This window comes from Platalea leucorodia (assembly GCF_965183815.1).
Source record: "Platalea leucorodia genome assembly, chromosome: 4".
NCBI lineage: Eukaryota > Metazoa > Chordata > Aves > Pelecaniformes > Threskiornithidae > Platalea > Platalea leucorodia.
Window position 1 is genome coordinate 119,923,398 of NC_138826.1, and position 551,940 is coordinate 120,475,337.

Genomic DNA, 551,940 nt, shown 5'->3' on the forward strand with positions numbered 1-551,940 from the left:
AAAAGGTTATGTGGACATAAAAAACAATCTAGTATAGAAGCTACATGAAAGTCAAGGTAACCTCATGAGACATGTAACATAAAGTAGCAGAGGGCAACATTTTGTGATAGAATATATAGATCATATGGAGCACATAATGAAACACATAGATTTTACGGTGAAATTGCATTCTTTACTGATACATGTGTTATGTGTATGGGGTATTAAAGAAAATGGATGTGCTTTCCCAGCAATCGAGCGCAACACTCCACGGCACGTAGAGTTGAAAAACATGACATCGGTGAACTAAAACTACAGGGTCATGGAACTGGGCGAAAAACCAATTTCGGCTCATATGGTGGATGCAGGGTAACTACAGCTTCCCCAAGCAACTCCCTTGCCTGTGAGAGGGAAGGGAGTTGCTCACATTTTTGCTGCAAAAGATGTAGCTGGGAAACCTGAGACAAAATTACGGGTGGAAGCCTAGGGAATGATTTGAGCTGGGATATTTGGAGACATAGGCAGGACTTGGCAATTACGTCTCATGCTCTGGATTCACTTTTCAACAGCTGATCCCCACTGTTGGGTTAACATATGTGCATTAGCATTGTTTAACGTTAATATGTTTTGCACTCTTGTAAGAGCCCCTGGTGAATTCAGGGCAGGATGTGGGTTTGATGTAGGACTTCTCTTCCAGCAGAAGGTGTGAGGTCAGGGGACTCTTTCTAGGGTAATTTAGTCTGTCATGTGATGCTGAAAAACTAGGTCAATTAGTCCATGCTGAGCAATGTGCTGCCATTTAAACAGTGACTAACACCCTCAGCCTTTTCATTTACTAATGTTTGTAGCATCCCCACCTTTTCTCTCTTTTATTGACTAGACATGCAATGTAGTTCCAGCTTTTGCTTGAGAGATAAGTCACATCCTCTAAATTAAGGAGTAATCAAAAGATAGGTTTGGGGACTAAACTGGGTTTAGTTGTGCCTAACCCAGTATGACCTCCAATTATTTTATTATCACTATGACTTGCTTTAAATGAGAAGCAGCAATAAACAGCACAGGGTAATTCCTTGTTTGTATCTGGATTCAGTGCTGTTGTGTATTCACATCTTGGTATGAACTATCATGCATAGAAAAGGTTTGCACTGAGTTATTTACATCACTTCCTAAGAGAATGGGGGTGAGTCCTTAACAGGATTTTGTGAAGTCTGTAGGATCTAATCTGCCCAAAGGAGGACGGGCATTTCCTAAGTGAGGACAACCACAAACTTGGAGTGGGGAGTGCTGAACCTGCCTGCTGAGGAGGTTAAGGACCAAGATGGAAAAGTCTAAACTGAAACCCTAGGAGACTCCAAGAAAATGACTGAATATGAAGATCTACTGCCAATAAATGATTCCTCACCTGTGATTGTACCCTGATGTACTGTATGCATGGAGGCTGGGGTACCATACTCTCTCTGAGTTAGATCTTCATCTTCCCAGACAGACATGGAGAAGGAATGAATGAATTTAATCTTTGAATGAGTAGATAGTTTGGTTTTCCTTGTTTATTTTGAGTTTTAGATTTATGATTAAGCTTCATCTATCTGAAGTTTAGGGTGATTTTAAGAGACTAGGCTAACATCAAGATGTTCCATAATTCTGAACGTGTTGATACTGGTAGCCCAGTTTCTGAACCACCCATGGAGTCATAGGCTCATCGAATAATACAGGTTGAAGGGACCTCAGAAGTTCATAGTCCAATCTCTTGCACAAAGCAGGTCTAACTTCCAAATTAGGTCAAGTTGTTTGGGGCTTTTTGTCCAACTGAATTCTGAAAATCTCCAGGGATGGAGATTACACAGCCTCTTTGGGCATCCTCCTCCAGTGCTTAACCACTCTTACGGTGAAGAATTTTCTTCTTGTGACTAGCTGGACCTTTCTTTGTTCCAGCTTTTCTTCAGTAACTTTTGTCCACCTTTCATTGTGCAACCCTGAGAACAGAGTCTCTCTGTCTTATCTATATCCTCACCATTACAAAGAACACTGAGCCCCAACCTCTCAACATCTTCCTCAAAGCATCTATGGAGGAACAGGATACAACCTCTTGTGGAGGTAGTCTGAGAGGTAGCAACAAAGAGAACTGAGACAAAGGAGTGTCTTCACTGGCCCAGTGTTAGCCACACAGCCCTGAGGGATCCTGCAGCAGATGTGTTCTCCTGGAGCCTTAGGGCAGGTTTTGGCAGCTGGAGCCTGAAAATATTTCTGTTTCCCAATGCCAGAAAATGTTGGTGTCTCTTCCAACGGAAGGCTCTTAAAGAACTCAGAAAATAGCCACAGGCACAACAGTAGCTAGATATGATGTCGGTGAAAAATTTCCATCTATTTGTGACCTGCAGGGAATAGGGAGCAAATTTTCAAGGGAGACGTACTCAAGAGCCCAGTCCATTCTCTCTCTTGAGCCTCTGCATATAGCAGCCACTCAGTGTGATTTAAAAAGGGACCTTTTTCCTCCCGTTGTGCCTCCTGGCATTGCCTGTCTGCTCCTAATGAGATGCTGGACATCACATTGTATACGAATTTCATATGCATCTGGAGTAGTACTGAAGCAAATAATAGAAATACTGCATGGATCTGGTCATGGAAAGATTTTAATTCTCCTCCCACCCATCTTTACTAAAAGCTTTGATGGTCGGAACCCTCTGCTTAGTTAAACTGTGCAAGGGAATTGGGTTCTTCATCTGAAGTCCTTCCTAATGTCAGGATAATCATACCTATGGGCAGAGTGACACGGGAAGGTGGAAAGGTGGAGCAGGACCACTCTCTCTGCAGGGCAGCAATGAGAAGTGGAATTAGGTCTCTGTCCATAAGTCAGGCACTAAACCCCCATTAGTGAAATGATGACAACTTATTAGGGCCATTCAGATGTGTCCCTTTGGAGCCATAGAGAGCTGTTTAGAAAAGATTAAAGCTTGCTACAAAGGCCGTAAATGAGAATTATCTGCACATGATGACTCCAGTCTGACTCCCCTGTCTGTAGCACTTCATGAAGCCACAGGCTGCACTGTGAAGCAGGTTGCCTGCTCCAAAAAAGCCAAATCCTGACAGCTCATATTTCCTATCTATCTCCAACAAGTGTGTGATCACCCAAGGGTTGGACAGGCTATAGGACAAGCGCACATCTGTGGAGAGCCACTACAGGCTTGAGACTTGTCAGGGCTGTGAAAGCAGATAAAGGGGCTCATGGTTCCTGCCTTTTGGCAGCAGGGAGACTGCAAGGAGCAGCAACTGTGCCCTTTGTTACTGCTGGCTTTGCTAATGCCGTCTCCACTGCTGTAAGCATTAGCAAGCGAACGCCAAACACTGGTACAACCACTTGGTTTTGTGGGTTCAATTTGGGTGTGTGTACGCTGATTCTCTACAGATTGTGTGATACTAGCCAGAAGTTGCAAGCTAGCGGACTGAGAGATTGGAAGAAGAATTTTTTTTGCATCTAAATTACTTGCCAAAGAAGTCCAGAAATCTATGCAGAGCTAGGATTTTTCTGCTCAGTGGTTTTCCGAAGTGTCTTCCTTCATTTGATGCAGCAAAACTGGTAGTAATTCCTGGAGAGATGGAACAAAGCAGAGTAGCAACACCACATGCTCAGCAAGGCACTTGATTGTTTTTACTGCTTTCATCCAACCGTGCAACTCCATTTCTCACTGTGACTCAAATATCATTCTGTCGATCTGCTAGGACTGCAAAATTCATAATGCACTGTGGTTCAGGGGAAATTTCTTCCTTTGAAAAACAAACCACTTCCACCTGATTAAGTTTTGTGGGTTTTTCCCTGACATAGCTAGTGATGGATTACTGGAGGAATGGACCAAAGTGTAAAACCAGCCAGGAACTTTATTATAATATCTGTAACATTTTTAATAAAAGCACACTGAGCAAAGTAAGGGAAGTACCTTGCAAACCTTATGCCCCCAGCTGACTTTGGTATCTATAGATCTGCTTATGAATAAAAATACTCATCTATATGAGACTTACTAGGAGTAGAATACTGCCATGACTTACTATTATGAGCAGTGCAAATATGAAATAATGAACTTAGGGCATTCTGCATCTACTTAGGCCTCCAGTGCAGCATAGTTGCAGATAGCCTTAAACTACTTTGAGATGCCTAGCTTGTGTGCTGGAAGCAGCCCAGTTGCAACAGCACTTTCTTCCAGAGAGCACTCGAGAGCCACACTGAAAAGCCTACAGAAATGAAAACACATGGGCTGATCTTACTGTGTGACTGATGTAAGTGGTAACAGAGGGAGAGTTTCCTTCCATCCATCTAAATGTCTTGACTGCAGGGGAGGACGTGCTGCTTCATAAGCAGGTCAGAAGAGTCAGCCTGGGGCTTGGGAATGAAAAGCCCTTGGGGAGAGAGCTGCTGCTACTCCACCTGCTTTGCCATACACTGCTTCTTGGCAGTGCAGGGCATGAGGTTGTTACCCTCCTGGGTGACAGTCCTGGGGATGGCTTATTTAAGAGTGCCATGGAGAGGACCATAACAGGGAGCAATTTCCTCTTACTGACCACCAAAGAAAGGGTGAAGACCTGAAAAGAAGGGGATGAGACTCACAAATCATGTGGACCTAGGTCTCTCTGTAGATATTTTGAAGCAGAGCTCATATGGACAGATAGGGTAGGTTGTTGGACAGAGCACTTCTTACTGTGCTTATTCCAACTCTGATTAATATGCCACGTTGATCAAAAAAGACCCTGTAAGTCACTTCCCAGATACCTCTCTCAACATTTTGATTACGACTCTGAAGTTTCTTAAAGGTCACCACTGATTTTTATTATTTATCCATATTTTGGATAGCTGCATCCCATCCAACTCAAACAAGCACAAACAGCTCAAGGCTGTCAGGTGATGATGTGCAGACATACCTATCATATTGCAAAAACAAGCCATGTCTGCATTAATTTCCTTTTCCAGCATGATCAATAGCTGTGAAGTTTATTGACTTCACACAGCACCCAGCTTGACAATAAAGTATATATCACTGTGTACAGACCAGTCATTGCATCTGTCCTTATCTTTGTAGTCAGACAGCCCCTGTCTGAATCACCCTTAGAAATTAAAGGGCAGGGTTTTAAGGGAAGAAACAATAACATTCTTCTTTTATTTCAGTTGCAAACATGCTTTTCTTTAACCCTTCTTTTCTCTTGGTACAAAGTGTTGTGCAGGGGACTCATTTCCCTTCAACTGCACTTGAACTCCTGAAATTTTATCTTTAGGCTGGGTACAGAATTTCATACACAGTGTCACCTCAACTGAAGACTTGCTGAAGTTCATCAGCTGCGATCCAAATGAAAGTAATTCAGCGTCTCTATTTGCTTAGGCTCTGAAAAAGCAACGTGTCAAAATGCGTTCATAAAAATTGAGCTTGGCAGTTAGCATATCTGTCTGAAACAGGAAAGTTCTGGGATGACTGTCAGTGCTCAGCACCGTTTATATATTTTACATGAAACAAAACCCAGGAATACCCTTGATTTGTCACTCCCAGGCCAATGCCCTGCTGCTGGGTCATGCTTGCTCCTTGTTGCCCTTGAGTGCTTCTCTCTGCCCTTGAGACTGGTGTCCTTTGCTTGCACCGACTCTGCAGGAGGATGGAGCACACATTGCTCTGCCCCTGTCTTTGGGGTCATTTCATGAAAGACATGGGTTTGCCCTGGCTCATACATTGACTGGAAGGCTCCTGCAGCCTAGGTTGGCCGGGGAGTGAAAGACAGGAGGATGGACTATATCACAAGATATGTTTTAAAAAGAGAAAATTGGAATGTGCTCAATTCTTGCAAGAATAGAGACCTCCTAGGCTCAAAAAATGGTGCTAAACTAGTTCCAAAGATGGAGATTTCTGTTTGCAGGCCTGGAAACACTCACATGCTCACCATTTGCGTTGTCTACCCATAAGGAGCTTCTTGCTCCAAATGCCATCTCCTTTTGAAATAGGTCTTCTGCGGAGCCTGACCCACCTAACACACTGCAGAGGGAACTACAGTGCCCAACAACTGTATCTGCAATGCAGCCTCTACAGTGTCTAACTAACTCCTGAATCAGAATCCAAATTAGCCCAAAATTAATATTTTCTTAACAAATACATCACTTGCATCTATTTATTTTAAGAATTTCTAGAGAATCCATGATCACAACATCAAAGAGGCTGGGTCATTTCTGAACTGATATAAATGAGAAACAGGTCTGCATTCAGTCTCTAGAGAGTTGTGGTGTGACAAGGCCAAGGAGTTCCATGCTGAAGGACAGCCAGAGCCCAGAAAAGCTTCATTTAGAGCTCGGTTTTGCAAAGCGTTGAGCCATCTGGCCTCTGTCCAGCAAAGCACTTTAGCGCATGTTTAACACTAAGCATGCAAGTAATGCTATTGACTGCAATGGGCATTTGGCAAAAAACAGCCTGCTTTGATAGAGGTCCCTTTATTGCCTCCCTTCAGGTGTTTCCTGGTCGTATTTCTGGGGGTATGACAAATGCTCAGCAATCTTCGCAAAAGGCACGGACAAAGGTGACCGCTAAATACACCTTCTAAAATGCAGCCAATACCTTTGCCACGCTCAAGGGACTAAGATGCTTCCACATGAGATACAGCTCTTTCCTCTACTCACAGTCCTTGTAATATTCTTGTTTTCCTACTGTTTCTGAGGCCAAGGTCTAAGTTCAGCGAATGTGCATAAAACAGCTTGAAACCCACAGATCGGCCCCTTTTCCATGAGATTTTCCATTCTGCTCCATCAAATGCCTTCCCTCTGTACAGGAGAATCTAAATGAGGAAACTTAATTTTAACAACGATAATTTTAGAATGACTTCTCTCTTCTCATTAGCAAATTGCAGGAGAGAGATGCATCTTCTGGTGCCAACTGTAGTGGAGTTTAATTGGCTTCAGCTGAGCTACATCAATGTATATTCCAGCACAGTAGTTCCAGCCTTCATTTAGTAGCCATACACATAAGTGCATGCTTATAGAGCTAACGTTTCTTGAGGGGCTCATGTGCCCATTTGTTCATCCCTTTTTTATATCACAGGAGCAGAGATGTGTGATCACAGTTATACTGATATAATGAGAATAGTAAAAAATTACCACTGACTTCTAAATGTGTTGTTGACATTGTTCATTTTACAGATAAACATTTTTTCTCGTGATATTTCATAGATCCTCCTCATTCAGACATTTCTCCCAGTACTGATAAAAAGCCTTATAAAATTCTTTTAGGTGTTTCCATTTCAGGTTAAATTTGGCAGTGCAGCTAAGTAATTACACTTCATCGAAGTATGTGTAATTTATCTGAATAAGATTGCCTTCTGCCTCATTATATTCCAGAAATTTGCAACACGATGTTAAAATGTAAACCATGAAAAAGGTTTTGTTTGATTAGCTCTGCAAAAATTTGTATTCTCAGAAGCTATGATTCCCTATGTGTGTGCATACACCTTGAGCAAGCCACCTCGCTCCTGAATTGCTAGGGTGCCCTAGCATCTCTCTGTTCAATTTCAGTTGATTTAGGAAAACCAACCAAACAGAAGGCTATGAGTTGTGAATGGGTAATTCTTCCCATTGATCTTTTCAAATAATTACTGATTCAAATTACCACGGAGAAGTGTATTTTCAGTTCCTCACCTCCTGCTTAGAAAAAAGGAAACCTAATCGTATTCAATTATTGTATAGCATTGCTACATGTTACAAAGACTTGACTCTATTTTAGAGGCAGGAATAATTACATTAGCAATATTGTTACCATGGTGTCACCACTGCTTAGGAAATTTATTATATTGTAGTAAATAAAATTCAGGCTCCACAATAGCTTCCACAGACAAGTTTAATAAAAATTCCACCTCGTTATGAATATATGTATAAAACATCTGTAACTCTCGTGGCTTAGAGGAAAGTGTCATGTGCTATTAGTAGAGGAGCAACAGATAGGTATGAGTGAAAAAAGGGTAAGGAAAAAGCAGTGATTTTCCATGGTCCAAATCTTCTGCTCTTCCTTTTGGGATTGAGACATTTTTTGTTCTTTCCCACTCATCTGCCTTCATCTGCTGTGGAAGTCTGGTCCAGCAGCATTAGGAGGCTTTTTCTATATCACTTTGTCACCTTTAATTGTAAGTCTCAACCCTTGTCTCAAATCCTCAGCCCTTCCAGGAGCTAAGGCTGCATGAGTTGAGGGATTTTAATGACAAAGGTGTGACTTCGTGGATGAGGAATGCTTGAGCTTCTTTCTGCAGAAAAGATTTGTGCAGTGGTTTCTTTGTGATGCAAAGTTGCATAACTGTTAATATTTTTGCAGTTTTTTTCCCCATTAGAGCAGTTGTTTCATATCAGTAAAACAGCACCTGTTACAAATTACTTCATGCTTTTGAAATAATTTAGCTGTTTTTTCTGCCCTTCAGTAAACAAGGAAACTGTTACGATAGAAAGGTTTTCTATCTTATAAAAATGCAAGCATAAATCAATGCCAAGATGCAGTCACTGCAGTATTATTGCTGAAATGGGACCCTGCAGGCCATCTAGGCAATGGTATTGTGTTAAGCAACAAAGAAGAATGATGTTATTTCAAAAAAAATAAAAACAGGCAATGAAATTTGTGAAAATGACAGTTTTGAACAGGGGGATTTGCCTTTTACAACAGGTCTGTAAGCAGATTCACATCCCTGACCACAATGCTGTTAACTTCTGTGTGTATTAATGTTGTGAACAGATTTCTAAAGAAATGGAAATAGTTATATTTGTATAAATTATTTTAGTAATGGAAGTGATTCATTTGCCTTTTACAACAGGTCTGTAAGCAGATTCACATCCCTGACCACAATGCTGTTAACTTCTGTGTGTATTAATGTTGTGAACAGATTTCTAAAGAAATGGAAATAGTTATATTTGTATAAATTATTTTAGTAATGGAAGTGATTCATTTAGATGCAGGTTCAAAGGTAATTAACATTCTTGGTACAAAGATTTATTGAGAAAGAGTCAAGGGGGGAAGAACTTCCCCTGTGTTTTTCTCATTTGGTGCCTTAAAATGAGCTTTAAGAAATGGAGGTTGGAGTTTTCATTTCCAGTGTTTCTGCTATGGTCTCTGCGTCTTTGTGGATGCATTTTCAAATACTTGCTTATAAGCCTGTATTCCTGTAACTGGGAAAGATGTCAGAGAAAGTTAGGTCAGGATAAGTTAATACTCCTAATAAATAAGCAAACTTAAACAAAACAAGACCAAACTCCTCAATTCCCAAATGCCAAAGATATTTAATTAATGTGGGCCTTGCTTGCGTGCTGATAACCACTAATGAATATGAATGACGCTGAGTAATCCAGGAAAGGATTTCTGAGAATTTTGTTTGCACCTAAGGCATTTTTCAAGGCAGCCCGGCACAGCAGCAGTGAGCTGAGCTACAACGCACAGGACTGCTGAGAAAAGACTGATTTTGATTTCTCCCCTTCGGCCACGGAAGGCAAGGGTCCCTCGCAGGGAAGTCTTGCACGGCCACGTCCCACCAGACCCTCGATGCTGCCAGTGGGTCCCTCTGGATCCTCACAGCTCATCCCATGGGAGGAATGGAGGAACCGTTCACCAGGGATGCTCTGCCAGAAGGAGTGTGAACCAGCTTAGCAAATGTAAAGTAACGATACAGCTGTGAGTGGGGTGGTTGGGTGTTCCCCCTCAGTTCCTAGAGCGAGAGGACTTTTTTCAGTGCGCTTTGGCAAAATGAGTGGGACCACTCACTGCTTTCTCTTAAACATCCACTCCCCTGGTAGGAGAACTTGAGGAATGAGAGAGGATGAAAACAAGCGGGGCTTGCTTTGTCTGACATTTGAGTATGGATTTACTTTTGTTGATTTTCCTCTTTCTCATGCTCTATCATCTTTTGGTTTTATAGTCTCAGGAGGGAGATTTCCAAAGCCAGACTGTGGACCCTGATTAACCACCCCAATTTTTTTTTTTAAATTTCATCCTTCAGTAAATGTGGGAATAAATGTCTTTATTTCTTCTAGAGATGGATATCTTCACACACCTGGCATAACGTGCAGGGTCTGACCCAAAGCCACTCTTATATGTCTCTCTCCTACTTTCAGTGAGCATTTGGTTAAAGGAAATCTCCCAATATCTCCTTGCAACCTCAGGGTGAGGGGTGCTTTGATTAGGATTGCTTTCTTTAAGAGAATTCCTTTTATATTCCCCATAGAATTGAAAGGGTGTCCAATCAGTAAGAATTTCATTCTACAAATCTCCATCACTTACGAGAGAACATATTTTCAGTAGAAAATTTTCAATATCCTCTACCAGAGGATAGATTTTCAATGGAATTTTTAAAATCAGTTTGCAACCTTTTAGCAATTGTGACTATTTCTCAAAGGACATGCAAGATATGAAGCTATTATGGGACGACATGCAAGATTTGAAGCTAGCAGCAATTGCAAGAATAACTTGTTGATGCTTATTTTCTCCTCCTCCTGAAACAGATGGGCACAGCACAGAGCCGACATTTAACTTGGGCTGTTCGGATATGCTCTCACATACCTGTCTGCAGGGGTTTGCTTTCTGCCTGCAGTACCTAAGCAATTCAGTACATCTATATCCTGCCATGGAAGGTATATAAATACCTGTGTCAGTTGTCACAGCTGTCAATCTGACTATGAAAGCTGGTCCTTGCATGCTTCCAACTCCAGCCCATGGCTCTCAGCTTTTGGCAAACTTGCATCTTCATCACATCTCCTTTTACCTCCTGCTTTTCAGCTCATACTAATGGCCCTGAGTATTTCACATGTTCTTCACCCAACATTTCCTTTTTGAGGTGTCTTCTCACTTGAAAGCATAACTTACGTGGGGGGATTCCTGTCACCTAACCTCAGATGTCTGCAGAATAGATGACTAAACCTGAGCCAGCTGGCTAGGCTGTTGGTAGTCTTTTTTATTGCAGTCCTCCCTTCCTACCGCTGTTTGGCAGCCTGGAAAAATATGGAGTGATACAGCTTATAAGACCTACTTACCAGCTGGGTAAGAAAGACTTCAGAAAGACTGGACGAATTCCTTTCAAATTCCTGTAACTCTCCATTGACTATCAAGGAGACCAACCCACAGAGAGATGACTACATTTTTGAATTAAGAGGCACAACCCGCCCCCCCCCGCAAATGCCTATCAATGGACTGGAAACATGCTCCAGCAGTAGGACTGAATAGAGCTATGTATCTGTGTATGAAATTGGAGCTGCATGGGAGCCACTGCTGCAAAAGAAAGAGAAAGAAACCCCAGTGACAGTGGAAGACGGTGGCATAATTCAAGGCTATCGAACCCAAAGCTTGTAAAGAAATTTCCTTCCCTCTAAAAGGAATACACTCCACTTACAAGTAAAATCTGTCTTTATTAATGTTATTGCTTCTCCTATCAGCTTAAATAAGTGTGTCTTATCAGCTCAAGCACTCAGTGTTTTTCCTCGGTTGTCAGACAGTAGCAGAAGGGAAGGACAGTTTTGCAAAGAGATCATGGGCCACAAGGCAAAAGTGATGGGGGCTGAGGGTGAGCAGGGACTGCCTCGTCCAGAGTTTGCCCACTGTAAGGAGCCCTCGGCAGGTTTTTTTAACTCAAACATTGTTACAATGGAAAATAAACAGAAGTGTTTGTCCACGTTGATAGCAGGCATTTGGCCATAGCAAATGCATCTATATGCAAAGGGCTTTCTTGGTGGATGTGTTCAGTGTAAGTCCAGTAATGAGATGCATATTGCCTCCTTGGCAATTCTTCATCAGGCAGCAGTTTAGATCTTTGCCCCCTATTTGTGCTGTATTTGGTCCATAATGTACTTATTTTCAAGTGTCATTTTTAATTTAATGCATGAGAGAACTTATTACCCCGGCAGAGTTAAATAGTTAAACTGCGATCTGTCAGTTCCTCCCGAACTGTTGACAAGTGGGATAATATTGCACTGTGATTAGTTTATATGAAGACTTGTGGACTAGTTGAAGCCCTGGGAGTCATGCAGTGATTTCTGCTCTGCATGCATCAAACAAAATAGGCATCTGGGTGTTTTCATTGTAGCCTCCTATGGCAGAAAGAGATAACTTGGACTTAGCCAGGTCTGGGCCTCTGAGCATCCCAAAGTTTGAGTCTGTTTAGTTATTGAGTTTTGCAATGTTTGGAAGATGTTCCCACCTTAACAGCAACCTTAACCACAGAAGCATCCCTGAAGATCGCAGATATGGATTTAGGTATGGATAACGCTGTTGAAAGACACTTCCATAGAGATTGTTACAACTTCAAGAGGTTTCCTGTTTGCATCTTTCATTATCTGAATGAGACCCCATGAAACAATTTTTTGGGGACCTCTCCCCCCTTTGCTTTTCTTGCATGAGGGGTGTTGTGTGCTGCATCTTCTTTTCCTGGGAGGCAGCTGGTGAGTTGGAGGCAGCTGCCAGTTTTGTTCAGCTGCTGAGAGCTGCGACACACACTGTCCTGCTTGGTAGAGACTCCTCACTGGGTTTTATTTTGTTCTTCCTCTTAGGAAATGAAAGGTCACTCTGGCTGAAGTAGCTGGTAGGTCATTATTGTATATGGGAAAACATAACACCTTCTGCTGTGGTGAAGAACCCTTAAGCAGGAAATTAATGAGAAGGAAAACCACATTCCTCAAAAAGACTCCAGTGCTTTGGATCACTCTGAAGAAAAGCTGTCGTGAACTGCTTTCATACAGATCTACACTCAGTGAACAAGATCATATTTTCCTTATTGCTAAGGATATTTGAAAAAAGCATCACAGCTTGTATTTGGGTGGGCAATAATAATAGTACCAGTTCTTATGTAAGGTTCTTATAGTACCAGTTCTTATGTACAGGAGGAGAAATCCAGGCACAGAGCAGGAAAACAACCTGTTCCAGGTCACTCAGAGACCAGTGGCTCTGCCAGAAATTGAGCCCAGGTCTTCTGAAGCCTAATTCAGCTCAGCCTAACAGCTGAGACTTCTGATCTCTGTATGTACTCCAACTTAGTGTTTTCATTGATTTTTTTTTTTTGTTTGAAGTGAGCAAATGTTTATTTCCCAAGAGTGAAGATCTTCTGCTTCCCGCATAGCAATCACGATGGCAGATAATCCTACCACGCTGCTGGCTGAGAGCATAGTATCCTCTTGAGGTGATTTTCCAGTCTTCTGGTTTGCCTCATCCTTGCCACATTTACTGGCCTTGCCATCATAGTTAACTGCAGTGGTTGTTCCTGGAATGGAGATGTGGAGAAGTGGGAAATGGTCAAGTCCTTCAGGCATGTTCTGGGAGAAACCAGCCCTTCAGCTCTCTTTCACATCAATGCAACGCTCATGGCAAAGGTCTCCTTCCTGGGAAAGTGGCCTTGAGCAGAGGGCTTCTGCATGTAGGTGTCTCTGCATGGTGGGGAGATGGGACCCTGTAAGCCCTTCCCTCTAGCCATGCAGGATGGAGATGTAGCACTGTGTGCTCATCAATAGCATGCCTGGCAGGCAGTTTGTGTTCAGTCATCTCACAAAACCTCTGCCCTTGTGATGAGCAGCATCAGGGAGGGACGAGAGAGCAAGGGAACAATGATTCTCCATAAACACCACCAGATTTGGGTATTTCTGCAGGCAAGGACCTTGCTTCAGTGGCTTCACTCTGCTCGGCAGTGAACCCATAGCTATAAAGAACAAAATGGCATCGGTAATAGCCTTGCATTACTGAGAATAGCTTTCCAACAGGCAGCCTGCCAACTTTGTGAGGAAGAATTCCCACATCAGGTGAGATTCTTGTTGGGTTCCTATTATTAAGGTGAAATATTTTTAGTAGGAGACTGGTTTGAAAAGAGGAATTATTTTGAGCTTTCCTGGTTTAGTTTTACCCATTTTAAATAAAGCAGATTTCAAAGGTCTCTGTAATAGAAAGTGTGACACAGAAAGAGTGACTGCATAGTGAAAGCAGTAATTGATGATGGTTGAAACTGTCACATTTGCTAGGAGCACTGATCATCTAGTCAAGGGAAGCAAAATAAATTTCACTGAGACCATCATGTTTCATTGGATGTGACTGGAGTGAGCAAGCTTGCAGTAACGCAGCCACCATGGGCTGGCACAGGAGGCCCTGAGTTGCATTAGAGTGCGGTGCAGCGACAGATGAACGTTCTTGCACCCACATCTGCAAAATTTCAGGCTGAGCGTGTGGGGATGCAGCTGCACGGAGCAATATTTCAGCCTTGCTCCTCAGATGGGTTTCCTGCCTGCTGTTTATGCTCTGCTTGCAACTTCAGGCGATCACCTTCCTCTAGGGATGAGATCAGAGCCTGGGTTCTTCTGGAGTAAGATGTTGCAAACACAGCATCTGTTGAACTCCATGACGTTTGCTCACCTTGCCAGACCAAGTCAAAGCCCACTCCTCATTTCCACTTTCCATGTTTTAATGCAGGGATTGTTGACCGCTCGCACAGTCCTAGAAGGATGTTTGTAGTCAATCACCTTTGTCACTGCATTTAAATGTTGATACTCTGTTTGCTATTGTGCAGATGAATATAAAAAATAAGGTTTGGGCTGTGGATACACTTCATACTGAGAGGAGGGAGGGGAAATTTTCCCCCTCAGTGACTCAAGGACTGTTAAGGATGCGACATTTGCACTAGCAAGGCTGTGCTTGCATCTCCAAGGAAGTGGAACAATGCTTGTTGTTATTAAAGCCACATCAGGGTTTTTTTTCTGAAGATGTTAGAAAGAAATATTATTCAATAGGAAAGATTCAATCTGGCCAGACACTCCTGAGGGCTCCAAAAAGGAAATTATCTATAAAATCTAGCTCCATCTACCATGAACAGGTTGTCTGAAGGATGCAGCCCAGACTGGACCCCTGACAAAGGGTGTGTCAGGATGGCGTGTGCAGCAAGTCATCGGGATGCTGTGAGAGAGAGAGACAGAGAGACTGGGCAGAATCAACCTCCCTGTAACCAGATTGTTCAAGAGTATTCTTTCATTTCTTCAAGCTATGTCTTTTATGATCATTGATAACAACAGTGGGGTTTTTTTTAGGTGTGTAAATAAAGATATTTATTTTCACTTTACCTTAATGTAAGTTAAAGGAGATTTCTGGTTGTATGGGTAGTGACAAGACATCCCTCATACATGACCCCACCAGGGCCAGGAAGAGAAATAAGTGTCTTCTGATAACCAGGGCTGTCTAGAAGAGCATTTGGGATGGGGAAGAAGCCTGGACCCAGAGTGTCCCCAAGGCGTCTGCTATAACAAACTTTCCAGAATAGTGTGCTGGTCTGTATTTTTACAAAAAGATTAGCAGCTAAACCTGCCGGTGGAAGCTCTGCAGGACTTGTAGGATGCTGTCGCTCAAAGACATTACTTCTGAGGATGCTGTTGAACGTGTATCTAGCTGAAGGTGTGACCCCAGGTTCAGACTGAAGAGGACCAGGACCAGGCATCTTTCTCTGTCACACGCTTGTCAAGAGGCCACATCTCATAGCCCCCAGCCCTGTGCTGCAAGTCACCAAAATCTGAGTCTGTGTCACCTTTGCTGAATCTTCTACATGCAGAGAAACGGGGAAAATGAGTGGCAATCCCAGGTATGTTCCTGCTTTCTCCACAGACCTCTGGCGGCCGCAGTGTTTCGGGGTGCCCCAAGTAGTGGCCGGGGATTGTGCCTTCACTGCCCATCTGCAGGAACAGGGTGTTTTAAGCTCAGCAGGAGGGAAGGAAGAGAGTGCATCTATGTCCTCTTCAAGAACTGCTTTGTTCTCCTTTTGTACTGCATTTTGCTCATAACTGGCGCTGCTGAGTGTCCCTGTGGAGCAAATAAGAGATTCAGCCTGTAGATACTACATATTTGATGTACAAGACTGATTTATAGGATTGGAAGTTAATCAGATTGCAACGATGGGGTGTAAGTGCCGTGTCACTCTTAATAATTGGGTGATTAATGTCAGTTAAAAATAAAGCTACCATGATAAAATACTGAAGACGATTGCTTCTCATTAGCTATCAAGGACGGAGAATCTGATTTTGCAGAAGAGGATGTGTAGTCACATAATAGAAAACTGTGGAGATGATCCAGGGGAGAAGATGAGTCTTGAACGATGCATGCCCATCCCAGCTGAACGTGAGAGGCCATTGCACTTTTCATACAGCATGCAGGAGATGGACGTAAATGGCAAAAGCTGTGCTCATTAGCTCCTTCTGTGCAGGAGGTTGGCACTAGACATATTTACTCACAGAGGTCATCACATCAGCCTGAACAGTGCATTTCTCATGATTAAGGGGTTGCAAGATTTGATGTATACAGCCAGACATTATTTAACAGACTTTGGATCATCCCTGAACACCCATACCGGCTGTATCTACCTGCTTTTCACCCTTCATTTGTCCTAAAGGAGTACAAACTGCTGATGTTGTGTGGCTTGTTTCTAGTCGTGGGATGCAGCCACTGCACGTTTTTGGCCCTTCTCCATACCACATCCATAAGCACACATGGTATACACATAAGCTCAGATCTGTACTTCTTGTTTTTCCATTTCTATTTGCTGGTTGAGGAGCCCTGCCCCCAATGTAAAGACATTTGGCCCTGTGCTGTTGCGTAAATGTCAGCCTGTTAGAGAGGAGCCAGGATGGCGTCAGGGACACGTAAGAAGCAAGTGAGCCTGGAGAAATGTGAACCTGTTGTTTTCGAAGCCTGGTGAGTAGGAGTCTGATCCTCCGACTCCAATATTGGTTAATGGGATCTGAATGCTCGACTCCCACACACAGCTTTGAAAATTTACTCCATCTGCTCTGTTTCTTGCCTTATCTTGCCTTTTTTTTTCTCCTAGCAGAGAAGACAGAGCCCTCTTTTTTCCCGAGATAAGCATTGAGAACTGTAACAGTTTGAGTACAAATGTTTATTTTATCAAAGCCAGTTTTAATACCAATTGGGAATTTGGTTTCTTCTCTAGAGGCACTATACCTACATTTAAAAATAGATCTGTGTAGCAAATGAATCCACAAGTTCACAGATACAAGGTAGCAGTAATGGCCAGATTAAAACCTTATACTGTACTGATTTTATCACCTAACTCTGAAAAACAGATAGGGATCGTCTACAAGGTCAAAGGGTTACGTTTTATTGATCTCCTAGAGTTCATTTTATTTTTCTTCATGTCCCTCTTATTACATCTCTGGCGCATACAAACACATAAGTTGTTATAATTCCTTCAAAACCTGCTGACTAGTGTCAGCTGAGTCCAGAGCCACTTACTGGTGCTGCTGATTTAAAAGGTAGCTTGTGGATGAAACAACAGCCAAAATCTATATTTTTTTTACTAAAATATTTTTTCACCCTTTGTTCTTTCAATGCCTTTTTTCACTCTTTTGAAAAAGGGTTGTCAAACTTTTCCTTTATCTGTTTTTTTATCTGATTTTTCTTTGTCTTTTCCCTTCTGCTTTTTTGGTTTTCTTTTGTTCTTGTGGGTTTTTTGTTGGCCTTATTAAATGGCTTTAGTAGCAATAGCAATGACATGACTCCCCATTTCACTTTTAGCATTTCACAGTCTGATAAAACAGAGCAGAAAATTTTAGCCTAGCTATTGATTTCCACAGAGTATCCTAGAAATGCCGCAGAAATTACATGCCGCTCTTTACAACTCAATAAGGGAAACTCAGGCACTCTTGTGCTAAGGAAATACATGACATCTCATGCTAAGTTAGAGCCCTGAACTAAACTTTGTATTAATTAGCAAAGCAATAAAGACATTCTGGCTCATTATTTGTTAAAAGGCGGACGGCACTTACACTTGTGCAGCAATCACAGCCATTGGTAATATCGAGGCTACAAATTGCTTTCTAGATGTATTCCCAGAACAAAACAAATACATCACATTTTTGTTTAACAAACATCACTACCTAATATGAGCTATAAAGGCTTCTGTTTATGCCATTTGCAGTAAACATAGCATTAAATATGTTGTCTGGATAAGAACTTGCCTAGGAACACTTGAGTCAGAACGCAAGCTGGGAGCACTAAATTGATTTTAAGTTAATCTGACATTTTAAAGGGAATTGTCATTACCTAATTCACAAGGAGCTATTCGGAATGACTGTAAAGAAAACTGTTTTCATTTTGCTTAGATCCGGCACTGTAAAAGGTCACACGCTTCTAAGCAGACCTCCTCAAATTACAAAAAATACTTGGAAAGATTTGCATTAGTAGAGTTAGAGTATTTAACGCTATTTTAATGAAAACATTCAGCGTTCTTTGTCTCTGAAGAAAGAGGATAGAAAGATAAATCTGAGAGGCTGAAGTTCAATTACCTGTTTCTCTGTGTGTGTGTCACTCACAGGGCTTAGCATATAATTGACTTGCTTGATTTTCTGTTTGTTTGATTGAATTCAGAAGTAGAAGGAACATTTTAGGTCGACCTCAAACAAAAGTAATATCTTTTTCATTTTCGTTAATTTTTTTCAAATCAAATTAAACATTTCTTTTTTCCCAAGCAAAACACATACATCTTTATTAAGGGGGTATAATATTAGCTACATCTCTAAATATAACCTCATTATAAAGTATAGAAATTACTGAAATAAAACATTTTGTTTCAATTTTATTCTCTTCTCATTAATTTTCCCCTGGACACTGTGTGCCAAATGTGACTACAGTTTGTGAATAGCTTCAGTCAATCTGATTCTGTGGGGGGTTTGATGTCTTTTGTTGATGTGGCTGCATTCCTCAATGCTTTCATTGGAACCCATCTAAATATTTTCAGAATTGTCCCTTGTTTTAAGCTCACTAGCTACAGAGAAGGGATATGGGAATTTTCTTGCCCCAAATAAAGTGTTCAGTGACTAAATGCATTCAGGAGTAGCTGTTGAGATGCTTTCACCATGGGAGGAAGGAGGCATGTGTGACCCCCACCGACTCGGTGCCATCCTTACTGAGGAGAGGTTAGAAGAGGCTTTGCAGAACACTGATTTTGGTGGTCTCCCAGCAGCCTCCACATGCAAAGACCCAGCCAGTGTAGACTGCCATCTATTAATAAATAAGTGCACGAGTGCAGCACTCCACCAGGGTGCTGCATCCACCCAGCAGGTCGGGGCTGCTCTAACTATGTGCAGTCAGCCCAGAGGACGAGACCCTCTGCACCCATCTGTGTACAAGGACCCTACCTGATGTTTGCACATGCTATAGGAAAATGCCTTAACATCGCCTAAAACCTCACGGGAAAAAAGCATCTTGCGATCTATTTCTCGCTCTCAGGAGATGTCTGGTGCCTTGGTAGTGTTTAGGCATAACTGCACCTGTGCTTGTTCAGGTGCCTCCCAGGTGAGACTGATCCAATGATTACAAAAGCCTTGGAAGATTTTACATGAAGGAATAAGGGGGTGGGGAGAGAGGTAATTGGGCTGGTTTCTGGGAAAGAAGGAAGAGTCATTGTCAGAGATAACAGTAAGGTTTCTATCATCTTTGGCTTTTTTTTTTTTTTTTTTTTTTTTTTTTTTTTTTTTTTTAAGTATAAGGTTGCAATGTTATGTTTGTATGGAAAATCTAATGCCCTGAAGCAAGAACTTGAATGGTTTGCAGAATATCAGCATTTCCCTGGCCAGGAGAGGGGAGATGTAGGTTTCATGGCTGAACTTCAGCTGCTTGATTCCCAGTTTCCAGATGCTGAACTTTGCTCTTCCTTCCCAAGGACACCCAATTTACCAAAGGCAAGTAAAACTCACTGGCACAGGAAAGTGTAGTTGAGCCAGCTGAACTTCATGTGTGGGGTTTTGGTTGTTTATTTGCTTGTTTTTTAAACAGGTTATGAAAAGCTGTTTGTTATACCCAAATGGGTCTCCCATGATGTCTTGTCTCTGTGGTGGTGGAGCCATAAGGAGTTCAAATAGGGGAAGACCAAATGTAGCTGTACATTTGTGCACTGTCTACTCAGATTAATAAGCAATATTGGCCAAGAGAGTGACTCTCTCACTAAACTCAAGTGGGGTAATTAAGGTGCATCTGCCTTGAGGAGTTGGAGACACGCTCTGCTTAGGAGAGCGCTGGGTGAATCGGGCGGGCTGTTGCCCATGACCCTGGATTCTCACTGATGGTCCCTTGCATTATGCGGACCAGGAGGGGAGTGGGGCCCTCAGGGCCATGTTGAGCATAAAGACAGTGGTGCAGACCCCCACTGAGAAGGGAGAGCGCTCCCACCTCTGAGCACGGAGTCCGGCTGGGATCTCCTGAGCCATGTGCTGAGGTCCTTGTAGAGACTGTGTTGAAACACTACGTCTTGGGTTCTCAAGGAAATGCAAAGGCAAATATTCCTCTTCTCTTCTAAAAATCTCATGTATTAGTCATGCAAATGGAGTGTCATTCCCCAGTGACACAGACCCAAGCTAACACCATATTTTTTTAAGCTTTGACTATGTATTTTGTTAACAGCCACTCTAAAGGCACTGCTCTTCTGCACTCCTACCTGTGCCACTTCATGTTTTGCTGAGGACATTGGGGAAATGAGAGCTGTCAAGTTGTGATAATGGTGTAAAATTCATGGTCTGAATATTGCATTTCAGCCTGGCCTTTGCATATCTGAGCACTTAGGCGTTGTAGCACTGGGATTGTGCAATGTCACGGAGATAACACTGCCCTCAGCTCAAGCATGTACTTCCCTGAGTGGCAACATCTTGCAGAAATTAACAGGCATTTGCTTATCCAAGGGAAGACACTCCAAGTAAAATGCACATCTCTGAGCTACCAGCTGTTTGTGCATGTGTGTAGAAGAGCCGAAATGTATTTTCTCAGTGAGAAGTTGATCTAAATCCTCCTTAACTTCAGTAGGACAATCTATTGAGTTCAGCAGACTCTAATTTAGACACCCAGCATAGCTGAAAATACAGAATAAAATATTATTTTACATTTATTTGTTTTGGAAGGAACGAAGCATGTTTTTTCAGCTGCCTGTGTAACCAAAGTGGCATGCTTAAACTGCTGGTGCAAAGTTTACAATAGTTCGCAAATCAAATGGCTGTGTCTGGGGTGGGGAGAACTTGGTGTATTAATGTCATGTTTGAATCTGGAACATTAAGGAAAGAAAAATACGACAGAATAGCACTACAAAACATCAAGGTTAGATGTGCGTGTGGAGTGAAGTGGTGTGCCATCAGCATCCATCGAAGTGTGTGTTTTGCCATACTTGCTTTAGGATGGTGAAGTGCAGGTCTCCTATCTCCACCCTGTTGCTGCTGTTAAATGTTTGCTGGAAACTCAGTGGGAGATACCACCCAGAACATACTATAATAACGTACAAGATGTCATTTCCTAAAGGAGTCCCACACTGTTTGGGGGTGTCCCAGCCTCCTGATGCTTGACTAAGGCAATTGCCCTTTGAGTATCTCTCATCTGTACCTTCCTGCACTTTTTGGGTTTCTGAAAGAGCAGCTGGGATGCCTGAGCCCAGCAGGGGCTTTTGGGTTGCAGACTCCTCTGATACCACATCAGCTTGGTTGGATGCCAAAATCTCTGAGGACAGGGAAATGGAAGAGCTTTCTGTCTCCTCATTGCTCAGCACTGCAGGGCATGCTGGACCTCCATTCAGCAGTCCCAGGCTCTTGGGGGAGAGCTTAAACTTATCCTGATGTCCCTTGTGCTTATGTGATTTGAGACGCTGAGCCCTCTGTCATCCCTGAGCTACACTAGCACCCAAGAGCTATCACCTCTCTGCCTGCATCTGAGGTAGGAGCCAGTAACTAGTGGTTGAGAGATGGTGAGGAAGAGGAGCTTGATAAGCCGCTTTGTTGGTCTTTGCCATTATGGGGATGGAGAAAAGCCAGTATTTTTTCTGTAATAAGCTATAACTGCAGGAAGCAGCCTTCCCAGTTGCAGACAGACACCAGTAACAGTTTCTCCAATAGTTTAAACTTGATCTGTTTGGCTCTCTCCTAAAATGGAGGTTAATTTCTTCACGTGTGTGTCAGGTACCACACTCATGGCCAACAAATGAGAAGCAGTGAGGAACAGCTCTGTACGCAGGCCTGTGTCAGTGCTTTCGCACCCACAGCAGATCTGAAGGGGTGGTCACTCTATGGACCTAGCTGCTAATTTCTGTGGTCTAGAAAGGCATTTAAATATTTTAAACTCTTCCTTTCCCCAGAATGTGAAAGTTACTGTGAGTAATGTGCACTATGTCACCCCTGATTTCTAGGTGTAGACCATCCCAGCCAGAGCTATTATCTGTCTACATCACTTGTCAGACACCAGATGTCCAGAAATCCCTGGCTGATGTGGTAGCTTCTCAATATTCCACCAGTTTATGTTCCTGGCAAGGAGAAAAAAGTACATCTGGGGAAAACTGGACATACGATGTCCGTACACAGGCCTGGAGCCCCAGATCCTGGCTGCCCAGAGGTGTTGTAGGGAGGACTTGATTAGATAAAGTGGAGACCAGAAGTATCTTTCAAAATTGAGTTATACGGGCAACCATAAACATGTAACGACTAGACTTAGGATTCATAAAAACAATATTCATTATGAAGCTGCTTTACTGTGAAATCGCTGTTGGCTCTTTAATACTGTTAAGCATAAAATACAGTAACTGTTTCGCAAACTAATTGTCGCGAAAGCAGAGGCAATCTATCATAGCATTTGTTTATATGTAATGAGGTTTTATAATCTAATTTGCAGATTACCAGCCATGATATTTAGGGCAATTAATGGACTGAGCTGAATTGCTCACTCCCTTATGTGAGGCTTTCACAGAACATATTTCTGGACTAAGGAAGGGTACTTAAAATTCTGCACTCACTTCTGTTTATTAATGGCCATACTCTTCGAGAACTGCAGATGTTACCTAGTGAACACAGTTCTGTTTTTATTACTATTCCTATAAATTAGTTACTTGTAACAGTAATTCGTAAGTGAATAAAACTAATTTTCCTTTTTATTTTAAAATTGACTTCTGTTAAATATGACACTGTTACTCTGACTACATTATACAATAACAACTGAATGATAAACTCTTTACACTTTGATAACTTGCTCTGGCAAGCATCAATATACGGATTGCTGTAAATATTCTAAATGCAGAAAGCCTTTACATCTTACTGCTGTGAGTGCAATTTTTTTCCCCCTTCTTAAACCACTGTTAGTCTCTCCATCTCACTGTGGATTGTCAACTCTTCAGTGTGAGCAATGCATCTTACTTAGGTCATGCCACAGCAATCACTGCATGATAGTTTGAGAGGTTACAGTATGGTGCTGGAAGCCAGGTGTATAGATTGTGAAAGTATTCATTACTTTCCTCTTCTTTAAGTCCAGACTTTGCTCTAAAGTGGATGAGCACTCATGATTTGATCTGCTCTGAGGGTGGTAACAAATAGTTGATAACAACATTCCTGGTCTAGTAAGGTGTACATACCATGCCTAACACCAAAGGGTCATCTAAGTCTCTGATGGATATCCAAAATGCAACTGCGGTACAAACAAATAATTTTTACAAAGAGAGCAAGAGTGGATGTTCATGCTGACTTTCACGTGTGGGCCTGTGCTGGTTTTATTCCTCAGCCCAAGGCAGATGACCTACCTCTTTGGGTACACAGCTCTTGATATGGTTTTCTTGTTTTCCTAAGGGAACCTTCCTAAGAATCACTTTTGTCTCTTTCTGGGCTTACCTCAAGTTGTGGCAGAAGGACAGGGTAAACCTAAGGGAGGGCAGGTGACCTCTGGAAGATAAGACTGATGTTGGGAGCATCCTGAGTGGTCAGCAGCCTCCAGGACCTGGAACGCACCCTCAGCCTGTGGTTTTCGTGCATCCTCAAATACATACCCAGCACTGGAGTGGTGCTTCCTGGCTCAGGCTGGAAGACCTCAGCTGAGATGCTCTCAGCACACACAGCCAGCAACACTGGTGGTTGAGGGTAGTGCCCAAGGCTGATGGTCAAGCTGAGATTCTGTAGTAGCCAATGGAGAGAGTCCAGGCTCTCCAGAGAGCACTCATCCCATTTGAAGATTAATGGGATGTGTAACTTACCCTCTGGAGCTGCATGTATTAGTCCAATGACTGGTGAAGGAGCCTTAATTGGCTATCTTTGGCTAGACATCTTACTCATAAATTGTTTTTACTAGGTTAGGTGACTCCTGGTCTAAGGACAGAAGCTGAGAATAGACCGCTCTCAGTAACACTTGCATTCAGGTAGGTATTATTTGCTTTAACTTGTCTGACTTTCTGCCCTAAGGCATTATGGAACAGAAGTCACTTGACTTAATGTCCAGCCAAACAAAATCTGTATGAAGTCCACACTGTGCAGAAGCTGTTCTGGGGCTGAAAGGCAGAAGCTCTGTGAGAAGAAGAAAGGTGTTTCACGGGGGGCGGGGCATAGGTGGGACTGAAGAAATGGGCATCCAGTCCCTGGTTGCATTACAGACTCTCTTTGAGAATATAGGCAACTCTTATACTGCTGCCCTAAAAGGACCCGTGGGGCTTGAGTTCAAAGTATAGAGCCTTCAAACCTTTGCTTTCCAGGCATTGAGAATTGGTCTACTTGATGTGCTAACGTTTTTGTTAGAGAAGTTTCAAAAGGTCAAATACACCTTTCAGACCCAAGGACAGTGCATGGGGCAAAGATTGGAAGTTCCAGACCCTCCATAACCACTAGCCACTTACATGTAGTGTTCTACACATATACTCATCCCTGTTTGTGTTGTGATTTTTTTAATGGGACTTGGGTGGGCCTAAAGATGGGTGCAATGCATTAACCCGAACATATTTAAGAGGTGAATGAGTGCATAATGAGATGCACTGAGAAGAAAAGGATTCAAATGCTCAAGCCTTGCCCAGAGGAAAAGGCAATTGCATGATATGCACAAATATGTGGCATAGTGTAACAAAGGTGTCAGGTCTCATCTGAAATCATGTAGATGGTGTGGTCAGTGCTGTTCAGGGAAGATAAATCCTATCTGGTGTGGGCAGCAAAAGGTTTCTCATGGAAAGAGACAGTCTTTTCCTTGTCAGACTGCTAGAAAACCCATACAGGGCAAAACAAAGGCTCAGAAGAAATTTGATTGTCTCAAATACATCTAGAGATAAATCGTTAGGAGCTAGAGCTGCTTCAGTTGAAATATAGTGTCAGCACAAAGGTTAAGAACTAGTTATGAATAAATGTAAATGGGAAGTTAAAAATGTGCAGTAAAACAAAACCTGATAAGTTTTTCAGCACAACTATGCAGAGGTTGACTATAGAAGAGGAACTAGCCTTGTCGATGAGAGATCACTCCCCCCTCCAGGCTCTTTTAAATGAATACTAGAAAAAAAAAAAAAATTAAAAATTGAAAATTGAATCAGTTGAAAAGTGCTGCTTTATTTCAATAAGATTGCCCTTGCACAGGTGCAAATTAAGTCAAGTAGCACAAGTATAGCCCGATAGATCATGCAACAGCACTGGGGAATGCTTTTTCAGAAAAAAAAATAATGTAACTGCAGCAGTGATGCACATTTGCAGACTCCACACCCTGTACTGGGCCTCTGTTCAGCTGGACTCATGACATCTGGGTCTGCTGAGGCCATCGACTTATAAATGTCAAATTAATATTAAACAATCATAATATGAAACCCAGGGCTTTCAAATTGAGTAAGATGGTTATTGAATGTTAATTATTATGCCACTATTAAGTCATACTTTGAGTTATGACATGTTTATTTTCTAGTTATTAACCTTTAGGTTTTTTAAATTAGGGTTTTCCCAGTGCACCATTAGTGTTAAATTCTCACATGCTAAATTAAATAGAACATAAGCTGGAAGAACATGGGCGGTCAGCTCTTGGAATACTTTTATGTTAGGTATTTCTTTTAATCTACATCTTTTCTTGCAACAGGTTTAAATGCCACAGGCTGTTTCATGAAGTAGAAGTTGTTCAGAGTTTTGCTAGGAACTGGGCTCTTCTGGGTTGCTTGGTGTGGGCTATGACAACTGAGTGGGGATATAGCGGGGAATGGGAGCTCAGACAAAAGTTGTAGATAGCTCTGAGATGTATGAGTGCCAAGCAGTTACAGAGGTCAGCCCAGCTGTGGGCTGAAACAGCCACTCATGGAAGACGGGAGATGCTGTGTCTGGTTAAACCTGCCCTGTTCAGGACAGCAGTAATTCATGTCCAAGGTTGCCCAGCACCTCCTGAGTTCAGGACAGAAAGGTGGTACTGATGGATGGGAGATGCAGGAGATCCAGAGCTCAGCAGGACATGCTTTGCCTCCCATATATTCGGTGCAGACTACCGGGGTTCCTGAAGTCTTGCACAGCACAGGCTGAAGGGGCTCCTGGAAGACAGAATTATTTCTCACATTGAGAGGAAGAAAAAAGTAGACCAATCTCATCTCAAAATTGGGAGAGGCAGTAGCATCTGAGGCAGCTGGCCTTGTGCAAGAGCAGTAGGCCTGCTCATATGTCAGAGTCCATTCACCGCTTCTGATGGGAAGCTACCCTGCTTCCAATACGTATTTCTTGTATGCAACTATGGTATACTTCTGTAAGCCTGTTACTTTGAACTCTTACTACTGGCATAACTCTTTCTGGACACTCCAGTTCTCATACTTACATACAAGAGATTTCTCTGGCCTGCTTAGGTCTCTTGAAACTGGTCTAAGGCAGGGCACTGCCTCGTGGTTGGCACAGAGGTCACGAGAAGCCTCAGTTCTCTTCCTGGCCCAGGTAGATGTCTGCTAGGGGACTCTGGACTAGTCTTCTTGCTTTGCCAGGTCTCACCCTCACACTTATGCAAGAGGTGTGCAAAGACCTTTTCTTGCAAGGATCTTTGTTCTCCAGTGATAGTCACTGTCATGAAGAAGTGTGTTCAGAGGGTCCAAGAAATATCTGCCTCTAGCTATGGTGGTATATCAGGAAAGTTCTGTGCTATCTTGCCCTTGTCCTTACGATAAGAAGATATTTTTAGGACTCTTATTATTCCAAAGCAGTGCCTATCAAAGCTAATTAATGTTAAGACATAAGTCATCTTGGGAGTCGGACTGCTTAGCAATGAGCAGCCTGTGGGTTGCTTGCACACAGTTCTGAAGACAAATGATCCAGAGATGTTCAATCAGGGAAGCACTCGGATGGAGGCAGAGCCTCTGGTTTATACCGCTCATGAACAGCACCATTTTCTTAGTGAACAGTTGCCAAAAAAAGCAAGGCAAGGGAAATGTGCCAATCAACAGCTGAAGCAGAAATGAGACATGAGTTTGATATTAATCCTTCTCTCAGCCTGTGTCATAATCTAGGTGTCCACCTAACCTGGATAAATTTCTAGCAATATTTTTTGTAATACCTCCTCATTAAGGAAGGCAGGGAAATATTTTCCCAAAGACTTGGTAGGCAACCCTTCACTAACTTTCCCTTCCAGAGAGAGTGGTAGTGGAGGAAGAGGCTGACTAAAGACCCTTTCTCTCATATATCCACACACGGTGGCTTCATTTGACAGTCTGCTGGCTCCAGGAACGATGTTTCTCTTCCTATACAGTATTTCTTTGGCAGCTTGGAGAATCATCCTTATGACTGTCTACAAGAAGGGTCGGAAGGAGGATCCAGGGAACTACAGGCCTGTCAGCCTGACCTTGGTGCCGGGGAAGGTCATGGAGCAGATCATCTTGAGTGCTATCATACGGCATGTGCGGGACAATCAGGGGATCAGGCTCAGCCAGCACGGGTTCATGAAGGGCAGGTCCTGCTTCACTAACCTGGTCTCCTTCTGTGACAAGGTGACCCACTTAGTGGATGAGGGGAAGGCTGTGGATGTTGTCTACTTGGACTTTAGTAAGGCCTTTGACACAGTCTCCCACAGCATTCTCCTGGAGAAGCTGGCTGCTCATGGCTTGCATAAGTGCACTCTGTGCTGCGTTAAAAACTGGCTGGACGGCCGAGCCCAGAGAGTGGTGGTGAATGGAGTCAAATCCAGTTGGCGGCCAGTCACGAGTGGTGTTCCCCAGGGCTCAGTACTGGGGCTGGTCCTATTCAATATCTTCATTGATGATGTGGATGAGGGGATGGAGTGCACCCTCAGTAAGTTTGCAGATGACACCAGGTTGGGTGGAAGTGTCGATCTGCTGGAGGGTAGGAAGGCCCTACAGAGGGACCTGGACAGGCTGGATCGTTGGGTTGGGGCCAACTGTATGAGATTCAACAAGGCTCAGTGCCGGGTCCTGCACTTGGGTCACAACAACCCCATGCAATGCTACAGGCTTGGGGAGGAGTGGCTGGAGAGCTGCCCGGTGGAAAAGGACCTGGGGGTGTTGGTTGACAGCCGCCTGAACATGAGCCAGCAGTGTGCTCAGGTGGCCAAGAGGGCCAATGGCATCCTGGCTTGTGTCAGGAATAGTGTGGCCAGCAGGACCAGGGAGGTGATAGTGCCCCTGTACTCGGCACTGGTGAGGCCCTACCTCGAGTGCTGTGTTCAGTGTTGGGCCCCTCACTACAAGAAGGGCATCGAGGTGCTGGAGCATGTCCAGAGAAGGGCAACGAAGCTGGTGAAGGGTCTGGAGCACAAGTCTGGTGAGGAGCAGCTGAGGGAGCTGGGGTTGTTTAGCCTGGAGAAGAGGAGGCTGAGGGGAGACCTTATTGCTCTCTACAACTCCCTGAAAGGAAGTTGTAGCGAGGTGGGGGTCAGTCTCTTCTCCCAAGTAACAAGGGATAGGACAAGGGGAAAGAGCCTCAAGCTGTGCCAGGGGAGGTTTAGGTTGGATATTAGGAAAAACTTCTTGATGGAAAGGGTAGTGAGGCATTGGACCAGGCTGCCCAGGGAAGTGGTTGAGTCTCCATCCCTGGAGGTATTTAAAAGAAGGGTAGATGTGGTGCTTAGGGACATGGTTTAGTGGTGGACTTGGCAGTGCTGGGTTAATGGTTGGACTCAATGATCTTAAGGGTCTTTTCTAACCTTAATGATTCTATGACTGCAATTATAATTATCAAAAGCTTCTAAGAAAGTTTTCAAAAGAAACAGTCCCAGCCCTGCTGGGATCTTTGTGGGACGTGACAAGTGATTTTTAGAGCAATTGGGTTGATGGAAGGGGGCACAGGAACGTAAGGGGAAGAGCTAATGCAATGAGTTTCTTCCAGATCTTTTTTTTAAAGCTAAGTGAATGATTCACAATGAATAATTTACTTGTTGGCATCAGGCTTTCATGTTCTTTGGGGATGTGCTACAAGCAAAATGTAGGTCCTCATATTTGTCTGTTTGAATTATGTGACTATTTATTTTTGTGTAATTCTCTATAGCTTGGTTAGGCATCTTAGGCATCCCAGCTGTGTTGCTCTGTTGCAGTTCGTTGTATGAAGTGGTTCCTCCTTTGTGGATTAAAGCAGAAGCACTTCTGCCATGGCCATTCATAATGCAAATTTGATTTCTGTGAATAACACGTACTTGAAACTAATCACCTAAGTTTCAGTAAACAGTTGAGATGCATGAGGAACACATGAATGGCTGAAGGAAATTCAATAACCTCAGACAGCTTTTCATACTCTCACATCATCTATTCTTTTCACATCATTGAAAGCTCGTTGTCCTTTAAATTTAAGGTTAAACATTTACAAGCGTGGCGTAAACTTTCTTATATCGCAAGTTCCAAAGATGCTTGTTGAGTTCTCCATTAGTTTCTTGGATGGGTCTTGTAAATGGGTGTGATTCTGGTCACATCATTGCTTATGGTAGTACCATCAACTTTAATTGACTATTTTCCTGCCAAAACAATAGGACTTGTTTTATTAAGTCCTTTTAAATTGAGGTAAAGACTTGTGATGGGTTGACCTTGGCTGGATGCCAGGGTCCCTCCAGATGCTCTATCACTCCCCTTCCTCAGCTGGACAGGGGAGAGAAAAATACAGTGAAAATCTCATGGGTTGAGATAAGGACAGGGAGAGACCATTCACCAATTACCATCACAGCCAAAACAGACTCGACTTGGGGAAAAAAAAAAAAAAATTGTTACTAATCAAATCAGAGCAGGATAAAGAGAAAGAAAACCAAATCCTAAAAACACCTTCCCCCCTGCCCCGCCCCGGGCTTAAGTTCACTCACGAGTTCTCTACCTCGTTCCTCCCAGCGGCACAAGGGGATGGGCAATGGGGGTTGCAGTCAGTTCATCACATGTTTCTGCTGCTCCTTCCTCCTCAGGGAGAGGACTCCTCACACTCTTCCTCTGCTCCTGCGTGAGGTCCCTCCCACAGCAGACAGTCCTCCACGAACTTCTCCATCGTGAGTCCTTCCCATGGGCTGCAGTTCTTCATGAACTGCTCCAGCATGGGTCCCTTCCACGGGGTGCAGTCCTTCAGGAGCAGACTGCTCCAGCATGGGTCCCCTGTGGGGTCACAAGTCCTGAGCAAACCTGCTCCAGCCTGGGCTCCTCTCCATGGGTCCGCAGGTCCTGCCAGGAGCCTGCTCCAGCGTGGGCTTCCCACAAGGTCACAGCCTCCTTCAGGCACCCACCTGCTCCGGCGTGGGGTCCTCCACGGGCTGCAGGTGGATCTCTGCTCCACCATGAACCGCCATGGGCTGCAGGGCGACAACCTGCCTCACCATGGGCTTCACCAGGGGCTGCAGGGGAATCTCTGCTCCGGCACCTGGAGCACCTCCTCTCCCTCCTTCTTCACTGACCTTGGTGTCTGCAGAGTTGTTCCTCTCACATGTCCTCACTCCTCTCTCCAGCTGCAGTTGCGCAGGTTTCTTTTCTCCCTTCTTAAATACGTTATTCCAGAGGCACTACCACCGTCACTGATGGGCTCGGCCTTGGCCAGCGGTGGGTCTGTCTTGGAGCCGGCTGGCATTGGCTCTGTCGGACACAGCAGAAGCTTCTAGCAGCTTCTCACAGAAGCCACCCCTGCAGCACCCACCCTCCCCCCACCCAAAACCTTGCCACACAAACTCAATACAAGGCTTTAACTCCTCTTCATGAAAAAATTTTCTTTGTACACAGCTTTGCTTAAATAAGTGACCTCCTGGCAGTTGTCATATCACTTGAGAACATTTCACTCAAACACACATCTGTGATGCCAGAAGGCAAATCAAAATTCATATCGGGATTTTGATCTCTCATAAATGTCACAGGTGACTGGAGGAAGGGCTTTCATTTTTACTGGTTAAAATATATATGGTAGCAATACATGGGAAATTTACTTTCACTTCACTGAAAACTAGAGCTCCTGTTCGCTCATTGAAGAAAAAAACAGAAAATAAATTTAATAAGAAATATAAGCTCCGTAGCAGCTGAAATCAAGTCTTGCAATGAACCCTGAGCTCTGTATTGCCTTTGTTCATACCATTAACGATGCTGTCTTCTTCTCAGCCTCCAAAGCCTATCAGGTAGGTGCCTATCAGGTTTTGTATGTCTGAGAACAGACAACACAATGTGCTGTTAGCAGAGGGTTTTCCTACCACATTGCATTACCAGAACCTCAAATCACAGCCCCACTAACCACTAGCTCTAAGGATGGTGACCCACCAAGGCATGGCATATCTATGCTTATATTATCCCTGTCAAAGTAATGCCAGTGATAACACTGGAATTGGAGGATCCCCCTATACGTACCAGACTGGAAGTGCTTTATGTCTTCTTACTGGTATCAGTTTTTCTATTAATCCGGAGTTTGTCATAATAGGTTTTCTTTGAGTGATTTTAAGCAGTTACTTTATTAATCAATTATAGCACCTATTTCTCATAAAGAGGAGGAGGGGAAAGACAGCTAATAAAGTCTTTTCCTTTGCTAATGTCATAGCTTTAGGCCTTAAAACAAAACCACAAGTCTGTAGTTTTAACCGTCTGTCCAATAAGTTCCTTTTTAAAATTGTTCTTCTTATCTCTTGATGACCTGCAATGAATAATGATCTAATTTTTTATATCTTGCACTTTGAAATTTATTCGCTTAAATAGTAGAAAGTGGCAAACCTGTAGGTGAGTTTGCAAGTGTACCTTGAAGCCATAGATCATATGCTTGTGCACAGATGGCTCCCTACATATGATCATTACCCTGAGACTTGCAGAGCTCAGGAAAAACCTAGAATTTTTTTCAAGGACACCACAAATCATAACTAGCTCCTAGTGTTTGAGTGGGATTTTACCCTGCTGAACTGTAGAGTGAATTCAGGAGCTAGAGGTGGAAGAGAAATCCACACTTCCAGATTCTTCATTTTAGCCGCGTCCAAAAGTGTAGGGATAGCCTGGTTCCTTCAAAGCACTTGGCAAAGGAGAAACCTTGCTTCTCAGACTCGAGAGTTACCCAATGCATTGTTTCTGCAGCCACCTCGTTATGGTACTTCAGATTGGGTTAGTGCAGGGAAAAGTATAATAGCCTTGGGATATTTGTCATGGTACTGTTGAAAAGGATTTAGTTACATATTTTATAATTTGATGCCTTAAGATGTTTTTTTAAAACTTACCTTCATCTTTTATTCTGCATATTTTCCCCTTTCAAGAGACATTTAAGTAGCCTGCTTCTCCACTCCTTATAGCAGCCAACAACCTGTTCATATTCAGGGATGAAGACAAATCTCTTTGGAGGGAAGGGAGCCGATCATATTGTATGATAGCTCATAGCTTCAGATGACTGTGAGGTGAAGAATAACCCACTGCAGACAGACAAGATAGGCCCTAAGGTTAGAAAACACTGTGAAACTCTGCCTCAGCTGTCTGGTCTGATTGAAGCAAATCATAGAATCATTTAGGTTGGAAAAGACCTTTAAGATCATCAAGTCCAATCGTTAACCTAGCACTGCCAAGTCCACCACTAAACCACGGCCCTAAGCACCACATCTACCCGTCTTATAAATACCTCCAGGGATGGAGGGCTGAAGCCCAGAGCTCTTTGGTGCTCGGGTACTTTAATGCATTTGAGAAGCTGGGCCCCCATTCTCCATCAGTGGAGATGATTTATGTCCAAGGGTGGAGATAAACATGGCTGCTGGCGTAAGCATGCTTTCACAGGAGCTACACTTGCTGCAGTGAAGGAGGTCAGGTCTCAGAAACAATGCAGTAAACGCCACCCCCAGGTGTGACACAAGGGACTCTCCTTGGGTGTTGATCTCTGTAACTGAAAACCAAGAAGGGGGGACCCCAGAAAATGCCTTCCTGTGTGTCCATGAGTGAGTCTACACTTTGTCTTGAGTGCTGTCCCCTCTGTGTGCAAGTGGCTTCCCTCTCCCACACCTCTTGGTGGAGCACCTCCTGGGGAAGGAAGGCCCTGCCATCACCACGCAACACTCGGGCTTGGTGCTGCAGCCTGAGAGGGATTTCACTGGTCTATGTATTTACGTGAAAAAAAACAGGCTTCTCTATGCGCCACATGCTATACATGCCTTACAAGAAGGGCTGTCCCCTGCCTCAAGAGTAGTGTGATGGGAGGTATGGGTCTGCCAGAGATGTCCTGAATGACCTTCCCAGGGCAATGTCTGCAATCTCCCATGTCTTTATGCCCCTTTTGCTAAAATATGATGATAGGTGAGCAACAAGATGTGGGGCAAATAAGTGCTCCTGTGTGGTACGTGCCACAGCTGGCCTGCCAGATGTAGCTTGCAGAGCACAAGGGCTGGATTATTGCTGCCCGCCTTCGTGGAGACAGTAATTTGATTCTCTTTTTTCTATCTTGGTGCCAATTTCTATAAAAGTTGCAGGAACAACATGTGTCAGAGAATTCAACTCTGGTTGAATTTGTCTGAAACTTTTAATTGGGTTCCAAAATCATGGCGGGGGTGGGGAATGTGCAGGTGGGAGCTGGAAGATGAACAGATATTGTCATTACATGAAGCCTAATATTTTAGGAAATGAAGCCAAAATGCTGCTTGCTCAGAGGGGAGATGCGAGAGTTGATATACTGAAGTTGAGGAGGTTTTTGAGCCCTACAAAATAGGGGTCCTACAGGTCTGGCAGGTCACATCTGCATGAGAGTACTGGCCTTCCTACCAGGATGCTCCGTTTATTTTTAAAGGCTTTCAGAAAGCCATCTTCCATTTACAGCTAATATTTAAACAAGGGGCTTATTTTCAAGGCTAATTTGTCTTTGTGTCTTAACCGGGTACATTTTCACAATTAGCCGTCTCCGGCCCCCCCGAGCCGCAGGAGCTCGGCGGGGGATTGCAGCATGTCGCCTTACGAAGGGAGGGAGGGGGGGCTGCCTGGCTGCCGTTTCCATGCGGTACAGGCGGCGTGATCAGAGCGCTAACACAACAGCCTGTGTAATTACATATTTCTAGGAAGTGTGTTAGCTCCACAGGGAGCTGAGTCCATTTGGAGAGGAGGAGGAGGAGGAGGAAGAGACTTTCTTTTGGGGGGGCGTAAGGTGAAAAGGGTCAGTGCGTAACCCAGCTCTCGCTCGAACACAATAAAGGTAATTGTTGCTCTCAAGTGAACACCAGGTGCTTGCTGGTTCTGGCTCCTCTCACTCGTTGCTCATGTCTGTATTATGCAGGCATCTGCTTTCCAAACCAGGCAAAGCAGGGCTTTGCAAGAAGAGAGAAGAGATTTGACCCTGGTGGAAGCGGTACGTTGCGATATTTGACATTGTTTCTGCGCTAGCATCGCCAGGGCAGGGAGGAAGATGCAGAGTCAGGGGCATGACAGTTTTACGCTACCTAGGCATTTATTTAGGTGGAGGAAGGAGAGTGGCAATTAAAAGCAATTAATTACAGTCTGCGTGCTGGGGCAGGGGGAGGATGACTTGGACCTAACCTGTCATGTAGGTGTTTGATACATGTCCTGTGTTGCTGCTGCTTGCTGTGGTGGCGTGTGCCTGAGCTTTAAATATCCTGCAGTTCCTGATATCTTCTTTCTCCAGCAGGCTCTCCATTTCATTTTCCTCCTCTCTCTAGTGTAAAATTTGGCCTAGCTTAAGCTTCTTTGCCTGGCTGAGAAGGTTATTTCCTTCCCTCCTCTCCTCCCCACCCCCTCATCCATCCTCTCCTCCTCTTGCAAATGCTCTCTGACCCTGATTTGGGGTTTCTCTCCCTGCAGTTAGCTGTGGGCTCTGTGGATGCTTTGCCGTGACGGAGGGCCGAGGGCTGACCGAGTCGTGGGGAGGATTTGTATGTAAGAAGGGAGGAGATGGCTGTGCAGCGTGCTCCCGAATCTGCTCTGAGCTTGCTGATGGTAAGTGCTTGCTGAAATCCGTTTGGGAAGGGGGGGTGGGCGAGGGGAGCCACACCGCACGGATTCAGGGCACCAAATCCACGGGAGGATTTTGCGTGAGCCGCCGCTGGCTTTTACAGGTCCTGGGGAACTTTGCAGAGGGCTCATCTGGTGCTCGCACGGAGACGGTCCTCCCGAAATGGGGTTTAATGCATCCAGACGAATGTTCAAAGCAGGATTTTGAAGTCACCTTTCTGGCAGAGCTGACGCTTGCATGCAGCATTTATCCTCAGCTGTAGTTTTTAATTTTATTCATTATATCAGTGTCTTGAATTCTCACGTCCTTCTGCTTTCTCCTGCTTTTGCCCTTGCTGACTGTGAGACAACTTAAGTGATGAGAGGGAGAGCTTGATTTCTCTGTCGATTGAGAGGCATGTTGTTAGTTGTGACCAGGTACTCAGATGTTGTATCATTTGGGGAATGGTCCTCTAATGCAGTGAATCGCCATTCGACTAGCTGCAGAGTGTGGCAGACCTGCTACTGACTGCAGACCACAGGGTAATGACCAGCATTTATCTGAGCTATTTGCTACAACATGTTGAGCCACTGACCTACTTCTCAAAGTTCTGCATATTTATAATATTTTTAAAGAAGATTATTTAGCAAAGCACGTGGCTGAGTCCAGAAACATGCCGCTATCCTGCTGCAATTAAAGTAAACCCTTTTGGTGGGGTATTAGAGAATTGTTTAGCTTTACTGATTTTTTTTTCTCCTCTCTTCTACTCTTATTGCCATTTTCTATGCAGCAGCATCAAGGATGGTTTTAGTGTAAAATCTCTGCTGGATGTTTTTCTGACTAAATGTCAGTGTAATGTTTTCACTGGAGAGTTGTTACAAGCAAAGAGCATGTGTGTGTGCACGTGTGTGGAAATGCATAGATGTGTATGCATTATATATATATTTATATAATTACCGTTACGGATCTCTCTTCTGATTGTATTAGGAAATGGTCCCTAGCACTCAGACACATGATGCGTTTAGTGAAGGGAATGCTGCAGGGTAATTGCCCTGTAGTGCCTAAGGTTGTTAACAAAGGTCAAGTTGAGAAAAGCAAATTTTATGTCCATTACTCAAAATGCTAAACATATTATTAAGCGTCTGCATGGTTTGTTTTGTATTTGCCAGTGACTGACTTGCTGTGTAAGCTCATTTTATTTCCTCTTGCTTACCTCCGGCCTTCCTGGCTTTTTAAATGGCCTCTTTCTATTTCTCTTTTAAAGATAAATTGATGGGTGCCTGTCACCCCTGTGTCATTGGTTGGGCTGTATATGCTTTTAGTTTCACTACCCTCTTAATTCTCAAGTTAAACCTCTCCTTCCCCCACCTCTATACTCCTTGAACAGACCTTGTCAAACTCTGGTACGGTGCCAAGCTGCCCACAGATTTTCTCTCTTAAAACATGGCTTAACTGTGGCTACGTGGCCTTGCCCCAGTTGTCATTTTGAGGTGGGTCGGGCGTTTCTACAGCTCTGGCCTGTAACCTGGACCCCTCAGGCCTCCTCACATTGGGCACAGCCCTGGGCAGGGCTGTTGTGGTCTCCCAGCCCCATGTGGATGGGCTGGGTTGGGTTGGGGGTCCTCAGCCAAAGAGGTTCCTGCCTTTGACCCTGTGGATGGTTGCAGGGGTGGTGGTGGGGATGTATTTCTGGGTTGCAACGGGACTCGTGCAACTCTTTGGGCTCTGCTCCACGATGGTCTGGTACTAGGGGCGGGTTGTGGGTGTGGAAAAGGTGATTTGGTATGTAAAATGCTCCACTTTTTGCAAACTGCTTCTTTTGCCTTAGATTTTTCTTGGGTCGCGAAACAGCTTAGTTAACTATAGAAACCTCATCCTTTCCCCTCTGCTCTGCCTTGGCTTTGATTGCATGCTTGAGCAGGCTCCCCTTGAATCAATAATAAATTCTTGCATAATTCATCCCACAATGAGCAGCTATAATGGCATTTCTTCTAAAACTGCTACCCTCCAGAGATTAAGGGATTACATGTCTTCGGGAAGTCCACAGAAGTAGCTTTTAATACTTTGATGGGCTTTCTCCATTGAGAGAGTTTTCTTTTAGCAATGAGGAGTATTTCAGTACTGCATTTCCTCTGCAATAGGATGCAGAATGTGCATCCAACCATTCACTTTTTATGAGACTTAATCGGCAGCAGCATTTGGCAGTGCTGCATCACGCTCAGTCTGAAAAGAACTTCTCAACGGGGTACCTCAAAGCACAAAGTGTTGCAGGTAAAGGAACCAAGGCACAGGGGCATTAATTGACTTCCCTGGAATTTGGTGCACTGAATTGAGTGACCCAAATTAGGAGCTGGCTCATCCCAAACTCCTTTCTGGCAAATTAAGAAAGATGGGCATCTCCATGGTACAGGTTTTCCTTCCTATAGAAGGACCATCTATAGGACATGGGTATCTAGCATCAGTATGCCGCAGCAGAGAGAGCTACACATGGGACTGCGTGGCATTTCTGGGTGCCAGCCATGATGATAGCTCACAATAACTTACCTGTGCCTGGTAAATGCTACCCAGGACATGGAGTTGACATGGCCCAAAGCAGCTCCCAGACAGCAGGTCAGCGGGCAGTTGCACGTTGCTTGTGCAGCCGTTAGAACACCGAAGAATCTCACTAAACCTGCAGCCTTAGGTGGACAGGTCCTACTTCAGTTTAGTGAAATAAATATTGACCACACAATGAATTAATCTAAGTTGAATCTGTTCTTATTTTGATCTTGTTTTCTAGCCAGTTTAGTACTCGGGTGGCTTTTTTTCTATTTTTAGTGATTTTTTTTTTTTTTTTTTTTTTTCTGCCAGGCAGGGAAAAGGCTCAATGAAGGAGAATTTCAATCTTAAGCATGTATTTTCCTAACATAGAGATATTGGATGGTGCTTGGTCTTGTAGGGCTCCTGCCTCTACCTTGCTCCAGAGATCACAGCAGATGAGAGACATTGCCTGGTTCAGCATGGAGGAAACTGGGCTGAACTGTACCCAAAGTGGCTCTGCCTGTAGCATTATCAAATCATTACAACAGAGCTTCCTCAGCCCCTGTGAACCAAGAGGAGGGAGCATTTAAGCATGAAATAGCAAATACCATGTCTTGTTAGGAATGATAACACCTGCTGTGTTAAGATCATTAATGCTGATGGGAGTAAGTGCAATACCAGTAGGATTTAATGTCTACCTTATTAGTATATTGTAAAATTTTAAAGCTGCAGACATATTGATTGTACAGATTTTAACAGCACAATAAGTTATGATACCTGGTCTCTCTTGAGACAGCATTACTGCATCTCATGAAAATAGATCTTAGGGACTTGACCTTCAAACTACTGTAGGTCATAACACTAGCACTAATTAATCTGCGTTAAATGGCAATGGAGGTTCAGATGAACAAGGTATACAGCTCAGTGTATACCAATTAATCCAAAATGATCTTAAAATGGTAGGGAATAGAAGCACAGTTTTCTGTTTCCAGAAAAGCTAGCTCCAGCTACCTACTCTCACACCCTCCATCAAATTGAAAATTTACTGTATTTATAATCCAGCTTTGCTCTCTCTGGTCTGTATATATAAATGCTTTCCTTGAAGAAAGAACAATGTACCATTTAGAAAACAAGTACACTTGTAAATTAATGGTAACTGCTTGTGTTTGTAGGAGCATCTTTCACACTCTAAAATTCATTATTTTGTGTCTGAGTTGCATTCAAAGCTGAGGCTGGAACAGAGGCAGATATGAGATATCCTAGGTGACCCCCACCACATTGGACTCACCTCTATAGTTCAAGGGGAAAAAGGCTGCTGGCAGGGAATTTGGAGCATTAACTCGGGCCGTGGTGTTCACAATGCCCAGGATGAAGACTAAGAAATTGGCTGGCCAGCCCACCATCGGGGCTGCCGGCCTCGGTGTTTCCTTGTTCTACTGGGTTGAAGGCGTTGCAATGGAAGTCTAAGGCAGACACCTGCAACAGGAGAACATGTGAAAACTGCTCCATTTCTAAACCTTAGCATAAATAATTGACATCTGAGTTTCATTGTCCACTGAAAATCCCAGTTTGCTGTTGTGCTTCCAGTCCTCCTTTAAAGAGGGTTCTCCTGAATCATCCTTTCATCCCTCAAGCAAAGCTATACTAGAGTCCTGAAAACAACGTGAATTTCCTTGTTCTCATCATTCCTACACTGAACTCTGTAGAATCACCCTTAAAACACACTCAGAGATTTAACTGTATCCTTACTAAATGCTCTGAGGGCCATGCACTGCTTGGCTGGCTTCTGAGGTGTTGGACTTGACAATGTTCTGGATATTTCATAAATTATTTCACGTTTGCTAAGTTTTTATGGCTGAAGTCTGCCCTTGTAAAGGCAAATTCAGTAACTAACTAAAAAGATATAGAGCTTCTAAGCCCCATTTAGACCAAGGACTGACCCCCCACCACCATAAAGCTATGTTCTGTCCCACTCAAACCTCTAGACAGATTGCAGCAGCGCAGCTCAGCTTGGAGGATCATGTTAAAGCCTTCGGGAGCAGCAAGGTTACAGTGGAAGGATGAGGTCATTTTCTGCCTCTCTCATCTCAGGCTTAAATTATCTCTCTGTTGACAATATGCAAAAGCCCTTGGCATTCAAATCTCCTTGCTGTGACCTCATCTACAGACCATGTCGACCTGGAAGGCCAGCTATGCTTGGCATGCTCCTTCCGTAGAAACAAAACCCACCCGTTTCTTGCCATTGCACGGCATAGGGGTTAATGCAGCTCCCATCTGATATTGAAGCAGTGTGACGTGTCAGCAGTGCATGACCCACACATGGGTCTGGGTGTAAGCAGCATTGCTTGGGAATGAATAACGCCTTCCCCCAGGAATCGGCTGCACCGCTGACATCTGGCCCTCTTCAGCTTCATGCCCAAAATGAGGTCTGTGGGGATACTTGAACAGCAAGGGGAGGTGATTATGCAGCCCTCTCCGTGCTCCTTTTGCAGATATTTCCACCATGCAGGTGTGTGGGCTTCATCTGCAGCCTTCACAGAAGGTCTGGGCAGGAAACGATAATGCACCACGGCACCTGGAGGTCGCTGGGGAGGAGTCATGCTGGCAGGAATCTCCCTTCCTCCCCGGCTCCTTCCTTGCTCTAGCCAGGCAGTAATTCGCTAATGGGCTTCACGAGCAGCAAATAGCTGAGCTGTGCTGGTTGCTCTTTTGGAGGATGGGATGAGAGCAGCAAATTCCTGCTTGGTGCTTTGTGGCTGCTTGCTACCGTGGACTGAGAATTTAGCTATTTCTTGTTGGTAAGTTCCCCTGTAGCACTGAATTGTATCTGAACTTTACTATACACTTCTGTAAACTTGCAGTAATACTTCAAACATGGTGATTTAATTCAGCTGAATGAGATTAAACACTCCCTGAGATTACTCTTGGCTTCCCTGTGGTGGATGCCACCTTCTACCCATCTGAGCTGCAGGACTACAAAATCGTTATGCCTTCGATTCCACTGTAATGCATGCCATCAATTTTCTTTTCCTTGTCCCTCTGCATGAACATGCTGTAGAAGAAGCAGACCATAATGTTTGCACATCTGAATTCTCCCATTTATTACTGTGCTTTAAAACAGGAGTAAGTGGGATTACTGGTTTATTATCTTTTTTTATTATGAATATGGCTTGTGCCTTTTATTTCAGCTGCTCATTCTGAATGACTGATAAAATTATCTCAGAGATGTGACCATTGATTTTTTTTTTTTTTTTTTTTATGATGCTATAGAGCATCGCTATTTGTAGAAGTGAATTAGTGGGCACTTGAGTAAATGATCATTATGATTAATTGGAGTCTTTCTACAATTAGGAGGAAAGTAACATATTAACAGATTGAAAAGATCACTAAATATGACAACTCCTTTTGACAATATATAAAAGAATAATGTCACTCTGACTTTTTAAAAATAAAATGTATTGGAAAACTTGACTGATATCCCTAAACCAAAATAAAATGTTAAAAATGCTGTAATTGCTGCAATTAAAATGCAAGGCTATGAATAGCTACTAATACATAGGCAGGACTTGTAACATTGGAAGATTGCAATTTTTCAATTCTTTGCCTTCTGGTTACAAATGTCATACTTCATAATTACTGTACTCGTAATTTCTCAGCATGGCAACGATCCAGCCCTCTGACAGGCTAATGTGGTTAGCACATCAGGGCTTGGAGATGTACAAAAGTCCTGCGTGGATCCTTCCTCAGTATGTCCCATGAAAATGCAGATTTTTGTGATTTGGCACCTACAGCTGTTGTGCTTAGGTGGCTGGTCCTGTGGGCGCTCATGGAGTCTGCCAGCACCAATGACAGCCACTTCATTTCATGTGTCTCGCTGAAAACAGAAGCCACCAGCTGGATGTGGGGTCAGTCAGAGGGAATGGACTGAATTTTGGGCTCTCCCCAGCTGGCATGCTGTCCCCGGCTCTCCACAGTCCCCATAAATGCTGCTGAGGAATGGGTGTTTCCACCCCTACCATCACTGGCAAACCTTGGGTAAATGTCTTCCCTGCACCCCTCCAGGCAGATGCATCCATTTTGCCCCCACGTGTCTTAATTCTCTCTGCTTTTAAATATCAACAAGCACAGAAACTTGCAGAAGTGAGTTGAAATCAGTCGTTTCACAAACATGTTTTAATGGCGCTGAGTATCAAACTAACCTGAGCCTATCATCACCTTCAACTGATATGAATTTTCTTGTTTAAATGAATTCTTGCGTTGGCCTGAAGCTGAAACTCTCAAAGCATGTGAAGCAAGGCTCCTGCTTAACTTTTTGAAGGGTTGTATTGTATTAGGTAGTCCTACTGAGAGCTCTGTTAGCACACGCTCGTGCAGCAGCAATGCCTGAGACCAAGTGGCATTTCCAAAGCCTTGCTGGAAGGCAGCGCAATACCAGATCTTTCTCAAGAAGCCTCCCAGACTTGAAGAGACCCACAGAAGTGTCTGTGTTTCACGGAAACAAAAGCCATAGTGAATGCCAGAAACCTATTTAAAGGAATAGATCTACCCACAAAATCTTACCAGCTTTTTACATCCTTCACGGGATTAAAGCTGGTAATCCCCAAATTAAAGCCAGCACCTACTAGTGCTAGTTCTAGTGCCTGGCATTAGCTTTTCAGGTCTCCAAAAAGCTAGTGATCATGCTGAAATACCAACAACTGACCAGGAATGATGAGACTTGAGCCCAAGGTGCTTCGTTTTCAGGGCATATTGCAAAAGCCTGGCTGACATAATAAAATGTAATGAATGGAAGTAAACTGGGAGAGCATAAAGCTGGGTGCAAAAATTATCTACCCTGATATTCTTTGTAAATCAGTTACAGAGATACTGGGGTACCACACAATTTGGTAAAAACAGAATATCCCTTCCCCTTCCTGTCCTTACCCCAGCACACGCTGCCCACTTCTTGCCAATGAAGGGTTGCTCTCTGCAGCGCATCCTTCGCTGTCCTCCCTTCTCTCAATCCATTTGCAGCCACCAGAGAGCTGAAAATTATTTTTAGGGAGGTTTTGCTAGTGCAGAAACAGAATTCACACAGAGCCTTGCTCCACAATATTTTTCTATCTGTGGGCAGACTGTGGTGATCCTCATATTGCAAGACACTCGGCTTTGGCTCCCCATAATTTGTGTGAAATTAATGAAGGAGTGTTGTAGAACATATGTTTGGCTTAATATAGATTCAAGCTTTTTTTAGTCTAATATACTAAAGTAAAATCCGGGACAGCTTCACAGTAAATAAGATTGAAATATTTTTCATTTTTTAATAATATGAGGCCAATTGAGCCATAGTGGTCAAAGCACATTGTATTTCCTGGTAATTAATTGCTGGCTGTGATAGTTGACTGCATAAAACTACGCCTTGGGCCATTAACACCAGGTCATTAGTACTCAAGGAAATGTCTAGTGAAGGTCATTATCACTGCTGTTATTAAAGCTATTGTAATAGAAAAAAGTTGGCATGAGCTTTTCAAAAACCCATATTCCCTGTTCTGGTCTCATTTCAGAGTTCTGGGAGCAAGGACTGTTCTCAGTTATTCTGCATTGGCATTGATTTTCAGGGGATTAGAGTTTGCCTGCTTCCTTAAAAACAGAGACCAATTAATTGAAGTGTTTGAGAGGATGACCATCTAGCTTTACATGGCCAAAAATTTTGGCCTTCCCAAAGGATTGGCACAGGTTGTGTTCTTATTGGCAATCCCAGGGGGCTGGACAACGAATGAGCAAAAACCCAACTGATCCCTTGTGTTAGCTTCTTTAGCAGCAAGGCATGGACACTGGGTAGGTGGCTGTGGGGCAAATGGGGTGGTTGTTGCTACATATTGGACCCGTGGTGTTTGCGTCCTGGTATTTCAGGCTTGGATTGAGTTTCCAAGATTTTGGTGATGTACCAAAATCAGCCTTCTCATGAAAACCAGACCTTGTTCTGGCTATCGTACTGCCTCCAGAGGGACTTCTAACTTCCAGCTCAAGCAGGAGCTGTATGGAGATTTGCTTTTGTGCTGTCCCTCAAACTACTCTGTAGGTCACTGTCCCCAGAGCAGCAGGGTGATATTTCTAGTGAAATCTAAATTAAAAAATGACACTTCTAAGAAGGATTAATAGTATTGCCTCCCCTGGCAGACTGGTGTGGTTGAGAATTCCTTATTTTCTAGTTAAAGACAAAGAAAGTGCTAATGAAGCCAAAAGAATAATGAAAAACATTTTTTAGTACCTTCCTTTAACAAGATATTAATAATAGCACTTATTTCCTATATTAAATACAGCTTTACGTGGAATGCTATTTTCTCTAATCATGTGTTTAAAATAGGGTGAGTATTTCACATGGACAAAAGTCCTTGAATCAGTATTCTGAGCGTGCTGCCTTTAATGAGGTTATGAGGAAGCATTTCAGCTCTAAATAGATAAAATTACAGACAGGAGAAGATACAGTGATGGCACAAGAAAAATGATGGGGAAGTTCTGTAACTTACTGAAGTTCCTAGCAGTCGTTTTTTTTCCCCACTTTGAAATTTTGTTTTGGAGTCAGGAGTTAAATAATTCCATATGAAGAGACCTGTATTGCCCTCTTGATCGATATAGAAACTCATTTTGTTACCATCCTTACTGCAGTATATAAGCAAAGGCTTATTTCTTCAGTCCTCTCCTGATGGATTGCTCCTCTTGAATTCTCTTCCTCCTCTGTGTCGAATACCAGACGCAGTCTCTGCTGTCCACTGCCTTGCAAGAATTAAAAAACTAAACATGCTTCTTACATTGATTCCAACACAAGCGTTCTTGTATTGTGGGAATATTTTGACCCATTCTTTCATCAAAGCTTTACTACTAGACTTCTTTGGTCAGGTAGTGCTTAGGTCATTTTAGGGAGTTTCTCATTTTTGGATGCACCATTTAAATTTGAAGAGCTAAATGAAGAATCATCCATGTGAAATTTCCCTGAGAGCTTTGATTCACCAGTAGGAATTAAACCTTAGCTGCAAAGTCCAGAGGTGCCTGGTGTCTTGGACATGGATCCTGTTTTGAATGTTCCTCTTTGGTTTGTCTCTCTTTAGTGATTTACCTGAGATACCACTTCCAAATAGAGGTTGCAGTCATTAACTTCCTACATTTCTCCCAGGAAAATGCATCTGTGATCACATTGCAAATAAAATGTGTCTGTTGTGGCTAGTCCCAAATATCTTTGGGGAGGAGAGGAGGAAATGAGTGCTATCCACTTGCATGATGAAACGTAAACTGGTGTCAGAGAGTTAGTGGACACTTTAAGACTGTATGACCATGCGGCCAAATGAAAATCTCGGCAGTTTTGTACATAATGTGAGCAACAAACAAATCCTGTTTGAAATCTGCATTATTGGCCATGTATAATAAAGCAGGGGTGGCTTAATTGCCAAAGCCTATGCAAACAGAATAATACATAGTCGTCTCTGAGTAAGAGAGTAGTCAGTTTTAATTTTTAATAATGTTTAATTAAGTAAACATTCACGACACTTCTGGTATTTGTGTATTAACACAACTGTCTCTGGGTAGCCAGAGTCATTCTTTCATGCATAGGCTCATGTCAATTGATTTTTCCGTGGTCAGTAGCTGTCGTTTAGTCTGTTTAAGTTCCATAAAACCATTCCTGTCCAAGGGAGAAGGATTTGATCTTTCTTCTCTTAGGATCAAGCTGGGAGAAGAGTGTAAATCCATATTATTCCACTTATCTCCATGACATTTCCAGTTTCTACAGATGCAATCAAAAGAATTTTGGCTCATTGATCTTCAAACTCTTTGAAAATTTCACACTCTGAGCTGAGTGGTGTGAGCCGCATCGTCGCCCTATTGCTTTTCATCAATAAAAGTTTTTACCTAGGTCAAGATAGCATGGTTGCTGCATATGAGCTATGAATCCTGGAGATTATTATTGGTTTACTGGTAGAATATTTTTTTTCCAAACCAAAATGAATTCTTAGATGAGTCATTGCACACATACCCTGCCTTGATATTTTTAGGTGCTAAAGCCACTATTTCAATGAGGCTGGAGTGGAGAAAATTGTCCATAATGTTTCAGATGTACAATTAAAGTGCCATCTGCCTCTGCGATGCAGCAGATGTATAATTGATATTCACTGCTGATTTGCCACTTGATTTTCTGCAGACATTGAATGCTGTAATTGTTTATACAGTATGATCCTAAATACCCATGTGAGAATTTTTCTCCTCACGTGTTCCCTACCAGAAGTATCACTACCATCCCCAATACTCAGAAGGTGGATTCATTAAAAGATAATTTAGTGTTAGCTAAGACAGAATCTTACAGGAATCCAGTGAGTAAGTAAGAAACAAGTTTTCAAAAGGAGTAACTTATTCCTGTAGAATCATGGTTTAATATAGGAAACGTTGTTGGGAAAACTTAAAATGCTGATCCCAAATCTGGTTACTTTTGTGCACTGATTTAAATGTAGGATGTAGTTAGGATTAAAGGAAAACAGTTGGATTTATTTTTCCCTCCTTTTTTGTAGAGATGGGAACCTTCTTCAGAGGAAAAATTTTATGTAGAGTAAACCCAAAAGGTCAGCTGTAACATCAAAAGAACTATTTTCTCTAGGGTAAAGACTATTTAAATAAAAAACAGAGACAGAAACCACAGCAGTGAATTCTGAACATATGGGGGAAAAAAAAGAGGTGTGCTACTTTTTTTTTTTTTTTTGCACTGTCATTACTTTTAGGAAATCCAATCACTAAAATCTTGATCAATCAGCAGGTGTTAATATTACCCTATCACTGGCTTCTAAGATTCTTCTTCTGAGAATACTCTAGACCTGAATCTGCTCATGCCGAAATAAAAGCAAATGTGACCCGTAACTGCAATGGCAGAAGGTTAGTGGCTCTATTTTATATTGCTGCCCTTCTTTTTGACAGCAGTGGCTTTTTAGCACATTAGTTAAACTCACAATGAAGCGGCAATGATTGTCCAGGGTTTTGCATTCGGCTCCAAAGGCAAGAAAAATTGGTGATACAGAATCTGAGTATGGCTTCGTTGCAAGTGACATTTTGAGTAATCATTTCTTAAGCCAGCGCCTGGCTCGCAGGAAAAGTCAGCTCTCTGGGCGCTCAGAGAAACCAAGGTCCATTTTGTTGCAACTTATTCCTTTTTTGCAAGTCATTGCCTGTATGTGGCACCCAGCGTAATCTAAAAAGATGCTCTCTGTCTTCCCGAGGCTGAACACTTGCTCTCATATTTCAGGGTATCTAATGGTAATAGTCTAATCATACCTGAAGGACATTATGGCTGAAGGTTATGGCACGTAACTCAGCTGGTAGCATAAGCAAAGACCAAGTGAGGGGCTAAGGATGCTGGAGAAGGAAAGCACAGGGGATGTAGGGGATGATTTGGGGAGGGGTGATGGAGTCAGATCTAAGGAAATGGGGCTGCATTGATCAGTCTGGTTCTGTCCAGGTTTTCTTTCGGATTTCTATCACTGTCTGAAGAAACCCACCAAGTTAAAGAAAAACAGAGAGACAACCCAGGAGAAACCATAAATCTGACTATGTTAATGCTGATAAACATTTGAAGCAGGGAGAGGAACTGCTTTTCTCCATGAGACATTTAGTCACAGCCATGCTGGGTGCTCTGTGATAAATGCAAACAGAAATCAAGCTACAGCACAATGTATGGTTAATTTTACCCATGTAACTTCTTGTTGAGGTCTAGTTGGGCTCTTTAACATGGAGAGATGACAACAGCTGAAGGAAAGAAACACTGTTGCTTGTGTGTTCTTGTGTTTTTTGGTTTTATTGTATTTTATTTTATTTTTGTTATTTCTAGTATCTTTGATTCATGTAACAAATGTTTAGATATGTTTGTTACATAAAGATTCATCTTCAGGTTTAGTTTATACTTACTGAGAAGGTGACCCGCAGAGGGGAAGGTTGCAGTCTCACCGCACGTGTAATGCAGTGCTCAAGCTGAGCCTGGCTCATGTTAGGAAGCACACAAGAAATTAGGAGACTGCCTGATAGAGAGGGATATGCAGAGGGGACTGAACTGTGATTAAAGGGAGCTGGAAACTTGCACAGATATGGAGGCAGCATAAAGGTGGGATCCCAGGTCTTGTGAGGAGCTGGTTGAGCACCTCCCTGTGACATACATCTGCTAACTCAGCACCGTCATTGTCTTGCTGCTACCTCCTTGGCTGAAATGTGGCTTGTTCTCTTAACTGCACTGTACTACAGATAAATAAATCAGTCATAGAGAAAATTGTCTTGGATATCAGTCACTGACTGTCTGAAGTGTTCAGTTCCTGTTAACACAAAGTGTCAACAAAAGGAGATTTCTACCAGTGTTTAACTCACACGCTTAAAAATGAAACTCCAATGACAAATTTAAACTTTTATTCAAATAAAAAGGGTCAAAATTAATCTTCATTGGATACTTACCACTTCTGCAGTTCCTAAAAATTACTTGAATATGTGGAACTGCTTTCCTTCCAGTAGCACATAGTACTAAGAGACCATAGAAGTGGAAGCGAGAGGCTGCAGTACCTGTTTGGGAGTGGGAATGCAGCCGGATTCTGGTCACAGCTCCTGCAGTCCAATTGAGTTTATGTAAAAAAGATGCTAGGAAAAGTGGAGAACCCATTCAGTGGGCAGGGACATGGACCACAGGACTCCTGTCACCCAGCTGACAACTTCCCAAACTGGGAGACTTAGGGACAAGTTCAGTGGATAGATTTGCCTTCTGGTTCCTTCCTTTCCTTGTGGTCTTGGCAGGAGAGGGGAATGTGCTCCGGGACACTTGGATACGGACCCCTCCTGAGAGCTCATGTCTCCACAGGCTTAGGAGAGCCAGTGATGGAGATTTCCTACTTCAGAGGCAAAATGTCACCATGGGAAACAAAGTAATATGTTTGGGAATGTTTGGCTGGTTAATAGCACCTACTAGCCATTCAGATGGCAGCTGCCTAGTAGTGGCTCTGGTGACACCTCATTCCTCTGAAGACATCACCTGCAGGTGACAATATACATTCGTCAGAAGCCTTTAAAGTTGTTTTGGCCCTCTGCAGCACTGCTCTGTTTATTTTGTGTGTTAACAAACTGCAGCTTATGATTCCCATTGTATCTCCAAAAACATGTGAGCAGTCCTAGGGGACTAGTCCCTCGTTCCTCCAGGCCTGGAAGGACCTCCTTGTGGGAAGAAACAAGTTTTCTCTCCTCCATGTCGCTTCCACTACAGCTTTATTAGATTCAGTTCTGGTTCTGCCAGTCTAAATAAGAAGGCAGCTTCCCCCCAGAGAAGCATTCGAAGCTTCACATAAAAAGTGTCTTAATTTTTATCATGTAGTGTTGTATGTGGCAGCTATGAGTTGCAGCCTTTACAAAGGCACCACAGTGCGAGAAACCACAGTGAGGGCTTCCAGAGCACAACATCTGGTGGGGGAGTCTGCCGTGATTAGAAAAAGTGTTATTTTATTGCCAGAATCAAATTATCTGAAGGTGTCCTGCTGGTAAGCAGCAAGTACGAGCTGTACGGAGTCCTAAATTGGTGCGTACAAGAGAGGTAGTATTAGATCTTTAAATCCCTCTTTGGGTTAAGCTGGGTTTTGTCAATATTCTCATCTAAAACCTAACGCAAAGTGTCTCAAGATAGAGGTCACTGCTGAAACAAATTTTATTTTTGCTGCTACACATTAATATTATGTTACCCAGTTTTGGGGAATGTTTCCCATCAGAGGTTTCCCTTAGGAGCATGAAGGGCTTTGCTGGGAAGCAGAAATTGATGGCTCTCTTGTCCTAGGTCTCTGTCTTTCTTAAAAATAATCTCTTCTAGCTGTGGGGAAAGAACCCTGCACAGGACAGAAGTTGAGATAACTGCAGCTGAAAATTAAGCTTGCAGGGAATGTGGCATGGCATCCTGTGGGGCGATCTTTGCCGTCCAGGGAATCAGGCCAGTGTAGGTGGTACCTGCATCCCATCTGAGATGCAGTAGCTGGCCATGTGGATGCTCCCTTTCCGCTCTTTGTACTCTTCCTTGACAGTCTGGGTGAATTGATTTTCCTTCGCTTTGCAGCAGATAAAATTTAACTCCTAGGTATCAGCTGAGGAACAGTAACCTCAGCTGCTTCAACTCTAACGGTTAAGGTGGTCTTTTCATTCCCTATTGCTCTATTCATGCAGCCATCTAAGAAAAAAGAAATGTCATGTTTTGAATGTGTGCCTAAGTTTTTAGCACAGGATGGGATATCACTGGCAGTGGTAGATGGATTTGCTTTCTTTTCCCCTTATAAACAGGAGTCAGCCTCCTGCTAGGAATTCACCGCTATCTCTCTTCCCACATCCCAAAAATCAGCTGGGATCATCTAAAACTGATTCCCTAGCTCACAGTCATACATCTATATGCTACCACGCTGCAACTGTGTTTGCATTAGTATGGCACCTAGATTCTCGTTGGAGGCAGGAGCTTTATTGCAACAGAAACTTTGCAAACATGGTGAAAAAAATAATATTTCCTTTTCATCCTGGAGTCCAAATCTTTCAGATCGTTGTAAATTGGACATTTGTCTCCCTTGGCTGGTAAGGATGACTGCATCCTTTACAGGTTTTCCTCCAGGGAAATTAATAGTAAGATTTAAATATGAAGAGAATGGTCCCCTTTAAAGTTACACATGCTAAAGGAATGTGACTTATGAATCCTGTTAGCAGCAATGGCTGCATGAGAATATCAAACACTTAGTCAAATCAAGATTTTGCTGTGATGCATCTTGCACTAAAAGGGTTGCTATAAATTTTGTACTGTGCCAAACGTTTTTATGTACCTCAAGTATGTGGGCTGTGTTTGATGCTTATAGAAGTTGAGCCTGTTTTGCTCTTGTTGCTGACTGCTGGAGGAACATGTGCACGTTTGTGTAGCTGAACAAGATTAAAACTCATCTGGATTGCAGTGTCAACCACAGAGAATGCTGCTGCCTGCAGTAAAAACAGGAGATATTAAACTGCAAATAAGCCACCCACCTTGTGTTGGGAAGACCAGTGTTATTTTCATAATTTCTAGTGGCCAACACAGGTGGCAGATTCAGTGGAGAGTAGCAATTTACTTAAAAATTGCCTGTATGAAATATTCATATAAAAATTTGCTTCATGCAGTGAATATTTGAACAATTAAGAGTCTGTTCACTGTCACTTTCTGGCCTTGGGCTGGTTTGAGGATGGCAGTGTTCGTAGCCTGCCAGCTGACTGGTACCTATGGGATCATCCTGGAACAGACAGGAAGACCAGCAAGCCTAGAGGACAGAGTAGCAGCTGAGTAGTCCCCTGCATCCAGACACCGAGGAGATTCTGGCATCTTGGTGTAGCTTACACAATGGACTGCCCAAGTCTGAGCTCCACCAGGAATCCTGGCTCTTCTCTGCTGTCCTGCTCCATGATGGCAAGGGAGGGTTATGGGGACCAAAGAGCCACCAATGCCTGAGCAATGGCCAGGAAAGGTGACTCTGTGTGCCTGAATTGATCTGAACAGCAGGGCTCAAACGTGGGCGTGGGTCCAAACATCACAGCAATATTCAGAGCCTCTTGTGTGAGGATGGGTTGTCACAGCTTCCCAAGTCTCTCTTGACAGGGGACATGACACTTCCATGGCTGGGGGCAGGCATGTCTTCAGAACGCATATTTGATCACATAGTCTTGTTTTTAAGCAACATGGGCAATTTTAAATGAAATAAACAAACAAACAAAAAAACAAAAAACAAAAAAAAGGTTTGGGGATTCCTTGGGAGCTGTCCCCAAAAATACCCACCCACTCTTTCTCCTGAAATAAAAATAAAGATAAACCAGTACAATTTCAACTTTGCCTGCTTCACCAGCAAGATTCTGCCTGTGCAAATTCCTGGAGCTCTTAGTTCTTTTGTGAGTTTATTCTCCTTGAAGAAATGTCTTTGTCTTAATGTCATAATAATTGCTTGACCACAGCAGGGATTTTAGGGCTTCTGCAAGCTGTGGGAGCACCAGAGTGATCAGGCTCAGTGTGTCCCTGGGCACCTTTCTGAGCTGGGGCATAAGTGTGTGCAGAAGTTGTCTGCTGGCAGGTTTTTTTGGATGTTGTCTCAAACTGCCTCTCTAACGATGAGGCCATTTCACAGTGAATCACTGAGGTGGCTACTCTTGTGGCTAGATCTGAAAGAGGTTTTAAAACCAACTCTCCAACACGACATTAAAAAATTATGAGGGGAAGCAGGGGGCTGTGATTTCACCTTTTTATTCATTTTTCTAGGCAGGGCTAAAGAGTTTCGTTTCTTTTGGGTTGCCCGCTTGAATCCCGCTGAATCAGGACAGAAAATTACTGAACGCATGAGAGGAGTGCAGTAACCATTTGGGGTCAGTGAACTATAGATTGCAATATTCGGCAGAGTTATTGCGCTTGCCTGTGAGCCACAGCCGTGTCCCTGCTCCACCCGCCAGCAGCCGCGGGAGAGGAGGGGAAGGCTGCTCTGCGTTTCGCTCACTTGGCCTTTTCCATTGTGTCCCCTGAGTCATCAGCCCTTCCTACCTGCTGAAGCCTTTCATGCTGCATTATTGATTATTTTTAATCAAAGGGGTCAGAGTTATTTTCCCCAGTTGTCGGTTTGGTTCATGTCACTTTGCTGATTATTGCGACTCACTGAGGTGATGAAAATAACTATCCAGATCATGAAGTTTAGAGGTAGAAAATAGGGAAAACCTGACTAGTCAAGGCAACTAGTTTTGTTTAACTTGATGTTTGATGGTTTTGCCTCTCTGTCTCTGTCTCTATTGTACAAGGTATTTTACTTTTGTTTCCCCAAGGCAATCTACCAATAATTCAGTGACAGCTGCCTGTTCTTACTCCTTGGTTTCTAAGCCTCCAGATACTAGACTTGAATTTTGAGGATCTGTTTCCAAGCACTGACATATATTTTCTGCATGCCCTTGGGCAGTCTCCTTCACCTCTTGGTATCTTATGGTTTTGTAAACGGGCTCAAAGTCCTTTTTGCAGGACCACTTTGCGCATCTCCAGTGCACTAGGTATTTTGGCAGTCCACTAATCCAATAATGAGAGAGAGGAGAAATAAAATGGGTAGCTGACCTATGCACAAAGATGAAGATATAGCAAAAAAGGGAGATATTGCTGAAGTGGTTTCAAACTAGATTCAGACTAGACGTAAGGAAGAAATTTTTTACAATGAGAGTAGTGAAACACTAGAACGGGTTCCCAGAGCGGTGGTAGATGCCCCATCCTTGGACACATTCAAGGCCAGGATGGGGCTCTGAGCAACCTGATCTGGTTGTAGATGTCCCTGCCCATTACAGGGGGACCTTTAAAGGTCCCTTCCATCCCAAACCACTCTATGATTCTATTCTGTGAAACTCTGCCTCCTCACCAAAGGACACTAGTGTGAGCAGAGGTTCAGGCTGCAATGGGCCAGCTCCAGGCTGCCGTTCACCGTGCTAGACTGTTCATTAGTTGGAATCAAGAATCTCACCATTGCTACCATGACTCAAGCTGTAAAACAGCAATGGGAACTTTCAAAGTAAACTTTATGACCGAACTCTGCCAGCCTGCTTACTAATGACATGCAAATTATAGAAGTTCAGACATTTGCATTCAATGCTCATAGCTGTTTCTTTGATTGCTAATGATGTTGACTGGCAAAGAAAAATCTTTCTAAAATAAAGAGACTATTTCATGTACCACACCAAAAGCAAATGAAAGGACATTGCGTATAGCTCTTTTTTTGCTCTTCTTAAGCCCTGTCCAAACACCTCAGGACTCATAAATTAGGTGGAAATAAAATATGATTTACCAGCTAATGAGCTAGTCTTTAATTTTTAAACAGAATTATAACTTAGAGTAAACAATAAACACGCACATTTAGTCATGAACTTCTGTCCTGAATTTTACTACATAGTTGTCACAGATCTTTATTATTTATTTATGTGACAAGATCAGCACAATCGTTGTACACCTCCTAAAATGTTCATACCCAGAGCAAGTTTTCCACCTGTAAACTTGTGGTATGAACTACCTTTGCTACCCATCCTTGCAATCAGAGATAGTTTGGGGTGAAAGACAAGATGCCAAGCCCCTAACATAGAAAAAGGTCCTCATAGCCTGTTACAAGAAAAAAAAGTGAATTTTTTTCTGTTGAATTGCATTTTCAAACAGGCTTACATCAAATCTTGCAGCAGCCATTTTCTGTTTGTTTTTCTGCTGAGTGCGAAGGTGCTGAGTACTGTTTAAAAGAAACATAGAAATAAGAATTCCTTTTTGTTGTGTGCTTAAGTAGGAGCCTAATTCTTTGGAAAAATCTAATCTTCAGTGCCCCAGCTGGTCTACAACCGTGAATGAAATTGCCTGGCTGGTTCAGAGTTTGGGCTGTGAACATCACTTGACATGTGTAGGGAAATTGTACACAGGGTTGAATTCAGCTGATCTGATCATCTGCTTTCCCGTGAAAGCCAAAGAAGGAAAATGGATATGTCTAAGGCACCAACCTGTTTTGGACAAGGTAGATCTCTGAAACTGGACAGATTGTGACTTTGAAGTATTCATTTTCCTTTCATTTACCATAAAGGGAATGTAAGGGACCAAGTTAAAGCTAAAGGAGATGACTCCATCCTTGGTGATTTCTAGGTGCATTCCCTGGCCTCTGCCTGACACACTTTTGTAGAGGTATGATCCTATAAAAGCAGCAAACTGCATCACTTGTAGCACTATCTCAGTTCTAACATTTATTCCTGGCGTACAAGGCTCAACATCAGTATAGCAATGCAGTTTGACCTTATGAATAATTTAGGCAATAGAGTTTTAACTGGTAATTCCAGTATTTACTGGTCATAAAGACATTATCTGTCCAAAATACTTCCTCAGGCTTCAGCATGTCTCTGGTTTACAAGGAACCTGGCTAGCCTGGTGTATAGGTACATGCATACAAAGGTGATGGCCCAATGAATAATTAGGAAGAGAAGAAACTTCATTGAGATAAATAGTTTAAATTTTAAAATATGAATTTTAAAAACTAGGGAAAAATATCTGATCTCAAAGCCTAATAAGAAGACTGATCAGCAGATCTTGATGATTCAGCTAGGTCTTGTTTGCCAACCTATTTGAAGTTTATATTATCAGAAAAACAGAAGAAAGGTTTATCCCCAGAGATTCTTCTTTAGAGTCTCTACAAACAATATTCTACAGCTGAAATAAAATGATGACACTTGGGACTGATGCTATTACTTGAGAAATGCAACTGCATCAGTTTTTTGCTATGTACCATATAGAATTTTGCTTGGAAATTTAAAGCCATTTTGTTCTTCATAATGTTGCCTTTGTCTCTTATGACACTTTCAATCTCTTTATAACACTATATTTTGCTTTGAAGAGGCTAAAAAACTGCAACAATAAATATTAATAAAAGGAAACTGGACCAGGAAAGTTGTCATGGCAGACAGCCAAGTTATAAAAGATTGTCTGCTTTGACTCTTAGACAAAGCTACTGAGAAAGGTACTGTATAAACTATTTTCTGGCTAAAATTAAACAGTAATCTGGGTGTCTGCTGGTAGAAAATACCTTCAGGATTGACTTAATTCTTGGCAGCTTTTTTTTTTTTTTTTTTAAGTCTACCTTAACAAATATGAAACAGAGTAATAATACCAGAAATGTAAACATGGAATGCAGAATAACATTTTTTCAGTGGTTTTAAGCAAGATTCTCATATATAAACTCCCAAAGGAGGCAAGATTCACAGGCACCCTCAGTAAGATGCATATTCTAGTGACAGTCAGCAAGATGCTCCATGTGCCATAGGAAAGTTGCTGCTGCTGTGGCAAATTGCAGTTTTTCTGTAGTAGAGTAAAAGGTTTACCCCATTTTGGAGCAATTGGCTTGACGTGCTGAGATACTGAGGACTTCACCCTTCTGTTCCTCCTGAGATCTCCTTGGCAGAAGGGCCTGGTTCGGATTTGTAAGTTGACATGCCCGTGGCTCTCGATGTGCACGGTGAGGTTAGCTGCCAGCCTACTAAGGATGCACTTGAGATGCAGCAACTATAAGGTATGGATTGATTTAAACACTTTGGTTCTGTATGCAAAAACTTCTTGGGCCACCTGGACACTCCTCTAGTTTGCATTGAATTTAATGTTGTTTAAAGAGAGTGTAAACAACTGGGGAAAAATGCATGTTAGGCCAACCTTAAAAAATCTGCATCTGCAGAATACTAAAGTCTAAAGAAAATTGAAAAATCAGTTGTCAGAGATCATTTTAAGTCACTGAGGCTGGGATCCATGTCCCCTAAGATGCAGCTTGTAGATTCAGACACTCCATTAGGATTCCTATATATGCAGTACAACTTTATGTTACTACCATTAGTGGACATCTACACAGTGGAGCTGAGAGATGGTCCAAACAGGAGGCATCTACTTTAGGTAGAACTGAATCCTCTCTGATGGTATTGACTAATGTGCAGTGGGTGAGATTCGGTGACCTAGTCATAGGCTTCCAGCTCCACTTGAGATGCCTTAAGATATCCAAGGTATCCATCCACTTGTGTCTGGTGGATGTGGCTCAGGACCAGAAGGACACCTCAAGAACTCTGGAGTAGCCCTGGTGGCGGGACAAAATCCCAAAGGGCTGCTCAAATGGACCTACACTCCTGTGTGTGGACACCTGGGCTGTGTTCAGAGGGTTATTGTGTGGTAAAAGGGGAGTCAAGAAACCTCAGGCTTGCTCTTAACCATAAAACCATAGGCTGTAAGGACATCTTCTGAGGTGTGAGTTTGCTGGCTCTAATTTGCATTTGCCTAGGCACTGATGGTTCTGCAGGTGCATTCCTGTTTCAGCCTTGCCTTTCAGTTTGGGCTGAGGCTCAAGTCTGCATCCTGGGGACCAGCACAAGATACTAAAGCCGTTCTGCCAAATCAATATTGATGCACATCTCTGAATCCCTGTAATAACTCAGGGCAAGATTGCATCCTGCTTCTCTGCAACCCCATAGGGCAGATCTGCCACAGGTTAGACTTATGGAATAAAGCTTTGCTGATATTTTCTCATTCTACTATATATAGGAGTGAGTGGAATGGGGAAATTATGGACTTTGGGGACAAAAGATGCAGTTTACACCTAAGGGAAAAAGCAGTGGATAAGGTGATGTTTCTAAGGCTTAGTCCCCCACTGGAGCAGGGCAGCTGAATGCTAACCCTTCCCCAGGGAGGATGGAAGGAGATTGTACCCAACAACACAACCCAGCCTTTGTGAACACGTACAAGTGACCCTCACTGCTCTCTTTCCTGGCATTACTAACATTTTTATATGTGCGTGTTTATTAGCTTTGAAAACAGAGACTATTACTAACAAGAAAATATGTGGCAGGAAAATGGTAGCACCAGACACATGCTTTAAAAATTGTGCTGAGATGTTCTAACTTCATTGTACTTTTTAATTCATTTTTTCCTGCCATCTCTACCAATGCTACAAGTAGGACATAGCTGCAACATTGCACCTCCAAGACACAGAATTTGTATTGCGTTGGTGTTAGCCACTAATAGGATTCCAGTACAAAGCACTTTAATCCATTGCTAAGTAAGTGACAGTGTAGTAATATGGTCTGGGGAAAGGACATGGCTAACATGCTACTTCTGCTCTTCAAAGACTTAGTTTTATAATCCTCTGCAAAAGTCTTTGTTCAGGTTTCTGGAAGTATTTTGTAACTGCCCACACATGCCTTTAATATTGTCTCAAGCCCTACCAATGTATTTGCTGCAAAATTCAGTCTATAATTAGTTATGCTTTCAGTCTCTGAATCACCATATAATGGTATGTTGTGCTGGAGCTCTAACTATTGTCTTTAATATTTCAGTAGGCTAATTGCTAATGCAGTTTTAAGAACCAGTAGAGTTGTCACCAGCAGATCAGTAATTTTATCATCACCGTTAGATAAAGCTTCTGAGCTTGAATGTGACATCTGGTCAAGTATCGTGTGTCAGCCTCGTGTCTGAGTTAGGGGTAATGGATACTTCCAGTCTCATTTTAACCTCACAAGTTTCAGTGCTTGTGTGGGGATATATTGGCATGCTGTCTGCTGATCCTGCTGGTGCTTGTGAGCTGGTGAATTTTTCTAGGTTTAAAGCCATATGTGTTTGTGTCGTTGAGGTCTATTGTGGTTGAGGACTTAACACTTTCCTCACCTTGATCTTATAATGGGTCATGCAAGCTGGATAAGTTTAATCCTTTTCTGTACACAATAAATCAGACTTTAGTTGTTTGGAACACTTAGTTGGGATTAATCTGAAATATTGCAGTGCCTATAGGATATAAATCTAAGTGAGCCTAGGATCCCTTTATAATAGAAATAGAGCTATTCAAATACAGACTCTTGTCAGTGCAGCCTAGGTTTGGCTAGATGAGTTGCACCCTGAGCTCTGTTGACTAGACTTCAAATGCTATGATGGGAGTCTCAGACAATTTGCTCAGATGCTCAGACCTACACTGTGGACATGTAATCTTAGGTGACATAGATCCTATCATTGATAAGATTACCAGACTGGAAGCTCTTTCTCCACCATTAACTCATTAAAACTGCACATTATTACAGCACTGCTTAATATAGTAGTCCTTGTCTTCTGTTGAAAGAGGTCCTGCGCCTTTCTGTCTTTCCATAATGGTATCCATATGACCTGTCTGGTTGCCAAAGTGTCAGCCTAAAGAAGACTGAATTCTGCCCAAAAGCATATTCAAAACTGAGGTCTTACACAGTGCTGCTGAAGGGGATGGTGCTCAGCATCCTTACTGCAGCCCAGTGAGAGTTACCCAAGTGTCTCACGCATGTTGAATCAAAGCTGGGAAATGGAGATCTGGAGAAGCCACTTTGCTGAGGTGTTGCCTTCATTTTCTGATCTGTATGAACTGTTAAGCTGCGGGGAAGGTGTGTATGGCAAATGGGCAAAGAATCTGATATTGTTGTATGAAAAATACATGTGCTAGGGCAGGCTGGAATTGCACCTGTTTTATTACTCTGCCTCCAACACAATGGGAAATGGGGATACACTGCATTGAGTAAAACACAGCTTCATCTTGTCCCTTGTTCAGAGACCCTGGCAGAGCCACTGAGGGCATGATGACGAACATCTCTTCTAATGCTCACAGCTGTGTCTTTTCATGGCCAGATCATGGACTGCCAACTCTTGCTTCTTTTCTGCAGTATAAATAATGAACTAAAAAGGCTGATGCTTTCACAAATGATTTAGAAACCTTATTCCCTTGACACTCAAAGAAAATCAGGCTGTTAAATTGCTGTATAGCTCATGAAAGTGTTGTCCCTTTAATATTAGTGGGTTGTATTAAGTGAATATCCTGGAGGTGTTAGCCTTACAGTCAATGGGACTTTGGCTTTTAAATGCCTTTGCAAGTCCGTTGAGACAGGCTTTGCAGGAAGAGTTAGTATCTTCTATTAAAGCAAATGATATCTGAGGAAAAGAGAAGAAGCTTTGGGGCATATAAGCCATTCTTCAGGTCATCTGTATTGTGAGTCTAGACCTTAGCTTCAAAGTGATGTACGAGACCTTCAAAATGTCACTCAGTGAAAAGATTTACGATGTCTGACTTCTTTCTCCCCCTCCCCTTTTTAGTGCTGGTGTAAATCAGCAGAGGTTCAGTGGAGCTAGACAGTGTCAAACTGTCCAAGAGACACAGGCGGTTCAGTGTATTACTGGTACTTGCTGGGAGAGAAACAGTAACTCTTACCTTTTCAGCACATCTTGAAAGACGTTGGACAACTCTTAGCTCCCTGTCATTTTCTTTTATCCAGTGGTCTCAAAATAGAGAAAAGTCGATAACTTTGGCAGAAAAAAAAATGTGCCCTTTGACTGGAAGACAGAAGATAAAACATTTCTTTAAAAATACTGTACGCTCCTAAATAAGGCCATGGTTATTTTTGCCAAATACTGGCTTTTTGGAAGCTTAATTGTATTCGTTCTGTTCATACAAATCAAAATGATACTTGTTGGCAGGATGGACCTAAAATAAAATCTACTTGCTGTACTGAGAGCTGTGAAAGATTTAGATGAACCAACTTTTTTCTTTTTCTCCCCCCCCCCCCCCCCCCGCCCCCAAAGCAATTATAGATATGTTACGTGACCTGCCCTTATCTTGTCTGCATACTGTAAGGCTTGCCACAGGCTGCGTGGGTCTCTGCTAGCCGACCATGCAAAGGCTGCAAGGCTAAATGCGAGCTCTGCTCTGAAGCTGTGTCCTGTCTTGTTGCCAGGGAACAGTGACAAAGAAGCGCTTGAGCTAAACTCGATTTAGGAACCGTCTTTGCAATGAAGGACTCTGCCTATGGGAGGGGAGAGCAAGAGAGGGAGACTGGTTCCCTATTTTAGACATTTGTCTAAAAATGGGACAAACCTCCACTGGGGATATCTGCTTCTCTCCAACTATAGTGTGAGCCCAGACAGCTACCTTAGACCGATACCTAACATCTGGACTTCTGCAGGACTGCAAAAGTGTTTGTGTTAATCCCCATATGACCCAGATACAATCTCTGAAGTCTCCACAGTTGTCACAAAGGTTTCGGTTTGTGTCTGGTGTTACGTGACATGTAGCTGCAACATCAACAGGATGTTTTTTGCACATCCTTAGATTTCTGAGAGTTGCTAGAGGTTAGCTTTGAAGGGATGAAGAATTCCTCTCTCTTCCTCACCGTATTTCTGAAGTTTGAGTTATGCTGTTCAAAGTGCTTCATGGTCATTGTCAGTCCTTATCTCCAAGACTTACTGACCTGACCCACTCTCTGAGGATCCTTTTCTTTGAAGGTGTCAAGAAGGGAACTTTATCCAGCAGCAGGGATGGGGTGTTAGCAGATGGCTCATGGCACCCATCACCCAACAGTGTCAGGAGTCGAATAGATCAAGATGAGTAACAATGAGCACACGACTAGCCTGTGGCAGAAAGTTTATTCTGGAATAAACATGGTGAAAAACTACCTTGAGGAGCCTGGAAGGTGGGACCTGCAGCAGAATAACTTCTTTCCAAAATCATTTGATCCTGGTGGAATAGTTCTGCAGCTGTAAATGCATGTTCTTCATGTAAGTGTGTGCATCTTGGTCTAAAGGATTTCACGTGTCCTCTTTCTTCAGTGGTGAAGGAAATTGGATATATTTTGGTTGAGAAAGTGAATGATCAGTTCACAACTTTTGATTTCAGGTCAAGCAAGTTTTCCCCAGTAGGAGGAGAATTAAGAGACTTGTTTCCTTATAGACATTTCATTTCAAATTCTCTTCTATTCGATTTAAACCCATCTCATTCCACCAAAGGGGAAATGCTTTTCTGGTCTCTTCTTATGAACTAAAGCTGAACGATTTCTTCTGTCGATGCTTTGACAGTTTGCTGAAGCATCTACCTTAACTTTGATCTCCTTCTCCCCTCTCCCTATTAATTTTTAACACTCGTTAAAAGATTTGTTCTATTTGTGAGTCATGAGAAGGTGTCTTAATTTATAGACAGCTCAAGTATATCTTGCTGTAATTTCAAAGTGTAATTTTTTTCCCGTTCAAGAATTTAATTCATGTCCTCAGCTACCATACAGCAGCATAACTACTTTGAATCTTATGAAACTTTCTTGATATGCACCTGACAAGAGTTCTGACCTTGTTAGTTATAAAATTTAGAGCTGATTTCTCACCAAGAACTTAGCACCTGAAAGAGTCCTCTGTCAACCACAGCAAAAACTCTTGGGTTTCATTAGAGAAGAAGAATCCACTTTTGTTGATCAGGAATGGCGATTGCAGGAAATACCAAAGTTATCAATATTCAAATAGGCAAATGAGTAATTTTTATGAAGAAAATATATGAAAATCCAATTTTCCTTTTGGAAAACAGCAAAGTGTTCTGCCAGCCTCTCATGCTATACTTTTGAAACCTTTTTGTAAGTGTTTTACTCTCCTTTACTTACCTATTTTTCCATACTGAGAGTGTACAAGCTTGCCTAGGATACCAGTAGTAAACATGAAAATTAAATGAATCCACAATCCAGTCTTGATTCTGACCTATGGGAAAGATTAATAGCATTAGTAATATAATTTCTTGGGAGAGTCCTGATTTTGTTTTCATCTCTTTCTGTACATAAAATGACCAGATTTTTGTCTCATGTCCATATCCTTCAGTAAAGATGAGAAATTTGGGGTTTTTTTCATGGTTTTTTGGCTGAAAAACTCTGCAAATCACAGGACAACATGCAGCCACTTTTGACCATGTTAACTGTGATAAAACCCGGACAGGGATAAAGGGATAAATGGGATGCAGTTTCAGGCTGTTGTATGAAGGGTAGTGTGCTGCAGTTTTAGTGCCAAATCAGTCTATTCTTTTTAGAGAAAATATTTTTTTGATCTGTCCAATGGACAAAATGTATCTAAGGTTCATCAGCTCAATGAAGGGCCATGCTGCTGCTGTGATATCTTCCTGTGAAGCAGCGAGGATGAAATACACAGGCCATGGTACAAGAGACCGTGCGTCAGATCCCGTGGGAGGAGGATCACAGTCGCTCTGAGAGGGTCTGGACTGGCTCTGTGCTGCCGATATTCTCTTGCAACCCACTGGCCTCTCTCAAAGGGGAATTTAGCATTTACGGGTAACCTTTGACATGAGGTGCATTCCCCGGGTAGTGGGTGTAGGTTAAAACAGCAGGAGCAGACTCTGTCGTCCTGCCACGTGCTCCCTAATAAATGGCAGATCAGAGAAATGCTTTAAAGATGCTTTTCAGCTGTAGAATTCACATCAAGACTTCACCTGTTCCCCTGCTTTCTTCTGCCCTCCCTCCCATTTTCTTTTCTCTCTCTCTCTTCCCCCCTCTGGTCTGTGATATTTGATATCAAAGAGCTTCGGTTGAAATGAAGCTTTCATTCACACCCTCAGCCTTTGCTTTTTTCCTCTCCAAAATGAGAACATTGAATTCCCAAGCCCTGCTCTGCAGCCAAGGCACTTGCTGGTGTTTTGTTACTGGAGCATCACAAATGCAGAATTCACCCATCCAGGGCTCTGCTTTCTTTAGGCCATCTCCAGAGACAGACCTGTCTGGCAGCCCATTAGCCCTCTCCATTGACTCCAAGACTCTGATGGGTGCTGCGTGGGTGAAAAGAAAGAGCTTTAACTACCCCAACATAGTGCCTCAACTGTTTCCCTTGTTTGGGATGCTAGAACCTTCTTTTTTGGGGCAGAAATCCTCTATCAGCATCTGTTCATAAAAGGAGGCATTAAGAACTAGTTGTGTTGCTCTCTGTGTTAATCTGGGTTGCAAATTAATTCCTCCAGAACATGCTACAAGTGTTCGTGCAAATACCCATGTAATACACTTGTCATTGCTTCCGCAGGACTCTGCAACCACCTCTCTTTTCTACTCAAACAGATAGAGGTGCTGGAGAGTCTGGATCTAGAGAAAGAAGCCTTCCACACATTTCATTGACTTCCTCTCCTTCCTTCCTCGGGCATATTTTGGCAGTTTGTGTTGGACCCTCTTTTTTTTTGTGCACCTCTTAGTTTGTCCTCTTGAACCCCCAAGTCCATTCAGCTTAATTCTGTCCCTCCAGTCTACCATTTAGCTACAAAACCATATGATTTCTTCCCTCTTCTGCTCAAAGCTTTGTGTGTCTCTGCTTTTCCTTTCTTCTTTTATGAGTCCTTTCTAAATCTTCTGCCTTCTCTATTCTTTTGCTCTGTGTAATGAATTTCTACTCCCCAAATTTCTTCATAGGGTAGGGGAGAAAGGGGGGAAGACAACAACTACTTCCACATCCAGATCCTTCCAAAAATGCTCGTTGTTGGTCTGTTCTCAGCACAGCCATGGAAGTTAAGTGCTCTCCTAATTTGAGTTTAGAAGTACACAAGATCTTGTCAATAAAAGTGTGTAAAGGCTGAAACAGAGGCATTTCATAAAACTAGTTTTCCTAGAAAAAAGATTTTCATGTTTCCTTGAATTTATCCATTTTTAATTGATCCATTGTCCAAATCCTCACATTTAAGAACATAAAACTTTTGTTCTTCTCATCCCAAGCACATTAATGCTCCAAGGAAATCACAATGATTAGACAGTGTTGCAGTGAGCACGTGTATACTTATTGACATTTGCTAATTAAATTTGTTCAAACAAGTGAGGTATACCCTGAAGAAGGTGCAGAGTAAATGTGGGCTTGAGAGGGAAGAAGTGTTGGGAGGAAAAACTAGTCAGAAAAATGATAAGTATTTGTTTCTTGTCATCTATTTAAAAGGCAACAAATAAAACTTTGCAGAAGGCTTTGAAATGCAAAATGTCCCTGTATCAATGGCCTAAGCTCTGCCTTAAACAAACAGGAGAATCCCAGCTTGGTGTATTCTGAAAAGTTAAAACCACGGGATGTCTAAATTTCAGCCTGGGTGCAGATGTAAGGTATATATTGACAAAAGCAAGCTGAGTCAGTTTATAACGTCTTTCACAATGAGCACCAGTAGGAAAGATCCTGTTTCCTGTGATGTTATTATTGATCAGGGATTTCATATCAAAGCAGTTTACAGTAAAGCTGTAAAAATCAAACCTTGTTTTTCTTCCTTGTTCAGGAAAGGGGCAGTTTTGTTTGCATTTGTTGCTTTTAAATATATATATATATATATATACATACATATATATATATATAGTTTTAAAAGCACTGAAACATCCCTTTTCAGTGTTTTCATAAGGGATGAAAAATTCTTTCTCAGGTATGACACTCAACTGGGGGGTATGCAGTAGCACTTGCAGATGCACAATCCTTCTCCACCTTACTTTCAAGTACCGTACCTTTTCCTTCTTTTCTCTCCTTTTGCTCTTCGCACTTAGATATGAGCCTCTGAGTCACTGTCAGGCTCAGCTGGAAATCCATGTTCCTTTTTCCCCATGTCTAAGGACTGTAGGTTGTAGTCTTGTGGCATCACCTCAGCAAGTCTGAGTTCAGTTCATTACCTTCATCTCTGGTTTTTGAGGGGCAGCATGTGGTCTGTCATCTGTCCCAAAGCAAAGTGCCATTCATTAACAAAGAAATTTCATAGAAAGTGTATTTTAAAATGATAATGCCGTTATCTAAATTGCTGTCTTAACAAGGTGTCAGTCATGCTGCACCAGAGCCATTGTGTGTTTAACAGTTCTTGGAGAAGTCTCAGCCTTTCTATTCTGTCCAATCTTAGTTTTTTCCAGTGTAAGTCTCCACCTGAGCTAGCTGCTCTGGCCTCCCTTTACAGACAGCACAGAGAAATAGGTAGCTTTGGAGCATGGTTCAGCCATTTTACGTGCCTTTTTAGAATGAAATGAATTTGAGGTCATATTTCTAACTAAAAGGGAAGCTAGGTAACAGCCATTTACATGTGGGGGTGTGTGAGTGGTCTGATGGCTATCATGCAAGTTGTCTTTATCTCCCTACCATCTAGGACATGTCCAATATAGTTCAATATGTAATTTCTCTTGAACTAGGCACTGCCAGTCGGTGCTTTCTCAAGTCTCTTGTTACCTCCTGTCAATATGGAGAGTCAATATTATTTATGTCCCAGAGCAATATTTCCCATGTGAAACAATCTGTATCTGACTTAGGCTATGAAGACTGCTCTCTCTAAACCAGGACAAAAGACATGTCAGTTTTAACACTGACCTATTGTTAGAACATTCCCTACATCTCTAGTGTTTTTGTCACATTTTACAGCATAATCTGACTACTTCAGGCTTATGAAATTGCTGCCACACGCTGTTTAAATTGGCCTTGCCCACTTTAAAGATGCAAAATACATCAGACAGACAAATGTGCTTCCTAATTTGGGGCTAGTGAGGTTTCAAAGTGATGTTCAAAATGAGACGATACAAAACAGGGAGGAGTGGTTGATACCCCAGCTGGGTTGTGCTGCCATTGGGAGGGAGCTCAACAGCCTGGAGAGATGGGCTGACAGGAACCTCATGACACTCAGCCAGGTGAAATGTAAAGTCCTGCACATGGGGAGGAATAACCCCATGTGCCAGTACAGGTTAGGGCCGACTGGCTGGAAAGCAGCTTTGCAGAAAAGGACCCACCCAGGGCAGGTCCTGGTGGACACCAAGATGACCATGTACCAGCAGTGTGTCCCTGTGGCAAAGCAGGCCAGCAGCCTCCTGAGCTGCATTAGGCAGAGCTTTATCAGCAGGTTGAGGGAGATGATCCTTCCCCCTCTGCTCGGCAGTGGTGAGGCCACACCTGGAGTACTGTGTCCCGTTCTGGGCTCCCCAGTACAAGAGAGACATGGACAAACTGGAAAGGCCATGAGTATGATAAAGGCACTGGAGCACCTGTCCTACAAGGAGAGGCTGAGAGAGATGGGAATGTTCAGCCTGGAGAAGAGAAGGCTCAGCGGAGTCTTATCAGTGTGTATAAATAACTAAAGGAAGAGACTAAAGAAAAGCAAGCCAGGCTCTTCTCAATGGTTCCCAGTGACAGGACAAGGCAATGGGCACAAACTGAAACACAGGAAATTCCGTTTAGATATAAGAAAAGATGTTTTTGCTGTTGAGGTAACTGAGCACTGGCACAGGTTGCCCAGAGAAGTTGTGGAGTCTCCATTCTTGGAGATATTCAAAACCCAACAGGATATGGCCCTGAACAACTTGCTGTGGGTAACCCTGCTTTGAGAAGGAGGTTGAACGAGATCATCTTCAGAGGTGCCTTCCCACCTCAAGCATCTTGTGATGTGATGAGAAAAGCTCAAGGTGACATGCTGAGGCCAACCAAGCTTGTGCTTCAAATGCAGAGTGCGAGTCCTGCCTTTGGCAGCCTGCTGAGAGCATATGCTGATCCTGTGGTTCCCTTTCGAGGGCATCCTTCTGGGGCTTGCACTGGCAGTTCTGCCACTCTGAGATGTAGGACATGAAGTCAGGTGATCTGATTCCTTCTGGGCTTCCAGCTATGGGTGAAAGTCTCAGTACACGTCAAATGTGACATATCTGTGTTCAGGATCAAGTTTTGCAGACTGCAGATGCCTTTGCTGCATCAAAAGACTGAATGGAATACTCTTTCCATTAGCCTAAAAATAACAATTTTTGAGAATCCCTTTGGAAATATGTTTAATGCAACTATTGCCTAGAAAAAACAGAATTTCATCATGTGGCACAGGCTGATTTATACATTCCACAAAGCGCTGTGCTACCTGTAACTTACTTCATTGTTTTAACTCCTCTGCAACATGCCTTCAGCCGGTCCTGCTGAATGTGCACTGCATAGCAAATCAGTCTATACAAAGCTTTACATTTCCATAGGGACAGAGGCTGTAGACATTCCAATGCATAAAAGAATACAAACTTAAACTTTCCTCTCCGCATATTAGATACTCTCCATTTACTCACTAGAGTCCAGAGTGCAGCAGGTAGTACAGGGAGAACTCCAGCAATTCTCGTTGCCATATTATTTTATGAAGATTAATGAACAGAGAATTGAACAGGAGAGCTCAGCAATCTGTTAAATCAGGGTGTTCAGGCCTGTTTGTAACAAGCAAATAGGTCCGGGGACAAAGTGATACAGATGAGAGGTGTTCACTGATTTCAGAGATCTGCAAACAAAAATCCTGCGGTGTGATCTGTCATTCATTTTGATTATGGATTACAACCAGCAGTGGAAGACATCTTTGGGGGGTACTGCAAGGAACTGTTTTCTTTTACTGACAGAGTGAAATGTGGACTCTGTGGACTGAAATAAGCTGTTTATTTTTAAATGTGGAGTGAGCAAAAGAGAGAAATCTGTTGGAAGCTTCAAGGTTTTGGGTTATTTTTTTATTTTATTTTTGCAAGCATCTTTAATTTTAAAAGATTGAAACTATGTGAAACGTAAGCCCTTTTTTAAAAAAGACTTGTTCATGTGAAATATCTAAACTGTTTTTTCATGCTGCAAACCAAACTGCTTGCTGTAACATTTGCAAGACCAATACCTGACATTTTTGGAGAGTTCAAAAGGTTGCAATTAAAATCATGTATTTAGTGTCTCTGACACTAAGTATTTCTTGCTTAGCTGTTTGCAAGATTTATGCTTAATAGTTAACTGAACCAAGTTATAGCTATATATGCTGGAATAATGCCATGCCTGCTTAAATGTGAAGTCCATGGGGTTTTGCAGATCAGTGACTAGCATTTCAGGAGGCAGTGCTGGAGCTGGGCAGACAGCCCTTCTCCTTCCCCTCTGTCTCACTAGCTTCCAGCCCTGATAGAGACCCACGGTGACACTGTCCATATATGAACCCCCATTCAGCTCTCTCAGGTACCAGGGCAGGGCGTTTTCACTAGCTCAAAGCTCCGCATGTCTGACGAACTCCTCAGTTGATGCAGTGAAGTCACACTGTGATGTGGACAGCAAGAAGTCCCATTAGAATCAATGGGCAGTAAAGGGCCATTCACCGACTGCACCGTATGAATGGAAGGGGTCTGTTTCTTCACTCCAGGTGTAGGCTAGGAAGGGGTAGGACAGTCTCTTCTTTAAAGACTGTTCCATAGCAGAAGGAATGAGACCCCCACCATGTGCATGTGCACAAGACAATTTGTTCCTTTCATTACATGGTAATCTTATTTTGGGTAGAATCACATTCTGAATTCCAAATGATTTAATTCATTAGTTCAGAGAGGGAAGGCGTATTAACTGACACCTGGGAATGTGAAGGTTTCTTGTTTGTTAACATCATCCTATAAACAATTTCAAAGGACACACAGCAGTATCTGTATCTCCTTTCACTGGTGAATAGATGCCCCTTTCTTGTGAATTTATCAGACTGGTTTTGTTCTCCATCTTTCAGATGAGGACATGGTACTAGGGCTGCTGTGGGCCAGTGTTAGCTCACATGCTGCTTTTCATCGATGTGGTACAGATATAACTGACCATTTTCTGCTTCCCTTTTTCTGCACAGTGAGCAGAGTTATTTTGACAGCCATCTGATTTTTTTTATCATTCAGCATTTATAATGTTCATAGTAGAACTTGTAGACCAATTCAGACATACATGGCTTATGACTGTTACAGATACTTGCTTTCAAAAACCACCTCTTGAAATAAAATCATTTATATGGTCAAAGAAACATTAATTTCATGAGGTGGATGATGGAAATCTTCCTTTATGGCACTTTAGTTCAATGGTGCAAATATATAGACTAATATATTTGTGTATGTGCAGATGCTTATTTCAAAATGAAGAATTTTTACTGCCAACTGTACCAAAGTGATAAGTTAAGGTTGTAAAATATGGAATTATTCCCTTGTAATTAATTTTTCATTGTCTGTATGTGCATATATGTGCTTTATTGCCTCTTCAGTAGGCAGAATGAAAAATATATACAGTTTTACCTATGGGCAATTCAACACAGTAATGAGACTCTTCAGGTATGAAAATGCATCTTTCTTCTTTCTTACTCCCTGTCACACAAATGGGAATTGACTTCTGCTGAGGTGTTGACCCAAAGTTGGTTCTTCATGAGGGGAGAATGAAAACCAGGGTATTTGTCTGCAATTAGTTCTGTATTGTTACCTGTGTTGAATGAGGCAGTTGTGGCAGACAAAAATCAAAGCACCCCTTTACACCTGCTTGAATCCTGGGCTCCTCTAGATTCAAGCATCTCTATATTTATTGATATATATGCTATATAAATATGATGCTATATAAATATGATATATTTTTTCTTCCTTTGAGTTCACATCTAATAATATCTTTCTGTTTTTTTACTTGTAGCAAGTAATGAAAGGAGGGAACTGTGAATACCTGAGTTACTTGCTGAAGAGAAGCATAGTTCCAACCCATTTTATAAGAGGTGTACTGAAATAAGGTCACAGCAGGCTTGAGTGACCCGTGGGAGTCCCTGTAGATTGGGCTGTCTTTGCTGACTGCTTTGAACTCATACTTTATTGATTTGAATGCCATCTTCAGATTTAACGTAGTCTTCAGGAGACAATTTAACTTCTTCAATAATATTTTTGTGCTGGGAGCAATGCTTAGTTTCACAGAGGAATCATCTTGCAGAGAGAGATGGCAAATGTTAACCTTTAAAAGGATAATGATTTATTCTCCTAATTCATTGCAGACTTCTACTGATTAGCATCAAGGGCTGATGGAGCTGTTATATTCATAAGTTATTGCTGTTACTGGATACACTGATGTTTCTAGGCACATACTCTCAGGAATTGAGCATGAATATAAGTTTGGCAGAGGTATATTATAGAACTGCCCATGCATGGTCATTCCTACCTTTCTCTGTTGTGTCTGGTACTGTGTACACTGAACACAGTAGGTTTGCAGTATGATCGATGATTGATTTTACTGAGCAAAGCGCTTCCAGTTTCCTTTGTTATTCATGTCTTTTGCTGAAGAAAGGAAATAATGCTGTATCTACTCTAAAATAGATCAACATGGTTTTCAGGAATAGCTTCCCAGACAAATTATATAAATTTCTTGGTGTATCAAGTTGTTGCTTATAGGAAATCTTTAAAATAGGTCTAACACTGCTTTAGCATCTGCCTCCCCCTGAAATTCTCCATCCCTTGCTGCAGACCTCAGATGCGTGTTCCCCAGGTGAACGGGGCTGATTCCAAACCCTGGTCATGTTTGCATTTGCACTTATAAGGGGTGGCAGTTCATCTATCAGTCACCCCCTGCCACCTTGTCTCTCTTCAGAAGTCGAGCCTTTGATAGTTCTTTCCAAGTAAGCTCAAGGGAACTCTGAAAACCCTTCTTTGAGTATGCCCAAAGGATACTTGAGATTTTTTTTTTTATTGCCCTTCATAGCCCAAACGAAAAAACTCTCTAACAGATGATCATACGCCTTAGACAGATTACTGACTCTGATCTGCCATTCTCCATTTTCCTATGACCTTTTCAAGAAAAATCAGAATGTCAGGAACTGTAATGGTAATAGCTAGGGGTCTTCCAGCAATTGCGCTCTATGTAATAAGCTATTAGGTAAAGTACTTATTGCAATAACTTTTATCTGGTCAGTGACAATGATTTAAATGGCTTCTTCTCTCCTCATCATATTCCTCCCATTTGGATGTCCTAAATCAAGAGAACAAGTTCATTAGAGAAAAAAGAGGCAGAAATCCAGGCTCCATCGACTATGAACAAAGTCTGCATAGTAAATTGGAGCGGCAGGAGGAAGAGAATTCCAATTTGATTTGCAAATTGACTCTCTTCCACTCCCATTTGCAGAAATAAGGCCCATATGCCCAGTAAGCAATTGCTGCTCAAGGTAAAGCTCTGCACCACAGAGGGTTTCTTGGCAGCAAATGAAAGGAGCATTGCCACTCTGTTACGTATGCCAGCTCTAATAAATCTGCAGATTAGTTTCCTGGCTGCCACAATTGAGCCAACTCAAAACCATATGGTTCTCCTTTCTTAAACATTGCCATTCAAAAGGAGCACGGCCGCCTCCCTTCCAGACTCATTTTTGTTCTGAGGAGAGCTCCGCAACAATAAGGAATCATAAATATAGGAGAACTCTGTGACTTTATTTATCCCTGTTGCCTAGTCCAGCTGATGGTATGAGATCAGAATTGCATTTTATTGGCCTTCTTGCAATTTCCTTCTGTTTACAGCCTGCCCTCTGGTTCTCTTTATGAATGGGAGTGTGGCACAGCATGTTCATCTGGCTTGCTTATTCACAAGGAAGAGTCCCTGGGACGTATTCTGAATCATACTTGTTATAATCCTAGAGAGTCTTATGAAACAGTTTAGTGGTTCTTGGGCTGAAAAAGAGATTTTAGTTCAGGGATATATTATTTATTCTATTTTTCCCAAGGCTCAAAGATACACTCCTAACCATTAAGCACTAATCTCCTTCTGTAAATATGCTGGGGCCTGACCCAGCTGCTGTTCTCTTATGGATAGCTCTCACTTCTGCAAATAGTCTTCATCTGCTGATGGGACAACCCCTTGTGTGAGTGAGAGATACATGACAAAGCCAGAGGAAAAGACTGATTTACAATGTGGGATGCTTAATCTGTTCATCTGCAAGGCAAGGTATATCCTTCCTCTTGAAATCAATCTTTTCAGTCCCTTCTAAATTACTATGCTAAAATGAAGGGTCCCATTCTTGCATGCAAGTGGATGCAACTCGGATGGTTGGTGGGTGGTGGCTGCATCAGCAGAGCCTTTTGTCAGGAGTTGTGAACCTCCCATTGGGACACCTAAACAGAAGATATATTCACTCCTGAACTACCATAGCTGAAAACCTTTTCTGTTAACATTAGTAGAATTGACATTTCAAGAAACAGAAAAAAAGTCTGTATTTAGTCCTAGTTCTGTAGCGGTTTAACATTTTAACTTTTTTGGGTAGTGTTTTAACTACTTTAGTTCAGGCTTTTTTTTTTTTTATTCCCTGTTGGGTTTGTTTTTTTTTTTTTTTTTTTTAGGTAAGAAAAGCTTAACCTAAATCTTGATGCCAAGATAATCTCCAGACTGGATATAGCTATACAGGAAAGTTACTACTCTCCTTTCCAGATTCCTGCATTTGAAATAAAGCCTCTTTATAGCAACATAAGTGTCTCCACATTGGAGGGCTTGTACACTTTGACCTAAATCAATACCGTTAAAGTACTTCAATGCTTTTATGGAGACAAAGGCATTCTTTAGAGGGGCAGTGACAGATTTCATTAAACTTGCCATGTTTTCACCAGGTAGGCACTGTAAGAACTATTTTCTGTTTTGCCTGGGTTGCATCTCTCCTTTCACCTCTCATTTTGTTGTTGTTGATTCCTCTTTTCAGGTCAATAGAGATGCATCACTCTAAAAAAAAGTTTTTTCTCCTTAATACAGTAGGGACATACCGTAGACTAATTTTTTTCCCTTCTCTCACCTGTGGTTTTGTATATGAGATAAGTAATGAGTTACCCTCTTTCCAAGCACTGTAATAGAGCCTGAGGAGTCTTAGAAGGTGAAGTCGAAAAAGACACCCTGTCTTTGAGTGTTGTGGCAGCTAATATTACTCATCCAGAGCCTAGGCTTAGTACCCAAATCCTCCTTCCGATGTACAGTAGGTTTGTATTTGTCCAAAGCACTTGGTCTAAATTATTTTTTGTTTCCAGCAAGAAACAGCTTTTTCCTTCTTTTGTCTGGTATCATCTAATGAACCTGAGACCAAGACTCACCAGAAGGTTACCTTCTACTGTACAGTTGTTTCCATTTCTGCAGTTCGTCACTGGACTTGCAGTTTTGGACTGCTACAAAATCACTGATGCGCTATCTAAGGATGCTGCTGGCAAAGGGATGATGTGCTAAGGACGCTGGGATGGGGCACGAATTCCCATTTCTACCACTGGATGTTTGTATGGTCTTTGTCAAATTTACATCAGCTATTTCCTTTTTCTCAGCATTTGTTAGTATTAATTGACCTTTTTCTGCTTATATTGTAAGTCTATCAGAGAAACAGTTGCTTACTCCTCTGTGAGTACCTTGTACACACAAGTCTCAGCTGTGGCTTCTGTATGCTACAAAATACAGGCAATAGATTCAGATTTGCCTTTACTATTTCCCCTAAAATACCTTGGTCATTTATAGCTAAAGCTCCCAGAAAAACATTAAACTACAAGGACTGAAACTGAAGGCCAAGATGACCTGAACTTCTGTGTCTTGGACACCCCAAAAGGGAAAAAAAGAAACACAAATAAGGGAAGCTTTCATAAACCGAAATAACAGCAGAAAAAGCTGAGCTTGTGAAAGATGGGAGACAACACAGAGAAAGTGGGAGAGATTGGTCAAATTGCGCTGGAAAAAGACTGGAAGTTTGGCCTTACTGGGTGCCCTTGCCAGCCCCATGGTCCCACTGGGGTCTCACCCTCCCACCAGGACCAGCCCTGGGGCACATGTAGGAATCACTTGAGCCCCAAATTCAATTTTGCAGACTGTTCAATTTTAGTTGTCTTTGCGTCATCTCCAGGTTGCAGGGGGAATAGTGAGACAGGCAACATGTGTAGCTCGTGGCTGCTGTTGAATGCAAATTGCTCCTATAATATGGAGCACCCCTCTGCAAACCTGCCTCCTCCGGAGTCCTCTCCTGCACCACTAATGCATCATGTTACTTGGTCAATTCAGACAGCAAGGTACCAGCCCTCCCCCATATCAGAGCTTTTTTCGCTTCCTCAGGGACAGCCTATTGCTTTGGGGCAGATAAACTCTTTAAGGCAAATATATGGGACTGAATCCATCCCTGGTGCAATTCCATTGAAGTCACCAGGGTTTTACACCTGAGAGAGATGTGAAGGTTATTGCATAAAGGCAGATTTTTTTTCCTTCTTCCTTTCATTTGCCTCTCTATGAATTTGAAATGAGCTCCTCTGCTCATGACTTATTTATGTTAAGCCATACATTTAAACTCTGGGGCTTCTTTTTTTAAACATGATGTCCTTTTACACTATCATTCCTAGTGGAAGCACTCAAATGATTAGTCAGCAAAAGGAAAATGTTGTGGGACAGCATCAGCTGACACCCTCTTTTCTCCCACTGAAGTACAACGAAGGGACTGCACAGTTTGGATTTCTTTTTATTCCTTTGCTCTCCAAGGAGGAAACTTTCATCGTTAATGGGGAGGCTGTTGTACGTTAAAGGGGAACAGCATCCTGCAAAGCTATCCTCAAAACTCTAAACACAGATTCGTCCCAGCATCATTGAAATGCTCTCAGCTGATCTCAGAATGTATTTTTCTTACTATAGTGGATTTTGCAGGTAAGGCAAACAGTTGCAGAGACACAGATACAGGTTCAAAAGCAACCTTTAGGATCATTTCATCTATGAACTTGCAAAGTGGGAGTCTTTCATCCCCTTTTCCTTCTATCCGAGCTCATGTAGATATTGGCTTACAGAGGAATATTTCTCTTCAACAGAAGGAGCCAAATAAATATCGAAGAGGAGTGACGATTGGGGGATATGTATGAATATAAAGAAAGGCTTCTGGGTACAAATGCATGGCTTTACATGGATGTGATCTCCTTGATCTGCATGCAAAGTCCAATTTCAGTGCACTTCTCCAGCCAAGCAGAATCCTATAATCCATCCTGCCAACACTCCTCTCTCAGGAGCCAGTTCATTTTGAAGTAATATTTTTACTCCATTTTTACAATTTGGGCAGAGCTGTTTCAGAAGATGAAAAGAAACCTCAGCATTTAACTATGCTCCAGAGCCATAAGAAATGTAGTGTCTTTGCTTCTCTGGGAGTGCCCCAAAAGTACCATTTGACTTAATGTCTTCTTCTGAAGAGGTATGTCCCAAAAAGCGTCAGAGCAAAACTGCTCAGGCCAGGTGTCTGTACTACCTTCTATGATCCGGCCCAGATTCGTCAGCATTACAGTAAACCTTGGTCTGGTTGTTAACCTATGTTACTTGTGCATTGTAGGGATGTTGAAAGTCTTCCAGGTGTCTCTTAAACGGTAGCATGTGCCCTAGGAATTTCGTACCATAGGACCACAACTTATCTGCTGCTTGGCAGCTGTCAAGAAATAGAAACAACAACAAAAAAGTTTTTTTTCTGAACAAATCAACAAGTGTTGCTATGGACAGCATGGTGGGAATGTGTTCTCAAGAGGTGTAAATCAGGATGAAAGCTTACCAAACAGATTGAGGGGTTTAGCATGGAGGTGATGCTTTTTAGCAGAAAGGTGGGATAGACAAAAACAGAAACTTGGACAAGTAGGTGGAATGAGACTTGGGAAATGTTAGGTATGAAGATTTCTATAGAAGTTCAGTATTTTGATCAAAGCTGGAAGCTTAGTGACTTCCCTGTTAAGTTTTTATTACCAGTGCTTAGCAAGGCTCATTTGGATGCTGAGCAGGGAAATCTTCTGACCCAATGTAGTTTCTACTATATATATCCTTACATGTGTGCTATTTGTCTCAACACCTTGTATTATCAGAGGAGAGAAACAGATGTTTCGAGGACCTGACTCATCTCCTCTCAATTTAGCTAAAATAGGACGAGATGGTTCATGACCTAAACATGCCTGTTTCCATTAATAGAACAGGGAGCCTGGGCAGCCGGCTCGAATCAGGTGTCTCAGCTGGGAACATCCCTTTCCAGACTTGTGTTACAAAATTTTCTTTTCTTTATGCAATGAAATTTTCAGAGAAAATTGGGTTATGAGTATCCTGGCTTATGCCATTGGCCACAGTGGTGAGTTTAAATGTGTGCAATGCGTACTTTAAATAATGACGTTTGTATTTACACATGGCTCTGGGAAATAGCTTTATCTCATCCTTTAAACATCTCTCTCTATAAGAAGCTGCATCTTTGCTGACAAAGGGAAGATTTAGTGGGTGTTTAGTGTAACTGATTATCTGCTGATTCAATCAATTATGTGAACCTGGAGCAGAAGAGAACATTATGTGGCTTTATGCTGGTATTGCAGCTGCTCTGTTGCTCGACCCCATGACATGTTTGCTATCTGGTGTAAATATTTGCATCTGTCAGAGAAACCTGGCCTGTCCCCTACTGCCAAATTGCTCTGCTACAGAGACTGAAATCTTCCTTATTAGTTTGCATAAAGGCAAGCACAGCCTGTTCACAATTCAGGTGGAATAAATTGACTGGACGGGAAAAGAAATATTTGAAAAAATAAATGCCGGGTCAGCCTGCAATACAGCTGAAAAGGTTTCCAAGGTGGAGCCTATTCAAAGCCTGTTCTTGGCTTCAGTGGCCTTTCTGTTCTGTCTTCACACAGCTACCTTTTGTTCTGAAGTTGTTTTCCCAGTTGCATGGATGTAAAAGCAAAGAAAATGAGGCTGACAGTGATCCTGTGTGGAGTAAATTGCAAAGGCAGATATCGATGAGGAAAATGCTGAGCAATTCTGCATCAGCAAGGCCTTGGAAAGTGAAATTCCTTCTCTGCGGCAGATAATTCTCTCCATGCAGAATGAACAGCACAACCACGCAGGGGATCCAACCAACTGCTTCTGTTACGGCGACCTTTTGCAAGCGATGACTGACACCGAGACTTTAGCACAGCAATTCTTAGTGTGTTTTGCTTCAGCTGCCTGGAGAGCAGGGGAGAAATATTCATATATAAGCTACTGGATATGCTTGCTTCAGGCTCACTATCACCCACCAAACAAGAGCACGACCAAATGAACTTCCTTCTGGAGACTTGCTTATGTCTGAAAGCTGCGTTTGGAAGGACCACATCTTGGCTGTCCCTTGCAGCTTAACCTGGGTGGTTGAGGTTAAGGATGAGCCTGACCTCATCCTCCCTGCCTGACCTCGTCCTTCCCACTGTCTGAAGAGCAAGGCAGATCACAGGAGTCGCTGCTCTGTCCCTGATGTCCTTTCCAGCACTGCTGGGCCTCTCTGATGCTCAGGTGGTTGCTCCATAGCCCTTGCTCCTGACAGCAGAGAGGAGGTGGCACTGGCACAGTCCATGGCAGGAGGTGAAGAGCAGCCCTCGCATCAGCCGGCCTCAGGAGGACCTCCTCGTGCCTGCAGTCACATTGGAGGCACAGCCCTTAGGAAGCACTGTCCCGGCTTTTCCTAATCAGAAACAACTGCCTCCAGGGCTGACATTTCCAAAGCTCTGATTTCACTGGCAAAAATCATAGCAGTTCATCAAACTAGTTTGGAAGACATGGCTGTGCCTGATAGAGATGTGATGCATGGACTCAATGTACCTTAGGGTCTGACCAGGCAGTGCTGGGTGAGACAGGACTTGAGCTGTGGGCCGACACGGGACAGCTGGTGTTTTTGGCAGCTCACTGCTGAAAAATGGCTTATCTGTTTGTCTCTCGGTTCCTCCATTTTATCTGTCTGTCTGCCCTCGTAGCATCTCAGGCTGTAAATCCTTTAAGTGAGGAAGCGCTTTAAAAAAAAAACAAACCAACTTTCTAGTGTTGTAGCAGCATGGCAGCTGCTCCATGCCAGCTGCTCCTAAATACTGCAATAACACAGATAAATAATTGAAGCGTGGGGTCACTCTGATATAAATGAGGGCCAAAATCAGCATCTATCTTAGCCCTGTGTCTTAACTGGCTTCCCTTCTCAATTACCCTGAGGAGACTGAGGGAGAGAAAATACAATTGTTATAATAAAGCTGTTTTACTGTAAGGACATAATGTATTTGTTGTCCTAGACTGGGAAGAAGGGGTCACTCTGTGTTTAGAATTGAATTTTTAATGCTTACAAGCTGACAAGCGTAGGTAAATGCTGAAGAAAGTCACATGCAGCACAGCCTGGAAACAGACTCCTTTTGGGGGATGTGAGAAAGCATCGGAAAAAACTTAGCACATCGGGTTTGAATTTCTAAGTACTAGGGGGTACAAAATAGGAAAATACGCACAAAAGAGACATCTTGGGCTACAATACTTTGAAAGCTCCCTTGAAATAGTCCTTTGTTTTCTTTTTTTTTTTTTTTTTGAAAGGCCTTTTCTATGGGGCCAAATTATTGCTCCAAAAATTTTTTCCTGGGGACAAATTGTTCTAAGAGAGTTTGAGCTCTTCGGGTGAATAGAGGTGACATTCTTGAAGGCTTTGGGCTGAGAGCCTGGGATATTTGCCTGGAGCCCCATGTCATCAGGAGGACTCTGTAGAGGCTAATAATGCAAATTATTAATTCTGTCAGTTGAAAGAAGGGGCCTAAGGTCCACTCAAGAAGGAAACTCAGCAGTCTTACAAACGTGATGTTGTTTCTGGTTTCCCAGCAGCCACTGCTGGACTGCAGAGACTGCTGGGATCACACATAACATAACAGCTGGGTGATACATGCCATGGGCTAAAAACAGAGCAGCGTGTCTGGAAATACGGCTGGGATAGACGTGTACTTTCAGCACTTGGAAGAAAGGCTTGGTCATTTTTTCTGAGAAGCTCTCGATTGAGAAGGGATGATGCCTTCTCTCCTTTCTGTCATGAGATCGGGCTGGATGATCAAGCTTGCTCCTTTCTGGCCTTAAAATCCTCAAATGTACATGGACCCCTGATGGGACAGATGTTTCTCCATTCTTCCACAGATGTGAGGAGGCTCTGAGTGCAGCCTCTCGTTTGCATTGCTAAGCCATTGCTTGTGAGACTAGCATGCAATTAATTTAAAAGTGTCCATTGAAATTCTCCGCCACAGCCAGACTTGGAATCCGGATGGTCCTGATCTAACCTGATGGAAAATGAAAAGGAAGGGTTTTAGATATGCCTCCCTTTTAACCAATGAACCCATGCTGATGTGTCGATTAGTTGGAATTGTCTTAAATATCTGAGTGCATAAATAGATAAACTCACGTTTACCAGTGAAGTCAGGTCTGTCTGTAGGTTTTTCTACAAAGCTGCCAGTTCTATTTTAATTATGTAGCCATTGACCCTCTCAGGTCTTTTTGCACCCAGGTTGGTCTAACAGTCCTGTAATCTGTCTGAAAGGGGTTTTGCTGGGATGTCCAAAAGGGTCACTGACCCAGTTGCCCTCCCTGCTCCTCTCCAAGCAGCTGTGGTCTCTGTAGCTGGTTTGGTTGGATGGGAGAGGCAAGGAAAGCTGAAACTGCTGCTGAGGAGCAAACACCCACCATGGGAAGCTGTCCTGGCTAAACAAGTGGAAACCACAGGAAAGAGCCCGGGCGTGCAATTAAAGTCCATCTGCAGATGTTTGGCACTCGATTTCTTAAGTGCAGAAGTAATGACAGAGGATCACTTAAGGAAATGTAATGTTCCTATATGATAAGAGCTCTCTTGTTGTCCAGTTTTTCAGGGAAAATGTTGCCTTGACAACATAATCCACTCGGCAGGGGTCTGCTGTCTTTTAATGGAGGTTGATCTGGAAGCACCTGAGTGAAACGTTTTACCACAACATCAGCTGCAGCACATGCCCCTGTAAAACCCTTCAGGACTGCCAAGAGAAGGATGGCAGAGAAAAGGGATGGGAGTGGGAGGGAACAAGATTGTGGGATCCCTCTCATAGGAGATGGGTGCTATATGCAGGACCTGGTACAGACCACAGCTCCAGGCTGGGGATGCATGATGCTGGTTTCAACTCCCCTGACTCAAAAAACCCAAGGGTGCAATCTCATGTTCCCCTGCTATCAACATGGTGCAGATGGTGAACCTCATGCTGCCATGTGAGGCTATTTTCTATTGCTTTTAACCTGGCAGCATGAAAGCACACTAAGTACAGACGCATTCATCTGTCTCCCATTTCAGATTTTGCTTGTTTCCCATGCATCTTAAACTCTGATTGCATCCCTTCACTTGTGTTTCAAGGGTCTTCACAGAATAAATTCTAATATTTAAATATTTTTACAACTTCCATATCAGGGCAGTGCAGTCTTTGCAGAAAAACCTATATTGTAGTGAGGAGATAAACAGTGAGTTACAAGCTGTCCAGAGAGGAGGGAGTATGTGGCATTTATTTGGCTGTAATGCACTATCTGACTAATTACCTCATATCCTAGGACATTCTTAATGTTTTATAAGAGAAGCACAAAGAAATGAAGGTATAAAGCATGCTCCTACAGCTTATGTTTTCTTGCTAATAAACACCTAATCTTCTCTTTGAGTTGATTTATGCAGCTGTGAATATTTTGTATGAAGTGTTTCTCCAAGTTTCCCTTTAATTTAAGACACGATAAATGCAGCTTTGTTTGCAAAGTTAAGAGAATGACATACAGAGTCTGGTAAATGGGGCTATAAAAACTACAAAAAGAACGGGGAAAATCCCGTCTTCAGTGAAAAGACTCGTAGGTCATAGGAAATTACTCCAGCATAACCCATACACATTAGCTCTTAGCTCCTGTCTTCACTCCAAACATTGGACATTGAAATGTTCAATCCTTCAGAAAAATCTAGTATTATTTAAAGGCCATAGCTGATGGAGAAGCCACTGCATCCTTGGGTGAATTGTTCCAATAATTAATTATTCCTGCTAAAAATATGCATCTCAGTTTATAGTGCAAGCCTCAGCTTTCAGCCACTGGATATTTTCACAGCATTTTCTGCTAAATTAAAAAGGCTCTTGAATAAAATGATTTATGTTAAGTGAATTCTTCAGGATGATCAAGGAGATAAATCATGTTCTGTTGATGATTAAAAGTCTACAAAGAGCAGAAAAGAGCAAATAACATGTTTGAAGTTCAGTTTGGTTGAAGTTTTCTGAGCTGCTTTACATGGGGCTGTATACTCCATGCAGTTCCTATTGGATCTATGTTCATGACATTATATACCCTAAGCCTCAGCAACAGACTTCTCTAAAGAAGAATTTTAGATTAAGTAAATTCAGGATTAATTTCAGCCCTGCCCTTTGCAATTCTGTTCATTAAGCAGAGGTTACTCATCATCTGAAATCGGAACAGTGGCTTTCATTTGTTTTGGCAAAGGACTCCTGTTGCTTTGCTATGTAACAAAATGATTAAGTCACCAGTATTTGCCAATGGCTACAACAGTCTTGGAGAGATGCTGCAGTTCCCTCCTCCTTGTAACGGAAATTACCTGTGCCACCTCTGTCCCACAGAGCAGTGATGGCAAATGCTGACCCTGCAAAAGCAGACTGTGTTCCCATCATGAGTCACAGTCCACAGGTAGAAGATAAACCAACATGGATGTAAAAATGTCATATTGCAGACCATTCTTTGGTTTATTTAATTTTTTTTTCTTTTGTGAGGTTAGCAGTCAGAATGAAATTGCTTTTTATAGCTGCAGTTAATCACATTTATTACTGTAATAGCTGGAGACCAACCTGACCCTACAACCCAACAGGGTTTTGCTGTGACTGACGCTATGTATATGGAGAAGACACGTTCAGTAAAGGTCATCTGTATTTCGTGACAGAATTTACAACCTAAGCCAAAGAGCCAGATGTGGCTGTGAGCTGGGGGCTCCTCTGACACCAGGAGCTGCCTGCATCCCCATCCAGGCTCCCACCGTGCAATAAGGCAACCCGCTGCAGTGACCGACGGCATGAGGCGCTTCAGCACAGCCCCTGTGCTCGGTCAGTGCTGTTGGCATGGAGACTACAGCTGTATGTGAAAGAGAAAAGGTTTTGTTTCTTTCCTTGGGTATGAAGACTTCCAGTTCGGTAACTGGAACCCAAATCAGTAGCTGCCACCATCTTCAGCCTACAGTTTTAGCTTTGTAAATGGATTTACTTAAAATATTGTTGCTGTGGCTGTGGCCACTAAAGGGCATCTATATCTGCTTGCTCCCATCTCTGTTTGCCTATTGAGCTTGAGGTTTTGATCTGCTTTAGTGCACCTGCTTGTCTTCCCCACGGGTAAGAACTAAAATCAGTTCTTTTTACATTTCATATAAAACCAGGTGCTGCTGGTTGGAGGTTATGGCCTCTCTGCTGTGGAAGGTGTAACTATAGATCAAGTTCACAGCTTGGCTGGCTTGATGCTAACCAGTTTTGTAGTGATAATAATGAAATTGTGGGATGTCATGGGAGCCATAAATCCCTCCCAGTAGAGACCTGGTAGATATTTACGCAACCTGCCTTGCTGATATCATCTTTCATCTGTATCTAGTTTAAAGTTTTGTCAGATAATTCTGTGAGAGTAAATTTATCCTGTTTGGGATTCAAATCAGACTCTGGCACTTCTGCACTCCCAGGAAAATCTGTACTGCTTAGTTGATGCTCTCAAAATTGAAATCCATATCCAGCAATGAATAATCTTTGCCTAGGTTTCAAATCCTTTTTGGGGCGCTAGCATGTCCTCAACATATCACTATTGGTCATGCTTGGTGCCCAAACCCAGAAAGACTCCAGAAGGTATCTGCATGCAGACTGCTCACCTGTACTTGTACCAAGCCCGATCGGGTGCTGAGCTGATAGTGAACCTCCTCTGTAGTGTCTATAAACCATATATCCTGGAGCAGGCTGCCCAGGTGAGGTCTGATGGACCTCAGTTCTTCTCCTATTTTACCTTAGAAACTGCTTATTCAACTGCTGTTCCAACTGGAGAAAAAAAATACATCTTTTTTTTTTAGTGTGCTATTACAGTGTTCAAAGTCAGCTTCATCTTCACTGTGTTTCTTGCAACTGCTGTGGGGAATCGATCAGCCTGTCACGTTCTGCTCTTATGGGATAAGGGCTCCTCCGCTCGGCACCTTGGTAGCAGGCACCACAGAGGATAAGGGGGGTTGGGTTTCTGGGATAGCCTTCTCTTGTGCTTTGTACAAATCTTAGCAAATATTTCTCCACTTGCACTGTTGAACAGACTTCCCATGCCTTGTGTTTCCAAGAAATCCAACCAGACCCATCACTCTGTGCTATAGGGACTTGACTGTTGAGGACCTGGTGTGGGATCCCTTTTGAACAGCCTGTGTTATTGTGGCTTTGTCTCACCAAGCAAACGAGCTTTGGGTTTAGTGGATACTGTGATATATCCACATTTCCAAAAATCTGCTTATGAGTCTGCTGCCATTAGCTGTCCTAGATACGAAACGTGCTGCACTGGCATATGGTAGCAAGCCCTCCATGCCATACCCCATGTGCACTGATTCTTGCCCTGCTGTTGACCCATCATCTCACATCAGTAATCACAGTATTAAAAACAGCTTCCTGCAACAAATCCTGGGAGATTTCTGTGAGAGATTTTGCTGTTGCCTCAAGAAGCTCTCTTGTTCTTCGGCTTTTAATACAGTAATTAGGAAAAAATAGAATGAGTAATATTAAGTGGCACGGTCATGCACTTGAAAGTTAGGAAATGCTTCGAGCTTCCTTGGGCAACTGCAGCAACTAAGCTATGCAGTTGTGTCCTGCTGTCACCCTGCCCTGCTGGTGTATGCTGCTGCTCCCACTCCTCCTCCTGTCTCTCCTGCCCTGATTTTCAGCCATGCCCCACTGATGGTCATTCCCTGTTCCCCGTAACTCTCCCTCAACAATTGTCTTATCAGATCTCAGGTTTCTTCTCTTGTTTGGGTCCTTTTTTGATATTCTTTGTCCAGCTAGACACATTTCTGTCCTCTATACCTTTTCCTTGGTGGCTCCAGGCTTTCCCCAAATCCTCAGCTAAGCCCAGTTCCCCATGCCTTCTCCCAGTCCACATGCATCTCTTCTTCCCACCACCTCCAAGTTGTCCTCTCCCCCTAGGCTTTGTTTCCTTCTCCGTTTCTTGCCCTGGCCTTTGCTATCATTAAATCCCAGTTACTAGTAGCACATGAGAGCAATCACTACAAGAAGAACCTTTCCAAGAAGGAGGAAACATGGTCTCTTGCTCAAAGATGACAATATGTGTTCAGTCTGGTGAACTTTAAGAGATATTACAAGTTCAAGCATGCTATTTGGGGCCAAAGAATTAGATTATCATACCTTGTCTTTACCAAACAAATGCAAACTTTCATGTTTTTGCAAAGATTCACAGTTTAACTGAGTGGGCAGATTTCCATGGAACAGCAAAACTCTACAGAGTAATTGTGGTGCATAGACCATGTTTAACAACTTTCAAGTGGTTGCTGCATGGCCTGAGGTTGCTACAACTTTGCAGATTACTGAGAATATTGAAAAATGCCTTCACTACACCCCCCTCACTGCCCTCCCATCTTACTCTCATAAACAACTCTAACTTTTGCCTGACTTCAGGGGGAGGAGGGAATAATCAGCCTGAAGCAGACATCCAGAATGAAAATTTCAGCCTGAATTAATAAACCTGAGAAAATCATTAGCAAGTTGGAAAGGGTTTTCCAGCTCAGGAGGGGCACACATCCTTAATACTGTATATCTCCATGGCGGCCCAAGGTAAAAATTATTCCTGACCTGCAAGTATCCATTTATACCAAATGTTTGCTGTTGCTTCTTCATTCACCAACTACAGCAGCAGACTTTTACATGTTGTGTTTTACAGACTAGTGCAGATATAAACATTTTGATATAAGCAGTGATGTATTTTCTGCTTCTGGGCTTTTCACACCAACAGTCATGTGGCCCCATAGGTGAAGGGAATCCATTTGTGTCAGCTATACTCTTTTTTCCTGAATACTATCAAGCTTCCTCTCTGTGCATTGCTCCTTTTTTTTTTTTTTCATCTTTCCAGCACTGTGTTTGGCTCTGCATGAATTACACCATTTGTTTTCATGTTCTTTTTATCCTCTTCTGGGACATGGACATTTCTTCCAGCATTGCCCTGATGATTTAGGACCAGCTACTTTTTCCTTCTTCCATACAAATTTGGCATCGTAAGGGGTGATTACTTTAGAGCCTTTTTAAACTAAAAAAAACCCCAACCCAATATTGCATTTGAAATGAGCATAAAAAGAAGCTCTAGGACTCACACACAAACACCAAGCCTGAAAGAAGTTCTGATTTGCAGATAGGAAGAGATGCTTTAATGCATCTTTGAACAGAGGTGTGGAGTAATTAGAGCCAGCACCTTTGTAAAAGAGAAAAAAGAAAACCAGCTTAAAATAATTAGTCTCTAGTCCTGCCAGTATGTTTTTCACACTGATAATCCAAGTGAAGGTGGAGAATACTCACTTCTGGATCCAGCACTGAATAATCAGATCAGTCTTCATAATGCAAACACCAGAGCAGACAGTAAAAATGAGTGCAAGGTTGATATGTTTGGAAGCTGTGTGATGCACTCCTGATAGTCTGGAAGGCTTGACTGTAATATGAAGGAAGCAAGATCAAAAGCATGGCTATTGAGCATTTTTCAGTGTTAGCAGACCATGTCTCTGTTAGACTGCAGTGCGCTCTCAGAACTGTCTGATTATTTCCCTGTGAACCTGCATTGATTTTCTTGCAGATTGCATTAGTTCTAGTCACAAAAGAAATTGTATCTGTTCTACAGCTAATGCAAACCTACAGCTAGCGTTTTCCTGAAGGCTGCTTTTTCATGTCAAATGCAAGAAGTCAAATACATCTGGGAGCGTGCATGGCCTTATAGAAAGAACTTCCACATCAAAGGTACCAGAGGGGTGCTACCAGTTAGCACTGAGAGTACTAGTAAGTCTAAGGTATACTGTATTAACTATTGTCGTCTCAGACTTATTTGTATCTAGAAACTTCAGAAAAAGCATCCTTAAAGTCTAATTCAATCCATAGGTGAGTTTAATTACCAAGTGTAATTAATTAATAAATAAATAAATGAAAACCCCAGACTCCTGTGGATCCTGTTGACATCTAGAGACAAGGTTCTGAAACTGGTACACTGGGATGAAGCAGCCTCATCCAGCTGAGACAGGGCATCTCTTTGCAAAGCTGGTCAAATGATTCTTTCAGCCCTGGGTTCCCTTGCCATATCTGGTTTCCACCATGTCATTGTGTTTCATAGTTTTTCTTCCTACTACTTTTTAGTTTTTCTTTTTGTCCCTCCTTTTTCCCTTCTTGATCTTTTTTTTTTTCTTTTTCTTCTTCTTTCCATTCCATTCTTTCCCCAATACTTTAATTGCTTTGAAATTCAGGCTGAACAAATCTGTGATCATCCTATAAATAACCAGGCAACTCTGATCTCTCAGAAGTGAAGACCATGCCTTCCTCTGTTCCCTTCAGTTGCTCATGATGTTCAGGGGAAAAGGGGTTAATACGCTGCCTCTGCTGTTCCCATCACCTCCACACTTTGATGTTTTTTAGTATCCTGCTGAAGCAAGATGTTGTTTGTTCTCAAATAATTCCTCACCCTGCTTTGCAGAGGGATCAACATTACTGAGAGGGGCTGAGCTCGACCCGAGGGTCTGTCGGAGCAGCATGCAGAAATCCTTTCCAGGGGAAGTCTGTACAGGGCTGGGGGCTGTACAAACACATCCAAGGCATGGTCCCCTCCCAAAGAGCCGGGATTCTTAAAGGCAAGACAAACACTGGGAGAAAAGAAGGACTTTCCCATTTTCCAGATGGGAAGGGCTGTGGCTAACCCTAAATTGCTTGTGTAAGGTCACAGTACAGCTGAGATTTAAAGTTTTATCTTCTGCTTCGTAGTCCTGCTCTCCCTCTCAGCGGTAAAAGTGGAGAGTTTAGTCTAAATGTTGACACCTGAATGTCAAAAGGCCTCCTCATCTCCCTTTACATCCAACTCATCCCAAGGGCGAGTTGCTGAGTCTCATTCCTTCCGTCAACTCTGAGAAGGGGTAGAGTGGCTGGCTCAGGGTTAGGTTATAATATCTATGTTACAGGGCTCTAAAATTAGTTGAGAAAATTCCTTGCCTAAAAGTCTCTGAAAGCTGTGAAGAGGGGATTTTAGGCTCATTGCGGTATCCTGAAGGTCTGGGCAGGACTTAAAGCTGAGAGATACAGAAGGATATTTAATCAACTGAGGTTGAACAAGTGATGCTAATTCCAAGCAGAGCAGAATAATTCCTTGTCCGGCAAATATAAGCTTGAAATATCTGACTAGCTCTCGTGGGAGGGAGCAACAAGACAATCGTGATTCAACTTTAGGGTAAACAAGGAAATTCAAATCTAGGTCTGACATAAGATCCATAAATCAACCAGCGAAGCCAAAGTATTATGGCAAATAATATTTCATCTCCTGTACTGATCTGACAGCTGTGCAACTGCTTACAATGACGAGAGTGTCACCCACAATTTTGACATGTCTTGCTCTTTTTTGTTTGAATCTAAATATTGCTTCAACGTGGAGATTGGGTTAAACTTGCAAAATTTGCAAGTTTAAAAGAGAGAGGGAAGAAATTGTTCCTAGAAGACAAATACAACACAAGGAAAATGGCATACCACCTAATGAAGTAATTTAAATGCAAATGAGCAAAAAGGTATGGAAAATTTTCAGTTTTTTTTTTAAAGAAGAAAAGTTTGCCATTCATCAAAACATTGTGGTGTGATTTCAGGGTAAGGCCTTTTGATGCCAAATTTCAGATCAGAGGGGGGTTTGTGTGTGTGGTTTTGGAGGTTTTCTTAAAGGTTGAGATGCCAACTGCCTCAGAACAGGGGTTTTAGAGTGAGTTGGCTGACAGCCTTAAGGACAGCAGTGGGAATAGCAACTCAGTAATTGATTTGAGATGAAATATTCATATATTCCCCAGGGAACAGGCAGCCCAATAGCCTTCTCAGCCCATATCACAGATGTCATCATTAACGCTGGCATTGCTCAATACGCATTTTGGTTTGATTGGCATAGGATGCCCATCACTTTTTTTGGTTGGATTTTACCAAATTTTATTTTTTCTCCTTTAATCCAGAAGACCTTTCAGTATTGTGGTATGATCTGGAGAGTCCTGGTTCAGAAGGACTGACTGTGTTCCCGCTGAAAAAAAATGGCATCCTGTAAAAACAGATTAATTGTAGTAACTCCTATTCTGGGTGATGGTCAGCAATTAGGAGATGGTATTGGCTACAGTCATGTTGTGGTTTAACCCGGCAGGCAGCTAAACACCACACAGCCATTTGCACACTCCCTCCCTGTGGGATGGGGGAGGGAATCAGAAAAAAGGTAAAACTTGTGGGTTGAGATAAAGACAATTTAATAGGACAGAAGATGAAGGGAAAATAATAATAATGATAAAAGAATATACAAAAAAAATGATGCACAATGCAATTGCTCACCACCCGCTGACCGATGCCCTGCCAGTTCCCGAGCAGTGGCCATGACCCCCCAGCCAACTCCCCCCAGTTTTTTGTTCAGTATGATGTCATATGTAATGGAATATCCCTTTGGCCAGTTTGGGTCAGCTGTCCTGGCTGTGTCGCCTCCCAGCTTCTTGTGCACCTCCAGCCTCCTCGCTGGCAGGGCAGTATGAGAAGCTGAAAAGTCCTTGACTTAGCTAAGCACTGCTCAGCAACAACTAAAACATCAGTGTGTTATCAACGTTATTCTCATTCTAAATCCAAAACATAGTACTATACCAGCTGCTAGGGAGAAAATTAACTCTATTCCAGCCAAAACCAGGACAATATCCACCCCTTATTCTATACCATCTGCATCGTGCCCAGGTCCTACACTTTCCAATACATCCCAGTTAACCACCACCACCTTTCCTGTCCTTTGATACATACACACAGATATCATTCCCTAAGTCTATGGGCCATCCCTCTAAAATGTTCGTTGAGTTCACTTAGTCCATGACTTTGGGCTCCATCTGTCATAACAGTCCTTCAGGGCAGGAGAGGTGGTGTGAGGTATTGGATTGTTGTATGCTGAAGCCGGTTCTGGTTCCATCACCGCTGTGCTTGTCTGGTTCTATCACCACTGCATTTTGCTTGGTTTCATCAAAGTTCATTCTTCATTAATTTGGGTGATTCTTACTGTAATACCATTGATATGGCATATAATGACCATAGTAGTGATGACATACAGTATTATATAGCAATTAACATCATATAATTCAAATCATTGCCTATTCTCACCCAAAATCCAATCTCCTTGAGGTACACATTGGGCTTCCCCATTCTTCCGCATTATCCACCAAGTGCGCCCAGGTCCTTGAGCAAAAGCAATCCCGCGGATGGGTTTGCCTTTGCCTGAGGCAGGAATAACCCAGATTGTCTTCCCCAGCATATTTTTATGTGTGCTACAGGGACTTTATTCCCCTTCTACAGTATGTAAAAGTTTTGATTGGGCAGGGCCAGCTTGACTGGCAGATCCCCTAGTGTTGACTAACCAGGTGGCCTTTGCTAAATGTGTATCCCAATGTTTGAATGTCCCACCACCCATTGCTCTCAGTGTAGTCTTTAACAGTCCATTGTATCATTTGATTTTCCCGGAGGCTGGTGCATGATAGGGGATGTGGTATACCCACTCAATGCCATGCTCTTTGGCCCAGGTGTCTATGATGTTGTTTCAGAAATTAGTTCCATTATCTGAGTCAGTTCTTTCTGGGGTGCCACGTCACCATAAGACTTGCTTTTCAAGGCCCAGGATAGTGTTCCGAGCAGTGGCATGGGGCACAGGATAGGTTTCCAGCCATCCGGTGGTTGCTTCCACCATGGTGATTACACAGTACTTGCCTTGGTGGGTTTGTGGGAGTGTAATATAATCAATCTGCCAGGCCTCCCCATATTTATATTTCAGCCATCACCCTCCATACCAGAGAGGCTTTAATCACTTGGCTTGCTTGATTGCAGCCCATTTTTCACATTCATGGATAACCTGTGCAATAGTGTCCATGGTCAAGTCCACCCCTCGATCATGAGCCCATCTATATGTTGCATCTCTTCCTTGATGGCCCGAGGTGTCATGGGCCCACCGAGCTATAAATAATTCACCCTTATGTTGCCAGTCCAGATCCACCTGCGCCACTTCGATCTTAGCAGCCTGGTCCACCTGATGGTTGTTTTGATGTTCTTCAGTGGCCTGACTCTTGGGTACATGAACATCTATGTGACGTACTTTTACAACCGGGTTCTCTACCTGGACAGCAATATCTTGCCACAATGCAGCAGCCGAGATGTGTTTGCCTCTGCGCTGCCAGTTGCTCTGCTTCCATTGCTGCAACCACCCCCACGGGGCACTTGCCACCATCCATGAGTCAGTATAGAGGTACAGCACTGGCTACTTTTCCCGGTCAGCAATGTCTAAAGCCACCTGCATGGCCTTCACTTCTGCAAACTGACTCAATTCACCTTCCCCTTCAGCAGTTTCTGCGACTCGACGTATAGGACTCTATACAGCAGCCTTCCACCTCCAATGCTTTCCCACAAGACAGCAGGACCCATCAGTGAACAGGGAATATTGCTTCTCATTTTCTGGCAGTTTATTATACAGTGGGGCCTCCTCATCACACGTCACCTCCTCCTCTGGCAATATTCCAAAATCTTTGCCTTCTGGCCAGTCCATGATCACTTCCAAGATCCCTGGGCGACTGGTATTTCCTGCTTGAGCCCGTTGTGTGATCAGTGCGACCCATTTACTCCACGTAGCATCCATTGCATGATGTGTAGAGGGAACCCTCCCTTTGAACATCCAGCCCAGCACCAGCAGTCGGGGTGCCAGGAGGAGCTGTGCTTCAGTACCAACCACTTCCAATGCGGCTCGAACCCCTTCATATGCTGCCAATATCTCTTTTTCAGCTGGAGTATAGAAGGCCTCAGATCTTCTGTATCCCCAATTCCAAAACCCTAAAGGTCGACGTCAAGTCTCCCCTGGTGCTTTCTGCCAGAGGCTCCAGGTAGGGCCATTCTCCCTGGCTGTGGTGTAGACCATATTTTTTACATCTTGTTCTGCTCAGACTGGCCCAAGGGCTACTGCATGAACTCTTTCCCATTTAATTTGTTCAAAGGCCTGTCATTGCTCAGGGCCCCATTTGAAATCCTTCTTCTTCTGGGTCACTTGATAGAGAAGGCTTACAATCGGACTGTAATTTGGAATATGCATTTTCCAAAAACCTGCAATGCCTAAGAAAGCTTATGTTTGCTTTTTGCTAGTTGATGGAGACATGGCTGTTATTTTGTTGATCATATCCATTGAGATCTGATGACATCCATCTTGCCATTTAATTCCTAAAAACTGGATCTCCTGTGCAGGTCCCTTGACCTTCCTTTGTTTTATGGCAAAACCAGCCTCCAGAAGGATTTGGACTATTTTCTTCCCTTTCTCAAAAACTTCTACTGCTGTGTTGCCCCATACAATGAGGTCATCAATGTATTCTAGGTGTTCCGGAGCTTCACCCTGTTCCAGTGCAGTCTGGATGAGTTCATGGCAAATGGTAGGGCTGTGTTTCCACCCCTGGGGCAATCAGTTCCAGGTGTACTGGATGCCCCCCCAAGTGAAAGCAAACTGTGGTCTGCACTCTGCTGCCAAAGGGATTGAGAAAAATACATTAGTGATATCAATTGTGGCATACCACTTAGCTGCCTTTGACTCCACTTCGTATTAAAGTTCTAGCATGTCTGCCAGAGCAGCACTCAACAGCAGTGTGACTTCATTCAGGCTGTGATAGCCTACTGTTACTCTCCACTCTCCATTAGACTTTCACACTGGCCATATGGGACTGTTAAAGGGTGAGTGAGTCTTGCTGATCACTCCTTGGCTCTCCAGTCAACAAATCAGCTTATGGATGGGAATCAGGGAGTCTCTGTTGGTGCAATATTGTCACCGATGCACCGTTGTGGTGGTGATCGGCACCTATTGTTCTTTGACCCTTAACAATCCCACAACAGAAGGGTCCTTCGAGAGACCAGGCAAGGTGGACAACTGTTTAATTTCCTCCGTCTCCAAGGCAGCTATACCAGAAGCCCACCGGTACCCTTTTGGGTCCTTGAAATAGCCTCTCCTGAGGTAGTCTATACCAAGGATGCACGGAGCCTCTGGGCCAGTCACAATGGGGTGCTTCTGCCACTCATTCTCAGTTAAGCTCACTTCAGCCTCCAACACAGTTAGTTGTTGGGATCCCCTTGTTACTCCAGAAATACAGATGGGTTCTGCCCCTTCATAGCTGGATGGCATTAGGGTACACTGTGCCCCAGTGTCCACTAGAGCCTTATACTCCTGTGGGTCTGATGTGCCAGGCCATTGAATCCACACAGTCCAGTAAACTCGGTTGTCCCTTTCCTCCACCTGGCTGGAGGCAGGGCCCCTCTAGTCCTGGTCATAGTATTCGTTACTTACTTCTTGTAGATATGAATCAGAAGTCCCTTTATTAAGATCGGAAGTAGGATCAACCATTCTACTCTGTCTGAGGAATTGCCCACTGTCCTAGGTACTTGCCCATACTATCCCATACACCCTGCCACTCATAACTATCCAGCCTCGGGGCAGATCTCTGGGTGGTATTCTTAAATAGCTTTTTAACCTTAAACAAGACCTGAAACGCATTCAGGAGACATAGCGGTAGGAACATGCTGGTTTGAACATCTCAAAGATATCCAAAATTCTCAAGAGCTATTGTAACTATCCTGGAGGAGAAAGGGAAAGTGAAGGAGCAGGGGAAAGTGTCCCACCTTGTCTCCCCCATAAATTGGCTGTCCAAGGAGAAAAGGTAAAGAGTGTAATTATTAATAGTTTCTGAGTGAGGGTTCCCAAAGTACGCAGATGACAGCAATGCTGAATACCAATACAAGATCAGTCTCACGATCAGTAATTTTATCATATCATAAACCAGTGTTACCCAGTTCACTCCCCCGCAGTGGGCTCTATCCCAGCTGAAACCAGGACAAGTCAGAATAAAAAATTAAAGGAGCATTAAGATCATGGCTGTACTGTACAGGCACACACATTGTGCCATGGCTCTGGAAGTGCATTGTTGACACATCTCAACAGGGGACTACTAAAGGGATTTCTTCGTACCACGTTTCAGAGATTCCCTATCCCAGTTTAAAGACAGTGTCATGAATTTTAAGCAGGTTGGGGAGAGGATAAGGCTGTTGTGATCTTGCAAAACAAGCTAATAGCCCTTTAGTGCGATAGGAGACAGGATACATGTCATGCCCAGAATGGCCGCTTGGATCGTGCAAAATTGATAATTTTTAATAATTGCTGAGCCTTACGCACTGTGTAGTGAGTCTCTCTCAGTAGCGTGGATTTGTGGAAGGGGGAAGGGAGGCTCTGTTTTCTCTGAGGTATAGCTGGAGCCTCCATCGTAAGCTGGTGGAAGCTCGGTCGCCACTGACTTCTACGAAAGATGCTGGATGCTGGTGTTGCCCCTAACAACCGTTGCTAAGAGACTTCTGCTGGCATACAGAAGGATTGAAATCACTGCAGATTATGGCCCTATTTATCATAGCTGTATGAATAGTCTTGTTAAGAGAATGCATGACATATAAATTTAGCGTGCGCATGGTAGAAATGTAATGCACACGTCGCAAGAGGAAACTGTGTTATAGTAGGATATTTGCGGCTTATAAATAGTCATCTCAGCCCGTACTTCCCTCTTACTGCTTTCATGGTTTCTCATTAAAACTTTCAGGAGAGTCTATGAATTATAAAGTAGTGACTAACTGCTTAACAAATTGGCTTTTTATAGAAGAGTCTAGCAGGACCAGGGGGATGAAAAATACTGACAGTGTCGGTGTAACATTATTATTAGGTAGCAGCGAGTGACGTATCAGATTGCCCAAGTCTGCTGCCAATTGCTGCAGCCTGGGAGAGGAGCGAGTCCCCCAGCATCAGCATCTGATCTGGAGGATCCAGCCTCCTCCAGCCTGAATCTTAACTGGCCACAAAATGAATGGCTTCTTTTCATCATTAGATCACTTTATTAGTAAATTACTGTAGCTCTCCTGATATAATTCACTTCCTGGGGTGAAAAGGGTTTATGCCAATACTTGTTTTGTGTTTAATGGATTCATTATGCTTTTCATCATAAAATTCATCAATGTTAATTGAACGGATTAGCTAAATGTAATTAGAAGAAGGATATGTAAGGGGGAGGGAGTGTGTCTCTATGTCTCTACTTTCTCCTACAGCTCTTTGCTTTAACTACTGCCTGAATGTTAATTCCTCTCTTCCTATTACCCTTTCCAATTTGTCTAATCAATATAATCTCTGCATTCATGTCAGGGCTCGTATGGTGTGTTAGATTGCAGGTTAATTCAGGTCCAAGAGAAACATTATCGATCTTTTAGGGACAGTCAGGATTTTTTCATGGTGGTGCTGAGGTCCCAGATGCTTTACATTGTGGCAGAGTTTCTCGGTTAGAAAATTATGCCGACTTGTCAGAAATGACCATGCAACCCAATTATTCCCTTTTTAGTTGTGCAATGGTTGTTAGCACACCTGATAATCACTTCCAGCCCTTGCTGGGGGTGTTCAGGGACAGATTGCCAAGTACAGTTGCTGAGTGGTCTGCTTTTGGCCGGCTATAAGTAAATTAAGCAGTGATTAGGTTTCTGTAGCCACTTTTCCTGCAGATAAGATAATTGAAGCTGCGGTAGCTGCCTCGGGGAGAAATGTCATACCTGCCTCACCATTTTCTTCATGTCAAGGATGCATTTATGTGTCATCTTTATAGGTCAATAAACAGCTACAAGGGAATTTCAGCTGTGGGATGTTAAAGTAATGGAGTAATCCTCACAGAACATTAATGCTTCTAAATAGGCTAAACCCGGTTGTTTCAAATCTCAATCACATTTACTCGAAGATAGGAAGGTAGATCTCGATCAATTCTTGCAAGGCAGCGAACACAGAAGAGAAGACCCTTGGGCTACGTTCAGTAATGAAATTAAGTGCTTTAAATGTAAGTGTTGTGACTGCCAAGGCGGTGAGACCTTTGCAATAGGAGTGTTAAGGTGCCTCCGAACTTAAAGTCTTTAAAGCTTAACTGTGCAGGGGTTTCACTATCATGTGTAGACTAAGCTTTGCAGGAAGCCCTGTGTCAGGTCAGCATGTGTTGCAGCAGGACACGGCAGCCAGGAGAGGCTGAGACAGCATCCGTGTCCTCGGGAGACCCAACATCCTTGCATCGGGTGAGGGTGCCTGGGGCATAAGGCTGTCCTAGGGGAATGCCAAATCCCTTATGACTGTTGAGTTGGCTGGGGAGCTGGCATGTGTCACAGGAGTGGGGTTACGGGCAGTGGCACAGCTGTCAGTGCCGTGGGAGGCTGCGGAGCATGTCTACACAGCAAGTGTCTGCATCGGTGGGATCTAAAGAGGAGAATGGGACCAGCCTGGATTCCTCTGATGCACACAGAATACTGCTTGAATAAAGAAGCTGTAGCTGTTGCAGTAGAGAGATGACATCCTAGCCCTGGTGGCTTTAGCTTGGCAATGTATCCTGTCCTTCTCCCATCCCTTTGAGCGAACATGAAAGGATGGCTGTGGAATATGAGGTGGAGCTTGTCTACAAGGAAGTGTTAATGTGCACACTTGTATTTGATTTCAAATACATATTTATAACTGCTTCCGTTTTCCACCTTTACAATAGTTATTCATGTTCTTTTCTATAGGAAGCGTGAGAGTGATGTTTTGTGAAAAAACAACTCCACTGTGAGCAATCAGGAGTGTTTTTATTGTCAGAGCCAAGCAATAATCTCATGGAAAAAGAGATCTGGTGCCATAATCTTCCTTCCAACATCCAGGCAGTTCTGGTGAGAAACTCTCTTTGCAGCCATCCATGCTGCTCGGCCTCTGAAAACACCTCAAAGTGTGTTTGGGGAGACTCTCGCAGCTGGGAGCTGGAGCAGGCATCTGTCCTCTACAAAAGAGAGGCTTAGCTCAAACTCACCTTAGAGCCACAAAGATGGTGAAGGGTTTAGAGGGGAAGCCGTACGAGGAGCGGCTGAAGTCACTTCGTCTGTTCATCCTGGAGAAGAGGAGGCTAAGGCGAGACCTCATCGCAGTCTACAGCTTTCTCACAGGGGAAGGAGGAGGGGCAGGTGCTGATCTCTTCTCCCTGGTGACCAACGATAGGACCTGAGGGAACAGCAGGAAGATATGCCAGGGGAGGTTTAGGCTGGATATTAGGAGAAGGTTCTTCACCCAGAGCGTGGTGGAGCACTGGAACAGGCTCCCTGTGGAGGTAGTCATGGCGCCAAGCCTGACAACATTCAAGAAGCAATTGGACAACACGCTCAGACATATGGTATGATTTTGGGGTTGTCCTATGCAGGGACAGGAGTTGGACTTGATGATCCTTGTGGGTCCCTTCCAACTCAGGATATTCTATGATTCTATGATTCACCTTTGCAAGTGAGAGCAGGAGATGGTCGAGGCACAGAGAAGGACGTAGTATGATAATTACTTCGGTTTGCTGGGGACCCCACAGGTGAGCTGTGCAGTACTGATTCCCACGTGTACAACATGTTTGGAAAGTGTGCCAAATTCACCCCCGGTCTTCCTGTGCTGAGACGTGTCTGCTTCCTCCCCAGCTGATCAGGAGGGATGAAACTGGTCCAGCAAGGAGAAAGATGACACTGATTTGTGGGATAAGTCCAGTGGAAGGGTTAAACATTTTTCCAAGTCACCTTTCTGTGCTCCCTATAAACGTGGGCTCTGTCCTGAAAGGGGACTGCCTCCTCCTCACCAAGTGACAAATCCTAAAACCTCACAGGAGCAAATGTTATTATCCTACAACCTCACTTGTTATCCCAGGGACATCATAGGGGTCTGCACGCATAGGTCTGCCTACGAATCCCCACGTCCCCTCTCCGCATGTTGCAGGCAGGGTTGGCATCATCCTCTCCACCCCTGCTCAGCCTCTGCTTTTGGATGGTGGAGGGTGTGAAGGGAGGATGCTTTTAACCATCCGGAGGAAGAGCCCGCAGAGGGAGCTGCGGCACTTTCCCAGAGGGTTGCCCGGCTCTCTGAGCCAGGAGCACACCCAGGTCCTCCCTTTACTGTTTCTGCAGATGCCATGTGTGCCCTGCACCTGCAGTGTTGCCTTCCCAGGGCAGCAAAGCTCCAGTTTGCAAAGTCCTCTGCAGAGCCTGGCTTTGGGGGGACAGCTTGCCTTGGGGGGACAGAGGGACTCTGGTGGGACACCCAGGAAGACAACAGGGACTCTCCCTTCTCAAAAGCAGGAGCAAGATTTGGCCTTGGGCTGAGGGTGCCACATCGGCTGCACTGCTTTTTGGGGACTCTTGCTCGTCTATGAAATGGTGACTAATTATAAAAAGTTAGGAGGGGATCTGGGATTAAAACACACAGGCTTCTGCCTGGTGCCTCGCTGCGTGTGTTCATAGACAGTCTGTGGGACCAGCTCTTGCAGTGCCTCCCAGCACTGATGGGCACTTGTATTGCAGAGGGTGAATGTGGAGAGCACTGTGGGTCATCCCAGAAAGTGGATTATGGCCAGCACATGCAAATGGAGACGTACGGCAGCGAGGGAGCTTTCTGACCAAGCTGGGGCAGGTGGCTTCACCCCCAAGCACTTGTTTCGTCAAGCGTAAAATCAGGAGAAGGTTATTTACCTTCTTTGAAAAGTGTGGTAAGGTTCTCTGTTGAAAAGAGCTGTGCAAGAGGTCATTATTTATCTTCTGAATCTGTTTATGGGAACTTTTAATTTAACATTTCATTCCTGATGTCAGTAGTAGACTTTTTTCAGCCTGTCTTGCAAGATCTATTATCGGTGTTCACTGGACCAGACCGAAGAGAGAAACTGATGTCTTTTATCGCTTGATCTATACAGGGTTTGCTACTTGGGAAGATAAAATATTCCATGCTTATTGAGAATCTGCATTATTGAGAATTGTATCAATGCTTGTTTTATGCTTATTGACATTACATTTAGACTGGCTATTTGACTGCTGTGTTGCATTTGACCAAGCTTAACTTTGTTTCTAGGTCACAGCAATCTCTTGCCCTGATAAAAGGTAAAGGGGGCAGTTCCTATTTCAAACACAAAATAATTATAATTTAATTTTTTTGAGATATGCACATTGATGCATACAAGCCTTGATATCTGCCCAGTCCACTGGGGAGTCATTTTGACTTTGAAGTGCAGAATTGTGTTCATATTTAATAACGAGTTCTTTTTAAAGTGAGGCTTAATGGAGGTTTGTTGATAATTATTCTGCCTCATTGATAAAGATCCCAAACACACAAGAGTTTCAGATAATTTCACAGCTGATTTATATGCACAAAGCATAATTAGAATCATGTAATTTCCTTGCCAGTTTCGTTCTCATTTGAATATAGAAAAATGTCATTTAGAAAAACTTTTATACTTTGTTGTTTGACTGACACTGAAAAATCAAATTCGAATTGCAACCAAAAAAACATGTATAAAGTGCCGCACACTATTACTGAGTACTATTGAAATGCTGCTTTGAAGGCAGAATTATAAATTGCCTCACAGGTGCTTTTAATGTACTCCCTACTATATATTATCAGAGACCTTCACAAATGTTAGTTTTATAAACACTGCTATGAGAAGGGAAGATGTTATTACCACCGTTTTACGGATGAGGAGCTGCAGTACAAGAGAGTTTAAGGTCAAAAGTGTCCACTGAATTTAGCTACATTATTGGAAACACCTAGAACTTGATTTTTCAAAGCATTAACAATGTAATATATACTTGAAGCACTGCTAAGATGGACTTCAGTACTCAGTATTATGCCAGATCAAATTCCGGTATTTCCTCTTGATTTCAGCCTGGAGAAAGAGGAAAGGACAGGCTGTGTGGGAGCTGCAGATTAAGTGAGGTGCCCGGTGCCATGTGGGAAGCCAGTGGCAGAGGAAGGGGCAGAGTCCAGGTCTCCCCCAGGGTGTTCAACAAGACCTAGTCAGGAACACTTAACAGCAGTGAGATGGTGTGTCATGATCAGGAAAATGATGGTTAGCTAAAATGGACTTTTTTGTAGAAAAAGGACGATGTTAACAGATTTCCACATTTGGGAAAAAAAATGTAAATGATTGAAACAGCCACTTGTGAAATTTTCAGATTAACAGTTTCTTTTGCATTGTGAACTGATTTTTTTGCTTGGAAATTTTTCTTCATTTCTAGAAAAGTTAAAATCCAAGCTTATACTGAAATAGTGATTGCTGCATCTGGGGGAAGGAAGGATTGTTTGAATTACCAGACAGCAGCTTTTTTCAGGAACTTGTCTCACCATCCTGGCATGGGATGGGAAAAAAAAAACCACAAATTTTGAACTTGTGTAAGATAGCAGCCCTTGTTCAGCTCTCTATATAACTGCCTGCAATTGTGTTAAGCCTAAACCACTGTTTTTTCTTCCCGTACCTCTCTGCCACGCTCTTTGCACACTATCCAGACTCAGTAGATCTACGGGCATCACCTGCCTAAGTTACTCAGCCATGATTCATCCTCAGCGATAGACCATCCTGCGTCCTAAATGAAGCAATAGTCCTCCAGGGAGAAAAAAAAGAAAATACGTGATCATGTAATGAAAGGCTGTTTCATAATATATAAGTACCAGGTGTGGGATTGAGCCTGCCTAATTTAAGCTCCCAATTTTTATCTATAATTTAAGTGCCTAGCAACCCTGTTCCGGGAGGGAGGGCTGAAAATGCCTGCGTGATCAGCAGAGAGAGGTCGGTGCCTTTGGGCGTCTCCAGAGGGAGATATAGGCTGCTGCAATCGGGTGCCTGTGGTGGGGTGGCAATGGAGCCAGCTCAGCCTCCTTTCCCTGCATTTAATGTTTGATTTCCCTTCGGGTAGTTTTCTCTTTGGGGTCCCTGGCTGGGGCTCTGGTTTGGACATGGATACAACGCTCCTGGAGATGCAGATATCCAGAGCTGGGCTGAGGCTGCTGCTGATGTGCTGCTCGAAGGCACTCCAAAATCCCACATGCGTTATGCTCTCCCCATGAAAGCACATCTCTCGTTTCCCAATTCTTGGGCGGAGGGAGTCAACCAACCTGCTGCAGCCACTCAGCCTGGGAGAGGGCGTCCAAGCAGTTTACATAAGACATCATTAAAAGCCACAAGAAAGTAGGGGTTTACGATAAGAAAACAGACAGGATCTAAATTAAACAGTATATGCAAGGAGCTGTGCATTTGTTTATAAAATGTGTTCTTACTCAGAGAAAAGGAAAGGTCTTGATGCATCTCTATCTGTGATTCTTGTCCTAATGTGCATGGGTTAGACCGTGTACAGAGAGACCTCAGTAATGACCCCTTCTCTGTCATTCCTAACTCAGTGACATTTGCCTCTTTCTTAGAGGCACATGAAATTAATTTTTCAATCTGTCTCCACTGTGGACCTCTTCTGGCTATAGAGGGTCTGTTGAATTGTTGTGGGTTTTGTTACACAGCCTGTTTGACACCTTGGGTCAAATCTGAACCACGGACAGAGTGAAAATGTATTTTTCTTCCTGAACTTCCCCCTTATTTTTCTGCAGGTCTCGACTCTGTTCAAGTCGTGCTTCTACCAAGTGTCATACAGAGTCTAACACTGCATGTATATTAACGTACTTCCCCTCGCAGAGAGATGAACCATCCTATGAGAAAGGGCTCATTTAAATTCTGTGCTATAATGGAGTGCCAGATCCATACACTCAAAATCATGAGTCATTTTCCTTCCCTAATGGTATTGGCTTAAAAATTATATTAGCAGAAAGGTTGTGTTTTGTTGTGTTTGGGTTTTTTTATTTTATTTTTTTCATCTGCATTTTGGAATTCACATTCGAAGGCTTATTCCTCAAGAACAAAGGTTGGGATCTTTAATTCCAGGTCTCCCAGAGCTCAGATTTTAAAAAAAGACGAGGCACAAAGCTGAAGGGCCCAGATGATGTGTTGAAAATACAGGCAATTCCATACTGCTGTACATTTCACCAGATAAAATGCCTGATATATGCTGTGTGTAGTCCATGCTCTGTTTATGCTACTCTGTTCCATAACAGACTGTATGGAGTTATCAGAGTTGTGTCAGGGACAGGAGGGCTCTCAGCTCCATAATGAACTTTCATCTATCACATATTTTAGCTCAAGCCCTTATTCACCAGCCCATCCTTCCCCTAGTTCTTCAGTTACTGAAAGCAGCATTTGCTATCATGTTCATCAGTCAAGAGCTCTTCAATCTGTTGACGTCCAGACCTGATTGTCTAATGTGACCTCTGCAACCTTTGGAAAGTCCTTGAGAACTTCAAATGTTGTATAAAGCAAAAAAGGGGGGCAATTATGCACCACTTCTGTGATAAGAGGGGTACAAAAGAGCAGAGAAGATGCAGTAACAAATGGTTTAGCATTTGCCAGCATATGAATCAGAGGTCCTTGCCATGCTATGCTCATGAGCATCTCTCATGTGCCACTTAGGCTGAGCCTAGTACATTGTCTTATATTTTTGCATCCATGTTTTGACTTGGAAGAGCTGGGTTCCTCTTCTCTGTACGAGAGGAAAATTGTCTTGTAATCAGACCGTTTCATAATGTCACCCTATCATACAAATAATGAGTTTTATGGTAGAGTCATTGTGTTTGAAGCCTTTGGCCATGATTCCTTAGCAAGTAGTGTGACCCAACAGCAGCAAGTCTATAAAATGAAACGGCTGGTGCTGAGGACCCCTTTTGTACAGTAGAGTCATTTTAAGGCATTTACTCCAGACTAGCCCTAGCCATGTCCCGTGAACCATCTGGTCCATCAATGTTTGGAGCATATTAGGTATATTCCTTCAATGCTTCTGCAGCACCTTTCAGTTGAGGTTCACCTGGAAGGAATCCAGGTCATGTGCTCCAAGACCACTCTGTGAGGTGAACCATACAGCAGTAAGTGGAGACAACCAGAAGATTCACTCCAAAAGAACATTCCTCATGTAAAATAACATATGACTTTACACACACTCCTTGTTGGCAAGGTGCAATGGTTGGTCTGGACAGAAAGGGCTGGCTCCACGCTTGTGCTTTGTAAAAGAGCTGCAAGGGTTGTGCTCCTTTCATTTGGCAATACCTGTGTTGCTGGTCCTCAGGCTGGTTAGAGAAGCTGCTGTTTCCTCCTCAAGATCTGTCACAAGTTGGGTGGTTCATGGCTTCACAGATGAGAGTTGCTAGAGCAAGGCATCACTAATCAACAGGGATTGTCCTGCAAATCTTACTGAGAATGAAGTTACTCAGGTATTTAGAAACAGCCCAGAATGGGCTAGAAAAGGGAAGAGAGTCAAACCAAAGGTAGGAGAAACCACCTTGGTCAGTTGTCCTAATGGAGAAAAGCCCACGAGCTCCATCCTCTCCTCTGGCTGTGACATTGGCCATGTAGTCAGTCAAGGGGATAAAACAGGATAAAGTTCAACTGGACTGATAAAGACCAAGGTCACCCAGGATGACTTGACTTGGTAAAATCTTCAGGCTGCTGTGAAACTTCAGCTGACCTGAGCATGGAGGAGCATCCTTTCTGCATCCACTCCAGATGTTGGTATATCTCTTAGAACCACCATATAGTTTTCAGTAGCCATTGTGGTCCTTTGAGAGGTATGATTTCAAGAGATTTCTTAGGCTTTTTGCTTTCCTGAGTCAAATTTACTGACTGGAGGAAATAGGTTTTGTTGTAATCTAGTTGGCAAATATGTTGCTTCCACTGATCATACTGTAAACATGAATGGACCTTTGTCAGTGTTTTATAGGAGTATGGATCTTAAAGTTATGGACATTAAAGACTGTTAAAGACATAGGGTTTGCAAGGTAAACCCTACAAGATGCAGCACTGGGACAAATTAATAGTCATATGAAATGAACATTCAGAGTTTGGCAGTGATTACCCAAATCAGACTTCTGCAGTGATTTTCCAGAAGAAAAAGAGAAGACTGATCATTGCATGGCTGCTTTGCTAATTCAAAGGTGGATGCACTCTCATGGATGTAATCCGAGCAATTTTAAGATGCCCCTGCCATTGTTAGGCCCTACCCCCCACCTCAGTTGCCTTAACAGATCATGTGAATGCCCCTAGACCATCTCAGTACGAACTCAGTCAGGTTTAATAACCCTTTGCCCCACAGCAATCCTGAGTTAGCCAAGAGTTATTTTTAATCACACGTGGTGCTTCTCACTACAAGTGATCCATGCAGCCCCAAAGATCAGCAGGCATCAGTCATCCGCAAACCACCCACATACGATATGAAAAATGTAGCTCGTGACCTCCTGCTCCCTGAAGAACAGTCGATATTAAAAGCAATCCCACAATATTCAATGGTACAGGCAGAGGTCAGATCAGACTGGCCCTTGCTAATGCATTGTGTCAGTATTTCTTTAGTGACCTCATCAGTCCTCTCAGAATTATATTTCTTTAAAAGATGTCATGTGTATCTCCTTATGAAGAAAACCTTCTGGATGAAATTTGGTCTTGCGTGTTCCTGCATCTAGAGAGAAGCAGTATCATGGAAGAGGCAGTCTGACCCCTTTAACTCAAGGGGATTTTAACTCTGAAGCTTAATGACACTTTAATTGCTACCTGTCGTTTAAGAGAGAGAAATACAGCCATTCTGGGACTGTGGGTTTCCGAGTGGTGTGTAAGGGAAGTACCAGGAGATGTACATGTTAAAAAATGTTAAAAATGCATCTGCAAGCATCCGAGCTGAGATTCAAGAGCAGATGGTCTTCTATGAGAATGAGGGATTGGCAACTGCGTCACCAAGTCGACGAGTTCAGTCTTTGTTGTAGCGAGAGTAAGTGATTTTCACTCAGCTTATATTATTCATCAGAGTGTGCATGTGTGTGTTTTTAAATAAAACATGATTATGTTTCCTTAGTTTTGGTTTTGCATACTTTAAAGCTGAATATCTTTCATCAGTTGGTTTGGCTTTCAGACTTTAGCATTTTAACCAAACTCAATAAACATTCTCAAACTTTCTTAAATGCATATGCAAAAATGCTCAAAAGGTTTAATTTGCCATAAATCTCATCTTTCCACAGAGTTTCAAGCTACCGTTTTAATTTTGCTATCACATATTTCAAACTGCCAAACTCCACACATAAATCCTGAGGGAAGAGGATAGCAGGTAGGAAATAAGTTTGGAGAGGGTTAGGTCTGTTTGTTTGCTGCCTTCTATTTGTTTGGGGGTTAGATTCGTGCAGTTATTTTCATTGTCTTCCTTGCGACGAGACATTTATGTCTATAAAAGTAAGCCTTGTATTCTCTGGGGATTTCAGAAAAAAAAAAATGAAATGCTGTAAGATTTGCAGTACAATGATGGAAGCTGGCAGTTCTCAAATAGTATGAAATGATTTTAGTTTAGTCTCATTCTTCTGTATCTCCTACTCATCTACCGCCCTCCTTTAGAGTCAAGCATTATCTGTGGTTTTTTCTAGTGTTCCTGTGATACTTTTGCTCTCCACTTGACAAATGCAATCAAACTATAGAGCAGAGCAGAGCTGGTAAATTAAGGTACTTAAGACAAGAGTTGATTTCAGAAAACAGCCAGGATTTTGTGTGATTTTCAGACAAAACCCACTGAAGTTCATACATGACTTTGCAGTCAGCATTGCCAGATCATTAGACAAAAGCTGCGGTTGTGGAAGAGGAAGCAAATTGTTGCACTTATATTTGTGTCATTGTACGATTTTGATTCCCCCCCCAAGAAACAGTCTGGAATTATTAATTACTGCCGATTTCCTATTCACAAGAGAGGTTCTTGCTGGAAATGCACACTTTCACACCCTTCCCTACAATACATACATTGTGAAGAAATAATTGCACAAAACAGCTGCTTCCTATTTCCTCCAGGCTGGCTGCTCTTGGGAACGACGGCTCTTGAGAAGCCACAAAGTGCAGCCTCCCCTCAGCATGTCACCCCCCTGGATCCGAGCACAGCTCTGCCCCTCATCACCCTGAAGACCAGGATATTTTGCAACCCTTGTGTCCAGATCAGCTTCCTCTCCACCAGTGGTCAACAATATATTGCAAATCTTCCGAGGATGGCCTCTGAGGTCCATGGACCTTAGATGTGTTCAGCAGGGACCCAGTGGGTTGCTGGCTCCTCCTTCAGACCCTGAAGGGGTGGCATTGCTCTTCAGGGCTGACTTGGAGGAAAACTTTAGAGCGAGGGGTTCATAGGAAGATCCCAGGTTTTGTTTCACGCCATTAGAAGTGGCGCTGAGCTTTTTGCCCATATTACACAAGGACACCGCAGTCATGGTCCCTATTATAAGGAGGTGGGACAACAGCCTTGAGCAAGTTTTGAAGACCTCAGAGATGAAAAATCCCCACATGGGCAGCTTTAAGGGCAAGGCAGATCAATGCACCTGTAATGAGGTGCTGTGCCCATGTTCAGGGTGGAAACTGCTGGGTAAATAGAGCAGTTGGTATCAGGCACTGTGAGCCACAGGGAGGTCCAATGCAGACCCATCGTATCGTCTATTTAAGCAGGCTTGTTCATGGAAAGATGATTTGGGGGAATGTTTTGTACACCGCAAATATTAAATGACCCCTGATAAACAACGAAAGCCTATTAACAGGCTGCTCTGAAAGCAATCAGGCTGAATTATCACAAAATACTGGGCTTTGCCAGACTATAAAAACCTGTTAATTATTTTAAAAGTTTTGAAAACATCTGTAAGTTAAATATATTTGAATATGTATTTGTATACTTACATACCCATTTATGCAGTGATTATTCAATGAGAATGGACTTGCTACTCATTTCTGCTACTTTTTTTTTGGCTCCGGTTGTATTTTCTGACTGCGGCAGTTAAATGCTTGGTGTCAGCGAAATGCATATTCTTTCCCTGCATTTTTTGGCTTTTGAAGGAAGATTTGTTCTCACCCTCCCAAAACAAAATCCCCACTCACAGCCTACTTGAGAAGTCCTTTGATGTCCACTTACTCAGTAAAAAGATACAGGGCTCTAGATCTCAACCCTCCCCTGTTTGCCAGCCCAGGCACTGTCTCCCATCTAATAAAACTTTGTAAGAGGGCAGAGTGGAATGCCACATCTAATCATTGATCAGACTGTAATGAATCGCATATATTATATTAACACACTCATGCTTGTATTTCACTATGAACATTTTTTTTTTTTCTTAGAAAGGAGGATAAAATGTAACACACTTTTTGGTGGTATTACCAAGGGTAAGGAGTGGAATTATTTCAATGTTTTAAAAAAACAACCCAAACGCTGCCTTTTCCAGCTGCAGGATTTGCATATAAAAAATGAAAATGCTTATCTGATGGTTCACACTGAGTGCAGCATTGCACGCAGTCATTAATGATCAAAATCTTTCTAATTCAGGTGTTAAATTTTAATTAAGGCACTGTGCTGATTAATACCAAATAACACAAGGCAGAAACGACTGTATTTTGCTCATGAGGGACTGGCTGCTGTGCAGATCTAGTGGTGTCAGAGCACCCTCATTAAATATAGCTCAGCTGTGCTGCATTACCCTCTGAAATCCAGTAGTGCAATTACTGTTTTCAGCCTTATATATCAATTTGCCCTGTATTCAAAGCACTCTCCTCTGTCTTGCACAGGCGTAGCTAAACAGGTTGTCAAGCTTCATCTTTCTTTCTCGTTGTTGTTGTTGTTTGTGTGAATGAGAAATATTTTACTTGTTCCTGAAGGTGCACAAGGTAAGGAAGAAATAGCTACCACTGCCTTTTCCATCCTCTGGCCTTCTGATGGCAAATACTTTGCCCGAAATTACACATCTCTTGTGTCACTTGCATGTATTTTGTTAGCAACGTCAATCCCAAGAAGCAGGTCAAGACCAGCATTGAAAGCTGCCACCTTGACTGGCTGCTGCTCTGGGTCAGTAGAGGCCATCAGACTCCCGGCTTCCCTTATTTACCCAGCTGCTTGAGCTGCCATCTAACTGGATTAAGTGATCTGATCCATCATGTTTGCGATAATCTCACTGAAGCAATTGATTGGGAAAGAGTAGATGAATGTAGTCCCGTGAGCCCCCATTTGCTTTGGCTCATGATACAGCCACTTGCTCCATGGCTGTGGCCAAGCCCTTTTGAGACAGTGGATGTTAAGGCTTGTTTCCTATTCTTCTTTCACATTCTGGAGAGTTTGCCAGGCTGGCAGTGCTTGCTGGAAGACACTACTCTTCATACAACTGCTGTTGCTAGTCACCAAGGTGCTGACCATGAGGTTGAAATATATGTATTTATTTTACATATAAACCACAATATGCTAAAGAGAAGGCTAGTCATGGCTCAGTCCAGACCCAGAATATCATTATGCTCCTGCAACATAATGAAATCCTCCATGTTTACCTATTTTCCCTAAAATGCCTTTAACACATTCTTTGTTAAGCTGTAAATAGATAAAACCTTTTACTTACAAAACCCAAAATAGACAACAGAGGTGCAAAGCTGGTAAAAACAGGTGAAAAGAAATAAAAGATCATGACCCTGCACTTAGATTATCCCTAGTGGCTTCTCTTCTGCTTCATTATCCACTCTCAGTGCTCTATCATCTTGAGGTTGCATTCATTGGATAGATCCCCAAACTAGTGCACCCCATTTGGTTGTCAGGATCCATCACCAGAGGTCATTCAGGGTTGACTCCCCTTCATCTCATTCATGACACAGGGCACTCTCATCCTTCCCTTCATCCAGCCGCCTGTTCCCACCACCCACTTTGGTTGTGCTCATGTGCCTTGAGCATTGGCCTAAGCAGTTCAGCCCTGCCCATAAAGGCAGGAGGTGATTTTTCTGACCTAGTTTAGGACATCTAAAAATTAGACATCTAATTCTGGGCTATTCACCCTACTGTCTCCCTATGGTCAATGGAAAGCAGTAGGTGCCTCCAACAGGTCGTTCATCTCATCCTAAAATTGGCATCTAAGATCAGATGAGTGGCCTCTGGACATCTGTGGCTAGGAGGAAACACAGTGTGGGGTGACTAACTTAAAATTAGGCATCTGATTTTGACATGTCTGAGTTCAAATGAGAGAAATCCTTCTCTTAATTACTATTTTTACTCAGAGTAAGCCTAACTCACACCTTCAGGCTGGACTTGGGAAAGCTCTGTCTTGGATGTCTGAAGTCCTTCCAGAGTATATTAGTTTTTTTCAGAGCTAAATGTTGACTGTCCCTTTTTTTAGATGGAGTAAAGGGAAGAGAAAGTTTGGGGACCTGTCCCTTTGCCCTGCTGTATTAGAGTTTCTACCAAGAGCCATGATTTGTGACATTGCTTTGTCCCCCTCTGCATGGGGACAGAGGTAGGGGAGCAGCTCTTCCCACCACTGGCGGTGGTGAGTCGTAGGGGTGAGGGTCTGGGAGGCTGGTCAGGGTCCCATGAGAAAGGCACGTCCCTCCCACAGATAAATTGCAAGGTCCCTTGGTGTTGTGAGGGGCTCCTTTCTACTCTGCTGCATCTATAGAGCTAGACGGCTTAATGCCGCTCTGTGTTGGCACTGTAGATCAACTTCACCATCACTGAAACAACAGTTTGCTGGGAGTCCCTGGGCCGTCATGAGAGGCCGTGAACTTCCTACCTGATAAGCAGTGATGACAACCTCAGTGATGTGCCAGCTGTACCTGACTGCTGAGTCTAAGCACACGTGACTGCAAGAGAATTAATCCCAGACAGTGAGCACACGTTGCACGGAGCTGATTATTCACTGCGTGTAGCAGAACAGGTGGTCTGCTGTCAAGCAGAAGGACAAGTGCTTTACCCCTTGGAGGCTGGAATCCAAAAAATGACATTTTTTTTTATTTGGCCGCTCTGGCAGAGTGAAGAGTTTTCTGAGGTCCCTTGGGGGTTCAAAATCGAGGAACATGGAGGCCCTTTCCACCCCTGATGCTTCATCCAGTGCAGAATACAACCAATGCTCAATGTTGTCCCAGGGTAGCAATGGCAGCGCTGCTGTCCATGCAGGCAGCAGCAGAGGTGGAAGAGGGCTGTGTTGCCTGTCCTGCCTTCTCCCCTCTCTGTACAGCAAGTGTTGCACAGCATCCAAGTAAATACATTTTTATCAAGTATAAGAGGTAATGTAGGTGAAAATGTTATGATTGTTGGCTGGTAGGTTTGCAGAAAAATAAAAAAAAAGAAAAAAAAAAGAAAAAAAAAAGAAAAAAAAAAGAAAAAAAAAAAGAAAAAAAAAAAAGAAAGCCTGCCAGGGTTTAAAGTTGCAATGGTTTTTAATGTATTTCTTGTCCCAGTATTTAACTTTCATGTGTTGAAAGCAGCCAGGACAAACTGTTAAAGGTGCAGTTAGTGGCAATTGTTAAATTGTAAATCAAATGGGAAAAGCAGAGTGGGTCAATAAAAATAAATAAGAGGGATGGTCCCCTGGGTGGGATGGAAAAGCCGGTGCTTTTGTTAGTCTGAAAATAACCTACTTCTCCCCCAATAATCAAGGGTGTTTCATTCCATAGAACACAGGTGAAGTAGTAGTGAAGTGACTTAGCCTGAGATTGCTCACTGTCCAGTACACCACAGTAACTGCATAAAACCAAACTGCTACAAAGCAAACAGCAAAAGAGGCTCTCCCGGTTGCAGTTCGGGGTGCTGCTCTCCACTAGCCCTCAACTGAAACATGCCACACACAGGAGCAACTTTTCCCCACAAGCCTCTTATTAGTCCTATAGGACTCCTCCCAGATATTCAAATTTCTTAATAGTACTTACCTTCTTCCTGATCACGTAGTCTGGTAACACCATTGGAGTTACTCTTCTCTGACTAGACCTCCTCCAATCCCAGTGCAAAATTCCACATACAACCCAGGCTTTACCTCTACAAACCCTGCACCTGTCCCAAGAAGAGATGCTGGTTCATAGTTCCCTACGTACCAGAGTGAACTCCTCAAGTCGTCTTTACTCCTTGGTGCAGACAGATATGACCTCTGGCCTTTAAAGATCAAAGGCTACTGTCTGACACCATTGTACCGTCTAACCTCCACTTCATTTGATCTGTTTATATGGCCACTATTTTCCACATCATTGACAAGGCACTGGGTGGGTGATTTGTCACAAGGTTGACAGTTATAGACTGTAATATGTATAAATAGTGCCTGTTTTTTAAGGTAATCAATGGAAAAATGAGTATCAGAGTCTGAAATGTTATGAATATATGTATTTATTCCTGTCTTTTGCAGACACAAGGGGCAGGGGTCTTCACTGGAAACTTCCGCACAAAACATTTATTTCATGGGCCGCCCATGAGTCAAGTCCACAGCTGATGTAGGGGAACAGCAGCTCTGTTGGTGACACAAGGGGTGTCTTTTTATGCCAGACTTGATTTTGCTGTCACACAGAACTATGCTTTGCAGTTGTGCTACCTTCATAGGATAGGGTCGGTAATGTGTGCAGGTGTATGAGGCACCCCACAACTGTGGGGCAAATAGCCATCAAGCCCAGTGTACGGTGTCCACTGATGGGTGCTTACAGAGAGGAATAAGGATGTATATTATACTACTTCCTGGCAATGAATAGATTTTCTTCCTAAACTAAAAGTTGCAGCTGGACCCTTGTGTTTAACAGCCATGAAAGGACTTAACCACTCTAAAATTATCTATTTCTTTTATCTATTTCCTTTTGAATCACTTACACCTTGGGCTCCACAGTATCTTTTGGCAATAGATTTCAGTTTAATGACATACCATATGAAAAATGCTCTCTTAGGTTCATTTTAAACTAATGCTAGATGATATCGCTGCATGCCTACTAGTTCCTATATTATGAGAAACAAATCAGTACTATTTTTCTATTCCTCTTTGCTGCATTATTTGTGATTTTACAGACCATTATCTTTAGCTCCTCTTTATCACTTTTCCGAGCTCAAAAGTTCTGTTCTGTTTCCTCCACTTTGTGAAAGTCCTTCTACACCTTTGATCATCTCTGCCTCTCATCTCTGTCTCTCTTCTCTAGTTTTTCAAGATGAAGTCATCAGAACAACACAGAGACTTCAAAATACAGGTGTACAGAGATTTCTACAGTGGTATAATGAAGTCTGCATTTTATTTTCATCCCCTTCCCTTAGATTTCCTAAAGTTCACTTTGCCTTTAACATCACCACTCAATATGAGCTAATGTTTTCAGAAAATTACGCACAGTCTCTCCAACATCTCCCTCATGACTGATATCAGCACTTCAAAATCATCACTGCATACATGTAGGTAGGTTTATTTTTTTCCCTGTGACTCTCTTTGCACTAATTAACACTGAATTTCATCTGCCATTTTAATGCTATATAATTCAGAGCCCCGAGATCCTCCTGTAGCCCCTCACAGTTGGCTCTGGAGTTGGCTCTCCTGAACGCTTTGTGTCACCTGCAAGTTGTGGCACTTGTGTGCCTCTCCCACCTGGTGTTGGCTAGGAGCAGGGGGGATAGCAGAGGTGCCAGCACAGACCCTGCTGTTGCTGTGAATTTGGCCTCCGCTCTTCTCCAGCTCTATAGAGAGGAGGCTGGGTTTCCGCAGGGGGTCGGTGGAGGCTTGCTCAGTCAATGTAGACAACAAAAGGGAAAGCAGCACTCGCGGCGTGTGGGCTGCAAGAGGAGCTGTTACATATTGCATGCACACAACAGGCTTTTTATGGCCTCATTAAAGTCAATGGGAGCTTGCCATCTGCTTCAGCAGGGGCAGCATCAAGGTATAAAAATATTACGCACTGTTTAGACGATGCTTTTTCCTGAGCACTGGCTGATCCTTGCTGTGACCTGAACTAGGTACGAGTTATCACTTCTGTTTTTCAGGAGGAAAAGCAGAAACTGAGAGTAACGCAGAGATTTCAAGGTTCAGGACTGTCTCTCATCTGGCCATATGTGTCTGAGTGGAGGGAATGAGAAGCAGACGAGGGAATTCTTGGCAACTTATGTGACATCCCCCATCAGCAAGTCTCTATTTCTGTCTGACTTTATGATCCTTTTTCTCGATCTTGCAACTCCAACACTTCACAGCAAGCTAGGAGTCTGCCAGAAAGGTTGTGAGCTAACTAGGTGACAGTGATAGTGAGACACAATTGCAGAAGCTGTAATAAGCAGTATTGATTTTGAATAAACACGTGAGTAATATTGACTTGGAGAAGCCATCTCTTAACAAGTGGATGGACTGACTGGCTCCAAAGGATGGAGAAGTGGAAGTCCCTTCCTGGAACTGGGTAAGGCAGGTTTCAGTCACAGATACGAAAGCACCATCTGTTTTCAGCATCCTTTTTCTCAGTCCTGTGGCAGATAAAGGCATAAGAACCACAAGGCTTTGTAACTGAATGAAGAATAAAGAAAGTGTTTTAGATGGATTGGTAGAAGAAGGGGGCAATGAACAGAGCAGAGTAAGCAAGTGGCGAGTGAGCCATGGTCCAGAAGAGGTTGACATCTGAATGGTACAGAAATGTTAAAGGGAAAGAAAAGAAAGGTTTTGGTGAAGCATAGCTGTGAGAAGCTGGGAAAGACAAGCAGTGAAAGCTTGGGACTGTGATTTTCCATCCATGGTTGACAACGAATTCGTTGTAGGTCTATGGCTCGTGGATGGATCCCCAGGCATGAGTCATACCTGCATAGAGCAGCCTGCATGCCCTCTCCCAAAATTTCTACAGCAGATTCCCTTCCTTCCCATTTACACTGCAGTAATCTCTCTTTTATTCACAATGGCATATGCCATCATTTCCCACAATCAGTTGCACAAGATTCCTATGGTGATGCCGTTTCTGTAAAAGGGACATGGAGGCAATGTTTGTAGATCTCTTTAAATAACATTAACTGGCAGAAAACATGCGGGTAAACCTGCCGCCTGTGATCAGGCAGCTCTCAGCAACCTACTCGAGAATGAGAGCAGGAAAAACTTGGCGAATACATGGAGACCAGCAAGATCTTACCCACAGGTGTAACTCTGGCTGCAGCAACAAAGCTCACAATGGGGTCAGTAATGTTCATAAGTAATAAAAAAAATAAAAAAACACAAAAAACCCCACCCTCTCCCCCACTGTTTCAGATCCACACCAGCACTTCTCTGAGGTCCCTTTAGGATCAACAGAGAGGTGCCATGGACTCAGTGGACTTCGAACTGGGCTCACAAGTCGTGAGAGATTAGCCCTGAGCCTGACCAGGTAGCACTGAAATTACTCAAATGATACTCAATGGAAAATGGTCATGTTGACAGCTTATGCCTTTAATGAAGGCAGAAGTGCCTTAACACTTCCCACTTCTTGATGAGCAGCTTCCAGATCTTTGGGTCAAGGATCCAGCTCTCACCTCTGAGCCTTGCTTGGGGTACCTCTCTGTCCTGGCAGACAGCCATAGAAATGTTTCTATCCTGGGTGGTGCTGTAAAATAACTTCGGACCACTCACCCAAGCCCCACAGATCACCAGTGGCCCATGGATCTCAACATGAGATGCAGTCACCCTGATATCCCATAGATATGTGGATTATAATATGTGCAGTAATGCTGTGGATGCCTTGCACAGAAATAAGGAGATTGAGCTCCTTTGCATAAAATCACACAGAAAGGAAAAGTAGGGCATCTGGGAGGCAAACCCCACCATTTCTTACAACTCCCTAGTTGTTCTTTCTGTGTGGCAGCAAGAAGGCTGCTGTATGCAACAGGGGTCTGCTGAAATGAGGGCATTCCTTCCGAACATACATATTCAAAGATTAAAGAGAAAGCTTTGAAATATTTTCAGAAAAGGGGTCAATTATGTAGATTTTACATGGCTTGTTATTAAGGCCAAAACTCACATTGTTTTCACAAGGGCTGGAGGATACCAAGGCGAAGATGTAAAGGCCTGAGTCCAGATTTGTCAGGAAGAAGGGAGGGAGAATGAAAACATTGTTAATTATATCCCCAAGAAAGGACTCGTGGTGCTAGGAATTCATCCCAAGAGGGTAATTTCAGGGCTACAAGTTGTAATATATATTATTGCTGGTCTAAGCAGGAGCAGGGAAGAACTCCGACTGTGGCACCTTCAATAGCTTTTTGCAAGGGACTCTACTTGCAACTTAAACAGCCTATTCTGGGGAATATGATATCCTTCCCCCAACCTATCTGGAGTCTTGAACACCAATACGATAATGAGTTGAAATAAAACTGGTCAACAATGATTTCCTTGGACTTTGCAAACTCTTCGACAAAGTTTCTTACAAAGGTTGTTAAGGAAACCAGAGGCATTTGGTGAAAGGTAAAAAGTATTGTGTCATTGATTAAAAACTGGCCAGGACAAAAAAAACAGAGCAGAAATAACTAGTTAGTTATTACAATGGCAAAAGCCTAACAAAAGGCTATCAGAGGGAACATATTAGCCATCTTTTCATGCATTAATAAAAGGCTTCATTTAGAGGAATTGACTATTATATTTCTTTGATATCCAACTAAAATTCCAGAAGTATTACTTTTCTCAATTAATATCTTACACATACATAGGTTATTAGAAGGTTAGTGAAAATAAAGAAAGTACTGAAGTAAAGAAAAAGGCAGGTTTTGTAATCCCCTGTCCAGGGTTTGATGTATTCCTTGAGTCTGGGAAGGAAGGCTGGGTCTTGGTGTTGGAAAAGTGCTTTTGTGTTCATAGTTTCCACAGTGTAACAAAGAGAATGGAGAATGGGTGGGAATGATCAACACTTTACACCTGGGCCAAAAATTCACTGTAGGTAAAGTGTTATATTTGGATGGTAACTGGATGCTAATGAAAATTTAAAATCCCAATAAAGCAGCTTGCTGTTCCACACTTGATCACAAAATGATCATATAAAATCATTTTTCAGTGGAAAAGCATCTTTCAACTAAAGATTAAAGATCATGAACAAATATCACTTTCCAGGAGAAAATAGCCAGTTTTCTCAAAAAGCTAAAACATTTGGGCCCAAATAGTGTTTTCCAGAGAAAATTGTGGCATCTTATGATGTACACAGCTTACATCAGGGGGCAAAACATTTTCTGATCAGCTTTGTAGATCCTATTATTCCTGACTTCTTATCATGAATTAGCTAGGAGTACAGAAATGATGGGGTAGTGGTATAGCACTTTTCTTCTAGAGATGTCAAAACATTTTACAAAGGTGTTGATGTCTCTTTAGCATAGGAAGACTGATGAGATGGAGAGCTGAAGGAGGTACCTAAAGACAGCATGAGACCCTGGAAGGGAACCTGCATGTCCCCATGCAGGTGCCCTTTCCAGTAAATTGTAGGGTATGTTATCATCAAATGAAAATCTCTGAGCTGATCTTTCAGGGTTGGCAAAAAGAGGCAATGAATAGTGACAATTAGAAAGCTAACTTTGACTTTTCTAAAAAGGAAAAATATAGGACTGCTCATTTATCTCCAAATTGAATCGAAGACTATGCAACTCTGCGTGAGCATTGTTATTTTCCTTTATCAGCAAGGCATTGTTTTGTTGCATGAAATCTGTATGTTCAATAGATTTGATTTTCCAAGCAGCTGGGTTATCTTGCACTGTGAAGGCTCTCTCTTAATCTCAATTGCTGTGCTTTTCTCAGCGCCGTTCCCAGCTGCTCAGAAATGAGCATGGCGCTTTCATCTTTCTTTTCGTGCTCTTATTAGGTGTGACAGTTTCAACAATACCCGTATGTAGAAAAATATGCAGGTTTTAATTTGGTTTGTAAAAATGTGATTGTCAAAAAAATATAGGCAGAAAGAGTTGCTTTTAAATAATAAAAGTCCTGCCATGATCACACAATAATGATGTATTTCCTTAGAAAGATGGGGTTTTTTTTCAGTTTGCTCTAACACATAATTGCAGCCAAACCTTATTTATCCTCAGGAGACAAGGGAACAGAAAAGAAATGAAATGCAGAGCTGGGCCATAGGTGCTTTTCAAGTGATGGTGACACACAATTAGGATTAATGTATGTATCTGATCATTTGGTTTCTGGTAAATGCCTTTTGAGAGACTAGACTGTTGATTATCTACTTTTTTTCCCCTGTCCTGATAAGCCTTTTTTGTGTAAAGAAACCCTCCCCTGGCTTGATGGAGCCATGATTTTAGAGACCACTGATCGGCATGACTGAAGTACCAAAACAACAGGAGAAACTACTTGGGAGGATGGGATGCTTCCGTGGAAGACTCTTTGCTCTGAAACTAAACAGTGTTCAATGTTACAAACAACTGCTTAGAAAAGGAAGCTGGAAATGCCTGAAAATTAGTGTCACCCTCACAGCTATCCTGGAGGCTGAGCATCTGCAATGGGAGAGACAGATCTCTCCGGCTGCTTTCAGCACGCAGTGTGTTGTCAGTTCTGCTGGAGTTTGCTCTCTTTCGGTGCAAGGAAGCGTTTCACAGCCTGGCCCCTGTGAAGGCAGGACCCACGGTTTCTTTGTGCAGAGAGGGCCAAGCATGCTAAATCATGAGATATGATAAAGTGGTGGCCATACGCAGCCTTGGTCCAGACATTTTTTCTGCTTGCAGCCCTGGGGAAGACCGCAAAGGGAAAAGGGATATGCCAAGAAGCAGGAAGCAATGTGTCCAGGAAGGAGGATTAGATTTGCAAAGGTACCCACATTTGCATTTCCTACGAAGCGTTACAGCATGCAAACCAAGTTCCCTTTTGCAAAGTTGCCTGGGCTGCAGTGTTGTCGATGGTTTAAGTTAACAGGCTGCACTTAAAACAGGGTGAGTGGGAAGTCATCACACACCCAGCTCAGCCAGTCCTGCTATAGAAGTGCTAACCTGGGGGCCAGAAAGTCCTGGGCCCACAGCTCTATACCCAGCAGATCCCAGACAGAGCTCTGATAAACTGAGCATCGCTCCATCAGGGAAACAAGAGGATGGTCTCTTGTCTGGACCACAGTCGCTCTCCCGTCTTCGTAACAAAATGGATTCGACAAGGAAATAGTGATATTTATGCAGAAGGAATGCGCATTTGCTCTGGAAATGTCATCACCAGGTCTAAGCTAATGTCATTTGGATAAGACGGGGCTATTCACATCAGCTGGAAATGCTGCTAACAAACTAAGAAAGACAAGTAGGTATGAAGCCAGCCTGCAGACTGTTCACTTTGGAGTATTTTCCTATTACAACCATGTTTATAGGATATCCACTGAGAGAATACAGAACCACTGTGGGCTCTGTCAACATCTAATCAACCAAGTGTTTGACCCTTGCATTTTAGAAAATGTAGTGATGCTGAAATTTTAGATACCTGAGGCTACTATAAGGACTGTAAATTTTTTTTCTATATGAAACTCAGGAAAGCAACTGATCTGCACAATAGCCTATTCTGCATTATTAAAGGCTTATTGGCAAATGTTTGATCTACAGCCCAACTCTCCTGGGCTGGGCAGCCCAGGGCAAAAGAGGCCTTTGTCTGATGAAGTTTACTGAAGTTTTCTAACAAAATAGATTACTAGCAAAAGCATTATTTTGCTAGTGCAAGTGTGCCTAAGGACTTTGCCTATATAAAAAAAAAAGATTTAAAAAAAAAACAAAAACAACAAACCAAACAACAAAATACAGTAAGGTCTCACCAACGATCTGAAAAATGACAACTTTTCAAGCAGAAACACGAGTCCTGTGTTAGACTTTCTCTAGCAGCAGATGAAAGCCTTCCCCTCCTCATGGCTGTTCGCTCCTTCTGCTGTAACTTACTGCTCTTCACAGGGCAGATAATATAAACCTCATTTATTCACTTTTTTTTTCCTTGCATGTTTTTCCTTTTAGCTGGGATTGTTTTTCTAATCCAATATCTCCCAGATAAATAGGCACACCAGCTCTAGGGACTGCCAAATGGATTTGGGTTCAGGGAGTTTGTGGAAGGACAGGAGCCCCTTCACTTACTACTGCTAGATATATCATCATATGAAACCATAGTCTGCATGTCTGACACTAGTGCTTACAGGCTGCAGTGCTACAGGATGAGCTTTCCTTGGGTGAGATAATTTTACCTCCCAGGTGGTTACCACTAGTGGGTAATAAATCCAGTGATGTTTCTAAGTGACCTTTTAAAATGAGGACCACTTAATTATCTGTGGAACACTGATTTAGAGTAAATCTATATAGTCTGTACAGTTTTTTTCAAAATCCCATACGTTAAAGATGTTCTTACACTGCATTAAAATAAAAAAATAAAATAAATCCTTTAATAAATTTCCAGATTACCTATGTGAGGCCCTGCAGGAATAAAAAGCACCTCGAGGAGAAACTATAGCAATTCAGCAGTGGTCAGCTCTGGCAGGTAAAAGCACCCTGAAGATGAGGATGAAAGCCATGGTCCTATACCCTCAAGGGGGTGTCCCCGAGCCCAGCCACAGCACGGTCCTGGAGACCCTCTGAGGAGCACACCAGCAAGGTTGCTTCAGAGGATCGTGGACGGAGGAAGAGCAGTTCCAAGGGAACAAATAGAGAGATTCATTATAAGGAAGAGGGAGGCCAAGGCCAGGAATGTACCCCAAGTTCTGGCTTAGAGCAATGGGACAGCATGAAGCTGGAGTCAATGCCACAGTATCAGTGCTGGTCTTGCTGGTCTTGCTGGTCTTGCTGGAGACAACTGCCGTGCAAAAGAGAATGGAGTCTGCAAACATCTGAAGAAAATGCTTTCAGTGATTACGGGCAAGAAGTGGCTCAGTAGCTTCTCCTGAAATTAGACCCATTGCTATTCCTATTTCATTGCCATTAAGAACTTATCACTGACAATACTTCCTACAATTTATGGGCTCAGGTGACTTAACCCACGAGCAGCATCTGTCTTAGCAAGACCTTGCCCATACTTGATCTTAACCTGGGGCCCCAAGAGCCAGGGACTTACACAAAGCCCGAAATGTGGGGTCCCCTTCAGCTCATCACACCTTTGAACTCCAGCAGCAAGCTTTCTGCATCCTGATATGGTTTTCTGCCTGTTTTAGGTCCAGATCTGCAACACAGACAAGGAGAGGTTGCTGTTCTCTTGGACATACAGTATTTGCCAGGCAAAGGCAACAGAGCCGTGGGCTCCACAGCCCACTGGTGACCTGGTGCCAGGACAGGCTGGGCTGCCCAGGTAAGGGTGCTGAGCCCAGGTGGCTTCACTCCCACTTTTCCATGGTCAGCTACCGATGCAGCTGGTATTGGTACAGATGGCCCATTAACAGGTTAAGCAGGACTATAAGGAGCATCTCTCTCGTGATTTTCAGTTAGGGGGGAAAAAAAAAGGATCTAAAAATGTACTTGTGCCTGGCAGGGTTGTTCTGCAGAACTAATCCTTTGCATTTCTTTTGCATCTTCCATCTGTGATTTCATGGTTAATTGACTTATCCATGCAATGTTCCTCTGAGGTATAGATTATCTCCACTTTCTGAGTGATAAAACAGTGTGCGTAGGGGTTTGCGACATAACTTGCCCTAAACCCTCAAGGGATTACAAGGCAGGGGACAGAGTAGACCTGGGTCCCTGCTCCACACCACCAAGGTGGGCTCCCTCTCCCCATGGAGATGCACAAGAAATCATGCTCCATGTGGGTAAGAACCACCACGTGCTGCACCCAGTGGATCGCAGCATTGCCCAAAATGCTCAGCAAGGATTTGCTGGCCCTGGCCAGGGCATGAAGCGTGGAGCTGCTCTCGTCCCACGTATGAGCCCTGAGGCATGAGTCAGGCCAGCGCTCATGGAGAAATGCCATAGCCACCGTCACGCGGCTGGCTTTTATTTTCAGTCATCCCAGCATCAATAACTGCACCACAGCACAGGCCATATTGATCACACTGATGCTTTGAAGATCAATATTTGTAACAGCCCTGGCTATAGCTCTTCGGGGGGATCAAAGCTCAGTCCTCCAGTCATAAGGCTGAACTTCATCCCTCTGGAAGCTGTGGGAGACTTTTACCTGTTATGGGTTAGAGGGAGACACATAATACATACTTTGGGTTATGTCCACACAACTCCTTTAAGCACTAATAGAAGACAAACATCAGCCTCCTTTGAATCAATAACGGAAAACCCCCACCCAACAGATTTCTTTTCCTAAATTGAATCCTTCCTGAGACCTTCAATTGTGTGTTTGCAGAATGATGCTGAACTGCCTTTTAAATTGTTTTTAATAAGCAAAGTAAGGTAAAGAGGGGAGGATAGTTAAGAAGTGGTGATGACCTTGCAAATTTAGTAGCAGAAAAAAAGTGGGTGAGGAAACACTTAGAAAAATTGGGTTTCCAGGAGTCATTACATCCAGGTGATGCTAAGACTTTAGGGTAAAGTGAATTAGCTGATTAGTTTATTGAACTGCTGTCCATTACTTTTGAATATATCATGCACGACAGGCAGGTTTCCGGCAGCAGGTACAATTGGACCCCATCTCCTCAAACCACAGTTTCTGGCTGTTGCCCCATATTGTATATCATCTACCATTATTTTTAAAAGTTTGGCTCCACCAGCACGGTGACTGCCCTTCTTACTGCATGCAAGATAACTCAGACAGGCAATCACAGTGTTAAGATAATGAGGAGAAACCTTAACAAGATGTTTTCATCCTTATTTCTGCCAGGATTGTGGCACAAGAAACACAGAAAACACATTTCAGTTAGGCAGCTAGGACACACGTCACCTTATCCTAACACAGGTCAACGGGATTAAGCTTTAAAAGTGCCAGTTCACTCCACTTACTATAAAGAAATTATAATGAACCAGCTGAGCTGGAGCCAGCCACACTGTAGACATTTGAAGTTAGCTGAGATGAATCCCACCTCTGAAGATTGCCCCAGCTCAGTGAATTTTGTTGTTGTTTCCAGCTGAAGAAAGATTGGGGTCCCTGAATTTTAACAGCGTCTAATAGTGGCATGAATTCCAGCATCAAATATTAATTCAGATGAGGCTTTGATGTAAGTGGAGCTTGTTGCTTAGGCTGAAAACAGGCTGATGATACGTATTCATTATATGTACAAGCTCTCCTGTGCCTTGCTGGGGATGCTGTGCTGGCATCATTATTTTACATCTTTATTGACATTCCGGGAGATGGATAAATGTCCCATTAGCCCCGTAAAGATGGAGAAATGAGACAACAGGGAGACCTAGAATCGGAAATATTCTTAGAAGAATATCTATATGACTATGGCTTGTGCAGTGAGAGGAGTACCCAAAAAGGGCTAGCACCTCTGCAGACACTTAGGGCCCCTGCCTCAAAGATCTGAATCCAGGGGGTAAAGGGTTTGAGAGGACCAAGAGTTTAAATGAGCTGAATGGGCTCCAAAAAGTACATGGGCAAGACAACAAGAGGCGATCTCCGACCTCTGAGTCTCTTTAGTCCTTATCTTCTTTCCAAAGCCAATGAAACCTTGCTCAGAAACCATCACAGCTGGGACATGTAGTGACCAATAGCTGGTCAGCCAAAGGGCATCCCCAGGGAGGCCTGGAGCTCACAGGGGATGGTAACCCAAGGAGGGGTTCACAGGCAGCTGTTGAAGCGGGCACACGTGTGTAGCTAGAAATATCCATTACAGCATAAGGCAGCAACACGCTGCTGGCATCAGCTGAATACAGCTTTTATCTGGGGAGGTGACGAAGGGCCCCAGTGGAGCTGTAAGGGGAGGAGTGTCTCTTCCCTATGCCAGAAGGTAAATTCAACAGCGATAGCGATGACTTTGAGTTTACAAACAGTGCATAGGTGCAAGAGGGTGGGATTCACTAGGGGTTGAACAAACCAAGATAAAAAAAATGTAAAAGGAAAAAAAACGTAGGATCATCACAGGGAAAAAAAGATATCCTTTGTTTCCCTGGTCCTGTTTGCAGGCATCTGATCAAGTCCTGTGAGGCAGCCTGTCTCCATCAAATAAGGGGTGTGCAGGATCTACCTTGGACTCTGTCATTCAGGTGATCGTCCTGCCCACAGGGTGTTTTTTCATGTAGATGTATCTTCTGAGAGCTGAGCATCTGCAAAATTCTCCCCCAGCCTTCACTCTCAGAGGCACCAAAACTGCATGGATGTTTTGGAGAGGAGGTAGGCTTTGGTTGCTCTTTTCATTCAGGCTTCTGATTTGCTTCAAAAATAACCCAGCCTTTAAAGATGATTAAAGAATCTCAGCATGAAATAGTATTTTACAGGACTGTTTTTGGGCAACCCCAGGTTATTATTATTCTTCTGTACTTTGTCAACCCCTTCCTTCCCCTCGTCTCTGTCTTCTATTTCTGCTTCATCCCAAGCACTTCTATTCATTCCCTTCCTGTCTCCTCTTCCCCAGGCCAAAACAACCACAGTCCAGGATTTGCACAGTTGTAATGACATCACACTTCAGAGAAATGGCTATTTCTCACTTAATGCCTTGTCTGCCCTGTGAGAGCTGGGCCACCTCTCCCAATACACAGACAGATGTGTCTATAGAGCATCAAGTGCATTTATGAGCATTTGCAGAGTATCTGGGAAGCACCTTGCATCAGAGGTTGTGTTTTTACAGACATAAAATGGCTATAATCAGGTTTCTAACTGAGACCCTAATAGCTGTGTTTTAGAGGAGTTGCAGCTTTGGGAAACAGTGTTTAATTTGACAGAGATATTAACAGGGATGGCAGCGGAGTCCTTTACATTGGGAAAAACAGCTTCTCTTATCTTGTTCTGTTGATTTGTTCTTGCAACCCAAACATGCTCAGTGTTTGCTGCTTTCTACACTGTAGTGAACATCGTGCCCTGTTTGAATGGTTACTGAAGTGGATGAATAAATCATCTATCTGACTGTTGAAAATGCATACATAGACCTAATGCTCTAGTAAAAGGCTTTGTATGTGTTTTGACTGTTAACATCCACAACAGCAAATATACTTAGTAGCAAAAGGAAAATATAGCTCCAGTTAATGCTTAAGGAAGGAAGCCCCATTGTATTTCCAGCACATGTTTTTTCAGGAGACTAAGCAGGATTCTCAGCCTCGTCGTTGCACCCGCTGGGAGCCAGGACAGCCAGAGGCCATTTTCTCTGCAGGGGCAGAGACTCCGGACAGAAGCTATTATTTTGAGTCTATAAGCCTCATCTCTACAGATCTCATTTTTCATATATAGATCCTCAAAGCACTGGTGAGAAGAGATGGAGGCGAGAAGAAACAAGGCAGTCAGCACCTTGCCGAGGTGTCCAAGCCAGAGCTTGGTCCTGGGGAGCTTGCTGATTTGAATGATCTCTTCTTCAAACACAGCGGTCCCCATCTCTGCTGGGGTGGTCTGCTTGCATAGTTGAGAGGCAGCCTTTCCTTCCTAAACTACCACGTTGACTTAACAGAAATCACGATAATAACGGCTGAGATCATTGATGTGTTGTAGAGGTAGATGTCTTCCAGTTTTTGGAGGAGGATGGACAGACCCTGATGGCTGTGCTAAGCAGGACAGGACGCTAAACTGGCTTTGCTGTCAGTCTCTCTCAGCCTTGTAGAGACCTACGGTCTTCAGATATGACTTTTTTATGTCTGCCTTCCAAATCTGGAAGGCAGCTAAATCAATCTTATTAATACCTTGAGACTTTAATATTCATCATATTGCTTTGCTTTCATGAAAAAAGCATAACTGTTCGGGAAAAAGCAGATAATTAGAGCCTTAAAGGTGAACTCCAGAAAAGTAACTGGTGTTTCCAGCCCTCACTAGAATTGGTGCCATATAAGGGTAAGCTGGCAAATGATTTTGAAAACACTTACTCATGCAAATGCTGGATTGGTGGAACAGCTTGCAAAGAGCATGGGTCTGCCCCTTGTTTACTTGCCCAGAGGCAGGTCCCTCTCCCTCTGAAGCCACGGGGCAGACCTCAAAGGACTGCACTGGCAATCTCGGAGAGGAAAACCTCCTTTCTCAGTTTTGAAAATACACCCTATAACTGGCAACAAGTAAACACAGCTCCAGTTTCTCAGTGCTGCCAAAGCAACACACCCAGTACAGCACAGTTCCTCCCTTTGCATCACTGACAAAGCTGCCAGCTGAATTGCGCCTGTATCCTTGGTGCCTTGGAGCGGTACCAAGCAGGAAGCACATAGATAAGCTTTCAGGAACTCAGCAGCTTTTGCAGCACTGCTAGGCTCAAAAAAGACCCCAGTGCTTTGCCACTGGCTAGTAAAAAGAGCTCATTTCACTCTAAAAGTCATTGCTGAGAATCTGGCCTTTTCTGAGAACAAAGCTTTATATATGCCAGGAGATGACTTCGGAAAGATTCACTTTTTTTAACCCTGTTTATAACTTAATCTATAGCTGAAAAGGAGACTGGAGAGGTAGTGCCATCCCAGAGAGGATGCACCCAGCCATCAGCACAACCTGCAGTCTGTGGTGTGCCGTGTCCTCCCCGCACCTCTTGGTGACAGGAGTCCCCAGGCAGGCAGTGCTACGAGCTGCACCCAAATGGGTGGGCACCTACGCCCCATGCCACCCCAGCCAGTGTTGGTCTTCCTTCCCCTTGCCATCCTCAAAAAAAAAATCAGCTTGCTCATCACCAGGAGGTGCTCAGTCTGCCCCCCCTGCACAGCCCTGGGAGTAGTGGGTGCAACTCCCTGCCATGCGCACCACTTTTGCCTTTTTTAAAAGTGTGTCATATAAAAAAGCACATAAAAATATTCATAGTTTGGGCTTCTGGGTGGTTTGACTCTCTTTTTTTCACTGTTCACCCTCTAGGGAAACAATACAGAAGAAGAAAGGAGTTACAGGACATTTCCAGTTGTGTGTTTTTCCTGGATGAATGAAACAAAGTTAGATTTTTTTTATTTTCCACAACACAGAGAATTAATTGTTGAAAGCAGCTATTTTCAACAAGGGAAAAAAAAAAAAAAAGTCCTAAAAGGGGCTGGTTCTTGTAGGACATAAGCAAATCTTACCCATTTTTAGCTAATCTGTGAAGAGTTTGCCTTTATTATCATATCAGTAGACTTGTAGTAAAAGTCATAATCTAAACACAAGAGAGAGAGGCTGGGAAACGGGATCACAAGAACATCCCAGTTCCCTCCTCAACCCCCTGACCTGCTGCAGGCATCGGTCCTGATTTGCAAATTCTACTTTTGTAAGGGCTGTGTGCTGGTTTCGACTTTTATTCACAGAAGAGAAAAGAAAACCAGGGGAAAACTGGAGAATAGGTGACGAGAGAAGCACGGTAGCAATAATATTCATACCATTTGGAGGCAAATGTTGCGCTTATGGAAAATATGCAACAAAAATAAAAAAGCGAGCACGGAAGGCGCTCCGAGTGTTAAATATTCATTAGTATTCCCCACGCTGCCTGTTCTAAATATAAGATACGTTTCAGCGCAGCTCCGGTATGTGACTGGGATGTTTCTCCCTCCTTCATATGATGCCATAGCCATTCGGATGTCGGGATGTCACCATGGCAACACCGTGATGCTACCTTTTGTTCGCTGGATGAAATGACCAGTTGCGAGGTCGGCCAGCGGCATGCATGCAAGCTACGGCTGGGCTGTGGCAGCGCCTATTGTCCTGGCCACCAGCAGGTCTGGGGGGGTGGCAGGCAGGAGGCGATGGCAGCTCTTTGCATCAGAGAGCAATGGAGACTGGGTCCAAATCCAAACTCCCTCTGCTCTTCAGAACTGTTACAGGCAGCACAACTTGGCTTTGTATTGGGATCCCCACCCCAGAGGTTAGGAAGGGTTTCAGTTTACAGAAGTTTTATACAGGCTTGGACGCACCCACAGCAGGTAAACAAGAGGAAAGCTGAGGGGTCAGATATATACCACAGAGTTTGGCTTTTTCTAGGACCCTCAGCCCATAGCCTAACAGTGAAGATAAAGCTTTTTTTTGGCCATTTTCCCCACTCCTGAGTACCTGGGGCAAGACTCGGCTCCAGAGTCAAACACCTAAATTCAGCCTTTTACCACTACTTGGCTAAATGTCAGCAGATATCTCTGCTCTCATTCTGGTCCGTGGAGGTCTGTCAATGCAGTCAGCAGAGCCTAGAAAGAGATTCAGCTCCAAAGCAGACATTTACCTTGGTCTGCTGTCTAGATTCCTGCAGAAGTTTAGATTATGATAATATGAAGGGGTTTCTAGTTATCTGTCTCGCTCCCATGATTAGCTAAGGAGCCAACAGAAACTATATCCCCAGCTTAAACACTTCTTCTAGGATGACGTGGGATGAATCCAGGACAGGATGAACCTCTGCAACATCTGTGCAAACCAGACAAGTGGGTCCCCTCTTCTGCAAATGGAGAACCTGAGATATGCTGGGTGTAGCTGACCAGGCTCTGAGTCAAATGCTGCTCCCCTCCCCAGAAAGAGGATGAGAAAGCAAGTGTTCACATGCTCCTTTTGCCTCTGTAGTGCCTTTGATCTGAAAATCGCAGGAGCGGAGGCTGTCGAACGAGTCTGTGGTAACTTGAGCATTGCCATGAGTCGCAGCCCAGGGGAGGAACAAAGTGTCAGACCATGGTGCACACTATCACGGCACTGTGCTCCTGGCTATGGTAACTAAAACTTTCATTTTAAAGTGAGCATAAACTTCTCTGGCTCTCACAGTTGTAAAGTTATTGCTCTGAATGTGAAAGGGATTTGCAAACAGGCTGGATGCATGCAGAGGGTGGTTGTCCCGCTCCTGTAGCACGCAAAGGAGAGGTTGGTGGCTGCATAAGCTAAAGCAGAGTAACTGCCCAGATACTAGTAGAGCTCAAGTCCTACCTGGTGCCTGGAGATTGAGAGGAGGATGAAATATGATGCACAATCCCCATCCATCCACTACCACTCCAGCTCTTCCATTTGCTGGAAATTGCCAGCCTCAATGCTTTCCGAGGAGCCATGCCGGAATTTGCCCAGGCAGAGCCAGCTGGGTTTCCTGGCCACACTGGTGAAGGTGGATGTGGACAGACCTTGCTATCACACACCACTTCAGCTGTGGCTCACAGTAGTGCCATGCGTGGGCTCATAACTCTCCCGGGGGCCCAGAGCATCCTCGGGGATGCAGCTGGGGGTCGCAGCCCAGATGGGCAGGCTCGCTGCCACGGGTGCTGCTCAAACAGCACCGTCCTCTTTTCTGTTCCTGCCCATCCTGCTGAGCTGGGCTCTGCTCTGACTCATGCAGTATCAGCACAATTCCCAAATCCGTTCAGATCAGAGAGGCTTTGAGTGCTGCTGAACCAGAAAGGCTCCGGCTTGCTTTTCTGGTCCCAGATTGAATTAGTCTTTTGGCCTTTAGGAAAACTACCTTTGGCTTTTTGCTTGTAAACAGAGATAACACAGGAAATCTCATGAGGCACTGCAGTTTAGCCTAGTCCAAAGCAGAACTGAGCTTTAAAAGAGAACTGGGTGTTCATATGCTGCCATGGGTTCACTATCCACATTATCATATTGCGTTAGAGCTTGACCATGTGGCCTGAGATCTCCAAAATTCCCAAATGCTACTGTCTCTTTACATTCCTCTTGACACTTTGGAGAGTCAAATTACCCTGATGATTTGGAGGAGATGATGTTTCGCAGATGCACAGACTTGTAAACCTCACATGAGAGTCTGACATGACACTGTACAGCAGAAAAATCACAATGGTCATGTTTTACTGGAGCCTGGAATTCCTACTGCCATTTACTCAAAGTCTTATTAAAGTCCTGCAAATACAAATAGCAAAACATATTTATATACATCCAGCAAGAAATAGATGAGTCTGCCAGCATTGTACAGAGTCTCTTTAGCTCTGGAAAACTTATCTCTGCCTTCAACATGATATCAGATTTGTTCACATTTAATAAGGAGCTGAGTTTGGCTGAGAACAGTTAATTATCTTTGAAATTAATATTAATTACTGTAGGGGGCACCTCCCCTCCCTGTTTTTACCCCATAAGGAATAATAAGAAAAATGCCCTAATACTGCGAGATCTACAGGGTTGAAAGGATTGGGAGAGATAGAGAGGAAAAGGGACATGTGGGGCTGAACACCCTCATCTGTGTCGCAGCCTGGGTGCACTTCTGCTGGGGCTTGCCAAGGCAGGGGTCATGTCTACTTTTGGGTTCATCCCAGGCTTTGCACCCTGTGTCCTCATACACCGCCATGAACATATTCCCTCGCACCCTCTCCATGCCGGTGTAGCCCCCAGGAGACTCCGTCGAGGATGAAGGATGCCTATGGGCAGAGATGGTCCCTGCCCCGAGCAGCCAAAGCATGAAACCACAGCAAGAGGAGAGGTTTCTGGAGCAGTGAGGGGCCACAGAGGACCTGAGGACAGGATTCTCCTTGGCTTTGGACATTTGGGGCAAATCACTTTGGGAAGGAGTCTCTCTTGTTGGCCTTGCAGGAGCCTCAGTGACTGGCTTGGACCAGAGGGCAGAGTTTTAGATGACGAAAGCTAAATGAGGTGAATCCCCGTGGACATCCAGGGAACATGTGACGATATCAGGAGTTTAACCAGATCTGCCGAATCCCAGCTCAGTGCACTAATCAGACAGTGACCCTCCCTAAGCATGTAGCTTTGGGGCCTCAAAGAAGAGCCAATGTTAAAGGGCGTTAGAAATTTCCATCTGTGGTCTGCTCCAACCAGCCTGACAGTGATTTTTTAACACTGAAAATCAGGTTCTAGTGGTGTAACAGGGTTTGTAATTTCATTTTTGGACAGCAGTTGGGTACTGGTATGTGGAAGGTTATCCCTTGGGCCGGGGAAGGGGAACCTTATTTGTGTCTGTATTAGGAAGTGGGGTGGCCCCGGGGGGAGTTGACCTTTGGAGCAGTGATGGGCAGCTGGTGCTCATCTGACGACGTTTCAGAGGGTTTTTACTTTGACCTGGTCTGGTCTGGCCCTGTGGAGTGAATGCTGGTGTGTTTGCAGGTCTGAAGCCCATTTTCCAGTCAAATTTTTCTCCAAAAAAGATTCAGTCCCAGCATCGCTCCGTGATGGAAACAAAAATGAGGGAAGGGGGGGCAATTAGGGAATTTTCCACAAAGACGTACTCTGATCCAAATTAAAATGCTAACAGAAATGCATTCAGTGAGTATCTTTTGCTGATCAACTTTGCAGGACTATATTCCTTTTGTTTCGCTCTTTCTTTCTTTCTCTCAATTCCCGGCTGACAATTGATGGGAACTCCCTTTCCGCGTGGGTTTGGTCACTCGCTGACAGCAAACGCACCCAGCAGAAAATGCTCCAACTGTCGGCGTTTCCCAAGCGGGGAAAACCATTTCGGCTAAAGCTTGAGATCAGGATTACACCCTTTTAAGTCAATCCCAGGGAATCCACAATCTTTCCACGGTGACGAAGTTTTCTCGGTGCTTTCCTAGCTGGCGCAGAGAGCCGACGAGCGTCAGCCTCGCACAGGGACGTTGCCAGATTAAACCCAGAGGCACAATAGGCAGGGCAAAGTCCCACACCTTCCCATCGCTGCCGCCGACCGGATCCCCGCGGCTGGGCTGGGATCGCTTGTCCTGTGCTGAATGCATTACGTAAGGCAGGGATCGTTTGTCAGCCGCGATGGTACAAACATAGCTGCAGGCAGATTATGCAGAGAGAGAGAGAGGAGGGAGAGGGAGGAAGGTCTCTCCAGGAACGGTGCTCCACGCAACTGAGGATTGCAAGTTGGCAGGTTGGCGGCTGGCCGAGCTGCCGTGAGGGTGTCACTGGCGGTCCCTGACATGCTCTTGTTCGTGTGGGATGCTTGAGACAGGGATGAGAGACTAAGTTGGGGAACGAGGATTGGCATGAGGATCGGACCAAAATGGAAGGGCTTCTGTCTCCGATGAGAACGAAGGTAGGGGAAGATGTTAATGTCTTTTGAAGCTGCTTTTACCCAAGGAGGGGAAGGGGAGGTGCGGGGCTAGCTCTGTGAATAGGGGGCTTGCTGAGCTTTTGTCTCTTTTCTTTTCTCTCCCTCTCTTTTTTTTTCCCCCTTCTTTTTCAAAACTACTCTTGTGAATGTAACTCGGCAGAGGAGTGACAGCAGTCGCCTCCAAGAGGGGAGTAACCTATCACTCTTCCTCGACAGAGATGACCTTTGTAAATGAGTTTGCCTTTTGGAGTAGACAGCCATATTTTTGTTTGAATTTCCAGTCGGAGGTTCTCATTGTGTCTGTGTGTCTGTGCGTGCTCCCCAGGGAGCCGTTCGGGGAAAGCGTACCTGCAGCGTGGGCAGGGATGGATGGTGCTGGTGGGCTACCCCAGTATGGTATTTTCAGCAGCAAGGGATGCACGGACAAGCAAAGAGGGTGATTTTTGTGCCCAAATACCCTGCCAGGGTGGGAGACCTCTTGGTGTGGACCCAGACCAGAAAGCTGTAAAAGAGAAAGTGAGCGTGCAGACCTAAGGAATTGCTGCACTTGTCTGCTGCCTTCTCACGCTCCCAACTCTCTTTAAAGGTTTGCCATTAATCCTCGTTATTAAAGAAACTTGAATTCCAGCAGGGAAAAGCCAGAGACAAATACAGTGATGGTTTAGTTTGTAAAAATCTCCTTCTGTGCTATTATTTCTCTGTGGTACAGGGGGATAAACTGAATCCTGATTGTATTTTATTTAGTCACTGCCTCCATCCCATGTGGTAACTGCCTTGGGTAAATCTTTCTGATTTTGGTCCATCACCACATGTAATCCAACCCTATTGTATTGTATCTCAGGACTGGGAGAACTGGAATTCAATGACAATTCTTGGTGGCTACAGGGTGTCTTCATATGTTTTAAATGCAAACAGTTTTGAAGGTGTAGTCAGACCAGAGCTGTTTCATATAAACGCCAGACTAGAAAAAATTCTGAGAAATTGTCTGGTCCAGCCCCTGTGCTGAGGCAGATCAGCTAGTCTGGTCTCCTCAATTACATTCCTGCCATCCACTATCTTAAATTAAAGGCTCTTCAATGATTGAAAGAATTTTTAATATTAAAAGCTAGAAAAGTGATTTAAATAATAATAATTTGCCAACAAGTGGCTGTACTATAATTCTCTGGGGGAGGATTTTTTTTTCCACTTCCATTCAGTTCTTTTTTGTCTTGCCCAGTAAGTTGGGGATTAAAAAAAGGACATACCAACTTCACATATCTCTCCATTACCAAGAATAATGCTAACGGGCAGTTTATAGAATGAAAGATTTATAAGGGACTATAGACCCAGCCATTCGTACCTCTCATTACTGAGGAATACATACGTTAGTGATAGTATTTGTAAGGCATTTCTCAGCATTACTTTTTTTTTTTAAACCAGAGAATAGGAAACAAAAAAATCTGCCCAACAGATCTCATTTCCATTATTAGAAAACGTAACTTTCAACGTTTTAGTTGGTGTTTCCGTTCTGCTCCTTTAACCAGGCTTGAAATGATTGCTGGAGGCAGTCTCTCCCAGAATTGGTGCGCTATCGGGTTAACGCGTGGATTACAGTCAGATGTGTGTACTATCAGCACCTGCAGCACGCGTGCAGCTATAAAAATGACAGAGTAAGGGAAGTGGACCAGGACTGGGTATTATGTTTGTTCATCTGACTTGCTTCGTAGCTGCAGCTGGAATGTAAATCCTAATAATGCCATTCGTAAAGTGTAATCTCAATTACCACTATCAGGTTATTTATTGATCCTATAGAAGAATATAGACATGATCCTTTGGATCCCAATCTATCTGCTCTAATATCAGAGAAAGGGACAGATCCTTGTGTATGAGAAAACCTTCTCAAGCCAAAGCAATGTGATTTTATACCATCGATTGCAATGATGTAAAACTGACGTGATGCTCTTGAAGATCCAGATCCTGACGTTGGTGTTACATTGCTGTTGATCTAGAGTAGCTCCACGACAGCTGATGGAGATATTAAAATAGACTCTGTGTAATAAAGATCTGGATTTGGCCCTTACATCTTTACCTTTCAGAGAAACAACAAGAAGATCACTTGAATAGATTTGAAAACTAATTTCATTTCCAAGATGCTTCACAGCTGGCAGTGGCTCACTGCTCACTTGCCAGAAAATCGAGTGTAAAATGTATAACTCTCCAAATACAATTTTAATATGTGATGCCTACAAAAAAACTTGACAACAGCAAGGCTGCCGATGTGCCGAGACCCCTGCCTGTCACACTCCCTAATATTACCTCATTTTTTCCCCTCTACTCCCCCGTCTGTCTGATCCCATCTGTTGTTGCTTGTTTTACACTTAGACTGCAACTATTGGAGGCTAGTTGTAAGGTTTTTTTGTCCTTTGGTTTGTATGGTGACATGAAGGACAGTGGTGTCCCGGTCATCTCTGGCAGTGCTGCCTGGAGCGAGCCTGGAGTGTCTGCAAGCTCCAAGACTTCAACCTGCATGAAAACATCTCCATGTTACAGTGAAATGCAAATAAATGCTCTATTTTCTCTTTAGTGTCCCAGGCAGCTATATTCAATCTGCTCAAATCTAGACAGAAAATAAAAAAAACCCAAAGTTTGCTTTGTTTCCATGGGTAGGTAGGAGTAAGGGCTGACTCTTGCAGGTACCTCTCTCAGTCTGTCACCAAGGGGTCAGGACAACGTGCATCTGCCTCTCATAGCCAAACATGCAAAGGTCTCTGTAATTAAAATGAGATCCAAATTCCTGCAGGTGGGCTTGGGTGAATCTCGTGGTGGTGACTCAAAATACTATTGCTGTCAGCTCTTTGGTCCCCTTTGCTCATAGAGGTTCCCAGCCAACGTCAAAGCTGGCAGAGGGAAAGGAGGGCACATCTTGACTTCAAAAGCCCAATTTATGGTGCAGGAGGGCTGGAGCTGAGATGCTGGACACAGCGTGCAGAGCAGAGACATGGGCACATGTCCTCGCCTCTCCATCCAGCTCCGCAACAGGGTTTGCCAGCAGAGGGCTGGGAATACACAACCAAGAGCATATTTCATAGGGGACTTTTTTCCCATTCCACAAAGTGAAAACCCATTCAGTTACTGGGTCATGCTGGGTAATCATAGAGTGAGGTGTTTAATAACTTAGAAACTCTTTAAAATAATTGTTGAGGTAAATTGGATATCAGACATTAAGTGCATTACACCATGTAATGGACTCCACTGTAGTAAGTCATGGGTGATTAATACATTTCTACTTTTGTATAACTGGAATGCTCAAATGTAGGAATTTAAGGGAAAGTGGAGGAATACATGGTAAAATGGGCTGGTGTATCAAAATTGAAGCAGATAAGTGGAATGCATTGAAAAGAACACACTGCATTTTTGGAGTTGATGATTAAATTTCACATGACTAGAAGTAATAGTGGGACGTAAGTACGTGGTGGTTTAATGATGATACTGATAAATATTGCAAGAATCAGTTGAATTCTGTAGCCTAGTTTGTCTGAGCCCCTTTTTTAAGAGCAAATGAATGTACACAATAGCAATGTCCCCATGCCACCTTAAGAGACTGTGAAGTTGATTGAGTACCACAGAGTGAAAAGAATGAAGAAATGCATAAATATTACACTGCTTTTGTTAGCCTCCATTTTAATTTGTTTTATAATCCTCAACACATGCACAATTTGCCTTAACCCTCCGTGCATCGCCTTCAGCAAATTACACTGGCATAAGAATTTCAGTAATTTCAGTTTCTCTGCCGCTGACACTTGCCAGTGCATGCTACTGAATTTGCAATGAGCACCTGGCTTGAACCATGCAGAACTGGCTAGCTGCTCTGTTTTCCTTCGAGAAGCCTGTGTTTGGCAGTTTTTTGTTTATCAAAGCACTGCTTTTCTTTCAGACTGGCTGAAAGGACTTTTTCAATGAACTTTTCGTCTGTTCAGAAACACGCACAGAGGGTAAATGGAGATTAATTACCGTTGAATTTACTAAGCTTTGCGTCCAAAGATAATGAATTTTGAGTGTTCCTGTGTACAGAGAATTCAGCTAGGGAAATCAGTAAATAATGTGTGTAATGTTTAGATAGTGCTCTTAAAATGTTAATGGGGCTGTTCTCTCATTGAATCTTATTAACTTTATCTGTTTATTATAGATTTGGGGGATTAGCAAACTCCCATGGTGTTACTGTTTATCTGTTATACCCCGTTGGCTCTACTTTCAAAGAAATCTAGTTTTTGACCACTAGATCTCTCAAAAAGAATGGTTAAATTGTCTGTTGTGCCTTAAAAAAGTTCACAGCAGCTCGCAGCAGAGAAACTTTGGGAGGTACCACATCCCCCATGAGTTCTGAAGAGCCGAGGGCTGTCACAGCTGGCCTTGGAGATCGCCAGAGGAAATTGGAAAGGAAAATTGCCCCAGAGAAAGGGAAGTCTGGAGTCTGAGTTACACTTACGGATGGGATTGCTGTAGTCTTTAACTGCCTTGGATAGTAACTGTAAAGAGGCTTACATAAGCAGATTTTTTTATTATAGTATGAGGCTGCACCCAGCAAAGCATCTGAGCAGATTCTTAACTTTAACTCACAAGCTGTCCTGTGGAAGTTAAAGTTAGGATCCTGCACTGTATGGAGAGCTACGCATCTTAAAATCACCTTATGGCACTCTTGGACAAGCCAAGATGCAGAGTAAGTCCTTTGCATATGTTGTGAAACTATTCCCAGTATTTTTAATAATGGCAAAAGACCAAGTGGCAAAAGGGGGCAGATGTCCCCCCAAAAGCACACACATTCCTCCTCTGGAGTCTCAGATCCCCATTTTGATATCACTGTGTATTTAACTCCCATTTTGAACATCCCATTGAGATACCCACATACAGGTGCTAATGACACTCAGAGACTGTGATTTCCAAAGTCATTTGGGGGATTCAGACCTCCTGCCTGGAGTAACTTCACAGGGACATTGAGCACCCAAACCTTTTGGGTTCCCATGCAATCACCCACGAGCTGACATGGCCACATGAAGTCTGTAGCATGGACTGGGAAGCGCCAGTGCCCCCTCGGCAGCCCTTCCACAGCGCCCTCGCACCGTCTGCCAAGCAGCTCAGGGGGTACCTCCTTCCCAGCCTTATTATTAGCAGTTTGACTCAAAGGTTAACCAGGCCATATGTAATTCTCTGAGCTTGTAGATGGTTAAAAAGAAAGGCAATTCAAGAAATAATGAAGTCCTATGTCTGCTACTGTTAATCATAATTTTATGAATAACTGGGAAAGAGGATGTAGGGGCATAACTTAGAGCAGAGTTTGGCTTTGGAATAACTCTACCATAACGTTATGCCTCTGAAAAAGCAGAGCCCTTTCATTTCCTAAACGCAACCAGATTTAAAAACAATATATCACTGAACATAAAACTGAAAGGTTATTTTTCCTCCCCGGCTGTGCTTTGTATCAGTGCAGTGAGATACCATGCCTGACTGGGCCCTGCCCTCAAACACAGTCGCAGCAGGGGCGGGTTATTTACTGTATGGGGGAAAGCGTCCTTGCGTGTCCTGGGCAGGAGCTGGACACTGCACTGTTAGTGAGAATTGCATTGAGGTAGCACTAGGAGGTCCAAGTCCAGAATGGGGACTCATATGCTTAGTGCTGGCCAAACATATGATGAGAAGATAATCCTTGTCCCCAAATGCTCCCCACTGAAGGGCTGGGGGGAAATGGGGGCATTTTGCCTCTGTTTTTTAAGGCGGAAGGGTTGCAGTGCAGATTCTGATATCTCACCCATGATTCAATGTTCGGGTGATGCTGTCCTTTCTCAACAGACCCAGCAGCACAACTGAGTTGAGGTTATATTGTCCTAGCACGGGGCACCCTTGGGTGCTCTGGTTCAGTTCTTGCTGAGCACTCCCATGATGACCATCAGACAGCCCTTGAGATGGACCAGGATGACCACAATGCTGGAACTCCTTTGCCCAACAGTCACCGGGTTGGGGTCTTCCCTCTGCCATCACCAGCAAAGCATCAGGACATCTCTGGGAGATGCAAATCATCTTGGTACCTTGTCATGTCAGAGCCTGGGATGAACATAGCATGCCTTGATAGCCAAAACTCTCATATTGTGTATAAAGTGCCACTGGGTCCTTTCAGGGGATGGAAGTAGGAACTGCTCCAAAATGCCCTGCTCACCTCCCACTGTTCAGACACCATGTCCCAGCTCAAGCCAGCCTGCACCCTGCCCTTGATTCTCTATGTCTTGCTAAGCCTGTGCAAAGCCAAGGCTGTAGCAGAGGTGTCCAGGAACATCTCATGTTCCCAAAACCTTCCTGCAGCTGACGTTGCCTGGAAGTGCTCAAGGACCTTCTCTTGGCCCCCACAGGACCTCACAGAAAAGCACACTGGCGGGTTCTGTAAAGACCACAATGATACCAAATTGAGATTAATAATAGCAACAATAGTAATAGTAACATAATAAGAATTAATAATAATAAGCTTTAAAATGCAGCAGGACAAGGGATGGACTGGAGGAATCAAGAACAGTGACAATGACACCATTAAGAGCATAAAGCTCACTAGCTCAGTCTGTGGGTTACAGGCTTCAGGGTTTTTTTAAGTGCAGAGAAAATATACTGGTGAGCACCCATCTTCCCAGTCATTTCATTAAGCAGTTTGCTTAATGGGCAGCTGTTGGTGAGACAGTTGGCCGTCCTTTTCAAAAGCAGAACTCACAGAGCCATCCGCTGGGTTTTATCCACTGGGGAAGGTCATAATGTCTTAACTGCTGTAAAAATGGGAAAGCTGAAAAAATGGGAAAGTTGCGAGGATGATTATGAAACAAAAATGATGGTTGTCCCAAAATGCCAGCATAGTAGTTATCTATGGAGGAAAACAGCTCTCCTTCATGGCTGTCTGATATATTAGATCATTTTGAAGGCAGTTATTGGTAGAGACTGTGTGCATTTAATGTTTGGAACTATATGGAATGCAATAAAGCACTTGCACAATGTGTATTTCACGTACAAAACGTCTGATCCGTGACCGGTGCATACCAGCATAGCTCTAAGCACTTCAGCACACACTTTAGTAGTGGGCAGCTATTATAAGATTTTACTGGTTTTAGATGAATGTAAAAATATGTGTACAGCTGGGCATGTGGGCTTTCTTCCTGACAATGCACACCTAATGTACTTCAACTTTCCCTGCATTCCTCTTTCATCTACATTGCAATATAAACCCCATCAAATCTACGAGACCAAAAGTCTGACCCCATTTAGGATTCAACCAGCAAGACAAAAATCCCAGGCCCTGCAGGTTGTTCCAGTTCAGAGGAGACCTGAGGACAGATACAGGTGCCTTTCTGATGTACTTTATAAACACATAATAATGTCAACAAACATACAAAGTCCTGTTTCCCTGAGCACAGCAGGTAGCAAACAAATGAGAGGGCAGTTTTCCTGCTCAAGGTGCCTTCTTTCATGCAACACCCACCACACCTGTATTTTTCCTTGGTGCCTTGGTCCATAGCTTGGTTACACTATGAAGGAGGGTTTTTTCCCTTCCCTAATGCAGTCACAGGGTATCACAACACATGGCAGACCAGCTAAGGGAGTCAATCCCTTCTTCTCTTCAAGCTCCAGGTCCCCATTTGGGTTTTTTAGGGAAAGCGCTTGTCCCTTTTGTGCAGGAGTTCAGCTTTTGTGGAGGTGCTGTGTTGCAGCTTCCCAGCAACCAGCCTCTCCCTATGTTCAGAACAGCAAAACCTCCCAAAATGCAGCCGTCCCCAGGCACAGCCATTGACTCGGGTCACATATCACAGGCTGAACACTGCTATTAAAGGCTGATTTAATAGTAAATGCAGTATAAATAACAGTAATAAAAATGCACCACTCCTTCTTTTACAAAATCTTGTTCATGGATCTCCCATGCAACAAAACCCAGAGGAAAGTGGTGGCTCTCGTGGCATGTCACAGGGTCCCCTGGGCTGCAGCACTGATGGGGCACAGCCCAAAGCAGCAGCCAAACCCATTCCAGTCTCTCTGAAAACATGCAGATATCATTGCTCTTCTGCTCATCCGGGGCTTGGTAGCACAAACACTTGCAAAGCTTGACTCTGCTGAAGTAACATTAAAGGTAGAAGCAACCTCCTGGGTAGACAGCACTCAAACCACTTGGGGCTTTGAAGACAGGAGGTCAAAAACAATATATCAAGTCGGTTATCAGCCAGTCTCGTCTTCCCTTCCTCCCCTCCCTCTGGCTTAGAGCTGCGGGAGCTCAGGTCCTTTGATGTAAACCTGTCAGACACTTTGGTCTCTTCCCTGCTCTGCCCTGCCCTATTCTTCCACAAACACATTTGTGTGAGATTTTAATTATAGACATGATCATATTGGTAAGAAAACCCTTCCTTAATTACACGGTCAATTAATTCTAGTAGCTTAGGAGCTGAAAGACGAAGTTAGGTGAAATCGTTACTGCTTCATCTAAAGCTGGATGTCTCCATGGCCAGGTTTGGAATAATACTGTGGAAGTAATTTTTCTTTAGAAAAATGGATTTCATTTAGAAGAGATTAAATTATTTTGGATAGAGGGAATTAGAGTATTATCTAGTGCCACTGAAACTCTTTTGCAGCAAGACTAATTACTTACAGGACTAATCTTTTCAGTAAATATTCTGTGATCAGGCGCAAGAAATATATTGTACAAATAAGGCGATATTCAGCCTCATTACAGCTGGCACAACCCCTCCCACAACATAGTGGGGTCTTTAGAGAGAGAGATCAGGTGAGATGAGAGATTAAATGTGTCTTCGTAAGATCAGATCTCTCTCCAGTGCACCAGTGCCTCAATGTTTATCCTCACACCCTCTCTGGTAGTTGGGTAGCACATGTATGGGCACTGATGGGACCAGGGTAGGGATGCCTAAGAAACATCCAGGCTGAAGCCAGCTCATATGAGCTTTAAGCCAGGACCTGTCCCTGTCTCTACTAGACTGGTGGCTCCCAACATCTGGGGCAGGAAGCCTGTGTTGCATCCCCAGGATCCCTGCTGACACCCATGGCAGCATGGAAAATAAGGCACAAGTGCAGAAGAAACAAAACCCAGGCTGGAACAAACGGTCTAGGACGCAGGGGAGGATGTAGACAGAGGGTTAGGACTGGAGTAAGGAGTTTGAGAAGTGGCAAGGTGGACTAAATAGAAGAGGTCGGGAGAGGATGAATGAGGGGTGGAGGGGCAAAGACGAGGTGGAGGGCTTGTGTCCTTGGTGTGGAAAACTCCTTCTGCCCAGACCCTGTGTCCCAGATGTATGTGGGTGGTAAAATGCAGATGTGCAAAGCTGCTTTGTAAAGAGTGAACACCATCAAGATGCAAAGCTGGGAAATACCAGAGCAAGGGACATCCCTGAAGCTCTGTCCCATCTAATTATGCAGTCCCACACTGTTTTTCCACAGGTTTCTTCTCATCTTGTGCAAAGATGGACAGTAGTCAGATAATGAGCAGCTGTTCCTTATTTTGTATTCTCCTTATTTCTCAGTGAATAACCCTAGGTCTTACTTACTGAATACTGCCCTGAAAACAGAATTATTAATTTTCTCCTGTATTTTTTTCTGTAGCACTAATTGCAACAGTATCAAAGCTCATCAAAACCTGTAATCAGTCTCTGGGTTTGTACCCATTTAACTGATGCAGAACTGAGCCATGAAGGAATTGTTAAAGGTCTCCTCCAGTTTGGGGCCATTTTTGACTTTTCCACATCCTTAACATTATACAGCACTTTCTGTGTTCATTGTGCCCCTCACCACTTGCCTCTGGCAGAGCCCAGGCTTTCTTCAAGTCTTGTGCCAAGGGTGTCGCTCACAAACCCGAAAATAAAGCTCAGATGTCAGGGATCATTAGTAAAAGTTTAGGATATATGAATCACCCATCACCAACAGTCTTCACCCAAAGACCATTTCATCTTCTGCAGTGCTCCTCAGCCTCATTCCCTGTGCACCTTCTGTCTGCCACAAATGCCAAAGAGCCCTTTAGAAAGCAGACGCCTTCACTGATTCATCTTTACGACAGCTCCACCCTACACAAGGAAGAAGAAAACCATGGGGGCAGAGGTTAGGGTGAAGGGAGCATATGATGATGCCATTAAAAATTGCATCATAAAACATCCACTTATGCCTGGCATTTTCTAACTTTTCACCCTGATATTCACCCAATGCAGTTTCCACATGTATAATACCAACATGCATGTGACTATTGTCATATGGCTATTTTTTACTTAACCTCCTGTTATTAATTCCCTCTAAGAGTTCAAGATAAATTGAGTGCAGTTAATCATTCCTCCTTGCACCTTTTCAGAGTAACCCAGACTGACACAACAGATAGTCGTGGGAGTAGATGTGAGCAGAGCTGAACTGACTGTATGAAAAGGCCAGGCAGCTTTTGAATGCATAAATAAAAATATGGCACTGTGGCAAAACCATATGTTGAGTGTGGGGCGTGAATTTGTGTCCTTCCATTTGCATCTCTCTGTACGCCATCTTTGCCCGGAATAAATGTCTTTGTCCACATGGAAAGCTTCATCTGATTATTTGCCCTCATTTAATAGGGTAGTAAAGAAAGCTTTATAAAATCGGTGTGACTTTTACAATGTGTTGCAACTCATTTTTAGAAATATGTGTCTGCATATGCCAGTAGTTGCTCTACTTTAAATCACTCATGTGCATTTACTGATGGTATTTGCATTCTTGTTGAGTGTAGATTTTCTAATTAGTAAACACAATATTATAATTAAGGTAGGTTGTCAGATAGATTAAGAATTAAAAATTAAGCAAAAACATTTTTTTGGCATTTAACCGCCAACCAGCTCTTTTCAGGTTCTAAATACATTTTTTTTATTAGACCACAGTTTTGTCACATATGCCTGGGTTTCAGGTTTTTTTGAAGATCCTCTTAAAGGGGTGATAACAGCGCTCTGGTGCTTCAGCAAGCGCAAGGGGAAATGTCAGCCAAATGTTTCAAACCTCTCCCACAGACATCACAAACCTCTTTCACCAAGTGAGCCGGCATTTCTCCTAGATTCAGCAAAAAGAAATGGGAAAGGTGGCAGAACAAGAGGTGACTGAGATTATATTGCGTAGGGTCAGAGTCTCTGCTGGCATAACTCCTGAAGCTCAATAGAGATAAACTGTAGTTTCTCATAGATGCAACTGAGTCCCAGGCTTATTTGTGAGAATGACTCACGTTAATATGGGAACATCACAGATGCACAGAAAGATGGTAAAGTTGTTTGGGAGGCCATCAAAGGCTGGAAAAAAACAAATACCAAAGAAAAAAAAATAAGAAAAGATAACATTTTTCAATCTGGACAGAAAAAGAGAAAAGATTTCTGTACTTTTTTTTTCCCTGTGAAAAGTATGTACACCATTAAATCAGCTTAAGCCATTAATCTTCCCCGGGAGATATCACCCACAGTACCAACAGGGAGACGGAATAAAGCTACGTTGCCTGTTACGTGTGTTGCAAAAGAATTAGTGTCAGTGGAGAAAAGACCAAACCCAAAGGGAATGAAATGCAGGGCAGAGCCTCAGCAATGCAAACTTGTGTTATACCACCAACCTTGAAGGAACTGTGCCGGTTCGTATTCGGTCAGGAATGTGGCCACTCCTTTGTCTGTGTGATGCTCCAGACAGTACAGAATAAGGACCAAAAATTAGGAATTCTTTAAAACTTTCACTTCTAGAGATTAACTGGTAAATTCTTACCAGAGATGATGCCTTTGTAGACAAGCCATGGAAATTTTTAGCAAAGAATCAGAAATATTTGCACTGGTGTCAATAAACAAAACCAAAATCAAACCAAACTGAAACTCAGAACCAAGGAGAGATTCATGGCGATTCACAAAACCAGAAATCTTAGAAATATTTCCAAAAACCTAAGGAAACAATTAAAGACTCTCAGAAGCAAAAATGAATGCTGAGCATTTACATTCATTTGACAGAATTTATCTACTCTTCTGCTCCATAAAACCTAAGCACAGTACTTAACCTGCAACCCGCAGTGATGTCTGGTGTGTGTTACTCCCCAGCCCCAGTGATGCTCAGAGACGTGCTCTGGAATGCGGAATGAAGTATATGGTGGAGTCTGTGGGCTGAAGGGAAATCATTATTACACAGTAATCAATACTGTGCATCTTGCATGGCTTCTTGGCTTCTCTGACATCCTACCATAGCTGTCAGAGGTTGGGACTGGTTTTTTTTCTGATTTGAATAAGGTCATAGTTTGTTTGTGGGCTTTTGATTTGAATCGATTTTCTTCCTTTTATGATGATGACAACACTCCTAAATTAGTCAGTACCTAAATGAATTAGCTACTCCTAAATGAAGCCACAGTATACATCATTTTAGCACCTGGGAACAAATGCACTCATGATGGGGGTGAATGCTATTCTCTGAAAACCAGTGCAGCTGAAAGTACAGTATTTTGAATGAATTTATTCCATATGTTTTGTGGTTTTTTAAATGTAGGAGTGAGACAGGGAGAAGGGAGCAGGATCAAGTGCTTTCCTCTCTATAATATACGGATAAAGAGGATAGACACAGTCCTGCCAATGCCAGACTTGCAAAGGCAAATACTTTTACCATTCCCAGGTTGTCCTAGAAATGGACCGTCTGGACACAGCTTGGGATGGACCATGATGCCAAGATCCTTCTGCCAGAGAGTAATGGGATTCACTGAGTCTCTAAGAGCTACACAGGGTGGAAATTTGGCTTAAAATTTTCCTGTCAAACTTCTCCGGATTGCCTGCTTCCACGATGTCTTGATCAAAACATGCTAGCCTCGGACTTTCTCCCAGTCTCCATCAAGGTTTCAGGAGCATCCCAGAGCACTCAGTGGATTCCCCAGGACCAGGGGCTCTGCAATTGCCCAAGAAAACCCACAGGCTCCCTGCACCCCAGCGGTTCTCCAGGGGAAAGGAGCTAGCATGGCAAGGTCTTGCCCCTGGTCCTTTGGAGCTTGCAGGTTGTTTGGTTTGGTACTGAGGCCCTGAAGCACACTAGTGTCCTTGCTGTTAAGTGTCTCGGTTCCTCCCCAGGAGGGGTGAAGACCTTGATACCCTTTCTGTAGTCAGGGCTTCACAGGGATCTGGCTCATGAGCCTTTTGCTGGGACTAGGGGTTACAAACACCCTGAAGAATGTGGGTAAGGTCCTGGTGTCCAGGTCCCAGAGGGAACAGACCAGTAGGGAAATACAAGTTTTCCAGTCCAGCATCATCAGTGCCTCATCCTGCTTCGTCTTCTTCTTCCACCAAACAGGGACTTAAGAGATTTCCACTGTGGCCTCAGAAACCTCTTTATGTTGGCTCCCTGCCCAGCTCTGAGTCGTCCTCACAGATTCATAGAAATACTGTTGAAATAACACACTCCCATGGATAACACCCTATAAATTTCTGCTGTGTTCTCCCACTGCACTTACTGAGAGACGAGAAATGTTAATGCCTTGAGGGCGTCCTCTTAATTGCATGGCTTCTGTCCAATGGAAGCATATGGACAAATTAGCTGTGATTGCCAGTGTGCACAGTGGTAGTGCTGCTCAGGAAGATCTCTGCTGGTATTAACGCAAATACAAGAGGTAATTCCATAGAGGAGTCAGCCATGGCTTGGTATTAATCCTCAGGCACAAGGCATAAAGATTTTCTGGCTTGACTCTAATGCAAAAGAAACCACAGTAATAATAGGATCCTCCAGCCAGCCGATTATGAGAGATTAATTAATACCTAGCATAACGTGAGTATATTCCATACCTTATGTAGAAAGGCAGAAGAAGGTGGAAAGATATTTTGGTGAATGAGCAAGTAAGTGTCAGTGAGGAACGGATGAAAAGTATTGAAGTACGTCTGTGTTATTCTTAATGTGATTGTTCCTAGTCCCCCAAGGCCGTGGATGCCTTATAAATGAATTGAAAAAATAATGAGGGGAATAAAGAAAAAAAAGCAATGGCTGTAAATCTGAAGTGATGCCACTGTTGTGCTTGCTACTTTGATGGGCAGGGCTCTCATCTCCAAATGCGTTTCTGGCATGCTCAGAGCAAGCAACCTCCTTCACCAGCAAATTCACAAAGCACCAGCCCTCACCTTATCCCAACACTGTATGAAAGCTGATTAAGTCCTAAAGATTGTTTATTCCCCTTTGAAACTGGTATTCCGAGCTGGCCAGGAGGGTTTTTTCTGGGGATGTGTTTAAAGGAACAAGTCAGGCAAGCAATGAGCGCTGATACACGTTCTTGCTATGTGCTGGCCAGGCCATCTTCCAGGCAAAAAAGCAACCTCTTCTCCAGTCCCAGCCAGGTCATGGTCTGAGGCTCTTGGTACCAAAGGTTTGGTGGTGTCATCGGTGGCAGCCTTTTGCCCACGGGGGCAAAAACATGAGTTGCTCCTATGCTTTATGCAGCTCAGCAGAGTTTTGATAATAGGGTTTGAAGGCTGGTTAGCAGCTGTATTCATCTGTAATAAGGCAGCTGCAGAGTCAAGGTATGCAATTAGTAATGTGGTCACTAGCAAAGCGCTCAGGAGGAAAAAACAAGGAAGCTGCCAGGCAATTGCATGAAAATAGAGCCAGATGAAAAGTAAGCACTGAAAGATAGATGCTCTGAGAAGGAAAGGGTGGGTGTGAGCTCCTGAGGATTGCTGGATTCAGAAACGCCTGTAGTTAAACCTCTCCTGACATGGCTGTTGCTTCCCTGGCCTTAGGGAAAGTACTTAAATCTCTGTTTTTATCTCCCCCAGTTTTCTAAATTGAAGTTGTAATACCTGCCCACCTACTCACCTTTCAAAAGAATATTCTGAAGCTCTGTTTGTTTGTAAACTGCTCAGGAAATAGCATATGCCAAACTCTCTCAGTATATAGTGACATTTATAAAAAAATTAGGGTGGGAAGGCACTCAGGCTCGGAGGCAAAATATTCACATCTGCACTGTTCACAGTAGGAGTTTGTCCAAACCTTTCTGAATACTTCCAGCATGGGAGATTTGACCGCCAGGAAACCAACTCCTCTCCCAGTGCTTAACTAGTCTTATGGTTAAAGAGGGTTTCCTAATGCCCACTTCATTTCTCTCTGCAGTGTAAGCCAGATTGTCCCCTTGCAATTAATCCCAGCCCTATCTACCACCTTTTTATGACAAATAACTTCTTCACAACCCTTCAGGCTTCTCTTTTCTGGACCGCAGAAATCTACCTGATTTAACCTTTCTTCAATGGTCACATTTTCTAAACCATAATCATTCCCACTGCCCTCTTCCAGAAATTGTCCAATAATTTCTCAGAAGGTGGTGTGCACATGTGGACACAATCTCCAGGTCATAGAGGTGTCTGCTACTTTTGAACACATCCTCAGATGAGATCTGCCTTTTTAGCTTTATTATTTTTTTGCAATATAACATCATGCTTTTGATTCATGTGCAGTTTGGGATTCAAAACACTACAATCTAAATCATATTCTACATGGCATGGAGATTTACCCTACCAGTAAGTTGCTGCCCTTTATTGTTGTGAAAAATTCACATCTTTTCTAATTTGCCAACCTCTGATATTTTTCTCTATGCATATATCCACATGTCAATTTTTATTGGCAAAATGTTGTAAAACTTAACAGAAAATGCTACTATTGCTACAGGTTTACTTTAACCATCCTATAAAAATTAATATTAAGAAAAAAAGCCCTGCCGTAAAACACTTTAAAACCCCATGAGCAGAATATTCATCTCTGTTACATTTTATAGGGTTTTAGAGTGACTCCAACAAACCCCTATGAACTTAGGGCTAAATCTTTAGCTTGTGTAGCTTGCCATATCTGCTTTGACTGCTTTGTAGCCATACCAATTCACAGCAAGCGAGAAGGCAGCCTTTAATCTCTACTGCAAGCCATAGGAACTGTGCTTCTCAGGGCTGACTGAGACACTGTACACTTTGGACCAGATCTTCTCACACCTTGCAAGCCTTATGCGTGCAAGGAGGGAGCAGCATAAGTGATGGGAAGACATGGCCTCTTTGCATCTCTGAAGTGTGCCCTGGATTTTGCTTTTCCAGGACAAGTAATAAAAAGTTGGCACAGAAGTGCAGCTAAAATTCCCTCTTCTTTCAAGTGTGAAATAACAGAGGTATCTTCCAACTCTTCAGTGCTGTAAGTAGTTACATGAGGTGCTGGTATTAGTGCTGACCATCAGATGCAGGTCTAGCTTGTGGCCAAAGAGCAACCCCAAATCCCACACTGAGGTTGCTTGCAAACCTTCCCATTATGCTTCCAGTGGCTCCATTGCACCCCAAAACAGCAGGAGCCAACATTCAGTCTTTGCTCCAAGCCCAAACTGCTGCTTGGCTCGTGGCAAGGCATTGCATGCTGGGACGTATAGTCCTTGCTGGATAATTAAGGGAAAAGATGGACACAATTGGGTAAATCACCCATAAATTAAGCCCAACACAATGGCTCTTGGCAGGTTGCTAGCGCAACACTTAATTGAGGAAAATTTAGCCCTCACAATTGTTTCATGTGAATCTACCAAGCAGCTTGTATATTGATTATTTACTAATCAGGAAATGTACTTTAGCAAGTTTATTCCTGTATAAACTTCTCAGGCATACAGATGCCTTAAAGCAGGCTACATTGCTACCAATTGTATTTTTAATTGCTGTGTTTAGAGAGTCTCATTGATCTAATCAGAGCTAAATAAGTCCCATGGTACTTCCCATAGTAAAGTTTAGTGAGGATGTGTTTCTTTAATTTGTTATAATAAAACCTTCTGCTGTGCTGTCAGTGGTCAAATGCAATGCCAGCGAGCAGAGGGGGACGCTCCACACTTTAATAAATTTGTTGTTATTTCTACAGTTCAGAAATCCCATCACCCAGGCAGTAGGAAAGCAGCTGGATGACATTATCAGTAATTGCTTAATATTGTCATTGCATTTGCTTACAAGGAAAAAAAGCCACAGACTATCAATCAGCTGACAGAATATTCATAGTCTATGATAATAGTAAGTGCTTTTTGAATGTCATGGCAACAGTCACACAAGCAACGTGATCTTGTACTTGATTACTTCCTGCTGCATTCCTGATAGTGTCCATATTGCTCCATTAATTTTGCTCTCTCTTTTTTTTAAATCTCATTTGTGTTTGGCAAGTACACAAAATACACAGCACCTTTTCCCAGAGGATCCCAGTGAGCAAGACCTCTTGGGGTATCTGTAGCTCTGCTGTAGCCTAGATATGTCCTATATTGGACCCAGCATTCCTGAGTGTATTTTAGGAATTATGTCTGGATTATTACAGCAGGTAATCTCTGAAATCAGATTTGAGACTGACTTTTGTGAAAAAGATTTAGAACAATCTCATTAAACAATTTGTTGGAAGGGCTTTTCAGACAAGGGGAAATAAATTGATTTGTCTAAGACACATCTGGACCCAACTCATTCTCTGCTTGTCCTAGTGGCCTGTGTTTTTCAATTGCTTTATCTCAGTCAAATTTGTGTGTTCGTGGCTCTTAAAGGCCAGAGAACATTATGAGCCTTTAGTCTTCTGTGTTAGAAACTCATCCAGTAATTCCTGTGTCAAGTCCATAACTTTTGAATGGCCAGTGGCATATATTTTTAGAAAGAACATCTTGGAGGGCTGCAGCTTGTCAGTAAGCTACTATATCCCCTAGTAAGTTGTTCTAGATATTAGCAACTATTCTTCTTAAACAATAAAAAAACCAACAAAATGAAATTAAGAAAAAACTGAAATCCTTACTTGCAGTCTGGATTTGCTCAGCTTCAACTGTTCTTCCCTTAGAGCTCATTACGACTTTTACTTCAGCTTGAAGAGATGAGTCCTGTGCGAAATCTCCTCATGCAAGTGCTAATAGGTCAGAATCGAGTTATCTCTTAACCTTCCCAAGGATAAACTACTTTAGATAAATTGGTTTAACAAAAGTGAAAAGTTCTGCTGGGACGCAGGTGTCTGAACTCATGTTAGACGGCCTCTAGACTACCGTTTAGCCTCTGTTGTGTTTCACCTAAGGACCATTTCTAGTCCCACGGGGACCTGAACTGCAGGGTCCCCAAACTCTGATAACAAGGTGCAAAGGGGTGGAGGGACCACCAGGAACGGACTTAGAAGTATTTCTTTAGAACACTTGAACGCATAGCCCAGTTCAGCCATCCCCCACCACAAATGATCCCTGCCCATGCAAATTTTCTAGCTCAATCTGCCTTCTAAATGTATCAAAAATATTTTAACTACCCTGAGAATTTTGTTGTAATACCTTGGCTATTTTCCTCTTTCTTTTTTAAAAAAAGAAGAAAAGGGAAATGCAATGTTTGACCAGGAAAGTAAGGGGAATAAGTAGCCTGGTCTACCCTGAAGGAAGACAATTCCGACTTCCAGTTTTACCTTTTCTTTTAACTCCCAGCTCTATTAGATCCTCCTTACGTCATTTCTTATTTAGTCCTCACGTGCTTGAGTTTCTTGATGATCATAGTGGAAATAATGGCAATGTTGTGGGCATTTGGTCCATCCCTGTAGGCGTGACCACCTCTGGGGCAAGTGACCACTTGCATGATGATGCCCAAGGACTTGGCTGCTCCTCTGCCAATGGATTATTTGGTTGTATTATTTATAAAGTGCTTTGATAGGCTCGTTTACCGGGAGCTAAGTAATGGCAAGGCCTTTGAGTGCTGGATGCTTGTCAGACGCTACTACATTAAGTCTACAAGTGAAAATCAAACCGCCTGGCTTCAAAGAGGTTTGGCTGGTGTAAATTAACCTGTATTTTAGAAGTTCTGGAGCAGATGTCATACTTTGCCCTGGAGATCTCATTACTGCTCAAATGTATGCGCAGATTTTGCCACGTTAACGAAGCAGCGGGGTCCCCCTCCCCCACAAAGGAAGACTAGCTGCTGGTGTCTGTAGATATTTTTGTCAAAAACCTTTTGAAAGCCTGTGTGAGGAGAGGAGGAGGGAAAGTTCAAAAAAAACCAGTATCTGTCTTCATTAATTACAGAATGATTAATTATTTAATCTGCCCAGATATCTGTATGCACAACTCAGCTGATTCTCATTTATCAGGCTTTCAGCACCATTAATCAAGGGAAGTTTTAAATGTGGAGGAAGACAGGTTGATTTAAGGTGCTGCGTGGCGGTGACCCCTCCAGTGTGCACGCTGCCTGGCCCCAGCGTTGGGGCCATTGATCACAGCAAGGGCTGGCCCTGTCTCCCGCCGACAAGCACCCGGTGTTTGGGCCACTCCATGATTTGCTTCAGGCTCCTCCAGGGCTACTTCTCCAAATTTCATCATGAAGTTTGAAACCCACCACAGGCTCAAGTGAAAGCACAAGCTAGATAGCAAGGGAGGATCTGGAAATGGCATTGACTTAGGGCTGCTGAAGAGAGGTTGCGCCATTTCAGCCAAGACTATGATGGTCCCTCTTCTGGGGCCGTCTTCTGGGATGGTGCACACTTCTCGGGAGCACTGGATGATGCCTTACCTTAACCCTTCTCCATCGTGTTTCGTTACCTCAGGAAGTGCATGCAAGTTTCCAGCATGCACGCAGTTGCTCAGAAGATGCTTGGTAACTTGTCATGCTGCCGCAAGTCTGATCGTATCTACTCAGCTCCTGGGAGTACACATCCAAGCAGAAGTCATTTCCCTACCTTCTTTAAACTCCTAGGCAAGACCCAGGTCTAGGGTTCAGGAGGGAGACGAATAAGCATGCATGGACAATAAAGCATCCTACTTTGCTGGGGTGCTCTTCTCCAGGTGAATGAGGGTGCGAGGAAGAGGTAGGTAGATCTTAGCTCCAACTTGGGAGCAGACTGGATGCAGACTGGTTTTTCCTTTTTTTTTTCTCCCCACCTTCTGCTTAGGACTTGGAAGGTGCCAATTTATCAGACTGCAGTTGCCAACTCCCATAATTTTAGAATAATTTTAGAATGAACCTTATGTTATTGGAATTGTTTTTAGATCCTTAGCTCCTGGAGTCAAGTTATATCAGAAGCTGGCTGCCAGATTTGATTTTAAAGCACAATTTAGCTTCGTGATTGCTAGGAGAAGCTTAACAGTAAAACCCAAAGGATTATTACAGGCTTAAAAGTCATATGGCATATACAAACTTTAATTTTTATTTTTCATGTACTACTTTTTCCTGATTTATGATGAATATCAATGACTTAGGGTATGCAGAAATATTCATAGCCAAGGTATCTGGAGCACTTGCTCGCTCCTTTTGCCTGGCAGAAGCTTCCCATTGTTGAGGTTGTATCCTCATGCTGCATAATTGGTTTGCTTGCCACTGCGTGGCCATACCTGGCATTGGCTTTGCCAGCCTCTGCTAACCATTCTTGTTCAGCCATTTCAAGAGCTGGTTAGAAAAAAAAAAAAAAAATCAGTGTCCAAATTTGCCTGTGCTGCACCAAAGGTAAATGTATACCTTGCATTTATAATGAAATCTTTATTCAAAAAATGTAGTTGAATAGCAAGGAAGTCTTACAGATCTATTCATTTTTTATTTTAGAATAAGGAAATTGGTGGCTGATTAGAGTTGCAAACCTTGTTCCAACCCTGGGTGGCAGAACATGGATGTACCTACAGTTTCAAATACACTGTCTCCGCCTTCTCACACAGTTTCTGTTATTGGAGAAAAGACAAGAGCTTCAGACTCATTAGCCATAGCAGTATCCTGCATGTTAAACATACCCATAAGGCCAATCTCCAGGCATGATGCTAGCAGCAGAAGGATGTGTGTCCTGTCTGTCAGGAGGAGCAAGGATGATTTTGCCTTCTAAGGAGGGTTAAAGATCTCCTTTCATTAGTTTACTGACAGCGAGTGAGGTGTCCTATCATAATGATCAGGGAAGGGTGACTCATGTCAACCGAGGACACTGTAGACCACAGGACCCCATTACAAACGATTCCTGGGGCTTTACTACACCTCATTTTATTTTAGACTTTTCCTTTCTAAGGAGAATCTTCCTCTTTCTCCTGCACACATCTCATTTTCAGGAATGATTGGGCATTAGTCATTATTGCAGTGTTATTTCACTGAAGTTACCCAAGTATCGCTTCAGTACCCAAAATGCATAGAGCTCTTTATACGCCATGCAGGCAATGGTATGGCTACTACGGGTATGGACAGACAAGAGTTGGTCTCCAGCAGATACCTGAATACAGGCTCTCACCCCCCCATTCCTCCGGTACATCACAGTAAATGGCCATGGACTGTTCTTGCAGATTAACTGCCATCCTGTGAATTCAAACCCTCGCCTAGCCCACAGTGATTTATTTAGGACCATAGGAGAAAGAACATAAAGTCAGGATTTATCTTATAATGAGACACCAAGCTAGGAGCCAAGTGATAGGAGTTCTCTCCCTATTTCTACTGCAATTTTTGGCAAACCACCTAATCTCCCAGTTTCCCATTTCTGTCAAGGGATGATAACACTTTTTCTCCTAATCTCTATTTTATGTAGGTAAATTTTCATCTTCACTCTGCAGAGTCCACTTCTGATGTGCATGCTTAGTGTCTCGTTAATAGGACCTAATTTGAGCTGGGAACTGCCAACCAATGGGCAAGCATCAGAACATGTCTGTGGAGTATTTTTTGACCTCCATTTCCTTTTTGTGTCTCACTGATGGACTTGTGAGTCATAGGACTCACCAACAGAGCCTCTTCCCAGCATAAAGCTCTAATTGCAAATTAACCTTTGTTTGATTCCTTGTAAAAACGTTATTCTCCCTGTAATTGAAAAAGAAAGGAGCACAGTAACAAAGCACCTGTTTATTGCTCAGCTTTCTTTGAAATGTTAAATGTTATGTTATCAACTGCTGCCTAACTTATGAACTAATTAAAAATAGTTATTTGAATAACATAAGTATGCAGGATTCTCAGGGATTCTATAAGTAATAATTGGACTGCCAAGATACTTTGACATCTTAGAAATGCTGCTTTTGCATGGAGCTGGAACAATGTGGTTTGCATTTTTAGCATGAATACATGTTCATACTAATGAGAAAGAAAATTTAACAGTGCCTGTAGCTAAATTATCTTTTGCTTTTCTTTACACTGGCATCAATTCAGTTGTCCTAAAAGCATTTAAATACTGAGGACTGATTTTGCAATTCCTTTGCATGCAAAACTCCCACTGAAATCATTTGAGATTTTTATGTACCATCCACTTGCAGGACATTAATAACTGGATTCAAAGCCTTGTGTAATAGTGGGAAGCCTCCTATTCCTATCAACTAGTTTTTCATCCAGCCATAATTGAAGAGCAGAGATATTTTTTATGTTTAAATTCTTTCATATGAAAGTCCCAATAGATGCCAATAAACTGAGCGTGTCAGTTGTTATGGAAAGCTCAGAAAAAAGGCTTTTAGTTAGTAGGGAATGATACCAGTATTTTCCTGCCCCTTTTTGTAGACTTAAGTCAACATGATTGATGATTAAAAACATCTGTGGGAGCAACTTTTGAGTCTAGTGAGGAGAAAAGAAATATTTCGACTCTAAGTTCTCACTGTAATAAACAACTCTTTTCTGAGTCTATAATGGACTAGATCAATAAAACAATTGACGGTAACCATGGGAGAAGAAGAATAACAGCCTCGTTTAGCATTTATAGACTGCCGCTCCTGAAAGACTTTCTAAATGCTTTAATTAAGCATCACAACAACCCTATGATGTACAGTATAAGAAGAGTTATTATCTGTATTTTACAGGTGGAGATCAGCACAAAAAGGCACCCTCTCCAAGGTCACATAGCGAGTCTTTAGCAAAGCCGATAGTGGCAGTCATATTACTTCACTCCCAGTCATTTATCCCAAACTTTGGAGGGCATACCCTCCCCTCTATGTAATGTCATTTATAGGCCAACCTTGAGAGATCCCTGTGGGTGGAAGTCTGGGTGAACCCACCAGGAGTTAAGTGAACAAAGCATTCATAGGACAACAGTAGACTATAGCCAGCTTTTCATTAAAGGAGGGGTGAACAAGTTCTGGAGGTGTTTTGGAGGACCCAGCTCCTACCGTATCTCTGCAAAGTGGTTGTGAAGGTTCAGCTCCCATATATCTTTCTATCTCTCTTTTTTTTCCTCATTGCTAGTTTTGTCTGAATGTGAAGGAAGTTACTAAAGACATGGATAACAGAAAAGTCTCTGTTGGTTGCATTTTTGGGAGAGTTTCTAGTCAGGATTGCTGCAGATAAGCTCCCTGGTGAGCCAGTTTCCATACACTCCACCTTGGCATTGCACGCTTGGGTGTTCTAGATGACTCTCAATGGCTTTAGGGGGAATATCCATGTTTTTGGAGTAGCATTTCAGTGCTCTAAAGGCTTACCAGCCACGGACTACAGAGCAACAATGCCATTGATAAATCAGTGTCAGAAAACTCTGGAAAAAGCTATCCAAATGAAAGAAACCCTAATATCAGCCAAAGGTTGTTCCTTCCCTATGCAAAGCTTGCAGCTTAACTCTCGAAATCACTGTCTGACAATTGATACTGAAAGCCATTATATTTTCACTGTATATTCCCAGAATAAATGGTCTTGTGCCTAAGACTCAGATCTGAGAAAGGACTTAGATGTCTTGAGCAGAACATGATTCTGCTTTGGGCACTGAGACTCTCTATGTTGTGTGAGGGGAGATTGGGGAAAATCAGAACAGAAACTATGAGCAGGTTCAGTGGGGAACCACCTGAAGTAACACTTTCAGAGTCATATTTGGACATCACAAATCCCACCTATGTGTTCCTAGTATTTTTTAGTGTTTGGCTCCAGGTTATCAAAACACCTGGCTCATAAGAGCCAGTAGGGATGCTGAGTGATCCCCAACATGTGATCACCTGCACCTAGCCAAGAGACAATGCAGAAGACAGGGAGCTTACACCCTGAAATTTGATAAATAAATAATCATCTGCAACCTTCCCTTTGAAAATTAAGCAGGGATTATTTAAAGAGAAATATTACAGAGGTGAAAGAATCTCTCCTCTTGTCCTACACTGTTGTGCTTTCCTAATAAAGGAAGGAGCAAGGCTCAGTTTTCACATCTGTCAGGAGGTGTCACACCTTCACTGCTCATCTCCCAGGACCATGGTCTGACCTGGCCAGAGGTGTCCTCAGACAGCACCCACTCTCCATTGTCCCTTGTGAGGCCCTCCCACCGCATTTGCCTGGAGAGAAAAGGAGCATTCAAGAGCAGCAGAGGTCTTCTCCCAGGAGCTCCCCATTATTTTATCTAATGATGCTCAGCGCAGAGCACATCTACTCTGGGGATTTTGAAGTATGACTGTGAGACTTATAATCCTAGATGCTAGATTGGTAGATAGCAAAAGTGGGCTCCGTCCCCAATGGGAGATTTTCTGTGTCTTTGATTTTCTTTATCCCTTGTCCTTCCATACCCCATCTGTGAAACATGACCAGTACTCTTTCTGTCCCCTCTGTCTTACTGAACTAACTAGTAGCTTCTTCCTTGCTTTAGTCTTGGCACATTTTTGTTGAGTTGGATAATGGACAACTTTGAGGAACTGATGTGTTACGAAAATAAATAAGAACGAAGCACTTGCAAATGCAGCATATCAAGTCTACCAAGGACTGGAGTCTACTTTCTGCACTGGCTTTTCCCAGGCTGCCTTCATTTACAACTTCAGGCCCTTGACCTTAGTTGGCAGTGGAAGGTGTGGGGGAAACAGTTATGAATGTACTTCTGCGTATGCAAGGATGGTCTCCCAGGCAGAGATCCTGGAGCTCCCTCATCCGGTGTAGCGTGAGCCATAAGATATTTATTTATTCAAGTATATCTTCCATTACAAGCACACATGTGCCCAGAGAACCGAAACATGGCTGCTTTTCTACATCACAGCCTCATATCTGGGACATCCAAAATGAGCTTCTCTTGGAACCATGAAATAGCTACACGTCAAAAACTATGGCTGTGCCAATGCATTCCCTGCACAGTGGGAGAGACACTTGGGTCTTCTGGAGTTGAATTTGGCCTTTCTGGCAAAAGATATGAAAAGAAACACTGTCACTCTACTATGGCTAAGCATGGGTCCTTCTCAGTGCTTCAGAGGGGTTCATCTGTTTGGCTTGTCTTGAAAGCCTTTACTGACTAAAGGCAATCTCTTCCACATTATGCCGTAGAACCAGCCTCTGGTTCAGGAAACTGTTGATCGAATTTAGGCTAAGTTTTGGTACTGAGTTTGGCAGACATCTTTCTTCTTCTCTCATCTCAATTAAAAACTGCTCAGACCCATCATGCATTTATTATCTTCCATGATATTCTGCCTCTTGTAACAGCATACGCGTCTTCAGACTATATCCAAACCCCTCCATTATGGCATATAGCCACCACCTGGACTATGAGCCTTATAGTTCCCCGTCCCCGGCCAGACCGCAGAGTACCTCACATGGCAGCTGTGTCCAAACAGTCAAAGTCCCATTCGTGCTGTTGAATCAATGAGAATTTCTTTTGTACTGATCCTTTTTTTCTGCTAGGAGGCATGGCAGTCTATATTTAGAGAGAGAGAAGAGAAGCTGACGAGGGATTTCTATTTCCCATGTATTTTTTATGCAAGCAGTGTTTGGAGTAGATTGCATTTACAAGTATTATAATTGTCTGGAGTGCTTTTACCAAAGTGTGCGTAGTAAAAATGGCCTTTTGCTTTACCCTCCACAGCATTTTCAAATATCTCAGTGCAGAGTGCATATTTTAGCTTCAGGAAAACCAACCAAGGGATGGAATTTTAAGCATGGATTTTTTTCTGTTTGTTTTTTTCTTACTGTTGCTGTTGTTCCGTTGTTTTTTTAATTTATAAGCTAGTCTTTAGGGTTGGAGAAATGTTTTGACAGAGGGGAAAGAGATGATAATAGATAATGGAGTAATCCATTTGTTGTGGCTGCTTTACCACTGAAATTTGTATACATTGGAGACCACTGATAAAAATTGAGCCATTTACACATAATTTAGTTGATTGAGTTAGTTCTAACTCTCTCACAGCTGCCTCTGAAGTGCATAGTTACTTAAGGTTATCATTTTGAGAAGGTTTTTAATTTAGATGGATGCCAGAAATGCAGGCTACTCTTATTAGGAGACATTCTGTGCTGTCCTTGTACTGTGCTTTATATAATTAGTGCATACTTAAACAGTACAGCTATTTAATAACCCCTCTGTGTGTTCCACGTAATGATTATAATTACGCCAGTGACTGAATGCAGAACTGGAGCATCCAACAGGATGTCCTTGTGATGCAGAACAGCATGAATTATAACCCGTTCCTCACCCAGATTTGGCCAGGAGATTCCAGGTGCAGGCTGCCGGGCTGCCTGTGCAAGCCTCACAATGCTCAACCACACCTGGAAACAAAGGTCTTCATGAGGTCCTTCCAAGGACTGATTCGTCCCCCAATACACAAGCCACTCCAGTACTGGGAATATTCACCCTGACTGCAGAAAGCCTTGGACCGGGTACGTGGACAATAGGAACTGTGAGCAAAGTTATCTTCTGGCTGAGTCAGCGGTGGCTAAAATCTAATGCTTGCTCCCCAAAATGAATATTTAGATTAATTTTTTCCCCTCTTATTAACTGTTCACGTATCACCAACACACTGTACATGCTTCTTGGCAGAGAGAGCTCTGCAAAGGATTACAGATAAGAGTAAAAGCCTAGAGTGCACGGGTTTCCACAGGCATTAAAAATTATCCCGCAGTCCCTCCAATTCATTACGCACTTCTCTGCAAGCTACATTTCAGCAGCTGTCTCAGTGGCATTTGAGCTGAAGAAGGACAAGACAGAAGTGTATTTAATAAAAAGATTATTTCTTATCAAGATTATTTTCCTATTAGGAAAATCCAGAAAATCAAGCTCACAGCCTTTAAAAGTAATGCTCTGCAAGTTTGCATCAAAATTACACTTCTTCCAAGTCCACAGGTTGTTCATAAGCTGATCTGCACATTCCTAATGCAAGGTATTGAAATATTTTTCAGGCAGGAATCATATCTTAATAGCAAAATGGTCCAGCAGGCCCCCTCAATTCCCTTTCTGAGTTTTGTGCTTCCTGGTGCTGGTAACAATACTTGGCCAGTTGAAAAGTCACATCAGGAGGAAGAGGTGTCCGAAGTGCTCAGGGGTGCTCAGTGCCATTGCTTTGAAGTCATTACTAAGGATAAGCCTTTATATTGAAAAAACAAAGCAGATGTACCCTTCTTCACAGCTTTGCCCATTATCAGAGGCAGCAGCATCTCATCACTGAGGTGCTCTACTCGACCTTAAGTGTACGGGGTTAAGTCAAGGAGGCCACTGACCAAATCCTAATGCTGTCCCTCACTTTCTATGCTGTTCCTGGTGCCAGACCTCGCAGAGAGATCTCTGTTCAGCCTTCTGACACGTGGATGTTGGCCATGGCCAGGGCTCCATAGTCTGCTCTTCCCTACAGTAATGCATTACTTACGCCCAATTATTCAGCAAAGAGTTTACGCTAACAAACTTCAGTTGGTCAGTTGTGTCTAAGTTGCCTCACTCCCATCACAGAGCGCACTGCGGCCAGAGGAGACGCAGCTATTTTATACCAGTGGAGGACCTACCCTAAAAATGTTGACATCCCTGATTTGCTGCAATGATCTTTTTATTTTCTCCTTTTCAAAAGGAGAGTAGCAAAAAGCAAGTAACACGCAGAATTATGCATGCTAAAATTCTTTAAAGCTCTTAGATATTCAGCACATTCACAAAGAGTTGTTAGCTCTTGGAATACTTTTGCACAAAGAGTAAGCTGATGACAAATCCTTCAGTTTACGCTCCTGCAATCCAGTCTGCTCCATGAGTTACTCCCTTGGGCATCAAAATCCTCTCAGCCAAAAGGTCTTTTATGTTCTTCATTGACAACCCTTTACTTGTTACAGCTTGGGTTGTCTAATTTCATTAACTTGCTGGTAAGAAGGAGGACATTGGCACAGTAATATTGATTTCTTTGGAATGATAAAATAGAGGTCTAGACTGATTTCTGGACCAGGTGGTTGAGCTGAAAGAAAATCATACCTTCAGGAAGATGTACTGAGCTCTGTGTATTTTGATGTAGTACACTTTGACAAAAATTAGACCTTTTCCTGCTTCATATGAATGTAGAGCTATTACTATCTGAAATACCTAACTGAGAAGTGCAGTCTGCCCTAGGCTCCTTGTATACTCCGTGGAGAGAGACAGGCACACTAGGGAGGGGAGCAGAAGTTAGACTGAATGTCACAAGTCCTTCTTTTTTCAATATATTTCTGCTCAACTTGAGATTGAGATCTGGCGTGAAACTCTGATGTAGGTCCTTGGCATCTTTCAAACCTACAACACTATGACTACCTGTCCACTGTGAGTATGTTGAGAGTCAGACCTCAACACCCCACTCAACGAAGATGACTTTTACTCTAGGAATGACAATAATGTTGAGGGAATAATAGAAGGAAGATTTGCTAAAATGCACTATCCCGGCAAAAAGAGAAAATGTGTTTCATAGGTTAGCATGTTGCCCATAAGCAGATCTGACAGCTTAATTTTCTAACATGGTACGTGGGAAACTTGAAACGAGCTTTTCAGTTAAGTGCAGGACACAGAGTATGTCTCCACAGCGTGTGTTTAATGAAGGCTTTCAGCCATATCTCTCCTTTCACTGCTCTTCAGCTTCCTTATTCTCTCTCTTTCCTTCCACGAAATGCATTTCCAGATATAACTGCTAAAAAGTGTTTCTGTCTATGTCTATTGGCTTGACAATGGCATAGTGTGGACAGGGATACCCTTAGATGCTTCTTTTACAACAAAAACCTTCAAGACCTGAATTCTGGCTTTCAGTTGCACAAGTTGCACTTGTGACTGTTTCTAGCTGGGAGAAATGATGCAAAAAGGCTTCAGCACACATGCAAATAAGATGCTATAATGGAGTTACCTTAGCATCAAAAAACCCAGCTAATTTTCATATCCAGGATGTACAAGACTAGTCAGCATTGACATCCTTGTTCCTGTAAGGTAAGGAATAAATGGGACATCCCTTCCTGGCCCTGGGAGAGGAAGAGGTCTGAGGATCACATTGGCTAGTGTAGGGCACATATGGCTTAAGGTACAAGGTAGACACCCAACTGCTGTAAATTGTCTCAGGACAGCAAAGTCTTGCACAGTTCCTGGAGGAACAAAACCCAGAGCCCTGGACATGTTTAACAACACACTTAACTTACACTGATTTACAGCAGTTGACATTTCAGCACTTAAAATTTTACCTACTACGATAATGATATGAACTGTACATCCCAACTGAGGATCCCAGTGAGTAAGCTGTGACAGCAGAGAGTGTTGCAGTAAAATGTAGCTGCTGTGATCCAGGGCATTCAAAGGAAAAAAAAGGAAATTCAGGCAGAGGTCTCCAGACTCAGCAGACCAAGGGCAGGCATTGGCACAAAGCTTTTCCAAAGTTCTTGAGAGGTGTTAAAGAAAGTCTTTTGCATAAGCCAGATGCTCAGAAAGTAAGTCTGAAAGCGGGCGTCTTCTTTTTCCATCTAAACCGTTGTGTACAAACATTTGCCAGTGAGAAGGTTGCTGATGCATTTAAGTTTCTAGCCTAAGGTAGCCATGGGCTGCAGGTATGGACCTTATATTCTGTGTGTGTGAGGGGGCATCTGCAGCAAAATGAAAAAGACTACAGCTCGCTCCGTTCTTGTTTTGGCATGCTTTTGGTGACCTGCATGTGATAATGGCCAGGACATCATGCCTGAGTGCCACTGCTGCATGTGAAGCCACATGAAGCTGTCGCAGGTATGACAGCAGATGTTTCATCCAGCCCTTCCCTTTGCTGCTGTCTCTCCCACCATGGAGGCACAGATTTCTAAGGCTGAAAGGTCTGTTTTGAAAATCAAGCTGAGTGGCCCTTTGGTTTGCCGGTAGCAGGCAGTAAGCATTGCTGTGGCCCGGGTTAATGGGGAAAGAGAAGAGTGTATTTCCCCAATGTGTTACTCGCTCATTAAGATCAGATTTTGGCCAGTGAAGACTTTCATCTGAGTCCCTGCGTAGCTGAGGAACAAGCATTTCCATCCTGAGATCATGCTCTTTTCTCTAGAAGAAGCTGTGGTGATCTCTGAAAAAAATAAAAATAAAAAATTAAGCCTCAAGTGCTGGCAAATCCACGATACGACTGTGGGAGATCCATTCCCACATCCAGCATCCCTCCCAGTCAGAAATGAGTGCCACGTTCCCAGCCCGATGCTGTCTGCCTGCCTGCAATGCCCAGCTGCTGGATCTCTTCTCTCAGCCCTCTCCTACCCTGAACCTTTCCTCCCTGCAGACAGTGGTGGGTCGTGGCAGTGCTGGCTCCTGACGCAGACGCTGTGTTCCTCAACTCCCTGTGCCTGCTGCGTAGCTTAGAAAGTTGCCGCTGCAAAGTGTTACAGAAGTGAAAAGCATTATCACTCTATATTGGAGGCCTGAGAAAATTATAGCTGAGTTTCTGGGGTTTTTTAAAGCTGGTAGCTCTACCTCGCTGCCCAGAGTAATTTAACTTTGTGGACTATGAAGGGAGAATGCTAAAGTGGTTTTGACTGGGAGTTAATCCATTAATTCCTCCAAAGTACCCAAATGTGTCAATCTTTGGCTGCAGCTTTCAGCTTCTAATAAATTGTCCAGGGACCCAATTTGGGTGTTACTTCAAATGTGAGATGACAAGATGAGGAAAACAACCAAGAAGCTTATTGCAGAAAATACAGGGTTTAATCTTCATTATCAGCTTCCCCATCTGCAGAATTTGGGGTGCACACAGTAGCTGATCAGGAAGGGAGCTGGTCTGGGGAAGGCTGACCTCTGTTTTCCCAGCCTTGGTGACCGGTGTGGGTAAGCTTTGCAGCAAGCAGAGCAAAGCCAACTTTCCCAGCATACAGCACAGCTGGAAATCCTAATTCTCATTTGGCCAATCTTCTCATTATCTCAATGACTTTATCAGTCAGTGCTGGAGTAGCCAGAAAACAGAGTTACTTCAAACAGCTTTGATTGTGTTAAAGTTCTTTAGAAGGAAGGGGAAATCCTTCAGGGATGTCTTTGTTAGTTCTGCCTCCCTAGCCAGGGTGCTCAGGGCGTAACAGGACACTAAAATTAAGAAGAGGAGAAAAAAAAAAAAAAAAAAAAAAAAGAGAGAAAAAGACAGAGCAGAAATGAGAGGGTGGCCCCACCACTCTGCATTTCAGTTGTTCCAGTCCCCTCCAGGATCACAGCTTGTAGACCAGTACGCAACACCAGAAGTACTTAGTAACACCTTTGCACGGAAATGAATGAAGCAAGAATCAGGACTTAATTTTGTACATCAAGTCAGCCAAGTGAGCTCTCTGGTTTTAATTCTGAAGGTTTTTGACTCCTCGAGTCCAAGCGGCAGTGAGATGAAACCAGGCTGGGATAAGCTTGTGTGTAAGTTACACTTTCAGGTACAAGTTGGCTCTTGTGTATGTGGAAGAAATGGATGTAATGCGGTATGTGTGGAGGTGTGTGTGTGTTTATAGCTCATAATTGTTTTTTTAATAGATGCCTACTGCTCTTTAAGCAGACTGTGATTCCAAGTGTCATCATGGCTTTCACGTAGTGTGAACGCTGCAAAGTTATTAAGAACGTTGTTCTTGCAGATGCAATGATTAACATAAAAATGAATCATACAGCTAAAGAAACCCAAAGCTAAACTTTGCTCAGACAAACATGATACGCATGTGAGCCATTGGTGTTTAGTTAGAATTACACATTACACAGATCTCACTTGTGACCACGGCTTTTGCCCACAGCAGTATGAAGATGTAAAGCTTTTTATTTTCTTGCTGATATCTGTCCCAAGGGGACACCATTTCTTACAGGAATCCTTCCCAGTACAGTTTAGCTCCTGTGAATGTGTGTCTCACCTTTACATTAGATTGACAGCAAGCATCTTAGTTCTATTTTGTGCTGTTACCACTGCTTTGGAGTCTGATCCTGCCAATTGCTGAGCACCTTCTCCTTCCACGAACATCAGGGCATGTTAAAAGGCACAGTGGGAACTCAGGACCAAGTAGGATCAGACTGTGATGCATCAGTGTTAAGGTCAGACTTAAAATGCGTTAATATCACTCAACAGAAATATTAGCTGTCAAGAAGCTTAGAATTGTTCTTTTTATGGCTTAGGGAACAATATTATAGCAAGAATGACAGGAATATAAATTCAGAGGGTGTTTACAAGGTGGGAAAACAAGAGTCAACATAAATGGGCTATTATCTGTATTTGGTATTGCCTGATTCTCAGTGAAATGAACGTGGAAAATTTGTGCTGAGTAGGTTTTTTCAAGGTTAGCGGAGACAAGGAGTTGTTCCCAGGGGAGGATGAAGAGCAGACGGTGATGGAGATGAGCTGCAATACAAGACGTCAGGTTTTGCACCCCACAGCAGTGTTTCCAAAAGCAAATGATGGAAGATGACTACAGCACTGATGAAGCCGTTTGCTTCATCATGATCTATGAAACAGTGTCTTTCCCCCCCTACCCCAAGCCCCCAGCAGATCTGCAGAGGTTAGTGGGGTCAGCTCCTTCTGTCAAAAATGCTGTGGCTTGACAAAAAGAAGTTGAGACAATGCAGAGAACAGAGATGAAATGTCTTCAGACTATTTAAAAAAAAAAAGAAAGCTTCCAGAATAGCTCCAAATAATATAAAACCTGTAAATTCATTATGGATGTTGCTTTTAGAGCTGTAACATCAGCACAAAAATACCCATCAAGAAATCCAGAGGTGAAACTTCAAGAGGCAAAGATATGAAGACAGCCACTATTTCTTAATAAATGTATTTATTAAAAATATTTTGCTCTTCGGCACCGTTAAGTCCACTGATGACATCAGCCCTTAAAGTATGTCACACAAATGTCTGGTCAGGTCAAAGGAAAGATACTGGGCTGGCCTTAAAAGGGAATATTTTTAAAAACTTTTGGCAGATTGGAAAACATAATGGCCTTCAATTTAAGTAAAGATGGTGATTCCAAATATTATAATATCTTTCATGTAATAGAACACCATGAAGTTATTAAAATATTTGTTTGGCAGAGGCAGCGATGAGCTGAAAAAATAAATATTGTGTATAAAGAAAACCTGAAGTAATATTTGGCTTCAAGGGCTGTGCTGGGCATGCATATGGGTTGTGCATAATTGCAGTCTGATATCAGCTTCTAGTTCAAAAATGGTTCGATTGGAAACATTTTCCAATTATTACCAAAATTCAAATTGAAATGGCAAAACATTTTAGCATATTTACCAATTTTTCTCCTTTTTTGGAGATAAACCTACTCATTCAACTCTATCCAAAATCGCAAATAGTTTTGGTTATTTTTCAGAGATGCTTAATCAATATGTGTTGTTATTTTACTTCCAGGATAGAGTTTTACAAAAAGGTCATAAGTTGAGTGCTTCTGGAATACAAAATGTCTTGGAAAGCTTCTAGAATGTATTTCCTACAGAAGACTTCAAAATGATTCTGTGGGAATAGGAAAATCATGTTATCTGTGGTTCTGCCACTGAATTAATGTAAAAATGGAAATAGTCTTTGAAAGCAAGAATGATGAGGCAAAATTCTATGACCTGGTGTGTACAGGTCAGACTAAATAATCAAAATTGTTAAATTGCAGCCTTAATAACCTATGAAAAATATCCTTAAGGTATTCCAGGAATGCAACCATTCTTCCTCTCTCAAAAGCAATTTTACCACACTGGGTTTTTCCCCCCTCTCTTCTTCATGATGAAATGCTCCACCTTCCCAATACATCACGATATTGCTATTGCCTCCAATTTAATCCACCAGTAATCGTATTATCCTTCCCCTCTATATTGATCTGGATGAAGCACTGGCTCCAGCAGCTCCCTTTGGTGCTTTTAGGCCTCACCGAAGGGCAATATCTTCAACCACTGGAATAAAGTCTGGTGTAATTGAGGACCTGATGTACAAGTCAGCATGCTGGAGACTGCATTACACGTACTTAATTGGATACTGGGCTCGGTATGCACACACGCTGAATGGTTAGTCTTTATACAAAATGGGACTGTAAATGTCACGAGTCAGACTTCCGGTCACGAGTGGTGTTCCCCAGGGCTCAGTGTTGGGGCCGGTCCTGTTCAATATCTTTATCAATGATTTGGATGAGGGGATTGAGTGCACCCTCAGGAAGTTTGCAGACGACACCAAGTTGGGCAGGAGTGTCGATCTGCTGGAGGGCAGGAAGGCCCTACAGAGGGACCTGGACAGGCTGGATCGATGGGCCAGGGCCAACTGCATGAGATTCAACAAGGCTCAGTGCCGGGTCCTGCACTTGGGTCACAACAACCCCATGCAACGCTGCAGGCTTGGGAAGGAGTGGCTGGAGAGCTGCCCGGTGGAAAAGGACCTGGGGGTGTTGGTTGACAGCCGCCTGAACATGAGCCAGCAGTGTGCTCAGGTGGCCAAGAGGGCCAATGGCATCCTGGCTTGTATCAGGAATGGTGTGGCCAGCAGGACCAGGGAGGTGATAGTGCCCCTGTGCTGGGCACTGGTGAGGCCGCACCTCGAGTGCTGTGTTCAGTTTTGGGCCCCTCACTACAAGAAGGACATCGAGGTGCTGGAGCGTGGCCAGAGAAGGGCAATGAAGTTGGTGAAGGGTCTGGAGCACAAGTCTGGTGAAGAGCGGCTGAGGGAGCTGGGGGTGTTTAGTCTGGAGAAGAGGAGGCTGAGGGGAGACCTTATTGCTCTCTACAACTCCCTGAAAGGAGGCTGTAGTCAGGTGGGGGTTGGTCTCTTCTCCCAAGTAACAAGCAATAGGACGAGAGGAAACGGCCTCAAGCTGCACCAGGGGAGGTTTAGGTTGGATATTAGGAAAAACTTCTTCATGGAAAGGGTAGTGAGGCACTGGAACAGGCTGCCCAGGGAAGTGGTTGAGTCTCCATCCCTGGAGGTATTTAAAAGAAGGGTAGATGTGGTGCTTAGGGACATGGTTTAGTGGTGGACTCGGCAGTGATAGGTTAACGGTTGGACTTGATGATCTTAAGGGTCTTTTCCAACCTCAATGATTCTACGATTCTATGTTTGGGCTGCTACTAAAACAAAGCTCCACAAATGAAGAATTAATTTACTTTGCCCAGACTCTCTGGTGGTGCCTAGCACTGTGGTAAATGCTCAATCCTGAGCAATTCTGCAACATGCAAAGTACCCCCCGGTGAGAGCATCGTCCTGTCTTTCTGTCTCTCGTGCTGCTGCACGCTGACTTGCCTGGGACAACTGTTGGCTAAAAGGAAATCCTTCTCCTTCTAATGTTTTTTGGGGGTAAGGGGGTGGGGGGGGGCTTAATCGTCTTCCCAGCAAGCTTCACTAGATGGCAGTAAGCAGAGGCAAATGAGTTAGAAACCACGTTTTAGAAGGACTCCATAAACCTCAATGACCAGCTGCTTACTCCAGCATTACACCCCAAAACAAGAGGCTGTTCCTCTGAAGGAGCAGCTCCCTAAATAAGTTCACGATTTATTTACCGTCGATGTCTCTTCAGCCCTGTGAAGCCTGTGACTGTCAGGAGACTAAGTCTGAGGTGGAACACTCCTGCCTTCGTGGGGACACAGAAGCTTGCCCCACAGCCTCTCCCTCTGCAGGGTCAGTTTGTCAGGTCATTGCTCCGCTGTTTTTTTTCTTTGGGGGGTCCAGCTTTGTCATAACCCCAAAACAGCCTCAAAGGGTCTCCAAAATGCAGGGATATTTCATGGCCAGTAGCCTGGGAGACCCCCCTGCTGTCCCCAGGGCATGGGGCCATGAGACTTGTAGCAGCTTTTCCAGTGCCAGCAGAGTAGTTTGGCTTCCCTGCTGCACATCAGATGCTTAGCATCTGCCATTTGATTTGGGCAGGAGGTCTTCAGTTTGGTAGTGGCTGTAACCCTTTGATTTGAAGCTGGGCACCTGGCTTGCCCCTCTCCTCTCCTTCCTTGGTGGCGCGATGGCTGGCAGCAGTGCCATGCTCCACACCGTGTGTGCCATCTGAGGGCTGCAGTACTGTGTCAGACGGCGTGCGGGGATATCTGAGATTAATCTGACCGCTCACTGTGTTGGACTAGGAGGTGCTAATTGCTGCCAGGAGACTTTTCCCTGCAGGTTCCCCATGAACATTGTCAAAGCAGGCTGAAGAGACCTGGGGAGAAGTCACTGTGGGATGTGCTGTCAGAAATGACAGATTGTCAAAACCAGAATTTGTCAAAATAGGATTGTTTTAACAAAACTCTCCACAGGAGGCTTCCCAGGCCAGCTGTGAGGAGGAGTGTGGCAGGATGAATAGTCCCTGAGTAAGACACCATCCTCAAGCCCCTGTCCCTGGCAGGTCTTGCAGTGCTGGCCAAGGGACACCTCCTCTCCAGGCTCCTGTGGGAAGGGCCAGAGGTCTCTCACATTTTGTTTTCTGTAGAAATGCAACAAACTTCAAATTTAAAATCTCATCTTTGTACTCGGATGAGAATTTTTTGGTTTGGTTTTTTTTGTTGTTTTTTTTCTGGCCAGCTCTCATCCCAGGTCCCACGAAGGAGCAAATCAACCAACCCCTCTGTGCCATGAAGACACAAAGCACCCAGCTCCATGGCAGACCCAGGGAATACAGCACGGTGTCCCTGGTGCAAACACAAAGCTTGAATGTCATTTCACATTTTAGCATTGAGGTGAAAAATCCAGAGAAATGGTTGTAATGAGCTAAGACTATGTCAACACAGAGCTCACTGGAGCAGTGGACAAGGAGGACTTCTGAGCTACAGAGAAACATCTGCTGTCATTTATATCCAATTTAAATATGACCTAACACAGACTCAAAGGACCAACATCTGGAATACAACAGTGGTCTGGTCTGTCCCCAGCATTTCCAAATTAAAGGCAAGAGTCCCTCTTACTATCTCTCTTGCTGGATCTGTGGCTCTTTCCTCATGGCCAAGTGGAGGACCATCTTCCATAGGAGTGGAGAGGGTGTCTGCATCCAGAAAGCCCAGGAGCCTGGTGGTGAGAGTGTTCCTCATGGGCATCAGCTGCAACACCCCCTGGAGAAACCCTGGAAGCCCAATCTCCCAACTTCACAGCCTGTATCTCTAATAGATGGCAGGTGGTTAAAATCAGGAGATGGGTTAGTTTAGATGGAGGGTGTTACCTGTGAAGGTCTCTGGGGGGGTCTCCCTCTCTCTGTTGGCTTTTGGGGGAACTTAGACCCTTATTTTAGGAGGACTAGATGACCTGCTTAGGGCTAATCATTTCACATTTAGGTGATGTACTGCCTGAGTGAGACAGAATGGACCCAAAGCCCAAGGCTATATGTCTCATATCAATTTCTCTCACAAACATAAATAGCCTTGCAAGGCTCGATTCTCCCTGGTTTCATTATAGCCCTCAGAAGTTATTTTGAATTGAAAGTCCTTTCTAAAGCATGGTTTCAAATGAAATATTTGCTGCTTGGATAGATTTACAAGTTAGGTAACACTATGCAGAGATTTTCTCACCTTTTGATGTCCTTCCTTTCCTGCGGGACATTGAAGTGTCACACAGATGAACAACACAATGTCATTTTCAGTCACGTAAAATCAACCTTAGTTTAATGGGCGGTAACAGCCCTCAAATGCATCTTGGCTATCCCTGAGGGTTGGCCGTGCAAGATCCATACAGCCTCGCTGATATCGAGGATGCCACTCCCGTGACTTTCCAGGGCAAGTACTGGGAACGGGAAATTACTCCCTTTTGTTCCTTATGCCCACTTCGAATGAAGTTGCTATCATGAAATAAATATATTAAACCCAACTATTCCTTATACATACTTGTTGTGAAACCATGAGATGTTTTCCCAGGAAGCCTCAGCAATCTTTCAATCTCATTGCTATTAAGCCTCTGAAAATATCTACAATGAAGCAACACCAGTGCTTGGATTTGTTTAAAGTAAGAGACAAAAATGAACTTTCAGCAGTAACACTGACATTGATAATATCAGACTTCAAGCCCTGGACGTGAACAGCCATCTTCTGCCATAACCCAGCAGGGACTCCAAATCTGTATCAGTTACTTTGAATGTGAAGCTTTTGAAAGCACCAGCTGTGCTGTGTTAATTTGCTACTACGGAGCTTAGCAAGACCAGAGCACTGAACTGCCTGTAATGCTCGTGTTATTGATGTGGCTGATCAGGAGCTTTCAAGGTTGGTTTGAGGTGATGTAACCTACACCTCACTAAGATTAAATATGTAAAAGTGAGGTTACTGCAAGCGGTGGACTGTTGCATCTTCTGCAAGACTCTGCTGCTAATTATTGCAAAGCCACTGGTCTCTGCCACAAGGATTGTTTCAGCTTTTGATCGCACTGGTTTAGGAAGCAAAGAGACATGAGGTACATTTTAATATCCCAGTTAAAAAGGAGTCCATGGAAAACTAGCAGAGAACTGAGAATACCACCCAGAAAAGGACAGCATCAGCATTTTCCTTTCACTCACAGATGCCATCCTTACAAACAGCTGTTTTCTAAAAGCTTTTAGGTTGCCATGTAGGAAGATGGAAACATAGCTTGCTACTTGCTAATGAGATTATGGACTCTAATGCCCTCCAGAGACACCAAAAATCCCCACTCGGTAGAGGACTTAGAAAACAGAGGGAGGATGATTAAAGATGAGCTCTGTCACAGCAGTGCCTATCCCCCATCACGGACAACCTACAGCACACACCGAGAGATACCTGCAAACTCCTCCATCCCACTGTGGTCAGCTTCTGAATTACTGGTTAATGCTCTCAAGAATATATTGATCTCCATTGGTTTCGTGGAATGACGTCATTCAGTGGAGGAGGGGAGTATACGGCCCATGGCACTAAGCTGGATTTCAGGTAGAGCGGGTCTAGATTTTGAGCAAATCAAAACCAGAAGTCCCTGCTCTCAGATCCCTCTCAAAAAAACCAAGAAAATCTCTCTTAAAATCCCTCAAAGAAGCAAGTTTATGACAAAAATGGCAGACGCTCTCCAGCCTCTATATTCCCTTCTGCATCCCATGTGTCACATGCTTTAGGCCATAACTGCTTTAGGGCAGCATGTTCCTACATTTTGGCAGCCCAGATCCAAGCCTTGGATGACACAGAACAAATAACGATAGATATCCCACCCAATTAATGCCAGTGATGGCACTGTTTAGTGAAAGAATCTTTTCAACCTTGATTCAGCAGTGGGATTCACTGCAACTCAATTGTTGAAGCTCTTATTTATCCCTGCTGTGATACTAAGGGATTGTGTGGGAGCATCTCTCTAGTCCTCAGCAACTGGCACTGGAAAGCTGCTTCTCCTGGGCCTGATCTGCAGATCAGTTCAACACACACCTCCCCTGAGCATCACTGAAGAGACAGGTCTATTTGTCCTGGTGCAAGAGCTGCCAGTGTTTACAAAGGGAGTATCTTCAGGGTCCATGCTGGTTTAGCTGTATTTATTTCACACGTTTCCAACCTAAATGATTCTATGATTCTATGATTCTAAGTAGGTGGTCAAGCCAGATGTGATCCAGTGTAAGATCATGATTTCTACAATACTATGAACCCAAGGACTTTTAGCAGCTTGCTTAAATTACTGTGACATCTATACATCTACATGCGGGGGGAGGAAGATACTGTTGTTATCTTTTATACTGAAAGTCTCTGACAGCATAAGCAAGAAGATAGGGCACAGACTTATTAAAAGAACAGCCTATGGTGAATCGAATGGCTTATGGCAGCTATAACAATGGGAAATTGAAGGAGAGGGTTTATCACTCAGGGATGAGACCTGAAGACTCAATCATTCCAGCTTTCAGGAACAGGTAGTTGCAAATGTGAAGCTGGGTCTCCACCTGTATTGGACCTAAAACAGTGTAAGTCACTGTTTTTGGTAAGTTACTCCTGCTTTTTACTGCTGTAAATTTGAGATCAGCCAGGTCCTTTGTAGCCATAGTGGCTACACTAAATTCATCGTTGTTTGAACTCAGAAGCAGGTGGCTGTCCCATGGAGAAAGAGCTAGGATTTGACAGACCCAATTTCTGTTACTGTCTCTGACCTCCTCAGTTACCCTAGGCAAAGCTCTCCCCATCTTTTAGCTTCAGTTACCTGACAATAAAATTGGGGGAACGATCCTGCTTGTCCAAAGGAGAATGACTGTATTACTCAGACTATACACCCCCAACCTGTTGGATCCGTTGACATCACAACGTGGAAGAATTCCACCCAACAAGAAGAAGTAGGTAGACTGGTGATATTTAGTATTCCAGTATCATCAGAAGAGAGGATACTTCCAGCAACGAAGCCTTGGGGTCTTGTTCTTGGGATCACTTCTCCTCCCATTCCCATAGCTTCTGTCAGAAGAGGACATTTGCAGCTGAATCAGTGCAGACCACTTGGCTGCAAACAACCAGGGCTGAGCTCTGTTTCTAAAGTGCTGGGTAAAACTTGCCCTGAGCATAATTGTGCTCTTAATTTTCTCGCCATAACATTTTCCTCTCTCTCTCTTAGTATCACTTTATTTTGCCAAAGTCAATATTTCAGGTGTTGTTTGCTTTTAATTTGACATTTATTCCCAGAGTTCAGATTTTATTAATTCAACATCTTTTTATTATTGTTTGTCAGCATTAATTCAGGAGTGTATATCATTTGTAGGTGGAGTAGTATGACTACTAAAAGGCTCCCTGACATAATTTGCTGCCCTGTTAACAGTAGCAATAATTTGAGCAATTAGCGAGGCCTTGACATGGGCTTTAGGTTCTCTATCACATAGGAATACCTCCTCAGTGCAGCTGCCATGATATTTATACTCCCCCGTCAAGTCCCACACTGAAATAGTGCCTCAGGAGCGCAGCCTGTAATCAGTCCCTTTGCAATGACTGGATGAGCGCTAAATAAGTCCTGGCCTTGATTATATTAATGAAGCTACGTGGGGTGTGCCCATTGAGAAATCTCCAGATGCTGTGCTGATAGAGCAGTCTGTGTGCTCGCAACACCCATTCCCCCTTTCCCTGCCCCAAGGAAAACCCTGACAGTCCCTTTGCCAGTGACCACGGCTCTGACAACAGAAGGGTCACTTCAGCTCTTGGGGACTGAACCTGCTGGGAGCCTCCCCAGGAGATGCTGAAGCAACCTCCCAACTGTTCATCTTGGTCTTTTCTGGTGGGTCATGGCAGCAGTGGCTTTGTCTCTGAGGTTAAACATATCTCTGTGGCCCCTTGGATAAAGTGCAGAGTGGCAACGTTAATGGAAGTCTCCTACACCAGTAAGTACTGGGCAAATTCCTGCAGACTGGCAGGGCATCACTGGTACAGCCAAGTGGCACGTGACGTCTCAGTCCTGTGCTTTACCATCTCACACTCTGGATGGGGAATTGAGGCAAGGATGTCTCATGTATAGGAGCATGAAAACTCATGATGGAGCTGTAATTGCCTCACACCCTGAAGGTACCTCTGCAGCCTGAGACCATCCCTTTCTCTAGCAATGCAGGATTAGGGCCTGAATCAGAGGAGCCATGAAGAGCAACTCAAGTCCTTGACTGGACGGTCAGGCAAGATTCAGCCCACGGGTCCCTTTGGTGCACTGCGACACAAAATGAGTTCCTTTATCTCTAGGAAGGAACAGCTTCACTAAACACCCTGGAAAATTTCACATGGAAAAAACCCCTGTGCAACGTCAGAGCTTAAAGCCACCACGTTAAAGCTCTATTTTTGGATCTCATTAAAATAGATACAATCTGCGCATAAAATAAATTACTTGCCTTATAATTTTCAGTTCAGTGAGAGATTTACCAGTAAAAGCAGTAATTAACAAACTTGTTCTGCTTTCTGCTATCCAGACCCTGATTCAGCACAGAGTTTTGGTGAGGTTTGTGCTTGGCTGAGCTTCCCTGCCACGGCAGAGGGCAGGTCACAAGCATCCTCCTAACCCGGCGGGGTCCTCCCCTCTGCCTCTGCTCTGCAGGCTTGGAGGGCTTCACACCAGGCAGTGCCCCATGAGCTCAGTCACCCACACCTCAGCCTTTCCTCCGCACATCAAGACCCACACTGGAGGGTTTGAAGGCACAGTCTCACCTCAGCAGTGGCTGCGATGTAGCCAACACACGATGGCAATATTTGCAGGTCCCCATCCCTGAAGGATGTGGTTGTATGGAAGATGGCTGAGATCCATGCTTGTTAGCAGTTTGGGCTGGAGACAAGTTTGAGCTGGCTTATAGATATCTAATATACCATTGATTAACTACAGATTATGTGTTCAGGAGGGATCATTATGATCAGTTAATCTGCCCTGCAACGTGACACAGACCCACAGCCTCACTCCTGCATCGCCAGTGTAAGGAAAGATCCGCTCCTGCAAATCTCTCCTGCAGGAGAGCTGCTTGGAGCCAGGCTCAAGTTGCCTCCTAGAATTACCCTTTTCTTTCACTGAAGTTCATCAGCAGGATTTTGGTATGAGCTTAAAGCTAAGCCAGGTCAGATCTGGTGAACTCACAGCTAAAATAGCATAAAGTCTGTATTTCACAGAAATAGACCTCAAGACTGACAGGTTGAAAGACCGCATAAAGTAAGGACGGAGTACAAAAGACTGCAGTCTGCTGTTGCTTTAGCAAGCAACTGGCAACTGCAACTAGGAACAATTTCATTCTTTTCCTGTGAGTTTCTGCATGACGCGATCAAGCAGTAGTAAGTATCTGAAATTAAAGGCCAAAAAAATTGCGCAATTGAATTGCTGATTTCTCTGTAAGGCTTCCTGAGATAAAAGAATTGTCCTCAGGGAAAAGAGAGACTGGGGGAGAGCATGAAAGGCACGGTTGATGTCTTTTCTGCTTTGCATATAATCCCCTGAAAATTGGAATGTCCAAACGCTTGCGACGACACAAGCGGGACTAATACTCTGGGATCACATGAGCAATTATCTGATTCACAGGTGAAGATGGTAATAAAGTGGTTGAAAATCCAACTTCCAGTGAGAGGGCAAGAAACAGCAGGCTTGCTTCGTTATGGGTCATGCCACAAACACCTCTTGAGATCAAGCAGTAAAAATAATTAGGGTTGGGAAGGCAAGGAGTGAGGTTCCCAGATGGTGCGGGTGATAGATAAGGAGTCATCCTTTTTATCTTTTGCCAGGCCATCCGTTCATCCAGTTTTGTGGCTGACTCAGATCTCCGTCGACATGCGGGGCTCTGTGCCAGTGGAGCTGTCAGGGCAGTGTTGCTTCCAGCTTGGATTAAAGGTTAGGCAAGTTGTGTCTTGCTTTGAGGTCTGGTTATTTCCTTTTGTGTTTATACAACAGAGAACAGAGAAACTCTTGCCAGGGTGGAGATGGGTTGACACCCCTTTCTAGAGGAGTAGCGGCTGGGAGCTCAAGGGTGGATAACTCAGCTGCATCACACATGACTCCCATACCATGCTGTGTATGCTGGGTGCAGCATGGATGATCTTCACCGAGCCTCTGGCCCTGTAGAGTGCTTGTGGGAGCCCTGGCCAAAGAATAGCTCCATCCTTGTTTGCTCCTTTGTCAAATAACAAACACGGTGGTCATCCCACCATAACTATGATGATCTGCAAACCAATCTGCCTTTCCTTTCCAGGTCTGCCAGTGTCCACACACTAGCTGCAATTTGCCCAGAGTGAAAGTCAAAAATGGTCTTTTATAGCTCCCTACGTATCTGATTTTGTGCAGGAGAGAGATCTGGCTTTAGTCTAATGGTGCATTCGATCAAGATCTTTGTTGAGGAGCATGTGGAAGGGACGTCCTCTGTTGTTGCAGTTACCAGAATAGCAGTAACATTTGCAATTACACTGGCTGCAACAAAAATCTCTCAGGCATCTTCAGCCTCCAGGGAATAAGGTGATCAACCCTGAGGCTAGGAAGAAACACTGTTCCTTAGGGCAGCATTGCACAGCTAGGGCTGCTTTACAATTCCAGGGCCTTTTAAAGCACACAGTCCTAAGCCTCTGGCCGATAGAGTGGCAGGCTTTTCCAGCGTGGACATGTGTCCCGAGAAGGACCAATTTTTGCATGAGGTCTGTCTGCAAAGCAGACAGCAGTCAGCAGCTGCCCATTAAGCTACCCAGACTTTTTCTGGTGATATATCGGTGATGGCAGAGCAGAGCAGACCCAGATTGTCTTGCACGTTCACATGAGGGTGCTTGTGGTGATAGCAGGAAAGTGTGTGGGCATCCCTGCCATTACAGAAATGTATGGCCACACCAGCAGTGTAGGAGAAGTTGTTGATGGGCTTTAGTTGAAAGGATGCCAAGCTAAACTGGCTTGCTTGAGAAGGCATTTTATGGATCCATTTTATATGCTGTGCAGTGACATGCCTGGTGCTATGTTTCAGGTCAGTATGGGTAATCTCAAAATGCACGGCCTGCACGAATAAGGTGCAGAGAGGACAGGCAGTGCCAGCACCTTCCCGTTCCCTGTGCCTCCTGCAGTCGGTGATGGTCACAGGCACCTCCTGCTATGTGCTCATAGAGGGAAAGGAAAATCTATCCAAATCACTTGCAGTGTGACTGCAAAACAGATCCCTTCCCAAGCTTATGCTGCTTTTGAACCCATTCATGCTGTACAGGATTGTGTAAGATCCTTCTTCTTTGGACAAAGAGGCAAGATGTGCCAAAGGTAGAGAGATAAACCTCTAGAGGGAGATATTCAGTGGGGAGAAGAAAAGAAAATGGGGTTACAGAAGGAAATCCTGTTTTCCTGGGAGCTGGGTAGGGGTAGGGTTCTCAATAACGTGCCCCACGAACCATCGTCTTTGAGAGGCGGTGAGAAGCAGAGGGAACACTAGGTCGTGCTGTTTCCCCAAATTCTTGCACAGCGACGCTGGGGCTGGATTGCACATTTCTCGCAGGGACCGAGGGATTTTTTCTGCCGTGGGTTAGCAGAGAACTTTGATCACACTGTTTGGGTGTTCTTGCAAGGAAATTAATTGCATTTGCTGCATGAAATGCTTTGAGCACAGAGGCAAAGGCGCAGGGCAGGTCTTTATAGGGAACCCTAGCTCCTGCGCTCAAACATGAGATAACCCTGCTTATATTATAGGGAAAGAATGATGAATAACAGCAACACTTCAGAGGGTTTAATTAACCTCCCTGCTATTCCCATCAAGAGGGGAAAAGTAAAGTGGGAATTCTCTTAGGATACAAACTCGACTGTGTGCTGACGTGAAGCACAAATGAATGCCATCTGGGCACGGGAAGGAGGCGGCTTTATCTGAATCTATTGTACTACTTTAAGTGTGTTGAACACTTGAATTCGCTCTACCTTAAGGCTGAGCATTTAGCAAACTGCTGCAAAGTAATCCTGTGTCTCAGTAGGGAAAGAGCTCAAATGAGTGCTGTATTGCCTTTGTTTCCCTCGCACAGTAAAGAAAACTCTCTGCTCCCAAAGAAGAGTTTCTTTGTGTTCCCGCTGTTAAACCGTGGCTTGTGCCCCCTAAGGCTTTTAAATGAACACATGAAATCAGTGTGGGGATTTTGAGCTCTGCAAAATTCATTGCTGTATGCACACTTCAGCAGCACACAGGAGCTTTAAGTATTTTCCTTTAATTTAGCAGGGAGCTGTTGCAGCTGCTGTGGCACTTCAAAGACCATTCTGTGTATTGCTCCTGCACCTGAAAAACACAAGGCCACGGCGTTGTTAAACTGCCAGTTTGGAGAGAAATGGCTTTGCAAGCAGCAGCCAGTGCCACCTCATGCTCTTAAGCCTGGCTATAGGCGCACCATGTCTGCGTGTGCTACTCCATCACTCCAGTCTGGTCCAGTTAATGCAGCTGGGACCATCCTGAGCCTCTTGTCCAGTCTCTTGCCTAAACATAGATCCCCTGAGCTGGTTTCTGTGTGCTCGCGGAAGCTCTGCAGCACTTCCTATTTGAGGAAGGTTTGGATCTTTTCAGTGACAATGTGTTTTTTCTGCAAATCACGGGAGGAGGACTCTTCACTTACTAGCAAGCGTGTTGCAGAACCATGTTCTCAGACAGAACCAAACCGCTAGCTGTCCTTAACCACAGGCTACAAACCTCACATGGCTGCAGAGCCACAGGACATGTTTTGTGGATCTCAGAGAGCTGAAAAAAGATGAGCTCCATAAATAATTTGCAGGTGGTAAATGGTGGTAGCTACCCAAGACACAGTGCAGGCAGGGCTGGACCAGCTCACCTCCTACTCCCACAGCTGAGGAGTCAGATCGACCAGCAGCCCTTTCCCCATCACAACTAACCAAATAATAATTGCAATAATATGCAAACATAATATTTACAAATTTGTCCTCTTGTGCCTGCCTTTGTAACCCCATTCCTGAGTTGATGGCTGGAAAATAGCCATGAGATGTAGCAGATTGGTAAGGAAATGAGAGGTTTCTGCTGTTTAGGTAACCAGGCTGTGTCCTGAGTCAGTAGCAGCCAACAGATGCAGATGAGAAGGCCAGTTTTGGTCACCCAGGGGCACGAGGCAGCTGTGAACCTGGTCCATCTGCCTAGCTGGGCAAAGCAAAAGCAGCGATTCAGTAAAACTGGCCAATGCATTTTTTGTCTGCTTGGTGAAATAAATATAAAATGAGTGGATGGATTCAGCCTGCTGCCTGTGAAATGAAAGCTGTCGAGCCTGTGAGAGTAAGTGCAGGTCTATGAGCAGGCATGTGTTAAGTGACCTGCACACCCTGCCCAGTAACTCTCCTGGAGGGAGCGTGCTCACAGAGCACACTGCCAGAAAGAGCCATGCTCAGGACGTATGCTCGTATCACAAAATCACAGGAGGCTGGAAGAGACCTCTGGAGATCATCTCATCCAACCACCTCCTCAAAGTAGAGTCACTTACATACAGCAGGTTGCTCGGGGCCATGTCTGGCTGGGTTTTGAATATCTCCAAGGATGGAGACTCCACAACTTCTCTGGGCTACCTGTGCCAACGCTCAGTCACCGTCACAGTAAAAAGCGCATCTCCAGCCTGCTTCCACCAGCCTCATCCCAAAGGGCACATTGCAGAGATTTCTTGCCTCCTGCAACAGAAGGCACAGACACCTTGGCAAGACAGGTGTGATTCATTTTATCTATACCTATTTCAGAAGGAGAGAGAAAACTTCAAATGCCAAAGCAAGCAATCGGGCTTTTAGAAGATCCTCAAAATAATGTAAAGCATCACTGTTACAAGCAGCAGCTTTTAATGCTTTTTTTCCATTCTTCATTTTTCTTTTTTCTCTTTTTTTGGCTGTCTAATGAAAAGTTCAAAAAGGACATAGTTCCCCATGCTTCAACCCAGAAGCCATCTCTTACTAACATGGGTTAGGAACAATGCATTTATTTTACCACCTGGCAGGGCTTTTGGGGAGCTTTTGGTACAGGCAGTTGACAGAGACCCGGATACAGGATGCTTCATTGGTCTCAGCTGTTCCTGCCTTCCTAAGCTGTGTGGTGACCATTTATATCCCAAAGCTACTGAAAACAGGGTATTTGCTTATAAGAAGTGCAGTCATATCTGTCAAAGACTATAAGACTGTAGGCCCTTATATGACATAATAACTGCACAAACAGGCACCGAGGCTCCAAAATAGAATAGTTTAATTGGTTTGCTTTCCCAAGGAGATGCTGTGCCAGACAATGAAGCACAACAGCTTAAATCTACGCTTAACAATAGCTTCGTCTATAAATAGGATATATTTAAGCAATGGGAAGAACATTTGGGGTAGAACTGGATAACATTTTTCAGATGAATAGTTTATTTGCTAAAAAATGCAGTTTCAGGCTGACTGAAACTATCCACAGACTCAGGTTGAATTCAACTAATGTTTTCTGCTACAAAAAGGGGGACCCTTTTTTCTTGACAAACCAGAAAACCTCCATTTTAACATTTCAACATGAGACATTTAAATTGCTCACTTAAGAAAACTCTTCATCTTAAAAGTCAGCTTGATTTTATTTCTTTATTTTGAAAAGCATACCCCCAAATTAAATGAATTATAAAATTCTTTCAGCTTTATAGGGAAAGCAAAAGATTTAGAAGGGACTTTCTTAGTCTGTTCCCATAGGTCTGCTCTGGGGATTTGCTTGCTTTTTCCAGTGGCTTTGGAGTGTGAACATAATGTAGAGCTGGTGAGCTTGTCTTTACAGCTGATAAAGCGAGTTACACCAGGGTCATGTTGAAATGAACCCTGGATACAGGTCAAGTACATAAAATAGAGTTCTCCTCCAGCGGCCTCACGTTACAGACCTGATTTATGTTTCTAGCACTTGTGGTTCTGTTTGGAGCCTGGCATGGTTACATGCAATCTGCCCAGCCAAGCTTGAAAGCTCCTGTTTTCTCAACTTGTTCGTATAAGATGGGGAAGGTAAGAGGCATAAGAATCAGCTTTAAAAGCCAGAGATTGATGGAGGCGACACCAGTGGGCCTTGCTGCACCGAATGCATTTGCTGTCTGTAATCTGTGGGAAGAAAACTTGCTGAAATACTTCTTGCAAACAGACAAAATGTGCCTTTTCCAGGCAATCTAATGTTTGAAAAGCCTCATTAATAATGCTTGCAAAGTGTGAAGAAACTATAGCTTCTATCTATGGGTCACAAGACATTTTGCAAGTATTATCTGAGCGTCAGAAGATAAAAGGGAAGAGATCATTCTAGGCCTGATTTTCATAGAGGTTTCGTGGAGGTGCCTGGAGAGATTATTAAAAACATCTAAGCAGATTAAGTGCACGCAAGTCCTCTTAAAAGCAGTGGGGTTTAGACACTGAACTCGTTATTGCTTTCTGCAAATCATAGTCAGAAAAGGGGACATTTAAACTAAGTAACTTTAGGTGTCTAATGCACGTGCTTAAACAGACTACGATGTCCCTGCATCGCTCTGCAGTCCGTGCAGGGCGTGGGAGGGAAGGCAAAGCTGCGTCACACTCCTACTCTGAATCACACTCAGAAGGACTCTCTCTCTGAGATAACATGAACCATGACGTGACCTAACAGCTCTGCTGGGTCAAACCAAGGTTCATATACCCCAATACCCAGCCTCCAACAGCGGCCAGCTACAAACACTTAGGAGAAGGGTAAAACAAGGCAAGTCTGGAGAGACGCTTCCCTAGTACATCCTCCCACTGCCCAAGAGTTGCTTGTTCAGCCACTTCCTCAGTTCATCATGTTTAACAACCCTTTATGGACTTTTCCTATGTTAATTTGCCTAATTATATTTCCAAAGCACTTACGCTATTGGCCTCCCCTGCATCCGCTGGTGATACTTTCCCTACTTTCACCATGTGCTGTGCAAAAAAGAGCTTTTTCTCATTCTAAATCTGCAGCCACATCATGTCGTTGCATAGCCCTTAGTCCTGGTGTTATAGCATAAAATAATTTAAAAAAAGAATAATCCTTTATTCACAGTCTCTGTGTCCTTCATGATTTTATACACTTTGATCATATCTTCCCTCTGTCATCTTTCCCAGTCTGAACACACCTTATCTATTTAGTCCCTCTGCATAAGAAATTGTTTCCTACCTGTATAGGGAGCCTGTGGTTAAAGCTTAATGTGGTTTGCTACATCAGTCAGTGAGGATACATTCCTCTTGCCCACTATTGAAGTACAGACACCTTTGAGATGGCACACAGCAGGCGTTGGACTGTGCCCAGTGCCAGGACTCTGCAGAGAAGGGAAGGGAAAGAGTTGTGTTGAGCTGGCTCTGTGGAAGAAATGTAAGAGGCAAGAAAATAATAAGCCAGTTCAAATATACTGTCTTCTGGATACACATATCTGGATACAAAAATGCTGCTTGTCTTGGATTGACAGATCAAGAAAGTCTGCAAATCTTTTAGGAGAAGCCACAGATCTTGTTTTCTCTTAGAAGCCATGTAGACCAGAAGTTATTCTAACGCATTCAGACCTCAGTCCATGATGTGCTTAGCGGTCACAGCTTCCAAAGAGGCCCTTAGGAAATACAGATTCTCAGCATTTATAATCATCAGTCCAAATATATGTGACAGAGTCAAAGTAACTCAGGGCTGGCAACTACATCCACAGTTCGGGTGTATTTCTCATTCATTTCCCTGTGCTCAGGAGTTGTTCTCAGAAGCTGAATTTCTAAAACTGCCTGAGAAAGGCTTTCTTCAGCAACCCTGCATGCTGCCTTTTCCCATCCCCCTTCATTTTTCAAAGTTGTCTTTCACACTAGAAGGAAAAAAAAAAAAAAAAGACTTTTCCAATTTGGGGAGACAACAGCTGAAAAGGGGAGACAGAACAAGAAAAAGCAATGGGTTGCAATAGGTTAGAAGCGAGTAGCAAAGTGTGACCCAGAGAAGTGGGAGAACTGCGCTTAAGATTTCCTCTTCTGTCCTCCTCCATCTGCTCAGCACTCTGCCCACTTGGCTGCTGAGGCACAGATTTCTCTCCTGTTTTGATAAAAAAGTCCCGTGCTGGTCATAGAAATCATCCCACCACAAGTTTGTCAAAATTGGCCTGTTCATCCTAACACTACGAGTCTTCTTTCTGTTCATAGATGTATTTAAGAACATCATAAAGATATTTTTCTAGGTGGTCTACAAAGGGAAATGCTCCTTGTATGTGAATCTCTCCTCATTCCCTCAACCCAGTGAGAGTGGTCACATAAGCCAAGGGGTATGCAGAGATGATTGCAAGTGACTGAATTATCACAGATTAGCAAGTTATTACTGTTGATTTAAATTAATATGTTTTATGTTATATTATAATGTGCTGGAAGCATGCAAACATCTTCACTTCAAGCTGATGACTAGTAATCTGTTAAGCCACAATAACTTCAGCTCTTGGAGTACATCTCCCTTCTTGAGGGAAAAGCTGTAATGTTTAATGCTGTTTTAGCCAGTGACAGGTGGGTGCTGCAGTGACACAAATAAAATTCAAACACCAAGCATGTCCTTGGTGCTTGAGTCAGAGCACACCAAAACACCCTTTTGAAATTAAGCAGACCATATATTTTAATGGCCGCAGACATCAGAAAGATGTCTGGAAGAACAAATGGGTGATTTTCTTTCCTGGGGGTTGAATTCTCCTTGTGCCTCCCACCATTCACATCCAGGGCCAGTCCAGTAGAGATGAAAATGTTAAACTCAGACCAGATCCTGTCCTTGGAAGGTCTCATGTGCCTTCCAGAAAGGCTGAGTGGTTTTACCAGGGCCGCAACCATCCGCTGCAGAAGTGGGATTTTCGCACACTTCAGCTGATTGCTCAAGTGGCATTGAATGTTTTTGCCATACAATCCCAGAGCAGCAGGGACCTCCAGGGATACGGCCCCAGGCATTAGGCTGCTTCTTTGAGTGTTTTCCTCTCACTTTTTAGTGCATGGAACATCTCTGTGCTCTATGCTTTTTAATTTTTAGAGGTCTCTCACCGCCCCATGCCACCAACCTTCCGCTCTGCCTCTCCAAGCCCTTTGTACCCATCAGTATCAGTGGAGACATGGCCATATATAAGCATTGGGGATCTGCCCCGCTGACAGTGCTAAGTGGCTTGATTTTTCCTCCCATATCTGTGCCACCCTTCCCCTCATGCTGCTGCCCCTTGCTTTCACCTGGGGGATGAAGCATGTCCCAGAGCAAAGGTGCTCTCAAGGGCTCAGAGCGGAGCCAGTGACACAGTCTTCCTCAGGACACCCTCTCTGTCCTGACCTCCAGGCAGGTGAGAAAATTATATAGGGAAATATAAACACCGAGGGAGGTGGCCAGGATGGCGAAAAGAATAGGGTTTTTTTCATTTCGTTTTGGTAGCTTTCCTTAAAGTGATGAAAAAAGACAAATATCCCATCTCATACCTCTACACCTGCTTGTTTTCCTCTGCAAAACAAGAATAGTCTGTAAGTGTTGTCTGTCCATATGTTAGAGCTGATTGCTGTAGGAGGACGGATGTACCAGCGAGCAATGTATGAGTTTATTCAGATCCAAAATTGGCCTTCTCCATTGCTTCAGATTAGCCAGCAGGACATTTGGGGCTTGGTACTTATTTTATGGTATAGAAAGTGTGCAAAGGTACAGAGACAGCAAGAAAACCCTTCTGTAAGTGTTTGCGTGACACCTTGCACCTGCTGAGCTCAGTGGGGTCCCTGATGTGAGTGACTTCTTAGGTATGGAAAGAGGAAAGAGAAGGACGATATGAGTGAACATCGCTGGGAGAGGAGCCTCAGGAGAGGCTATGCTTCAGCAGAGAGCATAAGCACCTTCACCTTTTTAATAATCTCTTTTTTAAGGAGGAAGAGGGTCATCTTGACACTGTCTGGTGTCTGGGCTTTGCTAGAATGCAGCTCTCTAATGAAGGGCATGCCACTGATAGAAGCATTTCAGGGCTGAAAGAATTAAGGGTACTGGCTTGTACCTAGAGTTGAAACAAAAATTGCTGTGAAGCTTAAACCTGTTTTTAACAAGAATGCGTAGCTTGCCAGATCTGGTGAGAGATTAGCAATTTAATTATACAGGCCTTGGCTTCCTGCTTTCCACTAAGTGCCTAAAACCCCTCCAAAGAAGCCCATTACCTTGCCTTTTTTTGCTCTTACATTAAACTAGGCTGTTCAGAGCAACATAAACACAGAAACAGGACAGGGGTTCCCTTCCAGAGGTCTCAGGGTTTTATAGCTAAGTGCCTCCTGATGGATCTGTCAGAGCAACCCGTGAGAGCAAAACCTGTCACTCCCCGGAGCGACCATTAGCTTTATTTCCAGAGTCCCTGCAAGCGCTTTCCATTTGTCCCCTGTTGAACTCACTGAGGAGAGTACAGGCTCTTCTCGGATAGCTGGCTGACTTTGAGAGGCGAAGCGAGCAGCCGGGCTGCAGGCACACAGATTTGGGGCAGAAAGCCTCGGCAGGAGCCTTCAGGGATGCCGTAGCGGATGGCTGAGTGCTGCTTCACGTGGGAAACATGGGAAGAGCAGGCAGAAAGCTGCTGAGAAACATGTGACGTCCAGCCTCCTGAACCCTGCAAGGCTATTTGAAATAGGGAGCCTGGAGGAAGAAGTGGCAGCTGGGACCTTTTTTGTTTTCCATTCACAGGAAGCAAATTTATTAAGGATTGTGAGGTCCCATAGCATAAGCAATGAACTCTGTGCAACTGTTTTGCTTTCCAGCACTGGCTGTGGAGCATTTTCAGACTGTCCTGCTACACAGATGCTCTTCAGAGGTGGGAATTGACTTGTGTTACTTGTGCAAGTCCATCCATGCACATAGCCATTGCAGTCCCCAGGATTTGCTAAGACTGCATTGGCATCTCTGGATTCAGCCCTGCTCTGTTTGCCCAGCATTACTTACATCCCCACTAGGCACCCACCGATCAACAGGGTTTTGGTCCCACCGTACTAGAGCCTGTTTTTGCAGTAAGATTCCTACTAAAGAGTTTAGAGAGCAGATACCATGTGCTTTTAATAGGTATTTTCCTGCTAAATGCCCTTATGACTCAGAAAAGTAGGGATTTCTGCATCCCCTACACGTTTGTACGTCCACAAGGCAGAGCTGGGAAAGGATCAAACCCTGGAACACCAGGCTGCTGCCACCAGAGATGTTGGCTGTCTGTTTTACCTGAAATCCTTCAGAAATCAAAGCAAGAACATCTACTCTGCAGGCAGCCCAGGAAATCTTGCGAGGATGTAATGGAGCATAATCAGTGACAGATTTATCATCTCTATTCCATCGCTGTGGCATGGGGAGGAATCGCCGCTGACTGTTTCAGCAAAGCACTGCAATAGAGGAGATCACTGCCTGTTCAAGCTATTTTTATGTCGTGTTAAGCCAGGCTTCAGTTTCTGGGACAGGATGAGAGAAATGTGTTTCTCTTTGGTCAGTCATTTGGCCCTGAGGGTCAGCCTGCTTTGGGGGTTGTGCTGGGGTAGGAAGAGAGTAAGACAGGGTGCAGTGGTACTGCTCAAAGTGTTATGGTCTCCCCAGTGCCTGATTTGTGTGATCTGATCATGCCCTCAGACATAAGCCATGCTCCAGACTTGGGATCAGAAAGTCATTTCCCCAGATTGTATTGTCAGGGGTGTTGTTTGTGTCTTTACCTCCAGTCTGCTCCCTGAACCATCCGGGAAATTTGGCTAATGCATCTTACAGTTGTGTAGGAGCATTGGCAATGCTTTGGTCCCTCCTGCCACGGCTTCCAGCATTATTTGCAATAGAGTATTGGTGGGTTTTGTGATGACGGGGGCACAGGAAGAAGATGTCCTCTCGCTCTTCCTAAACTAAATGTCATTCGTAGGACTACCTGCAGCGGCAGGAGAGTGAAGTGGCTGAGCCAACCAAGGTGGTCCTTCCCATCTCCCTCTTGCTGATGGCCCTTGCTGAGGCTTTGAGGAGGCCCATGGCATGAATGACCTTTTTTTGGAAGTGCTTGGTGGTCTCCGTTGACCATGGGCAGCCAGGTGAGGCCCACATTAGCCAAGACACCCACCCTGCAGGGAGCTCACTGAGGGTGAGATGAATGTGGGGGAAACAGACGTCAGGTCATGGAGAAGGGCACCCCCCTGGGAGTCTCACACTCCCTGAACCCTTCCTAAAGCCTCAACTCCTCCAACCAAGTGATTATCTGGCTATGCCAGACTTGGTCAGAAAACAGAAGATTTTTTACCCTTCACCATCCTGGGGAAGAGCATTAAAGTCCAGTGAACTATAACAAAACTAGGAGGCAGTAAAAACGAGAAAGAACCCAAACAGTATTTCCATTTTGAGTTCCATAGTTGGAGGCTTTTTTTTTTAGAAAATAAAATCATGCTGAGGTCTGATTCATGTTTTTTTAATGCCTCAGAAGTCTGCAGTGTCATTCTCCTGATTTGGCATCCTAATTCAAAGTGAAATACATAAAGCCAGGAGGAGTGTGTCAAGGAGTTTCTCTAGCTTTCATCATCTTTTTTTCCATGAGCAGGCACTGTCCTTTTTTAACTGACTAGCAACGTGTAAAAAGGAATAGAGGGAAGGGCTTGGTAATAAAATGTTAAAGAGATTTTTATTATTATTTTCACTGGTATCAGGATGGAGCCTTTATGCATATAATATCAGCTAAACATTCAACAACTGAAACTTGTTCTTACCAAGCTTATAACAACTCACTGCAGCATACATGCAATGTCTGGCTGTTAGGACAAATTAGCAGCTATTAATAGATGCTGTCAGCAACTGGATACATACCGTAAGAGGAGCTTTGTCTTTACGCAAAATAAGGATATGAAAAAATACGCGAGGATGAGGCGCAAGCTCCCACGGCTCTGTAGACCCTCGCGAGTGCCGGCCGAGCTCAGGGTCTGTGCACCCCTGCCGAAGGTGAGCTGCTCACGCCGGGGCGGAGGTGGATGCCAGGGGATGCGGAGGACTGGGATGGGGCAGTGGTGATGGGAGAAAATTTAATTATGGACTTCTGTGGGAGTTTCCCAAAACCTAAATCTTTGGAAGATGGAAGAGGGAGAGGGATAGAGTGCGACGGGGAGGTGGGGACCTCTTCCCTGAGAGACAGAGACCTCTAGGACATCCTCTGGCCAGGTTAAATGAGAGATTGCTTCACTACATTAAGTTTCTTCAAATTCAGGCTAAAAGAGCAAGTAGGAGCCCCCAGGGGCTGCTAAGAGTGGTCAATTAGGAGCAGGTTGGAAAAACGTCCTCCCTAATCCCCATCTGTGGTCAGGAGAGGCACAAGTTTCTGTTCCGATCTGCCTCTGGAGAAACCTCTCCCTCTCGCTGGCTATGTACAGAGCAGCTGCCTAAATAGAGAGGTTAAAATCACCGAAAATCTCCCTGCTCCCCTCCATCCCCTGTCACCTCTACAACATTTTATCATGCGCATATTTTAAAGTTTCAGGACATTGCTTCTTCTTGAGTCATCAAGCTCTGCGAGCTAAAAGCCCATGTGTCACATAGTAGGAAACATTGCAAATATTTCTAAATGGCCAGCCTTACAGGACATGCCAGGGAAATACCCAGTCATTGCCTGAGGATAGTTTCTGTGAGCTGTGTTAGACGTGAGCTGGAGGAGGAAGGAGGCAAGAGGACGTGAAGTCTGGTGGGTTGAGCACGGGACATTTTTTCGGTTCTTGTAGGTGTATTAAATTCCTCTGTGCCTCCATGTATCTCACTATGAGTAAGTGATAACACAAACAGAGCATCATACCCGCCGCATCAGGCAGGTTAATTCACTTCGGCTTGCAAAATACCTGGGAATCTCAGAGCGAGGTGGAGGAGGTGTCCCACGTTCACCACAGAAGACCCAGGCAATAAAACCTTTCAGCAAACACTGTGATGGAGAGAGGCTTGGCTGCCTAAAGCCCCTCTTGTGTGGACTCCAGCCACATGGGTAGCACCGAAGACGAGGGCTGCTGTTTGCATTGCCGGGCCCCCAACCCTCTTGCTGTGCCAGACTTTGTAGAAATACTAATAGCAAAGTTACAGGCATGCATCACCAGGGGACCGTAAATATCATTTTTAATTAACTGGCTATTCTACAGAGGAGACTTTGTGTAGTGCTGTGAGACATGGGAACAAAGTTCAGCCTGTCCCTGTGACAGAGCTCCAAATTTCCCCTGCTCTTTCCCGACCCAATGCCAGCAAACAGATGTGCTCTGTGCCTCCTATTTATGTGCTCCCAAGAAATTAGCACCCCGTTAAGCTACACAATGCAGTGCATTTATTTTTATTTCACTGTGCTGCAGCCTTTCAATGCTAACTCTGCACTCTTACTGGAATCAAATCCAGGCTAGCACCAAGAGCTGCTTAAATCAACGGCCTATCAGGGTATGAATTTTGTGCAGCAGAACTCGTGCCTATAGCTTAAGATAAAGTAGCCCCCAAGCTGCAAAGTCCAGTGTTTGATCCAGGTCCAAAAGGGAAAGGACAGAGAAGGAAGATTTAATTTCCAAATACCTGAAGCTGGGACTGCGATTTGTCTGCAGACCCATTTTAAGGCAATAAACAGATATATTTATATCTCCTGAATGTGCCTATTATTTCAAGATCTTGCCCAAATGAGTGAAAGTGACATGACAAAGCAGCACTGTAGGGAGCCAAAAATGTATAAAAAGCAATGGATCCATTATAGATGCAGTCTTGGGCAAGCTCAGTCTATTTTTAATCATTTTAATAATGCAGCTGATTTGCTACATCAAGTGGAGAAGATGAAGAGGGATCCCTCCCAGCAAGCTAAATAATAGGCTCATGTGGCTCAGTGGCATCTGGACATCTCCAAGAGCGTGCACAGCACACCGATCTCCCGGGAAAACGGTATCACTGCAGAAGCCCTGCCCAGCAGGTCACCTTGAGGCATGGGAGACCCCAAAGGCAAACAGATGATGCTTTAGGAAAGTGAGGGGAGAAGCCAGTGGGATGTTGAATTGTGGCAAATAGTATTAGAAAAGGGGAAGGTTTGTTGATAATTTAAAAAAAGCATATTTCTATTGCTGTGATTTGGGTAGGTGAACTTTGTTGCAGAGATTGCTGCCATGGGAGGCAGATTTGGGTATGCATGGACTAACCAGATAAGAGAACTATTGATTTCTCCATGTCCTCTATGTTCGCCATGTTCTCCATGACCACTACCTTCTCTCTCCATCTAAAAAAACCAAGACCCATCTGAGCATTACCCACTCAGTTTGCCTGTGCCAAAGACAAAATGGCTCCTTCATCCCTGGGTGGCTTGTTTGACCCTGGGGGAAGTCTGGAAAAAAGAAAACTTGAGGTTTCCCCTCCCTTCTCCAGAGTGGCCTTTAAATAAGAGTGCATGTGAGAAGGACGGGAGACAGATGCCTTCTAGCCAAAGGATGGCTTTCAGGGCACTCAGTTAAATCATGAAAATAAAACAATGTCTTAGTTACAGAGAGTGGTGTGAGGCCATCAAGGAAAGAGGGACCACCCATGAGGAGAGAGTAATGCAATGGGGACAGCAAAAAAGTCAGACAGCGGCCACTATGCCAAGGAAGATGAGATGTTGGTTGAATATAGTGACAATAAAACAGAAATTATAGCCACGATTTTTAAACTTGAAAGCCGAGTGCACTACGACACCTGGGAGTCTTCAGAGGCAGGATGATCTGGGGCTCCATTTTGTTGATGCTAAGCTTGCTTCATAAAACAGTCAGAAAATGTTCCTGTTAAAGGCTGAAAAAAGGCTGGGGTGAGCCTTGATGCTAAACCTGCCAGGGCAGAGAGACTCTGGTCCTTGCTTTCCTTCTTTTTAATACCTCAGGGCTGCTGGCGCTTCCCATCTGGGGACTTTCTTATAAAAACGTTTGTCTTGTTGTCGTGTGGAAGCAGCATTTTTTCTCCGTTATGGAGCTATGTCAATCCTACTGCGGGCGAGAGGTCAGGAATGGGACTCCCACACTCATTCTTCATCTGGCGGCATGGGCCAGCCCCAGCCTGGCAAGCCCGTCAGCTGCAAGGACTGACTTCTCCGTCCCATTGCCAGCAAGGAGATGGACAGACACGTGGGATCTCGGCTGGCCTGTTGAGCAGCCCTCTGACGTGTTGTAGCCTTGCCTGGCAGTGCATTATGTACCTGCAGGCTTGGCCCACACAGTTTAGGACAGGGAGCTGCTCTCGAAGGAAAGGCATGTTTGTTACCGAGGTTGCCATCGGCCATGCTCAGCCCCTTTCTCCACGGATGGTCTTGCATGTCAGCTTTGCCAGCAGTAATACAGTTACGGGTCAAAGTAGCTGCCCTTCCATGGGGTGTCATCACTTTGGGACAAAGGCAAGACTTATAAATAAAGAGAAATAAACATACATAAATCCCTCTTATAAATAAAATTTTAAAAAGCATACCTGCTGTGAGAGAGACAGGTAGCTCCTGTTCAGTAGATTGGAGCTACAGGTTGCTTAGGCCATTGATCAGCAACTGGTGTCACACCACTTCCACAGCTTCAACATGCACATGCCTTCCATGCAAACCTAGGAGTAATATCTAAAGCTCTGGTGTCTCTGAAATTTCTGTCTTTTGGAGGTCAAAGGACTTCATGGAGAACTTTGTTTTGCAGAGTCTGGAAATGGCTTAGGCATTTAGGAAAATTCATGATAAATTTGGTACAGGACTGAAACTTAAGAGCAGTCATACTGGGTCAAAGCAAAGGTCCATGCAGTGTCATGTCTCCAGCAGTGGCTATGAGTGATACAGAGAGGAGAGTGGAAAACATACATGATACTTTCCCTGGATATTCTCCCGCCTTCCACATGTTTTCAATTCAGGACCTCCTGTGTTGGGTGTGGCTTCTAGATGTCCAGTGTCCCTCTATGGATTTATCATCCTTTAATTTGTCCGGTCTTTTTCTGAACCCAGGTAAAACTTTTCATCCTTACCATCCTTTGGCAAAGAGTGCCACAGATCAACTCTCAGCTGTGCTTGAATCACTCTCTTTCATTTCTTCTGAGCACGGCCCCTGCCAGCTTCATGTGATGCACCCTTATTCTTGTATTGGGCAAAACAGTGAACAGTCAATCCCTTTTCTCCCTCTTCTTGTCACTCACTGTCATTCCATAGATCTCCTTAATTTCTCCTTCAGACATCTTTTTTTTTTTCCACACCAAAGAGACCACTTTGCTTACTTAGTCATTTCTTTATAGGAGCCATTTTTCACATTTAATCACCTTTACTGCCTTTCCTTGAATCCTCTCCATCATCTCTGTGTCTTTTCTGGAGATAAAGGGAGCAGAAGATAGTATTCAAGATGTAAGTGAACCCTGGTTTTATTCAGTGGCATAATAATACTCTCTTTTGCTTGCTCCTTGGTAATTGTTAATATTTAATTTGCTTATTCCACCACTACTGAGCAATAAACTGACATTTCATAGAACTATTATAATCCAAATATCCTACTCCTGAGCGAGCCCAGAGCCCGTAATTTTATACGTGAAATTCAGAACATTTTTCCTGCCATGAGCATTATTTCACATTTGGCTACATTAAATTTAATTTGCTCTTTTATTGCTCATTCATTTAGTCTCTTCATATCTTTCTGCAGGCCCTTGTTCTCACTACCCTGAATACCATGGTGTCACCTGCAAACTGTGCACCCTCACCGCTCACCCCTCTTCTCAGGTTGTCTATGAATAGGTTGAGCAGCACATGTCCTCACCCAGATGCCTGGAGAAAACCAAAAGGTCATCTCCTTGTTGCCTTGATTGCATAGACTCAAGGTTTGCAGGACTCCTTTTCCAGAGATATTATGTCATAGCTAAACCCCTTCATCAGAAGAAGTTGTTACATTTCATCCTGGAGCATAGCTTTGAGGTTGGGCCATAGGCTGATCTTCAGCCTTTGATGCAGCATTAAGTTAATTCATTCATTGGAAAATTATCACCAAGGCTTTCAGCTGACATTGAAAGCTACTGCAGGATGGGGCTGACTTTGTAGCATCCTGAACCAAGGTGAAGGCAGATGGCTGTGCACTGGGCCAGCTGGAGCCTGCACAGATTCACACTTAGCTCCAGATTCAGTGAATTACTGCAATCCAACCTGGAGGTGTCAGGTTGACGAGTTCCTACGTCCAGGATTTTGTGTGGGAAGGAAAGCTGGAGGTGGAAGGAGGGGTTTGGAAGCTGATGCTTCCCTGTCATCCAAGTTTACCAAGATGAATGGGACTTCTCTCTTCACCTTCCCCAAAGGAAACGTCTTCACGCTTTTTTGCAGCAGATCTATTATTTGCTCTCAAGAGGAGAAAACATAGAAAAACCTGTGTAGGAGATCAGAAAGGCTCATCTTCAAATCCTCACTTTGATTATTTAAAGCAGAGAAGTTCATAAGAGTTCTCCCATAGCTGGGTAAAAGCACATCCTAGCTTGCCACAGCTGAGTTGCCATCCCATCCTACGCTTGTGGGCTGGCAAAGGCACTGCCCCAAATGGGCTTTCACCCATGTTTGTCATACATGTTCATAATCCACAAATACTGTGGACTTGGCCCCTTGGCTAAACCAGTGGAGGTGACCCAGGCTTCCTTCTCTGGTGGACTCCATGACCCAGACATGCTTTTTGCCTCATACAAGAATAATCTTCCTGTTCTTCTCCCCAGACATCTCAGCTCCCATCTTTGCAAGCTGGGCTGGCCCAAACATAGCATCCTGGGATAATTAGTCTCAGATCTACTCTCTAACCCTTTCTTGTCAGCTTTTGGCTTTACTCACTAAACTTTGTGCTCTATTTTTACACCCTTGTCTTTGTAAGCCAGCCCTTGCAGGGTCACTTTTTCTTACCATCACCAACCACCTTCACCCCTGAAACTCCCCTAAGAAAACACTTCTGAGACCCCGTGTGTCCCCACATAACATTTCAGCTTTTGAAAAACAGCGTATTTTGCTGAAATCTCATTTTGGCAAAAACGTTCCAACAGTCTCCACTTTTCAGCTCTCTTCTGATATCTTATTCCCAAATGGTAGAAGAAAACTAGGAAGGAAGTGAGGGGAAAATGTGGGTGTAGAGGAACATCCTGTTCTGCACAAATACCCTGGTGTGTTGTCAGATGGATGCTCTGCTTTAAATAGAAGAGGTCTCATGCTTGCAAAGGCCAAAATAATAAATTCTCAGGAATTAGAAAAGATGGAAATAATGATTTAATAAAGAAAGTGTTTGGACTTACTGCATTAAAGAATCAACCAAGTTAGAGCTTCTCATTATCACACGCGATCTCATTTTTGTGTGTACCTATAATGCACATGCACAGAGGGTTTAGGAATAGTCCCTGGGGAACTCAGTGAAATTTTGTTTCTTGTTTATTGCATTTGAGAGGCCGTTTCCGTAAAAGAGGTCATCTGGGGTAAGCAACGTTAAAGAGAGAGTTAGAAGAGATCCAGTAGGATAGATTCAGAGGTCCCTAAGCTTTGATGCGTTTGAAGAAGTTCTGCTTAGATCTGATTTTGTGACTCTGATTTCTGCTATGCACTTTTTGCAAGGGGTTGAGTGAAACAACTTTCTGTACTCTGATGACCTTTTTTTTTTCACCATCAGTATTTTTTTTACCACAGGCACACCAGCTGCTTCAGTTAGTTATCACTAGAACAAGGAGACAATTTTTTTCCTCATCTTCTGCACATTTTCTATATTTTAGAACTTCCCATTGTGCTTTGCTTTGAATCTGAAATTTTTAGTGCAATTTGAAGGAAACATGGAAAGAGAGATACCCTTGGGTACAAAATACTCTCCAGTCTAGGAGTTAGGAAAATTCCACAGGACTTACTTCAGCAAAGCAACTTTTGACATCAACAGCATTTTCCCCAAACTGACCATCTCTAAAGACAGTTAATATTGATCAGTAGGAGAATTCCTAAGCTGACTATTGCAACTGCAAGAGTCTAAGAGCTGGTATATCTCATATCTCTGCTATTTATTGTTGTGATAACAGAAGCCCAGGCCATGTAAAGCTGAGCCTGGGTGGGAACCCGTGAACCCATTCATCCTCCTTGCCATCACCAGTGGAGCATGCGGTATTTTTAGTGCCAGGCATTTCTTGAGCGGGAATCAGGGAAGCCATTATATGTTCCCTTAAGCCATTTTCTTGTGCCTGACACTATTTTCTCCATTAGTTTTGAAATAATCTTGAAATTCATCTTTGTGAAGACAAAAATGAGCCTGTGTTTGAGTCAAAGAATCTGTCACATGGACACTGCGTTCTGACCCTGGAAGATGTCTCCTGTTGTTTTTGCTGTGGCCAATACAATGCAGCTACAGGGACAGTCGAGGGGCACAAGTGATGTAGTTGCCCTGCGCTATTGCTCAGAGGGATCCTACAGAAAAGGATCTTTAATTTCATATTTCAGTATGTAACACACAGCCTTTGTGCAATAAATGGGGTGGGGAGGGGAGAAATGATCACATGTTTGGTTCCAGTAAAGTTCTTGTTGTGGTCAGACTGGTTAGACTGTTGTATCAGTTAGAGGCGGACAAATGCGTGATTCAATCCTGGTGAACCTCTGCTGCCTCGTACTGATGCAGCCTGACCGCTGCTTGCTGTGGACCAGAGACGGGGACCTGCAAAAGGAGAGTGATGTGTCCTTGTACCCAGCCTGCTCTTGTAGAAACTGTACTGGATCTCTGAATTTCCACACGTGCCAGAGGAGATTAAGGTTTAACAACAGTCAGGTCTTCTTCTGCAAATACTTTCTAGAGAGCAGAGCACGTGAAAGCCTGTCTGCAGTGCAACCCACGTGGCCCCTTGCAGCGGTGAGCAATGCATGCTGGCTCACTCATCAGCATACTGCATTATGGTTCCTTGAGTTTCGACCGCCTCCAGTATAATACCCTCCAAATATATTTCTCTGTGGTTTGATCCATGCTCATTAAAACACCCCTCCACTCAGACTGGTGAAGATAGACACTTTGTCAAAACTCTAATGAAAGGGCAGCATGTGGATGATGAACAGGCTTTCTCTGCAGTAGACAAGCTTCCCGTGCTGGGTTTATTTCTGAAGCAGCTAACCTATTATCTGGTGCAGGGCCTTGTGCGAATGAGAGTTGGTCCATCCGGAAAATGAATTACATGCCCTTCTTTGCTATTGAAACTATCCATCATATCGTGTCCCAAATGGTCTATCATGTTGTTGTCTAGTAAAACTCGGCCATCAGAGGCAGCTCCTGTTCGGATGCTGATGCTAGATGTCTGAAAATGTGATTTCAGCTATAACTCTGAGGACATTTAGTTGGAATTTATGACAAGAGGTCCCTCTAAGCTCCATCAACTCTATCCATCTCACACCTTTATAAATAATACTCATCTTCAGTTTCTGAATCCTTTAGGACAGCCTTGTGGTTTTTTTCCAGTGTCTGGAATACATCACATGCAAGATTTCACTCTGAGATTTCGAACTGTGTGGGCACATATTAAATAAATAAAAAAGAGTTTGGCATAGTAATGTGGCCGTCACGGAAGGCAGTTTGGTGAACTTGGCACTGTCTGGGATGCAGGAGACTTCGGCACTGCTCCTGGCCATACCAAGACTTTCAGTATTTCTCCTTTTTGTGCCTCAGTTTCCTTTCTATTTGGTTCCCAGCCAGCAATAACCAAAATCCTTGAAGGCTCCCCATTGGGTTTAGCTTCAGTTGGATCAGGTCCACCAGTACCTTACTGCTACATGCGGTGTTGTGAGAGCTACAGGCAAAAAGTGCTAAGCAAGCAGAAATGTCACCTTTTCTCCATTGACTTAAGTAGGAGCAGATGTGTGGAGGAAGAGCAAGCACTTAGGATCATGCTTTAAACTTTCCGTAAATACAGTAAAAGGAAAGGTCTGGCCCTGAGCGGGGCTTAGCATCCTGGATGGGGATGCTGCAGAGCTGAAGGGGTTGAGAGGTGGGAGGACATTTCAGAGGGGGGTGACAGGGTGTTTGCAGAATCAAAGCCTGCAGGATTATTTGAGGTTATTCCCCTTTGTACACAACCTCAGCAGTCACCACAGCACTCACTGTAGTCCAATGCCTTGGGGAGTGGGTAAGGGAATCTATTAATACTCTTAGGAAAAAATTAGTATCCAAACAACTTTTGTTTCCTTGTTTTTTACACGTCTGTGCTCTCCTCTGTCACTAGCTACAGCGCAGAGCCTGATATGCTCTGACAAAGAGCTATTGATGGTGTGCTTGTGTGAATTGGCCGAGCACTGGTCACAGCCAACTTCTGTAGGACCTGCTGCCCCCGTTTTACAATACGCTCCAGTGTGCTGAGCCATTTGTGAAAGGTCAGAAATGAACAGAGAAATGGACTGGAGTCAAAAACAAGTAGTCCTATAAATATCAGTCATAGTCAAAGGCGGTTTATTCCATTCCTTCCCTCTCCCTCCCTCTGTGTGTGTCTCTCCCTCCCTCTGTTGTGGTTTCCCAGATATAACTCCATGTTTCTGACTGGGGAGCTCTGAAAGGAAAGCAGCACGCACATTGCAGCTTCTGCTCCCATCTTGCACACATGGAATAATCCTCAGTCCCGCCAGCAGGACTGACAGCCGGCACAGAGTCCAGGCATCATCTGGACTCAGATGTTAAGCTTTGATTTCTTGGATTTTCTTTATCTGTGAGAAACTCATTTGCTACAGTTTGAGAACTAGCTTTGGCCACAGACAGTTTGGATTGGGACTCCTGAGGGCTTTTCTCCGTCCGGAGCTAACGTTTGAATTCACAATGACTTTAGCAGCTAAATTGGAGGATATTGAAGTGACGCTGGAGCACCTACTAATGGATGTGTTCGTAAGTAAGCTACAATTTCCTGTTTAAAGTGAGATGTTAATAATCCAGAAGGCATCATACAAATTTAATGGCATATCCAAGTGTTGCATTGACTTAATTCCTTTACATTACACGATAAACTGTGTGTCCAACAATACCAATGTGTTGTGATATAGCTAAAGCATCTACTATGAGTGGTGACATGCAAAACTGGAACACTGTGACTCCAGGGCAGGATATATTCTGCATTGGGTTTGTGTATCATCTACAGTTTTGATGAAGCACATGCAGAGGAGAGATTCGGTCAGAACAGTTTGAGGAATATGTCTGTAAAAGAAGTGCATTGACAGAACATTTAAAGTGTGTATTTTTTAGCATCAAGTGTTGTTGGCTTTAGGATTTTGACAGCTCTTAGATTAGTCTTTTACCACTTTGACTTTTGGGTTAGTTTTGTAAGAGATGGAGGAAAAAGCAAAAGTAGTCAAGATTTTTCAACAAAATCAAGTTTATTCCTCCTGGATATTTCAAACACTTTAAACCAGTGTTAATCTGGAATTGCTTTCTTGAACTCATCAAAGCTCATTGAAGCAATGTTGCTTCCGCACATCTGAGATAAGAATCTGTCTGTATAATCTCTTTTTAAAAGTTTCTTTAAAAAATCAAAATATTTCAAAACAGATTCCTGCTTTTTTCAACACAGCTTGATGGTTTTTGCCTAAAGGTCAGAGATGGCCAAGTTTTAGAAGTTTTTTTGGGGATGGGGGGAAAACAATGATGAAGGATTGCCAGATCATTTATCTTCTTTAAAAAAAAAGTCATACCAAGGTGATCCACACTCTCTGAATTCAGGCTGTAAGATGGCAAGTAACATTCTGAATTTTCAGAAGAGTTTTTTGGCATCTCTTAAATGAAATGCTTCAGATTTCAGGGTCTAGTGATGAGGAATCTTAGGCATCAAACACAAAAGTGAAAAACAGGAGAGCTTGCCAGCTTTCTAGCCTGTAGTCCAGTTACTAAGGTGTCCATCTGTGCTGTGAAATGGATTCAAGTCTCTCTGGGCTGGCATCTCCCCTCAGCGCTTTGGAGAATGCCCTGTCCCCTTTCCCACAGGTTGCTGAGATAGGGGTTAGAGGAAAATACTTGGAGGCTGCCCTGTCCAAGCCTCTACGTAGGGTATGAAATACTGAAATACTCCTTGGGCTGTAAGATTTGAATCAACCTAATGATTATTTGCCACTCTGGGTTCAACTCCTTTCCCCAACTCTGAGTACCGTGCATCCCAGAGAAAATCCCTAAGGATTTAAATCCCCATGACAAGCAAAGATGCAACATCCGCATCTCATGACCACAACATGCTGTGAAAGTTAGTCTGCGTGGGAAGGGGCCGGTGTTTTCTTTGGACTATTTGCAGTTGCTGTAGAATAAACTTGGCTCCATGATCCCTCTTGGTCTGTTTGTAGCTCACCATCACTTCATCGAGCTGTGTGCTTGACACCTGGGAGACTGAGAGCCTCCATGGGGCAGGTATCATTGCATAGTGGGGTGTTTAAAGGCATTTTGTCATGGGGTAGCTCCAAGCAATATCTGAGAGACTGCCAAGATCTAGAAAGCCAGGGCTGACTGAGTTGGTTGAGGCTGAGAGAGCCAAAGCTACAACCCTACATGTGTCTGGTCATGTTTGAAGGGCACGAAAAGGCTCTTGCCCCGCTGGGAACTACCCAGCCCTATGAGAGAAGTCATAGGGAATCATTTCTTCTATGGCTCTTCATGCCATCATAAGCACTGTTTTGGAGCTGTGTTTAGGCTTTGTCTAGCCTTGCGTTCACCTCTTGCCTCCGTCCAAGTGTTCTTCCTCATGGGTTTGGGCATTTGGGTTCTTTTGTAATGGGGGTGACAGTAGACCAAATAAAATATGTACCAAATTCTCCAGAGGTGCAGGTGGCCTCAGTGTGTGAAAACAATGTATCTCTTCTCAGGTTGTGTTTTGAACTGATCCCTCAAACGTGTAATTCCAGAAACCCAGTAAAACCTTCCCAGCTGGGACGTTGCTGTCACAGCTGAAATTGTGATGCAGGGACATGTCTATATGGTGCCACGCTGCGCCACACCGGAGCCCCAGCTGGCTCTGGAAGAGCTGGTGTGTCTGTGCAGCATTGTGCACAAGCACACTGCAGTAGTGTTGCTGCTTCGCCCCCCTTGTCCCTCTGCAGAGCCTGGTGCTGGAAGACTCGGGGGTAGCATGTCCAGACTTCACGTCTCACTTTGACTATCAGGACTGTGATCTAATCTAGCTTCTATGCAAATCAAGGAAATAAGTTTTCCCTGATGAGCAAGCATGTTTTCAGCTAACTGGGCTCTTCTAAAAACTACCTAGGAATTACGGTAGGAAGAATTTCAGATAATCTAGACCAAATAGTCCAAATGCAGAATTATTTTGTCTGACAAGATCAGGCACAATTTTCAGGCTTTGCTCATACATCGCCTTTCCTTGCACCTATGTTTGATCTTAAACGACCTGTCCATTGAGCAGTGGTAAAAATAATTTCTACTATTGGTTACAGAAAAGTAAATATGAAACTCAATATGAAGGAAGGACAAAAACATAAAGGTCTGGCCGTTACAGATCATTCTAGCAGCCAAGTTCATCAGAGATCATTAACCCTTTATCAAGTGTTTTGCCATTACCAGCAAGACTAGTACTTGGGTGAGGAGCACGGGGCCAGACCAGTGGGGCTGAATGGGCTGCAGGCGGATGGGCTGCCAGGTAACAGGACTTTCTTGGGAATGATCTCGAAGCCTGCTCCGTGCCGTGCATCTTCATCCATGTCAGGTTTATTGCTTAAAGAGTGAAGCCATCTGTCACCATAATGCTCCTCTTCCAATTCTCCGGTGCCTTCCGCTGCTCCAAACCGGGCAATTACTTACAAAATTGGGAAACTGTGGTCTGTGGAGCCTTAAGTTGTCTTTTTTTTCCTTTGAAGAAACCTAGTTTTAATGCTTGTTGGACCGCAGGGGCAGTAACCCATTCCCAGATCAGTGGACCCTGACAAAGCCCACTTTAACAGCTCGTACCAAGCTAGCAAACCCATTTTATGACAGTGTAGAGAGAAAGGTTGTAGCAGACAGCAAATGAGAAGTAACCACCAGTTTCTAAAGAAAACTGAGCCCTAGCTCAGCTCAGACTAACCCACCTTGATGTAATTTGACTTCTGCAGGACTACAGACTGAAGAAAGACTATAGGATCGGGCCAGTTTTTCTCTGCACAAGGTTTTTAGCTTAGTTGTCCTGCAGGAACTCACCTGGAGTGAGTTAAGCAGAGTTTCACAGAGAGGATGGTAAGCCTTGGCAGCGGATATATTTAACACTTCTTCTGGAAAGCTAATAATACATAGGAACACTTTTTAATTCTTTTTTTTTTTTTTTCCTGGAGACTAGAGATTTGCATCCACATGGCACGAGCTGCCACTTCCTTCCAGGACATGGTGTACTCGCCACGTTGTCATCCCGTTATCAGAAAAGCGGCTGTTGCTGCACTGACACTTCCTTTCCCCTGTTACCGAAGGGCGTTGGAGAGCTTTGCTGGGCTCTACGAGGCGAGATAAAAGGGAAGCCTCCGACATGACATTTCATAATTAGCTGTCAGCACTGGTGGGCTGCCGCCGAGTTGCTTGATGAGCTGGGACTTGGCTGCCTGGAGAAACCCAGACAGGAAGGCAGGGGCCAAAGTAGGAAGGCAGTGCAGGGACAAGCTCAGCAGGTCCCTCAGGTGTGCTAAGGGGAAAAGGGAGTCTGGGTAAGAAATACAGGCTCTGAATCCTTTTTTCCCTGCTTGCAAAAGGCATCCCTGAGCCAAACCCTCCTTGCCTCTGGATACGCTAATTATTCTTGTGCAGTCTGTGAAAGGAGACCTTTGAGGTACACCCCAGGATCAACCCTGCTGTCTTCCAAGCCTTGCCTTAGGCACAGCTAGGGTGAGCCGCCATGATACCCTATGCCTAGCATGCCTGGGGAACTTTGCATGGGATGTCTGGGAGGGTTCGGGAGTGACGTGGGCTGTGGAGCCCGCCCCGCTGAGGGATGCTTTTCCTTGCATTATGGATGTGGCTTTAGACCTGGAAGAAACAGACTCTCAAGCAAACAGGCAAAGGGATAATAATCCTGGTGGAAAAGTGAGCCTGAAATAGTCAAACATCAGCTGGCCTCCGAAAGCAGACTGATTTCTGCAGGCAGGCATGATGGAGATGCAGGGGATACCCCAGGAGAGAAAGGGAGCCTTAGATGAAGTCCTTAAACCATCAACACTGTATCCCTGGCCCACTGCAAATACAATGATAGTCAATTTATCTCCAATAGTTCATGGGGTCTTAGACACTATCCAAACACAACCAAGCCTGCCAAATCCACAGTACACTCCATAGCTCCATCTACATTCCTGCACAGATCTATTTCCACAGCTGGCTCCTCAGCCTTCCTCCCACCACACTCCACAGATAAATATATACGTATGCATATATGTGCATATATATATAAAATATATTTTTTTTATAGAGATATATATAAAAATATGTGTGTCTATATAAATAGTAGACTCTCTGATGAAAGTGACATTCATAAGGGCTTCCTGGCATGGAGAGGGGCTGTGGTTGCTTTGCCCTGAGTGGACGTAGCAATCAGGATTTGCTATGCTCCAGCCTGAGAAACAGCTGCTCTTCTCCCTCCTCACGTTGTCAAGTCTTGGCAGAGTTAACACTAAAATAGAAAGGATATGAAACTACATCTCTGTTTCTAATACCATAACTTAGTCAGAGGAAGTCAGAGGAAATTACCTGGGATGCTGCAAGTATTCTGGCTCATTCTTCTGCCAGCTGGCGATGAACAGGTATTAAGTTCTGAGTCGAACTCCTGTATCCAGCCAGACCTAAAGCTGGATATTTGAAGGAGAAGAAATCAAACCCTAACACTGAAGGGGCCAAAAGGAGGGTCACATCCCTTGGCCAGAGGGTGAAAAGAGGAGGCAGGGCTCCCTGGGAGACCTTGGCAATGGGGATGGCACCATGAAGTGGACAAGGCCACCACGTCCCAGTAAGGATCTGGAGCAGTCACTACCAATGCCCCCATATTCCAGCTCTTAAAACCAAGCTGCCAAGAGAGGGGCATTTAAGTGACTCAGCTCTTTATTAATAATAGAGAAGTAGCAACAATTCAGCCGTGGTAAGTGCCAGCTCTTCTCCTCATCATTTTACAGATAAGGGAACCGAGACAGAGACATATGAAAAAATTTGAGCAGCACCCTCCTCTGTCCTCCTGCTTAAAAAGGAGTAGAAATCTGACTTCCAGAATCAAAGTTTGGTGATCTGTTCCCTCCGGAGTATAACACTCCACCACAACTGCAGAATAATCCAACCATCAATGTCTGGGACGCAGGTCTCTAGCACCAAGAATGAAGTGTGCCTTTGCGTCTAGTCCTAGCACACTCTGGCATAAATAGGTGTTATTCTTTGTCCATTCTTGGAGCATTTACACCATTAACTTTCCTTTTTTCTCATGCCATCAACACTTGTAAACAGTAACCATTCTCATAGCTGGTTCTGAGGACAATCGGAGAAAGGAGGGGTGCAGAAAGATAGTTGTTACAAACTTGCTTCAACCACCATTTGCACAGTGAACCCTCCACACAGCAGTCTCCATCCCAGCTGTAATCAACAATTCTTGCAGTTACTATCGACTCCTGGTGTCTGTGTTACATTTTTCTTAATAACCATTGCAATAATAAGACATTATCAACGTGTAAAGTGATCCATTAACCTCTATAGCAGCAATAAATTCTGTGGCTTTGCCAGGCTGCCAGGATTTGCTAATCGAAGAGCAAGCAGCAAGTTCATACTTGGAGCAGTCACAAATCATGCATAATGCAAAAGCATGGGTGCTAACCTCACCCTCTGCAATATAATGGGCATTTCCACGTTTTTATTTATCAGAGAAATCAGTTCTTTGAGGCAGCTCCTAATGTGTTTCTCTCTGGCAACAGTAGCATCCTCAGGTTTATCCTCAGGATCCGATTTGCAGGAGATTTAAAGCCTCATCTTCTACTGCTGGAGCCAGCCTGAGTTTTGCCAGTGTGGTGGGTAGGAGCAGAATCAGGCCCCTTGACCTGCTGAGGTTGCTCAGCATGAATGTGACATTAAAGAGATCCAATTAGGTAGCTGTTCATCAGGTTTTGTTTAGACACTTCTGAAAATAAGAACGTAAAAATGATCCTGCCAGGTCTTTCCAATGAATGATCTAGTCCAGCATTGTGTCTCAGGCAGCAACCAACATCAGGTGCCTATAGACAAATGTAAGAACAAGGCAAATACATAGCCACAGTCTCCACCGTCATCTTCTAGCCACCAGCTGTTTGCACTTGGGGGGTTTCAGGACACCACCAGAAGTGGCATCTTCAAATTTAGCAGCCCACAGTACATGTTCTTTCATGAATTTGTTGAGCCATTTTTTGAACCCAGCCCAGGGACCCGAGTTACTAGGCACAGCTGCCATGAAGAGCCCTGGAGCAGAAGAAAAGCTGTGTTGTGCTGCAGCCCTGTGCACAATGCTGTCAACCACAGATAACCCCTAACCTCGCTCCCATGAGAGTCAGGCCAAGCTGTTGACCTTCAGAAAGCCTCTGTGGTACAGAAGAGCTTTGTGGAGCAGTCTAGGCTTGCTCGTCCATGCCAAACAATGCATAAAAAGATGACGGTGAGAATGAAGAAATGGGAGCGCGAATGCCAACAGGGATGTTAGCAAAGGCAAGGTAATTAGATACAGCTACCAAGGGACACAGCAGAACTTCTGATAGCTGGAGGGACAGGCAGACCAAGAGTGGTCAGATATCAAGCTTATTTTATAATCACTGGGGAGACATTGACACTTTTGGGTATCATTCACCCCCCAGTAAAGCAGCAGCTGAAGTACCTTGCAAGTGACCATTTTTCTTCACTGATGACAAAAGGAGTCTAGATGACAAGCTCAGAGGAAAACAACCAAAGTTAGGAGAGGTAAATGCCACTCCAGATGTCTCCTACAGCTGAGGTACAGTGTTGTTACAGCTTGGCCAACACAGGAGAGCTGAAGCAATAAAATATAAACTGATAGGAATTACAGATAGGGACTCCAAGGCTGAAGATCCAGAAAGTCAGAACAACTTTCACATTTCTTCATCTGTCCATAGAAATCTATAAAGCTCAGAATGTAACCAAATTGGTTTAGTATTTTGCCAGTGTTAGCAATTTCTCTTTCAATTTTGTGCAAACCCAGTTTTCTCCTCATTCGGAGAAAAGACATCATTTTTCCATGCCTGTGAGACCTCAACTACAAAGCAAAATTTGCCTGAGAGGCTGTTTACCAGGTCTGGCAAGGCTTAAATAAGCCTCTCATGAGTCTTCTGCTTCCCTCCTTTCTTTAGGGACATGTTGGCCTCTCTGCTATCTATGTGGCTTTCTCTTGGGGCAACATAACTCTCTCTCCTTCCATCGCATAGACACATATGCTTTCCCGCAATATATTAAGATTAATCAAAGCAGTGTAACAAGGATGAAGTTTTAAAAGAGGGAAAATTACACAGAACAAAGAAGCATTTATCTTCACAGTGTTTGACATAGTCCATATGTCACATATCCTGTTTAAACCTTAAATCCAGCTCAAGACTGAGTACCTTCCATGCTGTGCTGAGCAAACCCCTATTTCTTCAGGAATTTAAGCAAATCGGCAGTGCTAAGCACTACACAGGAATAGCTCGCTCACATTTTAAGACTTGATACTGAGATGCACCAAGCATTTGCACGTTCCTTGCTGTTGCCGGGATTTGCAGACTTTAGACCCAATCCCTGATAGAAATATTGCACAGTCATAGCCCAGTTGAGTGCATGACTGTTATTGTATGCATCACATCCAGCCTCTGCTACGCATCCATGATGTGGGAATGTGGTGTTGTTGCCAAATATCTCCTCTTTTGTTTATATAAGCCCTGGAAGTCAGAGGTGGCCTCTGCGATCCCTTCGTGATGTTTACAGGGGCGTGTCTCCAGGGCAATGAGGTCAGGCAAGTTCCCTCCCTAATTAATTACTGTCTCTCTGAGTTATGTGGGAAAAGAGCCGACCTACCGGCACACTAAAACACAAGGGAAATCTCCTTCCATCTAGCAGAGGCCCCACTTGCTATCTGCTGCTGTTCTTCTGGCCAGGGTTTTCCAGGAGCTCGTCTGCCTGGGTGCACAGAGCCTGGGACCGCTTTCCCCAGCAAGGACCATACACGGGATGGTGGGTGGGGAGGAGAACTTGAGGTGAGATGGAGGCTGCTCCTGGAGAGTCTGCTTGGTGGCAGTAAGGGAAGAGGAAGGGGACAGGTTGCTCTGCCCCCTTTCCTGAAGACATTTTCTGGGGTGTCTGCATCTGTGCCATGATTTTCACTAGAGGCTGTGCCAAGAACTTGCTGGCTTGGTGGACACACCAATTGATGAGTCTAAGCGCTTGGCTAGGTGCAGGCTCAGCAGGTGATACCCTGGGTTTCACACTCTGCTCTGCCAGCCATTCCCCATGACACCCAAGGCTGAGGTGCAAAAAGCAACAGATGAGCCGCCATGTAGATATTTCTGCTGGAATATCAATGAATGAGGAAATTTAGGAACATCTAACATTACATTCTGAGTTAACCTACAGCAATGTCCATCAGATATGAACTTCTCTGAGTCCAGAAGTGCTTGGTTCTGGGTTTCTGTTTAGGTTCATGCTAGTCAGACCTACTAACATGTCTAAGAACTGCAGATAGTTAAACAACCTCGCTGTAGTACAATGCAAAGCTGTCACAGCAGCCTAAATTCCCAGTCATCTCTGTTGGTACAAGTGATGGACATGCTGCACACGCAGTCCAACACCATGCTGATCACTGCATAACCCAGAGCACCAAAACAGAGTAAAACACAGCAAGAATCTCTGTTCAAGTGTGGGGGAGACCTTTCTATTCAGCCGGGATTGCTGCACCCAGCAAAGGCACTTACGTGCACCGAAGCAGGAGCTGCCGCAAACAGCAGCGCTGCTTGCCCAGAGGAGACAGGGATGTGTGACGGTCTGTGTGGCCCCCAGATGTGACACAGCCTTGCCGCACACAGAGGAAGCCCCCAGGCTTTCCATGGTTGGGGACCATGAATGTCCTTTCTCACCCTAGCAGGCTGCTGGGTTATTGCCAGCTCTGATGGAAAAGGCTCGTACGGGAACGGAGCTCCACCCGGTGTGTTTTCCCACATCCCTCCCCAGGCTAGAGCGATCATAACATTTCTCTCTAAAACACCATGTAAGACTGGAAAATTGTTGGTTTTTTTTTTTTTTTTACTTTAAGGCAAGCTGGATTTGCAATGACAACCTGTGCTTATCTTTCACTCCCAACGAGGCAGTTTCCTTTACAGTCTGATTCTGGGTGCAATAAAACATAAGCTAAGTTACTGTAGGGACTGCAACCCCAAAGCATCGCCTTGTTCTCCTTGTCTTCCTATTGCTTTGCCATGCCTTAACAAATCAGCTAGGGAGGATTTCTTACAGTGGGAAGTAACAAATTCCACCAAGATTAATAGGAGCTGCTACAGAGCTCAAGTACAAGTGGTTTCTCTTTCAGGACTCCAGGGAAGAATTTGGCTTTGCTATTGATAGAAACCATAGATATCATCCAGGATGGAAAATACTGTCAGGAGCTGCAAGCTATCCTTGTTCTCCTCTTATTCTATTGCCATACTCATGGCTTCATGGAGTTCAGAACTTAAGTGGGTTTTTCTGTACTGAGTGACTTTTCAGTTTTACAAAACAGTGTCTTATTGATAGATCTGATAGATACCGCATAATGCATTTCAGTCTGTGCCACTGGTTTCCATTCACTGATCTCCGCTGGACATACGCTGACTTGAAACTTGAGTCCTCCGTTGCAAATATAAGGCACACTTTACAGCAGTAAATGATTTCTCTTTCCTTTTCATTAAAGACCAGAAAAAAAAAAATCTAGTCTAAACAGCAATCTATTGGAATGTACTTTTGTCTGATGCATTGTTACCGCAAACCACTGTTCCTGGCAGCCTGCAATTAGTACTGAAAAGCATCCACTGCTTTAAAGAGTTTCATCTTTCAGCAGTTAGCAAATACGGTGTGTCTCTTTTGAGGGGCTGTGGTGGCAAGGCCAGGATGTTCCCTTACAATAGTTTGGCTTTTGTTTCCTACCGTGCTGTGCAGTCGGAGATTGTGTCTGCAGACAATGCAGCTGAATGAAGCCTCAGTGATGAGTCTGGCCATCTTAATCTGCCTCTGCAGTCAACTACAAGAGAGAGGGGGATCTCCAGAGAGAAATTCAGAATTTGATGGGCTCAAGTGCCCATCATCTGCCACAAACACCTAAACTCCCTCTCTGGGAACAACTAGAAAGACCATCATGAGAGCATGTTTTACATTACCTATCCTATAGGGAATCTATCAAAGTAATCCTAACAGACTACCCTATACACTTGCCTACCAATGTACCTTAAACAGCTCTAAAAATAGAAAGCCAAAATCTCATGCTTCTAGATAATTTCCACAGCCCTGATGATTCTGGTTTGGCTTCCTGTCTCCAGGTTCATACCAAGCAGGAAATGAGGAATGAGACAGAAGAAAGAGAAAGTGTCATAGTGGGTCCAGGTCTCCAGTTTTACGTGGTTTCTGTGGAGGATACCTGTAGAGTTGTGCCTGGGGTGCAGCACAGTGAGGGAGGAGTGAAGCCCATTGGGATATGCAGGGATCTTGTTGGAACTGGTTCCAATACCATGTAAATGGATGGATTTCTTCTACTTTTCACATGTGCAAGAGGTTTCCTGCAAAGAATATTTGTATTATTATTCAGCTGCCTTGAGCAATATGCAGATTTGCATTTCATTTGCAAGACCTAAAAACCTACGCAAAGAACTTCTCGTTCATGCAAATGACTGAATGAATGCTCCCCTTTCCCCTGTGGAGAAAATGAGTCTATGTGGTGCTTCTTGCTGGTAACACTAGACTGTCTGCCTCTGGTCCCGGAGCTTGCTTGCTCATAGACACCGGTGGAGATGTGTGTTACGGCTCTTTGTCCCCTCTAGTGGATAAAGTTCTATCTACAAGGCTGGTCTTTCCATGAGTTGGACCTGACGGGGACCTTGATTGCAGGAATATGAGAGCTGCCAGGGAAGGGGGCTGGCGTGAGCAGGACGCCCCCCAGCCCAGGGCTTCAGGTGAGCAGGGAGATCTTTACTACTCTGCTCCGGTATGAGGCACTCACCACCGAGGTCCTGACTCAGACATGACTCAGTTTTTATTCAGGCAAAGCTTCCAGTGAAGCAGATCGCAGTTGCCTTTGCCCTCCTTCTCCACCGGTAGATCCCCAGTGGCTCTGCTGATGCAGGCAAGGGTTCCCTGTGGGCAGCTGGGAAATGCCAGACAACTCGTGCTTAAACAAACAGACAGGCATCCTGTGAGATAGCAGGGGGGCATTAAAAATCATAAAAAAAACCTGTAAGAAGCAAAGACCCTAACTCTGCACCTATTCCACATAAAGAACCTATATAAGTCAGTCATGCTTAAGATATTTCCAACTTTTCCTGTCTCTCACTCTCTTTGGCAAGAGACATATGGAACTAATTATGAACAAAGGCCAATTGTTTTAATATTTAGAGTTTCCCACATCAAGCTGCTGGGTTTTTTCTTTGACTGGTTTTAATGCATGTGCATATGCTAAGCAGATACAGAGTTTCTCTTCTTTATTTTAAACGGTTGCTTTAATGTCATGTCCCTAACACCTTCATCCTGGCTTTTGGACTTCAATCAAAGTATTTTTAGTTTTGCATTAAAATGAGAACAATACATGGAGGAAGGGGTTGGCTCCACAGCTCAGCAGATTTTGCTCTCCCAGCTAGACTGCTCCAAGGAAAAGAGTGTGAGCTAAAATCTTTTCCGTTTTACTAAGCAAATTCAGAATACCACTATGGAGTTGGTGCATTGAGAAGCTCCCACTTTGCACACATTAACTCTAAACTGCATCTGGACCAGTACCTGTAACTGAGCATGGAAATGAGCACAACATCCAAAACACATCTCTACAAAAACATAGAATCATACCCGGCTGCTTTGGGACAACTCCTGGTGTTGCAGAAAGTCTGTGGGAAGGGAAAGAATCTTTCCCGTTTCCAAAACACTTGTCTACAATTTAAAGTGTAAATATAGTTTCAAACTTTTCGTCCAGAGGAAGGAAATATCATTGTCTACTAGTCTCTAATGAGGTTTTATAAGGGAAAAAAAAAGTAGACATTGAGACTGACTTTGTGAAGACAACACCTCACAGCTATAGACAGCTCTAATGTAATAACTTAGAAGCTGTAGGCATCACCAAGCAAGCTTTCATTGATACATAAGTGTACAGACATGAGTGTGAGGGGTAAAGTCTGTTCTTTGTACGTATGCACGCACTGCACTACGCCATAGAGACCACATAGCCTGAACCGGCGAGTGCTTGTGTTCAGCTGAGCAGCCCAGAGAATCTGTACGAGCCCTGTGCTCTGGGTATGTGCTTTCCAACATCTAGGAGAGAGGAATATCTGAACATAGGATTTAACATTAATCTCTGCACCAGATGGTGATACACCAGATATTCTTTTTAAGGTGAACATGTGATCTACTGTACAGCAAACCAGAGGGGTCTGAAGTCACATGGCAAAATGTATAATAACTCTGATAGAGGTTTGATTAGACAACTGACCTGGTTACCATCTGTAGCAACAAGAAGCAAGCTTGACATTTTTGGAACATTCTCCCCAGAAGCTTAATTCTTCCACTTCTGTGGCACAGCAATCCTGCTGAGCAAACTACACCGAGAAACAGAAGGAAGCTAAAGATACGCTGCTTGAAGCATGTTGTTAAGGTTACAAGGCTCGGGTTTTCCTTTTTTTTTTTTTTTTTTTTTTCCCCTTTTCCCCCCTCCTTCTTTCAAACAAGCCACATCTTGACTCATATGGTCTGATGTGAAAACCCACTCAGCTATTTGATAGTTGGGAAATCTAGATGAGACTGTAAGTTATTTCAAAGGAAGCCTGTGTGTGCTGTGAGCTCTCTCTCTCTCACACACGCACACGCACACGAGTTAGCTCTGCACTATGGTAGTGCAGACAGCTGTGACTCCGGGTAGGACCCGAAGACTTTTATTCAAAATACCATATGGATCACTGAGGAGACGCAGTGTGGAAAGGGTAAGCCATGATTTCTTTGTCCTGAATGCATGCCCAGAGGATGAGGAGGGTACCATTTAATAGCAGTTGTCTGCCCTGTTAGTAGTCAGAGCTAATAGGGGTTATGTCATGGTGTGTAGAAATTACTATTGGTGGGACCTGTACGGTGATGAATGGGAATTAGTACTAGTCAGAGGCTGTGTGATAATTTGGGGTAGTAATCGGTGCCAGCAGGAACAGTAAGATAACATGCAGCAATTAGAACTAGTTAAAGGCTCTGTGATAATACTTGGAGGTAATAATTGCTGAAAAGGATCATTTCTAATAATCAATACTCATTAAGACAGTGTGATGGCATATAGCAGCACTGACCGGTAGCAGTAGGGAGTAAATAATAATAATGTCAAATAACGAATAGCAGCTCAGGCTCATGTGGAAGGACTCTGTGTAAGTGAACATAGATGCAGATGCCCACTGGTGTCTATCCCAGCAGAGATGTATAGCGAGCAGTGGTTGCACAGCGCAATATGGGCTATAGGTTCGCGACGTGTCGCTCTGGTCGGTGCCAGCCAACGTGACACGGCAGGGCTGGCAGTCCCTGGCTAGCCAAGGCGACGCTGCCACTTTCTTGCTCCGGCGGGTGTAGCTGTGGGTGCCAGGGAAGCCGTAATTATGTCATTAATTTCCTGAAAGTGCATCACCTTAGCAGCAGTGCTCAGGGACCAGAGGGGGTCCCATCGCTTTCAAGGACTGACAGGCTGGCAAAGAGGTGATGGCTGGGACGTGGGTCTCAGCTCAGAGTCATGTGCACCTGCAGAGCACACACCGAGTGCGCACCAAGCGTGCATCAGGCGTTTCAGGCTGCCTTTGCTTGCAAGCTGCCTCTGCCGTAGCTGGCAGGGGCGGCAGGGGACAGGGACACCTTGCACACCCCCTCTCCTTGTCACTGCTGATATCCCCAGAAATGGTGCTCGGTTGGAGGGAATGGGCACGGTCTGCACGCTCCCTGCCACGGGGGTGGGGTTGGGCAGGGTGCCGCGGGAGTGGGTGAGGGGTGCTGCACCCGCTGGTCCATGGCTGGTGGCACATGTAGAAGCTCTGCAAGCCCAGAGTGGCTCAGAGTTGCTTTGCACAGGACTGAGGGAAACCTTTGCTCGAGGCATCTGTTTTGCTGAAAAGCAGTTTTGTGGCAGCTGAAGCCACCTGTGAGCTTACTTCAAGTCTGTTGCATGCTTCACTCAAAAAAAAAAAAATTATTTTGGACATTTCAAATGAATTTTTTTTCCAATTTTTCTTTCAAACACAGTGTAATTTCATTTGGGTGAATGCCTTGATTTTTTTCAAGGAACACGAAAAAAATCTCAAAAATTAAATGCAGGTCAAAAACTGTTTCAGTTAAACACAAAGCCTTTTTTTGTCTGGGTTTTTTTTTTTCCTCTCCATTTGGCAGAAGGGAAAACAGAATAACTTTGTGTCAACCTGAAACATATTTTCTTTGCCTTTCCAGTCCGTCAAGCAAACCAAAGATAATCAATTATTCACACAGCTTTGGTCTGCTATTGTGTGATTGTTGTTTGTTGCTTTGGAGCACGTACAGAAATGTCCCTCCTGGTAAATTTGGGCTTTGCGGTTCAAGATGCTGGTTCTGAGAGGAGTCCAGGGCAGGCAGCCCTGCCTGCAGTCTTAACCTGCCTTGGGGACAGGGATTTTATTTGTGTCCCTTCTACAGTGCCCAGCTCTGCTGTAACAAGTCTTACGAGGAGCAGCTGAGGGAGCTGGGGTTGTTTAGCCTGGAGAAGAGGAGGCTGAGGGGAGACCTTATTGCTCTCTACAACTGCCTGAAAGGAGGTTGTAGCCAGGTGGGGGTCGGTCTCTTCTCCCAAGTAACAAGTGATAGGACGAGAGGAAACGGCCTCAAGCTGCACCAGGGTGGGTTTGATTGGATATTAGGAAAATTTCTTCACTGAAAGGGTAGCCAAGCACTGGAACAGGCTGCCTAGGGAAGTGGTTGAGTCTCCATCCCTGGAGGTATTTAAAAGACGGGTAGATGTAATGCTTAGGGACATGGTTTAGTGGTGGACTTGGCAGTGCTGGGTTAACAGTTGGACTTGATTATTTTAAAGGTCTTTTCCAACCTAAATGATTCTACGATTCTGTCAGCCAAGGTTCACCCGTCCGGTGAGACACTGCTGTTGCTGACCCAGGTCACAGGAGATGGGTCGGTGTCTGGTGGCTTTGCAGCTGCTCTTGCAAGCGTGGGGAGGCAGAGAAGCTAGTGTCTCTTTCAAAGGCAGCCTCCCACAAGGTGGCAGATGATTTTTCAGCTGGGGTGAGCTCTCAGCTGCTGCAGCATCCTCCGCCACTGCCAGCCATGGCAGGTCCCTCCCTGGCTGGAAGGGCTCATGCTTTCATGCAAGGCATACCTGAGACCAGTGAGACAAGTCATATAACAGTGTGGAAAAGGGGAGATATACAGGATACAGTGAGAGCAAGAGAGATGGACCACTTTCATCCATGCACACACTTTGGAAACACGCTACCCATACTGACCTACCTGAGCAAGAGACGCGTGAGTCCTCTGGCTTTGCTTTGTGCATTAGTCCACGTGATGGAGAGGTGTAAAAGACAGCAGTACTCTCACAGCGTGTTTCCAGGAGGAAACCCTATGGTGGGGAGCAAGGGAGAGCATGGAAATACCTGCAGGAGAAGGTGTCAGAGAAGGTCAGTATTTATATAGGAGGCAAGAATGGCTGTGTAAGGATGACCAGCATTGCAGGGGACTTGGCAGTGTGTACACACTTAACACCTCCATGCACAGCCCAAGTGACCGGCCGCTGTCAGGGGGGGTTTGTGTTGTTTTATTTTCACTCACATCCGCAGTTTATTTCTCTCCTTCCCACTCCTTGACCTAAGGTTGGGGTGGTTTAGACTTCTTGTCAGGCAAATGCTGGAGCCTTGCTATAAGTGTTGCCAGAGGATTTGGTAGGGTGGTTTTTGCAACCAGCTCTTTTTTGTCCTAACTCTCTGTCCTTGCCATTATTCTCTCTGTCTCATCAAAAAGAGCTGCCCCATCAGGCACCTAGACCATGAGGTTGTGGTCAACCTGGCTGAAGCATGCATCATGCTCTCTCTCCCTGGAGCCCCCCACCAGCTAGAGGTGGCAAGGCAAATCCCCTGCACTTGGGGTCCTGAAGCCACACAGAAACTGTGTTTCTAAGCTCAGAGTCCACAAAATCCTGCTATGACAGTGAGAGAGCCCGAAATACAGTCCCAAGTGAGCAAGTGGCCCATGTAAAGCCTGAGATGTGAGAGATCTGTGCAATGCGTGGCACATACCCAGCAGAAGAGATGGCTTTGCAAAGGCTTTTACAAGTCCAAATACAAAAGGGCAGTGCTAAATATTAGTAGGTATGGCACAGAGGTCACCAAACATGTCTGCTGAGGCAGAATCAAGTTTTGTGCCATGGGGCACACCAGCAGCCAGTGTCAGGACTGAGACATGACTTGGGTTCATCTAAGTCAATGCTGATGTCTATGAGACAACTCCATCCTGGCCAGCACCTCGGGCTGCCTTTGGGATCACTACAGAGTCAAAATACTCTGTGGGGGTTGCAGAGGTGGTCCCCTGAACGCCCGTGCTTGCCTGAATTAATAACTCCTTAAACGCCAGCCAGGTCTCCTTTAGCCAGTGTATACAGGGACATCTTGGTCAGAAGACAACCCCCCCCAAACCAGGCAAGGTGAATCCCATCCCTAACACAGCATTTCTCAACACAGACCCCCCCCCAGCTCTTCCTTCTCCGGGTCTCCTTCCCCCACCAGTAAACATGCACGTTAAATATGTAGTCCTTTCTCCCTCTGCATTATTAATGTGAGACGGTTTATGCCTGCGAGCTATCTTTATTATATCCATGTGCTGCGGATGTATGTGAGAGGAAGATGAATAGAGTCCTGCTAATGTCTAACAAATGCCTAGCACCATTCAGAGATCTCTTTCTGCTGTTGCAAGGCACTGGTAAAGAAGAACACATATTTACTCCTTCTCTCAAGACCTCACTGGCTATTTTCCAGCCACGGGAATGTTTCTCACCACAAACCCAAGGCATTGTTTTCTGAATTAGAAAGCCTAGAGAAAACATGCAGCTTTCTTGTATTAAAAAAAGGACAAGCCTGTCCTCTCTTCTGCCTTCAAGGCTCAAAGGATGGCACTACAGATGCTGTGTAAAAAGGAAGGCCATCTCCAGACTAAATGAAGTGCTGTAAGAAACAAATCAAGCTGGGAGAGATATGGCTGGAAAAGCCATTTTAAATTAGGTCTTGCAGTTTGCACCCCAGCTTTAGGTCCCAGCCCTCAGCTACAGTAAATTAAAGCCCTGTGCCCAGTTGTGTCCGTGGACGCTTGCAGCTCAGCAGGATTTTAGTCTAGAATGCATTTTTATTTCTTGTGCCTCTGAAGAAGATAAGCTAAGATTAAAAATGCAGCCAGAGCCCCAAGCCAGAACTCCACTGTCCATTACACAAGTGTAAATCTACACCGGTGCAGAACTGGGACTGGTATTTACCTATGACACTTCCTCTCTGAATGGATATCCATGAACACTCATTCATATCATGACTTTAAAACACACCAGGCAGAGATAAATCCGTAAATGGATATTTATTGCCATAGAAAACAGATGGCAGAAGACAAAGCTCCCATGTTCTTATCCCAAGCTGCAAGCACGTTAAGAATGCGGCAGGAAACGTCATTCCTCCTATAAATAAATTTCTCTTGAGAAGAGAGAACCCAGGGCTGAAAAAAAAAATCAGTCTTTCTGCTCTGCAGGCCAAGTCTGAGGCAGGTTTTCCCACGCTATTCTGCAGCTTCTGGTGACCTTTGCTTTTGGCAAGAGAGGAGGTTGCCTTCAAGCAAACCCAGCAAAAGAGTTCGGGTATGTCTGCTGTACAAATCTACCAGTGCTTTTACTACTCTGAGTTACTGATTTTCTTTTTCTACTAGACAAAGCACAATTCAGCGTTTGGCTTGTTATTAATCATTTTTCCAGCATGGATTCAAGAGCAAAGTGGTCAGACACCTCTCACAGCACGGGCTGTAGCGCAGGGTTTAACGGGGTGGAACAAGGCAGGTCTTGCGGCGTTCACGATGCAGTGGTCCTCATTTGTTAAACCCTCTCGTGCAAGCCTCTGTGAGTGATGCTGCGAGCACTCGCTTTGACACCACGACTAAGCAAGTGCTTCAAGGGAAGTTAATCTTTCCAGTTCACGCTACTTACTTGCAAACTCTTACTCTGCCATGCAGGTCCTGCAGACCTTTGCTTAGCACCTTCAGGGACATTTTTTGGACGGGCCTCTACCTTGACAGCATCACTACCAATCTGATAGACTGCCGAGGTGACAGCAGAGTTACTCAGATACCATGGATAACAAGAGAACAGTAGATATTTGAGTGTAGAATTTGCCCAAGAGAGAAGAGAGACCTTGAAGCAAGGAATTCCTGTTGTCTTAGCTTTTTTCTGGAAGTCACTCAAGTCTCAAGGTGATGAAACCAACACACAAACTTAGAGCAGTGAAAAAAAGAAAGCAGCATTTTGCAACACACTTTATTTGCAATAAATTATTCACCAGCCCAACAGACAAATAATTGTAACCAAAAAAAAAATTATAAGAGGATAAGCTTAAGTAGCAAAACTGTCATCTGTGTAATGCTCTGATATAATCACTTGTGACTGCCAAAACATCAATTTTATCTGCTTCATCTGAGCTTTATCTTTGCTGACCTGTTCACAAGTATTTTGGAGGAATTGGTTTAATTTGAACTCTACCTAGACAGATAAATGCTTGGCGCACCCTCTCAGGTGTCTAGAAGTTGTAATATTCTGTGACACTTCTAAAAAGTGTAACAAATCAGAACAGACTTTCCTGTGAAACGGATCAGGAGCTGTGCCAGACTTCACCCCCCCAAAATGCATGCAGGTTAACAGTGCAAGAGGTGAGAGCATGGCAGAGGCTAATGGATAGTGACTGGTGAACTCTGCAGAGTTCGGAGCCAGAATACCGCTCAAATTGGCTTTCAAATGGTTGGAGCTTAAATGAATTATTGGAAGCTCTCAAGGCCTGGAGACCTCATGAGCAGAGGCTCTGCAGTGAAATTTCCACTGCTTCAGATTCTTATTTTGATCGGAAAATGAAAAACTTTTTTCATTACAGTTTGGCATTTGTTGCCTTCGCGTTGGCCAGACCCTGGGACAGCAAGGGTATGTCAGGGGACAGAGCGAGGGCAATCCAGGGGACAGAGATTGGGAGCCAGAAATGAGACAAATGTTCTGGATTTGGGTCAAGGGAAGGGGGAGCGGGGATCATGTGAATCCAGTTATAAAGCTTTGGAGCGGGTGGAAAGGCTCCGGTAGTTCATGGACCCTTTTGGTCTTCCAGCTTATAAGCCTGCTCAAAGGGCTTTCTCAGGAAGCTGGTACCATGCCCGATCATACCCCCACCAGGAGCCCAAAGCTCAGGAGTTATGATGATTTAGCACCAGAGAAGTTTGTCTCAAGGTAGTGCTCTACAGCCCAAAAGGCAAGAACTTAAGACCCCTACAAGGAGCCTCCTGGAAGGGCTTTTCCATACAGAGACTGCGTTTTATGCAAGGTCGGCAAGTGATGGATAACGCAAAGTGTAGGCTGTGTACTTGAAATATCTTCCAACCTACCTCACCCTGAAGACCTAGTCCTAACTCAGCTTCTAGCCAGGACTTGTCCCTGGAAGGGCTTAGACATGCCTTCAGCTGGGTTTTAAAGTCCAGGCGTAGAAAGCCTCTAGTCTTTGTCAATTCATGATCCGTACAAAGGATTGCTGAAATGTTCCTTCAACAATTTCCTGAACTAACAGCATTTTCAGACATCAAGTGCAAAGTACGACATATGCCTTTTTCCAGTTCTTAAATTCTTGATCAATCTTTTCATCCATTTAGATCAGGATACTGTACGTGTATGGAAAGAAAAGAAAAAAAAAAAAAAAAAAAGAGTGGATGAAGCCTTCATAGAGCTTTTCCATTTTCACTCTTGAGGCATCTTTGGTCCAGACCAGGTACCAACACAAGTCTGGTTAAACACCAACAGTGACTTTAGTGAAGCTCACAAGGACCAGGGCCCCCATAACAAGCCTGATTGATAGAAATCATGAAAGAAGCTGTTCTGACCAAAAGGAAATCTGTTCTGTAGGTAGACGCACAGTTTCTATTTTGCTGATTCAAGAAGTTCAGAAAGTTGGATTTAGATTTCAAGCATGCTTCCAAACTTCTGGTTAAACTTTTTGTCTAAGCTTAGCTTATTTCCTGATGAAGTATATATTCTACTCATTGTCTCAGTCATTTCTAATGGCTTCAAAGAAACGGTGACTTTTCATTCTACCAGCAGATGGATATGAGTGATTCTTACGCTTTAGTTTTTCTTGTTGGGACCAAAGTATGAAACTCTCCAAATTGCACAGGCAAGGAACGCAATTAGTCTCCACTTCCCAAAGATACCACATGAAAAGCTTTTGAAAAGATAATGGGCTGCAAATGATGCCATTTAGTCACCCGCACACACTGTACAATCCAGCTGTACTTCTGGAATATATTTAGAAGGTGTAATTAGGGTTGTGCATGCTTTGAAATAAGTGAGCAAGTTTCTTAACTGAGGTTGAAATTCATTTTAGTTTCCAGCACTCCCTCTATAGAAGCCACAAAGTCTTGATGGAGTGGGACCATGGATATCTATTTTCTCTCCAGGTTTTGCATCATCATAGATTAGGTAAACTCCATGTGAAACGATAGCTAAGGACCAATTACCTGCAATTAATGTTGATGCACTAAGCATCTGCCCTTTGGAGATCTACGTGCAGAACAAGTACCATTTTACTGGTTTACCATTTTAGCTCAGAATAGAAATCATTGCAAGAGTGAACCAAATTGGCCTTAACTTAAAAGTTTCTGGCACAGGGAGTTTCCACCCTGCCAGCTCCCAACAGATGAGTGATGGGATGAGATGTGTTTTGGAGAAACTCATCTAAGAGAGATTAAAGGTAGGGGTTTATGTTCTTGCTAGTGTCATTTCCCATGTCTGCTGCCTTCCACTTGTACCTTCAGCCAGCCTACATTTACAAGTTTGTCATGCAACTGTAATAATTTTTGCTACCTTTTCAGGCCTTTTCTGTAGTCAAAGAACAGAGAGTAATGTGTGTCTTCTCATGACAACTCAACCTAATATCTTCAAAGACAATTTAGGATGGGATGAATTGCCCTCTGTGTTGACATCCATCTTCCATTAACTGTAGAGGGAACAAAAGCCTTTCCAGTTAGAGGAGATAAACACAGACTGCCATGTCTGTTCTGCATGCTTACTCCTGGAGACCAGATCCAGATGGGGCATCCAGGCTAGCTCAGCTCAGATGTGAACATTCCCACGACAGAAATCTGACCCCACAACTGTGTGTTCACTAGCTCTGCACATGGCCCTGTGAATCTTTGGTTTATCAGCCCAGGGTTTGTCCAGGGAAGCCCTGCACTACCCCCTCTGATAGCTGTGGGACTTGTTGGAGAAATTGCCTGTCCTTGGAGGGAATTTCTGGGGGTGCATGTGCACTGCAAAACAGATGGGCTGCACCCCACTTTAGAGAAGATATAAATCTATTTCACAGCCAGGAAAGCAAGCCAGCTCATTCATGTTGGAACTACTGTATGCTTCTCACAGCTTTTCCTCTGTGGAAGATCAGATGAGCAAGGGTTGGCTCTGTGTAGTTGTTCCTTTAGTCAAGGCTTGCAAGTACAGCGCAAGCCTGCATGCTAATAAAAGGTGTGCCTCTTGCAATACAGTTTATTGATTTTGCAGCAAACTAGGTGGCTACCATTGGCTTTACTGAAAGGTGTCAATGGTGCTATTCTACTGGTGGCCCTGCCCTCATAGCCCTGGTGGTGGTCCACTGCTCCTCTAGATCAGGCTGGAAAACTGTAGCATGACATGATGACTATGTGGTCTTTGGAGTCAGAGCCAGGCAGAAGGCTCTGCTTCCTTATTGCTGTGAATCGCTAGATCATCACCTAAGTCCCAGCAAAGCTAAAATTTGTGTCATAAGGGCGGCAATTCATGCTCTTGTCCACCATATGGATGACTCCACCAGAGGTAGGGCAGGTGCCAAGCTGCAGGGTTCTGGGCTCCAGCCCTCTCTCTGTGTCCTTGAGACTGTGTTTGCAGAAGCACTCGTTCAATTTTAGGAGCCTCTGTGTTTGAGTCTGTTTTGGGGAGTTCATGGTGCTCGCTGTTTCTTTTGGAGACATGTATGTTCAGAGAGCCTGAGGGAACATTTGAACCGGCTCTGAAGGCCAGCCTCATGGCCATCTTCTGGGTTAGTCTTCCATGCTTACGTGCTTGCAGGCTGGAGGTAAGGGCACCAGAAGCAGATAATTGAAAATGCACAGTGTAGCTTTATGACCTTGATAAAATTCCAGATACCTCACCTGAGTACAGGGCAGCTGGGGAGATAGGAAAGGGACTGGATCCTGTACTTGCACCCCCTCCGAATGCCTCTCTTTCATTGCAGGATAGATATAATCTGACATTCAAAGCAATATGTATCTCATATCAGTTTCTCTGCATAAATGCTTGTTTTTACTGCATCTGATGCTAAGATCTGGCTGGATATCAGCACTGTGAGATGCTCAGGGGAAGAGCAGAGGATCAGTGCGCTCCCCTGATCAGTGTGATCCATGAGAAATTACCGCTCTTCAGAGAGGAGAATGCCAATGTCCTTTTCCTCCTCCACAGCACTCCAAAAAAGCTCTCCAACATCGTGCTTTTATTAATCCTTTTGCTGTACATTCAGTAGCCACAGTTTGTCTCTAACCACAAAGCTTGTCCTGCATGGGTTGTAATATTATCCATGATGCTTTGGAGCATCTTAGGAAGCTGAATGAGGACAGTAACAAGTGACTTTCTGTCTTTCAGTGTTCCCTTAATCAATCTTAATGTATCAGCAGACAGCGAGGAGGAGGAGGAGCAAGGTTAAAACCCCACAGGTAGTTTGTCCTCATTAAAGGTCCATATTTTCACAGAAACCCAGGAAAAGCGAGTTGCAAATGTTTCACAGGCTCTCTTTTCCTCAGAGCTGAGCTCAAAGCTGTTACTGTTGCCTGAAGGCAGAGCCTGGAGTTCCCAATTTTTGAAAATACCATCCAAGAAAATTTGTCAAGGCTAATACAATGGATGGGCTATTGCAAGAGGGAAGCTTGGCAATCCTAGGTTACAATTTAAAATGATTCCTTATAATATATCGGGCTTTACATATTACAAAGGCTCCACAGACATTGATCCTCTCCAGACTTCTGCAAGACCCAGCCAGTGCTGTCGTTCCCACTTGGCAGCCAGGATGCTTTCAGGGTAAAAGCCACGGTGAACAGCCGACACTGTGCAAATCTGTGTGTGTTTGAAGCAGGATCAAACTTCAGGGCTCCTGTTAGCTGGAAGTGCACATCCACATCCCCTTCCTCCCTCTCCAGCATCTCTCCATCCAACTCATGCCTGCAAACCACACCAGGGACTGGGAGGAGGCTTTCTAATTTTCATAATTTCCACTCTGAAATGTTGGAAAGCTTCCTTTTTCCATCCTGGAATTTGCTGTAATGCAGCCATCATGTATCCTCCTGTAAACTTTCAAATGCACCAATAGTGGCAGTTTCCTGCAGATGAAAAAGGGTTTGCTTCAGTTACAGCAAGTGGGAACCTGGCCAAGAAGAGTCATAAAACCAGAGGACGTTGATTTTTAAAAGCACAGTTATATTAGTGCATTCCAATGCATCCAATCAGTCACCGGAGAGCGGTTAAAGTGGCCTTGGGGCCAACATCCAGCTTCTGGAGGATGGTGTCAGGGGAGAGATAAGCAGGCTGATGCCAGCTGATGATCTAGCCCCTTTTCCTTACAATCAGTCACAGCAGACTGTGTGGTGCTGGCCAGACTCTGTGTTGCAGCAGCATTCTGAAAACTTTTCATTCCTGAGCTTTGTTTTATACTAATCCACAGATGCTGTTATCCACCCTAGACTGGAAGGGAAATATGCTGAAAGATTCAGGACAAGGGTGTAGGCAGCATGAATGTTTTCCTGCAAAGGCCAAGACATGCTGTGAGGTCTCTGAACATCCCTTATAGAGCCCAGCACTGGTGTTTTCTCTAAAGTCAGCACCTTCCCTCCCCCAGCGTCCTCTATTTAAGGGGCTCAAGGTAAAAAGAAAACATTTTGGAGGGAAGGGAGGAAAACATTTCTGAAAGTCAGCACGTTTTAGAGAAATTCCAGGTGGAAACCCACAAATCCAGATACCCTGAATAACTTGAAGATGGATTAGGCATCTTCTGCAGCCCAGGGTATGTACCACCACGCTCTTGCCCGCAGCCCCTCTCCCATGAGGTCAGTGCTTTGCAAGGAGAGACTGCAGGACTGGCCTCAGATTCCCTGGGCACCGGCCTCCGAGAAACCCTCCGTTGTTTGTGTTTTGTAACAACTGCCCATCGGGGAGGCACTGGCCATCTCTCCCTCCCAGTTCCTAGCTTGCAAAGCCAAGAAATACCAGCGTGAAAAGGACCATGTTCTCCTATCCTGGAATTAACTGACCGCGTCCGGTCAGATGGGGACAGAGCCCAGAATACCATCTACGTGGGCTTTTCTTTCCCATGACAGTTTCCCAATCAGAGCTTGAGTAAACATGAGGTCCTCACCAATTTATAATTGCTGAGATTTATGTCTCTCCCAATCACATTCTTATAGAAGCAGCAATATGCTTTCATTCTTGCTGTTCTGCCCATATCTTAATCACTCTTCTGATAAAACCAAACACCCTATTTTGAAATCAAGCAGATTCACAGAGGGTGTTCCCTGCCAAGGCAGTGATTCTTGTCTGACTGGACCACTGCCCTGTACAGTGTTGATTTTGGTGGGCTTCAGACATAAATCTTCCCAAAGACCATTTCTGTCACTGCACAGAATAAGGGCCCTATGGTTACAGCTACAACACATTTGGGACACGTCTCCATTGCTCTTTAGACCAAGGCAGCCACTTAATGGGGCTGTTCTCATAGATGAGTACCCTGTTTCATCTCCTTTTCATGATGGAGCAGAGCAGTCCCAGGCACCGTACCTGGGGAAAGTGATGATGGTGGGGTGGTTGCTCTCTGTCGCCTCTTTTTTGGCTGAGCAATGGCTTGGAGGAGTGTTTATGCCAAAGCCTAGGCAAAAGAACCATGATGGAAATGTGCAGTCATTTATGCTCCTCCTGAATCCTGCAATAACCCAAATGAGGTCAGTCAGGATGAACTTTGTCTTAAAGTGCCTGGACTGACACCTCGGCTCTATGAAGGAAGTTTTCCCTGGCTTTGCAAGGTTGTGGCATGGCTTTGTCAATTGATGCCTGTCGAGGCTGAACCCCAGTTCCTACCCATACTGTCAGGGCCCTTCAGAAGTTGTTCTTCAACCCATGTGTGCATGGCTCATCAAGGGCGATGGACCATGCACTGCCAATACCTGTCTGTGGGCTGAAGGCAGTCATGCAGGGACCAAGAACAGCTCACCGTCCTAAACAGAGATCGAGTGGGAGCCAAATAAGGGCAACATAACACCAAGAGCCATGAGTGCAGATCAAAAGACCTTCAGCCCTGTGGGAGCTTCATGTCTGGGTAGAGATCGTGCTGTGACTGAGTTGCAACTGGAGTTGCACAGGGTGTGTGCTGTGGGGGACCTACAGGAGAGGGCATAGCATGGCATTTCAGGCTGACACGGAGGGCCTGGTGGGAACAGCCCAGAAGAAATGAGAGCAATCTTGCATGTGGTTCAAAGAGAATTGCATGGATAGAATATATGGCCCTAAGCAATGAAGAAGTGAGTTTATTTCAACCACATAAAGCTATTCAACTTGTGAACAACATTAGTTGGGTTTTGATCACTCTTTTTTTCCAAGCTACTGTGGTGCTTGGGCAGAACTTCCAAGTTCATCGTTCTCTTAAAAGTTCCTATATTTGTTTTCCTTAGACTTGAGACTTCTTTTAAAAAAAAAAGAAAATCTGCCATATCCTTCAGCTGCAAATGATTTAATCGTTCTTGGCTTTGTGTGATCTGAATATTTTCTTGTTCTCTTGCTTTGCAGCTGTGACCTACTTAATTACAAGCAGGAAACAAACTCCAGAATCATTAGACATTCTGCCTGGCTTGAAGAAGGGGAAAAAAATAAAAATCTCATGTTGTTAAATACTAGGATGTCCTTCTTAATAACAGGAAGTCAAGCTCCAGATAGCAACAGTGAACATTTAAATTCTTTGTGCATCAAGATAAGGACAGTAAAGAGCTTACAGGTTTTATTTTTTATGGCATGGATGTTTTGGGGGCAGGGGAAATGAAAGCCACTTCTAACAGCCAAAATGGGAATGAGTCATAAATTTCTAAATCAAGAGCGTAAATCCTCTTTGTTTTAACTTCTGAACAGCTTCAGTCTGCTGTCCATAGAGACAGTGAAGTGACTGACTTGCCACTTCGATCTGGCAGCTTTCGATCCATTTTCTCCTCTTTTCAGGAGGTATGAGCAAACAAGCTAGACAGTGAGTTTGGATTCCACATTGCGAATCATCAGGTTGGAAGGCAGAGCGTGGGGAGTTTGATTAACTGCTCTCCACCTCTGCAGATGTAGTCTGGGCTACTATTTATACCTCCTGAAACTCAGCACCCCATCCTGGATACACTGGTGGGTATGTGGGTGTAATAGTAGCTATAGAAAACAGCCAGAGAAAGGGAAAGCCAGGACTGCCAGCCTCTGTGTCCCACACAGGCACTTCAGTCCTCTTGTCCCTGTTTATCCACAGCTCTGGTAGCAGCTCAATAACACAAATCTCTCAATGCATCGTGAGGCAATAGAAGCTGATGTTTGCACAGGGTTTTAAGCTGAGCAGCAACAGAAGTGCAAGTTATCATCTTCTGTCAACTGTGCATGCATTATCACTGAAGATGGCATGGATCCAGCGCTGTCCTACAACGCAAATGGAGATTTTCCATTAGCACGAGCCACAGGGGTCTGTGTTTCGGGAGCAAACGGGGTAGAGGTCAACTCTTATGCTCTACTGAGAAGGTCTAACTGGTCCCAGCTGGGGAGATGTTCCCAGCGTAAAGATCTGCTGCAGTACAGTAAACACCCTATGCTGACTCCTGAGTTTCCCATCTGTAGATTAATTGTGCTGTGGCAATAGAAACAAATAAACCGCCCCGTGTCAGTCAGCCCCAGTGCAGATGCCATGAATGAGCGTGGAAGTGTCTGCCTCCACTGCGTTTTGTGGTGTTAACAGCTCAGTATGGCTTGCTCTGGGACCTCTCTACCCCAGAGTCAACAGAGCCATCACCCTCCTCCACAGCACCCTCCCTACATGCATTTAGCACCGCCGGGATGTATACTCCCACAGGGAGCATATATGTACATAACCAGTCTTCACCTCAGGGAACATTTATTCACCCATAATTATGCTCATTTTGATAATCAGCGTAGGTGCTTTCAACACAGAGGGTACCCTATCAATACAAGATATCTTAAGTATTTCTCCTTTTTGCTGCATAACTCTTGTGGAATATGACCAATTGGCTTTCTAGCAGGCTGAACACATATTTACTTTTTAATGTAAAACAGTTCCCCTGAGATTGCATAGCACTTGACAAAAGTCAGTGAATTAATCTCCTGAGGAAATGGAGACCCATAAAGTTATGTGACTTGTCTAATGTCGCTCAGGAAACTGATGACTTTTCTGGAATAGGACCAGATCCCTCCTCATTTCTACTCTCAAGGTTGTATTTGACCTGCTTATATTATATCTTTCCTCTCTGTCCAGTGACAATTACATCCTAACCAGCAAGACCAGTATTTATTTGTAATTTATAAGGAGCTTCAGAATAAATTAAATATATGCACTTTAACTTAGGCAGGAGCAGGCTTTCCAACCCATAAGCAAGATCAACCATGAGAAATCTGGACCATTGATTTTCTAAAATATGTTCCCTTTGCCCTCCTCCTTTTTAGTGAAATGCTCAGCTCTTGTCTATGAACAGAAAGGACTTTGTATTAGTCATTGAATGCACTGAGTGTTACCACTGGGTCTGAATCAGACAGACTACTTAAATATATCTGCAGGATAAGTAAGTTGTAAGAAAATGTTCTGCTGAAATGGGCCATTTGTGCCGTACGTAGGCTTGTTTTGCATAGACAGCAAGGCTGCCCTTCATTAAATTATCCATCTTGCCATAGGGCAAAACTGCAGTCTGGCTTTTTATGAGCCACCAGATTTGTCCTCTCTCCCAGGCAAATAGTGCCAGTTAAGAGACACCTGCGATGTGAAGCAATGTGTCCTCCAAACCACAGCCCACAGCCAAGGCCGTTTTGACAGCTTGGCCATCATCTTCTGATAAGGGGTGGGAAGCACAAGCTAAATGTATAATTCAAAATGGTACGAACAGAGGGGTACAGGGAACCTCTCATAAAGGCAAATACTTGCTCCAGTTGCCAAATAAGCAAAAGCTTGAAACAAGAGAAGTGTAACTGAACAAGTGCGTGACTCCTTCTGTGAACAGTCAGGTGTGTTCAATCCGCAACCTAAAATTCAGTGCCCACCTGATGGGCACAAACACAGGTTTGTCTCAGGTTCGTATTGTTTCACCCCTAAACCTTGTCAGAGGCTATTTTACACACAGGCAAATAACATGGAAGGAAAATAGCTCAGCTGCTGGATGAGCTTTAGGTTGCCCCCTGTTCGTACCTGCCTCCTAAGCAGGCTGTGATTTTTTCCTGTTTTCTTCTGGCCAAAAATAATTCTCCCGAGCATTTCTGCACTTAATACCAGAGAGCAGCATGATGATAAACCTTGTGGCGATGGGCATGTGCCAGTGTGTGCTGCTTTGATTGGACACCTCGGTCACAGGACGTCACAGGCCCCAGCGGGATCAGAGTTAATCATAAGCTTGGGTTTCCAAAGTGAATAATCGTATTTAAGATCTTGCCATTCACTTTCTGCGGCTGTTCTGCACTATTTACTTAATAAGTTGTCCTGACCTACATCCCCTCCTGCAGACTCATTCACTGCAGTGTTCGTGGAGAAAGAGGATTGAATAGCAAATCTCTGCACAATCTCTTTCACGTTTCTGCATAGTAGAAGTGAAATCACTTTAGCTGGTGGAATATTAGGGACAAGTATGAGCCCAGCTTTATACGATTCACCTACTTTTAAACCTTGTTAAATCGCTAACACAGCTTACTTTAGGAAATGAAATGCGTATGATTTGAGGATATGACACACTCTCCTCTGTCAGTCAATAAAAACCTCTCTAAAGCGAGGACACGTACAGCCCGACACAGAAGGAGCTGCTGTTCACATAACGATAATACTTAGCACTACCAGAGCACTTTACATTTTCAAAGAGCTTTAGAAATGTTATGATCAAAGTGGATGACTGGAATAGTAAATTTTCGTTCACTTATTACTGTGAAGCAGCAGTTCCTTTCATTATGGAACATTTTAGGCCATACGGACTCGTGAGAACATCTTGAGGAAATTGGCCAGGATTTCTGACTCCTAAAATGTATCCAACAGAGAAGTCTTCAGTTTCTTGAATTTTCTCTGTGGGGGGGTGTAGGGCTGTCAGTGGTGGCAGAGCAGGGGGTGAAGGGTGGAGGCTATTTATATCCCTGGTTTTGGTAGCATGTGATGGGTGAGAGTTAGAAGGTAACTGAAGAGGTGCAGGCACAGCCATCACATGTGCATGGGGCAGCAGATCTTTGGGGAGATAGATACATCCAAGTACAGCTTCTTGACCTACCACTCCAGAGAGGTGAGCTAGGGGTGCTGGTGCCTCCTCTACAAGTCTGCGAAGGTTCAGGCATGATCGTTGTCCAGGTTTTGTGGCCCAGTCAGACTGAGGTCATGATCTTTTAGCAATCCAAAATGATTACAGGGTCAGCAGACTCTTAGCTGATCAAAGCTCTCAGGAGACCCAATATGGACATCCATACTTTATTTTCACTCATTTTAAATTCAGGTGAGTTTCCTTCGCCTAGAACATATATGTTGTATAATATAGCCCTCAAAGTCTGAGGATTTGCTGCTTCAACTCAAATGCCATTCCCAGCTCCTTTTAAAACCCTTCCGTCAAACTTTTCCTTATATGAACAAAGTACAAAACCTTGCAAAGGTACAAGAAATAACGCCAATAGTATCCAGTCCTTGCAGTCTGGAAAGCTCCCACTGGACACACAGAAACCCTCCATGGTCCATTCTTGGGTGGCAGCAAGGCCACTTGTCAGGGGAAAGACAGAGAAGCCCAAACGGGTTGGCATGAGGGACGAGACCACCTTGGTTGGGGTGGAAATAGGGCACTCAGAGGCTCTGGTTCTCAAGTGGATTTGGTGCCCAGTGTCCATTTGGAAATCTGCAGAGTTTGTGGTTCAGTGCAGTTACAGGAGGGAGGTCACTTCGGTAAGTCCCCACTGAGGGCCCTGGCTCTATGTGGGCACACGTGAAGGAAGGCGGGTGGCTCCTTCTCCATGTGTTTGATCACTTGGCAGTGGGTCATCTCTAACTGTTCCCATCAGCCACGAAAATGATGTGCCATTAAGACACAAGGAGGAAAATGCAACTAGTTAAACAACACAAAAAAACATCTCCAACATAAGAAAGCGTGAAGCTGCAACATGAAAGGGAACTTCAGACACAAAGATCTAACAACATTAATCCTCTTAATGTTATAGAGAAATAAAAATCAAAAAGGGTAATGGATTTGAAATAAGACCAAAAGACCACATTGGGCTGGAGCTGCAGGGACCATTGGGGCCATATGTTGAGCAGAAGCAGGATGTTTCTGGTATGTCTACAGTAAGCTCAAAGGAAACCACCCTCCACCCGGCACGTCTGTCTTTCAATGTGCCCAAATACATCCACACCCATCAGAAAGTTGTGGGTAGAGATTTACTCTAGAGCACACTGGAAAGAGATGTTCAACTCCTCCTTCAGAGGCCAGAATATACAATCTGCCTAAAGGCAAAGCACGGACCCGTCTCTCGAGCTCCCAGTGCAAGCAGTGTCTACCTACATCAGCGCACGGCAGTGATTTGCAGGGTCTGTGATGAGGAGGAGCTGTCTGCTGGGGTTGGGTTGGGAATTCCACCCACAGCCTTCAAGCCTCGGTGACAGTCCCATGAAACAACACAGCAGCCCAAAGGGATTTGGTTGGGTTTTTTTTCATGGGAAGTAAGGAGCTATTTTTATACCCTAGTAACAGCCTTTGGACTGTCAGTAAAACGTGGGAGGTTTCATAGTAAATGTTTTGCCTGACATTTTCTCAGAAACAGCGGGAAATAACCAGTGCATAATTAGAGAGGCTGTGTTGAAAAGACTTGCAAATGTCTATAGATCTATGTAGAGTGCAAAGGGCTTTATTTTTTTTCCTAATTGACCTTAGTGAAGGTGGAGCTCAGTGTGTTTTATAGAAATGTAAGATGATTTTACAGACATGACTCAAAATGTACACCAGCAGAAGAGCCAAGCTGCTGATTCTTGGTAATTTTTTCTCCTCTCTTCTGCCATTCCCTGTAGCAATGAACTCTTCTGACTTTTTTGGATAAGTAAGAGCACCTTCTGCGGTGTCTCTCTGGAAAAGAAAGAGCACCTTTGGTGGTGTATCCCTTGGCTCCGGAGGGGATGGGCTGCCTTTGCTTGAGAAACGTCTGCGGTTACAGTTCCCTTGGAAGCTGCGAGGTGGGACGGGTAATCTGTATTCAGGCAGCTTTTACCCCCTCAAAAAATAGTATGTGTCTAATCAGCAGGAAAACCTCCACAGGAAACCAAACAATCTGCTCTAATCATGAAGGTAAATCTACACACTGAAATGCTCACTGGGCCTCCTATACACTCAAGTGACTCCTAAGGAGACTTCTTCAGTCTATCAGTTAAATAAATACATAGGGGAACTGTTTTCAGAAAGTCTGATTATGTCATCAGCTGAGTGAAAAGGCTCCTTCAGAGCTGCCCTCATCTGTTGAGTAATTACCAAGTTGGGACGGGGGGCCAAAAGTCTCCTTTCGAGCATACGGAAAGACTAGATGCACATGTGGAGTAGCTAATTTTAAAACTGCGGCATATCCTCCATTTCCCCTTCTCTCCCCCTTGCAGAATACCAAAGGGGTTAGGTCACATCCCAGAGCAATCACTTGCTATGGCTTCTTTTCCCCCCTCTGTTTTCCTTTATCAAACACATTTCTTTCTTTTCCTCTCGTGCTCCCAGGCAGAGATCTTATACTCCAGGCTGTAGCCCGGAGCAAATATTGTCTAGTCAAGTTATATAAAAAAAAAAATACCTTTCTTCCAAATGAGGCTTTATAATGGAGATGTTCCTGGTCCCTTGTCTACATCTCTGCTAACGGAGGCAGTGTGTTACCTAGTTTACAGGCAGGCAAAGAAATAACCAAGAGATGATGAGCATAGGGAGACCAGCAGCAAAGGCTGGACACCAAGAAAACAGATAGGCAGGGACAGAGAGAGGAGGAAAGAAAACTACACTTTGCAAAATGAATAGCTTCTAACACGTTTGAAGGAAATGTTATTATGATTTTATTACCATATTTTATGATGCCACTCTAAAAACGATGTCCTGAAGAAGCAATTAGGCTGAGAACATGAATTTTGCAGCTGTATTTTCCTGGCCCTCCACCTGCCTTGTCAATGAGCTGATGAGCATCCTTGTGCCATTATTGTGACACACTGTTCACTTAGTGCCCTCCAGTCCTCAAAGATCAAATTATGGATGGGGTCAGGGTGGGACAGACCTCCAGAAAATCAACCAGAGCTTAATATTCCTGCTCATTCCCCATCCAGGGAATTTAATGAGAGAAGACATCAAGGCTTTTGGGAATGATGGCTCCTCAGCTCTGCTAAACCAGCAGCTTTAGGGGCTCAGTGCATGCAAGTCCCTTGTGATTTCAGCTCAAAGTGGGGTTGTCCTGGCTACCCCTCTAAAAAATGTCTCCTCGGAAGTGCCTCCATGTAGGCACTCCCCGGCTGACTCTCATCTGCTCCCTCCAAGTCCTGCTGCCTTTTTGTGCACATTCCTCTGAAGGGAGAGTGAAATGAGTGAAAAATATTTGATAGGCAGCTGTCTCCAAGGGTGCTGGTTTGCACTGTGCCTTTGGTAAAAATACTTCCACCTCAGTTTCCCCGCCTGGTTATTAAACTTTAGCCCACAGAGAGAAGGAGCACTTATGGGATTTAGTGGGAAAAGCTGTTGCAATTTAATTGCATGATTTTGTGGTGATTTAACTGAATGCAAAATCCTTGTGTTGATAATGTATTTTCACCCTCACTGGACCAGTTCCCTCAGCCCACCTCATCATAGATGTTGACAGCATTGAAGTCTCCACCCAGACAAGCTGCTCCTGGGGGGAAACGGACAGGGAACTCTCTTCTCAACACCTATTTTAGGAAGGAATGCCAGAAGTGGATCTTTGCATCCATAGACTAAAAAGGGTGTTTTGGCATCCAGCTCAGATGGAGAAAACTGCATTGCATTCTCCTTGGCTTGCTCAGATGAGACCCACCCTTATGAAGGCAAGCTCAGCAAGGGTTAAAAATATGACCACACCAGCTGAATCAGACTGATTTTAAATGGGCATTGTTTAAACCGTGCAACTTTCCAGGATATCACCTCTTGGGTAAATAAGGTGCTTTGCAGACTGTTGCATAAGTCTCATATAAAGATTAAGTCCCCTTCTGAGTCCAGAACATATAAAGGCTCCAGAACAGACAGTTGCGTGGAAAAAAGACTGGAGTGTAACAGTGCAATGGCTTGTCAACACGCAAAACAAAAGGATGAAATGTTGCATGTGGCAAAGCTGTCTTCTCAGCTGTTCTTCGTGAGTGTTTGAAAGAGTTAAGCCCAATACTGGAATGTCTTGGGAATGTTGGCAGAGGGAGAGCAAGCGGCTTTTTTCCTCCCTCTGGATGAAGTCCCAGGACTGAGCTTGCAAAGTGATGACTTTGGATCCGAGTTTGCTTCTTGGTTCTGCAGCAGCGAGCTGGGAAGTGATGCAGTGTAACCAAGAAGCCCTTTGCGAGGGATGTGCAATTGCCTTCCTAAGTCAGGAGAGGTATTTTTACCTCTTCCCTGCTCATCCCTGGGTGCAGCAGAACTCGCTTTGAGAAGATACACGGAGGGAGAAACCACATCCTGAAGGGCGTGTGCGAAGGGAGAAAGACACATCCCCAAACAGTTTATTTTGGCTGCTGGTTTTTGTTGTCGCGTTTGGTTTGGTGGTTTGTTGGTTTTTTTGTTTTTTTTTTTCCTTTTTTTTCCTTCTTCTTCTTTGATGGAAATTGCAGTGACTTTTTAACCTTGCAGTTCATAAGGCGCCTTGGGATTAGCTGATTGCCTCCGAGCAGGGAGTCCGGGGTGTTTCACACAGGGAGCTGGCATGGCTGCTGTGCTCTTTGGCTTTGAGGATCTGCTCTACAGCTGGGACAGCCTGGTGTGGAGCCTGACGTCCCGGGCTCTGAGGACTTGCCGCTTTGGAAACCTGAGGGTCCTGCAGCTCATGCTGAAGCCATGGTGCATTTCCAGAGCCGTTTATCAGGTAGGGTTAAAAACCACCAGATCAGACCCTCAAATCCCAGTGCTGCAGATGGGAAACGCCCTGGGCAGTCGCACAGGGTCCTGTCCTGTTCCTACCAACCACTTCGGGACCTACCACAGGTGGTGGGACAGAGGAGACACCATGGGCAGGGGAGGTGTGGGAGGAGAAACAGGTTTTGAGGATGGTGGTGGAGTCTCCCGTGGCTGAACACAGGTCCGAACTCTCCTTCCCACAGAGCAAAGGGGAATAAGTGAATGCATAAGGAGGGGAATAAGTGAATGAATAAGGGTCACTCTGCTATATTCCCTTCCCTTGAGCTTTATACTCATAAATACAGCCAGCCTTAGCTGTGCTGCATCCTCAAACTGTCCCTGCGGCTGCACAAGAGTAATTTATAACTTACCAGGAGGAAAGGACGCTTAAAGACACCTAACTTGTGGAAAATGGGCAAACGCGGTGGGTTTTAAACTACAGTAGCACTAGTTATCCCTACTTGACTTGTGCAATGCCTTCTGACTGCTTAGTCTTGCAAAGTCCGAGGCATCTGGTTGTCTAAAACTTTTGTTTTACTTGGTGTGTGTTTTATGTGGTATAGAGAGGTTTGGAGCTTGGTCGACTGGCTTCTCTGTAGAGTTACGCAAACTGCTTGCAGCTTGAGGTATAACAAAACAGCTCTAATAAACTGTGTGCGTTTCTGAGGCTGGCTAAACTGGGTTAAATAAACTGAACATCACAGTGAAGGCACTAGAACTGGATGCCACTTTGAATAGCAACTCATTCCAGTCCATAGGTGAGTCCAGGTTGAAATGACACTGTAAAGCAACCAGTATCCAGCTCATCTGCTTTTTTAATCAGCCTTAGACAACTGAGGATAGACATTTATTCTGCTGCAGGGACAAACCCATTACAGTATTTATCAACTTCACAGATTTGGCTAATGTCGGATGCTGGATCGACTGATTGGTGTTTGCATTTGGAAAAGGCATTTTCTGCTACTCCCATTTGCTTGGTATTTTGCTTTTCCTGTGCTTTGGAAGTCTCCATGTGTGAAGCCAAGTTATATAGAAGAAGCCAGATTAAAAGCCTGTAGAAATTCTGTGTGTTGCTTAGAGGGAGACCAGGGCAAGGCTCTTAGTAATTTCAGCAAACTTTGAACCAGCTTCAAATCATGCTCTGGTTTCAGCAGACTTCAGGAATAGATTTTATGGCCTTCTTTGGAGTTCAGCAGGAACAGGCGTTGTGTTTATTTTAAGTATTTGTTTATTCTAGAAGATGCCTGCAGCCAATAACACAAACCCATTACCCAGAAGGACCCCTCATCCCACTGATTGCCCTGGTGGCCCCAGGGCACAGCTTTGAAACCCTCACAAGAGGTACAACAGTGGTGGCTCCAAGTGAACCAAGCTGCTCTCCCTGGGCTGCGCTTGGTCTTGGCTGGTGTGAACCTGCAGGTCAGTCTGCGCAGAGGCTGCCTGTGGTGTGGGGTTGCCCCATCCACTCGCTGCAGCTTGTTTTAGGAGCCTGAACCTGAAGCCAATTAGCTGACATGGGCCTGGGAAAGGGGAGAGGGGAAGAAAGAGGGCTCACTGCTGAACCCCCTTTTTACCCTCCACCCATGTAAAACCATCCTCAAAAACTAAGGAGTTAGTTTTCAGACGTGTCCAGATTCCAATTACGAATAATCTATCCTAACCTCCATGCATCAGGGGATGCTACTGCCTGTGATAACTCCGAGGATTGGTAGCCCTTGAACAGATTTACTCTGTTGCAAGCACTGAGCACATGCACAAGTGCACTTTTTCCATTACAACATGCACACGTCCTCAGCCATCCCCCATGGCATTATATCACATTCCTGGCACGTTATCCCCCTTTGCTAGAGTCACCAGGGAAATGGGACCAGCAAAGGTGCCTCCCTTCCCATCCCAATGAGCATCGATGCAGCGTGACACTCACAGGGCAGGGTGGACTTGAATAGTTGTCTGTTTCTCAGACAGAATCAAGGAACATCTGCAAAAGCTCAGTAAAACGACATCACTTTATTTGTCAATGCCCATGAGCTTCCAATTCTTTGGACGGGACCTGAAATGTTGTTGGGTCAGGTACCAGGATTGTTGCTGCTGGGTGGAGGTTTGCTTGGGAAAGGCATCTCATAGCTCATCGTCGCAGAGAGCCAGCAGCAGCAGTATTATTAGTGGCCACATGAGCTGATAGATAACTCTACACTTATGTATATTAATCCTTACAGCATTTTTTCCAGTAGCCAGTATCCTCCATTTTAAACATTGGCGGAGTATTTTAGTAAAATATTGCTTGGACAGAAAGCCTGATGGTTTAATCACTTCCCAGAGACAGAGACTTATTCCACTGTTTATTATTTAGATGAGCAAATAAGCTCTTGGCCATGCTAGTTGTTGATGCTGCTATATATTAATCCCTGTTGCTACTGCATCTTGAGAGCAAAGCAGATCAGCTGTAGGACCTCTGTATGGTACCAGAACCAAAACAGCCCTAAAAAGAAACATCAGTCAACTTTGTAAAATGAAGCAAAACTTTGTCATACTCCAAAGAGTATTCTTTATGCTTTTTTTCCTTGAGTTAATCATATCCCAGTGCATCTGTGGTTCTGGAGCCATTTGCTGGCTCACCCTTGGTGAGACTGACTTGGGGGTACCGCAGCAGCGTACAACCCAGCCAGGCTCCTGGCTGAGCAGGACCCCCGCTGCCATGCAGACATCACCGGGGAGGACTCAGGTCCTCCTTTGCACCACCAACCAAGACCATGGCTGCTCGGGTATGACACTAACTTGGAGAATTTTTTGGTATCCTTTCCCTAGACTGTTGTGTCCACCACACAAACCCTGAAAAACATCCATGGGTTTGGTAATTCCCTTCTACCGTCCCATCTACAAAATATATTAAAAAAAGCTAATACTGTACAGAGGGAACGGTCCAGATTTACTGCTAATGCAACAGGCAATGGGTTCTTGAAAAGAAAAAGCACTCAAGGCAGTGTAATCCCCCTTATTTCTGACAAGTGAGACTTTGCTTTCTTGGCTCTAGGGAAATCAGTGGCAATGCATTAGCAGAGGTAGATGGAATAGCAATTTTGGGGTGATGCTGGCTGTAGTGGTCAGGATCCCACCCTGACTTGAGATTTCAGTCTTCAAATCCAAACTGACACAGCAACAGCAATCAGAAGTCTGGACTTGCTCAGGCTGCACTCTCAGCAGTAGTTGTTATAAAATAGGTTAAAACAACCAAAATTTTTTCCTTCATTCTTGGTCTCCAAACTGGATTTGACTTTCAGAGATGCCGTGTAACTCCATTTCGCATTGTCTTTAGGTGATGCTGTGGTACTCACAACATCCAAGAACTAGAGGCTTTTGGTACCCTGAAGCAAGGTACCATCATCTGCCTCAGACTGCATTTCTCTTCCTGGCAAGTAAATCCTCCTGCAAGTCTGCTGCGATTCCCAGGGATACATTTGTCTGCACAATCTGAACAAACCACTTGCCTTGCTGTTTTCAGTGGGCTAATATTCACCAGTTGCTATATTTTAGTTGTGATTAACGCTTGCTATATTTTGTGTTTTGTGATCCACCATGTGGCTTTCTGACTGCATGATTGAAACGGATTTGAAAAACGAGATTAACAAATAATAAACTTCCAGTCGAGGCTTGCAGTCAGTTGTGTGAGATGCCACAGAGCTGTCGGGTGTATTTGTACCAATGCCCAGAAGATGTCTGACTGCTCTGACCTACTGAAAAAATGACCCTGTGAACTAACACAGTGCCTGCTTTTGCGGAAATACTCACATTTCAAGAAGTGCTGGGGGAGGGCTGGTTTATTACTGCATAGGCAGTCAGTTCTGCATTTTAACATCCTGAAGATATTTCACTATTTATTTAATCTCCAAATCCATCAACAAATGTTTTAGTTTTCTGGCTATGTCTGTGCAGTGTCAAAGAACATTAGGCAGGCCAGGACCTACACCTTCAGTAAAAATGTGTTTATGTGTCTGTCTGTTTAAAATCCCACCAACTGCTCCTACCAAGCCGGAGGCAGATCGCTGGGCGCAGAGCAGTCTCTCGAGGAGCTGTAATACTACTCACAGACATTTAATTCCTCGCACACTGTACACAGTAGTGCCGTGTACTTTTTACACACTGCTTCTTATCCATCAAGTACTTGGAAAGGCGGTTAAGTAATATCATGCCTATTTTACTGCTGTAGAAACCAAGGCAGAGATGGACGAAATTACTTCAGGCTATCGACACAAGAGCAGAATTGTCTTCAGTACCTCATTGCTTGCAGTTATAGGTAATGGGATTAAGGAAGGTGAGCTGTAGCATTCAGGGGCTGGATGTTAACCTAAAATGAGGAAGAGAAGAGAGCTTTTGCCATGCTGGCAGGAGGATAAAGGCCCAAGGAGCAATGGCAGGAACAAATGCAGAAGCCAAGGTCCTGTGATGGGGGAAGGATATTTGGGGGGCTCTGGGCACCCCTAGCCCCAGGAGGAAGGTTGCTGCTGCTGTGGAAACCCCCAGCTCCTGCAAGGCAGAATCAAGTCACAGATCCCAGCTCACTAACTGTTTTTCAGCTGTGAAAATCACCTGTGAATCCTGGCCCCTGAGTATTGAGGGTGTTTTTGCAGTGCTTTAACTCCCTGCCACTCCTCTCAGATCAGAGCTGGCAGGTATTGCAGCCCAGGAGCTGGTTTTTCATCTACATACACACAGATGTACTCAGGCATGTGAGCCCCCAAACCACATCCTCCTTGGGCCTGATGTTCAGCTACTTCATTCCCTTTGTTTTCCAGATCCTGCCATTTTATTTTCCCTGGGGAGAATGCATCTCAGGTGTGTTTCCTACATGGTGCCCGCTGCTGGCAACCGAGTGCTAATGGGATTTCACCCAGCTGCCATGGACACTGGGGAGCTGGGCTTTGGGGCTTCTCCTCCATTCACTTGGGGGATTGCTAGCACCCTGCTGGGTATTGCATCGATAAAGGGACAGGCTGTTACCTACCTCACAATGGGCTCTGAGACATCCCTACAAACTCTGTACCCTACTGGGAATGTGGTCGTCCCCCTCATAAAGGAGTAATTTGGGAAATCCATTCTTGTTTCAGCATCATTCCTCACCCTGCTTGCCTTGAAGACATCTTATTATATCTGAGCACAATTAGGGATTCAGGAGCAAAAACAGCATTTTGCAAGCCTGCCCTGTTGCTGTAAAAGGCTGTGCAAATCAATGTCGGGCAAGAGGGAGGAAGGAAAGGGCTGAAATGTTAAACACATAATTTCAGATTGGTTAAAACTTCCAGGTTTTGATTTATAGCTTCATCACCAAGTAGATTAATGTGGAATTCAAACACAACCAGCTCTTTGCTTTCCTTTCAGGCCTGGTATATTAGCATTTCCCATTAATCTAGTTAGCTTTAGCAAGATGAAGGCTGAGGAAACAGGGGATTAGGTGTGTGGGAGTCTTGGGTGGGCAGGAGAAAAGAGCCAACAAAATTCACTTTAGCTAACGAGCTCAAGTAGAGAGCATGGGACCTTATTCAGGTCTCAGGTTGTAGCTGAAGCTGTTTCTGACTCCCTCGAGGTCAGCAAACCCAGATCCTTTCTCTTCTGATTTTGGACAGAGGGTTTTTCAGTGGGGTTGTTGATTTTCTACTGATAAGCACAATGGTGGACATGGGTACCTGTGCCACCCGTAGAGCTGCGCTCGCAGGGCTCTTTGCTGGTGGCTGCTCTGTTCTTGAGGCACCATGATACTCCAGGGCAGCTGGCTTTCAAGAAGCTTTGGGATCCCCTAAAGCCATCGCACGGGGTATCATAAATGGATCTGGCCCCTCCGAGCTTGCAGCCTGCCTAATTCCTGCTTTTAGTAGGAGGTAACTGTGATTTTTTTCCCTGGCACTCTTTGCTGAGCTAGTCTGCAGGCTCTGGAGCTGCCCTGGAGACTTCTCAAACTTTATTGCTACATATTTAAGCATTTATGAGACTTGAACTGCTTCCCTTAAAAAAAAAAAAAAAAAAAAAAACAACAGCAACTGACACAAATCACACAAAAAGAGGAAAATAACCCTCCACCCAAAAGCCCCAGAGTTGCAGAAAGGGCTAATGAGCTTCACATGTTTCTGAAAGCCTCTTGGGAGCTTTTGTCTTGCAGAGTTTCTCACCCCATCTTTGTTACAGGCAGAAGCAAAGAGGGTTAGACAGGCAGGGGAGGGGAGGGAGAACACAAACATTAAAAATTCATCTTTTCCAGAAAATGTATCCAAACAGACAGAAAAAAAAATCAGCCTATGGAGGAATCCCAAGCCGTTTCTACTCGAGGCATCTATGGAGAAATCACAAGAGGTGTTCAACAAGTTCCTGTCCCCAAGTATTTTTACAACACATTGTAAAATTGCCCTCAGCATTTGATACAGGCTTCCCTTGCCTTTCTAGAGCTGGCAAGGGCCAGGGCAGTCTGGTAGGATCCATGCCGCTGTCACCAGCCCCACTGCAGCCCCACAGAGCATTGATGTCAGTGGAGAGGAGGTCAAAATGTTAACACTGCAAAATATCCAGCTAGATATAGAATCATAGAATCATAGAATCATTAAGGTTGGAAAAGACCCTTAAGATCATCGAGTCCAACCATTAACTTATCACTGCCAAGTCCATCTATACCATGTCCTCGAGCACCACATCTATCCATTCTTTAAATACCTCCAGGGATGGGGACTCAACCACTTCCCTGGGCAGCCTGTTCCAATGCTTGACCACCCTCTCGGTGAAGAAGTTTTTCCTAATATCCAACCTAAACTTCCCCTGGCGCAGCTTGAGGCCATTTCCGCTCATCCTATCGCTTGTTACTAGGGAGAAGAGACCGACCCCCACCTGGCTACAGCCTCCTTTCAGGGAGTTGTAGAGAGCGATAAGGTCTCCCCTCAGCCTCCTCTTCTCCAGACTAAACAACCCCAGCTCCCTCAGCCACTCCTCATAAGACTTGTGCTCCAGACCCTTCACCAGCTTCGTTGCCCTTCTCTGGACATGCTCCAGCACCTCGATGTCCTTCTTGTAGTGAGGGGCCATATGAGTGCTTATCCCCACTCTGGGGCATGCCAAATCAGCCTGCCCAGGGCCGGTCTCCATCCCACACTGCGTCAGGCAAGAAGGCAATAGCAGTCCGGTCCAGGTAAAGCTAGAGGGCTACTTGGGATGTCTTGCCCAGGTCCAAGGATTCAAGGTAAAATGTCATGGTGGAGGTCACCAGAGGAGGACAAAGGGCTTACACACCTGGGAAGTCTGGGGCAATAACCCTTTTGCCTCCTGGACAGTCACAAACGCCTTCTCCCCTCAGCAGCTTGTGGGGTCTCAGCTCTCCTGCCACTGCCCCAAGGCAGCTGTGGGTCAAGACAAGAGGCCCAGGGGTTTCCTGGAGGGCAGGGACAGGCACCAGAGGTTTGCTGAGCAGTGGTTGAACCTGAACCATTAAATCACCTCGGGGGTTGCTGTGCCACTGAGCACAAAAGCTAACATAGAGCTGCACCAATCTGGGGCTTGCACTCACTAATTATTTGCAAACACAGCACTGCAGTGCTTTCCATGCACTGTAGCAAATTGTCCAGTTCTGCTAGAAAATGAGGTAGACTTTAAACCCACATTGACCCTCCTATCTGTCTTTACATGAACTTTTAGGGATGGTAGGAGGAGACTGAGTGGTCAAGTCTCATGACTGAGCTTTTTTTCATTCAAGAAATACAGTAGCCTCTTAAAAGGGGAGGTGTACTTGGTGTTATTTTACTCCTACGTGGACTTTTCCAACCTGCCTCCTCATGAGAAACATTCAATCTTCAGTACTAGTCTGTTCATGAGAGAGGAGTCTGGCTGCCCCGGTTATGAACATGGGCAAAGTCTTTCATGGTGTTAATTCTAGCCCACTAATAAATGGGTGAGGATTGCCAATGCAGCTTATATAGGCCACCGGCCAAGGAGCAAACAGAAGCGATGCTGAATTGTTTCTAGCCCAGGATGGATTTGAATCTATCCCAAAGCTGAGCTCTTTTGAAGTTCACCACCAATGACTTGGGCATTCCCGCCTCTGTCTTTGCTTTTGGCCACAAGGGGTGAAAACTGTGCTCTCCACAAGGAATATAAACTGTCTCAACTGAGACGATCCCTAGCAGCTCACCCTGCTTATAACAGAAATGAACCTACCAGCAAGGCAAGAGAAATACTGTTTGATCCCCTGAGTTTGCAGAAGCCAGATCTGAACTGCTTCTTCCTAGGCTTAGCTATTTTCTGCTCAGTGTCTTGAAACGTGAGATGGGATGCATCTCATGTTCCTTTAGTTATCAAAAATTAGGCATTTCATCTGTGATGGTTCCTTTCAAGATGGGTGTCTTGGTACAAGCCACTCTCTGGAGATGCCTACCCCTTTGTGCTGAAACCAGAAAGAGCTAAGACCACTAAACCCAAGCAGACGCGAAAGTATCAAACACCCACAGTCCTGTGAGGTAGAGCCCAGTCACATTGTTCTGATTAAATATATGTCATCCAAGGCCTGGGTCCTAAAGTGAAAAATGCTGGAAGCCCTCGGGAAGATAGGCAGCCATCAGGACAGAGTGCCCAGCAACCTTGCAGGTCAAGTCCAGCTCATCCAGCTTCAGCTGTTGCAGTTGGTACAACATGCTCTGTAATGGGACAGGCCCCCAGGAACCTGCTTTTGGTAAAGAGCTTTGCCTTTCCCAGAGAGCCATTTGTGAACAGTTCAGTCCTCTAAAGTAATTGAAACCAGCAGGGAGTTTTGCTTGAAGAATATTTGTTCAATTCAACCCCTTCTCCCTCAAAGAGAAGTCCATCATGAATACATGGCCCAGAGTAGCCCCAGAACAGGTCCACTCCTGTCGGGCTTCCATGTGTTTCTTCTCTTGCATAAAATAAGATGATCATGGGAAAAAACTGCTTTTTCCTTCTTTGTTTGCAACATGCCTTTGTTGCTCATCCAAAGGCTTTGTGCAATGGATGCCATTTCTTTTGGATGTTCTCCTGGAGCAAAGGTGGAGCTAACTAGCACCATTGATGTGATCCTGCCCTAACTGTTTTTGCGGCTGCATCCAAGATGCTGCCATGAATCATCAGCACTCTTGCAGAAACTCTCTTCACATCCGACCAACAGCATCCAATTGTTTAGCGAAAAACTGTCACTCTTGGGCATGGGAGCTTTGGGGAAAAACAAGCCCAAATTACGTACTTGAAAGATGACTCTCATGTGATAGCAAAAAAGAACTGAACAAAGGCTTTTAATGCCATCGAGGTCGCAGTACCAGAAGGCACTGAAGTCAGGGTATGTCCTGCCTCTCTCTCCTTCCTTCTGTCCCTCCCAGGTTGGATTGAGGAGGATATGGATATGTCAAAGGACACACCTTTGACACTGGTGAGTGGCTACAGCAAGTCTTTTATCAACATTTGCACATGAATTACTTCTGAAGTTTAAATATAAAGAGCCATTTTTAGTGTCTATTTATTTTGATTTAGCTGTAACACTCTTAATTTAAACCTCCTATGCACTGCATGTGTTCATGTGTGCTCACAGAGGGCAGTTTTCCTAAATTGGAAGCTTATGGGGCCAAGCTAGAGGGAAATTGTCATGGGATTTCAAACCCTGCCTTTTTTCCTTCTTTTCATTTCAGTTGGGGAGGTATTTTTTTAAAACCATGTGAGTCCACTGGGAACTCCAAAACAGCTGACGAAGCACAGTTTCAGGCTGGTCCTATCCCTCGCTCCTGGAGACGAGCTCCACATGACAGCCAGTGCTAAGTCTCAAATCCAAAAAGTTATCCAAGGTCAAATTCCTCTGCGCTGTGAACTTCCATCTGGCACCCCAACAGGGGATTAGCGTCTGTCCGGCACCTGGCAGGAGTCACCCAATGCCTGCAGCATTGAATAACTTCCAAACCCCGTTGCATGCAATTACTCACTAACTTCACTGGTCACTGTGCTGTTGGAGCTGCTGGCCACCGGGACTCAAGGGGCTCTTGTAAAGCTCCGGGAGGGTAGGAATGTGGGTTTTAGAGCCATTGCAAATCTGATTTGCTCCACTTCCATGGGGCCCAATCTCAACCTCTGCATGCTTAAGGGCTTAATGCGTTTGTACAGTCACTTCCATGCTGGTAAAGAGGCAGCTCATGATGAAGAGAGACCTGTTTGAGGGTGGGGAATTTTTATGTTACTGTAAGTTGTTGTACTTGGGTTGACCTCTGCTTTTTCCTGTTTTTTAATGTTTTTTTAGTACTCTTTAGAGCCCCACAGCTACAGGAGCCTAGAGTCAGGTGGGTCCTCATGTATGTAGCCACAGCTGAGACAACAACTTTGACTCTCAGCAGGGCTAGCGGCTGAGCTGGGCTTTGCAAAACCTCAGGTGATCAATCAGGGCTTTTGCAAAACCAGACTGCAAATGAAGAACAGTTTGTGCCAGACAAATTATATCAGAGCAGCCACCAGGATGAGGAGGTAGGGAAGAAGGAAGGGGAATAGGCAGCACAGAGGTTGGATAATTTCTAATTAAAGTGAGAATAGAGTCACTGTTCATCTTAGAAAAGAGAGGTTCTGGGAAGTTCGCTGCGTTGCATACTCTCAGGCATTCATCATCTGAAATGTCTCTTAATTGCCGCTATTATATCATATCACAAACATTCCCGTAATTTATCAGTCATAACCTCCTACAAAGGGATTCTTTCATTCAAGCTGTTTTCACAGAAATCTTTTCCCCTTGGATCCCGGTCTTGTAACACACTCAGACCAGGAATCTGGAAGTGGGACTTTTTTTTCTTCTTTTTTCTAAATGCCAGATGTTGCTTTGCAGACAAATGTTTCAATAAAGGACCGTGTCCCATTTTCAACCTCTTTCCTCTTTCTCCCAAGATAATCAGCTCTTAACAGCTCTTCTTCCTCTTATGGTAAAAGCTGAAATGTAAATATTCAGGACGTCCTAAGTGTCAGGAGCCAGCCTGCTAACCCAGACGAAGGGTCCCTGACACAGGGCTGCCTTAAACATTTGGCTCAGCCAACAGACTGTATTTATAATGCAAACTCCCCTTGTCGGTTCCTAACTCTTGGCTCCAGTTTTAGAAAATATAACATTTCTGGGGGTTGTATTTTCCCACCCCTTAGTCGAGAGCTGAAATTTTTCCGCTCAGAAAATACACTTGTGTGTCAAAGGCCAGTGACCTAAAAAATATCAGTAGTTTCGCAGCCTAAATATAGCACAGGACTGAAATCCTGAATTCCTGCGAAGGAGCCAGTGTAAACAGCCATCGTCTGTGCGACTGGGTGGGGTGGGCTGCAGCCGGGGCTTTTTTTTTTAACGTTATCGCACGTTGCAGCGCCTGGATGTCCCGGCACGGGTGAGGAGCCCTTTGTGCAGGGACCTCCCAGCCAAAGCCCTTCCCATCTATGGGCTTCGTTATCCAGCTTCAGCAAAGGGTACAGAGCTTCAGAGTCACCCCAACCTGAAGGTGTTGTCCTTCTGCTGGCTTACACCCACTTGTCGTAACGGGGTAGTTGTGCGGTCTTGATGTGGAAAGCCCCAGGTTCAAGCGCTGCCGTTGACTTTGCCAAGCAGTCGCGTCGCAGCGATAAGCCACGAGGACAATCCCTCTTGTGAGCACTAAACCAGCCAGAGGTGATTAAGCCTTGACCCATCGTTGTGTGGTGGTGATAAACACTGGCTCCAAGGAGAAGTAATCCACCGCCATCCCCTGAGTGGGAGACTGTGATTCCCAGCCACACCACTTTATAACAGCGAAACTAATCATGTATTTATCTGTGGATGCTTGAACAAGCACAAACTCATTCCTGTGATTCATCTCATCTTACAGTTCATACATAAAGCAGATCAGAAGTGTCTCCTGCCAGTGCTGGTGATAGCTGCAGGTGACCAGGAAAGACAGACCCATCTGCCCTGCAAAGGTCTGGGATTGCCCAGGACCATCTCCCACCCACTTCACCTTCAGCCTGGGCCAGCATCTATCATTTATTAATACAGATGGGTAATGTCTTAAACCATTAGCTGCAGATGTGAAAGGCATGATAGCCATTAGAGCTTCCTCTCCCTCTCACATCGGACTTGGGAGGGCTGGAAGTAAATGAAACCCAGGCAAGAAAATGCAGCAGGGAATATGATATTCCCAGTGTTGAAATGGTTTGTGAATGCTCAAGGGTGGGCAGAGCTAATTTTTGTCGGAGCTGATAACCGTTGGTTTACCTCACCCCTTTTCATTTCACTAACCAGACTCTCGGTGGATCTCATTATCCTGGAAGACGTTCAAGAGCCTCCCCCTCCTCTAATAGGGCTCCAGACACCTTGCAGGTCTCCAGAGATTAATTGCTATAAATATAGGCCAGCCATAAGATTTCTCAGTGGGGCATTTGCTCCCATATCTCACAAGTTTGTTGCGTTTTACGAATGAGCGTATCTGGATGGCCCATTGGGATTTTCTCCAAAGGTTTTTTTCAAAGGAAAGGTCTTCTCCAAAGCTTTCTGTTCACATGCATCTTTTCCCAGGACAGGCTGTCCACACTCTTAGCCACTATTTGCTCTGGTGATGTAAAGAGAGTGCCTGGTACAACCAGGATCCTGTCTGAGTGGCTGGTATGAGAACTCAGCAGGGTGATAGATCCAAAGTAATGACTAGCCTGTGGCCTTGAAGAGCTGCACTGCCCTTGAAATACCATATATCTGCCCTCTTACAAATTCAGGCAGACTTGCTTCCCTCCCATCTGCTGTTTCTCCCCTTGCTTTTCAGTATTTTTTGCTCTGGCTGTTCTTGCCAGGAGTTGCACGCCCATTTCTACCCTATCTTCTGTTCATAAGCAAATTAAAGTGCTTGCAGATGACACTGCTTCTAGCTCATCCGAGGCAAAACCGAAATGCCGCTTAGGATGCCAAGCGCTGCTTCACATGTCCATGGTACACCCCAGGAGCGAGTGATTGAGCATTGTACTGCAGCAGCTGTGGAGCACAGGACCAGTTATTTGAAGACGACTCTTATCTTAGTCATCACTGAACTCATTTTCATCACCCATCAGTATGGTCTTCCTTTTTATGTCAAAGTACCCAGAAGGTCTTCATGCAAAATGAAACACACAGAAAAAATACTCTGAAAGGATTTTGCTGGGCCATTTGGCAGTTGGGGAAATCTGCAGAATCACTAATCATTTGATGGTTTTGTAGCTATGAAAATAAAGGGACTTTTAAAGTAGTACTATTGCAGCAGTGTGAAGTCTGGAAACAGACTGGGACAAGGCTGGACCTGAGATCAGCAGTTCTTCTGATGTTGTTTTGGACTGGAGGAGGCTTTTGCAGGGTAGCTGAATGCTGGGAAGTACTGGATAAGCTGCTTCATTTTGGAGGGAGGAGGGAACAGACACAAATTGGCAATGCTAATTTAACAGGTGAAATGTGCCTTGGGTCTGTGGTCCTGGCCTGAGACAAGGACACTGGCCTCTGCACCCGGCTTTTCCAGGGGGATTGTAGGATCTTGGGATCTTGCGTGGTCTTTGCCTCCTGGGTGTCAGTGTTTCCTCCTCCCATTGTTCAGACCTGCTTTGGGATGACCCGAGTTTATAACAGTGCACTTCACAAGAGGCTTCAGCCAGGTTTTCTATGCATGCTGCAATATACATAATAAACAGATATCTTAATGAGAGAGTGCAGTCGTTCAAGCACAGAATTCATATGGGCAATACAGTCTGCATCATAGAATCATAGAATCATAGAATGGTTTGGGATGGAGGGGACCTTTAAAGATCATCTAGTCAAACCCCCCTGCCATGGGCAGGGACATCTTCAACCAGATCAGGTTGCTCACAGCCCCATCCAACCTGACCTTGAATGTTTCCAGGGATGGGGCATCTACCACCTCTCTGGGCAACCCCTTCCAGTGTTTCACCACCCTCATCGTAAAAAATTTCTTCCTTCTATCTAGTCTGAATCTATCCTCTTTTAGTTTAAAACCATTACCCCTTGTCCTATCGCAACAGGCCCTGCTAAAAAGTCTTTTTTATAAGTCTTTCTTATAAGTCCCCTTTAAGTATTGAAAGGCCGCAAAGGCATTCAGCACTGAGTTCATACAGGCAGTCTGAATCATGGGCTCTTGTCTCACAAATGGCTTCCACACCATGGGCTGGTAGAGGTGAAAGTCGTTGCACAGGGTTGAGACCATGTATCAGGAGGCAGAGCTGGATGAACAGCATTTTTCTCTGCACAAAACATGTACAGCAGGACCTGGTGTGAAAGCAGGGGTAGGTGTGCAATGTGGCACTGCCGCAGAGGCAGGGCAGCCCACTGCAACCGGCCAATGGCCTGGGCTGCTCAGGCTTTCTTGCACAAGCAAGCAAAATCCCCCTTTCCAGGTTCTTTGGAATCTCTTGAACTTGGATTTTTGCCAGAAATCTGAGAAGAGCAGTGAAAATCCAACAAACCTCTTTGTTGCCCGTTCTCAGGCAGTGGTAGGACTGATAAAGATCTTTCAAAGAGCCAAAGGTTTCATTACAAAAAGAATCAAAGATCTTTTTTCTTTCCCCATTTTTATAGAACTGTCCCTGGTTTGTTTGGATTTTCCTTCCCTTTCATGAACCTGAGCATATGGAGATGAAAAGTGCCATAACCTATCACCAAATGGCTCAGCGAGACAGCATTAAACATGTGGTGTTTGACAGCAGAAACCCAAATCAGGCACCAGCACTGAATGTTAGCTGAGTCAGAAGTCTTTAATTGCCTTCAGCAATAAAAGTGTGTGAAGTCAGGAGTACATGACAGGACTTGGACAACACGTTCCCTCTCTCAAAAACGGTATTTACCAGCAAAACATCTAAATCTAAGGGGATGGACAAGCACAGGAGTGAGGAATTAGGGGAAGGCACGAAGCTGTGATGCATAGTACCACCTAGTGACAGAGCCCAGCTACATAAGAAGGGCAACCCCGCATTTGCAAAATTCAGGGTCCGTTTCCCCATCTGATCTTTAATCCTATTTCCCAGCTGCGCCACGTGTGCTACCGTCTCCCGCGGGTGGAGGGAGAGCACCGTTCGAGCAACCCTGAATTTTTTTTCCTCCTTTTTGTGGTTTCATTTTTGCAAAGCAGACTGGGGTTGCAGTAGACAGGGCTTCTTGTGTCCGGCGAGAGGCGGCCAGCGGATGCCGATTTGTTTGCTACGTGGGGTGTGCAGGTTGGGCTCGGCACGAATCGCCTGCTGAATCACCCACGAGGAATTCCTCGGTGCATTGTGCAAACGGGAAAGGAAAAATACAAGGTCCAGTGAGTAATCCAGCCTTTCAGGGCATCTGAAATGAAAAGAAATGCCATGGACTTGTTCCATTTGTAGTAATGATGTGAAAGAGCAGTGTGACGTGCTCTGCTCAAGAGAATGCTTGTAACCTTTTCCATTAATTTATTTTCAAAGAATTGCTTATTGAAGGCTAAGCTGCTTTTTATAAGCCTTAGAGGCTGAGTGTGTCTTTGTCCTTTTTTATTATTATTCCTGCTCCTCTCCCTTTCTCTCTATTTTAAGAGAAAGCAGCTACTGTATATGGGCAGTGTTTCTCTCTCTGTGGCTATCTGAGACAAGCCCAGCATCGAGATGGGAATTTTGTCACCTTTTGATAATGGTGGGATTGCACAGAGCAAAGTGAATTAGAAGAAATCCAGATCTGTAAGAATTTCCCCATACTCCAGCCCACAGATTTACCCACGATCCAAGCAGCTGGGCTTAAAAGGATTTGATTTCTTCTCCTCATTACGGTCCCTTTACACATATTCTTGAGCAGGAGCTAAAAGGCTCCGCTCAGTCTCCGTGTGTGGGTGAGCAAGCAGAGGCGACTCGGTGTCTGGGTACCGTCCTGCAGCTTGTGGGAGGCAGCAAAAGAGCACTGCACCTCCCTGCGAGGCCCCACGCACATTTAAGGCTTCCACACACAGCCTTAAATGTTTGCATGAATTACAGTTGGGCTGGAAGGGGCTGGGGCCACCACTATGCTCTGTGCTTTGCGTGAACAGAAGGGGAAGTATGCATAAGTTAGGGTTAGGGTTAAGGTTAGGGTTAAGGTTAAGGTTAAGGTTAGAGCAGCCTTTTCCTCCTCTCACCCAGGAAAAGGCTCCCCAGGGAAGTATATTCAGACGCTCTCCTGGACCTTGGCTAGAAGCTGCACTAGTTGATAGCCTGTCCCTTGCTTGTACACCAGGCAAGCTGAGATGGTTCTTAGGTGGTATCAATCAATATCCCTTCCCTGACTTCAGTGGAGGTCTTCCTCTAAACACTGGCTGGGAACCTAAACCCCAATGCTGTGCTTCCTTCAGTCGCTAAAATTTACTAAATCACCTGAGTGCAAAAAATAGCCTATTTGTTGTAGCCACCAGCATGATTCTGTCCTGAAAAGGTAATGCACAGCCACTGAGCACGCTGCTTCCAACAGGAGTGCCTGCTCGCTGCCAGCCAAAGGATGAGGCCATCGCATGCACACAGCTATCGCATGGTAAATACGTCATTTCCAGCGGGATTTCTTCCTATGCTTAGCCTCCTTGAGCTTATTGCTTTTTTTCTTTCCCACAATCCACGGTGCTACATCTGGCTCCTAAGTGTGGCAGTGCCGGAGAAGCTCCCGCAGCTGGGTAAACACGCCTGAGTGAATAGGGCCCTTCACAATGGAGTCACCAGGAAATCCAAACACTGCAAAGGCCAACAAATCAGCAGGGACATAATCATGTCATTACGAGACATGCTCCTCCCAAGCACCAGGAAAACACAGCCTCAATGCTGCCGAGCAGAGTTGCTCGTCAGACAATAGGTTTTGCACCCCACAGGTCTCCAGGAGCGGCTCTTTCTCTCTTGTCTTCCTTCAGCCACTCATGTTGGTGAGGGGGAAGATGATTTTCTGCAGAGAGGTATTAGGATCTTCCCTCCCACCCGGGATGTTTCAGCTGCAATGGACTGCACCAACCTCATTCCCTTTGCAGGGCTAAAGTCAGTCTGGGGAAACAATGGAGGGATGATAAATGGGGAAATATTAACAGGCTAAATCCTGTCCGTGGTTATGCAAGGGTAAATGCGAATTACGACAGTGAGTTTACTGCTGATTTACACCGGACTGAGAGGGAGATGGGTCAGCTCAGCTGCTTCCACAGGCATGGGTTTATATGGTCTCTTAGGCACCAGGGTGAGGAGCAGAGGCGGAGGAGTCTCCATCGTCTTACACTTTCCCTGGCATGTTGCAATGGTATTGGAAATACAATGTCCTTTACTTCAGTCTGCACGTTTGTCTAGTGGCTTTGCCCACTGTGGTCTCTTCTGGCTCTTGGATTTGTTGCTTGGACCCATCCAAGCTCCCTTTTCCCTGGATCTACTAATCTTATGTGTTTTCCTGAAATGCAATGGTTAGCATGCAAAGCAACTCATATTAATCTCCATCCATTGCTGCAAGGCAAACTTTTCCTTGCTGTACATGGCAAATTTTACCAGGATCTGACCTTGAACACAGAAGCCAATGTACTATATGCTGATATGGGCAAACTGGCTATGAGTCTCAAGTGAGCGTATATCAAGCCAAATCCTGAAGTCAAGAATTAGGTAGCTTTATACTAAGAGAGGAGCTGGCTCACTGTGTTATTGGCATATGTGAAAATTAATCATATCCTGCAACAATGTTCACAGGATGCATTTGATTTATTACTAATCCTGTACACTCTTGCAGCTGCTGATCTGCTGCCAGAGGGTATCGTAATGATGCAGCTGGCACCCCTGTTGCGATGGCCATCAACATAGCCAACAGCACGCATTGGACTGGTCATCCTCAACAATGCTACTGAATTTGCTACCTAGGCTGAAAAAGAGAGTCCTATAGCTGTGGTTTTAAGTTTTGTCTCCTACACAGAGAATAAGAATATATTATTCTTATATATTCTTATACAAGGATAAGAATGTATAATGTGCACAGACCAGGGGAGCATGTATAAAATCTAAAATATTTCAAAATATTCAAATCTGCAGAACAAAACTGCGTTTGGGTCAGACTACGGGAGTTTCTGTCACCCAGTTGCCCCGTGCTAGGCGGTCAGTGGCAGAGGTGTGTGGGGAAGGTGTGCAACACCCTGAGGCCGAGACAGTTTGTGATCAAGAATGGAAAGACGCAGCTACTGCAGTGCTGTCTTCCCAAAACACAGCTGACCCTCCCGAGATTAGCCCACAGAAAGGGGAGATGGAAGAAATTACATTCTCGTTCTCGGAGGGCTTATTGCCTTGTTTGTATCCTGGGCCTTGCCTGGTCTAAGGCATTTCAGATTTTAAAATTCATCACGAAATATTTGGAACAATTGAAACACATTGCCTTTACTGTGACAGTATTTATATTATATGACCCTCTTCAGCTTTAAAAAAATTGCAAATTAAAGATTTTTTTATTTTATTTTTAGGGAAAGTCAAAATAGATTGTTAGGAATTTTCCCACTTTTTCACCACCAAGTATGACTTTTAGCAAAACATGAGTTTGCAGGGCATTTTGGCATGAGTGCTTTCTCTGCCAAAAAACTACTTTCATCAACACTTTTCCAGTTTATCCAAACAGCACCTTTTCCCAGGGGCTGACCATGAAGACAGCATTAAATTTGTCTGCTGACCAGGAAAGGGCTGTGCCCATCCTCACACCAACAGGCTTATTAGAGGTGCCTGTGGTGAAGGAGATGAGATTTATGCAGTTCAGCTCGTTCCCCGAGGAAGAGCCTGCTTTGTGCAGACCAGAAGAGTCTCATTTTCAGAGCAAGAGTGATGTATTTCCAAAGGTGAAGATGAAATGAGAGGTAAAGATAGGTGCTCAAGAGGGTCCCACTGAGCTCAAGGCTGAATCAGACGACTTTACTCCACTAGGATGTATAGTCATGTCATGAGTTGGGCCTTGCTTTAATTCCCCCAAAATCAGGGATTTAGTCATAGGGCCGGTTTAAATGCACATAACCCATAGCCTTGGACATCAAGATATAAGCCTTTACCTGTGTTTTTAACACTGAGATAGCATTTTTGCTTGACCTCCCCATCTCCTTCCACCCTGACCAGTAAAGCAGGGGAAAGGTGGTGCACAGCAGAAGACCCTTGCATCATCTGGGGACCCTTCCCCAGGGCAGGGTCCTCCTCGGGTACAGGCAGGACATCTGTCACCCAATGTGGGTGACCCTGGGTCAGACATCGCCCAGCCTGGCTGCTAATTATCCCGCAAGGAAAGGGAACTGGCTGTGCAAATTGTGAAACATGAGGGCTGTCAGCATCAGAGGGGATTCGCACTGGGGATGACAGGCATGACCTGCTTTTCATGCTTTGTTTATTTATTTGGTGACATGCTGTCATTCGGTGAATAATCTGGAGTCTTCCTCTTGGGGGTTTCTCCCTTCTTCCTTCTGTACTGAGGGTAAGCAAGTGGGAATGGGGACAGACACCCCACTCCCTGACTCTGGCAGGACTTCAGTGATGTCCCAGTTATACTGGGGGGAACCAAATGAAAAGGGCACAGCACGTAGTCCCCAAAATCCTGGGAGGAGACTAGGGATTTCCCATCCACCTCAGGGGAGAGCAATGAAGGTGATGGGACTAGAGGAATCCCATCCCAGTCTTCTGCTCTGTTGTCTCTTGAACTAACTTCCAGCAGAGTGGCCACTGCATCCCATTCATCCTTGCGTAGCCGGCGGTGTGAGCTCCACGTGACGCTCACCAGGAAGGGCTTCTTCCACATCGCCACCTGCTTTTCAATACTCACCTCCATTTAACGAGGTAGAGGGCAGGGAAAGAGCAGTCCCACAACTTCAAATGCCCCAAACGCAATCTGTTGCAGCTGGGCAATCCTAGTCATCTCGGATGCATAAGGTCTAATTAAATTGTGATGGCACATAATGTGCGGCACCTTCAGGATTGCCTTCAAAATTGCTTCAGCCCAGCCATCCACTAGCCCTGGTTCTCGCTGAAATACATCCATCATTAGAGCAACAACTACACATTAAATTTGCACATAAGCATATGCATATGTATGGGAAAGAGTCTGTAAAATGAGCAAACTGCCAGCCTTCTTGCAGCAAACTTTGTTTTTATTCTGTGTGCATGTTCAAGGATGGGAAGGTGGGTTCTGAGTTAGGATATTCCTTGTTGTGCCAAGAATGAAGATACCAGTCCAAGTGGAAAAAAAGCCAATTCAAACACTTCAAAAAAGTGGTCGGTCTCTCAGCAGCTGGGCTTTGTAATTTACTGGCACATCACCCCCAAATGAGTTGCCTCAAGGTCACTGCAGCCCTGAGGCTCTATTTGGGCTGAACCAAGACCTGCCCTCTGTGCACCTAATGGTGTGTGACGTTCAGCCACAAACTCTTTCAGCAGTGCACCGGGGCAGCATTAGGTACCAAGCATTTTGCATGAGATGTGACAGCATGTTTAGACATGGGGACATTCAGGCCTCCCTTAACTGATTTCCCAACCAAAACCTACCAACTTCGGTAGGAGTCTTGCTTTCACCCCTTCTTGCTCCTCACGCTGTCTGTTGATAATTATAAATCATAATTATAGAATTATAATGACAAACCAATTACTAGAGCAAGGCATCTTTTCAAAATCATGTAATAGAAGTGCAAACATTCTCTAAATTCATGCTTTTGCAAACTGATTTTGACAGCTTATCCTCTGCTGACAGCACCTTGCGTCCACCTTGCTGAGCACAACAGCAACCTCAGTACGGGTCACTACCTACATGATGGTTGTATTTTTCTTTTACTACATTGAATATCTTACAGTGGGGTCCAGAAAAGTGCAAAGGCACCAGACATTGATCCCATCTTGCATGACTGTGGAGCTGGATCTGCTCTGAGCATTTTGCAGGTGCAGGACAACAGAGCCACCTCTATCAAAGCTCCTGACAGGCAAGCAATGAGCTGGGCAATGCTCTCATGCCCGTCAGACTCTTGTTTTCCTCAGCATGCATGCCTGAAGCGTTCTGCTTTTTTCTTGTTTGCATGAGAAGTTGTGCAGTCCTTCAAGTGGAGGTGGCATCCTGAAGCTGCCTTTGTTCCTAAAATGTGCATTTGAATAACCAATTGCTCCTCTTTGCTCTCCTGAAGCCTGTCCTGGCAGGGCTTGGCAGGCAGCTTGCACATGGCCGGTGGCACCTGTGTGCTCGGACAGGGTGCGCGGGGACAGCCATGGCCACCAAGTTCCTCCATGGAGGAAGCCCAATGGCCTTGCCACCAGCTGGATGCTCCACAGGGAGCCAATGTGGCCCCATGCCTCCTGTGCTCCGCTGTGCTTGGCGGGGAGGACACTGCTGAGCACATCTCCTCACCTTGCCCGGATCCCTCCCTGGCCATCTCTTCCTTGTAATGGGGATTTTTTGTGGCCAGGGTGGATGAGCAGAGGGGAGTAGGAGAAACCCTGGAGTCAGGGACCCTGGCTGTGCCCATGCCTTCACAGGGCTGTGCCTGCAGCTCCTGTAGCTTCATCGACCGCTGTAACACAGCATCTTCTGTGCCCACATAGCACCCAAAATGCAGGATCAGTTCCTCCAGCCTGGCCAATGCTGGATGCAAAGCAGTCTCAAGTGCTTTTTGGAGGGATTTGAGGCGTAGCCATCCTAGGAGGTATCATCCCTCCAGGAAACCTTAGGTGGCTTCAGGTACCATGAATTCAGGAAAGAGCAAGAGCATCATGGTTGCTCAAAAAAGGCAAAGCCCAGAGAAAGCCAGGTTATGTTTATGTCTGGCGAGCAGGCTGGCATCCTTAAACACATCTTAGAGATGCTGTAGCCATAATTCGGGTCCTTAAGGTGCTGCCAGTAGAGCCAGGGCATTTGGTTGAAGAAGGGAGCAGCAGGGCACAAGCCACCTGCTCCCACCCTGTCGCCTGAGCTGCTGGTGAAGCACAAGGAGCAGTGCTGGAGAAACAGCCCCATCTGCATGAACGCCCATCCGCAGAGCGCTGCGCGGCAGGGGCTAGGTTTGTCATAGTTATGTCACTTTAGGCTCCACTGGCTTCAGATGACGAAGGGGTTTCGGGTAGTCCGGCTCACCCGTGCTGCTCTGTAATTAAGTCTAAATGCCACTTTTCACTCGGAGGCAACCAGAGGCCACTGCAAATTGCACTGGGGGTTAACCACGACCTTCAGAAAACTATGGAAAAATACACTGCGTTCGCTGTCCTTTGTCAAAATGCTAAATAACAGCCCTGCCAAAGTTGGTAAATATTCCATCAAAGGCGCAGGAGGCCACAAAGAGCGTGTTTTAACAGTCGCCAGTACAAAATTTACATCTGGCAAAGATCCTGCTCTGCACCAAGAGCCACGTGAGCTTTTGGAGTCAGCGTTGCAACTTGAATGCATTTTTCACCCAACGTCCTCGTTTCTAGGGATGCCATTATGAACAGAGGACCCGGTTTTATTATTAAGTAGCAAATCAATCTGGCTATGCTGAGTGCAATCCAATTATTGCTTGTAGTTACTGTAGGCTGAAGAAGTCATAAATAAATTAGCATACTGGAGGTATTTAACATTTCAGTCCTGCCGTGAGCACCCAGCCCCTCATTTGCACTGCGTGTGCTGGCTCGGCATTGATCCTGCCATGAATTGCTCGATTTTGGGGGGATTTTTGGTCAGTATGGCAGGGCAGGGCGGTCAGAGGGCAAGTCGCCGTGCTCCGTGCAGGCCCAGACAATTGCAGGATAATTGGGGATAAATGCAGACTCCTTTTTTCTTTTGTTTCCCAAGGCTGAGGCAGGGCAGGGGCCTCTTCCTGCTCCTCTCACTCGCCCGGCGGGAGCAAAGCAAACGCAGGCTCATGTGTCGGTCCGTGGGCGAGGAAAGGCGAGAAAAGGCACTTTGCAAAACCCCAGCCAGTTCCCGAGGGGACAGGGCTGAACCCAGTGCTCGCTTTCCTTCTCTTACCGCTAGTCCCAAAGCACCCCAGCTGTTTGGTTTTGGGTTTCAAACCTTATTTTTAGAGGGTTTGGGTCGTTCAGTGGAAATAAAGCATCTTGTAGTATACAGGCACCTAGTTACTCATTACCTCGTTAGCACAATGATGTACGGCTGCGCAAGTAAAATGATGCTCCACTGCAATATAAACACAGTCACTGCTAAATGGACTCATTTAAAAAAGTATTCCTTACATCTGGCTTTCTTTTGGTGGGATTTTTTTTCCCCCTCTTCTTTCTCTTCCTTTCCTCCAGGCCGTTTTTCTACTTCTGCTCATTAAGATCATTTTGAAGCGTCCACCCTCAGTTATCACAGTTTGGGGTCAAGTGCTGCGAGGAGGGAGGGAGTCCCCATGCAGGCAGCCTGCAGGCAGCTGCCACGGGGAGCCCGCGCCAGTGTCCATCCCCTGTGTGGCACTAATGGCAAGGAGGATGCTGGTGTTTAACTTGCACACTCGTTATTATTCAACTGTAGGGTCAAATGAATCATATTTTCTAAGTTGTTGCTATTGTTATTATTATTATTTGCTTTTTTCTGCCAGGGAGTGTATAAAAGTGACATTTACAGTCCTGCACCATCATTTATGTGATTTTGTCCCTGGTCACTTGGTAATGCAGAAATCTGTTTTCTTCACTAGTCTGGCAAAAAAAAAAAAGAAAAGCTGATTTTGCGTTAAAGCAGGTGGCAGCTTCTCATTTCTGTTTGTTGGAAGCAGCAAGCTGTCTTCAGCCATCCAGCAGTTTAAGGAGTTTGTTTTGAGGGAATAAAAGGCTGAGAGGGAAATGGGGTATTTCCTATGGATTGCCTTGTTTATTTGCTTGGGCTTGCTTGTTTCTCTGCAAGGGGAAATCAGCAGGAAAAAGAACTTCTAGTGAAAGCCATGTCAGAGGATGTCTTCCAGATTTCCCTCCAGATATTTTGCACAACCCTACATAAAATATTTGGAAAGCTGCTATTGAAATCAGCTCCTCTCAAGGGTTGTGCTTTCCTTCCCTGACAGGAGCAGAATGGTCAGTTATGGTGTCTCCCCTCTCAGTTCTAGGTGCTATCTGAATTTTACCTGAAATAACTATCTGAAACCTTGAGATTTGCCATTCTTCTTCTCATGGGGAGCCTTATAGTCTTCTCCTCATTCCCATGGATGTGGTGCCATGGAAAGACACCAGGTCAGAGACCAGCCATGTCCTGATCTCCAGAGCTTCTCCTGCGGGGTTGAAGAGCAAAGCAGAGGCTGCTGCACGCTGCCCCAGTTGCTCTAAAGAATCAAAGGCTAGAGCACGCTTCACACATATCCAATGTATCATCCTTGAGTGTTAAAAATCTAGTGATGTGACTTGAAAAACCTTCATATTTTTAGGTAGGCTCTAGCCAAGAGGCCTGAATTCAGAGGTCATAAGATTTCTCACTTGACTTGGGAAGTGGAAGAGGGCAGGTTTCTGTGGGGTGTATCGGCACAATCTTTGGACTTTGTTGAAGATCTGCACCAGCCCAAAATCTGAGTCTGTGTGCTTTTCCTAGAGGATCTGTTTATTTTGGCCACATGCAGGTGGAAGTACCGAGCCCAGCGCTGGCGGCTGCAGGAATGGTGATGTTGTAAGGGCTCTGGCAGTAAGTGTGCAGAGACACAACCTATGTGATCACCACTGGAAAAACCCACCATTCACCACCAATTATGACACTCAGGGTCTCAAGGGAGGCTACAATTATTCCCTGCTCCAAGTCTAGAGCAAATCAGCATTTTCCCAGTAATTGCAGTGTAGTAACTATTGTAGATGTTGACTTTTTAATAGCAAACTGCTCAAGCATTAGATTTACAGTCATGTTAGTTAGCTTTAGTGACTTGGGAATCAATTACCTTGCCGTACAACATGACCAAAGATTATAGGGTAGCCCATGTAATAATTTATACTGCCATCTAGGAGTGAAACTGTAACTTCATCATTTCGCGTAGAAAGACACTCTGTTTGCCGAGCAATAATTCCAGTAATAATAATAATAATAACCATAAAAAGGGAAAAGGAGGAAAACAGTGATTACAAAATAGGGGAAGACCTGTGTACAAATAGGGCACTGGGAGGTGTTGGGAGCTTTGCCATTATCAATTACTATTATTCAGAGTGACAATAGCAGTAGCATTTTGTTAATGAATGTGTTTTACCAGTTCAATTCACTTGGGTTGGCAAGTGAGGCTGCATGGCTCTGCCCTGGCAGCAGGGTTGTCCCAGCCCAGTCGTTGGGACACGCAGCCACTGTGCCATGTCATCAGTGACACAAAACCCGCTACCAGCCCCTGTTAACCACTTGCCCTCTTAATTGGTGTCAGCACTGATTATTTCTAGGATCAGTTTTATAGGCAGCATTTTTCCCTTTTCCTGCCCACCTCTCTGCCTCCCAGCACTTGTTCCCACACTTGACTCCTTTCTCCCGCTTGGGACAGAAAAAACTTGTGCCTGTTTCTCCAGGCTCCTCTGCACAAAGCAAACACTTTTCCTTTAACTCCTTTGAAACAAGACCACCCAGGTCAGCTTTTCAGTCTGTGTTTCCAAGCAAATTATGGAGAAAGAGCATTAATTAATTTTTTTTCCTCCTGCAGAGGAGTTGCCACTGTGACCCTTTAACTATTGGCTTGTCCATTTTTCTCTCATTTATTTCAGCCCTCACTTCACATGAAGTTGGCAGCTGAGCTTTTTGAACCCACCAAGCAGTGGTCCCTTATGAAACAAGGACCAGTGAAACTATATGAAAACTGGTTACTGGCACTATAAAATGGGCTAGGACAGGGTCTTCCATATGCAAGTGTTCATCACTGAACACTAAAAAGTTTAAACCAATATATGAGACGACTCCCTTGACCCTAACCAGCAAAGTACACTCTGTTTTTAAAAGTGCTAAGGCTCAAAAATATTAAGACTGCCTTAAAATAATGAAATTAATAAAATGTATAGAGTTGGGCTCCCTTCTCCTTCACTTTCTGGAATCAGGCCAGAAGAGCAGGTTTTCAGAAAAACGTCATCTATCATGAGATTTGGCAACCTTGCGCTCTCAGATCGTAAGGTCACTGTCACTGCGGAAAGGCAGCTGCCTCTGGAATGAGGAGGAGGGGGAGAAGCGTCTGCCTGCGAGCCAGGGGACAGGAAAATTAGCATTGCTCTAAATGAGGAGCCTGAGCTTCAGTGGGGAAATAGCACCACTGCCCCTATGAGATGGTCCGAACCAGCTGGGAATGTGCAGCCCCCACTCTGCCCATGCACCCATCGGATGGGTGCATCCAAGCCATGGTCTTTGGAGGGCAGCACAGCCCTGCCACCCCCGGTGCGGTGGGACATTGGTGAGGATGCACTCCCCATCCACAGCGGTGGCTCCCAAGCAATTTGCGGACAAGACACAGCTTTATCATTAGTTTCCTTTGTTACAGCTTGAATGTGCAAAGGATAATGTATGAATGCAGTCAACTCCTTGCAGGTGTATGTGCATATTTTGGAAGCCCAGTTTAGTTGCATCCTGCACCTTATCAGTGATATTGCAAACATCAGGGACCGTGAGGCATTTGGGTTTTATTTCCTCTCTTTCTCTCATGCAGACTCCCATGAGAACTGCTGCAGAAACTCTTGTTTTGCCTGAAAATATGCATTTTACCAACCATGATTCTATTTAAGCCCATTCAATTGCTTTAATAACAACCCTTCCAACACACTTAATCTGAAAATGTTTTCCATGTACTCAAAATCTTATAAACAAAGATTGCAGTCACCATCATAGTGTTCCTGCAAAGCCAAAATCCAAACATTAGTCGGTTTGTTGTATAGCTTAATTGACATGTATCCTATCTGACTGGTGGCATATGCTGCTATAGCTAATCTGAATATACTTTCTCCCCCTTTTTTAAATAAAACAAGCCCAAGGAGTCATTGTAAAAAGTATCACCTTAGCAAGAGTTGACATAGATGTTACGTCCAAAGTCTATATTCACTTCTCAGAGTTTAATGAGTTACACTTCCCAGTCCTCCCAGGAGAGAGGGAAGTGTGTTATGACCAAACTCAGGTTATAGGTGAGGATAGAGGGATAGCACAAGGCAAAATGTCACTGCAAAATTGGTGGGAGAGAACAGATCCTAGCATAAACCCATCCTTCCCCATCCTAAAAACAGGCACCTGGTTTTCCATAGCCCAAAGATGGCAACAACACTACAGAGCTACAGAAACTAGATTATAATAGCCAACAAGTGCTCTTTTTGCTGGTAGTTGAGCAGTTGATAAGGTTGATCAGTCTTCAGAGACAAAACATCTCCTGCTTCCCACTTCCAGGAGTCAAGGTGGTGATGGGGAAAAGGTGCTACGGTGCAAGTCCCATGTCTTGCCTGCAAATCCTAGCTCTGAGGTAGTGTCAGCCAGGTTAGAGCTATACCCAAAGTGAGGATTGGATGTTTAATGCTGACTTCTTAGGAATCAGCATGCTGCCTGGAGGCAGGCACCTCCATCCTTTCCTGCAAAAATGGAGAAGGGGATGAAAAGTTGAGCAAGGGGAGCATTTTTGAAGCCACAGCTAGTAGGTGAAACCTTTGCCCTTTTCATGCAGGGGCTCTGTGGTTTGAGACTTCCCTCAGAATGTATGAATTTGAGCTTCTCACTTCTTTTTTTTGGGGGGGAAGTATCATGAATGCCACTTATCCTACAGCCTCACATACATCTGCAAGGCCTATTACAGCCATTAGGTGAAAGATATAAAGAGTCCTCAAAGTGGGCATCAATACCCAAGACTCTCCCTTCCCAAATAGCAGCCAGCAAGGACTGCTAAGACCCATTGATGGGCCATTTCCAGGCTCTCTTGCCCTTTTTGGGGCTGGTCTCTAGCGGCTCTGGGTCTGTGTGGCCCCATGCAAAAACAGCTGGACTTCGCAGAGACGTTGCTTGGAGCAAACCACGCAGACCACGGGGTGCTCAGAAACCAAGCCACCACCGTGTACGGAGAGGAAATGAGCAACCTTTATGAAGTGAATTAATCAAGCACTTCAATCTTCTTAGCTGAGGGTTAATAGTCTTGTGGTGACCACCCTGGACAGGGTATCAGGAGAGCTGGGTTTTATTCCTGGTGTGCTTCAGTAATGAAAAGGAAATTGTGTTCAGACAAGCAATAGAAGCCCATGCTCCAAGAGACATCAGATACGCAGCAATTAGACTCAAGTTAAACAATAAATCAAGTAACACTGAGCCTTTGGCTCTAGCAGAGCACCATTATGACTAGTGCTATATTTATTTAGAAGATGCTGAGCCCATTTTAAATGTTTTCATATTAAATGTAATTTGTGTGTTTGTTATTAAAGCAATTGACTGGGCCTAAATGCAAACATTATTGGTCAGATAAATATTTTCTGGCAAATAAGATCTGTTCATTGCACTTTCATGACACGAGGTCTTACTTGCTCCAAGATTTATTTTCTGTTTGCTTCCTCTCTTTGCAAGGATTGCCTCATAAAGATTAAAAAAGCCAAAGCGAACGAAAGTGTAAAGTAGAAATCGTTGATTAAACTGTCAGAAATGGAGCAGCCTTTGTTAATCACCAATTCATTAGCTGGGGGAGGAAGAGGGGGTCTCGAGTTAGCACAAAGGCTTTGGTGCTGCAAGGTTTGTGATTTATTCCCAGGTTTCTCTCTCTCCAATTTTGTACGGGATCTTACCCAGGTAAATTGATCTCTCTATGACTCCATTTTCCCATCTGTTCAACTTAGGTAATGATCTTGCCTCACAGAGATAGTGAAAACTTTCAATAAGAAGAAAAGGTTACCTTAAAAACCGCACATGCATCTGAAATTAGGCTATCCCCTACCAACACCTACAGAGCTTTGGCTAGAACAGCTATTTCCTACTACAGCCAGGAAGTTTCCTTGATTTTGTTTTGTGGGCAAGCAACAGAGGAGAGAAAAGCATTTTAAGAAATAGAAAAGTATGACCAAAAAGTAACAGAAATTGGAAAGCAACCTAATAGCGCTTTTTTTTTCAGTTGCTAAAATTGTCATTTGGCTGTGTCACTTTAGTATCTCATGAGCCCTTTTTTTAATGTTGCAGTGATGTATTGAAAGCATTGTCTAACTGGCTTTTGATTTTGTAAAATTTATTTAGCAAAAGCTGTTAACAATTATTTTGATGCGATTTTGTAACATTCTCTGGGTTTTCTGCAAAATGTGGCACCCTTTGAAATAGAAAGCTTTTCCAACCGGTGTAAGTTTTGCAATCCTCAGTAGAAGGCAGTGTAAAACTACAAAAAATTTCTTCATATGTGACATCATGCACAGTACAAAGACTACTTCAGTACAAAAAGCCAGACAAATGAGAATTAGTTTGTTTTATTCTTCTATACAAAAGAAAGTACTTCATTATGTAGCTCCATGCAAGAGGTACGTGTAGATTTTGCTTAACAGGAGGCACGTTTCTGGGCTTGGATCTCTCAGCTGACTCATTTGATGTCCTTCACAATTACCTGTGCTGCCTTTTGTCATCCAAGAAGGCTTTTGGGTGGCTTTCACGAGCACCGGTCAACTGCAACATCTGAGGATAGGGTGGGGGAGAATAATCTCACTTTTCTTCAGCCTTGTTCTCAGGTTCTTGCCATTTACTCATTTGCTATTTACTCTGCAGTTCCCTTGCATTGATGAGGTTGGTCCACTTGCCTTTGTAGGAATGAGATTTCCATTTATTAGTTGCAGTTTTTTTCTGTCTGCACTGTGGTCATGTTGGTGGTCTGCAAGCATCTCTCCAGGTGTCCCCCAGCCAAACAGTGCCCTTCACCAACAGCATGAGTATTTTCTGGTTTTCCTCCATGCCCCCACCACCCATCTCGTCCACCAGCCCCTGCTTCTCCCCTCCTCTGCGACAAGGCCTCCCTGTCTTCCACCACCACCCAACCCATTTTATGGATGGAAGAGACCCCTGCCATGTCCACTCCTTCCTGCACTGTTCTGTTTTCAGGCCATTTCAGGGGAAAATGGCAATATTCTGGGAATAGCAAGAAGTTCCTGAGCCAGAGGTTTGCTCAGCTTTGAAGAAAAGGGCAGCGGGGTCCCATGTGTTCCCTCTGCCCCATGGGAGGTAGAAGGGATTGGTGAGGACCTGACCTCCAGCAGAGGGGGGAACCCTCACCCCTCCTATTCCTCCTGCAAGGACAGGGATGGCTCCCAGCACTTTCCATTGGGAAGACTTCCTTCTCTCTTCCCCTTGCCCCCAGCCCCCGGTGGGAGAAAAGAGGGGGACAGCAAGAACAGCCTTTTTCCCTGGTGTCACCCCATCGAGGCATGGGTCAGCCAGGGAGGGCTGGTGGCACACCCGGCTCATCTTTATTCCCTTATGCCCACTTCAGCTGTTCGCTTTGTTTCGCCTCTTGGATGCTGGGATTACCCGGAGATAACTGGGACACGGGTGACTTACACGTGAGTCCTGTCCCGCTCCGCACCAGCCCCAGGCTGGAGCTGGAGGCAGCAGGCAGGATTTACCAGCCCATGGGTCACAGCACCAACCAGCTGGAGTTGGCTTGTCCCCACCACCCGTTTCAGCTGTTGCACGAAGACTGAGCTTCGTTTGCCTGCATAATAATCCTGCCCGCATGCACTTTCTTCGCTTAATGAAGGGAGGATTTATTGCACCAGCTCTTTGGGAACGTCAAGGTCTGCTTACTTCCCTCTTCAGCTCTCAGAGATCCTTTAAGTAGAGTCTGTGTGAAAATTAATCAGATGTTCTGGAGGCTTATTTTGTCCAAAGCTAAAGTCCTGCTTCTCCCATTCCCCCTCCTTTTGTGCCCCAATTAATTCAGGGATTGTCCTGGAAATTAATGAAAGCACGACATGGGAAATAACACCCATGGTTCATCTCAGAAGTGAAGCATTTCTGTGGAAGGCTTAACTAGAAACATCTCGTGGTTCACTCAGCAAACTTGGAGATCTTCCCAGTTTGAAGTGCACTGCGCCATGACAATTGGTACTGCATGTGCTCTATCCCCTAAATTGTTTGCAGGTCAAGATCCAGTTATCTGAGTCAGGTCCTGCTTCTAAGTAATTGAATTTTATTTTTCTGAATGAGATCCCTATGGTTTCCACCTGGCTTCCAAAGTTCTCAGCATGAATTAGCTCAAGGACACAGTTCATCCCAATCTGTTATAGAGCAAAAATGAGGTGATGGGGACAGGTTTGGTAGTGGTACACACATCCCTCCCTCTTTCTTTTGCTGGCCCTGGTCCATGGAGCAGGTGAGAGCAGCCTGGTGGTTTGGGTGACCAGCTGGGTCACGTCAGTCCCTTTTCTACTTCCCGGCATTGAGGCATATTTGTTGCATGGAGGATACAGATTGTCTCAACCGAACAGAGGTGAGGACACTTGCTTCTTCTCCAGCCAGCCTATGTCAGAGCTCTTGTGCAGACAAGACAGTGCTATACCATGAATTCCAGAGGAACTGCATGAATTAACCCATAGGCTAACCTGACACTTCATTTTCTAGGCCTGGCTGACCCTTGTCATGGTTAGAATAAGTCAGCTGCATTGATTTACAGTGAGATTCATGTGCCTAACAGATTATATCACCTCTGAAAATGGATTTCAGTTCAACAAGTTACTTAGGTCTGTGTTGCTTTTTAAATTTTGGGGCTTTTTAATCTTTTACTGCCACTCAAATATTTTGAGTTGAGAGTTGTGCAATCAGTGAGATTTAGGCCCTTAAACACCTCCCACAGGGAGGTAGGCAGTTCAGCAAATCCTGAATATTCTTTGAAAGCATTTCCCTCACCTTCCATGGGTTTCAGATATACCATACGGGAGAATGACATTGACTTGTGTAAAGCACTGCACTGCTTATGGATGCAAATCGTTGTGTAAGTGTGAACATTACTTCGTGACATGACATCTCCTCCAACCCGTTAGTGCTAATTAATGCAGTTCTGGGATAGACAATATTCATTAAGCTTTTCTGAAAATACTAGAAATGTTCATGTAACAGCTCACACATTTTGATGGCACTCACAGTCCTATCACCACGTTCCCTGTAAAGTATTTTGATACTTTAATCTTTGCTAACAAGAGTGAAAATGAATTGTCAACAATAGTTCTCCAGCACAAGGCCATGGTGTTTCTTCCTTGCTTTGTTATCAGGAAAGAATAAAAAGGAATTGTTGTTTTGGCGCAGAGGCAACTGGTTGCTGGAGGCTTCCCTCTGTGTATGTCAAAGTTAAATATTTGGGTTACTGTTCTCTTTTTGGGACTTGCCATGATACGAACCAGCTTGGAAGAGATGAAGCTATTGCCTGCTTCTAATCACCACAATGACAGCAGCTCTGCTGCCTCCAGACTAAATGTTTGTTACTGGGCCATATTGTTTGATATTGACAACTCCAGAGACCTTGTGAAATTACAGAAGCTCCTTGAAGAAAAGGCCTCTTGCTACTGCTAGATGGGAAATTTAGAGAGGAATGTGCATGAGGTGAATGGTGGGGTTTTTTTCCTGAAAGGATGCTGTTGAGGAAATCTGAATTGCAGCATGTACATCTGGGAGAGGAAGAAGGGGAGAGCAAAATCTGGGTGGCACGAGGCGTTGCCTCTGCACAGCAATGCAGCCATCCTTCTGCAGGCTTTAATGGAGCTGGTGGGGGCTTCGGCAGCTGTTTCACTGAGCCAGCAGCAAGCCCTGCGTGCATTACAATGCTCCATCAGGCTTTGGTGTCTTCCTTGGACTAGTGGTCCCAGCCTTGGTGGCCTCATAGCTACCAGCATCTAAGCAGCCATCCAAAGCTGTCCCAGGTATGGACACACCAGACTGCACTCCCAGCAGGGTACACCTGGGTGTACCATGGGGTGGTGCCCCCCAGTTTATTAGCTCCATTTTCCACACATCGAACAGCCCTGCGTGCCATTCTGCACTCATGTGTGTTTGCCCATCTGTGAAACGAGGCTGGCAGCTCTCCCCGACGTCATGGGAGTGCTGCAGGGCTCAGTTAACTGCGGCTGTAGAGCTTTGCAAGCAATGCTACGTAACTGCAGACAACAGTTACTCTTCATCCAGGAGGCTCTTTAACAGCCTCTGCTGCCCCAGCTCACTGATTTACCTGAATTGGGCAAGGCTGGAAGGAAGGATAAGGATCCCAAAAGCATGATTTTCCCCTCGGAGGCTTTGGTAGGGATGGCATTTCTCACGTTTCCACCCTGGACAGGTTTTCGTATTGTTAAGGTCTGCAGCCACTCTGAGAGCTTCTGTTCCTCTCTGTTTATAGATCCCAAATTAAAGGTTCTGCAAATGTTGGTCTATACCCTCCGCAAACCCTCTCTTCCACCCCACTGTGCTTGTAGCTCAGGGTACCACCCTGCTACCAGGCAATCAACCCAGATCTGGCCGGGGTGTTTTGAGGAAGGAGGTGTGCAATGAACCAGGGAGAAGACCTGGACTGAGTTCCTTGTCTAGTTCTGGGGGAAAACAACTCTTTCTGGTTGAGCTTTCATGATCGACCCTTGGCAAGGACAATGCTCCACTGTCTTTCCATGTTATAAGAAACAGTCTCCATTTCTAAGTTCTTTGTTAGCTCCATCACGTACCTAGAGGATGTTATCTTCACTCAGACCAGTAGTTTATTTTTTTTACAAATGTTACATCTCAAATTAGAGGATTAAGGAAATGTAGCAGAAATATCTCCCACTATTGCAGAAAATGTTAAGCCTTTGTACCAAACCATATTGCACTTTCTTTTGCGGGAGTGTTGTACGTGTGGTCCTGGATGGATAGGAAAGGTCATGTCCTTACAAGAGATCTGAGGCAGATGCAGCTTGTGGTTTCGCAAGTATGGTGATCCAGCCTCTCTTTCTGCATGGTGGGGCTCAAAGGCTGCAGAGGTGCTGAGCTATTGCATCTGGGAAACCAAGGAGCTCCCCATCCATTTCTACCCGAGACAGTTTCCATGACATGACACCTGTCAGTCAATTGGTCTGTGACTCAGGTCCTTCCCTGTGACATAAACCAGCTGATGGCCCAAAGATGTTGGAGGGCACCATTAGGATCACACAGTAATGGGGTGCTCTTTGGGCACCTCTGGTAGACAACCCTGCCATGACATGGGGCATGAGAAAGGATGCTTTCTTCCTGTCTCCAGAGTAGTCCACAACCCATGCCTGTTTTTCCAAGCTTTGTGCCAAAGGAAGAGACTGAACTGTTGTGGGGAATCTGTAATTTCAAGCTAAGTCTAATGAACTCCTCACACCTGCACTGAAAGCTGAAAATTGCAATTCTGGGCAAAGTGAGCTTTGCTTTCCAGTTTTTGCTGCTATGCATGAAAAAAATCACTTTGCAATTAGAGGCTTCCAGTCTCTGTTGCTGCTTCTTTAACCCACCCGGCGAGCTCTTTTATCACTGGCTGAATAATGCTGCACCACACCCTGGCTCTGCTCTGGGTTTGGAGGCAGATCCTGCCAGGAGAGGATGAGTTACCTTGAAGGGCAACATGTGCCGTACAGCGATGGGTGGGGAAACTGCCCTGAGGCTTTGCTAGTTGAAGGATCATCCTACCCCAAGGGCAAAGTCCATTGCCTTGGCATATTCTTATAGAGCAGCAAGCACAAGCAGGCACCTGCATGGTGAGTGCACCTTTGAAGCAGCTTCGCCTCCTGTTTTTGTGAAAGTCAGCCTGGGAAGGTGATTTTTCATTGCTAGTTCTGAGCAGGGTTCAGGAGCAGGGCTGAACCACTGCTGAGGTTCAGGATTACATGATCTTCTTTGCCACCAGCACTGAAGATGGCAGAACCTGCTTGAGATATGTTGTGACCTCCATTGAAGGAAAAGGGCAAAACAGAATTTAGGAGGCGACTTGAAGTTTTACCCCTCTCTGAAACTGTGGGTTTAAAATTCCAGGAGGTTTTGCAGTTTGTGTTTTGGTGGTTTGCCCTTTGGGGGTACTTCAGTGGCCAGATCTAGAAGAGGATTAGATGAACCCAGAAAACCCCCATCTTCACCCTTGCAATGTAGCTGTGGTCTCCCTGCTTTTCCTGGAGCAGAGATGAGTAACTTCGCTGCCTCTTGCCACTGTGTCCTGACCTTGGGATCGCCTCCAGAGCAGAGTTGGGCCACCTCAGCCACGTGCCCTTAACCCTTGGCAGCCAGAGGCCAGAACTGCCTCTATATTTATGTCCTTAATCAAAGCCAGCCCCTTGGGTGAAGCAAGCTGGACGGGTGAGCCTGCCTGTGGCTGCATGCGCAGCTCCGTTATTACAATATCTGTGCCCTTAAAGACAGGAGAGGGAACTGTGCTCGCGCTCTAGTTTTTGCCTGTTGCACCCAAAAGCACTTTGCATCCCACTGTCCTCCCAAGCCCGTTGCAGAGGAGAGGACATCAAGGCTCATGGCATCTCCATGCTGGCATGGTCTTGGCTTTCAGTCTGACAGCAGATCAAACCCAGGAACACCCCCAGCTAAAATAAGTTATCCAGCTCCTCACCACCACCGTGTTGGGAGGGCAACTTTGTCATCTTCCTACAGGGCAAAGAGGAAATTTCCTATTTCCCATGTAAGCCCCAGCTCCATCCTCGTCGTGAGCATCCTCGCGGTGGCTAAATGCCAACTGAAAACAAATGAAGAAAAGGGCTCTCCTCCACACCTCTCCTCCCAAAGCAGACCTCTTCCCGGCCAGCCTGTGCCAGAGCATGGCACAACGGCAACCTCAGGGTTTTACCTGGTGGGAATAAGCCCAGTCCCAGGAAGAAAATGCTGATGGGGAGGCAAAGCAGCGGCAGTAAGTCAGAGCTCTAACCGCGGGCGTTGTAGTGTGGGTGCTTCGCACTGTGCTTGTTTAAACCAAAAAGTCAGCACTTTTTGGAGGCTCACACACATTGTCCTTCTTGACTGATGTAATTATTTAATAGCAATACCAGGGCCACAGCTAGTGCAGTCTGTAAAGACACTTTATTCCCGGGCAGCGTGCTCTGCTGGTGGGTGCACTTTTACACCATCACAAGTTGCACCCTTCTCCCAGCTGGGGGAAATGAAGGTGCCCCCAGCAGCAGGGCTGCAGCCTGGCAGGAGCTGCCTTGCCTGCCCAGCCCCATGGGTGCCCAGGGCCCTCGCTGCCCTCCTCTTCCTCCCCCCCGGAGCACTCCGAGCAAGCATCCCCGCTGCCCTTGCCCCTCTCCGTTATCATTTCAAGGTGTGCACGCGTGGGGCGGGGGGGGGATGAATGCCCCCATCCTTGCACCCTTCCTCCCTCCGTCCTTCCATCCCTTCATCCTCCTCCCAGAGGCGAGGGGGAGCCCAGATGTTGGCAGGCCCGAGACGGGTTCATCTGTTTCACATGACCCAGCGCCAACTGCTACTCGCTGCCCTCCTCCCTCCTCCTCCTTCCTCCCCCTCCTCCTCCTCCTCCTCCCTCCCCGGCTCCAGCCTCCAGCCTCGCAGCGCGGCGGCGGCCGCGCAGGAGCCGGGCGCCGGGGGCCGGCAGGCGGGGAAAGGGAAGAAGAAGGGGGAAAAGGAGGGTTACGGAACCGGCACGGAGCATGGGACCGCCCTAGGAGCGCCCGGGGAGCCCGCCGGGAGCGGAGGGGACCGGAGGGAAGGGCCGGGCCGGCCCCGCGCATCCCACCGCGGAGAGGCGGCGATGGATGCGGTGCGGTAGAGCCGCGGCCTGCCGACGCTGGTGCAGCGGGGATGCTCTGGCCCCGGGCTCGGAGCTGAGGGACCGCCGGAGCCGCCGGGGGAGCGGGAGAAGGTAACGGGGTCTTTGTCTGAGGAGGGGAGGCGAGGCGGGCCGGGGCTCCCCTTCCAGCCCCGGCCCCGCGGGGAAAGCCCAGCCGCAGTCTGCGGGTTGCTCCACGCCCCCCTCTCTCCATTTATCTCAAACAGAGAGAAATGTGGGCAGCATCTGCTTTCTCCATCCTTTCCCCCCCCCCAAAAAAAAAAGAAACCCACCCCAAAATCCTGAATTTGGTGGGCGAGTAAGGGAGACGAGCTCGGCGGCTGGGTTTTTTTGCACTAGAAGGAAGGAGAGGGTGTGGGGGAGAGAAGCTGGTGCTGTGATTTCTTCCCCCCCCCCCCCCCCCCCCAGCAATCTGGATGCCTGTCCCCACTGACTGCTAAGATGGACTGCTCCTTCCCTTTCCAAATGGCTGCAGCAAGTTTAATGCAGATCTGGGGGCTTCGCAAAGGGTAAAGCCCGTGGTCTCTTTTTCCTTTCCCCTATCGCACCTTTTCCTAAATTAGGGGCGGAAAAGTTGCTCCAGATCCAGGGCTAGAAAAGACAAATAAATAGCTCTGTTTCCAAACTGTGCCTGTCTGGGTGTATCTGCATGCCTTGCAGACATGCTCCGCGTAAGGAGGGTTTCTCGGCCGCATTGTTAGCCCGCTCACTGCTGGGGATGGCATGAGAAAAGTTGTTTCAAGCCTCTATATAAAATTTCCAGGAGAGACAATTGTTTCTAATAATAGCCCTGGCAGCGGTTTAGCAATACAACACACAGATGCGGGAGTGAGCTAGCAAATCTCCTCTTCCAGGCAAGCCAGGTCACGGGGAAAGCTGAACTCCCAGCTTGTTGGTTTGGTTTGGGATTTTAAAACATTGTCCTGAACAAAAACCCCGGCACCGCTCACCCTTTCTGCCGGGAAGGGGGTGTGGTGCCTGTGCCTGCGCGCCGCACTTCACAGCACGGCTGAGCTGGGCTTTCCCGGTGCCTTGGGTATCCAGGGAGGCTGAATCCCAGCTCGGCCCAGTGCCAGCTGGATGTCGGGGTGTCTTGGACTCGGCTCGCTCTAGATTGGCCCCCGGGGTCTTATGAGCATCCCCCATCCGTGCACGGAGGGGGCCATCACCGGCGTGGGTGTCTGTGCCATTTTCCCTGCCTAGAGTTGCCTGCCAGGCACCAGGCAGATCTCGATGGAGCTAAAACTATCGGCTTGATCCCCTTTCTCCTTGCGGCGATGGCAGAGGGCCCGGCAGGAGGGCTGCTGCCTGCATGGCTGCCTGCACACTGCTTGAACCCGCGATGCTAACCCTGGCCGGGCGATGGTGCACCAGCTCGGCTTGGTGGCTCAGAGCTGCTTGTTTTGACCTTCCTGGCACAAGTGACCGGTAGCTTGTCCTCTTCCAAATATTAATCTTTTTAAGGAGGTTTTAAGTACTGGTGTCAGGCAGGGATGTGCCACGTGCTGCAGGAGGGAGAGCTGCTTGTGGGGCGATTGCCGCAGCCCAGCCGTGCCGCTGAGCGAGGGGGGCTGTGGCAGAAGCCATGGGGAGCTAAGGAGATGTTGCTTCTTTTAATGAGAGGGGATAATTTGAAGGGTCTGCAGCTCAGCACCACCTCGCGCAGCTGCTTAAGTCAGCTGTGTTTCTCTGAGGACCAAGCAGGCTGAAGGGGATGACAGGAGTTGGCGTTGGTCATCCCTCACGTTGCGAGTGGCCCCATCCAAATCAGTTCCCACAGTGGGGGTAACTGCGCCAGTGAGGCACAGCATGTGGATTTATGCAAATGTCAAATAAACATTTTGTTCTTAGGCGTATTTTTGTTTTAAACATCCATGCTGGAAGTATGGGATCTTTGCCGTTATTTGAGTATAGATACACTAGTGAGCCACTCGCAACCCTTTGGGGCAAGCTACTCATTTCTCCTGGTAGATGGTTTCTAGTGGTCCTGTTGCCATGCGTCTGAACTGATTATTGCATTAAAAATGCAAGTCGGTATTTGGTGATACCTGTGGGCACAGCATTGGGTCACTCAGGGCCATACAGCAATGCAGCATCACTTGGTGCAGAGAGCATCTTCTGTAGAAATTGTGTCAAGTTGTTTAGCAAAGTCAAGACCTTCGGTTAGTGGGTTGGGTGTTGTTAGTAGGGACATAAGACTGGGAAGGACTTCCCAAGTCACGCAGTCTAGTTCCGTGTATCACAGGTAATTACAGTCATGCATATCCCCTTTGTTGCTACCGTTGCTTGCTGTATGAATAACAGCAGAAGGTTTGAATGCAGCTTAACAGACAGCAAAGGCAAAGTAAAACTGCATGGTATGGATGAGGGAGAAAAAGCTGTATTAGGGAGAATCTGAAAGGGGCTTGGGAGTGACTGAAGTCTCAAGTCCCAATCTGATAGGATTGTGAAGGAGAAGGAAGGGTCATGCATTGCGAGAGGGGTGAGACACACAGGGAAGGTATAAAAGGAGTGTGTTGATCCAACACCAACCAAATTTGGGGTCAGGGCTAAGTGTTATCCCCTGAAGATGCAGTAAGGCATTGTGTGACCCACTTCTCGTGAGCTAAGCAGGAGCAGGTTGGATCGCGGGGACAAGCAAAGGCTGCTGTCAGGTATGGGGCCACGCTCACGCTCAGCTCTCAGGGACCTTGGGTGTCTTTCGTTCAAAACACTCTAGATTTGAGGCAGTGAGTGTTCCTGTGCCTCTGAGCTGCACCCAAAATCTCCATCTGCAGCCATCCCACAAATGCCCCATCTCTTGGGGAGCTGGGGGAGGCAGTGCTGCCGGGTGAGCTGTAAAAGCAGGTGACGGTGGCTCCCCAGGGTCCCCATGCTTCGTCGCAGGATGAGGTGTGCTTGGGTTTACAAGCTGAATCCCAAGGTCACTCGGCAGTGCCAATCTCCAGGCATCCTTGCTGGCTCGCTCCTTCCAGCGGCTGGAGGTACAGATAGCCCTGCAGCCCCAGTGCAAGCAGAGCACAGCAGCCCAGCAGCCAGCAAGGTCTGACAAGGTTAAGCTGAGGTTGAATTGCTTGCAAGCCTCCTCCAGGTCCAAATCCCAGTTTGTCCCAGCCTCTCTCAGGCCATACGGGTCCCTAAGCCAGCAATGGATTGCCCAGCGTGGCCTTGGGAGCCACTGCAGCTGACGGCATCCCCTAATATTTCTCGTTCTCCCAGACTTTTAACAACTTAATCCCCATCTCTCCTGTAAATCTTAATATATGCCATTTCCTAGAAAGCCACAAACTATTTTCTGAGGCTGCACAATGAGTTGGAGCTTCTGTCTTCTGCTCCGGAGGTGAATGCCATTAAGGACCAAAAAAGACTTTGACTGGTTTTCTCTCTGATCTCACTGAGAAGAGGCCCCGGCCAGACGTTTGATCAGCTTTGAGTTTCTGGGAGCACTTTCATGTTGATGAATCACGAACACATAGGGTTTGATCCTGCCTCCTGCTGCTCCAGGTCACCTTTGCACCCCACCTACTTGCAGGTCGATGGGAGCCTGGAGGTTTATTCCTTGCCTACATCTGGCTGTAGTAGGCTGCCTGCCAAAATAAGTAGAAGAAGAGCCTGATGTACCGCCACCTCCCAATGTGTCCCTGCTTCGTGGTTGTGTTATACCTCTCTGCAGCTCCATGCATGGTGTCAGATACCCTGGGTGCATCTCTGTGGGGTGGGGTGGGACTTCAGCCTTTGCCAAGCCTTAAATCACGAAGGAGACCAGAGGAGCAGGGACCATCTGGTTTCCAGTGCAGTTAATGATGTTCTTGTTCACAAGCCCTTCTGGCTCCTTTCTTAGCAGATACGCCATCCTTCTGCTGTTGTCCTGAGCTGCTGTGTGATGTTTTCACATGGTGTTAGACAGCTGATGGGTCCCACCCTCAAGAAAAGATCACTAGTGGGTAGCAAAATGCCCTTTTCACCCTCTATCTGCACTGGTGGGCTGTGGTGTGGTGACCTAGTGTGGTAATCTTTGGGAAAAGTCCTTGAGAGTAGAAAAAAAGGGAGGCAAGTTGACCCTTTTTTTATTTCAGTTGACTGTAAAAGGGTCCACTGAAAATCTCCTAGAAAGCTGCAAACCAAAAAGAAGTTGATATTCCCATTTTGGCTACAGAAATCCTTTGTGCGTACACTTCCACGTGTAACACATAACATTTTGACAATGGCTGTTGGACTTGCCAACCCACAAGGGTCAGGCTCTGTGTTTAGATTATATTTTTTTTTCTTCTTAGAAGTTCCCAGATCTCCCAACAAAAATAAATCCACCTTTGTTTGGGTTTCCTGACCGCGTGGGATCGAACGTGGCTGCAGCTGTACCACACACGCGGCAAGCGCTGTTGGCATCCCGTCCATCTGAGCTGAAATATTTTGCGCTGGGAGGCATTTTGCAGATAGCGGAGCAGTCACAGGCTGACCCTGCTGCTTTCCCGGCGGGTTTATGCAGGACAAACCAGGGGTGGAAAGCTGCTGCATCAAGTGAGCAGCTTGGAAAGACAGCACAAAATCTGAAGCTGAAACGTGGCGCCTGTCCTAAAGAGGGGAGTGTGGATTGAGCTCTTTCCACCTTCAAAAATCAGTTTTGTCCTTGCTCTGCACGGACAGTATCTCTCCTGGCTATCCCCAGCTTGGGTTTTGTGAAGATGCCCATCATCTCAACACGTGGCTGCCACGTGTGTGCTTGTCCCACCAGACACTCATTTCCCAGTGAAATGGGGCACTCAGGGGGACACGGATGATTTAGGGAATGTGTACTCAGATACAAAGCTTGCTTTGTGCACGCACACACCCCCCAGTGTGGAAGCAAGCTGGAAAATAAATTTGGAAGGTAACTTCCGCTGCCTTCTGCAATTCTGAGCTGGAAAGACCAAAAAACTGGAACAAAAAGCACTGCCTGAAGTGGCCTGGGCTCCCTGGGGTGCTTTGCAGCCCTGTTGGGGGTGGTGATACAGCCACTGAAGGTGTCACCTGGGCTTGTTCTGCAGGAGGTGGTGGGGATGGTGGGAAGGAGACTTGTTCCTCACCAAGACCAGGGAGAGCTGGAGGGAAGCACTGAGTCTGCTTTGCCTCTGCATTGCACTGTGGAAGATGCTTTCTGAGATGCTCTGGGAGTGCCGATGGCAATTCTGGGAGAATCTGCAAATGTAAAGGTGCTGGGCTGTGTCCTTGCTTTCTCAGTCCTCTCTTGCAGGCACAGCCAATTGCGTATGTGGCAGAAGGCTGCTCCAAAATGGGTATCGAATCCTAGGAGCAAAGGACTCAGGGGTATCGGATCCAGCTGCTGAGTTTGCAGACATTGCATCAGGCTGTTCCCTCTTTGCTTCCCATCCTTAACTCTTCTGCATCGATTCTGCACGGTATTAGAGAGCTGCTGTGTTTTCTTCCAGAAAGGAACATCCTTCCCTGGCTCTTAAGAGGCAGAGGCGTCTGGTACAAAGATAGGCTCAAGCCAAGGCATTTATTCCAGGTTCCTCCTGTGCAGAGGTTACAGGACGTCCATATTTATTATGTTGTGAGGTGTCCTGATGCGGTCTTGCTGCACCAATAGCCAAAGCATTCTCAGTACAGGCGATGCAAAATCCTGGCATTACTCAGAAGATGAATGGGAGTATAAAAGTGCAGGCTATGTGTCCTGGAGGCAGCTTTCCCTGCTTGAGCCCAGGGTGGGGCTAGTCTTAGCTCTAGTCCTCACCAGACATGCAGATGCTCAGCATCAGAAGCTATCAGGACAAGGGAAGGCAGGTAGGATGCCTTCGTGCTCTTCACCCATCTAGATGTGCAGGCAGAGCCCATGGGAGACGTCCCAGTCCTGTAGCCCCAGCTCTGCCCTGCTCAGCACGGGGTGTGCTCCCGAACAAAGCAGGAGCAGAAATGGTCAAACCAGACTTTTGCAGGACCTGTTTCTAAAAACACCTGCATCTCTGAGGATGAGTCAGCTGCTCGTTGTCTGAATGTGCTCTGCATCTCGTCCTGTCCTTCCTGTGAAACCCTGTTGGGGGATGATGTCCACCCAGCATCGACCCCGTCAGCTGCTGCAGCTCAGGCAGAACCGCTGGCGGCTGCCCAGCCTGGGCACCAGCCACAGCCCTGGCTCTCGACATCAAATTTATGTCAAACTCACTGATTAACAGTGGCTGGAAACAACCTGGTGACATATTTTTCCTCTGGAAGCATATCAGTTCTTAGAGTGTTATTCAAAACAAGAAAAAATCAACACTTCTGTGTACAGATGAACATTTTACATTTTTTTTCACATCTGGAATGACTTTTGCAAGTGTGTTTTCTATTATGTGTTATATATTACACTGCTCAGTGCTATCTATTGACCCGCTCTGTTGCAGAATATCTGAGTGATGCACTGCCCAGTGCCTTGGCTCCATTGATCAGGGCGATCACCGCTCACACCTCTGAATCCTTAGCGATACAGTAGGTACAAAACACTCAACAAGCGCTAAAAGGACACTTTGAGCCTTAAATCTTAATTTGTCCTTTAAAAATATTTCACACATATTACTGCTTCCACTGCCTTGGGTCACTTTGGTCATCTTCCTATGAACCTACATTGATTTTTTTTTCTCCAGCAAATCACACTAGTTTCAGTAGCAAATAAATCGTCCTGTTCTTCTCTATAACTAAAGCAAACCTCCTGTAAATGTTTTCCCAGAAGACTTGGATGCTCTCATGTAATTACCACCCTGTCTGCATGCCCAAACGAGTGATATCTGGAACAGTTTGCTGAAAATATGCCATGTGAAACTGTACAAAAAATTACAGTTTTATGTATGTTTACAAGGAATTAAGAGTCAGATGTAGGAAAGATTAACAGACATTCTAAAATCTTTGGAAAAAATAATAATAATAATAAGCTATTACTATGTACTTTAGTGCCACACGGTCGTTGTCATGATGATGACTCACGGTGCTTGCCGCAGTTCACAGTAGGCAATGAACCAGAAGGTGACCAAGTGTCCCCAAAGAGAGGTTCATGTGAGTTATAAAAGGCTGTGGAGTCCATTATTGGTAAAGGATTGCCCTGGTAGATAATTTAGATCCTTTTCCCTTGGACCATGCTGTGTCTTTTGTGCACAGTGAGCAGAGTGAATACAGAGCTCTTCCAGGGGAAGCAAGACCTCTCCCAGGACATATCATGGTTTTCTTGAAGCACAGCTATGCTCAAAAGCTGATGAAGCAGCTGTCCCAGGACGACACTGCTTGTCCTTGTGCAAAGATGCCAGAAATCCTTCATCCTCTTTCCCTCTGAGCATCCTGTTTTAGTTCTGCCATTGATATTTATTCTTTGGGCTGCATTAGAGACAAATGTTGGATCATGGCCTTTGTCTATAATGTGCAAACATGGGATAAAACTACAGAACTTGCCTTAAAGTGATTATTATCCTGGGCGGTGGGGGAAGAAAAGCTCACAAAATAAAGATGTTCTTCACACAGTTTACCTGAGCTGAGTTAGGTCAAGAGAAGTTTACATACAGGGCAAGTTATCTTGGGTGTTAATGGGGGGGCCTGCAGCAAGGAAGATTGTCTACCTCTCTTATTAACATAGGTGTGAGGGGTCTTATTTTTTGCTGTGCTTTTTGGTGATAGTGGCACTTTTTCAGCCTTTGGGCATTACTTTGGCATACAGATGAATAGCATAGTATGGATGAATAGTCCCAAGGTCCGTAAGGTGGGAGGAGGCCGTAGGCTGCCCTAGCCACTCACCTTCCACTTCCCATAGGATGCGACCCTCCAGTTGCAATGGTTTCACATGGATCAAGCAGTTTCATCGCACCTAAAGATGCTGCTTAATGCTCAGTGCGAACAGCTCCATGTCTGCTCCATGAGGAGTCACGAACGGCCGAGCAGCACTGCGGCTCTCCTCTCTCACTGGGACTTGCGGTCGGCTCCAGGCAGGAGCTGGTCTACCAGGTCTATGAGGCTGCGCAGGGAAGTCCAGCAGGAGAGGATGGAAATCCCGTCCCCTGACTCATTTAAAACTCATCTGCACGAAAGCGCTGGCCGCAGGGAAGAGCCCTGAGCTGGCGGGAGGAGGAGCAGCTGGGCTGCCTCAGTTGCACAATTATTTATTTATTATTTATTCCCCACGCAGCCCTTACCCATCGCTGAGCACATCCAGGATGCTGCACGTGCAGGAAGGTTGTAGGAGCAACACAGGCTTCCCAGGTAAAAGAGGAGGAGATAGCTACAGGATTTCAGTTTGAAGCAAGGTTTTAAGAGCCCTGCTTGTTCTTGACCTAAAAACATTGACCCAAAGCAGGTGTCCACGTTGAACCACCTGCACAACTGACCAGCTGAGTCAAGGTCTATCAAGACACATTTTCCTGACTGCAGAAGGGGTTGCAAATCTGTACAGTTTAAGACATCTGTGGCCAGTGAATCCTCTAGACTAAAAATAATAAATAATACTGAAAACTGTGCCAACTCCCTGCCGTCAGCCTCAGCTTCAGAGCTCAGAGGATGCTCTGACCAACCGTCTCAAAGCTCCTACGGTCTCCAATCCTGCCTTGTAAATAATGAGGATAATGCCTGAATGCTGATATGTTTTTAAGCTGGAACTGTTTTTTTTTCTAGCCAGGGAAGGGAATGGAAAAAGTTATGAGGGCAAAAGAGTCAAAAGGTAGTGAAAAGTATGCATTGGGATTGCCCTCTCCTCCTGCATCAACTTCAGAAGGCAGGGAGGGCCTGAGATGTTCTGCTTCCCTTTGTATTTGAAAAGATTTAGATCTGTATTATTTTTAAGAAAGAAAACAATACGTGACATAAACCAGCACAACCTCCATTCTAGTGAGGAAGCCAGCCTGTCCAGGAAAGGACTTTCTTATCTCAGGATATAACTGAAATCAGGCCTCTGAAGCTGGCTGCTCTCAGAGCGGTGATTTAGGCGTCTGCCGGGTAATACCCTGGTTGGTTTAAAATGCAGCATCAGAATTAGATTTAATTCTAACTACACGGCTCAGGCACCAAGTGTTTTGAGGTTACGGTGCAGCATTGCCGGCTTTAAAGTTCGCCTGAGAGTTATTGCTTGATGTTGTAAATGGACTTAAGGACCGTAGGAGACGGTTTTTCATTTCAGCCCTGATACAGTAAGCCACTTAAACACTTGCTTATGTCACACTGAAATAAAAGGGATTTATGGACACGGCTATGTGCTTTGCTGAATCAGAGCATTTTTGCTGAGTGCTGTTTAGACGAAGCATGAGAAATAACCTGTGCAGATGTCCCCGGGTGATGCAGGAGCCCGAGCAAGGCTGGAAAGCGCTGTGCGGCGGAAGCGAGGAGCCCCTGGGCAGGCCAGGAATTCTTTTGTCAGCTCTCAAGACAAAACAGGGAAGTCACCAGGTCACTCAGCCTTTAGCTCGCCTTAATTTTTCTCCCATCGCTCCCCGTCGGCATCCACACAATGGCTGGGTCGCGCCTTTCGTGGCGTGTTTCCACCGGGGTGACACCGTGGCCGACAGCATCCCACCTCCTTTCCCAAGGAGGACTCTTGCTTTATAATTACTGAAGCTGTTTTTTTTCTCTCCTTCTGGCATATGAGCGTTTGCAGAAATGAACACAACACTTGATAAAACCCCTCTTAAACACATCCTCTGTGCAGATCCCCTATGCCACGGGTAATGTCAAGCTCCTCCAAGGCACGGCAGCACTCCTTTCCTGCAGGATAGGAGCGGTTTTTAAGAGCTGTATCTGTAACCATGGTTTCAGCAATTTCATCTCCATTCCCTAGTCCCTGGTAAGGACATTGATTTTTCAAGGGGTGGGATAAAGAGGCTTTCAGGGAAATCCAAAGGCCTGGCACATGATACCTTCCTCTGGTCCTACCAAACCTGTAGGAGATGCTGCATCATCGTTGGCGTATATTTTCTAGCCATTCAATCCAACTATGGACCGTGCATGTATTTCACAGAGCCTCAGAGCACTTCTGTACCAAGGAAGCTCACGCTGCATTAGAAGCTGGCGTCTGGTTACAAATCAGCCATCGGCTACTTTTCTTCACATCGCCACTATCCTTATCTACAGGATCTTTCCTGGGCCCATGCTTTTGGCTCCAAAGCTCCATTTGCCACCAAGTTCCCTTCCTAAAAAGGATGGTCCTGTTTCTTTGAATATGCGACATCTTAGTTTTCCTACAGAAGTAGAAGATGGCAGATGCCTGAGGATATGGCTGGGATACCCTTCCTAGGGAAAAAAAAACAAACAACTGGCTTACAACTAACCTCTCCTGCTCCAGAGCACCAAACAGCCTTTTTAATCAAAAAAATTATCACGTGAACAAATCTGAATGGCAGAAGTGTTGTCTAATGGGTTCCTACACATTGTAGTGAGAAACATTTCTACTTCTGTATTGGATTTTTTCAGAAAGTTCAGCCCATGTAATGTACTGTGTCGCTGACCTTTACAGGCCGGGCAGGTTATATAGACTTCCTATGCCAGGAACCTTGTGCCAAATTAAAATCATTTTTCTCCCTCTTGAAAAAATAATTACAAACCAGACTCTCCACTATCGATCTAGGAAAGGGTCATGGAAATAAATGGTAGAAATGAAGACCACATTCAGAAACAAGTTTCTCCTGACTGTCTCCCCGTCCTCAGAACTTCGAGGCACCGAGGCTCAGGTGGAAGCCAGCCTGCCTGAATACGGCCCTTTCTGGGGAAGGGGAAGGGCAGGAGAAGTGAGTGTGCATGAGGGCATTGAACCTGGAATATTATATATATTAGATGCTGCTGCAGACCAGCAACTGGGAAGGATGCTCTGCAAACACATGGCATCATAGAAAAGAAGGATAGTCTTTCCTCCAGGATCTTGAAGTGTGAGTGTAGGACAGGAGATGACAGATGGATGCAGGCAAGCCAAGAGACAGTGCTGGTCAGCGCGACAGACAGCCGTTTGCGAGACCGGCCCCGATTCAGCAAAGTGAAGTGCTGCCACATGCACAAAATAAACCACGCAGACATCAAAAACACGCCGCTTTTCCTCCGTCTCTCTCCCTACAAGCTTAGGAGTTGCCAGGATGAGAAGGCAGTAAGAAGTGGTCAAGTGGGAGCAGGACGTTTAATCTAATAGTTTATTGTAATCAGTGGGCTGTCATCTCTTCGTATCTCCTTTCAGCGGGTCTGTCCAAACAGCGGGCAAAGCGACACAGATTTTTGTGTATTCAGCACAGTAATTGCCTCCCATACAGGCAGTGAGCATTTAGGAAATATTCTGCCTCCTATTATAATTTCTGATTTGAGTCATGGAAGAATACGCCGTATTCCTCTTTATTTCTGCAGTCACTGGCTAATGAAATGTGCCACGGATATTTATAGAACTGCCATTGTAAATAGCATTTGCATTTGGTGCATTTGAGTTATTTAGTGTGACAGCGCTTTCACCAGAAGGGTTTTTTTCATTTTTGAAAGGGAAAGGTTCCCTTTGGAGCTGTTTCCTCCCATCGCCTTCGCTGTTTGTGTTGGATGGAGCAGTTCTGTGGGCAGTTGCTGATAATTTAGTGACGAAGGGACGGGCACGTGGGGATTAGCTGAGCGTGGTGGGTTTTCGGGCTGTGTCACAGACAGTTTATAGGATGCTCCGCGACAATGTTTGGAGTTACAGCGAGGATGAATAGAGAGGAGGGCAGTCGCCAGAGCAGTTCATGCCGCAGAGCAAAACAACTGCCAGCCTGCCTTCCCTAGGAAACCCGTTGTGTAAATATTTGGGTAGGAGCCTCCAAAGCAGATTTCAAGTCTTGTGATAAAGGTAACTAAAACGTCCTTTCCTTGACAAAAACAGCTACGATCCGGAAGATCCCATGAGTAACCATGAGAGATATTTCCTTTCTGTAGCATCCCTTTACTGGAGTGAACAAGCGTGTATGTCAGGTCTTGTTGTCACTGATGGAATCTCAGAGAGTTTTGCAAAGGAGGTCAGCATCAATTTTCCCATCCTCAAGGTGCAAAAGCCAAGGAGCAGAGAAAGCACACATGCCTCGTGTATGATCAGCTCTCCTGCACACTAATCCAGCACCTCACCCACACAAACACATCGCTTCAGACATTCCTGTGCCTTACAAGCACCATCTGTGTTTGCGTATTGGAGATATATTATCCCCAGTCTTTGCACACTCATGTACATAAATGACAGCGCTTTTCAAAAGCGCTCATGTTTAGCTCTTCAAGTGCTCAGGGGTCGTGCCGCATGTGCAGGCACTAAAAGAAGTGGCAGATTTTCAGAAAAATGTGATGTACTGAGCTGTTTTGAAAAAAAAATCTGTTCTGTATTTTGGCACATAATTTCCATCTGAGTTTGTGATAAGTCTGGCCCATGAAATTCATGTGGCCCATATTCACACCCAGCGTGTGCAGCTCGCTGCCATATGGATGAACTGTGAGCACTCAGGGGTGTGTAACACAGTCCCATCGCTTCGCACATCTTGAGAAGCATCGGAAATTTGGGGGTTGATGTGGATACAGCATCCTTGGCTGTTGGAAGGCTCTCCTGAGCTGAGCACTAGAGCTGGGCTCCAGGTATGGGACAAACCACGTGCAAGCAGCCAGCACAACCGTGGAGCTCACCTGGGAATTGTCTCACCTAACTTGAAATGTCTGAAAGTTCTCTCTGCTTTGAGCATCAAGGGCATCTTGACCGATAGGCTGAACTAGACACTTGACTTTTTACTTTCTGGAGTTAGGGTAGAGGGCTCTTGCCCTCCAGAAGGAAAACTCACTCACTGAGCTCACAGTGAAACCCAGGATTTGGTCAGGAGCAAACTCTCCCACTTCCCTGCCACATCAAGTGTCCTTCTCTTCTGTCCACAGCTCTGCTCAAACATTTCTTCTTGTCTCTTTGCTGGGATTTCGCTTTTCCATGGTGAAGGGAAAGCTGTACCGCTGTACCTTTGTGCCTCTTAGCCCATCCTTCTCTGGGTGAGAGCCTTGGGAGTGGAGAATCTTGATTCGCTCCTTGTAGTCTTCCCCCGTCCAAACTCTGGTGCTGCTCAGCTCATGCTTAGTGACCTCCTGCTCTTACGTTCCCATCTACAGGGCTTTGATGTTGATTTCCCTTCTCTGGTTACACAGAGAAGCAGAAGGGGTTCCTTGACTTGTCCCCCTAGAGCCAGCCACAGCTCCATCCATCGCAGCGCAGCAGATAGCGTAGATCAGCCAATTTACAAAGCGTCAGAAGCGGCATCTTTCATGCAGACAGACTGTGCTAAATCAGTTCCTTCTTGCTGTGCTTTGAAACGTTGTCGTTTCTTGCTCTGACAAGCTAGCAGAGTTTCTATTGATCTGATGCAAAAAAGCACATAGTGTGGGCTTCAGACACCTGGCGGAATAATAAAACAGAAAGGAGGGAAAGACCAGCATAGTTTATCTTATATCAAGGAGGAAGTCTGTCTTCTACCTTCTCTTCTTTTCTCTTGGAAAGCATAATTTCTTTCAAAGGGAAGTGAAAAGTCCCATGGCTGGGCACCCTGTCTACAGAAGGACATATTGTGGCAGATCTCCAGCCAGTCCTTCTGAGCTTCAAGGTATCAGCCAAGACAAAAACAGAAGCTCCTTCACTGTCTGTGTTGGTACCTGTGCTGGGAGTCTTTCTCCCCCCGAGGCTGTGCAGCGGCTGGTGCATCCGCTCCAGCTCCTGGAGCAGCTCTTCACCCTTTCTTGGGCAGAAATGCCTTGGTGGAAACAGCCTGCAGGCCACCAGCTGGGGTCATTAGCCTGTAGCATGAACCTTCAAACCACTGAGAGGCACAGAAACAAGGTGGCACTAAAGAAATAAAGCATGTGCCTTGCTGTGTGTTCACACACTGCGTGACCAAACTATAAAAACAATCGTGGTCTTTGACAGCCACTTTGCTGATGGACAGAACTGCTGGGGACAAGCTGATCTGAAAGCAATGTGCTTTCCCTCCTTTCGCTCCTCCTCCCTCCTCTCCTGCAAGCGATGGTCATGAAGTGCCTTGCAATTAGACCAGATGTGCTGCATTTCTGAGCTTCGCTTTATTCAGATACTTCATGTTACCAGCTGTTTGCATTTGGGATTTCTTTAAGCCATGAAAGCCCTAAGGAGATACGAAAGTCCGGGTTGGAAAAGCGTGGAGAGCTAAAGAAGCTCCACACAGAAAGCAAGTGCTTTGCTGAAACGCTAGAGCACAAAGTCAAACATCTCAGCAAGTTTTCCCTCTTCCCCCTTTCACCTTCTTTTATTCTCATTTCAACTTTGGTATAACCGATGGAGCGTAACACGCGAGAGCTGGACTGAGTTTCCATCCCTGCCATTGCATGTTACTGCCATGATAAACTCACTGCTTTATCTCCTGCCTTGGGTAAACTCATATTAAAACTGGAATATCAGTGCATACTCACCATCTTGGGGACGCAAGAGATATGTGACAGTAAGAGGATGAGAGAGATGCCGAAGCAGAGCTCAGCCATTTGGAGTTTCATCTGCAGGGGAAGCCCAGCAACGAAAGCTGGCGGTTCCCTGCGCCCATGTGAACACGACTCACACCAAGCACGGCAAACCGTTGCAAAGCCCTTCTGCAGGCCTCTGGCATAGCTTCAGAACTGAGCTGAAAGCTGTTTAATACAGACTTCATAGAGAAAAATCTCATTCACCAAGTAATATAAGAAGCCATATTTTGCATAACATTACTTACCAGAGGAAACTCTTGTAAGAAGACAATTTATTGCCATGGTAGTAACTGGCTGACATTTATGAGAAGCCTTGTTTTACAAGGCTTTCCTTTGGCTGCAATGCCAGGGCTCCAGTTGTGCTCATGGAAAATGAGAAGGAAAGCGATGTTATTTAGCGTGCACGATACTCCAGAGGCATGCTGGTGTGAGTAACAACGGGGGTGAAGTCTGCTTGGGCTGCATGGGATTGTGCATGCCAGGATTGTAAATTTGGGATGAGTTGAAGGGAAAAGCTCATTTTGACTGAAGTTGTCTCATAATAAACTCCATATCTTGCATGGCCAGCTTGAGGCTCAATAGAGTTGTTAGCATATCTGAATTTTTGCTATGGGGAAGAGGCTGGAGCCAGGGTAAGACTCGATCTGTCCTGGCCCCAGGAAACGAGGAGATGGATGTGGGACAGAGCTGGCAAGAGGGAGGACAGGAGCACCCAGGAGAGCCTGGTGGGCTCCCGCACCAAAAGCCAGCAACTGGCAGGGCGAGGGCAACACTGCTGGAGATGGCCAAGGGTGCAGACACCATGGCAAGGGCCACACATTGCCTGGGCTCTCAAACAGGCGAAGCTGATGGTAGGGCATCCACCACCACCTCCTGGATGCCAGCGCATCTGGTTTCATCAAGCCACGGGAGCGGGTGTTTTTTAAACCACAGAGCTAAAGCAGAAAGCTGAGCTGTCCTCAGTTAACCCCGACCCCACACCTCCTGCTCTCTGCAAGGCAGCTTTGCATCGGGGGCTCAGCTCAGCTGGTGCCACTGGGCAGAAGTGATGGGTGAGGGCAGAAATGGCCAGGGTGCTGCGGCAGCCGCATCCCTGACAGCCTGTACCCCCCCCCCGCCAGGCTCCTGTGGACCCTCTGCTCCCTTCTGGTGATGCTTTAGGACTCACCATGCAAGAAATATCATTAAATTGAGCTGGGGATCCATGCAGTGCTTAGAAAGGTGCCTTGGCTGGAGGATGGTGGGTCCCTGTGGCACTGAGCCATGCTGCGGGGCTGAGCTGGGTCCGTGCCACCGTGGGTCCAGGCACGCGTGAGTGCTGTGGGGCGAGCCCCACTGGGGAGGCTGCCTGCGTGATGCCTAAGTTGTGCTGAGGAAGGGATTTCCAAGAGCCAAAGAGGCTTAGGCAGTCCATATCCCATTAGCAGATAGTGGGATTGTGCCTGTGCCTGTGCACGCTGAAGGGCTTTGCAGGGCTGAGTCCAGATCTGTAACTCTGCAAAGCAAAGTAGCTCCTCACTTGCGGTGCTCTGTGCAAGAGCAGAGTCAGGAAAGGGCTTGACCAACTGTAGAGGAATTTCCTCAAGCTGTGGCTCATTTATTTCTTAGCATCCCAATCTACGGGACCTTGGAAGAAACAGTTTTCTATACCTAAAAGTTTTATGGATATTATTTGTTAACAGTTGTAATAAACTATATTGGTATGGAAGCACCTTTGGACCACTATGATAATATCACAAGTGGCTCCTGTGGTACATCTTAAATAGGACACCCCAAGTAGGACAAGCCCATCTTGGGATTCGGGCCCAAACGAGCAGCTGGTGCAACCCCAGGGAGCACCGTCAGCATGGCCCAGGGAGGAGCCTTGCTTGCTCTGTGCTGCCTCTGGGATGGTTGAATCCTTGCTGTGGAGGGGTTTGAGGGAAACTCGTCTGGTCGTCTCCTCCACCGGCCAACCTGGCTGCGAAGCCGGAGGCTGCGGTATGAAATGTCGGGGCCCCTGTGCTGCAAACCATCCCCCTGGCCCCATTTTTCACACTGGAACGACCTCCTCCCGGCAGCTGCGTCCAAGCAGACGCCACACGCTGCTCCGTGACAGCTACCGGGGTGGCTTTTCTTTTTCTCCTTCCAGCCTTTTCTTTCCCCCAGTGCCAAAAGAAGGGGGATTAATTTAAAAAAAAAAAAAAAAGGCAAAAACAAAAAAACAAATAAAACCACAAAACCACAAACTGAAAGCACCGCAGTGAATGAATGAAAGCCTCCAGCTTGCGCCGGGGGAGCCGGCAGCCGCGTGCCAAGCTGGAAAGCCGAGCGCCCTGACACACGTGCCTCTTCTCTCTTGCAGATGACGGAGGGTCGCAGATGCCAAGTGCACCTCCTTGACGACAGGAAGCTGGAGCTCCTCGTTCAGGTAAGAACTGCACGTTTCACCATGCAATAGCTTGCTACGGCTGCGGATTTTTGCCGGGGTGGGGAGAGAAAAGGGTTTTCAACTGGTTTTCTCAGCAACTTCACGCCACAATTGCTCAGGGAAGCTGTATTAATGCTGGGTGGGGAGGATCTGCAAAGACATATCGGTGTGGAGGACTAATTCAGGATGTATTTTGATTTATTCTGTGCCAAACCCCTCCCAGTCACTGCCAGTGAGAAGGAAAGCAGTTCTGGTCATTTTTGACATTCTTACTAAATCACTTGCTATTTTTTCAGGCGTTGCTTAGCTTTGAGAAATGTATTGCATCTGCTTAAAATACCTCCAGCATTTGTTTTTATCATCTTTACTTGCCATCCGAAGTTGCTGGGGTACGATGCCGGGCTCCGCACCGGAGGTGGCTGTGCCCCAGGCACCCGCCTGCGCCGGGAGTGCGGCCGGCAGCAGAAGAGGCTGCGGCAGTGGTGCCATGGGCAGGCATTGCTTGAGATATTACAGAGGTTGTAAATCATGTGTCAAACAGAAACATGCATTAAAATAAGTCTGTGCTCCATCTGTCTTATTTTTTATTTAAAAACAAAATGGAAAATTAGGAAAAATGAGAGCCTGGTGCTGGCTGCGTAATGATGAGCTGATGGAAGCTGTAGTATCCTGAGCTTTTCTGACAATTTTGGCTCGTGTCTCAGAGATCACCAACGGGTTAATAACAAGAATTAGAAGAATGTCTTTCCTTTTACAAAGGCTGCCGGCCACAGGCAGCCCAAGAAGCAGGAAATGAAACTTCCCATAGCGCCCAAATCCCCCGGCCGCAGCTGATAAGCTGGGAGGGAGCAGGATCCTACCCAGCACAAGCAGAGCTGAATGGGGATTTCTGAAGGCGACCTGAATCGCCGGAAGCACATTCGGCCTCGCTTTCTGGAAAGTTGCTTAAAAATACCATTAACAAAATGTTAACGGGTAATGTTTTTTCAAGTACTTAGTCACTGAGGAGGTGAAATCCCTCAGCTCTCCGAGACATTTGTCAAGTGCCTGTATAACCATGAATGAGCCAGGCCAGGGCTGAAATGAGAACAGCTAAATCAGGATGACTAATTAAACCAAAACACCATACCAATGGTCTCCGCACGGTGAGCATCCCTGCACCAGGCTGCACTGGGCTCGCTGATGCTTAGCAGCCACTTTCATCACAAGGATGCAGCACTTGGCTTCTTATTTCATATAAATGCCTTTTTAAATATTCCTTAGTTCAATGAAAAATGAATGGGCTAATGGAGAACAGCTGAGCTGAAGCACTGCTCACAATATTAATAATCACAGTTTAAAGTATACTGCGGGAAATCTATAAGAGCTGCCCTGGCCAACCTGCTTATTTGGGTTTTTTATCAATAACACAAAAAACCCCACAGTGAAGATCACAGTCAAGGAGGTTGGTTTGGGAAGCTCTGTGTCCATTTCTGAGTAAGCAGAAACAGTATCACATGATACTATTTTTTTAAGTGTTTGATCACACCTTCAATGGGAATTTCTCATGATCAATATAGGAAGCAAATTGCTCTGTAAATCACACTAACTAGTTTGCAAGTGACCTATGGCTGAATTTTATTTGTACAATAAATCGTTTCGCTGTTTTCAACTAACGTATGAATGAGGAAAGCCAGGAGGTGCAATTACGAAAAATTCATACCCAGAAAAAGCAGTAACCTCTGTTGCATGCAGGTTGACCCAGCTCTCTGAGCAGCCCTGTGCCCATATGTGTACAGGATTGTCCACTGAGGCATCTCGGGTGCTTTTCTGGTTAAATGAGGTTTCAATGTGGTTAGGTAGCCTCTACTCAGGGCGACAGCAAGTAAATCGCTTTTGGGGGAGCAGATGGCAGAGGAAGACGATGTTTGGATTCAAGTGTGTCTCCAATACTGATATTCTTTGCAGACACGGGCACAACACTTTGGTTTGCCTGCCTGTAAAGCATGGAGTTATTGTTTGTAACTTGTGCTGAGATTTCAGATAAAAGTTACTTTGTAAGTTCTGAGCACCATTATTTTTATTATTTTACCTTATCTCATAGCTGAACTGAATAAGAAGCTGTAAATAAAATGTTCATCCAACTCCAAGCTTCTGGCTGTCACTTCAAAGCTGTATTTTTTGTGGGTATCTTGCCATGAGCTGAAATGGAGGGCTGATCTGCTGGTTTATGCCATGAAAGAGATTCTTCCATAGCTGTGTTGGGCCATAACATCTAGATCTGTGTTGGCTTGAATCGCTCGGGAGCCAGACTCTCAAATTCTCATGTGAAATTTCCTCCTTCCCACCAGCCTCAACCTTTCCTGGAAGCTTCTCCATAGCTAATTTCACACTCCTAAGGCAAGTTTAGGAGAGATCGCTGGGAATAAGTAAAACTGGTTTCTCTGCCATGGGCGAGATCAAAATACCATTCTGATCTGGATCTGGCTTTACGCAGTCTTGCAGCGCTTGCATGTGCGATATCAAGGCTCTGCCTAGCGAAGGGTTCGAGGATCCTGCTGCGGTATTTTGGTGTGGAAAAAAACAGCAGAAGAAGCTGGGTCTGACTGAAGGAGGGAGGTGGGTACAGCTCCCTCGAACGGATGCAGGAGGGCTCCTGGAGCATCTTGAAACTGCTTAGGTCAGTGACTCTCGGGAGCTGAAATTATTTCCTCTCCTGCTGCCTCGAGTGCTGCTGGGCAGAAACAGATGCATCTGGGAACGATCAGGGTGTTTACAAAAAGCAGTGTATTAAGCAAATGTACTCCCTTTTTTGTCTGCAAATTAGCTGTGATCAGACTCAGGGGTTTATGAATATGTCGTTCGAAACATATCAATTGCTGGTTAATGAGGACCATACCTCAGGCTGCAGGAGGGTGGCAAGTGGGAACTGTGCTCCTGCGGTTGCTCGCAGGAGTCAGCCTTGGCTCGGCGCGACAGCTCCGCCAGACCAGATTGAAATGTTTCACCACCACAAATTCTCTCCCAAAACTACAAAGACCCCTCCGACTGGCCACACAGCTATTGCCAGCGGGACCCCCCACGCGCATATGTTTTATTTGCATTACTGAGCCCCAAAAGTAAGATTTTGGCTCAGAGGCAGCATTTATAACCCCTTCTGCGAACGCTGGCTTGCTTTGGTGTTGGCACATAACGCAAGGGCTTGGGGTTACCACCATCAGGAAAGTGATCCTGAGTTTAGTCAACCAAAGGGTCTTGACTGAAGTCTTTTCCTCCCAAGTTGAGCGGCTGCAGAGTGGTACAGCAGCAGCTAAGGAAAAGCAGAAACACAGGCTTTGCGGATAAAAGAAAGCCCTCCCCAACATGTTTTGTCAGATAAAGGCTGAAATTTAGAAGGGCTAATCATAAACGGAGACAGAGGAGGATCGTATGGAAATCTCTTCCTGAGGGTCTGAAACTCAAAGCCTGTTTGACTTGGGATTAGGAAGAAGAGTTGCATTTGGTATGTGTTTCATTTGATAAATGCCTGTTGATGGTCTGGTGTGTGTGGCAAGTTTACATAGGATATTTTTTTGACAGCGTTTTCTTTCTGAGCAGGAGCAGAGCATAGCTGCTTGGATCTTCTTACAATCTGGGGTTTTTTCCTGTTTCTGTTTGACGCATGTTTAGTTTCTAATACAGTTTTTTTTAAAAGTGTTTGGCTTTATCCAGCTAATCCTTTTCAGCGAGTGAGTCCCCTTTCTTGCTTCTGGAAAACGGATTTGCTCACATTCCCTGCTCTCAGCCTCCCTATCTGTTATATTATTTCCCTGTGACCGTGTATCATTTGTCTCCTGCACATGAAAGGTTTGCGTTGCTTTATTTAAAGACTTTTGCGTAATTGGCAATTTGTTCCTTTTCATGTGGGTTTTTATAAACACGGCTTTTTTCCGGGCTGGCTGAATCAGACAGCCTGCCTCGCTCCTGGCTCCTGTGCCGGCTGCCGGTACCTGTTATCTGACGGCAGCTCCGGCAACTGTCATCCGAAAGTGTTAAGCCTCCTAATTCTTTCTCTCTGGAAGAGTTATTGCAGAAATGGAGCTCATCCGAGGCTCGTAGCAGAGCCGTCTGTGGGGTCTGGAGGGCTCTGAAATTTGATCGTAGGAAATAACTGGGCATTTTGTTTCTAACCTTCTTCCCAAGGAGCACTGAGTCCAAGTTGGAAAAGCCAGGGGGAGACGTGGAGGTCAGCACCACGCTTGTCCATAGGTATTTGGGTGGTTAACCCCCCTGGATGTCCATGTTACCGCTTCTTAAGTAACTCTTGCTACCCAAAGAGCTCAGAGTAAGCTAGGTAAGCTTCAGCACTTCTATCTCCCAGCTGCGATGCAAGTGCATCCAAAAACATGTTAACAGCGCTATGCCTATATGTACAGCCAAAATTAATGAGATGCACAGAACATCCCTTTCCAACCCTTTTGCCTTGCACACCGACTCTGCTTTGAGCAGGTCAAGAGTCCTTCAGGAGCCCAGGACTTGTCTGCAGTGTGCCTGCCATGCTTCAGCATCTCATCCCCAGGAACCGCCTCCAAGCCAGACTGGGAGACGCTGGTAGCTGTGAGCCAGCGCCGGGCTGGTGAGGTGCCTCGTGGGCTGGTGACTCACTGCCACACGGATGGCTGTCACCAGCGTGGCTGTCCGCATGGAAATGCTCAGTTCAGAGCACGCCGGTGTCCCTTGCTCCTCCAGGCTCAGCCTCGCTGGGGCCAGGCTGAGGCATGCCGTCCTGGGGAAGATATAGCATCTTTTGAGAGCAATAACTCCACTAATAATGGTTAGAGGGAGAAATAAAATGCTCCCCTCTCCTCCCAGGGTGCTGTAAGAGTTTTCGCAATATTTTCACTATTGCTCATGGTTAGGAAATTACAATCAATGTGGGTTTACCCATGTTTTCTTGCTGCCTCACTTTTGTATGCCAATGAGTTACCTGGGCTGGCATAGTGGAAAAACTGCAAAGGTTTCCCTTTAGGTGGTACTGAGGATGGCACCTGCCTGCCATTGGGGAGAAGCAGTGTAACTTGGGATACAGGTTTTGCATGAGGACCACAGCAATATATCCCATCCTCAGAGCAGGATAAACAAGACCCAGGATGGGCTAAATCTCCCCTGGGAAGCCACAAAAATTGCAGAAAAATGGGATCCAACCCTGCTCCACTGCCGAAACTGGGGATCCCTTTAAAAGCACCAGCTCCCAAGCTGATGCAGAAATGCAGCCCCACGGCCCTGACCGTAAATGGAGACGTTTGGGTGCCAGTAGCCGTCCTCGCCGTGCAGGAGAGGCAGCACGGTCCCCTGCAGTGCTCGCAGGCTCTGCTCCAAAAGTGCTTTTAACCATCGCTGTGGAAGGCAGCAGCAGCCAGCGCTGGCCTGGGAGCCAGGAGGCAGGAGCGGGCAAGAGGGTGAGTACGGCCCTGCCAGCCCCGCTGCCCTCCCTTACACCCTTGCAGGAGCAGCACGGTGAATATATTACTGGGGTTGCTTATAGGGCATGTTCTATAGGGCGTGGAGAGCTGGGATGGGCTGGCAATGATGCCCTCAGTGAGTGTCCAAGGGAGGTTCCCTTCATCCACTCTTCCCACCCAGCCTCTCCATACCTGCAACAAAGCAACTGGAAAGTGTCCCTTCGTCTTAATGCAAGGGCTCAGCATTGGCTTGACAACTGTCCTCTGAGTGGCTTTGTAGGTTGTGGGTTGGCGTGTTGCTCCTCTCCAAAAAAAAATGCATGTTTTCTGTAGGGCAGACAAATAATTGGAGAGCAGGCTGAGCTCAAGTGGAGTTTTCTGCTATGAATTTGGCAGGATCCAGATCCTTGCAGTGAGAAAAATGTGCAAAAATCGGATTTGGATTATAATTTAAAATGGATTGGAGCTGAAGGGGTGCTCAGATCTGTGTTCTGGAAAGGAGGCTTTATTTTCCCTAACCACAATGTTAGGACTCTGGTCTAGGTCTGATTTCAAAAACAAATCCTGATTTACTACAGCAAGAGTGAGACTGTAGTCCAGCTCAGGAAGTGTTTGGAAAATTGCAGAATAGATTTCTTAACATCTTTGGCATTAAAAAATATTGAGATCCACAGCTTTGGATCGACTTGGAAGCTGTAGAAGGATCCTGCCAAGCAGTGTCTGAGGTGGGATTTACATCACCAGGACAAACCACGCAATTCCCCCTCCACAGCCTGTGGCTCCTGGCAGATGAACGGTCTGGAGCCATCTCTCTCCTGCAGGAAAGACTCCTCCTGGCCTTTCACTGCTTCTCAGGTCCCCCTTTGAGAGTTTTTATCGTTTTGAGCATGGCTGCAAATGGGGCAAATGTGCGGCTGTGTTTGGTCACCATGGGATGGGGAAGGATGGAGCAGAGATTGCTCTGCAGAAAGGGAGCCCAGATGGGCAATTCGTGTCTGTGCTCTTGCTGAGCAACCAGTGAGCTATGAGTTAAGAGCTTTTCTGCTGAAAAGTTGGCTGTTTACCAAAAAATGTTAGGAAAATATGTTTAGCATTGCTCCAAGGGGAATGTGGTGCTGGGAGCACTGTTGGCTTTCGCAGTCAGCTCACCTCCTGGAGACAAGGTTGCTGCACGATACCTAGATGTTGTCTTAGACTGGCTAAATGGATAAATGAAAAATGGACCAGGAGAGCCAGGTCTGCTCCCAAACCCAGCCTGTCAGCCTACAAGGTGTGACTCAGTTGAGCTGCTCTGCGGACTCTCAATAAATGCCCTTCAAAAAGCATCCACCACTGCCATCCGTGGCCTACAGAGCATCTGGTGTCATGCTGGAGGGCTGTATCTCTGGGGTTCATTTCTCAGCTTAGGCTCCAGTGAACCCAGAAGTCCACAGAAGTCAAGCCTGGAGGGGAGAGTGTTTGCTGGGAAATGGAAATGGAAGAGCACAGAGGCAGAAGAGAAAGAAAAAAAATTGATGTGCAGAGGTGGGGAGTGAACAATTCAGCTTAAGAGCCGAGAGGGTTCTCAGGCAGGGTGAAGGTGGCAAAGCAGATCCACTCAAGGTTGCCCTTGATTACGAGGGCAAAACGGAAGGGATTTGGGTCAGGAGGTGGAATGAGCATCTCAGAGGGAAATCTGGAGCAGGGCTCAGAAACTAGGGGTGGAAGAGCCTCTGCAGTGCACCCTGGCTTGGCTCCATCAGTGCCAGCACAGTGGTGCTGGCCCCACGAGGCTGGTCCAAGCTCACCAGCTCCCAGGTGTGCTGGGTGCTCCAGGCTCCCCTGAGCTCACTGTGGATTACCACAATGTTCGGTGAGAATGGACATGGCCCCTGTGCTATGGAGAGCATTCAAGGGATGGACCTGCCAGAGGAGAACATGCTCTAAGGTCAGACACCAGCAAAGCAGGCTGTGCGGAGCAAGCTGGTGGGTCATGCTAGTTGGTGAGGTTCACCGGGAGCAGGATTTGAAGAGGGCAAGTAGGGTGCACAGCTCCAGGGCAGGGATCAGCAGTGAGCTGAAATGGACAGGGAGCATGGGGAGCCTCTGAGGAGATCTGCTGTGCAGCAAAGGTCAATCTGGTCAAGCAGCTCTAGAGAAAACAAAGCTGCGTCTAGGAAAAGCAAGACTGGAAATTAATGAAACCCAGCAGGAATAGCTCAGTCCCTCCAGATTTGTTCCTCAACCGCCTGCAGATTGGCATAGGCATGGGAGGAGCATTAGCAGAAGATGGGACAAGTGAAGGCAGGGGGCAATAGCCGCTGGGAGCAAAGTGACCCTGGAGAACAAGTCAGGTCAGGGCTGACCTTGCCTATGGCAGAGGTACTTTTGTGTCTTGAGGAGGTTAACTGCAGGGGATGATGCTTCTCTGGCAAAGTAATGCTGCGCATTCCCCGCTTTCTGAGCTGCGTATTCCCCGCTTTCTGAGCTGCGTGCTGGTTTCTGAACAGAGCTCAGAGCAGGTTTCGTCCTTTCACACCCTAAGACTGCTGTAACCCAGCCCTGCACATCTATCAGGTGCCACATTAGGAGCCTCAGGGAGCAGACTCCCACAGCAAAGCGCTTACGGCCTCGTAAGGACATAAACAGGGAATGGCAATCATGCTCATCCGCGGAGTGAAATGAGGGTGTGATTTCCAAGGGCCTGCATAATCAATATCCCTATTATCAGTCTTCCAGAATAAATTGCATTTAAACTAATACAGGCTGGGGAGCTATCCGTGAGCTGTCAGGAGAGAGATAAGCTGAAGACATATGTTTATTCATACTGCATATGCTGAAAGCTGGATATTCTTTACAGCTGGCCAAATGTGGGTGAAGATATTCAGTAATTTTTTTTTTCAGTTGTTCTGGTAAAATTTGTCAAATATCCTTATTTTTGAGCACACATAGAGCTTTTCAAACTTGGGGGGGGGGGGGGGGAGGGCAGATAGTGACAATCCCAGTAAAACATCTGGTGAAGGGAGAAAGCTCTTTCTTTTCCAGTGAGTTAACTCCTAAAGTTTTGTAGAGCATCAGCAATTTAAATTGTCCTGGTGACCTCCCACCACATACACCAGTACAGGAATAGCACATCCAGCATCTAATGGCTCCGTTACAGAGAAAACGTCTCACTCACAATCACTTGGGAGAAATTTGAAAATTCACTATTGTTTCTGCCCGGCTCAGCTGCTCCATGGCTTCAGTGGAGCTTTTGTTTGTGCCTGGGCCAACCTGCGAGTGTCCGACAGTGGCTGTGAAACACATCATTGTAGGCCATGAGATGCTGCTGCAGCCATGGACAACCCAACGTCCCCCAGCCTCGCTTCCCCCTCCCTGAGCCACGGGGCATCACCAAGCACAAAGGTGGAAATAAATTGGGTTTAGCAGCAGGATGATGAAGCTGGAATGCATAGAGCTCCTTCTGCTCTCTGCTTCTGCTCCTTTGTGGTAGACCAGCCCTGTGTCCTGTCCCTTGCCCCCATCCCCATCTTGCCTGAGCACCTGTCTGATTCAGTCCATGGCGGTCACTGGTGAGGTTCATCTCGTTTAACTTGAGGCAGGTACATCATGGGTATCTGTGCCTGAGCTAGGTTTTTACAGGCGGAAGAGAGAGGAGGGCACTCGTAGGGCATGGCTGAGCTCATCCTAAAATAGATCGTCTGAAATGAATCATGCCCCTTTCTCTCCTTGACTGCAGAAGGACTCTGCAATTAGGTCTTGGGTAGGTGTTCACGCTGTGGATGGTTATGTGCGACCAGGTCAGTCCTGCTTTGGCTCTGACTCCTTCTTTCACATTTCCCGGCTTGGACAAGGAAACTCAAATAGTAAATTCAGGTAAGAAAGTGCTAAATGTGGCACAGAACAAAAGCTGAGTCCAGGAAGGCAATAGAAATGGAAATAGAAAATTATTTTTTTATAGCATGGTCTGAACAAGCAATTTTGAAAAATAATAACGTATGTACCAGATGATTTCAGGAGATATTGAACAGTCTAAAAGAGCATAGCTCAGAAGAAATGATGAGCAAGGCACCAGAGCAGATTTGCTTTCAAGCCAAGGTAAAAAAATGTGCATTTCCAATCCAAGCTAGCATTTCAGGATGGAGCATTTCCCCTTATTGATGCCATTGGACTGCGCAGTACAAATACTAGGTTGATAGTGAATGAGACGCTAGGCTTGATTGTCGAAGCTACATTACTCGACTTTTACAGAAAATTGTTTTCTATTCCCTTTCCCTTTCCTTTTCAGCCACAAGCGAATGCAGCTTAGACAAAAGCTCTCAACTTTCAGCCAAAAGGCTCTTCCTTCGGCACGGCACCGTTAGAGCCTCGGCCACGAGTGAGGCTCCTGGGCTCAGGGGTATTGCACGTCATGAGCAAAATGGGTCTTAAGCGGTTACCGTCTCACTGGGAAATGGTTTCCTTTCCCTTTACCTTGCTGCAGGTAACCACAAGCGGCAGCTGGCCGTGGTTGCGTGGTGTCAGGTTGGAACGGTTTGACAGCAGCGATGCACTTGGGCTGGTTGGTTTAGGGCAGGCCACGTGTGCTCGCACAGACAGGGGTTTCAGCATCACACCTGGCAATGGCACTGGGCGAAGCAAAAAGGAGCCGGATCCGGCACCGTGGTGCTACCAGCAAAGGTTGCTGGGGCTGGTTTGCCCCGCTGCCCATGCGTGCGAGGGAAAGGAGACATCTGCGACTATGCAGAGGGGGCAGGAGGCTGGGGACGGGCAGTGTGGGGATGCGAGGAGACTACGCTGCTCTTCCCGAAGGAGACCTGGGTGCTCTCCGAGCCCTGCCCACTCCACCTCTCCCTCTCCAAACCCCATCTGTTCCCCCTGCCTTTGCCCAGGAGTGTGTTTTTTAGGCCCAGTCTCTTTGGAAATTACACAAAATGCCGTCCTCAAGTCATTGAGCAAACCTCCATCCCCCAGCCTTCGCCGTATTTCCAGTCTGTGGCTTGTCGGTCCTTTCTGTCTTTATTTCAGGGAAGCGCCTACTCATGAGGAAGCTTTGGGCGATCTGATGTCAAAATGGATTTGGCTCTCTCTTTGGTGGTTCATTTTCCCGAATTCCCCTCCTCCCCCAGGGATGAGCTAGCTTGCTGATGGCAGCACACCCATGAGTTTGGTGCCCGGAGAAGGAGCGAGGCAGGCACAGCGTCTGCGAGCACAGAAAGGCTGCCTGTGGCATTCATGTCGGCCGCGATACGGGATGTCATCAGAAAAACCATCAGCTTTTCTAATTTTCAGGACAGAGGAGATGGCTTTCAGCTTATAATTGGGTCATGCTTTAAAAAAAACTGCATGACCTCATCGTAAGCAACAAGACATGTGCTTGTTCTCCCCTTACATTCCTCTCCCGACCTCTCCCAGAGAAGCAATCCTTTTGGATGAGAGGCTGTTAATACAGATAGGATGTCTTTTACTTTCCCATCTATCTGCGCTCAGAGACAGCTCATCACCATTATGTTTGAACGAAAATTCTTCTGTTATTACCTTTGCTGGGAAAGTGCCCATATTTGGGGAGGAAAAAGCACAAATCTAAACCCGCCTTGGGAGGAAGCTTCAGTCTCTGTCCCGACTTTGAAGACGATGCTAGCTTGGTGGTGGGTCAAACCAGATGCTTGGAGGTAGAGCCAGCAAACGCGCCAACTCTGGAAGGTGTTTATCTTTAGGAAAATTGATTAATAGTATAGATTTTGGTTTAGTCATTCATCCCTATTTTTGGAGAGGACTCTGCCCTCCACTGTGCTGCCTGTCTCTGGCATTCCTGTTAGCTGAAGAACAATCCCCCCTGTGCAAGCAGACGGCAGGCTAGCGGTGCAGCCTGGCCCCCTCACTTCTGCCTTCGGGAGCCGCCGTCCCCTTCACCCCTGGAATAACACGGGGTGAGCGGTACAGGCATCCCCTCATCCTCACACGGGCACAGGCACATTTTGGACCGCTGGGATCAAAAGGCTGCAGAGGTACCTCTGGCTTATTGCTGTGGTTACGGTGGAGGACGGAGAAACGGAGCAGGGGTTGGAGGTGCAGCAGTGACTAGATGCGACCTGACGAGATCATGAACAGGCCAGCAACTTTCAGCTCATCTCTGCCCTCCTGGTTTGGCAGCCCAGACAGTGGTAGAGACTTTGGCTTGCCAGAGTGGATCTTATAATTTCTCTAAGTTACACTTCTGTCCTGGAAAAGAAATGAATTAAAGAGATTTGCTTTTGCCTTTTTTAAGAATAAAATAAAATAAACCAGCCAAGCCATTTACACTTCATTTCTCCTCCTCGCTTTGAAGCCAGGATGAGCATTTCATGTGTAGAGTCGTTCTGACCCACACGGCGATGTGGGCAATACCGTTCATTGCTCATGCTTCCCCAGTCTCTCTGACGTTTATTGAAGGAGACCATCCTGGCACCCCTGCATCAGCCCCAGGTAGCAGCCAGGCCATTGCAGGGGACGAGCCTCCAGCTGCTCAGCAGCTCAAAGGCAAAAACATTGAGGGTTTTGGCTGTGGCATTGGGCTTCTCTTGGGTAGTAGGAAGACTGGGTTTTGTATTAATTTAGTTCTCTCTTTTGAGGATGTTTCAGCAGTAGATGCCTAATGTGAATTCCTTTCCACTTAGACTCTGCCTTCTCCTTTGCTATCACTAGTGGGCAGGGGATGAACAAGCCCATTTCTTGCGGTGCGGTTCGGTTCAGGCTTGTCTTCTCTAGTTCTTTGATTTTTCTTGTCTTTTGAGCAACCAGAGAGTTTATACAGATAGGTTATATGTACTATTGTGCTTTAAAGAGGAGGAAGCACCATCCATGCCCCTGACCTGGTCCATCTCATGGGGACTGAGCGCCCATTTCTCACGGCTCCCTGCTGTTTCCCTCTGCTCCTCTCATGGGCAGAGCCAAACCGGGACCACAGGCAGCAGCTGGGATAACCCGCAAGCCCCAGTGACTCCAGTGTCCTTTCTCTCTGCACCCATGTCCCATTCCCTGGCCTCCTGCTGCCCCTTCGGCAACCACAGCTCCATCAGTACAAACATCTGCGTGCTCCGGCACGGCTTTGGGTCCAGGTTTTGGGAGCAGGGGGTGAGATTTGCCCCCCAGCAGGACACAATATATCCCTGAAGATGGAGACCCCAGAGCCAAATGTTTCCAGAAACTGAGGTGGTCACCTTTATATGTATCCAGGATTTTCTCAAATTATTCGGCAAATGTCTCTGAGATACAGAGACACTGACGGTCAGGCACGTTCAGTATGATTCAGAGCTTGTCACAAGCATTTTGCCCAGCTCTAGCTCTTGGGCTTTAGCGAATGGTTTTAAGGCAGTCCTTTCCCTGAAAAACACTATGGAGGCAGATAGCATGAATTATTATTTATTTTCACTGTGTGGACAGTTGATCAGTGACAGATGTTTCTAATTGCATTAAGCAAGTGGAAATAATGAGAATTAGATAGCAGATTCTCCAGGAATTTACATTTAGATTGATTTACAATTTGCTATTAAAAAAGCAAATTCAATGTAGACACATTGGTTCTTCAGCAGAAATGGGAGCCGATTATTTTTAATTATTATTTGATTATTTAAAAATGAGCTGTGTTACTGTACTTAAAAATATTTGACTCAAGGGGATGATTTAATATGTGCACTTTATGTCTCCCGAAAAAGACACAGAACAATGAAATTGTTCACCAGCAAACATCTCCCCCACCTCCCCATTAGGGTCATATTGGAAGGCAAATGAAAAATAGGGGCTGCCACAACCCCATCCCACAGCGCTTGTGCAAAATTTGGCCTATGGCGTGACGGCAGTGACCAGATCGGGCTCACCCAAACCGTCTGCGTCCCTGACAAATTGAATTAAGTTGCACCGATGGAAGACAAGCTGCACGCCCCCCCTCAGGCACCACGCTACGCTGAGCTTGGCAGGAATTTCAGGTTGATTCCTCCACGCCGTGCGTTGCGTGCAGCTGATGTAAAGCCAGCCGAGGCGGAGCAGAGGTGGGCGCGCGGGCTGGAGCAGGGCTGGGGGTACCAGCAGAGCTTCGGCGCGCAGAGAGGAGCAGCGTCTGCTGCCTCCAAACGACACATATGTGACAGTTATCTCCCAGTTCATGCCAAGAGGAAATGAGATGTGGTTCAAACCACTGGAGGTTTTCCTTTTGGGACTCTCTCGCAGCTTTTTTTTATTTTATCTCCTAGATTTCAAGTTCAGCTTCAGGCACAGAAATGTGTGAGTCCCTTGTCAGCAGAGAGGGGATTTATGTGCAGTGCAGATTATTGTATGTCTCTGTTAAGCACAGAATCCAAACTATAATGTTTTTTAACTAACTAGCTGGCTCAGCTTTTAATTTTTTTTTCCTTTTGCCTAATGAGAGCCTTATCCAGAACTCCTTGAAGTCAGAGAGTCTGTCTATCAGCTTCGGTAGGCTTTGGATCAGATTTCAAATCACTGATTCATTATTAATTACACATCTGGGACTCTCTTTTCAAAGAGTTCATTGTTAAATAAATTCACTTTTAGACATTACAGACTTGGCATTCTTGTGCATTTAATAAAAGTCTGGCAAACCAGCAAAGAGCCATAGGCCAACTTCTCTTCTGGTATTGATGGATGAATCTCTACTGAACAGCAGTGGTTTACACTAGAAGGATATAACATATCTCTTTGCTCTCATATAACCACTTTCTGTCTGAGACTGAGTCTGTGTTTGAAACTTTTGCCTTTTTTGTGATTTCTCCTCACTTTTTCATAACTTTTCCCTACCAGCAAGAGTTCCTTTGTGGATTCAGGCATTGCAGGACAAAATATCTTTGCCATCTATTTTCCTTTCTCTTCAAAGAGATATTGGCATCTTCTTCCAAGGACAAACTGCAACCACATCTTTAGAGCCTCCTGGGAGAGTAGACAGGCAGGCAAATGTTTTCCTGACCCCTATGGCAAGTGGAATGGAAAATGTCTTTCTAAAGATATATGGTCTTTCCTGTAGCCCTCAATAATCTATTTTGAGTCCAGCCATTGAGACATTAAAGTGACCAAGGAGCTGGTCTGGAAGCTCCATTTACACAGAGGGATAGTGTTTTTGGGGGGGGATATGTACAAATACAGATTTTCCTACTGAAGTCCACTCAATAGGAGGCTAGGCCCTACATGAAAAAGCAGGGCATATTACGGTGTGATTTAATGGCACGGGGTATTCCCACTTTGCAGCCTAAGGCACAGGGACCAGCAACCCATACAGGTCTTTCCTGCGCTGCCAGCAAGGACCTCCTAAGCTGCAGTCAGCCACCCTTTGCTTCTGCAGGGCTACCTAGACACTATGGGAAGGAGGAACTGTGCAAGTCCTTTTTTCTTCTCCTGATGCCAAATCAGATTTTAAAATGGCTGAACGATCCCGGTTAATACCAATGTCCAAAGAGATTGTGGAGATGATAGATTCAGATGACAGCTACCCGGTTTCCAAAACTTTCACTTAATCTACAACTGTTTAAGTTATTTGGAAAGGAAAATCAATAGAAACGCAGTTCCCACCATTTAAATAATGAAGCTCTGAATGTTTATCAGAGGCAGACAGCCACTGAGTCCGTGGCACGCTTTCAGTGCAAGGGATAAAAATCACCACACAGTTGTGGAAGGGACTATGAAGCAAGAGAGGACCGCAACACTGGGGCACTCGAACCCCTCAGCAGTCAAAGATAATTCCCCACTGCAAGTCAGATCTCTCTCCTGTTTTATCACAGAGAAGGACAAAACCTTCCCTCTGCCCAAATTCACCTTCCTCAGTTTTTCAGAAATCACATTAAATATGATTATTCTCTTCACCCTCACATATGATGTGCAGCTCTTCCCAAAACTGCAGCCCTTCAGCATTAGAAATGATAAAGGCATTTACTTCTTGTGGTAGGAGCAAGTTTTGGGGTGAGTCCGCAGCCATCTGGTAGGACATCAGGAGGGAGAGAGAGATCTGTCATGCAGGCAGTGTGACCATTGGCCGGTCAGCAGAGATGCCTTCAGTTCCCATAGGGCCATCAAGATCTCCAGCATCATTTTCTGGAAGTCTTTCGGCTTCCAGCAGCAGCATCTGCCAGCAGCATGACTGACCTCCAGGCTGGCCCAGCTTATGAGACTTTGGCTCTGTCACTTGAAGAAATGGACTGGGAACAGCCTCTCTGATTTCCTTGCCTGCACTGCTGCCTTAGGATCTGCTCCTGCCCATCTTTCACATTGAGTTCAATAAAAGCATGAACAGATAAAGTTACTTAGTCACTTCAATCTCACTTTGCAGTGAGGAGGTGTCTGGGTGAGATGCAGAAAGAGACTTTCTAGACTCTGTCAGGGAGGTTTGACTTCCTTGGGGAAGAGGAAGGACTCCAGCGTCCCTCGAGGTCAGGCAGCAGCTATCCTGTCCATGAGGGAAGCGTGGTCTCAATGCCAGTCACGGTGAAGGACATAGGTCCCTGGATCTGCTCACAGAGAGATGTGCTTGGGTTGGTGGCACAGTGGGTGAGTCCTTATGCAAGGAGAGAGTGTTAGCTGCAGTGTAGGGTTTGGGTTGATGTCACACCAAGCCATCTTCCCATTCCTGGCAGTGCTGAGCAAGCTTTTAGATATTTTGAGGGACAAAGAGCTGTGCTGTCCTTGGGTTAAAGCTGATTGTGCATTTTGGTAGCATATCTCAGACCCCATAACTCCAGCTGGCTCAGCGCATGGCTAGCAGCTTGCTGTGCCATGCCACTACATGGCGTGCTTGGTCTGCTCTTGGCTCCTCTGCGGTGTTCCTGAACAGAAAATGCTCCAAATCCCGTCTCTGGGACACCAAGCCTGTGGGCAGATACACAACATTTCAGTTCAGAAACAGGATCATCTTGGGAAGTCAGTCCCAGTCCCAAACCGGTGGGTAAAGACCACTAGGGCCAATTACAAGCCCTGTCCTCAACCTTCATTCTGCAAAAAGAAAATGAGACAGCCAAGGATTCCCTCTACATGAATCGAAAGCTCATGGGGAGAGAATCAGGTATGACCATCTCTGACCATTGCCCCTTCCTCCGGGCTTGGAGGCACTCCTGCCTTCAAGCATGGGAAGCGGTGGAGCTGGCATCAGCATCCCTTCCTAGATCCCTTTCTTCAGCCGATCTTGTGTGCTCATCCTCCCCTTCCATCTTCCTGCAGACATTACACCAGCCACGGGCAAAGGATCTCTCCTTTTCAGAAACCAGGCTGCCTGTGTTTCCTTTCTACCCCTCCTGCTTAGAAAAATCTTCCCCAATTCTCCATAAAGTCTCCAGGCTTCTCCTTCCACGGTTCATTACATTTATTGGCTAATTCTGCTATCACCCCAGTACACGGGTCATCACCCACATTTGTATGTGTTTACACTTTCCAATTATTTCCTTAGTAGCTGTTTATCACTAACAGTTTTTACCCTGCCTGAGTTCTCTCCTAATCGCTCGGTCTTATTTCTTCTTTATTCTTTCTTTGCAGAAAAAAAGATTTTTTGTTTTTTAATAAAAGACACTCACTATCTCATCTGGTCATTCATTTCACCCTCCTCCTTTTTAATGGGCTTGGTTTATCATGAGCACTTCTTTTGCCAAATATCAGGGGAAATAAATAAGCTTTTCTTATCCCCCCATTAATTCCTATGGTGAGCAAGTATTATTTTGCTTTCTTTTCTTTCAAGCTGTGGCCAATTATCAGTACTCTCCGTTGCCTCCTCCTTTATTTATGGGGGTTGCTGTGTGCCGATGGTGAGCCTGCAGTCAGGAAATGAGGCCCAGCACCCTCGTCCCCTTCTCATCCACCAGCAGATTGTGCCTTCAAGGGTGTTGGGAGCAGAGGTGTTTGGAGGGGGGAGTGGTAGGACCCATTTGGGCACCAGGACGGTCCATGTGCTTCAGCTGCACCGGGTTTTAGTGTTCCCTGTGTTAGTTCAGCAGGTATCACAGGAGAAATAACTGAACATCTGGAAGTGGAGGCAGGACTTGCCTGTGCCCAGGGTTTCTCCATTGCAACTCGATCTGCTCCTTGAAGTGCCCTGTCCCTGTCCCTCTTCTGTTGACATGGGCAACTGCTGGATGTGGTGACTGCCGTGACTGCCAGAGGGGACCAGCCCAGGGGACCCAGGCAGATTCCTTGCTGTGTCCCAAGGCATGCTGGACACGGAAACCATTGCTTCTTAGGGACACACACAGTCACTTGGTTGGCTTTTTATATAGGCTCTGAATGTATAGACTCATTAGGGAAGACTGCAGATAGTACTTAATATGAGGAGCTGAAGGCAGGGGGAGTTTCTGTCCTTTTGTAGGTGACAAGTTGTTGACTTTCTCCATTCCTTGTGAAATAACCATGGTTTTATCACAAGCCTAATCCTTGATTATATTCAGCACCTTCTGCTGACTCAAGAAGCAAAGACTCCCTTGGGGTGCAAACCAAGAGAGGAGGGGACCCTCTCTCTCACAGGACAAGGTGTGGTAGACCCTGTCCCACGGCCCAGGAGAGGCACGGGCAGGTCCTAGCCATCACTCTGGTGAACGTGAGGGCCACACTCACGCACAGGAGATTAGAGACTATCAGTGGGTGCGTAAGTGGAGTAACACTGATTTACTGTGCCTTGGGAGCTGGACCTATGCAATGCATCATTCTTTTATTCAGCTTCAAGGTTAAAGCAGTTTGCTTAGCCATCCCATTTCTTGCGGTCTCTGACCACTCACCTCCCTGTAGCGTCTGAGCTTTACCACCAGGCATTAAGCAATGTAACCAACATCTGGCAAGTGAGGCTCAGCCTCTCTCTCTCAACCTTCCCAGGGGAAGAACTGTCTGTCTGATGTGTAGTATTTTCATAGCATGCTTTACATTTGAGTGTGTTAAGCCAGAAGCTTCAAAACATTGTGGTATGTTCTTAATATAGCAACTGTATATGTACAGATAATTAAACTGATGAGAGCATCCAGGGAGACCAATATGCTTCAACTCCAAGCTCTTTAAGGGAGGGAGTATCTAATATTGCTGTATGTATGGAGAATCTAACAGTGGAGTCAGCTCTCTTGGCTACATCCCTAGGTGTAAGTATGGATAAAGAAGATGAATGCACAAAAGCCTATGCACCCATTATGCTTCTGAAGGCGTCCCCCTTCCCCAGTCTCAACATATGAGGATGTAGCTCTCGTTAAGTTTAATTATTTTCTCTGCACTCACAAATGGCGTGTAGGATAAAAAAGGAAGATCTAATTCTATGCATCAGACCTAGCACTATTACTGATTTTATTTACTTTTATTGCTGTTAGATTTGCTAAAATCTGAACTAGCTTATCACGATTCATAAGATGGTCACGTAGGTTTTGCGTAGGGTTTTTTTTATACATGATTTTAATGTGTTTAGAAAATGTGCCACAAAAATAAGCATTCACTTAGCTTATTAAATATTTTCAGCAATGAAGAAGTGACTTGGAGTCAGGATGGAAATAAACATCCTTATTCAGGAGAGATTTTTAAAAAGCAAACAGAATATAAGAATGCAGCTAAGCTAGTATGTCTTGGGAAATTATTTTTCCTTTTCCACATCAGCAATAAGAGATCAAGAGCATTTTCAAGCACCAATTTCTGTAGGCTGGATGAAGGGAGATGGACATTTCTACAGTTGATTTGAAACTGGATGAACTGGAGCGCTTCAGAGGTTTACAGTCGAAAAGATAAATGGATTGTGTGAGCTGTCCAATTTCATTATGTGCCCTAGCCAAACTCTTTCTTTAATGTTTGATAGAATTATGATCAAATATTTCAAAATAAAAATGCTGACCTCTGTAGAAATTGTTGTTGACCTTGTCAAGGTAGCTTTAATGCTTAAAAAGAATACCAACAATCTCTCAGTGATATAAAACTTCAACAGATGCTACCAAATCAAAATATATATAGAAGGCAGCTGGTTATTCACACTGGCCGAGCTCTTATCAAACCCTGTTGTCGGCTGAGTGTGAAATGGATTCCTGCCACAGAAAGTTGGCTCTGAAGCTCGCTTCATGTTCAAAGTTTGATTTGCCACACGTGATAGTCGCATGATTTAAAACACAATTGACTTTCTTGCAGCAGTTGACTACCCTTTTTCAAAATTATACAGATCTCCAGAAACTGAAAGGCAAGTACACACAAAGACCCAAAATACTTTAAGCCAAACATTTACGATACAGATTATCTGCATAAATTTGTCATGTTGGAAGCGCTTTCTTAAACTAGGCCGTATAACTTTCAACCCAGCATGCTGCAAAGAATGCCATATCCGTGTCTTTTTTCCTTTGCATTAAGACAAGGGTTTGAACCAAAGCCCTGTATACAAACCCTGTTATCTCCACAGCATGTGCAATTTGCATCTTGAGCTGCTTCAGTTTGTATTCATTTAGCATCAATCTCCAATTGAAGAGCTCCATCTAATCTGGTCTCTGTATCCATCACTGCTGTATGTTACGTGCAAAGCAAGGTGAAAAATCCTCTGCAGACTCCAGTTCTATGATAAAAGCATGAGATATGCTTAGTCTCACTAATATCTTTGCTTGCTTAAATTGATTACAGACAATGGCAATGAAATCCAAAATTCAGCCAGTGTCTCTGTTGGTATCTTTGTTGCAGGGGCAACTTCCACAGGTTAAATGCCTTTGTGTTGCAAAATGAGACTTTTTTGACTCTGCAAGAATGAGGGAAAGAAGAAGAAGGTGCCTGACTACCCAGGCTTCTTTCAGGCCACTCAAAGATATCGGGGTGCAGGAGCATGCTAAAAGAACAGTTATACAAAGCAGAAAACTTGTAACCCAAGTAACAAAGTCAGTTGTGTTACGCCAATGTAACTCAGAAGGTCATCGCATCCCTGCTTCACAGCGGGAAGCAGGTCTAGAGCAGCATTCCTTCCCCTCGCCTAAGACAAGTTAGAGAAAAGAGACAACAGCTTGAGTTTCTCTTGTATTTGGGGAGTCCACGTCTAGGGACTGAACCCAAACCAGCACACAGCTCTCTTGCTTGGCCAGGCTGCAGTGTCCTTCACCGTGGGACCAAACCCAGGGGAGGAGACAAAGCCTCATACTCTGCCTTTTGGATTAAGACAGCATTGCGTGGAGCTGGCTGGCTGTGAGTGCGGCTAGGTGACAGGCAGAAAGGATGGGACTTGCCATGCACAGCTGAGCTCTGTCTTGTAATATGTGCAAAACGTTGCTACAGAACCTGCTACCACATGAGCTAATTCTTCTGATTTAGGAATATGTGAAATGTGGGTTTGTTTACCTGATTGTGGCTACTGATGGCCAGTTTGGGACCATCCTTTCTCTGACTTGGCTCATGGGGAGGAGAATCAATGCCTTTGTACTAGCAGAAGCAACAAGTCAGAACTTGCTCACTGGCTCATGGACTCTGCTGGTATCCAGCTGGATAAACTCTCTTCCCCTTGACTGAGGTGGGCAGATCCGTACTGGCATGTAGAAGTGGTTCCTGACCCAAGCTATCCCCCAAATGGTGCTTGGGCATTGTCTGGGAGAAAGTTACCTCCCACAGGCCAGCACTGTGCAAATGGTGCTGCAGTCTGGAGACCATTCGTGTCCATGCTATGGCCTTCTTCAGGTTACTAGTACTAACATAGCCAGTGCTGCTAAACCATAGAATCATAGAATCATTAAGGTTGGAAAAGACCCTTAAGATCATCGAGTCCATGGGGATCCAAGTGCCAGATATGCCCAGTCACAGTTATCTGGAGATTAGGTGAACTGGGAGATGCTTAAGCCACTGTGACCTTGAAAATAGTGTTTTGCTTTGAAGCACAGATGCTCTGTCTTCTGCTTGTATGAAACCAATGGTCTTCAACTAGGGCAAAGTCCTGCTGTGTGTGGGTATCTTCCTTCTGCTCTGCTGATCTGTTGTCCATATTCTTCTCATTTATACGTAGAAATCTCATAGATGTTTCATGCAAAAGGAGATGGGAGGCTACTGAACAGATCATTAACAGGTTCAAGACATTGAGAATGATTTGAAGGGCTAGTGAATCTAGCCATCATAGCTAGGAATGTTTTTTTTCTGCTTTGAGGGAACTGAATTTGCTTGAAAGTTGATTGTTTGTTGTCCACATAAGTGGGTACCTTTTTTGTACTGGTCTTTCTGAGTTTGCACCCCATAAATTTGCTATAAATTCCCTGAAAGCTCAAAGAAAATCTCAGTCAAAACTGTCAAATTTGGGATGTATTTTCATTAAAGCTGTATTAATCCACAGAATGCAGCAGATGACAATACTATAAAACCTCCCATGGAGTTCAGAGTAGTCTCCTGAAAACATAGTGTTTGCTAAACACATAGCAAAGCAAGCAGCCAGCCAGGCTTGTCTTCTAGGAGTGTCTTGTAAAGGACAAAACAGATCTGATGTTGTGTTAGATTTTGGAAGAAACCCAAAGAAAGATAATAGAGGAAGGATCTGTTTCCTCCAACCATCCAAAAACAAACCTAGAAAGTTTAAATAAAGAATAATAAAAGTTGCATGCACAAATTGACTCGGGGCAACTTTTTAATTTGCTTCAGTGATGTTTTCATGGCTGATTAGATGAGCCGGCAGTGACCTTGGCAGTGCTACAAAAGCAATTTTTACATCAATCAGCATAAGGAATTCCACACTTTCCATCAAATCCCTCGTAAAAAGATGCCTGCTTGCCCTTGCAATCTGGGTTCACTTCTGCGGTTGGCCAGATCTTCTCACTTGGTTCATGCTCCTGGGCACTATGCAGTTGGAAAGGACTCAAGGGTGGCTGCGTATGAGGTTACCCTGCACAACCTCTTTTACTGCCCAGAAGGATTACTCAGGGAGAATGTCAGGATTTTGACCACTTGCCTTTGATTCTCAGGCCTCTGGAAATCCCATGCAAAGAGCTGCTTGTGCCTGCACAGATCAGCGCTCTGGCGTATGGGAGGTAGACGGGGAGACAGTGGACCTAGCGCAGATGCTCCGTGAAGGCGATGTGCATCTAGCCAGCACGTCCAGACTGCACAGCGCAGAGATGCAGACTCCTGGGGGATCCCAGGCAGAAATACCTTACAGTGTGTTGCTCCTGCTGGCACCCCAAGCAGCTGGGGCAGGACATCAGTCTTGAATGCCAGGCACAGCATCCTCTCCCTCTCCCCAGCCCTGTGGGAGACAGCGATGCAGATTCCCACATGGGACGCGGTCTAAGCAGCCACCAAATCATAGAACCATAGAACGGTTTGGGTTGGAAGGGACCCTAAAGATCATCTGGTTCCAACCACTCTGCCATGGGCAGGGACACCTCCCACCAGACCAGGTTGCTCAAAGCCCCATCCAGCCTGGCCTTGAACACTTCCAGGGCTGGGGCATCCACAGTTTCTCTGAGCAACCTGTTCCAGTGCCTCACCACCCTCACAGTGAAGAATTTCTTCCTTATATCTAATCTAAATCTACCCTCTTTCAGTTTAAAGCCATTACCCCTTGTCCTATCACTATGCTCCCTTGTAAAAAGTCCATCTCCAGCTTTTTTGTAGGCCCCCTTCAGGTACTGGAAGGCTGCTCTCCAGGAGAGAAGAATCTCCTTGTGCGTCAAGTCTGTGCATGAAAAAACACATGTACACAACGTGAGGGCCAGCCACAAAATTCAGCTCATCTTTCTTCCATCTTCAGCCCATCAGCTGGCTCTCTCAGCTGTACATGGGGACATTAGCTGCTTCCAGCAGAGACAGAGAGGAGATGGAGCAGGCAGAGGGCTAAGGGAGGAAAGAGGGAAGCACTGAGGCTTTTGTCCTGCATGAGAGAAAGGTCTGAGCATGGAGCAGTGCAGACAGGCAGATTTCCCATCCCAGCACCAGTAGCAGCTGGCAAAATGCTGTTGGAGTCACGGGATGATACAGAAGACAACAGAGAGGAATGGGGTCACTGAGCATCAACGCAGACCCCATCTGAATGGGGGAAGCGTGCAGCTGCCTCTGCGTCAGGCAAGAAGGGGAGGAGGGATGCTACAGACCCCAAAGTGCCTTTCTCCTCCCACCAACTGCTTCTCATTTTGGCTTTGATATGAATTTGCCATGCAGACTGGGCTGGCTCATGCTCTCTGCTTTCTCTGACTACAAAAATATTTAAGCAGATTCACATTGCTAATATGTAGGGGAATTAGAGAGTGTCAGCAATGGCTTCTGACTTAAGATATTGACTGTCAGGTATTAGCTGAACCCAGAAATGCAGCTATCTGTGAATATTTCGAAGGCAACTTGTCAGTAGGGTGTTTCTAATCCTTTTACCAAACAGACTTTTTCAAAAACTTGGGGATTTTTTTGTCTTTGTCTCTCTGACCCTAATAAATCTTAATTCCCACAACTTGCGGGTGTTGACTTTCCAAGAAAAACGTCAATGGCACTCTGTCACCACCCTCCACGTTCCCGAGGAGGCTGCTGGAGGCAAGTTGTCTCATTTTCCTATGTAAATGAAGAAAAGAGATTTTAGAGCCAACCGCTGACTCTGGGAAAGAGGTGCTGTGTGTGCCAGTGCGAGCAACGCTCCCACCGTCGGTCCCCGACACTGACGGAGTTCAGCTGTTTTGTGATAAAAAATAAGGCTTTCCCTTGCCAGGCATCTTGCATTTCAATGAATAATTTTTCACCCAACTACATCCCAGCCTGCTTTGATTATGTGCACTCCATATATTGACACAGTAACGCGGAGCTGAAGTTGAGGAATGGTGGATCTATCCCATAAGGGGAATTGCAAAGCTGAAACCCCTAAGGCCCCAAGCCTTCAGCCTGAGCAGTTTTGTACAATGTTATTACGCTGCATTCGGATGAGACAATAGCTGAAAGGGCCGTTATTTGGTATTTACATAACATTACTATGGAGCAACTTCGGATTTTTCTTTTCTTCGAAGTGTGTAAGATGAGTTAAACAACCGGGTGATGGAGCTGTTGGCAGAGCCAATTTGACAAGAAGAGAATTGCGAGTGAGTGACAGTTCAATGGCCCTTGGATGAGAGATTTCGGTCTTTCATGCACAAGGAAGCAGGGGCGGGAGGGAGTTACGGTCCGTAACTATCACGGGGTAATGTACTGCCTAATGAATACGGGTATACACGTGCTGCTGGCCTTCAGCAGATAAGGCTGCGGGCCACAGAATAACCAACGCCTGGAGAAACAAAGTGGGAACACAAAGGGTCTACACGGGCATCTTTACTGCCCTTATCACTGTGGTGCTGGAGCATAGCTTGGTGGCTGGTTTTAGCAGATGATCTAATTCAGCGAGGGCACCTGGAGTTTGCTTCCTTAGCAAACAATAATAGCTGGTGGAGGGGAAGAATTGTGCGCGAATTGGCATTTTGCACTTTTATTTCCTCCTGATTACACTGCCCAAGGCTCAAGACGGGCCAGAGCCACTGCCGGCTGATGAAGATGTGTTGTACCCTGCCTGGCGGTACGGCGCGGGGCACAGCCAAGGCAGGAATTACTCTGTATTCATGCAAACCGCTCCTTTTTCCACCTCACCTCTCCTGCTGATGGACTGGCCGCACTGCACACCGCCCCCAGCCTACATTTCAACTCAAGCCACCAAAGAGATGTTTTTCAAATGTCCAACCTTTGAATGTTTAGCAAAATTGGACCAAGCCAGCAAGATCCGAGAGGCTGGTTTGAACTGGACACACTTCACGGTCCATGTTGCAGAAACCAAACCTGCTCGGGAACTCACTGGACAGCATCTGCTATGTCTGCACTCATAAATAAAATAGGTTGTGGCTCTCTGGCTGGGCTGGAAGCCACATGGCACAGCCCGGCTTTTGTTCCTAGGGGTAAACTCCCTCTCTCCCACAAACAGGGTGGCCACCCCTGGGACCGTGTCTGGTATGGGCTATGCCCTGCTGCCTTTGGCTTGGAGGGTGCCAGTGGACCAGCCTGCACCAGCACATGCTCACAGTTAAATAGCAATGGTTCGAGACAGCCCTGGAGCCTGTGCCTGCCCACAGCTGGGTTATCAGCACAAAATTGGTGCAGGCTGAGCACTGGTACTGCAAACAGTCTTTAGCATTGCAGGACTTGGCATAGCAGTGTCTCATCTCTGTATTCTCCTGATATATCTCGCTGCAAGTCCCTCCAGCAAGGAGACAGTGGATGATAGCGGTCTTTCTAATCTAATGAAACGAGGCATTACTAAGTGTGATCTAGTTACCTGGTTCCCACAGTTCAGCGTGTCTCTGTGCTGGATGGATTCGGGTGGCATGCGTCTGTCCATATGTTTAAACTATGCATTTCCCAGAGACCTTCTGCCACAGAGAATTAGGGAAAAGCTATGAAATGGGGGAGGGGGAATAGACAGGCTTGTTTGACAGTTAATAAAACAATAGAATATACTTTGTGTGTGCCTGCGTTTCTAGGGACGTACCAGCAGCTGCTAATACCGTGTCATCTGTTTTTTATTCATGGCACTGCTGGACTGTGGATAGATAATCTCTCTCTATAACTCACTCATTTCTAAGCGTAATGGGAAGCTGTCACAGAGAAACATGCTTCTCTGCCAAAAGTGGGCAGCCTGTCTTTCCACTGGGGAAACACATGACTGGAGTTCCTCGGGCTGCTCAAATCCCAGTAACATTGTATTTTAATTATATTGAATATTTAATACTGGAATGCTTGTGTTTCTGCTGTATATTCCATGATGACCGACAGAATGACCTGCTCAAGCCACAGAGAAATCCTTGCACTTCTCTGATTTTTCTGGTTGAGATAGGCAGATGTTTACTCCCCAGGCGCTGAGCCAGCTGAGGCGCCTGTGGCTCAGTGAGATGAGCTCCCAGTTGCACCCATGGTGGTACTTGGGCTACCTGGCTTGCAGCCCCCAAGGAGAGCCTCCTCGGACGGCAGCACTGCCCTCTTAGGACAGGATTTGGCCTGAATCAGGTTAGATATTTACAGTGTTGATCCTCAGCTGAGGCGATCACTGAGCCCTCTTGGAGAGAAACAAGTATTTGTAAGACTTTGGGCTTGTTTTAGGATGAGTTGCCCCTAGAAGCTTCCCCCAGGTATTACAAGAGGATTCTTCTCCCCAGAAGCCCTCTTCATCCTCCTCCCATCCTGTGGCCAACACATGCCCATAATGCAGCAGTATTATCACTAAACCTGTGTGACAGTGACGACGTCTAGTGTTAGGAGGCACCGAAAGGGCTTTTGCATGTCACCTTGTGTAGCAAAGCCTTGCATCTCATCTCCTTTTCCTCTCACCAGCACTGGAGAGGTCTCTTGTGAGCAGACCCCAGCCTGCTTGCCCAGTGGGGCCAGCAGCCCATGTTAGCGGGATCACGCTAATGAGAACTCATCCAATAAATACATGAAAGAGCTGTGATAGTGGGGGCGTTTTGACATTGAATCAGTATGACCCATCCCTCATGCAGCCTCCATCCCCCCTTCCCAAGGCGCTCTCAGGGCTGCCCTTCCCCTCCCCGCTTGCCTTTAGTGCTTGCCGTGCTCTGCCGTTACTCAGGGAAGTTGCCTTCATGTCTAATTGGGAAGAGACACCTGTACAGAGTGCACCTGTGTATCTCTTTATAGAGATAAGCACAGTGCATGGAAGAGGGACTCATCCCCTGTGGTTAATTTGTCAGTGCTGAATGCTCCTTAAAATAGAGGCAAGGAGGTAAAGACAGAGCCCAGGCGTTGCATGCACTGTGGTTGTCTTGGTGTGGTTCTCTCTAGCACAGGCTGTGCCTGCAGTCCGGGGTGTGGGAGGCTCTTCTTTAAGGAAGGGGGAAAGGCAGGGAGGCAGCCCTGGGAGTGTCAGCCAGCTGTGATCCCATACGTACCTTCTTCACTGTCTTTGGTGCCTTTGCAGAGGCTTCCTTGGTGCAGGTTCAAGTCACAGAGCTGCTGTTGAGGCTCCGTTCTTTCCCTGCCACCTCCTGACACCACTAATAAAGCTCTCTCTTTCCTCCAAGTCATTATTTGAACAAACTTAAGTTGTTTTGGAGGGGAGGGAGGAAATGAGTTCATTGCTTCAAGGCTGCAGGAGCCGGGGTTGCAGAAGAGCCCCGGCCATGTGCTCGCTGTGCTCCTCGCTGCTGTGGCAGAAGCACTTTGCGGTTGCAGAGCATGATGGAGCATTTCATATAAACCTCTCAGGCATGGCCCAGGGCACAGTGAAGGGTGTCTGGGTCATTCTGCTAATAAAGAGGCAGAGCCTAATGAGTCCATCTCTGCTCTCCTGCCTCTCCACGTAGGAAGGGAGAAACCTCAGAGTGCTCCCAAGGCAGGTTTGACTTCACAGAAGAGTTGCCCACTCTACAGATGACCAGGAATCCCCTGGATGATGCATTGATGCCATCATGCCTGGCAGGTGGATCCATTGACCCAGTACTGAGGTATTAAGTTTTGTGGAAAGTGTTGTGTTTGCAAGTCCAGAGAGCCCAGGCTGCAAAGTGTCGCTTGTCCCAGGCTGGAGGAGGAGTTGAGGAGTACAGGTAGGGGTCCAGAGCTGGGAAAGCCCTTGGCTTACTGCCATGCAGAAAAGCCTCAGGGACAGTGTATTTGAGTATGAAATGGCTGGTGTGTGTGCCAGAGACTCCACTATATGGGAGCATGGGTCCCTCGGCCCTTCCTCCTGGCAGGGGAGCCACAGCTCCAGTGTGCTGGGACAACCAGGGGCCTGCTGACTTCTCTAGTAAAAATAACAGTTGATTTACAGTGCATTGTTCTTCACGTACATCTTTGCAAAGAGGGTCCTGTAGCGGGAGGGAGCAGCAGGGGAAACCCTGGCTGAATAACGTTGCTCTGACAACCCACCCCCACCAGCAAAGCATGCTCAGCTCTCCCTGCTCCAGCTGAAGGATTTCTGCTGGGGTACCCTGTCACAAGCTCAGGCCAGCCAGCTGCAGCTCTGACATGCTCCCCCAGGCTGCTTTCTCTGATGCAGGTTACATGGAGGATACCAGGAAGGTGTGGGTAGGAAGAAGATGAAGAGCAGCAGATGCAGAGGGCTCTCAGCATCTGCCTGGGCAGCTCACAGTGCACCACAGTCCAGCTCTGCAGCTCTGCAGCTCTGCAGCATTGAGGACACGGTTTGGTTTCTGGTTTGAATGCCACCTGTTATTCCTGATTTATGCCTGTGGGATTAACAAGCTATCTTACTGACCGTCCTGCTAGATTGGATGTAGAAGGTCCTGGGTCCGCTTTCTATTGGTTTCCCTGCTCTCCATCTTCTTCAATGTGTCTGTGACGGAAGTTTTATTAATGCAAAATGAATATCCCTCTGGAAAATGAAGTCCAGAAATTAATAATGAATTAAAACAACTTGCCACAGGCATTGCTAATGAGCTCTTTGTCTGCGCAGCTCATATGAAAGGAGGTCATTGCTCAGCCGTTCCCACTGCGAACGGCAAGCAGATTAACCGTTACCATTGAGCGTGTGGGTCTCTCCTGAGACAGTGGGGCGGGCTGCAGCCCGGCTTGTGCCTGGCAGGGTTTTCCTGCCCTTATCCCTGCTGTGCAGGTTTGTCTTGAAGAGTCTTTGCTACCTGGAGAAGACCCCTTCCTCCTCTCCCCTCCAAAGACTCAGGTTGCCGATCTGTGTTGGGAGGACAGAGGACTCATCCCACTGGAAAGGACAATAACCTTGCAGAGCTTAAGAGGAGAGTGGAAAGTAATCTTGGAGGGGACTAGCAGGGCTTAACTTCACTGCTGTAAGCCTCTTCAGGGACGCTGGCCCAGTAACTAACCTGGCACCACTCCAGCACTGGGTCTGCATCTATTGTTCTTTTCCCTTATCTTGCAAGGCAAAGGGTTATCCTCCCTTATCTGCTACGGCAGGCTTTGGAGGAGGCCCCATGGCAAGGGCAGTGGAGATCGTGCCCCTGCCGAGCCCTGGGGGCAGGAGGGGGGCTGTGCTGGGAGAGAAGCAGCCGCCACCAGGCAGTAGGGAAGGGAAGGCTGTCATGCCATGCTGACCACCTCTCCGTGGCTTTTTCAGCAGCCAGGTCTCACTCAGCAGAGATAAGGAGGCAACATGTTGTATTCACCCCCCATCTTGCCTGGGGAGGGTGGCTGGAGGCGGGTGCTTTCATGTGCTGCTCCTCACTCGATGTCGGGCCTGGATGCAGCAGTGCGTGGGGCAAGGGATACTGGGCATCGCTTCTCCATGATGTGGCTAGACATCAGAAGGGGATTTTACCCTTTGTCAAGTGACCCTTGTGACAGCGCTGGCTGGCTGAAGCCGAGGGACCCATCACCTCCCCGTGGCCACAGCCACCCTGTTTCACATCAGCCATTTATTGCTCTGTTCTGCTTTCTTGTGAAATACTAAAGCTCAACCTATCCCCTCCAAGTGCTTAACTCAGGCTTGGGAAAATGCTGCTGTGTTTGAGGCATGCTTTTTTGCCACCCTTCCCCACCCTTGCCCTCTCAGGTGGGACACCCAGCAAGGCTGGCTGATGTCTCGGTTCCTTGCTTGGCAGCACAATTGCCTATTTATCAAATAACTGAGTCACCCCAGAGCACTGGGAGCCGGGCAGTGCCAGCCACGCAGCACCGCCCCTGCAATGCGTGCTGTCGTGGGGATGCCCAGATTCACCTCCACCAACTGTCCCATCCAGTGGCCCTGGCCATAGAGGGGTCAGTCCTGCCCTCCCCTACACCCATCGCTGGCTGTGCGTTCCCATCCCTCCTCCTGCGGTAGCACTGGGCTGGGAAGAAATCCCTTTCTGGTGCAGAGAGAGTTTGGCCCGATTGGGAGAGAAAGGAGCAGGGAGGCTTGGGCAGGAGTGGGGGAAAAGCAAGACTTGGGCTCTCAGGCTGCACACTGGCAGGCACAAACCCCCTTCCTCTCTCTCCTTCACAAGTTTGTGTTTGTTTGTCTGTTGTTAAACTGAAAACTCATCCAGTGCCCCCAGTAAGTACATGCACAGAGCCTATGTCTCTCTGGATTCACATGGCAGTCTTACCATCCTCTGCATCACAGTATCTGGGTACCTCATAAGCCAGACTGTAGCTTGTCCTTAAAAAGCTCTGGCAAAAGGAGGTTCATCTTACAGGAGACAGGGATGCTGGGAATGTCCATCCCACCCAGCCCAATGCCAGGAGGGAAGTTTCTGAGGAGTCTCCAAAGAGACTGGCGTAGCTGGTGTGCTCTTTGCTAGGGTCCCTGAAGGGACTCAAGGGGACAAAGGACAGGACCACAGCCCCATGCCTGGTCCGCTCAGCTCTGAGTGCCGTTCGGGAGCTGGTTCAGGAGTCTGGGAAAGGCAAGGCAGCAGGTAGCGTAGGCATCGCAGAGACTCCAACGGTTGTGCCTGAGAAGTCTGACTTGGGAATTAAAATTAAGCCTGCTGCATCCCACCTATTCGTTATCCGCCAGGCTGTTCTTCCCACACAGCAACTTGCCTCATGTTTGGAGGCTGCTTTAAGCTACTGCTGCATTTAGGCATGGCTATTGCTTCTTTCTTTGCTGGCATGACCTAGAAACCACCCTTGCGTTGGGTGCGCAGACAAGGAGCAGTATGGATGGTGCTGGTAACTACATTGGGACGTAGCAGGCAGACGGGTGGGTGGAGGATGGCATAACGCTCACATGAATGCCAGAGAAGTATTTCAGGCTTGGCTCAGCTGTGTCAGGTACTAGGACAGTGTTGGATTTAGGACCATTTTTAGAGAGCGGTTGAGAGTCCTATGAATCTATTTGGAAATTAAGTACAAATCAAGCTTTTTTTAAACACAAGCTGTGTTTGTATTTACAGGACAGGACAGTCAATTAGGACAGCAGGGTTCTCAGGTCCCTGCCACCCATTTTCAGCACATCATCATCATTTCATCTCTGTTTAACAACAGGTTCACGTCTGGGGTAACTCTGACTCAGCTGCTTGGCAGACCCATTGGGGCAGTCAAGCCTGCAGACAGCTTTATTTTCACCGAGGCTTGCAGCACAGAGATTTGTAGACCAAATCCTTATGAGCAGACACCAGGGAACATTGTTGGGATCTCTGACCCCAGCTGTGCCAGTGCTGCTGTAACCATTGCAGCTCTGGGATCTGGGGCTATTAGAGGCTGTGGGATCACAGGCTGCAGCTGCCTGGATCCTTTCTACCTCTGTTTCCTACCAGTGACAGTCAGGACAAGAGCTCTGTTATGGCCAAGACTTCGGTAGGAAACACAGGAGCTCAGCAGAGCTGGTGAAAATTCATAGAGGCAGTAGGACGCATTAGACTTAAATAAGTTTTAGCAGAAAAGGTAGTAATGCACCATCCTCTGTACGGAGTGAATAGTTTCTCTGAGCTTGGCTTTTATGCTCTTACAAAGGGTATTTTGAAAGTGTGTGTTACTTTCCTCTCTTTCCAAATGCCTAAATTTGAGCATATATCCTTATTTCTAAATGACAAGCAATACTGAATGGAAAACTATTTTGTTCTGTCATTTACTTCTCATTTGGTCCTGTCACATCCTACCTTTTGGCACTATGTATTTTCTTAGTGTTATGAGCATGTATCTGTGCTGTGTGTGTGAGAGTGGGTGTCTGAAATGTGTTTGCAAAGGTCCTTGATAAAAAGCTTTAACAACTAAAATTATCAGAGAGGCCTGAGTGTGCTGGTCATGGTCTGAACACTGGCAGGCGGCAGGTCATCTGTCTGCAGAGACATTAAGCACTGAAGGGGTCAGAATCACCAGGTTTTTAGTATTTACCTAGAAGGGAAACTACTGTTTCAAGGAGCTAATGTTGCTTGCAGATTTAGCTTGAACACCGGAGGGAACATAAAAGCAACAGCAGTGCAGTACCTTCAAGGGCAGCGTTTCCCTCCAGAAGCACAGTGCAGTTCTTATCCAAGTTGTCCTCGTTAATCACTGTCTTTCATTCTTGTTTTCCAGCCAAAGCTTTTGGCCAAGGAGTTGCTTGACTTGGTGGCATCTCATTTCAACCTGAAGGAGAAGGAGTACTTTGGAATTGCATTCACAGATGAAACGTAAGTGTGAGAAATCAAAGACCCAAGGGGAACTCTTAGACCACAGGAAATCTTGGTGGTTTTGTCCTACCCAAAATGACCAGCGTAGAAGACCTGTGTACCCCAAGGTTCTAGACCAAGGTCTAGGGAGGCATGGACCTCACATCGGAGTCTGTCCTGTCCTGCCTCTTCTGCAGAGGGCTGGAGGCCTCTCATGGCAAGTTAAGCATGGCCTGAGGTGTACAGAGGCAGTAACAATCCCTTCCTAATCCCGTGTTCAAAGAGTTGGTGTCATTTGGCATTGGTAAAAGGTTAACTTAAGCTCTCATGGACTTAAGATCCACTCGCTAGTTCAAAATTATTACCAGATTGGCAGAACTGTTCAATTAAAGTGTTAATCCCTTTATTCACTCAAGCCTGAAAAGTAATGCTAAGTTATTTCAAGAAAAGAAAAAAAACCTCACAAAATTACTGTATTATTTCTGATGTTTTAGATCCCAGATTAGAGTTTCTTAAAAAATGGAAAGAAGAAAGTATAAGAAAGGAAGAGAGTGTCAAATTTAACGTGAACGAAAAGCATTTTTAAATATAAAATTTCAGTTGTGGAAAGGATTTGACCTTACCAGGAATCACACAACAGCCTTACGGCTGAGCTAAACCAAAGGATTGGACCCTGACTCTGCAGTCACCTCAGGCAATGCTGGTTGTTTGCCTTGAACCCCAGCTCCCAGAGTCCTAGCATGACCACAAAATTTGAAGTTTTGCCTCAAGACAGGCCATTTCTACCCCCTGTTTAAAATTCAAGTATAAAATTAGCACTGGAGAAACACTAAAGGTCTGCCAAATGCTATGATTAGTCCTAGACTTTGACCTCCCTACTTTGACCTGCACAGTCTCAGCTATTTTTTTCCAGCTGCCTGTTTCTCTCTGTAGTTAGACTATCCTTGGCATATGGACTGTCTCTTGTATGCGCACCCACCATACTTCACCTTGGTTTGCAATAGGGTATTTTTTGTATATTAATCAGGAAGAGGCTTCCTGCACCTATATTGTTTTAAAAAAACCAAGATTGTCAAGCCAATGTTGTGTTCCCAGAACAGCTGAGTCAGCGGTATTGCTGTCAAGAGCCAGCTCCACTCTCCTGCTGAAATGGCAGGGAAATGTAAATTATCTGCTGGAATAATGATTCGGGATCGGGTAATCAGAGGCTGCTGGATAATTGCACAAACATAGCCGCATTCATCTCAGCAGCAATCGCCCTCTAGAGCCAGTTCCTTTGGCAAGCGCCTGCCTTGGGCAGCCTGAGGCCATCTCAAGACACAGCTCCCAGGATGGACGAAGGCTCGGCATCAGGCACGTGCAGAAGCAGGACCCGAATCAGAAGAGATCCCAGAGTCCATCCCATCTCACTGACATGAGCAGCTCAGCACTGTAAGAGATCTCCAACCCAACACAGATTAATGACACTGGTCCTTAAAGGAGGAACAGCAGGAAGCACTGGCAATTTATAAAGAAGGAGGAGGAAATTGCTCCTCACCAATATTACTTGTTGGAGAGAGCAAGTTACTCAGTGGGTGCTGCCTGAGGGGTGCAGGAAAGCCATGCAGGGAAGCCAAAGCAGACTGAGAGATTAAAATGTTCCCTTAACCGTCCTAACAGCACAGGTTAAAAACAAGAAACACATGTCAGACTGCAACCAGATAGCAGCTGAGCAAGTCCCAGCTCTCAGCTCAGCTGCGTGGGCACAGGGCTCCCCTGGGAGTGCAAGGGAAGCTAATGAGGAGGTGTCAGCAATTAGAGAGAGCCCGGCCTTCCCTGGGGCTTCCAGGTTTAACACGGAGCGATGTGAGGAAAGATCTGGGTTAGTGATGCGAGGAAGCGCGAGAGGCTGGCAGAGGCTGTCAAGGCAGTGCTCAAAGATGCACAGCGGATGCAGATGGATGCGCACAGGCTAGACGGGATTTCAAAGGTGAGGTGATGGCATCCACTCACTTGGTCACCTTCTTGACCTGCAGTCAAGATGGAGCAGGGTGCATTTTAGGAGATGCTCACCCAGCCCAGATGAAACATTTGGGGACACCCTCATTCAATCTGGTAAATGCAATCCAGAAATATGCCAATAAGTCCTAGCTGATATGAAGCTTGGTCTGCAGCCCTTCTGCTGCCCCACCGTGGGTCTGACCTTTGCACTGAGGCTTCTTCAGTGCTGTGAAAATAACCTTGGCAAAAATATTTCCTCTTAAGATGTAAAAATCTTTGAATAGAGTTGGTACAAACAGCAATTGTTTTATTTGACTGAACACAGCCTAAAAAATATACTTGGGGGGGTTGGACTCGGTCTTGGAAATAGATGTCCCATGTCACCTTCAGAAAATAAACTGGACTGTCTGTACCACAGATCTTAACCTGCAATGCGAAATGGAAGTTTAAAAAAAATCCTTTCTTCAAAAAGTAGGAAAAATAGTCTCTTAATGTGTGCTTGCACAGCACCTAACACAGCCCTATAGCTGATACAGACCAGGCACACAAAAAGAAACCCTTTAATTCTGTGATGCAGGCCCTCAGAGATTTCCTTCTCTTCGCTTTTTGCTGAGTTTCCATGTGCCTTACTTGAAGAGAACTCATAACCAGCTAAAACAGAACAAGCCTGGTTCATAAATGTAGTCTGGGGTTGGCTAAATTGCAAGTTTAGAAAGAAGAAAAGCCACTAAAGTATTAAATCAATTCTTCTATTTAAGAGTAAAAGCTCTATGAGAGTAATTTATTTAGAAATGATTTGGACTGGGGATTTCCATTCATTAGTTGTGCTCTATCATGACAACCTAAGAAGAAAATCAATAGGAACAACCTTTGCGTTGGCGACTTAATAGTTTCTTGTGATAATATAGGGTCATTACTGCATTCAGCGTGACTAAAATTAGATTGTCAGACTATTATGGAGGAGAGAATAACGCCTCCTATTTTAATGATCATAGGAATGCTTTATGGTGTGAGCCATTAACTGCAGGAGAGCACAGGTCAAAAGGGTGTCCCTGTACAGCACGTGGGGCCAAGCTTCACATGAAGCCAGAAGAGCTATATGCTGGTGTATTCAGAGTGAAAAGGAATGGGGAAAGGGCTTTTTTTTTTTTTTTTTTAGTTCAGCTGATTATGAATCTCCGCTAACTGCCCTTTCCCTTGGCATCAGCTCTTCCAGCATTCACTGAGAGCGAGTGGTCAGGATTACCCTTCTGTTTGCCGCAGATGCCCCGTCTGGGCCACGGGCAGGTTTTCCACGTCCTTTACTTGTCCTTAGACGTGATTCACCTGCTCCATGGAGAACTACCAACTTTTGCATCCCCAAAAGCTGATCCAAACCCTTTTGCTCCCTTGCCAGAGGAGAACCTGCAGAGCAGCTTCTTCAGCTAGGTAATACATAGGATAAAAACTGCAAGGCATTGGGGCCCCCATTATTTGTGTTACGCTTGCGCTAGAGACTGCACTAACGTGATGAGGTAATGACGGAGAGTGCCCTTGCTCAGGCCAGGACCCTATGGCCAAGGGGGTGGCAAGGGAAGAGCAGGGTACCGCTCTTCCCGGGAATACTCTCTCATCTCTGGGAACTGGGAGGAAGCCTTTTTGCACCCTGCAGCCATGTGGCAGAGCCAAAATGAGGGACCAGGTGTCCCATGTCCTGGTTGAACAGCCAGTCCAATGGAGGGTGCAGCTCTCAGAATAATGTCCTGCTTTCTTTTGTCACCAAGTCCACCGTTTTGCAAAATCTGTATAGTTGAACTCATATAGCACCTTGAGCTTTGCAGCCCCTTCAAAAGTATTTCTGTTGAAGGATTAAAAGACCTTAAATGAGAAAATCTGTGAGCTTAAAGGGTTTTTTTGTTTCTGTCGTGATTGATGGAAATGTAGACTAGTTTATATGGTTTCTATTATGTGAATTGGTCTTTCTCGATGTCCATTCAATTCAACATGAGTTTGACACTGAAGGGGCATGAATTGGTTTATTGGTCTAAATACCTTTATAACACAAATCAATGTGGATCCACTTTACAGAAAACTGGACACTAACCAGTAAAACTGTATAAACAGAACTACCTGGAGGCAAAGTATTCATTGATGTACCACTCTTTACTGAGAGCCTTGATAAAAGAAAACAGAACTACTGCGTGCAATCAACAATATGAACCCTGGGCACCAAAATCCATACTCAGTCTGTAACATAAATGGACCCAGTTTGTTTTTCTAAAAGCGATTATGTATTTGTTATTGACGCACCAGTTTAACTGCCAACATGAGTACAACCAACAGAGAAAAAAGATCTGGCTTCCAGTATTCAACCTCCCTATAGGTCACCCAAAAACTGTTTGCACCATTATTTGTGAATACGCTGATATAAATACCCAAATGAACAAATCAATGGCGATAATGAAACAAAAGGTACTTTGTGTCTCTAAATTGAACCGTGAAAGAAATCCAGCTAGACATAAGCGTGTATGAATGGGATCCCCGAGCAAGCTGCCATGAAAACTGTCAGGATTACTACATGCCTAGGGTTATATGCCCATACTTTTCTCTCTCTTACACGGAATTGTGCTCCATGAATAGTTCTGCTGAAGACAGGAAGACACGTTCCAGAGCAAAGCCTTTGTGGTGTAACGGCATTGGAGTTTGGCTCCCCGACAGACCACATTCACAGGGGGATGCCAGTGACTGCTCGCTGCTGCTGTTCTCTACATGCCACACATGCACGCTTGAAAACAAGGAGTTAGGTGACAATCTGCAGTGCAGAAGCCCTCAGCGATGAAAGATTGTAAGTGGTAATTGAGTACAGTGAGCAGTTAGCTCCTGGCAGTGATTTAAGTGACCTTCCTCCTCTGAAGGAGCTTTGGATTTAAGCTCCATGCAGATGAGAGTAATGAAACTCTTCAACCCAAAAACTTGGTGGCAATTGAATGTGTTATTCCGTACGCACAACCTTGCACGTGTGCAACATGAATGTGTAACCCGGTATGCATACGCAGATGCATATATTCTTTTGGTACTGATTATATCAACCAGTTTCTCAAGTTAAAATGCAGTGAGAATGAAAAGAGTAAGTCTTTTCAAAACAAGAAATACCTTGAAGTGAATTATTGTTCTGTGCACCATGGTTTCTCAACCCTTCGTTGTACTTGTTAGGCAAACCCAGACATTTCTGTTGAATAAACACAGAGGTAGACAGTAAGTCCATTGTCAGCAAATCGGTCTTGGTGGGAACCAGTGTGTAATGCCATCAGCTGCTGGTGGCTGCTACTTTCGTGATACAAATGCAGCTGGACAGGTTCAGGATAGGATGTCAGGCTTAGCGTGGCTTTTCCTTGCTCTGACAGTGTTTTGTACCTTGGCCTACATGGTTAAATGCTCGTTTTGTACTTTGGTTAGGAATGGGTGAGCATGTCTAGTTTCAATCCCCATGCATACTGTGGCCCTCGCAGTTAATTTCAGCCTTCCTGAGTCCTGTTAAAAGAAACATAGCAGCACTTTGGGACAAAAAAATAGGAAAAAGGACAGATTTCAAGAAGAGGGATGCAGCAGGAAATGTGGACACCTCTAATTTTTGGGTGCCCAGGCTGAGAATCTTTCCATGGGGCTTATTTTCTGACAGCCTGGAGCATCTGTCTTCTAAAAACCAAGCCTCGTTAAAGTAGGTACCTGTGCTGAACAACAGGGCACGATGCAGGGATCCCACACTAGCGCTGGGTGACTGCATCCCTGCAGCAGAAATGACAGAGAGAGACCCCATCATGCTGTGTGCCCAGAACAAGACCAGTTAGCCCATACACCCGGTCCCGTTAACATGGCCATCCTCACCACTGATCCCAGGCAGTATCACTGCCCAGCACTGTCCCAGGCTGGGCAGACTTGCTCTCAGTCCACGTGCTGCAACAGAGACATATGAAATGACTAGTTGGCTTGAAAATCTGCATTCCGTCACCCCTTTCCAGTAGCCACGCTGCTAGTAAGTCTGTGCCCCTAATACACAGTTCAGGCTGCCCTTTACCTAGAGAAAAACAATAGAGAAAAAACTTATTTAAAAACTTTATCTAGAGAAAGAACTGATTAAAAGTTAAAATATCTTGGAGAGAAACATACAGGTGTCTAGAGCAGGGGATAAAAAAGGGTTTGATCCTTTTTGCACACCAAAAGATGTCCAGGATGAGTCTGAAAAGTCCCCAGCTCCACATGTATCTCTTGTACCTAGTTGGGACTTGGTACTCTTGCAAAATAGATGCAAAGGCTGCTTAAACTGAACGCCTGACTTCTACATGGCAAAATTTGAGGTGAGATAGCTTCTTTATAAATATCTGATCTTGAACCCATTGGTGTGACGAGCGGAGCTCACAAGTAATTTTGAACCCTTTAGACAGCGCAAAGCAGCGTGCTGCGCTGAGGTGAGCACGCAGGATGTCCCGGCTGGTCCCCAGGGCAGCCCGGAGCTGCCTGGGCTTGAAGGTCCCTGAGCTGCCCATCCTCTTCTGCATCGACATAAGCCAGGGCAGCTGTACCAAGATTCAAGTTGAACCCAGGTGATTCAAAGCTTCCTGACGCTGCTACTTTCCCCTTTATTTATTTTTCTAGTAAAAATGGAGTGCGGGAGCTACAAATCCGGTTAAATTGCTAAATAGGTGGTGTTGCTTACTTTCCAAAGGGGTTTCTCAGTTGCCCAAAGCACAGGCGCTGCTAAGCAGTAACGGGCAGACCCTTATGAAAGCTGAATGTGTTTGCTGACAGGGTACATTGCTAAGGCTTGTGGCAACCCTAGAAGTTAACTTAATGCTTTTTTTTTTAAAACCAAGCCTTTTTTTTTCCCTTTTTTTTTTTTTTCATTTTTGGTGGAATGAAGAATTATTCTTGAGGATTAGCATGAGCTGGTGAATAGGCACTGGAATAGAGGACATCTGAGTTCCATTTCCCGCTTTATTTCCTGCAAGATTCTCCCCAAAATCACTTCAATTCTCTCTCGCCTTGCTTGTCTAGACAGCAGAGTGCTGAAGGCAAGGGCTGCCTCTCCCTCTGGGTGAAATCTGGTCTGACTGAAATCAATAGCAAAACGCTCAGAGGATGCAGCCCTAGCATCACTGAAGGCAATGGCAAAATTCCCGCTGACTTCAGTGGGGCTGAATTTTACCCTATGTATTTCCACAGTGCCTAATTTAACGGGGCCTTTGTCTCAGCTGGGGAGTGAGATGCCCCTGTAATACAAATAATGGTATTTATAAAATACCTCTCACGCGCACACAGCGCTCTACAATGTAGGGAACGTGACAAAGAACAGAGCTCCTGCCCAGGAAAGCTTCCAGCAGCAAGGCACGAATGGATAAATTATAGGAGAAAATAATAGCGACAGGTACCACCTAGGCAAAAGAAAAGCAGCATGTGGTAACTGGAGCTGGAACGCTTCATGGAGCAGCTGTTTTTCAGGAGCTCTCTGAAGGAGGAAAAACGAAGGCTGAGCAAACCTAGAGAGACTATTGCAGGCAGTTGGGTGGTAAATAAACTGTCTGAGGCTGTAGAGTCAGGTTTAGCCTTGAGTGAAATATTGCAGGCATTGTGGAAACTCTTAACAACAAGGATTTCTAATGAAAATCTTGACAGACTTTTAATGATACGGCTGCTCCAGGGGGCTGTAATAAAAAGGTGAAGCTCATAACATTTGGGGCTGTCCTGCCTGCTTGGCGCTGCCAGCTTTCACCCTGACAGATTGAACTTTAGCAGTTCGATTCCCAGACTGAATTGTTGCCAGGATGGTATTGCCTCTGCTCCTCAAACATTTACTGTGTGTTTTTCAAATATCATGCAATAGCCGAGGGCAAATAGCATGTGCTTCCGTTCATCTTTTGTAACACCTCAGACCTCGTTGCAATGAGTAGCGAGAAACCTCTTCGGTGCCAGGCTCAAAACTGTCTCTTCTTTTGCCAGGGGACACTTGAACTGGCTTCAGCTGGACCGCCGGGTGCTGGAACATGACTTCCCCAAAAAGTCAGGACCGGTTGTTTTGTACTTTTGTGTCAGGTAAGTGTGTGATGGCAAGCCCTTCCCATGGGATACAGCTACGGACAACCTGTTCCCTAGAGGCCGGGAAATGAGGCTGTTGGTTTCTCACACTGTAGAAGCACCTGTGGACAAACAAACACTTTTACAGAGGTTTCTTTTGAGGTCTTTGGCTTTGAAAACTCTTCTCACACAAGTGTAAATAAGTAGTAGCCATACTAACGCCAACAGCTGCCCACAGAGAAACCTTGTATGAGGGCAAGATCAGACGTTATGTCTTTACATTTTTATTTGTGGGTTTTCAACTCCTGGAAAGTCCAAGCTGGGTCGGGCTGCAGAACAAAGACCTCTTTCTGCCAGGATAACCAACCTGAGCCAGCCACCTGGAGGGAAAACACTCGCTTCCTCGCCGGCGAGCCATCCGTTTCCTCTGGATTGTGCCCAGGGTGTGCGTTATGTCAGGGACCAAATGAATCCCGATATAGCTCTGTCGTATTTGCCTTCTGGACTCAACCACGTAATGGTATAATGAATTACCCACAAATAGCAAATGATGGCATTTTATGGCAACCAGTTGGCTGCTGCATGGGCATAGAACATATTCATAGACTGGACTGGACCAGACTAGAAAGGTTTTAATGAAGATTATGGCAGTTTGGGAGAATTTCTCTTCATCTGGGAATTTTGCAAGGAACCATTAGTGCTTGGAAGCCGCTAGAAGCTGCCGGTGCTCTTGTGTACACAGCGTCTTTGCCTCCAAGGGAGACATCTTCTGAGAAGACAAATTTGCTCTTGCAGCTTTAAAACACCCAGAGAGAGGCTGGGGGTTGGGATGGCATATGTACAAAATTAAGTTAAGTTGAGGGTTTTGACTTACTTTTAATGGATAGCTCATGTCTAGAACTAGCCAGCGCAGTGTTACTGTGTCTTTTTCTGTTATCCTTTCCACTCCAGTGTTATATTACATCTGACATCACTCTCAGTCATTCCATAGTACCCACAAAAAATGAAGACCTACTTTGGAATTTCTTCCCAAGTGAAGCTTTTTTCCCCTACATAGTGATTGTCATTCATTTAACTTCAATTACAAGGGAGGCTTCTCAAGAGAAGACACTCTTTGTTCTGTTATGTCCCCATATTTAGTGGTGGACATATCTTAGGACAAATCAAGGCTGCGCAAAGCCCCATGACTCCAGAACTGGCCTGCTGTCTCTCCTAAGAGAAGAGCTTAGTCTACATTTTGGGTGCTTCAAACCACAGTAGATCCAGAGCTGAACATTTCCAGTGTATAGGATCCAGATCCGCCTGTGCTTAGAACTACACAAAACTGTTGGTGCTCTTCTGCAAAAATGTTAGACTTTTAGGCAAATTTAAAAAAAAAAAAAAAAAAGACTCATTAAGAACATACCAGCTCTGTTATCAAGCATCTTGCCTAGGGGCCAAATTGAGGAGTCTGTGATAGGGCAGGGATCCCACAGAACGCAGATTTTATGAGTGGAACTGCTAAATGTGTGAAAGCTGGTGCTACTGAGCCACTCTCATATTCATTTCAAAGACCACTCAACGAGCATAAATATTGCCATCTGTATTGTTTTATGAAAGTTGGCAGCACAGCAGAGACAAGTCATTCTAGCAGGATCTTAGCCAAGAGACATCTTAGGACTATGGATCCATACAACAGTTAGTAAATGAGTGACCTCTCCTGTTCTGGAATCGTAATCCATAGGGGAAATTCATAGGGAAAAAGTCAGCATTCAGTGTCTGAAAAGTGAGTGTGTGAAAACCAGACTGACTATGGGCTTATATTTTTTTTTGTGGTAGTAATGAGTGCATTGTCACACTGAGTTACAATTTGAAATGGATAGAAGGCCAGATGCCTCAAGAGTTAGGAATGGGCATTAACTTAGTATGGCTTTTCTACCGGTTCTCTTCCCCTGTGGATGTCAGACGCTGGCAAGAAGTTGAAAAAGTTTCCCAGCACTTAAAGAATTCCCATGTCCATCCCCAAATCTGATCTGGGCAGAAGGCAATTGGAGAAGAAACCGACTCCAGCCAGCTGGCTGAAGTTGGAAAGGCCCCATGTATCTGTTACCAGAGGTTTCAGTTCTGGCTTGGGAACTAAAGCAAGGGCTGAAGGAATGGTTGTGAAGAGACCCACCCACAGACAGGGTTGTGTTTTAATAACCTGGGGGTGCACAGCGGCTTGCAGAGACATCCATACCATAAACAGAATGCTCCGTCTCCCCTGCTGCCATGAGGTGGAAAGCAGCGATAACTAATGCTGTACCACACCTAATGACAGATGTGTTAATTTTTAAGGGTCTGGGTGCCCATGGCACCTGCTATATCATTGGTAAAGGATTGCCTGGTTTTGCAAGTACCTTTCTTGCATTACCTCTCCCAAGCATTGCAGCTGAGAAAGCTTAGGTTGGTGCTGGAGGTCCTAACTGGGGGGATAGTAATACAAGTAACGGGATGTGCCAGATGTTCATTACAGGGAAATATGTTTACTGTGACAGGATTTAGTAATCGTGTGGGGTTTTCCCTCTGGTTGAAATAAATGTAAGATTCGACCACACTGGGTAACTACTGAAGACATGAAGCTTCAGGCAAGAACAGTAAATGGTAGTTTGTGAAGAGAAGACGCTACAGAGGAACCATTTTCACCTTTTATGTGACCATCAAATTGTTTTTACCCTTAACATGCCTGCAGCAATGTCGATAGGCAGCATGCCCACCAAAGATGCCGTAGTTTTTAGATTGCTCTAAAAGTACATTTAAAGGAAGCATGCCTTTTTAAGCAAAGGTTTCTTGGAAGAACCGTGCTGAAAATAGGAAGTTTCACAAGCTTTGCAGTGTGAAATTCTCCTCCTTTATTCAAATCTCTGCAGTACTGTTCAAGCTTCATCTTTTGGCACACATTTCCTTGGGGTTTGACATTGTTGAACATTGATGTCCAGTGTCTTTACTCTCTTCCATAATCAAAGACTAAAAATTTCACAGCACTGTGTCAAAGAAGGAGGATTTTATAAGGATGTTCTTCACATTAGTTCAGAAGAAATTGTGTCTGCCCTTGTACACTTGCCCAGCTAACTGAAGTCTCTCTGTCTTCAGGCTGTCATCTAGTGCTTCTCTGGAAGCTTTCCACTGAGAACAACATAGGAATCTAGGAAGCAATCAGAACTGCTTGGGCAGCTGTGAACTGCCCCATGGCTGTTCTTGTGCAATATTATTTTATGAGACTCTGCTAAATATCCATTTATATAGCTTTAAAGCCATACATGAAAGCAAGAGGGAGTGCCATGTGTCTTGCAGGGGAGGTGGGATGTCTGGCACCAGGATGGGAGTGATATTAGTTCTCATCTTAGAATTAGCTTCCCCAGGTGGCTTTCTAAAGCCCTCGTCACTTGGTTGTTGGTGAAACTCATTCCCTGCCTCAGGGTTTACAGTGGAGGTAAACCAAGTCAGATGAGAGTCACAGCTAAAGTCCGGGAGAAGCAAAAGATGGAGATGAAGGAAGGAGGGATTGCTTGACTAGTTGATTTTACAGAGGTGTTTTGAGACCAGAAGAGGACAGTGAAACCGTACCTCACAACAGGAGCTGCATGGCAAAGGGCAGGAACCTAAGTAAAGTGTGGAGACCCAGCAGCAAAGAGGTCAGAGGAAAACAGAGCTAGCAGGGGTTCAGATAAAGGTTGTTATATTTTTGGCAGGGAAGGAAGCATTTTGCTCTGGCTCACACAGGCAGGAGCAGGAAGGTAAAGTTACTCCCTTTAAGTAAATCTTTGAGGTGAGAGAGGACCAGAGCACAGACACGCTGTTTGTTCATGGAAAGCAAAGCTGGACAGGGTTTGCAGTGAATTCTCATCCTCAAACAATGGCCTTGTGGGATTAGCCATCCTTAGCTAGGGAGCCACCAGCATGGGTCTGATCTCTTTCTCTTCTGGATGTTTGTCATGCTGTTAATTTATATGAACAAGCTCAGCAAATAAAATTCACTTCACTGGTGGATCTTTTCCCAGGAATGAATATATGTGTTCTCAGGGTAGCTCCACCCGCTAAACAGTGACAACTCACTGCAGAAGTCGTCACGCTAAATCAGAACATCTCTCACGTGGAAAGGCTTTTCTTTCAGAGAGGCATGGAAAAAAATGTGCAATAAATCCTCAATACTCAAATACACTGTGGGGCAGAGTGTGTATCTATGGCCCAGCAGTATTCGCACAAAGGAATGCCTGTGTCCAGCCACATCTGGCATGTGTTCATACGTACTGGCTAGGCTGAAGTCAGCAGGGGAGCCGTGGGGGCTCAGGACTCTCAATATTGAGGCCAGGCGTTTTGCTAGGTTACCACAGTTACTACAGAACAAAGTGGCCTTAAATAAGAGACCAGTGCTGAAACACAGAGTGCAAAGCTCACGTGTATCGTTGCTTCCTTTAACCTGAAGGAACGTAGCTCTGTGTGCGCCGGCGGTGGTCCAGGTCCGAGGCAGGTGGGACAGATGTCTGAGATGGCACTCACCACACCAAACCTGAGATGTTTACCTGTAGATGGCTCTGTGTCAGGACTAATTAGCACAGCCTCCCTGTATAACCACTGGAGAGAAACAGGCACTTTTCAGGAACAATTCATCTGACTTATTTTAGATGACTGCTTTGGAATTCAGCAAGTTGCTGTCTAAAATACCTATGTCTCTTCTCTGACCTCAGACCCCTGCTCAGATGTAGGCATCTACATTGTAGCTACCTCTTTTCACCTGATGAATCCCCTCCGTGTGCATCAAGGGCAGCCTATAAATTCAGATTATTATTTCAAACAGGGCTGGCGCAGCCAGGCTTGAGGAGGCATTTCCCATCCGCAAGGCTTTACCTGACTACCTGAACGGAATTGGACCAGATTTCGGCTGCTAATGAGGACTCAGGCTATTTTAGTTTTTCAGCCTTCCTTTATACCCAGTCTTTAAAGCCATATTCCATTAGAAAAGGACTAATGTTAAATATAAAAGGACCAGGAGTCCATTTGGAAACAGTTGACCCTGCAAGGAAGAGAAACAGTGGTTGCTAATATGGATTGTTCGTAGGGCTAGGGGGACCTTACGGCTGGCTGCTGAAATACCTTGCTGCCTCCCCCGTTGGCCAGAAGACACGTATGGGTTGCGGATTCATGGCATGCTGCTCTCAACTTGCCCGACTCGCTCACATGGCGATCCCAGCACACCATGGTTGTGTGAGCCATTCATTTCCACTCAGCTTTGCATCTCTCCGAGAAATTAGATTAGGGGGTGGTGATGACAGCAGCCTGCTGTGGCAGGAAGAGCGGAATAGAACCACACTAAATTAACCAGAGCAATTTATTTGTCTCACATGTAATGGGCTGTGTTTCTCCACCCACCGTTTTCCCCACCAGAGAGGGGTATGTGGTGCTCCACCGCTTTGCTCCAGGCAGGGAATGAGGGGGGTGGACGAACTGCAGTGGCTTTGGAGTACATCCCTGAGCAAGCCGGGTGGGATGAGGGAAAGCCAGCAGGAAGCTGATGCCAAGGTGAAGGAAGAGAGATGGTGGCAGAAGTATCCTTCTCCCACATCACCAGCTACTGCCTCTCCCCACCGAGGAAGGAGAAGGAGCAGCCCTCTCTCTGCCCCACGGTGCGAGACAGGGGCTTACAGGAACTGGGGAGAGAGGCCTGAGGAGATTATCAAATACATCAGTTTTGCAGCCAGGGGAGAGGGAGAGAAGTGGCAGGGTTTGCCCTCATCCATGGATATGTTTCATCTCACCTGCTAGCACCCAGGAGAAGATGCGGGGGGAAAAAATCATATATACACAAATTGCTCTGCTCCTCTGCTCTTCCCTGGTCAGCTGCAGACCCCTCTGCAAGGGGAGCTGCAAGGAGGGCAGCGCTGGGCCCCACTTTGCCATGGAGCTTGATCATCCCAGGAGAGTTCAGGGAAATACCCTGAGATGTTTCAGCACCGTCCTCATCCTCGTGGCTAGCCATCTCTGAGCTCCTTCCAACTGTGCTGTCTCCCTCACCCGCTCTCGCTCCCAGCACTGAGCTGGTAACTCCCCGCACCAAGCTCCCAGGCAGTTTATGCTACATATAAGGGAGACAAAGAGACATCTCCCACTCACCTTATATCTCTACAGCTCCATGCACTGCTGGGGTGCTGTAGAAACCATAGCAAACATCAGAATATTAAACCCACATAACCAACCCAGCCCGACCAAGCTGCTTCCAGGCGTTCCCGTGAGCTGCTTTGTCTATGAAGTCCGGCCAAGCTGTGCCGTAACCCAGATCTCTTTGTACCGCATGTGTTTTGCTGGTTGGTGTGCGTCAGCTGTGTGTACGCTAAGGGGGAAGAGCTCAAAAGCCGGCAGCCCTGCAAACCCCCTCCTCCCACCCAGCCGCGGTGTATAAATACAGCCGCTCAGACCTTGTTTGTGCTGGAAGACAAGGCTCCCCGCAGACAATTTATTGCAGCCTTCTCAGGGTGGCCCCCTGCTCTGTTCACCAGGGGGAAGGTGTAATAAATTGCCTGCGGGGAGGCTTTGCTCCTCAGAGTCTCTTTAGAGATATGAGAAACTTCTGTCCAGTCAGAAGATTTACTTGTGTGAAAACTGACCTTTGCTTGAGGAAGGGAACTAATGGCGCTCTGCTACTTAGCACACAGCTCTGAGCTAAGCCATCCATTACACACACATTTTAATAGCAGTCTGGCTCTTGAGTCCCATAACATCATTTCTGTTTTCTGCTTAACTGGGCATATATTTGTATAAGTGAGCTGTGTTTAGAGAAGGGGATAAGTTGTTTTTCCTTTCCATTCAGCCACCTGAGGGGGGAAGAAAAAACAGCATTCTAAAAATTTGTTGTTTTGAGCCACATTTTGAATGTGTTGATGCTGGCAGCATTGTCTTGTCTAATTTTGGGAAGCATTTAGACAGCATGATAGGTACCATGCAGAAATGATGGATGCTGTCAGTGTAGGATTTGTACCTACTATGGATCAAGCAGCAATAGCTATGTCAGTGCCTACACACAGATTCTCTGACTGGGTCAAAGTCACGCAGACACTGTTTCCATTTTCATTGCGATTTGTGCATTTCTACCTTACACCAGTGGGTGTGATTTGCTGTCACCAGCGAAGCAAGCAGAAAGGTCTGCTATGAGGGGTCCCATCCCCATGGCATTGAACAAAGGGGTAGAGCCAGTGAGTAAGTAAATGCCATGCCAGCTTTCGCGGCCAAATCATACATTTCTGTGCTGCTGACAACAGGGTGGAATGGCTGGAGGGATTTCTATTCTTAAAACGGTTCAAGATCCTCAGGTGGAAGATGCTCTACAACTACCAAGGGATGGTGTTATGCAGGACAGTGCACCCAGCAAGGTGCCTCTAATAGCCAAGATGTCACTCTTGGTAAGGATCAAAGAGAAGGAAAGAGCTGGGCTGGAGCTCAGGAGAGTGTGGGGAAATTCCCCTGGTAACTGAGGGAGAGGAGGGGAGGAAGGCAGTGTGCTGCTGTCATCCGGTCACTGCTCTTGCCTCACGCATGGGACAGATAACCGCATCACTCCAAGCCAACTGGAGCTGCAACAGCCTTTTTGTACAAAGCTGCACTTCTCTTGCGAGCTAGGCTCCACAGCACATTTCAGGGGTGGAGTGATTTGCAGAATATATTGAGTTGGCTGCTGCTTTTATGGCTTGGTCAGGCCTGATACCCCTCCTGGTGAGAGGGCAGAGGCCCCACTGTTCTGAGGTCAGTGCCCTTCCACATGGTGCTTGATGCTGTAACCAAACAGGGAGGAACGTGCCTGCGTTACTGCCTCGATTCCTTTCCTTCTCTATGTTGACACTGGAGCACTCTGTGGTTTGCGAAGACTCCGAGGACGTACAGCCTGGAGGAGACAAAGAGAGCTGGTATCTATATATTCCAAAGCAGATCACCTAGTATTTTGTACATGGAGAAGATGAGGCATAGGAATGAGCAAATATCCCCAAAACACATGGTTTTCCAGGAGTTCAATGGGCCAGCCCTTTACAAACACCGAGAAAAATGGATTGGGCAGTGGGTAAAGGTGCAAACAGTACAGTACAGCCAGTGGGAAAGAGAGAGGGAGCAGGCTCAGGTTAAACAGTAACCACAGGGGGGTTTTTGTTAGCTGCAGTTCCCTGTATTCCTGGAATCACATTCACCTCCAGTTTTGTGGCTTCCTTGCAATGAGGTAGAAGCTGACATAGGTCTCTTGCTGCATCCCGTCCCCCGTATACCAACCCCTGGTGCTGAGCAAGGGGGGCCTGAGCAGGGCACAAGCACAGGTGACAGGACATGGGACAAGAATCAAAATGAATGCAGAAGGGGAGGTAAACGGAGCTTTTTAGCACCTCTGATTTTCATTCCTGGCTGATTACTTAACAGGCCAACTATTTAGCATGACCATTGTCTGCTTTAAGTGTCAGCACATAGAAGTGCGCACCCATGACTATTAGCAAACAGGGCTGGAACATAAAAGGAGCTCTGCAGCCTGAGCTGCTCAGAATACTCATTGAGCACGAGACACTGGACATAATGACATCTGCATTTAAGTCCATTATACCGATGCATGTGATTTTTCTTCTCCTGGTTAGCAAATGGCCTCATATTTTTCAAATTATCCTCCGAGGTTTTAAATGACATGGTGAGGGATAATGAGCCAGACCCCAGGATGGATGAGGCAGAAAAGGGGTCTCCTCCTTTATCCATTGCTTTGGAATAATGAAATAAGAGGCAGTCCACCGAGCTCTGCTGACAGCTCTGTCCTGCGTCCCAACCAGAACGGAGTCAGCCAGCTGGGAAGGACACGGGAGACTCCTCTGCCCATTTCAATCCTTTCTCTCGGGTCTGAGTGTATTTCCCATCCACGGCAGAAGGAAACACCTGGGAAGGCGACTGCACATCGAAACCAAAATCTTTTTGCTTCATTTTGACTTCTTCCGTGAAATCCGGTTTTACCCTTTATTTTCCTTTTTCATGGGAAAAATCATGTTCTCACCAGGGGAGAGAAGAACCACTTGGATTGTTACTATGTTATTTTTTCCCTTTCCTATTCTTAATAGGCCCAAGAGGGGTGTTTGGCCTCCTTGCACAGAAACAGTATCACAAGGCTGGAGGGAAGGTACCCCCCTTGCCAATACTACGTTGCCAGCTCCTGCCCTTTGGAAAAGGCAGGAACTCACCCAAAAATCCACTCGCGTTGTCATGTCCCATATGGGACAGTAACAAGAGAGTGCTTTGCTATGCCCTTGCCTGGTCTGGGCTCTCCAGATGGCAGAGGGACCATTTGTCCTAGTCAGGGCTCCAGTTTCGATGACAGTTTTTTCTGGTAGGGCCACTCCTCAAGAAGACGCCGTTCCTCAGTGAAACCAAATGTTGAAACCTTTTTGAGGTCTTCCAAAGTCCTTTCAATGTTTTCTTTGAATTTTCTGGGAAGAAAACAGCATGGCACCAGAATGGGAGTTTTGGAGTGTTACTTTTTGTTGAAAAAATGGTTTTGTTGTTGGATAAAAGCCTTTTGGACCAGCTGGCTCCCACCAGAGTCAAACATCACAAGAACTAGGATGATAGCACTGCCCCAGGACAGACCTACACCTGAGGCAGACAAGACATCCATTTGCTGTGGTCATGCTTCGAAATATCATTGTATTGAAGACTACAGTGAAATACATCTACCGTTCGGCAGGTTCTCCTTGGAAATGACCACAGGAGCGTGTGATCTCAAATGCTGTGACAGTACATTTGCACAGTCAGGAACTCGATTGCTTAGAGCCTGGTCCCCGCTAGGTGATAGATGGCCAGGATCAGGCTGATGGGATATGTCCAGGGCTGTGTGTTAGAGGCAATGCTAAATATTTTTTATTTGACAGTTTCTTTTGATGTGTGGAAATTGGGAGCGCTGCTCATTTCAGCTCTCGCTGGCCACACAAGCACACCACCAGCTCAGGTGCTTTTGGAGGTCGTTTCCCTGATGGTCCCCAGGCTTCCTACCCCCACTGCAAGGACAAGGCACTAGTTATCAAGCACCTTCCCAACACTGCTGAATTTGCGCATCTGCACACACACAACTGGGTTCGCATATGAGGCCGGCAGCAGCGGCCAGGGATTCTCCATCTCCTGAAGGACCAGTAACCAAACCGGTGAGTCCAATGCTCAGTCAGGCATTTCTCCCTGCTGCAAGTCGGAGGTGGGCATGTGGGTAATGCAAGGGAGAAATTATAGTAGTGCCAGTTTCCCATCACCCGAGGATCAGGAGTTTCCACAGCTGCTTCTCACAGGCACTGCTATATAAATGCCTGTGCTTGGCTGGTTACGATGGGAATTGCCATTCATCACGGCGTGAGGGGGCTTAAGCCGTCTCCGAGCAAGTTGTCAGCTAACCAACGCTTAATATAGAGCAATCTGATCAGTACAAGGCATGTCCTTGCAGCTAAAAAGCCTTAAACATTTCAGATGCCGCAGCTTCTGCAGTCTTCCAAGATACCTTCTGCAGCACTCGTTATTATTGTCCTGCGCTGAGAGGGAGCAGGCAAGATAGGCACTGTGTGTTCATTACCCAGCGTAATATCCACTCGTCTATTTAATTAATGCTTAGAACGCGTACTTGATGAATTATAAGTTACTGGGGTTGGGGAGGGATGGGGAATGCAGAAACAGATTAACATTGGCTGATCTTTTAAACTTTTTCAGAAATGATTTCTCTGGTTTTCACACTCACAAAGTCTTGTGGGGTGTTCCCCCTTCTTGCAGGCACCTAATTTCTCACAGCAACAGTTGCTGGCTATCAAGGAGCCTCCTGCAGGAGCTGCTTGAGGCAAAGCTGTGCGTTGGCTGTATTGCAAGAGACATAGGTAGCGGAGCAGAGGTGTCGGACACATCGTACTGCCTGTTTCTCTGCCCGGCCCCTTCATTATTTCCTGGATATATCAGCTTCACAGCACATGGAGGAATGCTGCTCTCCAGGGAGCCCTCAACAGAAATCTGAGAGTTGCCCCTTAAAACTGATGAAAACACACCGTAAGAAAGGGCTTATAAGCTTAACAGGCAAAACAGACAGAGGGGGGCAGAGGAGGGAGGAGTATTTTCAAAACACAGCACAACAGCCCCAAGCAGCTAAACGATTTTCTGAAGGTCATGAAGGAAACCTGTGTCTGAGTCAGGAATTTAACCCAGATTTTTTGCTTGGTTCATTGCCTTAGCAGCTGGATGCTTCTTCCTGCCTCCTTAGTCACCGACATTGGTCATTGTAAAGTGCCGTTTCCTTCACCGTATTTGGAAAAAGAGGTAACAGGAGGAGGTCTGACAGAGATTCACGATCAGTGCAAAAACCATGTCTTTCCCCCCGCTTTCTGTTGTTGCAGCACCGACTGTGAATTCAGGGGACTCTGCTCCAGTTCGGGTTTTCTGAGCTTGCCACACAGAAAATCCCATAAGAGCTCTCTCTGCAAATCTGTTTTCTTTTAAGTAGCACCGATTTCCTGGTGCACATGCTTTGCATTTGTCTGGGTGCGTGTGTGAGAGCCAGTAGCTCCCCAGCACACTCCCCACTCTGGAGATCACTCGAGAATTGGGTTTTCTTTGTGAAGATGAAATATCATGTGCAGGCTCTGGGCTCTGAGAGACTCAATTTCGTACAGAAAATGTTCGGTGTATGTGTCTGTGGAAAGCCTGGGGAAAGATCCTTGCATCCTTAAGAAATGCAATATTGCCCTCTAGTGATGATGAGGATGGTCTCGGTTGATCTGATGAAACAAAAAGCATTTTGGCTAACCTTCGCTGGATTCAAAAATAGAATAAATGTTTCTGTTTTCTTCTGACCCTGGAATTAAAGATCCTACCGTCACAACTCGGAGAGCACTGGTAGTGGTGGTAAGCAGAGGAGGTTCTTCAAGAATCACAGAATGTGTAAAATTACAATTTTTCTCCATGAATTCAGCAGATGGAAAGCCAGCTGCACTCAGAGAGCAGATCTAGTAAGAAGGTTCCTTTTTTAATGCAGCATCTTTTTTACATTTCTAAAGCCAAGTGTATTCTTATTTGCCAAAAAAAAAAAAAAAAAAGAGGCAGTTGCAAGGGCAGGGGGTGAAACCCAGTGGAAACCAGAAAAAAAAATCAGAAAAAGTTTAATTTTTGTGCTTCATGATCCCTGCATTCAAGTGGTTTTTTTTATTTGGCTTTTTTTTTTATTTCTCATTTGAAGTCTTCTGGAGGGGGAGAAGGAGGGGTAATAGCAGGAGCACTTCAGCAGATGAACAAGAAGAGCTCAAAATGTTTCTCTCACTCTAGTAAGCAAGTAGTCGGTCGTATCTGTCAGGAAATAAACTGTTTTGAAGGGTCTTCAGAAGACACTTAGGAGCACTACAAAGCTTTGACCTTTACCCCTAAGAAGGTTACATTTAAGGCCCTCGATTCTGCAAATAGCTCCAGATGGACAACCCTCCAGTGCTTGTGTGCAGCCCCAGCAGTGCCAGCAGGTCTCGCAGCCCCACTCCCCGGCAGCGGGGTCAGGGAGTAAGGTTTCTCTGTAACTGGACCCCGCATCTCAACCCAGATTTCTAAGGTATCTCATTTTTTTAAGTTCCTGATGCAGACAGCATTTCCCTGGCACCTTCCCTATTCTAATTGCCTCTGACAAGGCACGATGGTACTGGAATTTATGTAAGGAACATTGCTGCCACTGTACTGCAACTTAAAGATCACTATAAAATAGGGTGGGCAGATGGTTGTATTTTTTTTTTTCTATACTTAAAACACAAAGTAAATGCAAAATTCACCTTAATCATTCACTGAGCCTATCCAGGCTTTCTCTATTACTACAGGAACACACAACATGCTTACATGTAACCACCAGTCACTAACTTTGACAATATCCTGCCCTTTTTGCCCCAAAAGGTCACAAGGCAGACTTAAGGGCTGGAGTCGATTCAAGCCAGTGGCAAAACTCTCATGGAGTTCACTGCCAAAGGATCAAACCTTCAAAGTAGACAGGACATGGAGTACTGAGCTGATGCATACGTATCTTGGGCTTTCAACATAATTGCAAATATTTGGGATAATTAGCCAATGCAAGAGAGTGGGTTTTTCTGACACGGAGGGTTTGGGCTGGTCAGCTTTCTACTGAGTTCTGCAAAGTCATCTCAGCTCAAAAAAAAAAAATAGATTATTGGCATTCCCAGTCATCCCCAGCATCGCTCCTCACGGTACTGGTAAATTGTAGAAGGTCCTTAACTATTGCTGGTTGCTTACTCTGCGACCATAGCTGCTACGTGCTAGCTGCTAAAATATAGAAAGAAGCCTTTATAAAATTTGCCTTATGCAGAGCTGAAGTGGACAGGGAAGGAACCCAGGAGGGGATTTCTGCCAGTGAACATTGTACAAGATGCAGGTCAACAGCACAGAAATGGGCAGGTTAGGTAAAAAGTAAAGAAGAGATCCCAAGATGTGATGGAGAATGAAGGGGAGTTTACAAGAAAACAGAATAAAGGATTACCTGAAGTTTAAAAACAAAACAAAGGATTATTTAGAAACAAAATCATCCACTTGATGATCCAGCTCCTTTGGTATGGCTGCGGTGGTGGTGACTGATCACGTCCTGGAGCATGCACAAGCCTCTTTCATCACCCCAGTGCAAAGAAACTTCATTTTTAGTGTACTCATCATGACTCCATTGACCACATTTTTCATGTAATGAGTGCATTTTCATGTTTTGCCCTAGTTTCCCCTTGTGTCCCACCTCTCTCGCTTTCCCTTTCAGGTTCTACATTGAAAGCATCTCCTATCTAAAGGACAATGCCACCATCGAGTTGTTTTTCTTGAACGCCAAGTCCTGCATCTACAAGGTAAGGACTCGGGGAGCTCTGGGTGGCACTGGCATGGGCTGAGACACCTGGGTCTCCATCCCCTGACCCAAAATTTACATCGGTCACACTCGGACTTTGAGATAAAACCTCCTCCTCCTCCTCCCACCCTCCCTCAGCTTCCCTGTCGGAGGGAGGCTCTGAGGTGAAACACTCCTGGAAGTAACTCTTGTGGTTGGTAGGAGGGAATCTGCAGCTGCTAAAATGATAAACTGGCTTGTATTTAGAAGGAAATGCCTGGTTTTGTGTTAAAAAGCCGCCGGTGGAGAAGCTGTTCCGCTCCGGGCTGAGTGGATGTCGTGAGCGGCTCCCGCCCGAAGGGGGCGGCAGTGGCCGCGCGGGCTGCGGTGCGGGCGCCATCTTCTGGGCCAGGCGGCGGGGGAGCGGGAGCGTGGGGGGGGGGGCGAGTCTGTGAGAGAGTGCGGGGTGTCTGTGAGGTTGTACCTGTGTGAGAGAGAGTGGGGGTGTCTGTGAGGTTGTACCGGGGGGGGGGGGGGGAGTGTCTGTGAGGTTGTACCTGTGTGAGAGAGTGGGGGTGTCTGTGAGGTTGTACCTGTGTGAGAGAGAGTGGGGGGTGTCTGTGAGGTTGTACCTGTGTGAGAGAGAGTGGGGGGTGTCTGTGAGGTTGTACCTGTGTGAGAGAGAGTGGGGGGTGTCTGTGAGGTTGTACCTGGGGGGGGGGGGGAGTGTCTGTGAGGTTGTACCTGTGTGAGAGAGAGTGGGGGGTGTCTGTGAGGTTGTACCTGTGTGAGAGAGAGTGGGGGGGTGTCTGTGAGGTTGTACCTGGGGGGGGGAGTGTCTGTGAGGTTGTACCTGTGTGAGAGAGTGGGGGGGTGTCTGTGAGGTTGTACCTGGGGGGGGGGGGGGGGGGGAGTGTCTGTGAGGTTGTACCTGTGTGAGAGAGTGGGGGGGTGTCTGTGAGGTTGTACCTGCGTGTGAGAGAGTGGGGGGAGTGTGTGTCTGTGAGGTTGTACTTGTGTGAGGGGGGGGTGTCTGTGAGGTTGTACCTATGGGGGGGGGGGGGGATGTCTGTGAGGTTGTACCTGTGTGAGAGAGTGGGTGGAGTGTGTGTCTGTGAGGTTGTATCTGTGTGAGAGAGGGGTGGGGGTGTCTGTGAGGTTGTACCGGGGGTGGGGAGGGGGGGGTGTCTGTAAGGTTGTACCTATGTGAGAGAGTGGGGGGGGAGTCTGTGAGGTTGTACCTGTGTAAGAGAGTGGGGGGGTGTGTCTGTGAGGTTGTACCGGGGGGGGGGGGGGGGGGGGCGGGGGGTGTCTGTGAGGTTGTACCTGTGTGAGAGTGTGTGTGGGGGGTGTCTGTCAGGTTGCACCTGTGTGAGGGGGGGTGTGTCTGTGAGGTTGTACCTGTGTGGGGGGGTGTGTCTGTGAGGTTGTACCTGTGTGAGAGAGTGTGCAAGGGAAGTGTGAGAGTGCGTGAGGCTGTGCGAGTACGAGAGTGCGGGTAGGCATGGGGAGCTGAGCGTGTGAGGGGGGTGTGACTGCGTGCGTGTGTGACTGTAACTGGGAGTTTGCGCGTCTGTGTGTGTTAGGGATGCGTGTGACTACATGTTTGTGACAGTGTGACAGTTTGTGGGTCAGGGGGAGCGAGCATGTGGGTGTGTACTGAAGACCACCTTGTAGAGGAACAAGTCATGCACGGAGAAATGTTTTTTGTACCAGAAATAGCCCGGTAGGCTATTGAAAACGCCAGCCTGCTGTCACCGGCGCTGTAACTCAGAGCTGCCCCTTGCAAGGCGCTCTGTCTGCCAGAGACAAGGGCGTCCTGGCGCGGCCCCCGCTCCCCGCCGCAGTGCCCGCTGCGAAGCTGGTCCCTGCGATGCGCAAGCCGACCGTACCAGTGACAGGGCAGGGTCCAGAAAATGAAGCGGGTCCAGAAAATGAAGCGAGCCCAGAAGGCGCTGAGGTGGAGGCTGGCTGCCTGCGGACTCGGCCAGGGGGCCTGGAGGGGCGGCGGGATGTGCGGGACTGGGAGAGGTTTTCCAGCAGCTGGGATTCCCTGGGAGGATCCCTCCTACCTCCCGCTGTGCTGGCAGAGGCCATTCCCGGTGACTCACCTCCATCTGCCAGGGAGGAAGCGGTAGGAAAAGACAGCTGTAGTTGCGGAGTGATTGTACCGCCATCCCACAACCCTCAGCAGGTCTGAGCCAGCTAGCTTACACCGAATCTGGAGCCTCGCGTCCTGACATCTGCATGTCCTAAAACGCAGGGACTAACTTTGCATCTCCTAAAGTGCAGGGTAGAAGCCAGAAAAATGCCTTTTTTCCAGTGCCCAGGAAAGAGGCAGGGCTGCTGAGCTGAGCTGTGCAGAGCTTTGCTCGCCGGCAAGGCTGCAATTAGATGTGCTTAGTCAGCCCCCTCCAGCAACAAGCTCAGCGAGCATCACATTTTGGTTCCTGGGGAAAAGTTCCTTTTTGGAGTATTGCCAGGAAAAGCTTACACTGTTGTTCTTTTTTTGGAGAAAGCTTAATAAGAAGAAGAGGGGAAAAAAAAAAAAAAGAAAAAGAGTGCCTACAGATCTAGGTTGGTCTATTTTAGTCTGACCTCTCCTGAAACCATTACTTTGCACATTTGAGCTGACTGTCATCTCCATCCAAAAATAGCCCTGCTGGATTCCCATTCTCCCATGCGGGTCCTTTCCCATTTGACTTCCAGCCACAGTAAGCCGTGCTGTGCTATTAAAAAAGGCGCTGAATTTGAAAGTTGGGTGCAAAGTCTCTGCTAAGACACAAGGCGAGCACCCAGCCGGCACGCCGGGAGGATTCCTCTGGGTGGAGAGAGGAGGATTCCGTGCCTAAGCACAGCCAGCGCTTGTCGTCCCTGCAGCTAGCAGGGGGTGTTGCACGCTCCCAGACCTCGACAGCTTCCTTGTTGCACCAGAAGTTTCCTCACTGGACTTACCACGGATGGCTTCGCCCCAAGCTCCCCTGCAGGAAAGACCGTACTGCGTATGATAAGTGTAGCTCGTAACGCTGTGCTAGCACCTCAGCCCTTGCCCGGTTGATTCTCCAGACACACACCCTCCCATGTCTCCAGGCACACGGCTGCTTGAGTTGGGAAAGAAGACGAGTGTGGCCTGTTTGGTTTGAGGCCGCTGGTCCCCTGGGTTGCCAGCTGGCTCTGCGTTGGGTGCTGTTCTCCTCTGGCTGTGCCCACGGCTCCTCCTCACCCACCCTGTCGTATAACGAGACATTCACGGACCCACACACTCGCACAGGACCAGCAAGGCAGAAAGGCCAAGCCACATGTGTACTACCAAACGAGATGGGGCTTGGCATGCGGCACTGTCCCTCGATCAGTCGGGCTGTTTAATTACCGTCACGTTCTGGCACAGGGTTTGGCCTGTGCCACCCAGCCCTGTCCCAGGCACCGTTCAGGGATGAGCACCGGTTCCCGAGAGGCAAGACAGCTGAGGTAACCCCATCTGGGACCGGGGGAGGGAAGAAGAGTGGTTAGTCATGAGCTATACTGTGCCACGTACCCCTAGGGCCAGAGAACGGGCTCTGGCCCACTTCACCTACTAGTATAGACTTGCCTTGACATCAACATGTGGTTGCAGAAGCTGGTTTGTCCGTGTGATGCCTGGTGCTTCAAGATGGAAGACCAGGCGCTCTGGTTCCACTCCGCTTCGCCCCTTGCCATCGGATAGGCCTGACTGCCCCAGCCCTGCCTGCAGCTGAATCGACGTCTTGCACCAGCCGCTTCCCTTGGCATACGCACATCGTTAGTGCAGGTGCCTGCGTGCATCAGGCAGTTTAGCCAAACTGAAGGTGTGTTTATTGCCCATAGCAGAGCTGCTCTTCACTCCCCAAGGAGTTGTTATGAAGGAGGTGAAGGAAGTGCTTATTTTAAAAAGCTGGCACTGGTGAAAGCCAAGGACACCTGGATCTTATCCTCTGTTTTGTTCCCTTTGTTTTTGATTTTGCCAGAGACGAGCCAACGCAGCAATTGTGGCTTGTAAATGAGGTGTGGCTATGACTTGGCTGGAGCATGGATCACAGCAGTGATCTATATTTAGATCACTCGTTTCTTGCCAGATGAAATAAAATATTAAAAGCAGCAGCTTAAATAAATACAACAGAAAAGCCACAACAGGAGTGAGCTGAACAGTGACCCAGTTTACATGGCCATGTCCATAGGAGACAACGAAGGAGTTCTAATTGCAGAACAGAGGCCTAAGCAGTATCTCAGTAAAAGCCCACTGTCTTCCCAAAAGCAGGGACCAGAGGCTCAGGGAGAACACACTTGGCCACAAGATTAATGCTCGTGCCTCCCATCCCAAGCATCTTTAATGCTGGGTCTGCATCCCAGACATTCAGACAGAGCAGTGCCTGGACCGCTGGGAGGATCTCATGGGACCATCAGTGTCCTTCGTGTGACCATGGTGTCCAAGCAAAATGCTCATGGTTTCACCTGACCCTCCAACATTGCTTTCGCTGGGGGCTGGATCCTATAGAATGAAGCAGTGAAGATCTACCCAAAGATTTGCTGTCACAGCTCATTCTCAAAGCACCCCTGGCCCCAGTGCTCATGGGGACGAAGGGGCCGAAACCAGAGCTCCCATCCTGCAAGAGGGAATATGGCTCTTTTTCCTGTGAGTTTACCCTGGGCAAGGGCCAGAGGAGTTCTGCAGGGGCTGACACAACCCCAGTGAAGACAAATTTTCTCATTTCCTTGCTTCTGTGAGACAAGGACAAGGCTGTGTTCCCCTGAAGCACGGGTGACATTTGAGGGAGAAAAAAATGTATTTCCCAGGCTACCTTTCACTAAATCACACAAGAAAATAAAAATGACCCTGATCCTCCCCCTTCCATCTCCCTTCTCCCTCCTCCTCCTCCCCTTCATGCCACATCCAGTTATGCTTCATTTACCAAGCCATTACGCTGAATATTTGGCTTTCTCCACATCTGAGTGGGCAGGTTCTCCCTCGCTTTGGTCTCCAGGAGCAGAGGGAATGCTTTGAAGCCTAGCCAGGGGAGAAAACTGGCACCGCACGCTTCACCATGCAGTAGCCAGGAGATGCATGTCCTTCTTGCAGGAGCTCAGACTGACTCAACTCTCTTTTTCTTGTTTTCTTCACCTTTCAAGGAACTCATTGAGGTTGACAGTGAAGTGGTGTTTGAACTGGCTGCATACATCTTGCAGGTAAGCACCTGCCTTCTCTCGCTTCACGCTTCCTCGTGTTGCATTAAATCTCCTGACTTGCCAAATCCAAAATGGCTGTACAGAAGTGCAGGGGTTCACCCACGTGCAGGAGAAAGATGTCTTTACACATTTTTCATCATTTATACCAATACAAAATAGATACAGAAGGCTCTCAAACCAGACCTCTCCACGCACGGAGCAGATTCCACTGCCCAATGTTTTGCATGCATAAATGCATGTTATGTTTGCACTGACACAGATATCCAAGACCCTGGGGTATGATGTAAAGGCAGAGAAAATATCAGCAATGAATGCAATTTCCTAGGTGAAATCCATATACAGTGGGTTCTTCTCCAGTGACTTTACTTGCATTTCTTTTCCCCATGGAGCTTGGCTCTCTGATGATCTCCACATGCCTCTATATATGCAACTGTCTGTACTCTCCAAGGTGGGCAGAAGGGCTTAAAGACTTTCCAAAAAAGTTCTCCAGAAAAAAAATTGTCCTTTAAAGTCCTTCTCTTCAGGAAGAGGGAAAGGGTCAGAGAGCAAATTACCAGCAGCGTTTGGTAAATCTCTGGTTCCCAAAAAGGAATCTTTTCAGGGTAGCAGAGGGTTTTTTTTGTGAAAGATCTCTTTTTAGGAGCATGACTGTGGGAGCAGATCAGAGATAATTGTCAGATGATTCTTGTTCCCCTTTCGTACAGTGTATTTTCATTTTTTTCCCATCAGCCATAAAGCTATGAGGAGCCATGTGAGCAGAGAAGCCATCTCATCAGACTGCACTAATAAATAACAATGCATTGCACTTCTATAGCACTTTCCATGTTAAAGAAGCAATTAATGCGTAGGGATTTGAATCTTCATTAGAATCGTTTTATGTAACAAAAATGGAGCGAGGGAGTCAGGATGGGGGACTCAATTAAAAGCACATTATAGAAATCGCATATTGGCTGTTGGGGGAATACACATCAAACAACAGGCTCATTGTGAGAAGCAGCAATAGGGTTATGAATCTATTGTCTGCTCATCCTAATGAATAACTTGAGCGCTTAGTAACTGTACAGCCAGATCCAGATCTGCCAGTGTAACCCTCCTTGCTGTGATTGTTTTCATCACAGACAAACACAGGATGTTACGTGTATTGCTGTAGTAGTTTGATGTGCGACTTCATGAAAACAGTCAAAACAAGCCACACCTCTGCTGTCTGTAACCAGAAATTACTACAACCCATGTTTGTGACAGGTTCCAAGCAAAACAAGAGAGCTCGTACTGCATTTTGTTCTGCTTCTCATTGCAGCATTCAGGTCAAAGAACTGAAGTGTGGCGAATCTACCCTACAAACTTTTTTTTAAAATTCCGTACGCTCATCCCTGTGCAGGCCAGGGCATATCCTTTGGGTTTTGCTCTGTGTTGAATTATAACCATGATATGCTCAAGGACTCCTTCCTGTGAACCAGAGGAGAGCTTGTCTGCCCTTCAGTTCACTCAGAGGGGAATAGGAAGATAGTAAAGGACTGTCAGAACTCAAGTGATTTAGTCTGCAGCCATATTTCAAATTGTTGTGTTACCAGAACAAATTAAAGTACCACCAAAGCTCTGAACTTTACCCCAGCCTCAGGACTGAAGCACCACTGGACGTGGGCTGACAGGTTTTGTGGGTGGATGGATGGATGGATGGATGTAAAGACAAAAGACTTGAATGCAAAACTCGGTCCTCTTGGCAGTGGAAACTTCCTCACTGCACAAATTACATTATTGCACTGTGCTTTCTGTGTAGCTGACGGCAAACGAGGTGCTTTAGAAGGCGTCACATGAAATGCATATTGCCTATGGAAAATGCAAAATGTGTGTTACATCTATTGAGGAGGGGACTCACCAGATTGTGAGGGTTCACCAGATACGCTGTTAGACTCAGGTACTAATCTAACTACTGGAGTGGAACGTTACCCAGCCCTTTAACATCAGGCTGTGATGGTAATAAATAGAATTATCTAGATATATAAGTAAGGGAGCTAAATACTCCCCAAACACCCAGCAAGGAGTTAGAGAAACCTCTGTCTTGCATCCCCTTGAAAGCTGTCAGTGAGCTAGTTTTTTAAAGTCTAGTTACTAGAAAATAATGAGAGTACTTGTAAAAAGAGCCAGGGGAGTTGCAGTCTCAGAGACTGCGAAGTCACTGAGACTTCAGAGATCTTCTAATAATGTAGCATCCACATTGACCCAAAAAATTACTTATTTACTAGCATTATTTCCTGCAGCTTCTTGGGTATCCACTAGCAGAATGAGGAATCATCTGGCCCTGTATTAGGCAAACCTTTTGTTTGTTAATCTGCCCAGCTCACTGCATGTATCATGGCACTTGGCATTAGATACTGGTTCCAAAAAATACATGAGGAATCAATTACAACAGGAAATTGCTGCTAAATGAATTTTGCAAATGGAAAATCTTGAACAGCTGTTTTCTTAATTTTTTTTTCTATTTTTAATGATACATTTTTAATTTTTCTTCCTCATTTTACAGGAAGCAAAGGGAGATTTTTCAAGGTAGGTGAACGTAAAAGTTTTCACTGTTGTGTGCTGTGAGAATGAATCTGGTAAAATCACTGTGTGAGCGATGCGACTCAAGTTGTAGCTGTGCAGCACCAGGAGTGCATTGCTAACGTAGACATCGTGTTTCCTGAAATCACTTCTTCACAAAACACAGCCTTTGACCAGAGCATGCCTTGCAAACAGCATTGTTTGTGACTTTGTTGTTGACAAATCTCTTTATATGCCCATGAAGTTCAGGAAATAGACTAGTCTTCGGAAGGAAATTACTAAGGAAATGACTTGACAATCACTGTTATGTCACAGATCCAGCCAGAGGCAACATTAAAATTCCACCACTAATTGATATTTCAGCTTGAATTTGGACAGAGTTCTTGTAATCATACTGATTATGAGAATGGTTGGTTTTGTTGAATTTCCGCTATCCCTTGAGCCAAATCTTCAGACTTGCTGTAAGAAATTCAAAGAGGTGACTGTGCTCGGTGTTTCAGGAGACTGTTAATGAAATGCCTGAGAATTTTCATTTGACAGTCTCTGTCAGTTACGCATTAGTAGCAACCAAAGGTCAGATGGCTCTTTGATGCCTCATGTGAGAAACATGAAAGTTCTTAATCTGAAGCCCAGGAGAACTGTCTATGCTAAAAAATTCACATACTCCATATATTACTTTTGCTGACCTGAACGTGAGTTCAGCTGGAGGACCGCAATATCCACTGAAGTTAGTTTCAGAGAAGAAAACAAAGTGAATGGGCAGTGAGGCTGAATTGCCAGATGAGCCTAAAGAGACGTCTTAATTCTGTCAGCACTGAGATACACTGAGAGAAGACAGTAATGGTACTCTGTGCACCCACAGGAGACTGTGAACAGTAGGCAGGTTCTGTCTTCTGGTGAACTGGGACTTCTAGCCAGCTAAAATTGAGACAAATCAGTGAAAAGGAACAATGCATTGCAAATATTGCCTACCCATCATGGAATCTGAGATGACATAAGGTAACCCTTGCTAAAAGGAAGTTTAAGTTCTGCCTTATCATTTCTCAAAACCTTAATCAACTTGCAAAATCCTGACATGCATCTGACGACAGAAACACAAGCCCAGTCTTGTTTCATTTTTTCAGTTCCACCCAATTTGGAATAACTCAGCTATCAGCCGTGTTTATTTAGGGGACACTGGAGTACACGTGGTTCTTCTACTTTTCAGTCTGGTTTTCCATGCACTGCCAAATGCTCAGCCCAGAAGACCTGGACCAAGCAGAGTTTTGCCATTCAAACCTGTGATAAACCACATCTTCCACTGGTTTTGCTATGAAGAACAATATTTAATGTTTCTCAGAATATCTTGGACATGACAAAAACACGCTCAGAAAGTGTACATTCAGAGTATGAAACACAGAATAGAAAGGAATCAGATTGCTCCCGGTAATAGGACTGAAAGCATTTTATCTTCAAGTATCTGTTTCCAGACCAGAAGTGGAAACAGCCGGTGGAAAGTATCCATCTGCTAAAAGCCGTTTGATGTCCCTTGTAAAAGGAATAGTTGAGTTTATCACAGTGCATTTCTCTAGGCCACAGAGAAATGAGGAATCTTCTCTGAGAGCACAGAAGATACCTCAACACATGGCGTTAACTGCTTCCTCCGCATCGATGTGGCAGTCATCGCCATCCCCATTAAAACAGTTAGCTCCTAGTCCTTTCCACCTGTGGATCACCATGGTTTGAAGTGGAAGGGCGAATCCTTACATCCAAGTCAGGCAGAGAAGTGGTGCCCTAATAACAACTTGCTGACACTGCCAGGGATCTTAATTTATAAAGGGGCTTTGGTGGCAAAGCAATCTGCCAAATTACTGGAGTTTAAAGCCTGTTCTTAGAGGAAGGTAGAAGAATCCTACCCTGACCCTCTATGGTCTAGGAGAAGACTTAGCATCTCCAGGAATGTCTGTCCAGCAGCTCCCCTCTAATGTGCATTGACATGGGTTTATGTGCTGGGTGAGCTCCAGGTGCTACTGAAGTCAAAATGAGGTCATTGTGGTCAAGATTTTGCCTGCTGAGATTTGTGGTTATTCGTATCAGCAGTGTAAAATCTGGGAGGCAAATCAAGCCTGGGGCCAGCCCAAGGAACTGCAGATGGAGACAAATGTTCTGACTTCTCTTAGGGCTGAAGTTAGCTTCAGTGTTTGAAGTTAGTCAATGTTGAAATGCTGTTTAAAATAGAAGTGGCTACTCTTTGAAAGAGAGAAGTTCTGCAGTTGTGAATGTCTTGCTGCTGAGATTTAAAGATAATGTGTTGTGCATGGTAGCATACATTGCATGAAGGCTGAACTCTTGAACTCCTGCTTTTTTTTTTTGAAGAAATAAGTTAATTCTAAAGGGTTGCGTGCTTGGAACGCAGACTCCAGATTTCCCACACCTGTCCTGTCTACTGCCACCATCAGATTTATAGCCTGTGAGACTACAAGTTTCTCTTTGGCCCTGATCCAGAAAAGTGCATAAGCACTGGCTCATTTGCAGCGATGAGAGAATTGCTGTTCCCCATGGGAGCCTCCCTATGAGGCGCTGCTGATCACCTCAGGTGCTGGGACAGGCAATGCCAAATTGTCACAATTTCAGCTATGAGCTTACCTGCCCACGGCGACCAGAGCATGATTACCTTCAAACCCCACTGCGCCCAGGAGGTGGACCACAAGGGTCCAGTTCAGGACTCCCAAATGCAGTTGCAAATCTGCTTTTTGGGCCTTATGGGAGCTCAAAAAACAGAACTGATCTTACAAACTCTAGCAGTCAGTTGTCTACCTCTGTGAACTACTGCATCTACAATGACAGCAGCTCCCACTGCTGCTTTTGAGGGAATAATCCCATGCCTCAGAATAATAACTGTGCCCATAGTACTACTCTTTCCTTTCCCCAAAAGGGGCTTATGTGCCATTCCAAGCACATGTCCTACGTCCTTTGGTAGGGCATCACCATGTATGAGTCTCTTAGTGCTGATTCTTGCCACCTTGGAGCACTGCTGAACTCAGGCATCGCAATGACTGCCCAGCGTTTGGCAAGCCTGGAGAGTACGTAGTCTGAATCGCCCTTATCTGTCATGAACTAAGATGCCACAGTAGCCCTGACAGATCAGTTTGGCATCTATAGCGAACAATTTGACTAAGGCCTTTTCCATTTCTAACGTGTGTTTCATTTCAAAAACAAGCCCATCAGAAACCCTGAGCTCCTGAACCCATTTAGATCAACTACGAAAAATATTTCTCAGTGTTTGCGGTAAGTGGCCTGGTCCAACTCAGTGTTTTGCAAGCAGACTTGTACAAAGGGCACATCTCTTAGTTGATACAGACTTAGGCAGAGCGAGGTTTAAAATAAAAAGTTATTCTCCTTAAGAAGTTCCTAGTCCTCTGCATTAAAGCAGAATGGTTTTCACATCATTTAAAAGAATCCCCAAACGTTTCAGCTGACAAGACTGAAAAAAGTTTACATTTAGACTAGGACATACCACTGAATTTAGGACAATTGAGTATCCCTGTTCAGCTAATTCTCAGGTTGAATAGGACACTTAAGATTTGAGCTGTGCTTTTTCATATTAGTTACAAAAGTTTTGACTTCAAAGGCACATAATCGTGTGTATAAAACTCCTAAACTAGTATCCTGCAGACAGATGTAAAGGTTATTAACTCAAGCTAATCTTATTACTAGTAGGAAGCTGAGTCATACTTGGTTGGCAGAGCATGGGCAGGACAAATTTCAATTCCTTAGGTGAACACAAGTCCTAGAGGTGTGACCCTCTTTAGGCCTACAGAGGAAGGAACCAGAGTGCCCTGGCTTATTTTGGAGGAGCATCACATATTGTTAAAATAGTTGAGATTTTTCCCTCTAAACTAATCCTACTGGGTTTAGAGTCCAGTCTGACATTGACCAAAATCTTTGGGAAACTCACACCAACTTCGGTTTTAAATGTTCAGAATCCAGCTCTTCAACCTTAAATAGCATCTATGTCAAAGCAGCTGGAAATAACATATACTGATCATTTCTCCCTCAGTTTGGGGAGGGGAAGGAAAAAACCCTAAGGAAAACAAAATCCTGAACCGTTGCAGCTAGTTCCTCAGACAGACTCTCATTGCTAGATTTCTTCCAGTTAAGCAATATGAGACATTTCGAGTGAACTCCAAGTATCTCCCAGCAACATATGAAAGAATAACAAGGGAGGAAAGCAAACGGCCAGTTTCCTGTTAAGCAGAATTTCACAATAATTTCAACGTTTGGGCAGATGGTAATCTAACATAGTTTCAGGCTTACTCTTCTTTCTGTGTAACCAAGTGACATTTAACCAATTAGAATTTATTAAGGGGTTACAAAACCCAGGCTGCATTCTTGCAACCTTATGGAGAAGATCCTAAACACTGTATGTACCGTTCTGAGAATCCGAGAATCTCAGACTCTGCATTTCCTCTTGCGTTCAACAGAATGAATTACCACGCTGAGAAGAGCTGGTAACTTTAACCTACAGTTTAGTTTCATTACTGATCATTGTTATTAGACATGCTGGAAAATGTATGGATTTCCTGAAACAACTGCATATGTAATCTTGCTCAAAATTATTGCAGCCAGTTTGCAAAAACTTGTTTTTCACAAAATGCTTATGAAGTGGCTAGCTAGGCCTTTCACCCCCGTGTGTAGACAGAAATACTGAGTTGTGGTGACTAATTTATTTGGCCAAGACTCATTAAACACGCAGGACCAGAACTAAGACCAGAACTCAGGAGTTCTGTTGTCTAGGTCCATTCTCCAGTCATTCGACTTTATTTCTAACCAGCTTGCAAGATGCCATGCAGATGGCTTTTCCAGTTCAGTTTTCATACTGTTATTCAGTCTTTTAAATACTATAATTTCCATCATAGTGCAGGAATGAAGTGGTCTGGAGGACACAGAGAAAGTGTGGAGCCCTTCCCCTATATATTAATAAATCTATATCAAAAGCGCCCTTCCATATATAACAACACTGGAGGTTGGACACTTTTGAATATAAAATAAATGCAGCAGAAGTGACCAGATTAAACAAACACTTTCTAAACACAGTAATAAAATAAACACTCTGAGATATTTCACTAGAAAGAGTGGGAGAGGCAGTAAGTACAAAACCACTTGTTTCTGCTGGAAACATTTTAAAAATTAAGGGGTTTGGTGTTTTAAAAGGAGCCAAGAGGAAAGCGACCTCATGGACACTAGTTCAAATGCAACCTGAGTCATTATTTTTTTCCTTTTTCTTGATTTGACGTCCTTTTGGGAGTCTAAATTCATTTGTCTTGAGACGAGTCTTGCCAGAAGACTTAGGGAATGTATGGGCCACGGAAAGAAATACCTTTTTGGTCCTGGAAGTGATTACCTGAAATACATTTGGCACTTTGAAGTTGTGAGGCACTACCTTTATGGTATTTTCTAGGTACTGAGCAGAAATGCTAATCCCATCCAACAGCATCACTAAGAATGTCTTTTTCTCTGATTCTTAAAAGACCTTTTATCGCAGTGCAAGCAAGCTTTGCTCCTTACTGACAGAAAAGACAGAGCTGACTGGTGTTAGCCCTTTCTTTTATGGGAGCCATTACTGATTCAGGCTTTTTCCCAGACTCTCAAAGATAGTTAGTCACCACTGATCTTGCCCTATCTGACAGTTTTCTGGGCTCAGAAAGTCCCTGTTTGGAAATTACTCCCTGTCTGCCCAGAAAAGTTTTGGAAATTTCTCAACTTTCTTCTATGAACAGTCAGCATCGAAAAATCTTCACTTGAGGGCAGTGACTGCTGCTTGTGCTCCGATTGTGTTGGGTTCTATTTTTTTTTTTCCTCGTTTCTTTCAAGATGTCAAAAAACTCAGTAAGAGCAGAGTACGCACATGCTGTGGAAGAGGCGTCTCCAGGCAGATCCAGTAAACTCTGTAAACAGCAACAGCTCGTTTTCTAGGCTGACAGTCGCAGAGCAGGGCGGCCAGATCAGCAGATAACACGGAACAGAGCAGTTTCTTGTTCAGACTTGTTCAGATATTTACCTGCCATGGAAGAAAAAATCTGAATAGTTTTTGAGCATTTGCACTTACAAAGGCAGATCTATCTGATGGTGAAATGACCATGAGATTTAGGGAGGACTGGGTGTTCAAACACTGTTTGTCAGGAGTCATTTTACTTGGCATATGAGGTGCTACTGAGCGGTTTTCTATGTGCTTAGCATCAAGTGGTTGCCTTAGTCATTTCTCAAAAGTGCTGTTCTACACAACTTCACTCTGCAAAATTTGAACCTAATTGAGACGTGGGCATCTCTGTCACAGATTTGTCTTGACTAGAAGTTGTGGTCCTGTTTTAAAACTACTTAATTGATTGTCAGCGAACTACCATGATAATAAATGCCTGTAGACATACCCAAAATGCCTGCTCCAGGATTTATGTTAGTGGTTTACCCTATGGCTCAACCTAGCGATTAACCCACAAGCTCCAATTAAGACAAACCCACCTAGGTCTCAGGCTGGGATGTGCAAACGGAGAAATGCTGTGGGAAGATTTCTACGACAACTGAAGCAGTATCATGTCTCTACAAGCCACCATACAGACTGTCGCAGAGACAAGACCAAAACTCAGGGTGACCTGGCACGTCCAAGGGCTCTTTGGGCCTTTAGCAGATGTTAGGATGGCTGGTCTACAGCTGGGGATGCCAAGACTACCTGTCTGCCTGGTTAATGGCCCTGCTGCCCTACAGGAGAAGCCAGTGGGCTGGGAAATCTGGAGCTCTGGAAGCGATATCTCTCTCCACAGCTCCAGGACAGCCACGCTTCTTGGCAGGATAAAGGGCAGGGTACAAGAAGGCAGAAAAAAACTGCTATTAGGAAGTAAACCAATAAACATTAATGTTTTGGCATGATTCACTGTCTTGTCTGGCCCTCTTGGCTGTATATTTCTACTATTTTAAAAGTAACAGCAACACTGTCTTCCTTCCCAAGCCTTTGAGGGATTTTTTTTTTTTCACGTGCACACAATTCCTTGTGTGTTTAAAAGTGGGAAGAGAGGCATTTTGGGTTTGTAGGAGAAAATCCCATGGTATAATTTCACCTGTGAGAATCTGTCTTCTGTTTCATGAGCTCTCCTTGCTCTCTGGTGTGCAGTGATGCTGCACCAGCTGGCCAGCCTGGCCACTAGAGGTTGCAGGGAGGAGAATGTTATCCAAGTGCTTGGGCCTGGTCCTACGGAGGGTTTTGTGTAGCAGGACATAAAGTCAAGCTGGAGTCTTATCAGTGAAGATGTTGTGCAAAGGCCGGGTCACTGGGACAAGAGGCTAAGAACAACCTGTGATGCTAAGAAAGCAAATCATTACTTCTTGCAGCAGGTTGTAAGGCGTTAAATAAAGGTTCTTTATTGCAGCTGAAAGCGTCACTTTTTCTTCTCTTCCCCTTGTTTTTTTCTCTGTATGAACATGTCCGTGGGACCCTGCTCAATGAAATGTGACATGGTGGCTTTTGTGTCCAGTCACTGGTAGGAAGTGCTTCAGCATAACCATCTGGGAGAGCTTCTCTCCAATTTTGATAATAGAGGGAAAAGTTAACTGGGCTGCCATAAAACAAATAAAGAGAGAAGAAAAAGGAAACCCCTGTGCCTTTTGTTAAGGAGGAACAGATGTAGAGCCATAGCAGCCTGCCAGCTAGGTCAGGTCATACCAAATATTGTGATTGTTTTCTTGTAGCCTGATCCTCCTTTTGAACTCTCTTTCAGCAATGAAGTTGTAAGGAATGAATTAAAGAAGCTGCCAGCCCTTCCAACACCAGCGCTGAAGGAGCATCCTTCCCTCGCTTACTGGTAACGTATCATTCTGCTGAGCAGCTTTGCAGTATCTTATGCAGGACCTGGTGATCAGAGAGCGGAACTGGGATGCAGAGATTCCTGCCTTGTAGCTCTGGGTCTGCCGCTGACTCATTGCATGATTCAGCACAAGCAGAGCTACCACCCTGGGCCTCAGTTTCCACGGCTGCAGTAATATCTGGCCAGAAAATTCACTGTAAATGTGCAAGGGTCCTGATGAAATCAAGAAGCCTAATGGGCCATTTCCTTTCCCAGTACTTTGCATCTGTGCAAAGTTTTCCCAGTCTGAAATGTCAATGTTTTGCACTGCTCTGTGTTATTTTTGAGTGATTGATCTTCATCTTGTAAGTCCTCCCTGTACGGCATAGCTGAACTAAAAGGGATGTATTTCTCCTTTTATATGAACTAGGTGATGTTCAGAGGTGGAGGCTTGTGAGCTCTGTCTTTATTGCACTGCAAATTAAATCCAGGGTAGGAGCACGGTCAGAAATAAATTTTGTATGCCCCACACATAGATCCTTTGTGCCACCCTGCCTATCCCTTTTATCTGTGCAAATAGGAAAGAATTTGGGGAAAGGCTGTTCATTAATGGGGAGACACTTTCACTTGATTTTTTGTTTGTTCGTCTTTCATATTTATAAAGCATTAGGCTTTTTAAAGTCTTTAAAGCATTAGGCTGTAAGCCTGGGGGTGGGAGTGAACTTCTTTATCTGCTACTTTTTTAATTTCGGCATCTTGGTAATCTGAGGATGGCACAGGGAAACAAATCAGTTTGTGGTTTATGATCTCAGTTCTTCCCTTTGCCAGGAAGGCCATCCACTTTTCCTAGCATGGCTACAACACCAGAATTAGTTGTACCTAGCGTCAAGCCATAGGCAAGCTAGTCTGTGAGGTCTCCTAATCACTTTCTGAACGCATCAGGAGAGACTCAAAGTCCCAGGCTGAGGTTAGGAACACTTACACAAAAGCTGTGGATCATCACAGTCTCCTGATCTTTCTGTCTAAAAATCAAACCAAATCTTTGTGAAAATTTGACAAATGTAGGCTGCCATTTCACTGGAAGCAGAATGGTCTCCCTGTTTGGAGCATCAGGCTGGATCGTTGGGCCGGGGCCAACTGTATGAGGTTCAACAAGGCTCAGTGCTGGGTCCTGCACTTGGGTCACAACAACCCCATGCAACGCTACAGGCTGGGGGAGGAGTGGCTGGAGAGCTGCCTGGTGGGAAAGGACCTGGGGGTGTTGGTTGACAGTCGCCTGAACATGAGCCAGCAGTGTGCTCAGGTGGCCAAGAGGGCCAATGGCATCCTGGCTTGTATCAGGAATAGTGTGGCCAGCAGGACCAGGGAGGTGACAGTGCCCCTGTACTCGGCACTGGTGAGGCCGCACCTCGAGTGCTGTGTTCAGTGTTGGGCCCCTCACTACAAGAAGGACATCGAGGTGCTGGAGCGTGGCCAGAGGAGGGCAACGAAGCTGATGAAGGGTCTGGAGCACAAGTCTGGTGAGGAGTGGCTGAGGGAACTGGGGTTGTTTAGTCTGGGGAAGAGGAGGCTGAGGGGAGACCTTATTGCTCTCTACAACTCCCTGAAAGGAGGCTGTAGCCAGGTGGGGGTCGGTCTCTTCTCCCTAGTAACAAGCGATAGGACGAGAGGAAACGGCCTCAAGCTGCGCCAGGGGAAATTTAGGTTGGATATTAGGAAAAACTTCTTCACCGAAAGGGTGGTCAAGCATTGGAACAGGCTGCCCGGGGAAGTAGTTGAGTCCCCATCCCTGGAGGTATTTAAAGAATGGATAGATGTGGTGCTCGAGGACATGGTATAGATGGACTTGGCAGTGATAGGTTAAGGGTTGGACTCGATGATCTTAAGGGTCTTTTCCAACCTTAATGATTCTATGATTCTATGATCTCCTTCCTTTTTGCACAAATTAATCCACACATTTTAAAAAAGTGCATTTCCAGCCAGGTCGGTGGCCTGGTCTGACAGACAAACTTGTAGCTCAAGCTAAAAGCCACCATGAGAGGAGTGGTGGGAACAAGTAGCCATGGGCAGGGAAGGCAAATCTGACCCTTCAGCAGCAACATGGACTGAGGTTTATTAAAGTGCTCACATGGCCTTTGCTTCAGTTGCCTGTGACGGTATCCGTACACAGGAAAGGAGCGACAGGCTGCCTGTCAGGCCCCGTCTGCCCACCAGGATCTGTCTGCCCCCGCTGTCGGCAAGTGTTAGTCAACATGCCTATGCTAAGGGCTTCTGCTGGGAAATCTCAGGGAGGTCTGGGACCACCTCTGTCCATAAGACACTCTCCTTGGGTTTGGGCTATGTGCAGTCACCTGAAGCAAGAAGAGCCATGTACAAACCTCATGCTCAGAACACAAGTATTTACAGCTGTACACAAGGTACAACACTTCTTGCAGCTGTACTTCACTTTGTGGGAGTTCTTATGTGACTGAGAACAGGTTGCAGGTTGGGAAGCTGGTTGTTTCCAGTGGGGTAATAAAACCAGTGGCTACAGCCCTGTGACTCCCTTGTGATTTCACTTCAGTAACGAGGTCTCAGAGACCTCTTACACATCAGTAGTTCATTATTTTTTAATGGTGGCTTTTTCATAAACACCCCCTGAAATGCTGAATGCTCTCAAGAAGAGGCTGCTGGTGAATCAGATGAAAAGCCTCTGAAGTACAGACCAAACTTCAGTGATCTAAGAGGGCAGATTTTTAAAACTGTGTTTTTTGACACTTCTGCATCTCATGCAGATTACATACCGGATACAAATTTCATCCTGTTCTTCTCTGTGTGAAATCAGTTTTATGCTGCAGTTCTTCAGCACTAGCACGCAGCAATAACAAGTGAATTTCCAGCTCCGGAAAGAAACATTTAAAACATTAGGGGTAGGATGGGTAATTGCTCTAGTTAATTTAAATCAAACAAACAAAAGAAACCTGTGCTACATTTGTATAAGCTGAAATGGACTAAGAGGCAATAAAATGGATAATCAAGCAAATGCTATGATGACTTCAGCAAGATACCGTGATAGATCTGCATGAAATAATATAACATTTCCATCACACACCATGAAAAAGCATCACCTCTTGCTCCTGTCAAACGTAGTAAGATGACTGGGATGAGTCCTGGATTCTCAGATGCAGCGAGGGCTGAATTAGCACAGTTTGGTGCCTCCGGCTCCACCTTCATGGAGTCTCCTGGTTGCATACCCTTGCTGCAGGCCTTTCCCTTCACTGTAACCTCTTCTTGGAGGTTTGTAGACATCACAACAAAGATGAAGGTTCTAGTTTTTATATCATCAAGTTTTTGTTTCCAGCTCTCTACAGATTAAGAAGAATCAGTTGCACGTGTTGTTCTCAAGCATCTCTTAGCATCACTGATTACTGGTGAAGCAAGAAGGAGTTTGGGGTTTTTTTTTGTTTTTGTTTTAAATGAAAGCTGAGCTTCTGGTCCTCCCACACAGTCCAGGAACTGAGGCCCTGAGTTTTGATTTCTCTTGCCCATGCATGGAAACAACTGACAGTATTTATTATTTTAGACACAAAACTAATCACAATGAGACAGGAGAGCACCTGTGTTAGTTCACAGCACTCCTTTCCAGCCATTGTCATTGCATTTTATCTCAATTCAGATCCTTCCCAGCAAGCCAGCCCAGTACTAGGTTGTCAGTAAGAAGGCAAGGAGGAGATACAACAGCACAAAAGTGAGTGCTAGAATGGGATTTTCAACTGACCAGGTTCCAACAGACTTTGAATGCAAGCTTTGTTTTTAGCAACCTAAAGCATCAGCATTGCCAGAAAATTCACCTCTGAAAATATCTGAAATATATAGCTGAAAATATAGCTGAAAATATAGCTGAAAATATAGCTGAAAATCACTATTTAGTTTCTCTAATACAACACAGACCTGAGGCTCTGATCCTGTGTTTGGTCCCTTTGGCCCAAGAGATGCTCTGCTGGCTTCGGTGGGACAGCATATGACTGCAAATAAAGACGTTAGTAAGTTTGAGAATATAATCAAGATGGACAAAGGTTAGAAACAGAACAACAGAAAGGCACTGCAATGCGTGGACAGCTATTTGAAACAGCTCAGTGTGCTGGGAAGAGAAGGGGGAAACAATTACCTTTGAAAATCTGGATCTGATGATGAGAAACTCTGGCCCTGCATTTGCTTGCAAGTTGTCTGCCATCCAGTTCTGTAGGCTGCTGGGACAGGGGCGATTTCTTGGTAGTTCTAAAGATCTTTATCAGAGTTGTCTGCTGCAGGATATCATCCATGTACTAATCTTGCAGCTTCGCGGGGAATGTTTTATGAGCTGGCAAACAGACGGTAGTGCTTCGGCAGCCTCCGTGTCTCCACATTAGTTAAGCATCCTCTGTCGGCCCTGCGTTATGAATGAGTTTCTGTGTCACTGACAGAGCAACAAGCCAGAGCAGGGGGAGAGGAGACGTCAGCTGGTGGTCCAGGCGGTGTCCCAGCACTCTCCCAGCTGTCGATAGCAGCATGGCAGCCGCTCAGAGATGAACAGCTGAAATGATAGGGGAGAACGTTTATAAGCTCTGCTAATGCTCCTTCTGACCCCTGAATGATTTTGCTTGTTTGCCCTGGCACATGCTGGGCTTACCCCTCTGTCCCAGAGCTGGAGGCAGAACGTGACCTCTGTGCTGAATGATCCTTCTTGCGTAGGGAATGAAAAGGAAGTTCAAAGAACTGTTAGAGAAGCGACTGTCACACAGCTGGGGTGGGATTCACCTGACCATGAACATCTCTTCAGCGTAGACCTCTCCATCTGAGCTAGGTGCCCTCAGCTCCCTTTGCTGTCAGGATGAATTGTGCTCCAGAGTATCTGTTTCTTTCCCCAAAGTGTGACTAGCTCAGTGTTGTAGAAAGGTGAAAGGCAGCAAATCTCACTCTTAAATATTCATGGCTCAACTGATAATTCAGGCTTTATTTTTTTTGTCCAAAAGTAGAAACAAGGATGATACTTATCTGGCACTTAACATCTGTAGACCTCAAAACATTATACAATGGAAAGGAAGATCATCAGTGTCCTATTGAGGCAAAGGAGGTATAGAGAGTGTTGTCTGCATTTGTTCAGGAGAACTGGGTAGAGCCTGGACTATCCCACATCTTTTAGTACAGGCTGAGAACATAACTTTATTCATCCCACTGTTCAGGAAGGCTCCCTGACATCTAATCTGTCCTTTTGAAAGAAGTGGGCCATCGATTGGCTTCACTACCCAAGGGGTATGGTCTAGGAACATATCCATTATTTTATAATAATCATTTGTAAGAAAGCAGAGCACATCCAGAATCACATTAGGTAATCATCCTGTAGGTACAGCTATCCTTTCCTTGAATTCATCAATATGAGAGCTTGATGTGTACAATAAACTGCACAGAGTGGATACCAAAGCTAAGAGCATTTTCCACTGGAGAAACTCCATTGTTTTCTGAGAAGTCACTCCCAGTTTGTTCCTATCTGAGACAGAGAGGAATTGCATTCACATGTAATCGTCGTTTTAAGAGGTAATTTCAAAGGGCTGTAAGCCTTCTCTGCCTATCTTTTTTATTAAGAATGATGGGTTTTGGAGATCTTCCAGTACTGAACACTCATGTAATTCAGTTATTGCTCCAAAAGTAACCCTGTTTATGATAATCACGGCAGGAGACCCGGGCTCTGCCTTCATGTGCACACCCATAACATCTGTGGTACTTGCTTGGATCAGTGGGCTGGATATGGTTTCATAGCTGTTGAATTTATAGCTTACAGATCATTTTCTAAGCATTAAAATTATTCTGAGGGTTTTGATGGCAAAGCTGGACCATTCCTTTACCCACGTAATTTGTCACTGACTCAGCACCCTGTACCCGTGGTGGCGTGCTGGTGGGACATCACTTCACCTTGCCCCAGTAAGAGCCCTTTTATTTTCACAAGTGACTTTCAGGAGAATTCACTTAGTGAGTGAGTAAGGATAGCAGCTACTCTCAGACAAATGACAGGCTTGTGGGGGAACAGCCGGCCCTGCTGACAGTCCGACAGACTGTACTTTGAATTGCTCTGTGCTGTCTGCACTGGTGTTTCTGGTCCTCTCCCTTCCTCCCTGCATTACCAGGGATGGATGTACAGTCCTCAGCTCCCCTGTGCCAGGCCCCACGCCCCATCTGTGCACAGCACGTCTTGTTTGTCATGTCACGTCTTGTTTGTCCTCCTTGTGATGTCACAGAGCGGAACATCCTCTGTGTGATGTCACAGCAGGCTCTGTGGCCTCTACCTGTGACATCACTGAGGCCATTATGAAGGCTGTGCCCAGCAGGGACAGGGGAACTTCTTTCTAAAAGAGATTCTGGCTCCACGCAGATCTCTCTGGCACAAGGATGCGTATGGGGAAGGCAGCAATGAGAAGACACAGTCGTGTTAGCAGGGCTAGTGAAACGCTTTGCAGTTTTCCACAGAAGTCCCTGTGGGCATCTCTGAGCAGTTGCGGTGAGGTCATCTATGAGACCATCCCACACTGCTGTGCTCCTTCACGCTGTCTAGCAATAAAAATAGCTTCAGTTCTGCCTGGGGAAGGATTACTGCATGGTGGACAACTGTGTGGCTGCCTTTAAAGGCCCCATTAGGGGCCCCAGCTGGACCTAAGAAATGCAGGGAGAAATGCCAGTTCACACTGCCCTAAACCGCATGCAGCAGGATGGCATTAGATAGACACTTGGTACTACTGGAAGCTTATGCAGTGCCAGGTGGGGAGGGCACAAAGGTGTCATAAAGGTAGTTTAGGTTTCCTTCCTCTTCACCTGGCAAGGTCTGTACGGTATCTCGAGGGGACTCAACAGATTCCTTATCCTTGGTGTTGCAACATAAAGAGCAAGAAATGGGGTTTAAACCTGAGGACTTGAGTATTCTCTCATGCCAACGTAACAGAGCTGGTCCTGTGGGCATTACATTGCTGGAAGTTAGAGAAGAACCAAAGTCAGACCAGTCTGAAAGTACCAGGCTTGGATGCTGTGATGACTTGCATGGCTGGAGATTGAGAGGAATGCTATTGAAATCAAAGGAGAGCACTGTGAACCTTTGAAAGGAGATCATTGGCTTCTACTTAGCCATGCTGCGACCTTGCTAGCACAGTTGATGATTGTATGCATCAAATAGCTCTGGTTCTGTGCTCTCCTGCTGCCCATTCACTGGAGAAAAAGGAATGAGATTCTTTAAAAGTGAACTTATACATATCTCTCAGTCTGTCATTTGGGTCATGCTGATCTGCTCTTGGATGCTACATCTCTACCATGGATAGGTGAATGTCTCAACATGCATTTATCAACCACACTCAGAACTGTTCTCTGATACAGAGGTCCACTGGTGTGGAACAACATCCATCTATACCATGAAACTGTCTTAGTCTCCAGAGCAGTGTTGGGAATGGGCCCTGGCCCATGCTAACTCCCAGCGCATAGCCAGGAGTTGCCTGGGGGAATGCAAGTTAGCGTAACCCAAAAGTATGCAAAGGCACATCAGTACTTTAGCAGTAAAGGGACCCAAGTCTGAGTGCCTTGGAAACATTCCCTGCCACTGTTTAACCTGCCGTTAGAGACGTTGCCTCTGTGTACACTAGGAATTTAACTCCTTGCTGAGAGAAATTTCTCCAGAGTACTTCCACTAGTGCTGCTGTACATGGTTTTGTGCAGTTGCAGTGAGGAGTAACCTGTGAGGCTTAAGGCTATTACTGGCCACCAATTTCTGAAAGCTTTGCTAGCTTTCAGAGAACTCGGTGGGCTTGGAAAGAAGTTGCACCAGCTAGGGCAAAGCAGAGCTTGAGCAGCTCCAACACACATCTGTGTGCCACACGATGTAATACCATGGGCATCATTTGTAGATAAGGAAAGTAATGCAGAGAGGGGAACGTCTGTAAGTATAGATACCATGTTAGTGAGTAAAAAAGGTTCTTCCAGAAAGCCAGCTCCTAGAAAACTATTTTTATTCTCAGTCTGTGAGTCCCCTTGTTCACCCTGAGCTGCATCAAATTCCCTCATCTAACACTTTTGCTTGGCATCTTTTGATTCCCTCAGTCGGTAGCTGTGTTAACAGAAGTATCTCCACCTTTTGGCAGGATTCTTAGTCGTGATACTGTAATTATATAAAACATCTAATTTCTTCCTTTCCAGTGAGGATCGAGTCATTGAACATTACAAGAAACTAAATGGTCAGACAAGAGGTCAAGCAATTGTGAAGTAAGTGAAATAAGAGTGACTTCTTGTGACCTTTGTTTTATCAATAAATATTTATACTGGACTGTAAATACAATATGTAACTATGTCTCCCATCTCATCTAATGCTTTATATTTAAGTATTTCTGTCCTTAATTATGTATTTATTTAAGCATTTTCCCCCAGATAATCTTCTCCGCTTCTCAGACTTGTTATTCTCTTATGTATTGTTTTGCAGTTACATGAGCATTGTAGAATCCCTCCCAACATACGGAGTACATTATTACGCAGTAAAGGTACGTGCTATAAAAAAGGGTCATTTATTGAATTCAACTGTTGTTGGAGAGGGAGGGAGAGAGGTACAAATAACCATCCTGCTTTCAGAATACAATACGCTGCTACTAAAGTCTCGTTTCACTTCCTGCGGTAGGATAAACTTATGTCAACTGTGTAGCAAATGTTTTGTAAATACAGCTCCAAAGAGGAAAATCCTGTTCTTGGAGATAAAACTCTTTGAGTCCTATTGTGCTGGAGATGTTCAGCCCACAAGCAGCAGCAAGCTCTGGTGATGCCAGTGAACCAGCACCAAAGGGACAAGCCAGCCACATCGCTGGCAGACTCGATGCTTCACTCCTTTTTGTAGTTCCAGGAGGTCAGACTTTTCCCAGCCAGCAGATCCATGAGCAACTAGCTAGGTCCATGACCTGCTGACTGCAAATCCCTTCACTTGAGATATAGGTAGATGGATACAGATATAGTACATCTTTTCAATGCCAAATCATTGTCCCATACTCTAGAGATAACACATCCCCCTCCCCAAACAGCTCTCCACTTCTGACTATGTGGATTTCATTCAAGTATTCATGAAATCCCTCATTTCTTTTGTCTAATGATTTATCACCAGATCTTCCAGTCTCATATTATGATTATTACTTCCCTGCCTGACCAGCTGTGTAGGGTTGTTATTTTTTTTAAGTAGAGAAATCAATAAACATATAAGGAAAGCTAGATTCACACTCCCCAGAGCATATTCCCTCATTTATCACCCCTGAAGTTTTGATGTGTTTCAGCATTATCTCTCTGCACAGATCATATTGTTTTTCATACATCTGTAATGTCTTGTACACATGGGGTGCCATAAAAACACAAATATCTGACAGTACCTGTCTCAGGGAGATGCGTTTCTAGTCTATTTCTGCTAATGTGCATGGCATTTTGCAAAAAACATTAGCCTCATCCTTTGCCAGAGGGCAGGATCCCTTCAGCACCCTTTGCATCCAGATCTCTTGGACTACTCTCGACCAACAGTCTAGAGGGATTGGGCTGGGCATTCAAACCTGCAAACACTTGAGAGCTATTCCAGTGAACTCCCCATGATTAATAAGTACCAGTGAGCAGCAACGAGGCAGCAAACATTGCACATAATAGGTTTTGCTTCTGCCTGACGTGGGGGTTTGGGTTTTGCTGCATTTTACCCTGCCATTCTCTATCACATTAACAGAACAGATGTAATTTCATTGAGGACTCCAGTTCAGTAAATTGCAAAGAGACTGGTATCAGATATCAGCCATTACTCCATAAGGCCATTTTATTGCACACTCAGACACAAAGCAGTTGGGTCCGAGCCTGTCAGACCTTATCACTTGGTAGCTCTCAGATCCCATTACCGCTGCATTTTCAAGATTAATGCTAAAATCCCTCCACATAATTCAAGTCAGCTGGGTGATTCGCTTTCCTTCCTCTCCAATCTCTGAGTGTTCAGACTGAATAACTTGCAGGGAAGAGAAAGGGGATGCACCACTGCACAAGGGACCCATGTCAAACCTCCCCACCTCCCTTGGCAGCATTTTGAGTAACAACTTGATCATAGGTGATGCGTTTGAAATGGTTTTATATGTCATAGCTAAAAGTGAAACAGATCTCTCCTAAACACCACGTGGCTTTGTGACTTGAGGAAATTCAGCAGGGGTAAATTTAACAGCACCCATGACATTCAGAGATATTGCTTAGAAACAAATCTGCACCTTGAATAACAACCTAGGAAATCTCCAGCATTTCCCCATCCCATTCAATATAACTCCCTCTCTTTTTTCTTCCAGGACAAGCAGGGAATTCCTTGGTGGTTAGGACTTAGCTACAAGGGGATTTTTCAATATGACTACCATGACAAAGTGAAACCAAGAAAGGTAAGTGTTTACTTTTCTACCAAGGTCTGGACTTGCCACACATGTTATAGCTTGATTTGAGGGTGTGATGTATGCCAAATGCTGGCATTGATTCATGTGATTTTGAAGGATGTTGTTTCTCCCAAACTTGTCTGAATATCTGCAAGGAATTAATGGACAAAAGTAGCTCTTCATTTATTAAATGTTGTGGTACGGGGGGGAAATAAGCGCCACTTAATCTTGTAACTTACGCTTCTGTTTTGCGTGGTTCATAAGACATAAATGGGAACTGAAGGGCTGATCCTCTCAGGTGCTGGAGACCTTCCATCCCCACTGACTATGGCGGGATTGAGGGTGCTCAGCCAACCCTTGATACTGTATTGTCAAGCCGTAAATGATCTGAGAGAGAGAGGGAAGAAGGGACAGGGAAGCTTATTCCATTTATTACAAAATGAAACGATTGCATGGTTTTCCCAGGAGCAGCATTACATTTGATAAGCAATGATTTTACTGACTGAAGAGTTCATGTCAAGCAAACAAGAAAAGAAGACTTTCATCACATGCCAGAAAAAAAAAAAGGCATTAAAAAGTTTGTGCCCAGTATCTGATTTGTTTAGGAACTTTACTTTGAAACAGTTCACAAATCAAGGCATGGCATGCATAGATCTGATCACAAAACTAGAGCTCGGTCAGTGATGACTAGCCATTCTGGTCTCTTTATTACTATTTTTAGTGAGGCTTTCAGTGCATCTGAAAATCGGGATTTGTCTCAGTCCTTCCAAATTGCCTTTGAGAAATGCAGCTAAGGAATGTTCTGTTCGTTTGGGAGGAGGAAGGTTCTGATCCCCTGAGCTCATCCTACGGGGCAGACCCATGTGTTCTGATTTTCCTACCTAGGATGCCATCTAATACAAAAAAGCTCATCTCTGAGCACATGCCCTGCAGGTGGGCACGCACAGTCTGTTAGCAACAGTATTTGTTGTACTGCAAACCCATGGAGACATCAGGAGGCAAGGTTTCAGGCTTGCGTGCAGGCTGCAGAACTGGATGATTTGGAGCAACTAGGCAGCTCTTCTATGGATGCAAATACTTCCACGCTAAATTAACGTACTGCATTTCTCTTTGCATTTTCTTTTTCTCATTTTGTCTCTGTGCCGAGGCCCCCCCTCCCTTTCGTTCACCTCCTCTGATCACATTCAAGCTGGACACTGGCGGGTGCTCACAGATAGCATCTTCTCTTAAACTAGAATCAAGGTTTTGATAGAAAACAGAACTGCTAAGGAGGCAGCAGGAGATAATAGGTGCATCAATTAGCCTTTTATTCACTGAAGGCTATTAATGGGGCTTTTTATTCATTGAAGAAATGGATGAGGGGAGTAGGGGGGTCTTCACATAGCATCTGTGCTCTAAAAGACATATCTATTTGGGATCAATCATTACCTGCAGGGCAAGCCATACTCACATGTGATAGTTTAAAACATGCCTAGGCTAGGTGTTTGCACCCACATACCTCCATTAGTGCCAACCCCCCAGGGAAGACATGTCCTTAAAACATGCCTTCAGAAGTCAGCCTTAGTGATAGAAACATTTCTTTGGAGGAAAACAGTGCCCTGCCATGACAAGGACTCAGCCATTCACAAGCTATCGCAATTTTTATCAACCCTGATGGGATGAGAGTGTTGGTGGAGAGCATCAGAAGAAAGAAAAAAAGAGGTCGGGTAATCTGACTGTGTGAGAGGAGACAGCCGTTTCCACTAGAAGAGTCAAGCCTCCTTTCTTAGCTTCTCTACTTTTCTTCTCAGCCGCTCAGGGTGATCCGGTCTGTAGCATTCGTTCTAGAGCTTGATAACATCTTGGCACGCCTCTCTGTGTCCCCACTAACCTACCTCTAGCTCTCACGTTGCCCCTAGACTCAGGGACTGTAAGCATATCCCACCCTTTTTCTGCAAATGTAACTCTAAAAAATAGGGTGCCGGTTTTCTCTTTATTAGGAATTACTATTTTTTTCTCTCAGCAAGTTATGTACAAAATCCAGAAGACCCAAACCAATGGTGCTGCCTTATGTATAAACCACTGAGGACTTCTGTGGCTTAGCAGAAGTGGTCATAAATCTGGGAGGGAAGGTTGGGTGGGAAGGGAGAGCAGGAATTTCCGGGCTAGAATTTGTCCGTTGCCATAATCCAGAGACCACAGCAGTGAAAAGACAGCCTAGATGAGCATTTCTCTGTTACATGATGCTTGCAAACCCCATTTGTTGGCAAGGCTATTCCAAAATGCACAACCTCAATCAGGGACAGGACTTGGATAGAGTGGCTGAGGCTTCATTATTTCGCCATCGTGTGCTTTTATGCTCTGTAGAGCAAGTAAAAAGGCTTCTTACCCTACACAGGTGGTAAAACCCCTCTGGCGAGAGCAGCCCAACTCCCTCAGCGAGGTGCAATATTTAATCCTCTGCTAATTAGATTGTAAAATTGCACTCGATAACCCTGGTATCTGGGAGCTTACCATAGTATCTGATTCATTTCACTCTACCAGCATGGGCTGGTTCAAGTCCTTGCTGTGCAAAGGGGAGGGGTAAACCTTACTGAACTTTCTGCAAGGTAAAATTGGAGGGGGGCGGGGGGGTTGGAGATTATGTCTTCTCTGATCTTTATTATTTTGTTCCTGCACATTGCCAATGCCAGAAACAAATTGAAAAATTACAATGGAAAAATAAATCTCCCTGGAAGAAACACAAGCAGAAAATTGTAGCAAGAAACCAGCTGAAACCGAGACATTTATATTAAATGCATATAAAAAACTTGCTCGTCTTATAAGAGAGATTGTAATGTTTTCCTATTATGTCATCCTAGATAGATTTCCATGCTTATTGTGTTTGCAAGTAAAACTGTAACCCACACTAAGCAGCTGAGCCTATCTATCTCAGGCGATCCCATTAGCAGTCAGTCAAAACCATGTTTTTATTAAATTGCTGGAGTAAATCAGCCATGTGTCTCTAGAAAACTAACTAGGTTTGTCAGCAAATTGGATGAGTCCAGAGAGGAGAACTGAGGCTGACGCAGGGCCAGAACCTGATCTTGCTTGCGCTGTTCTCACTCAGGCATAAGTCCTCCAGCATTACTGGGGATGCAACCGAGATGGGTATCTGGCACCTAGTCCGAGGTGGTCAGGCGGGAATGCAGGGCTATTAAACTGGAATGCAGCTTGCACTGGGCTGCAGAGCCTAATATGACTCCACGCTTCTATTTTTATGTTCCCTCCTGCCAATGCTTGAATTCTGTGGAAGCCCTGAAGCTACCCAAAGCCATCACTTTGAAGCTTATCGTTCTTCTTTCTGTTTTTTTCTCCTGTATGTTCAGGGGCTAGCTCACAGACGCAGCAAGCCCTGCCAAAGGCTTCCTCTTGAATGTTGCCTGTTCAAACACAGATTTGGTCTGTATCAGTTACAATCTGACAACTGTTCATTCTTAGGTATTAAATAAATGCAAAAGGCTAGGTATCCCTCACAAAATCCATCACTGCAGCTGGACAAGAAGAAGGGAGTATCAAGTGTGGAAAGATGGCTGCTGTCCACATGTTGAGGCATTCTGGAAGTTTAGTAGTGGCTTGCAGAACCAGTGTCATTTTTTGTAGCAGCAGCAGGCAGCATCCAGGATGGGCAGAATCCATCTCCCTCTGTGTTAGACTTAGCTTCTACAAACTCTTCCCTGTGAAGACAAAAGGCCCTTCGAGGCTCCGTGTGCCTTGAAGAAGCACATCAAAAAGGAGTCGTTGTCCTGCTGGGCTCTGCCCATCTTGGGTCAGCACCATCCAATATCCATGATAAACCAAAGCAAATTCCCTGGGGCCAGGTCTTCAGATGGGCTGTGCCAGCACCACTCTCCCACAAGCCGCTGAGGCTGTAGTGACCAAAACCATTGTTTTCAGAGGAGTGTCATTAAGGGTTTTTTTGCTTGCATTGCAGAGCAATTGGAAAGAGCAAGGCACTGCAGCCCCCCTGTGTGACTATATTGTCTGTGAGTGGTGTTCCTTCATTTTAACCAGCAGGTAGGGATGTAACTCCTCTCCATCCCAAGAGACCTGTACATGAAGCAGAAGCGGCGCAGCCTAGAGCTGTGAGACCTGCCTGCTCAAGCAGTTGTAGCGGCACTAGGCATGTCTCTGTTTTTCTGGTGAGGTATTCCCACTGATTTAAGAGCCCAAAGGCATCTTTTAGTGCACACAGCTTAACAGTTAGTAAACAATCAACTCCAAGCTGAAGAGTGAATGATTAACAAAGTCAGCCAAAGGACTTCCATATAGCCAATAAACAGACAGAGACATTGTTTAACTTATCACCAAAAATAAAATGACCTTAAAGGAGCGTCTGGTAGTGTTTGGTTGCTCTGCAAGAAATACCTCTATATAGTGTTATCCCATTTTCTTCCACAGAAGGCTAGTGGCAACAAAACTTAAGGTGAGCATTTTTTCTCAGGCTCATAAACATTATCAGTGTTTGCATTCTCTGGTTGACTGAAGAGAACCCAAGGGGAATAAAGAGTTTTGGAAACAAGATAAAATGTGAGGCATCCCGAAATTCAGCTGTGAATGTAGCTTGACAAAGATTTTCCCTGTGACAGCCAAATATCAGTTTCTGCCATTTCTTCCCAGTGTTATCCTTTCTCTGAGACGAAATGAAGCATGCTATGAAAATACTCTCTCCCATCCCATAAGGTCTCCACAACGCTCTATGGATTCTCATTACAGAAGAATTTAATTTGTAGTATTGTTGTAAATCCAAAGCATCAGTAGTGGATTGACTTCCCATTTAAACATGTAAAAACAAGAGCTGAGTTGGACCCATCCTACCAAGCAATACAAAGCACAAGTAAAATCGGTAGCTTTAAGTGTCTGATCAGAGAGAAATCACCTGCTTGTCGAAAGCATGAGCAAAGTAATCAGCACATTAACTGTGTCCAGCCAGTGGAAGATTGCTGTGTGATGTCACTTGGCCTTTTGCAAACAGCAAGAGATAAGAGTGAACTTTCCCAACTCCAGAAGCAAAATGAGGTATTTACACAGGAGAAGCAATACCCTAATTAAGGGCTGCTTTATTGCAGAACAAATAGAGATCCTCTCTGCTTTAGGGCATAATGAAGCATTGTCAAGTCAGTAATTGCATTGATGGAGTGGTTAAACTTGTGCTTCCTGTGGTGAAGGAATGACAGACCAGTAACTTAAAAAACCATAAAGTAGGGATTGATGTGAAATGTATAGAAACTAGTGAACAATGGGGAGGAGGAAGCTGACAAATTGGTCTCTATCCTGACTGATCATAGAACATCAGGACAGTCAAAAAGGCAAAAGAAACATGAAATTCAGATCAGTTAAAGGGAGTCCAATTCACTTGCATAACTCCTTGCTGCATGATACAATAAAGGGCAAGAGCTTAGACGGGTTTAAGATGGGACTAAACGTGTGTATGGGTGACCCCTGCTTCCAGAGTTATAACATTGAATCGGTTGTTTTCGAACAGGATTTTGGGAGGGGTTATAAACCCTCATGTTCAAGGAAGGTGTTTGATTTGGCAGCAAGTTGGTTTCTGTTGTCAGAGGTACGGAGCATGTGTAACGCTCCTCTCACTAGCATGCCACAGGGTGTATTCAGAAAGGGCTGGCCTTTCTCTGGAGCATCCTGAATCAAGCGGGGTCGGAGACAATGTATTGGACTCATGTATTGACAATATACTCAATGTACTGGACTCATTGGGCTCTTCTTGGAACAGCATCATTTCCTAAGACCTTTGCAAACGTCTTTGCGTTGCAGACAGGGATAAAAGATTTCAAATTTACAAATCATACAAGAGGAGCGGAAAACATTTCCAGGAAATACTGGTTTAAAAGCTAGTGGAGTCTCAGTGGCATTGCTGTAATAAATTATTCACTGTGATTAGCTGACTGTTAAGGACTACCTGCTGACTCCTTCTGCTCAGCGCTTTTATTTCTCTTCCCATTGCTGATCCTTCATGCTTTTTGGATTACGGACTTGGCTGTAAACTGAACCAGTCTTCAGGTCACGGTGGGTTCAACTCATTTTATAGTGCAGTAATTCAGTCTTGGTTTAGTATTTGGAAATGTGGAGCACTGGAGGAGGGAGGCATATACAAAGCGAGGTTCCCTACCATGCTGTTACTTCTCATGGAGAGAGGTTGCTCACCCCATTTCCTTCCATATCGAAATGTAAGACCCAGACCTGTGACTGCTGAAGAGCAGCCACAGTTTAAGATCTTCCCCTGCTGAAATGTCTTATTCCATCCCTGTTACACAGGAGACCGTGTTCTCACTAGCACCTTTTTTCCTACTGCTTGCCCTCGGTTTGGGTTGACTACCATCCAGCACCAGGCTCTTCCCCTTTCAACACCCACTACTCCATGCCTTACCCCAAAAAGCTGCCGAGAGCGCTGGGAGATGAATAAATCAGGTCAGAGCACATTAGGCTGGAAAGCAGGATTTTGCCCCTGACACTGAGGATTTCCATGGGATTTGGCCGGACATGCCACTGGGCTGTCATTCAGCGAACATTTCTTTTGGCAGCAGCACCGGCTGAAGTGGCCTTCACCACCCTCCTCCCCCATCACAATCCTGCCACCACCACTCGTTTCCTCCCCTGGGCCCCTTCCTCAGTCCCGCTGGTATGACTGTGCGGCCGGGAAGGAAACTGCTCCAGAGAAGGGATCAGAGCTCAGCATAACCCAGCCAAAAAAAAGTGGTCGCTTTTAACCTCGATCAGTTCCCAGTCCCATTCACCATCTGGCCCACAAGCAGTATCCTACAGCACAGCTATAGGAGCTGGATATGGGTGCAGGCTGCATAAATCACAGCAGCCAGAGAAAGAAACTGCCATTAACCTACACAATAACTTTGTGGAGCAAGACAAGGGCTCCATAGCTCGGAAGAAGGCGGAAGGAGTCTGGCTGTGTGGAATTTGCCATGGTCGAACCAGGATGAATTGTTAGGTATCACCTATCATCATCATCACCACTTTTTCTCTTTCTTGGATCAGCTGGAAAACGTTTGCTTCAGTGTCTCTTCCAAACAGGGCTGATCTGAGAGATTGTCTCACTAAGTAGATTGTCCAGGGAAAGCAACTTCTTAAAATCATAGAATAGTAATGCTCAGTTTCCATTATCTAGGTAAATAAGTAGCTTGATCAACTATAATGCTTGTAAACACTGATACATAGTCTAAGGCACTGCTGTTTTATAAATAAACCAGCACTATTTTGGTGGTTTAGTGTACGTGTACTGTGGCGATACCGCCAGGCATGCAGTCCCCAGGGTTTTCTGTAAAAATTTACGTTCACAAAGGCTACAGCATGACATCCCATCCCTTGATCCAGCCAAGTCAAGCCCATGGCTACCATTAAATATAGGAGTAGTCCCATCAAAGTAAAACTCCCTTGCTCTAAGTGCTTTGTCGTATTCAGGTCTTAAAGGGTAATTCTCTATAAAAACAGCAGCCAAGTCTTAAATGATTCTGCAGTGAACAGCAGGAACTTCAACAAGAGGCAAAGACAAATCACTCCGACAGCACAAAGTGAAACAAATTGGACCTCAGCACCCTGGAGTTAGGGTGGAGATCTGGAGCGAGACTGAAACCTCCTCGAGCACTTGTGCTTGGCTCTGAAGTGGTAGCAGGCTCCCGGCGTGCTCCGCCCTTCTCAAACGCTGTCTCTTAGCTCACCAGGACTCACTACTCCAAAGGCCTGGGCATTTTTATCCCCAGATGAAACCAGGCAGGGGCCCAGTTCTTCAGTGGCTATGCATATGAGGCATCTTTAAGTCAGCGGCCTGGGCAGGAGGCTCACAAGGTCAGGCACTGCAGCCCATTACTGCATACACGGGATTGCTGCCGCTGTGGCACCCCATATGCAGACACCCTGCATCACAGGAGTATTTTTAGTTCACGCAACCTAATATGTATGTGCACCGTCATAGCAGTGTGGGATGGGGATGGCGGTTGCTGTATTTTGGTTGTAGATGTATAGATGTACTGTAGTCATGCCACTAGAGAAGACAAAAGGATCCGTAGGAAAGAGTAGCAGGAATCGTTTGTGGGCGGCATAAATCATTCTAGGGTGCCACAGCTGATTCATGGGCTATAGGCTGGGCATCCTTTACCTAATACATAGTATAGTACGTCAGAAAGGAGAGCTCTTCAATGCAGGAAGATCTAGTCACTTTGATTTGCCTGCAGAGGATAAGAGGGAGAAAATTTAACTTGCAAGAATCAGGAAAAAAAAGTTCTTTGTAGATGTATTGCTTTAGAGACACCCAGCATGGTGACAGCAATGCAATATCTCGCAGCATCTAACAGATATATATGTGCAGCGAAGGTGGATCTGGTTGTATATAAAGTCAAAGTCTGATCTCCCAGTCTGTATACAGTTATAGACACAAATATCAAGTTGCATTATGTAGACAAATAATGCTTTGTCCAAATAGCGGCTCTTCCCTTTGTGATCTGATGCTTTGCTGTCTCTCTGAGCCAATAAACCACTTTTTGAAATTTAATAGGGAATTGTCTCTCTGTAATGGAAATGAATGCAGAGTGATTATATAGATCTAGATGCAATTTCTGTTCAGTCAAGCCAGAAATGTTTGTTGGGGTGGTGTGGTCCCATGAGAAGAGCACACAGCAAAAAGGATCTCAAATTGGACCAGAAATTGTTTGTCTGTTTGGCAAAAAAAAAGAGTCCTGAAGCCTGAGGGGAAGCAGTAATTAGATAGTGAGCTGGGATTGCTGACAGACCACTGAAAGTCTCGCTTAGCCAAGCCACTCTCTCATTCCATGGGGGAAGGGAGGACAGCAAGCCTCTGGGAAGATCATTGCTGGGGTTGTTTCCCACATCAAATCACACAGGAAACCTTTTATTTTTTTGTTTTGGGAAGTGAAAGAAAAAAAAAATACCCCAAACTAATAGAAATACAGGAATGAATGGAAGTGTGGCAGGATGGAGGGCTAAGTTGTACTGCAGCAGCATCCCCATCTCATGACCTGGGGGCACCCTCAGCAATGGGTCACACTAATTCACAGGTGACAGCCCACAGAAATCTCTTGGTAAATCTGCCCCTGAAACAGGAGTCCATTTGTTTGAGCTGAGATGGTGCTGTTCTGCCTGGACCAAATCCTTCCTCATTCACTCTAACTAGTTTGACAGAGGTATGATGGATGGGCGCAGGGTTGGCTTGAGGCAGAACACAAATCCATGCCCGGAAACCATGGCCCCACTGAAATCACTGGGACAAAACTGCCATTGACTTCACTGGAGCTGTGATTTTCATAGAGTTTAAGGCCAAAAAGGGACTGCTCATAACCTCCACCCTGACCTCCTGCATAACTCAGCCCCTAGAATTTTGCTTGCTGGTTTGTTCAGTGAAGGGAATTACATTTTCAAGGAGGAATTTTTTTGTTATGTTTGTTTTGTCTTCAAACTGCAGAACAAAAGACTTGGGAGTTTGTAGCTGCACTCATGCAATCTGTGTGAAAATACTGTCCTTGTTTAGTTCCATTGTTTAGTACCAGTTTTAGTATTGGGACGTCATCCAGGGTTGGCTCTTGCCCATAGCGTAGGCGAGGGAAGGGGTTGCATTTGGGCTGTTAGAAATGCGCCACGTTATTTCCCTGCCTTTCCTAGAAGCCTTTCAGAGCATCCAGTCGGGGTGGTAGTGCGTGCACTTGGAGGGATGATTGTTCCTTCTGCATAGTATGATTTAACAAGGCATTAATCATCTGAGATGCTGCAAGACTTGAAGGACTGGGAGACGCCATATAGGTCAGTAAGTCCAACAGCAATTACAGTTAGTCGTTTATTAGATGCTTACAATCAAAGAAAAATATAGGTCAAAAGGGCCTCTGGAGGTCTCTAGCCAAACCTGCTGCTCAAAGTCAGGCCAACTTCAGAGTTCGATCAGGTTACTCATGGCCCTGGTGTTTGACCACCTTCACTGATTGTTTTGGTTTGTTGTTTTTTTTTTTTTTATATATCTCATCAGAATTTCACTTGGTGCAACCCTGCAACCTGTGTCCTTCGCCTCTTATACTTTCACTGGGCACCTCTGAGAAAAGTCTGTCTCCACCTCCTTTGTAAATCCCCTTTAGGTCACTGAAGAGAGCAGACAAACAGCAGGTAGACCCTCTGTAGGCTTCTGCAAACGGTTTGATTCTCAACAGCCACCAAGCGTGATACCTGAGACCCCGAGAGCATATTTATCGCTGAGTAACCACATTCTGCCTGTGCCCCACCTCAGGTGCTTCAGAGGAAGACATACACGCAGAGAAGGGAAAGAAAACGAGGCACCAAATACCTGGGCCTTTCCATCTGGTTCTTAATAGACCCAATGCAAAACGGTTCACGCTGTGTCCCCACAGGGTCGTCCAGCCACAGTGCCCAGATCAGTGCCAAGTCCAGCTCTTCTGGGCACAGCAGGCAGAAGACAGTGTCAGGGACCCAGCACCCCAAACCCAGGACAGAAAAGCCTGAGAATTATTCCAGAAGGTACTATTTGGGCATGTTTCTCTAGGTACCATAATCCAGAGAGCCCTGTGCACCAACCACCAGTGCTGCCCTTCAGCAACCCTCTCTGTCCGGTCCCTGAGCTGCAGGGCAACACAGGAGCCAGCAACAGCCTCATTACTGCCAGAGGTTCCCAAATGTATGGCACGGTCCCTGCGCTGGATACTCAGGCAAGGCTTCCTGAGCAGAAAGCGACAGAGCATGGCCCAGTGCCTAGCACAGATTAACTCAGCTCCCAGCACCTCAGCGAAGTCCAGGTCACCCAGGACATGAGCGACCAAGCCAGAAACGTTCCCCTATGTTTCATTCACAAAACACCTTCCCTCCTTTATCAGGAGCCTCTGGTATTTTTCAAATGCTCTCACGCTCACCCTACCTCCTGCTGCGTGCAAACTCCACGGCACTGGCCCCACGGTCAATAAAAATGGTAAAAACCTTCTTCAGACTCGCATGGCTGAAACGGATGCAGATCCCTGGGCCTTCTCTCCTCCAGGCTCAGCTTAATTAGGGAGCAGTCAGCAAACCACAAGTGTGCTCACAAAAGAAGCCTGCGTCTGAGGGGCTTTGACTGCAGCTCTTTGTAACTAGTCACAAACATCTGGTGCCTGGCAAGCTTGCCTGCTTCTTGGAAGGGGTTTCCAATGAGAAAATTCCTGTAGCTCGCACCTGAATTCTCCGCAGCGCACTGTGCAGCACTCGGATCTCTCCCCTGGCTCCTTTCTAAGCTGCCAGCTTTGCAGAAAAGCCATTTCTGGCACTGGCTTCCCCACCATAGCCTCCCCACCCACCCCAACGCATCTGAAGCGGTACACATGGTCCAACAGGGAACAATTATTCCCCTGAATGTTTACGGGTTGATAAGCAGTTTTGCAAATTCAAGTGATAGTGTTGGTTCCAGTTTTATCGGCGCGATGAAACAGAGCACGCGGTAGGGACGGTCCCCGCAGAGGAGGAGGGAATAAGGGTAATTAATTCTTTTCTCCTCTTTTAGTAGCCCCTTTCCCTTTCACGTGCATGTGTGAGTGCGCAGCTGGGCTCAAAATCCAGTCTCAGGGAGACTTCCTTCAGTATCTATTGAAGATTAAATGATCTCATGTGCAGCCTGTAATGATGGCCACTACCAAAAATTGTTCCCATCTGAAAGCTGCCCAGTGCTGCATGATCCAAAATGGGCTGCTGACCTCAGAAGAGATCCCAGCGGGCAAACCACCACATCACAGAAACTCAGCCCAGCGCAAGCACCACTAATTGTCCCCTTGTCTGCGGGCTCCGAGTGAAGGCAGCTACTAAAGGGCAGGGGAGCTGTGCTCTCAGCTTGTATTACCAAGTGACTTACTTTCTCTAAGCCTGATTTCCAGCGTGTTTGGGGAGATGTCCCAGTCCTGCTGTGAGGTACCTTTTGCCTGGCAAAAGTCACTACGCCCCTAATACAACTCCAGCAAAGCCAATCCAAATTGTCCCACCCACCAGGGCAGGTGTTGGATTCGGCCCTGCAAATCAACCAAAGACAAATAAACCAACCAAATAAGCCAAATAATAACCCAAAATCAGACCCAGACTCGGTATAGGAACAGGCAAACCCGCCATGAACACGGATGCTTTGACTCAAGCTAGCCCCCGAACCAGCACGCATCTGTTGCCGCTGCATTTCCGCAAGACTCCGTTGAAATTACAACCAGCTCCCTGCTGTGGCTCGTATTCCCCAGCGCAGGTTGCAAGCACCAGCGTGGTAAAAGGATCTTGATGGGTAAAAATTATGCTTCCATTTAAGAAGACCCACTAATGGCACCTTGTGCATCTGTCACTGAATTAACAACATCAATTTGAAACCGTACGTAAGCTGGACAACTGGTGAAGGGAACAGCTTGCCTGCATTAGGAGGTCTGGCTGAAGGGAGACCTTAGGCTTTGTTTCTCCTGAGGGGTTGTGATCTGCTAAGGCGAAAGCAGATACTTTCTTGTGGGTATTCACATTTTTGCAGATGGGATTCCTTATGTATAGGAAGGGTAAGACCTCTCAGATCAATGTGGGCGAAAGGAGCGGGAGGCTGCAGAGTAATATTTGAGGAGCAAAGGGAGTGCAATTACAGCAGCGGTAAAATGCACGTGTACGTTCTGGAGAGCAGGGCTATGGAAAAAAGACACAAACTGAGGCTGTGGGGTCACTTTCACCCCCTCCCTCCCAAGAGTCTGGATCTGCCTCCTTCCACACCCTGCCAAGAAAAACAAAGAAACTAAATATAAAAATGCAGCAATCTGGAGAGCCGCTCCGGTGCCCAAAGTGTAGGTGTCTGATGCCGCTGTAGGCGCTGCTGGGGATCCAAGCCATCTGCGTGGCGCTGGCAGGTAGAGCACCGGCCCTAGGGCAGGCTCCCTCCCTCCGGGGGCCAGGCAGGGTACCCCGGGGCATGGAAAATGGCACTCGACGCCTACGTTCGGGCATCTGAACAGCTCCCCCAGAGCCCTGTGTGTTTGGACAGTTGGAGTTAATCATCGAAGGGAAACGGAGCTGCAGTTAACGCACTGAGCACTGTGAGGTTTGGTAGCAGAGAGGGTAAAATAGGAAAGGGTTGGAGCGCAGGGGACGGTCCGGCAGAGTCCGAGGGAGGAGGATGGGGAGGAGAGCGGCTGCCAACAGCTCGGAAAAGGGTTTCAAAATCCTTCAGCGCCACACCGAAGCTTAGTCATAAATGACAACGGGCGACCCGGGGACAGAGGGATGTTTTCTGAAGGGTGTGATCTGCCGGTTTTTTAGACTCTCATGTGTTCCGCGTGTCTGAGCACCTCCCAAACACGTCCTCAGCACATGCCATGCGGCACGGCCGCGTTATCCTCCCTGCCTTGCGGACGGGCAGCTGGAAGCATGGAGGGATGTTTTCGGCAGCCCACACGGCAGTCTCAGGCTTGACCCCGGTTGTTGTCAGTGGGAGTTTAGGCCCCAAACTTCCTTTTCGTGCCTTTGAAGCTCGGCTAGAGCTCGCTGGGGGCTTGCAGGGGAGGCAGACTTCACGTTCAGACCTCGGCTCCCGGTTTAACCCTTTCACCCCACGTCTGTCCTCCCTCGGTGGGTAAAAGAGAGGGTATTTCTGCGCTCTGTTTGGCGATTACAACTTTTACGCAGCAGTTAATTTTTCCAATGGGGGAATTAAATAATCCTCTAAGGGCAGTGTAACCCAGCCCTTCAAGCTTCCCATCCCTCCTGGCCCCCTTCCTCCCCTACCCTCCTGCGACACGGACAGCCCCAGAGTACGGGGCAGCTCAGTGCCATCACCCCACTCTTCCTTCCAAACACCCCCTTACAGAAAGATAAAAAGAAAAGATAAAAAAATCCACAACTCTCAGTTGGAAACTTTTACAAACACAGATATTTTCAGTTTTGCTGCCCCTGAAGTATTAGTGAGGAGCAAATGTTTGGGTCCTCACTGTGGCTTGTTTTATTTGCTAGATTTCACCTCCACCAGCAGCTTAATCAGTGCAAATCAAATTACGCCTCCTGTTTTCTTATCTCCAGAGCGCTGACACTGGCAAGCGGCTTATCTCGGTGTGGCAGGAGCCAGCGCCTTCCTTGGGGGTAGGACAGGAACTCCACCGAAGCTGCTTGTAGTGGGAGAGGGAGCATAAATCAGGGAAAGCTCTGCTGGCGCTGCTCCCCAGCAGCGAGGCTACTTGCTAGGGGCAGCGTGGGGAAGCCGAGGTGCGAGATGCCCAGGGGGTGGAGGCTGCCTCCTCCCCGTGGATTAGCAGCCTGGAAGCCAGAGTTTGGATTTTGGCTTACTCATTTGTAAAGAGGAGGCGGCGGCGGACCCGTCGGTGGCGGTGACGATGCGGTGGTTTGCAGAGCTGACACGGTGTGTTGCAGTCACCGCGTCCTTCGTGCTGCTCCTGCGGTCAGTCCTCGCTCCCGCCTGGGAGACGGGGCTCGCTTCCAGCAGAGGTGTGGGTACAGGGACGGCGTGAGCACGTCCCGCTGCCCAGGAGCATGGGCTCAGGGGCGAGGGCAGGCGGCCAGCACCCGGGAGACCTGTGTTTTACTCCCGTGACTGCTTCATGCCTCAGTTTCCCCCCTCGGTGACACTGCTGGCTTTCTTTGCATGCTGCTTTGAGATGCCCCAGCGGGGCAGCCTGTAAAATGGAGGCAGGAATATGACTTGCTCATTGCTGCGTTTCGCACCGCCGGCAGCACGCTCCAGCCCTGGGCATCACCGACACCTGGGACAGATAAACTGACTCCGCTCGCCTGATGCTGACGCGAGTTTTGCACTGATTGCGGGGGCAAAAGCAGCGCTGGGTACCGCAGCTCAGCGGAGCGGCGCCCGTCGCCTCCGCGGGGGTCTCACCGACCCAGCCAGGCCACTTGGCCACTTCGCCCCGCCGAGGTCCGCGCCGCACGCCTTGCCCGAGGGCCAGGCTGCTGTGCCCGGGGCCAGCGCACACCGGCTGCCCGCCCTCGAAGGACGAAGTAGCCCAATCCCGGGTTTTAAACCGTATTTCGCCCTGCGAAGTGAAACCGGCCGCCGCCCCCGCCTCCCCCGGCACCCGGCCCGCCGCAGGCAGCGGGGGCCGGGCGGGAGGGCACCGCCCGCCCCCGGCGCTGCCCCCAGGCTCCGGGGCGGGGGGCGCGGGCGGGACGCGGGGCCGAGCCCAGCCGGGGCGGAGCGGAGCGGAGCGGGGCAGCCCCGCCGCAGCGCCGGGAGGAAGCGGCGCGGCGGGCAGGGCTGGGCTGGGCTGGGCCGGGGTTCGCTCCGAGGCGCCTCACCCCCTTCTTCTCCCCGCAGATCTTCCAATGGAGGCAGCTGGAGAACCTCTATTTCCGCGAGAAGAAGTTCTCGGTGGAGGTGCACGACCCGCGCAGGTGAGAGCCGAGCCGGGCTTTGCAGCGCCGAGCCGGGCTTTGCAGCGCCGAGCCGGGCTCTGCAGCGCCCAGCCGGGTGGTGGCGAGCCGCGCTGCCCCCGCCGCTGTGCGGGGCTTGCTGCGCTTGGTAGCCGGGAGGTCCGTAAGCAAGGGGCAGCGGGTACCGAGCCGGCTGCTGCTTCCTTCCAGCGGGACATTTGGGGTTCGGGTGGGTGTTTTTGAGGATGTGTTTCCCCTCGGCTCCTAGCGGTGTTTTGTTTTCCTTCCCTCTGTTTTGGCACCTTCTGACCCCCGGGGCTGTGCAGCTCCGGTGCCCCAGCTGCGGTGCCGGCAGCCCCCGTGCGTGGAAGGGGGGTTGCCTTGTCCCCGGGTTGCACTTGCAGCCTGGACATGGGCGCCAGATTTTGTACTCACATGCTTCCTTGTAAATAAATATTCAGTAGTGCAACTGAAAGGAATGGCACGGTACCAGAGGTTTACCGGCAGTCTGGATGAAAGCCCATCAGTCTTTTTGGCACAAAAGTCTTTTTTCCTTACTTGGGAGACTTAATGTGGGACAGAGTGAGTTCAAGGGCTGTGCTGCATCTAATCAGTGCATTCTGCACCCCTTGCTCATTTGCGTTAGTGAATGGTTACTGGAGACAGTGACTAGTGTGTATATTGTTCTGTAAGTTGTTCTTGCTAAAAGCGCTGTCCCGCTTGCAAAGTAAGTATGAATACGGCTGATGGAAACCAGCCCTCTTCCCAGGCTGATTTGATGTGCTGCTGGTAGTAGCGTGTTTTGCTGATTGCTCAGCTGTGATCCTGTTTCACCTGTTTCCCGTGCCTATCTGTGTACTAATATAATGTATTTTTATTAGGGGAATTTTGCATGCAGTTTCTGTGCTTATTTGCCCCGATACGAACATGGTCACACCAATACAACGGTGCCTGTCTCCATAGGTGCATTTTGTTAAAGCAAAAACTGAGTAGAGCAGCTCGTACCATTCTGCAGCTCCAAGTCAGCAGAGCCTTGAAGCATCTGCTTAATATTAAGCATGTAAATAGTCGCGTGAAATCTAGCAGAGCAAATTCACAAAGTTGAGAATATGCTGGGAGATCTTCCAGCAGCAGGAGCTGGGGGTGGCATACTCCTTCCCCCACCGAGCCTCCGGCAGCGGGCGAGGAGTCCGAAACGCGTGCTGCAAGCAACCAGCCGCGAGGAGCCCCTAAACGCCCAGGCTGGCCGTTTCCTGTAAGCAGCAATTGCAAGGAAAAGAAAGCAGATAGCTCTGTTAAAATCATGATGATATTTGCAACTCAATGTCACGCGTGAAATGTGACCACACAGAGGAACCTCTTCTGTCTCATTTGTATTTAGATGATAGGAATTACTGACACAGAAGAGCTTCCGTTTTTTATTCCATTGCGCTGTTTCTCTGAATCAACACCAGAGGGACAAAACCCTGTCCCAGGCTGTCAGCCTGGTACTTTCCCATTACGAGGGAATTCAGTTGGTTGATTTTCATATCCAGAGAGTGCCACCGTCCAGGTCAAAATGGTACACTGGCTGTAAAGCAGCAAGGCACGTTGCAGCGGCGTGGTGGGAACACGGCTCGGGTTGTGGTTGTCTGCCCAAGTGGGATGGACTCCTGCGAGGAGCTGTCGGCGTGCGGAGGCAGAGGAGTAGCCAACACAGAGCTCCCTCCGCATTCCTCTCCGTGTAGCCAAACCAGAGCCTGAGTCAGCGAAGCCACGCTCGCAGGAGAGCAAGCACGGCTCCGTGGCTGTGGCCAGGGCTGGGCAGCACAATGTATGTTTTTAAGCTCTGCCTGTGGCTTCCAGTCCTGAACAAACCATTTAACCTCTCTTCATCATGGTTACTTACCCTGTAAAGGAAGGAAATGATATGTTTTAGGGGGTATCAACAGAATTAATTCCATAGCACATGTGGCATGCGTGGAGGGAAATCATGGAAAAAACACCCATGGGCCATCTCTCACAGGTCCCCAAAAGACAGCTGTGAAAAGCAAGTCCACAGTTCTGACCAGCTAAGTCTGCAGACTTTCTAACAGGGTCTGCAGTTTTGATGGGAAACATGTACAGATCCCCAAAAGAGAAAAAATTGGAAATTGCTGCTTTTAAGATGAGATGAATGGCTTGCAGAGTATGTTTCTGAGAGTTCAAAATGAGTAACTGCGTTTGAACTGAATAGGATGACACCAGAATTAAGGCTTTAGCCCATGTTTGAGTGCCTTAATGCCTTAGAGCCTTATAGGCCAATGTGCTGCAGTGCTTTTTGTCCCTTAAACCCACATAAAGCATCCAGCCTCTCCAGCCTCAACTTCAAGAGCACCAGCCAGCACAGCCTTCCTTCCCTGTCCAGGGAGACAAGGGATGAGGCAGCCCAGCACCCATCCTCATCAGGACCATCGGCCGCCGTCCTGTTGCATCCGTGGAGAGTGTTCTCACAAGAACAGTGCTCATAACGGGACAAGGTCTTCTGCTGCAGTCACATGGAAAGGACTCAGCACAGGGCGGCACAGAAACATGAGATCCCAGTTGCCTCAGACCTTGTTTGTATTGGCCGCGGCTGTTTTCTCAGAGAAATTTCACTCCAATTTGTAGCCTCACAATTTGACTTTAACATGTTTTGCAGCACTGGAAAGGCCCTGACACAAGAGCTGTCAGCCCTTTCCCAGGCTGAACCTGGCCAGCAGTTCCCATTTCGCTGCGGAGTTTTGCTTGTCTTTCATTCTTGGCTCTATCGCAACTTTCTTTGACCATGTGCCTCCCCTCCCCACATTCACCTCCGATTTTGGACAGGCACCAGAGGCGAGGTGGCCAGTGCAGGTGCAGGAGGGGAGCCTTAGCAGGCTTGAGGACTTCCGAGTGCTGGGAAAAGAGTTGACCACCCCTTGCACTGCACCGTAGAGCTCCTGGGCTGTCCTGCAGTGTCACCTGCACATCTGCCTCGCACAGAGCGCCTGCTGGCTGTGGACTGCGGCAGCCCCGCCGCAGCACGCCCTGCTCCCCAGGCTGTCTCTTGCACTGGCCGCTCTTCACCATCCACGTCCTTGCGTGAAAGGCTGTAACAAAAGCGTGATGTTTCTGAGCTAGCCTGTGTACCAGTGCTCACATTCATTTCACAATCATTCTCCGCCACAAGACTCCTCTTAACAGACCAAAGAGGAGAACCTCATTGATTTGGGGCTCTCTAGATCGGTGGCTTGGTTTCCTCCAGCCAGTGCTACACCCCTGCAGCAGGAGGGTTTCTGCAGACCAGGGCGCTGCGAGCCTGTGTGTGCCGGTGTCAGGGGCTCTGCTGGTGGGGTTAGAGTTGAGGGGTGGGGAGGAGTAATCAAGCCGTTTTGTACAGCTGTGAAAGCATGAGGAAACCTAACCTGTGGTTTTTGCTAATATTTGAGGACAATTGGGAGTCCCAGAGAGGAAACATTTCGCTCTTATTTTTCCTGTTTTTATATTCACTCAGCTAATCGCTGAGTAACATTCTTCTCTCTAGGGCACTAGGCAGCCCTCTCCGAGCCTCACAGCTCCCCTTTCCCATACCACGTGGCAAGTCCTGCTACGTCTGTTTACAAGTGGGGAAATCAAGGTACCTGAAGGGTCTCTCCCACATTCTCTAAAGCAGCCATTGATCCTGTGGATCTTTAGTTGCCACCTGGGTCCTAATATTTGAGAGCCACCATCCAAAGCCAGAGGTAGTGGAAGGTGTGAGGACTTGGCCTCAGGTGTCTCAGCATGTGATGAGACACAGAGGATTCACGCATGCTTTGGCATTAGTGACTTCCCTGGGACAAGCAGCAGGTCAGCATCAGCTCAGCCAAACCCAGGAATACAGTCTGAACTGGACAAACGAGATGATCTTTACTGTTAGTCCTCTGGAGGTTGCTAACTTGAGGAGTTATTTAAAGTAAATGCTCTCCTGGCTTGAGTAGCTATTTATTGCTGTTCTCTAAGCATTTTTTCCCATTAGCACAAGGGTGTGTGCAGTAAAGACAGCAGCTTTTACCATGAAGTCTGTGATAGGTTCTGCCACAGAAAACTACCTGAGGAAGCCTTGGTGTAACCCCAGTTCATTCTTTTCTTCTCTCCAGGGCATCTGTGACCAGGAGGACTTTTGGGCATAGTGGCATCGCTGTGCATACGTGGTACGCCTGTCCAGCACTAATAAAGTCTATCTGGGCTATGGCCATTAGTCAACATCAGTTCTACCTGGACAGAAAGCAAAGCAAGGTAAGCATATTGGAGGTGGGAAGTGCGTGTTGCAGTGGGTGACTCCTTCTCACTCCCCATGGTCCCAGCAAGGTCAAGTCCAGATGGTGGCTCCTTTCCTATCCTCCCTTTCCACTTGAGATCAAAAAAAGGCAAATTGACTCAAAATATCTGCTGGCTTTGGCCAGGTTGAGGGAATTTGTACTGAATTCATGTCTGTGGGAGTGAGGATTGAGGGAAAGGTTGTACTGAACTGTGGACAAATTGGAGGAGCCAAAGTTTGCGTGCAGATAGGGTCGTCTCCCTGTCTGGATGGTTTCCACATGTCTTCTGGTTCTTGAACTCTGTCATAAAGTTAGGGCATCTTCCAATAACTGAGTTCAAAGTAGCTTCACACTCTACACCTGTTTCTGAATCCTTCTTGCTGTCCCTTGCTTTTTACTATCTATCGTATTTTCCTAGACATGAGGGGTAGGGATATTATTTCTCTCTCCGCACAGAATCTCAAAGCAGCAGGAGAGGGGCAGGATGCTGACAGCCTGGCCTTACAAGGAACTGTCTTGATCTGGTGCTGCACAAAGGACTGCTCAATACACAAAAGAAACCACCTTGAAACCAGAGGAGTGTGTGTTTTCCCTCTAATTCCTTTCATCGACAGTAATTTTAGGCATACCCAGAGCAGCAGGAGATTGCTTTGATCACTTTGAGATCGTTTTGAGACAGAAGAGAGACTTCTCATGCAGACACCCCTCTCCATACGAGCATGCTAGTGTAAGACTTTACAAAGATAAAAAGTGTTTTGAGTGGGTACCTGCTTATGCAGCTGCCTGCATTGACCCCCATCTCTGGTGAGATGGCAGGAGTCTGCAGGGTGATACTCCTCAAAATGGCTGAAACAAGCTTAACATCTTAGTATTGCTGAAAGCACAGCCCACGTTTTCAGGCAGGGGCTGCTCCCTCCCATGCGTAGGCCCTGGCCCCGTCAGGTCCCTTCATGAGCCAGGTTAGCTCACTAAACTGAGAGAAAAATCTTCCTTTTTCCTGTTTTACTTTGCTGCGTTATTTTTCTTCCAGTTCAATGAATTGAATTGACTTGCTGAAATTACATGAAGGGCCATCAGTGTGCTGTTAGTCCAGCTCACTCTAAACCCTTCTGACATTGCTTTCCCCATCATGATCTCTGTGACTTCGTTGTAGAGTGGGTAGGACTTTGGGATGCCTGGGGTAGAACACATGGTTACACCCACTTTGGCCGTGTCCCATCTAAAAAAAACCAGGATTCATCTTAGTTGCTGTGAGCTGTATTGAATTTAGGGATGTAGCTAACTTCCCACCCCTGCCTAAGTGCTAGCTGTGAATATGGACAAAATTGCACGCTCACCCGATACCAGGTAATGCGCTCCTGTCCCCCTCCTCTTAGCACCACCAGGACAATGCATAGCTCTCTCTGGTTTGCTCTCAACAAAAACAACTCGCCAAACAAACAGAAGTTTATTTTTTTTTTACTTTTAGCCAGCTGGGTTTGCTGATCTAGCTGCAAGGTATTTAGGTCACAAGCAACCAATAAACAAAAGGAGATTCCCTCCTCCTCCCATTTCTTTGGTAAGAAACTGGGTCTCTTAAATGCCCAGGACTTCCCTTCAGTGACTTCTTTTGTTGCTGGCGGATTGTGTTTCAGTCTGATCTCCCCTCTCTCACACTCCTACAGACAGCACCACCCACCAGCCCTCGTTTGTCAACCTGTCACGTCTGTGACCATGTCAGTGTGCTTTGTCACAATAATCCCGGTGGTCACACTGAGGCTTTGAAGTTAAGGCATACAAATATTTTTGTCCCTTTCTCTTAAGGGAGCTGGTATTTTAGTCTGTTGTCCTCGTCTTTGACGTGACACTGTCAAGATTGATAGATCCATCAATTTTAATTGATCTGTTCAATTCATCCCGCTGGTCACTTCAGGACACTGTACCCATGTGTGCTTTGCTTTTGAAAACCGGTAGAACATACTCCAGAGTGGGGCAATGTGAAATGTCTTCGTTTCGGCTCTCAAGGGCTTAGACAAACATTTATTTGAGTTTCAGGTCGCATGGGTTCGCATCCCCTTAAATCTCAGTCCCCACTTCAGCTGAATCCCCAACTTCAAAGCAAAACTTAGATATTCCCTCCTTTCATGTCCAAACTTGGCATTTCATATCGTTTTGACAAAAGAAAGAAAAATAAAAACAAACTTAGAAGAAAAAGCCTGCTGGAGGTCACTGCAACTGAGCCTTCACTCCAGTGATGTAGACTAGATGGCAGGAGATATGACATAGTGATAAAGCAAGCTTGAACTCCATGCTCCTCACATAACTGGGCACCAGTTGGATTTGGACCTTCTGCCACGGCTCCACTGGAAAAGCCCCTTCACTTGATTTTACAAAGAAATAAAATCAGCTTTGCCTGGATTTTGACCCTTTTGCAAGGCAGTGAGGTCCCAGCCTTCTTTGCAGCCTCACTCCGCGTTGAACTCCTGCCAGCTCGCCGAGTTCCCAGCGTCTCGCTCCCCGCTGATCTGTCTCTCTCTCCCTGCAATCGAAGCGTAACGTGGAGACTGAAAAGATCCCCAGCTTTCCAAGTGAACATGTCAGCATGCAGAACTCCTGTCAGCTTCCCTTTTTTTCAGGAGACAGATGCAGCAGGACTTCAAGGCATGTCTTTGCTCTGTTGACTGCACCAAGTCAATCAAACGTTTGGCCTAGAAGCCTTGAGAAGTCTCTTTTTGTGGGCATTTCCAACAGCACGTTCCTCCAAGCGCAAGGCTTTTTGGCTGAATGAACCGGTAGAAAATAGGCCAAGGGTTTCAGAAAATCACCTGCAGCAAAGCCCCATCACTGCAAGGAAGAGGGATAAATTCATCCCTAGTGTCCATCTACTCTTCATTTCACTGATGGATTTTTCCTCACCTTCTGACCCTGTCAGAACAACACTGGGGATCAGTTTGGCCCCATGCTTTGAAATGACTCATGAATGAGCCAGTCTCCTTCCATGTAAATGAGACTTGGCAGGTCTGCACTAAGTGCTTTAAAATTTTTGAGCCTGGAGGGACTGCAGGGCCCGAGGGAGCGCTAATGGGATGTAATCTAGCTTTCCACTATTGTGCTGTCAGTACAAAGTCTAGCCCAGGCCTCGCGCTGGCTGCTGCTCAGTGGCCTGTATGAAATGAGCTGTTGGTCTGATTCCTGCCGCCGATGAGTGGCTGTCCAAAGCACAAGACCACCCGATGCTGACTGGCATTGCTGTAGGCAGCAGAGGCAGCAGGGATTGAGCAGCATGGAAAATTAACCCCATTCCTTTCAGGAGATGCTCCATCCCAACTGTTTAGTGCAGGGTACCATTAGCACAACTGTGGTCGGATCTAAAAACCTTCACCGCCGGCTTCAGCAGGTTTGGATTGCACCCTCTGCGGAGGAAGATCACTCTGCCCTGCCGATCCCCTGTCTCCTCTCTTCTGGTTTGCTTTTCCTCTATTCTGGCTCCAGGGATGCCAGGCTTTGGTCTTAGACTATTTCTTCATTTGCCCTCTGTAGGGCACACTTCCAGCTGCCGCTGGCTTGGCGTGCTGGCCCAGACCACAGCCTCCAGTTGCATTGCCTTCACTCAGCGTTTTAGTTCGTGCCTAGTCAAACAGGTAGGGCCAGAGTGTGCTCTAATTTGCAGTCTGAATATGAGTGGAAATAAACTACAGGGCTTCTCGCTGTAACTATCCTACAAATACAGGAAAACCACTGCCTCGCAGAGCGGGAGGGCAGGATCTGTCTGTGCAGGCTTGGGGTTTGTGCCTTTCCTAGACATCCGCTGCAAGGACTCAGTGCTTTGGGTTAGGCAGATACCGGGTTTGATCAGTATGGCTGTTCCCGGGGTTACACAAGCTATACGTAACCCTACATATATGTAGGGTTACACAGCGTGTATGTGCCTGCAGGGGATAAATCACCAGGATAGCAGCAGCCTGAAGACTTGTTACCTCCAAAGATCTGACATTGCAGCAAGACAGCATTTCGTGCTCACGCTCCTTATCAAAACTCAGGTAGAAGGCAATCTCATTAGATAAAAGCAGGGACATTCCTCTCCACCTAGAACTAATCTTCCAGAGCTATTTGGAGAACATCTTTCACAAACCTTGTTTCTGACCAGGAACCTCAGATCCAAGAAGTTAAGAGTGCTGTCCTTCTCCTGGGGCTGAGTTTGGGAGGAGCGGATGGAAATGAGGGGTGTCTAACTGGTTGCATCATTAGTTTAAAAGGGTCAGTACTGGTTGCCTGATCTGCTCTGACATCTTGGCAGGTAGTTCAGCCTCTGCACTCAAATAAATGAGTGCACACGCCCTGTTCTTGGGGTTGTTGTGGAAATAAGCTTGTGAGGCATTTGGGTACCTCTGAATGGTAATGATAGAGGCTATAAATACCCAAGAATATTAAATTATGGTAGTACTTCTGAGAGTGTTTTCAGTGTGAGGCTCTCCCAGTGCTGTCTTCATTTGAAGTCTTAAATTAATCTTAAAAATATAGTGTGCAAAAGGGAGACATTTTACTTCCCTTATTATTTCATTGATGTGCAAACAGGCAGGGGATCACTAAGATTTAACCTTAAGTGTCTTACCCAAAGCCCCATAGTAAATCAGTAACAGAGCTAAGAGTGAAGCTCAGCGTGCTGAGCATTCAACCATCAGTTCAGCCTTCACTCTTGTTAAAATGATTGTTGCTTCCTGAGGATGTGAAATAACACTGAAAATCCCATCATGGCAAGCATTCCTTGTAGTCCCATCTCGTGTTAGTTCCCGTGGGAACAGATCACACCCTGGTACGTGGATGTCAGTCAGCTTCTGATTTGTTAGCCCTGTGATGATGTGCCCGTCACCTCAACTGTATGACTTGGGCTGAGTCTCTTCTGGCCTTCAGGAGGTGCGGAGGTGAATGCTCAGGTGAACTGCGGCTTCACCATCCTGTTGAACAAAAGTCTTTGTGTGGCTGGAGAGCCTCAGCACAATGTCCCAACAACTTTCTGGGTTCTGGGTAATAGAAATTGCAGGTCAGTGGCCCTGCGAGGCCAGGCTAATTGAAGCTCAGCAGCACAGGACCTGCGAGATTTGGGCGATGGGCTGAGCTCCAAGCTCCCTTCATCCATGAGGGTCAGCGAGCAAGAAGCTGATTTCCAGGTTGGAGATGAAATAGCAGTCATCTTTGCGTGCCATGTTACAGACAGCAAGCTTCTTCCTGGTTGGCAGTTTCCTCCTTGTTAGCATGGTTTGTTACCTGAAGCAAATTCAACAACCAATACATAAAATAGAGCTCAGAGCGTAAGCATTAATTCAGAAGAGGCAGGAGGAAATTTTCCATGTGGACAGATTATGCCACAATGGCTTAATGAAAAGTTTCCTTATATTTTTTTCTGAAGTGCTTGGAGATGACCCCAGTCAGAAATGAGACGGAGGACTAGAGGGGCTTTGGGGTTGTTCTGATGTGGCAGTTGCTATTTTAAGGTGATCCTAAGGCTGTACTGGTCACAAAAAGGACTGAAAAATTCTTGTGGCCACCCAAGACACCCTCATATGTAGGGTTCTTCTTGCCGGTAGTGCTAGGGATATAACTGAAGGGCCATCCCCAGGAACTTTGATCAATGTTTTTGATCCTCTTGTTCACGTTAAGCACATGCTAGAGGCTGCCAGGAGAATGGACTGGAGATAGACAGTGAGCTACTAACAGTGGGGTTTGTATTGCACAGGCAAGGCAGCCACTCGGACTGAGTGAGCCCAACCCTGCAAGCAGCCACCGTGCTCATTTCATTGCTCAGTGCCGCTAACCCCCTTGCCCTGAACATTTTCTGCCTTTGTTGGCTCTGTGGGCATAACCACAGCTGAGCTCACTGCTCAACGAAGAGAAAGTTCTGGAGTTCTGTCACCTGAACTTGCTGGGCATCTTGTTGTCTCAAACCCTTCCGTCACCCATGGAGAAGGGATGACATCTTAGGAAATTAACTCATTGTCCCCTAAGATAGGAGGAGGACTAGATGGTCGTTGGTCCCTTCCAACTGAAATATAATACAATATTCTATTCTATTCTATTCTATTCTATTCTATTCTATTCTATTCTATTCTATTCTATTCTGTTCTATTCTATAGGTTTACACAGCATGCACGTTTACTTTCCCCTGGAGGTGCCTAGATTGCTGACATTTGGTGGTGTACAATGGCTGACTCCTTGCTGTGGTGTGGCTAGTTACTGAGCTAGGGCCGGCTGCGTTTCTTACTGGAGTAACGTTAATGCTTTGAAGAGGTCCCTCACAGTAGGGGCATTGCCCGCGGCTTATTAGTCTGGACCATAACCTGCACATGTTTTCCTGCCAGTATTTTCTTCCAGTTTCTCATGACAGCACATTTAAGCCATGTCCTCACTGTGTCTTGGTCCAAAGCTCACTGCAGATTTGGAAAGGCCCCTCCTGGCTTCCTTTAGGTGCTAGAGACAGTCTTTAGCCTTTGGGCTTTGTATTTTATTATGTTGGCATTTCTGAAGGTTTCTTATTGTATGTGGTAGCACAGTGACTCCATACATAGTTTGTTTAAGGGGGGAAAAATGTGCATGGCAAAGCAAGGAAAATAGCAAACAACAGGAAGCGATGCCAGAATTGTACCCACATAAGGATGTAAAAAGTGCAGCAGTGAATACCGTGCCAGATTGCTTCTATTCTTGTAAAATAATCCAGGTTTGCTGTGGAGGCCTGTTTCCTGCCACAGCAAAAGGACTTTTTCCTTCTGTGAGCTTTAAAGAAGTGCTAGATCATTACTAACTCCTGTGTCCATGTCCAGTCCAAGATTCATGCTGCAAGAAGCCTGAGTGAGATTGCGATTGACCTGACCGAAACTGGAACGCTCAAGACCTCAAAGCTGGCCAACATGGGGAGTAAAGGCAAAATTATCAGCGGCAGCAGCGGGAGTCTTCTGTCATCAGGTAGGTCCTTTATCCTGTAACTGGAGAGAATACGGTGGGAAGGGCCGTGGCTGTGGTATAATGGGGAGCAGCCAGAAGTTGCACTGCAGCAATGAAAGTCACTTCCCTTTAGCCTTTCTGTCTGTCCAGGTGTCAGTCTGTCTCTCAGCACGTTGCCCCACAAACAGCACAGGCAGCAGCCTCCCCCTCTCTCATTACCGCTGCTCATTTCCTCTTTGGCCCCAGGATGTCATCTCCAACCTCTCACTTTCCAGCTGAGACCTGGTCTGTCTTCACAGTTTCTACCATAATCACTCCTTGGCACCCAGCTAATCCCTAGGCAGATGCATTTGTGAAGGAGCCCTCAACCAGCAGTGAGCAAGCAGTCAGCCAGTGCAGCTCACTGGGGAAACTGAGGCTGGGAATTGGTGATGTCCTTCAGCAGTGTTGAGGCAGGGTGGCTTCTTCACAGAGCACACATCTGCTTTACCTCCCTGTTGCTGGAATTTGTCTGGTGTCCCAGGCTCAAAAGAGCTGTTCCCTAGCACTCTCCACCATACTAGTGTCGGGACCTAGAGGTTTCTTTTTGCGGCTTAGAGCACCTTCCTGTTACGAGGAAGACATAATCTGTGAAAGAAACCCAAGAGAAGTTCATATGGAGGAGAGCTAGAGCATCAGAAGAGAAGGACCAGGGAAGAGGAGTCAGGAACTTGTCTGTATTTCTTTGAAAGTCTTCTGTCAGTCTGAACGGGGCAAGCTGTGTGTAAAACAGTGCAAAGCGTCACTCCAGGAGCAAAGTGAGGATTGATAGTTTGCAAAGAGCTTGAAGCTGCTCAGGTAAGAAGCTCTTCAGGAGGGCAAAGTTGCTAGTATCACTATAATTAACAGTTCCAGTCAATTAAATGCCCTCTGTTAAGTGTCACGTCAAGTTATCGAAAACCATTGTTTTGAGATGTGTAACACCAGAGAATAACCTCCTCATGCTTGACAAGGGAAGAGTCCATCTAAGAACACACATGCTTTAAAACTGAACCTACACTGGTGTAGTAGATCAGCTTTGCATCACTGTATCCTTCATCTCTCTTAAAAGCCACCCTCTCCTGCCTGGAAAATGTCCAGCAAGGGGTTAAAATAGGCAGTGCTTACAGAGCTGCAGAGCAGCCTGCTGTGCAATTCCTTGCCTTGCCTGCAAACAGAGATGCCTTTCTGCTCCTTAGATCCTCCTGAGGAAGTGTACAATCCACCGTCGGGTGCCTCCCATCGCTTAGGGAGTTGCAGTAGCTGAGCAGCTCCCAGACTGGTGTCGGGTTGTTGGAGCTCTTTGTTTGTTTGGCATTTTTTCCAGCTCTCCTGCTGGAAGGTAAATAACGTTAAGTACCCCAAGGAAGTTCTTAAGGTCTTTCCAAGATCTCAGCCTCCTGGGCACCATTCCTGAGTTTGTGAGAGCTACTTGGTAGTAATCCTGTTTTCATATTAATACACTGACTTTTCGCCTTCCAGGAAAAAAACATGGGGGCCTGCTTCTGCTCTCACACTGGGAGAGCAGTAGCCAGGTGAAAGCCAGAAGAAAATCAGGCCCAGAAAAGCTTCTGTAGGGCCAGCACCTATCAGGGTTACGGGGATGGAAATACCAAACTGGGAGCTGCCCATGCTCTTATTTCTATATTTTTTTTGCTCCCTGCTCAAATCCCTTCTGGCTGAGCATGGGGTTTGCAGACTCAGCAGAATTGCACTAGTGACTAGACCCGTGCAAAGTTCATTGACCAGGTGAGTCATTTCTTCAGGCCTGGGTAGGTGGATCAGTCTACCTGGACGCCTACGTAGGACTGTGTGAACCTCAGTTCCAGTCGAGGTGCTGCTGGTGGGCCAGGCGAGCATCGCTCCCTCGAGGTTCCTGTGTTCAGACCTGCCTTTAGGTCCTACCAGCTGTGAGGACAGGGCTCTCCTCAAAATGTTAAGGAGAGCTGTGGGGTTTGCTGCTGCTGTGTGCCTTCCAGCAGCTACAAGGAAGCATAGAGAGAAGTTGTCTGGCAGAGGAGGACAGATACCAGGGAACTGGAGACCCTGAATTGCTTCCACACAGTCACCCAGACCCCTCTGCTCCCAGAGCCCCTTCCCTCGAGCCCGGCTGGCAGAGGTGACCCAGCCCTGTCCCACTGGACGGGAGGGGGCATTCGCTGCCTGTCCCACTGGGCACAGCCGCCGGCTCCGTCCCGGCCTTTGCGTTTCCTCCCATTGTGCCAAAGATTATCGGCACACAATCACAACAACGATGGGTTATCGCGGCACAGCCTGCGCGCTGGAGAGAATAAGTGCAAATGATTAAGTGGCCACAGTAGGTTTCCAGGCTATAAATACCCAGAGTGACTCAAAATCACAAGGGCAGGACTGAATCTCTGTTTGCCCCCACTTCCCTACTGTTCTCAGTCCTTCTGTCCTGGAAATTACTTGTAGCCATTTCCTCTCTCCGTCCCACTCCTCCTCACTGAAGGGGCTATCAGTGCCACGAGGAGCAGGCCAAAGCTGACATGTCTCCCCTGGGACTGCAGCAAGGCTGCAAGGAAATATTTGTTGTTGCTTCCAGCTGTCACACTGTCTGGCCAAGATCCTGCTGTGCAGTGCAAGACAGTCGCTGCCCCACATCATTTACAGTCTCAAGACACAGCAGAGGGGAGATGGAGTCTTATACTGGGGCAGTGACTTCCCCGTGGTCACAGCAATTCAGGGCCAAAGCCTAAGCTCCTCCATGTTTCCCAGGCCCTCGATCTCAGTCTGTGTGCACTGCAGAGTTGTAAGTTTGATACTTGAGGCTCCCAAGTGCCTTTCTGACAAGCTTGCTCTTTAACTTTTGTCCTCATTTTGGCTCTGAAGGCAGCCCCCAAAACAGTGGGCTGCTGGGATTTAGCTCAAGGATCTTCTGCTCAGGATCTCTGGGCCATCCCTGGACATCTGGGGCAAGATTTGCCCAGGAATAAAAGCTCCGCTTTCACACTGGCATGAACTCTAATCAAAGCCAGCAGAGATAATTATTGGAGCGAATCAGGTTAGGTCTAAGGTGGATTTTTTCTTCAGTCTGTCCCCTAAGAGCTTTGCAGGGCTCCTGGCTAGTGAGGAGCCCTGTTATTGCTGGGTTATTGTTGGACTGAACCCCAGACCACCTTCTTCATCTCAGTGGGCACAGGAGAGACCACAGAGGAGCACCTCTGCCTTAGCTCTGCAGACACGTTCGAGGAGCCTCCGGCCCCCCAAGCCCCATTCCTTCATCAGCGATGGAGGTTTCCTGTGTAGGGGCCTGTTTACGTTTGAAAATGCCACGACAGAGCCCAGCCAGCCGGTTCCCCGGCCCCCGCCGCTCCATCCGGCGGGGCCATCTCCCAGCTGGACCTCCCCAGCGGGCGTTGGAGCGGATAAACAGCACCCGCACGGCCTCCAGCACGACCTGCGAAGCCGAGTCGCCCACAGGATAACGGAGAGCATCCTGTGCGGAGCAGCTCCAGCTGGGCTCCCGCGCGCCGCGGAGGATATCCTATTTGTCTGGCAGAGACAAGAGATAGCGGCCGTCGGAGGTTGCTGGCTGTTGTGCGCTGACATCCTGGCGCGGTGAGTCATCCCGAGCTCTGGCACGGAGCAAGCCTGGGGGGACCTCCCCTCCCGGCTCGGGGGACAGCCTTCCACGGGGACCTCAACCAAACGCCAGCGAGCTGGAGCCAGCAGACGGATGTAGCATGGAGGGTTCGCCATATTTAGAGGTGGTTCAAAAGCTATCCAGGGAGATTACATATTTAAGCAACGTTTCCCTGGTTTACCGCATTAGGAATTAGCCCTAATTGTGGGAGATAAAATACCTGAGCAGGCCTCCCAGTCAACCATTTCTGTCGCAGCAGGAGTCTGTCATGTTAGGACTGATGTTTCAGGACTGATTTTTCTCTGTTGGTGATCCCCTTTGGAAGGCGCTGGGCAGCCGTGACTCAGTGAGCAACATATTTAATAAGGCTGATTTAAGGTGGTATCTGCTTGATTGGTTTGGTTTGTGCTGGTCTTTGGTTATTTCTTTGGTTGTTTTTATGGTCTTTTGATTTGTTCTGACATTTTTGGGTCAATCGCCACTGGGTTTAGAAGTGGGCCTGTGGTCACAGCCTTGCTTAAGGCTGGATTAATACATATTTATAAATAAAGAGCTTCTAATGGAAGCTGTAGGTACCCCAGCAATACAAAGCACTGTTCTCTGCTCCTTTACAAGCATCTTGCATGGGCGTGATTCTCTTGACAGATCAAGTTTCCATTTGCTTTTCACCTGTGAGAAAAAGCAGAGAATCCAACCCATAAAAATCTAATAATACACCCCAAAATAGTTAAGCTTTTAAAAAAAAAAAAAAGCTAGAACAGAACAGTTTCTGAAGGAGAAACTTCAGGAAAGTCTGAAGAAATAAGTAAGTCCTGCAGGATGCCCAAGGGATCATCCAAGTCGGGTATGGTCAAGATAAAAAAATTCAGCATCACAAGCCATGAACTGAGCACCCTGGCCTTTGAACCCTCGCAATGCCAGAAGAGTTTGTGATGCAAAGACACACTTGAACCAGTTCAAATCAACCTTTTCCATCAGCACCAAGGAGTGGTTGCCTTCGGTTTCGGCAGTAATCCCATTCCTTAACTCAGAATGTGACAACGCGCTTCCAGATCTCCCCCAATTCCTTTGCTTTCTGGGAGGGGTGAAAAAGATGGCAAAATGTGCACTCAGTGGACGCTGCCACCAACCGCATCAGGGTTGAGACCAGCGTGGTTCTCACACAGGGTGAGCACAGCTGGAGCAAACGCCGTGAACTGTCTGTGCTTGATTTGGGTCCGTACCAGCTCAGCCAGAAGCCGTTCGTTTCCTTCTTGTCGGCACACCCCGAATCAGCTCAGGCATCTGGCCAGGGCTGAGGCTATTCATCTGCTTTTAAATGTTTCAGCATCTATGTAGCTGCTGTGGCAACCCGCAGTGCAAAAACGAATAGCTTTTAAAAATAAATCTGAGGCTGGTGTGGAGGTAGGGAGCAGAGAGAGGAAGGAAAGGGGAAGAGCAGTTGAAAGGAAAACGTAGGTCATTAAAGTTGTCCTAAAAGAAAAAAAAAAAAAGATTTAAACATCTGGAATTATGAGCAACTTTTTACCAGGACTCAGCAGTTTGTGGACAATTCAGCAGTTGAAAATTCAGCAGTTGAGTTTTTGCTAGTAACTGCTCACCAGGTTGCTATTAAGAATTACCAAATGCTAGAGAGGGCTTTCCCGGCCAGTGCAAATACAAGGCTCCTCTAGAAGATCCCGTCGAGTTCTCGCAGCACAGATGTGTTTGCAGAATTGAGTTTTGTTGCTCTATGAGGGCAAACCCCAATGAAATGAGGATGACTACAGCAACTAAACAAACATCTTACCATGAAGTTGTCCTCCTTTATCTGATGATGCTCAATCTGGCTGACCTTTAGAGAGCCCTTTTTCCACCTCCCCCACTCCAGGACAGCCCAAGAAAAGGTGTAACAAAGCAGGGTGGCGTTTCACAGAATTAGTGCCAGCTGTCTTCCTACAGGAAAACTGCAGAAAATAGTGGTGGAAAAGATCTGTGAGATTCTCTGCTCCCCCTGGGCCAGTGCAGAGCTGTTTCATGGCATGGGTTGCCTCAATCCTCTTTCAGTTTAGCTTTAACGGTCTGGTGGAATAGTAGCAATGAAAGATGAAGCTGAAAGCACAAATTTCACTCTGTTTTGCTGCCAAAGAGTTGTTCCCAGGTTCCTTCCAGAGCTCTGTGAAATGGCAGCAACGTTTTCAGCCTCCTTGGGCTGAGCGTCTTCACTGTAGGCTTGGAGGCCAAGCTGCAAATGTATCTGGAAACCCCCTCTCACCCCTGTCCTACAGGTGCACAGAAAAATCCATGTGGCGTCCTGTTGTATCTGACCCCTGCAGATAATAAAGGCCTGCTTTCTCTGTGCTGCTGCTCTAGAGGGGCAGGGGAGCCCCTCATAGTCACCCTGGGACAGTGGGTGCTGAGACTACTGAGGAACCACTGAGGACTAGGAGGAACCCCCTTGAAAGCATTGCCGAGTCAAAGGCTTTTCTGCAGGCGTAAACCTATAGCACCCCACAAGAAGTCTCCACAAAGCACTGGGCACAATCCGGCTGTCTAAACGTAGGTGTCTGGTGCCGGTTTAGGTGGGTTAGAGTATCCCACTGCCAGTCCAAAAGAGTGTGGGTCTCACAGGGTCTTGGATCATATCTGCCACCCCATGGAAGACATCTCAGATGATACTTAGATCACCTAGACAATTCTGTTGAGGCAACAGCAACCCCTTAGCCACAGCAGCCCTGTCCGTTCAGCCCAGCTCAAGACCCACTATCCCATTAAAAAGGGATCAAATGCAGACTTAGGCTGAGCTCCAGAGCTGTGTGTGGGGCAGAGCTTTAGAGTGTGTGGAGCTGTAGCTCCCAGTGTCGTCTGTGGACAGACATGGGACGCTCCTGCTGAATCCACCTTAGATACCAGAACTCAGCTTTCTGTAAACCTAAGGTGGATGCTTTGAACTACAGCTGTAGCTAAACAACAGCCAGTAATATGAGTGAAAAGTGTGTAGAGATGGCATTTACCCCTTCTTGAGCTTGCTTTTTGTCTCACAGTACGGCCATAACCTTCGTGTCCTTACTCTGTGATGAAAGGATGCACTCGGCTTATGCAAACGCGGGGTTTAGAGGGAAGTAGTGGCTTCGCTATAAACTCATCCCTGAGCCCAGAGGTGCATTAAAGAGGCTAAATGCTAAGCACATCATGAAAAATGATCTACTCAAGTTGAGGACCCCAAAATGGATGCAACGAACATTGCTCCTTCTTTGAGATGCTAGATCTTGGATAGCAATTGATGCACCACCCCAAACTAAAATAAAATCAGGAACGCCATCAGTAAGTTCCCCTAAAGAGCTGAAGTTATAAATGCTGTCATGACATCTGAGCAACAAAGTCTGAGTTAATGCATGGACTCACTTCAGTGGAAGTTGCCGGGTAATTGCCACTTGAAAAGTCAAGCCATTTGGACATCCAGTTTAAATATTTTGACCTACTTCTTCACAAGAAACAGCTACTGTCCCAGAAGGACCTATGGGTTATTGTTGTTTTGGTGTGTTTTACAGGAATCTTGGTAGGTAATTTTGTTCCATTACATTTCTTCATAAAACAGGCACTGTAAGTGGATTGAATTAAATGTTGGCCACTAGGATAATTGCAGTTCTTAAGAAGTAGGCCGTATTGTCAGATGGTTTCTCCTAGGCTTAATTTCCCAAAAATGCACCTCCAGGGCTTCATAAACTGTACTGTTATTTGCCATTGGGAACTTTCATGGGAACGGTATGTCTTTTTTTTCTAGGATCTTTACATGAATAATTTTGTTGCTTTTATTTTTCTGGATAATGAGTACAAACATCTTTGTGTGTGCCCCACTGTCCAATCTCTCTGTTAGCTTAAACATTAAGAATTTGCTGTAAACAAACATGACTGGGTAACACCTGCTTCATGTCATAGTCTGATTTCGTTTTGGAAGGACTGTATCCAGGCCTTGGTAAAATTACAAGCACTCCAGATGTGTATTCTGCTGTCAGCTGGCCTAGTGAAATCATTGTTTATTGATAGGTTCCCAAGAGTCAGATAGTTCTCAGTCTGCCAAGAAAGACATGCTGGCTGCACTGAAATCCAGGCAAGAAGCTTTGGAAGAGACACTGCGCCAACGCTTGGAAGAGCTAAAGAAACTGTGTCTCCGAGAAGCGGTAGGCAATGGACATTTTATAACCTGTAACACTTTGTTGCTTGCATTGTTATAGCGTGCTCGTTGTTTGGAGGTGGTGTGGAGTGAGGAGGAGAGATTCCTTCCACAGTCACCTCTTGCAAAGCCCATTGAACAAAGGCCTCAGGAAGGTCCAGCTGTTTCAACTCCAGATTGCAATGTCACAGGACATTTTCCTCCCAGAGAAGGGGACCCCATGTCAGTTGGGTACCTGGTTGGCTTGGGGTGAGGAGGGTGCTCAGCATCCATGTCTGCTGTTTGAAATTGTGTTTAAGATGCATTCAGCCAGGCTTCTTATTGACTTTGGTGGGAATATACAGCTACCTAAATGGCATAAGAAGGCTGTCCTGTGTACTGGTAATCACTTCTCAAAGGCTTTTGACTTCATTAGCAAAAAAAAAAAAACAACCAGGCTCATACACTTTCTTCTTGGAGCAGGCCTGACCTTACATGCTTTTCTTCTCCCAGCACATTCTTGCATACAGCACACAAGGTCTATCTGCTCCATGTAGACTCCCTTCATGCAATAAGCTCTGGCACTCCTGGAGAGGAATGGCAGTGTGGTGGCTGACCTTGCGAAGAGGAACCACTATGGTCATCACAAGACAGGCAGGACAGCTCAGGAACTCATCTCATAACCTTCCCACTCACTTTCCAGTTCATTCTTGGAGTACACAGGAGGCCAGTTTAGAGAGCAATTTAATGTTTGGGGAAATCACAGTCCTGCTGCAGATGTGCGCGGAGATTAGCAGCAGCGTACGCTTGGGTCATTCAGCAATTTTCCTTTGTTTACCAGCCCTGAAAATCTGAATTTAACAACAAATCGTGATGTGTAACACAACAGGAAGCTGGCTGCAGACAGTGGCGCTGAGATCTTCCAGTTGTTGCTTAATATTCGATGTGTATCTCGCCTTTGACAAAAATGGGGGAAATAGGTCACTGATTCAGCTCTCATTGCACTTTGTTTCAATTAGTCTATAGTTTTAACACCAACAAGAATAAGTGGTGGAAAATACCTCTCAACAAAGCAAGTCAAGAGAAATCTCTGCTGCCCCAGTTCCCATCCTTCACTTCACATGAGCAATCCTTTCCCACCTGGGAAGTCCTGGTTGACTTCGGCAAACAACTTGTGCTGATAAAGGTCGCGGTACCAGATCCAGTCTCGTAAGTCCATCGAGTACAGAGCTAAGATCATCTGCAGGAAGCAGTCACACGCTCTTCGGGGGCGGATGGACAGGGTCTGCAGGGCTCTACTTGCCTTGGAGGAATTTAACACCCCAAGCTAACGCTTGACAGCCGATGACTAATGCCCTGCAGCAGCACGCATGCAGGGGAAGATGTGCCTGTGCCACAGTTGCAGGAGCTCGTAGCCCAGTGCCTTCGCTTTAACTCCAGCCTCATCTGCGGTGCAGCCTCAGGCACTTTGCAAGCAACTGGGATGCAGGCAAAAGCTCCCGCTGGGGCATGGAGCCAGTGGTAAGGAACAGTATCTCCTTAACGTGCTGCAGCAAGGCTGGCCAGAGCCCATCTGTCAGCACCTTAAGAGCTGGTAGAAAGTGTTCGTGCTTTCTGTAGATGATCCAAGAGAGGCAATTGATGGACACTTGGAATCTGACCCTGTCTTGCAACCCTACAGCTCATCCATCAGCAGCCTCCAGTTGGAAGTATTTCCTCCCAGCCTGCCCTTCATCCCTTCTGCTTTGGCACGAGAATGGCCAAAACAGAGGGAGAAGGCTGCAAACGGGGAGATAAAAAAGGGTTAAAAGTGGGGGCATAATCAAATAAGCATGGCCAGAGCCATTCATAACAGTGGCATCAGGTTACTTCGGGCCATCACTACTCCAGTTACTTATTAATTTAGATTACATTTCAGGACCGTGCCTATGAATACTTTTCAGTTTATGGAGGCAGCATGGTAGCCCACATTAATTTTGTTCTGCTCCAATATTGGGCATTTTACAGAAGATATTAACTCTTTCCCCACTGCCCTGCTTCATATTAAGTTAGGGGTTATAAAGAAAATATCCTTGTTTCCCTCAGGAAAAGATACAGGAATCTGTTTCTTGATGCAGTGCTTAGAGCCACATCACACTAGAAGGAACGCGTTACAGAAGAAAAGCTGACATAACTCCACAGGGCTGGAGGGGCAACACGGAACGGGACTCGTGAGACATTGCAACAGTGCCTCTCGCAAAAGGGGGTTGTGTGCGTCGGCAGAGAGCTGTGCTGCAAACCCATTTTGCTGGGAACTGCTTAAAGGAAGGATTTGAAAAGGCCAGGTCCCTGTTTCCTAGTGACCTGAAAAGGGTAGAAAGAAAAACCCCATTAGGGAGCGGGGAGAGGCCAGGGCAGGCAGGGGCCTGAGCTGCACACTCGCATTAAGGTCAGCTGCTGTTCTTTGGGATTCAGATGATTTAGGTTACTCTGCCAGCTGGATCCTCTCAAGGCTGATGCTAAGGAACACAAAAGCCTTTTGTCCTTCGTGGGCAGACTTTTGAGTACAAGGAGTCGGGCTGTGCTCGTAGTGAGGCTCCTGCCTTTTTCTGTAGGCATTTGAATGCCTTCAATTCAGATATGTGTGGCTGTATTGTGTAGTCCAGGGGAAAAAAAAAAAACCCAGAGCATTAACGTCAATATTGGCGCTTGCTGCTTCCTGTGTTCCAGATATTCCGCAGTTCTGTGGGGTTTGCTTCAGATTTTGAATAAATCTTTGCAAATGACCCCATCACTCTGACAAAGCATCATCTGCTATTGCTCCAAAGCTGCCCATGACATCACCGGGGTTTGCAAGGGGCTCTGATACATGAAGTGTTATCAGACAGGTAATGAGGTACCAGGCACTGCTTTTAGTGGCCATTTTCAGCGCGTTCCTCTCAGACACATCATGAATCAGGTGGGAATGTTTTTCTGTGCGGGTCATAACCTGCACGGCTGTTGCCAGTGGGGCTTTCTGACTCAGCAGACCTGCATCCTGCGTGAAGGCTCTTGATCTGCTCACCCCCTTCTCCGAAGTAGCTCAGCAGATAGAAGCTCCTCTTTCCTGCTTACCCTGCAGCAGAGATGAAAGCCATGTGTGCTGCAGTCTGTTCAGCCTCAGGCCCCAACGCCCTAGGGATGGGCACCACCTACAGACCTACCCTGGGCAGGCCACAAACATCTGTATTCATGCACAGGTTAAAGAAAAGTTCCCCACCCTCAATGTCAGGTCCTGGGACGAGTTTGCGGGGCTGGGTGCTCTCCTGTACATTTATCAGCTGGCTGAACTGGCTATGTTGTTAATGAACGCCTGTCATTTTAGGGTCACAGTTCAAGAGCAGTGTTGCGTTTTGCTCTGCTGCAGGATTTCCCAGATCACTAACAGCATTTTCTGCTTACAGGAGCTCACAGGAAAGCTGCCACGAGAATACCCCCTAGATCCTGGGGAGGAGCCGCCTATTGTAAGGAGAAGAATAGGAACTGCCTTTAAACTGGATGAGCAGAAAATCCTGCCTAAGGGAGAGGTGAGGCTGTGCCCTTCCCTTCCAGCCCCATGTCCCCACCTCGGGTTGCTTAAGACATCCAGCATGCATCACATCAGTCTTACAGACCATCAGTCTTACAGTCATTTTTGCTTTAAATGACCGTAGTTGGTCACAATGCCTTTTTTTTTTAATATCCATCAGGACAGGGAAGCAGCGAGAGAGTTGGTGCTCTTAGTTCAGACTGGGAGTAAAGGTTAAACCCTCAGAGTTCAGCCCTGGCTTTGCTAGAGGTAACAGAAATAGCCTGGGTGACCAACTGGACCATGACAGTCCAAGCGCTCTGGTGACCAAGTGCAGTGACTTGTGTGAGTAGGGAGCACATCAGGAGCCCCTTGAGCCATCTGAGCCCTGCTGCTGCCCTATGTCGTTATTGCAAACAGCCACTTGCTTTCCTCTTCAGTAGGAATCCAAATTCAGATCTCCCCTAATGAAGAGAAAAGCATCACAATTATCCATCTTAGCCCTGCAATAACAAGATGAAAGCATTTTGCTCCCCAGTCCTTAAACAAAAGAGCCTTCGTCCCTACCTATGGGGAGCTGGAATTATGTTTTTCTAAGTTTGCCAGGGAGTGTTTGTTCTCTTCCCTTGCTCCCACAATGTGCTGGGTCAGTGCCCTGAACCGTGGCTGTGAAAACAGGCCTGCAGCAGCTGTAAGGCGGGACCGGACTCACAGAAAAGCTATTGTCTGCAGAGACGCATTTGTCTCAAGACACTTGTGTATATTCCAGTCTTGAGTTCCCTTTTTATTTTTGTAAGAGGAGAGACTGAAGCTGGTGTGACTGTGCGGTTTAAGGCTCTGTTCAGCCAGGGAATTAACTGTTTGTCGTTTTGTTGGCATTTTCCTTCTGCTGAAAAAATAAACAGCTGGAGCTCTTTAGTTTTGTTCTCAATGGAGCCTGGGAGAGGAATTCCACCGAAGTCAAATATTCATGAACTAGCACATTTAATTAAGCTTTTCAAAGGGAAGCACGGCTTAGCTGAGTTACTCCTAAAACCCCTGCAGTCTGTTGGCTGCTCAGTTATAACCTGATCTCCAGCTTCCCGGATCTTACTGCTACAAGGCAGCTTTTGGGGCCAGCGGGTGAGGAATCTCCTTACTCCAGTGGCAGGGTTAGGTGGGGAGAGCGTGAAGGTAAAGCAGCTCCTCCCCATCACAGGCACTCTGCCTTTTGGCATCGGCAATCCAAACACGCTGACTCAGCTTTTCTCTACCTCCCTTTTCATCTGTCAGACTTTAAGACTGTGTTGAAAACCATAAATTTCTGTTCTCAAAGAATGATGTTGAGCTGTGTTTATTTGGCTGCCAGTTTGAGAGCATTTAGAGAGGCCAGCGATGATTTTCATGCGCTTTTCAGCAAGTGCAAACACTAGAAACTCGATTTAAAACAAAAGGTGAAATACTCCCTCAGTCACGTAAATCCAGGACTGATATTGCCAACTGTGACAGGGACCTGAAGCAAGGCACTTCCATCTGAAGGCATATGATAGCCCTCAGTTTCTGAGGCTTTATTTATAGTGGCCTCACTGGAAGAAAATAGACAATTATTGCCAGAAGGAGAATGAGTATGTTTTTTCTAAGATATACTGAATGATTTAGAACTGAATCTGGCAAGGTCTGAAATGACAGCTCACATCAAACTCTCCATACCTTTAGTAAGAGCTTTGTCAGAGCAAGACTTGCAGGGAAGGGTCCTATTGTATTTTTTGGTAATCAGTCAATCACCTCTACCGGGTCTGTAATTCCTGACTCTGGGAAGGATTTTGCCAGAAGGCGGTGAACCAGGTTCCAGGCCTTAAAACTCCATGGTGTCAAATTCACTTTTAATAAGTTTGGCACTGATAGAGCTTATAAACCCTTCAAAGCAAAAAGGGATCTGTTAAAAAGATGGGGGGGTGGGCTCAGTCTTCAGTGAAGTGAGGGAAATGATAATTATAGATTTAAGGCAATGCTGACTCACCACTGACAGCAAAGGGATTTTTTTTAAGCCGGAAGCCCAGAATAAGAACTTCAGAGAACGACTTCAGTCTGATTAATTCCCACAGCATCAGCTATTGCAGCACACACCACTGCTAAATGAAGAGAAAGGATTTGAATTTGCGTAATGAGGATCTCCATGAATATATGGCTGTCAGTGCTTGCGATCTGAACTCCCACCATTCACTAGAAGTAAAAAACCTCATCATTCTTTCCCCTAATTTGCAAGGTACTGTGTTCCCCTTTCTAGCAGACTAACACCAAAAACTCCATCGAGCTGGGGAAGGTAGCCAGATCCATTGCAGATCAGCAAGTACCTCACAGCTTGGCATCCTGGTGCAGACCAGGAAGCTCTATATCAGCTTCTGCATTGGCATCAATTGGCCTAAATCCCTTGGCTTTGGAGGATAACTAAAAATCAGTAGGTAGCTTCCAGGGTACACCTGGTTGCATTTAAGAACTCAGCTGAGACCTTGCAAGGACTCATGTTGGAGACGCTAGTCCTTTTTGGCACACAGAAAGGCTTCTGTTACACACTGCTCATTCTGAAATCACCCTCCTGGCTTGTAACTCGAGGAGACAATTTTCTGGTGCAATCAGTCGCAGCAGCCTATAATTACTTCAGCACATATACTCTCCACTTGATTTTGACAGCTGTACACCAAGGAAGAATTAGCCCATCTTTGGCTTTTTTACCCCGAAGAGTTTGGTGGGTGCCAAGCAAACCTGTCAAGAAGGTTAAAGCTGTAGCTTTGCATCAGTACGTAGCACTGATATCAAATGGGGCTCAAATATGGAGATAGGAAACAGGGAGAAGGAGCGGGTGGGAGGCAGGTGTTACCCATAAGATGGGTGTAAAAGGATGAATGTGTCAGCAGTAGAGCACTGTTGAACTAGGCCATATTGAACTGCATGAAAAGCCAAACAGCACAGCAGGGTTAGGGCTGGAGCACACATGTCCTCCCTGTATGGGCCATCCCTTCCACCAGCTGTGCTCCCAGGCACTCGTCTGAGCAGATGAAGGTGAGGTGGGTATGCTCAGGGAGGCCCTGAGATGGAAGGAGCATCGTGATCGTGGATGTTTTGCTGATGGCGAGCCTTGGTTGGAGGCCACTGGCCACGTTCAGGGGGAGCTTCCCCATAGCTGGGCCAGGAGAGTTTGGTGGTAGCCAGAATCCACTTGCCTTTCCCCAGGAGGCAGAGCTGGAGCGCCTGGAGAGGGAGTTTGCCATTCAGTCCCAGATCACGGAGGCTGCCCGGCGCCTGGCGAGCGACCCGAACGTCAGCAAAAAGCTGAAGAAACAGAGGAAGACGTCCTACCTGAACGCCCTGAAGAAACTGCAGGAGATCGAAAACGCCATCAATGAGTATCGCATCAAATCTGGAAAGAAGCCAACCCAGAGAGCCTCCCTGATCATAGAGGGTAAGCGGGGCTCGGCGCCCACGGCATTGCTGAAGGGTCTGTGGAGGGCAGGAAGCAAAATTCTTGCCTTGAACTCGTGGCTTGAGGCACAGATTTCCCCTCCCTCCTCTTCCCTCCCCTGACTCCACGGGTGCTGGCAGTCGGGTTGTCCTCTCCTGTACCAGCGTGCTGTCAGATGGGTGTCTGGGCTGTGTGCCGTGCGTTAGGGATGTGCTGGTTCACAGCACAAGAAGCAGTGTCACGCTGTAGATTATAAGCGTGTCAGGAAAGCAGACTGCGACTCCTTTGTTCACCTATAAAATCACTCTGTTAACGTCTCCTCCAGAGTGGTGCTGTACAAATGTAATTAATGTTAGCAGATTGGGGTGAGCTCTCTAGCTGAAAGGCATCTGTAAAATCAAAGTAGTAGCAGTGTCGTTGCTGTGTTCAAATGCTTTTTTTTCTTTTTCTTTTTTTTACAATGTAATTCTCAGGGCACTTTATGGTTTACTGGGTTGTTGATTGGTTTTTCATGAAATCCATTAACTTTCTGCCGTGGTTCTTTCTCCCTTGCTGATTTTGCCCTTTCCCTTTGACTTGCAGAGCTTTTCTCTGTGCCTTTGTAGCAGGAACTGAGATTAGAGCTGCTGTATTTGTGACCTGGGTACCAAGCTGCACTGCAGTCAGGGATAACAGACAGCCGTGAGGACACGGGATGGGGGAGGCAGCTCAGACGTGTGCATGCCAAGGACGTGAGAGCATCTTCTGCTGCTACAGAGGATGCTCAGACAGCGTTTCCCTGAATTACACAAAACTGGTACCTAGTGTGGGCCTTTAGTTAGCAACAGGATGATCATTTTAAGAAGGCAGAGATCAAACCCAGAGTCCTTAAGGCCCGAGATATAAATCTGGCTAATGGCACCGTGCCATTTTCCATCCTCTGGGGATCCCAGCGCTCCGTTGTGACTCAGTCTTAATCCCCATTAATTGAAAAGAGTTAGCAGCTCCTTGAAAGGCAGCCTGCTAGTGAGAGACCTGGCCTGCAGCTCTGCCCTCGAGACTGAGAGTGGGCTGAGTCAGTTGTTTATAGGAATCTTGCCTCTCGGCTATGTGAGGAGGAAGACGTGGGTGACTGCTTAAGGCTAAGACTCAGTGGACAAAGGTCACGGAGCAGTTCAGCACTCAATCACTGTGATTCTTGGGACCATCTGACCATCTTTATATTTTCTTCCCCTCAGAAGGAAACATTGCCAGTGAAGACAGCTCCCTCTCGGATGCCCTTGTCCTCGAGGATGGTATGTTGGCTGCTGTATCTTCTAGAGGGCAGGAAGGAAACATGGGAAGGATGTGTGAACTCCTAATTTACACGCAAAATGGAGGAACTGTTCTGTGTAATAATCCACCCAAAATTCCCAGTACCAAAAACGCTCTGGACTGAGAGCTGTTTACCCTGACTCTAACTTGTAGTCAGACATCAGGCCTGGAGTAGGGAGTATTGCCGTGGTTACTGCTCTGAATTCTCTCAAAAGACAGTCTCAGAATGCCCCCTTATTTTCTCTTAAGGTTTCAGTTGTTTTAATGCATCACACACTCTTGCTGGCCATTCCCTCCCAAAATGGGAATGTCAGCCGATGCACTTGTGAAAGTCGGGTCTTCAGGTTGCTCCTGAAGGCAGCCAGGGGACACGGGGTAAGGAAGCAGGCTCTGGAGGTGTGGTGGTGTCCCCCGGGGTTGTGCTGCCATTGGAGGTACCACACAGCCATCACCTCTCTCCCTTCTTCTCTTCACAGAGGATTCTCAGGTCACCAGCACAATATCCCCTCTCCAGTCCCCACACAAAGGACTCCCTCCCCGGCCACCCTTGCACAACAGGCCTCCTCCTCCGCAGTCGCTGGAAGGCCTCCGCCAAATGCATTACCACCGCAATGACTATGACAAGTCCCCCATCAAACCCAAGATGTGGAGCGAGTCATCCTTGGACGAACCCTATGAGAAGGTCAAGAAACGCTCCTCACACAGTCATTCCAGGTGAGCCAGCTATCTTGAAGCTCCATCACAGAGATAACCTCTGCTTTCAGGAGGGATAGGTGTGAGCCCTTTCAAAATTTACAAAGCTGTCCCTTAACAAAAGGAGACTTTTAGGTGTTTTGGCCAATAGGCATGTCATAAAAATAGGCTTCAGCCACATGACTGCTGCTTGGTATCTCAATGTTATTTTAAAAAACATTTAGAAAGGAAGGATGGTGAATCATCTGAGGGCTTTGACAGGGCTTGGCCTTGACCTCCAGCTACTGCAGAAGCACAAGCTCTGGGATGCAGCTAACCCAACTCCCGCTCACCCCGCTAAGATCACAGGCACATGCCTGAGATCTGGAAAGAGGTGCGGGAGGCCCTTCCCCAAATTCCTGCCTGGGAACTGAAGCGGGGTGTTTGCTCTGCAGCAGTCACAAGCGGTTCCCCAGCACCGGGAGCTGTGCCGAGGCGGGAGGGAGCAGCTCGCTGCAGAACAGCCCCATCCGGAGCCTTCCCCACTGGAACTCCCAGTCCAGCATGCCGTCAACGCCGGATCTACGGGTACGCAGTCCGCACTACGTCCACTCCACGCGGTAAGTCTTCCCAGCTCCGGTCTTACCTTGCTTACCCTGAAATAAATATTCTTTGCTTTATCCTTCCCCCAGGATACTAATTAATTCCCAGTTCAGGAAAGGACACAAACCAGTCCTACTCACATCAGAGGCTCAAGTACTGTTGCCAGTAGGGAATCTCTCCTGAACTGAGATCCCAAAATCACTTCAGATAAATGTGATCCTGCCCCTCATCTCCCTCTCAAAGTAACCAAGCTTTTCTTCCGCTGCGACCTTTCATCTCGGGGACTGTTTATAGGCGCTACAAACCCCATGGCACTTTTAAAAGGGATGTGGTGCTACTGCTAAATTCTGCAGAAAATTCCTTTGTGGATCCGGCTGGAGATGACATGTTTCCTGTCTGATACAAAATGTTGGGTAGTCTTAATTCTCTCTTAATAGATAAAATGCTTGCACGTGTGTGATCGTATGTGGAGAGCGAGCCTGTATAGAGCAATCTACCCAAGGATCCAGGTGGCAGTGGAATAAGCCCAGGGTTGACAGAGGAAAGAGCTGAAGTGTGTAAGGGAGGTGATTTGATGTGGCCCAATTTGACTCCAGTTTTCAGCAGGATTTCTACAAACTGTTCAGCTTCATTGCTCTTTTGCTCTCCTGGCAAACTCCATGGATACTGGAGGAAGCAGAGCTAGTCAAAGCTGTGTGCTGTTAGGTATCCTGCCCTAAGGGGCAGTGCTAACATCATTTAGCTCGGCATAAATCAAGAGTCATGCCAACACATCAGACTCAGGCAGAGATGATACAAGGCACTAAGGCCCTAGGTTGAGTTTGTTACAAGTTTTTGGCTGAGAGTGCCTTTCAGGAGTGCAGTGTTCATTAACACTGGAGCCAAGCTGCGTGAGAAACAAGCCTGGCACAGGGCTTGAGAAGTGGCCTTGACTGGGTAGGGGCCATTTGGGTTTTTGAAACACGTCTGTGGCTCATTCATGAGCTGCGTGCCCTGGCCTTGGCCATCCGTCATGCGGGTGTGTGACTCATCGCGGGGTGTTCCTGCTCCCTGAATGGATGGCTGAAGCTCTCCAAACAGCCAGGGTGAATAGAGACCACCCAGACTTGGCCGTGAGTCGAGCCTTGAAAACTTGTGATTCGGGGTGGTTGCCTGAAGGGCTGTCACCTGCTGACAGTCCTACACGTGCTGCCCACGGCTGGGCCCTGGTAAAACCTAGCTGCTTGACAGAGGTGGCTTTTTCAAAGGCCAGTGGAGAAATCACTGCGTTCTGGGCTAAGCATGGACAGTCTGTCTGTCTGTCTCACGCCAGGTGGATTGTATATGTGCAGGGCATTCCTTCACAGGCCACTTGCAAGGGAATCCCACCACCTTTGAGGCTAAGGTCTCGGGATTTGCAGAGCTGGAGCGAGGTGAACCTTGGTAGCACAGGGATGGTGCTGATTCAAACAGCTCTGCCACGAGGCCGCACCAGCAAAGCCGGGGCTTGACGTCCCCAGGTTTTGCCCTTCAGACTGGGTCTTTCCCAGGGTGCCAAGCCACAGAGGAATCGGGCTGGGCAAGGGTTTCTGTCCCATGTGGTGCTGCAGACTGAATGCCACCACCAAGGAGACTGGAGAGGAACAGGAGTAGGACCTAATCACTCCAAACCTGCAGCGGGGAAGCAGGTTGCTTTGCAGCCGGCAGCCTCACGCAGTGCTGGAGGGGCCCAGGTTTTCGGTGCCCTCGTAGTCCCTTGCCTGTGAAGCTGGCCTTGTGTGCAGAAGGGGATGGGGAGTGCTTCATCCTGTTGATTTACCAGCCTGGATTTTTTTTCCTGGTACCTGCAGGTCAGTAGACATCAGCCCGACCAGACTGCACAGCTTAGCTCAGCACTTTAGACACCGGAGCTCCAGCCTGGAGTCGCAAGGCAAGCTCCTCGGCTCAGAAAATGAGACAGGGAGCCCCGATTTCTACACCCCAAGGACTCGTAGCAGTAACGGCTCTGACCCCATGGACGACTGCTCTTCCTGCACCAGCCATTCCAGCTCTGAGCACTACTACCCCGCTCAGATGAACCCCAACTACTCCACCCTAGCAGAGGATTCTCCGTCGAAAGCCAGAGAGCGGCAGAGGCAAAGGCACAAATCGGCGGGCAACCTGGTCTCTTCCAATTCAGGGAGCATGCCCAACCTGGCTGCGAGGAACGGGACGGGGCACCACCGCGTCTACCTGCACAGCCAGAGCCAACCCTCCTCCCAGTACAGGATCAAAGAATATCCCCTGTACATCGAGGGCAGCTCCACACCCGTGGTGGTGCGGAGCCTGGAGAACGACCAGGAGGGACACTACAGCGTGAAAGCACAATTCAAAACCTCCAACTCCTACACAGCGGGGGGGATGTTTAAGGAGAACTGGCACGGGGATGAAGTGGACTCCGTCAGGCTCACCCCCTCCCGCTCCCAAATCATAAGGACTCCATCTCTGGGCAGGGAGGGCCACGAGAAAGGCTCGGGTAGGACTGCCGTGTCGGACGAGCTGCGGCTCTGGTACCAGCGGTCCACGGCCTCCCACAAGGAGCACAGCCGCCTCTCGCACACGAGCTCCACTTCCTCGGACAGCAGCTCCCAGTACAGCACATCTTCGCAAAGCACCTTTGTGGCGCACAGCCGGGTCACGAGAATGCCTCAGATGTGTAAAGCAACGTCAGGTGAGAGACGGTCCGGGGCAAAGGGGTGGGAGGGACAGGGGCTTCATGCAGCCCGGTTTTGTGCCAGGCATTACACCCCAGCTGGAGAGCCGTGCCAGGCCGTAGCACGTTATCTGGCCTTCACATGCTGCTCACCAAGCCTGTAGGCATAACACTGGGGGACAAGCCTTGTCTGAGACTCATCGGGTGAGAATTTTTTTCCATGGAAATCATCAGTTTGCAATGATGGGCTCAAAAGACAGGGAGGGACCAAAGCCCCGTTGTTGCCAGGTCTTTCCTCAGAGTGCAGTTGGGTTTTGGGTGATGGCGCTAGGGACCGAATGTGGAGAAACCACGGGGAGGGTCACTCTTAGTAATCACAGCGAGGGGAGCGATGAAGCAAGCCAGGGCTCAGCACAGACTAGGAGAACGCATGTCCTCAGTGAACCACCAAAAGCATGAGAAAGGTTAAGTGGGGAGCATCCCAGCCTCTCCGCCCCCCCTCTCCCCCCCAAAATGTTTGAGCGATGACATCTTTGTGCGCTGCTGAGACTTGGTTTTCCCATGCAGCTCCAGTAGCTGTGCTGATAATATCCTGAAATTCAGAGCACTTAAGTTTGTACAGTATTATGCCTCTCTCTCAGGTACAGAGCTTTGCATTCCTCTGTGCTGTTAATATTAAATGGTAAGAAAACAGTCGAATTCATTAAACTGAGGGGGCCACTATGTGTTATGAAACAGGCCAAGGTTAAATATTTACTGGCCATCAGTCACCGCTGGACAAGCCAGTTTGGATAGATCAAGGACTTGCTAAAAACCTGAGTCCAGCCTCACGTGGATGGGATTGCTGGTTAATCAGTTCGCACCGTGCCCATCCCCACCCTTCCACATGCCTCAGGCTTGGCATGGGAGACACCACTGCTCCGGCCTCGCTTGCCGCAGGTCCTCGTGGCCTCCCCGAGCAGACCAGTGCATCGTGAACCCGTGCTGGCTGATGGCCTTCTGACATCCCAGCATCGCGCCCCGTCCACGGTGACCACCACGCTGACACCAGTGGGGCTTTGTATTCACTGCTGACTCCAGCATGGTCTGACACCGGGCTCCTCGTGGGCCACCAACAGCTGCCCGAGAAGAGGCTGATTTATGTGTGATGCCAACACTCGCAGGAGGCCCAGACGTGGACCAAGACACAATCTAGTAGCTGCTGGAACCATCCTGCATCCCCATATGAAAATCTGTCTTCCCCCCTTTGATTAAGCAGCATTTCTTTTCCACCCAGCAACACGAAATGCTGGAAGACTGGAAAGCTTTGCCTTGCTTAGCTTTGGAAACCATACCAGTTCAGTTAGGTGATCTAGAAAGGAAAACGGTGGGGGAAGAGCACATAAAAACTGCTGTCAATCAGTCTGTTCCCCCACCCAGCCGGTCTTTACATCTAAACGTGATATCTGGGCAGCACAGTGGCAAGCATGCTCAGTAATCACAGCTTGTCGTGACCAGTTGGCAGCATAGATTGGTTTTGCATTCAGAGTCAGCTCCCAATTACAGCTGTGGGAAGATACCGACCTCGGCGGCTGTTGGCTCCAAGGAGCAGATTAAAAATTGTTTTTCTCTTGAAGCGTCATTTGGCCGCAGCTAAAGAATTTAACAGCACAGAAGGGGATGCCAGGTAGAAACATCCATCATTTTAGCTGATTAGCCCTAGCTGATAGGTCTACTGGACTTCACGTCATGCTTCTAGGCATATATTAAATTGGGAGGGCCAGCTCTGGATGGACTTGAGGAGGAGGAAAGATCAGTCGGGTGGATATCTTAGCTAGACTCTTACTGGGGAAACTCCCCCAAGAACCACTGACAAAGGTACATTTTTAGTTCAGCTTGCTTCTGCCTTCATTGAAGTAAGATTAAGCCTTCCTCGGGTCCCGTAGTGGTAGGGTCAGCAAAGCCCAACTTCAGTTTATGACAGATGCACAGTGAAAGGTAGTTGTAGCTTTTGAAATCTTCGGAGGTGTCCTCCTCCTTCGCACCTGAAGCAGTGTACTCGTCCGGACTCTCGCCAGGGCCAGCTCTGGCTCCCAGGGACACGGAGCATCTCCCGCCAGCCCTGGAAGCAGGAGGCTGAGCCTGACGGGCTGGGCTCCTCCGGTTTGGGTCCCGCGGAGATGCGCAGCCAGGCCCTGCCCGTCCAGGCAGCAGCAAAACCGATGAGCTTTCCTGACGGGAGAGGTGCGGTGTTTCCCAGGCAGGGCTCGAGAGAGTCCGGGTTGTTGTATGCAGCTGGGGGCCGGGCTGAAACAAAGCATTCCTGCAGAGCTGAGGACGGATCCAGCCCGCGAGACGCAGCAGCGTCAGCACCAGGCTGGCTGCTCCCGTGCCGCGTTCGGGCACAGCCATCCAGGATGAGGCCTGACTCCCGGGCTGTGTTTACTCACAGCAGGACATGTTTCTGCTGGTTTGACCAGCTGATGCTTCTGAACCACCCTGACCCTCGCGCCCTCACCTCACCGGTTATTGTTCTCCACCCGTTGGTTGTTTTTCAGCTGCCTTACCTCACAGCCAGAGGAGTTCAACGCCGTCGAGTGAACTAGCAGCCACGCCGCCGGGCAGTCCTCACCACATTCTCGCATGGCAGACTGGGTGAGTGTCTGTGGGACCGGGTTAGAGAATTCACCTCGCTCACTGCCGGTGAGAAAAAACTCCCTACACACAAGCAAAGGGAGAGCACAGCTACGGGGAACTTCTTCCAGGTGCTCAATAGCCTACGCCACTTCCAGCCTCCCACCCGTGCTCTCGTAGCGGTGGGGCTCTAGTTTAGGCTGACCAAGACATGGCAGTGCCACCCGCACCCAGCAGCGCTGCTCCAAGCAGTGCCGGATCCACAGGGAAAGCAGCCTTGCAGGTTCTTCCCGCTTGGACAGTCTCCTGCCTCCAATTTTCCATGTGTCGAAATAGCTGATTTTTTTTTTTACCAGCCATCATGCTGGCTGTTCAGACCAAGGAGATCTTTGTTGTAAAGGCAAGGTTAGGTGCCTACCATACTTGTGTGTGCAGCAACCACATTTTTCTGCTAGGTTTTCCCTAGCCATGTGTCTTAATGACTATTAAGTGCATGTTTTTCAGCTACCACTAACTTAAGGTGCTTCACCAAAGCGTGAGTCATTACATGCAGGTAGCCATTACTCATGTAAATACAGTAATTGGGTTCTTTGGCACCTCTTTGTGAGGCAGGGAGTTCCAGGAGTAAACAAAAAGCCTTTTGCAAGCTCCTATGGGTATTCTCTAGCAATCTCCTGTAATTCTGTCCTGCCACATGAAATAAGATAATTTCCAGATCCCGTCTAACTCAGCACATCCCGGATTTTTGCATCGAAATCGAGTTTGGTGAGATCAGCTAGAAAGTTTCAGACTACAGTCCTCAAAATACTGCAGGCCCTAGAGTAGGAAAACAGATACGGTCCCCTGAGTTGTGAATCGGGACTAGTAACTTTGCAAACATTTCACTGTGCGGCCACTGGAAAATCTCATGCTCTTTAATTTCTTCTGGTCACCTATGATTTGACCCCTGGTTTTACTCCAGCACTGCTCGTGACTGCACTTTAAAATGGAGATGAGGAGAACCATAACCACAACCCCCTTAGGCCTGCCTTGGATTTTAAATTCACACATTTGACATCCAGCCTCACATGGTCTTTGCATGTGCTTCCAGCTTTAGAACAGGAGAATTTTCCTGGTCCTGTTCCACAAAAATTCAAGGGATCGCAAGACAGGCAAAATGGCAGCTTGCTTTACTGTACACCGAAATTTCCACTATTAAGGGTTTGAGTCTAGACTCACATCTTAGTCTCAGTCTCCATCCCAATCCTAATTCCTCTAAATATCTCCATGATGATCAGAAGTAAAACTGGTGAGCAGCCAGCTGAGAAATCTGTTTGGAAAATCCCAACTTTTATTATTTTTCCATGCAAGAAAACTCCTGCACCCTGTCCCTCATAGCAAAAATGCATCAAGCCAAATTCTCAGCTGGTGGAAGTGAAGTTATCCAGATTTATAGCTTAGGCCCCGCACCAACAACCAGTGCAAAAAGAACTGGAGACAAACCAGCACTTATTTCAGGCCCGAGCATAACACCGAGGCGTACGTATAAATACAGCAGGAGCGGATAAAGTTTGCCATGAGATGCACGACACGAACTCCCCCACTGCAGGGGCAGGCTGCGCCCTCCCGGCACGACTCAAAAGATTGACAGTTCTCCCCAACGTGTTTTTGTGTCACTAACTTTTTCTAAAGATGATTCATCAACTTGTTTCCCCACTGGATTAATAAGCTCGTAACAATGTCTGTGTCACTTCTTTTCTTTAACATTTCCTCTCTCCTCTTTCCTCCTTTTTTTGCTCTCCTTTGTTCAGAGAAGCAACAGACAACTCACCCACTATGGATGAGTCTCAGTCTCCAACCCACCAAAGTACTGATGAATAGAGGTATAGTAAGGGCACCTTTTGTTCTTTCATCCTTCTGCCTTACAGTCCCTGAACACAGTGCGAATAACCGGCATCCCGCTGTCCCGGAGGAGCAGCCCTTTTAATTGTGTGCCTGTTTGGCAACAAGGCTTCCTTCAGCTCTTGGAAGAACAACTTGAAAGCATCTCCAAGCCCTCTCTGTGCCTTTTCAGCCAGTTGGCGGCTGTGGCGCGTTCCCCTGTGAAAGAGGACGTGAATGCAGCCCGCTCTGCGTTCGTGGGGAGGTTGAACGGGCACAGAGAGCAGGCGGCAGCCACAAATTGGTGGCTGGGGACATTTCAGAGCAGCGTGGGCAAAGTGCTGCGGGCAGAGCCTGGGAGCAGCGTGGCGGGGGGACGAGCTCGGGTCAACGGGGGCCGCAGGGGACCTGGACTGAGCTCCCAGCAGCGCTCCAGCCCTGGCACCGAGCATCCCTTCCTCCTCCTTCCCTACCGCAGAGCAGAGCTGTGAAGCAGAGGCTGGTGGCAGCGGCCAGGTTTCATGGAAGGAGGAGCTACCCTGGCCCCGTTCCTGTGGGAAGGCAGAGGGGGAAGGGTGGAGGGAACAAAAAACCCTTGGAGTATTTCTATTTTAATTAAACTGCCGTCGCTGTCTGACACTCTCATTTGAATCTACAACCGTTCACAGCTGGCATCTGTCAAGTATTTCAAGCCCAGCTTTCTAGAGATAACCCATAAACCTCCGTGTTCCAGCACAGAGCTGGGAAACAAAAGGCGCTTTAACACGCAGACGGTGATGCTCTTGCTCAGGTTCCTCCCAGACACCGGTCCCAGGACAGAGGAAGCAGGAACGGCCGGCCTGCATCCCATGTGGATCAGTCCTGACCGGCGGGGAGGGAGCTGAGGAAGGAGTGGGAATCCCAGAGCAAACAGAGAAAATGCATCTCCTGCTTTTGGCCCCAAACCAATCTCTAGTTTGGAAGTTGGTTAAAATCAAAGTGTGAGGGAGAGGCATCAATTCTAAATATTACTATGCAGATAGAGCAGTCACTTTTCAAAATGTCAACAAGATTTTGACCTCAGTGTTTTCCTCTGGCAAGGAGCTCCGCGGCCTAAGCCAGGAGCCGACCCTGATTGGAGCTTTAAGATAAATAGCAAAGAAAATTCCCATAAACTCTCTCGTCTGCTCCGTGCAAGCAAACAAAAAGCCGTGCAGCAAAAGCAGCAGTGGCTTGTCAAGGGAGGTGCCACAAGATGAGGACTAGGCTCCCTATGACAAAACTCGGTCCTTTCCACGTTGGACCTGGCTCCCTCTCACGAGTGGCTTCCTGGCTCATCCCTGGAAAGCCACGTAACGCTGGGATTGCCGGGTGATGCGCGAGCCTCTGCCCAGAGCAGAAGCGCTACGGGAAAGCACCACCACCCTCCTCCTTCCAGGCTCCTGCTCAGTACTACAGCCAGGAGGGCCACTCTGCAGGCTTGCTCCCTGGAGAGCACCCTACTAAAAATCTCTTTACCCCAGCTTACTGCCGGGCAGGAAAGCAAGACAGAGCCCTTCAGGCTCTCGCCCTCCAGCAGCCGCTCTGCTCTCTTGTAGTGCATCCCCTTCACGAAGCCCCTGCCTCTGGCCAGCAGCGGGCTGAAAACACAACGGCTCTGCCTGTTGCTGTTCAGGCATCATCCAAAACTCCGGAGAGGCTGCCGGAGCTCGGCTTTCTCCTGCCTCCTTGCACCCGGCGGGTTGCTGGGGAGGACGGGACTGCCGGGCAAGAGCAAACTGGGTGAAGGCAGGGCCCCGCGTGCTGAGCCCACCCCAAACATCAGCACCTGCAGCGTGCGAATGTGAATATCCCGCGTTCCTCCCCACCCATAATCTGATGTTTTATGCCCATGGCTGGACTTCCCAGGAGCCCTTGTTGTCCTAACGAAGTTTCCTTTCTCCTGCAGGAGCTACAACGATAGCTGTTTCCTGGATTCTCCCCTCTATCCAGAATTAGCAGATGTCCAGTGGTATGGGCAGGAAAAAGCCAAGCCTGGGACTCTAGTGTGAACCCCTGACCTCAAGTTAATCACATCAATGCCATTCGGAGATCACCTCACTGCCTCTCATTTGCCTTACCCAGACGCACTGTCACCCAGCACCAGCTTCAACTCTAAGCACTTTTCTCCCAATGCAATTCGAGACGACATTTACAGAGCGCTGGCCCCGAGGCATCCACCACCACAGCGACAGCGATGGACCGCAGCGCATCCCATTGCCAGACTGGTGCACGTCCCTCCTGCGGCCCCCAGGGCAGCGGGTGCAGATGAGCAGCCATCTTAATAGTCAGTCGGCAATTTAAAAATTGATTTTCCTTTGAAAAGATGGAAGCCTTTCAAGGCTTACATCAAACCTTATTGTTCTGCGGCATGTAACGGCAGTAAGATTTCCGTGACCTGCGATCTGAAGCCAACAGAGCATTCGTTTAAAGGGGAGGAGGGGGGGCAAAACGGGACAGAGGCTGAGAAATGGATATCCTAGTTCTGAAAGCACATCTGTTACGAAACAGTAAAATCCCGTCACTTCAGAGATGTATCAGAGTCTCGCAATCAGATCCGCACCGCCAAAGATCGCCCCACCAACGTCGGCAGGATGAGTTCGCTCAGCAAGTTCTTGCGACAGGAACGTCCCTCTCGTTTAGCTCGGTGGCAGACACGGCCACCTCCCGTAAAACGGCATTTCCTTCTTCGCTTTGAGCCCACCTACGTGCAAGTGAAATCACCCAATGTGCTGAAGACACGCTGGAGGTCTGGGCTGGTACCACGGCATCGCTGTCTACAAGCTACTACGAAACTGGACAAACAAGGTTTACAAAGGCATTATCTGAAGCAGAGGCAAGTACTGCTACTGACGGCATCTCCGTGGCTGGCACGGGCTGCACACCAGTACACAGAGAGGCTGGGGTTGTGCTGGCTTGGTTTGGTTCTTTTTAATACTCTGATGAAGATAAAAATTGCCAAAAAACCGTTCTACAAACATACAGCCAATAAATGCTAATCTACTTCTGCACAAAGCGTGAACGTGAAATCAAAGGGAAAGCACATCGCAGTGTGATTGACACGGTAAGGTAAAGCTGCATTAACATATCTGCTCCTCTCATCTTCCCTTCGTTAGCACCAGTGTAGCAAAGGGCTCGTCACCCGGCGCAGGGCTGTGTGGGAGAACCGGTCCGTCGGGAAACGGACCGGCTCCGCAGCGGGGTTTAACAACCAGCAGAGTAGGCAAATCTTCCCCTTGCAAGAAGCGACCACAAGAAAGAGAAGCGACTAAATGAGGTGTTGGACGCAAGCGAGAGCTGCCTGCTGATACCAAAAGGAATCGTACGAGCGCGTCACGGAAGGAGCTGCAAGTTTACACGTACTTTTGAGCAATGCTTTATACACGTCAAGCCATGGAACTTTAAAAAGGCCTCAAAGACACTTTTGTAACGAACAAGTGCACAATCTAGGTGGATGTTGAAGCTGGCACGTCTAGCCTTCACTGCGGTGCTATGCTGTTTTTATTGCCACTAGATGGGGGGAGGCACCCGGCCTTCCCCCGTTCGTGCGTGCAAACGATGATTTCCTATGGGAAAGGCATTAAAAAGAACGGCTGGAGGGGGTTACTTTGTGAAAAGCAGAAACTGAAGTTAGCTTTAGTTTAAGGAAAAAAGACAAAAAAAAAAAAAAAAGTGCGAGTGTGTGTGCGTGTGTGTGTTCCAAGAATAACAATAGCGTCTACCAGACAAAGTAGGGCGAAATGTTGAAAATTAAACACCGCGACTTGGGGGGCTGCCACACCTTTTGGTATTCAGATTGCTGGAAAACTGCATTCCAGGCTTTAAAAGAGAATGGGTTCTTCGCTTGGAAAGATGACGGGGTTTCTAAAAATGAAAGCAAGCGGCTCAGGTGAATGCCCTTCTGCAGTACACGCTAGAAATGCTTGCTCCGGTTCTCCGCGCTTGCCCGCTGCGCTGCTGCCCGCGTCGCCGGTGAGGCGGCCTTGCGGAGAGGGGGACAGCGGCGGGCAGCAACGGCTCTTACTTGTCCGGGGAAACCCACGGCAGAGCCGGGAAGGAAACTCTTTTCATGTTCACGCGTGAAGCGTAAACTAATTCTCCCTCTCGGAAAAAAAAAAAAAGAGCATACTTTTTTATAGCGGCGAGGGTTTTTTCAAGCGAGCCTCGCGCTCCTGGAGCTGCGCAAAGCATCGCCGCAGGAACAACCCCGGCGACGGTGACCGAAGCCTCGTCACCGAGCGCTGGAAGAACGGGCAGCGGTGAGATTGCACCCTTTCTCTGGGTGTGCAAAACGCCGCTTTCCCCATCTCTCTGTGCTGTGGGGTCTTTAGCATGGGAATTATTTCAAGCTCCTAATTGGATTTTTAGCTGGAGAAGAGATAGTACCAATTAGCGATATTTACTGATAAGATTCAGTAGCTAAAGTGAAAGGATTAAATCGGACCAAATTAAGCAGCAGCAAGTAATTTAGCCCACGGATTTTTAGGGGCTCTGAGCAACTGTCTGTTTTCTTTTTAATTTCCCTGGTAAGTGGTTTTGGGTTGGTTTTTTTGGTTGTTTGTTTTTTTTTTTTTTTCCCCTCTGTGTACCTTCTTTTAATTAAAAAGAATTCAACAACAGCGGCACTACGAGGCCTCTGGGCACGACAGCAAGAAGCATTAATTCCTCCAAGACCAGATCTGCAGTTTTGCAGCAAAGGTTAAAAGGTGGCAGCCCTGAAATTAGGGGGAAAAAAAAATAAAAAAATAAAAATGGTTAGCCTGCATTGCAAACAGGCTCGAGTAGAGAAAAAGCTTTCTAGAAACGGATTGAGTCTTGCTTTGTGTTCTGCTTTTCTGTTTTGCAATCAAGGCACACGTGAGCAGCCAGTCTGGTAGTAAAGACAGATTAAGTAAAACAGGTTTTACTGTTTAGCTCAATTCAATTAAACACAAATGTACATAAAATGTTAATCATATGAGATTAACATATTTAAGTATAACACGGAGGGGTATATACATAGCTATTATATACGAGCACTTGACTACCAACTTAACCCCTCCTTTACTTTTTTATTTTTCAAGGCTCCATCTGACATAAAGCCACGATCGCGTTCTTAGTCTACGTCCGACGCTCCCTCCGTTCAGCCGGGAGCCGGGGCCCGGTCGCCGCGCCGGGCCGCGCGGGGAGGCAGGGTTTATTTTTAAACGATATTATATGCAGTCGAGTGTTGAAAATGTTGAACCAGTCCAATTTGTTTTCACTCTGTATTAGTTTTAGTTTCAGGCATAGCCGATCCCCATTCAGGTGCTATCAGATGACCAGTTACTGCTTAGTTAACTAGATGTAAAGTTTTACATATATATTAATGTCAATAGTTTTATTACAAGTTGTGTAAAATGGACTCTCTAGTTTAAAAAAAGAAAAAAAAAAAGGAAGAAAAAAATTAGGTCTCTCCTGAAATCGACTTTAGAGCATGGAAAATGATTTTACTGGATTCTGTTCAACTGTAATCAAGGAAAAATATGTATGTTGTAGAAAAAGTTGCAGAATTAAAAAAGATCTGCTTTTAATTTATTCTTTTTGTATTAAGAATTTGTATAGTTACCTTTACATTTTGCAAAACGGTGTTGTCAACACTTCCTTATTAAAGCATTTTCAAAATGAGACCTTGCAGTCGTCTTTTCGGGAGGGCACAGCGCCCGGGGAACCCCGGCCGACCGCACCGCCACCTCTGCGAAACGCTCGCTCCAGATGTGCGTGCAGCTGGCCGGGGCTCCCGGCAGGCACCCGCTGTCAGCGGGCCTGGCGGCAGGAGACGCTGGGCATTGCCCCGAAAAGCCCGTCCGTCGGAGATCCCTCGGGATTCAGCCGATCCCCGCGCGCTCCCTCGGGGGCTCAGGAGGGGTTGCGGGCAGTTTGAAACCACGCGACCGATTTCCCACCACAGCAGGAAACAAAGTCGCGAAAATCATAGTTACTTCTAACGTACGTAACTTGAAATAACTCAAATTAACGCTGGCTCACACGAATTGGATGCTGAGGAGCTGTTGGCAGCAATGCCAAGGGCCGTAGGACAGGCCTGAGCGCCGGCGGGCTCACCCCTTGCGCTCCGATGAACCGCCTGCTCGCTGCCTTAAATTCCTGAAGGAATTTAATTAACCAGGTTCGTTCCCCGGTTCAGTCTCCGCTGCCGAGGCAGCGGCACGGAGAACCCACCCCGACTCGACTGCTCTGCTCCACCTGGGACCTGCCCGCGCCCCTCGGCGCCTGGCGTGGTTGCTTCCCGGTCTTTCCATTATTCCCACTCTCCAGGGAGCTCCTTTCCACCTGAGCACCTCCGGTGTCACCCACCCAATCTGCCCCCACGCCGCGGGAAGCCACCGGTGGCACCGACCTGGAGCCAGAAGGCCACCGCGAGCCTCACCCAGCATCGCCGCGCAGGGGACAGTCACAGCAGCACAGGATCGTTACGGTTGGAAAAGACCCTTAAGATCATCGAGTCCAACCGCTGCCCTCACTGCCTGGTCCGCCTCTAAACCATGGCCCCAAGCACCACATCCACACGTTTCTTGAACACTTCCAGGGACTGTGGCTGTACCACTTCCCTGGGCAGCCTGTGCCAGTGCCTGACCACTCTCTCCATGAAGAAATTTTTCCTAATATCCAACCTAAACCTCCCCCTGGCCCATTTCCTCTCATCCTATCGCTTGTTACTAGGGAGAAGAGACCGACCCCCACCTGGCTACAGCCTCCTTTCAGGGAGTTGTAGAGAGCAATAAGGTCTCCCCTCAGCCTCCTCTTCTCCAGGCTAAACAACCCCAGCTCCCTCAGCCGCTCCTCACCAGACTTGTGCTCCAGACCCTTCACCAACTTCATTGCCCTCCTCTGGCCACGCTCCAGCACCTCGATGTCCTTCTTGTAGTGAGGGGCCCAACACTGAACACAGCACTCGAGGTGCGGCCTCACCAGTGCCCAGTACAGGGGCACTATCACCTCCCTGGTCCTGCTGGCCACACTATTCCTGATACAAGCCAGGATGCCATTGGCCCTCTTGGCCACCTGGGCACACTGCTGGCTCATGTTCAGGCGGCTGTCAACCAACACCCCCAGGTCCTTTTCCGCCAGGCAGCTCTCCAGCCACTCCTCCCCCAGCCTGTAGCGTTGCATGGGGTTGTTGTGACCCAAGTGCAGGACCCGGCACTGAGCCTTGTTGAACCTCACACAGTTGGCCCCAGCCCAACGACCCAGCCTGGCCAGGTCCCTCTGCAGGGCCTTCCTGCCCTCCAGCAGATCGACACTTCCACCCAACTTGGTGTTGTCTGCAAATTTACTGACAGTGCCCTTGATCCCCTCGTCCAGATCATCGATAAAGATATTAAACAGAATTGGCCCCAGCACTGAGCCCTGGGGAGCACCACTCGTGACCAGAATACGATCTTGTGCAGTAAATCCCCAAAGGGGTTTGGGATGGGACAAAAATGGCTACGATGACATTTTTCAGACCCCCCCCAACTCAGACTGATTGCCAGCAGCTCCGATCCTGCCGCAGGCACCCCAAGCCCTACGCCGCGGCGGGGCTGCAGCAACCAACCAGGGGCACCAAAGTCCCCAAAACCACTCCAGACATCGCCACGGTGAACGCATGACTTCATCCCAAGGCTGCAAGTCTTTGGATTCAGTGGAGTTATTTCTGCCTAATGCAAGAATTATCAGAAATAAACATCTGGAGAAGCCCAGAGGGAAAAGTCTAAATCGCTAAACTGAAACATACCCTCCCCACAAAAACCGTCAAGCGGTGTGACAGCCGCGCCACACCCGCTCCTCCCTAAACTGGACTCGGGTGGGTTTGGGATTTTTTTGGCTCAAAGGCATTATTAACTATTTGATCACGGTCTGGTAGCTGTAATTTGGGGCCATCCAGCTGCAAGGAGCCTCCAACCGATGATGAAAAGCAGCTGCCGTAACCGTGTCCCCCCCCCCACCAGCCCCCGAGGACCGAAGCTGGCTCTCACGTGCCGGACAGCTGGAAACTCTTACACAGATACGCCGTGAGAAAGTACTTCTCGGTTCCTCGGTTCCCCGTACAGCGCCATTCCACGAATTGCAAGGGGATAAAGTTCTTCCGTCATGGGATTCATTCAAGCAAGGCGGCTGTATTTCAGGGACTGTCAGCAAGGAGGCACATTGCTTAAATTACATTCTTGAAAACCTGACCAGACCGAGACATTCCAACCCCAAATTCAGTCCCCACAGGAGGCGCATCCCCATTCAAACCGGTGCTCAGGGTACCATTCAATCCCTCCTCAATGATTAGCTCTAAAGCGGGAGGGAAAAACGTATCTAATACTATTACAGACGCCCTAAGGAATCCAGCTCCCTCTAAAGCAGACGTTACAACGCTCCCAAAACCATCCCCTGGCTACTCACTTGCCGCACTTCCCAGGGAAATTACAGCTCTTCGAAATGAGGGACAATATTGTCCCTCCGTTATTTAAAGAGTTCAAAACTAAGGTCAGGATGAAGATTTAGGAAATCATCTGGGTGGGGAGAGGGATAAAGTTGCGGTGTCATAAATGTTTCCTGTTGCAATAATGCCTCCGAAGAATATCTGTGTAGAGCGCTGCAAAAAAGTCACCGGACACCACTGTTAATGAAACTCTTCCATGCTCTTGGCATCTGCCCAGCTCCTCCCCAGAATCCCCGTCTGCTCCCCGCAGGCCCCTCCCCACGCGCCGGTTAGGTCTCGTCAGCCGCATTTTTATTACTTCTAAACTGTTTAAGCTTTTGACATTTTCTCCGGGGTCAGGCGCTCCAGACCGAAAAGCTCCTGTGTCCAAAGAGGCACTTCAGAATACGGCGAGTCTCCAGAAGAACCTGAAGTTCCTCAAGATACTCCTCCAAACTCACCGCCAGCACGAATGCCCCAGCGCCACGGGACGCTGCGAATACCCACGGGAGAGGGGTAACCCCTTCAGAGGAGGGCACCGGTTCCTGCTCCACGCTTCCAGTCGAGGCGAGGACTGGGACAAACCAATACACTGAATATCGACACGTTTCTTCAGGAAGCGTTTCTGCTCACATCGTACCGGGCCCACCCCTGCGGCAGCAAAACGCTTACAAGTCCGCGGCCGGCGGGTGCCAGACGCTCCAGCAGACCTGACAGGAGCAGCAGCGGGATACCAGATTCAAACGCCTGCCGGGATCCAGCCCCGGGCAGCCAGGACAGACCTACCGCGCTGGAAAGGCTTCTCCGGAGGTGGAGGAGCGGGCTCTGTATCGGCGCTACTGGACCTGCGGGGCCAGGCAGACGTGAGGTCTGGGTTCCCTCGAACGCGGGCAGTGGAAGTTATTAGCAGCCACTGCAACGACCAACGGTTTGTTGGGAGCCTCGCTGTAGGTCCTAGAAAGGCCTCCTTAAGAGAAGGACGTGTTAAAACTGCTGTAGAGCTGCTGCTGCTCTTGTAATTAAAAAAGCGCATGATTTCAGCCTAAGATTTTTCAACCAGCACCACTAACAAGGTTTCAGTATTTCACTGTTTATGCGGAATTAGACATCATCGTTTCCGCGAGTTTCCTCGCCATTCCCAGTCAAGATGCACAATGGTAAAGAGTTGTGGCTGCTAGAAATACTGTGCGTGGTCATGGGAGGTCCTAATTATTTTCTCTGCAATGCCCAGCAGACTGAAATTTTCTCCAGATGTATAAAAATGGGATTTGAAAGCCTCAGGAGCCATAAGATTACTTCCCCCAAGCCCAGAAGGTTTATATTAAAAATGTCGTTACAAAAAAAAAAAAAGTCAAATCAGATGTATTCAAGATCAAAAACTCTTTGCACCAAGACTGGCTGTATTTTTCAGCTGAGAAATATATAAACCTTTTTTTTTTTCTCCTGATAAATACCACATGAAAGATTAGCCATTAAAGTCTTTATATTTACAGAAATAACCACGATTCAGATTTGACTGCTTCACTCTAATCATCTCCCCACATCAGTCTCCAACGGGAAAGCAGCCAAAAAACTCCACACGCGCTCCTTGCAGGGCTGAGTCTCACCTAAACCTCTAAGACACGGGAAACAGTTCAGTCTGCGTGGCTCCCTGAATAACAAACTGAAATAAAAGCAAGGGTCGTGTCCATCGTCCCCTGGTCATTGTCCTGCTCATACCCCCTTCAAAAAAACCCCCCTCTTCTGTATATTGCATGTATTCAGCGTAAAGCATAGATTTAAAAAGAAATCTAAATAAATGGGGCTCGTAAAAATGAAGCTGTAGAAATCTGCTGCTTTATGCTTTTTCGCAAAGCCCACCCTAGGTTCCTGCTGGTGTTAAAGCACAAACTCTGTCCCTTCAATCCTCTCGGGGTCTCGGAGATCGAAATATGAGTCAGGCCTTGGACACCGCAGAGCCTCACAAAGCATTGTACTCCACACATTTCGATGGGTCTGTTGGGAAGTGCTTCTGGCAAATGGTCATGAGCCTCTTCAGCCCCTAGGAATTAACAAAACAAGGACAATTCTGTAATAAAACTGCAGCTGTCAAACAAACTTAACCGTCGACAGTATTTTTAAGCTTAACAAGAAGAATTCAAAACAAACAGCTGCTATTTTGGGGCTGGTTTTTTTTTTATTTAGTTGTTTTTCCAGTTTTTAAGTTTTATGAACCTTTCTGCCTGCAAAATGCCAAGTTATCTCCAATATTAGAGGAGTCTGTGGCATAATTGAAGAGACTACAGATTCATAGCAAAGGATCACCGTAAGGCTTTAATCCCTCTTCCCCACCAAGGGAGAAAACAATACTATCACAATAAAAGATGTTTAAAAGAAACCTGAACATTAAAAGTAATTCTATAGCGCAAAAAGCAATTTCTGACACCAAAACAAGCTGCACAGCTACGAAAAGAACCGAACAATTTCTCGCTGTCATTCCTCCCCATGGTGGCACCACACCTGACCTACACCGCGGAGGCAAACTGAAGAAGGAATCGAGAAGAAAAGCAGAATGTCAACTTTTTTCTTCAGTTCTTTCAAGGCATCGATTGCCAAAAAACAACGTGACAGAAACCCTGTGATTATTTTCTTTCAAGTCTCGCATAAAAGTCTAACAAAGAAGAAAGAAGACTGCTGTGGCAGGAATGTAATTTAGCAGTGACATTGTACTCCAAAATGGCCGAATCGTGTGGCTGTCATTAGACACGGACAATAGAAGATGGCTCCTCACTGAAGGCAAAAATGATTCAACAGAGGATGCCTTGGCCTTTTCAATGCAGGCAAGTCTGGAAAACATGTCCCAGCACCATAATGACTCCTTGTTTGGGATGTTACGATCCCAGGTTTGTTGTAAATCAGAAACACATTAGCTTCACGTAACTGCTGGGAGCACAGATAATATTCCATGCTCCAGTTTGAGCCAGACTAGCTAAACAAGACCTGGTATTTAAAACCAGCATGGAGAACATACATGTTTAAAGCCAACTCTGTCTTGGCGCTTCAGTAACTTGTATAATTCAGAAGCACAGATGTGAAATTCACAGTGGGAAGACGAACACAAAGATTTCCTTGACCAACAGATGTAACCCCAAAGGCAGATAAGGGCCAAACTGAGGAATTCCCATACGTTGTATCTTCCAAAGGGCACGCTAGGAGAAATCAAGCAACGCTAAAGAGCAGAGATCTTTCTGCTGGAGGAGTGGCAGATGGACACAGATGGCCAATTGTTCACCAAAGTTGGAGAAGCAGCATTATGGCCACGTTGAGGCCCACAACGATCTTCCTTCAGAGTCCAAACTCCTTTTTTAACACAGACTAACAACAAAACTGTTTGGTCTAACATAAGCTATTTCATTCATTAAATACTTCCAAGCAAGTATTACGCTAACTGGAGCCTGTCTGTGAAGATGCATAATCCACATGCCAAATTTTCACCTTACAAAAGAATTGGTCAAATTGAACCTGTTGGCTCTGCAAGTGTCTGGAGCTTCCTCTGACTTGACAATATTTTCACAGGTTATCATAGTAAAAACTATAGTTGAAGGGAAACCAAAGGCTATACTTGTAGCCCCAATACAAAGAGACTCTAGGCAGAAGGAGAAGTTGCATTTTACAAGCAATCCGCTTGCAGACACCTGCAGAAGTTGAAAAGCAATGGGAATCAATCCTTCTGCCACAGCAGCAAGATCCTGCCAGAAGCTCTGAGCTCCACCATGCTGCTCCGGAGGCTTCAGAGTTAAGGCAGAAGGTCTTTATCTCAACGAAACTGCAACTGGCAAGAGGCAAACACATTTAACAATACAAGGAGAGAAGACTTGTTTCCTCAGACCCATCCACCCATTACACTGAAACATCAGAGAAGAAAAACACCACTGCTATTAATTCCACAAACAACAGAAGTTCATGACATGAGTATGAATATGCATAGGAGAAACTGAACCTGGAATTTTGAGCCCACAGTTAAAAGAAACATGTTTGAAAAATGTTTTCATTTCATTTATCTAGTTGCAGAAATAGTCAGAAGGACTGTATTCCACGGTATTAAATTCCACACATGATGTTAAAACCATGAGTTAAGCAGTGAAGGAACTCAGAAGAATAAAGCATGTCTTCACAGCTACTTTGGTGTTCATACAGGATTGCAATAGTCAAGACGCAGAAAAATCCATTAGACTCCATTCCCAGCCCAGCCCTGAAGAGCCTTCAGGTCCAGGACGAGCTCTCTGTTAAATGGATGTTATGCTTGACCCAAACTGAGGCAACTGTCCATTTCTAGGACCTGTTTACCGCATCACCTCTAACTACGAAACCAGTATTCCTCAAAGATCTCCTAACTTCAAAAGCAAATCTGTTGGATTTCCAAAGCTAACGTTACCTGAATATACTTCCTTTGAGTTTCATCATTGAGAACGTGGGCTACGTGCTTGGAGAAAATCTTTTCACGACCTGTTCGAGCGTGGATGCCAACCATAGTGACACCAATAGGCCAGGGAGCATTTCCAATAGCCATCTGAAGATAGGCATCGTTTGCCTGAAGGAATACAGCGCATGCACACTTAGCAAAAGAGAAAGGGCATCAGAAAGCATTTTTGCATTGCCTGATACAGTAACAACGCATATTCCAGTCTCTCTGAATCAGGTTTTATTGCACAATATTAACCAATTTTACAACGCACCTTCCTAACATGATTCATGTTTATGCTGAACTCTGAGGGAACCAAGGACTATGGACTTTACCTGATGAAAAAAAGCACTGGATAAGGCAGCCTAATATTGATTAAAACTGAAGTTTACTGGGACTATTTTCAGCTCAGCCTTCTCAGGTTCCCATAAGCTTTTCTGCTGTAATCACCTTTACAACCCCTGCTGGGTTGGCCGCAGACTAGACCGGGGAGCCTGTCTGTAAGCGCAACCCACCGCAGGCCCACGTCGTGCACGCAGAACGGAGGTCACCCTGTACACGGGAGTGCACAGGAGCCTGACAGCTCCTGGGGGGAGGAACCGGCTTCCAATGAGGCTGAGAACCAGCTCTCTGCAAAACTGGGTTAAATAAGCACATTTGTAACAATGTTTACAAACAGAGCAGTAGCAGCAGTAAATGAATCTGAAATTTCCTGATCAAGATAGCAGATCCTGTTTCTTAACATAAAGCTGTAGCAGACAACATCCCTGGGGAAAAACAGTGATAAAACTTGAATGGAAAATGAATAGAAAGGGAGAAAGGAAGAGAAGTGCAGAGCTTAAAAAGCCCATGACAACTGAGAACCAGAAAGTGAGGGGGACAGACACATACATGCCATTACAGAAACACAGCTTCAAGAAGGACTTGGAGCAGGACATTCCTCCACTGTTAGTCAGCAGCTACAAGACTCGCTGATAAAGAGGTCATTTATCACCTCCCATTTAGAGACTAATCAACAAGAAGTAGCCATCATGACCAGTGGGTGCACTTTCTTCCCATTTGGCAGCGAGCAAACTGGGAGGTAATTAATGCACAAGGCAGGGGGTTGCAGACAGAGCTGAGAGTAAACCTGAAGAAGGGTCTTCACCTACGTGAGGCAGGATCCCAACAGGCTTAGTCAAATACCTACTTACTGACTTAAATGTGGTGGTTTTGTGATGAAATATTGTATGTGAGCATGCAATTAAAGACCCTTCCGGGACTGTCACAACAGGGTTAATGAAGGTTGAGCGGACAACTTGCATTCTGGCATTTGCCTACTGTCACATGTGGATTCCAAAATTCAAATCTTTCCAGCATTTCATCTAACAAACAGCAAGGATTTGTGGCTGACAGTATTCACTAGGCTGCACAAAGCAAAAAAGCACAGAAGACAACAGCAGGCAAAAAGAGTCAAGTGTCTTAGGAAGCGAAATGCAAAAGGATATAAGTCTTTAAAAGCAAAAGGCTCATTAGCCTAATTAAAAAAAAAAAAAAAAACACAAAACCTTCCAAATGTGTACTCGACTCCTCTAAAATAAGTCTGTGAAGTTTGCACAAAGCCAAGCACCTCCGGGAGAGAGGAGCACAGCGGATTAACCCACAAGATAGACCACATTCCTGCACACTCACTACTTTGTTTGAGAATGCACTGGAAAGGGAATTTCAATGTGATGATAACCAAAAGAAAAAAAAATGCCCCAAAACAAAACCCCGCTATCATACATCCCACACTTTCAGTTCTACTTTCAAACGATTTGGATTAAACTCGCCTTAGGCCATCTAAAGCTTTTTCAATAACAAAAGCAGGTTTGCCTGCTTACTTGACAAATTATCCCAAGTCCTCACAAGAATAGTAAGAAATACTAGAAGTTTAAAGGCAAAACACAGCTCAATTTCCTCTGCGTACACAAGCTGCTTAAGCAAATGCTATCGGTATTTGAGTTCCACTTCTGAAGGCAGCTACAAACAAAACCTAACACCGCCTTTGATCTTGTGTGCCAAAGTACTCCTGCCTCCTCCAGTAAGCACACTTTGTCCAAAAAACTTTTCATTAACTTACCTCAACCTTACCAGGCCAGCTAATGTGAGCTTAGCCAAATAAAGGGTCAGTGTCTCATATTCAATAACTCAGTTCACCTCAATTAATTCCTAATTAATTAATCAACACCCTATTACTATTAATTCAATACCTTCATTTAACCTTACAATATCAGGTTTCTCATACAGGATTCCTCTGCAACTTAATATAACCATCTCTGAGCAAAATTCTATTTGTGCTTGCAAAGCTCTGCTCTTTCACCAGCCTCAGAAGACCTTCTGATAGGCTGTGGATCAAACAGTACCTGGAGCCTAACCTTTAAGAGCCATTTTTCATTTCGTTTGAATAGATGTTGTATTTCCAGCTTTGTACCTTCAAAATGCAAAAAAAATGGGAACGCTGAAGTAATAAACTCAATCTATTAGAACCAGACAGCCTGAGCATGACGGAAGAGTGCAAATAAACATACCTTCACATATTCTCTTTGCAACATGAATTTAATAATATCTGTTATTGATTCTTTGATGTCTGCAGGAAGTGTCTACAGAAGAAGAAGAAGAAAAAAAAAAAAAAAAAGACATCTTTACTTCAGAATAGCAGCTCAGGAAAATCATCCTACTCAGCATTTATACAAAGTTTAGCACCTACCCTAGCTTGAGGACTTTAACAAAGGAAAACATCTTCGTTATTTAGATGAAGGATCTGAAGCAAGAGAGGTTAAGTGGTTACACCTAGTAGACAGTGGCAAAGTGCAAAACACAATCCCAACTGTCTATCACGTTTGCAACCCAATAAACAGGCGATACATAAAGCAACACCTGGAAAAGCAGTGGGTAGGCAGAAAAATTCACTAGTCAAGATAAAAAAGTCAGAACGGGGAGTCATGGGCTCTGGACACAGAAACCCTGACCAACTCACTTCTCCTCTCTTCTTCAGTGAATATAACATTACCTTAGGAAAGGGCCCTAGCCACCGGGTACTTTGAAAGCAGAAGTTAAAATAAGTCTCACAGGATAGCGACATTTAAAAGTGATTCACCCTTTTCCGAAGTTTTCTGAAGAGTGGCCTCAGGTATGATTCTGTCTGCTTTTGAGTGGCACTGTTCAGCTTCCCCTGTACTCCCCGTTTCACGTAGTCTTCTCTGGCATTCAGCTCCTTAGCCCAAACTCCAAGAAGAAACTGTATGAGCAACAAGCAAATTTATGTCATAGTGCCATCTAGTGACTTCCTCGGCAAAAAAAGATGGGAACAGTGGTTTAAGCCACCGCGTCAAAATTAGTTTTTCGGAGAAATCTGAATTAAAAAGGCAAGAAGCCTCTTTCAGAAGGATAGGCAAGGTGGGGTAGGAACAACCCTCCTATCATAAAAACATGTGTGTGAGGGCAGAACACGTATAAAAAGGCATGTACAAAAAAAAAACCAAGGAAACAACAGTGTAGGTATCAGTGCTGGGAGGGAGAAGGGGTACACAAAAAGAGCAGAAATCTAAGTAGAAGACGCTGATGCTTCAGGGCAATTTTTGCAAAGGAGCCTAAGGAACGGTGAAGATCACAGTGAAAATTCAACACACCAGAAGGCAAACATGTCCAATGTACCTTCTCTCCATCTGGGAAACAATTTTTGAGCTTTCTTTGCCTGACTGCCCAGCCCAAACTATATTAAAACACCAATGTATCTTACACACACAAATAAAAGCTTCAATTCTTGCCGTGACTTCTGATCATCGCAATAGTTACACAGGGACCCCCTGACTCAAATGAGAGGTGATATAGGCTTCTTGCCAGGAAACAAGGGAACAATTTTCTACTATCCACTTGAACCTGTTTCCTTAGCAAAGGACTTCCCTTAAAATTCTCTTATTTCACATAACAGTACCAGGTGACATTTCATTTCAGCTCTCACTGTTCCCAGGGAAGGGAGGCAGGGACTCCTCGGAAGTTTTTAATGCCATAGTAGTACACAGAAGCAACTACATACAACTGCCTCAATTATCATACAGAAAGCAAAACCATATAAATTTTGTCTAGAAAAGTTGGACCAGATTTTGCAGAACACTGCTCGTCCAACAGCTCTTTCCCATGTCTAGCAGAAGTCACTGTTGTGACTAACAAGACTGTAGAGTGCCAAGCATTTAAAGAAACACACGTCTTAAGCATAATGTGTGAGTTTCTCTCTCCAAGCAGCTGAAACCGTCCCTTCTATTCACAAAATGTATCTGCATCACAGTAAAAAGATATGACACAGCTGCAGAATAATTAATCTATTAGAGTTTGTTACCTTCAAGAACTTCGTTATGATGTCCATATCATAGTGGTCATCACCCCGTCCTAAGGATTCTCCCAAAGCCTAGAACAGGAGAAAAAAAGGCAATTATTTCCAGGTTGTCTAGAAGTTTACCACCACCACTACAGCAGAGCACAACTGACTGCATCGTGAACAGTAATAAACTCCACCAGTAATCCAAAACACTAGTTAGGAAACAGAATGAAACAGCTATATATGCTACTGAGATTCATTAATCTATTAAAAACATTTAAGTCAAAAAGCCAATATGATTATTTCTGAAAAGTCAACGCAACAGTAATTTTTCATTCATTAACTACTAAATTATTGGCTAATTAGCAACTGTCTGACAGCACCGTATTAAGGGGAAGTGTGGGTGCACTTCATTTTTTGAGATCCCCAAAGCCATCAATTAACCTAATTATTTTGTTAAGATATTTCAATTCTCTGATATACTGGAGCTTTTTACCATTTCATTTAATTGTAATTGTGAAATTGAGGGAACAAATCTAAAAAAAAAAAAAAAAAAAAAAAGAAAGAAAAAAAAAGAAAACCACCAAAAAAACCCAGTAGTATGCTCCAGTACTCTAGCTTCCCGCCAAAACTTTGAAACTGTTAATATTAACAGCAATTTTTAGAAACATTTTCCAGTAGGTATAGTTGGATTTATAATCTATTTCCATTGTCCTCACATTTCTAAAGTGAATTTTATTTAAAAAATCTCCTAGATTTGGAACCCAATTCAGTGCAAGCCTTTATGCTCAAGGGAATGCAGTTAAAGTAGCATAAAATTAAGACTGCAGTGTTTTCAAACTTTTCAGAAAAAAGATTACTTTCATGGCTCAAACAAAGCCTGCCCTCCTACCTCAGAAAGGGGGTATTTTGAGAACTAACAGCAGCCCCATTACAACCAGTACCCATTCTGGTACTACAGTTATTTTAAACCAGAAGCCCTGGTACCCTAACAAAAAAGCCAAAGACTATCTCCCAATAATAACGTATTTGTTTAAGTTTTCAGTTATAAATCAGATTATTTCTTAAACACACTTTTGGAGGGATGTGATGAAGATTAACTCCCGCAAAGAGTTTTGAAGATTAAGGCTAAAAGTCTTCAGCTCAAGTTAATGTGCTTTTCAAACCATTACCCTAAAATACCGGGTGCTGAATGCATTGCATGGCACTCGTTCTCCGCTCACTTACACAAACACCATGGTACTCTTTCAGAACGTAACAGTCATTTGCACTGAAGTTTCTGGGACATGTCGTCTCTGCACTTCTTATATTTCCTGTGATCTGTCTGCTTCTGATGTCCACTTCTTTTTTTTGTCCTGGATGTTTTTATTTCAAACATTCCTTCTGTGTGTCTATTTTTCAGAGTCCATCTTTCTTGTATAGAGAAAATTCATTGGTACTAAGCTTATTACCCTCTCAAATACTCATTGGAAATGCTTTAGAATTTATGACCAGGTAATGTATTTTTATTAAATTCTCTACTTCCAACCCCCCGGCAGAGGGAATCCTAACTGTATCACCTTCCTTGCAGTCAACTCCTGCCCCCTTTTTGATGAGGTCTGGTAAACAAAGACCACTTGAGTTTTCACATGTCTACCGTAGGCACCTATGGTGCAACTCAAGGCTTAAAAATCTGAATTTCCTAATAGAGCGTATTTAAGGATACTTCAGAACGCCTAAGCTAGATGTTGAAAACAAGATAACTTTGTCTAAACAATCCTGAAGCTTTCTCACAACAATACAGTGCATCTAAAATCCCTTCATTAAAATCTATCCATCACTCACTTCTAGTTCTTCAATAGTAGTATTCTCCTCATGGACTTTCAAGTCATTCTGTGAGTCATCGTCTCCTGCTTCTTGGCCGCCTACAATTTCGTTCAGATACTGCTGGTCAATCTTATCCAAAGCAGCCTTCAGGTCATTTCTCAGGCCCTGGAAAAGATAAGAAATGACTAATTTACCAAAAAAACCTCAAGTAAATAAAAGCAGTTCAGTACTGTCACTGTGAGCGTCCAACTTCTGTTTAAGAAAAGCCAAATTCTGTAAAAACATGCATAAGGGTTTAGCTTTGTTGTCTGAATTTAAACTGAATTCAAAGAAGAGTTTCTGGATTGCTTCAGCACTTAACAAAAAGCAGGTGCATGAACTTCTGCGACGTTCGTTCCTACGAAAAAGACTTTTTACCATATTTTCACCAGAAAAGCATGGAGGACTAAATCAACTTCTAGGACTTTCTCCATGACATTTTCTCCAAGCAATGCACTGAACCACCCCAAAACAAACAGAAAACAGACCACAACCATCATCAGCTCTACAAGTCTTCACATTTACCCTGAAAAAAGCTGTAAATAAGGTAAGTAACGCTCCTTTGGTACTATCACATAAAACATTTATGTAGTTTCCCTTTATTACCAATGACTTAAACATAGCAGAATGTTTTATATAGATTAAGTGTTTAAAATCCCCTACTCTAGAATAGGTGATTATAAAAAAATCAGAATCAGTTTGAAACCACCTACATAAAATTAAGAGCTGCTTTCAAACAGAACAAGAAACTCTGCTTAGCCACAGTTAGAGGACTTGCGTTCTGATCTTGAGACATAAAATATAAAGCTCTGTAAAGGAGTATGACATTTCTTACCCTAAGATAAATTCAGCCACTCCACTGGGAATAGACATGCACAGTTATTTCCCCTCTTCCATCATCATACTTGACTGTCTGGAGCATTTCTATTAATCATTTAGTAGTCTACAAATGTCTGAACCACAAACTGGTTACAGTGACTATCTACATTTTAAGCAACACATAGCAACAGGAGTGACTGAAACATATAACACAAAAATCCAACACAATCCTATTTATGAGCTCACTATTTCCTAATACTCCTACTACTGTCATCAATGTCACTGGAAGGGAAGCTTTCATTAGCAGAATTTTTTTTTTTTTAAACGTTTAGATCTGTTCACCTTTTTTTTTTTAAAAAGACTTGAACAGGAAAACGCTTTCCTTTTCTGGGCAGCCCCAGCAAAGACACTTCAAACAATTCAGTTTGCCACAAATTAGGGAAGAAAATCCAAACCTGAATTGCATCTCCTCACTTAACTGATCAATTCTTAAGACAAAAGGAATAAATCAGTACCTATGATATATCTTTTAGTCATTTTTTGAATCAATGGCTACTTTAAAGGCAAGGGGGGAAAATCAAGTTTCCCTAACAAGTTATAGCTCTGGAATCAAATGATTTGAAAAATCATTTACATACCAGAAAGACAGGATGCAATCCTCCTCTGTCTTACCCATACCTTCTCAGAGACGCATATAATCGCAAACATAGGTTAGTTTTAACAGTAAATAACTGTCTTCTCTGCTGGTTAAAAAGCAGGTAACAGCACAGGCTGGGGAATTACTGCCACCTGGAGGCCCCTTCTTCAACTGAAAAGGCCTAGAAGGCTTCTAGGGTTGAACTGTCTAAGGTAAGGAATGGTAATTGTGCACAGAACTATGACATTTAACATACTTTCTCAGACAATAAATGAGACAGAGCAGGTATTTCTCTTTGCTCTGTACTACCCCTCCCTACTAAAAAATTAACAGTTAGTGTATACTAATAAGTAACTAACAACTATCCAGTCTTACCTTGTTCACTTCAGGTGCAAGAATTTCTATCTTCCTCAGACGTTGAAATGCATCATAATCTGTTTCTCCAAACAGTCTGATTGGCTCACCTCTCTCTCGTAACCTCCTGATAACCTGCAAAGAATCAAAGCATTGCCTTACGCAAACTCCTAAAGGAAGCAAAATGAAATCCAGAAAGACGGATTTATTTACTTTGCTTAGAATAACAAGCTGAGCTAGACTGGAGAGGAAATGGCAATATTTTAAGCAGTAGAAAAATGTTCCAGACTCTTCACAATCTAAATATAAAACTCCCACGGTATTTCAGTGAAAGGTCATTCCAAATATTACCAATCTAAATTTTGCATAAAATCCCAAGCTGTTTGGTATAGCCAAACTTGCTCTGACTTGTTTAAACAAATACACAAAAATCATCCCTCTGGCAGAGCTTAAAAACCGTTTTCAAAATCATAAAGGAACTTGACGATAATCTCACTCACCTACTTGTCTGGGGCAATAAAAATACTCTCTAACTAGGCTGCAGGTTGTCCCAGCACATCTGCAAGACGATTTGCTGAAAATTCTCATCCTTAAGCATTTGGCAAATACCGAGTCCCATAATCTAATGAGATAGTTACTTTAAAAGCAGATATAACAGAGGCGAAAAAGCCTCCCTCAATTGATTAGGAAAGTCATGGGCAGAGCCAAAAACTGAACTTTATTCTCCCAACTCCTTATCTCATGCATTGCTTGCTAAATCTCTTTCTACTTACCATTACTCATGTAGTGTACCAAGCAACAGGCTTATTGATACATGAATCACCCCGCAATACTTTGGTGACCAAGGGAAGGGCTTACGCTTCATTTCATGCCACCACTTTGTTATACCAATAGACTGGCTGGACAACAAGAAACTAAATGAACTGAGGCCTTAATTCGTTTATTCAGTTCAAGTGTCTTCCTGTATGTTGGCAAGCATTTGACTTGCAAATGTATCACAAAACCAGGGGTGGACAGAGTGCTGGCACAGCAATGCCTAAACCTCGACCAAAGCATGCACCCGAGTAGATCAACGGCAGCGAGACACTGCGCATTACACCCGACATACAGACCCAACCTCAAACCAAACGTGAATCCAACAGCCCACATTACAAGTCCTGTGATATACTCCCATAAAAAACAGTAAGTATCTTGCAAAACTAAGGGGACATGTGACATCCTTGGATGATCTCAGTATATTTGCTGCATTTCAGTATTTCCAAGATTAGAATTTATTCTGTACTTCTGAACTTCCTGTTTCTCTTCTGCTTTGGGGTGTAGACCTGTTTGTGAACTCGCATTCACATAGGTATTTTTATCCTTCGAAAGGAGAAAGAACACACCAGCTGCTCTGGCTTCAGGACTTTTTCTTCTAGAAATCAAGGTGAACTTCCCAAACTTAGTTTCTAAATTTGGGTTCAGACCAATGAGCTACAAAGAAAAGAAGCTGGGGGAAAAAAATCTTGGAAAAAAAATCAGCATGCCATCTTCAGTATTATCCAAGGATAATACTGATATTCAGGGTACTATTCTAGAAGTCATCTGAAAGAGTTGTCAAATGTTATAGCACATCTGTGCAAATCCATATGACAAAGAGGCTCTACCCATCTGTACCTCCCTATGCATCCAAATCCTTGATGAGCGAAGACGATCATTAATTGCTGACGATAAAAATGGAGGCTTATTATTTAATACAAACTGCCATAAAAAGAATAGTTCACTAGAAAGAAAAACAGCCCTAACAAGAAATTTCAGATGCATTTGCTGTAAACTCAAGCAGTCTGTTTATGATGATTGATTTTACCTCCTGTCTGGAAAGGGTCATTGGTAACTTTTCTTCTGCCAGTTCAAGTTCCAGCACTGGATTTGATGAAGTCAGTGGTTTCTCCTCCTCTTCTTCCTGCTGTACCTACATTCAACAGACCTAGTTACTAATGTGCTGATGGAAATAAACCCGTATATTGAGAGCAATGTAAAGATACAGAACTCTAGAACACAGATTTTAATATGACAATATAAACCTTTAGTTTCATAGTTATTATTGTCTATAATTGAATTTAACAGAACAATAAAAGCTTTTAAAACTATCAGTATTTAACTAACACTTCTGCAGGTTGCAGGAAGCAGTCTCTACAGCAAATGGAAAAGACAATTGTTAAAGTCTGGCAATCACTTTAGCAGGCAGGTGTCAGCACTGCTGCCAAAAATAGCAAATCCACCCTCTGCCTGTTGATTCCTGCCCCTGCTCTATCCTCCTCACCCATGTAAAAGCATTTGCATCGCTATGTGATGAACCAGATGGGGGAAATGATTCAAACAGAAAATAATCTGGCAAACACAAAGAAAGGTACCCTTCCCAGCCCACTTAACCTCCTCATCCAGCTCACCAGGCGTAGCACGTGCATGGACACAAGGGCAGAAACAAAAACCCAAAGGCAGGGAGAGAGCGGGGATGCTTCTTTCAGTGGCAGTGTCAGGTTAAAATGTTTATTACCTACAGCTTCAGTGACCTGAGTACAATTAGCAGTGATCCATGGTTCCTGCTGGGTTTTGAGAGGTGCTTGTTTAAGGTAACGCACCTTTCTTACAAGCTTGCCATAGTTTCCTGCAGGTTGAAAAAAACCTACAGCTCCTCATAAGGATGGGATCTCATTAACTACTCCTCTTAATCCACAAGAAGGTCCCTGAATCAAACAGAACTTTCCTTCTTCATTACTCAGTATTTTAATAATGCAAAACAACTCTTTGATCAAAGTAACTTTGAGATGGCAGTCATGTAACTACAGTTCCCTTTATAAGCTCAAATTTGACACTTCTGACAGCATGAGCAGATTGCTGTTGGTAATATTCCTATAATAAGGAAGCATTTCCAGTACTTACATCCTGTTTTTTCCCCCTAGATTCCTTATTAGAATTCATTTCCTTTCCATTCTTGCTAAAAGGGAAATGCCCCACTTAATCCTACAGCACCCTGTAGCATTCTCCATGCATGGGCAGTACACTGTCATTTCCAGTCTGTGTTCGGGTTGATCAGTTTGATGAATGTACTAGACAGATTTTTTTAAAGAAGCTTTTCTATTCTTTCAAGTCAATGTGCCAGTCTCGCATTCCAGTATCAGCCTGACTCCATGCGGATGTAAGGATCCACCTCTGTGGCTCCAGCTAGAGGATTCAGCCACAAATCTATATTCAGTGCTATGCTAGCAAACACAGAAATCAATCCTGTAACCACAGGTGTTTGGAACGAGCAAGGGAAGGACAACCAAATCAATGCTTAACACATAAAGGGAGGGGAAAAAGAAAACTTCCATCGATGCAGGAAAGGGGGAATTGACAGGGGACAGAAAATATGGAAGAACTGTGTAAAAAAAAAAAAAAATATATATATATATATATATATAAAAAAAGAAATACACTCCCATGGCAGAAGGATACGTACAAATTTTAACTTACAAACATTCTTGAAATCATAAAGAGACAGCAGCATTGGGGGAAAAGATTTGATCCGTTCTGTCAGCTGGACTCCAAGTTACAAGCAATATCTTTACCACAGTTATTTTGGTTTCAGTGCTTTCTTTTTCAAGCAAGTCAAATTATTACAACTTATTAAGTCTAAGCAAAGCAAAACGCACCTGAATTTAAAAAGAAATCAGTCTATATTCTACATCTTATTAACATAGTAAAGATCAAATGCAGAAATCTGGGAGGCTCTAAAAAGGTACTAAATTTAAAGAAGCAACTTATTTTAAAACCGCTTTCAGGGTCACGTTTCAAACCAAAACTGGTGCTGCAGCAACACAGGCAACGGCATTTTAACCGCCACGTAAGGTTCTGAAGAACTCAAGCTCATGCTCAAAAACCATCACGTAGTCATTGCCACTCGGAAGAGCGACTGGATTCACAGAACACTTTCTCATGACTATATGCTGCATGTGCCAAGAATCGTTTTGGCATTGATGTTCAAATATTCTACAAACAGATCAAGGTTTCAGAATAAGTCACTAACTGGGTAAAGTTCAATCGAAAACAAAGCTCCTATCTGTGCCCAGTAACAGCAAACAAGACTACGAGCCTCTACCTTCCACAAGGGAATGCAGACCCCCTCCTATACACGTATAATCAGGCAGGCAGGCAGATGCACACACTTGTAAAAGAAAACATTCTTTCCATTTCAGTAAACTATTTCCCTGACACTGTTACAAGGCAGATAAAGCCTTCCAGATCACTCATTTGTTCCAAAAGGCACCCAGGGTTACCAATTGTTTTCTAATACTTTGCCAGCAAGAAAATAAATGCTGCTGTTGCACTCTTTCAATGCTGGATGGTTGATGGCCAAAAACCAAATACAAACATATATAGTATGAAAGTTGGCAGATCTTTTTAATATGCACCCACACTATACTGATTTCTTTTGGACATTTTGACAAGACCGTGAAAATTATCTGAATGGATAAAATTATCCGAATGTATCCATTTTTTTCCAATAAGGGGAGGGTGGGGGGGTGGGGTGGCTATATTAGATCCAGTGTTCATGCCTAACAGCACAATTTAAAAAGAAAGGAAAACAAGCTTTGATCTCAAGCCACTTCATGCTTTCCACAAAAAAAAAAAATAAAATAAACAAAAGCCAAACCATAACACAAACTTAAGTAGCTGTATATCATGCATATCTTTTCCTGCATTGAAAATGGTTTTGGAAACTCATACCTCTCCAGGTGGCTTCTCATTTACAGGCTAATGTATAACATTAACAGATTGAACAAAGAACAACAATTGTCATTAACAACATTTATACTGTTGATAATAAAATGTAGACTTCAAAGTAAACATACAAATTCCTGGAAGAACAATTACCATACCTTGTAGCCGCATCTCTGGAAGTAGGCCTCCTCTTCTTTTTTAGCTAACTCACTGCGTTTGAAATATTTCTTATTTCCCTAGAAGAGAGGAAAACTGTTAACGGTTTACAGTTTTGCATACTTGGGCAAAAATGGCTCAAACTTCCTTACTTGATTTGGTGAATTCAGCTACATCCTTTCATAGAGATGGCTACACTGTCATGCAAAGGGGACAAGTTGGAAGCACCTCTGAAAATCAGCAATATAGAGTGACTTCACAGCACATATGTATAAGCAGGCTTAAAAGTACAATGTGTTCACCAGCGCTTTAAAAAAAACCCACGTTCTTTGTCATGTAAGGCCACGGTCCTCATTAGCAGAAAGCTTCACTTCAGAAGCGCACAACAAGGCCCAGGCTGGAGTACAGGAAAGTTGTTTAAATGAACAACACAAAACATGTAATTTTACACTAAACCAAGGAGATGGGGGACATCACCTTCATACGGAGTATTCTGTAAGCTTGTTTGGGGCAGCTATGTAAAAATGCGTTTGATAAGACCTTCCAGACAGACAACAGCTGGCAACTGTGGTCATCTGGAAGCATTTCCCTTGGTTAATATGAAATATTACTTCTTTCTTCATACTTTGCCTGCCTGACCTACAACAGCCTCTGATCACAGCTCCCGACTTCAACCGCTACCGCCAAAACCTAAACTCGGGCGTCCACAAGAGCCCTCGGCTTTACTGCGGGCGTCGTTAAGCTGACACACTCGGCAGACACCCCCCCCCCCCGTGGCCCTACTGTTGCTATGACCGTCCTGCAGCAGCGGCGAGGGAAGGGATCCACACATCCTTCACCGGTTTTTTGCTATCTCTCAGTGCCTGAAATAAATAACTCAACCAGCTCCAAAAGGCAAAGGCACACAGCGAGGCCCTGAAGCCAGGCTGCCTCTGTGCCCCCAGCCCTAAACACCTCCTGACTCCTTCCCCTGACCCCGTCCCGGGCCGCTCCTGCTCCTCTTCCCCGAGCCCCGAGCCCCCTCCTGGCGGCCCTCCCAAACCTCATCCCGGGCCCTTCCCGACCCTCCCAAACCCCACCCCGGGCAGCTCCGGACCCCCCTACCCCAGCCCCGGTCCCAGGCCGCTTCCTCTCCCCGTTCCCCGGCCCCATCGCGGGCCGCTCCCCCCTCACCGCCGCCCCGAGCCTCCACCTCAGAGCCGTTCCCGCCGCCCTCCCCCGGTCCCCCGCCCCGGACGGCTCCCCGGCCCTGTCCCGACCGCCCTCACCCCGACGAGCTCCTTCTCCTCCAGCTGCTGCCGCTTCCGGCTGATCTCCCGCTTCAGGATGTCCATGGCCGCCCCGGCCGCCGCCGCCGCCGCCGCCGGAAATGGCGGAGCAAAACAACAGCGTCGCTTCCGGACGGCCGCGCCGCGAGCCGGGCCGCAAGGCCACGCACACGCGCGGCGCCCCCTGGTGGCTGGGAGGAGCGCTTGGGGGGTGGTGATAACGTGCGATAGCGTGCGATAGCGCGCGATAGCGCGACAGTGTGTCTGTGCGCAGGGTGGGCTGCGAGGGCGCAGGTGCCCCGGGGAGGGCGTGGGGCTGGTGACTGGGGCCAGGGAGCACGACGGGCTGGTCGCCGGCCCCAGGGATGGCCTGGTGGGTGCCGGTCTCTTCTCCCTAGTAACAAGGGATAGGACGAGAGGAAACGGCCTCAAGCTGCACCAGGGGAAGTTTAGGTTGGATATTGGGAAAAACTTCTTCAGCGAAAGGGTAGTCGGGCACTGGAACAGGCTGCCCAGGGAAGTGGTTGAGTCTCCATCCCTGGAGGTATTTAAAAAGACGGGTAGATGTGGTGCTTAGGGACATGGTTTAGTGGTGGGCTTGGCAGTGCTGGGTTAACGGTTGGACTCGATGATCTTAAAGGTCTTTTACAACCTAAACGGCTCTGTGATTCTGTGGGGCTGGCCACTGGCCCACAGGGCACGCTGGCCCGGTCATACAAGGCTGCGGCTGCCACCCGGGGGCGCGGGAAGCCTTCTCAGCTGCTGCCGGCACCGGTGGGCCCCTGCCACCAGCCGGTTCCCCCCGGGAGGCTTAACAACACCCCAAGGGAAATCAGAACCGTTTCGCTGACTCCAGGATGCCCTCAGATGAAACTACACCAGCCAACGGTGTCGGGTTTAATTGCAGGGCGCTGGCAAGTACCCCGCTCCTTCCCCAGGTGCTGGTATTAAAAATCACCCAAGAGATGGGAAAGGTTGTGTGCTGGCCCTGCACCTGAGACGGCGCGTTGGGATTTAAGTGTGGAGCCTGGTTTCTGCTTCCTTCAGGCTTAGAGGGCTGAGGCAGCTGGTAGGGACTGAGCTCCTTAGTGTGTATATCCTGGAAGTAAAAACTACTGCCTTTGTTAGCCTGAGTCCTTGTCACCAGGCATACAGCATTTGTGACACAGGTAATAACGTGAAGAAATCTTGTTTTGCTTATTTACCTGTTTTTGTCCAGCGATTTCCATCCTGTGGCTTGTAAAGTCTAAGAGGTCCAGAAAAAGCTTTGAAGAATGGGTAAGAACAGCCGATTCTCACTATGCTTAAATTCATCAGGACTGCACCTTTGCTGGAAACAAAGGCCACCAAACAGGGAAGGGTGAAAGCCACTATAACTTTAGCTCCTCTGTTTTGCTTAGGAGCAGCCTGGCTGGTGGCAGCACTTCTGTCTCCTCCAGCCTCATGCTATGGCACATGGCAGTGTCTGCCTCCCTAGCTCTGCCAGGCTTTTTTCACCTTTAGGTCCTCCCAGATTGTTTTTTTTTCCTCTCCCTGTTGTAAGCTCCATCGCTCCGGTAGCTATTTTGGAGGGCTGTAACCGCAACTGGCTTTTCGCCTAGGTTAGATAATCTGCGCCGTGGCTCTTTCTTGCAGAAAACAGCCCATCAGTTTAAGGATGTTGTTTAAACCCAGGCTGGAGGGATATCGATTTAGAAATCATGCCCTGCTTTACCTCAGGCTTGAATGTAATCGCTTTGCAATGAGGAAACAGAAACGGTCCTCTTACGCTTTTTCATAGTTCTTCTAAAAGGAAATTATTTCACATCTGGCGGTGAAAGGATCCAAGAAGGTCTCAGTAGAGAGGCCTGGGGGGATGTGCCCACGCTTGGGTAAGGGCATAAATCCGGAGGCTGTAGGAATACTCTGTAGAGGACTTTATGGCAAATGAATCCAGATGCTTGTGTCTGAGTGCCAGCTGCCCCCCTCAATTAACTGTAGTGTAGACATAACCTTAGACCTTGCTTCATTTCCTGCTCCGGTTTGACATTATATCTCAATTAAAGACAGTACAAAATGAAGGAGGAAAGCCAGCTCACACGCAGTAGTCACAGGAATGATGCAGTTACTGTGAGGTGACACCTGGACCAAAGATCCCCCGGTTTATAAAAATCAAAACAAACCAACAAGGTGGCAGGGAGGGGTATAGCGGACGAGAAAAGCAGCTGAACACTTTATGGTGGTAAAACAGCTTTGGCTAGGTTTGAAATTAATGCTGTACGTCTAAAAGGTGTCTAAAAGTTCACTGACGATGACACAACCTGCCACCACTGATTTGGTGCCCTTCTTCCAGTACTCCTGGTTCTGTGCTCTCTTGCCTCCAAATCAAAGCGTCCTTTAATGTAAATCCCCTCTGTGATCGAGACAGTTAGTTATCTTGTCCTGTGGAAGAGAAGTGACAATCTACAAAGTACAACATCTCCCAAAAGAGTTGCTGTATGTATGCAAATATGTACATGTTGGCTCTGTTTTTCTGAGGGCATTCACTAATATCTCCCTGAAGAAGGAAATGGGGAAAAAAAATATTTGGTGTCATCCATCTCCTCGAGATTTCTCATTTTGAAGAGATTAGAAAATCTTCTGATGTATAAGAAGTTGTGGTACCTTCTTTTTCTTTCACTGACAGCTCATGAGCCACTCTGGCTTGCTCTCTGACTTCCAGGATGGCAAATCTGTTTGACTCCTCTTTGCCTTGGGCTCAGAGCAACATTTTCTGAGGGACAGGAATTGTTGAGATGGTTGGGTCAGGTCTTGGCTGGACTCTGTTCAAAGCTTCTCTGTTCTTCAGAACACATTCCCAAGGGTATATCCATGCTGGCAACTTGTAACGGCTCCTGCCTGCTTCGTTATAGATCTCTGGTCCTTTGTCTCCATTCACACATGCTACTTGGTTGTAGGGTGGATATCTGGAGCACCCCTTGCCAGGCAAACTCATGGCACACATGAAAGCTCACACTGTGAGCTCTGCTCCTTGGACCACGCAGTGGAAACTATTCTTCCACACGGCAAGAGGGTTTCTCCGAGTCTCCCTTGCTCTGAGGAGCCCTTATACTGTGGAAACTGCTTAGCAGTGTGTTATGAAAGTGGACAATTCCTCCCCTGTGCTGGTCCCTCATCCACGCAATGATCCGGTTGATGACATCTGTGCATAAGATATTTTTAACATGTGAAATGGATGCTTTTCCAAGCTGTATTTCAAACTATCAATTTATCATATACGGCTTTACTCTCCTCATTAGAGTCAATTAGATCACTCCTATAAATCCTTAGCTTGACTATTTGTTTTCTACTGCTCCTGTTTTGCTTTTCAGGGCAAAACTGCTGGTTTGGTACCATGATGGCTGCGTATTTCTGTCTCACATGTGATTAATAAATGTATTTGCTGTCAGGGCTCTAGCCGGGCTGTTAAGCTCTCCCAAAACCATTTGCAGGGTCTTGAGAGCTCACTGCAACTGAGCTTGGGTCTGGAAGCAATAGTGTTACCCATGTTTTTCCTAGATCCAGGTTTCCGCAGACCTCTGGAACAACCCCACAGAGTTAACCACAAAGCTACTTTGAAGTAATTCCCTTCACAACATTCCATATGAAATCGAGACTGAAAAGGGAAATCTAGAAGTTATTCAAAATCTTGGAACATTCATAAGAGCCTTGTACGTAATAGAAATACAAGCTTAAAACATACACAAGGTGTTTCATTCCAATTTCTTGATGATTAAGTGATTGCTCAGCCTTATCTGCTGCAAGCCAACTGTCAACTTACAGGAAGATTATTGAAGGCAGCTCAGAAATACGTCGTTTCACTCAAACAACCCATATGTCATCTATTTGCCAAAGCGGTAAAGCTGATCAGAATGATTTTGGTTGCACTCAGTCATTGTATTGAGTTTATATTTAGCTGTTTTCAGGTTGTATTCAATACTTTATGGGTATCCAGTTTCACTTTTCTATTTGATATTAAAACAGGGGAAAACCTCAGCTCAGCAAGCATATGCTTTCACTTGCACACAGGAGGCAGAACTGATGCCTTACAGCTGACCAAGATTGCAAAACTCATTTCAAGTAACACAGGGCACAGATCACTCTTGGAAACCTTTTTCAGATAGGTACATGGTTCCTTTTATTCACCTTCAAAATACTAAAACAAAAAGACATTCAATAAAATTGCCTTTATACCATGACTAAATATGTTACTTCTGGCAAAGGTTGCTCCACATCCAGTCTCACTCTTTCCTTCATTTATTAAAGCAGTCCTTTAACTTTTTGGAAGGGATTAACCCATCCAGTTCCCCATTCTCTGCCCCCACATTTATTTAGCTTGTTTACAGGTATCTCCAGCTTGTCACATCCACAGATCACCTCCGTGCGCGCGACAATTTGTTCTAAGCAGCCCTGGTAGCACCTCTGCCAAGGTCTGCAAATTGCACTTCCCTCCAATTCTTGCATTGGGGATGTGCCCATCCCCTCCATTTAGTGAATTTAAGCCACTCATACTAGGCTTGCTATTTCCTATTTACCTTTCAGAACTGCCTGAACAGTAGTGCCCAGTCTCCAGGAGGTCACAGACTGAGAAACACGCAGCCAGAGGGAAGACTGAGGAAGGAGTTAGGGGGTAGCGCTCCACCACACGTGTCCAAAAGCCACCGGCAAAGACAAGAAAAGCTCACAGGTGAGATAACAGCAGAAAAAAGTTGCCGGCATTTCTGACAAGCAGAAGTCTTCAAAAGGGCATGACATCCATGCATCGTTAGGAGCAGAAGAAGCAGGTGCCATTTTAATTTGGTTTGTTTTGCTTTTTAAAGTACCACTTGATTAGTTCTCATGGTAAGTCAACCCCTGCAGCTCCTGTCTGTCAGGACAGACCTCTGTAACGCACCATTAAAATGCTTAGGGAAGTAGTGGCTCCATATGGATGTTACTGGTTAGTAAGGCTAGTGTGGCTTTTAGAAACATGCTTGAAATAACTGTTTGAATGATAATTATCCTCTGGTTTTGATAAAGGAATATTTAGGTGAATTGTTTAGGTTGTCTAAAGGATGCATAGGTCAATTCCTATCCCAGCAGCTTTATTATCTGTAAAATTGAGGTGGTGTAAAAACTCATTATTGCTTCTAAAAAGCTTTACATTTAAGAACAGCTAATTATTGCCAAACTGGCTCGTACGGGAGATATCTGAGGAAAATTTTGTTGTTTCAGGAAACAGTATTGGTAACTCAGCTTATGGCACTGTGTCTTCAGAGCCCCTAATGAATCAGTCCCAAGGTGTCACTAGGGAGACTGTGCTCTTTCCACAGCAGTGGCCATCTGTGACTGTTAAAGAATTCAAAACACCTTGCAGGAAAATGATCAGGGTTTGTTTTGTTTTGTTTTTTTATATTTCTGTAGATGTTCTTTCTAGCTCTTCAGCAGTACGGGGCAAACCACGGTAAGTGGGGAACACACTCTCAGCATCAGCCTGCACTACAGATATCCAAGCAGCAAACTCTTTCCAGGAAAGATGCAGTAACAGGACTAATCCCTGCAAATGCAGACTGGTTTGTCAAATTCCATGCACTCAGTTTTAGATCCATACAAATGTCTCTCTCCTCAGCCTTCCCCAAAGCAAGGTCTATACTTCACAACCCTCGTTTTTGAGACATTTTAGCTGTATTCAAATTATAGGTGAATAAACAAGACAGAGACCCCCCCCCCAACGCCAAACAGATCTTGCTGGATGGTAGAAAAGCTCACAAAACCATCTATTTTTCTTCTATTTTTATGTGTACAGAAGATAAATGGTTGAGTGTAAAGTATTGTACTTCTGAGTTAATTAGCTTCTATTCAACCCAGGCAAGAAATCTCTCAAAGTTGTTCCTAAATGATCATCCTTCTGTGTTGTCAGTTTGATCCCTGCAGGATGTGTCCATCTCAGAGAAAATACCCATTCAGGTGCATTGGCTGCCTCAGCAGAGAGGTCGAGGATTGAGTGGGTGATGGAGTATTCAATATCTACACATCTCTGAAGGTAAATCCAGGGGGGGGGCACATTAATGAAAATGCTGCTGCACATTCTTACTGCTGAATAAAAGCATCATTTGCAGATGTTGTCAGTCTCCAGCCTGACACAGATATTAAATTCACATAATCTGTCTTTAAAAAGTGCATGTGTGAGTAGATTTTGAACCACATCGTACTTTGCAATGAAATTTCATTTGTTAGAACCGAAAAGCAGCCAGGTGGTTATGAACGTGTCTTAAGCTATTTCTCCAGCCTGAAATATAAGTACTGTTTGAAAACATTTAGGGAAATAGAACATCTTAGTAGGAGCCGCAGCACCTTTTCATGAATCTATTTTAGCTTGCATCAGTATTCTGAGCTACAAGGTCTATAATTTAGTAGAGAGACTCTCATTGGGAGGGGGGATTGAAGGCGTGGAGGCAGCAGCCCTGTGAGTTGACAGGGATTCTAATATAGCCACAGCAGAAGTTCAGAGAGCAGATCAGAGCAGCTGGGTGGGCTGATAGAGAGGATCAGGGCAGCCCAGAGGAGCAGTAAGAGGATCCAAATAAGTGGATTAGTAGCATACCAAAGCACACATTACTTTTAGTTTTCAAACTCCCATTGATTTCAGTGCAAGTGCATTTACTAATGTGTGGCGGGAGAAACGGAAGAGGATCAAGGCAGAATCGAGAGCAGCTCCCTGTGGCAAGCTGGAAACGGCGAGAAGGCTGGGCTGGGGAGGTGCGGCATAACGTCCCCGCATCAGTCTCAGTCAGGACTTAAAGGAGGATGGCTGTTGTCTGGGCTTCTTCATCCCGCAGCCTCAAGGAGCTGTCTAACGTTGCTAAATGCTATTGTTCCTGCAGCTGATTCTGCATTCATTTTCCGTCCGTAGCTCCAGCGATTGACTCTTTCCGTGGCTGCAGTCTTACATCTGCCTTCAGCTGCTGTGACTGAAGCAAACTGACAAAAAAATGTAGGTATGATTGGTAGCATAACCCTCTCTGAACTCTTCCTAGCAGGGGACTCACCGGGCTGCTGGACCCTGAGCTGAGCTTGCCGCAATGTGCGCCCATAGCATTCATCAGAAATGGGACCGCTTACCCGAGCTGTGCGCTCCCGTAATTAACAACGACTCCTGAGCCACCCGAACCTCAAACGTGCCCTTTCTTAGAATGCCCACCTGGCGTTACACTTCATCCCTTCAGACAGAGGTGGTAGCAATGCAAAGACGCATCCAGACAAAGATTTCTAAGCACTGTCACTCTTTATATAGCACAAAATAACAAAGTTCTAGGCAAAATAAGGAGCCCTACTGACATTGCCCTCACTTCTCTTGAAGCATCTTGGGTTGTAAGTGGGAGGCAGAGCAACATTTGTGCAGCTCATGATTTCTCCATGTTGCAGAGAAGCACAGGACATGCGTGTATGTGGGCAGACTCTTTTTACTCTTCCACGTTAGCTTTCATAAGAGCATTGTTGAGACCTTTTCTTCTTTATCCTCCTACCACATCTGTTGCTGAGACACCTTGGTCTCCCCACCCACTCCTCCCAGAATTCAAATCCAAAAACTGGTTTGTCCTAGGGGAGAGTTAATACCTTAATATCCAATTATCCTACAAGTATTTGATCAGAGAGGATGACCATCAAACTTTGACTCTTAGACTACACTGCCCTTCCTTGCAGTCTTAGTCCAAGCTACACATAAAATACAGAGGGGAGGAAAAGCCCAGCCTTACAGTCAAACTGGGGTTTGCATTCTGATACAGAAATATACAGCGGGTTTGTAACCACACGCACAAAGAACACTTTGTACATAGATTCAGTTATATTCTTTATTGTTGAAAGAGTTCTGGAATGTTTTGGTCTCCCTGAGCTGGCAAACTGATGAAAACATTGGTCCGTCCTGTAGTTTTTTCTTGTAAATTTATATGAGGGAGATGAACAAGCAGCAGACTGCACAAGAAGCTATTTCAGAATAGTGTCCCAAAGTAAAGAGAGAGTAAGGATAGAGACAGAAGATGTCAAGTACTGTGACTAAAATGATACAGGAAGAACTTAAGGTGGAATCAGAAAACAAGTTAAACTGCACTCCTATGCTTCGGACTTCTTCAGGACATCCAGAAACCTGCCTTTGTAATGACCCGGTCCTCAGATATGCCAACATGAAAGGGAAGGTTTGTAGCAAGGCAGCACGACATCAACGCAACCTATTGTCAAGTTGGGAGCTGAGAAAAAGTACTGCCTACGTATTTTGTATGACCACAGAAACATCGCTGGGAACCTGCAAGGGAAAAACGCTCCCACAGTTCATAAAATCCTCAGCGACATTTATTACACGTAACTAACCAAAATAGCTAACCTATTAACCTGTCACCTATGCAGCTCCTGATCTCTCATTTACCTCTTCACCCTTCTCCTGCTTCCTAATACCGCGCTGAACTTCTTCAGGCTCCACGACGAGTAGTAATCGTGGTGCTATTAATGTGACAGTCGGCAGCCTCCTCCTCCTTCACCTGGCCTCACATGGATTCCGTGACATTAGACATAAAGCTTCAGATCAAATCGTCGAGTTTGCGAGACTTTTTCCAGTATAATTTTTCCAACTGAAATGCTGAAGGAGCTCTTAGTACACCCACATAATTCTCCTCAGCTCTAGGATTCTTCGGTCTTTGTCCTACACCATCCTACTTTCTGAATAATAATCAAAATACTGTAATTAACTGGACACACCTGTGAGCCTGGAAGCAAAGAAAGAGTCTGTGACACCCTGATCTGAAGAGCACTGCCGCTGTTAATACTGAAGTATTACTAGATTAATTATATTTAATTGGTTAACTCATGATCTAGCATGTGAAATGAAAAAAAAAAGCATTTTACACACCAGAAAATTGTTGGGAAAATTAATATCAGTTAGAATGGGGAAGGGCTATTTTAGTAACTTGCAGCATAATAAAATGGTAACTAGGAAATAGTCGGGGATAATCATACTGACTTTGAATATGTTGCAAGATAAAGCCCTTATTTAGCTGGCTAATTTCATGGCATTTTGAAAAACACATTACTCAATTAATGGTTTAAGGAAATACTTTGCGACTATTCATGAATATATACAAAATGCTCTGCGTTTTCCATGTTTTCACCAGAAAAAAGGAAGTATGGGTTCTTAATGGGTAATCATAACAATCCCATACTGAGACATTAACTGAAATAAAAGATGAAATTAAAAGCTGACTGCCCCTCCGAAGTCACCCGGCTGCCACAGCGATGCAGCCAGCGACGATCCAGGGCGACACAAGGCAGCCATTCTAACGGAATAAAGACGACTTTCATCTCCGGGTTTCTCCAGCTAGAACAACGCGACGGTGGCCCACGACAACATCAGCAGATGGTCCGAGTCCAGTTGTAGGATACGCACCCCAAAATGCCCCGCAACAGGCTCACAACTTACTGTACACGGGAGCCCTTGAGTTCTTGAAGTCGTTTTTTCTAAGTCGTGGCTGAGAAACATCAGCAGTACAGGACGGAAAGCTTGGTTTTCAGCTACCGGATCCTCCTACGTGGATAACTAGAAGACTTTGACCTAAAGTCCCCTTGTCCTAGTTTCTAATTCACTTTTATGCAGATGAGATGACAGGATATCGAAACTGGCTAATACTTTCATAAATGAAAATCGCAAGATTTACTCATCTGAGTAACCGTAATGAGGTTTGCTTGCAGGATCAGGCTTATTCTGCATATAGAAAGGAGTGAATCCCTAATTCACAAGAAGCAAAATGAGAAATACTCATAAAAAGGGGATGTGCTAACTCTCATAAAACGTTATTTGAAACTGCAGTGTGCAGCGTTCAGACTGAAATGTCATTTCCAATCATGAGTGTCCCTTTAAGCAAAAAAAATCCAACACGGAAGAACTAAAAGGAGAAAAAGAGCAGCTGATGAAACACTCCCATCACTTTTTCGTTAATTATACCCCAGAATGTTTCACAAAATTGAGTAACGGAGGAAAACAGAAAAGATCTTTTTATTTTTGTAGCACATTCCTTTGGCAAATGCAGGATAAAGCCCATCATGTGAGTTGAACAGTAAATGAAGGCCTTATGCTTTATAAAAATTCTCCTATTGTCCCGGGAAGGATGAGAGTCAAACACAACAGTTTCAGCAGTGCTCTAAGTCTTGTAAATAAAGTTAGCAGACAGGAATCAGCAGACTGTTTGGGGAGGTGAAAAAAAAAAAAAAAAAAGAGAGAGAAAATACTCTTTTTGTACACAAAACTTAGGCACACTGCTGCTGCATTTCAGACCTGACTTCACTGCGCTGTACCAGAGATTAATTGGACCTACACAATTTAGCAAACAGCATATGACATCCATCTACCTTTGCTGCTTCAGCATCCTCCCAAAAATATATAATGCAGGATTTTAAATAGTACGTTAGCCCAGTTTCCTTTCACAAAGTCTTACAGCGAAGTTTAGGAAAATTCCAAAAGTAGCATATTGATTGCCTCTGGGATTTTCCACTTAGCAATTTAATAGAAAATTACACCCTTACCCAATCTGTGAGGTTTCCATAACCTCCCTCATGAATTTAATTTTCCAGAGTCTAATAAATTTTACCATTAAGCGTATTTTCTGATATTGCTTCGCCATTAAGCCTATTTCCTGATTTTTTTTTTTTGGAACGGGGCATACCGTCTGCACAATTTTTGGACAGCACCTTGCACAAGAGAAATCAGGTCTGACTATGTCTACGCTCACAGTTAGGATACAAATCACTATTGTTAATATTCAATCTGCTTTCCTCTTGCTAATCTTACTTCGTTATTCCAAGTGATAGGGTCAGTCAATATTACTGGAGCCAATGGGATTCTCCTGGGTACTCTGACGAGCCCAAGGGAAGATCTGCATTTGCATCTGTTCGAGTAGGCGTATGCAAGTATCACATACTCTTCTTGTCATAACACAGCCTGACTACACTTAAAACACAAGATGATGATCGGGAGCTGTGTTTTCAGTTATTGGTAGTCATAACTGTAAAAGCCTGGGTCCTTCCTCTACAGGCAACAGGCAAAAGCACTCTTGACTGTAAAAAAAAGGTACACCGCAAACTAATTTAGGCAAAAGCACTCTTGACTGTAAGAAAAACGCTACAGCAGAAACAAATCGTGCGCAGTAAGCGAACTGGAAGTATGGCTGAAGGCGTCAAGCGGTGAATACATCCAAGCACTGATTTCAGCGGCGGCCGGGCCACCCGCATGGCTACGGTGACCTCCTGGTGACCAGCGGAGGGTCGCCAGGCGCGCCAAATCTCGCTCCTCCGGAGCACCGAGACTCTCCTCCTCTTACTACAGCGATCCGCGTTTAACCAACGCGGGCGAAACTCGGCGTCCTTCGGCACGCTCCCCCAGGCCTCGGTCCACGACGCAAGCGGGCACATCGTTGCGATAATTACTGTAAAACACGGTAATGAGCAGCTGTTAGCGTCCGCCAAGCCCCGTTGCTGGGTTTTGCCTACTTTCCGCACGCCGCGGCCCCGCCAGCGCCAAGTTCAACCCCATCCCCGCCGGACCTCGGCCCGGGAACGTCGCCGGTCCCGCTAAACGCGACGAGTTTCCCCCCCCCGGCCCCTCAGGGAGCCCCGCGCCGCCGACGGGGCCCGCGGGCGGCCGAGCGGCCCCGAGCGCCCGGCGGCGGCGCCAAGGCCGCGCCGAGAGGCCGCCGCTCCCTCACGGCCGGGCACCCCCTGCCCGCCGGGGAACGGCGGGGCCGCAGCGCCTTGCCGGGGGCGGGAAGCGGGGACCGGCGGCGGCGGGGCACGGCGCGGCAGGGGGGAGCGCGGCGGTGCCCGTGAGGGGGGTGCCGGTGAGGGGGGGCGGAGGCGGCGGGAGGGGGGACACAAAATGGCGCTGCCCTCTCAGCCCCTCTCCCTGCAGCCCCCCTCTCCGCCACCCCCGCGGCGGGGCCCGGCGGCGCCGGCCGCTTTCCCCGGCGTGTCGTGTGGCGACGGGCCGGCCTCGGGGTGGCGGCTTACGGCCGGGGCTGGCGGAACGGCCGCGGGGCGCGCCGGGCTGCGCGCCGCCTTCCCCCAGCAGGTGGCACCGGGGTCCCGGAGCCGGCGGCGAGCCATTGCGGGCCGCCCTTCGCCGCCGGGCCGCGGCCGCGCAGCCGGCGGGGGGGAAGGCGGCGGCGGCGCTGCCCGGCATCGCCCCCGCGGGGCTCCCCCCGCCGCACCCCGCTTTCCCTCAAACTTTGGGGCGGGAGGTACGGGGAAGGGGAGGGGGGGAAGACCGGAGCCAACTTGTCCCGGATCCCTTTATTCACCGCCGGAGCCGCCGTCTCCCAACCCCCGCGTGTTTTTGCTGATTAAAGAGACGGACCTTGGTCCTGCCACCGCCGGGTGGCCGCCCGGCCGCCCCGCTCCTTCCTGCCCGCACCATGGAGTTCACCCAGAGGAAGAGAAGCAGGAAATCCCAAAGCTTTAAACTGATCAACGAAGGTAAAGGCGGCGGCGGCGGCGGCCGGGGGGCGGCGGGGGCGGCCCGGGCTTTGTTCCCTCGCCGGGGGCAGCCCCGACTTTTGCAGCGGGGGGAGCGGGGGGTTACGAAACGGCGGCGCTGCCGCTGCCCCCGGCGCCTCTCCCTCCCCGTATCTGTTATTTAACTCCGCAATCCTGTGCTTGAACTCCCCGAAACCATTGCACGCCTTTTATTATTTTTTTAAACCCCCCCTCCTCTTTTTTTTTTTTTAAATTATTTTTTTGCATGTGTGTTACGTGTTGTTTCAGCCCCCCCCCCCCCCCCAAACCACCCCAGAAAGGTGGACGTGTTGGGTTTTGTTGGTTTTTTTTTTCCAGGCAGATCTTGCACAAAATAAAGTTGGATCGTGTTTCGTGGTAAATCCTCCTTTGGGGGGGGGAGAAAAGGTAAAATCGGGAAGCGAGCAAAAAATAATGACACTTGAGCAGCAACGGACCTTCTTAGTATTCAACTCTTGTGGATTTATTGTGTTTTGGGTGGTTTTTTTCCTCCCCTTGACTGCGTACATCCGCGTATTTCAAAGAAAAGCCGAATAGAGGTTGCTTTATTAAAAATCCACGCAGCTAATTAATTGTACGTGGGCAGGGGAGAGCCGCTGGCGTGTAACTTGTTCGCTCGGGGTGTGTTTGCTTTTGGAAAAGAGGATATTTTAAAAGGGATCGCGGGGGGAAATATTTGGATTCATGTTGGGGAGGAAGCACAGCTCTGTGTTTCAGTCTTGTGGTTGTTTTTTTTTTTTTTTTCAATAATAAATATTAAAAAGCTACAGGCGCTGGTAGGCATTTTAACAGGTGGACTTCGCAGCCGTAGGGATTTATTTGGGTTGGGGCTTTATCCTTTCTCTGGCCAATGAGATCTTTTTGCCCTGATGGATTTGACTTGAGATCTTTTTTTTCCTTTTGTGTTTCCAAGTATTGGATGGGAACATCTCCATGAAACGCCGTGTGTGTCCTGCATGCCAAGTTCAGGGCAGGTGACTGCTTGGGTGTAATGTCACGCTTGGGAAAGGGGACACACACACGCGAGTATCAAGACTTGCTGGCTGAAGAGCAATGTCTTCGCAGGCGCTCGGCAAAATCACGTTCAATGTGAAGAAATTTAAAGATGGAAATAAACTCACTTGGTAGGAATAGTAAATAATGACTGCTGTATCGTCATAGGGGAGTCTGGAGCACCGCACATACTCCCTCCCTGTTAAAAACTAGAGGGGCAGTGACCCGTCAGACTTGTCTGAAATGTATTGGAGGTCTGTGTGCATTAGCAAACCTATCAAGGGTTTAATTTCTAGGGAGAACAGGTTTGGTTTGTGGGGTTTTGATATCGAACATGCTCCCGACTCAGAGGCAGAGTTAGTGCAGGTCTGGGCTGCAGCCTGGGGGGGTGAAAGTGAAACATGTGGAAAAGCAAAACTGAAATTGAAGATACGGTTTTATTTCTGTCCTAATGGAGCTGTAAAAAGAATATGTGCGCCGTCAGAAATAGATGACTATTTTGCCAAGTCTCAGTTGCCACTCATTGCAGGTTTAGCTATGCCTCGGTGTGTAAGACAATCTATTTAACCTTGTTTTAATAGGTAAATTCAGTTATGATGGTACATTATTAGTAATTCTTATTTTAGCTGGGGTCTCTTTTTGGACATGGAAAGGCAAATAGAGAGCTACACTGAAAACACGTTCTAGAGAGAAAATTATATCTTTGTACTTTGAGAATGGAGGAGATAAAAATCACATTTTGCATGTGAGTCTGCACTCACATACTCTTTTGCTATCACAGTTGATTAGAAAGATAATTATGTATAAATAGTTGTCTCTTGTAATTGGCCTTTGCCTCTTGCTGGAGTCATTCCGTAATGTCACAGTTTAGTATTTACTGTTGTGAAATTGATATGGATTTCACAGCGGACAGTGACATCTGAGGCAGAAGAAGGAAACCAAAGAGAAAAGGGTGTGCTGTGTCGATTCGTTGGTAACACACCATATGTTAACGATGTGTGCCCGTACAGTGCTTGTTCTGTCCCAAAAAAAACTTCAGAGCACCTTATCGAGTCGATCAATAATGACCAGATCGAGAGGAAATCCATTCCTGCACTAAAACACAGCTGCCTCTGGGGTGAAATGTGGTGACTTTAAGGCAGCAGCTGTAGATCAGAAGAATATTGTGACCAGCTGGATATACAGAGGGAAGTGCTAGAGAAGAAACCATGTGTAATCTATATATCTAAGGACCATGAGTCTGTAAGTCATTTAATTCCTAGTTTCCACATACTCACTCCTAGCGGATCTCGGACACCCTTGAGAGGATGAAAATGCAGAGTGTGGTGGGTTGACCTTGGCTGGCCACCAGGTGCCCACCAAGCCGCTCCATCGCTCCCCCTCCTCAACAGGACAGCTAATGACTGTGGAAGGCAGTTGGCATAAATCCCATCGTTTTCGCCCTGTGAAAGGAGCCTTTACTTCCTTGACGTCGTACCTCAAACTTCACCTTTACCCGTTTCACTCGCTGGGCGTGCTCGGTAGGCAGAGGAACCCTTTGCGTAGCACCTCATCGCTGACCTCTCCAACTCCCTGTTGTGTTTTTTTTTTCTCCCTCATTTTCTTTCCAGGCCCTTTTCTTTCTTTTGCGTCACTGTGTTCGGCTTGATTCTAGTTTACTTATTGGGTTGTTCCTCCTCTCGTGCCCTCGAGACAGTCATGCTGTACAAATAAACAGCATATAACAAAAAAAAGTTTGGCTTCCAGCAGACCTTTCTGATCCCGTAGCTGTTTTGTCAGAGGCGCAGGTGTGCTGCTCGCGGGAGGAGGAGCTGCTTGTGCCGCCCTCCGTTTCTGTTGTGCCTTTTAAGTGAATCCCCCAAAGTGCTCTTCCATAAGTTAATCTCTACCTCGCTTTTTGTGAGGCGGGTAAACATAAAAACCAGTTTATGGAGGGAGTAGCTGAGAGCGTTGGGAACTGGGAGGGTGTTAAAGGAGTTAGGTGGGGAGGTGGCTGTTTCAAGACACTGAATATATTGTTCAGTCTTGTGCGATTTGCTGAAGGACAAAGCGTGTGCCAGTAGCAGAGTCAGAAATAGCATCCAGGAGAGCTGCCTTTAGAGTTCTTTTTTTTTTTTCCTTCGACTTACTATTCCCTCTGTACACACATGTAAACAAAGCTCTGGTTTTACTGAACACCTGCCTGGGATTACTGAAGAGACCTTCACAGGAAAAATATTCTTTTATCTGAAATAGAAATTCAATGGTGAATTTTTTTTTTTTTTAATCCTGTAACATCTCTGAATACGAGATGCTAATGTTTATTCTTAGGGTCACCACAGACGTTAGTTTCTATAGGTGAATATCCTAAGGTGTCCCTGATCCTCCTTTCTTGGGAATTCAGAGGCCAGTGACACCAAGATGAGTCAGTATAGCTGAACGATGCAGCTCTAATGTACATTGCTGATTTTCTGATTGAGGTGAAGTTTGAAAGTTTCCCTTGGTCTCTGGGAAGGTAAAGTTTTCATTATAAATCTGCTTTCCATCTGTAAAGCAAAAAGCCAGATAATTGGCATCTGGTGGGATAATTTGCTGTGAAAATGAACACAGTAATTTAGGGCAGGCATAGCTGTTCCCTAAAATCTGTGAAATATTTGAGCTGAGTCTCTCCAGTGTGAGCAAAGTTGGTTTTTTTTTTTTTTAGGAGGTGCTGATACAGAGCACATTTTCTGTGGTTAATTTGATGTACATGAAATAAACTGCAGATATATTGATAAATTATGTAGTAAAACTCTAGCAATGTGTTCAGTGTTCATTTTTTCCAGATCACTTGAGTTCTAATTTTTTTTATCGTTTTTCATTCCAGATTACCATCATGAGATATATAAGATCTCTGACTACAGCAATGATGTTAATGGGGAGACCAAAGAAACACAACCAGTTTTTTTAGGTATGTGCTTGTGTTGATTAATTTCCGAGCAACATAGCGTGGCCATTTGCAATTAGGGAGGAAAAAAATCTCTGTGCAAGCACAGGAAGCGCCTGCCATTGTTTAATATGACGTTCTTTTCAAGACCCTTTTATTCTACGAATTGCCAATATATCCTTTATTAACACTGCTAAAAGTTGTAATTTCAGACATAAATGTTTATTAGTGTCTACACACAGTGCTAATTATCACTCACTCAGAGAGCCAGATGCTGACTCTGCAGTTTTGCAGCTCTGTGCTCACCCCATTTACATTGCATATTCGCTGGCATGCTTCACTGGCAATAGTTTGTGTAATTGGGGTATTACATCTTTGACATCTGGATAACAGAAATTCAATTTCCAGGAAGCTGCTATTTGTTTGGTTTTGCTTCTGCCTTGGGTGGGATAGAGGATTAATGTGCTGTCTTAATGTAATGTCCTTTCACCTCTGTAGCCTGCCTGCTAATCCTGCCATGGCAAAATTAAATTAAATCAACAGTTAAAAATGTGTAAAGAAAACAGAGAAGTAATATAGAGTCTGCAGCATGATATATACTACAGCATGATAGGACTGGTTATCAGTGAACCTTTATCTTTTCCCATGTGTGCTTTCTGTCCTGTATAACTCCTCAGCTGCAGAGTGGTTCTTCCTTTCCTCCTTCCAGCCCCCTCCCGTCGTATCTAGGACCTCACCTGGGTGCCGCACCTCTTGGCAAAAATTTGGCGGGCCAAATTCAGAGGAGTAAGGGCCAGATTTTTGAGCTACAATAATGACTCTTGCTGTATAAAGCAAGCTCTTTGACACCTTGCTCAGGCTTTCGAGAAAGCAGGTGCCTCTGCAGCGAGAAATTTGGAGGTGTCTGCCTCTTCTTAACTGAACCAGGAGCCTGAACATTTTTGTAGGGTGATTTACCTGTTCTGTAGTCTGTGCGTGTTGCCGCCTGGAGCCAGCGAGAAGCTTTGGTCCCGAGTGTGTGAATCAGCACCTGAAGTCAATCTGCACGCAAAATGCCTTTGTCTCCTTAGTTCATAGTGCCACATCCTCTCCTAGAGGTCAGCAGCAAATGGGAGAGAAAAGGAAGACCTCTTGGGCAGCGTGGAATCTTCTGACGGTTGGAATACTTACATGGGGGTGAGAGCTGCGTTAAATTCCCTTCTCAGCTTCTCGCCGTTAGGATTTTGAGCAAATATTTCTTCCCTACGCCCATTTCCAGGGAGAAGCGAAGGTGGCTGCTGTGCTTTGTGTTTGGATTTCGTGTTCTGTAAGCACTTTTGGTGAAGTCTGATACACCTGATGGAGTGAGCTCCACCAGAGGTTTACTTCGAATGCTTTCTCTTCCAACCCTAAATCATGATGAAGCTTTGGCAGGAGTTAGGCATCTAGTTGCTTAAGCCAGGATGCTTCTAAGAATGTGCAGGAGTCTGTGCTTTGACGTGTGTGCCGCGAGTCAGACCAATTGATTTTGATTTTGGTTTGGCTGTGTTGTCTTTCGGTTTGTTTTGGGTTTTTTTTTTTTTGATTGTGCCTAGCTTTTCATGGTGACTGAATGTGCTCTGGCATTTAAGTGCCTAAAGTTCACCTTTTCAAGAGCCAGTCAGAATTTAACCTTTAAGAATGTGAGTCCTATCAAGGATCTTCCTTATCAGGTACTGAAGCACAGAGTTGCCGTCCTGGGAGCCCACCTTCAGTTGCTGTGAAAAGAAAAAGGTGCCTCACCTTCTGGTGAGGTCCTGAGTGTCCAACTTTCAGATTTCCTCAAGGCGTGTTGGTTTTGACAAGACTGAATGATGTATGACCATGCACGATTTGTAGGCTAGGCTGGTTTTTTTTTCTTCCCTTGGGGGTTGGGTTCAGTTCAGTAAGTTACTCAGAGCTCACGTAACCTTCTCCACTTTATTTGCGATAGGTTACTTTGGTGTCCCCTTTTATCCAGATTCCAGTTGACAAAGGCATCTACATCTGAGATGTAGGGAAAGCAGTGTCAGGGACTGAACTCAACTGAAAGCACTTGAAATCTGAGCTCCCACCTTTCGGCAGGGATCTAGGATGAGTGGCGGTTGGCATTCCAGCTTTCCTTTAAAAAATTTCACGTTTCATGGAGTAACTTTTCATTGTGCTTCAGGGATGGTGGGATCACAACACTCTCCCCAGCTCGGTGTTCTGTCCACTAGTAAAGAGTCTCAGGGTATAATGGCTGCTTCACTCGATTTCACTGTTGTATGCCAAAATTGATCCCAGAAGGATGTTCACTCCAACTTGTTGGTTTAGTGTCAAGTTTGTTCTCCAATTTAGGTGTTTTAACTGATCCATGGGATCAGCTGTTGAAACCTCAATGGGATGCAGCCTTTAGTATGTGAATGGATGTTAAGATACATCACTGAAACTGTTGCCTTTGGAAAAGGTGAAATGTTAGTGCCATTTTATGAACGAGTGAAGCTTTATCTGGAATAGCATGTGCGTATGTTTTGGTTGCACACTTGAGAATGATGAACTCAAACTGAAGAGATGCACTGTCAAGAAGAGGGGAGCTTCTAGGGTAAATGAGTAAATCAGAAGAATCCAGTTTGTTTAACATGCAGATGAATTAAGAATCAAATGTCCGGAAAGACCTGTTGAACCTAGAGCGTCTTTTTTGCACCAGCACAGATGGGCAAAACGTGGCTTTGTGTAAACATAGGCTGCAAATTGGAGGAAGCTTCAGCGCAATTAGAGGAACACGGTACTGGACGTGATGGTTGCGATGGTATAAAGCCCAACTGCTTTTTGAATAGATCTTGGTAAGCTTAGGAAGGTTGCTTCTGTGATGCAGTGGAGGAGTTTGCAGAATTCGGGGGGGAAATATCACCACTGAATTTTGCAGGCGAGGACTGGCATCTCTTTTGTTTTGAAGGAAAGGGCTTAGTTATCTGATATAGGAGAGACTGCTCGACCTGAAAAGCAGGAGGCAGCCTGAAGTGAAGTGCTTAAACCTTGAATATGGACAAGCTTTAAGACAGACGTGACTTCAGCTTTTACCAGTTGCCAGCATAAACCTTCCTGTCACAGGGCTTCTAGCCCAGACTTGGACAAGCCCATGAGGGGACTGTACAACGATATCTTGTGGACAACACTGGTTAAACCTAGCTTGTCTATAAAAAAATATCTTTTGCATACACCACATCGGTTTTTTTCAGTCTTAATATTTTATTATCATCACAAAAAAAGCGGAAATATAATATACCTCCAGACTGAGTGTTTTTACAATGCTTTCAACTTGAAATTCAGGCTCTATGTTTGAAAGGTTAATGTAGAAAACTAATTATATTATCCTGGTAACCAAATGTGTGATGAGACATTTGTCTGTGTAATTAACAGTGAAGAACTTTTATAGTTTCATAAAATCGAATGCTACGCGCAGTGTGCTTGGAGCATTTGTTTTGAAGAGATGTCCAAAACAGAGATGTTTATGACTGATATAAAGTGGAACTGAAATGTACTGTAATGCAGGTGTCTGTAGATTTTACAGCATTTCGCATTGTTGAAATGGAAGGCAGCAGATTAATAACTTTGCTATGTCATGGTAAAAATAAATAATGTGTTCTTGGAGCAGGGGAGCGATGCATAAGTTACTCACTAATTTCAAGAATTTATTCTGTCCCAGAAATAATATCTTTTGCAATTTATTCACAGAGCAAAAGTTGACTTAACACAACTCTGTGAAGTTACTTGTTACTTTTAATAGAATTATATTGATTGTTACAATAGTAGCTTCTGTAATTAAGACTGCATAAAAGTTTATTTTATATATCTGTGTTCTCCAGTGATCTAACTTCATAAAGCATTTCACTTTGGGGCTGAAGCATGATCTTGACCTGGGATATTTCCGAGAACTGGGGGAAGTTGTTGCGTCCAAAGAAGGGCAACGAAGTTGGTGAAGGGTGTGGAGCACAAGTCTGGTGAGGAGAGGCTGAGGGAACCAGGGTTGTTTAGTCTGGAGAAGAGGAGGCTGAGGGGAGACCTTATTGCTCTCTGCAACTGCCTGAAACGAGGTTGTAGCAAGGTGGGGTCTCTTCTCCCAAGTAATAAGCAATAGGATAAGAGGAAATGGCCTCAAGCTGCACCAGGGCAGATTTAGGTTGGATATTAAGGGAACACTTCTTCACCAGAAGGGCAGTCAGGCACTGGAACAGGCTGCCCAGGGAAGTGGTTGAGTCTCCATCCTTGGAGGTATTTAAAAAGACGGGTAGACGTGGTGCTTAGGGACATGGTTTAGTGGTGGACTTGGCAGTGCTGGGTTAATGGTTGGACTTGATGATCTTAAGGGTCTTTTCCAACCTAAATGATTCTGTGATTCTATATGTATCATTATTTTTTTAATTATGTGACCTCGTTAATATATACATTTATTGTGGTTGCTTACTTGTCCTTTCCTGAGTGATTTAACTGTTGCATTGTGGCATGGAAGTGTGTAACTTGTGCTTCTGTACCTGCTCCTGTTGGGTGTTTCTAAACTGTTTCACCAAGCTCTTCAAAAGAGTTATTTTCTGGTGGTGGTGGCCGGGCCACCTAGGCTGATCCAGCTTCCAGAGAAATAACCCCCCAAATCCTGAATGGTCCCAGGGTCTGATTCTCGTTTTGATTCTACAAATTGCATTGCTTATGTTAGTGTTTGTGATGCTTATTAACTTTCTGTGTCTCGTCGTAGGCAGGGGCGTCAATCAAGCCGTGTGCTTCCCTGCTTGGTTTGGGAGTAGGGGGTCTAGTTTGAGGGCGTTGCAGTTTTCCTGCAGGTATAATCTTAGTGCTTTGTGCAGTGATATGAAGATAAGTAAGTGCTTTTAAATGATGTTTTAGAGCACTGTAAGATGCCTCAACTAAGACAGCTTAAATGTCCCTGTATGTTAGCTTCGGGTAGTCAAAGTCCCCGGCTCATAACTCATGTTGCTTGCGTGACCCTCTGACATTGTTCGTGACCACTGCTCTCCCTGCTGACTTGGGGTTTAGGTTTTTAATTCGCAAAGCGTGTTGTTGCCTGTGTTACTTGTTCAATATACACTCTTATAGGCCAGCAAAGACTGGGGATCACTTATTTGAGAAATGCTTGCTTACCCCATCAATTTAGCTACAGAGATGCCCCGTTCAAATTATCCACAGAGCAGTCACAACAACTTTCCATGTGATTTAGGAAACCTTTGATCCGATAAGGAATCATGTGCATGGCTCCTCTATTTTCCCCATGCTGACTTTCACGATTTTCTGTTTCAGGACTGCTTGCGGTGCAAGGTGACAGTGGCAAAAATATCTTGAGATTTGAAAGTTACGGTTTGATGCGGGCATAGTTTTTGCTAAGAAGGGATGCTTAGCTCCCTTCTAGGATAAGTGGCCTTTAAGGAAATCCTTGAATACCGTGTAACATCCAAAAAGGTGTTTTGGTGAGTTCAGCCTGGCTGTGCATCGGAGACGTGTGCTGTGCATGCACGTGCCTCCCGGTTCCTTCAGCTGCTCTGAATTCACCCGTACAAAATCTTCAAACACAGCAGCCGAGTTTTGCTGGCCCTCTTCCAGGAAGGGCAGCATTCAAGTGGTGTCTAATAAACTGGCGTTTAAGATGTTTGGTTATATAACCCTTTGCAATTATTTATTATCTTTTATTGAGCTTTCAAGCCGTATGCATCGACTTCCACTTTTTCTCACCTCTGAAGACTTGTTTCCTTACAAACCAGGCTAATGTTGTCAGCTCACATGTGCTTGTCTAGCTGTCTGTCGCTGCCGTTCCTACCCTCCCGATAGCTTCTGAACTCATCCACCAATTTCAGCCTAGTTTGACACAAAGGTGGAAATCTGTGAGATACAAAGTACGTTCAGCAGGCAGCCTGACGGAGGAAAAAACCCTGGTTGTATAGCCAAGAAAGGAAGGGTTTCTGTAGGAGTTTCATCTGCCAAAACACAACACAACGTAAAATTAGACATTAATTCATAGAAAAACCAAACTGTATTAAAAAAGTCAATGACTCATGAATATATTGCAAACAGAAATGTTAAAAATAAAGAAATAAATTTCAAAATATTGGGCCAAGAGAACATTATGGTTATTTGTTTATATAAGTCAAAGGAAGAAAACATGAAATACAGATGCTTGTCCAGCCTTTATTCACTCATTTATACACTTTAAAACACATACATTGATTACAGATGTGGTTACCACTTCTCTAATACCAGAATAGAATTAATATGTTAACATATGGATGTGGTTGAATATCATTTTATCATTCTTTGTAACACTATGATAATATTTGACAAATTATTCAGAAAAGTATAGTAACTTCTTTGTAGGCAGTGTGCTATATTTATATTCAGATTAATAAGCATAATAGTGAAAAGACGGTTGGGCATATAGGGGCAAAGAATGAAATTAATGAATTACCAATGATATTTTGTTAACTGGAGTTGTTTACGGGTCTGTTGCTTCAGACAGGTGCACGCTTAGCATGCTGCTTCATCCTAGGACAGTTCTGGTTTCCATTTGGGCATTTGTAATTTTTGACATGTTTAACTTTCAGAACAGGAAGTTCTTAGAGAGTGCACTCTTTCAGTAAGGAAAGAGATTGAAATGAATTTTGGGAAAATTACTTCTTATGAATATTTGATGTAGTACTTATGAAAGGGATTTGTTTTGCCTTTTTTTGTTTTATAAGATTACAGTCAGGCCATGTGGAAAAAATAGGTTGTATATAAGGGGCAATCATAGAAACAACTATAATAGTAATTTAAAAAAATTGTTGATATGTTTTTTGTTATGACTATTATCATCTGTACATACAGGGCTGTAATTTGCCATGCTTCTCTATTTTGAGTAGTGTTTTGTAAGTATTTTAGTGTTTTGCATATGAATTCATTGGTTTCAGATAAAACCAAAGGGATGACATGGGGAATCCAAGTGGCAAAACCTGTAGCCTGCCGGTCCGGGGCATCCCCGTCTCCTCGGAGAGGTGGGGACTCCTGGTATCTGTACAGAGGTACAGGGAGAGGCTGAAATATGCACTGCTCCTCTCCGGCCTCAAAATCTTTCTCAGGAGGCTTTTCACAGATAGGTAATGCAGATTTTTATGTAATAAACTGGTTTTTTTCAGTGCTTGATTATCCCATTCAGCATTTAAAAAGGAAGGCTGGCTTTTGCGTAGGACATAGTAGCTTGAGCTGTTTGGTTCTCTCTCTGTGCCTCATCTTCCTTTTTTTTTTTTTCCCCCCCCATTTTTAAATTACATGGTTATTATCTGTGAAAATCATCAGTAGTGGAATAGGAGGAACAAAACGCTCTCATTGGGCTCTAGAGCTAATAGCCAAATGAGATAACCAGGGAGCAAAAGTTAAATCTGTTACCGTTCCTGCGCCTGCCTACAGATTCGGACGGTGTAACATCAGCTACCCTCCGCTCCTGTCGGGAAGGATGCTGCTGTCGCTGGCCAGTTACAAAGTAAAAGCTGTAAAAAGTCGTAATTGGGATAGGGAGGATGTAAACTTGCACTGAAGACTAAGTCAAGCTTATAGGCTGTATGTTTTTAATACCCTTCCTTACAAAACAGAAGACATATTTTGGAAAAAAAAAAAAAAAAACCAACAAAAAAATGCCAAACAAAAAACCATCAATGACAAAGAATCCAAATAAAAAAAAAACTAAAACAAACAACCCAACAACAAACAAGTTCACAAAGGGGGAATCTCCCAGTTTTAAGTAGGGAGCTCCCTAAACATAAAGACCTGCTTACGTAGGATGCAAGTTCTGGGTTTGCTGTAACATAAATACAGGGTTTTTTTCTATTTGGAAGTAAGTATGCTCATGTCACTGTATAGGAAGGCCTCTATATGAAGGAACAAGGGACCAGAATCAAGGCTGAATAAGCTCAATTAACATTAATATTTTATGTAATTGGGTAAGGGAAATTTAATCTTCCCAACAACGTGTCACCTGGCAAGCATGCAGTCACTACACCCAACAAGAGGAGGTGGGTGGGAAGCTTTTTTTTGATATTCAAATACATTTTGCTGTTGAATACAAATCCGAATTGCCAACATGGAACTCTGAGAGCCCGTTGTACTGCTCAATGGTACGACGGTAAGGGATTGCTTCACACTCCAGTGTCGTGGGAGCGTTTGGAGCTTGGATATGGGCAGATACAGCCATGTACAGGAGAAGGGCAGTCTTCAGTGTACAAGTCTGAGTATCTCAATAATTGGAGTCCGGTGGTATGCTGCAGCCTCTCGAGGTTGGGAACCGCCAACAGTCAACCCCTGGTTGGGTTGGGGCCAAAAAGAGTCATTTTAAAGGAATTGGTGCTGTGATTTGTTGATTAAATCACACCCACATGTATAAATCCGCAGGCAAACCAACAAAATAAATACAAAGCAGAGCTTTCTTGCAAAGGGCTTTTCTCGTCGCTTTAGCTGGAATGGAAATGGTGCTAGAGTATCGCTGTACGGGGTTGACAAATATTTTTCTAAGTTTGGCCTAGGAGCTTTCTTGCAAACCGCCCACTCTCCTCGCTGGATCGGGGTGGGCTGGAGCCAGCTGGCACTGGCCCAGGGAACTGGTGCGCCAGGTCAAGCGGGAGATGCTCTGATTCAGCAGAGGCTGGAGCAGATCGTACAGCTCGTCTCCCCTCCTGCTTATTCACCTCCTGGAGTAAAAAAAAAATCCCTCTTTCGGGTACTGCACATCCCTGAGTATAACGGGTTTGCAGCATATCTCGGCCACGTTGAGCTTGGCCTGTGTTGGGGAGGGGATTGCTGCTCTCTTAGCTGTCCGGTTTAGCCAGCTATCTAAGCGTGCGCCTAAGTTTAGGCACCTGAATAGTGCTGTTGAGTTGATAAAATCGTTCACATGCCTGGTATTAGCACACTTTCAAATACCTTGTTGAACCAGAGACGACGCACGTTGCATCTTGGTTTTTGGAGGGTTGGTTTTTTTCTTCTGAAGTTTCCTTCGCACTATCGCTTTGCCAAAAATAGGTTTATTTTGGGAAGCACACAGGTAAATTGAACAGAGGATACCAAGTATTACTGTATTAAGTATACTATAAAGAAAGGTTGTTTCATCAATTTCTTGATCTTCGTTATTCCATTTGCTTAAGATGTTTGATTTTTCTATTACCAGTAAAAAAATAGAAGCTTCTTATTTCAGAAGGGGCTATGAACACTTCCTTATCACTAGTGAAATGTAATGTATGCTTTAACGAGCAAAATAGCTACTATCTGCCCAAAACACATATATTAATTGTGCAATCAGCAGTTTCATACGTAAAATTAATACTTAAATGGTGCCAGGAGTATTAAAGTATGTAATTGTTATTATTTAAATGCCTTGAATTTATTTGGAACAGTCACATTTTTCTTGTATACATTCTCATTTTGTTTTCATAATCTACATTTTTAAGACATCCAGCAGTTAGGCTATATACGGTTATACATGTGTTAGCTGCTTTTTAATTTATTCCTGTATAATCCAGTATTATTAAGTTCTGTGGACTAAGGAACTGATCATGTTCATTAAAGTCAATAGATGCAGTGTTGCTCTGTGTGTGTGTGGTGTGGTGCTTTTTGTGGTTTATTTTTCCTTTGTAGGATCAATCCCTCAGCATATAACAAACTGATACATAAATGGTCTGATCCTTTAGGCTTTACTTGGGGAAAATATCCACTGATGTCAATGCCTGAATAGGATCAGTCTCTTAAAAGGATAGTGTATTCGAAACTGCTGTAGCTATTATTATTTCCTTCTGGAGAAAAATAATCTTAGTCATCAAAGCTTTAGAAACGGCATCAAGAGAGCCAAGTTCAGCAGGTCTTTCATCCATGAGAGATGTCAACCATGGCTGTGTTGAAGTGTAGCCTGGTACATACCAATGACCGCTCAACCATCTCTTTTCTTTCTTGTCTTTATTTATTTATTTTTGTACTCCAACTCTTATTGGCATCTAAAATCACTAATCTCTACCCATTACCATTTTTGCTAATTTACAGTGATAACTGTGGCTCTGTTTTCATTAGGAGATGAAAGCCGGGAAATTAAAAAACAAATTACAGGGATGAGAAGATTACTGAATGACAGCACTGGAAGAATCTATCAACGAGTTGGCAAAGAAGGAGAAAAACTGAAGGAGGAGCCCCAAGATTTAGACTTAGCCTGGGCCCAGCGCCTGAATCCCTCTGCCGAGTCGCAGGCGAGCCTTCATCCTTCACAGAGCGGTGCATGGAATGAGTTATCACCCCAAGCTAGCCATTTTTCAGGGCAATACGGAACTCGATCCAAAACGTTCCAAAATCAAACACGAACCATGGCATCCAATGGTATGATCTGCATTAGATACTGAGAATAGTACTTTTTATTTTTTTCTCTCCTTCTACTGTACTAAATTTCTGCCTTTGTTGTGATGATTTATTGTACTGCTGCACTGAAATCAGTTATAGTTCAGAGTCTACAAAATGAGCACATAGTTATCACTTTGAAAAGGTGAGAAAGTGGGCACGGTGCATTCTGCTACCATCTGTCTTAGCCTTTAAAATGGATTCCTGGTGATAGGACGGAATTACTCAATGCTGTTACAGGCTTAATTTCTGTACAGTACTTATTAAAACAGCTTTTGCCATTGTTATTAAATTCATAGCTAATTAAATGTCAACCTCTACCACTCCTCTTTGCAATGAGTAATGTAACACTGTTGTGACACCACTTGTGGAGCAGGATTCTACTGACTTTCACAAGGGGATGGCATCAGCCTTGTAACTGGCTGCTGAACTTCAGGTACAAAATCCCATCACAGCCTTAGGCTTTTATTGCGATGGGACCATTGGAGAAAAGAGATGATGGAATCTACCTATGAACAGCATGTACTAGAGCATGGTCTGTCAGAGAATTCTGCCCTAAAGTAGATGGCAGTGTCTCCTTAAAATGCTTTTCTTCTGTTGTTTTAAGTCCCAGAGGATGGAGGTTTTACTGCCAGATTCCTGAAGGTCTTCTTTAATGATGTAAATTCAATTCAGAAAGGTTTTCTCCTGATATGCAACCCTAAATTTGGGGGGGTGTGTGTAAAAATTTTAGAGGGGGGTTTAAATTTAAAGGGGTGCCTCCGTTCTAAATTCTGGAAAATAAAAAATTGTGAGATTGCACTGAAAACATCAATTTCCAGTAGATTCTGAAGGTATTCATACTTCCCAATCGGAGCATCTGCTGTGTATCCTTCTCTAAAGGCATACAAGTTCTCATTGCTTGTAACAGTTAAAAAGAAAAATACTATTATTATTCTCAGTACTGTCCTTTAGGAAGTACTGTCACTGCACTAAAAAACATACAGCCGTAGGTTTCACCAGATTGACTGTTTCTCTGTTGAGACAATGATTCACACAGAGGTACCAGTGGACCTGGAGAAAGATGTTGCAGTAAGTCACGCTAGTTTTATTTATTTTATAATACAAAAAAAATAGGGTTTTTTTAAAGGTGCAGATCCAGGGGAAGAGAGGAAAACACTTGATGAGATTTAGCGTCAAAGTCTAAAACTGTGCTCTTAAAATCCCACCATAACAACCTTCTAAATGTGGAAGCACCCAAAATTCATCGCACATCTCCCTCTTTGCCCTGAGAGTCCCTGGGCACCGGCAGGACAGTTCTCTGCATGCACAGAAGTGCCCAAGCCTGCACAGCTTAGGTGCCTAGTTCCCAGATCCAGAAAGTAGGTGGAGCAGCACCTCTATCCCCTCAGGGGCCTGATTCAGCATGTGAGCTAAAACGTGTTGACAGGATTTGGCCCCATATGCAAGAAAATGTCAGCTTTTTAATTTTTCATACAAGGAGGAAGGGTTCAGCTGATTTATGATCTCCTGCGGGTTAGAACGGTCTGTGAGACAGCAGAAGGGTTGGGTTGAGCGACCTCTGGGCTGGTCAGGAGGAGTGTCCAAGCTGCCGGCTCTTGGGGCAGGGGACCAGGAGGCACCTTCCACCCCTCCCTTTGCAGCTGTCCTGCTACAGAAAGGAATGCAGTCTTTTAGGTTATTACATAAAGATGGGTGTGAGCCCTCTCCTCTGGCCACCTTTGAAAAGACGACATGCATAGCTCTTTGAGAGCAAGATTTTAGGTGTCTGCCTCCAGTGGAGCGTTGTGATCCTGCCGGACAGCTTTGCTGCTTTGGCTCCAAAGCCCAGTCTCTAGGAAAGGAAAACTTTTGATGCATTTCTGGGTTGTGAGCAAGCCCTGAAACTGCTCCTCACCCAGCACCCAGTTCTTCTGGGCAGGCTGTTCTAACATGCCCAACTCCCTCCATCCCTTGCATTGGGAGCCTGAGTATCTAACTCACTAATTTAGGTGTTATTCGGAGGGTGGACAAAGTCCTTAAAAGCTGGGTGTAGAAATGCAATCAAATACCAAAGGAGATACTACTGCTTGGTACTTACCATGGTGTTTAAACTCATCTGAGCAAAACTGTTCAGGTAGGACATAAGCTTGTTACCTGGGGCTGTCAGGCCTAGGTCATCACTGGGGAGATGTCCAGGCATCTATAGCAGGCAATCTGAGCCCAGAAACTGTTTCTGTCCATTCGATAGATACTGTACAGGAAGCCAAAACATATGTTGTAGGCTGTGTGAATTACTCAAATTTGAATGTAATAGGGATCTAAGTCCATCTAACTAGCATAGTTATCTACTCGCATGGTAAAGGTGGCTCAAGCAAAGGCTGGAATGGATGTTTAATAGATGTTGGTATAGGAAGCAGTCGTGAAAAAAGTATTGGCAAGAAAAGACGAAGAGAGAAAAGGAGGAACGGGGGGAGCCTAGGCATTGCTGCAGCAGAGGGAAGAGTAGGAACATACTTGGAAAGCAAAGTGATTTATTCCAAACCGGATTTAAGGTGATGGTTCCACAGGTCAGGAAGTTAGGAAGTCGTCCGTGACCCACTGCGTTTAGTGGAAGCCTCTTGGGGCTATGAACAGTGAGTAGCACGTCTGCCCTACTAGAGAGAACAAACTCACAGAGTCTGCCTGAAACATTTTAGTTTCGTTTCTTGTGTTGTGTAGCAAATCCGGCAGTGATGCAGCAGCTGAATCGCGCTTCAGTTATGTCAAGATCATTTTCAATGGATTGCACTTGCATGCTTTTCAAATATAAACTTGTGGTAGCAATGTTACGCCAGGTGAATTCACTCTCAGCAGATCCAGCTGCAGGAACCACTGTCCTGGGCTACTTGCTGCTCACATGGGGGAAGCAACTAATGTATTTGCGTCGTCTCCTTCTCTGAATCATACAAGCCGGTATCAAATTTGCGTGCTGGCTAGCTTCCAAAAGAGAGGGAGATGGCTCTTTAAAGACTCCTTCATAAAAATAAAAAGTCTGTTCTCCTTTTAAAATTAAAAATTGATTTATAGCAAGTTGAAAAGGGTTGCTTTTGTCCTCTAAAAATGATAAAGATAGTGCTTGGAACAATGACTGAGAACACTCTACAAGATGTTTCTTACAACACAGTAACTGATCAGAGGAGGGAGGATAGAAAGAAAATAAAAAACCCTCATGAATATGTATGAAGTCAGTAGAACCCTGCTTTGATTTGAAATATTGGTGGTCTCTTCCCATTTCCAGTACCTATGGTAGATTTACATGGGTAATTTCTATCAATGCTAATGGGGATTATAATGTAAATCCCCCATGCCTCAATGGGAAAATAGACCCTTTGGTTTCCATCAGGAGCCTGCGTGCCTTCATTAGGAATGTGTTATATTGCAACAGGAAAGATGTACAGGTATTTACTGATACAGTTTGTCCAAGTTTTCACATGCAATTCACCGCGATGTAGAGTCTTTGTTAAGAAGGAGGCAAAAGCCACCAGCCCTGTCTCCCGCTGTAGTCCTTCGGATGCTATTTCCAGGGGCCCACAAGAATACTGGATTCTGATCAAGAGAGAGGATGGGCCTTTTCCCGAGCAGCTCATTAGTCTAAACCAACTGAGAAAGCACTGGAGGAAGGATAGTCTTACTATGTATTTGTCTTTTATTAATAAAACTCTCCTAATTTCCCGGGACTCCATTTCTGGGGTACCTGCTTGTCTTACTGAAAGGTACGGAGTTATGCTGATGCTATTAAATTATAAGTAGCCTTGAACCTCATCTACTTAAAAGTCTACCTTTAACAAATAGTTAAAGGGTATTGGTGGAGCCAAGTTGAGGGATTCTGAGTAATCTGCTGCAAAGCTAAAGATAACATTATTTTTTTTCCCCCGCTGTACCTGTAACAATGGGCTAAACACTTTATGGACCATTGAAAAGATAAAATCCCATCCATGCCCCAAGGAACTTTCAGTCTGAATAGACAGCGTACAAAGGAAGGGTGAGATCAAACTAGGCAGTGCCCTGCTGAGTCAGTAACCTGTTTTTTGTTTTGAGACTCTCAGCCTGTTTTCCAGATGGCTTTTTACTTTTAAAAAGTTGTAGTTACATCCAAAGAAGCCAGTGGAACTATCGCATTCATATTTGCTAGATTTGCAGAAATTCGTAAATTACTCTATTTGTCTTAATGCAGCATTAACAGTTTCTGTCCATGGGTGATATTTTAAAATACTGAAATTTGTAATTGCAGTAGAGCGGACAGTCTAAATATCCAAAGGAAGGAGGAGAGCAATCTTTAGTGACACATCAGTTTAGTTTCAGAAGTAACTCACTGCTGGGAGAACGACCACCAGTTTGCCCAAGTCTGACAGATGTTACATCAGAGCTGAAGGACTCAATGGAAGGAGGTAGAGAAGAAGTGCCTGGGAAGGGAGATTTGAGGATGGAGGGACGCATTGGCAGAACTAGGAAAGGGTGGGAGCGATCTAGCGCTGGCCGGATTTTCAGCCATTGCAAATGAGGATTGAAGTCAGGGGATCTGTGTGGGTCTGACATCAGGGGAGCTCTGATGAAACAACACAAACCAAACCTAAAAAGGTATTAATAAACTGCTTTGGCTTCAGAGGAAAGCAAAAGTAATAATGAAAAATGGGAGGATTTATGAGCGAAGATTAAATGAGTTGCTTATGTTCACTTTAGCTCAGTAATGATTAAAGGGCACCTGATAACTGTCAGGCTATGGAAGAAAAAGGGAAATACACTCTCTGAAGTCCACCACATGTGACACCAAGCGAGATGATTTTTGTTAGATCCATTTGTACCTATCTTCATAAAATGATCATCCCTCCTCTTGCATGCTTTGATGAGCAGTAAAATAGCCATCAATTTAAATGACTGTAAGCACATTTTGAAATGAAGGGAGGCGCATCCCATCTGGTCTCAGTTTCAAGCAGATACTGCTAGGTGTTTTGTTGAATTTTGAAATTTTTATTTGTAGTGTTAAAGCATTTTACACTAAAGTGCAGGATACAACTATTCAGGTAGAGCTTGACATCTGAACTGTTACAGCCTGTCCTAATTCTGGACCTATGATGCAAAACTTCTGGGAAGCAAGGCAGTAATAAAAGCACTGCTAAGGGCTAGAAGTGTGTAAATTCAGTTAAACGCTAGTAAGAATTGCTAGAAAAGAAGAATCAGTTGAACTACTATATTAATTTTCAAAGGGAAGCTATGGAAAGCCGATCTCATAGGTCACAGGGCTGGAAAACATGCCATAGAAAACAATCCCACCCTAGCAAGCAGAAGATCAGATTTGAAAGCTTTCCTTCCTGGTCGTTCTTTTCCATCCTGTTTTTTTTTTCCCCCTCCAAACAGGGGATTTTATTTTCATTCTCAATTCTTCACATGGTAAAGAATCACATGTAACATTCAAGCAGTTTAAAAATTCGTAGGCCCTCATTTAATGTGCAGTATAAACCTTTATTACGCAGACTGTCTTCATTCTTTGTAAGACTGTTCCGGGAGATGGGCTTTTTTGTGTGTGTGTGATAAAGTGAGTATGTTTATAATGAGGTTTGGTGCTATTGTTATTCAAGATGAACTAGCCTGACAAGAGAAAGCCCTGCTGTGAAGAGTGCATTGTATTCACGCTCTGAGCAGTCTTCTCCAGCCCATGTAACGTTGCATCCCCTACTGTATATAATTGCACATACTAGTATTTGGATAAAACCTAGTGGTCCCTTCCACTTAAAAGGGACCATGTTGAAAATTGTTTGCTTTCTTGCTTTGGATCTAATTTCATGATCGGGTATATTGATAATAGTTTCAAATGCCTGCTGGTAATTATTGTTTGGGTGCTTTTTTGTGGGTTACATCATCTCTCCCCCATTTCATTCCTCTCTCTCAGGAGAAATCCCAATGGTGAATTCATCAGTTGGACCAAACTGCTGTACATGTAATTGCCAGTCAACCCTACAGGCTATTCTTCAAGAGCTCAAGACCATGCGAAAATTGATGCAGATTCAAGCAGGTACAATGACCAGTCCAATACGTGTGTATCCGTGACGAGCATCTTCTTGTTAGGAGGAATGGCCTAGTAAGGCAGAAATGTATCTGGAGACTCAGGAAAACCTGGACCGTTTCCTGCTCACTTGACACGTCGTTCAAAGTAAAATTTTCACAGGCGTCTTGGAAATATAATTTGTATTTCTCAGATCCTTAGCTGTAACATGGGATATTATCTTGTAGGAATCTTTTAAGGCTAAATTTAAAAAAAAAATCTAATGTGATTAAATACTCTAGTAATGGGAGCTGAGTGGGTAGGTCAGTATGCCATAACCACCCCCAGTTTGTTTTCACGGTGTATTCATTCAGAGGTGCAAAATGCTACTTTTCCTGTTACCTGTTTACCAGTTCACTAATCTTAGGAGGAAAAAGAAAATTGGAAGGCCACTTAAAATAATTGTATAACATTTCATTCAAAGATCTTTCAAGTTACAGCTCCGTGGTACCCTAAACTGAGCTAGCCGCTGCATGTTGTGGCCTCCACCCTTCTTCAGGCTGGTTTACCAGTTCTTTCTGCTGGCTGAACCAGCAGTAATCTGTTCATTGGGGAAAACTGTTGAGTCTGGTTTTCTGCTAGGTTAGGAGCTGAAACAGAACAGTGCAGAGCCAGAAGGGCACTAGGGCCAGCAAGATAACAAGACCATTGCAGCTAAGAGTTAGGTAGGTCATTGTAGGCTGCTGTGAAGCTGCAGCCTCCGTGCTTCCGAAAAATTAGTGTGAATACTAATGAGGAGTTGGAGACATTGGAGATTTTGTTGGTTGAGTTGCCCATCCATCGTGAGTGATGGAGGTTTTTCTCTTTAGAGTAGCTGGATAAGACCTCTGCAAGAAAAGGGAGTGTTGACTATTAACTGAAATATGGGTGGAGTGAAGGGCTGACTACGCTCCTTGTCTCCACAGTGTATAATGCTTGAGTGAGCGACAGGAAGGATCGCACGGGTTTTGTAATATCAGTTGATACACATAAAAATGCTTTTCAAAAAGTCATCGATTTACAAAGAAGCACATGAAGGCCCAGTTTTATAATTTTTGCTGGGGCAAGGAATTCTTCACGCAGTTGCACCGATTTCACTGAAATTACCTGCATGATTAAAAATGGCTTGTGGGGTTTATGCCGGTAGAGCTGGCTCCTCAGTAGCAGGAATATTTCTTATTTATTATGTATCTACAGTATAAATAGCTTGTTAATTAGTGACTCTCTTGATGAAAAGGCCTGGGAATAGTTCATATTTTCTGGTAGGCATGAAATGATGGTTTTGCAGAGAAAAAAAATCATTTGGTATTTTTGTTGCTAAAAGAAAAAAAAACTAAAATGCAGACATATACGTGAAAGTGTAATAACTTATTTCAGTATTCAAACACCCTTCTGTCTAAATGATAAACTACAAATGACAGTCTTGTAAATCCTTGCCAGAAATGAAATATCCCAGAAATCTTTTAATAACGGTATTCTGAGGTTTGTTTTTTCCTCAAGCTTTGTAGATGAGGACTATTTGTAGTTCACTCGTAGCTCGAATGAGTTTGATTTCCATGTGTAGCACTTTCAGCTTTTTTTGTTTTGACCTTGATCTTACTGATTCATCTGGACATATAATTGTATCTGCATAGCATTCTGCTGGAGAACTCGCCCACGTTGATACAGGTTCAGGATTGGTGCCTTAATTTATACAAATGATTGTGGATACTGGAAAATGCAAAATATTGATAAGTACAAAATGTGGTCTGTTAGATTTCAGAGGTAACACATGAACTGTCAGTTTCCGTGTATGAGCAAAACAAACTGATGCAACTTTGGGTTACTTTTTTCCCAGAAATTAAACTATTGAATAGTGTTTTCACTCATTCTTGACATAATGGTACTTGAAATGTTCTGGCTGAGCTAATTAACTTGGTGACTACATTCATAAAAATAACTGTAATTGCATTAGCACTTGTATTATCTTACTTTATCAGGAAAAGATGCTCAAAGACAATGAGATTCTCAGTCATTCAAGAGGGTATACAAATTAATCATTGCTTAAGTCCTTCATGTCACCAACCATCCAGTGGTCACTAGGAAAAAGAACCACGTATTCCTAATTTTCCTAAAATGCTATTCATCAGTATGTCTTGAAAAACCTCATAGTGGAGCTCAGTGTCATTATCTCCATTGTACAGATTGGAAAATTATGCAAAGGTGATAAAATGTAACTGTTTCACATGCACAAACAGCCCTGAAAACCATACCACTTATCCAGAAGATAAGTTCAGTATGTCGGTAGCTTAGTGGTGCATCCGTGTGGTTATACGTGTGCTTTTTTCTATAAATTTAATTCATTTCTTTCTTTCATTCAGTTGGGACTCAAAACAGACAGCAGCCTCCTGTTCCTCTGATTTGCGCGCAAAAGTCAACTATATCAAGAAAGAGAAATAAAAAGAAAAAACTGCCCCTCAAAACTGTTGAACCAATTACCATGAATAAGAAACTGAACATTGCAGAGAACGAAAAGAAGCTATCAGCAAACTCGGAACGATCGAGTCTGCAAGCAGTTGAACCCCCCCTAAAACCAGAAACCCCTGTTTCAGGATTTGGAATTATCCTTGAATCGGCTTCATCAGATGTAAGTTAATATTTTAATACGCAGGGTCACAGGATTTTAAAGCCCTAACTCATCCAGGAGAATCAATACTCAAGTCAGCTTGAGTGTGTTCCCTCTTCTTATTAGAATAAACAAGCAAATCTTGGGTAAGGTTGAATGGAGACAGTAGGGTTAGACATGGGGAGTTTTGGGGTTTTTTTTCAACTGAGTGCTGATTACAAAATTTTAGGGGTTTTTTTTTCAACTTTCATGAGCACGTAGTTCTCCCTTGAGTTCAAGGCTGCCTGTTGTTTGAGCTTGCAGTGGAAACTTGTTCTTCATCTCTCCTGCTGCCAAAAGCCACTGTGAGATCAGGAGCCGTGAAAAGTGCTGCGTGTATAAACCGTCACAACCCTGTCATTTGCTGATGAGTGCACGTAGTCCACACGTATGCCCTTATCCTGCCAAGATGTATTTATGTGCTGTGTTTCATGCCTGGCTGGTCCCACGGGCTTCAGGGGACTCCTCACCTCTATAAAGTTCATACCTCGGTCTTTGCTGAATCAGGTCATTTGGTCTTCATCACTGTGGTTGCTGGATGAGGGCCTTGACGCTGTTGATGATGTCAGTGTGACTAAAGGGGTCATAATTTGCCACTCTAAAAATACATACTTTTTACATGTAGAATTGCAATAAACGTGCCTTCTCGATTCATGTAACATGTACGCATTGATAGAAATTTCATGTATCTGGTGGCTGATTGGCTTTGGTTAATGACCAAATAGATGTCATCTGAACCAGTTCACTGATGAGTAAACTGATCATTAATTTCTCTAATACATTTTTAATTTTGAGCAGGCAGTTTCCAATTTCCTAAGTACTATGAGCTAGAAAAACATAATTAAATTCAGTATCAATAAGCGTAAATGAAAACAATGCAGCAGATAATATTCTACCTTTCTGGAAGTAGGAACTAGTAATAAAAAAGAGCAGTCATGATAATTCAGTTATATAGATGCAAGCCACACCACTAATTAGATTGCAGTCTCATGCCACAGAGTTGGCGTAGTGATACAGAGTAACTAGTTTGATGCTTTTTCAGGGGTTTTCCTTTTGTAGTATTATGCTTAATAATGTTTGAGGGAATGGTTTGGGGAGGGACTGGTAATTTATCTCCAGTATGCAATTTGTGCTTATAGTTTTTCTTTGCTTGTGGCACTCTCTTCAGCTTGAAACACGGTTTTGAAAACAGTTTTGTACTCGTGATGGAATTTAATTTGGCTTTATGAATGTGTTCCATCGCTGGACACAGTTCTTCGCAGGTGCCAATTTAACCTAAGGAAAAAAAGAAGAGAAAACCTGTGGCTCATAAATCAGGTCCTCATCTGCCCTCCCATGCTTTGGCCCCTGTTTGCCACAGTAGTTGTTCAACTAAATTTACAGAGTCGGAACCCCGAAAAAAACAAATTGATTTTGTTTTGTCTTTGGAAAGACAACAGTTGAGTTCTGAAAATAGATATATTTAACTGTGAAAATAAAATGTGACCTTCAACATTTTGAGAAGGCTAAAGAAAGTCACTTCTTTCAGAATGAATGGCGGTATTATCTTTTTCTGTTTATTCATAAGCATCTCTAGCGTGTTCACGACCAGCGTGTCCGAGTGCCTGACAAAACTGAAAGACATTTTATGCAGCACCATAAATAAATGTTCCCTTGAGAATATTGCATGGGTTGTCTGTAGTGTCCGCTGTGTCATACGCCAGGACTGCCGCCGCTGTTATTTTGCCAACATTTGTTGAACTTTAAGAAAAATCTCAGTTTAATGTGTATAAAATTGGGGCTTCAGAAACCGGTGCAATTAGTTCAGATTTGCTGAGAGGAAATACTGCTACTTATGGAGGTGGAAAAAGGCTTTGTGAGACCAGCTCTTAATCTGGCCCATGAATCAGAGAACCTGCTTTTTAAATGTAGTGATCTGTTACTCTTAGTTTATCTTTCTTCTGTTTGTTTTACTGTTACAATATTTCATTTATAACATAATCATTTCTAATCTACGTAGTACAACCTACTAAAACGTCTAGGACTAAATCTAATTCGCTGCCTGTTAAATTTAGCACAACAAAAGCCTTTGGCGTTCAGGTCTTATTTATTGTACACAAATAGTTTACCCATCAGTTCCTTATGCCGTGATCATTATCTACTAACAAATGCTTTTGCTTTTGAGAAATCACATTCCAAGTGATCATAAAGTTCAATTAGCTACTGATTGTCTTTGATTGAAGAATAGTTTACTACTAGAGGAAACTAAAGGAAAGCAAGAATAAATCAGCGTTCTGCCTTCAAATTGTGTCGCTGATATACAGATTGACTCCTATATTAAGAATAAAATAGTCAAAACTAAAATAATATTGACTCCTCCACACTGGTGCACTGGTAAATGTATTTAATGAAATGTATTTTACAGCTGTATTAGTGAAGATGATTTGTCTGCCCTAGGCATCTGTTATCATTGAGGTCATCTTAGATTGCTATCATAAGACCCAAGACCCAAGTAACGGAATAGGACAGGATACCCTCATCACCATGACAACTACATTCTGGGGTTTGATTAACATGAAGTAGAATTTTTCCCAAGTTGTAAACTTGGCCCACATTTATTTACTCTTGAAAATCTTTTCTGTCACCAGAAAGTTTAGAAGTAACATATTAAAAACCCACCTACCTCAGAAGATTGTCATATGTCAAATAGAGTAACTCTGACTGTTTTGCTGGATCCAGCATTTTGAAAGTTCTCAAGGTAAAAAACAACTTTTCATCCAGAACAAGCTGAGAAACTTGTGTGCTTTTTAGATTTTTTTTTTTTTAAATACTTATCTGCATATTTTAAGATTCTTCGTCCTGGCTTCACAAAACATTGTAATTTTCAGTTTTATCACACAATACACATGCATATCCAATGATAGTATATGCTTTGAAAATATTCTGCTTGCTGTAACTCTCTTGATATTGATTTTAAAAAATCCATGGGAAAAGAGTTACACAGCCAAATCCTTCTGAGATTGGCAGCCCTTTCTTCTGTCTAGACTCAAGATGTTTGCAGGTGATTTGATGGGAGATGGCATTTGCTCTTGCTCTGTAAACATCATGAAAATGCACCATCACTGGTGTATATATTTTCATATGGGGGAAAAAAAAGAGCAAGTTATTAGGAGCAAGGCTGTAAAGTTAGCTTATTTTCTCACATTGTGGTCACTGATTTTTTCCCCCCTTGCCAACTTCCAGATAATATCTTAAAAATTTTAGTTTATTCATGATGTATCATCATTCTAGATATATAATTATTGCATACAGACATAGAATCATAGAATCATTAAGGTTGGAAAAGACCCTTAAGATCATCGAGTCCAACCGTTAACCTATCACTGCCGAGTCCACCACTAAACCATGTCCCTAAGCACCACGTCTACCCGTCTTTTAAATACCTCCAGGGATGGAGACTCAACCACTTCCCTGGGCAGCCTGTTCCAATGCCTGACTGCCCTTTCGGTGAAGAAGTTTTTCCTAATATCCAACCTAAACCTCCCCTGGTGCAGCTTGAGGCCGTTTCCTCTCGTCCTATTGCTTGTTACTTGGGAGAAGAGACCGACCCCCACCTGGCTACAGCCTCCTTTCAGGGAGTTGTAGAGAGCAATAAGGTCTCCCCTCAGCCTCCTCTTCTCCAGACTAAACACCCCCAGCTCCCTCAGCCGCTCCTCACCAGACTTGTGCTCCAGACCCTTCACCAGCTTCGTTGCCCTCCTCTGGCCACGCTCCAGCACCTCGATGTCCTTCTTGTAGTGAGGGGCCCAACACTGAACACAGAACTCGAGGTGCGGCCTCACCAGTGCCCAGTACAGGGGCACTGTCACCTCCCTGGTCCTGCTGGCCACACCATTCCTGATACAAGCCAGGATGCCATTGGCCCTCTTGGCCACCTGAGCACACATCTTGCATAAGCATTGTGTGGTAGTCATGGAAAAAGTATTGTAAATATTGTTCATGTTATTTCTGATATGTACAGACAGGGGCAGCAAAAAGACTCTTAGTAAGGGGGCTTCCTTGCAGGCCTTTGTCTGCTTTGGCCCACAATGCACTTGAGGCGAGACTCTTGTGAAATACAGGATAATTTTGTTCCCTCTTCCTCCTCTCCATCTCACTTTCTGGCAATGGCGTAAATCCCTGTGATTTACCACTGAGGGTTTTTGTGCTGAAATAAGCTGTCTATCTAACATCATCCTCTTCTAAGGATGCATTTTGGGACTAGGAAAAGGAGGGAGAAGTGGCTGATTAGCAAGTGCTGGCTCCAAGGGCAACCTCAAACTCATCAGCTACTTCTACTCATACGGGCTGTATCTGTGCTGGAAGCCCTCTTGGGAAACCACGTGGAACGGGCCGGTAGCCCTGCAGTTGCCCTTCTTGGAAATGCCTGGCTGCCCCACAGCACGCTTGTTCACGTCACTTGGCAGTGAAACAAGTCCATAAAATGGTTAGGTAAATGTCCAAAAAGCTTCGCATGGGAGTATTGCTCTGGCATGATCCTCTGGTTTGTCGTTATTATCCAATATTGAAAGGTACCTCTTTTCTTTTTGTTAGCTGTACGCCTAGAAATAATGTCAGTAATTGTTAACTATTACAGTGACTAGACATGAGTATGATTATTTGATTTGCCTTTTAAGGTGCTTATTCACTGATGGGGTTTGATTTCAATGAAGGAGGCTGCTGTGGTACTGAATAGCTGAGAAAAGATTCATGGTTTGATTAAGTGATTGTAAAGTCTCACCAGATGCATGATTGAAGTAAAATAATGTATTTGAATGCTCTTTTAATTAAAACATTTGTATTCTTTTGGTAGCCAGAAGTGCAACTTGCAGAAGGCTTTGACGTCTTCATGCCGAAATCTCAGCTGGACTCTATATTATCAAACTATACTCGCTCAGGAAGTCTGCTCTTTAGGAAGCTGGTCTGTGCATTTTTTGATGACAAGACTTTGGCTAACTCTTTACCAAACGGCAAAAGGAAAAGAGGGCTCAATGACAACCGGAAAGGACTAGACCAAAATATCGTGGGTGCAATAAAAGGTATGGGTTTTGTTTTCTTTCATATGTGTAATTAGAACATATTCTCAGCTAAGGAGAGTGTAAGGGGATTAGAATTTCTGACATGCATTAGGTCTACTAAAATATGCAGTCTTATTTTTATTCCCTTTCATTCACTTGTTAAAAATAGCTTCTACGGGGACAGCTTGTGTTAATTTTAAGCCAATGATCCCGGTTTCTGAAGTCAGGCTCTAAGGTTAGAATCTCAATGTTCGTATAAGATAATTATTTTTTTTTCCGGATATCAAAGATGCAAAGAAATCTTGAAAACACAATGACAGTGTAACTGATCCTCTTCAATCAAAATTCTGAGGCTTGCACTGCATCTGACTGTGTCTGCTCTGTAAATAGTTTAGTAGTTGGTGGCTGGACTGGGGAGAGATGGAGGAAGATAGTACTGGGACTGAGATGAGTTTGATGCTCATAGGAACTGTGGTGGTCCTCCTCTTGTGGGAGCGAATTTCTTAGTCAGTGTGAGGATCCTGTGCTGCGTGGTTTTTCTTAGCGGTCACTGCTTTCTTGCTTCCAGAACACACGTACCTTCAAACTCTGTGATCGCAACATATAAAGAGCTAGTATTAGGCCAGAGATTCTGAATGGGATTCTGTTATGTTGAAATTTGATATAGTAGGGAAAATACCCAAGTTACCAAAAGACAGGCTGTGTTGCAAAGTAAAGCTTATTTTAGAGGCCGTGACTTGTCCTGAGATGCAGATCACTAACCTAGGAGATATAAGGCAATGAGAAGAGCTTCTGTAAGTACATTGGCAGCAAAAGGAGGCAGGGGAACCTTTTACAACAACCTCTGTGTCCACTTTTGGTCCCCCTCTCCCCATGCAAGAAAGATATTGACATACTGGAGTGAGTCCAATGTAGGGAGACCAAGACTTTACGGTACTGAAGCAGGTAAGTGGTGAAGTATGTATGTGAAGTGACATATATGAGAGGCTGAGAGAACTGGAGAGAAGAAGATTCAGGAGAAACCTTACTGCTGTCCACAACTACCTAACGGGATGGTGTAGAGGAGATGGAGTCAGACTCTTCTCAGAGGCACATTGGACACACAGAAAATTTCAACATGATGTAAGGAAAAGCTTTTTCAGCATAAAGGTGGTTGAACAGTGGGATAGGAGCTCAGAGGGGCTGCAGGATCTCCATCCCTGGAAGTACTCAAAACTGGTCTCAGTCCCAAGCACCATGATCTAGTTGGCCATGCTTTGAGCAGCAGGCTGGACATGGAGACCTCCAGAGGACCCTTTCAACCTGTGCAATTCTGCGATAAAGTACGTGTTGTGGCTATGTCATAGTCCTAGTACATCTTACAGAGTTTCTGGCAGACTTTCTTATAGTTATGCTTATAATTAGATTTCAATAACAAACACTTTTTCATACCTTCTTTTCTTGAGCTCAGTAATCTGCAAAAATCCAAAGTTGAATTCACTCCATCTGTGTCTCGTTCTTCCTTAAAAGCTTTAATAAATAAGTTAAATGGAAGAAAAAAGGAGTTCAAAATTACTTTAAAAAAAAAAAAAACTCTAATTTGAGCAGCACTGTGATAAAAGAAATGTTTTTCAGTAGATGCAGCAGCACTATTAAAATAGCAATCGTTACCCACTGCAGAGAGCAATGTTTCTCAGTAGCTAAGCTCATATTAGTGGAGCAAATTCTGAAGCTTGGTTTAACTTCTTCACTTGAGCTCTGGGGGAAGAAAGGAGGGAGTCGTGGTTCCGACAGATAAATTTCACCTGTGATGGTACTACTAGGTACTGCTGTAATAACAGTGATCTTTATTGGCATTTACTGTATTGCCCAAATGCCTGATTGCTGATAGGGGAGCCCATCCCTAAAAGCTGTGATGGAATAAGATGCCAAGGGCTGATGTCCTGTGGATCTTTACTCAGCCTGGCTCCAATAGCACCCTTCTTCCCTCCAAAGAGCTGGGCTATCAGACACTGTGGTTTCATTTATTCCAAGAAATAACTGAGCCAGTATGAAATCTCCACAGGAACAACATCATGTTGTTTGCATTATTATCATTAGGACATTCCTCTACCACGTGCCCCGATATCCTTTAGTGGCACTTCTAGTCCTTTTCCATGACAGGGATACAAAAGTGGAGAAAAGGCTACATTCATGACAAAAACGAGCAGGGAACTTAAAGGAGGGACTGTTTGCTTGAAAATCACTCTTCCTGTCTGAAAACATTTTAACTGCCATCCTTGCAAGTAATTTAATGCTTCTGCAACAAAATGATTAGCCAGGGAGAAATTCTCTCTTTCGACTTTGGGTATTCAGTGGCACTTGGTGAATCAGTTGCAGTGTTTCTCCTGGGCAGCCAGTTTCCCTTGTGAGTCACATCAATCTTTCACTCAGAACTGGGGGAAAAAAAGAAAAAAGGGATCAGAAGTGGTTATTTTTCCTTTATGTCGTTGACTGGAAATCCAGCCAGTGAAGTCCTTCCCTGCAGAAGTCAAGGAACTGTGTTCAGATATATGTGTGATGTGTCCCTCAGGGGTCCGTACCGGGACCAATACTATTTCATATCTTCATCAATGATATAGACAGTGGGATTGAGTGCGCCCTCAACACGTTTGTGGATGACATCAAGCTGAGTGGTGCAATTGATTTGCTAGAGGGAAGGGATGCCATCCAAGGGGACCTTGGCAGCCTTGAGGAGGGGGCCCATTTGAACTTCATGCAGTTCAACAAGGCCAAGTGCAAGGTCCCGTACCTGGGTCGGGGCAATCAATGCAGCCTGGGGGATGAATGGATTAAGAGCAGCCCCATGGAGAAGGACTTGGCAATACTGGTGGATGAAAAGCTGGACATGAGCCGGCAATGTGCTCTCGCAGCCCAGAAAGCCAACCGTACCCTGGGCTGCATCCCCCGCAGCGGGGCCAGCAGGGCGACGGAGGGGATTCTGCCCCTCTGCTCTGCTCTGGGGAGACCCCACCTGGAGCCCTGCGTCCAGCTCGGGGGTCCTCAGCACGGGAAGGACATGGAGCTGTTGGAGCAGGGCCAGAGGAGGCCACAGAAATGATCAGAGGGATGGAGCACCTCTGCTGTGAGGAAAGGCTGGGAGAGCGGGGGTTGTTCAGCCTGGGGAAGGGAAATCTCTGGGGAGACCTTATTGCAGCCTTTCAGTACTTAAAGGGGGCTTATAAGAAAGACTGAGAGAGTGTTTTTACCATGGCCTGTAGTGACAGGACAAGGGGGAATGGTTTTAAACTGAAAGAGGGTGGATTTAGATTGGACATAAGGAAGACTTTTTTTACAATGAGGGTGGTGAGACACAGGCACAGGTTGCGCAGAGGAGCTGTGGATGTCCCATCCCTGGAAGAGTTCAAGGTCAGGTTGGACGGGGCTTTGAGCAACCTCATCTAGTGCAAGATGTCTCTGCCCATGGCAGGGGGCTTGGACTAGATGATCTTCAAAGGTCCCTTCCAACCCACTCTGTGATTCTATGATATAGGGAGTTGTTAGCACTGTACGGCTCAGGTGGACTAGAAAGGGGAGGTCCCACTTCTCCTGCCTCCTTCCTATTGCATTCCCATTCTTTTTTGCCCACGTTGATGTTTCCCTAACCACATGTTGAGCAATCAAAGCTATTTTGACTTTCATTCAAGAGAACAAGCAAGTTAGAGAAGAGAAGCAAGTTCAACAGCGGGCAGAAGTCGTAACTCCCACAGTAGGCACCTGCAGTGGGTGGCCTGGGTACAGCCTGGTGCCACAGATTGTCCCCAGGCCCTGGTCACAAGCAGTTGCGTGTTTGAAGTAAGCAGGAGTCTTAAGTCATTGATCAGGTTCCCATTGTGTCAGGTACTGTATGGATTCAGAAGGGAGAGATTATTTCTGCCTTCATAGAGTCCATAATTGTTGCAAATCGGACACTGGCCATGTGTGGGGCTGTATTGACTTCTCTGGGAAGCCCTTGGTCTGACGTTGATCTGACGTCCTTGCTCATCAGACTACAGAGGAAAGTATTGCTAACGCCTTTCATGCAATGGTTTTGTGAAGTTGTTAACATGGAAAGAGTTTGGAGGGTGTCATTACTTTCGGTCCCTTTATGCTTACCAGCTAGCGCTGTTTCAAAAGCATGTGTATAAAAATACTGAAATTGGCATTTCTTGTTGCATGCACCCCCATCCCATTCGTGTGACATTTATTCTCAAGGATTACAAATTCCTTGAGCTGGGACCAGTGTTCGTTCTTTGTTTGCCAGTCATAACTGGACACTGAGCTCTGAGACCTCTGACCAAGACTACAATAGCAAAACTAACAGTGATAATATTTTTTCTGGTTTTGCTCTTGTTTATTTTTTGCACACCTCTCAGTTGCGTGATGAAAATCAATGGCATCAGTTTCAGCGCATTTATAATTTTGTATTTTTGGTATAACATTGCTAGGTTTGCTGTAAATACGGAATTAAAGGTAATGTTGACCCTCTATGTACCATTTTTACAAAATATAAAATTGGACCTGTAAGATACTTCTCTTTTTTTCTCAATAATGACTTTCTTTTTCTTTAGTAGCTTTATAAAAATTCTATTCCATCTGGTTTGGCAGTATGAGAACTGTAGAGATTTCTGCAGTGGTAAGACTTCTGTCTTTCATCAGTTTGCCTGCAGCTTTAGGGACCTGACCAAGAGGCCACCAAATGACCAGATCTTCAGCTCTCTATTTGTATCATATGGGAGGCAGCATTTATAAGTGCCTGCCACATCTGGAGATTCAGTTCAAAGTACACTATTCTTTTTCTGTGATGTTTTTGTGTGAGATTCATGAATGGAAGACATCAGGTGTAGACCGTTTCTCTGGGATAGGCTTTTATAAGTAGTAACTATGGTGTTACTGTGATATTTGTACATACAAATGACTTCTGAATGATAAACTTGTGAAACACTGAGTTGGACTCTATTCTCACAATCCTAGATTTGGCCATTTAAATGCTTTTTGATAAGTGGATAATTTGATACATTTTGTCTATAATCTTCTCCAGTCTCCTTTTCTCCATTCTGGTGGCACATTTCAAAAAGATGTTATCTTTTTATTTCAGTCTTTACAGAAAAATACTGCACTGCTAACCATGTGGATAAACTTCCTGGTCCTAGGGACTGGGTCCAGATTCTTCAGGATCAGATTAAACTTGCAAGACGACGATTAAAAAGAGGCTCAGGTATGTATAAAACTATAAGGAACAACATGTGAGCATAAGATTTAAAAGCTTAGAGCCTTTGTATCCACAGAAGTGTTTTTCTTGTTGACTGTAGAGTTGTACATGTTCACTCTATGAAAATTAGACCTGTAAGATTTTAGCAGGTTTCTGTGTGAAGTACAGTGTTTCCTTATGTTTGGTATGGTAGCAAGTTCAGGAGCTGTCTTTGCAGCCAAGTTAACTTTGAGTCTTTCTCAAATGTTGTCTCTAATGCCTTTCCATTAGCACCCAAACCCTTCTTCCCAGTGTTTGATGAAATCTGAGTCCTAAACTAGCTGATCCATCCAGGGTTGCAGGTAGAAGGTTTTTAATTTTCTGTTAGTGGTCTGACAAGCCATTCACTGTACTGTTAAGACATAATGCAAATGACCTTTCCCTCTAAAATATATGTTTCTGGAAGGACGGGTAGATGAGTTTTCTCACATTCTTTGTGAAAGAATCAGCATCACTGTAGCAAAAAAAAAACCACCCACCCTGGTTGTGCCAGCAAGGCTCTGCAATACCTGGGAGGGAGCTTGCCAGCAGTGAGTAACAGGTAATGTAGGTAGGGTTTTGCAGCAAAACTGCTCAACTTGGCCTGGGATAACCTGCGTGCTTGGGGCTGGGACCAGCCTGCGGTGAAGGCTCAGCGCTAAGCTTTCACCACGACAGCACGCAGCTGGTGAGCTCTCAGCTCCAGCGACGAACAGCAACGTGCAGTCTCAAAATCCCCGGTAGAATTCATGGGAAAGCAATATCACTGATTAAGAGACGTGTAATTACTTTATAAACCTTAACTAGTCTCCTTCCCATCTTCATGCCTCCTATCCTACAAGGGGCTTTCTTCATACAAGGCTTCACTTACTGTTCCTCATCCTCGTGTTTTCTTAAGGCTCTCGCGTGGTCGTATTTCTTGCCCATCTCTCCCTCGGAGCAGCTGACACATTGTCTGAGGCACATCACTTGTGCCAACGTCCTTAAACACGGTCCTTCGCTGTTACTGTATTTAGCTGCCTGCCTTTTCTCCTCTTCCCTTCTGCCCATCACCACAATTAAGTGCCTGTTAGCATCCGCGGGTTGACAGGATGGGAAACCTGATGGCTCCGCAGGGGATGCTGGTGGTCCCTGTGGCTACCGGGGGCTGACCAAGACTGCAGGAAATGTCCTCTCCAGCTCCCCGTCTCAGAGAGCCAACACTTTCTGTCCAAAGCCGTGTCTCTGAAACACACACTTAGACTGGCATCTGAAATCATTCTCCACAACGTTACTAATGCCAGGAGGGAAAAGCGTAAGACTGAGGAAAATGAGAAACACCCAGAGACAGAAATAACACAGGGGGAGGAAAAAAGTGCAGATTATTCAGTAGCATAAGCTTCCCTGAGTAGAGAAGCGAACAAGCACTAGCCTTAAAAAGGGTTTCTTGTGCTTGTTGGGGGAGGGAGGAGAGAGGGATACAAGATAATCTTGTTAAAGACAGTGTCAGATTACTGGTGGTGTACAACAGGACTGCTTTCTGCCCCTTCCCAGGCTGCCTGGCCTCCCCCCAGGACAGGAGGGTAGAAGCGGGATGCCAGGCTTCGGTAAGGTGAAGAGTGCAGTGAGGGGTGCGGGGAGTGGAGGGTCCTTGGGCTGTCTGCAGAAGATCCCTCGGGGAAGAGGATTGACCTAATTTTGTTTTGATTTTTATTTTCTTTCATCCTTTTTTATTTGCTTTGCTTCGTGCCTCTGCAGGATATTAATTAAAATGACAATGACATTCAGCTTTTGCCTTTCAAATGGGGCCACCTCCATCTTTGGTCCTTTCTCAGGATGGGAGAATCTAAGCAGAGGATATTGTCTCTAAGCTAGCAAGACTATGAAGAAAAATAAGTGAAGCTGAGTATAGCGTGACTGAATAAGATAGGCTCCAATATCTGCCTCTGCCTGCAGAGGGAAGGTAACTCGTTAACTGGTATGTGGATGAGTAGTGAGCGGCAATGTACCTAGCAGCTTCTCAGGTTTATTTGCTGAAAAAAAGTACACAGTACCGAGATTGGTAGAAAAACTCTTTTTTGTGTTGTTTAGTTCACTGGCCATTCCCTGAAGTGCACTGGTTTCTCTCTGACGTGAGACCACAGGCAGACATTCTCTTTTCAATCTAGCAGGAGTGATTGAACACACCACCGTGGCCATCTGCACCTTACCGTCCACTACCATCTTCACCGGTGGCTTAAGCTAACTCAACCTGACCTTACACTGAAGCAAACGAGAAGTTTCCACAGCCTTGGTGACAGCAAAGCAGCAGATAGCTGCAGAGAGGCAGGAGCAGACAGCTGGTTGCAGTAACATCTTCATCTTGTTGAAACAAGATTTGTTAGTACTTGGGCGTTACAACCATGAGCTTCTGATACAAGGGACATAGAACTTACCAGGCGACAGATCCATCTAGTACCGTATTTTGTTTCCAACGATGGCTGTTAGCAGATGCATGGGGAGGTCTATAGAACTGAGGGAAGGATGTTGCGATGCTTGCTAGCATAGTCTCACAGCCCCTCAGCAGCTTTATCCTGATATAAAACTGGTTGTGTGGGAACTGTGCACATTTTAACTATTCATTATGAAGCGATACCAAAATCATTAGAGCTGTGTGTAACTTACAGAGACTGAAACAGGAGGGGAGGGCAGGCATGGAGGGAGGTTTGATCTGCTACGGGGAGAAGGTGTCCCAGGACTCCATGTTGCAAAGCTTAGCTTTTAAGAATCTGAAGACTATGGGAATCACAGCCACTGAGACGTGGGACTCATCACTCTTCCAGCTGAGCTCCTGAGCTCTTCCAGCCCACGTGTGGCCAGTGGAGAAGAGGCTGAGCCCTTCCGAGTGAGTGTCCTCAACGTCCGTACTCCCAGGTCATTCTCTCTTAGTTTTGTCTTCACTTGCTCACTGAAACACGCTGGCTAAGTTTGTGGGTATAGACTAAGTTGCCCAAAGAACAAATCTGAGCCAGCGTTAAGCTAAATTCACCCGAGACTTTCTGAGCCAATGTGTCTCCCTGCTGCCTGATCACACTGATTTATCTACATCGGTTTCTGGGTTGTCGTCATCCGCAGGGTTTATATGGAGAAAGCTTAAGATGATCCATTTATTTTACAGAAGCCACAAGACAACTTTTTAGTGACCACTGAGTTGGGCTAAATTTTAACAGCAGAAGTATTTAAGAGAGGAGGGGCAGGCTTTCCATCCTGCTTGCCTTCCCCTGAGCCATTTAGTACATCCTCCGATTAGTTTTTCATTTCAAACCAGGCAGCAAGACACTGCATTCACAAGCAGCCCTCTTCACTTCATCCTGTGAAATATTATTTCAGTCTGATAATGTAAATCCTGCTCTAGCTTTCAGTGATATTAATAATTTCAGAGAATTCTAGCAAACGAGTGGGGTGGATCTGCTTTTTGTACCTCTTTCTATAGGGTGTACTCTCCTGAGTGTTTCCAAATTAAATGAAATCATGATGACTGGATCATAGAAGCTGCCCAGCTTCAACCTTATTTATGATGTTTGGCTCATCTAGAATTAGGGACAGAAAAGCTCCCTACTTAGAAAGCTAATCAAAAAAACACTTAAGAAATCTGCTTTCTAGAAAATAGTTCCCCTGTGTAGATTTTGAAAGGTTGTTATCCTAAGCCAAATAAAAATTCATTTAAGTTCTGAATCAGTGACAATATTTTTCATAGCTGGAAATATTTTTTTTTTAATTTATTTATTTTGCTTTGGCTTTTCCTTAGTTCTTTTAGATTATTGCCTGAGATCTGAGACTTGGGTAGGTTTTTTTTATTTGTTAGATCTGAGAATAAAGCTGTCACTGCCATTAAATTTTTATTGGCCTTGTTCAGTCTTTTCAAAATTTCAAAAGTCGGCTGTCACAAAGGGGAGAAGAGACTGTGAGGTTAATGTTACAAACAGATGTTATAATTAAAATTAGAGTATGGTAATATTCTTCAGCCTTGACTACTGGTCCCATTTCATGCCAACAGCACAGCGTACTGGGGCATGGCTTCATAGTGCCAGATCTGTCTTCTCCCAGCAGAGAAGCTGAACCTTCTTGGCTGCTGGGATGGGATGCAAAGTGGCCTTGGAAAGGAAGACGACAAAGAAGAGGCACGTGCATAGGTTTCCTTTCTTAAAGCAGCGTGAATTACGATGCAAATTGCCGTGTAATTTATGGTGGCGGGTTTCCCACGGCATGGCCTTTTCACCCTGCAAAAGAGAATGTGGGTAGGTGGCTGGTGGCCTTGCCAGTGGCAGCACAGAGGGAGACAGTCGGCCATTAGCATAGAGATCTTAAAACGGGTAAAATCAGAAGGAACTGACTCGCTGTTCATGTCACCTCTGTGCCAGACATCGCATCCGAGTCTTTTGATTACTGAACTCTCCATCCATTAATAAGCAGTAGGTCAGGGGCCACACATCTCTCGCAGTAAGTTCTTCCTCCCTTTTTATGTTTTGAAGAGCCTGTAAGCCATTATTCTCTAGCGGCTGTCCATTGCATAGACAGGAAAGCTGATACTGTATGAGTAATACTCCCGAAGTACACAGGGCAAGAGCTGTTCATGCAAAATGATTACCTTGTGCATATCCTGGAAGCTTTTGATTGCCCTACTCCATAAAGGAAAATATGGCAATGTTAGAAAACATGCTGAAGTTTTTCAGGCAGGATTAATTTACATAAATTACATGACATGACGCTTCATCCTTGAATTGTTGTTTAAAATTAACATTACCTTGTTGCAGTGTAAAATAGTGGGAACAATGGAAGAAAAAATGCTTACCTTTTTTCTGGAAATACACCTTTTCTCCCACGTCCTTGTTCAAACTGCTGCTTCCGTTGTTTCGTATGAGGGGCTTTTTTTGCTGTCTGTTTCTCTTCATCCTTCTGATTTCCCTGGTCTGTGTTTTTGATACAGTATCTACGTGTTGTGAGCGATCAGGTTGATTTTTTGCTTAGCAATACACACAGGGCCAGGAACGATGTAGGGTGCGAGTCCAACATGTAAAGTACGATGCGTTTGTGGACAGTATCTTAGATAAAGATGGCAATATTAAAATGAGTAACTGCTGCATTCATCTTCCCAGCCCGGAGCATACATGTACTTCTGCCCAAGGAGCAAACCAGCAGGTGTACACTTAACAGACAAACAGAAGCTGAACAATTTTTTTTTTTGAAAATACCCCAAAACATTCTAAGGAAACAACTACCAGGACTGTTTTGCAAGAGCTACTGAGCTCTGTCTAAGCAAAGGACAGAAAAAAGGCTCCAGATTCCCACAGTAGGATCTATTCCTGCTTGCCTTGTCTTGCAAGCTGGCTCAAGACAAGTAAAGTTTGGCTGGCAGTCTCTGGGTGCGGTTGTCGAAGGCAAACCACCTTTCCTGCTTGGAATGACATGTGAGAAGCTTGTGGTTTACATCCATGTTAGGAGGTCAAGGTGTTTGTCGTGCCTTTGTGTCATACTTCACCTGGAGCTGCGGTTACGCATCCAGTTTCATAAAACAAATTCAGGCAGCTACTGAGAAGAGTGAGTAGGCTCTCCGGGCATCTGCCGTGCTCCCACTCCCTTTCTGGCGCTGGCACAAGCATTCATGTGGTGATGTTGTCAGTTTTTAATAAGATCTGATCTTGATGACCATATAAACGTTTGTGCTGGCATGAGGAACGGGACTGGAACAATTGGTGGAGAGCTGGACCTCATCGGTCAGTCTTGTGCCAGATTAAAATGACCGGGTAGCTTTGCTACCAACAAAGCTGGTTCTGCAAAGTTGGAGACTCAGGTCTTTATCTTCTGAAAGCGAGGTACTTCCTAGCTTCCATTTGTTTCTTTCTGTATGATTGCTTTCCTCTGAGTTTTGGCTAGGTGTAAGAAGAGCAGTTAGGCAGAAAGGTAACCACATCTCTTGAGCTACTTCAAGAGTCGCCGCTGAGATTTCCAGAAAACCTGTGACTTGAGCGGACAGCCTCGTTGGCACCAGCCTTGGTACTGATGGAGGGAAGACTTTCCAGCCTATTGCCGGCACTCATGTCTGGCTTCCCCCATTTTCGCAGCTTGGGTCCCTTCAACCCAAGGGGCCAGTTACAGCTTCATCTCTTGTACACTGAGTAGCCGTGCCACAGAATCACTTGGTGCAGGTAGTTCATAACGTAGCTAGAAGCTGGCCTCAGACTGTCACTCCAGATATTTTAAGCCGCGTATGTCCTGTTGGCTGCTTCCAGCTGCTCATTTCACCGTGCTGTCTCCTCCCTTGTGCATCCAGTCCTTCCGTGGCTGTGAGTTTGGTCCAGAGTCAAACCAGCCTAGGTAACCTCTTCCCATTTATTGAGCCACTCTTTCCTTCCCAAATTCAGGATTTTTGCAGTAAGCTGTACCAAGCACTTAATTTGTTTCTGCTCAGTGTGCCGCCTTCTCACAGAAAGCAGAAAAAGGTTTCGTTTCAAGGCACAGAGTCACGTGCAGGTCTGTGCCGTGTACTTGTCAGGGCTCTCCATTTAAACCTTCCATGGGAGGAAAGCTGCTCAGTACTAGGGTTTTTCATTTGTTTCTGTTTTCTTTAGTTCAGTTAATTTTGCAGAACTGAGTATAGAGCATATAGCTAAAAACTAATCTGACATCCATGCACATGGGGGAGAGAGAGCAACCTCTTGGTCCAGGGATGGATAGCCAGGTGTTGCTGGAGGAAGGAAACTGATGTAGATCAGCAACTGGGTTAGTTCTTAGGATATCTTCGTAAAAGCAGCAACTCAACGTCCTCCTGTATAGAGCCATGATAAAGATGCCCAGGACAGTTAGCTTAGTTTCAAGTGGGAACTGAACTAAGTTGCTCAGCGCATCCGTAGCCTTGGTCAGATTTGATCCCTATGGATATCATGCAATGAATGGATGTGCGTAGCTGTATATCCACCACACTGACCGTGTACAATGTAATGCGCTGGTCCTTTAGGACCACACCTAGTTTGCTTAAGCGCTCTGAAAGATCTCATTGTGTTTTAAAGGCCTTAAATATCACACTGAAGTGCCGAAAGACAAAGGTAATAGGATTTTGAATAGGGCTTGTGTAGGTTAGGCACTGATTTCCTGCTACATGCCTATAACTTGCTCAGGGTTCACATGCACACTCCAGGGTACTACAGTCTAACAAGTCACTGCACATCTGCTGAGCCAAATTAACTATCTTTATGCATACCCTTGGCCTGTGGCAAATACGAGATGAACAAATTAGACTTTTAGCCTTCCTTCACCGTGGGCTAAATTAAGTCAAATGATCTTGCATAAGCTGTGGGTTGAAAGCACGTGTGTATACATACACTGTAATTGCCTGTGTACCTACGAGGTTACGTGCTGTTTTAACTACGCCGGGTGCCTACTTGCATCTTTGAAGATATTTTGCCCTAGTCGATCTGTCCCCTGCAAAATGAGCTTGCCCGTGGTCACGGGAAGTTTGGGTGCAGAAATGGGGGTATTTGCCCTTTCCCCGTAGGCGTCAGATGATGGCAGCTGTCAGAGGGTGGAGTACCAGCCTGAGAGGCTCTTGCTCCAAGGGCCGCTGGGGACTTCTCTTATGTGATTTTATCAAATGATCGCAGCTCCTTTTATCAGCTGGATATCCTGAAACCTTAAAAAGAGCAATTGTTACTCCATCCCATTGCTGGCACAACTGCTTCCTAATACCCATCTCCCTCTTCTAAGTTTGCATTTTTATTATATGACCTTTTCCTCCAAGCAGTGAGTTTGTAACTGAGCAATAGCAAATTGCAGCTGAGGAAAGCAGATAGAAAATGCAAAATCACTCTACAGTATGTAGCATGTTAATCGCATTCCCATATTCAGTAAAAGTAATGAGATTTCTTGTTTATATTTGTAATCAGCAGAGGCAACTGACTGTGATGAGAAGCCGGACATTTCTCTACTACAAACAGGTAAAATGCATTAAAATTTTTATCAGCTTCCAATGTGTGTGTTTGTTTATTTATGGCACAGAAGCAGTTTTCAATAACCCTGGCGTGCCATATACAGTCGGGTAATTGCACACAGGACCCAGCTATCTTAAGTTTTGAATGGCCTGTATTAAAAACCAAATGCATCAGAATCTTACAATTTTCCCCTCAATTTCATATTCATAAAACCTCAAGGTTCATGGTAGCAGCTAAGCTAATAAGGCCAGTGAGTTACCCTTCTTATGCTAGACAGGGACTTGCGCTCATCCCTGGTATTTCTGGGAGTTTTTTTGAATTCTTAAGGGAGTTATTGGTAGGGACAAATACAATAATTTGTATTGTAACCTCTGTTCAGTTGTCCAAGGTATTAGCAATAATATCTTGGGTTCACAGAAGGATTGCAAAGATATTTATATGCCAGTTAAGTGTTGGTTTACTTTCTCTTGAAGCGCAGCCACCCTGCCTTAAAAGCCTGACAGTTGCTAAAGAGCAGCTTAGCTATGCAACTGCGTGGACTAGGAAATAAGATTTTTGCACGCTGTTGCACATGGTGTTGAAATAAAGACAGGCTGGGACTGAAATTCAAAGCATCCTCTCGTTAAGAGCCGGTCCATCAATAGGTGCCCTGATGGTAGGAGCTGAGCTGCCATCCGCTGAAAATCCAGGGGGGCCAGAGTCTGAGGAGATGGTCAGTTCCCTGCATTACGGAGTCATTTCTCTGAAATTTCACCAAGATGCTGCCTGTTATCCCCAAAGCCAAATTAAAAGGAGGGAAGATCTCGAGCAGACAAATAGGGTCATGGATTATGGTGCATTTTTATCATATTCCTAAGGTGTAACAACAAAGGGTGGTTGGATATCAGCAATGCTGTTGCTGTGAAGAACAGGACAGGGCTGATCCTGGGTTGCTGAGCGCACGGCATGGTACCTGGAGGCTGTGGGGTGGATGGCAGAATACCAGTACCACCGCAGCATCTGTCTCTTGGGCAAGGGCTCCTTATCTCTCTTGCGTACGGGCTGGAGAAGGAGCTTTCGCACACCCGCTGCTGTGTGCCGGAGCAGCAGCTGCCAGCCGTGGAGCGCTGTCGGTTGAAATCCTGCTGTCGGAGCACGTGCAGTTACTAAGGAATAGGACCAGCGAAGCAGTTGGGAGGACAAGCAGCTATAGTCTTGTTCTGGCATGGACCCAGTGGGGGCTGGGAGCACGCGCTGCCTGCGAGCCGCCGTGCCGCTTTCTTGGCCAGCCGCTGAGTATTTCAGGGGCCGGTTGTGATAATGGATGCAGGAAGCTCTGGTTTGAAAGCTCTTTTCCAAGTGACATCCTGTTCGTTTCTTTTATCAGGGAGGGAAGCAATTCCGTTGCAAGAGGACCCTCCTAAAGGTTGCTAATGTGACGTAGCGTTATCTTTTCATTGCTCTGGTAATCATATTAAGGAGCAGAATTATCGGATTGCTGTGCTTTTCTTTGAGCGCAGTTTCTGTAGTTCCTACTTGCATCGTACGTCATTGATGGAAATGAGCATGCTGAGGTGGTTGTGGTAAAGACGACTCCCTTTCCACTCCACAGCAGATCACCATTGCAGTCTGCTTGCTCCTACACCTTCAGGCATCCACGCATGCACAGTTTTTGAGCTGAAATGCTTCCTTTGCGATGTATACCTCTCCGTGCTATCTGTGGAAGGACGCCTATATAAACCACACTGCAATTTGCATCGGTGGGGGAGGTGATGCTCACAGGCTGTAAGCCAAGCGTTTGACTCACACCCATTATTATATGTGTGCGAGTGCCTCTTTATAGTACGTATCCATGTAATATCATACTGTTCTTGGAAGCAAATGATTTAAAGTGATATACAGACAGTATAATGACAGTAATTATGATAGAGAGCCAAAATACAGATGCTTTCTATCAAGGAGTATAGCAAAAGAGGTGGAATATAACTTTTACAGAGGTCTTTCCCTGTCTTAGTGCAGCTGGTTTTATAAAGGGGTGTTACTGACGGGTTCTTTAAAGAGAGCCTTCGTGCGATTTATTCATCTGTCTTCTCTGTTTAGCTTGAAAAATCTTTGGGGAAGAGTCTCTCTGACTGTGTGCTTGTACAGCGTCTGGCGCAATGGGCCTCGGTTGCAGATGACAGCTAATATCAGATAAATCATGGCCTCAAGCTGCGCCAGGGGAGGTTTACATTGGATATTAGGAAAAATTTCTTCACTGAAAGGGCAGTCAGGCAGTGGACCAGGCTGCCCAGGGAAGTGGTTCAGTCCCCGTCCCTGGAGGTATTTAAAAGACGGGTAGACGTGGTGCTTGAGGACATGGTTTAGTGGTGGACTTGGCAGTGCTGGGTTAACGGTTGGACTCGATGATCTTAAGGGTCTTTTCCAACCTTAACGATTCTATGATTAGTGGTTAACCTGGTGTGTTGGTAGAATAAAACCAGACCAAACTGGATTGTGTGAGGTGCGTCTTGCAGGAGACTGGATGGGAAGAAAAGGTGGAGTACGGAAGCTATTTAGGAAAGATAGTTGCTCTCCTGGTCTTCAAGAATTGAACAAACTTGTGAATCGAAAGCACCCAGAGTGAATGATTTGAATGAGTGGTAAGTGTTGATGCAAAAAAAAAAGGAAAACACAGATGCCTTGAATCTGCCTTTTCTGCTCCGTCAGTCCTGCCTGTGATGCCAGCAACGTTATGAACAAGGTCTGGGTATATACGGACTATCGATGCTGAAATGCCTCAACCTACGTGTTTCCGGATCGCAGCCTGTGGCTGACACTTCATTTGAGACACCTCAGGCAGAAGTGCGGATGCTCTCAGCTCGCTTCGTTGTTGGTGGGAAGAGGGCTCCTTCCAGAGAGAAGGTCAGATCAACTAAGGTCGTGTTTGGAGGTGTCTCTCCTTCGGTGCCGGCAGGACTGGGCTCTGGGCAGTTAATTGGTATAGATAGGTGCCTACAGCTGGTTTGAACCTGCTCCCTCTCTACCCACAATCAGCAAAGTCCTGGACTTTGAGGAGAGCAGGGGGTGTTCTGTTTTCAAAACCATCTTTTGGAACTCAAAAGCCTTGTAAAAAAATGGAGCTGGTACATCCTCATAAAAGTAAGGAAGACATTTTTGCCCAATTACATTTTAGCACTTCTGAGCAGAAATCATGCTCCTGTTTTAAAATCACCCTCAATGCTAAGAGGGCCTTTGCTTTAAAAGCTGTTGATTGAAGGGTGTTTAAAGTAAATTGGAAGAACTGTGGCAGTTAAACTTGCTGGGAACTTTCGTGCATTGACAGATACATCTCAAGAAAATACTAGAAGAATCGTCTCTAACAAATGTTATCAAAGTTCCAGCTTTTGCACCTACCAGAAGCTGAAGGCTGTGTCCAGACCTGAGCTGAGACAGATCAGACAGCGCCGGGGGTAATTACCGTGGACTAAGTGGAAAGACTGATGACTTTCTCGGTGATACAGGAGCCTGGAAGGTGTGAGATAGATCTTTATCAGGATGAAGATGTGGCAGCTTTTAGAGTCTTTCTGTATAAGTTGGTATTGCGAAAAGGCTCGTCTTATTTTGGTCTACGATTTACACAAAGCATCTGGATTTTGTGTTTTAAAAAAAAAAACAAAAAAAAAAAAACAAAAAAGGGAGGCATACCCCATAAGTTCTGCATGTGGGAACAGATGTAAGCCAGCCGCAACACCCTTTTCTTCAATCCTCATCTTGAAAATTGCATTGGAAAGATCTATGCAGCCCAGGACCACGAGAGAGCCCTCCTTACACCTGTGCTTTGGACCACTGCTGTGCTGAGAGTTTGTATCGTTTCTCCACACTGGGGTTAATTTCAAGATGAGAAAGAATTTTGATATCCCTAAAAGAAGCCGAAACACTAACATCCCAATCCTCGGGTCCAGGGGTGATACAGCTTTGTGAAAAGATGAGAGCAATCTCTTGGTAAAGAAACCGATGATAAGAAAACAGCAACGATCCAATTCTATACAGGTTGTCTCCTTTTCTCTTGAAATACAATATCAAGAAAACGAAACTTAAAAAAAAAAGAAAAACCTTTTCGAAACCTTAAATACAAATCCTTTATTGTAATATAAATCTTTATCCTTTCAGTGCATGATTGTACGAGTCTTCCCTTTTCATTGGGTTGTATTTGCCTCTCAGGCTGATTGATGTCTGTCTCCTATTTGCCCTGTGTTCTTAGTGCTCTCGTCGTAATTCTTCTGTCCGTCTTTCATTGTTCTGTTTAGAAAAAGCACATTCTTAAAGTGCTTTAAAAAAGATGGGATATAATCCTACCTTTTTTTTTAATGTATATATTCTCCCATATGCATTTAGACTGCTGTGGAGTGGTGGTTTTTTTTTTCCAAAGAAGATCCCAAAGTACGTACTCTAGGTTTAAAATTCATGTGGTGCTTTTTTCACTTCTTCAGAGCCGTAACTTCAAAGGGGAGAGCATCGCAGTGCAGTTTGTGCCGAAGTCTAATGCAGCGCTTTACATCTCAAGTGGGGTGCGCTATATGTTGTGTGAAAAACTTTGCTGACAAATTCTGTATTCAAAAAAATTTATTTAATTTGCTTTTCTTTAGCCGATCGAGCTCTACTCTAAATGAAATTCAGCAGCTGCTGCGTGCGTGCACATCAGCAGTTCAGCCCCATCACAAATTAAAGTTAGAACTCAAACACGTAATTACCATCATTTTAAAATTTTTCTTTTTTTTGCAAATTACTGATTTCTTGACTTTATATATTTTTAACGGATTTCTTCAAACTCCTTCTTCCTTCAGGTAACCTTTTCGACACCACAACAGATCATCTGATAGAGGGAAACCCGGATTTTTCAGCTTAAATTTCACATCCTGCACCAGTGTTCTTAGTGGACAGAAACATCCTCTCCTTTGAACACTGTTCCCGCAAGATCGGCGCGAGAACTTCAGCGTACCGGCAAGACGTGGACATCCGTACCATTTTCCCTTCAAGTTTGTGTTGTTTCATGCATTTTCCATTTAACCTCAAATAACAAAAACCGCCAGATTGCTTCACGATGATTTCCCTCCGTATCCAATGCATTATTTAATTAGCGGGGTATCCACTCTGAAGACATTCTCTTGCCTTTGTTTTTCCTCCACGATTGTACTTTTCCACGTGATTGTGTGCTTGCCAGCAGCGTTTCATCTTAAGCCACGCAGAGGTGAATACACAGAGTCGGGTGACTCTTCCCATCCCTGGGGACGCCGGTGGCATCTCTCTCCATCACCAGCCCCGGGAGCTCGATGAGCGTTTGACTCGGCGAAGCTCTTTGCTTCTGCAGACCCACTTTTCCGTTCCTGCCTGCTGTGGTACCAATGACCAGTTGTACGCAGCTGTGATTAAAAAGTCCTCGCTGGATTTAGCAGGAAATAAAGCGGGATTCCTCCCAGCAGTGCCCGGTTTCCTAATTACAGCAAGGAGAAGCTATTCCTCAAACAATTTCCCCTACGTGGTCCTCGTGGGATGGCTCTCGAGCATCTTTGTAGTGCACACGGCTGGAGATGGTCATTCTCCCCTCACGGTTCCCCCCCAGCTTGCCCTACCACCTCCGTCTCAAAACCTGTTAGTTTGCCGATTTCCAGGAAGAGGGTCTGCACACTGTGATCTTTCAACCACTGCCCTTGGCGACAATATTCACCTATTTTTAAAAAAAAAAAAAAGTCACCTTTGGACTGGCACTCTATTGATATCTCAGCAGTTAAGATGAGTGAATCGATCAAGAAATTGCACTACCCTCTTAGACACTGAAAGGGTCGGTCCTTTCAGGTCAGGGCTAAGGTAAAATCATATGCAGCCCTCCACGCAAACCTTCGCTTCTGCACCTTTCATCAGCACTAAATTCACTTTAAAAATGTCAGGAAAAAGTCTAGAAGGTCTTACCTGCACCATTTACCCATCACCAGGCAGTTTGAGCGTGTTCCCTGCAGTTGGAGGGAGAGCTTGCTAGAGCCTTTACCATTGCGTTTCCTTTCCCTCTGTATATTTTAGGTGCATCTTTTTTTCTTTGGTAACTAGTTGGCCTTTGAGCGTCTCAACAGAAGTGCTATTACAGAGTGGGATGGTTTTCAAAACGCTTAATCTCTTCTTTTAACAATCGTAAAGCCTGTTTTCTCAGGCGTCACCGAATGCCCACAAATAAGGCCGAAGCCAACGGGGAGCGGTTCGTTCTCTCGGCACCTGAGGAACCAGGCTCCCAGCCCTTCCCCACCCACCTACCGACGACTTTTAGGAATGACCGTGTTCTCCCTGAAACTGTGGAAGAGATCGAATGTGCACTGCAAACGGTAAAATTTGAGTCTTTCCTTCCTTCATGGCTTGGAGTTGCCTGCGTTGGGCAGGGAGCACCGGCCCGTTGTGTCCGTATCGTAACCCTTCAGCAACGGAATCAGCGTTTTGTAAATCTGGAAGATTGCATTTGTGTTTACTTACTGTGACTACTGTTCAGACTTTCTTCAGAAATCTTTTTATAGGGTTTATTAGGGAGAAGAAAAAAAAAATCATTCCATATTTAGGTAAAAATGTCTCAATCTTCTGTATATATGTTTTATTAATATGTAAATATTTAGATATTTTTAAATTACTATGTTCTTAATAAAGCGACAAGGGACTAGTTGTGAAATGGTGTATAACATTGTGTCGTGTTATCGATCTCTGGGAAACCCTCTTTGTCAGTCCAGAAAAGAAAACCTACAATAAATAACTTTAATTGCACACGCGTTCCTGTGTTCTGTGCTGGATTCCCATATTTCAGAGGAATTACCTAGCAATTAGTGGACTACATAGGGAAATGTATGGAAAACCCTAAAAGTTACCACCACGATGCTGTTTTTCCAGCTGGCTCAAACACAAATCATGCTGCCTGCCAATCACGACAACGTCTATATCCAATCGCACAATAACTCTTGAGTATTAAGTGCTGATATGCTTGAAGTCTAATTTTAATTGAATTAGGTGCCTTTATAATCTCCACTTAAAAGGTTAAGCTCTGCTTCTATGGAAACAACACATAGGAAGGACAAACCAATACTCATAATTTGGAGTAGCTGCAAAAATATATGCTTGGTAATTTATTATCACACCCTCATCAAATCTTGTTTAGCCTTAGAAAATATTTCCTGCGAAAACATGTTCCTGGTAATCTTCCGTCAATTACAAGGAGCCAGCGAAGTGAAAGAGCGGCTTGCCACACCTTTTCTGCTTTATATAAGGAGCGCTCGGGATAAACCGCTGTAAAAAGCCCAGTGAGAGCTCCCTTTGTGCTTCGGTGGCCGCGCGGGTTGGCTGGAGCCCGGCGCGCGTCGGCGCGGTCCCTCTCCGCTGGGCAGCATTGCAAGAGCGGCTGCGTCATAGATCACAGAAGGGTTTGGGTTGGACGGGACCTTCAAAGCTCATCTCGTCCGACCCCCCGCCATGGGCAGGGACACCTTCCCCTACACCAGGCTGCTCAAAGCCCCGTCCAACCCGGCCTTGAACACTTCCAGGGATGGGGCATCCACAGCTTCGCTGGGCAACCTGTTCCAGTGCCTCACCACCCTCAGCTTAAAAATCTTAGTCCTTGTGTCCAATCTAAACCTACCTTCTTAGTTTAAAACTGTTCCCCCTTGTCTTGTCACTACAGGCCATGGTAAAAACTCTCCCCATCTTTCTTGTAGGCCCCCTTTAAGTACTGAAAGGCCGCAATGAGGTCTCCCCGCAGCCTTCTCTTCCCCAGGCTGAACAACCCCAGCTCTCCCAGCCTTTCCTCACAGCAGAGGTGCTCCATCCCTCCGATCATTTCTGTGGCCTCCTCTGGCCCCGCTCCAACAGGTCCCTGTCCTTCCCGTGCTGAGGACCCCCGAGCTGGACGCAGGGCTCCAGGTGGGGTCTCCCCAGAGCGGAGCAGAGGGGCAGAATCCCCTCCCTCGCCCTGCTGGCCACGCTGCGGGGGATGCAGCCCGGGGTACGGTTGGCTTTCTGGGCTGCGAGAGCACATTGCTGGCTCATGTCCAGCTTTTCATCCACCAGTACCCCCAAGTCCTTCTCGGCAGGGCTGCACTCAATCCCTTCATCCCCCAGCCTGTGCTGATACCGGGGATTGCCCCGACCCAGGTGCAGGACCTTGCACTTGGCCTTGTTGAACCTCATGAGGTTCATACGGGCCCACTCCTTCAGCCTGCCACGGTCAGCAGCAACCGCCAGCGCCCTCCACGTGCCCACAAATTGACTTCAGATCTGAATGCAACTCATCACTCACACCATTAGGGATCTTCCAGCTTGATGGAACAGATCCATCCTTCACTAAACAACATTTTCACTCACCTGCTCTGCACTGCAAGTCATCCCCGAAAGTGTGGCTCTGTTTGGCTTGGTTTTATTAAACAGGGGGCAGGTTAATACGCCATTATTTGTGATGTTAAGTTGCACGCTCATCTTTAAGATACAATTAGGAGTAAGAAATGTTGCTGTGCACCAGGATCTGCAAGGCACTAAATCTAACCAGCGCTGCAAAGCCACCAGCAAGCACTGCTGCAAGGCTGCAGTTTCGCCTGCTTCGGGATGGAGCGAGCGCCGTTGCAGCCCCCGCGCATGGGCTCCAGCCGAGCTCCAGCATCCTCGCCAGGCCGTTCGGCCAGCGCGTCCCTCTGTCCTGTGTATAGGACACTGGAGATTAATCCTTTGGGTGAAAAAAATCCTTCTGAAGCTTAAGAGGAAAAAGGATATCCTCCTGGTAACATGAAAGGAAACTGGAGCCTGCGCTTTATAAAAAATGCATTAATTGCGAGACAAGAAGAAAGTAATCTCAAGTGCCTGTGACCCGTTGGTTTAGAAAGGGCTGGCTGGGTATTTTGGGGGAAACACGCACTATGACGTCGGACGGTCTTGATGTGGCCACCCCTCCTGGAGAGAAACCTCCCCCAAAACCCTACCCTCCGCGGAGGTCGTGATGCCTCGCTGGGAAGCGCGTCTCTCCGCTGGGGAAGGGAGGGGGCACAGCCCGAGGAAAAACCCATGGGGCCACGTCCCCCTAGAGAGACAGATGTAGCCAGGATTTTTGCAAGACTTTTCAAAAATAACCCCCTTGTGCATGTTCTCCCCCAAATCTAAAGTCCCAAAATGCCTCGTAGGCAGTGCCGAGACATCCCTTCTCCCTCCACTGGCTCTCCCGCTGCTCAAGCGTCCCCACAGCTGGGCTGGGGCGAGCGCCTTCGCCCCTTCCCCGCCACGCTGTCATCACGGAGAGGCGCGAAAGGGGTTTGTACAAGTAGGTCGGGTATGATTTCTCATCCACCGAACGCTAATAAAAGCCACCGATGTGAAACTATAACATTAGGTGTATAAATAATTTAGCTCCAGTGTGTAAACATCAATTCTGGGCCTTAAAAAAAATGAAATAATTCCATCAGCTTTTTCCCCTCCCCTCCATGCATATGTTGTTACGTGTGACTGCTAACAGGGGCAGAAAATAGCTAATACTTGGGGAATTTGGAAATCGGGGAGGCACACCCCTTGTGTTTCTGCGCTGGCTCCTTCCTCCACCCAGATCCTCCGAGGTACAGAGGAATCAGGATGAGCGAGGCAACTAATTAGGAACGAAGACGTAATTCTGACTTGTAATTGCAAGTAATCGTTGACCAGAGGGATGGTGCTAAGAGGAGAAGAGGCTGCCTTTCACAACCCACGTTTTCCCCTTCGCTCCTCTTGCTCCCTCGGGCAGATGCAGGCACCGGGTTCGCCCCATGAAGCAACCATCCAACCTTTCCAGCCCCTGCCTTCAGATGAGCTGTTTTTCCCCAAAATTGCTCTCAGGAGGAGTCCTCACGGAGTGTCCAAGCCCGCCTCGAGCTGACCTTGTGGCCCTCCAGCCCTGGAAGACCTCACTGTATCAGAGCAAGGAAGACAACTGCCAAATAGCAATAGCATCCCTCGGAGAGCAAATTCAGCCATTGAGAGTGGCTGCAAGGGGCGAACAAGGCCCCATGCATGGAAGCGTTGGGCCAAGGCCAAGAAGGAGCTGCTTTGGCTCACCCTTGCCCTGGGAGACCCTTTGGAGGGAGCTTTGTCAGGGGTTATGAACAGGTGTGGTGGGTAGGACGCCATTAGCTGGACCCTGGGCCCAAAAGTTGCCAAACTGGTCCATAATCTTTCCTGAAGGTCTGGGGAGATGAATGGTCCACTGAGGATTGCTTTCCTGTGCAGCTCATCCCAGTGTAACTTTGCATTAAAGCATTCGCACTGCCGTGGCTGCCCCCAAAGCTACCACCCAGCATGGGGTGAAGACCTTCATCTACCTCTGCCCAGCAAGAGCCATCACAGGTCGGAGGGCCGTAGTGGCCCGTGGCCCCTACTGGAGCCTGGCTGTGGGGCCAACTTGGGGTGGCAACCACCACCATGGCCAGGGATGTCCCCTGGTCGTGTCCGTCACCGGCGCCCCTGGGAGAAATGTCATGTTCAGGTCTTGCCTGGACAGGTCGGGGTGGATGGAAAAGGCCAACCCACGTAGCTCTGCCATCCACTGATGCTCAGGTGGCCTCGAGGACCTTCCCTGCCCCAGGATGGTTCAGCAAACCATCACATGGACAGCATGTGCACATTGGGAGGTGGTTCCGCACTCTGGCAAGTGAAATCAGTCCGGGAGACTTCCAAAAAACCTCCCACCCCATGGCATCCCTGCTCCGCTCTCACCCTATGCCTGGCACTGCCACGCAGGCACCAGGCGAAAGCGAGTGTGGGCTGGAGGGGGACATTTGTGTGTTGGGACGCTGTGAGGCCATGCCAACCCCTGACGAGTCCACCACAGAGGGATCTGGACTGGAACCAGCATGTGGCTATTGCCGTTACCGCGGCTTAGAGAAAGCAAAGATTAATGTAATCATTTAATCCCTAGAGATTTCAGGATTCACTGACTGTATCTCATGTCTCCATTCATCGCGGCACAGGGGACGTGTGCGAACTGCTCTGCTGTTAGCTGGACCTCTGCTCCCATCGGATTCCTCTTTCCCTGAGCTCCTGCACATGCACTCAGACGCCAACTCTCCCCGCTGCATCCGACCCGCTTTTCGGCTGGAGAGCATGGTGATACCATCCACCCTTGGTTTCCTTGAGTATTTTTTTCTGGTGATGGCTCGGGCCCCAAAGCCCGCAGACCTCCACCTCCCTGCAGCGCGTGTTGCCCTGCCTGATGCTGGCAGCACCAGCAGGGTATCCGCTTCCTACCTCTCCGTCCACCCTGCCCTTGCGGGGCTGATGCCATGGGGAGGGCCAAGGGCCAGACTGGGCTGGATGCCCTGGGGGGAGCAGAGTTTGCCTCAGGATTAGAAACACCCTTTGCTTGCATAAAACTCACCTGGAAACCCAGGTGCTGCTGGTCCCCAGGGAGGGGAGCCAGGACACGGCAGCGAATGTGCTGCATCCTATGGAGATGAGTTCTGGGTGCTGCTGCAAGACCTCCTCCTTTTCCTGGCTCCTCTGCCCATAAGGGCATCACCTTCCCAGCTTCACCACCTGGAGCGGATAAAGTGTGCCAAACCCCAGTGCATTAACAGGCATTCTGCATTTAACATTTATTACAGCAATGAGCTCCCATGTGGTTCCTTCACTGCCCTTCACTGAGCGTGATGGATCATCCTCCATCTCTCATTTAATGTCCCCTTGGGGAAGCCTTAGATCAGCAGAGCCTCCTGCCTCGGCCACAGATCCGGGCCACAGACCCACATGCAGGCTCCCGACACCCATCCCCGTGGGGTGGCATCCCTGGAGTCTCCACCCAGCCCCATGGCCAAGCCCAGGCAGTGAGGACCTCCTCCTTCCCCAGGCTGTCTCGCCTCTCCCTTGGTTTTTATTTCCATCTCCTGCTCTGCGGTGACGTTCTCCCTTGCCCCATCCCTCCCCGCAGCAGAGGGGACACCCCCTCAGGATGGCAGGGAAAAGCACAGGCTGAAGCTGTACCCGCAGGTGTGATGGACAGCCCCAGGCTGCCAGGGTTTTTGTGCAAGCTACCATTCACCTTAATGAACAGAGGTGGATGCTTTCTCCAGAATAAAACCTCTCACAGCTGGGGATTGCTTTCAGAGAGCTTCTGGTAACTCCACTTGCTGCTGTGCAGGTGGGAAGCCCAGGTTCACGGCCAAGGTTTATGCCCTTGCTGCTCTGAGTCAAACCATTGCCCTTCTTCTCGCGCTAGGCAGAAAATCAAACAAGCTCATCTGGGGGAACATGAGGGCTCAAGCCAGGGAGGGATTTCACTTCAAGGAGGACGTCGCAGAAGTCCCAGCCTGCGGCTTTGCTGCTCGGCAGTGCTGGGTTAGCTCCAGCCCTGGGGGAGATGGAGCTGCTTGGGGAGGACAGAGACCTGCAGATCTGCTGCCTCATCCACTTCAGGGGCACCTACCTCTCTCCTGCACGCCCAACGCTGGGCTCTGCATTACCATTCGCAACCTTCCACGTGGTGGGCACATCTATTTCGCGAACAGAAAGGCCATCAGCTTCACTAGCACAGCCAGAGCCAGGGCATGGAATCACAGAAAGGTTTGTGTTGGAAGGGACCTTTAAAGGTCATCTAGTCCAAACCCCTGCCATGGGCAGGGACACCTTCCACTAGATCAGCTTGCTCAAAGTCCCGTCTAACCTGACCTTGAACATTTCCAGTGATGGGGCATCCACAGCTTCCCTGGGCAACCTGTGCCAGTGCCTCACCATCCTCAGCTTAAAAAACTTCCTTCTGTCCGATCTAAACCCACCCTCTTTCAGTTCAAAACCATCGCCCCTTGTCCTGTCACTACAGGCTCTGGTAAAGTCTGTCTCTGTCTTTCTAAGCCCCCTTTTAAGTATTGAAAAGCCGCAGTAAGGTCTTCCCGGAGCCTTCTCTTCTCCAGGCTGAACAACCCAGCCTGCACTGATACTGGAGATTGCCCTGCCCCAGATGCCAGGACCTTGCACTTGCCCTTGTTGAACTTCATGAGATTCACACAAGCCCACTCCTCAAGGCTGCCAAGGTCCCTCTGGATGGCATCCCTTCCCTCCAGCAAACCAGCTGCGCCGCTCAGCTTGGCGTCATCTGCAAACTTGGTGAGGGTGCACCAGAAACCACTGTCTATGTTATTGATGAAGATATTAAATAGTATCGGTCCCAGTATGAACCCTTGAGGGACACCACTCATTACTGGTTTCCACTTGGACATTGAGAAGTCGACTGCAACTCTTTGGACGCGACCATCCAGCCAATTCCTTATCCATCTGCCAACCATCAAACCCATACCTCTCCAACCAAGAGGCAGGAGTGTTGTGGGGGACTGTATGAAAGGCCTTACTGAAGTCATGAGCCCCATCACTGCAGTTTGTAGGTCATACGGGATCTAACACCGTTTGAAGAGTAATCAGGTAGCAGTCTGTCTGTCTTACCCAGTGTCTTAGCCCCGTCGCAGAGTCAGAGATGCTCCTGTCTGCTGCAACCCCCTCCGTGTTGTGTCCAGGGGTGCTGTGGGGCTGAGACATCGTCTCCTGACCCCACAAATCAGGTGTCAGCAGATGCATGCAGGACGCTGGCATACCAACGTACCCGGCCGCCAGCCGCCCATGAGGCTCAGACCCAGGAAAACCCAACCTTTGCACCCACAGCCAGGACGCAGAGGCGGTGGGTACCCCACTCCATCTCCGGGTGTGCAAGCTACCCGTGTTCCACACTGCAACTTTGGCTTGAAGAGCCATGAAACTGGGAGGCAGGACACTGCCGGGCCGACCTTGGGCAACTTTCACGTCTTCTCCGTCCCCGTCTCGGGGGGGGGGAAGATGAACCCACCCACCCCGCACACAAACTACTTTGCTTTCACCCGAGGCGAACCCCTCTGCAAGTGTGAAGGTTAATGCACAGGCAGCCGGTGCCCTTCCAGAGAGGGTTTGCTGGCGAACCCCAGATCCCTTCCTCCAGAAACAAATTGCTCTTCAACTATTGCCATCTTGTGGCGTCTGTGACCCGTTACTTGTTCCTTTTATCTGCTAATGGTGTTGGTGAGAATCAGCAATGTACACAGGCAATTTTAAAATGAAATGTAAATGAATCAGAAATGCCTACGGAGGAGCCATTAGCATAAATCCAATCAAAGGGCTTTGTTTAACTTGTTAAGAATGACTAAATATTTAGTGAGTGTGGGTGGGCGAGGTGATTCTTGCTCACACTCGGGAAGTTTTAGAAGCAAAACGAACACTGATATCTTAAATGGCTGAACTTAAAAGCAATTTTCTATCCCGAACTCTGCCTCCTTGGTCTATAACTCGCTGGAATATCACTGCCTGTTCAAGATCACCTCTAAAATATTATCTTTGCTTCTAATAGCAGTTGACTTGCTCAACAGGGATATTTGGACTCTATGTTGTGAGCATTGCAGGGGTCTCCTGGCAGTGGGGAGTCCCCTGGAGCAAACCCTGCCCGTCCCAGTCATGCCAATGGTCCCCCCGGGTGGGATGCTGGGGGTGCAACGCAAGACGGCACCGCCAGCTGTGCAGGACCACCCTGACCTGCCTGTGTTATGCACCACCACGATCACCTTGGGCATGACAGACTAGATAGAAGGAAGACATTTGTAATGATGGGGGTGGTGAAACACTGGAGCGGGTGGCCCAGAGAGGTGGTAGATGCCCCATCCTTGGAAACACTCAAGGCCAGGCTGGATGGGGCTCTGAGCAACCTGGTCTGGTTGTAGATGTCCCTGCCCATGGCAGGGGGATGGACTGGATGCCTTTAAAGGTCACTTCCATCCCAAAGCATTCCATGATCCTATGATGATTCTATGCTTCTATGAGCAACAGCCGTTCCAGTGCCTGTGGTCTTTGCCCAAAGTGGGAAGACTGGGTTGGGTTCATCGCTCTGTCCCTGGCGCTATCTACTGGGTGTCAGGAGGTGCAGATGAGGCTGGTGTTCGGTGGCAGTTGAAGTGGCACAAGCAGCCCTGCCAGCAGCCCCCTGCATTTCTCTGCTCCGGTTCACCCACCCCGCACCCACCCCTCGCCCTCTGATGTTCACACCAGCTTTTGCAGAGCCACCTGGATTAAACCAACCAAAAAAAAAACCCCATTTTTTTGGAGCCCACATCTATTCCCTGACCCATTAGTTACACCACAGACATATGGATAGTGATAAGAATATTAGTCATAGCAAGGTTTGGCTCTACAGCTTGGATTAAATCAAATAACTGAGTTAAAAACAACACTCAGACTTGGCTCTGCAGTGACTCCCTGGACTCCGCAGGCATCACTCGAGCAAGCAGCAGACACGGCTTGGGGCAACGCTTTGCATTTGGGAAGAGCAGCTCTTCCCTGCTGGGTCACTCTCCGGCACGGAGTTGCATCGGAGCGGGTGTTAATTGCATTTCTGGAAATCAAAGCGGCCGTTGCTGGGGTTGATCGCTGGTTGTTGCTTTGCTGCTTCCCCCAAGCACTGCCCATCCGCGCCCAGCGCCCGCCGGTACGTGGGCTTTGCTTTCCCATCCGCACAGGGACGTCTCTCCCCAGGGACCCCCAAGCTGCCCCGAGCATTCACCCCTTTCCAGGGGCTTATCCCACTGCCCGAGCGTGAGGTCCTGCAAAGGTGGATGCTGCTGGGAGTTTACTTAATGCCAATCCTGGGCACAAATCCTGGGAAAATACACTCAGAATTGGCTGCAGCGGGGCAGGGGGGATGGGCAGTGGGATGCAGGGGATGGGAAAGAAATGGAGAAATGGGAAGGTTTAGCGGTGTGATCATTGCTCTCCCTGTGTGTTTTGGTGTTGGTTTTTTTCTTTTAAACGCTGGAAAAAAGCCCTTTAGGGGAATGTGGACCACCACATTACAGCGCTTCCCACCACCACCGGCCATTCCCGGTGTTTGGGGGTGCAGCGGCTGCGGGGAGCCCTGACGCCCTCCTCCATCCACCCCCATGTCCCAGCACGGTGGGACACCCAGCCCAGCCGGAGGGGTCTCGCCTCCTGGCAGCTCCCGGGGAAACAGCCTCTGCCCCTCTCGCAGCGCGTAAATCGGGGGCTTCCCAGGAGCTTCTCGGGGGAGCTGCTGCCCGTGGACTCGGCTCAGCAAACCTCGCTCCCCCAGCTTGCTGGGCTGCACGCAAGAGAGACGTTTAGGTTCCTCCTCTGCTGTGAGATTGTTACGGCAACACGCTCACATTCAGTCCCTCGAGGAGAGCAAACCACCAAACCCCTGCTTAGCGGGTTGGGTTTGGTTTATTTTTGTTTTTCCAAAGGGGAAAATACACCACTGCACAGCGGCGATCCCTGCGGAGACAAGCGGCTGCGTGGAGCACACGTGGCCTCTTCCAGGGCACCTCGCCTGCAGCCCTGAGAGCGCTTCGCTGACGTTACGCCTGTTTCCCAACGGAGGAGCTGGGTGTATAAACCGCTTTCCCCCGTTTGCTCAAGTTTTAGGTGCCCGGTTGGCACAATCCCAGGGTGGGATTCGGCTCTGCTTCGGCAGCCAACAAGTCAGGTGTGTTTAATGGATCCTAATTAGATGTTCATCTAATGGACGCTGCTGGGGCAGAAGAAGGAGCAGAGGCAGGGACGGAGCACGTCCAACCACCCTCAGTTCAGCACCAACAGGTGCCTGGCACCTCAAAAACTGAAGCACCCAAAGCAAGACGGAGTCCAAGCTGAGGCTGTTCAGCCCGTCAGTGGCAGAGGAGAGGAGCACGTCCCACCTTCGTCTTGATGGGACTTGGGCAAACTCCTCTGGATGAAGCTCCAACCCCTCTGCATCAGTCCTGTTGGGAGGTCTGAGGGGTTTTTTAAGCTGAAAGAGGGTAGATTTAGATTGGACAGAAGGAAGAAGTTTTTTATGATGAGGGTGGTGGGACACTGGCAGAGGTTGCCCAGAGAAGCTATGGATGCCCCATCATTGGAAGTGTTCAAGGCCGGGTTGGACAGGGCTCTGAGCAATGTGGTCTAGTGCAAGATGTCCCCAGCCATGGCAGGGGGCCTGGACGAGATGAACTTTAAAGGTCCCTTCCAACCCAAACCAGTCTGTGATTCTATGATTATGTGGTTTAAACACCACATTTGCCTTCTGCTGTGCTCCAGCAGCAGGGCGGCATTTCCCCAAGGGTCCACCTAAACTCCCACCCATCAGTACCAACCCCCCAGCTACTGGGTAGGGCTGGCAGCGGTGGGAGGCAGAAAAATCCTGGATGGAGAGTAAGTAAGAAGACTCCTTGCCAAAGAAATTATCTGAAGCAGGTGGTTCCAGCTCAGAGGAACTCAATTTATATTCCCAAACGATGTGCCAGGAGCGGCTCACAGCTCCATCAACAAGCACGACGCAGGCGAGGCAGATGTTTCGGCGAGTGCCAGCAGCTGGAATAGGATGGCTGGCTCAGCTCGGCTGCACCCATCGCTCCAGACGGTAATTCGGGAAGTCAGTGTTCGAGGCTCATCCCAAGGGAGCCCGTATCGGGTGGCTGCAGGATCGCACAGCCCTTTCTGAAACAAAGCGGGGTAGCGGCGCGTGAAGCCGGGTGGGAGATGAGGCTCCTGGATTATTTATAGGCTCAAGCCTCGGGAAGGATCTCGGCGCAGAAAAGCACGGGGTGTACGGGCTGTGCACGGGGCCGAAGCAGCCCCGTGGCGCTGATAACGGGCTCGTGCCGGTGCCATCCACGTCGCAGGAGCGGCTCTCCCCAGGGCACGTCCCTGCCAATGCTTTTTTGGCATGGGGGGATGGCAGATTTTTGGGGACGCCCAGGCTCAGCGTGGTGGGACATGGCTTGGGGAACCGAAGCCCTACGAAGGGCGAAGGACACAAGGAGCGTGCTGTGCGAGGCACGAGGCTGGCCCACTGAAGCAGACGCCGTCGGCACGGGTGAAATTTTGGAGCCGGAGCGGGAGGAGGTGCAGGCTCATGTGCAGGCTGGGCAGCGGCGCTGCAGGGAGCGTGGCAGAGGCTGCTGCATCGCCCAGCCCCGGGCGCTTGTTTTATTTTCCATGTGGTGACCAAATGGCCAGAAACAAAGAAAGAGCGGCTCTGCAGCATCTGCTGCCCCAGCCTGGCAGAAGTAGGGGGGTCGATGAAACGTTCCCCAGGTGTGACACGGCGAGGATGTCAAACAGCCCGAGAGGGCAAAGGCAGGGGTGGGAATACCGAACCTAATGCAATTCTGGAGAGATGCGGGTAAGGCCAAGGGGGATTCAGCAGAAGCCACCCCTAACGCTGCAAGCGGCTCTTGCAAGAGGCGGTGGGAGAGCAGACAGGCATGTCTCGGCCACAAAGTGCCACCTTCCCAAATCACCCGCGAGGCTTCCCGGAGCCAGGCACGCTTCCATCTGAGTTGCAACTCGGCCTGCCCGCCCCCGGGACAGCCCTCACCGCCCCCTTCCTACCAGCCATGCAGATGCCTGAGCAAATAAATAGGTAGAAACCGGGAGGTGGACTTTGCCTTGGGGCTTTTGGGGTGGCCGAGTGCAGAGGCAAGGTATGAAACGCTGCGAAAGAGACGAGGAAGAGATGGGTGTTGCGAGGACGCCTCTTCGTACGAAGGGTTAGGGCAGCTTTAAAGCGCGATGGCGTTTAACTGCTGGTGCAAAAGCAGCAGCGGCCCCCGGCCGGGCACGCAGCAGGAGGATAACAAGCGCCGGGACCCCAGCAGCACTCATGCACACGCTGCCCTGCCCATCTCGCATCAGCAATTGTCAGAAAACGGGGTCCCGGCGAGCCTAGTCGGACCCCATCGGCCGCTCGTAGGCAGCATCACCCTGTTTGACCGGTATGCGGTGCGGGGCCGGTGCTGGAGCAGCAGCCAGGACTGCAGAGCCCCGGTCGGGACCCCCGCCCGTGGGTGCTCCCCCCACAGCAGATGCTCACCTGGGTGCAGGGGGGCTCAGCCCAGCCTGAGCCCAGCGGGGCTGGGGAGAGGGCAGCCGGGCGAAGGGAGCACCAGGTACGTACAGCCTGCGAAACCGCAGAGGAAACTGCACGTCCTTAAACGGCTGTAAAACACGATGGAAACATTTAATAAAAGCTGCTAGGCGGCTATCATTTATTTGGCTTTTGCCAAGGCTTTTGATCAAATCTCAGGTCAGAGACTCTTAAAGCCCCTTATCAAAGGTTAAAGGGGAAAAGTCCCCGTTTGGTGACAGAAAACAAAGACAGGGAACATCTGCTCCTCGAAGCAAAAAGGAGCAAACACTGAGGCACAGCGGAGGCCACGGCTGGCATCATTATTATTTAATACCGCTGGTGTATTAATGTGACGCAGGAAGAAGAGAAAAATGAGAAAAGGAAAGCTGACAATAGCACAAACTTACTTTGCTTTGTCAAAACAGAGAGAGGTGGGGAAAAGCTATGCTGCGAGATGTTTTACAACAGGAGAAATTAAATTATCACACCAAAGTTAAAGTTTTCGTATCAAAAGCATATGACCAGCCCCACATGCCGGTGGAAGCAGTTTCGGCGCATTAAACCCAGTGTTCAGCACAAGCGGGGCTGAACCAGCTGGTCCCATTTTACCAGCCACTTCATTGTGAATTCTGCAACGAGAAAGAAAAAAAAAATAAAAAGAAAAAAATCACTTTCGCTGTCATTTCTTACCCTGGTTTTAATCAGCATTATTTTCTCGTGCTCTTGTGATGCTGCAGTTTCTTGGTTACAAACATTGCAGGGGGAGGCTGCATTGTTTTATTTAAAAAAAAAAAGTTTCTGCTGACATTTAAGAAACAGAACAGGGAGAGTTCAAATGCTGATCACTCTGTAAACGCCAAAGACGCAGAACCAAGTCAGAAGTCTACATGGATGAGAAATATTGCTTGGGTTTAACCTGGGTGTATATGCAAGAAAGCACTTCGGCCAAAGAAATCTGAGCTGCTAATAATCCATGCTCCGAGTCATCCAAGGAAAAAAGACTGAAGAAACGCAGGCCCTGCACCTGTAAAGGCTGAGGACATCGGTCGTGTCCCCGTGTCGGCACAGGGGGCAGCCGGCTCTGACGTGGCTGAGCGATCGGGCAGCACCCAGGGGCCGCAGCACCGAGGGCTCTGTCTTCTTTTCTTTTTTCCTTTTTGCACTCCCTAAGGTGTGCAGAGCAGACCGTTCTCGGGGCGTTGGACCAAAGTGCTCCAGATCACGGAATTTCTGCTGGAGATTTTGCACGCAGATGGTGAAAAAGCCTTTGGGGGGGGGGGGGGAAAAAGCCATTTGATCATTTTTTAACTCTAGAAAACCATTATTTCTCTCTAGGAAAACGTTACATGAAGCAGGTGGTCCCAGCAGCGTGGGCTCTCCCCAGGGCTGCTGGATCCATCGCTACTCCTTTAGGGTTTTGCTTACGATCCTGGACCCAAAGGACGTTCCCCTGGATGCACAGGATTCCCTTTCTGATCCCACACGTCCTCCAGCAGCTGTTTCAACCGTGGGGCCCCAGCAGAAGCATGGGGTACCTGCGTGCAGCACCAGCGACCTGAAGCTGCAGCGGAGATGTGGCTCGCTGCTCCCTCTTGGCTCGCTTCGCTGGCAAAGCCGCTTTCCTGCCCGCTGCCTGCCCTCGCAAACACTCCCCCAGCGCAGGCAGGAGGGACCGGTGCACGTGGCCACGGGGACACGTGCGGATCCACCTGAGGATGCTCCGCCATCGCCCGTGCCAAGAAGCGTGCTTTTAATTAACCAGCGCGGTCAATTATGCACAGTGCCCACCTCCGTACCCTGGTCCTGTTCAGTGTCAGCTCCAGAAAGGGTCACACCCGTCGCGATACCACCGGGCTGCGTGGATACCTCTGCGTGTGTTTTCCTTCCTGGAGACCCTTCCCCACATCTCTGTCTTCAGGTGCGACCACCCCACCCCCAGCAACCACGGGAAGGGACAGGGGCACCCGCGAGGCAGGTCCCTCCCTCCCGCTCCTGCGCCTAACACGGGGCAGCGTCACCAGACCTCACCACCTTGGCATGAATTTCCATGTATTCGGGTTTTCTTTCGGTCGTGCTACCACCTGCAAATCTCACTTTATTATTTTTTTTTTTCCCCTGTATTAAAGAAATAAGTGTTTAGCCCTCCTGGATGTGGGGAAAAAAAAAAGATGAAAATACAATTCAGTTCCCTCTCCCCTACAAAAAAATCAGAAAAGAAAAAACTATAAGTCAGGGCTTAATTAATTAATTTTTTCTTTTATCTCATGGATTTCCTTATGTTTCACGATTTTTTAAATGAGGTGCTGGTTATAGAGGCGATGGCTAAATGCTGGAGAAATGTTAGATCAGAGCATCCGATTACCACCTCTCAAGATATTTATGGTTTTTTTTTTCCTTCCAGATTGAAATCATCTATCAAGGAGCACGCAGACACGATACAAAGCCAATGCTCAGCAAATCAGCTGGGATCGATGGCAATCAGAAGATCCCGAGATCTTCCGCCCCCTCCGAGAGGAGGGAGAGGCACTGAAGAGGAGTTCAAATTCCAGGTCAGGACTGCGGGTGCCGTGTCCTCGATTCATCTCTACCGTCAAAACCATCGGTCAAACGCCCCACGGCTGCTCACAGAGAAACAACTTCTGTGTGTCGAGCTCGAAATGCTTTAGGAGAACAACACAGAGGAGCCTGAAAAATCAATTAATACAAATAAAATATTAATAAAAAGCAATACAAATAATATTAGTGACTTCCTAAAGGTGCTCGGTGGTGGGAGCTCCCGTGCGCCTCTGGTCCTCTGCACCACAGTCCAGGGGCGCTACGCTGGCTCGGAGATAAAAACTGTAATTAAAATCAGGCAAGAAAAGCAACATTTTAATTTCTTATCTTTCTGCTTGTTTTTAGGCAGGATTTTTTCAAAGACGGTTGCACAAAAGGCAGTCTTTGAATTAACAGGCAATTACTTAATTAGGTACTTAATTGCAAATTACAAGAAGCGAAGTGCCTTTTTTATCTCTTTGGCAATGTAAAACCGGGCCGTATGCTACCCGTAACACCGAAATCTCCTCCTTCCTGGGGAAAACTTGTCTCACATGTAAAGCAAGACAAGTTTTAAGTGAGAATCATTTGACTTTTGGCTTTAATCGGTTGGGAAAAGGATCTTTAGAAGCACGCAAACCACTTTCAGGTAGAAAAATTAACTGAGAAGACGCTGGAAATTAGACTTGTTAAAGGTATGTCAGATTCCAGTGATTTATATATCTGATGCATAAGAAAAAAATTGAATGCTTTGCAAACCAGTGATGGAAAAGGGTTGACTTAGGCAAATACTCTTGGACAAGAAGGGATGTCCTGGCTGTATGGGTACTTACGCAGCTTTCTAGGGTTGTGCTGAACTCATCACCACCAGCTTCAAAACAAGATTTCATTTTTTTCTGAAACATGCTCCAACCCAGATTTTGGCTAAAAAAGTCACCAGCTGACGCACCCAGCCAGGTTGTGGCACTCCTGCTGTGGTACCTGCAGCCCTCCATGGGCCACACACCGACGGAGAGCCTTGGAGATGACACCTGAGGGCTCCTCCGGCTCCCCGGGGCCATGGTCTTGGCTCTGCATCCAGAAAAATTTAACGTTGGCCAAATTTTGCCCATTGTCAAGTCCACCTGACCTCCTTGGTTTCCTTCTTGCCCAGCTTTTGCGTGCAACATGGATCATAGTATCATAGAACCGTTTAGGTTGGAAAAGACCTTTAAGATCATTGAGTCCAACCGTTAACGTAGCACTGCCAAGCCCACCACTAGACCATGTCCCTAAGCATTACCTCTATATGTCTTTTAAATACCTCCAGGGACGAGGACTCAACCACTTCCCTGGGCAGCCTGTTCCAGGACCCAATGTGACTTTTTGTCCAGTTTCTGGTCAAAATTCAGCACAGGTGGAGGACCTGGCTGTGAAGAGTGCAGGGTCTGCTCAGCTCCGGCTCAGTTTCCCACTGGAAATGCTCCCAATCCCAACATTTTTGTTACTCAAGGACAACATCTCAGAGCAATGAATTTCACAGAGACTTGTGCTTTACAGAGGAAATGTTAAAATTTCATAGAATCATAGAATGGTTTGGGTTGGAAGGGACCTTTAAAGGCCACCCAGTCCATCCCCCTGCCATGGGCAGGGACATCTACAACCAGATCAGGTTGCTCACAGCCCCATCCAGCCTGGCCTTGAATGTTTCCAAGGATGGGGCACCCACCACCTCTCTGGGCAACCCCTTCCAGTGTTTCACCACCCTCATCGTGAAAATTTTTTCCCTTGTGTTCAGTCTGAATCCACCCTCTTTTAGTCTAAAACCATTCCCCCTTGTCCTGTCGCAGCAGGCCTTGCTAAAAAGTCTGTCCCCATCTTTCTTATAAGCCCCCTTTAAGTACTGAAAGGCCGCAATGAGGTCTCCCTGGAGCCTCCTCTTCTCCAGGCTGAACAACCCCCGCTCTCCCAGCCTTTCCTCACAGCAGAGGTGCTCCATCCCTTCGATCATTTCTGTGGCCTCCTCTGGCCCCGCTCCAACAGCTCCCTGTCCTTCCCGTGCTGAGGACCCCCGAGCTGGACGCAGGGCTCCAGGGGGGTCTCCCCAGAGCAGAGCAGAGGGGCAGAATCCCCTCCCTCGCCCTGCTGGCCACGCTGCGGGGGATGCAGCCTGGGGTACGGTTGGCTTTCTGGGCTGCGAGAGCACATTGCCGGCTCATGTCCAGCTTTTCATCCACCAGTACCCCCAGTCCTTCTCCATGGGGCTGCTCTTAAAAATTCGGGCAGCGGGGTTCCTCCGCCCCGGGAGCCAGCACCACGCACCGCACAAGGCACCCCGCCGGCCGGGGTGGAAACTGGAGGAAACGAACCCCTCCGCCTGCCCTCGCCCTCCCCGCGCCGGGGTCGCTTCGGCACCCCGCTCCAACACCCGCTCCGCACCGGGGTGCGGCCCCTCCTCCCGAGGAACCCCGCAAGCAGGCTGCGTGGGCCCCCACCCGCGCCCAGCGGCTCGCTGCAACCCCTGCAACCCTGCCGGCACCGCCGCGCTCTGTGTGCGTGTGCGCGGGCTTGCGTGACCGCCTTGCAACCTGCCCCTGCAGCCCACGCGTGCACGGCCACGAAAGGGGGGAGTGGGTTGCAACAAGTCGCGCTGCAACAGGTCGCGATAGGGGGGTGGCGGGGGGGGAGGGGAGAGCGCTGCGCGCGCGCGGCCGCCGAGGGGGAGGGGGGGAGGTTTAACCCCGCCGTGCCCGGCGGCGGCGGCGGCGGCATTTCTATTCAGGCGGCGCTGAGGGAGCCCGGCGCGCCCGGTGCATTGTGGGACTGGGCTGGGAGTCCCGTTCGCGGGAGGAGGCGGAGGGCGAGGAGGCGAGCCGGTAAGAGGGAGACCTGAGGAGGGAGGGGGGCGGAGGAGGAGGAGGGGGGGGGTGCAAGGCGGGGAGATTTAAAGGGGAATTCGCCTCCGCCGTTACGCCGGGTCGGGCGCGGGGGGCGGCGCGGCGCCACCGGGGCGCGGGCTGCCCGCCGGGCCCCGCCGCCCTCCCTCAGCCCGGCCCCGGGGGAAGGGCGGGGGAAGTAGGAGGGGGGGGGGTGCGCCGCGCCTCACCGCGCCGCCGCGGCCGCTTTAAAAAAATCCAGCGCCGGCAAAGGGCGGGTTAAATTTTTCGCCCGCCGACATTTTTTTTTTTTTTCCCTTTTTTCCCTCCTTCCCCCCCCCCCTTCCTTTCCCTCCCTCACGGAACGGCGGCGGCGGGGGGGGGGGGGGGGGGCGGCGGCGGCGGCGGCGGCGCGCGCCCAACGTTCCACCGGCCGCCCCGCGCGCGCGCGCGCGCCCCGGGGCTGGCGGCTCGTGCCTCCGCCTGCAAAGCCCTGCCTCCGCCTGCAAGGGGTTAACCCCGCCCCGGCTGACATCTTACCTGCACGCACGTGCGCCCCGGACCCGCGTGGGGGGGGGGTGAGGGGGGGTCGGGTCCCCCCCCGTGTCCAAGCCGCCCCCCGTGGGGTTTGTCCCCTCCGGAGCCAGGAGAAGGGGGCGGGGGGTCGCTGCCTGCAGGGCTCCTCGCTGCACGCAGCCAGCCGGGCTGCTCTTCCTCCCCCGCCTCCTCCTCCTCCTCCGCTCCGGCTGCACAAAGAGCAACCGTGGAGGCCCTGGCTCGCCTTTAAAGGCAGCGGCTGGAAATTTAAGGTGTCCCAGAGCCATGTCGCTGCGCACGCCGTGGGTAGATGGCTGTCGCAGCTCCGCACCCTGTAGGTCTCGGGCGGTTGGGTTGCCGTTGATTGCTCTTGGGTTTGTTTTGGGTAGGTACCTGGCTCTAGCTCTTCCTCGCGCTCCCCTTTTGCTCCTCTGCTCTCTCCTCTCTGCTCTTTAGGGAGGCAAGGGTTAAGCTTTCGGTTTTAATATTTATTATGCCGTTCTTTTAAAGTAAGAAACATCTGGGTTACGAGGTGTTTGCTTCTGCCGGGGAGGGACGCCTAACGCTGGCGTTGCACGCCTGCACAGACGGCCAGCAGTCACACGAAACTCGGTCTTGCGGGGAAGGTTGCTCCCATGGCGGTCTGCGAAATACATAGTTGCATGTAGCTGCATGGAGATCTTCATCAAAAAGTTACTGTGTTCTTGCACACAGTGGATGTTTTCCGTTAAATAAACTCGTCTTGGTTGTTTCAGTATTTGTTTTCAAACCGGGGAACGTAATTTACTGTGTCTTAACAGTCCTCAAGGCTGCAAAAAGTTCCTGGTAGGCTGTGGCCTCTGAATCCTTTCCTATATAAGTAGGTAGGGGGTGCTAAGCATATTGCAATTACTGGTTAGATGAAGGAAAATGTTTCCCTTGTGGGCCGAGCTGCTTTTTATAAATTTCTGGAATTAATTAGAATGAAGTGTTAAAAAAGAATGAAGGGGGAAAAAAAAAAAAAATCCCTCTCCTTGAAAAGCTTTTGTCTCCCATTTCTGTTGACAGGTTGTTTTCCAGACACTATCTTTTTTTTTTTTTTTTTTTTTTTTTGATTGCAAGTGCTTAGTGTCTTGCATTGGAAGACAACAGCTACGAACCGAATTCATTGCTCATCCAAGACACGTTCTTGTAACTAGAGTTTGGATTACTGCCCGAGCCTGGGCTTTGGAAGATTTGTTTTAAATAAGTGCCACGCCTCCCAGAGAAGGAGGGAAAGCGCTGTAAAGGGGAGCTGGGCTCCGCATCAGAAGTTCTCAGGGAGCTAAAAACTTCGATTCCTACAAAGTATGTTCAGTAAATTAGCAGACTTAAAGGTTTATGGAGCAGATGTACTTGTTAATAAGGGCTGTATAGGGGAAATCAGTTGCACAGCCTGTAGATTTACTTTTTTTCTTACATTTAGCACTGTCGAACTTGGCGAATACCAGTCACTTGCATTCATTTTTTTGCTTTTCAGCTTAACCTCGTAACGGCGTGACCATCAGTATCAGGTTTTGTCAGCGGTGCTGCCGAACTCCGTTCCTGTTGTTAGGCAGGATCCTTGCTTTCTAAGAAACTACCGCAGACAGGTCATTTTTAGTAATTCCTGAAAACTTCTTCTCTGAGAAAGATGAATTGCATTTTATCACAGCCGTTCCTGTTTAGAAGTCACTGTCTCGGTTAGGCCTCTTATTAGTTTTGGAGTGTGGTGTATGTGAGTCAGAGTGGAAAAACGTTCTAAAATTAGACATGCATTGTTAAGAATTTTATTAAATGAGTTGCATCAGTGTCTTTTTACATTACCATTTTAATGGGCAATTCTCTGTGTTCTCAGTATCGTTAGTTGACTAAAAAAGGGCTCGAGAGGCAAGAAACTTTTCTTTTCAACATTTTTGTGTCTGCAAACGTACTGAAGGGTAAACTGGCGTGTTTGTAGGTAAACCAGTCTGCTTAAATACGGCCTCTTTGTTCTTCTGTTACCTGTGCTAACAGAACACCCGGCTTGCGTTTTCCCCCAAGGAGAACAGGTGTATTATGGAGTTTCGGCTTCTTACATCAGAACTGACGCGGAGCCGTTCTTTGAAAAGCATCTTATTTTTGAGATTAATATGTTAATGGCTAAAATTGTGACCCCGCGCTGAGCTGAGTACAAACAGATGTCTCTGCTGAGCGTGTTGCAGGATCAGGGCCCAGGTTGCCTTTTGGAAATCGGCCTCAGTGCTCTGGGAACTATTATTTCTTTCATTACCTCTGTGTTAAATGAGGTCGGTAAGTGTGTTAGATTCTTTTTTTTAATGAAAAACTTATGCAGCGTATCTGGAAAAGAAAATTCATTCTCTGATTTGCTTGGCATAGTTACAGTTTTAAATGTTGGAAGGTAGGAAGAGGAGTCGTTCCTTTGTCGCCTTAGGGAAATGGGTCGTGTGAGATGTGCCCACCTGTCTCTAACAAGCGAAGGAAGACGTTGAGTGCTTTCTCTTTCTTTTTAACTTGCTCTATGTGGAAACCTTGTTGTCTTGCAGCTCCTAGGATTTTCTAAAGTTCCCGAATTTTTTTTTTTATTATTTTTATTTCTTTTGTTAATTAGACTGATCAGCAGAGAAGCTGATACCGTTGCTCTGGGGTGGGAAAGGCCAGCAGTCTGTGCGAGAGAACCATGTCTGTTCGGGAGTCGTTTAACCCAGAAAGTTACGAACTGGACAAGAGCTTCCGTCTGACCCGATTCACTGAACTGAAAGGCACAGGCTGCAAAGTGCCTCAGGATGTCTTACAGAAACTGCTCGAATCCCTACAAGAAAACCATTTTCAGGAAGATGAACAGTTCCTGGGGGCAGTTATGCCCAGGTTGGGTAAGTAGTTGCTCATCTAGACACGTGCGATCCTCCTGTTTGGTCTGCTTAGTGATATGATCTCATTTGTGGTTTGTTTAATCAGTTTGAAAATTGTATGTTGTATAATGCATGCACAGCATCCAGAAATCTGAAGAATTACTCTCGCGTTGTCATTTGTTGGCATCTGGGATACAAGAATGTTATTTTAATTATTTAACATCCTGCAGTGTGCTCAACTACAAAGAAAAACCCGTCAGGAATGGCCGTCGTGATAGGCACGTGCTTAGGAGTTAGTCTCCTCCTCCTTTTCCCAGTAGATGCTTTGCAAATTGAAGTCGTATCAATTAATTTCGGGACTTCTATATTAATACATTGCCTTTGGAAATTTATGCAATGAATGCAATGAATTTTATGCAATTAGGTGACTCGCAGGTGAAGTTCCCCTCTCCCTCCCCTCTGTTCCTGGGTCAGAGAAAGTGAGCAAGAGAAAACTTTCTCGCTTCAGCTGAGGCTGTGAGCGGATTGTTTCACAGTTGTCATTTTTCCTTTCAGTCCTTTCACTGTTCCCCACTCTAACTTTTTTGCTCACCTGTAGAAGCTGCCTGGGAAAGGCTGTCTTTCCAAGACCTCTGTGTTCTTGCCAGCTTCACTTTCTCTTTGGTATTTGCACAATGATGCAAGCAGTAAGGGAAAACAACCTGCACAAGCCACCTACATGGGCAACAGGGCAAACGTAGGTATTTTGATACCAGCTACTCTACCTAATATTGATATAGATAAATGAATGTAGATAATGTGTTTAATGACATTTTTAATTCTGTTTGTCTATTTACTCAGCCCTGCATATTCAATCTCTACTTTGCAGCGCAGAATGAATTTTTTTTCCTCAACTTAGGAATATCAATGTAGTATTTATTCTGAAGTTATTTAATTACTGATTTAGTGTCCAATAACCTTACTTAAAACTATTTCAACATTGCTAATTGTCTGTTATCAGGCTAACAGGTTGCAATCCATCATTCTGGTAGAGATTGAATTCAGAGAGAGATTAGTAAGGTGCCCATGTTCTTGCTTAAGCAATGGCAATCTGCCTATGAAATATCTAAGCAGCAATTGTGTGTGGAGCTGGGGTGGGACTGTAATTTAATATTCCCTAATGAAGGACACTTCCAGCTTTTTATCCCCAAATTGCTATTTATATATTTTTTTTCTGAATTAAATAAGTTAGTCACAACAGCATTTCAATTTGGCAAATTTCTAAAATCAGTAATAGTTGGTTTAGATTTAATTATCTAGCTATTGGGGTTTTTTTTCCTCTTATAAACTTACAGGCTCTAAACAGTAATGGAACTGCTAATAGATTTTTCTTCTCCAGCTATAAGAAAAGGTAAAAAAAGTAGACTAATGCCATCAATGTGTAGGTGTGGTATTATGTAACAGGAGATCACTTAGTAATGGAAGGTGGAGAGTTCAGGTCTCTTAAAAATATGCTTTTGTGGTGAGTATCCCTTTAACAAATATGTCTTTGGATAAGTTTGGTGTTGTTTGCCTCTGATGCCTTGTGCTTAAAAGGGATAGACAGGTAACTTTACAGCCTGGGCATATGCACCATGCTTTCGAGATGCAGTCAAGAGGGAAGTTGCCAATAGCAGGCTCGACCTCGCTCCTTTTTAGTTCTGCAAGTGGCATTACCCAGAGCAATCTTAAATATGGCTGTGAGTATATCCATGAGTAAGAAACTGCAAGTTTGATATTAATTCTCAGAGCTGTTATGGGCCTTGAAATCACTGTTTTCAGCCACCTCTCTGAGCAGATTCAGCATTCTCCTGGAGAAACTGGCTGCTCATGGCTTGGACGGGTGTACTCTTTGCTGGGTCAAAAACTGGCTGGACGGCTGGGCCCAAAGAGTTGTGGTGAATAGAGTTAAATCCAGTTAGCGGCCGGTCACGAGTGGTGTTCCTCAGGGCTCAGTAGTGGGGTCAGTTCTGTTTAATATCTTTATCAGTGATCTGGATGAGGGGATTGAGTGCACCCTCAGTAAGTTTGCAGATGACACCAAGTTGGGTGGAAGTGTCGATCTGCTGGAGGGCAGGAAGGCCCTGCAGAGGGACCTGGACAGGCTGGAGCGATGGGCCGGGGCCAACTGTATGAGGTTCAACAAGGCTCAGTGCCGGGTCCTGCACTTGGGTCACAACGAAACCATGCAATGCTGCAGGCTGGGGGAGGAGTGGCTGGGGAGCTGCCTGGTGGGAAAGGACCTGGGGGTGTTGGTTGACAGCTGGCTGAGTATGAGCCGGCAGTGTGCTCAGGTGGGTTGGTATCTCTTCCCAAGTAACAAGCAATAGGACAAGAGGAAATGGCCTCAAGTTGTGCCAGGGGCTTAGGTTGGATATTAAGAAAAATTTCTTCACCGAAAGGGCAGTCAGGCACTGGCACAGGCTGCCCAGGGAAGTGGTTGAGTCTCCATCCCTGGAGGCATTTAAAAGACATGTAGATGTGGTGCTTAAGGACATGGTTTAGTGGTGGACTTGGCAGTGCTGGGTTAACGGTTGGACTCGGTGATCTTAAAGGTCTTTTCCAACCTAAACAATTCTATGATTCTATGATTTAGTCAGTCCTTTTCTGATGGAACAGAAATGTAGCCTCAGAAGGACCGTCGTGGCCCCTTGGCTTGTCTGTCAAGCAGCACTTTCGCTGAAGCTGTACAAAACCGCATAAGTGAAATCAGTCTTGCAGCATTACGGCATGAATAGGTGAACTGAGAGCAAAACAGCTCCTATACGTGAGCCACTTCTCTGTAACCGCTTGTACGCGCTTCCCTGGAGACACTGGGCATCGTGCATAATAGCTTGGTAGCTTCTGCGGAGGATGAGTAACCCTAAATTACTGGTTATGAGCTTCTGTCAGTATCCCATCTCTTCCAAGGCAAGATCTGCCTCCGTAGGCAGGAGAGGCAAGATCCTCTTCACTTATATACCTACTGCCTGGCAGACCTTCTGCTCTGTGTCCTCAGTAGGACCTCAGATGACAGCAGCTTGCTCCATCCCCGTACAGGACACTGCCAAATACTGGCTTGTAGCACTTGCTAGGTAGTGCGTTTCATTAATACATGGGGAAAAGCTCCTGTGTGGCGTCTGCTTCCTGAAAACTGGTTGTTTGAAGACTCTTGCCCTGTGGAGGTATGCAAAGTAGTTCTAGGTAGCTTGCTGCCAGCCCAGGAGGGACCTAAGCTACCTGCCGTTGCCACAAGGCACGAGGATATCGACAGGGAGCGCGGCTCAGCACGTTGTGATTTGTCACCTGCCGCTTTTGTGCGGGCTCTTGCATCGCAGCAAATGCCCAGGGGCTTTAATGTCGCTTACTCTGTTTGAAATACCCACCATCATGGAAGAGGCTGCGCTTGGTGGTGTGGTTTTCTCAAAGGAGTTTCCCTCTCTGGCAGATCGTCTTGCCGCCTTTCAGCCTCACGGAAGTCATGCGAGGTTAACACAGTTGCAGAAGCTCCAAGCGGGTGAATCATCTTTCACCAAGGGCCTAGGCTGTGACTTGTGGCATTCTTCTTGTTCCTCCTGAAGTGAGGAAATGCCCTTTACCGAGAGGCTGTGTCCTTTTAAAACTGTTGATATGTTTTTGTTGAGATCAGAGTGACAGGAAAACCTTTTTGCTTTTGGCAATGTCAATTTATGTAGTTCCTCTTAACTTTAAATGTACGTACATACAAGCACAGATGTTCTTAATGCACTATTATTAATGCTGCAACAAAATGTAGAATATTGTAGTTTAGTTCTTGCTTTCAGCCATTTACACTTCTGTTCCAGTCAGGAGTTCTCATTCTTCGCTTGGTTTTCCTCTTATTTGTGCTATGTGCTTTCTCTAAGGAAGGAATTTGCCATGTCTGTTTAGGCAGTATTCTGAGTTGTACTTCACAAGATGTGGTTTATAAGTTCTCTTGTTAAGAGCAACAGGTAATTAAGGACGGAGTTACTCACCTCACTGATGGATTTCTGTCTTTGCAGGAATTGGGATGGACACTTGTGTTATTCCATTAAGACATGGAGGTTTGTCGTTGGTCCAGACGACAGATTATATTTATCCTATTGTGGATGATCCTTATATGATGGTAAGTTGGCTAAACTTAATTGTTAGCTATATTTCTCATTTGGTTTGTGCTTCTTGCTTACCAATTTGATGGCAATTTTGACCGTTTCTTCTAGATGTGTAGTGCTAATTGTTTGATTAACTGCATTCAGAGTCTTTCCTAAATACACATGAAGAGGGAAAGGCGTAGTTTCATCCTGTAATCTTTTCCATGTCAGCCAGGAATGCTGCAGTGCTGCTTTCTAAAGGTGAAAGTTGGGAGAACTGCCACCTTTAGTTCAAATTTCCCTCCATCTGTTGTTCTGTGGGATTTGGCTTGAAAAGCCCAAAAGGGGGGGGGAAAGAGCTGTCTGTGAAGCAGCAGAGAGTAAACTCCACTTACGAGCAGAACCGCGTTGCAATTGGCCTTTTTTGAGGTTCTGAAATAACCAAGTAACATGTTAGAACTGGAAATGTCTAAATGACAGTAGTTGGCAATAGCACCTGGCAACTTCAGAGTGCTTTGTCAACACCAGTTTTCCCATTGTACTACCTCTGCTTGCAGATGGATAAGTTGAAATAACTTGTTGGAAGTTGTGTGCGCTTTGACTTCGGTTCCTTCTGTGTCCGTATGTCATTTAGTCCGTCTCAGTAGGGATTCCTCTGTGGTGTTACGTGTGACGGTGATCAGTATTGACTTGAACAGAAGGTCATGGGGAAACAATGAACTTTAAAAAAGGACTTAGTAAAGCTGTAAGGAATTCTACAGGAGGTATTCATTAAATGAAATTTAAGAAATGCTAGAATTCATGTTTCCTGTGATTTGAATGTGACTCCTTTGCTTTAAGGCATGCTTTTACTGCTGTTCATATGATTGCATGCTCTATTTGCTGTTTTTGGTTCGTTGTTTGTTCTGTGAGACCTGTCAGGTAGGTTTTGGACATGCAGTTTGAGATTGGGACCAACTAATTTTTTTTTTTTTGGCACGCTTGACCAGGTGTTGTGCACATATGCAAGCCTAGCTCCTTTGATTTCTGTTCCAGAGGAGCTCTCTTTCTGCAAACTGAGCAGCCCAGATCTCAGGCTGGCCTCTGGAGTACAGAGTTGTTGAGCTCCCCTGAGAAATTTGATTCAAGTGGCTTGCTTTAACATCATGTGGGAACTTGTCAGGGACCAGAATAAAAAAAAAAAAAAATAAAAAAAAAAAATCTGTGTTGTCGGAGAGCTGTGTTCAACTTCATCAGCTGAGAAACTCTTTTCTCGCCTTGTAACAAAAACTTGCGAGGGACGGCGTGAGAAGGCTGTGGTGAAGGAGGAGGGTTGTTTTGTTTGGAGATAGAAAGGGTTTGAGATGCCGCAGAAGTGGATAGATGAGCCTGTGCCCAGATGAGGTTTAGGCCAGTGTGGTAGGAGTGGAATGTAAATTTGGCCTTAATCCAGCTTCATCGGTTGCATCGTAGTTACTGTCTATACTGTGATCCACATGTGCCAGCAGCTGTAACTTTGGCGTTTTCTAACTCTCAGGTCCTTCGCTTTTCATTCTTGTCAGCGTTAATTTTAATGCGGTGGCTTGCCACTTCGCCATCTGCTTACAGATGTGTATTTCTTCTTAAAAGCTAACTGAGAACAGGGGATCTGTCGCAAGCCTTCTTGATGATACCTGCAGTGATGACCCAGCAGGGTTGGAGCTGCTGGATCCTCTACTCGCACCTCTCTCTTGCGGACTACGGTACCTGGGGGCAATATAGATTGCCATTTTCTTGTGCGGACCAACATCAGTTGGAGGACAGTCAAATACAATTTGCCATGTGGTTTACGGACAGTTAAGAGCAGAGAAATGGTGAGACTTGGGAATTTTGTGCCCAGGCTGTATAAAGGAGTGTGCTCTGGGCTCCAGTGTTCAAGACAGACTGCTGCTGCCCTGTTTCTCCTGCTGTTTTTTTTCCCTGTTTTCAGTCTAGACTCCCCCTGACCCATGCCTGTCATTACCAGTCTCTGTTCTCGTTGTCACTTACACACAGTACACGCTCTGCTCCTTGCTCTTCTGCTCTTATCTCCTTACCTAGTCAATTCTAGCCTGTTTTTGGGTGGATGATCCCTGATTTAGAGTCTCTTTGTTTCTCTGTGCACAGTGTCTACCCGCAGCTCCTTATCTGATCTCTCTTCCTAGTTGGGGCGAGAGGAAGCAAGGAGGGAAAGCCAAAAGTGCAAATGGACTCCAAGCTCGGTGCTGTCACAGAAGGGGTCAGAAAACGGCTGGGGAGGCATAACTGCATGTGGACTCAGCTGAACTTCAGATTTTTGCTTCAGAAAACAGCTTTCACTCTGTCACTGCCTATTTTGAAACGAAGTTCTGCAGTTATATGCAAAAAACCTCTTCCTTCTTTTCCCCTTTCCCCTCCTCTTTGGCTTTGTTCTTGAAAACACTCAATCCATGTTGCCCGAAATATCCCTAGGATGTCCGCCTGTAAAATCTATATCCAGCATAGGACTTTTCAACTTAAATGCTTTGATATTGGAAAAGTTACAAGCAATTGAAGATAGGTTTCATAATAAGTATCAAGCCACTGGTAATAGGACTGGGACTGGCCTCCGTTGTGGCACTGTGGAAACACCTTTTTGAATACAGGAGCAGGAAACTGGCTGGTCTGAGAGTGCACTTCATTCCTCCTCCACTCCAGGAACCTTTTTTGTGCCCTTTTAAGATGAACCTTCGCTCAAGACTGGGGGCGGGGGTCTGATACTCCATCCTTTGCCCTTATAAATAGTATTGCACATAGATACTTGTGTTTCAGGGGGACTATGCAAGCAGTCAGGTAACACGTGGGACCCAGCTAGGCTGACCCCTGTTTGTGAATCCTGTCCTGTTTACCGGTGTTCACAAGCCATGTATTGCTCCTTTTGCTCCTTCAGACTTGAGACTTGCACTCCCTGAATCTGTTTCCATGGTGGTTTTGCCAGTTGGCAAAAGCAGTGTTAGACTGACCTCTGACCACTAGAATAAAGAGCTGTTGTCAGTGTGGTTTTAAAAACTTATCTATCATTCCTAAGAGGGCATAAACCAGCAGTTTGTTTGGTAAATACTGAAGATAGTGGAGAATGGTTTGATAGTCTCCTTCCAGAAAAGGAAGATGGCAGGCTTTAGTGTTCTTAAACATCTAGAAATGTAACAGCCAATATCCATCAAACCATGCAGTACACAGCTCACTCTTCTCTAAATAGTTTAAGATTTAAATGATTAAAACATATTCCAGTTCCAAATATAAGGGATTCCCTGATGCCACTGAAGCTCTTGAATTTATGAAAAGCTGCTTTATATATAATTGTGATTTGGAGGTGTTATTTCATGTCATCAGCAAGTAAGGTAACTGCCTGAAAATATTAATTTTTGCAAAAATCCTGCATGTGTGATTAGACTGTAAGGTTTTAGAGATGGTGGAAATGTGTTTAGATTCCTTCCCCTCCCCCGTCCCCCAATTTGTCTTCCAGCTAAAGCATCTTTCTGTAGTCCAAATGGTGTCAAATAAGCCTGTTGTTGTTTCTATCATGGTGGTGTTGCCTCTGAACTTTATAAAAAGCACGGATTTACAATCTCAAAACCAGATGTTGGTTACAATTCTGCAGCTGTAAACCTAAAACAATTTTAATAAAACGCGTGGAGTCTTCCAGAGTAACACAACAGAATTTGTCCTGTATTTTAAAATCATCCTGCCGTCCGTTAGGGCACATCCTGTATCAAAGTTCTGCATCTCCATCGGGAGACTCGATGTCTCATCTGTGCTGGGTCCACAGCCCAACAAACCCTCACTTGGATTCATTAATTTAGCAAAATTAGAGTAGCTAAGCTCATGTGACCCAAGTGATCCCTTCTCAGTCCTGTCAGCTTCAAGATTTCTAAGAGGAATCTTCAACAGAAGACTAGGTCCCTTGGACAAATTTTTGTTAGTGGAGATGTTCACACACACAAAAGTCAGTTAAAACGTATGCGCTGTAGCAAAACTCAGCCTTCTCTTGTCCTTTGAACAAGTGATAGAGTTGGCACGTCCCCCTCTCCATACAGGTGGTGGGGGACAGACATCTCCCATCAGCAGCCGTGTGTGCTCCTAAGCGGTGGCAAGGCCGGCTTCTGGGAGCCCCGAGATCCTTAATCCCCGGCACGTGCTGTCTTCTGCAGACAGCTTCTTACGGACTTCCCAACAGAAGCAGCACCCCGATGGGCCTGTCCTGGCAGCACAACTGTATCCTCCGGGAAGAAGAGTACTCTCCTAAAAACTTAGGAGTGTAGACGTGGCCTCCAGGGTAGTGCAGAGGAACAGCTTTCTCATCAAGGTCCCTGTCTCCTACGTATTCTGATGCAGAAGAGGTACAGCAATATACACTTTTTTGGATTAGCTTCCTAGCAGTTGTGAATTACTTACCATGGTCATCGTCTTCAGTGTGTACAGTTTTGTACTGGAATAAAGTTGATAGGAACATATCAGACTAAGTAAACTGAGCTTTCTATCAAAGCTAGACTTTGTCAAGCTTAATTTCAGCCTCTAAAATTAGGTATCCAGTACAAAATCAGTGTGGGATTCCTATGTAGACAGTGAGAGAGTATGCTGACCAAGAGAGCTGGGATGAATTCTCTCCTTACCTGTAAAGGGAACAGATATCTGCACTTCTAGATGGGCACGTTGCACAACATGGATCATACCACACCTTTGCTGGGTTTCTTAATGCAGGAGCCTGTGGAATAAGCATCTGTCTCAGAGTGCAAACTCATGCTGGAAGTTTTGTTGGTGGCAGGTGTCTGAACATTTACAAACAGTCCTGCAGATTTTTTTTTTTTCTGTCTTTCTTTTTCAGGGACGGATAGCATGTGCCAATGTCCTAAGTGACCTTTATGCCATGGGGGTCACAGAATGTGACAACATGTTGATGCTCCTTGGAATCAGCAATAAAATGACAGATAGGGTAAGATCTTTGGTACTTGCTTTTAACAGAAGACCCAAACAGCTAAACATGCTTAGAATTTATTTACCTTTAGTGTATTTTCTCCTCAAAGTTTGAACCCTTTTAAAGAAGAGATGGTTTTATTGAATGTCTCAGTTCATAGTATGGGTCTTGCCTCATAAACATTCTGAGGTCACTTGCTAAAAGTTTGGTTTTCTGTGGCATTGTAATCTGCTGCTGCTAATACCTTTGTCTCCACCAAAATGGGGTCCCTGCTTCTGTCAATTCAGGACAATGTTGCTCCAAGGCAGCATTTGATTACCAATTAATGTATCAATCTGAATAGCTGCTTCTGGTTTGCTTATGCTGGCTTTGTAACATCTCTCTGAAGCAGAAGAAACTGAAACGGATTGCTTTTCTTTTTCTTTTTTTTTTTTCTTTTTTTTTTTTGTGGAAGTGACCAGCATGTTTGTTTGTTTTGCTCTAGCAAAAAAGGGATGTTTATTCTTGGAAGTAAGTTGAAATTTTGCAGGTTAGTGGAGGCCAAATGCAGCTTGATTTAACTTTGCCTTTGCACTGCACTGCTGTGGCTGTACCTGATTATAACAGCAGGAGAGTTGTTCTGAGTTTCCAGAACTCTGATTTCTTTACTTTTATATGACCTTTTGAAGAATGTTTCTTCAGCGTAAGAATATCTCTTCACCTCTTTTACAAAGAGCTGTCAAACCATAGCTCTATGGGATAACATGCAATTTTCAGGAGGCTAACCTCTTCTTAAGGCTGGCTTTTCTGTCACGAACTATTTGCCACGAGGGCATTTGGCTTGAGTGATTAAAAGCCCTGGACCAGTCTTGAAATGACTAGGACTGCTGTGTATGGAACTCTGACTTCTGTTTTGATCTCTAGGAAAGAGACAAAGTGATGCCTCTAATTATCCAGGGTTTCAAAGATGCAGCAGAAGAGGCAGGAACATCTGTTACTGGTGGCCAAACAGTGTTAAATCCCTGGATTGTTTTAGGAGGAGTGGCCACGACAGTCTGTCAGCCTAATGAATTTATAATGTAAGTTAAATCGCTAAACAATCAAAGGCACTGGTCTGAAGGGATACAGTAAAAAATCCTTTAAATACCATGTTGTGATCTTGTAATCTGTCTCCTGATGAATAAAGTAGTACCTTCTCCTGCTTGCATTTGTCCTTAGCACTCAACAGATGCCACATCTCTTTTGTACATGCTTGCTTTTTTTAAACAGGATGTCCTTTTACTTCTCCCCACCCCCCAGTATCTTTTAATCCTATTCTCCTTTTGACAGGAGAGTTAAGCTTCTAACCTTTAGAGGTATTGAAGACTGTTTTGGGACATAAATTTCTGTCATGTTTATACATACATTTTAAACCATCTCCCAATTATCCTATTAACGGCTGTAGAGAACTACAGAATTGCTGTGTTTACAGCATTCTGTCTGTTTAACAGTAGCTGATTTTGAATGTCCCACTGTGGCATGTTACACTATACAAATGGATTTGTTCGTGATCCTAGTGATGGTTATCTTATGCCCTGAAGTAACAAAGGTCATTTTTTTCTCCCTATCCTATCTTACATCTCCAGTAAATTGAAAGATGTAATTTTGTGTGTGTCTGACTGCAAGCATTGTTATATTCCAAGAAAGAAGGATTAGCACTTTTCAATAAGTTTGCAGCTTTTTGCTCAATAATATCCCACGGCAATGAATCCCAAAGGGTAATTCTGCAATTAGTCAGTTTTTTAACTGTGCAACAAGATACATGGGTCTGTGAAAATGTAATTATCAGCACTTATTCCTAATAACGTGTGTGAATCTCACTGTGTAATTAATATGTGAATTCTTTGTTTTCAGGCCAGACAATGCAGTGCCAGGAGATGTGCTTGTATTAACTAAACCCTTGGGAACACAAGTGGCTGTAGCTGTCCACCAGTGGCTAGATATTGTGAGTACACTGCAAAAAAAAGAAATAGGGAAGAGGGGTGTGAGTTAAAGGTGACCTTCCTCACTCCCTCAAAACCTCAAAGTGACAGAGTTCAGCAGTGTAATAAGTACACTGAGGGCTCGGTTGGGAATGATCTACCACCTCGCTCTCCTCCTTGGTGTGTCAGCCTTACCTGCTTATGTGCAAAACTCTTTTGGCATCGAGACAATTTACTATTTTGTGCTTAGTGAGCCCATCTTAATTGCATCTAATTCTTAGTTAGTTCTCAGGCATTGCTGTAATAAACAAAATTGTTTACTAACAGAACAACAGACTAGCACCCTGGGTAAAATTATGTCCTACTCCACCTGCCAAAGTAATTGGCAAAAGCTTATTGATGGCAATTAGGCCAAGATTGCTGTCTGTGTTCATGGGCTTTCTGCTTGTGTACATGGAAATACATCTACGTTTCACATGTATTACCCTGTGCATTCAGTAAGAATATTTCTAGCAGCATTATGTATGTAGACATACTTCCATCTGTTACTTCAGGCAAAAATGTAACTACTGAACTGAAAAGTGACTGCAAAATTGGCATCTGCTTATGTTGTCTGGCTCCCAGTATGTGTCTTCAGAATTATAACTGCTCAGTCTACACGTTAAAAAGATGCATCTTTTCTACTTTTGGGACTACTGAGCCAATAGACTGGCAGAGGAGTGAGCTGGAATCTACTTTGTCTTGGCTGTTGGCCACTGCATTGTCAGATGAATTCTAATTACAAAGCCTGTGTTAGCAAAAGTGGGAGAGAACCAGTTTAAACCTTCATTGGAGTCTGAAGCATGAGCAACAAGAAAAAAATATTTTTCTCCTTCTTCACAGGGTCTGGCCTAGCAATTTTGACCTCTGCAGAATCCTGCATTTTCCAATCAGATATAAGGATCAGGGCCTCAGATAATCTTGATATGAAAATGAAGTGAAACAACAAGACACCAATTTTATAGTATGTTTTCTGGCCATAATCTTACTTCTTAACATATCTATTATTGTACTGACAAACAGACTTGCAAATTAAGGATATTCTGAATTTCCACATATTTCAAGTACTTCTAATTTCCTTGACTGTCAACCAAAAACACTTTCTGGTCTGAAAAATGAGGACAGCAAGGAAATCAATCCTCCTATTACGTGTAAACAACATATATCTTTGATTGTGGTAGGAAAATTTCCGAGTAGCTGTGCTGCCTTTTCTTCAGCTTTGTTTTGTGAAAGAGTAGGGAAAGTGAAACTAGAATTACCCATCACAAATCCACCCATAAATCAAATTTCAGTAGGGAATTTGACTTTGTGTTGAAAAGTATGTGGGAGAAAGTACATAGTACAGCAAGTTTATGCATAGGCAAGAAAAGAAAACTGGAGCGTAGAGATATGTGGCTGCAAAACAAATTGGGGGGAAAAAAAAAAAAAAAAAAAAAAAAACAAAACCAAAACACAACCTAAAGGCTGAGGTATTTAAACAGAGCAGTAGCGAATGAGTTCCTGGTGACAAGTGAAAGGAAGATCCAAATGGAGGCAAAATTTGTCCTCCTTGCTTGGTTGCTGCCAGCATTGTTGCAGCCAAGCTCCAGCTGCGTTGCTGGCGGCAGCTGCCATAGGGTGCAAAGGAAGAGACTGCAAAGAATCTGCAGGGAGCCGGCGCCCCAGGGGACCAGGTCTGGGATGTGCTAGGGGTGATGGAGCTGTTTGGCTGCCAGGCTGATGATGTGGAGTGATTCGGCTGGTCCACAGCTGGGAACTGGCATCCCTTTGCCTTTTCCTCTTTCGGCTGAAAAGCATGAAAGGGGTTGCTGTAATGTGCCCCTTCAGGAGGGATTTTCCAGCCCTTGCTGTTGTCTACAGACCCTTCCCATTTGGAAATCTAATCTTACTTTTAAAAGTTGTTTGGGGATTTTTGTGAACTTTTCTACCTTTGTTTCCTCTCTACTAACCCCAGTGTCCGATTGCTATAGTGGAGAGGCATTTGCATCTAATTTGTATCCTACCTGTGTTTGTGGCTCTCCTAGCCTCAGCCTTGAGTTCTGCTTCCACCTGACTCATGATTTCCATTCCCATCATCTGACTGGTTTCTGTCCCATGATCGGCCTCAGAACCCTGTTTTTGAAAACTAAGGCAGAATGACTGCTCAGGTTTTTCAGTCATACCCGCAGTAAGAGTAATCACTATTCTGTCCCCTCTCTAACAGCCTCATTAATTTTTTTTTTTTTTTACTTGCTCTCTCTCTTACTTAATTGGTCAGACCCAGTTCAACCTAATTTTGGAAGTTCTGATCTTACCACTGTATTTCCTTGCTCTTTAACAAATTATTTGTTTTGGCTGACCAGTCTCTTTTCCCCTCTCTCTTACACCCCTCGAAGTCAGCGTTCGTTTGTTAAGGATAAGAGCCTCTTTGACAAGATCCTTCCCCAGTGCAGCATCATATACTAGTTCTTAGTAGTTTTTGCACCTTTGATTTAGTAAGAAGTCTGTTCTACGCATTTCTTCTGTGGAATGGCAATGTAGGCATTGTGGTGTCAAAAATCCTATTTTTGTTTGCTTTCAGTTCTCTGTAATTTTATTTCCATTGCAAAAAAATAAGAAAATTAAACCAGTTTGTAGTGTTGCTCTTAACAGCTAAATGATTGCTTTGTTTCATTCTGGATCTGGAATTACTTCAGCTTTGAATGAAACAATTGCCCTTTACAAAGGTACTATTTCCTAAATTGTTCTGAGAGCCTTTTGGGATGAAAAACATTGCTTAGTATGTGATGGAGGCATGAGTCCATACACGACACTGGAGAATGGGTGGAGGGAGTGTTAAACTGTATGAAACTGTAAAGGAAATTTATGAAACTGTCTTAATCCTAACTCACTAGAGCGATTACATCCTGCCTTAGCATACATTCCTCAGGCCTGGACTTGTGGGTATCAGTGGCCTTTCTTGATCAAAGTGTCCAGATGCGAAATCAAGAGTTTTCTCTTAAAAAAAAAAACAAGATGCCAGAGATTACAAATCTCAACATCCAGCAACAAGGTTCTTTCAGTTTGGCTGTGGAGTTCAAGCCAGAGAGTTGCCTTGAAGGCGTTCTTTGCCCTAGGGTAGGTTATTCCACTCCACTCTGCTGCAAGATTTGAGGTGCTTAGTGCCTAACAGATCTTTAAATGGACTTCACTTAAGTACAGCAGAGTAAGGCACACACCTTTGACTGTTGAACCTTTTGCCCCTCTTTAACTGAGTTTATAAATAAAAAAGTACATTTTCGATGAAGGTTTTTTTTTAAAGTGGTAAAGGTGTGCTTTAAAATATACAGCTGAAAATCTAAAAGAATCATCTTTGTTTCATCCATTAGCCAGAAAAATGGAATAAAATCAAACTAGTGGTAACGCAAGAAGATGTAGAACTAGCGTACCAGGAAGCAATGATGAATATGGCACGACTGAACAGAACAGGTAAGAAGAGATGTGTGTGTTGGGGGGGGCGGAGGGGAGGTTGTGGGTTTTTCCAGTTCCATACTTAATTTCATTTCGCTGCCATGGGGAAATGTGACACAGCTGCTTTATCCCTTCCTTCTGCCCCATCTTTCTGCTGTTCAGTGTTTGTGAAGCAAGCAAATTAAAATCAAACGCCCCTTTTAATTATACAGCAAAAACACAAATGCTGCTGGAGATGATTATGACTCATGTGAGTGCTGCAAGTAACATCCCAGTGAGTTAGAGGATGTTTTAAAGGGAAATATATTGGATTTGTTCCTTATCTTCTGTGCCTAGAGAACTCATGAGGGCCTGACTGTAATAAGGTTAAAAAAACTCAAAATAGAATAAAAAAGGAAAAGCTCTTTATTTTTGTATGCTTCAATTTAAATTTTTAGTTTTTAATTGTGTCATGTTACGTGCTTCCCAAAGTGTGGAATATGTAGCGCATGTTTTCTTTTCTGTTCCCCCCGCATGTTTTTGTGGTGGGTTTAGTTTTTTGGTTGTGTTTTTTTTTGTTGTTGTTGTTGTTGGGTTTTTTTTTCTTTTAATTTTGGTAGGGGGAAGCTTCTGCTTTTACCCTAGAGATTTTAATCCAGGATTTCCCTTCTTCGTTCAAAGTATCTTTGGAGGAGGCGAGAATTGAGTTAGATGTTTCCTCACTTCGCAGTTGAAGGAACAGGGATAGTTAAATATCTCTTCTCCCATTTATTCAGTTTTCATTTGGTATTTGTTATGTCATCCCACTGGTTTTTTATTCTTTCACAAAGTCTTCCAGGAAAAATAAATGGCCAGGATTGTCTTATGGAAAAGAACTCGGGTCCTGCTCATGTATTGAGAAGCACCAAAGAAGGGCAAAGCATTCTTGGTTTTGTTTTTCTCCACTCACTTTTGTCAGGCACCTTTAACAACACTTAAATATCCTTAACTGGAGCTATTGTCCTGCATGCAGGGGTGCCCTTCTCCCACCCAGGGCTCTGTGGTTGCAAATGCCTAAGAATTTCATGAATGCATAGGTGGGGAGGCTGGGGCCCTTCCCTGGCAACCTGCAGGCTTTGTTCTTAAGCTCTTACACTTAAAAAATTTAAAAGTGTCCAGAACTTAAGTTCGGATGTGGTAGTTTTACAGAGTGGCAGGGAAAGAGATGTGAGAAAATTGACCCAGGATGAGTCTGGTCCTCGCCCTTAATGAAGCAAAGCTGAGCTCAGAACCTCTCTGGGCCTCAACTTTGGGAAGTTTGAATCTGGAGCAAACCCCTGTTTCTTAGACTGCTAATATAAATTAGTAGCACATGTCTAATAGAGCATGCTGATAAATATAACTTCGGTACTGGATTTTCAGCATGATTTAATACCTTAAATACAAGTTGAATTTTTTAATGGTTACATGCACTACTGGTGAATTCCAGTTCCTTCAAGCATTTTTTTATTAATTTAAACAGTAACCCAATCTGATTCAAATTAAAGGTATGCAATGGCATTCAAACTCTGCACAATATTGTTGAAGCATTGCTATTCCTGATAATTTTTTTCTGATTTGTGTTTGTTTTTTTTTCCCCCTTCCCTCTCTTGTAGCTGCTGGACTCATGCACACTTTCAATGCACATGCAGCTACAGACATCACAGGATTTGGAATCCTGGGGCATGCACAAAACCTTGCCAAGCAGCAGCGAAATGAGGTGTCCTTTGTTATTCATAACCTTCCTGTTCTTGCTAAGATGGCTGCTGTCAGTAAGGCTTGTGGCAATATGTTTGGCCTCATGCACGGGACTTGTCCGGAGACTTCAGGTAGGTGACAGTTGTACCACCCTCTTCCTTCCCTACACCTCCACGTTGGAGTTTAATAACATTTCAAATGTACAAATCACGTGCTTTGCATTCAGGTTTGCAGTTGGTTTGGCGTAGAGCCAAGCTAATGAGCATTAGCTGCACAACTGTTCACAATTAACTTCTTCAGCCCAACTTCCAAACCACCGTCCTATTCTGAATGCCTTCTGCTTCCTTATGAAGCACCACTCTAGAAACCCTTGCTGTATCTAGAAAATTTTGCAGTTAGAAGTTAGCGATGATTCTGAATTCTTTTGAAACCTATTTTTCTCTTAGCTGTTAACTCCAGAACAGTGAATATCTGAAAATCCCAGCACAGCTGATGCAGTTTCTCAAAGGTGGAGCCACCTGCAGTAGGTTTGCCAGTCAAATGAGTGATTTTTGTTTCTCATTATGAATATGTGTGAAGTTTAGTGCTGAATGGGCCAGCCTTGGTGACTGAGGCCTTCTCTGTTCACAGCATACAGACATCCAAGAATATAGATTTTCTTCCTTACGTATATGAATAAAGGGTTGTGACTAGCAGCAAAGAAGAAAAAAAAAAGCATTTGGTCTCTGACCCATTCATTACTTGAGTTCTGTATTTAATAAAGCTGCCACTTGCAGTGACAATGAATACAACAGACGTACTAAGAATCAGGCTATGGACACCACGTTCATTTCAGATAAGCATTTAAACAGTCACCAGGTGATAAGAACTTGGGATGTTTGAAAGTTGCCTTATTATTAAGTGTAGGCCGCTTTCCTGACTAGCATGGTCACTGTCTTCTGCTAGAAGTCTTTATACTTCATTTTCCTCATGAATCTTTTGTCCTGTTCACCTTGTTTTTCTTCTTTAATCTGACTTTTCTTTCTCTTTGGGAAATGGAGAAGATGTAACAACAACTCTGTCTTTTTTTCTTATCTCATTTCTCCACCCTCTTCCTGCTCTCCAAAAGTGTTATCCAAGTTCTCTGCAGTTCACAACAGAGGGGGCCCCTTGAAGCAAAGCAGTCCAAAGATCTGGAAAGAAGCATCACAGTGAGAGCCATAAACTTTTCCCCTAGTGAATACGCAACTTAACCATGATCTGCTGAATTGTTCCTTAGCCATCTGCGTTTAAACCGGCGCTCTGTCCTACAGAGACCGTATGGCTCAGATGATGTGTAATAGGATATGGGACGTGAACCCTTTCAGGAGTTCAAATCCAGCCTCAGTCAGCAGAGACCAGAAATATCTGGTGGCAGTTTGGCAAGCTGTGTCAGTAAGGTTGGTAGTACCAGAGAGATTCTTACTACCCAGGAGTCCGCGTAACCAGAGTGCTAGTAGCATTTGTTATTGGTTGCAAAGAGGCCAAAAAATAGCGCGGGTGCAGAGCTGGAGCTGCAGGCTGCTCTTTGAGGTGAGCGGCTGCGGCAGAGGTTTGTATAGCAGTTGGCATGGGAATCGTTTAGCTGCAGGCTGAGTGCTTGAGTCCTCAGAGCTGCCCATCCTGCACCCTGGGGATATCCAGTTCTGTCTTCTCACTGCAGGAATGTAAAACGGTGGGGATGTGCGCGCTGCTGTGAGAGTGCTTGGAAGCGGAAAACAGTCGGCTTCAGAATCGCTTTTGGGACTGAGAGCAAGAGGTGTCTTTGAGACGCTGAGTGGCTTAACGTTTCGACATAGATGGATGATGATGGAAAAAACAGCAGGACATATCTGGTTATTTGTGAACTTTGAGTGCCTCAAAACACATATATTTGATTTCATCACAGCGTTGCATTTCTTGCATTAGAGGTGGCTATAGGGATTTTTTACAGGGCAGTGTCTGCCAAATATTAGAGAGATCCGTAGCCACGTGGACACAACAGCTCTGGTCTGAAAGCTGTATAACTGCGGTCCCAAAGGCTTTAGGCTTATGCTGGATAGCCTGACACATTGCAGCAGTCTGTATTAGCTTGGGCACGGTGCACTGGGATGGCTCGTTAGCATTCAGACCCACGATGTTTGCGTGCTTCATGTCCTGGGGTTGATTTATATGAAGGCAAGCATGTGGCTTGCTGCGCCTCTACGTCCAGTTGTGAGGATGCCTTTTGAGGGGCTGCTCAGGGCTGTTCATACCGTAATACAGATATGCTCTTTCTCTGTTGTCTTAAACTTCCAGAAATGCTCTCTCTGTAGCTTCTTCGTTTGTGAACAGATGTTTTTCAGCAGAGTGGGCAGGCAATGAGAAATTTACTGGAAAACGATTTGAATGGATTTTAAGGCTGTTGATTTTTTTCCAGTGCGCATTTGCTGGGCACCTGTTGACCAAAGTCAGTGTTGGAAAGATCTATTGTGTCATCTGTTCCATCTTCCAGGCACTCTTGCTTATGGGGTATTTTCTGAAAATTGCATTTTTACAAGATTTTGCGGTCTCTTTTAGGTAACTCTTTGGTAAAGGTTAAAGTTGCAATCAGGCAGTTAGTTTCAAAAAACTTAATTCTGTTTATTAGGCTGGCTGTTTGCCGAAATAAGTTGCACAGTTACTCTATATGGGATGTTCATACACATGTGTATTTTTGCCAGTCCTCTTCTAATAACTTTTGAAACTGTTTACTGGTGTCAGCCAATTTTTTTAGTGTAGTAGAGGTATCTCAACCCAGTGTTCCTGCAAATTTTGTGTAAATAGGCAGATGGGTAGAAAAGAAGGGCTGTTAGTGCCTGAGGAGAAGCATCTCATCTGTTTGTTAGTCATTGTGGCAGAAAGCCATTAGCAGGAGCAAGGACACTCGTTTTTGATGCATGGACTGTTTGTATCTCTGCTTTTAATTGCAAAGCTTTGTGTAGTCTGCTTTTGAAGTTTTCTGTGTCCACTTCCCTGCTTGCAATCCAGCTGTTAAAACCAGCAATGTTCAAAACTTCTTACAAAAAAAAAAAACCAAAACCCACAAACCCAAAAAAACCAAAACAACAAAAAACCATAAATTTTTAAGAAGGTAAGCCAGGACAGACAGCAAGTATCTACATCCTTTCAGCCCCTGAAAGAAGCGTGTAGCAAACTCTCAAACCGCCACGGCCATTTGTTCATTCAGTCTGCAGTTTGTTTGCTTTGTCTTCAGCGGTGGCTGACGCAGACCGAAAACTTGGTACACCGTGAAATGCTGCTTGCTTCAGTGCAGAGCGGCACTGCTGCTTCGTTTTCCGCAGGCACGTTGCAACAACTCCTGGTGGCTGTGACCTTGCACAGGTGAAGACTTCTTGTAGTTGTCCATGGGACAAAAACCAGAGCAGCTGGGAAGGCCAGCAACATAGACTAGACTAGAATACATAGCAGAAAACCTTACGGACTTACCCAAAGGGTTAAAGAGGCTGGTCAGTCTACCAGAGAAATAACTATAATCCCTGCAGACAGGAATCCTATTACTGATCAAGAGTAGCCTGTAGCCTCTATTAAGGGTTATTGATCACGCTGTGGGATGCAGCCAGCAGGTGGGAAGTGATTTTTGATTGGAAACTGGGATTTTGTACGTTTTTCTGATCTTGCCAAAGAATGTTAAAAGGGTATGTGTACAAGTGGTATAAAATGGCAGAGAGAGAGTGTGTGGGGAAAAGATAATTGAGTGAAGATTATTTGTGTGCTCTTTCTTATTTCCTTTTTCACCATGCTTCTACCCTCCCTTCCAGCACATTCTCTGCGCTACCACTTGTAAACCTCTTCCCTGACTCGCTTGCACCATGACATAAGTTTCTCTTCAGTTTGATTTAGACCTTTCCATGGGAATGACACATAATTCCTTTGCAATTGATTTGTCTCTTACATCTGGAGTAGCTTACATGTTGTCTTTCAAGTTTCTGGGTTTTTTTGATGGGAGTACCTGGATGTTATGTTCTGAAATGTCAGAGAGGTAGGCGTTCTTCTGGGCGGCACACTCATTTGCTTCATATCGAACCTAAAAGATAACTTTCATGCTTCCACCTGTCCTTATAAGTAAGTTCTCATGTTCAATAGCTGCTTCTTCCTCACAGCTTTAAGTGAAAAGTGGTTTCAGCCACTGTCGAGAGAGCTGTTTGCTTGGAAAAGCAAACATAAAGGTGCCCAAGGTGCTAAGAAGCTGTCCGAGGGCCACGGAGGAGGAGGGAGCACCGAGCCCAGGGTGGCCAGCTCAGCAGGTGGCCCTTTGCCCCCAGGGTTAGCTCAGAGCTGGTGGCACGACTTGTGCCGCTGGCTGATGCCCTTTGCCTGGACGAGAAGACTTTGTGTCAAATAACTCTTTTAAGAGTAAGCAAGCCTCAGCACGTGCCCAAATTCCTGTTTGCATGAATATACTCTCTTGCTGGTGTTCTCCAAACGTTTTCCAATGGGAGATGCTATTTTAACGTCCCTTACAGGAGGCTGCTGTGTGTCAGAATACAGCGCAGTGTACAGATGTGAGCTGCACAAACTGCATGTAGCGTGCAATAGGCTGAGGTTTAATTAGGCATCTGCAGATGAGTTTACTGCTCTGTCTTGCAGTGCTTCACACCTTTGCAATGTAGCATGAATGTAAAAAAGGTAAGGGATATAAAAAAGCTGAATACTCTAATAATAAAGGATAGCACCAAAGCATTTAATGATTTGGTCAGAGCCCCCTGGAAATTTGTGCCAGAGCTGACAATGAAACTCTTTCTAGTAATTCACTTGCCAAGCCACCTTTTTCAGTGCTTTGGGATTCTTATAATGGAAGTGTTTTTAGGCTTAATAACTGAACGGCAAGCTTGCTAACTAGTTATTGTGCTGCTTCGGAAAAGCATTCTTTAGTAAATGAAATATTTTTCAGTTGTGTCTGAGAAAAAATCTTATGGGAAAGGCCAAAAAAGGTTAGAAAATTCCGTAACAAAGGGGTCAAAAGGACTGTCACAGGGAGCGCTGCATCAAGCCTGTGTTTAATTTTCTGCCTCTTGCGTTCCCTGGTAATAGTCCCTGTTTTGATGAACTATTTCATTGGCGGCAATGGGATTACTTGCAGAATCAGCTGCTACCGATACGTGGTTATAGGTATCTGAATATGACCTTTATCCGAAATGTTTCTGTGTAGAGGCACTTTGCAGTCCTCTGTTGGAAGTTTACAATGCGGGTGTTGTTTCAGTATGTCATTTGTTGGCATCAGTCTGATGTCCTCTTGCCAACATCTTTTGTGTGTATTTGGCTTCGTTTACATACCCCCTAAACACTGAATTCAGGCATAAACTTCTTTCTGTAAAGCAAGAGCTCAGACTTCCACCGTGTCTTCTCTTGGAGTCCTTGGAGTTCGACAGCATCCACTGAAGTCACCAAGTGCTTGTCTAAACAGAGATTTGGCAGATCAAGGTTGAAACGCTTTGCAATCAGACGTTCTAATGCTCTGCTTTTTCCTTTGCAGGAGGCCTCCTCATCTGTTTACCACGAGAACAGGCAGCGCGTTTCTGTGCCGAGATCAAGTCTCCAAAATACGGCGAAGGTCACCAAGCGTGGATTATCGGCATTGTAGAGAAGGGCAACCGCACGGCCAGAATTATAGACAAACCACGAATCATTGAAGTCGCACCACAGGTGGCCACTCAGAACGTGAACCCGACGCCCGGTGCCACCTCTTAATATAGATGAAATAGCCGTTTGTTTTTAAATAGATCTATTCCTTTATCATCCTACAATTTAAAGAACTGTAAAAAGAAAAGAAAACTTGTTGTGTCTGCACATCTGGTGGCCTTAGGTCAGTTTATGAGTGGATACAATTAATAAAATAAAATCCATTGCCTTTTTTTCCTGTTACATTAACTGAAGATGCACCTAATCTTGAGGCAGCTTCTGAGTTGAGAATTATATTGTTATCCAATACTGTTGATTCATTTTGAATCTTTAGACACTTATCTCTTGCCGCATAGGCTCTTTTTAAAGGTGCTTTCACGTAGCACAGACATTACCAGTAGTAGTGTCGAATAGCAGTTTGTGTCCTTTCATTATATGTATATTTATCATAAGTCTAATTTTGATGCCTTGAGTGATATTCCAGAAAGGCAATAAATTGATAAGCGACACAGTGGGTATACCCAGTAGTAAGAGGGTTGCATGATTACATTCAATCTTTGATTTTTTTTTTTTTTTTTTTTTTTTTTAATTTTTTTTGTAAGGTTTAGTCTTACCAAGAGCATCTATGACCCTGGACATTGCTTGGTAGTGCACTCTGTTTAAACGAGCAAGTGCTGACTTTGCATGGAAAGCGCTTCAGAGTCGGAGGAGTCATTTTTAATTTCATTATTTGTAGACCTGACAATATTTACTGTATTATCAATGATTGTTTTCTTTATTGATAGTAAGGAAAAATAATTCTTTTTTTGCAACGTGATTGGATGTGCTATAGTGCAACAAAGGTTTTGCAGACCAAAAGGAGGTTACTGTATAATATTCATTTACAATTCACTATATAAATAACTACACAAATAATTTTTAAATATAATCAAACTAAAATAAACCTCTGTTCTGTGGATGGTAGTGTTTAATACATTTTATATTTTGTATAGTGATTACAGGCCTTTTTTGTTTCTTTAAAATCAGCAGCTGTTTAGTATAATTCTTAGTATTATTTTGTTCTTTGCTCAAATACATTTTTGTGCACGCTTTTGTGATCTGTGTTTAAAATCTACATTGCCAACATTGCAGCTTGAACTTAAGCTTGTTATGCAAAATAAATATTTAATTTTTTTTATTGCTCTTGTATAAGTGCATGAACTTTTTTGATTCCTAGCTGAACGACAAACTGGAAAGAGGAGAAATCCTCCTTTTTTATTTTATTGCAAGTGTAATTATGTTGATAGTTGTTACTACTCCTTTGATCAATTCTGCAAGCTGTGATGTCCAGCGGTAATCTAGAATATCTCCGCCTGCCTGCCAAAGTTGGGGGTGCGTAGGTTATCTCCAAGTATATTATCCACTTTATTCTGTTTATTTTACTTGTCAGCACAAAGTATGCAACGGTTTTGAATTGTTTCCTCTGCAAGTCCTGCTGGCTGTGCCTGCTGTAAGCTGGACGAGGGTTCGTGAGCAGCCCTGTAAGTGGAACGGATGCCGAAACCCGTCTTTTCCCCGACGGCACGGTCAGCTGCCCTGCCGCAGCAGGCTCTGCCGAGACGCACCGTGCGGTTCTTCTGCTGAACAGGACCCAGTGCGCTTCACTGAACCAGCTCCTTTTAAGGTTTTCCCAGATTGTGGAATCGCTCCTTGATGTTCAGACCGGGAAGAAGAAAATCTTGGATAATTGTTACTGCTACCAGCGTGAACTACAAGGGCTTCTGCCTATGAAAAACAAGTCCCTAGAGGTGAACCAGTCTTGTGCATCGTGCAAGGTTTAAATTTCCAGTCTTGGTCTTAGCGAAGACTCTGGCAAACCTTGGCTCATCTTTTTTCCACTCAGTAGTGTTCTCAACAGACACCTTTTGCAAAGCTAGAACTTTTTTTTTCTCCTCCCCCCCCTTGTGAGTAGCCTAAACCACACAGAACCTGATGCTCCTTTCCCTGGAGAAGTCTGTGAGTTGCGTGTTCACCACAAAACCTCAAAGCAGTAACCGAATTTTTGACTTTGCTTTGGAAAGAAAAAAATTTGTTAGGTTTTTCACAGCAGTTCTGAAAATAAAGCATCAAACCCCATTTGTCTGTGCAAAAAAACCCACTGATTGAATTCCTTTTTTTTCCCCTGCCGTTTTGTGAAGTTTGTTCTGTATCCTGATACAAAACCCTGGAGCTGGCTTCTGTTCATTTTCTTTATGGTCATGGTCAAGACTGTCACTACATAGGTTATTTTATTAGATAAAAAAAAAAAACTGACTAGATCAAATGCGTGCAAAACACTCGAGTACTTCTGTGTGAAAGTACATGTTTGTTACAAAGATCTCTTGTATTTTAAACTGGCGCGAGATGTGTGTAAGTTTACCCTGAGCAGAAAAACGTAGTTGTTGGTAGATATTGGGGTTTTATTTTTTACTTGTTATGTTGATTAGTTCATCAGCCAGGTGTGAAACCAACACTTCTCCTTCCCTGGACGTGCCTTGCATGGCAGAAGGTTCATCTTCAAGGGGAAGGGTGCGCGGAGGAAGGTTGCCCAGCCAGCAAGGTGAGTGCGAATTCACAACCACCGCGCCAACCTTTCGTGGCAAGAACCGTTTGGATTTTGAGAGGAAAACTTCCCTTTGCAGCTGCTGAAGCCCTCTCGGCTGAACTGATGGTCAAAGCCTCTCCCGATGTTTCCTGCTGGCTGGAATTTACATCCCGCAGTGCTTCCTGGCTTGGCCGGCTGAAACGGTGCCTCTGAGCGGGTGATTACTGAGGTGGGAAGTCCTCTGTTAGCATCGCCGCATCAGTTCAGGAGCGCCGTGATTTGTGTAAGAAGTTTTATGATTTGTTTTGCTAAAGAGGAGATGGCAGGTCGAGCGTAAGCTGTAGCAGGGTGCATTGCACGGGGCTAGCAAGTCCGAAGACGTGCAGCTTTAAGCAAGACACTTAAAGATCTCCTTTTAAACAAATTTTTTTGAGATGCTGGCATCGAAAAGCGATAAGAAAGCACCAGTGAGCAGTTGGTTTTATTAGCTATGTCCAGTCATTGATACAAATGTAATGCACTTTGGTTTGCATGCACAGGTACCTCTGCGTGCACCAACTTCCATCCCTCAGCCTGTATGAGAAAGCTGCTTGTAAAACTCCGTCGAAGTTGTGAGAAGAACGGAGATTGAGAAGAAAAAAATTAATAATTGGAATATTCGCTAACCTAAGCGATACATTTGATAAGTAGCATGTGTTCTTGGAAAGCTGTTATCTCTCTTTAATACATTGGTTTCCTCAGCCTTTTGCTTTTCCCCTGCATCAGGAGAAAAATAACATTCTTAAAATTATCTGTAGCAGTATATAAAGTCAGAACAGTTTTGTCCTTTTTTTTTTTTTTTTTTTAGGTATTATTTTGATTTTCTGTTTTGCTAGAAATTCGGGGCTGACCCTTTTCTAAGGAGACAGGAGAATTAGTGTGAATGCTGCAGTGAGAGGGCAGCAAACCTGAGTGCGGGGGGAATGGATGGGTACGATGGCCAATACTTACTGTTTTATTGATTTTTTTTTTTTATTTTTTTTTTTCTTCACTGAACACCTGGCGAACAGCTGAGAGGAGTCACCTGCTGGGGGTACACCTGCGTTCTGACCACAAGACGTGACGGCAACCTCTGTGGCTAGTGCTTGAAGAGGGGAAAGGTAATAAAATATGCCCTTATTCAGCTTTTGGATAGGCATTTTTCCCAGGCTGGGTGGTCATGAGGGAGAAGGGGATCCCTCTGAGGAGCTGTGGGACCTCAACGGGAGCAACATCTCTGAAGGAGACTTCTGCGTAGCGGCTCGCTGACTGCTGAGGTCAGCTGGCGTCGCAAGGGCCAGCCACGCAGGAGGAGCTTGGGGGTTTTTAAGCTCTTGGTGCTCGGAGCTGGCTGTGATGGACCCGGCCGTCTCTGGTACTTCTGAAGGCATCTGTGTCTTTGGGAGTGGGTGGGCGCCCACAGCTCAGAAGTTAGGGGCAGCTGTGGTCCTGAGACCCCGTTTCTCACGCTGGAGAGAAGCCAGGCTGCAGTGCCTCGGTAGGTGGGTAGGGGTTGCCCAAAGCTTGAAATTCAGCAGAAGCCAGGAGCTAGAGACAGGACTTTGCTTTTGGGCAGCCTGTCTCCCGACAAACTAGAATTGCACCACAACCATGTGTCCTCCACATGGAGGGTTTCCTCCGCGTGTGTCTAAACAAGCTTTAATCTGGCTTGCTCTGCTTCCAGCAGCAGCAGTTTAGACTTCAGCACTTCAGCACAGGCTTTGCTGCTCCAGACTCTGATTCCAGGTATGTATCTCGTTGCTTGCCCCATCTCCAGACCGCGACACTACGTCTTTCCTTCATCACCCAAGACACATTTAAGCTAATGCTGATATTACAACCAGTGCTGTTGTGTGCTTTTGCTTGCAATGTTGACGTATTTTCTGTTGTGTTTTTTAAGGCATGAAAAAGCTGTCGCCCCACATCTCTAGCCTTCAGAGAGGAGGAAATAGTAACAACAGAAAAATGGTCCTGATATTTCTGAGGTAAAAATAGATTTGTGTTCAGATACACATTCCTCATTGTAGTAGGTCAGTTGGGGGGATGCTCCTACCAGCATAGCTGAACTCTTAAAATAATTTGGTTTGGAACAGATGTCTTTCAGTCTCCTGGTCCAAAGCAGGGACACCCTTGAGGTCACATTAGGTTGCTCAGGCCTGTGTGCAGTCAGGTTTTGAATATCTCCAAGGACAGAAATTTCACAGTCGCTCTGCACCCCCTGTTTCAGTGTTTGGCCATCCCCATTCTGCAGAATTTTCTCCTTACATCTAACAGGATTTTTCCTTGCTGCAAATTTTGCTGCAAACCTTCAAGAAGAGTTTGGCTGTCTTCTCGGTGTCCCCCTGTTAGGTACTTGCAGACAGCTGTAGGATCTCCCTGGAGCCTTCTCCTCTTCAAGCTGAGCTATTTTCTCAGCCTTTCCCTGTGCATCATGTGCTTCAGCCCCCTCATTTTGGTGGCTCTGCACTGAACTTGCTCCAGGATGTCAATGGCTGTGCTGGGGAGCCCAAAACTAGACAGAGTGTCCAGATGTAGTCTCACAAACTGCCTCTTAGAGGGGAAGAACCACTTCCCTTGACCCTCTGGCTGCATTCTTGCTAATGCAGCCTAGCATGCGGTTCTCCTTGTTCATTGCAAACACACGCTGCTCGCTCATATTCAACTTGTCTGTCAAGTCCTTTCCTGCAAAGCAGCTTTGCAGGCAGGCAGGACCCAGCTTGTCCCGCAGCATGGGGTTACTCCATGCCAGGTAGGGCACTCTGCCTTTGCCGAACTTCCAGGGGTTGCTGCCGACCTGCCTACCGAGGTGCCTCCGAGTGGCAGCCCTGCCCTCCAGCAGCAGGATCTGCTTCCCCAGCTTGGTGGCATCAGCCAGGTTCCTGAGGATTAATTCTTGTGCGGGTCAGTAACACAGAGATAAACCAGCATCGGTTCCGCTACCGAATGCTGAGGGATGCCACTTGTAACCAACTGCACTTGGTACTGCTGATCACAGCCCGTTGAGCCGGGCAGTTCAGCCCATTTTCCACCCACAGTCTGCCTGTCCCAACAAGGCAAAAGCCTTCCTAAGGTCAAGGTGCACGTTGCCCATTGCCCTACCCTAGCCAACAGAGCCATTCCATCGCAGGAGGCGAGCAGGTTGGCCAGGCCCAATTTGCCTTTGGTAAATCTGTGCTGGCTGTTCCCAGTCATCTTGTCCGTGGTGTACGTGGACATGGCAAATCCAGGAGCGCTTATTCCATAATCTTTTTGGAGGCTGAGGTCCCCAGATCCTTTTTCTTGCCCTTTGTGAAGGCAGCTATGACATTTGCCTTTTTCCAGTCCTGAGGTACCTCTCCTGGCACAGAAGAGCAGCTTTGCAGTCACGTTGGCTTTTACAGATACATCCCACGTGGTCCCTTGGACTTGGAAATGCCCAGTTTGCTTCAGTGGTCACCAACTCAGTCTTCTGCAGCGTGGGTGAGGCTCCATGGCCCCAGACTCCACTGCTTGGTACATGGTGGCCAAGAACAGACCATGCCAGCAAAGCCCACGGCAGAGAAGACACTGAGTCCCTTGACCTTTTCCATGTCCTTTGTCACTAGGTCCCCCTATTTTGTTCTCCATTGGGTCCACATTTCCCTTTGCCTCCCTTTCGCTGCTAATGTGTCTGTAGAAGCCCTTCTTGAATCTTCTGGTGATGAGAAATGAACCTGTGTGTTGGTGGTGGATTTTGTTGTTGTTCTCGTTATTGTCTCATCTACATCTGTTTTCCCTGGCATCTAAGTTAAAAAAGCTAATTTTGTTGAGTTGAAGCAGCTGCCACTTCCCACCACAGTAAATTAAGCTTTCAGAAGACCTCATCTTTGGAATTACAGTTCTGATCATAATGTGGATTTTAATAGTCAATTGAGATGCTTATTAAATTATAACACTCTGCATTAGGACCGTTCCTGTACTGCTGGAGAAATCTCGATCGTTTAGTTTTTATTAGTTTTGTGATTTAATGAACAGAAAACATTAAAACTAAAAGCCAAATGCAAAACAGCTGTATAAAAATGTTCTATAAAATTCAGGAAACTGACAGACAGAGCTGTAAAAATACTTTGCAAAGAGACAGCCCCTCTTAAATGCCATTAATTTTAATAAAGAGATGAATGCCACCATCAGTTTTCTTAATGAAGAAAATCTCTCCCTTGTTTCTTTTCCTAGATTCATGAGACTCAGTCTGTACTTTAGTGAAGCTTATTAACGGATTTGGAAATTATTCACTCTGGAATGTTTTGGGTTTGGGTTTGTTTGTTTGTTTTCTTAATAAAAATCAGAGTAAGATGCAAAGGACAGGGTTTTTTGTATGTGTCCATGCACTTCTGTTTTTAGAGAGCGTGGCTACAGCACAACCAGCAGTCGTGCCACCGACGTCACTGCCTGGGTCTCGGCGCTGCAGCCCAGCGCGGTGCCGACAACGCCCGAGATCAATCTTTTGTTGTATTAGAGTTTGACGGTGGACTGTATTAACGCGAGGGCCCAAATAAAGGGCAGCCACCGCAACCGTCCGCTCCTCCATGCCAAGGCGGGTGAGATGCCCTGAGTCATTTTGGGGTGTGAAATAACAGGGTGCTCCCATGACATGGGAATGACTCAACAAGTCAGTACTACTGGCTATTATCGAGATTACCAGAGAAGCAGTAAGTAGAAAGGAATAATTGTATTCAACGCACAGAGAGATTAGTTTTTTGAGGCTCTTGTTTAAAAATGCATATCTATGGATGTAAGCATGTATTATGTATGTATAAAAGCATCTTAGTTCCTAAACTTGTAAATCAGTACAGCAAAATCACTAACTACATATTATTTCTGTTTCTTTTTTTTCAGGTATGAAAGACACCTTTGCATAAGATGCTGTCAAACACATACAGTGGAAGAAATATCTACACTGCAAACAGGTCCGTGTCAGAACTGGCATGTGTAGTAATGTTCAGCTTTATCTTTTCGATGGGGCTGAATTACCTGAATTTAGAAACAGGTGAAGATTTATTGGGGTTCCTGTTTCAGCTTGGATTGTGAAGGCAATTGCAGCATATATCTGAAATATAAATAGACCTTTCAGGGCACTTATAATTAGGGCTTCAATAATAAAACTGTTACTCTAGTTGCTGGTTTTTTTCTTTCTTTCCCTTCCCCCTCACTTGAATTTGGTTTGAGGGACTTTTATTAACTTTCTGTTTACGTATGACTAAGTTTTGCTATAGTTCAGGAGTCAAAGGTCTGATTTTGTTGGCA

At 45.5% G+C, this 551,940-nt stretch overlaps 4 protein-coding genes across 14 annotated transcripts; 3 read left to right on the plus strand and 1 right to left on the minus strand.

Moving 5' to 3' along the window:
- Positions 1–35,007: 35,007 nt before the first annotated feature.
- Positions 35,008–420,480, plus strand: FRMD4A (FERM domain containing 4A; the record flags this gene model as incomplete). Of its 3 annotated transcripts, none has more annotated exons than XM_082310334.1 (23): positions 35,008–35,052; positions 282,638–282,703; positions 314,974–315,068; positions 323,001–323,093; positions 336,856–336,940; positions 342,061–342,117; positions 344,639–344,661; positions 352,404–352,487; positions 360,657–360,722; positions 360,937–360,994; positions 362,798–362,884; positions 378,192–378,268; positions 382,366–382,504; positions 389,322–389,463; positions 397,094–397,227; positions 400,622–400,744; positions 403,936–404,164; positions 405,382–405,438; positions 405,934–406,171; positions 406,585–406,749; positions 408,562–409,421; positions 411,941–412,037; positions 413,807–414,047. In XM_082310334.1, the coding sequence occupies 23 exons, from the start codon at positions 35,008–35,010 to the stop codon at positions 413,874–413,876; spliced, it is 3,090 nt and encodes a 1,029-aa protein (XP_082166460.1). In that variant the 3' UTR covers positions 413,877–414,047. The 3 variants fall into 3 exon arrangements, with proteins under 3 accessions (XP_082166460.1, XP_082166459.1, XP_082166458.1); XM_082310333.1 differs by lacking the exon at positions 35,008–35,052 and adding an exon at positions 207,481–207,573; XM_082310332.1 differs by lacking the exons at positions 35,008–35,052; positions 413,807–414,047 and adding exons at positions 229,056–229,214; positions 415,804–420,480.
- Positions 420,481–423,668: 3,188 nt separating this feature from the next.
- On the minus strand, positions 423,669–441,019 carry PRPF18 (pre-mRNA processing factor 18). Of its 3 annotated transcripts, none has more exons than XM_082310027.1 (10): positions 440,919–441,019; positions 439,653–439,730; positions 436,598–436,702; positions 434,776–434,889; positions 432,924–433,070; positions 431,121–431,189; positions 429,882–430,022; positions 429,313–429,384; positions 426,737–426,892; positions 423,669–424,363 (listed from the first exon to the last, which is right to left on the minus strand). In XM_082310027.1, the coding sequence occupies exons 1-10, from the start codon at positions 440,982–440,984 to the stop codon at positions 424,283–424,285; spliced, it is 1,029 nt and encodes a 342-aa protein (XP_082166153.1). In that variant the 5' UTR covers positions 440,985–441,019; the 3' UTR covers positions 423,669–424,282. The 3 variants fall into 3 exon arrangements, with proteins under 3 accessions (XP_082166153.1, XP_082166155.1, XP_082166154.1); XM_082310029.1 differs by having other exon boundaries at positions 439,653–439,746; positions 440,919–440,995; XM_082310028.1 differs by lacking the exons at positions 423,669–424,363; positions 426,737–426,892 and adding an exon at positions 426,945–427,401.
- A 12,108-nt stretch (positions 441,020–453,127) lies between these two features.
- On the plus strand, positions 453,128–501,338 carry BEND7 (BEN domain containing 7). 6 transcript variants are annotated; one of them, XR_014227939.1, is made up of 10 exons: positions 453,128–453,428; positions 457,306–457,389; positions 467,434–467,733; positions 473,660–473,782; positions 476,152–476,417; positions 481,267–481,492; positions 486,567–486,686; positions 488,846–489,590; positions 494,597–494,647; positions 499,447–499,464. XR_014227939.1 is itself a non-coding variant. In XM_082309699.1 (9 exons), the coding sequence occupies exons 1-9, from the start codon at positions 453,368–453,370 to the stop codon at positions 497,356–497,358; spliced, it is 1,260 nt and encodes a 419-aa protein (XP_082165825.1). In that variant the 5' UTR covers positions 453,128–453,367; the 3' UTR covers positions 497,359–497,564. The 6 variants fall into 6 exon arrangements, 5 of the variants coding, with proteins under 5 accessions (XP_082165825.1, XP_082165826.1, XP_082165828.1 ...); XM_082309699.1 differs by lacking the exons at positions 488,846–489,590; positions 499,447–499,464 and adding an exon at positions 497,330–497,564; XM_082309698.1 differs by lacking the exon at positions 488,846–489,590 and having other exon boundaries at positions 453,129–453,428; positions 499,447–501,338.
- A 17,552-nt stretch (positions 501,339–518,890) lies between these two features.
- Positions 518,891–545,179, plus strand: SEPHS1 (selenophosphate synthetase 1). 2 transcript variants are annotated; one of them, XM_082311172.1, is made up of 9 exons: positions 518,891–518,932; positions 522,078–522,339; positions 526,338–526,441; positions 531,247–531,354; positions 532,240–532,394; positions 533,209–533,299; positions 536,663–536,762; positions 538,358–538,570; positions 543,952–545,179. In XM_082311172.1, the coding sequence occupies exons 2-9, from the start codon at positions 522,147–522,149 to the stop codon at positions 544,164–544,166; spliced, it is 1,179 nt and encodes a 392-aa protein (XP_082167298.1). In that variant the 5' UTR covers positions 518,891–518,932; positions 522,078–522,146; the 3' UTR covers positions 544,167–545,179. The 2 variants fall into 2 exon arrangements, with proteins under 2 accessions (XP_082167298.1, XP_082167297.1); XM_082311171.1 differs by lacking the exon at positions 518,891–518,932 and adding an exon at positions 519,782–519,854.
- Positions 545,180–551,940: the final 6,761 nt, after the last annotated feature.

Excerpts from the sequence above, each read along its gene's own strand:
- PRPF18 (XM_082310027.1), bottom strand. The coding sequence starts at position 440,984 with ATGGACATCCTGAAGCGGGAGATCAGCCGGAAGCGGCAGCAGCTGGAG. Across the intron at positions 431,190-432,923 it reads CTACTATTGAAGAACTAGAA|GCTTTGGGAGAATCCTTAGG; the intron begins GTGAGTGATGGA and ends CTCCTGTTCTAG. Across the intron at positions 429,385-429,881 it reads TCAGAAAACTTCGGAAAAGG|ACACTTCCTGCAGACATCAA; the intron begins GTGAATCACTTT and ends CTTCTTCTGTAG.
- BEND7 (XM_082309698.1), top strand. The coding sequence starts at position 453,368 with ATGGAGTTCACCCAGAGGAAGAGAAGCAGGAAATCCCAAAGCTTTAAA. Across the intron at positions 467,734-473,659 it reads ACGAACCATGGCATCCAATG|GAGAAATCCCAATGGTGAAT; the intron begins GTATGATCTGCA and ends CCTCTCTCTCAG. Across the intron at positions 473,783-476,151 it reads ATTGATGCAGATTCAAGCAG|TTGGGACTCAAAACAGACAG; the intron begins GTACAATGACCA and ends TCTTTCATTCAG.
- SEPHS1 (XM_082311172.1), top strand. The coding sequence starts at position 522,147 with ATGTCTGTTCGGGAGTCGTTTAACCCAGAAAGTTACGAACTGGACAAG. Across the intron at positions 532,395-533,208 it reads CAGCCTAATGAATTTATAAT|GCCAGACAATGCAGTGCCAG; the intron begins GTAAGTTAAATC and ends CTTTGTTTTCAG. Across the intron at positions 533,300-536,662 it reads TCCACCAGTGGCTAGATATT|CCAGAAAAATGGAATAAAAT; the intron begins GTGAGTACACTG and ends TTCATCCATTAG.